Source organism: Mesoplodon bidens (genome assembly GCF_964165515.1).
Source record: "Mesoplodon bidens genome assembly, chromosome: 14".
NCBI lineage: Eukaryota > Metazoa > Chordata > Mammalia > Artiodactyla > Ziphiidae > Mesoplodon > Mesoplodon bidens.
In genome coordinates, this window is record NC_138170.1 from 8756789 (window position 1) to 9286821 (window position 530033).

General features: G+C 40.9%; 4 protein-coding genes and 1 pseudogene across 23 annotated transcripts; 3 read left to right on the plus strand and 2 right to left on the minus strand.

Annotated features, from left to right (window-relative positions):
- Positions 1-58060: 58060 nt before the first annotated feature.
- Positions 58061-91391, minus strand: SUCLG1 (succinate-CoA ligase GDP/ADP-forming subunit alpha). Its single transcript, XM_081254444.1, has 9 exons — positions 91247-91391; positions 81416-81519; positions 76322-76438; positions 74115-74327; positions 73920-73977; positions 67761-67844; positions 65575-65726; positions 59767-59955; positions 58061-58312 (listed from the first exon to the last, which is right to left on the minus strand). Exons 1-9 carry the CDS (start codon positions 91341-91343, stop codon positions 58286-58288), a joined length of 1041 nt encoding a protein of 346 aa, XP_081110570.1. The 5' UTR covers positions 91344-91391; the 3' UTR covers positions 58061-58285.
- Positions 91392-118562: 27171 nt separating this feature from the next.
- Positions 118563-392706, plus strand: DNAH6 (dynein axonemal heavy chain 6). The gene is made up of 77 exons (XM_081255033.1): positions 118563-118681; positions 119914-120146; positions 129527-129700; positions 133802-134064; positions 153183-153450; positions 159307-159441; positions 159535-159655; positions 160327-160444; positions 163971-164139; positions 166329-166445; positions 170278-170478; positions 178926-179046; positions 182564-182715; positions 184426-184578; positions 188312-188563; positions 195244-195372; positions 205662-205775; positions 209243-209386; positions 219275-219487; positions 220172-220264; positions 222014-222133; positions 224089-224269; positions 226756-226852; positions 229489-229708; positions 231599-231763; positions 231848-231961; positions 233326-233451; positions 233537-233692; positions 233979-234140; positions 241494-241631; positions 244450-244617; positions 246580-246728; positions 248096-248203; positions 256930-257485; positions 258283-258405; positions 263199-263381; positions 263912-264055; positions 266330-266551; positions 267353-267500; positions 269837-269994; positions 271459-271590; positions 276188-276359; positions 277121-277267; positions 277869-277942; positions 280856-281010; positions 287665-287896; positions 291793-291945; positions 293266-293406; positions 295471-295713; positions 297024-297191; positions 297641-297876; positions 300058-300319; positions 301448-301571; positions 302083-302279; positions 303861-304064; positions 305411-305536; positions 308061-308225; positions 310687-310754; positions 311357-311537; positions 314432-314611; positions 324505-324738; positions 328710-328845; positions 338011-338180; positions 349124-349314; positions 355918-356078; positions 359270-359358; positions 360128-360274; positions 363336-363474; positions 368523-368642; positions 369180-369301; positions 377087-377216; positions 379887-380014; positions 383145-383330; positions 383875-383947; positions 384766-384917; positions 388517-388739; positions 392432-392706. Exons 2-77 carry the CDS (start codon positions 119922-119924, stop codon positions 392533-392535), a joined length of 12465 nt encoding a protein of 4154 aa, XP_081111159.1. The 5' UTR covers positions 118563-118681; positions 119914-119921; the 3' UTR covers positions 392536-392706.
- Positions 392707-394504: 1798 nt separating this feature from the next.
- Positions 394505-451257, minus strand: TRABD2A (TraB domain containing 2A). 18 transcript variants are annotated; one of them, XM_081255041.1, is made up of 8 exons: positions 450910-451257; positions 450361-450491; positions 440764-441324; positions 409267-409413; positions 405290-405464; positions 396863-397250; positions 395547-395599; positions 394505-395090 (listed from the first exon to the last, which is right to left on the minus strand). In XM_081255041.1, exons 2-8 carry the CDS (start codon positions 450466-450468, stop codon positions 394936-394938), a joined length of 1587 nt encoding a protein of 528 aa, XP_081111167.1. In that variant the 5' UTR covers positions 450469-450491; positions 450910-451257; the 3' UTR covers positions 394505-394935. The 18 variants fall into 18 exon arrangements, 15 of the variants coding, with proteins under 15 accessions (XP_081111167.1, XP_081111160.1, XP_081111165.1 ...); XM_081255043.1 differs by lacking the exon at positions 450910-451257 and adding an exon at positions 395183-395256 and having other exon boundaries at positions 394982-395090; positions 450361-450747; XR_014017516.1 differs by lacking the exons at positions 405290-405464; positions 450910-451257 and adding exons at positions 395183-395256; positions 396488-396623 and having other exon boundaries at positions 395065-395090; positions 396999-397250; positions 450361-450747.
- LOC308627738 (small ribosomal subunit protein uS5-like) lies at positions 420768-421664 on the plus strand (annotated as a pseudogene). Its single transcript has one exon. The product of its transcript is annotated as a small ribosomal subunit protein uS5-like (transcript).
- Positions 451258-477138: 25881 nt separating the features above from the next.
- On the plus strand, positions 477139-478191 carry TMSB10 (thymosin beta 10). Of its 2 annotated transcripts, none has more exons than XM_081254397.1 (3): positions 477139-477270; positions 477517-477631; positions 477809-477944. In XM_081254397.1, the coding sequence occupies exons 2-3, from the start codon at positions 477532-477534 to the stop codon at positions 477841-477843; spliced, it is 135 nt and encodes a 44-aa protein (XP_081110523.1). In that variant the 5' UTR covers positions 477139-477270; positions 477517-477531; the 3' UTR covers positions 477844-477944. The 2 variants fall into 2 exon arrangements, with proteins under 2 accessions (XP_081110523.1, XP_081110524.1); XM_081254398.1 differs by having other exon boundaries at positions 477140-477270; positions 477908-478191.
- The last annotated feature ends 51842 nt before the right edge of the window (positions 478192-530033 follow it).

A 530033-nucleotide genomic window follows, 5' to 3' on the forward strand; every position in this document is an offset into this window, starting at 1 on the left:
AGCTATAAGTCAATTGAACAACTTCAAATTTTGAATGAATATCTGCATCCCAGAATTCTATATTCGGTCAAATTATCAATTAAGTGTGAAGAGAGAATAATACGTTTAATACTGTCAGGTTCTCAAAAAAATATTTCTCATGCATGCTCTTTTAAGAAGCTATTGAAGGATGTGCTCTCCTGAAATTAGGGTATATGCTAAGGATGAAAAAAAAGGTGAGATTTAGGAAATAAGAGGTACATTCTGGGAAAGAGCAAAGGGAAGGAGCAGGAGCACATCTGTACAGCACAGCAAGCCTAGAGCACAACCTGGCCAGACAGAGCAAGAAGACAGAGGACCCCAGAGTAACATCTCCAAGAACAAAGAAAAGCTGATGATTTGGGCTGGGCAGGAAATAATATCCATTGGTTTTAAGAGTGAAAACAATTAGTGATAGGACACTATTTGTCTATTAGTGATAGACAAATAAGCAAGTGGGGCAAAAATGAGGTAATGACTCCGGGAAGGAAAATATTTTGAACAAAAAAGGAAATGTAATCACAAAATACTAAATAAAAAATACTAAACAGAAAATTGGGCAAACATTTTACATTGTTTTATCTAAAAATTTTGATATACTTAGAAAACAGGGAGGAAGGCAAGGATGTTGGATTATATAGGATGTGAAATTCTCACCTAATAAGAAGTCGATAAAAAGTGAAAAATGGTAAAATTTAATAAATCAAGAACCAACATTCAACTCAAAAGGGATTAGGGAAGAGTAGAGCTGGGGACTTCTGGGTTTGTTTTGCTTTTTGTGTGTGTGTGTTTTTTTTTTCCTTAAAAGCCTTCTAATTCTGTTTGATGTTGGTAAAACTTTTAAGTGACTTTAAAAATTAAATCAGATTGTCATAAGTAACCTGACCCAAGAGAGTGGTTATGCTGGAAGTTTTCCCCTAAAGTGAGGAGCACGCTAAAATCAAGTTAGAATGAACATAGCATGAGGGCTAAGGAAAATTGACCAGACCAGCAAATCCAAGATGACCTGAGGCATCACCAAAGTCCAAGGGATCATGTCCAAAGGGGTGGAGCAAGAAGCACTGAAAATACTCTGGGGTCTGTGCTTGACATCAGGTAAACACCCACATTTTTAATTAAGATGCTTAAAAATATGAAGGTTGAAGGGCTCTGTCCTAGGAAAAATGACCATGAAGAATATGGGTTAGGCCTCCAGTTCTATTACATAATAATCAGCCCTGAACTTCAGTCTCTAATGGATAACTGAGCAGCATGTGCTCACGAAAAAGCTCAATAACGTCTGCTGTCTAGACATGTGACTGTGTCAGACTAGGCAGGGACAGTTCAGTTATCATGAAGATACTCGGGGGGTTAATTTTTTTTTTTTTAATTTGGCAGTGACTCGCTGCTTGTGGGATCTTAGTTCTCCAGCCAGGGATCAAACCCATGCCCCCTGCAGTGGAAGCACAAGTCCTAACCATTGGACTGCCAGGGAATTCCCGTTAGGGGCTTAAGTCCATCCATATTTCAATAAGAAACCGGAGCCCCAAACTCAGATTCCACTTTCCGCAGAGGTAGGAACAACCCATGCACACCCATCCCTGTGATTTCATTGTCCCCAAGCCTGGACAGGGTCAGTTCTGCAGATGGCAGACAACACTGGGGACAGAGAAAATGGGGCTGGCACAGGAAGTGACTGACAGAACAAAAATATCTAACACAAGCCAGAAAGATTCCCTTCAAAATGGTTAAGTTTTATGCTAAGCTTTATTGCTTAAATCTTCCATTACATGAAATATTCACTTATGTAAAAGAGCTCATTCCCCAGTAATATGAGATTAATGAGGCATCACTGTACATAAAAACTACTGAACTGGCTCAGATCAATAGTCGCTCCTGTCCAATACTCTGCCTTTTAGAGGACATAAAAGAATATGAAATTCAGAGACAGAAGCATCTGGATTTAGGGCCTGGAGTCACCACTTTGCATTGTGTGACTTTCAGCAAATTGTTTACCTGCTCCCAGCTTCAGTTTACTCATCTGTAAAATAGTTCTAATAATACCTTCTTGGTGGTGAGGTGAAAATTCAATGAGATGATATCCTGAAGAGTATCTTTCAGACTGTAACACAGTTTAAATATGCTCATTAATTTAGCTGAATCATATGTGAAACCTTAATAGCTGTGGTCTATCATGGGTTTATTTTCTGTCCTGAAGATTGTTAACTTCTTTTTAAAAACCTAATTACTGACTTTTCTATGAATATATTTTTAAAATTCCTAATCTGTTCAGAATTTTGGGTCTCTGATATTCTGATGTAATATTATCACATTCAACTTCAAAAAAGTGATTGGGAAGTTCACAGAATCTTTTTCTTATACCTAGGAAATCACATAACTTAATATTTTCCTACCTCTTCTCACCTGGTACCTGAATCCCTCCAGGCCCACCCCATGTTCAATTGTGCTCTTAGTGAAGATCTCCCAGACTAGGATGTTGTGGGTAAGTCTGAAGTTTAACGAGGGGCTGGAAGAAAGAATGGACTAAGCTAGGCTAGGCTCTAACAGACACTCAGTGAAACATTTTCCAGAAGGCTGCATGAAGCTCAGGTCTTCTCACGTACCCTCAGAAGGTGGGTCGCCCCAAATGAACTAAGCTAGTGGGTTTGACAGCTGGTTGAACAGGCTTTTCCAGTTGGGGCTCACCACGGGAAGGGGTGTCTGGATGTGTGACATAAACAAGGAGGGGAAAAGGTACAATTTTGGTTAAGAGTCCAATATAAGTTTTCACTTTTTTTATGCCTCTGTTAGGAAACCATGGTAGGAGGAGTGTTGGATAAAGAGCCAGTCTTAAATCTGGCTCTGCTCCCAGCCATGAGACTTTGGACAAGCTACTTTTCCTCCATGGGTTTCAGTTTGTACAAATAAGGGTTATGAAGTAGATCATGTATGCTTTCAAGTATGCTTTGTGGATTCTTTGTGTTCTCCAGTTACACATTGGGTCATATCTGGAGAGGCAGGAAGAATGTAAGGACATGGAGGCAAAGGTGTGTCTATGTCTCTCCTCCAGATCCCAAGTAACAAGGACTGCTTTCCCATCAGCCTTTATCCATCTTATGTTAAGAATTTTGAAGACAGTGCTCCCTGGCTAAGAAAACAATCCCTGGATTTTATGTCTTTAATGTCCCTTCCAATCCCTTAATTCCCTGATAAATGAACACCCCATGGCACTGGATACATGAAATTGATGAATTCTGGTCTCAGAGGTATAAATTTGCTAGATGTATCCAAATCAGCACACCCATGGTAGCAAAGCTGGCTGGAACCATCCCATATATCTTCAAGAAAATTAATGTGTACTCAATAAAACATTTATTATTACATAAACATCATGATGTGTTCATAAAAGTAGGAAAAGACACTCTGCCTTTGTAGGACTTAACACTATTGAGGAGGGAGACTGAAACACATAGGATAATGACAACTCAACCTGTTTCCCCCCAACCCCCCCCCAAAAAAGTGCATAGTTAAGTGAGACATTCTAAGGTACAAACTCTGAATGTGTCTGCATGTAGCAGTAGGGGAAAGCATAGGAGGAGATGGGTCCAAGAAGTGAGAAAACGCATCACGAAAGAGAAAACAGTTTTGAGTTAAGACTTCAAGACAACAACTAAAGTCCAAGGACTAAACACTAAAATACCTTTAAAGGTTTCAAACTGCATAAGCTTAAGTTTAGAAATACGATCAATGTTAACAAATCATGATGACCTGAAAAATACTTTCTTTTTTTATAGCAGAACAGTTTCCTTCCCCACCACCACCTCCTCCCACCCCTACCCCTGCTTAACTCCCTACTTCCTTTAAACTTTATTCCAAAAAGGTTTGAGAAGGGAGCTATGGTAAGGAGACATAAGTTTGTTAGCCCAATAATTCAATAATTCATGCAAGTTATGCTATAAAAGGTGTAAATATTAGCCAAGGGAAAAGTATATCTAACATATTTTCATACCACAGAATCTAAAAGACCTGATTTGGGGGGCAAGATGGTACTGTGATTTCATACAGAACCTTCCCCTATCCACCAAAGCAATATGCAAGTCTTAACCTCACTCACACAAAAAAAATATGAGTAGGGAACTATACTCAATATCTTATAATAACCTATAATGGAAAATAATCTGAAAAAGAATATATACATGTATATATATGTAAATTATTATAAATACATATATAATATATGACAGAATATATTATATATATTAAATATATTTATTAATATATTATATATTTATATATATATAACTTAATCACTTTGCTGTGCACCTGAAACTAACACAACATTGTAAATCAACTATACTTCAGTTTTAAAAAAATGAGTAGAATGAGGCTTATTCTACTGAGGAGGTGACATTGAAACACACAGAAAAAATAGAGCACAACACAAAAACAGCCAAAGAGCTGAAGCTCTAGATCTACTGGGCTTGGGCAAGGTAATGGTCCCCGAGGATGTTGGGAGATCAAAGCCAGGCCCCTGGAGTAAAAGCACTGGGATTGGCCTCTTCTTCTGTTACCTAGAAGGCAGGAAAGAGAAAGCAGAGGCAGCCACGTGTAGGCTCAGGAATCAGCTCTGCAATGTCACTGGAGAAGGATAGCTCTAAGCTATCAGTATAAATCTAGTTCTGACCTGTGGGCCCTTTGAGAAGAGTAGATGAAACTGCAAGGATAAGCACAATAAGAATAATGTCATGAACATAGGCACCTCCACTCTCAGCTTACAGTAAAATTCCAAAGTAGGCAAATAAAATTAATTTCAGAAGAGACAGACACGTCAAAAAGACAAGAGATACTAAGTGTTGGCAAGGATGTGGTAAAAACACTGTGCACTGTTGGTGGAAACATAAACTGGTGTAGCCACTATAGAAACCAATATGGAGACCCTCAAAATTTAAAAATAGAACCACCATATGATCCAGAAATCCCACCTCTGGATATATATTCACAGGAAATAAAAACAGGATCTCAAAGAGATATCTGTACCCCCATGTACACTGTAGCATTATTAACAATTGCCAAGATATGGAAACAACTTAAGTGTCCAATGATAGATGAATGGATAAAGAAGATGTGAGATTGATAGATATAGATATAGATATAGATATAGATAGATATAGATATATTTATACATATAAATATATATATATAAATACTGAAAATTAAACTGTAATCACAGAAGTAAAATAATCTCTGTAGGAAAGGCTAATCCGGTAAGTGAGAAGACGATGTTAACAAACTGATTTGGAACACATCAGTGTAGAAAATCGATTTTTAAAATAAGAATCAAGTTGATATACATGGGAGGATAGACTATGAATCACTCACATATGCCCAATAGGGGTTGCAAAAGAAGGTCATAGAAGGAATATGTGGAGAGGCAAGATTTAAAGGGTTAATGATGGCTTCTGCTTAAAGAAGCCACTCTTAAAACTCTACTAAAATGACCATGAATGGGTTTTTAAAGGCATAATCCACAAAATAATAATAGTTTCTGTTCCTGTTAACAGAAACTAAAATAAACTTCATTTGATTTTTTGAAAATTACACTGACTGTCCAGTTGAATTTTAAAGTTTAGTAGGTAAAAAAGAGGAGAGGGAAGATAAACATGATTGAAATAATTATGGATCGCAGACTGGTATTTTGCAGAGACACATTGTCATGTATTATATGCTTTAAATCAATTCATGTATTATATGCTTTAAATCAATATTATTTTCTACAAAAAGACTTTTTTTCACTGTTATATTAGTTTTTAAATACTTTCTTAAATTTAGACAGTTCGTTTTTAAAGCAATATTTCTTATATTTAAACATATGTAAATAACTGAAATTTTCTTAGTTTCTCCTGCTAATTTTTCACTTAAAGTAAAAATAAATGTAAAGCTTTGTGTTAAACATATTGTATAGATAAACATTTAATTTAAAAAGTTACTGCATAAGTAGGGCTTCCCTGGTGGTGCAGTGGTTGAGAGTCCGCCTGTCGATGCAGGGGACACGGGTTCATGCCCTGGTCTGGGAGGATCCCACATGCCGCGGAGCGTCTGGGCCCGTGAGCCACAACTACTGAGCCTGTGCGTCTGGAGCCTGTGCTCTGCAGCAGGAGGGGCCGCGACAGTGAGAGGCCCGCACACCGCAATGAAGAGTGGCCCCCACTCGCCACAACTGGAGAAAGCCCTAGCACAGCAACAAAGACCCAACACAGCCAAAAATAAATACATAAATAAATAAATTTTTTTAAAAAGTTACTGCATAAGTAATATTATATTTACTTTCTTATTCCTGAGGCAGGAGAATAAAGTTTTGTGTTGGGAGAAAAACATTTTTGGTGATAGGATAATACACCCATTTGTACACTTTACGTTTTCTATCACTTATATATATTAGTTTTTTTGTTGTTGTTCAATGTAAATATTTTTGAGGTATAGTTGATGTGCAATACTATAAGTTTGTACACCTTTATATAAGGTGTACAATAGAGTAATTCACAATTTTTTTTGTGTGTGTGTGGTACATGAACCTCTCACTGCTGTGGCCTCTCCCGTTGCGGAGCACAGGCTCCGGACACACAGGTCCAGCGGCCATGGCTCACGGACCTAGCCGCTCCGTGACATGTGGGATCTTCCCAGACCGGGGCACTAACCAGTGTCCCCTGCATCAGCAGGTGGACTCTCAACCACTGTGCCACCAGGGAAGCCCCTGATTCACAATTTTTAAAGGTTATACTCCATTTATAGTTATTATAAAATAGTGGCTATATTATCTGTGTTGTACAATATATCTTTGTAGCTTATTTTATACTTAATAATTTGTACCTCTTAATCCGCTACCACTGTGTTTCCCCTCCCCCCTTCCCTCTCCCCACTGGTAACCACTAGTTTGTTCTCTATATCTGTGAGTCTGCTTCTTTTTGGTTATATTCACTAGTTTGTTGTATTTTTTTTAGATTCCACATTAAGTGATATCACACAGTATTTCTCTTTCTCTGTCTGACTTATTTCACTTAGCATAACACCCTCCAAGTCCATCCATGTTGTTTCAAATGGAAACATTTCATTCTTTTTTATGACTGAGTAGTATTCCATTGTAAACACATACCAAATTTTCTTTATCCATTCATCTGTTGTTGGACTCTTAGGCTGCTTCCTTATCTTGGCAATTATAAATAATGCTGCTATAACATTGGGGTTCATGTATCTTTTCTAATTAGTGTTTTTGTTTTGTTCAGATATATACCCAGGGGTGGAATTGCTGTCATATGGTAGTTCTACTTTTAGTTTTTTTAGAAAGCGCCGTACTGTTTTCCACAGTGGCTACACCAACTTACATTCCCACCAGTAGTGTACGAGTGTTCCCTTTTCTTCACATCCTCACCAACACTTGTTATTTGTGCTCCCTTTGATGACAGTCATCAGATTTATACTCTTCATTGTATATTATTTTCTACAAAAAAATATATTTTAAAGCATAGGTCTATCAGCAAGAAAAATGTAAGTGAGCATAAAAAGTTATTTCCCAATACTTAAAACATGTATATTAAATAAATTATAAAAATTATGAGGTTCAAATCATAAACAGAGCTTTGCCTTATATCTTTATATTTGAGCTCAAAACAATCATGTAATCGCCACAGAAGACTTGACCTTGATGGTTCCCATAACCTGTATGTACTCAGCATTTAACCCAGAGTCTGATATATGGTAGATGATTAATAAATATTTGTTAACTTCATGGATTAATCATTTTTGAATAGTGAATTTATTTTTAAAGCCATAAGTTCTATTTTTTCAAGTTTTGAAAAGTAAAGACCCAAATAACTTTTATATGCATTCAAGAATTTAAGCTGAGGTAAAATGCAGTTAAAGACCAAAATTTGAACTAACTCACGATGTTACCTATCTGTTGCAGAGTGACATCCACACAGGTACTTGCTGTATTATCTGAAAGTTGAGGTTGTAGTATCTGTATATTCCAAAATTATCATCTAATACTTTTCATGACCTTTAAAGAATATATTTTTGAATTTGAATATTTTCCCAATAACTAATCTTTCTTATTGTCTTTTATCCACTACAAATTGTGTCCAGTCAGAAATAACTTTGCTTTGCTCCCAAAGGAAAAGAACAGCTTTACATAGTAAAACAAATTTAAAATGATACCATCAATATTGATCAGACCTTTGTATTATTTTATTAGAATCAATGATGAAAACATACTTCTATTAAATCTTTTATAGTAAATCATATTGATTTATTATTTTTCCACCCAAGGCAAGTGAAATTGTTAATGAAAAGTATTTTTTTAGTTTGGCAGGAAACATGAAATCATTTGCCATCTTTGACTAGGAAATCAGTACAGGAAAAATTCTATGCATGTGATGGATTTGGGAAGCCTGGCCAACCAACCTTTGCCACCATTCATTTCACCTGGTTTACAGAGCTTTTTATACATCAGAAAATTCACACCAAGAGAAAGTTATTAAATCTAGAGAATGTGAGAATGCTTCCAGCCAAAAAAAAAAAATAAGTAAATTCCTTCTACATCCCCTAGCCTATGCAAAAGACATTTCAAACACCACATCTAAAACCAAGTTTTGATTTACCCCCAAGTCTGCTCCTTTCTTCCTTCTGTTATTAAATGACGTCAACACTTGCCAAATTTGCTCAGGTCCCAAAACTGAAGGCAATCTTTGACTCCTCTCTTTCCCTTAACCACTACATTCAATCCAACCACAAATTTTATTTGCTCTACCTTCTAAATAGAACCAGAATCAGCCATTTCTTATCTCCTCCACAGCCGAAGTCTAATCCTCTCTCTCATTTTTCACCTGCCCTACTGCAGTAGCCTCTTGACTCCAATCTACATTGATATCTAAGATTCAATCTTTCATCAATTTAAAACTTTTTTCCCCACTGGCTTTGGTCTGACTCAGGCTCCATGAGAAAAGAACCTTCACTATTTGCTCCTTCACTCATTCCCACCTTTTTGTCTGTTTCTCCTCCCACACTCTCCATATTCTATTTGTCACCCCCGGAACTGCTAGTAGTGATAGTGTTACTGAGTCCAAGCTCGTAATGCTTACTGCACAACAGGCCCATAAATCATAAGATTAGTTGTTGGGGCAAGGAATAATGGCTTTATTTGGAAATCCCACAGACTGAGAGGATGGTGGACTAGTGTCCCAAAGGACCATCTTACCTGAATTAGAATTGAGACTTCCATGATACTAAAAGGGGAGGGGTTGTGGCTGGTTGTGGCAAACTTCTTGGTGCAGGAATCCTTTGTTCTTGCAGCTCTCCAGGTAAGTCTGGTCAAAATGTTCCTATAAACCTCCAACAATACAAATTTATTTTCTGTTCTACAACTTTTTATCTCTATATGAATGGAAAAGTGTTATACCTTTAAAGGTCAGAGCCTTGAGAATGGGTTATCATGTATATTTCAGGCTATAGGCAACATTCTTTAACAAAAGGTGCAGAGTCAGCATGACTAAGTACAAGCAACAGAGCTCAATGGTTAGAGCTAAAGGAATAGATCCAATATGGAGTCAGGTTTCTTCTTCTCTGTTACAATAAGGAAAACATGCAAAGAGGCCCTCATGTGACCCTTCAAAGACCAAAAAGATTTGATCCAAGTGCTATTCACTTTCAGGTAGAAACATAAAAGCAGTTGGATTCTCCTTCTAACCTCCCAGTGTGCCTCTTATAGAAATAATGCCTAAAGAGGTAGGAAAGCAGAAGAAGGAAAACAACTATGTCAGTAAGAAAAGAAAAATAAATATAAAATATGGTTTTGAGTAATGATCATTTCTCAAAATAAAACAGAATGAGATAAAGAGTTATTTGGGTTATTCAGGGAAAGAAGGTGATTGGATCAAACCACAAAGATACAAGGTAGAAAGAAGAGTCCAGGACTGTGTGATTTCAGTCAGGACAATGGGCACATCAAAAGTCTGATATAAGTGTATGAGGGTAACAGATGAAGATAAAATAAGTTGCGAATCTTGCAGAGAAGGAAATTTGGGGAGATTGCCAAGGAGATTTGCTTCCATACTGTGTTTGGATAGGAGAGATTAGAAGCTAGATTGCAGAAGTTAAAAAGAAGTGTTAACTGAGTCTAGTTACAGACTAGATGTATATAGGATCTCAGTATGATTTGATAGAAAAAGGAATGAGCACAAATAGGAGATACATAAAAGAAGCAGAATCAAGCAGCTTCCCTATTTTTAATGGACTCATAAGTTTCTGAATGGGTAAGAAACTAACCCTATAAATATGGGAACCTGAGGATAATACGGAGTGAGTGGGAATTCAGGAGGGTGAACAGAGTTTTAATGAGGTACAGAAGGAAGGGATTCAGAGCCTGGGTGAAAAGAAGACTGGAAATGAAGAAGAGAGAAATTCCTTTCAGTGATAACAGAGGTAAGTGGGAGAAAATAGATTTGGAGAGAGTGTTCTGTGGAGGAAGAAAATGACATCTGGCATGGGTCTTGTGCAGAGCAGGGAGATTTTTAAGATGATTAACCCCATCCCCCATGTGTCAATTTCTACCGCTCTGCAATGGATACTAAATGCAACCACCTCATAGGGTAGTTGTGATGATTAAATCAGCAATGTGTAAAGAGGCTAAGAACTGAGGGACCTTCCAGATGGCAGAGGAGTAAGATGCGGAGATCACCTTCCTCCCCACAAATACATCAAAAATACATCTACATGTGGAACAACTCCTGCAGAACACTTACTGAATGCTGGCAGAAGACCTCAGACTTCCCAAAGGCAAGAAACTCCCCACATACATGGGTAGGGCAAAAGAAAAAGAAAAAACAGAGACAAAAGAATAGGGATGGGACCTACATCTCTGGAAGGGAGCTGTGAAGGAGGAAAAGTTTCCACACACTAAGAAGCCCCTTCACTGGCAGAGAAAGGGGGTGGGTGGGGGAGAAGCTTCAGAACAATGGAAAAGAGCACAGTAACAGGGGTGCAGAGGGCAAAGCAGAGAGATTCCCACACAGAGGATCAGTGCCAACCAGCACTCACCAGTCTGAGAGGCTTGTCTGCTCACCTGCCAGGTCGGGTGGGGGCTGGGAGCTGAGGCTCCAGCTTTGGAGGTCAGATCCCAGGGAGAGGACTGAGGTTGGCTGTGTTCACACAGCCTGAAGGGGGCTAGTGCACCAAAGCTAGCTGGGAGGGAGTCCGGGAAAATGTCTGGACCTGCCTAAGAAGCAAGAGACCATTTTTTTGAGGTGCATGAGGAGAGGGGATTCCTTCCCTGTATGCCCGCAAAATGCAGAGCACCGCCTAAATGAGCTCCAGAGAAGGATGTGAGCAGCGGCTATCATCTCAGACTGTAGAGATGGGCATGAAACACTAGCGCTGCTGCTGCAACCACCAAGAATCCTGTGTGTAAGCAGAGGTCATATCCACACTTCTCCTCCTGGGAGGTTGTGCAGTCCGCCACTTCCAGGTTCCTGTGATCCAGGGACAAGATCCCAGGGAGAACACACGGTGCGCCTCAGGCTGTTTCAACGTCATACCGGCCTCTGCCGCTGCAGGCTCACCCCGCATTCCAATTACAACTACCGTACACCCTCCTTCCCCTCAGCCTGAATGAACAAGAGCCTAATCAGCTGTTGTTTTAACCCCATCCTGTCTGGGTGGGAACAGATACCTGAGGGCAACCTACACACAAAAGTGGGGCCAAAAACAAAGCTGAACCCCAGGAGCTGTGTGAGCAAAGAAGAGAAGGGAAATTTCTATGTGAAGCCTTGGGAGCAGTAGATTAAATCCCCACAATCAATTTTATATACCTTGCATCTGTGGAATACCTGAATAGACAACAAATCATCCCAAAATTGAGGCGGTGGACTTTGGGAGCAACTGTAGACTTGGGGTTTGCTGTCTGTGACTAATTTGCTTCTGATTTTTATGTTTATCTTAGTATGGCATTTAGCACTTGTTATCATTGGTGGATTTGTTTATTGGTATGATTGCTCTCTTCTTCCTTTTTTATTATTTTTTTATTTTAATAATATTTTTCTTTATTATTATTTTCTCCTTTTTTTCTACCATTCCTTCTGAGCCATGTGGCTGACAGGGTCTTGGTCCCTCAACCTGGTGTCAGGCCTGAGCTTCTGATGGGGGAGAGCTGAGTTCAGGACATTGGACCACCAGAGACCTCTTGGCCCCACAAAATATTAATTGGTGAGAGGTCTCCCAGAGATCTCTGTCTCAAAGCTAAGACCCAGCTCCACTCAACGGCCAGTAGGCTCCAGTGCTGGATGCCCCATGCCAAACAACTAGCAAGACAGGAACACAAAAGCACTCATTATCAGAGAGGCTGCCTAAAATCATAATAATTTCACAGACATGCCAAAAACACACCACCAGATGTGGCACTGCCCACCAGAAAGACAAGGTACAGCCCCCCCAACCAGGACACAGGCAACAGTCCTCTCCACCAGGAAGGCTACACAACCCATTGAGCCAACCTCACCCACTAGAGAAAGATACCAAAAACAATGGAAAATACGAACATGAAGCCTGCGAAATGGAGACCCCAAAAACAGTAAGTAAAACAAAAGGAGAAGACAGAGAAATATGCATCAGATGAAGGAGCAAGGTAAAAACCCACCAGACCAAACAAATGAAGAGGAAATAGGCAGCCTAACTGAAAAAGAATTCAGAGTAATGATAGTAAAGATGATCCAAACTCTTGGAAATAGAATGGAGAAAATACAAGAACTGTTTAACAAGGACCTAAAAGAACAAAAGAGCAAAAAAAAACAATGACGAACAATACAATAAATGAAATTAAAAATTCTCTAGAAGGAATCAATAGCAGAATAACTGAGGCAGAAGAATGGATAAATGACCAGGAAGATAAAATAGTGGAAATAATTACTGCAAAGCAGAATAAAGAAAATGAATGCAAAGAATTGAGGACAGTGTCAGAGACCTCTGGGACAACATTAAATGCATGAACATTTGAATTATCGGGTCCCAGAAGAAGAGAAAAAGAAAGGGACTGAGAAAATATTTGAAGAGATTATAGTTGAAAACTTCCCTAATATGGGAAAGAAAATAGTCAGTCAAGTCCAGGAAGCACAGAGAGTCCAATACAGGATAACTCCAAGGAGAAACATGCCAAGACACATATTAATCAAACTATCAAAAATTAAATACAAGAAAAAATATTAAAAGCAGCAAGGGAAAAGCAACAAATAACATAGAAGTGAATCCCCAAGAGGTTAACAGCAGATCTTTGAGCAGAAACTCTGCAAGCCAGAAGGGAGTGGCAGGACATATTTAAATTGATGAAAGGGAAGAAACTACAACCAAGATTACTCTACCCAGCAAGAATCCAATTCAGATTCAATGGAGAAATTAAAACCTTTACAGACAAGCAAAAGCTAAGAGAATTCAGCACCACCAAACGATCTTTACAACAAATCTTAAAGGAACTTCTCTAGGCAGGAAACTCAAGATAAGGAAAAGACTTACAATAACAAACCCAAAACAATTGAGAAAATGGTAATACATAGCATACCAATACATGTTGCTGATAGGTATCGGTAACATACATATTGATAACTACCTTAAATGTAAATGGTATAAATGCTCCAACCAAAAGACATAGACTGGCTGAATGGATACAAAAACAAGACCCGTATATATGCTGTCTACAGGAGACACTTCAGACCTAGGGACACATACAGACTGAAAGTGAGGGAATGGAAAAAGATATTCCATGCAAATGGAAATCAAAAAGAAGCTGGAGTAGCAATTCTCATATCAGACACAATAGACTTTAAAATAAAGACTATTACAAGAGACAAAGAAGGACACTACATAATGATAAAGGGATCAATCCAAGAAGATATAACAATGGTAAATATTTATGCAGCCAACATAGGAGCATCTCAATACATAAGGCAAATGCTAACAGCCATAAAAGGGGAAATCGACAAAAACACAATCCTAGTAGGGGACTTTAACGCCCACTTTCACCAATGAACAGATCATCCAAATTGAAAATAAATAAGGAAACACAAGATTTAAATGATACATTAAACAAGATGGACTTAATTGATATTTATAGGACATTCCATGCAAAACAACAGAATACACATTCTTCTCAAGTGCTCATGGAACATTCTCCAGGATAGAACATATCTTGGGTAACAATTCAAGCCTTGGTAAAATTAAGAAAATTGGAATTGTATCAGGTATCTTTTCCGACTACAACGCTAGCAGATTAGATATCAATTACAGGAAAAAAATCTGTAAAAACTACAAACACATGGAGGCTAAACAATACACTACTAATTAACCAAGAGATCAGTGAAGAAATCAGAGGAAATAAAAAAAAAAAAACTAGAAACTAATGACAGTGGAAACATGATGACCCAAATCCTATGGTTTGCAACAAAAGCAGTTCTAAGAAGGAAGTTTATAGCAATACAAGGCTACATTAAAAAAAAAGAAAGAAAAATCTCAAATAAACAACCTAACCTTACACCTAAAGCAATTACAGAAAGAAGAACCAAAAAAAAAAAAAAAAAAACCCTAAAGTTAGCAGAAGGAAAGAAATCATAAAGATCAGATCAGAAATAAATGAAAAAGAAATTAAGGAAATGATAGCTAAGATCAACAAAACTAAAAGCTAGTTCTTTGAGAAGATAAACAAAATTGATAAACCATTAACCAGACTCATCAAGAAAAAAAGGGAGAAGACTCAAATCACTTGAATTAGAAATGAAAAAGGAGAAGTAACAACTGACACTGCAGAAATACAAAGGATCATGAGAGATTACTACAAGCAACTATATGCCCGTAAAATGGACAACATGGAAGAAATTGATAAATTCATAGAAAAGCACAACTTTCCAAGACTGAACCAGGAAGAAATAGAAAATATGAACAGACCAATGAGAAACATTGAAATTGAAATGGTGATTTAAAATCTTCCAGAAAACAAAAGCTCAGTACTGGATGGCTTCACAGAAGAATTCTATCAAAATTTAGAGAAGAGAGGGGCCTTCCCTGGTGGTCCAGTGGATGGGAATCCGCCTTGCGGTGCGGGGGACGCGGGTTCGAGCCCTGGTCAGGGAACTTAGGATCCCACATGCCGCGGAGCAACTGAGCCTGCACGACACAACTAAGACCCGACGCAGCCAAATAAACAAATAAATTAAAAAAAAAAAAATTTAGAGAAGAGCTAACACCTATCCTTCTCAAACTCTTCCAAAATATAGCAAAGAGAGGAACAATCCCAAACTCATTCTGCAAGGCAACCATCACCCTGATACCAAAACCAGATGAAGATGTCACAAAAAAAAGAAAACTACATGCCAACATCACAGATGAACATAGATGCAAAAATCCTCAACAAAATACTAGCAAACAGAATCCAACAGCACATTAAAAGGATCATACATCATGATCCAGTGGGTTTTATCCCAGGAATGCACAGATTCTTCAATATATGCAAATCAATCAATGTAATACACCATATTAACAAATTGAAGGATAAAACCATATGATCACCTCAACAGATGCAGAAAAAGCTTTCAACAAAATTCATTTATGATAAAAACTCTCCAGTAAGTAAGCATAGAGCGAACCTCCCTCAACATAATAAAGGCCATATATGACAAACCCACAGCCAACATAGTTCTCAAAGATGAAAAAATGAAACCATTTGTTCTAAGATCAGGAACAAGACAAGGTTGCCCACTCTCTCCACTCTTATTCAACATAGTTTTGGAAGTCTTAGCCATAGCAATCAGAGAAGAAACAGATATAAAAAGAATCCATATCAGAAAAGAAGAAGTAAAACTGTCACTGTTTGCAGATGACGTGATACTATACATAGAGAATCCTAAAAATGCTACCAGAAAACTATTAGAGCTAATCAATGAATTGGTAAAGTACAGGATACAAAACTAATGCACAGAAATCTATTGCATTCCTATACACTAATGATGAAAAATCTGAAAGAGAAATTAAGGAAACACTCCCATTTACCATTGCAACAAAAAGAATAAAATACCTAGGAATAAACCTACCTAAGGAGACAAAAGACCTGTATGCAGAAAACTATACGACATTGATGAAAGGAATTAAAGATGATACAAACAGATGGAGAGATATACCATGTTTTTGGATTGGAAGAATCAATATTGTGAAATGATTATACTACCCAAAGCAATCTACAGATTCAATGCAATCCCTATCAAACATCAAACTACCAATGGTATTTTTCACAGAACTAGAGAGGTATCACCTCACACAAGTCAGAATGGCCATCATCAAAAAATCTACAAACATTAAATGCTGGAGAGGGTGTGGAGAAAAGGGAACCCTATTGCACTGTTGGTGGGAATGTAAATTGATACAGCCACTATGGTAAACAGTATGGAGGTTCCTTAAAAAAACTAAAAATAGAACCTTCATACTACCCAGCAATCCCACTATCGGTCATATTCCCTGAGAAAACCATAATTCAGAAAAGTCATGTACCACAAAGTTCATTGCAGCTCTATTTACAATAACCAGGACATGGAAGCAACCTAAGTGTCCATCGACAGATGAATGGATAAAGAGGATATGGCACATATATACAATGGAACATTAGTCAGCCAAAAAAGAAATCAAATTGAGTTATTTGTAGTGAGGTGGATGGACCTGGAGTCTGTCATACAGAGTGAAGTAAGTCAGAAAGAGAAAAGCAAATACTGTATGTTAACACATATATATGGAATCTAAAAAAATAAATTTTTCTGATGAACCTAGGGGCAGGACAGGAAAGATGCAGACGTAGAGAATGGACTTGAGGGCACTGGGAGGCAGAAGAGTAAGCTGAGACGACATGAGAGAGTAGCATTGACATATATACGTTACCAAATGTAAAATAGGTAACTAGTGGGAAGCAGCTGCATCACACAGCGAGATCAGTTCTGTGCTTTGTGACCACCTAGAGGGGTGGGATAGGGAGAGTGAGAGGGAGAGGCCAGAGGGAGGGGATATGGTGATATGTGTATACATATAGCTGATTCACTTTGTTATACAGCAGAAACTAACACAACATTGTAAAGCAATTATATTCCAATAAAGATGTTAAAAAAATAAAAGAATGAAAATTGAAAAAAAAAAAGAGGCTAGGAGCTGTAACTGATGCAAAGTAACCTCTCACTGCATGTTAGCTATTATCATTCAGTTCTGTCACTTTCCACAACTGCAAAATAATTTTTCTGCCATAACAGTCAGTGGGTAGATAGAGCCTTAACATACACAAATTATTTTAGTGAAAATTATCCTACTTGTTTTTCTGCACAATTCAATTTAGATGCCAACCAACATAATTTTCATATTGTACAGATGAGGAAACTAAGCCTTCAACAATGGCTTGTCTCATTTCACATGGCTGGTGTATAGCAGAGTCATGGTCCAAACACAAGTGTTTGGAACCCCAAGTTCTACTGTCTTGACGCTAAACTCCCTTTCTGAATAAAGGAGAACTTATGAACAGATTTTCACCCTCCCCCCAAAACTTTTGTCACTGGTTGAATTGAGATTTCCTTGCTTGCCCTTCTCGAGGGAAATAATTCATTCGAGATGCATAGAGCATTTTTAAGTAGCAAGAGGTTTATTAAGCAAAAGTGGAAGTACTCTCCCGAGAAGGGATGAGAACCAGCTGTCTGGAAACCAGAAGCAGCCCTGCAATGGGGTAGGGTTGGGTTTCTTATAGTGTTCCCTCCCTGTGTCCTGCATCATTTGACTGACAAGTTGATTGACTGCTTTTGGTTTTATAACTTTCCTCCTAGTGTTCAGGCACTTACCCATAAGCACCCAAGTGAAACCCACTGAGGGGAGGGGGTAAAAAATACAATGCTAATTTATTACAAATACAGCATAATGAACCCTAGATTGCTTGATCCTGATGTGGCTGGAAACCTAGCGGTTGTCCTTGACTACAGGAGGGAGGAACTCTGGATGTGTTCTGGTCATCAGTGTCCCAGTGGGGGAGGAAAAGATGAACTGTCCAGGATGGGGCAAGATCTGTTCATGTCTGAGTAGCTAACGAACATTTTGACTAATTGTGGTCATCACCAGACCAAAGACTTTAAAACAACTCAACTTCAACAAATTGGTCCTTCTGTCTCCTTTGCCCCTCACTGAAAGATGAATGTAAAAAGAGAACCCTTCATCTGATCACAGTGTGGTAGTTCAAACTCTAAATATTATACCCACATTCAAAGGAAGAACAAGGGGTGTAATGATAGAACCGCCATCTACTCTTTTTAACAATAAAACAAAAGTTTCCCCAAAGTTCCCACAGCATCTTCCTTTACATCAGAATGAGGCCACATGACCTAGTCTACACCTGAGGTCGGTAAGGAACATGGAACAATGGACTCATCTAGGGCTGGGCACATGGTCATCCCAAACAAAATCAGGTCATCCCACACTGGTGATAAGAAGGGGGAATGAATACTGGGCAAACAACTAACCGTGCCAGTCGCCAACACTGCATGATTCCCCAAGCTGGCAAGAGGAGAGCCAGGTTCAATAGAAGTAGCCTGTAAGAGAACAAAAAAATGAGAGCAATAATGCACTGAGAACCAGGTCTTATCAAGGAATGAGATTATTTTAAGACCTTAGAGATGTGGCAGGGTTGCCCCATTAATATTTAATTTCTTGCTAACACAGGCTCAAAACTATACTTACTTTTATTTGTGAAATAGAGTAACATGGGCTTTTTTCTTGCACTTCAAGTGTGGAACAATCTATCAGCTACATCTGTCTTCTGAGTTCTCTCCTGCTCTGCATCCTTTCAGAAACATTAACATTTTAAAGTAGGCTTCAGTAGAACCCAAAGCAATGATTCATGGAATTTTCAAACCTTTTTTTTTTTTTTTTTTTTAATTTTTTAATTAGTTTCTGCTTTATAACAAAGTGAATCAGTCATACATATACATCTGTTCCCACATCCCTTCCCTCATGCATCTCCCTCCCTCCCACCCTCCCCATCCCACCCCTCCAGGTGGTCACAAAGCACCGAGCTGATCTCCCTGTGCTCTGTGGCTGCTTCCCACTATCTATCTACCTTACGTTTGGTAGTGTATATATGTCCATGCCTCTCTTTCGCTTTGTCACAGCTTACCCTTCCCCCTCCCCATATCCTCAAGTCCATTCTCAAGTAGGTCTGTGTCTTTATTCCCGTTTTGCCCCTAGGTCCTTCATGACTTTTTTTTTTTTTTAATTCCGTATATATGTGTTAGCATACGGTATTTGTCTTTCTCTTTCTGACTAACTTCACTCTGTATGACAGACTCTAGGTCTATCCACCTCATTACAAATAGCTCAGTTTCGTTTCTTTTTGTGGCTGAGTAATATTCCATTGTATATATGTGCCACATCTTCTTTATCCATTCATCCGATGATGGACACTTAGGTTGTTTCCAGCTCCGGGCTATTGTGAATAGAGCTGCAATGAACATTTTGGTACATGTCTCTTTTGGAATTATGGTTTTCTCAGGGTATATGCCTAGTAGTGGGATTGCTGGGTCATATGGTAGTTCTATTTTTAGTTTTTTAAGGAACCTCCATACTGTTCTCCATAGTGGCTGTACCAATTCACATTCCCACCAGCAGTGCAAGAGTGTTCCCTTTTTTCCACACCCTCTCCAGCATTTATTGTTTCTAGATTTCTTGATGATGGCCATTCTGACTGGTGTGAGATGATATCTCATTGTAGTTTTGATTTGCATTTCTCTAATGATTAATGATGTTGAGCATTCTTTCATGTGTTTGTTGGCAGTCTGTATATCTTCTTTGGAGAAATGCCTATTTAAGTCTTCTGCCCATTTTTGGATGGGGTTGTTTGTCTTTTTGCTATTGAGCTGCATGAGCTGTTTATAAATTTTGGAGATTAATCCTTTGTCAGTTGCTTCATTTGCAAATATTTTCTCCCATTCTGAGGGTTGTCCTTTGGTCTTGTTTATGGTTTCCTTTGCTGTGCAAAAGCTTTGAAGTTTCATTAGGTCCCATTTCTTTATCTTTGTTTTTATTTCCATTTCTCTAGGAGGTGGGTCCAAAAGGATCTTGCTGTGATTTATGTCATAGAGTGTTCTACCTATGTTTTCCTCTAAGAGTTTGATAGTTTCTGGCCTTACATTTAAGTCTTTAATCCATTTTGAGCTTATTTTTGTGTATGGTGTTAGGGAATGATCTAATCTCAAACTTTTAAATGTCCCTGTCCAGTTTTCCCAGCACCACTTATTGAAGAGGCTGTCCTTTCTCCACTGTACATTCCTGCCTCCTTTATCAAAGATAAGTTGGCCATATGTGCGTGGGTTTATCTCTGGGCTTTCTATCCTGATCCACTGATCTATCTTTCTGTTTTTATGCCAGTACCACACTGTCTTGATTACTGTAGCTTTGTAGTATAGTCTGAAGTCAGGGAGCCTGATTCCCCCAGCTCCGTTTTTCGTTCTCAAGATTGCTTTGGCTATTCGGGGTCTTTTGTTTTTCAAAACAAATTTTGAAATTTTTTGTTCTAGTTCTGTGAAAAATGCCAGTGGTAGTTTGATAGGGATTGCATTGAATCTGTAGATTGCTTTGGGTAGTAGAGTCATTTTCACAATATTGATTCTTCCAATCCAGGAGCATGGTATATCTCTCCATCTATTTGTATCATCTTTAATTTCTTTCATAAGTGTCTTATAATTTTCTGCATACAGGTCTTTTGTCTCCTTAGGTAGGTTTATTCCTAGATATTTTATTCTTTTTGTTGCAATGGTAAATGGGAGTGTTTTCTTGATTTCATTTTCAGATTTTTCATCATTAGTGTACAGGAATGCCAGAGATTTCTGTACATTAATTTTGTATCCTGCTACTTTACCAAATTCATTGATTAGTTCTAGTAGTTTTTCGGTAGCATCTTTAGGATTCTCTATGTATAGTATCATGTCATCTGCAAACAGTGACAGCTTTACTTCTTCTTTTCCAATTTGGATTCCTTTTATTTCCTTTTCTTCTCTGATTGCTGTGGCTAAAACTTCCAAAACTATGTTGAATAAGAGTGGTGAGAGTGGGCAGCCTTGTCTTGTTCCTGATCTTAGTGGAAATGGTTTCAGTTTTTCACCATTGAGGACAATGTTGGCTGTGGGTTTGTCATATATGGCCTTTATGATGTTGAGGAAAGTTCCCTCTATGCCTACTTTCTGCAGGGTTTTTATCATAAATGGGTGTTGAATTTTGTCGAAAGCTTTCTCTGCATCTATTAAGATGATCATATGGTTTTTCTCCTTCAACTTGTTAATATGGTGTATCACGTTGATTGATTTGCGTATATTGAAGAATCCTTGCATTCCTGGAATAAACCCCACTTGATCATGGTGTATGACCCTTTTAATGTGCTGTTGGATTCTGTTTGCTAGTATTTTGTTGAGGATTTTTGCATCTATGTTCATCAGTGATATTGGCCTGTAGTTTTCTTTCTTTGTGACATCCTTGCCTGGTTTTGGTATCAAGGTGATGGTGGCCTCGTAGAATGAGTTTGGGAGTGTTCCTTCCTCTGATATTGTTTGGAAGAGTTTGAGAAGGATGGGTGTTAGCTCTTCTCTAAATGTTTGATAGAATTCGCCTGTGAAGCCATCTGGTCCTGGGCTTTTGTTTGATGGAAGATTTTTAATCACAGTTTCAATTTCAGTGCTTGTGATTGGTCTATTCATATTTTCTATTTCTTCCTGAGTCAGTCTTGGCAGGTTGTGCATTTCTAAGAATTTGTCCATCTCTTCCAGGTTGTCCATTTTATGGGCATAGAGTTGCTTATAGTAATCTCTCATGATCTTCTGTATTTCTGCAGTGTCAGTTGTTACTTCTCCTTTTTCATTTCTAATTCTATTGATTTGAGTCTTCTCCCTTCTTTTCTTGATGAGTCTGGCTAATGGTTTATCAATTTTGTTTATCTTCTCAAAGAACCAGCTTTTAGTTTTATTGATCTTTGCTATCGTTTCCTTCATTTCTTTTTCATTTATTTCTGATCTGATTTTTATGATTTCTTTCCTTCTGCTAACTTTGGGGTGTTTTTGTTCTTTCTCTAATTGCTTTAGGTGCAAGGCTAGGTTGTTTATTCGAGATGTTTCCTGTTTCTTAAGGTGGGATTGTATTGCTATAAACTTCCCTCTTAGAACTGCTTTTGCTGCATCCCATAGGTTTTGGGTCGTCGTGTCTCCATTGTCATTTGTTTCTAGGTATTTTTTAATTTCCTCTTTGATTTCTTCAGTGATCACTTCGTTATTAAGTAGTGTATTGTTTAGCCTCCATGTGTTTGTATTTTTTACAGCTCTTTTCCTGTAATTGATATCTAGTCTCATAGCATTGTGGTCAGAAAAGACACTTGATACAATTTCAATTTTCTTAAATTTACCAAGGCTTGATTTGTGACCCAAGATATGATCTATCCTGGAGAATGTTCCATGAGCACTTGAGAAAAATGTGTATTCTGTTGTTTTTGGATGGAATGTCCTATAAATATCAATTAAGTCCATCTTGTTTAATGTATCATTTAAAGCTTGTGTTTCCTTATTTATTTTCATTTTGGAAGATCTGTCCATTGGTGAAAGTGGGGTGTTAAAGTCCCCTACTATGATTGTGTTACTGTCGATTTCTCCTTTTATGGCTGTTAGTATTTGCCTTATGTATTGAGGTGCTCCTATGTTTGGTGCATAAATATTTACAATTGTTATATCTTCTTCTTGGATCGATCCATTGATCATTATGTAGTGTCCTTCTTTGTCTCTTCTAGTAGTCTTTATTTTAAAGTCTATTTTGTCTGATATGAGAATTGCTACTCCAGCTTTCTTTTGGTTTCCATTTGCATGGAATATCTTTTTCCATCCCCTTACTTTCAGTCTGTATGTGTCTCTAGGTCTGAAGTGGGTCTCTTGTAGACAGCATATATATGGGTCTTGTTTTTGTATCCATTCAGCCAATCTGTGTCTTTTGGTGGGAGCATTTAGTCCATTTACATTTAAGGTAATTATCGATATGTATGTTCCTATTCCCATTTTCTTAATTGTTTTGGGTTCGTTATTGTAGGTCTTTTCCTTCTGTTGTGTTTCTTGCCTAGAGAAGTTCCTTTAGCATTTGTTGTAAAGCTGGTTTGGTGGTGCTGAACTCTCTCAGCTTTTGCTTGTCTGTAAACGTTTTAATTTCTCCATCAAATCTGAATGAGATCCTTGCTGGGTAGAGTAACCTTGGTTGCAGGTTTTTCTCCTTCATCACTTTAATTATGTCCTGCCACTCCCTTCTGGCTTGTAGAGTTTCTGCTGAGAGATCAGCTGTTATCCTGATGGGGATTCCCTTATGTGTTATTTGTTGTTTTTGCCTTGCTGCTTTTAATATGATTTCTTTGTGTTTAATTTTTGACAGTTTGATTAATATGTGTCTTGGCGTATTTCTCCTTGGATTTATTCTGTATGGGACTCTCTGTGCTTCCTGGACTTGACTAACTATTTCCTTTCCCATATTAGGGAAGTTTTCAACTATAATCTCTTCAAATATTTTCTCAGTCCCTTTCTTTTTCTCTTCTTCTTCTGGAACCCCTATAATTCGAATGTTGGTGCGTTTAATGTTGTCCCAGAGGTCTCTGAGACTGTCCTCTGTTCTTTTCATTCTTTTTTCTTTATTTTGCTCTGCAGCAGTTATTTCCACTATTTTATCTTCCACCTCACTTATCCGTTCTTCTGCCTCAGTTATTCTGCTATTGATCCCATCTAGAGTATTTTTTATTTCATGTATTGTGTTTTTAATCGATGCTTGATTCATCTTTAGTTCTTCTAGGTCCTTGTTAACTGTTTCTTGCATTTTGTCTATTCTATTTCCAAGATTTTGGATCTGGGAAATAGAATCTTGGATCATCTTTACCATCATTATTCTGAATTCTTTTTCAGGTAGACTGCCTATTACGTCTTCATTTGTTAGGTCTGGTGGGTTTTTATCTTGTTCCTTCTCCTGCTGTGTGTTTTTCTGTCTTCTCATTTTGCTTATGTTACTGTGTTTGGGGTCTCCTTTTTGCAGGCTGCAGGTTTGTAGTTCCCGTTGTTTTTGGTGTCTGTCCCCAGTGGCTAAGGTTGGTTTAGTGGGTTGTGTAGGCTTCCTGGTGGAAGGTACTAGTGCCTGTGTTCTGGTGAATGAGGCTGGATCTTGTCTTTCTGGTGGGCAAGTCCACGTCTGGTGGTGTGTTTTGGGGTGTCTGCGGACTTTTTATGATTTTAGGCCACCTCTCTGCTAATGCGTGGCGTTGTGTTTCTGTCTTGCTAGTTGTTTGGCATAGGGTGTCCAGCACTGTAGCTTGCTGGTCGTTGAGTGAAGCTGGGTGCTGGTGTTGAGATGGAGATCTCTGGAAGATTTTCGCCGTTTGATATTATGTGGAGCTGGGAGGTCTCTTGTGGACCCGTGTCCTGAAGTTGGCTCTCCCACCTCAGAGGCACAGCACTGACTCCTGGCTCCTCAATTTGGGATGATTTGTTGTCTATTCATGTATTCCACAGATGCAGGGTACATCAAGTTGATTGTGGAGCTTTAATCCGCTGCTTCTGAGGCTGCTGGGAGAGGTTTCCCTTTCTCTTCTTTGTTCTCACAGCTCCTGGGTCTCAGCTTTGGATTTGGCCCCGCCTCTGCATGTAGGTCACCGGAGGGCGTCTGTTCTTCGCTCAGACAGGACAGGGTTAAAGGAGCAGCCTCTTCGGGGACTCTGGCTCACTCAGGCCGGGCGGGAGGGAGGGGCACGGAGTGCGGGGCGAGCCTGCAGCGGCAGAGGTCGGCGTGACGTTGCACCAGCCCGAGGCGCGCCGTGCGTTCTCCCAGGGAAGCCGCCCCTGGATCCCGCGACCCCGGCAGTGGCGGGCTGCACAGGCTCCCGGAAGGGCGGTGTGGACAGTGACCTGCGCTCGCACACAAGCTTCCCGGCGGCGGCAGCAGCAGCCCCAGCGTCCCACGCCCGTCACCGGGCTCCGCGCTTTCAGTCGCGACCCGCGCCCGTCTGTGGAGCCCCTTCAAGCAGCGCTCTCAATCCCCTCTCCTCGCGCACCAGGAAACCAAGAGGGAAGAAAAAGTCTCTTGCCTCTCCGGCAGCTCCAGAGTTTTCCCGGACTCCCTGCCGGCTAGCCGTGGCACATTAGCCCCCCTCAGGCTGAGTTCTCGCCGCCAGCCCCAGTCCTTTCCCTGCGCTCTGACCGAAGCCCGAGCCTCAGCTTCCAGCGCCGCCCGCCCTGGCGGGTGAGCAGACAAGCCTCTCGGGCGGGTGAGTGCCGCTCGGCACCGATCCTCTGTGCGGGAATCTCTCCGCTTTGCCCCACCCAGGTATGTGGGGAGTTTCTTGCCTTTTAGGAGGTCTGGGGTCTTCTGCCAGCATTCAGTAGGTGTTCTGTAGGAGTTGTTCCACGTGTAGCTGTATTTCTGGTGTATCCGTGGGGAGGAAGGTGATCTCCGTGTCTTACTCTTCCGCCATCTTACCCGGAAGTCCAAACCTTTTGACATTACCAGCAGAGGACAAAGCTTTGAGTACAGATGGTTGATGAGGACAAAGATAACTGAAAGAATTGAGCATCACCAAAGAACGTGACCCTTGGGCTGCATACTCTTTCTGTGGACGTCAGTGTGATCCTGAGGAAATCACCTCAAACACACATGGAGATGGGATCAAAAAGATGTCCCCTTTCATCTGGTCTGCTCTTTCCCTCCCAGACACTAGGATGAGATGTTATAAGAGGCCCCCTCATGCTGTTACTTAGTGTACCTGTCTGGGACTTGGCTGTTTCTATACATAAGTCTCCCCACCAAGTCCTCCCTTCATCCCCTTCCCCATTCACCACCACCTGTCCCCGAACTAGATTACAGATAGGTAAGTCAGTTGGGACAATCTTTTCTTAAAAGATTGCACAGTTCTTGTTATGTCATCAATGGAAGCATACCAATTATTCAAGATAGATAAATAGTTCCATATCTCCCAGAAAGCAGGTAATTAAAAATATACAAATGTGGGGCCTCCCTGGTGGCGCAGTGGTTGAGAGTCCGCCTGCCGATGCAGGGGATACGGGTTCGTGCCCCGGTCTGGGAGGATCCCATATGCCGCGGAGCGGCTGGGCCCGTGAGCCGTGGCCGCTGGGCCTGCGCGTCCGGAGCCTGTGCTCCGCAACGGGAGAGGCCACAACAGTGAGAGGCCCGCATACCACAAAAAGAAAAAAAAAAAAAAAATATATACAAATGTGAAGATATGTAAATTTTAGCTAAACCTTTAGATAAGATTTACTATTTATCAAGTAAAAAATAGACCATTATTTATCAAATAATTTGAGTCCACTCTGCTTGGACCAACTCTACAATCTCCAGGCCTGCCCCTCCCTCCTCCAGCACAGCCATCTCCTTCTTCAAGGCCCAGACCAGTACCCCCCTCCCTTGCCCACCATCTTCTTCACCTCCTGTCTCACTTTTATGCAAATATGGAACAAATGTCCTGTCATCGTTCTGAGACATTGGCTCTGTGACCAACAATTATAATTTTTCCAAGCACACACTATTTTAACTCTACTTTAAACTTTTCATCCAGCTTGTTACCATCACTGAGGAGAATTAAGGGGAGAGTGTGTGCTGACTTTTTGATAAAGCAGTTGAGACAAAGGAAACAACACTGGACAGGAGCTAGTCCAGAGGCCACAAGATGTGGTGGGCAGTGTGTGAGCAGGGTTTGTGGAGCAGAGAAGAGTGTGCAGAGCTGGACAGCTCCCCAAAACAGAAAGTCACCACCAGGATGTAAACACGCTCAGCCTTTCTTAGGGAATCTCCAAATCACCCAGAGGAGAAAATCTTGGAACAAGAATCTGAACTTCCTGTAGTTAAGAAAGGACGAGGGCATCTATCCATTGGATTTTGTTATGAAAAGTGAAAGTGGAAATCCCCAGTTACTAAATGGCAGAGTAAAGACATTTCTGCATTCTCAAAATGACTCTTAAACATCATGTAGAAAAGAGACAAAAAATAAAAGCTCTTTGATGATCTGGGTGATAACTCTAATCACAGACCATTATTTTTTGTTGTTGTTTTTATATTGGAGTATATTTGATTAACAATGTTGTGTTAGTTTCAGGTGTACAGCAAAGTGATTCAGTTATACATATACATGTATCTCTTCTTTTTCTAATTCTTTTCCCATTTAGATTATTACAGACTATTGAGCAGAGTTCCCTGTGCTATACAATAGGGTGGACCACTGTTTATGAAGACAGAGAGCAGACGGATGAATGTCAAATGACATGGCAGACCCAGAGAAGAAGTGTCAACTCTAAGTCCCTATGGAATGAAGGGGTGAGGAAACAAATGAGATACAGCCAATTTGACCCTGGTATGGAAAAGGGTTAGGAATTGAAGGAACCAATCCAAAGTAGAACGTGTGAGGAAGTCAGGAGCTAAAAGCAGATTGATTGAAAGTTTCTGTTAGGTTGAACCATATGCATTTGCCTATTGTTACAGGTTGAACTATGTCCCCTCAAAATTTATATGTGGAAGTCCTAACTCCTGGTGTGTCAAAATGTGACCTTATTTAGAAATAGGCTCATTGTAGATCTAATTAGTTAAGATGAGATCATTAGACTAGGCCCTAAGCCAGTATGACCGGTGTCCTTATAAAAAGAGGAAATTTGGACACAGAAACACACACGGGGAGCTCACCATGTAAAAATAAAGGCAGAGATTGTGGTGTTGCATTTAAAAGCGAAGGAATGCCAAAGATCGCCAGTGAACCCCCAGAGCTAAGGGAGAGGCCTGGAACAGATTCTCCCTCACAGCCCTCAGAAGGAACCAACCCTGCTGACACCCTGTTCTTGGGCTTCTCTCCTCCAGAACTATGAGACATTAAATTTCTGTTTTTTAAGCCAGCCAATCTGTGGCACTTTGATACAGCAGCCCCAAGAAACAAATCCACCTACATTTGACGTTTTTAGTCCAACAAAAAAGCAGTAATTTCACTTGATTCAACCTAAATCCAGAGATAGTTAGACTGTTGGATCCCCCCTCTCCCCAGCCCCAGCAGAGCCAAGTTTTAGTCTCTGGAGAAAGAGGGAGAGGTACTTCTAAACTTTTGTATGTCAAGCAGATTAAAGCTTAACAACTGTTATTTTAGCAGATGGAGATACATTTAATGACTAGGTAAATCTCAGAAATGGCTGTGTGGCAGGGAGAGGCTAGAGGAGGTGGAGGCTTCTGAGAGGAAGACCAATTTGAGGGCAGATTTACTAGCCCAGGACATTCAGTGAACATGATTGCAGGAGGAGGAGGGGGTGATGCCCTGAAGATGCTGCAGAGTCTCCAAGTTGTAATTCGGAACATCACTCCTCATGGTTTCACATGCCTGGACTGCACTGGGGGAGCTTAAATGGTAAACTTAAGAATCAGATTCTATGAAAAGACAAGCCACAGACTGTGAGAAAATATTTTCAAATCACATATAGAATAAAGGACTCGTATCCAAGAATATATAAAGAACTTTCAACATACTATAATAAGAAAACAAACAACTCAGTTTTTTAAAAGATTGGCAAAAGATTTGAGCAGGCATCTCTCCAAAGATATACGAATTGCAAATAAACAAATGAAAAGATGTTCTGCACCATTAGTCATTAGGGAAATGCAAACCAAAACCATAATGAGATATCACTTCATACCTAATATATATATATATATATATATATATATATATATATATATTCTTTTTCATATAATTTTCCATTATAGGCTATTGCAAGATATTGAGTATAGTTCCCTGTGTTATTCAGTAGAACCTTGTTGTTTATCTATTTTATATTTAGTAATATGTATATGTTAATCCCCATATCCTAATTTATCCCTCCTCCACCCCTTTCCCCTTTGGTAACCATAAGTTTGTTTTCTATGTTTGTGGGTCTATTTCTGTTTTGCAGATAAGTTATTTTGTATCATTTTTTTACATTCAACATGTAAGCAATATCATATGGTATTTGTCTTTCTCTGTCTGACTTACTTCACTTAGTATGATCATCTCTAGGTCCATCCATGTTGTTGCAAATGGCATTATTTCATTCTTTTTATGGCTGAGTAATATACCATTGTATATATGTACCACATCTTCTTTACCCATTCATCTGTCAATGGACATTTAGGTTGCTTCCTTGTCTTGGAAATGGTGTTTTGTAAATAGTGCTGCTATGAACATTGGGGTGCATGTATCTCTCCAGATATATGCCCAGGAGTGGGATGGCTAAAATTTAAAAGACTGCTCATACCAAGTGTTGAGTAAGACGTGAAGCAACTAGAACTCTCATACACTGCTGATAGGAATGTTAAAATGGTACAACCCCTTTGCAAAACATTTCAGCGGTTTCCTAAAAAGCTAAATATGCACTGCCCATACAATCCAGCCATTCCACTCCTAGAGATTACTCGAGATGAATGAAAGTATATGTCCACACAAAGACTTGTTCATGAATGCTCATTGCAGCTCTATTCATAATACCTAAAACCTGGAAGCAACCCAAATGCCCATCAACAGCTGAACAGATAAACAATTTGTTATATATCTAATCAATGGATACTAACAGCAATAAAAATAAACCATTAATACATGCAAAAAGATGGATGAATCTTATAATAATTATGCTGAGTGAAAGAAGTCCAACAAAAAAGTGAACACACTGTATTAATCAACTTGTATAAGACTCTAGAAAATACAAGCTCATCTATAATAACGGAAAGTAGATCAGTAGTTGCCTAGGGATGGGAAGGGACTGGTGAGGGGTAAGAGGAAGGGATTCCAAAAGGACACGAGGAGACTTTTGGGGGTAATGGATGTGTCCATTATCTAATTGTGGTGATGGTTTCATGGTTTCAGGGATATATATAATATTATGTCAAAACTTATCATATGTTACACTTTAAATATGTACAGCTTATTGTATATTATTCCACAATAAAGCTGTAAAAAAAATTAAAAAGATAAGAAAAAAAGAAATCTATTAAATTGAGATTTTTATGTTTTCCCTTTGGTTCTCTTAAAAAAATACTTTGGTGTGCTTTAAAACAAAAGACACCCATAGAAAAGTTGATTAAACCACAGCAAAGCCATAAAAGAAGGACTCACATTACTGGTAATGTTGTTAACACCAGAGGTTATTTTAATTGCAAATAAGCATTGTATTTGGTTTTGAGAATCTTGATGACTGGGGAGGAGAGAAGGGTAGGCAATGTAATAGGTTCTCATTATCTCATAAATGGAAGCACACCAATTATTCAAGAGAAATTCAGTCTTATATTCTGAAAGAAATTTATCCCATGGAGCTTTAGGATGGCCATTGAATGATTTAATGAACAATTCCTCTAACTAATATTCCACGGTAATGGCCAAAACCATCTTGTGTAGCTATTTCCTCAGTTCAGACAAAGGACATATCATTAAGTCTAAACCATTATGGAGTTAAACCAATATGGTCAGCAAGGTAGCATTCTGGTCTATCTATAACAGCGAAGTTATATCCTTGCATACTTAGTTATACAAGTAAACTATGCCCTGAGTCTCCAGGACTCACCTGCTGGTCGATACACACCTGGAGTCCAAGCAAATTTTAGCTTGTTACTTGCCAATGTACATGACCTCAGCACTCTGACAAATCTGCTGTCCTCTCAATATTTCTGTCAGATGTCGCCCCTGCTTCTACAGAATCTGCAGAGCAGACCTCTCCCAGAACAGGGCTGGGTGTTGCACAGGGCTCTACCAGCTGCTCCGAAGATCACGGTGGCTCACTGGGCCACTTACACCGCTGCCCTCCAGCCTACAAGAGGCCTGTTTCGTTACAGTGTGTGACAAAGTAAGGATCCCACCTCCCAATATGTCATTATGTAATGCTCTATTACCAGTTCTGCTGGAACCCAATACCTTACAGAGCTTTCACTGGAAAAACACTCCATTTCTGCTCACAGTCCTCTCACTCCCGAGGTCTGAGACTTGCAACCATGACACTAGGCAGAGGACAGAGTAAAGTGAGTACCTGGGTGTACCAGGCTCCTTCCTTTCTCAGGATGGGTTTTCTCCTAAGAGGGCACTAGCCCCACCTCCAAGTGGACCTTGGTTAGGTCATCTGACTCATTCTCCGTGAATGGTTGGCCATCTCCAAATCCATGTAGTTGACAGGATAAGCATAGTGGTTCTCAAACTTTCCCACATGTTAGAATCACCTGGGCATCTTTGAAAAACCCCAGTGTCCAGGACATATAACAGTCTCCAAGTGATTCCAGTGCACAGACAAGTTTTAAGACCTGTGGTCCTGACAGAAGCTAAAATCCAGGCTACAAATGCATCAGAAATTCTCTTTTGTCTCCCAAGACTAATGGAATTGAGAGTTAACTTACTTTGGATACTATCTCTTCATCCTCAGTCTTGTGCCTTTGCTATAATTTCACCACCTAGAAGTAAGGAAGCTGAGGAATATTTAATAGAAAGAGAAATGCAAATTTGAAGGTTAAAACCAGGGACTATGAAAAGTCTCAGTACAATCAGAAGAACAAATTTTATGCTCAAGTAAAACACATACCAGGAGTCACCCACTCCCTCCTTTGCTCTCTGCTGTTTGTTTGTTTTGTATGGAAATGATAAGTTGTATAAAGAAAGCATATTTCAGACTCAGCCTTCCCAGGCAGCCTTCTATATCTTCTCTTTAAGTGACAGCACTTAGGATGATGTATGAATTTCAAAGAGGCAATGTCCAAGCTCATCTCATGTTTACTTGGGCATTATTATTCATGAAGCCCCTTCTGAGCTCTATTCAAGGATATCTGTAAACTGTCTCCAAAGACCAGGGACCCCTACTGTAATAAGCAAGTCATTTATATGGAGGAAATGAAAAACCTGCCATGTCTGCCAAATGAAGGCAGACATGCCTAAGCAGAGAAGGATTGATGAAGCAAGATTAGAGAAAGCTGAAAGCTGGGTTAAAATACATCAAATTTGCTGAGTGATGGAGAACATACCAACAACCACCAGGAATAGATGTTGGTGCCTAGATCATGTTGAATTTATGTTTTTTAAGAAAGCAGTACATATGAAAGCTCTAAAACCTAAGATTTACACAAATTATGGCCCAGGGATCTCAAACACCTGCTACGTCCTGGTGAAGGATGATGGCATTTCTTTTGGCCTCCTTCTCCTGGAACAGCACAGGTGTCAATCCTGCTTAAATATACACAGATGTCCTATGCCCCGCAGTCATTGACAGCCCAATTCTCTCCTCAGCATCCAGGAGAACAGCCCTGTCCTGCTACACAGACAATGGCCACCAGCAGGCACCGGCAAAGGTCTCTCATCAAGGGCTGTGACAACCCAACTGTTCTGTGTCCCTTTCATGGGGCCTACCCCGGATCATGAAACCTTCATCTTCATGTTCATTTATTTTATTTAATAATCACTTACAAAGCACTCATCCCAGACACTATTCCAAGCCCCTTATCAATATGAACTCATTCAGTGCTTCCCTCAACCCACCCTGTAGGGCAGGTACTACCATGATCTTAATGCTACAGATGCCATGGAGAGGCTGAGTAATGTGTTCAAGGTCACACAGGAGAAAATGGTAGGGGCAGGGTGTGAATGCAAGCTGACTTCTGGTTTCAGACTCTTTTCCCAACAAGTGTTCTGTACTTCCTTTCTAACTACTCTGTGACCTGGTCATGTCTTGCTCTATCACTGTTGTATGACTGCTTACAAACAGGTCTGTGCTATTTAAAGTTCTTTAAAATAAACACGAGGGATATATGCGGGAGGGTCGTATTATTTCTTTTAGACCTTTAGGCCAAGGTTGAAAGGAGTGGTTCCCAAACGTTGGCATATGTCAGAACCCCTTGGAGAGCTGGTTAAGACACAGATCTCTGCACCCCTAGAGTTTTGGAGTCAGTAGGTCTGAGTGGGGCCCAAGAACATACATCTCTGATCAAGTTCTTGGGTGACATTGATGCTGATGCTCTGGGGACCACACTGGTCTAAAGCATTATTTTTAACCCTTGAGAAACATTAGGCTAGTAAAATTTTGGCTATTAAGAGTTCATCCTAAGTCATTTTTATATCATTGGGAAGAAACACAATCTCTCCTGAAGAGAAAAAGAAGAACCAAAGAATACTCTTGAGATTGTGTGAAGACTGAGAGTGAAGATATATTGTTTTCTTAGTTTTTCTGTTTCTGAGAAGAAAAAAAGAATAAAATTAGTGACTAAACCAGAATGAAGTTTCAGAACCCCTAAGATTGGTAAGACGGACCTCTCCAGGAGCCTGTGTTGCCGAAAAGGGTGAGAACTGAGAGCACCTGGTGGCCACATGGCATTGGCTCCACTGAAGGGAGAGTGAACACGTCCCTATGAATTTGAATCTGTTTACATATGTCCCCATATGTCACCTTGCTCAAGTAACTAGTACATTATTATGACTAGTTGTCATCCTTATTTTAATAAAAAGATATATTACGTAGGTCCAATATAAATGGTCAGAATGTATGCTACATTTAGTTTCTCATCAATCAAACAATATCTTCTGTGATTGTGCTATATGCTTAACACTGTGCTAAGGACCAAAGTGGCACCAACCAAGTATAAAACATGGCCTCTGCCCACATAAAACTCACAACGCAGCTGGGAAGTCAAGTAACTCTCACTGAAACAGAAAAAAGCAAACAAACTCAGAAGTGAAAATAATGTTATTTATGATTTATAAAACAATACTTTTTCTTTTTAGTAACATGTATTATTATTTTATCTATTCATTCAGCAAATATGAGTTGGGACAAGTACCATGTTGGACCATGGGAATAGAAACAAAGGCATGCTTCTTGCCATTAAGAAGTTCATAGTCTGTGGAAGAAAGACACTTAAACATGCATTTACCAAGCAAATGTGATCAGAGCCATAACTAGTAACAGAAACATGCACAGGTTGTTATTAAAACAGAAAGGAAGATGTGACTCATCTTCCTAGGCTCAGAGGGTCTTAAAAGTCTCATAGAGGGCTTCCCTGGTGGCGCAGTGGTTGAGAATCCGCCTGCCGATGCAGGAGACACGGGTTCGTGCCCCGGTCCGGGAAGATCCCACATGCCACGGAGCGGCTGGGCCCGTGAGCCATGGCCGCTGAGCCTGCGCGTCCGGAGCCTGCGCGTCCGGAGCCTGTGCTCCGCAACGGGAGAGGCCACAACAGTGAGAGGCCCGCGTACGGCAAAAAAAAAAAAAAAAAAAAAAAAACCAAAAGTCTCATAGAGAAGGTGATCCTGAGCTGAAGCATGAAAGGTGAGTGGGAAATTGTCAAGTATACAAGTTGTACACTAGAGAGGATTCTGCATCCCACAGACGCATGGAGGTCTCACAAGCAAGGCAGATTCCAAGACTTCCAGAGAGATCGTGTGGCCAGAGCAGGTGCCATACAAAGGAGTTGCAGGATAGGCAGTCACCTGTCAGCCTGATGGACTTTGAATGCTACAGAAAGGAGATTAGACTTTTACCCAAAACAAAATAGAAGCCATTGAACAGGTATAAGCAAATGTCATATTTTAGAGAGTACTCTCTGAGAGAATAGAGGGTGGAAATGAAGAGAGAGAGAATACTACAATAATTGATGCATAAAATGACGAGGGTCTGAATTCAGAGAGGAGGAGGGGGAAGGAGGCAAATTATAGAGCTAATTAAGAATATAGACTTGGCACTCGAGGCCTCTCTAAACATAACTCATGAAGGAGAGGGAGAAGTACAAAACAACAGCATTGAGTGAAAACCTTTGAAACAAGTAAAGGAAAAAATAATTGAATAAGGAAAAAACTTAATCCAAAAGAAAACAAAGAGAAGAAAAAGTGTGACAAATAAAAAGCAAAAGCTAAGATTAGCAAAATGAATCCAAATGTATTAATAATTATGATAAATATAACTGAACTAAATTCAGAAGTTGAAAGACAAATATTTTCACCTTGGATTTTAAAAATCCAACTAAATGTCATTCATAGAGAAATGCCTAAAAGCATTACTAGTCAGAAAATTTGAAAGTACAGAAATAGAAAAATTATAGTAAGGAAATCAAAACCAAAGAAGGTAAACATAGCAATATTAATATCAGACAAAACAAACACTAAGGCAACTAGCATTTGAGAGATATGAGAGATAAAAAAGGTCACTAAGGATTTAAATGACCAGAAAGATATAACAATTCTAAATTCATGTTTCTGATAACTGCCTCAAAATTTATAAAGCAATATTTAAAAACAAAGAAAATCTAACAAATCACTATTGAACTATGGAATCTTAACATACCTCTCTCAGTAACTAAAAAATAAAGCAAACAAAAAATCAGTGAGAACATAAAAAAATTTGAGGCACAAAATTAATAAATTAATGATATTAATAGAACACTGCATTTAACAGTTGTTGGAAAAGTCAATCCAACGTAAAAATGGGCAAGACATATGTATAGGGCATTTACAGAAAAAAAGAAAGCATAAATGACTAATAAACATAAGAAGAGATGTTCAACCTCATTAAAAATCAAGTGCAAATTAAAATCATAATGAGATACCATGTCAGCACTACTTTGACATTGGTGAGGATGTGACACCAGAAGAGGCCCAGTGGTGGGAAGTTAATTTGTTTCCACCATTCTGGAGGATGGTGTGGCATTATTGCTGAAATTGACCCTGCAAACATCCCTCCATCAGCAGCTTCACTCCTAAGGGAGTGTGTTAGTCTGCTCAGGATGCCATAATAAAACACAGACTGGGTGGCTTAAAGAAGAGAAATTTATATTCTCCCAGTTCTGGAAGCTGGAAGTCCAAGGTCAAGATCAAGGTGCCATAGGAAGTCCATGGTCAATGTTCCAAGACTTCTCCTCTTGGCTTCAGATAGTCATCCTCTTGTTACTTCTTCACATGGTTGTCCCTCAGGGCACACCTTGTGTCCCTCTGTGTGACCTAATCTCCTCTTCTTTAAGGAAACCAATCAGATTCAATTAGTTCCCACCCTAACAGCCTCACTTTTAACTTAATTACTTCTTTCAAGGCCCTGTCTCCAAAAATAGTCACATTCTGAAGCACTGGGGGTTAGGACTTCAATTTATGAACTTTGGACAGGAACAACTCAGTTCAAACAAAGAGCTTCCTTGGAGAAACTCTTTCTTGTGGCACAAAGAAACATGTGTAAGCAACCTTTACTGTACCTGCTATAATAACATGTAAAAAGACAAAAAAATTGGAAATATTGGAATATAAATGTTCATCATCAGGAGAGTGATAATAAATTGAGATATTTTGGAATAACATACTACTGTTAAAATGAAGTGTAGTTATATATGCTGACATGGGTAAAAATCATAAATATGTATTTTTGAGTGGAAAAAGCAAATTGCAAAAATCATGCAGAATGATACAATTTATATAAAATTGTAAAATATGCAGAACAGTAGATATTATTCAAGGCATTGTAAATATGTAAATTAAATCAAAAAAACATGCAGGGGAATAATAAACAACAAATTCAGGGTGATGCTTACGTGGGATGGGAGGATGGGAAATGCATTTGAGGAAGCATACACAAGGGCTTCAATAGTGTTGATTATGTTTTACTTTTTAAGGTGGGAATCAGGTATCCCAGTATTCACTATATTACTATGTATATCTTTTGAATATCTGAAATACTTATCATAAATTAAAGCTAAAATTAAAATATAAGAATTTTGGTTTTCCATGTTTTCATTTTCTTATGCAAAGCTATTGATGCTTTTTGAGGTTTCTTTTACTTAATGAAGAGTATAAATTTGGAAGACCTTTTTAAAGGGGGCTCAACTCAATATAAGAATTCTAAGAACCAAAAGAAGAAATAATAACATAACAATGCTGAAAAAATAATGAAATGCTACATTACCAAGACAGAGGATGATGAAGGAAGAGTAGAAAAATTGGAAATAAGAAGCGTAAAATGTTTTAAGATGAATAAAATTGTGGAATGCCAATAATCAATAAATATAAATCAACCTGAAGCACATAACTTAGAAATGTATTACCACAGTAAGCACTGCAATCAACTTGGATATTGTTCTCATCCTATTCATATCTCTAACTTCCTCATGAGAAAAAGCAAATGTGCCTTTTAGAGTCAAAAGAAAACAATTTTCTTTTCATTTAGCTTTTTCCATGACCATCAACAAGTCATTGGCACAGATTTTTGAAAGTCTAGTTATACTTTGCTAAAATTAAAATTAGATATAGACAGCTACTAACAGCTCTCTTAAGAGTTTGAATATTAGACTCATTAATTACATCAGAGAAGAGTGAGATTATGTACAATCAAATATGAATAAATAAAATACAATAGTAGTTTATTAATATGTTATTAAAGTTTTAGTAAAATGTTAATACTTTATTAATGACAATTAAGATCCACTAGAATGGTGTAGGTTATAGTGAGCACAGCTGATAAAAATATAATCCTTTTTCTCAACAGATTTCTTTGCTGGTGGTGAAAGCAGGGTTTCTTAGCACTGACTAATAATGTGCAAATGGTCCTTCAATTTTCTATGACGGAAATCTCAAGGTCCTGGTGCACTGCAAACATCCCCATCTACTTCAGAGAGGCCATTAAGGTGTCTCCCCTGATGTGATTAATACAGGCCCTTCTGATACCATGTGGTGTCATTTTTACCTCCTCTGCTCTCACTGTCAATCTGGTTCTTTAAGGTCTCAGGCAAAACAATGTGTCATGGTGCATCTTCATCTCCAGCTGACACCCCCCAATGCTGTGCCCAGTGGTACCCAAACCATGCCCTGTGTGAATGTTACACAAGAGGGAAAGACCAGTGACCTGTCTGTGCTACATCATAGCATCCCTGGAGGTGGTAGACTTGACCACATGCAGGTACCTGAGCCAAACACATTCAATCAGAGTTATTCTCCTGTATTTTCCAGACTAGAGTTGGAAGGACTGGAAACTGGGAACTTGTGTCTGTCATTGATTGAGACTTTGGTACATGGTACGTATTCTCACTGAATGAAGGAAGGAAGGAATGAACCAAGACACTGTTATTGGCACACCGTGTCAGCCTCAGTCCCTCTTCCCTCAGGATGAGGTTTCTCTACAGGAGCCTCATTTTCTCTTTCACAGGTGACACCCACCCTACTAACCATCCAGACTTTCTCACACATGGTCGAATTCAGGTAACCATGGTTAGCTTTAAATTGGGACCCCTTTACCTGATCAATTACACCGAAAATGCAACAAGATGCTATGTGAGGTAGTGAATTACTCAGTACTCAAAACATATAGGCAGAGAGTGGAAAACCATCTGTTAGAAGTAGGGGGACAGCTTTTCCTTCCATTGGGGGGAGGCTGGGTTACACGACACCTAAGGACATTTCCAACTCTAATGTTTTATTTTCCTAGTGACAGCAGAGTAGTCAGCATCATACTCCCAGGTCAGAAGACCCCAGTTTTGCTTCCTGTAGGTAATGCCAATTTCAGGTATGTCTGCTCTTGGGAAACCAACTATATTCATCAATCTTAAGACACATTTTTTTGCACATACTAATATCTCTGAAAGAGTTATGATTCTTTCAATCAGTGTCTCATCATTGTTTAATTGCCAGTGCTTTGCTTTTTCTTCCTTAGTGGCCCCTAAAATAATTGTGTGCCTTATGATTGATGACACCTTTGATTCAATTAAATATGTTAGGTCTTTTTCAGCCTCCTCTGATGTATCCATAGTCAATGTGTTCTTTTGTTTTTCTTGTGATTTCCAAATATATATAATCAACACTCTTAAATATATACCCACAGGCTTTGCAGGCAAGCCCCTCTCGCATTTGATAGGGCAAGGGCTAATGTTTTGATTACTCAACTACATGGAAGCAAAACAAGCAATGAAAATATATTTCATAGCATTTAGAGATGTCTTTTTGCAGGGCTGCATTAAGTAACTTGTCTGTCCAGTCCAGACGCATTGGTTACTAAATGAAGCCACTCAGAGGGAAAAGTTCAGTCCCACAACCATAATACACCTCCAATTAAATCACTGGTAGGCATTTGTACGTGCTGGGTACTCCAAATTCTCAGCTTGGAATTTTATCCATCTTGTTAACAAAGACACTTCTACTTCTTAAGTACTGTAGCCATAGACCCAGGTCCAATCTAAGTTTCTCTGTCTTGAAATTTCCTCTTCACCAGAGAGAAATTAAAATCCAGGGAAGAACTCGAAATAGTGTGAATTGTTAACCAAGCCAAAAATTCCAGACTCTGAAAGTTTCTAAAATGTATAAAACTGGGAGCCACCAAAGCTGAATCTGTGAGCTGCATGACATTCTGATTGTGAGATGGAGGGTGAATTTCACAAGAAGAAAATAATGTTTGAAAAACAAAAGCCAACTTTCTCTGTCCTTGACCGTTTCTGGGCTCCTGATTTCCTGTGATTGACATACCCTCAGGTGATCCCCAATGAGTCACATCCTTATATAATCCGCTCCCCTTGAGTGTGGGCAGAGCCTGTGACTTGCTTCTAACCAATAGAATATGACAGAGGTGATGTCATTCGCATGATGGTATTACATTATATAAGACCCTGTCTCAGCAGACTGGAAAGTGACGTTCTCTGCTGACCTTGAAGAAGCAAACAGCCATGTTCTAAATTGCCTATGGGAGAACCACGTTGCAGGGGACCACAGGGCAGCCTCTTAACCTGAGAGCAGCCTCCAGCCAATAACCTGTAAGACCCTGGGCTCCTCAGTTATACTGTAAGGAAATAAATTCTGCCAACAACCTGAGGCTCAAAAGTGGATATTTTCCCAGATGAGCCTCCAGATGAGAATGCAACCCAATTAACATCTTAACTGCAGTCTGGTGACACCCTAAGCAAAGGACCCAGTCATGCATTGCCCCCCAGATTCCTGACCCATGGACACTGTGAGATAATAAATGTGCATTGTTTTAAGTGGCTATATTTGTGAGAATTTGTTATGCAGTGATAGGAAGCTCACAGTCTCTCTCCTGCTCCTCCACCTCTCTCTTTTCTTTCTATCATTGTGTCTGCAAACATTCATTTATTCATTAAATTAATATATATATTTTTTGAGAATCTCCTCTGTTTAATGCTCTGGACCAGACTCCAAAGATACAGCCAGGATCAACCAGTCTTTGCTCTCCTGGAGTGTACATTCTGGTGAAGGAAGACAGACAATAAGCATAAAAACACCTATTTTTTGAAAAGTGGTTTGAGAAATAAAAATAACCAGGGGCATGTTATTTAATTCTCTCTAATTGTATATTTGTTTTTAATTTCTATTCCCCTTTCTTATTTCTTTTTCAATATGGGTAACTACCCTTTGGGTAAAATAATAAAATTCATTCTATCAAGTGGATGACCCAAGGATTACTAATTTATCAAAGGAAAGATGGACTAATAGATGAAAGATAAATTACTGCAAAAATAAAATATTCCAGTGAGGCTAACAAAATAAACATGAGCTGGCACCAGGACTCATTAAATAAGAAGTTTTTTAATCACATATACTTCATCCAACTCCCTTTTTGCCTTTCTTTTCCACATAAAGATTTATACCAGCACATTCTGCCACATTCAGATATTTCAACAGTCCCCTCCAAGACTAACTAACCTAACCTTCCTCCTCTCCTCTCCTCTCCTCTCTTCTCTCTCTCTTTCTCAACTAGTTGTAGACAGTGGTAAGGAATCTAGGAACCATGTTACAGAGGGAACATGTAGAGGAATTTGAGTTTCTAGCTTGGATAGGACTTTTCTTGTCCAAGTAACTAACAGGAAATCCAACCAACGTGCTAACAGGAAACTAGATCAATGAGCTCAGGTTACAAATAGATAGATTTCAGACAACTATAACAATTTTTTTTGATAACTGGAATTTGCTCAAAACATACCAATACGCCTAAGAAACTTGTCCCTGGAGGAATTCAAGCAGAGCCTACATACCTTCCTCTTACAGTTGTTATGGGCGATGAATGTATTATCCCTCTGTATCTAGGTTCAGTTGCAGAGGACAGAATTCACTCTGGCTACTTTAAGCAGAAAAGAATTTACTGTGTGTTGTTAGGTGGCTGGCAGAAATACCTGGAGGGCAGGTTCAAGGCTGAGATTTTAGGAGCAACTCGCAGAACAACAGAGCAGAACTCACCCTCTGAGGGAGCCTCTGCCAGAAAGAAAGCTGAGGAAACAGGAAGCTGCCATCACATCTCCTGGCTCCAGGACCACACTGCCTCTAGTCTGATACGCACGTCCAGAATGGGAGCATCTGCCCCTCTATGTCCACTCTGTCTTCCAAGTCTCATGAGGGTGTGTGTTGCTTGGTGGAAGACAGGACGTTTGCAGAGCCCAAGATAAAGGAAGGTTGGGAAATGTAGGCTCTGGGTGCAAGAGAAGCTCTGTAGTATTCGGAAGTTCTCTCTTGGTTCTCTGAATCATCAGAATCCCCCCAAATGTGGTCATTCCCAATTATAAGTTCTTACTTCTTCCCACAAATGCTCCACCTTTTGCATGTGATCTAGTGAGGCTATGAGTTCAACATGTGTTGTAAGCCCACGTCAGAATCTGGAGCTGACTTTGATTGTATAAACTCTTGGCAACAAGAGATAAGAGATTCTCTCAGGGCAGAAGAAACTCACTAGTTCTCGGACTGAGGCTTGAAATGAAATATTAGAAATTCAAGGTGTTGTTTTTGTTTGTTTTTAAATACTGTTGGAAGAAGAAAGCTCATCCCCATAGTCCTTATTGTTATCCCAGTAACCACGGTTCTAGTAGGCACTTTCTTCCCGATGAGCCTGGAAATTACGTAACTTAAGTAACTTTTGTCTCTCCCTGCCATTTTGGTTTCAGTGCCCATGTTTCCAAATTATACAACCTTTAAAATTACAAATCAAGAGAAGACTGCCTTTCTAACTTTTAATAACTTTCCATAATACTTAACTAAAGTTAAGGAGTTTCTGTTCCTTTCAACCACCGACCTCTGATTAGAAATCATAATATAGCAAATAGCCATTGAATATAAGAACGATAGCGGTTGAGTGAAGGGTAAAGTTAGAAAAGAGTGGTTTCATGGAATCAGGAAACATGAGTTCTAATCCTAGCTCTGACTCTATCTCCTTGTGTAATTAAACAACTCACTTTACCTCTTGGTGACTGCACTTTCTTATCTCTAGAATGAGAATAATATCATCTGTCCCACCTGATTTCCTAAAGAGTAATATGAGATATTGGATGGGAATCTACTGAAATAAAATTACAGGCCAAAGCACACATCAAGAGCCCTAGTTGGTCCTGTGCTTGAATTTAATAACCAGGGAAGGCTGGTCCAAGAAAGCAACTTTTGAGTTGGTAGATACAACTGGTGGAGAGGATAAAACAAAGCAGAGAGAGCAGGATTCATCCTGATCACCTGCCCTATCCTCTGAGAAATACATTCAAATGATGCTTCAGTTACCCTGAAATGATCAGTCATTGGGAAGCCAAAGACAGAATGATCCTAGGATAATAAGCCAGTGGTTTCCAGATGTGAATACCAGATCAGTGGCATCAACGTCATCTAGGAACTTGTTAAAAATGCGATTCTTGGGCTTCACTCTAGATCTACTATATTAGTTACCTATTGCTTTATACAAATTACCCCAAATTTTGGTGGCTTAAAACAGCAAACATCTATTATCTCACGGTTTCTATGGGTCAGGAATCTGGGCGTGGCTTAGCCAGCTGCCTCTGCCTCAGGGTCTCTCACAGGCAGTCAAAATGCTGACCAGGGCTGTAGTCATCCCACAGCTTGACATAGGGAGGATGTGTTTCCAGGTTCACTCACATGGCTGGTGGCTGGCCTCTTGTCTTCATTGGCTGTTAGAGATGTCAGTTTCTTGCCACCCGGGTCCTCTCTACTGGGCAGTTCACAGCAGGTAGAGCATCATGGAAACCACAGTCTCTTAATCACAGAAGTGATATTAAACCACTTTTGCTGTATTCTGTTCATTAGAAGTGAGTCCTAAGACCAGTCCACACTCAAGGGGAAGGGATTGCAGAAAGGCATGAACACCAGGAGGGGGAATCTTTAGGCAGGTATCTCAGAGACTACACACCAGACCCACTGAATCAGCAAGTCTGGGGTGGGGTCCAGACATCTGTTATAACAGCTCTGCTGGTGATTCAGACACACACTAAAGTTGAAGATCACTGGTCTAGGCTAGAAACAGGTCTCTGCTCAGTGGGATCTTCCTAAAGAGTCTTACTCCTCACTTCCTCCCCAGCCTCACCACAAGCAGAACTGAAACCCACTCCTTTCAGTTCCACACGCATGATTAAGACCCACAATCGGAGTTGGAGAGAGAAACACCAGCGAAATAATTCCTACTGTCAAGGACCCTAAGCCTGGCCACATAGAGTTCAGAGAGCTTGCATCTGCTTTTACTTTTACCAACAGGTACCATTTGCTGGGTATATTCCAGGCATCTGTTGCTATGCTAAGTATTTTACAAATAGTATCTGTTTAATCCTCACAAGAACCCAGTGAGATATGTATCATTATCCCCATTTAGTAAAGGAGGATTTTGAGGCTCAGGCCATTGAGTGACTTGCCCAGAATCACACACAGTAAGTAGCCAAGTTGAGAAGCAAACCGAGGCCTCCTGACTGTAAATTAAATGAGCACCTAAAATCCTAACATCTCTGTCTGTTTCTCCCAGTGACATGTCTCTCTTGAATATCCTGACACCCCAAATAATCAAGTCTCAAAGCACCATGGCTCTGCTGCCTACAGACCTCATAAATACTGCTTGTCCCACCAAGAGGAGGAGTTTAGGGAATCAAATGAGAAACTCCAGGTCCCAAAGCCCTATTTCTCTTCCGGAGCTTTCCAGGTCACAGGGGTACTTTAGGGTCATTCCTTCCATACTTGTGTGAAGAAAGAAATGGATCATAGCCTGGGAACAAAGCTTCTCTCCTTGTTTGTCACAGAAAACTTAAATTGGACATTGCTATAGTTGACTGTGTATATTTAAAATGTACAATGTGATGACTTGATACACATATACATTGTAAAATATCCACAATCAGGTCAATTCACACATCCATCACCTTGCATAATTTACCTTTTTATATGTGTGCGTATGTGTGTGTGTTGTGAGAACACTTAAGATCTACTTTTTGTACATTTCAAGTATACGATACAGTACATTAACTATAGTCACCATCTTGTACGTTAGATCCTCAGAAATTACTCATCTTCTAACTGGAAGTTTATACCCCTTGACCACCATCTCCCCTTCCTCACCCCTAGCCCCTGGCAACCACCATTCTGCTCACTGCTTCTGAGTTCAACTTTGTTTTTAGATTCCACGTGTTAGTGATATTGTGCAGTATTTGTCTTTCTCTCTCACCTGGGAGTTTTTGAAACATCTCAGTGGCGGGTCCCACCTCAGAGTTTCTGCTGTAATTGATCTGGTGTGAGATGCAAGCAGCAGTGCTATTTCAAAGCTTCCCCAGAAATCCTCCTGTGCCCAATTTGAGCATCGCTGCTCCAGTATTTCAGATGCTCTTTAGAGCTGCCAACAAAGGGAACAGGATTTCTTGCCTCCTACTTCTAAAGCCCCTCACCCATAAGGACAGGAGCAGAAAGCAGGAGAGCATGGGCTCCGAGTCTCTCCCCTGCTCACTGTTTCTTCTCCAACAGAAATCAAACCAAGCACACTGTGGAGGCTCCAGATAGCTCAGAGCAAACAGTCACTATATACAGACTGCGTGGCCTGCACTAGTTTTTAAAATTGTTATGTTTTTAAGCACTTATCTATGCACCTGATACAAATGATAAAAATACGTGGTCTCTGTTCTCTAAGAGCAGGAATGTGCAGTGAAATCATAATGTAACAAACAACATAAACAAATAAAAATTAAGCCAGACACATGAAAAGATGCTCAACATTGCTAAATTATTAGAGAAAAGCAAATCAAAACTACAATAAGGTATCACCTCACACTGGTCAGAATGGCCATCATTAAAAAATCTACAAATAACAAATGCTAGAGAGGGTGTGGGAATGTAAATAGGTGCAGCCACTATGGAAAACAGTATTAGAGGTTCCTCAAAAAACTAAAAATAGAGTTGCCATATGATCCAGCAATCCCACTCCTGGGCATATATCTGGACAAAACTATAATACCAAAAGATACATGCACCTCTATATTCACAGCAGCACTATTCACAATAGCTCAGACATGGAAACAACCTAAATGTCCATCAACAGAAGAATGGATAAAGGACATGTGGTATATATATACAATGGAATGCTACTCAGCCATAAAAAAGAAATAGTGCCATTTGCAGCAACATGGATGGACCTAGAGACTATCATACTAAGGGAAGTAAGCCAGAAGGAGAAAGACAAATACCACATGATATCACTTATATGTGGAATCTAAAATATGACACAAATGAACTTATCTTAGAAACAGAAACAGACTCACAGACATAGAGAACAGACTTGTGGTTGCCAAGGGGGAGGAGGTAGGGGAGGGGTGGATTGGGAGTTTGGGATTAGCAGATGCAAACTATTTTATATGGGATGGATAAACAACAAGGTCCTATTGTATAGCACAAAAAACTAGAATCAATATCCTGTGATAAATCATAATGGAAAAGAATGTATATATATGTGTAACTGAATCACTTTGCTGTACAGCAAAAATTAACACAACATTGTAAATCAACTATACCTCAATAAAATAATTTTTTTTAATTAAGCCATAACACAGTGTGATTTTTACTCACAGATGGGAGCGCCTTTTCATTTATTCATCAAATATTCAACGTGGGCACCTTGTGTGCCAGGCACCAAGTCTAAAATGGCAAATGTGGGTGAACAAACCAAGTTACCTCTACTTTCATTAACCTTGCCGTCTACAGGGAAGATGGACATTAACAGAGCAGCATGCAAATAACTCTAAGCCGAATGTGCGTGCTCATTTCAAGGGTGGAAACAAGCAGACATCTTCTCTGAAAGAATTAACAAGGGCAAGGAGGGGTTGAAACCTACCTTGAGAGATCCAAGAAGATAGACCTAAAGAATAGCTGGGAAGGACCACGTCAGTCTACGAATGTGCCTGTGGGCCAGAGGTGCAGAGAGAAAAAGATGGGGGTGTCCCAGAGCTGGGAAAGAGGTTAGCGTGTTACAAAACACAGAAGAAGGAGAGCATGGTGGCTGTGAGTTAGGTGGGTGGAGGTGGGAGAGGGGGTAGGTAGAGGAGTCCACGAAATGGTCACACATGTAGGGTCTTTTGAACTGAGGCTTGAAATACATATTGATCAAAACAGATGTGGTGGAAATCAAAGAGGGATGCTTATGAGAAGCTCCCCGGGCAGGACCAAGTTTGGTGGCACCTGAAGTTTATGAAAAGAATGCAGGATAGGGAACATAAACTTGCCATGAGCCCTGGAAGAGCCTTGGAAGGGCAGGGGCAAATAAGAGGCTTGAGGCTTAATCTTGGCTGGTTTTGCGGTAAATCTGTCCACAACCTTGCTCCAATTCTTCTTCGCCTTTTGCCTGAAGTCGGAAGGGGGTGGGGGGTGCAGCACCGTGCAGGGAGAGCCTGCCATGCAGCTCCCTAATTAAAACTTACACCCCTTTCTAACTATATGCATTCCTATTCAAGCCAGCATCCCAAAGAAAGCACTAATATCAGGATTCGTTTGCCCATTGAACAAATATGCATGTATTTGCTAGGTTAAGTCTAAAATGTATTATTCTTCATTGAAAATTATAGAGTACTTAGTAGGCTATGAGCATGACCCAAAGAGACATATGTATTACACTAGTGTGTACCAGGTACTATACTAGACTCCAGGGCTACAGCTGTGAATTAGATAGATACACTTGTTCGCCTCATGGATTGAGCATATTAAATTTGCCTTAGCAATTTTCAAGTACAAGAAGGTTTTATGTCTCCTTAGTAAGTCTAGGCCAGTGACCTGGTCACCACAATTAATGACATCCCAGAGAGGATGAAGTCCTATAAAAGTAGAACAACCTTGAAGACTGCTCAAGAATCCTATAAAAGCAGAACAGTCTCGAAGACTGTTCAGCAATATCATAGAAAGACTGCCTTGTGAGAGCAATGGTGTGATCTCCAGCATTCTGCTACTTGCTGCATCTTTGCAGATTATATATATATATATATATATATAGTTTATTATATATTATAGTTTATTATGTAGTATGTATTATGTATGTATGTGTGTGTATATATATATATATATATATATATATATATATATATATATGTTGCTCCTGTGTGTAAGACATTTTAGTACTTAGCAACTATTTAGATTTTGTAGGCAGATAAAGCCTGGTGAGAAAAGAGGGGCAGAATTTCTGCACGTGGGTTTCCAGGTGTGTAATGTTTGTCTTTTCCAGCAGAAGACTAAGAGCATGATTCGGCTGTGGCATTGAAGGCTGGATTCCCATGGGCTGATCCTGAGTAAGCCACTGCCCTGAAGTAACTCAGGCAATAATGACTTTGAGAGAAAAGGGAAAATATTGGGTCAGCACTCATTTTTTTAAAAAATGCTTTTAGAGAGAGACACATCCTCAACTAGTATTATTATCTACTGTGCAAAAATAGTGCGTAGGCTAATTCGAGTTCAAGTTGAAGTTTCAACAGATTGACTTTGGATGTCTCTGACGTGGATGTGGGGTGGAAAGGTTATAGGTTTAAATACCTTCGGCACAGAATTTAGAGCATCCAAAATCATCTGTTATTTTCTCTCTTTCCTTCATTTCCTTCCTTCCCAGAGTACAACAGTATTTCAAATAACATCTGTTCAATGACCTCCAAACAGTGCCTGGATCAGAATAACATACTGTAGTTTCACCCACAGTAGTCCTAATCACCATTTTCCCAGTTGGCTGAATTACATTCAACACACTCAAAATTCCTGTTGCTTCCTTCCGGTGTGAATTAATTTTATGGTGCATAATTGTCTAGTACAAGGTAAAAGCCTTTAATAAAATGTCTGGCATGGTCTGTTTTGGAGATCACTCAGACAGGTTTTGGTGTATGAGTCTAGGTGACCGGGGGCCTTGTACCCTTACATATCACCTCCTTTCTATTAGATACAAGAGAAATGTAAGGTAATTCAGAGTATATTAGGAGCATAAAGAATATAGAAAACCACACCTTAGAGACATCATCAAAATGAAGAATGCAGAAGGAAGCAGTTTTGCCTGGGTTTGGCTTTTTTTATTTCTGAACTTTGCACATAAAATAATCCCTTTGAGCCTTGCAAAATAGGGTCTTAGAAGTACATTTTTCTTCTTGAATATTTATTGAGCACCAAGTAAGTGTGGGGCATGACTGCAGGAGACACACAGAGACATAAAATGCAAGCTCTGCTCTTCAGAATAGACAGTCTGTTCAGGAGGAACAAGATAGAAAAGACTGGAAAAAAAAAAAAAAAAGAAGAAGAAGAAGAGGCCCAGCTGAACAGAAAGAGAAGCACAGACAATTTGGGCTACAGGAAGTCAAACGCCAGCATAGAGCCCATGAGATTTGGGGCAGATGGGGAATTGAGAATATTGATGAAAAGGAGGAGCAAGAATTTAGGTTAAAGTATAGGACAGATTTAACTTACAAGAAGATGGATCTTAGGCAGGCAGGGTGGTCAGAGTGAAACACATGTGGTTTGTCTCAGGGTTCAGACAATGATGGCTCAAGGGCTGCATCCAGCCTGCCATGTGTTTGTAAAGCCTGCAAGCTCAGAATGGTTTTTACATTTTTTCATGGTTGAAAACAATCAAAAAATATTTTGTGACACGTGAAAATCATAGGACGTTCAAATTTCTGAGCAGACCAAGTTTGACGGGAGCACAGCCATGCCTACTTGTTTAAAATTGTCCCTGGCAGCTTTCTCACTACAACAACAGAATTAAGTGGTCACCACGGAGAGTTACAACTGGCAAAGCCTAAAATATTTATTATCTGGTTCTTTACAGGAGAAAATCGCCACCCCTTGTTTCTCTAACGAGCAATCCCTTGAACAGACCAAAAGGCGGGGAAACTATCGGGGCCCAGATCCTGGTGAGTCTTAGTAGGCTTTGGAGTGTCAACTTCACTCTCTCTTTTTTTTTTTTAATAAATTTTATTTATTTTATTTTTGGCTGTGTTGGGTCTTCGTTGCTGCGCGCAGGCTTTTCTCTGGTTGTGGTGAGCAGGGGCTACTCTTCATTGCGGTGCACTGGCTTCTCATTGCTCTGGCTTCTCTTGTTGTGGAGCACAGGCTCTAGGTGCATGGGCTTCAGTAGTTGTGGCATGCAGGCTCAGTAGTTATGGCTCATGGGCTCTAGAGCGCAGGCTCAGTAGTTGTGGTGCACGGGCTTAGTTGCTCCGCAGCATGAGGGATCTTCTGGGACCAGGGCTCAAACCCATGTCCCCTGCACTGGCAGGCAGATTCTTAACCACTGAGCCACCAGGGAAGCCCTTCACTCTCTTAAAAGGGACTCATTGAAGGTTCGTGAGCAAGAACAGAGAATGGGGAGAGGTGTGAAATCAAGACAGAAGAGAGATTGGGTCAGGGAAACAATTGTGAGTACTTAGTGGATGTGTGGCCAATACAAACCTGACCTGGTTTCCTTCTCTGTTCTCCTAAGGACATTTTCACATTCTCCTGACCTGGTTTCCTTCTCTGTTCTCCTAAGGACATTTTCACATTCTCCTTCCTCTTAACCCTCCCCTACTTTCACTTTCAGCTGATGACCTTATCTACATTTCACTGAGAAATATTAAAAAGGAAGACGAAGCAAACAAACAACTCCCTCATCCTCCCACGTGGAGTCCATTGACCCAGAGTTTTGTCCCCCTCCTGCTACACTGAAAAGACACCTGACCTGCAGTGCCCCCCTGAGGCTTTCAGAATAAGGTGCAAACCCAGACCTTGTAAGCAAGCAGGAACCTATGGGGCTTTCCTGGGACAGACCCCCACATGTCCTCCATCTGCCTCTTATTTGTAGAAAAAATTTAGCCTCCTAGACCTTCCCCAATTTCCAAAGAATAAATCCGAGAAATTTAATCAGAGAAGTGAGAACATGCAGAAATAAAGGAGAACAGTCAAGCAAGAGAAAATAATAATAGTTTAGCCATTAAACAAAGCCAAGGACCTTTAGTTCCTCCTCAAGGACTATAGATAATATTCTGAGCCATGTTCTTTGAGCTGTTTTGCAGATACTGAAACCCCCACCAGGTGAAAGAAGTTAACTGTATGCTTCCCACAAGCATGTAGAACCCAGATGGAAGGAGCCAGAGGTTGATGATCTTGACTCCCAATTATGTCACCACCAATCAATCAGAAGAATATCCACGAGTTGGCCATGCACCCCACAACCTCCCTCCCTTACCCTATCCTTAAAAACCTTTCCCTGAAAGCCATAGGGGAGTTTGGGTCTTTTGAACACTAGCTACCTGGACTCCTTGCTTGGTGCCTGCAATAAAGGCTGCACTTTCCCCCACCACAACCCAGTGTCAGTAGATTGGCTTTACTGTATGCAGGCGAGGGGACCCAAGTTTGGTTCGGGAACAACATCAGGCCCTGCTCCTCTATCTATTCCCAAGTCCCATTGGATTGAATAAGCATGACTCCCAGGATGCACTCACAAGACGACTTTAGGAAGTGTCATGGACTGAATGGTACCCCCCCCAAAAAAAAAACAAAGAGCTCAGCAGCCTAGTTCCAGGAATATGTGAATGCTATTTAGAAAAAAGGGTCTTGCAGACGTAATTAAGACTCTTGAGATGAAGAGATCATCCTGGATTATCCGGGAGCCTAAGTCCAATGATAAGTATGTTTATAAGAGACCCAGGGGACATGAGACAGAAGAGGAGAAGATGTGAAGACAGAGGCAGAGATCAGAGTGATGCAGCTACAAGCCTAGGAACTCTAAGGAATTCCAACAGTGCCAGGAGCTGGCGATCTTCCCCCAGAGCCTCCGGAGGGAGAGCAGATATGCCTACCTCTTGATTTCAGACTCTGGCCTCCAGAAATGTCAAAGAATAAACTCCAGTTTGTGGCAGTTGGTTATGGCAGAAAACTAACAGGGGGTTATTTTTTTTTTATCCTGCCCCAATGACTTTTTTGTTCCCAATTAAAAGATTCAGAACCCTAATACTACTTTAAATCACGAAATTGCTTCAGAATTGAGTAATTCCAAGTAATAATCAATCATTTCCACTCAGAGGTAAGGCTGTTGACCACTCTGACCTTCACCATCCCCACCCCCTCCCCCACCAGGCCCAGGGCCTGCTCCAGGCAGGAAGTCAGCTGTCACAGAGGAGGCAGAGTTGGCTTCACCATCCCCATTTTCCTCACTTGCCAGCTGCTGTTTTAACCCTTCTGGGATTGGAACAGAAGAGCAGAAAATTTCTTACTTGACCAACAGCATCATACACTGCGCTGTCCAGTCTGGGATGATGTTCGAGGATGACTCTTGTTTCCCAGGGGACTTTTCTGGGCTCAGCATCTCCTCCTCTTCACCCCATCCCTGGAAACCTGTCACCTGCAGGTGCCTTGCTGAAGTGACACACTCTTCTCTGGATTACTGCTTATTCTTTCTCCAGCTGCTGGGACTCACCAAAGACCAACCAGATCACACAGCAGAGGCCTCCCTACCCACGCCGGTGTCACAATTAAAGTTCTCGCATAGTGAATCATCATTAACTCAGCAGCTGAGATGTTTTCCTTTCCAGATCAGAATCCTAATGAGTTTAAAAGTTATTCAAAGATAGAACGCATTTATTGGAGTCAAAGCCATGAGTGCTGACCTCCACACTGTTAGATCACATTTCTCTCGAATGACAGCATACCTAACCAGGCTTTTGATCTTGAGCAATTCCAGGTCTGATAGAGCTGATAACAGATGCCCAGCCTGATAGAGCTTTGATGGAATTCCTGATAAAGAACATGATAAGGAACCACAGTTCCTTTTCCAGTGGCCTTTCCTTAGGCTGCAGAGACCACCTTGAACCATCCATCTCAACTGTCTGTAGTCAGTGTATGAGTGAGAAGAGTCAAGCTCTGTGCCACAGAAGCCAAAAACAAGGTTCTAACTGGTGCCTGGCCCTCCAGCTTTCCTCTGTCTCATGGCCATAGATCTTACTCTGACCATGACCCCTGCCAGGGCAAACCTATCCCTCTTGTTTGTAAAATTCGGGGGGGGGGGGGGCAGTGGGTCACAGTGGTAATTGTTTGAATAACTGTTTTCTTCAATATCTCTGAAAAAGCTATCTATTCCAAGCACCTCCCATCACCTCTAAACTGCTTGGTGATGACGAGCTCCCCTGCCCTCCTTACAACCCTCAAGTGAAACACAGGTCTGGAGGCCAGCACAGGCGACCTGGGTTCAAATTTCAGTTTTGCCCCCAACTTGGTTGTGATTTCAGCCTTTACCTCCAAGAATCTTAGCTTTCCCACCTGAAAAATAAAGCTAGATCAATCTTTTTCAGATCTTCTTTGTCACAGCTTCTCTGTGTCATCCAGGAAACAAGGGACAGAGGTAACCTGTCTAGAAACCACACAAAGAGAATCGCTTCCTTGGCCAGCGCTACCAGCCTATCAGCCTCAGGTACGAGTCCCATCCTACCCACTGTGCCCTGGGCAAAATACTCCTGCTGGGTGACTTCCGGAGAACCACTTTGAAAAGTCTTCCAGAGAGCAGCCTGGGACCGAGGAACTCACAACTGCACAGTTGCCACCAAGATTCTGAAACTACAGCACGTGCGTCCTGGACTCTCTGAAGATACAGTGTCAGCCCAACCTCCTGAGCTCTCCCCTCCCAGGTCCCAGACCCTTCACCTCCTGAGCCCCAGGGTGCTCATCTATAGCTGCAACCCTCACCCCCTTAACATCCTCAAGCTGTCTTCACCATCCCACGAGACACTAATATGATGCTATACTCACCTAGAATGGCCCTTTTATCTGTCAACACCTCAGAGAACACAGCAACAATTAACAATTTCCTTCCTGGGGAATACCACTTGCTATAGGGTACAACACAAAATTCCACTAAGGATGTCCCTGGGGGCATCAGGTATTGCTCCAAATGTGCCCATGCTGACCTACCATGTACCTGACAGCTAGTTTCTCCCCACCTTCCCCCCAAAAGAGACCTGTGCTGTCTTGGCCAGATATTGCCCAAGTGTGAGAGTCGGGATGGATGGAATTTTGACTGTCCCTCCATGTGACCCTCTGGATCCCTTCTCCACCCTCCTCCACCCTGATCTGCCCTGATCTGCGCCCCCAGGAGGCTGTGCTCTGCACAGTATCATCTGAGCTCCCCACCCTCTGTCTTCCAGCTGGATTCAGGCAGTCCTCCGGCCGGCAGGAGGACAGAGAACAGGAGGGGTGGGAGGTCAGGGCGTTGATTCCCCTCACTCCCTCCATGTCAGGTTTTGACTTGGGCAGTGCTTGCGCTCCTCCACGCAGGACCACAGCCCTGAATTCCTCCCAGGGGGACAGTTGTCATTCTGGTTGTTTAGAACATTACTTAAAGACTGCTAATGTGAGTGACTGTGAAGACCAGGCCTTTCCTGAAGAGCTGGGATGTGCTGGGTCCGTGTAGATGAAATAGAGCAGTTTTCAGAGTTGGCAACAGCTGGACCTGGAGCAGTGGGGAGATGCAGAACTACGGCAGGGCGTGTCGAGTGGGCAGGGGGAAGCCGCGTCTCGGCCTGACATGGGGGAAGGGTTGGGGTGGGAACTGAGGGGAACGGTTTCCTGGTGAGGATTTATCTGAGGCTTCGGTAAGGTTCCGGAGAAGGAGTGACTGATTCTTACTCCTGAGCTCACAGTACCCTGCCCTTCCTCTCAGAAAGAGCCTAACCCTCACCACAGCCCCTGAAGGGGGTGTGAAGAGTTCAGGAAGAAACCTGTTAAGTCTAAGGAAGAAGCAAGAGCAACCTTACACCAACTCTTTCAGAAAATTTAGGAAAAAGGAAGACTTCCCAATTACTGGATAAAGCCGATATTATCCTAATACCAAACCTGGCAAAGACACTACAAGGAAATAAAGTTTTGACAAATATCCTTAACAAAATATCAGCAAAATATTCCAGCAACAGGTGGCAAGGGCAAGATCAGAACCAAGCGGCATGTGTCAACAGAAATACAAGTTAACGTTTAAAACTCAAACATGTAAATTGACCAAATAAAGGGGGGGACATCATATAGACATTTCAATAGATTCAGAAGAAGCAATGGACAAAATTCATCACCCATTCACAATTAAAAAACAAACAACAAAAACATTCGGCTAACTTAGAATAAAGGGAAGTTTTCCCCCATGCAATAAAGGAAGGATATCTACGACCATCCTCGAGCTAGCATCGTCTTTAATGGTAAAACACACAAAAAAAACTAGGCAAAGGTATCTGTTCTCACACCTATTCAACACTGTACCCGAGTAAGTACAATAGAGTAAGGAAAAGAGAAAAATGGCATGAAGACTGGAACAGAAGTAAAACTCAATTCATAGTTAACATAAATTTTAGATTAAAAAATAAGAAATCTATTTTTAAAAAATACTAGGTCTAACAAATTCCTTTGGCAGGGTCTTAGGGTAGAGGATCAAAGTACAAAACTCAATTTATGTTTATACATTTTTGCAAGAAAAAACTTAGAATATGAAAGACTCAATACTGTTAACCGGCAACCATTTTCAAAATACGCTATAAAACTTAATCTCAATCATCATTCTATAGAAATGAACAAGTTTATTCTAAAATTTATACGGTGTTACAAAAGGCCTAGTAGAAAGTCCACAAATAGACCTATACGTTTATGGCCAATTGATCTTCTACATAGGCACGAAAGTAAGTTAATAGGAAAAAAAGAAAAAAAGGATTATTCAACAATATTGATAGACCCACTTGAATATCCATAAGGAAAAAATTCAGTCTTGACTCTACCTCCCCCACACCATGAAGAAAAATTGATTCGAGGCTGATATATGAACTAAATGTATAACCTAATATAATAAAGCTTTTAGAGGAAAACAGAATATCATCATGAATTTGAGGTAGACAAACATGTCTTAGGATCAGAACGCACTAAACAGAATAGAAAAACAGGTATGTTGCTCATTATCAAAATTAAAAACTTTAGTTCATCAAGACACCAATAAGAAAATGAGTGATCAAGTCAGAGAGTGTGAGAAGATATTCATAAACTAGCTATCTGAGAAAGGTCTTGTATCTAGAATATATAAAGAATTGTCAGAACTCAGAAACAAAAAAATAGAAAATAGACAGAAGACTTGAAAAGACACTTCACAAGGGACGAAGTACCAAAAACATAAACACATTGAAAAATGTTCCACATCATTTTTCTCCAGGGAAATGTTAAGTAATACCCCTCACACCCCTTACTAGAATGGCTAAAATTTAAAAGATAAAAAACACCAAATGTTGATGAAGAGGCAGAACAGCAGACTCTCGTATTTTGCTGGGGAGAAATTTTCATCCAGCAATCCCACTCCTACTATCTAAGAAAAAACAGTTTATGTTCAAAAAGACTTGCACATAAAAGATCATAGCACCTTAATCTACCACAGCCAAAAGCTGGAAACAACTCAAAAGGGCCAACAACCAGAGAATCGGTAAACACATTGTGCTACGGCCATACAACGGAATAGAATTCAGCAATAAAAAGAAATGAACTACCGACGCAAGCACTGACTTGGATGAACATCACAGAAATCATGCTGAGTGGAAGAAGCCAAACATAAAAGACTACATACTGTCTCATTACCTTCACATAAATTTCTAAAACAGACAAAAACTAATCTAAGATGAATAAAAATACAGGTTACCTATTGGGGGGATAAGCTGGAGCTTCCTGGGATGAAGGAAATGTTCTATATCCTCAAGAGGGTGTGGTTACATACCTTCATCCATTTGTCAAACAGGCACAGTTAAGACATGAATTTCAGCATATGTACATTTTACCTCGACAAAATAACTATCACAACAAAAACACTGGGGGGAATGGATGGAGGTACAGATCATACCATGATAGCAAAATGTTGATAATTATCAAAGCTGGGGGATGGGTACATGGGAGTTTATTATATCATAACCATTTTGTAAATGTTTGAAAGCTTCCGTAATAAAAGCTTTTAAAATGCATTGGTGTCATGAGTTGAACTTTCACCTTTCATTTGCAAAAATGAAATCAGAAAAAACAGAACTGAATATCCTGCTCAGATATGTTTGAGCTGCTCAGAGCAGAGGCGGCACTGATTGCAGGAAGGGAGAGAAGTGAGATGAGAGAGTGGCTTTTCAAGACGCCGGGAGGGGTGGAGAGGGAAGGTGGGGGAGGGAAGATGAAAGATGGGAAAGGGAAGATGGCAAGTGGGAGAAAGAATCAAGAGGGCGCTGAGCTTCCTAGTTAGGACCTGAGGTGTGAGGAGGGAGGGGTTGTCTTGGGATGGGCGTTTAGGGGACACAACTAGGGACTGAGCCAGGCCTGGAGCAGCCTGGAATCAGGGGTGGACCCTCAAAAGGATGTTAGGGTCACCTGCCCCTCATCTGGATTGTGTCCCTGTCACAAAGCCTCAGTTAGACAAAAGAAGGATATGTTTGCCCTGGAGGAACCTTGGGTTGGAGGTGCCAACCAGAGAGACCGGAAGCGTCTTCCTCCTCGGCCATCATGTCACCTGGGTCGTCCGAGCACAAGCAGGAGGCAAGTTCAAGAGTTTATGGAGTGACACCAAGTCCTGGCCGAGTCCACTGTCACACACGCAGAATGTATATTCTACCCAGGTACCCTGTGGTATGGGGGTCATGATCCCCACTTTCAAGACAAGGAAACAGCTATGAGCAGGAACTAAACTCTACTTGACCCAAAGCCGATCATGACGTGGCCCTCGGCCCAGGCAGAATCCTTGGGCTGTGAATACATCTCCCGACACCTGCTCTTTCTGTCTCAGCAGCCTGCGCATGGTTATGGGAGCTCCCAAGACACCTGTTTCCCAGCCCCCCAAGACCTCCTCCAGCCCCTCCCAGGGTCACTGTCCCCAGGTACCTCCTCAAAATGAGCTCTTCCTCCTCAAAATCCTCAAAACGAGCTCTTCCTGGCTCCCTGCCTTTGCCTGGGTGTGAGTCCTCCTTTTTGCATGGCTGGTACCTCCCCAGCCCTCAGGTACCTACTCATCTCCCTTCCCCAGGAAGGGCTCCCCAAACAGCCCTCTTGAGGTGCTTCTCCTAATATTTTTTGAAGCTCTTGTTTCTTCCAGGGCAGTTACACAATGTGAGAATATTTTGTCCCTCCACTGGAATTGTTTCCTGTTAACAAGCTCCCTTTAAAACAAAAGGATGGAAAATAGTTCTCCTGCTTTCTTGCAGTGAATGTCTTAAACCTCAAACAAAGAAATGGAGGCTCTGGCTGGGAAAGGGGAGAGCCCCCTGCAGAACCACAGAAAAACAAAGCATCGCTGAAGACCTTCCATTTCCCAATTAGGCAAAAACTGAAACATGGATGAGCTCCTGCCTAAATCCTAGTGATGGTGATGATGATGATAATGGTGGCACTGACAACAATTAGTTTGCCTTATCACGTGCCAGGGACTTAATATATTTATCTCTAATCCTCAAAACTATCCTACAAGATGGGGACGATTCTATGAACACATGAGAAAAATGTAATTCAAAGAGATGTAAAATCACTCTATGATAAAAGCCAAACTGAAATGTTTACACCCATTCTCTCAAAAGTTTTAGTTAGTGTCCCCTACAGAGCCCGCTGAAACACACATATATGCACACGCATGTGCACACATACTCATGCACACACACTCGTGCACAAACACACACACACACACCTCCATTTCTCCCACTCCCCCCAGCCCCACGGTGGAACAATAAAAAGCCTCCAAAACCATTCTCAAATCAAGTGGTAGATTTATTGGCTGTCTCTTTATTCAGTGAGGTTATAACGTCTCAGTGTAGGGCACTCTAAACCTCGCTTTGGCTTCCCGTTGGGCTGCAAGACCAGCAACAGGTGCGCGGGTGGACAGTCAGTGGACGACAGAAACAAAAGGCCGCCGGCTCACATTGCTACCGTGATTCGTCCATAGGTTTAGGGAACATTTCGTTTGTTTTTCTTTCATAGCATCTTCCTCTTTTCAAACTCCTTCAGGAACAGAAGAGAGGGAGAAGAGAGAGGGGACAAAAAGATTAAAAATCCAAATTACATTCACGGTCAAAATGATTCTAAAACCTCTTACTTTTAGGATCCTTTGAGCAACCAAAAATTATAGAAGTAAAATGTACCAGGGTGAGGTGATTGAACACAAAATGACAGCTTTCAAATGAGCGCGTGTCAGCCTGAATTTCACTAAGCTAGATGCGGAGCTTCAACTTTGTCTTCTAAACGCAGGGGCTGAGAGGCTTTGAATTACGCGTGTTTTCTATGGCAGTGTTATCACTGGGAGCTGACAAACCTGACTGTGCTTATCCAAACCTTTAACGCTACACGTGACACACACCAGCCCTTGTAATAAGGCAATGGATTTGTTTAGTTTCTCAGAGAATAAAACTGAACACAGATTCAGTTCAGATTTAAACCAAACGTGAAGAACCTCAGAAGTATATGAAAAGGAAACAATACTGAACAGCACATTTCTCTAGATTGTAACAATTAGAATGCAGCAAAATGTGTAAGTGCCTGCTGCCACCTACTGGAGTAAAATGGTAGCACACGTCTCTGATGTGAATTCAAGCATTTATTTGCTTTTTCCCTTCCTTCCCCTCTTTTAAATAAAATTCTTCACACACTCCCTAACCACCCAGATTTCTTTTAAACACTATGGCACACTGTGTCACATTCCACAAGATACGATCGTGCAAGGAGTCAATAAAACAAGGAGTTCATTTTATTATCCCTAAGACAGTGCCAAAGAAGATTATGCCAAAACATTGTTCCCTCCTGGGAAGACAATCGGGGCCTGTTTTCAGCATGTGCAAAAAGTTTTGGTTTTTGTGGGGGTTTTTTGTAAAGTCTATAATCATCAAAAAAGTAAAGAGAGAGAGAGAGCCTTAAATGACCACTCAAAGAGGCCAAAAATCGTTACAGAGAGATTATGGAAGACACCAACTAAAAACTGAAAACCCCCAGCCTCTTTAGATCTCCCTCCATCCTGACTCCCAGTTTTCATTTCTTCTTAGTCGGTCTTCAACCTCTCTCCCTGGGAAAAAAACCTATGGAGTTAGCATAGCTATATCCCAAAGGCCCTCGATAGAAAAAAAACAAAACACAAGGCAATTCTCTGCACAACCCCCAAAATGGAATTCAGGACACTTATGGACTCTGAAACGTTTTTTTGCATATCATACCTTACTACTCACAAAAGAGCAAATCTAGATGTTTGAAGAATAAAGTTTTTGAATTAGAACATTATTCCTTGTCATGCCCGATTAGAACATTAGGACTAAAAGGTGGAGTTGCTAGAGACTGTTAAGCTGCACACCGGAAAGAAAGAAACAGGAGTGACCCAGAAGAAAACACCATGGTTTCCAGGCACCCTGTGTGGCCTCCTACTTTAAGGCCAGTAACTTCCGAGCACTCAGGCCACTGTTCCAGCTCACCTTGTAGATGGTGGTTCCCAGCTGTGCAGGGGACATGCTGACCACAACTCCCGCACTCTGCAGGGCTGCGATCTTCTCTTTAGCTCCACCTTTTCCTCCAGCAATAATTGCCCCTGCGTGACCCATTCTTCTGCCGGGAGGAGCAGTTAAACCAGCAATGAAGGACACCACAGGCTTGGCCTTGGGACCCTGGAAAATGGGATTTTAAACACTCTGATGAAGAAGTTGATCGAAACTGGACCTCCGACTCATGACTCTGCCAGAAAATGGCAAATGGCTGGGGCCCTTCACTCATCTTCAATAAGAAAACAACATGGGCTTCCCTGGTGGCGCAGTGGTTGAGAGGCCGCAACAGTGAGAGGCCTGCGTACAGCAAAAAAATAAATAAATAAAAGAAAATAAAAAAAGAAAACAACACAAATATTGAGCTATGACTGAAACCACTGCATTCTCCTTTGAGATGACTTGACTCTTCCTACAAACTCGAAAAAACAATCCTGAAGCAAAACTGTTACCTGTTAAGATATTAAACTTCAACTTCACCCCCACAAGCTGTTTTACAAATACATATGTGATGCTTTCGTTTGAAAAACAAAAAAGCACACTTGAAAATACATAAGTTATGTGATTTGTGATAACGAATTAAGACACAGATCAGGTTGTTTTAGTTCAACATAACTCTGTCTTAATGCTTTTGCATTAAATCTACTGCATATATGTTAGTTTGGCTGAAGCACAAGAGAAAATCTGGCCTCACACACATATGTACTTGGAAAAGGGAGAAGTATTTTAATATCTGTCAGATAACAGGATATTCTTTGGCACTACACGAACCTCTTCAAATGGTAACCAGAAACCATAGTCCTTTGTTACTTCAAAATCCATTCATCATTCTGGATCTTTTACCTACAACGATTTTGTAACATTCATTGGTCAGAAGGAAAATACAGATTCACTGAGTTATGTAGCTCTTCCAAGTGCTGATACATTTCCTCATTCAACATCATCAAATCACTCTTCAGTATCACCGCCAATCTCATTAGAAAAGTCTTTAGTAGGGTGAAGTTCATGGTGGCAGAAACAAGTTTTCCAAAAATATACATTTGCAAGTTCAAACTTTATTACTGTCAACGAATACCAGGAGTTGTTTTCCTTGATACAGCAGGATTGCTTTGTTCATTTTTGAGAAAAGATCCGCCAAATAAATACCCAGGTCTGAATAGCCAGTCTGCCTGCCAGACATTCTTTCAAATAAAACTGGTGTTGCATGAAAAAAGCAGCTAGTTCAGCTCACGACTCAACGTGGAAAGTGCTTTACTTCCCATTTCATCACAAAATACTGACTCCAGGGTCGAGACTTAATAAAATTAATAATTCTTACTGATTAAGGACATTCTTAAAGGAAACTGGCTTTTTTTAAAGTGCAAGTGCATGGCAGCGCACGGTCACTGGCACAGTTCGCCTGGGCTAAGCTGACTCACGTGAAGGCACCAGCACGCCAGGCTCCGCGTGTTTGACGCTCTTACTCTAGCCCTGCCCCCACCGTCCCTCCCTGCTCTTTACCTTCCAGGAACGCCACACGGCTCTGCTCTGGGCCCCGCTCTGCTGAGAAAGTTCTCCTTCCTCCTGGGATACCTGGCAAATTCTGACCTTTTTTTTTTTTTTTGCGGTACGCGGGCCTTTCACTGTTGTGGCCCCTCCCGTCGCGGAGCACAGGCTCTGGACGCGCAGGCTCAGCGGCCATGGCTCACGGGCCCAGCCGCTCCGCGGCATGTGGGATCTTCCCGGACCGGGGCACGAACCCGTGTCCCCTGCATCGGCAGGCGGACTCTCAACCACTGCGCCACCAGGGAAGCCCTGACTTAATTTTTAAGGCCTGGCTCAAGCCTCTTCTTCCGCCTCCAACTCCCCCTCCCGCTCTCTCCGTAAGTGCTGGTTAGCTGCTCATCTCCTGTTCAGAGACTCCGCTGTGCCTCTGACACATTTCTACCGTCACCCACAGCACACTGGCTGTAACTTATTCCCCACGTGCTCCCCTCCTAAATCATGAATCTCTGAACGCCGGGACTACGTTTTCACTTATTTCTGTAGGCCAAGCATCTACCATAGTAGAGAAATGAGACGAAAAGACTCTGTAAGTCATTTATTTATTCACTTGTAGGCTCTGCAAAGGATGTGAGCATCTGGTATTTGAGTGGCACCAGTTTCCACTAGATCCCTCCGTCCCTATACTCAAATGGTGGGAATATTACACTAGAAAGAAACAAGATTAGGATGAACCTAGAATGTCTAACAAATGTACACTCTGTCCTATTGACAAAGAAGAGTCACTTGAGATTTTTTAAGGAGCGAAAACTAGAATTGAAAAGACTATGAAAAAGTGTAGTCTGAGAACAGGATACAGAAATGAGAAGTGTGAAAGCCTAAAAACAGGAAGACAAGCTAGGATGGCATGACTAGAATCCGAGCAGATGCCCAGGACTGTGGACTCCTGTCCTTGAGGCCTGCGACCTGACTCCTGACCCCTCACAGTGTAATGCAGAAGTCAGGCAGACCTGGGTAGGAACCTCAGCCCTGGTTGGTTTGCTGTGTGCCTGCCATCGGCAAGCTGCCAGTTTCCTTATTCATAAAAGGACAAAAACATCTAATCCGAGGGTCAAGATTAAACAACACCACTCCTGCAAATAATTACTGTCATCATGATGATAATAATTAGTAGTTGTAGCAGGAGGCGATATTACTGAGTGTTCGCTGTGTCAGTTACTGTGCTAAGCGCTGAATATGTCACCTGATATGTTCAACCTAGAATCTCATACACAGTAGGCCCTCAATAAAACTTAGTTCCATGAGACCAATAGGAATAGGAATAGGAATAGGAATACATGTGCCAAATGAAACAAAATGTAAAGCTTAGTTTTTCCCACTAAATTCTAAGCTACTCAAGGTATTCATGTATTCTATATACGTTTTTAAATGACGGTGTACAGTTGGCCCTCCATATCCACAGGGTCTGCATCAGAGAATAGAAAATGTACATGGGAAAAAGTTTCCAGAAAGTTCCAAAAAGTAAAACTTAAACCTGCCACACTAGCAACGATTAGCAAAGCATTTACACTCTATTAGGTATTATAAGTAATCTAGAGATAAAGTATATGAGAGGATGTACGTAGGTTATATGCAAATACTATGCCATTTTATATAAGGCACTTGAGCATCCATGGATTTCTGCAGGGGTACTGGAACCAATCCCATGTGTATACCAAGGGATGACTATAATGTCATATAACCTAAATTTTTTTTATGTACAAAGTCAGTTTTTACTTAAATTTTAAACTTCACAACCTTTCTGAACTCAAGAGACTCTAATAACATTTTATTCCAATCTCCTAACAATTTACTTTATTCTTTCACTATTTGCCATTTACTGGTTCCTAACGTGCCAGAGGACTGCGCTGGGCACCAAGTATACCAGCTCCTTGCTCTCCGTAATACAGTCTAGAGTGACAGTCAGGCGTTAACTAAGCACTCCTTGCAGAAGGAACAAGCAAAGGCAAGTGAGGATGAAAACAACCGGCACATCAGATGGGACATGGATCTGAAAAGGAGGGTCAGGGTGGTGTGTGAGGGGCTGGAATACCATGCTAAGCTGCCCTTTGTCCTACATGGATGGCAATAAGCAGGCTGGCGGGGGGATGGGGGGGTGGGGAGGTGGAGGGAAACAGGAGCAGAGATAGCAGGAAAAAAATTACCGAAGTGGTCCAGGTGAGATAAGATGAGAGCCTGCACCAGAGCAGAGGGACTAATTACAGATGACGATGCTCTCAATCTCCACAAACTGCTAAGATCTCAGAGACAGATCTCGGTAACTGAGTGGAAGCAAGAGCTGAGAGAGAAATAAAAGATGGTTCTGGGGTTTCCCTGGTGGCGCAGTGGTTAAGAATCCGCCTGATAATGCAGGAGACACGGGTTCAAGCCCTGGTCCGGGAAGATCCCACATGCCACAGAGCAACTAAGCCCGTGTGCGACAACTACTGAGCCTGTGCTCTAGAGCCCGCAAGCCACAACTACTGAGCCTGTGTGCCGCAACTACTGAGCCTGCGCTCTAGAGCCCATGCTCCCAACAAGAGAGGCCACCGCAATGAGAAGCCTGCGCACCACGACAAAGAGTAGCCCCCGCTCGCTGCAACCAGAGAAAAATCCACGTGCAGCAACAAAGACCCAACGCAGCCAAAAATAAAATTAAATAAATAAATTTATTAAAAAAAAAAAAAAAAGATGGTTCTGAGGTTTCTGCCTTGGGAACTGCATGAAGTGGGATGCTGATTATACGCAACGACTATTCGCACTTAGGGAATAGGCACTATCTGGGGAAGGAGAAAGATGAGAAGAGCCAGGAGGATGAATGGAGGCCCTGGTGACCTGTGCGAGAGCAGCGCCGGGGTGGACAGCAGGTCCGACAGCGGCAGGAGCAGCAGCAAACAGCCGCTTACTCAGAGTGCTTACCACGCGCCCAGGGCCGCTCGCCTCTATGTTAGAGCCATCACACAGAGTCCGATAAGGATGCTGGGAGGGAGGCACTACTGCATCCCTAGTTTGCCAATGAGGAAACTGAGGCACAGTGAAGTTAAGGAACATGCCCAAGGTCACACAGTTTCTAAGTGGCAGACAGAAGCCAAACTGCTGAGGATCAGGGAGTGAATAAAAAGGAAAAAAAGAAAAAGAAAGAAAAAGGAAGAGATCCAGAGAGTAAGGGGAACTTTTAAAATTACCACAGAAGAAAATCAAGTAGACTCAAAATAGCCCTTGAAAATTCCTTCAATTACATATGCATCATTCTGTATATACTACCCTGCAGGTGATATTATCGGTTCCTTTAACTCTCCGTTACTCATTATTTTTCAGCGGCATTTAATTCTGATGCATTCACTCTCAATCTCTTTCACAAGCGTAGACACAAGTTATCTCCCGCCCTCCTGCGCGGCCTCCTGAAGATGCATCTTCACTCATTCGTCAGTGTCGGGGACATCCTGGAAACCATTCGAATGCTCTCCCCAGGTCTTTGCCGCAGTGGTCCAGAGCACACGTTCACTGACTGGGGGCTGGCAGGCACCAGGCTGCTTCCGTCGTTACTGTGCCCTCTCTCTCTCTCTCTTCCCACCACCCTCCTTCACCCCATGCACAGAGCTTAATTCCTTTAAGTTAAGTGAAATTATGATACAACGCCACACAATTCTTTTTAATTCAAAGGGAGAGGCAACAAGGAGAGCCTTCATAGGACATAGTTAATAAAGCTTTTCTACTTGACCTTTGAAGCGAAGTGCTCCTCTATAAGGAAGACTGAAGCTAGAGGGAGGCAAGCTCCTAGAAAAGGGTATAAGGGACAGGATCTTTAGGTCAGTCTTGACAGAGAAAGAACACACATCCCCTGAGATGAGGAGAAAGGACACCAATGACAGGTGAAAATGGAAATACGCAGGTCAAATGACAGCTTTCAGGCTGATGGCCTGGAAGTTCTCCCTTCAGCAGGAGGCCAACTGACCTACCACGAAGTGTGAGGAGATGCCTGGGGGGAGGATTCATTCGAGAAGCAGAGAACAGGCCCCAGGGGAAATGGGGAGGAGAGTCAACCCAGAAGGTGTCCCAAGTTCCCTGAGTGGCCAGTACTCCAGGTGCAGCTCAACAAGGTATAACTTTATCTTTCACGTTTGCTAAAAAAATTTATCTTTGAAAAAAAACAAAATAACTTCTAAACAAATGGGCGATATTATTCACGGGCAAAGATCTGTATTTTTCCAAACCCAAACTTACTGAATTATGCTGCCTCAAAAATTCCGCAGCATTTTCTTCTGCATTACCACCAATTTCGCCAATCAATATGATACCTTCTGTGGCTGGATCATTCAGAAAGATTTCAAGGCAGTCAGTAAAATCTGTTCCATTGAAAGGATCACCTCCGATGCCTGGAAAAGTCAAAGAATAGCACCAGCTGAAAACTGGATGAATCGTATGATTTAGGGCAGGAAACGCGGTTTTACCTGGTTTCTTACTTTGCCTTCCCCCCTCTTACCGATATTTTTAAAATGTGTCATCACTCTTTAACATTTAAAAATCACAAAATGCTGCATTGATTTCTGCTTATAATATCACATGAATGCTAAACGGTGGCGGGTTCCTGTTAGTCACAAAAACAGGCCTCTTTTTGTTTAACCCCTTAACAAGACTCCTCCCTCCCACAAAATTATTCCTAGATAGTTCTTTAAACATGAGCATACCATATACTTTCCCTACTTAGGAGAACTTTACTTCTGAAAACACATTAGCTTTTTCAGGGATACGAATTACTGTTTTCTATGTTATAACTTTTAACTTTGTTGACTTCTGGTGAGTAGTTCATTATCAGTACCTTGTATATAATAGACAGTAAATTCTGAAATTAAAAATAATCTGGATTAGCTAATCTGGGGTGTGTGTCTGTCTGTGTGTGTCTGCGTGTTAACATGACCTTCACTGTGGTAGCTTCTTGTGATTTGTTATTTTCACATGAACCGCAAACCTTATTACCATATTGGAGACTTAATACCACATTGGAAATAAATATTGGCCATTTGTATTTCTTCTACAGTAAAAAAAAAAAATGAACATTTTAAGAATATGTGTGTTGGTGAGAATATCTTCTCTGATTAAACATTTAACCCATTCCTTTGCACAAAGTATCTATTTCACGAGGGACATTGCAGAGGAACCACTTGCAAGTTAAGACACAAGTCCCAGTGAGGGGAGGCGGGGGTGTCTTGACCCCTCTTACCTCTGACCCAGAGTGGGAGATGACAGAGACCACACACAGGGGCTCCACTATAAGCACATGGTTTTTTAGCACAAGTACTTGGATGGGACTCAAGGCAATGTTCCCTACAGACTGGCTGACACTTTTAAATTTTTAAGTTATAAAAATGTATTTTATAATAGATAAATACGCAGGACTGGCTCCCTACTCTTCAACGCACCACTCAAGAATGAAACTGAGGAAGAGAAGCGGCATCCACTGAGTGCCAGCCACGTGTCACGTACTGTGCCTTAGCACACGTCGGGCCTGCCATTTCCCAATCCCTCCAAACTCTCTGTGACATGGCAATTATTACTCTTCTTTTACAAATTAAAAACAGAGGCTACAGAAGACAGAATTGCCAACTCTATTTCAAAATCTTTTCTCATTTTCCATCACGCTATCTTGTATCATAGATTGTGCTTCTGCACATAGAAAAGCTCAGTTAATGTTTCACAGTGATTTTACGAATTTGAGTCTTAATAAAAATACTACAGGGTTATATTTTATAATTTTTTATCATAAAATGCTGCCTTTGAAAAGCCTCTAGAAGATATTCTAGAAGTTTGAAGGAATATTTATAAAATGAGAAATTTGCCTGGCTTCTGGCAACAAATACCAAGATTATTTCAAAATGTAAAAGCTTTTTTATATTTGTAAGTGGGAGGCAGGATGATGTGGCAAAGAGAGAGGTTCCAGGGAGCTCAACCCCCCTCCACCAATAACGCTACCACGGGACTACAAGCCAGCTCAGCGGGGCCTCAGAGGGTTGCCTTAAGAGTGAGATAATGATTGGCAAAGAACTCAGTGACTGTGAAGCACTGAGTGACAGCCGGTAATGATAACAAAATGCTAATTACAGTAATGAAAGTCCTATTTTGAAGGACCACTTCTTCCCAGCAAGCTAAGTAACAGCTGTTTTCAAGGCCCAAGGCTCTCCAGGAGACACACGTCCCAGGATGTTTGTTCTGAAGCTTGGAAGTCAAATCCCAGACCACGAACCTTGAAAATGTAACAGTCAGCTTCACGTATAAGCAAATTAAATTCAAGATCACGACATCCTTTTAATAAAATGGCATCTCACAAATAATCAAATCAATAATTATCATTATACTTATTCAGTGAAGATACTGAACTCCAATAAAATGAGTTTAGCAAAAAAATCCCTCACCAATGCACAAAGACTGCCCCAATCCAACTTGTGTTGTTTGATGAACCGCTTCATAAGTCAGGGTGCCAGATCTGGACACGATACCTTAAAGAAAGAGAATTCAATAATATTAGGTTGTGTTCATATGACTATCATACAGTAAAATAAATTACAAACACAGGTATATATAAAACCCATTTCACAATTTGTCAACCAAATAAATGATAACGTCAGGTCATGAAATAAGAAGAAAAGGCCTAAATTATAGCAGGGAGGTTCTAAAAGTTATATAGAGAAGAAAGTGTGTTATTAGTTAGGGTTGTTTTATGACCATAAAAGCAGTTAAGAGAGACCTAAAGTCTTCCATGTAAAATGACTGCAGACATGCAGTAAAATGGAACAATAAATCTATAAAAAGGTCCATAAAGAAAAAAAAGAAGGCATAAGTTTCAAGCATTAATCTTTGGCTAATAACCCTGATTTAGGAAAATAAATTAATAGTTAGCCTTGCTGTCTCCTGACCACACAGGTTCCTCAAGACAGAGCCCTGTTCTCCTACGCCGGTTCGGTAAGAGACTGCCAATGCTATTGGAGATTCTGCAGTGACTGCCTTTCTTGCTGGACTGGAACCTCCAGGGGGTCAGTAAACAAGACTGTTTTCCCCACACCTGCGTTCCCAGTATCAAGCACAGTTCAGGCACAGAAGGAACTCAGCAAATATGTACCAACTGGGTCAATACTGAAAATCAATGGAGAACAACCACCCTCTCAAACAAAATCTAATTCCAAGAGTTTTGAGACCATTCACTAACTGGATCCTATTTCACGACAGATGACAACCGCTAACACCGACCCCCGTCTGTCTCATCCGTCAGTTTTTCCCTATTCTTAGAGCTTTCTTTCTATCTACATCTTCTCTCCTTAACACAGTCCCTCCTCTGTGGGACCTTTCATAACTGAGAAGGTTAGGTAGGTCAGGCCTATGTACATATGCATTTGATGCATTTAGCTTTTAAATAAAGTACAATCAGTAACTTAATTGTACATCTTTGTGTGAATTACCTAGTCTCCTTTCCACTCCTGATTCTTACGAATAGAATTATGATTGATTAATTGATTCTTACGATAGAATTATGTTCTTGTTCAGGCACCACCCTAGATTACTGGGCAGCGCAACTGTTTTATTTATTCTAGTCTTTTAATGGATCAGTATAATAGTGAATAGTAGCACTAGGATTTTGTCATTTTGTCATTCTTTTAAGGGGGTTTCATCTAATTATATAAATGATATATAATTTATATAAATGCAAACTGCATACATTTAAGGTAATGAAAGCAATGTTTTTAGGGTAAATTACTCCTGCCATCCTTAAAGTATATATAGTAAAAGAGACTATCACTTAAAAATATCTATCATAAGGATACTTCTGCTTCCAAAAAGCAGAGGTATTTTCCTGTATTCTTCCTGCTAAGTACAAGTAAAAACCCTGGATATCATATATAAAACAAATATAAGAAATCTCTGAGGGGCTTCCCTGGTGTCGCAGTGGTTGAGAGTCCGCCTGCCGATGCAGGGGATGTGGGTTCGTGCCCCGGTCCAGGAAGATCCCACATGCCGCGGAGCGGCTGGGCCCGTGAGCCATGGCCGCTGAGCCTGCGCGTCAGGAGCCTGTGCTCCGCAACGGGAGAGGCCACAACAGTGAGAGGCCCACGTACCGCAAAAAAAAAAAAAAAAAAGAAATCTCTGAAAGATGGAGAGAAGACACAGTCACTAGGGACCTCAAGACTCAAGCAGTGACACAATGGTGAACAAACCACAAAGAGGATAAATCCAAAGAAATTCCCACCAAAACTCCTAATAAATAAACTTCAGAAAACCAAAGACAAAAAAAAAAAAAAAAAAATCTTGAAAGCAGCAAGAAAAAAATAACACCTTACCTAAACTGGAAAAACAACTCAAATGACATCAGCTTTCTCATCAGAACCCACGGAAGGAAGAAGTGGAACATTTTTTAAGTGCTAAAAGAACTGTCAACCCTAAATCCTATACCCAGTGAAATTATCCTTTAGGGATGAAGGGGAAATAAAGACATTCTCAGATGAGGGAAAAGTAAATAATCTGTCACCAACAGTTCCATCATAAAAGAATGGCTAATGGAAGTTCTCTAAAAAGAAGGGAAATGATACCAAGAAGGAAGAACACAGCAATAAGCAAAACATGGATAGATAAAAAGACTTTCTCTTGAGTGACCTAAAAGGAAGAAATAAAACTGTCCCTATTTGTAGATAACATGATTGCCTACAAAGAAAATGCTAAGGAATCTACCAAGAAAACCCATTAGATTACAGCAGTGTTGCAAGATACAAGATAAACAAAAATCAATAGTATTTCTATACATTAGCCATGAGCAATGGACACCAAAATGAAAATACAATAAAATTTACAATTGCTTTCTTAAAAAAAAGAAATACTTAGGTGTAAATCTAACAAAACATATACAGGACTTATATGCTAAAAACTACAAAATGCTTGTGAAAGAAATCAAAGACAATCTAAATACATGAAAATATACTGCATTCATGGATTGGAATAGTCAACATGTCTATTCACCCCAGATTGACATAAAGATTTAACATAATTCCCATCAAAATCCCAGCAAGAGTTTCTTTAGATAGAGACAAGATCATCTTAAAAATTATATGAAGTAAAAGAACTAGAAGAACTAAAATAATTTAAAAAAAAATAAAGTGCAAGGAAGCGATCTACCTAAGATTTCAAGACTTATCACTTAGCTATAGTATCAAAATTGTGTGGTACTAGTGAAACCCAGAAATAAACCAACACAAATATGCCAACTGTTTTTCTGACAAAAATGCAAAAGCAACTCAATGGAAGAAAGATGATCTTTTCAATAAATGGTGCTGAAGCAAGTGAACACAAGTAGACGAAAAAGAACTTTGATCTACGTCTCACACCTAGAAAAATTAACTGAAATTGGATTGTGGGATTTAAATGTAAAACTACAAAACTTTCAGGAAAAAGAAAGGTATTTAAGGCTAGGCAAAGACTTACTAGACTTGAGGTCCAAAGCATACTTCACAGGAGAAAAAAATTAGTAAGCTAGACTTCATCAAAATGAAAAACTCTTGTTCTCTGAAAGATCCTGTTAAGAGCATGAAAACACAGCTACAGAGTGGGAGAAAATATTTGTAAGTCACATATCCAACAAAGTACCAGTATCTAGAATATATAAAGAACTCTCAAAACTCAACAGTAAAAAAGCAAACAACCCAATTAGACCATGGGCAAAAAAACATGAAGAAACACTTCACCGAAGAAGATATACAGATGACGGACAAGCACCTGAAAAGACGTTCAATATCATTAGCCATTAGGGGAATGTAAATTAAAACTATTACAATGAGATATCACTGTACACTTATCAGAATGGCTAACATAAAAAAATTGTGATACTACAAATGCTGGCAAGGATGCAGAAAAACTGGATCACACATACATTGGTGATGGAAATGTAAAATGGATAACAATTTGGCAATTTCTTAAAAAACATGCAACTATCATCCAACCTAGCAACTGCCCTCCTGGGCATTCATCCCAAAGAAATGAAGACTTGGGTTATATAAAAACGAGTACACAAATGTTTATAGCAGCGTTACTTGTAACAGCCCCAAACTGGAAACAATCCCAATATCTTCCAACAGATGAATCGTTAAACACACTATGGCACATTCGTACCCTGGAATACTACTCAGTAATAAAAAGGAATGAACTACTGACACAACAATCTGGTGAATTGCCAGAGAATTGTACCGAGTGTAAACAGCCAATCCCAAAAGGCTACATACTACACGTTATTATTTATACAGCATTCCTGAAATTTAAAAATTTTAGAAATGGAGAATTATTAGTTTCCAAGGATTAAGAAGGGAGTGGGAGTAGGAGGGAAGTGGGTGTATCTATAAAAGGGCAAGATGAGGGATCCCTGTAGTGATGGAAAAATTCTTTATGTCTATATCAATGTCAATATACTAGATGTGACATTGCATTATAGTTTTGCAAGATGTTACCATTGGGGGACACTGGATAAAGGGTACACAGAAATCTGTCTGTATTATTTCTTACAATTACATGTGAATTTACAATTATCTGAATATAAAAAGTTTAATTAAAATAAAATTTTTTAAAAGGATGTAGAAGTATGTCACATGTGGTTGAGGGTAAAAAAACGTCTAACATAAGTGAAAACTATTTGTATAGTTAAATATCAATTTGGAATCCAATCTCTCTTCAATAACATTCAATTAGTTGTTATACAGTTTCCTTAGCTATCATTAACACAAACTAGAAAGCCACTATACTATTGTACTGCTATCATATTACATTACATCCCATTCAGAAATACCCAAGGGACTGAAAAATCCTTCCTTTCCTTAAACTCTTAGCTAAAAGACTGGAAGTCAATGTGGCTTCTGAGAACATTAGTACTAGTATCAAAATAGGAAGAGTTAGTACAGAAAATCATCTTTTCTCCTTCACCTCCTTGAAAATCTTGTAGTGTCATATATTTTCTTTTAGGTGAATTTTTTTCTAAATCCTCTGAATTAAAGGCAGTCTCCCGGAGGACTTCCTCATCAATGTGCTATGGCCATCTGGAGAACCGACTTCCCTGAACTTTTCTTACTTGTTTTTGAGGCTCATGGGCACCTTAGAACGCAGGGTAGTGACCAGAAAGGCAACTCAGTATAGGGCACACCTTATTCCATGCTCACCTAAGTCTACAGTAGTACCCATTCCAAGCAGGCTGAAGAGTGTAAAGAGTATTCAAACACGTGCAAAAGCATCAGTGGCTATGTGGATCAGGCCCCGACTAGAAATCAGATGGCCTATGGAACTCCCTGCATCCTCCCTCGTAAGAGAACTTGGTAAGTTCTCTACTGGCAGCAGGGCTGACAGCTCTAAGAGCCATTAGTAATAAAGAAAAATCATGACCTTTAACCCAGTCCTGTAAACTACACAACTGACATTTAATGACTATGGTTAACTATTCTTACTTAGTATTTACAGTCACGGTTTATAGATAAAGTACTGTAAACTCTATTATGGTGGAGAAACAGTATAGCTTAGTGAGAGTTAGGTGTGAAGAGTCTAAAAACAGCCACAATGGGCTAACTCTGAAACGTTAATTTGGTTATTTCCTTGAGCAACTAGACAAGTAGCAGTACAATTTTCCCAAAACATTTTGAGAAAGCCTATAATATCCACTGAGGCAAAGTAATTCTGACAGGACACAGAAAGACTAACAATAAAAATATTCACAGCATGTATATCTGACAAAGAACTTAGAGCCAGAATATTTACAGAACCCCCTATAATCAACAATTACATAAAAATTATATAAAAAAGACTACCCAATAAAAAATAATGTGTAAAAAAGTTGAACAGATAATTCACAACAGAAGATTTGTAAATGGCCAATAAGGACATGATATCATTAGTCATGGGGGAAACTCAAAACCATAATGAGACATCATTTTACTCCCAGTAGAATGGCTAAAATTACAGACTAACAATACTAAATGTCTGTGAAGATGTGGAATGACTGGAACATTCATACATCAGGGGTGGGGGGAAAGAACGCACAGTCACTTTACAGAACTATGTGGCAACTTCTTAAAAAGTTGAACATACTTTGACTCTACGACTTAGCAATTCCATTCGTAGGCATTTAACCCAAGAGAAATACCCACAAAAAGACCTGAACACAAAAGTTCACCTTAACCTTATTCATAATGAATCAAACCTAAAAACAATAGAAACGTTTGTCAATGGGAGAATGGACAAATTGTGGTATTCAATAAAATATTACTTACTGATAAAATAAACTATTGATACACGCAAACACATGGAAGAATCCATAGTGTGCTGAGAAGGAAAACAATCTTTAAAAAAAACCCAAAAACATCTTCACTGATTCTAAAGAATTAGTGTTTCTCAAACATCAATTCAGGACATAGAATCAATTCACTATAAAACTTCCCTGGTAAATTCTCTTAAAGTTGAATTAAGATGAATTTGATTTGCAGAGTCAAGTTCTCTTTGTGAGTTTTGAGCTTAGGGCAAGGAATTTTGTTTTTAATCTATAAGAAATATATACTCACCAATTCTTCCTTTCTTGTGAATATGGCCAGGCATGATGCCAATTTTGCATTCTCCAGGCTGAAGGAAAGTAATTCACGGTTTCAGAAAAGTGAAAAAAAGAAACTGTAACTTCCTAGGTCATACACACAAATATACTTGGACTGATTCAAAGCTAGTTAGCCTTCAGAGGGCTTCTTTTTGTTTTGTACACTCACATTGATGACTCCAGGGCAGTTTGGCCCAATCAGCCTGGTCTTTTCCTGGCGCAGCAGTCTGTGCTTGACCCGCACCATGTCCTGCTGTGGGATACCTTCAGTGATGCACACGACCAAGGACACTTCCGCCTCGATAGCTTCATTAATGGCAGCAGCAGCAAAAGGAGGAGGGACATAAATGACAGACGCTGTTGCTCCGGTCTGTTCTTTGGCCTGAAACATGAACCACGAAGCACTTCATTATTGGTTAAGTCAGAAACACTGTAAAAGAAATTCAATACCATGATTTTAATGATGTCTTGGGGTCAGGAAAGGACATCACCAAGAGACATCGGATGTCTTCATTCTTCCCATTAACAAGTTCATTTTGCTGTCAGAAAACAGCAGAGTAAGCACGGCCTCCTTTCTGCCCCCTTGGGACACGCTTCTGAATCGAAAGTTTCTGTGACCTCCCATTCCCTCAGGTGACAGCATGTCAGTACACCTGCAAGCACTGCCTGATTTGCGTCTGTGTCCCCTCATTCCTGGGCCATGTTTATTTCTGTTGTTCTACAAGGCACTTACCACCTATTCAGTACCAAAGACCCTGCACCTCCCCAGGAGAAAAGGACTAGTGAGCCCCAAGCTCCAGAACCCAGCTCTCAACCATCTGTTTAAAAATACATCAAACTTAATAAATAATATCAAGAGGCAGCAAAATGAAGTGGTTTTTCCCCTAGCTGTCAGTTTTTACTCTAAATGCATGCTGATTAGAAATAAACTAAAATACACGCGCATAAATGGCCACGGAATAAGAATAGGTCAAATAAGGACCATCAGTTTGACCACGGTTCTCTCTCTGGTTTTTCATACTCTCTACATGTATCAATACACATGTAGCCTTCCACCCACCTCCACGTGTGGCCATGTCTCTTCTCCTGAAAGGAAGCTCCTTGAAGACAGAGACTGTCAGTGATCTCTGGCTCTCCAAGAGTGGTAGCATCTATTCCGTGAGAGGCCCTGAGAGAGACTCTATACAGGCCTCGGATAAGGCTTCACCACAACCCTGCATGCTTAGCCTCCCCAGCTACAAATCAAGATGCTGAGGCCAAGAAATATTACATAACTTGCACAAGGTCACACAGCTAGGAAGTGGTACAGGCAAGATTCAACAGTAAGTATATCTGATTCCAAAGCGTCAGTTCTTTTCAGCTACAGCAGGCTGCCTCCCTATATATGTTAAAATGTAACTTCAACGAGATGTAAATCAAAACTTTTTAGAAGGCTGTGCCATGGGATTCATAATGGATACAAAAACCAAGTTACGGAACATACAGGTACAACTAGGAGGCACAGAAGTAAAAGACAGTGTCTTTGAGAATCATCCCCAAACGATGCCCCACGTTCCCAGCAACGCAGGGGCTTTCTCTACAGCACCCCTAATAAACAGAGTGACACTTGACAGTGAAAGAAGAACAAGTCAAAGGATGTTGACTGGCCAGGGGTTAAAAATAATTCAAAACAGTGTCTTTAAAAACTATGTTCAAGATGATAACAGAGAAGTGGGGACCAAAGGAAAAAAGCTAGGCTGGAACCAAGTGTAGGTATTTTATGGAAAATATCAATAGATCCCATGGGTTCTTACCCCTTAAGGCTACAAATACTTTCAGCAGCTGGACTGTGACAACAGAGTCTGTGCTGGCAAATAATACTGCATGAAAGGTATCCATGCTACTCACTCAGAAAGCTCTTTGTAAGAGCATCCTTGTCTTTAAAATGGGGATGATAACAGCACCTACCTCGGGCTTGTGGTTCGGCCTGAAAGAGGCCATGAATACAAAGCACCTGGCACAGTGCCTGGCAAAGCACCCACTCGAAGTATTAGGGTAGGGGGTGGATGCTGACATGTGCACTTCTAACACCCCAGAAGAAGAAATGGTAAGGAAAGGAAAATAAGTCAAATAGAAGCCAAGCCACAGCACTTCTTCCCTAAAGAGCTGATGTACACCTACAGACAAAAATGACCCGGGCTGCGGAGAAAACATCCTGAGCCTACCTGACTACAGTGAACACACTGGTTTTTACCGCAACTCAAATTTCTCTAGGTTACTGGAATTTTAAAAAGCAACTGACTCTCCCAAAAGGGGCACAATTAAGATCTTGAGCCAACGTGTGCTAGCTCTCCCCCTGCTTTTCTTTACTCGCCAGACTCAGGTACCATTAGTTACCTCCTTCACAGTACTGAAGACCGGTAAGCCCAGATGCGTCTTGCCTCCTTTCCCTGGAGTGGTTCCTCCAACTAATTTGGTGCCATATTCCAATGCCTGCTGGCTATGAAAGGTGCCCTGAGGGGAAAAAGTGAAAGACTAATGAGAAAAGGCGGGCTGGGGAGCCTAAAGGCAATCTTCAGCAACTTGGAAAAGAAAAACAAATAGGTTAAGTATTTCCCAGCAAACAGCCGTAACACATATACAAGCATTCTCATCACCTTATTGAACACAGCATTCACCCTTGAAGCAAAGCGGGCCTCTGCGAGGCCAGAATAACTGTTTTTTTTAAGGGGGGGGGGGTCTCTTTTCACTCTGCTTTCAAATTGGGCTGATGTGTTTACCTGAAAAGAACACCTCTTTTTCACTGTTCCTCGACTCCTGATGTCCTCACATCCCTCTTCTACTCAGCTTAAAATCCGTGGCCAGTCACTATAGTCACACAACCACCTTGGCTCTCCCTCACTTCAACTTACACATCTGGCAAAATCACAATCTTGGTTAAATCCAATTCTCCACCTACTGTGAGACTGCACATGCACCACTGAACAGTAGCTGGAGGAAAAATAAAATAAAACCATGCTAACTGGTCTCACTTTAAATTAATGATCCCAAACCTTAAGTGAGCCTTTAACGCTGCCCAGCCAGCATCCTGGATGTCCCTGCCCATTTACTCTCCCACCTCCACCTCAGCACTACTGACATTCTGGACACACTGATTCCCTGTTATGAGAGGCTGTCCTGTGATTTGTACAATGTTGACCTCTACTCAGTAGATGCCAGTACAATGCCCTCCTCCCTACCGCAATCAGCTGTGATGATCAAAAACACCTCCAGGGATTGGAAGATTCTTTTTCACTAAGCTTCTGGGGCTCCGCCTCCCTGTTTTTCTCTTCTCTTTCTTTCTCTTCCTAGACTTCTCTTTTTCATTTAAGTGTGTGCCCTTGGTGAGTTCACCCCTTATTGTGGCAATAAATATCATCCATATGGTGACCTCTCCCAAACACACAGACACACACACCTCCCACATACCTAGCCGAGACCTTTGCCTTGAACTCCATGCTCACACTGCCAACTGCCTACCTGACATCTCCACCTGGAGAACAGCAGGCATCCCAAACTTAATGTGCCCAAAACCGAGTTCCTGATCAGTCCCCTCCATGGTTTACCCGATCTCAATTAATGAGAACTCCACTCCTAACAGATGTTCAGACCAAAACTACTGAAGTCATTCTTGATTTCTCTCTTTCTCTTATATCTCAAATCAGGATACATTAGTCAATCTTACTGCCCGGCCTTCAGAACGTACCTGACAACATCTCACCCCTTCTACGGCTACCGTCTTGGTCTAGGTCACCGTCAACTCTTGACAGAGTACTGCCCTTGCTCCCTTTCAACCCGTTCTCAACATGGCAGCCAGGCTGATCCTGTTACATGTCACTTCTCTGATCAAACTCTGCAATAGTTTTCCATCTCATTCCCAGCAAAAGCCAAAGCAAAAGCATCACACTGGCCACCAAGTCAGTATTCAAGCTGCCTCCTCACATCAGAACCCCTCAACTGCCCGACCTCGCTTCACCCACTGTTCTCCCATCACTCATTCTACTCCGGTCATGCCGGCCTTGGGGCTGCCACACACAGCAGGCACGTTCTCACCTCCTGGCCTCACTGTCCCCTCTGGCTGGAACACCCTTCCCCTAGACATCCACTTGACTCACCCCCAAAGCTCCTTTAGAACTTGACGCAGAGGCCAGGCTTCCCCTGAGCACCCACCACAACTGCCACCACAACCCCACATACATACAGACACCTCCTTTCTCTGGTTTAGTTTTTCCACAGCACTTATACTTTCTAACGTACCACAGAATTTACTCATTGATTTTGTTTCTCTCCCCCGCCACTCCATGAAGGCAATGATTTCTATCTACTTTGTTCACTGAGAGGTGGCACCTAAGGTAACACATTACATACAGTAGGCGCTCAACCAGTAGTTGTTGAAAACTCAGTGGATCTATGCGGTCATTCTACAGGGACCAGAAAATGATGACTCAACTACTCAAGTTCTATTTCAACGTTAATTCAACGTCTTCATTTTTCAAAACAGGAAACCTAGTCCCGAGCATGTAAACTGACTTATCTTAAGTCAGTGATGGAATTTTGGAAAGGACCTCAGACCATGCTCTCTCTTTAGAGAAGTGCCATTCAAAGTGTCACCTGTATATGCTAACGGTCTACAGTGAGATAAACACAAAATGAAAAAAGAATGACAAAAATAATAAAGAAAAATCTAATAAAGAAAACAAAAATAAGTGAGAATGTTTGCAGACTTTTATAGCAATATAATATTGCTATGACTTTTACAGTATTTTGTAAAAAGTATTCATCTGCATTAGATTGGTGATAAAACAAAGACACACCCAAACTGGTCTTTCATTCCAGACAGTTAGAGAAGCACTACCCTAGACCACCATACTGTTACATAAATTCCAATGGACAAATTTTTAGTCCTAATGTAGTGCTAAACAAGGATAACATTTCCCGTTAATAAGCTTCTTTCCCGTAATTTTCCCATTATCACCATCCAGTGCAGAGTTAAGAATAGTAATAGCTTTTAGCAGCTCATAACAGCCAGTTCAAGAAATAGCACCCACTAGAAATCTGCATTTTGGGGATTTGCTCTGAAATACAAATATTCCTCACTCATATGTGGAACAATGTGTATACTGAAAAAAAAGAACTAATGAGACAAAACGCAGATTCTCTACAGAGATAAACTCTAAATTTCAGACCTCATTGTTACCTCTATAAACAGAAACTTAAAACCAACAAATTTGAGACAATTAAGGCTCCCAATTACTCTAAAAAAAAAAAGTGAATGAGAAACAGTGTATTTGCCAGTAACGCAGAGACACTGAAACCAACCTTGGATTTCAATACTTAGGCAAATCATCATCTAATTTATGAATCAGAGACAGTTCCAAATAGTGCTTATAGCATGGACAATGGTTCTTAAAAAAAAGGTCAGAGGTTAAAATGTTGTAGGATTGTATAAAGCTTAGTAAACAGAAAAACAAAATCATACATAATAAACTTATGTGCAGAATTTGGGTTAATCAAACATTTGATTATATGCTAATAAAATTAACATCTATCCAAAAAGGGACTAAATATGATTTTAATTGGCAGAGGAACGATAAAATGTACTTCATATCTTAGATGAGCATTAACTTTCTTTAGAATGTATACATGTGGAAATGATATTCATAAAACATATGGCTATCAGAATAAGTAAACCAATTTTACCTATGAACAAAATTTCAAAGTTTGGGGTGTTTCTTTTTTCGTTGACAGTGGATTTTTTTTTTTTTAAGACAGTAGAAGAATGGGAGAAAAAGAAGAAGGGTCCACTGCAATTCACATTTTTGTGCCCAGTATTTCAAAAAAAAGTCAGAAAGCAAAAGGACATTTCACATGAATAAGCTTCTAATCAAATTCATTTTTAAAAAAAGAACTACAAAATTTTAAAGCAATTCCTAAGTACTTTAAAAACAAAAGTTATAGAATTCTGGATATTTAGGTATCATCCTCTATATCAGGGGTTAGTGAAGTATGGCCTGAAGGACTTGACTTGCCATTGGTTTCATGAATTAAGTTTTACTGGCATACCCATTCACTGACATATTACCTATGGCTGCTTTTGCTGTTCCAATACTACCAAGTAGCTGTAACAGAGACTGCATGGCCTATTAAGCCTAAAATGCTTACAATCTTGTCTTTACAGAATACGCTTGCCAACTCTTGCTCTAGACCACCAAAATACTGCAGAATGGACGTGATAATTCTTTTAATCATAGAAAAATCATTAACTTTTAAATTACACAAAAATCATTAATCACTTTTATTTTGCCATATCTCCTTTAATAATGAAGGAAGGGATACTTTGGGTTAAGGCTGATGGCTATCTTCTAATCGATTTGGTAGTATTCCCTCGTTTAAAAAAAAAAATCTGTGCATCTACTATGGTGAAACCATAAATGTGTACAAATGTTTTAAAGGGCAACTTAGCAATAGCTGTTAAAATTTGAAATACACAGAAACTTTGACACCCATTTTTACTTTTAGGAATCAATTTAACAGACATATATGTATGATATATATTATATACTGTATAATTTGTTTATATATATGTGTGTGTGTGTGTGTGTGTGTCTATATATATATATATATATATATATATATAGACACACACACACACATAGAGAAGGAGAGAGAGAGAGTGTTCTGTAGAACAAACTCTGTAGAATGCCCATTATATAAGTGTACATATGTTTGTATGAGCAAGAAAAATATCTGGAAGGATACACGTCAACTTGTTATCAGAAGGAATTCCAGAGCAGTAGAATGGTAGGAAGGAAGGAAAGGAGATTCTTATGTTGCATTCTTTTGTGGAATCACATCACAGTTATATTTAAACTTACATAAATTCTATGATGTAGGCAGAGGATAGGGAGAGAGAATGAACATAAATCAAATACTTCAGGCTATTTTGCCCGCTATTCCCCAGAAGACCATTTGCCCAGAGAGTACAAGATGGGAAAAATCAATGTACTACTTCCTCTGCCCATCACAGTTCCCATGAGCCTCTCTGGGTTTGAGCATTTCCCCACACTGATCTGTGCTTAGCTGCGATTTTTTTTTGTACAAGGCCTAAACACAAGCCATCTGCCTTACCTAGTGCTTAATTAAAGAAACACTGATCTGTTCCAATGTTGGAGAAAAACCACTTGTGTTATACTTGCTGAAAGCAAATATGTGGGTTTCCAACATAATACTGTACTCCTAGGTAGGGATTTTCAAGGTAACATTAAATACAATTTTCATCTTAGAGGCTGACTATAGCACCTAACCCCCTTCTGAGATACAACTCCACTGCTGTACTGTATACTCTTGTGCTACAAACTGTATTATAACTTTTGTGACTTTAAAACAATAGAAAATAATTCAATGTTTTTGTATCTCTAATATACATCTTTTAAAAAGTCTTGATACACATACCTGCTTACCAGTGAAACCCTGGCAAATAACCTTCGTATCTTTATCAACATAGAGATGCTTCCTGGAAGCTGTATAGGAGCAATGCCGAATTCCATTCTGTTGCACTGAAAAGTAAAGAAAATATGACACATTATTATTTTTCCAAACTTTTGGACTATGAATTTAAACTGGTGACAAAAAAAAAAAATCCTCTAATTCAGGAGCTATCTTGTGATAACGGCAACTTTAAATGTCACTTTTTAAATAAGATGTATTAAATACAAAAACTGATTAAAGAAACAAACAAAAAAAGACACTGTTCTATTCTCCAGAATCCCCTCTTTACTGAGAACCATAACTTTGTTGCTTTTTCTGAACTGAGAAAGAAGAGGTTAAGTTTATAATTTTTATTCCTCAGAAAGAAACCAGGGGCTCACATCAACAGCTCAAATTAAATCCAGGAACTAAAAACTAGGTATCACTCTTACTAATAATGTTTACTAAACAACCACATGCTTTCCCCATTTGACCCAACATTTTTAAGCCCAACATCAATAAGCAAAAGACGAGCTAAGAGGCAAACTTCGCCAGAATTACGAAGAACTACTTCACAACTCATTTCCCAGTAATAATATTAACATTAAATGTTAAGTCATAGAATAAAACTTATCTAAAATATAATCCAAAATTACTTAATTTGGTCTCTTCTGATGTAAGTCTCAAGACCTCACATAGAAAGGAAATAGGGAAAATAAATAGGAAAAGTAGATGAGGGAGAAACACGTAAAAAAAACATCTAAGTTACTGTCAGCTAACTACCTCAGTGAAAACTGAGAAATCTTAAGTAGCACCTAAAGCCAGCTCCCCATATTTCAAAAATCAGTAGAAAGTAGAGCACAGATGATTTTTGTGGGCTACCTTCTAAACCCCCATTAGAACCCCAACTGCTGTCTCTGTGGTCCATTCCTGGCCCTTTCAAAGTGCCAGCACCTACCACTAAGGTAGCCCATGAAAGCTAGACCCAGAAAAGAATACCTCGTCATAAATTTGTCCAGGGTCCACTCAATGCTTTTTGTCCTGAATCACTGCTCATACCCTCCTAAAAGATCTCAGATTCCGTAACTGATCTGCTTCTGGCCCTTTGAACACCCCTTGATTCATCTTCAACTCACATACTGACCTCAGCTTCCAACAACTTTGAATTTTGTAGTCCCCTGTACCTCTAAGGAAGAGACAGACCCGGAATCTGCCCTGACCAACCAGGAGAGAAGTATTCTGTGTGCACACAGATCAGCTGCATTCTTGGCCTAGGCTATGCTGAACAAGGGACCCTGAGGGAGCACTGAGGGTCAAGTCCTGGCCCAGTGAGCGCAGTTAAGCACCTTAACCTGGGCCAGTGAATACTACGACAGGAATTGTGGCCTGAGAGCCCACCCTAGCCAGTGCTTGCCCTTGGTTCCCAGTTCTCCCAGCTGGAGACACAGAACCACAATACCTATGGAAGAGCTTTATTCCCCTCTGCTATTCTTGGCAGGACTTGCCCAACAGTCCCTCCCACTCCTGGAATAGTCAATAAATAGTCCATCTATCAGGAGTTTCCAGACAGGAAAGGTACAAGATAAGATTACAAGAGCAAATAAGATCAGGATGTCTGGAGTCCATACTTGATAAAAGGAAATACTTGCTTTTTGAAGGTAAAGTTTAGTCCTCCACAAGTACTCTTACAGTCTACCTTAACAAAGGAGACATCAGACAGTTCAAGTCTCCTTCCATGGGGCAGAAGTGGCCCTGTCACCCTGAGAAAGCACAGGTCTGTCTACATTCATAAAGCATGGTCTCAATACCAGAACAACTCCTATCACTACCTTCTCCTATTCCTTCTCCTACTCCAGACCTCCTGGATCAACTCTATGGAGCTCAAGACTTCACAGCACCAGAACTCTGGTGCTCATAAAAACTACATCCATGGGGCTTCCCTGGTGGCATAGTGGTTAAGAGTCCGCCTGCCAATGCAGGGGACACAGGTTTGTGCCCCGGTCCAGGAAGATCCCACATGCCGCGGAGCGGCTGGGCCTGTGAGCCATGGCCGCTGAGCCTGCGCGTCCGGAGCCTGTGCTCCGCAACAGGAGAGGCCACAACAGTGAGAGGCCCGCGTACCGCAAAAAAAAAAAAAAAACCTACATCCGCCGAGTATGATGAAGAGCAGCTCACCTACCAGCCAGCCTTGTGGCCCTTTGTCAACTTGTGCAATGACCCTGCCGTTCTACAGCATCTAGTGAAATGGATCTTGGGAGATTTATCATGCATATGTGTGTGCATGTGCTCTTCCCATCTACTGTATGAGCCCATACCTAGGCTTCAGGTAAGCTAGAACTAATAGACTATCATCACCTTTGAGCCAACCCCAAAATACACGTTCAAAGATACGGAAATGAAATTCCTGACCACATTCTGTCCCAAGAAGAAACCTGCACAACGCCAGACAAGGTAACACTGGTCCTGAAATGAGAGGATGCTAGAATCAAGCACTTACGAAACCCAGAGAAACACCTGAGGCGCCCAGCAAGCCCTGGTGCTCCATAATCCCCATAAATGCCTTTTTAATTCCAGACACTGGAAGACGAATCTGCCCGGTCTCTGGCCCTTTGCACCATGCACACTCTCCCAGTTGCCATGGCGGTGAGGAGGACCCCAGACACCTGCCACTCCATGCCACCATGACACACAGGTAACAACGGGTGGCCCTATTTAAGGTAATACTGTTATCAAGTCAATGATAAGTCTTACCATTGGTGACATCAGAGAATCAAGGAAATTCCTTCTCTTTTGCCATTTGTTTCCATTCACACAGAAATAATGCAGAATATGGTTAGACTCCAAGTAAAACTCACCGAATTTTAAGTCACTTAGGTCATCTTCCTTATTCTTCCCCACCACAGATAATCCAAGCCGAGTCACAGGTTGGAGGCTCCCCAGCGAAAGCAGCCTCTCCTCATCCCCACCTCTGCACTGCTTCACCTTCCCTCCCACAATCCCACCACTCTCTAATCTAGCAAACTACCAGCTGCTATAAATATTAAATCTGTCAGACTGGTCATTTTCTTTCCCTGTTTGATTTCTTCTCCATCCAAATTATCAATCAAATGCCTTAATTTAAAAAAAAAAAAGCCTATTCTACCTCTGCTGAAGAATGTAAAGAGGTTTAAGTACAAATCTTCAATTGTCTGTCCACTGCTTCAAGAAGCCCTATCATATTTTGGTTTTAAACACAAACCAGATCTCTATGACAAAACCACCAAATAACTACAGTAAGCTATTTCCTAAAAAAAAACCTTGAACACAGGACATATGTTAGTGGCCAAACCATCTTATAAATATTTCTCACCTTTCAATCAGAGTCAATGTACTCAATCTCCTGAGAATTTCTCTTGCATTAATTCGTATAAGTTCATATTTAAATAAAACATTGTACAGTGAGGAATCTTTAAATCTTCACATCACATTCCTGACTTGTGAATATAACGGGGGGTTCGTAGGGGATCTGAGTTAAGAATGGAAACTATGAACACTGTCATGCGGTATCTAATCATAAGCACCACACCTGCACACTAAGAGTGCACACATTCTGTTACATTCTTTACTGCATTATTTCTAAGTAAAATTATTTCAGGCTAAGTTTTCTTTCAAGATTATTTTAAGTCTCATCTAAATACTTTCCGAACTTCTAACTATAAATTCCATGAGTGTAAGGACCATGTCTTGTACACCTTGGTGTCTCCCATGGCATATGGTACAGTGCCTTACGGAGTACGTGCACAGGAAATGTTTGATTGAATTTCAGGACAAAAGATAGGATCTAGGAGAAGAAACACATATAAATATCAGAAGTTCCATCTCTTTCTGTGTGAACTGGAAAAATGTCCATCTTGAACTCCCATTACCAGGAAAGAGGGGAACAAAACCTACGTCTGTTTTTGTACATGCAGAGATGATTGGTTTCCCAAAAATTCATAGAAAGAGTCCAGCCCTAAACGCTACTAGCAATCCTCAAAGCTGTATCAATGTAGTATAAATTCCATGCTAAGCTTTTCTTTTTTTTAACAAATGAAACCCAGGAAGCAGTAATGTAATACAAATGGACTATTTGTATTTGTACTACAGAAGAAAAGAACCTAAAGCAAAACACAGCATAGTCAGAGGTAAGGGCAGTGACAGACCAGGAGAGTGGTTTCCTAACACGTAACAGGCGAGGAGGACAACCTGAGCAACCTGAGCAGCGCCAGGGGCCACCAGGATGGAGGGGACCAAAGCCGAACAGAAAGATGGACAGAGGCCATAAACAAGAAACACAACTGGTGACGGATAAACGGTAAATCGACATAGGACGTGATATCTGACTTCACTAATATTAAGAAAATGAGTATTTTTAATTAAATATTAGGGCAGCAGAAAGGCCTGAAGTCGGCCACCAGGCAGAATTTCCCATTGGGGAAGGCCTTGGGTCATCTCCAGAGAATGTGGGTGGAGTCGCTTTCTCTGCAGGTCCTTAGAAATAAGCTAGCCTAACCTTGGGACTGCATCCCAAGCAGTTGAAAGCATAGCCCAGGAACCAGACAGGCCTGGGCTTGAGTTTACGGGGCAGGTCCTTTGATCTCCCTTGGCTTTAGTCTTCCCTTCTGTAAGTGGAGTAACAGCTGCTCACGAGGAGGCTGTGATGTTGCTATGAGATGACGCCAGTCAATTGGGTAACAAAGTGCCTGGTACACTCCCTAAACTGGGTTCACATCCTACCTAAGCACAAAAGTCAATCATTTCCTAAAAAGAGAGAAAATACAATTCGTATTTTAAAATCAAGTAAGTCCAATCAGAAGTGTTTTATGTCTCATGCATATCCTATACATGTTTATGTATAAATATACTAATCCATGTCTACATATAACATAGAGTAGGTACACATACATTAGTAAATTTTTATACCATCTAAAACATTTTTAAAGGTGCATCGTCACTGTAAAAATGGGGATAATAATATTATGTACCTCACAGGCAATATGAGAATTAGATGAGTTAATAATATATAGAGCATGCAGAATAATAATTAGCTATTTCACTATTAGCTATTTATTACCGACATAGAATGGAAAGACCAAACTGCTTTGAGATGTTCACTGGGCCAGGATGTCTGCCAGACACAAGGGGTCCAGGGGTAAACAAGATGGACTGAGGCCCACGTGAAGCTTCCTGCCCTGTAAGATGGCTAAACATTAAACGAAGAAACACAAAAGTGCCAACTGTAATAAAGGCTGTGAAGTAAAGGGTCTGAGTAATCTGAGAAAGAAATTTGTATCAGTCAGCCACATGCAGAGTCCTCTCCCCTGCAGAAAGCAACCACATCATTTACAAGATGGCTGCAGGGTGGACGCAAGCTGTGGCCAAAAAGCACCTGCCCAGATGGGACTCAAACCACAGATGGCACTGTGTGACCAGTACTGTGCTCCTAACCAGTAACCTGAGACTGCTCATGAAAATACTCCTCCAACTCCCCTCTCAAACTATGTCCTTGTTACTCATTTATTCCTGCATGTATTCCTGATTTTAACAAATGTATACTTATTAATCATATGTATTATGCATATATAATCTGCAGGCTATTGGGGTCCCTACCTACAGGACCTTAAAGTATAGCAGAGTAGCTCAGCAGCCACTTACTTCCAAACCCCAAACAATCCACCGTTCAGATGTGAAATTATATATTCATTCAGTATTTACTTACAAATGAAGTGTAATTGGCTCTAAGTATCATATTTCATCAAATCTAAAACACCACTGATTTTAAGAAGCACTATTAAGCACTAGGATGAAAAAAATGCTGCAATTTACTGTAAGATACCATCAATTATAAGATACATCCCAATTTTAGAAATGTTATAATGTACAAAAATGTGGGTCTATGGCAACAAAATGCCTGTCCTTTGGTGAAATGAGATTCTTCCCCTATACTTAGAGAAATTATTTTTAACATCCCCAATTAAGTTTTTATGGAAAAACAAGTTTGAGGTCAGAAAATCAAGTCACTTTCTCATGGCTACATTGATACATTTAGATCGAGGCCATTTTGTATTTCTAGAATAAAGATTTGGTTCTTGGATGCAATGACAAGAGACACTAGGTATCAGAAACATCACTATTGAGGGTCCCCTTTTCCAAGCTACACTTCTAAATGTCTTCCGGATTCCAAAGACAGTCCTATACAACTTGGCAAACACATGGAAAAGGTAGGTGACACCTTTGAGCGTAGTAGTAACCTTCTCAACAAACCAGTGAGGTTGCCAAAGAAAAAGAAAAATCAGAGCTTCAAAAAAAGAAGGCTCAGAGCATCACCCAGCATGTATTTAGTAGAAAGGACACTGCAGAGTCAGAAGACCCGAGCTCTAGTACCCATTCTGATATTGGCTAGGAAACTTTTGGGGCTTATTTTTGCCAAAAAAAGGTATGGGACCAATTGGCATGTAAGGTTCACTTTTTGGCATCAAAACACCGTAATTCTGAAGTTCAAAAATACTGGCTCTTGAATAGACATTTTTCCAAAGAATACACACATATGGCCAACAGGTACATGAAGAGGTGCTCAACATCACTAATCATCAGGGAAACACAAATCAAAACCACACTGAGATTTCACTTCACACCTGTTAGAATGGCTATTATCAAAAAGACACGAAATAATAAGTGTTGGTGAGGATATGGAGAAAGGAAACCCCTGTGCACCTTTAGTAGGAATGTTATTGGTGCAGTCACTATGGAAAACAGTACTGAGGTTCCTCAAAATACTAAAAATAGAACTGTCATATGATCCAGCAATTCCACTTCCAAGTATTTATCTGAAGGAAATGAAAACCCTAACTTGAAAAGAAGCCCCACGTTCACTGCAGCACTATTTACAATAGCCAGGATATGGAAACAACCTAAGTGTCCATCGATAGAAGAATAGATAAAGAACACGTGGTATATTTATTAATATGCACACACAGACACACAATATGGAATATTATTCGGCCATAAAAAGAGAAAATCTTGCCGTTTCTGACAACACACATGGACCTTGGGGGCATTACCCAAGTAAAATAAGTCAGGCAGAGAAAGACAAATACTGTATGATCTCACTTATATGTGGAATCTAAAAAAAAAAAAAAGAAAGAAAAACACAAAACCTGAGCTCACATGTAAAGAAAACAGATTGGTGGTGCCAGAGTTGAGGGGGAGGGGGCAAGTGGCTAAAGGGGGTCGAAAGGTACGAACTTCTACTTATAAAATAAGTCATAAGGATGTAATGTACAGCATGGTGACTATAGTTAATAATACTATATTGCACATCTGAAAGTAGGTAAAAGAGAGCAGATCTTAAAAGTTCTCATCACAAGAAATAAAAATGTGTAATTATGTATGGTGATAGATATCACAATAGACAGATAGATATTACAATATATACAAATATCAAAATATTAGGTTGCACACCTAAAACTAATATAATGTTTTATGTCAATTATACCTCAGTAAAAATAAAAAATACTAGCTCTTGCTCCCTATTTATTCTCAAAGATCCAACTTACAGGAACTACTGGCTTATGTTTAAAGCAACCTTGCACTACCTCATACTTCTTGAAAAGTTTCACTATTTCAGTTTCAAAGGTGCTTATAAAATCCTTAAGCTTTCTCATGGAAGAAATCTTTCTTATTTTTCATTTTATTTTCTCTCCCCACTTCAACTGGGTTCTTTCTCTTTTTCCCTAAGAACTGTTTTTTTTTTGGCTTAGTAATTTCTATTGATAAATATTCTAAGCTGCCCCCAGCAGGTCTCTGGAAGGCATCTACAAGTGTTTGGGGTTTTTTCCTAACTCAAATCAACACTGCAACACTTAAGACCTTCAGCACAAAATGTACCAACAATTAAAACTTAAGAGAACAAAGGGGACAAAACTCCCTAGCAACTCTAGTTCTATTACTAACCTCAGAGCCTAAATAATTTTGCGACTGCCTTTAAAAGAAGTTTGCAAGGTGATACTGTTGTGGCTGCGGTTTTTCTAGTGTGAGTGGAAATGGGCTTAGAAATGTGGCATGGGGAAAAGATTTGGGAGGTTTAGAGGTTTTTAAACATTAACCCTAGAGTTTGTAACCTCTCTAATATAAGAGATACCTTGGTTTAGATCTCAGACCTCTCAAACCATTAGTGACAGGGTAATCACGTGACTAGGATAATTCAAGGCCACTCTAGCAAGAGAAGCTAAACTAGATAACCTCTTACGGCCTCAGGATCCTGAGAGTCTAGGAATAAAAAGTTCCAGTTATGTGAGAACAGGATTGTTAAATATTGCTATGGGTGGATTCAAGATCCTGATCTTTTAGACACTCTTTCTTCTCTAGACTCTGATCCTAAGACAGCAAAGGATTTTTCAGAAATTCAGACAAGCAAGACCCCAGAAGAAAAAGACATGGGTGTAACTAATCCCTTTTCTCCTTCTGCCTACAACATACTAAATTATCCCTTAAATTATATAATAAAAATCTCCAGAAAACTTTCCCAAATAAACCCAACTTCTTCCTGCTTGCTAAGGTTTGTCCTCAAGTGATCTGGTAACTAAGTGTAGCTACAGAGTGTACAGTCATCATTGTACACTTTTAAAATGTAATCTTCTCAAGAAATGAACTAAGTCTCATCCAATATTCAGTAGCAGCAGTAGAATTAGAAGCAAAGCAGAAGAAAGGGAGAGAGAAGAAAACTAACTTCGGTTGAGTGTCTATTACATTCCAGGTGCTTTATATAAATTGTTTCGCTTATTCTGCATAGTGAACCCAGATCACCCTGTACTTCCTCATTTCTAGGATGCACGTTTGTTTCACTTTTTAAACATTTCTTAAATCTGGATGCAACTGATAACCAATGGTGTGTCACAATTTTAATTAGCAATCATTTCCCACTTTTAGTGGTAGACCAAACAGCAGTGCATCTTACAAGGGATGGTGTCTCAGATTCATTAAAATATGGTAATGTTTTCATGGTACGTGAAACAGAAATTGAGAAATAGATTTAGAAACACCCCCCAGAGTTATTACACAGACTGTACAGGACTAGCCAGACTTCAAACCCTGATGTGGCCGGTTCCAAAGTCTTTTCCTACACAACCTACCTAACAAACACAGAGACTTTGAACACAGCAAGAATTTTCAGCAGTCAGCGTTACTAGCAACCTTGGGTGTTAAGTTTTCAGGAACTGAAGAATTCACACCGCCTGATGGAGACATTACAAATAAGTTGGTTAAGGTCCCAGCCAACCCTAAGCTTCTAGGAGTTTTCTGGGCTGTGCACCCTTCTGGAGATTCACCCTACAGTCTACGGAAAGGACAATTAAAAGTGTACGACCCTCCTGTACAAGGCTCAGCCTCATCCTCCAATTTCCTACTGATATCCTCCCCCTACCTCTCAACTCACTCACCCTCCCAGCTTAGTTCATCCTGGACCACCTCACCTCTCACGCCCCAAAACAGCCTGTCTAGATGCCGCCCCCATCCCGCCGCCACTCATCACCGCGGGATCGAGGGTGTGCCCCCGGATCTGCAGGACTCCCAGACCCGAATCCTGGCTCAGCCACTCAAGGTCCCTGCCCGCCAGCTGCCTAAGCCAGGCCCCCGCCCCACATATCCAGCAAAGCTCCCTCCATCCCAGAGGGTCCCCGACTTGGGACCCCCGCCAAGGTCCGGCCCCGGAGGGCCCAGCCGCGTCCTAGACTAGGACGCCGGGCCCGCGGGGCCGGGAACTCGCGGAGGCTTGGAGGAGAGAGCCCTGGCCGGACTCACGGAGGAAAGCGCGGGACAGGAGGCGGGCGGCGGCGAGGCCGCTGCTGCCAGAAGTCATGGTCGCAGCAGCAGGGGCAGCGGCGAGGGCTGCGGTCATCCACCAATGACACTCCCAGGCCCCCGGGAAACCCGACCTGGGCCGAGGCACGAGGAGGAAGTGGGTAGCCAGAGCGTTCGCCGGAATGAATGTCCCTCCGCAGAGATGTCTTCACCCAACACTGGGTCTCGCAGGTGGAGGATAAAAAGGGCATCTTAATGAAGAAGTAGACAATAGCTCGTCTCTTCCACGGAAACGTGGGTTTGATTCAACATTAATAACAACGGCAGCTCAAGGGAAACCCCATTGAGGCCGGCCGGCGCGGGGTGTTGTGGGAAATGTAGTTCGATGGCCTCAACTTGTTAGTAGTTTAAACGGGGGCCTGCGGGAAGGGAATAGAAGGAGAAAAGGGAGAGTCAAACCCAGGGGATGCGGTGTCAAAAGGAGTGAGGAAACAGTGAGGCGACGTGCAGAGAGCAATGCAGAACTTTCCAACACCCTTCCAAAGCCAAGGTGCCGACCTTCCTTCATTTCCCCATCTACCATATGGAGAGGATCATACTCCTCACCCCCTACCCTTGCGAGGACCGGGAAGAATTACCAAAGGGAACAGTGACTCTGAACTCGCGCAGTGAAGATGAGGATGTGAAGAGAAAGACCAAAAGCTACTTTCCTGGCACCTAACTTCTTGGAATATGGATCTTTTGGTTAAACAAGCTATCATGCAGCCTTCGGCTAGCACTAAGTGAGTGAGTGCCTCTTCCCTGGAGATCCTGGAGGACTGAAGTTATAGGTCAAACGTGACCGCTCCTTGTTTGAACAAAGCATTCACTCCTCTCTAAGAGCTTTAGAAGGAACCTCCGAGAGTTCTAGAGTCAAAGGGTTAACAAGAGATAAAGTAATCCAACTGCCTGCCTCCAACCATGCTTCTGAGAGCCCTCATTATTATCATCAATGAAGTTATGATTCTAACTCACTTTAGTCATGATAATTTACACGGAGATACGTGGTGTAGGAGTGGGATAACCCAGGGAGATTGCCCAGTATTTCCTCTATGACCCAGATATTGCCATCCCTGCTTGGACTTGACTGCGCACAAAATCCCTCCCTCATCTAAGGGATCGTGTCCTTGCTATCATTTAAATGCTCTCAGTGGTTTCCAGATAGGTCCAGTATGAAGAATGATTTTAAATAGCAATGTTCTTCTGAGCTTTCACATGATAATAGTTATATTTTTTATTTCCTTTCATTGATTAAATGCATGATGACAAAAAATATATAATTTTGGCATGATTTTAATGAATTTTTACTTCCACAAGGACCAGGATTTTAGTTTGTTTTGTACACTGACGGTATCATCAGCACCTAGAACAATGCCTGGTACAAAGAGAGAACTCAGTATTTATTGAATTGAACTGAATTGACATATAAAAGAAATACCATATACATTACGTATAGAATCTACACACAATGTTTGATGGACCTAAGGATATTTCAATCCCTTGAAATAACTACACCTCCACCCCAATTCCATAGCTCATTGGTGGGAGGCTATTGCACTAGACACTAACTATATCATTTATCTTTATATGCAGATTGATTTTGGAGTCAGACAGGTCTGGATTCAAGTTCCAGCTCTGCCACTGGCTATGTGACCTCTGGGTCTCAGGTTTTCTCACTGAGATGGGGATGAAACTCTCTAACTCATGATAGGGTTATGACCAGTTAATGCATTAATATGTAAAGTTTTTAGTACCTTGTAAGCATTCAATAAATAGTAGCTATTAAAGATAAGAACTTTCTTCTTCACGTGACAGGATGATATTTTGAAGTTTTTACTGATGTCAGTAACCAGATGTAGAATAGTATATTTCCATTTGGCAACAAGCCATAATTACCTCCACATCCTATGGAAAGGAGCCTAGAAGCTACCTCTCTCCAGATTTCCTTAAGAGGTGCCCAGACTTCTCTTTGGATTCTCACTCTCACTCCCTGGCACCTCTAATGAGAAAAAGACAGGAATTCATTGAATAAGAGACTTCTTTTTTTTTCAACATCTTTATTGGAGTATAACGGCTTTACAATGGTGTCTTAGTTTCTGCTTTATAACAAAGTGAATCAGCTACGCATATACATATATCCCAATATCTCCTCCCTCTTGCATCTCCCTCCCTCCCACCCTCCCTAGCCCACCCCTCTAGGTCATCACACAGCACCAAGCTGATCTCCCTGTGCTATGCGGCTGCTTCCCACTAGCTATCTATTTTACATTTGGTAGTGTATATATGTCCATGCCACGCTCTCACTTTGTCCCAGCTTACACTTCCCCCACCCCATATCGTCAAGTCCATTCTCTAGTAGGTCTGCATCTTTATTCCCCTCTTGCCCCTAGGTTCTTCTGACATTTTTTTTTTCTTTTAGGTTCCATATATATGTGTTAGTATACGGTATTTGTTTTTCCCTTTCTGACTTACTTCACTCTCTATGACAATCTCTAGGTCCATCCACCTCACTACAAATAACTCAGTTTTGTTCCTTTTTATAGCTGAGTAATATTCCATTGTATATATGTGCCACATCTTCTTTATCCATTCATCCGTTGATGGGCAATTAGGTTGCTTCCATGTCCTGGCTATTGTAAATAAATCTGCAATGAACATTTTGGTAAATGACTCTTTTTGAATTATGGCTTTCTCAGGGTATATGCCCAGTAGTGGGATTGCTGGGTCGTATGGTAGTTCTATTTTTAGTTTTTTAAAGAACCTCCATACTGTTCTCCATAGTGGCTGTATCAATTTACATTCCCACCAACAGTGCAAGAGGGTTCCCTTTTCTCCACACCCTCTCCAGCATTTATTGTTTGTAGATTTTTTGATGATAGCCATTATAACCGGTGTGAGATGATATCTCATTGTAGATTTGATTTGCCTTTCTGTAATGATTAATGATGTTAAACATTATTTCATGTGTTTGTTGGCAATCTGTTTATCTTTTTTGGAGAAATGTCTGTTTAGGTCTTCTGCCCATTTTTGGATTGGGTTGTTTGTTTTTTTGATATTGAGCTGCATGAGTTGCTTGTATGTTTTAGAGCTTAATCCTTTGTCAGTTGCTTCATTTGCGAATATTTTCTCCCATTCTGAGGGTTGTCTTTTCATCTTGCTTATGGTTTCCTTTGCTGTGTAAAAGCTTTTAAGTTTCATTTGGTCCCATTTGTTTATTTTTGTTTTTATTTCCATTTCTCCAGGAGGTGGGTCAAAAAGGATCTTGCTGTGATTTATGTCATAGAGTGTTCTGCCTATGTTTTCCTCTAAGAGTTTGATGGTGTCTGACCTTACATTTAGGTCTTTAAACCATTTTGAGTTTATTTTTGTGTATGGTGTTAGGGAGTGTTCTAATTTCATTCTTTTACATGTAGCTGTCCAGTTTTCCCAGCAACACTTATTGAAGAGGCTATCTTTTCTCCACTGTATATTCTTGCTTCCTTTATCAAAGATAAGGTGACCATGTGTGTGTGGGTTTATCTCTGGGCTTTCTATCCTGTTCCATTGATCAATATTTCTGTTTTTGTGCCAGTACCATACTGTCTTGATTACTGTAGCTTTGTAGTATAGTCTGAAGTCTGGGAGGCTGCTTCCTCCAGCTCTGTTTTTCTTTCTCAAGATTGCTTTGGCTATTCAGGGTCTTTTGTGTTTCCATACAAACTGTGAACATTTTTGTTCTAGTTCTCTGAAAAATGCCAGTGGTAGTTTGATAGGCATTGCATTGAATCTGTAGATTGCTTTGGGTAGTAGAGTCATTTTCACAATGTTGATTCTTCCAATCCAAGAACATGGTAAATCTCTCCATCTGTTTGTATCATCTTTAATTTCTTTCATCAGTGTCTTATAATTTTCTGTATACAGGTCTTTTGTCTCCTTAGGTAGGTTTATTCCTAGGTATTTTATTCTTTTTGTTGCAGTGGTAAATAGGAGTGTTTTCTTAATTTCACTTTCAGATTTTTCATCATTAGTGTATAGGAATGCCACAGATTTCTGTGCATAAGTTTTGTATTCTGCTACTTTACCAAATTCATTGATTAGCTCTAGTAGTTTTCTGGTAGCATCTTTAGGATTCTCTATGTATAGTATCATGTCATCTGCAAACAGTGACAGCTTTACTTCTTTTTTTCCTATTGGATTCCTTTGATTTCTTTTTCTTCTCTGATGGCTGTGGCTAGGACTTCCAAAACTATGTTGAATAATAATGGCGACAGTGGACACCCCTGTCTTGTTCCTGATCTTAGAGGAAATGCTTTCAGTTTTTCACCATCGAGAATGAGGTTTGCTGTGGGTTTGTCATATATGGCCAAATGTTGTATATATTGAGGTGGTTCCCTCTATGCCCACTTTTGGAGAGTTTTTATCATAAATGGGTGTTAACTTTTGTCAAAAGCTTTTTCTGCATCTATTGAGATCATCATGTGCTTTTTATTATTCAGTCTGTTGATATGGTGTATCACATTGATTGATTTGTGTATATTGAAGAATCCTTGCATTACTGGGATAAACCCCACTTGATCATAGTTTATGATCCGTTTTAATGTGCTGTTGGATTCTTTTTGCTAGTGTTTTGTTGACGATTTTTGCATCTTTGTTCATCAGTGATATTGGCCTGTAGTTTTCTTTCTTTGTGACACCTTTGTCTGGTTTTGGTATCACAGTGATGGTGGCCCCATAGAATGAGTTTGGGAGTGTTCCTCCCTCTGCTATATTTTGGAAGAGTTTGAGAAGGATAGGTGTTAGCTCCTCTCTAAATGTTTGATAGAATTTGCCTGCGAAGCCATCTGGTCCTGGGCTTTTGTTTGTTGGAAGAGTTTTAATCACAGTTTCAATTTCAGTGTTTGTGATTGGTCTGTTCATATTTTCTACTTCTTCCTGGTTCAGTCTTGGAACATTGTGCATTTCTAAGAATTTGTCCATTCCTTCCAGGTTGTCCATTTTAGTGGCATGTAGTTGCTTGCAGTAATCTCTCATGATCCTTTCTATTTCTGCCATGTCCATTGATACTTCTCCTTTTTCATTTCTAATTCTATTGATTTGAGTCTTCTCCCTTTTTTTCTTGATGAGTCTGGCTAATGGTTTATCAATTTTGTTTATCTTCTCAAAGAACCAGCTTTTAGTTTTATTGATCTTTGCTATCGTTTCCTTCATTTCTTTTTCATTTATTTCTGATTTGATCTTTATGATTTCTTCTGCTAACTTTGGGGTTTTTTTTGTTCTTCTTTCTCTAATTGCTTTAGGTGTAAGGCTAGGTTGTTTATTTGAGATGTTTCTTCTTCTTTAAGGTAGGATTGTATTGCTATAAACGTCCCTCTTAGAACGGCTTTTGCTGCACCCCATACGTTTTGGGTCATTGTGTTTTCATTGTCATTTGTTTCTAGGTATTTTTTATTTCCTCTTTGAATTTTTCAGTGATCTCTTGGTTATTAAGTAGTATGTTGTTTAGCCTCCACGTGTTTTTATTTCTTACAGGTTTTTTCCTGTAATTGATATCTAGTCTCATAGTGTTATGGTTGGAAAAGATACTTCATATGATTTCAATTTTCTTAAGTTTACCAAGTCTTGATTTGTGACCCAAAATATGATCTATCCTGGAGAATGTTCCATGAGCACTTGAGAAGAATGTGTATTCTGTTGTTTTTGCAAGGAATGTCCTATAAATATCAATTAATTCCATCTTTTTTAATGTATCATTTAAAACTTGTGTTTCCTTCTTTATTTTCATTTTGAATGATCTGTCCATTGGTGAAAGTGGGATGTTAAAATCCCCTACTATGATTGTGTTACTGTCAATTTCCCCTTTTAGGGCTGTTAGTGTTTGTCTTATGTATTGAGGTGCTCCTATGTTGGGTGCATAAATATTTACAGTTGTTATGTATTCTTCTTGGATCGATCCCTTGATCATTATGTAGTGTCCTTCTCTGTCTCTTGTAGTAGTCTGTATTTTAAAGTCTATTTTGTCTCATATGAGAATTGCTACCCCAGCTTTCTTTTGATTTCCATTTGCATGGAATATCTTTTTCCATCCCCTCACTGTCAGTCTGTATGTGTCCCTAGGTCTGAAGTGGGTCTCTTGTAGACAGCATATATATGGTCTTGTTTTTGTATCCATTCAGCCAGTATATGTCTTTTGGTTGGAGCATTTAATCCATTTACATTTAAGGTAATTATCGAAAGGGAGTTCTTCTGAGTCATGAGTTGTCAGTTTAATATTCTTTTTTCCCACTTCCAGGCAATTTGGTGGGAAAGGACTCCTAACAACCACCACAACAACAAAAAAAAACAGACATTAAATCCCAGGCTAACTCCTTGAAGAAATTTATGAGCCCACCATTGTGCCCTAGAGTAGATCCGGTCAAAGAATGCTCAAAAAACTTGAGTTTGGATGGCCGACCTAACCCAGAGATTATTGTCTGCTTCCTGAGTGGAGAACTCTAGGCAGGAGGCTGGTGGAACAGCCTTTATTGACAGGCAGGGCAGTATTTGGTGTGGCAAGGTGTGTAATATTTCCGTGGCTGAAATGGATGCTAGGAAAGAAAGCTGAGCTTCCCCCTAAGAGGATCATCTGCTGGGACAAGGAACTCTAGAATAAAAGACCATAGAAGACCCTCACCACCTGGAGCAGTCAGGGACAGAGGGAATTACAGGAGGTCAGCCAAAGAGCACACAACTCACATCAGGACGCTATGCAGATCGAGTTCCCTAGTCAGGGAAGGAGGAGAGGAGCTTTTGAAAAATCCACAAAGAGCCAGAAACCCAGAGCATGTGAACCATCAGGATAGAACCACAAGTAGTGCCATCAGAGAGATTTTATCCAAACATCACCCCACCCCTGCAGGCCAAGAGCAGGGGAGTAAAGGGGAGGAGGAGTGAAAAGAGAAGAAAAGAGACCTTACTCCTTTTAGCTGCAGATTGGGGAGCCATAGGTCTTTCCAGACCTGTAAGAGGCAAAGGAGCTTTGAATTAGGTATACTGTTGAAGTTTAAAATTGGATTGAGTGGGACTGACCATTATTCATTTTTAAAATAGGTTATTTATCCCCATGGATCAAAATTCAAAAGGTACAAAAGTTTATATAGTGATAAATCTTCCTTCCACTTGTCTCCCCACCACCCAGTTCTTATAGCCTTACCTGGCAGTAAGAGGCTGAGAGAGCTCTCTGGAGTCCCCTCTATGAGGGCACTAATCCCATTCATGAGAGTATCATCCTTGTGACCTAATCACTTCCCAAAGGCCCCCACCTCCTAATACCATCACACTGGAGTTTAAGGTTTCAACGTATGAATTTTGGGGAGACACAAACATTCAAAACATTGCATCTAGTCCCAATTCTGCCAACTTCTTTCTGGAAAGGATACTACACTCTAAAGGGAAAAATAGCGCTTTATCTCTAGTGATAAATGTACACTTAGAACTGTATTGTAGCCAAGAGAAGCTAGTGCCTCTGGGGCTGATGAGCCAGCCTAAACCCTCAGGTTCCATTGTAAGTATCACTAATCCTTTCATAAAACAATGTTGAGAATAGGGAGCTTGTATCCCTGGCCTTGCTTATGGGAGACAGAAATCAGAAACCCTTAGCCTCAGAGAAAGCTTCAGCTTTTGGAAAATTGGGAGAAGGGCTGGGGATTATTTTTCTCTCAAGTACAGCTTCAAAAAGGGACATAATCACGCAGCACAATTTTAAGAAAGAACCAGCTAACATCACTGGCTTATGTGAGCAGAGGCAGGCTCTTTCCCCTCTCTCCTTGCAGGGACTGGTACAGCTAGCTCAGCTGCCTTTGCCTAAGAATGAGGACAAAGAACTTTCTGACATGAATTTACAGGACCCTCCTCAAAGCCTGTTACAGTTCTTTGAAGGGTTATAGCACCTCTGAAGGGGAGGTTTCATCTGCATTGTACACTTAAAGAAATGTCAAGAGCTTTGACCTCTTCTTTAGAAGAAATGGTTTCCAAATATAATTTATTTTCCCCATACTTGAGCCCTGTTGCAAATTTGGTCCCCTAAGAAGGAGACTCTGAATACCCTGTGCAAGAGTACCCTGGGGACCAGGTCTTATGGAAGGGAAGAGAAGAGAGTAAGACTGGGCAGAGAGAGAGAGGTCAAGCTGCAGTGCAGGCCCAATGCCAGTCTTGGCCAGTGCACTTCAGAACTGCCCATTAGAAATGAGCTCAGTCATGTTGGGTGGTTCTCTCTGTTTTTAATCCGCCCCCTCCACCCTGCCCCCCAAGTTGAGAATATACAATCACCTAGCATAACCATGAGAGGATGAGAAAGAAAACAAAGTTTTTAGGGTTTTTTTAAGAATGATAGATTTATAGGAAATGCAATGATCATTCAGGAGGTGGAGGATGCCTTGTTATATTGAATGATGGTGAAAGTTCTGCTTCCCATTTGGCCAACTCTGACACCACCCAGGAAGAAAGGAGGAAGGGTGCCTCATTACCTCTGGGTGGGGGTGGAAGTTCAGCATCCCACGTGGCCTCCACTCGTACCCTTGTGGGAGGGCTTTATTATTAGTGAGTAGGGATGGAAGTGCCAACTCCCCACAGGTCTCCGTTGAGGATAGGGGGCACCTTGAGCAAGGATGGAAGTTTAGGCTACCCACTTGACCTTTGTTGACTGGCGTGGGGCTGGGGTCATGTTTTTTCCATGGTGTTTGACTGGAGTAGAGAGGTGTCTTAGTCCATTCAGGCTGCTATAAATGAATACCATAGACAGCGTGGCTTATAAACAAGAGAAATTTACTTCTCACAGTTCTGGAGGCTGGGAAGTCCAAGATCAAGGCACTAGCAGATTCAGTGTTTGATGAGGGACCACTTCCTGGTTCACAGACTCATGTGTCTTCATGTTCAAAAATGTTCCATCACCATAGGATAAATACTTGTGAGATACTAAGTTTTAAAAGAGAGGTTAAAACTGTGACTTTATACAATGATATTAGCTTTGTGAGATAAGGTGGAGAACATTTTATTTTAATGGCTACTAATACTCATCTCTGAAGTCTTCTGTGATATTAGTTTATCCTACACACATCCTTACACTACTTCTTTCTCAAACATAGTTTAACATTTTCCAACATTTGGTACTCTGCTTTAATCATAACATATAAGGATCCCAATGCCTTGAGGGGCCACCAGTGGGGAATAAGGTTTAAATGGTGCCAAAGTAAATTCAAAGTTCCGGGAAAATATAAAAAGCCCATCCCCATCATCAACTCCTGAGTCTGTCTGCCCCTTTCCAGCTTCACTCACCCTTCAGCCCGCAGACTGCCTGCCAATCTGTGCCGTCCTCCATCCACCACAAGCTGCCTGCTGTTTATTCTGACCTGCTGCCACCTGGGTATAGCTGGGGGAGGAGTGGGAGAGCAAATGGACACTGTGATTGCCCAAGGTCCTAATCTGCTTTTCCACCTGGGGGTGGAAAAAGTCAGGAAACGGCCTCCAAAGGGAGGTGCCTAGAGCTTGATAAGGAGCTGAATTATCTTGTCTGCTGGTTAATAGCTAACTGGCCTGCCTCCTTTATTACCCGTACAGACTCAGCTATCTTCCAGGTTTGCATGACTGTTTGCCTTTCCCATGTCAAGAAAGGAGGAGCTTCCTTTCCCTGCAAAGGCAGTACAAGAACAAAACACTGAACAGACAGGAGACAAAGATACTGAAGGAAACCTGCTCTACAAAACTATCTGCAGTGCTCCCTGGGCCCAGTGGTTAAGAAGGAATTTAATGATTAGAACCAATGAATCACTTGTTCACTCAACAAATATTGATTCAGGATCGCCTGTGGGTCTGGACCAGCCCATGATGGTGAGCGAACGAGGCTTCCTGATACTGAGAGGCCTCCAGCTGGGGGCACCAGAGAAAAGCCAGGCCACAGGTCTGACGTTTAGCCTCACCCAGGTATTTACTTCTCTTTATTACTTGATCACCGTGGACAGAAGTGGTGGATATGGTCTGGAAGTCAGGAGACCCGGGATTTTGGTCCTGGTACTGATTAAGACTTTTAAAGGTACAACTACTTTATGTGTTAAATTTCCCCATCTCTCAAATGGCAACATGCATTTCTGCCCCTCCTGTTGTCCAGAGCTATTTTGAGGATCAAATGTGGACAATAATAGAAGGTGCTCTGTAAGTGTAGGTTATGATCATATTATCTGAATGCCTGAAATTCCAGCACCCAAATTATAAGTGGCAAGGGCTGGGCTGGAAAATGAATGAATGAAAACCCAGCTTATCCCTGACAGCTTGAGAAACCAGAGTGTTGTTCAGTCCCCCATAGCCACAGAGTGTCTGGCTCAGATTGTATCCCTGGATGACAAAAAGTAATTCCTGCAACACCAATGAGCCATCACCTCTGATCTTTAAATGAAGGAGGCAGAACCAAAGTTTATTTCCTGCATTACAGCCATAGACAACATAGGAAAGATTTGTTGCTAAATCCCAAGCTCTGGTCGACACTCAGCAAATGATGGTAATGATGCTGGGTATGGGTTAGAGGCCTTCAGGGTCTGCCCTTGATGAATTCCTGCTAGACTTTCACAAACGTGATTTGGGTCCCACTGAAAGAAGCAGCCAGAGGGCAAGGACTGGACCCCCTCTCCCAGGTCAGCAAGGAAACTAAGTCAGCACTGCCAGCCTGTTGCTGAGTTGCTGACAACACTCTTTGGACCTGGTACCAAGTCCCTGTCTATAAGGAAAGCTGTAAAGAGAGGAAAGTACATCTCTGGAGACAGACACCCTACTCTAGGACATCATGACCCCGTGGGATATTTCTATGGGTCAAAGCTGTCTTTTTAAAGGGTTCTGTCTCTTGTGTTCTATGTTAACTGACATACTCTAAAGACACAAGCCCGCTTTTATACTCAGATTCGGGAATATAAATTGAGTACTTCATTCTTAGACATGAAAAGAAAATCGTCCTAAGAAAATAATTCAGATGATTACAATTAGTTATTTAAATAGTTCTTAAAAGTTTAGTCTGCCTTCCCCAACTAGTCATAGTACAGGAGCTACTTTTCATATTTACATGGTTGACTCTACATGGTCAGAAGTCTAACAGCAAGGTGTTGGTACAGCTGCATCCCTACTAGAGGCTCTAGAAAAGAATCATTTTCTTTTCCAACTTCTAGAGGTCGCCCACATTCCTGGGTTCATGGACCCTTCCCTCATCTTCAAAGTGCATCACTCTAACCTCTGCTTCCTTCATCTCACTTCTTTTTCTTTAATTCTCCTGCCTCCCTCTTATAAGAATGCTTATGATTACATCGGGCCCATCTGGATAATCCAGGATAATCTCCCCCCATCTCAAGATCCTTAATCACATCTGTGAAATCCATTTAGACGTGTAAAAAACTGCCAAACTATTTTTCAAAGTGACTGTACCTTTTTGGAGTCCCGTCAGCAATGTGTGAGAGTTCCAGTTTCAGCTGTATTTTTAACATCGTAACCTGCTTACTTTGGTTCCTGTGCCGGGCATACTTTCCCACACAGCATCTTTTTGCCTATCCCTCTTGGTCAATAGAGCCTTAATTTGGGGGGTGGGGGTAGGCATATGTGTCTAGCCCTAGGTAATGGATCATGATGGTTCCTAGTCATTTATGACAATCCTGTTCCCTACCTTTTCAGCCTTCCTTTCAGCTAGATGTAACCTTTGGAGCCTATTCTGGCCAATGAGACATAAGGAGAAATCTAATCTGTTGTAGAGGCTTCTGGGAGAGCTTTTGCTTTTCTGCTACAAAGAGACAAATATATCCTTTGACCTTATTCCCTTATTTCTCACTTGAATGACATGATGGCTGGAACTGCAACAACACTATTGCCATCAAAATGAAAAGACCAAGAGAATCATAAAAACACCAACAACCCTGTTTAGTTAAGCCACTGTTAATTGGGTGTTCTGTTACTTGCTATTGAACACAATCCTAATGGATACAGCCTTTTTCTTCCCTACTGCATGGAAGGCTACTGCTGTTAGTTAATGCACAGGATTTTTCTTTCTTTTCTTCATCTTTGCTTTATGCCCAGATATTTGTATTTCAGACATATTCATCTAGATTTTATTTTGGGGAGGATGCCGTTGTGAGCGGTCAAGAAAAGTTAGTGTGTGTTGGGTCTGCTGAAAGCACCCAATGCTCATTGAAATCTCATGTATTTTTACCTTCATGAGTTGGGCAATCCCTATTTTAAACAGGGGGAAAAACTGACTTAAAAACTTTCTGGATATAGAGTATGGATTAAAAAGGCAGACATGTAGAAGAGGCAATGTCATTCATGAGGCATACCAGGACAAGTTGATTTCAAATGACAAAAATCTGTTCAAACTTATGTCTTTTTGAAAAAGTGTTGGCATTTATTGGCTCACACAACCAAACTTTGGAAAACACAAATAGCTTTAGAGGTAATGGATCTTGGCATGAAAAGCCATGGGGACTCTAGAATGAGTCCATTTCCCATTAATGCATCTCTATGTGGCCAACTGTGGTCTTCCCTTTACAGAAGAGAACAGGTCCTCCAGGAGCTCCAGACACATTCTAAAACCACCATGACTAGTGAGGAAGAGAGGATTCTCCCTCCCAGATCCACTTTTTGAAATCTAAGAGAAAAAAGTCTTTGATTTACCTCTCAAGTTGTTTATCCTGTTTGAATGTTTAGTATCCGTCTTTTGTGTGAGTCTTTCCTTGAGTTGCCTAGTAATTCTTAGTTGTCTGCTTATTTTTGAGAGAGAGGATCTAAAAACACTAGTGGAACCTCCACGCACCCAGATGGAGCTTCTTCAATGAGAATCTCTACAAGGTTAATCTGGCTGGACCACTTAGTTTTAGAACCTCTGCCATCCATACATTCAGATTGTTCCCCTTGGGCTGGTCAGATTCCCCAGAGAAGATTCTCCCAGTCTCCTGCACAGAAGGGTCTAACTGCCAATATTTTGAGACTAGGGCGACTAACTCATCCTCGTTTGATCAAGACTGTCCCAGTTTTAAAACTGCAAGTCTCTATCCTGGGAACACCTACAGTCCCAGGAAAATTGAGATGGTAGGACACCCTATGCTACTATTCTGGAAGCTAAGTAGGGAAAGATGGTTAGGTGATCTCATCATCTTTTATGCACACATTCAAGTCATCCCACTGTTTTCAGCATGGTGATCCACCCTCAAATGCGCTTAACATCCATCAGTCTAGAGACTGTTTTACTCACACCAGAGTATAAGTTTCCAGTCTTCTACTAGGATTGGGGAGGAAGGACCAGATGTGAAGACCTGACCACTTCTTGGACAGAGAGCGACCCCCCTTATTTAAGCCCCTGTTCAAGAGATGTCTGATACCACTGACACCAGGGTCTTTGGGGATTCTGTAGTGTATATCAGGTTGGATATTATCCTTCCCCACCATTGCTTAGACTCTTTTTTGTGTCTGTTTAATCACTTACCACTCATATTTCTGTCTTCCAGAATCCACATTTTTATAGCTATTGTCTCTTCTCCCATTCTCCTAATGTCTCTGAGTTTATAACTTTAAAAAATCCTTTCTGTAGGGTTTTAGGGAGGAATAAAAGTAGTTTGGCATATTAAAAATGCCACACTTGCCCAAGAGTCTATAAGAATAATCTTTCAAACACTTTTTATTCAAATACCTCAGTGCTTTGGACAACCCAAGTTTCAGAACTTCCTGCTGTTGTCCACTGTGTGGCACTATCTTCTTACCATTTGAAAACAATTTCTACATTCTGGTATTAGTTTATTGATTTCCAACATGTCTTAAGACAACAACAAATAATGACATAGACTATAAAATCTCGACAGAGGCAAAAATTGACAGCAGTGAGAAATTTCCTAGGAGACTTAATCTACTGAAGTTAGAATTTTAATTTATTTTGACTTGGTGACTACATTGTTTTTTTAAACATCTTTATTGGAGTATAATTCCTTTACAATGATGTGTAAGTTTCTGCTGTATAACAAAGTGAATCAGCTATACATATACATATATCCTCATATCCCCTCCCTCTTGAGTCTCCCTCCCACCCTCCCTATCCCACCCTTCCAGGTGGTCACTAAGCACTGAGCTGATTTCCCTGTGTGATGCAGCAGCTTCCCACTAGCTATCTATTTTATATTTGGTAATGTATATATGTCAATGCCACTCTCTCACTTTGTCCCAGCTTACCCTTCCCCTCCCCGTGTCCTCAAGTCCATTCTCTACGTCTGCGTCTTTATTCCTGTCCTGCCCCTAGGTTCTTCAAAACCATTTTTTTTTTCGTATTCCATATATATGTGTTAGCATACGGTGTTTCTTTTTCTCTTTCTGACATACTTTACTCTGTATGACAGACTCTAGGTCCATCCACCTCATTACAAATAACTCAATTTTCTTTCTTATATGGCTTAGTAATATTCCATTGTATATATGTGACACATCTTCTTTTTCCATTCATCTGCTCATGGACACTTAGGTTGCTTCCATGTCCTGGTTATTGTAAATAGAGCTGCAATGAACATTGTGGTACATAACTCTTTTTGAATTATGGTTTTCTCAGGGTCTATGGCCAGTAGTGGGATTGCTGGGTCGTATGGTAGCTCTATTTTTAGTTTTTGAGGAACCTCCATACTGTTCTCCATAGTGGCTGTATCAATTTATATACCCACCAACAGTGCAAGAGGGTTCCCTTTCTTCCACACCATCTCCAGCATTTACTGTTTGTAGATTTTTTGATGATGGCCATTCTGACTGGTGTGAGGTGATACTTCATTGTAGTTTTGATTTGCCTTTCTCTAATAATTAGTGATGTTGAGAATCCTTTCATGTGCTTGTTGGAAAACTGTATATCTTCTTTGGAGAAATGTCTATTTAGGTCTTCTGCCCATTTTTGGATTGGGTTGCTTGTTTTTTGTGATATTGAGCTGCATGAGCTGCTTGGAGATATTTTGGAGATTAATCCTTTGTCAGTTGCTTCATTTGCAAATATTTTCTCCCATTGAGGGTTGTCTTTTTGTCTTTATGGTTTCTTTTGCTGTGCAAAAGCTTTTAAGTTTCCTTAGGTCACATTTGTTTATTTTTGTTTTTATTTCCATTTCTCTAGGAGATGGGTCAAAAAGGATCTTACTGTGATGTATGTCATAGAGTGTTCTGCCTATGTTTTCCTCTAAGAGTTTTATAGTGTCTGGGCTTACATTTAGGTTTTAAATCCATTTTGAGTTTATTTTTTGTGCATGGTGTTAGTGAATTTCTAATTTCATCCTTTTACATGTAGCTGTCCAATTTTCCCAGCACCACTTATTGAAGAGGCTGTCTTTCTCTCCTCTTTATCAAAGATAAGGTGACCATATATGCATGGGTTTATCTCTGGGTTTTCTATCCTGTTCCATTGATCTATATTTCTCTTTTTGTGCCAGTACCATACTGTCTTGATTACTGTAGCTTTGTAGTATAGTCTGAAGTCAAGGAGCCTGATTCCTCCAGCTCCACTTTTCTTTCTCAAGATTGATTTGGCTATTCAGGGTCTTTTGTGTTTCCATACAAATTGTGAAATTTTTTGTTCTAGGTCTGTGAAAAAATCCGTTGGTAGTTTGAGAGGGATTGCATTGAATCTGTAGATTGCTTTGGGTAGTAGAGTCATTTTCACAATGTTGATTCTTCCAATCCAAGAACATGGTTTATCTCTCCAACTGTTTGTATCATCTTTAATTTCTTTCATCAGTTTCCTATGGTTTTCTGCATGCAGGTCTTTTGTCTCCTTCGGTAGGATTATACCTAGGTATTTTATTCTTGTTACAATGGTAAATGGGAGTGTTTCCTTAATTTCTCTTTCAGATTTTTCATCTTTAGTGTATAGGAATGCAAGGGATTTCAGTGAATTAATTTTGTATCCTGCTACTTTACCAAATTCATTGATTAGCTGTACTAGTTTTCTGGTAGCATGTTTAGGAGTCTCTATATCATCTGCAAACAGTGACAGTTTTACTTCTTTTCCATTTTGGATTCCTTTTTCTTTTTCTTCTCTGATTGCTGTGGCTAAAACCTCCCAAAATATGTTGAATAATAGTGGTGGAGTGGGCAACCTTTTATTGTTCCTGATCTTAGAGGAAATGGTTTCAGCTTTTCACTTCTGAGAATGATGTTGGCCGAGGGTTTGTCATATATGGTCTGTATTATGTTGAGGTAAATTCCCTCTATGCTTACGTTCTGGAGGATTTTTACCATAAATGGGTGTTGAATTTTCTCAAAAGGTTTATCTGAATATATTGAGATTATCATCGGTTTTTATCCTTCAGTTTGTTAATATGGTCTATCACATTGATTGTTTTGCATATAATGAAGCTTCCTGGCATTCCGGGGATAAACCCCACTGGATCATGGTGTATGATCCTTTTAATGTGCGGTTAGATTCTTTTTCCTAGTATTCTGTTGAGGATGTTTGCAACTATGTTCATCAGTGATATTGGCCTATAGTTTTCTTTCTTTGCGACATCTTTGTCTGGTTTTGGTATCAGGGTTATGGTGGACTCATAGAATGAGTTTGGCAGTGTTCCTCCCTCTGCTGTAATTTGGAAGAGTTTGAGAAAGATAGGAGTTACCTCTTCTCTAAATGTTTGATAGAATTTGGCTGTGAAGCCATCTGGTCCCGAGCTTTTGTTCATTGGAAGATTTTTAATCACAGTCTCAATTTCAGTGCTTGTGATTGGTCTGTTTATATTTTCTATTTCTTCCTGGTTCAGTCTTGGAAGGTTGAGCTTTTCTAAAAATTTGTCTATTTCTTCTAGGTTGTCCATTTTATTGGCATATAGTTGCCTGTAGTAATCTCTCATGAGCCTTCATTTTTCTGCAGTGTCAGTTGTTACTTCTCCTTTTTCATTTCTAATTCTATTGATTTGAGTCTTCTCCCTTTTTTGCTTGATGAGTCTGACTAATAGCTTATCAATTTTATCTTCTCAAAGAACCAGCATTTAGTTTTATTGATCTTTGCTATCGTTGCCTTCATTTATTTTTCATTTATTTCTGATCTGATCTTCATGGCTCCTTTGCTTCTACTAACTTTGGGGGCTTTTTGTTCTTCTTTCTCTAATTGCTTTAGGTTTAAGCTTAGGTTGTTTATTTTAGGTGTCTCTTGTTTCTTGAGGTAGGATTGTATTGCTATAAACTTCCCTCTTAGACTGCTTTTGCTGCATCCCATAGGTTTGGGGTCATCATGTTTTCATTGTCATTTGTTTCTGGTATTTTTTGATTTCCTCTTTGATTTCTCCAGTGATCTCTTGGGTATTTAGTAGTGTATTGTTTAGTCTCCATTTGTTTGTATTTTTTACAGATTTTTCTGGTAATTGATATCTGGTCTCATAGTGTTGTGTTCAGAAAAGATACTTGATATGATTTCAATTTTCTTAAATTTACCAAGGCTTGATTTGTGACCCAATATATGGTCTATCCTAGAGAATTTTCCATGAGCACTTGAGAAGAAAGTGTATTCTGTTGTTTTGGAATAGAATGTCCTATAAATATCAATTAAGTCCATCTTGTGTAATGTATCATTCAACCTTGTGTTTCCTTATTTATTTTCATTTTGGATGATCTGTCCATTGGTGAAAGTGGGGTGTTAAATTTCCCTACTATGATTGTGTTACTGTCGATTTCCCCTTTTATGGCTGTTACCGTTTGCCTTATGTATTGAGGTGCTCCTATGTTGGCTGCATAAATATTTACAGTTGTTATATCTTCTTCATGGACTGATCCCTTGATCATTATCTAGAGTTCTTTGACTCTTGTAATAGTCCTCATTTTAAAATCTATTTTGCCTGATATGAGAATTGCTACTCCAGCTTTCTTTCAATTTCCATTTCATGAAATATCTTTTTCCATCCCTCCCCTTTCAGTCCGTATGTGTCCCAAGGTCTGAAGTGGGTCTCTTGTAGACAACATATATACGGGTCTTGTTTTTGTATCCATTCAGCCAGTGTATGTCTTTGGGTTGGAGCATTTAATCCACTTAAATTTAAGGTATTTATCAAAATGTGTGTTCCTATTACCATTTTCTTAATTGTTTTGGGTTTGTTATTGTAGGTCTTTTCCTTCTCTTGTGTTTCCTGCCTAGAGAAGTTCCTTTAGCATTTGTTGTAAAGCTGGTTTGGCGGTGCTGAATTCTCTTAGCTTTTGCTTGTTTGTAAAGGTTTTAATTTCTCTGTCAAATCTGAATGAGCTCCTTGCTGTGTAGAGTAATCTTGGTTTTAGGTATTTCCCTTTCATCAGTTTAAATATGTCCTGCCACTCCCTTCTGGCTTGCATAGTTTCTGCTGAAAGATCAGCTGTTAACCTTATGGGGATTCCCTCGTATGTTATTTATTGTTTTTCCCTTGCTGCTTTTAATATTTTTTCTTTGTACTTAATTTTTGATAGTTTGATTAATATGTGTCTTGACGTGTTTCTCCTTGGATTTATCCTGTATGGGACTGTCTGTCCTTCCTGGACTTGATTGACTATTTTCTTTCACATATTAGGGAAGTTTTCAACTATAATCTCTTCAAATATTTTCTCAGTCCCTTTCTTTTTCTCTTCTTCTCCTGGGACCTCTATAATTTGAATGTTGATTCATTTAATGTTGTCCCAGAGGTCTCTGAGACTGTCCTCAATTCTTTCATTCATTTTTCTTTATTCTGTTCTGTGGTAATTATTTCCACTATTTTATCTTCCTGGTCACTTATCCATTCTTCTGCCTCAGTTATTCTCCTATTGATTCCTTCCAGAGAATTTTTGATTTCATTTATTGTGTTGTTCATCATTCTTTGTTTGCTCTTTAATTCTTCTAGGCCCTTGTTAAACGTTTCTTGTATTTTTTCCATTCTATTTCCAAGATTTTGGATCATCTTTACTATCATTGCTCTGAATTCTTTTCCTGGTAGTCTGCCTATTTCCTCTTCATTTGTTTGGTCTTTTGGGTTTTTACTTTGCTCCTTATTTGGCTGCGTATTGCTCTGTTTTCTCATTTTGCCTAACTTGCTGTGTTTGGGTTCTCCTTTTCACAGGCTGCAGGTTCGTAGTTCCCTTTGTTTTTGGTTTCTGCCCCCAGTGGGTAAGCTTGGTTCAGTGGGTTGTGTAGGCTTACTGGTGGAGAGTACTGGTGCCTGTGTGCTGGTGGATGAGGCTGTATCTTGTCTTTTTGGTGGGCAGGACCACATCTTGTAGTGTGTTTTGTGGTGTCTATGAACATAATGATTTTAAGCAGCCTCTGTGTTAATGGGTGGGGTTGTGTTCCTATCTTGCTTGTTGTCTGGCATGGGATGTCCAGCACTGGAGCTTGCTGGTCATTTATTGGTGCTGGGTCTTAGCACTGACATGGAGATCTCTGGGAGAGCTCTTGCTGCTTGATATTACATGGGTCCAGGAGGTCTCTGGTGGTCCAATGTCCTGAACTTGGCTCTCCCACCTCAGAGGCTCAGGCCTGACACCGAGCTGGAGCACAAAGACCCTGTCAACCACACTGTTCAGAAGAATAGGGAGAAAAGAAAGAAAATAGTAATAAAGTAAAATAAAGTTATTAAAATAAAAAATTTATTAAAATAATTAAAAAGTAATAAAAATTAAAGAAGAGAGCAACCAAACAAATCCACCAATTATAACAAGCACTAAAAAGTACTAAGATACACATAAGAATCAGAAAATATTCAGTCACATAGAGCAAACCCCAAGTCTACTGTTGCTCCCACCATCCACGGCCTCAATTTTGTGATTGTTGTCTATTCAGGTATTCCACAGATGCAGGGTACATCAAGTTGATTGTGGAGATGTAATCTGCTGCTCCTGAGGCTGCTGGGAGAGATTTCCCTTTCTCTTCTTTGTTCTCACAGCTCCTGGGGTTCAGCTTTGGATTTGGCCCCGCCTCTGCGTGTTGGTCGCCTGAGGGCATCTGTTCCTGCTCAGACAGGATGGGGTTAAAGTAGCAGCTGATTAGGGGGCTCTGGCTCACTCAGGCTGAGGGGAGGGTCGGGTACGGGATGCGGGGCGAGCCTGTGGTGGCAGAGGCTGGTGTGACATTGCAACAGTCTGATGTGCGCCATGTGTTGTCCCGGGGAAGTTGTCCCTGGATCATGGGACCCGAGCAGTGGCAGGCTGCACAGGCGGGTGGGGAGCTGTGGATAGTGACCTGTGCTTGTACACAGGCTTCTTGGTGGCTGCAGCAGCAGCCTTAGCGTCTCATGCCCGTCTCTGGGGTCTGCACTGATAGCCGCAGCTCGTGCCCGATTCTGGAGCTCATTTAGGTGGTGCTCTGGATCCCATCTCCTCGCGCACCCCCAAAACAATTGTCTCTTGCCTCTTAGGCAGTTCCAGACTTTTTCCCGTACCACCTCCCGGCTAGCTGTGGTGCACTAGACCCCTTTCAGGCTGTGTTCACACAGCCAACCCCAGTCCTCTCCCTGGGATCTGACATCCGAAGCTGAAACCTCAGCCCCCAGCCCCCACCTGACCCGAAGTTGAGTAGACAAGCCTCTCAGGCAGGTAGGTGTTGGTTGGCACCGATCCTCTGTGTGGGAATCTCTCCAATTTGCCCTCTGCACCCCTCTTGCCGTGCCCTCCTCCGTGGCTCCAAAGTTTTCACCCCAGCCCTCCCCCGTCTCCACCAGTGAAGGGTCTTCCTAGTGTGTGGAAACTTTTCCTCCTTCACAGCTCCCTCCCAGAGGTTCAGGTCCCTTCCCTATTTTTTGTCTCTGCTTTTTCCTTTTTCTTTTACCCTACCCAGTTACGTGGGAAGTTTCTTGCCTTTTGGGAGGTGAGGTCTTCTGCCAGCGTTCAGTAGGTGTTCTGTAGGAGCTGTTCCACGTGTAGATATATTTTTGATGTATTTGTGGGGAGCAAGGTGATCTCCACGTCTTACTTCTCGCCCATCTTGAGGGCCCTCTGTCGGTGACTACTTTTTATATTTACCACAGTATATATATTTACTATCACAGGAGTCAGTAAAGTTCTTCCTTAAAGACCAGATAGTAAATGTCCTGGGTTGAATAGTCTCTATCACAACTACACAACTCTATTTAGTGCAAAAACAGCTATAGAAAATATCTAAAGAAATGGTCATGGCTGTATCCCAATAAAGCTTTATTTACAAAAACAGGCAGCAGTCTGGACTTAACCCATAGGATAGTATTCACTAACTCCTACTCTATGCTATTAAGATTCTGATCCCAGTTCCAACCTGTGGCAGAGGGAGGGGTGGTTCTCACCCCAACACAAAATTCTCAGACACCAGCAACTCAATTCTGACAAGGAGTTACCTGGAGATTGTGTCAGATCCCACAGTTTAAGGGTTCAGTCCCACAAGACTGTCCCCTCTCCCCCACTTTAGACACTAGGCACAAACTCAATCAGCTATAGAATGGATGTTCCCATGGTCTCTCTGAGCTCAGGGGACCATCAGCGGTCACATGTGAATGACCTGAGGCTCTGAGACCATCAGTGTTGATTTGTTTACTGGATACAGGTTCTTTATAATGTAGCATTTGACAGAGATCCTGACTAATATTTTCAGGAAGAAAAGGGAGTCTTTAGTAGAATTTCTAAATAAAGGAAAGTCATTTTCCTACTATTCTCATTGCATCACACCACATCTAGAATCTCACCTTCAGTTCTGAGAGCCATTTTAGCGTAGAATTAGTAGGAGTTCTGCAAAAATATCATACATAGACTAAAGAAACTAGAGGGGAGGGAGGGAGGGATTCAAAGAAGGAAGATTAAGGGAAAGACATTTCTGCCTTCAAATATTTTAAGAGAGATCATGGGGGCAATTTGCAGAACTGGCAAGAAAGTAGATTTTGACATCTACCAAAAAAAGAACTTTCTGACAATTATGTCCAGCAGTGGCATAGAAGTCACACATTTCCTGTAACTGGCCGTGATCAAACATGAGACGCCTACGTTTTGAGCACCATTCCTGCGCTGTGTATCCAGCAGACCTACTGGACACCCATTCTGTTCTCTTTAATAGCACTTAAATTTAATATGCAATGAGCCACCTGAGAATTATTAAAATGCAGACTGATTCAGGAGGTCTGGGGCAGGATCTGATATTCTGCAGTCTAACAGGCTCCCAGGGAATGCCAAAGCTGCTGGCTCATGCAGCACACCTTGAATAGCAGGACCCTGTGGCTGAGGCCCTTGGACTTGGTTGGACATTCGAATCACCTGGGGAAGGGTACGCTAGAAAAAAACCCTGATGTCTGGGTCTCTCACTCTTAGTTTAATTAGCATGGTGTGTGGCCTGGGCGTCAGGGTTTTCAAAACTCTCTAAGTTACCCCTAACACAAAGCTAAGTTTAAGGAGCACTGCTCTATGGTCTTTCAAAACATTCAACACTGGGTCAGAGATCATTCTGCAAAGACCTTTAATTGGAATAAAATTATCTGGGCTTGGGCAGGTCATCTCATTCATGAATAATTAACATCGGTTCAACATTTTTGAGGAAAACTTTGTAATCATCTTAAATCTCATAATGTGTAGGACATTACACCATAGAATGTCCCAAGTTCCCTCCAAATAGCTAAGATGAGAAGCTATTGCCCTGATTCAAAATATGTGACTCAAAACCTCCTTTGGCTATACATTCATTTGACCACAAGGCGGTGATAGAGCAACAAAACATGATACCACAACCACCACCACCACCCTCACCCCAGAAAGTTGAGCTATGTGACCTATACTAAGGCCAGAACACTTGCAGAGCAGGTATAATTCCCAACTCTGAGGGGTGATTGGTCACAGGCTCCTTTGAGAATTTAACAGCTATAGACAAATGTACACTCACAAACATGAATACAATTTTAAGCAGTTCACAGACCCTGAAATTAAACTGTGGACAGTCAAGCCTAAAGATGAGTTACCCCCCCACACCGATATAAATTATATGGAGCCTGAGCACCCCCACCTCCATCCTTAAGAGCAGCTGACCTTACCTACTGCTTCACAGAGAAAAAGGAAGAAATCTGGCCCAAGACTACCCATTTACCTAATCCACTTCGACCTTCCTTCCCTCCGCACGGAACAGGGTGCCTCTTTTTACACTGAAGGCTAAACCCTCCACCAGTTTTCCTGATCCCTTCACCTGGCCTCCACCAAGTTCATGGTCTCTCTATTTTATGGTCTTATATATTTTCTTGTGCTAATTTAAAAATAACTCACTTTTCTCAATACAAAAGTGGTATATGGCTTTTATTTTTAAATATACAGAAAAGCAAAGGATGTAACATAAAATAGCCATGAATCTCATAAACGCTTATGTTTTTCTTTCATATGGTTTGCTGAGTTTACATACACTTGTGCTTGTAAAAATATAATCACATTATGCAAACTGATTTATGACCTACTTAATCTAATATAATCTAACATCTTTTAATCTTCATATATATTCACCTGCAGATGTGGTCCTTAACCAGAGATGTTCATTTGATTCATCTATAGAAATTTTTAAGCATATATTTGCCCAAATGCCAATTCCAAAGATTCTTATTTACCAGGTCTGGCATGAGCCTAGAAATCTGTATGTTTAGAAAAGCCTCACGTGATTTTGAAGTACAATTCTAGGAATACGATTGTTACTTTTTAAAAACATTTTGTGCATAAAGACAACTTTATTATTTCTTGGATAAACTTTACTAAGTATAACTTAAATACAATTAGCTACACCCATTTTATGTATACATCTTTTTTTAATTTATTGCAATAACATTAGTTTATGACATATAAATTTCATGTGTATAACATTATATTTCAACTTCTGGATACACTACAGCATGCTCACCACCAAAAGCTTAGTTTCCACCCATCACCATAGAGTTGACCCCCATTTCCTCCTCCCCACCATCTTCAGTCCCCTCTGACAATCACCTCTCTGTTCTCTGTATCTATCTTTTTGGTTTTGTTTGGTTAGGTTTGTTCATTTATTATTACTATTTTATATTCCACATATGAGTGAAATAATATGGTATTTGTCTTTTTCTGTCATTTCATTTAGCACAGTACCCTCAAGATCCATCCATGTTGTCTCAAATGACAAGATTTTATATTTTTTATGGTTGAGTAATATTCCATTGTGCATAAATACCACATCTTCTTTATCCATTCATCTATTGATGGGCACTTAGGTTGTTTCCATATTTGGGCTATTGTAAATAATGCTGTGATGAACATAAGGGTGCATATACTTTTTCTAATAAGTGTTTTTGTATTCTTTGGATAAATAACCAGAAGTGGAATAGCTGGATCATATGGTAGTTTTATTCTCAATTTTTTGAGGAATGTCTATACTATTTTTCATGGTGGCTGCACCAATTTACATTCCCATCAACAGTGCTATATTGTTATGATTCTCTTAATTCCTGTGAGTTCAGCAATGCAGTTAAAATAATGTGCCTTGGAGTTTATCCAAACATATAGGTGTTTTGCTTCAGGAATTTTTCAGAATATAGTCCACTGTACATCCACTAGCAGAATTCCATGATTAATAGTATGGAATTTTAACTATTAAAGTTGATGGATCTCAGGGCTTCCCTGGTGGCGCAGTGGCTAAGAATCTGCCTTCTAATGCAGGAGACACAGGTTCTAGCCCTGGTCCAGGAAGATCCCACATGCCACGGAGTAGCTAAGCCCATGTGCCACAACTACTGAGCCTCCGCACACCCTAGAGCCCATGCTCGGCAACTAGAGAAGCCACTACAATGAGAAGCCCGCTCACCGCAATGAAGAGTAGCCCGGACCTCTGCAACTAAAGAAAGCCCATGTGCAGCAACGCAGCCAAAAAAAAATTAATTAACTAATTAATTTAAAAAAATAAAGTGATGGATCTCAATTTGTATCTTAGCTCTGCCATTTGCCACTTCTGGACTGATCTTGGGTAAATTACATAACCTCTTTAAGCCTCAATTTCGTTAGTGGTGGAGTAGGTACAATAATACCTCTAAAATAATACGAAGCTGTTGCAATGAATAGTATAATGGTGAAAAAAACTTCACAAAGGATCCGGCATATAAATCTTAACTTCATGCTCACTAAATTTTAACCATTTTTACTTAGTATTACTGCTTTCTTAATCTAGTTCTGGTAAACCTTTCATAGCATAGTTCTTTAGCTATGAAATGGGAATTTTAGGTTTGTTGGAAGTATTTGAGATAATAAATGCAAAACATATAGCACAGTACCTGGCACATAAGGAGCACCCAATAAATAGTAACAATTATTGCTATTTACAAGAGCTCTGAAACAATCAATAGGCAATACACAAAGCTCTTGTTTGTGCTGATTTAGTAAGTATTCATTTGATAATGAATATGACATCTTGCCACATTAAAAACATAAGTTTGGAGAGATTTGGTGAGTAGTGTTCAGTATAGCGATACCTTCATAAAACTCTATGTGTCCATGTCTTCTATCCTGCACCCTTCTTGGCTCTTGGAATGAATGCTCTTAGCTGCAAAAGGTAACATTAGAATACAGTCACCTTCATCTACTAACAAAGAAATTCTTGAATTATGTCTCCACTACATAAACTTTGAGAGCAACAGATTTAAATATTCATTGCACATCCAAAATGAAGTCTATTTTGGGGTGTGTGTCTAACACTGCATATTATTATAATATGCTTTTATGTATACTGGGTTGGTTTTGAATTTTTTTCATTACTAGTTTATATTTTATTGGCTCTGATTGATTACCTGTGTGTACCTTGCATCTATGGGGAATTAGTATTTATTATGTCTACATTTGAAGTTTATCTGAATTGTTTCTAAACTGAAGTTACTCCATTGCTGTTTCCTGTTCCTGATTAAGGATTAGGAGATCTGTATTCCAGTTTTACCTCTGCCAGGACTAGGTGCCTGACCTGGAGTAAATTATTTGCTTTCTCTCTGGGTCTCAGTTCTCTTATTACCAAAATGAGGGTGACTTCCCTGGTGATCCAGTGGGTCAGACTCCACGCTCCCAACGCAGGGGGCCGGGATTAGATCCCTGGTCGAGGAACTAGATCCCGCATGCATGCCGCAACTAAGAAATCCGCATGCTGCAACTAAGGGTCCCGCATGCCACAACGAAGATCCCACATGCTGCAATTAAGACCCGGCACAGCCAAAATCAATCAATCAATCAGTCAATCAATCTTTTAAAAATAATGAAATGGGGGAGTAGTTGGATTGAGTGATCTGTTTTCTCCATTCCAGCTCTATTATTATATGAGTCTCTACTTTGTAGGTGGTGTCATGCCTAGCATGGAAAATACATACCTGAGTATCTTAAGACTGAGAAAATGCAGGTTGTGAGTATGATATGTAAAGCACCTCATACAGGACTTTGCTTTCAAGGCAAGAAACAAATATCAAGTTTTTTTTTTTTTCTAAAGGGGGGGGTACCAAAAAAGACAAAATATAATAATAAGTTTCAGCGGTGATTATGTCATTTTGGAGGGGCGGTTGAAAACCAAGCCTCTGCCATGTGGTGTAACATTTCCCCGAGGCAGGTAAAAGGCTGCTTCCCCTGATCACTAACCGGGGTAAGGTAACTTCAGTAAGCAACCTGCACGGGGCATCGGTGGGGTCGCTTCCATACAGCATTACCAGCAGTCGTTTGGAGACTTAATTCGGTGGGTCTAAATGCCAAACAAGATCCAGGGTCTGCTTTGGTGAATATAGTGCAGGGACCAATTAACATGGGCTCGTGCTATGCCTGACACTAAGTTACCTTCCAGGCGGAAAAGAACATCAGCAGAAAAGGACACGGTGAAGTTTGAGGGGAAGAAGAGCCCGCATTTCTGGCGCCTTAGGACACTCCCGGGAGGAGGTCGGTGGGTGGGGCAGAGACGCAGGACGGTCGCTCCCTCGGAGAGCGGGACGTGAACTGTCTACGCAGGCACTTGATTCTTCTAACCACAGAAAGTTAGATTAAAGCGAATGCCAAGGCAGCCTTAAGCCTCCCGAGGGGCAACAGAAAAGATTCCTGGAGGAGGAGGGAGGTGCAGTGGGCGTGGGCGGTTGATAAGCGAAGGAACAAACATAAGTAACCAACTCCTTTGGCTGCCTGGCCTTCCAGCCTAGCCCATGAACACTTCCCAGCACGGAGAAGCCGTCAGGTCTAGTGCGAGCTCTCCACCAATCAGTGACGTAAGGAAATTTCCAGAGACAGTCATTGGCTCGACTGCCCGGCACAGTCCTAGACCCAGAGCTGCAGTTGGCTGAGGGGTTGCCGTGGCGACAGGTCGCGCACAGGCGCAGTGAGCCTCAGTGGAGGCCTGGTGGCTGCTAGGCAACGGGAAATATTCTCGCCTTAGAGACAACTTTCTACTCCCAGACCTGCTTTTTCTCTATCTCAGGAGACCCTCTGAGGTGGTTGCTGGTCTAGCCTGACTTGGTGAGTCCTGAGGAATCGAGCTGTGCGGCTCAACTCCGAGGCGGGAGACTCATCATGCTTTTGGAGCACATAAGGAAAGGCTCAGAGGGGCAGAGGCGGCCAATGGAAAGGCATTTTAGTGATACCTACTACCTACCTAGCAACTTAGAGGGCTGGAAACTGAGGAACAGAGCTATCAAGAGACTTGTCCAAGATCACACACGGAGTGGTCAGGTCTGGACCTCTGCTAGTCGGTATGGTAACCACTAGCCACAGGGAGCTAGTCTGAATTGAGATGTGCCCTAAAGGTGAAATACTTTGAAGACGTAGTAACAAAAAATAAACTATCATATTAATAAGTTTTATATTGATTATGTGTTGAAATGATAATATTTTGTACATGTTAAATAAAGAACATTATTATATTAATTTCTTTTTTTGTTTTTGAATGCGGTTACTTGAAAATTTTAAATTGCATAGGAGATTTGCATTATATTTTAGCTGGCCAGTGCTGATCTAGACTAAAACCTGGGCCTGCTGACACCTGGTTCAAGACCTCGTGTGTTGTAATACTGTTTTTAAGGAAAGTATTTCCACCCATCTGGTGGGACCGGAGTGTGAGTGGCGGTGAGGGTACAAGACCGCTACAAAAGGCTCATAGTTCTAGTGTTCTGGGATCTTGTTTATGAATCAGAATCTGCCTTTTCACAAGCTCTTCAAGTGATTCTCATCCACATAAGATCTCCAGAAGCACTGTTTTATGATTTAGCCTTCAACTCTTTTTTCCCTTTATTTGGTTTCTCTGTGAGTACCTAGGCTATATATCTCAGATTACCTACATTAGAATTACCTGCATTTTGAACACTACCCCCACCCCCGGAAATATTTTGCATACTCAAGTGTGAGAAACAATCTCAGTATAATGGCATTTCTCTTCATCCTTCCAAATCTGGACCATTGTGGTCCCCAAATCAGAGGCAGCAACAGCATCACCCAGGAAGTTATTAGAAATGCAGATTCCTGGGTCCCACCCCAGCTATGGGGCTTCTAGAAGGCCAGGCATAGATCCTAATTTTCATTCCTCTGGTTTAGGTCCTCAGTTTGGGAAGAATGGGGTAACTTTGATAGGTTTTCTTTGGTGATAAGCAAATTCAGCTCTCCGTGGTTCTTAAAACCCCTCCGCTTAGCCCTACTTCCCCAATCCTTTTGCTCTACTTTTCATTTTTCTTTTCTTGACCCTAACCCCTCTCCAGGAGTGAAGATGGCTTTTAGTGCCTCAGACAATGAGTTGGACCTGGAAAGTACTGGAGAGCTGATGGAAAACCCTATGCTTACAAGACGGAATAGTATAAAAGCAAAGGGAAGACTGAGTTTTGTAACACCCACAGAAAATGAAGCTGATACACAATTCCTGACATTTAAGCACACTACAAAAGCTCAGGAGAGGACGAGAAAACGACAGCAGCCTATAAAACTAGAGCCTCTGGTAAGTTTGAAAACTAGCATTTTAGCCACTTTTGGCTACAGAGGATGTTGCAAAATTGCTTTGGGGGATGGAAGTAACTTCTAGACTCTTAATTAACAAAGAAGGAATGAAAACCTGAAAGCTAACGCTTGTTTATGAAATTGTAAACACACTTATTTATTCAAAATTATTGAGCTCTAAATACTGTTTGAGGCGATGGGATGCAGTGGTGAACAAAGTTTTCTAGCAGATAAGTTATCTCTAGCATTATGTACAATATGGATACTTAACTATGTAGACTGTAAGGCTCTTTTAGGTACTAGGGTACCATTTGATACTAGGAACTTCAGTAAGAGTAATATGTATAATTACATAATTTTATTATTTTCAAAGTAAATGCCTAGTGTCCTGAAAAATTTTGTACATGTCTGAAAATAGTTTTAAGAATCCATTTATGCCCTTGGATAATTATATATCCATTTAAAAGAGCAGTGAAAGTGCATAAAAAAGTAAAAAGTGAAAGTTCTCACTCGGACCTTCAGACGTTAACTCCTGTTGTTAGTGGTTGCCTTTCAGGCTGTTTTATATGTTTATTCAAATATATATGTGTGTATACATATATATATATATATATATATGTATGTATATGTATGTGTTTGTGTATAAACATATAGCTTTAAAGAAAGATGATACAGTACATACTGATCTTCAAAGTACTGATTTCACTAAAACATATGGAAGTCTTTCCAATTTGTGCATACAGAGGTATCTTTTCTAGCAGCTGCACTGTGTTCTGTTGCATGGATGTGCCATAGTAGAGTACCCATCAATTGTTCTCCTAAAGGGAGTTCTGGTTGTTTCCTTTTCTTTTTGTTGTTGCTATTATTTTGCTATTGCAGATAGTGCTGCATTGAATGACTGCCTTTGTACAGATAAAAATGGATTTTCAGAAGTGGCGTTTTGTCGGTCGTAGACTATGTACATTTTACTTTTGAAAACTATTGCCAACTGTGCTGAAAGGTCTACCTTTGCACCTAGATGTGTAAGAGGTCCTGCTTACCTACATCTTTGCCGAAACTGATGCTATCAGTCCTCTTATGTTTGCTAGACTGATGAGTTAAAACGGCATCACGTTGTTGTTGTGATTTGCATCTTGTTAATGACGTTAATTATATTTCCATTCATTCATTGGCACGTATGTAACGTATTTCGTGGATTCTGTTCATAATCACTGAATCACTGTGCTGTACACCTGATATTAACATGATATTTTAAATCAACTATATTTGAATTAAAAAGATAAATAAATAATAAAAACATATATATACATATATATTATGGACATTAACCCTTATTCCATTGCTTCTCAAATGTAGGTACTGATTCATGCTGGAGGAAAACATTCTTGAAGGTCCATAGTGCTGATTTGTTGTTTTTATTTTAATGTTACTTTATGTGAAACACGGTTAACCTAGGGATTAATTAATAATTTTAATAAACAATTTAACATCTTAAATGCAAAGAAAACTACACAGCCAATTTCAATTCAGATTAACAGAAAATGCAAAGTAACAGATGTTGTGGACACTGAACTTCCATTTACAAGGTGGGTGTGGCACTGCCTGCAGCTGCTCTCTTCTCCAGAGAGCAGGGTGCCTGCACAATGCATTGTGGGGAGTTTTGGGGCCTCTCTACTCTTTTTGTCCCATGGACTTAGTATTAAACCTTTTACACTTGTTTCTTTCTGACGGGTTTACCTTCATGTGGCAAAAGTGTATAATGAACCCTTGATGATTAAAGTAGTTCCATTTGACATCAGTGTGATAAATTTATGTATATTGAATTCAACGCCTACTACATGCCAGGCTCTGAGTCATGCTCTCTGGATACAACAGTGAACAAAGGAGAAAAGATTCCTGTTGACATTCTAGTAATCCTAAATAATTAGACTGAAAAACGTCATCTAATGATAGGTGCTGTTAAGAAAATAATATAGGGAATGTGGTCAAGACAAACGGCAGGCTACTTTAGATTGGGTGACTACAAAGGTCTCCCTGAGGAGGTGTCATCTGAATGAGTCCCAGACTATAGCCTTTATCACCTGCCACACTGTGAACAGACAAGCCTTCAGAGATTACAGTCCCCAGCCCTTGAGCTGCCTCAGCTGATGTCAAGTGCAGCAGAGGCAAGCTGTCCTCACTGAGCTCTGCCTACATGGTAGATTTTTAAGCAAAATAAATGTTGTTGTTGTGCTTTAAGTCACCAAGTTTGGAGCATTTTGTTATGTACTAGGTGATTGGAACAATATAACAAATACATGAATATAGTAGTTCTGCAATATTAAAAATACTAAGGAATAAAGTGAAAATGACATAAACTTCTACCACATGGAGAGAGTAGCTTAGTATTCAAGAGACTAATTTCATGTGTATAGGTACCTGTAGTTTGATTTGTTCTGAGAGTTAGTAATACTATGTATGTTCTTTTTATCATTGCCATCCTTCCCCTCTCCTCCCCTCCCCTTCTTTGTTCTTTTCTCCTCCTCCTATGCCCACCTCCCCACCTTCCTTCTCCTCTCTCTCTTCTTCTCTTCCCTCTTTCTTTCCCTCTCCTACTCTTCTTCTTTTACATTTTTCCTTACCTTCAATTCTCCAATCTCTGACCCCCATTTCTATAGTATCTATCATTAACAACAATCTGATGTACATCCTTTCTTGCTTTTCTCCATGCTCAATTTTATATAAATGGATAAATACACACACAAAAATACATATTTTTACATAATTTGTTATGAATACACAAGATAAAAAGATGTAAATTATAACATCAAAAACATAAAATGTGTAGGGGGGTATAAAATGGAGAGCTTTAGAATGCATTCAAGTTTAAGTTATTATCAACTTAAACCATTACAAATGTAAGTTTTTTTAAGTGAGTCTCATGGTAACTACAAAGCAAAAACCTATAGTAGATACACAGAAGATAATGAGAAAAGAATCTCAGCATGCTACTGAAGAATATTATCAAATCTAAAAGGAAGAGAGCAAGAGAAGAAAAAAGGAGCAAAAGAATCATAAAATAGCCAGAACATAATTCAGAAAATGGCAATAAGTACATACCTATCAATAATTACTTTAAATGTAAATAGACTAAATTCTCCAATCAAAAGACACAGACTAGCTGATTAGATTTTTAAAAATAGACCCATCTATTTTAAATCTCTTATAGACATCTACATGTTGCCTACAAGAGACTCACTAGAGATGTAAGGGTACACACAGATTGAAAGTGAAGGGATGAAAAATGTATTCCATGCAAATAAAACCAAACGAAAGTTGGGGTAGCTATACTTATATCAGACAAAATAGACTTTAAGACAAAGACTCTAATAAGAGACAAGATCATTATATAATGATATAGGGTCAATCCAACAAGAGGATATAATGTTTGTAAATATGAAGCCAATATACGGGCACCTAAATGTATAAAGCAAATACAGATCTAAAGGGACCAAGAGACAGCAATACAATATTAGTAGGGGACTTTAACACCCTTCTTTCATCAATGGAAAAATCATCCAAACTAAAAAATCAATAAGGAAATATTGCCCTTAAATGACAAGTTTGACCTAATGGACTTAAGGAACGTATATAGAAATTCCATGCAAAAGCAACAGAATACACTTTCTTCTCAAGTGCACATGGAACATTCTCCAGGATGGATTATATGTTAGGCAACAGCACAAGTCTTAATAAATTTAAGAAGACTGAAATCATATCAAGCATCTTTTCTGACCACAGTAGTATGAAACTAGAAATCAATTACAAGAAGAAAATTGGAAATTTCACAAATTTTGTCAAAGAAAATTGGGTCAAAGAAGAAACCAAAAGAGAAATTAAAAAATACTTTAAGACAAATGAAAATGGAAATACAACATATCAACACTTATGGGATGCAGCAAAAGTGGTTCTAAGAGGGAATTTCATAGGGATAAATGCCTACATCAAGAAACAAGAAATACCTCAAATAAACAACCTAACTTTACACCTCAAGGAGCTAGAAATGGAAGAACAATCAAAGCCAAAAATGAATAGAAAAAAAGGAAATAACAAAGATCAGAGTGGAAATAAAGGAGATAGACACTGAAAGAACAATAGAAAAGATCAATGAAATTCAATGAAACTAAGAGCTGGTTCTTTGAAAGATAAACAAAATAGACAAAGCTTTAGCTAGACTTACCAAGGGAAAAAAAAAAAGAAAGAGGACTCAAATAAAATCAGAAATGAAATTTTAGACGTTACAACTGATACCACAAAATACAAAGGATCATAAGAGACTGCTATGAACAAATATGTGCCAATAAATTGGACAACCTAAAAGAAATGGATACATTCCTAGCAACATACAACCAACCAAGATTGAATCATGAAGAAATAGAAAACTTGAACAAACTGATTACAGTAAGGAGATTGAATCAGTTATCAAAAACCTCCCAACCAACAAAAGTCCAGGACCAGATGGCTTCACTGGTGAATTTTACCAAACATTAAAGAATTAATACCAATCCTTCTCAAACTCTTCCAAAAAACAGAAGAGGAGGGAACTTCCAAATTCATTTAATAAGGCCAGCATTACCCTGAAGCCAAAACTAGACAAGGATACCACAAGAAAAGAAAATTGCAGGCCAATATCCCTGACAAACATAGATGCAGAAATCCTCAACAAAATATTAGCAAACAGAATTCAATAATAACTTAAAAGGAGCTTACACCATGATCAAGTGGGATTTGTTCCAGGGAAGCAAGGATGGTTCAATATCCACAAATCAATCAGCATGATACACTACATCGACAAAACAAAGGATAAAAATCATATGATCGTCTCGATAGATGCAGTAAAAGCTTTTGATAAAATTCAACATCCATTTATGATAAAAATTCTCAACAAAGTGGATTAAGAGGGTACATACAACAACAAAATAAAGGCCATATATGACAAATCCAAATATAACATAGTATTATGTTAGTATATCACTAACATAATACTCAGCAGTGAAAAGCTGAAAGCTTTTCCTCTAAGATCAGGAACAAGACAAGAATGCCCACTCTCACCACTTTCATTCAACATAGTATTAAAAAATCCTAGCCACAGCACTAGGATAAGACCAGAAAAAAGAGATAAAAGGCAAGAAAAAAGAGATAAAAGGCAAAAAAAGATGGGCTTCCCTGGTGGTGCAGTGGTTGAGAGTACGCCTGCCGATGCAGGGGACATGGGTTCGTGCCCCAGTCCGGGAAGATCCCACATGCCACAGAGTGGCTGGGCCCATGAGCCATGGCCATGGAGCCTGTGTGTGTGGAACCTGTGCTCCGCAATGGGAGAGGCCACAATAGTGAGAGGCCCGCCTACTGCAAAAAAAAAAAAAAAAAAAAAAAAAGGCAAGAAAAAGAGATAAAAGGCATCCAAATTGGAAAGGAAGAAGTAAAACTGTTGCTCTTTGTGAATGACATGGTATTACATATAGAGAACCCTAAAGAGATCACCAAAAAGCTGTTAGAACTCATAAATGAATTCAGTAAATGTGCAGAAAACAAAGTCAAAATACAGAAATCTGTTACATTTCTATACACTAATAATGAACTATCAGAAAGAGAAATTAAGAAAACAATCCCATTTACAATTGCATGAAAAAGCAGGAAATACCTAGGAATAAACATAACCAAGGAGGTGAAAATACCTGTACACTGAAAACTCTAAGATGTTGATAAAAGAAATCAAAGAAGACATAAACGGAAAGAAATCCTGTGCTCATGGATTGGAATAATTAATGTTGCTAAAATGCCGATACTACCCAAAACAATCTACAGATTCAGTGAAATCTCTGTAAGAATTCCAATGATATTTTTCACAGGAATGGAACAAACAATCCTAAAATTGTATGAAACCACAAAAGATCCCAAATAGCCAAAGCAATCTTGAGAAGGAACCATGAAAGATCTTGAATAGTCAAAGCAATTTTGAGAAAGAAGAACAAAGTGGGAGGTATCACGTGTCCTGATTTCAAACTATATTGCAAAGCTATAGTAATCAAAGCAGGATGGTGTTGGCATAAAACAGACACATAGATCAATGAAACAAAATAAAGATTCCCGAAATAAATGCATACATACATGGTCAATTAATTTATGACAAAGGAGCCAGGAATATACAATGGAGAAAGGACAGTCTTTTCAATAAATGGTATTGGGAAAACTGAACAGTCACATGGAAAAATAAAACTGGACCACTAACTTACACCATACACAAAAGCTAACTGAAAATGAATTAAACATTGGAACATAAGACCTGAAACTATAAAACTTCTAGAAGAAAACATAGGTTGTAAGCTTTTTGAGATCAGTCTTGGCAATGATTTTTTTGGATTTGACATCAAAAGCAAAGGTAACAAAAATTAATATACAGAAATCTGTTGCATTTATATATACCAACAATGAAAGACCAGAAAGAGAAATTAAGGAAACAATCCCATTTACCATCACATCAAAAATAATAAAATATCTAGGAATAAACCTACCTAAGGAAGCAAAAGACCAGTACTCTGAAAACTATAAGATGCTGATGAAAGAAATCAAAGATGACATAAACAGATGGAAAGATATACCGTGTTCTTGGGAAGAATCAATATTGTCAAAACGACTACACTACCCAAGGCAATCTACAGATTTAATGCAATCCCTATCCAATTACCAATGGCATTTTTCACAGAACTAAACCCATACACCTATGGTCAATTAACCTACAACAAAGAAGGCAAGACTATACAATAGAGGAAAAACAGTATCCTCAATAAATGGTGCTGGGAATGTAAATTGGTACAGCTCCTATGGAGAACAGTATGGAGGTTCCTTAAAAAACGAAAAATAAAGCTACCATATGATCCTGCAACCCCACTCCTGGGCATATATCTGGAGAAAACCATAATTTAAAAAAATACATGCATCCCAGTGTTCATTGCAGCACTATTTACAATAGCCAAGACATGGAAGCTACCTAAATGTCCATCAACAGATGAATGGATAAAGAAGATGTGGTACATATATACAATGGTATATTACTCAGCCATAAAAAAGAATGAAATAATACCATTTGCAGCAACATGGATGGACCTAGAGATTATCACACTAAGTGAAGTAAGCCAAAGACAAATATCATATAATATCCCTTATACGTGGACTCTCTCTCGCTCTCTCTCTCTCTCTCTCTCTCTCTCTCTCTCTATATATATATATATATATATATATATATATATATATATAGAGAGAGAGAGAGAGAGAGAGAGAGAGAGGGATTTATCTCAGGAATGTAGGGATTTAACCATTTAAAAAGCAATTACTGTAATTCACCATATTACCCCACTGAAAAATAAAAACCATATGATTATATCAATAGATATAGATAAATCCTTTGACACAGACACAACATGTGCCTGTTGCTCATCTGTATTCCTCTTTGAAAAAATGTCTATTCAGTTTTTCTGCCCATTTTTTAATCGAGTTGTTTGTTTTTCTGATGTTGAGTTGTATGAGCTGTTTATATATTACATTCGATATTAATCCCTTATTGGTCATATCATTTGCAAATATTTTCTACTATTCAGTAAGTTGTCTTTTCATTTTGTCTATGTTTTCCCTCACTGTGCAAAAGCTGTTAATTTTAATTAGGTCTCATTTGTTTATTTTTGCTTTTATTTCCTTTACTTTAGGAGACAGATCAAAAAAAAATATTGCTGTGATTTATGTCAGAGGGCTCTGCCTATGTTTTCCTCTAGGAGTTTTATAGTACCCGGTCTTACCTTTAGGTCGTTAATCCATTTTGAGTTTATTTTTGTATACGGTGTTAGAGAATGTCCTAATTTAATTCTTTTATATGTTTCTATCCAGTTTTTCCAGCACCGCTTATTGAAGAGAATGCCTTTTCTCTTTTTGACTATCTTTTTCCAATTTTCCCCCTCCACCCTCCACCCTCTGCCTCTGGTAACTACAAATCTGATCTCTGTTGCTATGATTTTGTTTGTTTTTGAAGTACAATTGACCTGTAAAACTACATTAGTTCCTATTATACAACATAGTGATTCAATATTTGTATACATTTCAAAATGATCACCATGATAAGTCTAGTTACTATCTGTCACCATGCAGAGATATTACATAATTATTGACTATATTCTCCACACTGTACATTTCATACCCATGACTCTTTTATTTTGCAACTGGAAGTTTGTACCTCTTCATCTTCCTCACTTACTTCTTTCCTCCACCCACCCCTCTTACCTCTGGCAACCATCTGTTTGTTCTCTGTATCTATAGCTCTGTTTCTGCCTTGTTGTTTGTTCATTTGTTTTGTTTTCTTTATATTCCACATATAAGTGTAGTCATCTAGTATTTGTCTTTCTCTGTCTGACTTATTTCAATTAGTATAATACCCTTAAGTCTATCCTTGTCACAAATGGAAAAAATTTCATTGTTTTGTATGACTGAGTAGTATTCCATTGTATGTAAATACCACATCTTTATCCATTCATCTATTGATGGGCTCATAGATTGCTTCCATATCTTGGCTGTTGTAAATAATGCTGCAGTGAACATAGAGTGCATATATCTTTTTGATTACTGTTTTCATTTTCTTCAGATAAATACCCTAGGGTGGAATTGCTGGGTTGGTTATATGGTAGTTCTTTTTTAAATTTTTTGAGGAATCGCCATTCTGTTTTCCATAGTGGCTGCACCATTTACATCCCCAATGTTTTCCCTTTTCTCCACATATTTGGCAAAACTTTTTATTTGTTATCTTTTTGATGATAGCCATTCTGACAGGTGTGAGGTGATATCTCATTGTGGTTTTGATTTGCACTTTCCTGATGATTAGAGATGCATTTCCTCTTTGGAAATATGCCTATTCAGATTCTCTGCCCATTTTAAAAGTCAGGTTGTTTGGTTTTGTGATGACCTTCAATTAGTTATGGCTATGGGAAGTGATTAGTGACCTTTGGGTGGAGTGGGAGTTCTGTATGATCCCACGGTAACTGTTGTAGTGAATGGTGGGGGTTTGTATTGGACAATTAGTGAGTATGTGATTTCATGCCTCTGTGTACTTTCTGTTATAATGTCACCCTTAGAAGTATTCATTGGTATTTAAAGGGCAGAATTAATGGAAACCAAGTAGAAAAGTCTTAGTCAAGCAATAGGCCATGGACAATGATGATAGCTGCTAATAATGATTGTGGCTTAACTAGGAAGTTAGTCCAGGAAGGTGATCAATTTCCAACAGAGATAGAGTCCAAAGGTAGTGAAGAACAAGTTCGCATTAATATTTAAAAGATTAACAAGTCTCTTTATTTCCCAAAGCCAGTGCTAAAAGCCTACCAAGATCATAAGAAGCCAGAATACATATATGAGCAGAACCGATACCGGTTAATCACTTCTGGAGTCCTAAAGCCTCCAGGAAGCACTGAAGAAAGAAGTTCTACCAAATCTCTTGTTCAGTTCAAGCATGAAGATTCTGTGAAAAAGAAAAAACAGGTAAGTATTAAAGTACTTAATTGATCTTTTTAATGTTAGTTTCATATAGCATTGCTAACATGCTTTTAACTCATAAAGATAGTGGTAAAATCTTTTTCTCTTAGGTTATGTAATGGATTGGGGGAATACAGTATTTCCCAGTTCTTCCCATTTAAGGAAAATTTGGACAGTGGAGTAAAATCATAAAGGAAAACTTTCAGCATTCATATAGTGTCTTCTGATCTTCTCTAGAAGACATGTTAAAAGAAGACATAATAGTATTTTGAATGTTATTATAACTTCTATGAAATTTTCATCATTATTCCCCCAAATCTTTGAAGACCTTGGTGAAGGGCAATGAAAAAGAAACTGAACCAACTAGAGAGACAACTTTTGTAATTGGTGAGAGTTGTAGAGTGGGGAAGTTGCCTTGCAATGAATAAGTGAATAATAGTTCTGGGGCAAAATCACTAGAGCCTGGCTTTATGTGAACACCTGTAGATAATTAAACAAAAGAACAGCAGTGGAAGAAAATGTGGAGGACACACCCACAATAAAAATACCAATAGAGCCAAGAATTCTCTGAGCTTTTTATTGAGAGGATCTTTCAGTGCTAGTTGTCTGTCTTTCAGGCTTTGGGCTGCAGTGCTAGAAACTGAGAGTTGAGGACAAGCTCTGTCCTCGAGGATTTCAGAATCTGGAGGTGGGAAATGAACAAGTAAACACTTAAGCGCAGTGAGGTGTGATAAGAGCTTTCACTGATCATTTAAAATACAAAATAATGGAGAACTGACCAGAAGGGATGCTTATACCTGGTGGCCAGGGAGACCATCATTGGAAGAACAGCTACCCTAGGGAACTGCGCTAAGCTCGGAGGAATGAGTGGAAAGTTAACAAGGCAGATAAGGTGGGAGAGCTATGGCCTTGGGAGCCATGGGTTTGGGTGAGATTATCCTGAAAGAATATCATATGATAAATTGTATGAAATTGTATAGCTTCAATTAATTTGGTTTCTGTGAAGTAGAAAGAGAGAATGAGATATTTTAAGTGGGGCCAAGAAAGATCTTGTTGTACATTAATTAGCTCATTTGGTATAAAGTGGGTTTCAAGAGCTTGAATTTTAAAAAGAGATTATGCAAACTATTATACATAGGAAGGATTAATAAAACAAGGTCCTACTGTATAGCACAGGCAACTATATTCAATATCCTGTGATAAACCATAATGGAAAAGGATATGAAAAAGAATATATATGTGTAAAACTGAATCACTTTGCTGTACAGCAGAAATTAACACATTATAAGTCAACTATACTTCAATAAAATTTTTAAAAAATAAAAGTGAGAGAGATTGTGTGCACATCTGGGATGAAGGAAGTAGCTGAAAAGTAACAAGTTATAGGTTATGTTTGGCTGTAACTGTAACTAAGTGAAGAATTCAGTAAAGAGTTAGAGGTTGAAGGGAAATGTGGAAGAAAGGGGATATTCTATTTAAAAGGAGAAGGGTATTTATTCTGAGAAGAGGTTCATATTTCTGGGTATTGATTTCTCAGAATGAGTTCAGAATGGAAATGTATCTATGAAGATTTACTGGGAGATGAAGGAAGGAAGGAAGGAAGGGAGGGAGGGAGGAAGGGATGGAGGAAGGAAAGAAGGAAGGAAAGTTGAAGGCTTTGCTTCCGGTAATTAAGAAAGATTGGCTTATCAATTGGACTGGGAATCCACCATAGAGGAATATTATAGATGTTCTACAATTTATGAATAAATGCCTCCTCTATTTCCCTCCCCCAACCACTGCAAAATTCAAACATATGTGACTGTTTAAATTGAATCATATCTTCCCACTGAGTTACATAATTAGAAATAAAATGAAAATGTGTAGGCCTATTGTTGAAGAAACCTTTCACTTAGAATGCAGTACAACTTTTTAAGAGATATAATAAATAAAATAAATGCATTTCCTGTTAAAATATTCATACTCTTGTCTCATAAAAGAGTTAACTACAGCTCTTGTTGAAACATTGGGACAAAGCAATATGTATTTTCTCTGGTTCTGGTATCTGGTTTGGCCTCTTCTTTTATATAAGAAAACAGTACCTTTGTTGCTATCCCTGACCAATAAATGAAAGGAGCATATTTTATCTTTGATGTTAAAGATGTATGTCCTTTAGCTCTGAAATTCCCAGGATTCTCTTCTGAAACTCCTATTCAATGAGGTATTTAATCAGAGATAGAGAATAATGATCCCTATGAATACAAATCTTATGGGGACGTTGTTCCACAGAGCTTATGGTAATAACTCTCTTATAGAAATGGCAACCTCTATTAACTCTGCTAATAGGCAATAAAGATATCATTTCTATATGTACCTCAATTATTCACCAAAGCAGGTCTTCAATGCAGATTCTTTTATCTTAAAGCCAGTCCTGTCAGAGAGACAAAGGGATGAATGCTGGAGTTGATGTCACATTTCCTCAAACACGGTTATCAACCTCCTCGGCAGGAGGAGAAGCCATGTTTGATGCTGTCCCAAGTTTGTTGGGGAGGAGCAAAGGAGTGTGAGTAGCACTGAGAGCAGACAGTGGGGCCCAGGGATTGGAGCAGAGCTCAAGTGTGTGAACATGGTGGGGGCTTAGCCTTGGGGCTCCACACGTGGTCCGGAGCCAGCAGCATCTGCATCTCCTGGGAGCAAGTGAGAAATGCAGAATCTCAGGCTCCACCTCGGATTGGCTGGGAGACTCTGCATTTCAACAGGTTACCCAAGTAATTCACATGCACACTGAAATGTGAGAGGCACTGTCTCCAGAACAAGCAATTAATTGTGAGTTAATAACATATATGCTTATGCTTAGGACCCACAGGGTGGGAAGCATAAGCATATATGTTACTAACTCACAATTGCCTGTTCTGGAGACAGTGCCTCTCACATTTCAGTGTGCATGTGAGGACACATGTACCCCAATGTTCATTGCAGCACTATTTACAATAGCCAGGACATGGAAACAACCTAAATGTCCAATGATAGATGAATGGATAAAGAAGGTGTGGTACATATGTACAATGGAATATTACTCAGCCACAAAAAGGAACGAAATTAGGTCATTTGTAGAGATGTGGATGGACCTAGAGTCTATCATATAGAGTGAAGTAAGCCAGAAAGAGAAAAACAAATATCGTATATTAATGCATATATATGGAATCTAGAAAAATGGTACAGATGAACCTATTTGTAGGGCAGGCATAGAGACGTAGATGTAGAGAACAGACATGTGGACACGGGGAGGAAGGGGAGGGTGGGATGAATTGGGAGATTAGATTTGACATAAATGCACTACCATGTGTAAAATAGATAGCTATTGGAACCTGCTGTATAGCACAAGGAGCTCAGCCCGGTGCTCCTTGATGGCCTAGATGGGCGGGATGGGGGGAGGTGGGATAGAGGTCCAAGAAGGAGGGGATATAGGTATACATATAGCTGATTCACTTCACTGTACAGCAGAAACTAACACAACATTGTAAAACAATTTTACTCCAATAAAAAAATAAAATAAGAGGAGGAAGTTCGAAAATAAAATAACATATATGCTTCTCCAAGGCTATTACATAATACTGATCCCCAATACTCAATGTAACAACCCGTTACATTCATTAAAAATAGTTTAATATGAGTTATGACGACAGCTGTCCAAGATGTCACTCACCGAAAAGCATCAAGATTGTCAGAACAAAGTGGGGCTGGTGGGGGGGTGGGGCCCTGAGGGAAAGGCCACAGTCAGGGGAGATACAGAGCAACTGAGCAAGGGGAGTGGTGGGCTCTCATAAACACCAGGGAGCTGGTAACATTTTGATGTAATAAACATTTAAGTGAAGGGAGAAGAGAAGGCAATGGGAAGTGTTGCTGGGGTGTTTGTGGGAAGGAGATGGACATCTGGGCAAGGAGTACTGAGAGGGAATCTATCACTGCCGATCAATAGTTTGAAAGTTTTCAGTTCAAAAATGCTTTCCTTTAAGCCCTAGACATCTTAGGCAGTGTGGTAATTAGTCCTGGAGGTTAATATTTTGTCACATATATAGTTTTTCCCCCCCCAAAAAACTAATTTTTTCAAAAACTGGCTTTGTTTAGATCCAATGGCCCTCTGCTGAGGCGTTCTCTCCCTCTCCTGCTAAACTGTCACGTATCAGCACTGGAAGAAGAGGCCTCTACAAGATTACTTCCTCAACTTACCCTAAGTACTATTTCCATGACCGGGAAGAAGTCATTAAAGCCAACATTCAAAATCCCTTGCAAATCATTAAAATAGTACGTGAAAATGAACACATTGGATTTCTTTATATGATCTCTGCAGTGCCAAGATCTTCCACTGAGTACGATAGATATAATCTGAAGTGAGTTCTCTTTTATGAAGCAATTTATTTAGCAGTAAAAATTACAAATAAGATTGCAAATGTTATCCATAATCAATTGCATGTTAATGATTGATCTGATAAAATATAAGTTGGGTTATCATCCAATGACAAATGAATCTTAATCACACTTTTATTTTTCCCATTTATCTTTATTTATAGACATTTTATAGATACTGCTGTGTTTCTATGTTTATATTATATTGATATAATTCCATTTATTTTTAATCGGTATTACAAACATATTTTTGATATTTTTTGATTACTGAGAAAAGAAGATAGCAATGTATAAAAAATAGATGATGCTTGATTTTTTTCACATGTCATTTCAGCTTTCCTTAATAGACTAGAAATAAGGGTCTTTTGTAAGTAAAATGAGCTTGATAATTTAGGGTATTTATCTAGATTAATAATACACACACACTCACATATACTCTCTATTATTGCTAAACACACATTTGTTGTTGAAATAATTTGAAGAGTCACCCAAATGTGTGAATTGCTTTAAAATTCAGCACAACAGGTAAAAGGACTTAAAGATGATGCTGACCTTCCTCTGTGGTTGTTTAGTTGGGTTGAATGTTACAGTTGTTGAGATGGTCTTTCCTTGAAGGTGGTTGTAGTTGAGCAATGCCACCAAATTCTTTGAGCTGCCTTCCCCAGTCTCTGCTGCATAGGAAGATAAAAGTTCTTCCTAGGAATTCTCTTCTCCCTTACTCAGCACTGTAGTTTTGATTGAGTCAGATAACACTGAAAACAACTCTCCTGCTGGGGAGGAGAAAAACATTTTAATCAAAATTTTAAATGATAGATTTATTGTAAACCTGAAAGAGCTTAACAGAAGTGAGAAACAATTTGTAGAAGGAAGAGAGATGCTTATGAGAATTATTCAGCAAAATGTATTGAGCACGCAATCTATAGCATGACCATTTCTAGGTGCTAGAGCTATATAGGTTAGTGAATCATCCAGATCAAAATTGCTGCCCTCATGGAGCTCACATTTTAGCAGAGGGAGACAATAATTAATATGATACAGGAGTAAATTATATAGAATGCTAGAATATGCTAAATGTTTTACAAAAAAACAGTGTAGAGTAAAGGGGATTGGAAGTTCTTGGAAAGAGGTTGTTAATATATTGGGGTGGTCAGGGTGGGCCTTATTGAGAAGCTGGCATTTGCACAAAGACTTGAAGGAGAATGAGTGAATTATGTGCTATGGGAAGAGGGGAGAAGAGCTTTCTAGACAGCAGTAAAGTGAATACAAATATCCTAAGGCAGGAGCACATCTGGCATGTTGAAGAACCGAACAGCAGGCTGGTGTGACTACAGTAGAATGAATGAGATGAGAGACCATTGATGGCCTTGCCAGCTATTGTAAAAGCATTAACTTTTACTCTGAGAAAAATGGAGAACCAAGGAAGAATTTCAAGTAGAGAAGTGCCGTGATCTGAATTACATTTTGAAAAGGACCTCTCTGGTTGCTGTGTAGAGAATGGACTTTTGAGGAGCAAGTATTGAAACAGGAAGACCAATTAGAATCCTGTAATTATTCACGTAAGAGATAGACCAGGTGGTAGTGGTGGAGGTGGGGAGAAGTGGGTCAAATTCTGGAAATAATTTGAAGGTTAAGCCAACAGGATTTTTTTTAAAAACTCAACTTTATTTAAATATAATTGACATAATACTATGACCCATTTTAAGTGTAGTTTGATAAGCTTTGCCAAATGTATACATTCATGTAACCACTACCTCAATCAAGAACATTTCTGTCACCTGAAAAATTTCTCATACATACCCTCCACCATGACCACCCCTCCCTGACACCTCAGGCAACCACTAATGTAATTTCTATCACAACATATTGAGTATGCTTTTTTAAAAAGAATTTCACACAGAGGGAATCACAGCTGGCTTTTTGTGTCCAATTTCTCTAGCATAATATTTTTGAGATCCATGTTGTTGCATGAATAACTTTCCTTTCCTTGCTGAGTAGTATTCTATTTTATGAATATACCATAATTTGTTTAGTCATTCAACTGTTGAGGGCTGGGGTTTTTTCTTTTTTGTTTTGTTTTGTTTTTATTGGAGTATAGTTGCTTTACAGTGTTGTGCCAGCTCCTGCTGCACAGTGAAGTGAACCAGCCATATGTATACACATACCCCTCACTTTGGGATTTCCCTCCCATCCAGGTCACCACAGAGCACTGAGTAGACTTCCCCGTGCTATACAGCAGTTCCTCACTAGTTATCTATTTCATACCCAGCGGCATATATATGTTAATCCCAATCTCCCAATTCATCCCACTCCCCCCATTCCCACCCCTGTTGTCCACACATTTGTTCTCTACATCTATGTCTCTATTTCTGCTTTGCAAATAGGTTCATCAGTACCAATTTCTAGATTCCACATATATGTGTTAATATATGATATTTGTTTTTCTCTTTCTGGCTTACTTCACTCTGTATGTCAGTCTCTAGGTCCATCCATTTCTCTACAAATGACACAATTTGTACAAATATACCGCATCTTCTTTATCCATTAATCTGTTGATGGACATTTAGCTTGCCTCCATGTCCTGGCTATTGTAAATAGTGCTGTAATGAACATTGGGGGCATGTGTCTTTTTGCATTATGGTTTCTCTGGGTATATTCCCAGTAGTGGGATTGCTGGGTTATATGGTAGTTCTATTTTTACTTTTTGAAGGAACCTCCATACTGTTCTCCATAGTGGCCGTATCAATTTACATTCCCACCAACAGTGCAAGAGGGTCCCTTTTCTTCACACCCTCTCCAGCATTTATTGTTTGTAGATTTTTTAATGATGGCCATTCTAACTGGTGTGAGGCAATAACTCATTGTAGCTTTAATCTGCATTTCTCTAATAATTAGTGATGTTGACATCTTTTCATGTGTCTCTTGGCCACCTCTATATCTTCTTTGGAGAAATGGTTATTTAGATTTTCTGGCCATTTTTTAATTGGGTTGTTTGTTTTTTTGATATTGAGCTGCAGGAGCTGTTTGTATATTTTCCAGATTAATCCCTTGTCAGTTGCTTCATTTGCAAATATTTTCTCCCATTCTAAGGGTTGTCTTTTCATCTTGTTTATGCTTTCCTTTGCTGTGCAAAACCTTTTGTTATTTGTCCCATTTGTTTATTTTTGTTTTTATTTCCATTTCTCTAGGAGGTGGGTCAAAAAGGATCTTTCTGTGATTTATGTCATATAGTGTTCTGCCTATGTTTTCCTCTAAGAGTTTGATGGTGTCTGGCCTTACATTTAGGTCCTTAATCCATTTTGAGTTTATTTTTGTGTATGGTGTTAGGGAGTGTTCTAACTTCATCCTTTTACATGTAGCTGTCCAATTTTCCGTGCACCACTTATTGAAGAGGCCGTCTTTTCTTCACTGTATATTATTGCCTCCTTTATCGAAGATAATGTGACCATATGTCCATGGGTTTATCTCTGGGCTTTCTATCCTGTTGCATTGATCTATATTTCTCTTTTTGTGCCATACCATACTGCCTTGATTACTGTAGCTTTGTAGTATACTCTGAAGTCAGGGAGCCTGATTTCGTCAGCTCCATTTTTCTATCTCAAGATTACTTTGGCTATTCGAGGTCTTTTGTGTTTCCATACAAATTGTGGAATTTCTTCTTCTAGTTCTGTGAAAAATGCCAGTGGTAGTTTGATAGGCATTGCATTGAATCTGTAGATTGCTTTGGGTAGTAGAGTCATTTTCACAATATTGATTCTTCCAATCCAAGAACATGGTATATCTCTCCATCTGTTTGTATCATCTTTAATTTCTTTCATCAATGTCTTATAATTTTCTGTATATAGGTCTTTTGTCTCCTTAGGTAAGTTTATTCCTAGATATTTTATTCTTTTTGTTGCAATGGTAAATGGGAGTGTTTTCTTCATTTCACTTCAGATTTTTCATCATTAGTTCATAGGAATGCAAGAGATTTCTTTGCTTTAATCTTGTATCCTGCAGCTTTATCAAATTCATTGATTAGCTCTAATAGTTTTCTGGTAACATCTTTAGGATTCTCTATGTATAGTATCATGTCATCTGCTATCAGTGACAGCTTTATTTCTTCTTTTCCAACTTGGGTCACTGTTATTTCTTTTTCTTCTCTGGCTGCTGTGGCTAAAACTTCCAAAACTATGTTGAATAATAGTGGTGAGAGTGGGCAACCTTGTCTTGTTCCTGATCTTAGAGGAAATGTTTTCAGTTTTTCACCATTTAGGACAATGTGGCTGTGGGTTTGTCACATATGGCCTTTATTATGTTGAGGAAAGTTCCCTCTATGCCTACTTTCTGCAGGGTTTTTATCATAAATGGGTGTTGAATTTTGTTGAAAGCTTTCTCTGAATCTATTGAGATGATCATGTGGTTTTTCTCTTTCAATTTGTTAATATGGTGTATCACGTTGATTGATGTGCATATATTGAAGAATTCTTGCATTCCTGGGATAAACCCCACTTGATCATAGTTTATGATCCTTTAAATGTGCTGTTGGATTCTGTTTGCTAGTATTTTGTTGAGGATTTTTGCATCTATGTTCATCAGTGATATTGGCCTGTAGTTTTCTTTCTTTGTGACATCTTTTTCTGTTTTTGGTATCAGAGTGATGGTGCCCTCGTTGAATGAGTTTGGGAGGGTTCTTCCCTCTGCTGTATTTTGGAAGAGTTTAAGAAGGATAGGTGTTAGCTCTTCTCTAAATGTTTGATAGAATTAGCCTGTGGAGCCATCTCGTCTTGGGCTTTTGTTTGTGGGATGATTTTTTTTTTCCTGTGGTACGCAGGCCTTTCACTGCTGTGGCCTCTCCCGTTGTGGAGCACAGGCTCCAGATGCACAGGCTCAGTGGCCACGGCTCATGGGCCCAGCCGCTCCATGGCATGTGGGATCTTCCCAGACCGGGGCACGAACTGGTGTCCCCTGCATCATCAGGCAGACTCCCAACCACTGCGCCGCCAGGGAAGCCCTGTTGGAAGATATTTAATCACAGTTTCAATTTCAGTGCTTGTGGTTGGTCTGTTCATTTATTTTATTTCTTCCTGGTTCAGTCTTGGAAGGTTGTGCATTTCTAACAATTTGTCCATTTCTTCCAGGTTGTCCATTTTATTGGCATAGAGTTGCTTGTAGTAATCGCTCATGATCCTTTGTATTTCTGCAGTGTCAGTTGTTACTTCCCCTTTTTCATTTCTAATTCTATTGATTTGAGTCTTCTCCCTTTTCTTCTTGATAAGTCTGGCTAATGGTTTATCAATTTTGTTTATCCTCTCAAAGAACCAACTTTTAGTTTTACTGATCTTTGCTATTGTTTCCTTCATTTGTTTTTCATTTCTTTCTGACCTGATCTTTATAATTTCTTTCCTTCTGCTAACTTCGGGGTCTTTTGTTCTTCTTTCTCTAAGTGCTTTAGGTGTAAATTTAGGTTGTTTCTTTTAGATGTTTCTTGTTCCTTAAGCTAGGATTGTATTGATATAAACTTCCCTCTTAGAACTGCTTTTGCTGCATCCCATAGGTTTGGGGTTGTTATGTTTTCATTGTCATTTGTTTCTAGGTATTTTTTGATTGCCTCTTTGATTTCTTCAGTGATCTCTTGGTTATTAAGTAGTGTGTTGTTTAGCCTCCATGTGTTTGTATTTCTTACAGATTTTTTCCTGTAATTGATATTTAGTTTCATAGCGTTGTAGTCGGAAAAGATACTTGATATGATTTCAATTTTCTGAAACTTACCGAGGCTTAATTTGTGACCCAAGATATGATCTATCCTGGAGAATGTTCCATGAGCAGTTGAGAAGAATGTGTATTCTGTTGTTTTTGGATGAAATGTCCTATAAATATCAATTAAGTCCATCTTTTTTAATGTATCATTTAAAGCTTGTGTTTCCTTCTTTATTTTCATTTTGGATGATCTGTCCATTGGTTAAAGTGGGGTGTTAAAGTCCCCTACTACGATTGTGTTACTGTCGATTTCCTCTTTTGTGGCTGTTAGTGTTTGTCTTAGGTGTTGAGGTGCTCCTATGTTGGGTGCATGAATATTTACAATTGTTATATTTTCTTCTTGGATTGATCCGTTGATTATTATGTAGTGTCCTTCTTTGTCTCTTGTAATAGTGTTTGTTTTAAAGTCTATTTTGTCTCATATGAGAATTGCTACTCCAGGTTTCTTTTGATTTTTATTTGCATGGAATATCTTTTTCCATCCCCTCACTTTCAGTCTGTACGTGTCCCTAGGTCTGAAGTGGGTCTCTTGTAGACACCATATGTATGGGCTTTTTCTGGTATCCATTCAACCAGTCTATGTCTTTTGGTTGGAGCATTTAATCCATTTACATTTAAGGCAATTATCGATATGTATGTGCTTATTACCATTTTCTTAATTTGGCGGGGTTTATTATTGTAGGACTTTTCGTTCTCTTGTGTTTCCTGCCTAGAGAAGTTCCTTTAGCATTTGTTGTAATGCTGGTTTGGTAGTGCAAAATTCTCTTAGCTTTTGCTTGTCTGTAAAGCTTTTAATTTCTACATCAAATGTGAATGAGATCTTTGCTGGGTAGAGTAATCTTTGTTGTAGTCTTTTCTCCTTCATCATTTTAAACATGTCCTGCCACTCTGGCTTGCAGAGTTTCTGCTGAAAGTTCAGCTGTTAACCTTATGGGGATTCCCTTATGTGTTATGTGTTGTTTTTCCCTTGCTGCTTTTAATATTTGTTGTTTGTATTTAATTTTTGATAGTTTCATTAATATGTATCTTGGTGTGTTTCTCCTTGGATTTATCCTGTATGGGACTGTCTGTCCTTCCTGGATTTTATTAACTATTTCCTTTCCCATATTAGGGACATTTTCAACTATAATCTCTTCAAATATATTCTCAGTCCCTTTCTTTTCTCTTCTTCTTCTGGGACTCCTATAATTCGATTGTTGATGCATTTAATGTTGTCCCAGAGGTCTCTGAGAGTGTCCTCAATTCTTTTCATTCTTTTTTTCTTTATTCTGCTCTGCAGTAGTTATTTCCACTATTTTATCTTCCAGGTCACTTATCCGTTTTTCTGCCTCAGTTATTCTGCCATTGATCCCTTCTAGAGAATTTTTAATTTCATTTATTGTGTTGTTCATCACTGTTTGTTTGCTGTTTAGTTCTTCTAGGTCTTTGTTAAATGTTTCTTGTATTTTCTCCATTCTATTTCCAAGATTTTGGATCATCTTTACTATCAATATTCTGAATTCTTTTTCAGGTAGACCACCTATTTCCTCTTCATTTGTTTGGTCTGGTGGGTTTTTGCCTTGCTCCTTTATCTGCTGTGTGTTTCTCTGTCTTCTCACTTTGCTTAACTTACTGTGTTTTGCGTCTCCTTTTTGCAGGCTGCAGGTTCGTAGTTTCCATTGTTTTTGGTGTCTGTCCCCAGTGGCTAATGTTGTTGCAGTGGGTTTTGTAGGCTTCCTGGTGGAGGGGACTAGTGCCTGCATTCTGGTGGATGAGGCTGGATCTTGCCTTTCTGCTGGGCAGGTCCACGTCTAGTGGTGTGTTTTGCAGTGTCTGTGGCCTTATTATGATTTTAGGAGCCTCTGTGCTAATTGATGGGGTTGTGTTCCTGTCTTGCTAGTTGTTTGGCATAGGGTGTCCTGCACTGTAGCTTGCTGGTCATTGAGTGGAGCTCGGTCTTGGCATTGAGATGGAGATCTCTGGGCAATTTTTGCCGTTTGATATTACGTGGAGTTGGGAGGTGTGTTGTGGACCAGTGTCTTGAACTTGGCTCTCCCACCTCAGTGGCCCAGCCCTGATGCCTGGCTGGAGCACCAAGAGCCTGTCCTCCACACGGCTCAGAATAAAAGGGAGAAAAAAAAAGAAAGAAAGAAAGAAAGAGATAAAATAAAATAATATAAAGTAAAGTAAAATAAAGTTATTAAAATAAAAATTAAAAAATAATTATTAAGAAAAAAATTTTTAAGTAATAATTAAAAAAGAAAAGACAGAACCCTAGGACAAATGGTAAAAACAAAGCTATACAGACAAAATCACACACAGAAGCATACACACACACACTCACAAAAAGAGAAAAAGGGAAAAATATATATATATCGTTGCTCCCAAAGTCCACCTCCTCAATTTGGGATGATTCGTTGTCTGTTCAGGCATTCCACAGATGCAGCGTACATCAAGTTGATTGTGGAGATTTAATCCGCTGCTCCTGAGGCTGCTAGGAGAAATTTCCCTTTCTCTTCTTTATTCGCACAGCTTCCGGGATTCAGCTTTGGATTTGGACCCGCCTCTGCCTGTAGGTCGCCTGAGGGCGTCTGCTCTTCACTCAGACAGGACGGGGTTAAAGGAGCAACTGATTTGGTTGCTCTGGTCCACTCGGGCTGGGAGGAGGGAGGGGTACGGATGCAGGGCAAGCCTGCGGCGGCAGACGCCAGCATAACGTTGCACCAGCCTGAGGTGTGCTGTGTGTTCTCCCGGGGAAGGTGTCCCTGGATCACGGGACCCTGGCAGTGGCGGGCTGCACAGCTTCCCGGGAGGGGAGGTGTGGATAATGACCTGTGCTTGCACACAGGCTTCTTGGTGGCGGCAGCAGCAGCCTTAGCGTCTCATGCCCATCTCTGGGGTCGGTGCTGATAGCCGTATCTCACGCCTGTCTCTGGAGCTCCTTTAAGCGGCACTCTTAATCCCCTCTCCTTGCGCCCCAGAAAACAAAGGGGCAAGAAAACGTCTCTTGTCTCTTCGGCAGCTCCAGACTTTTTCCTGGACTCCCTCCCGGCTAGCCATGGTGCACTAGCCCCCTTCAGGCTGTGTTCACGCAGCCAACCCCAGTCCTCTCCCTGGGATCCAACCGAAGCCCGAGCCTCAGCTCCCAGCCCCAACCCGTCCCGACGGGTGAGCAGACAAGCCTCTCGGGCTGGTGAGTGCCGGTTGGCACCGATCCTCTGTGCGGGAATCTCTCCTCTTTGCCCTCCGCACCCCTGTGGCTGCGCTCTCCTCCGCTACTCTGAAGCTTTCGCCCTCCGCCACCCGCAGTCTCCGCCCGCGAAGGGGCTTCCTAGTGTGTGGACACCTTTCCTCCTTCACGGCTCCCTCCCACTGGCGCAGGTCCCGTCCCTATTCTTTTGTCTCTGTTTTTTCTTTTTTTTTTTTTTGCCTTACCCACGTACGTGGGGGATTTCTTGCCTTTTGGGAGGTCTGGGGTCTTCTGCCAGCGTTCAGTAGGTGTTCTGTAGGAGTTGTTCCACATACAGATGTATTTCTGATGTATTTGTGGGCAGGAAGTTGATCTCTGCATCTTATTCTTCTGCCATCTTGAAGCTCCTCCCATACAAAGCCATGTGGCAGGCGAAGTAATGGTCCCCTAAAGACACGGACATCCAAATCCCTGCTACCACCTGGCTGCTGTGTGGCAATGGGGACTCGGAGCTGCCGGAGGGGCATGGCAGTGGCCTGAGGTGCACAAGGCGGCCTGGTGTCCTCAGGGTCAGAGCTGGGCCACCTGCACTGCCCGTGCCACCCAGTGCGCCAAGGACTCTGCCTGGGCTTGACAGGTGTCTACACTCCGGCTCCATGTCTGAGGCCCTGGCTTTACATCTTATCCTTTGTATTTCTGTGGTATCAGTTATAACTTCACCTTTTTCATTTCTAATTTTATTGATTTGAGCCCTCTCCCTTTTTTCTTGATGAGTCTGGCTAAAGATTTATCAATTTTGTTTATCTTCTCAAAAGAACCAGCTTTTAGTTTTATTAATCTTTGCTATTGTTTTCTTAGTTTCCATTTCATTGATTTCTGCTCTGACCTTCATTATTTCTTTCCTTCTGCTAACTTGGGGTTTTGTTTGTTCTTATTTCTCTAGTTGCTTTAGGTGTAAGGTTAGGTTGTTTATTTATGATTTTTCTTGTTTCTTGAGGTAGGATTGTATTGCTATAAACTTCCCTCTTAGAACTGCTTTTGCTGCATCTGATAGGGTTTTGGTTTGTCATGTTTTCATTGTCATTTGTCTCTAGTTTTTTTTGTATTTCTTCAGTGATCTCTTGGTTATTTAGCAGCATATTGTTTAGCCTCCATGTGTTTGTGTTTTTTACAGTTTTTTTCCTGTAGTTGATTTCTAATCTCATAGTGTTGTGGTCAGAAAAGATGCCTGATACAATTTCAGTTTTCTTCAATTTACCGAGGCTTGATTTGTGATGCAAAATGTGATCTATACTGGAGAATGTTCTGTGTGCACTTGAGAAGAAAGTGTATTCTGCTGTTTTCAGATGGAATGTCCTATAAATATCAACTAGGTCTATCTGGTCTAATGTGTCATTTAAGGCTTGTGTTTCCATATTAATTTTCTGTCTGGATGATCTGTCCATTGGTGTAAGTGGGGTGTTAAATTCCTCCACTATTATTGTGTTAGTGTCAATTTCCCCTTTTATGGCTGTTAGCATTTGCCTTATGTATTGAGTTGCTCCTATGTTGGGTGCATATATATTTATAGTTGTTATATCTTCTTGGATTGATCCGTTGATCATTATGTAGTGTCCTTCCTTGTCTCTTGAAACAGTCTTTATTTTAAAGTCTATTTTGTCTGATATGAGTATTGCTACACCAGCTTTCTTTTGATTTCCATTTGCATGGAATATCTTTTTCAATCCCCTCACTTTCAGTCTGTATATGTCCCTAGGTCTGAAGTGGGTCTCTTGTAGACAGCATATATACAGGTCTTATTGTTGTATCCATTCAGTGAGCCTGTGTCTTTTGGTTTTGAGCATTTAATCCATTTACATTTAAGGTGATTATTGATATGTATGTTACCAGTTTCTTAATTGTTTCTGGTTTGTTTTTGTAGTTCTTTATGTTCTCTTGTGTTTCCCTCCTAGAGAAGTTCCTTTAGCATTTGTTGAAAAGCTGGTCTGGTGGTGCTGAATTCTCTACTTCTTGAAAATATATTTTCCATGTAGAGTTTATTCTGATAATCCTGAGATTAAAATACATAATACAGTATTTTATTCACAAAAGAACTCCCACATGTAAATGTTTCTCTGCAGTTATGAATTCCAAATTAAATAATATTATCAAAATTGTAACTATAATAAAATCGAAGCCACCACCTGACCTTCTGTTTTTAAGCTTTCTACAAAGATATGTGAGCAGAACACCATTATTTGTTGTTTCAGACTTAAATGCCTAGGTGATCCAAAGGAAGAATTTTGTCAAGAATTGGATAGTATTTTGCAAATGATTCAACTTTGTAGATTTAGTGAAGGATAGTTTTGGGTTTTACAGCTGGGTTACTTAACTGACATTTGAGTACCTGAATGAACTTAATAAAAAAATATAAGAGCTGCCTGAAAATATATTAACACATACTGACAAAGATTAGGAATTCAAAGCAAAAATTCAACTTCAGAGCAGTGAAATTTAAAATGGCTCTCTCATGATTTTTTAGTCATTGTTAAGAATTTAAATTTAAGGAAAAATTACTAAGTCAAACAGCATAACATCTATGTTTGAGAGAAAGTGTCACCATTGTTTCTAAGGTACTTGATATGGAAATGTTTGGGTTTTAAATCAATTTGTATTATCATAAGAAATTTCAACACCACATTTATCAAAGCAAGAAAATGAAAAGCTGTTAGAATTAAAGAATGATGGTACCTCTGGAACATAATTTCAAAAGAACAAGTGATACAAATTCTAGTCAGTGGAAAAGGGAGTTTCCATTCATCAGAGACAGAGCAATAAATCATCATCTGCCATTTGCTGTCTCCCACGTCTATGAAGTGTATTCCTTAGCAGTGGTGACTTTAATAATTTGAACAGACCATTCATCATGTCTTGATTAGAAATGCAGTAGATACTTCAAAAATTTAGAGTCATAGCTGTGGTTGTTTAGGAGCTAGACTTTGTTTGGAAGTTTTATAAAATTCAGTATTGAATATTTCCCTGAATGTTTTATTTTTCTTATTATAATACAAAGAAATTATAATTAATGTCTTCACCAGTGTGCTTTATAAAATGTTATCACTGTACAAGTGTGTTAGAACATGCAAAGTTTGGGAGGCGTTGCTTCAGAGCAGGGATCCCCAACCCCCGGGCCGCGGACCAATACTGGACCAGTATTGGTCCATGGCCTGTTAGGAACCATGCCACACAGCAGGAGGTGCACGGCAGGCAAGCAAGTGAAGCTTCATCTGCCGCTCCCCAACGCTGACATTACCTCCTGAACCATCCCCCACACACTCACCGTCCGTGGTAAAATAGTCTTCCACGAAACCGGTCCCTGGTGCCAAAAAGGTTGGGGACGGCTGCTTTAGAGGATTGTAGAACAGTTTTCTCCGCATGAGAATCTGGCCTTTGGTTAACTCTGAAGCTCTGTTCCCCTGGTAACCTAGTACAAGTAGAATGTCAGTTGTTTCTAGGCAACATTGCTTATGATAAAAATGACCCCTGATTGGTAAAGTATATCTGCATTGAGAGGAACTATAAATGAATTATAAGTACCTGAAGGGGAGCCATAGCTTTGGACTTCCCATAGTTTCACAGTTCTTTTTCTGGGCATGTCTCTGCAGGAACCCTAAAATGTATGCTTATAGTTATTGCAAGAAATATTGGCTCCTCTTAAGCCAGGGTGATTTTCACACCCACCCAATATGGATCTCATGTCCTTGCATCTGAGTTGTCACCTGGGGAGAGGATAGCTCGGGGGTGGCTATTGAATTGTTGCTAGGGGTCCCATGGAAAAGCAAAGACTGATGCTGCCTGGAAGGCAAGAAGTAGTTCCTTTTCTAGCCTTCTAGGTAGAGGGCTGCCAGATATAGTCTATGAAAGTCTAATGAGCATGACCATTTAGTTGAATTGAAGGAGACCCTCTGGTAGGGCAATGTGTAAATATTTCTTTTTCATACTCCTGAAAAAGGAGCCACTGTGATGTCTGACCATTCCCTCCCTAGTACATGAGGGACTTTTTTCCCATATCTATGGAGCCTCTCATCTCACTATTGTTTTAATTGTGTATGTCAATATTTTGCTATTTCTTGGTTTGGTCACCGAAATATAAACTTGTTCATATTGGTAAGGAACCGTGGGTGCATCATAAGGCCATAGTGGGATACCAAGTCTTTACAAAGAAATGGATGAGTCCTGCAACTCAATATTAAAAACACCAACTCTTAGTTTGTGCCAAATATTGTTCCAAATTCTTTACATAATTAATCTTCATAGCAACTCTACAAGGTGGGTAGTATTGATATATCCGTTTTACAAATGAGGAAACTAAGGCAGAGTTGAGAAATTTGACAAAGTTCATATAGCTAGTGAATTGTGGGGCTGGAATTCAAACCCAAGTAGTTAAATTTCAGAACCCAGGCACTCATGCATTATGCCTAATGTACTCATCCTCAGAATAACAACTACTCCTGACATTTGTCACACACTCTGTGCTAGGCATTGTGCTGAGTGCTTTCTGTACATTAGTCTTATTTCATCCTGAAAAAAAGCCCCAGGAAAAAAACATCCTGTATAGTTGAAAGAAGAGGAAATTGAGGTACAGATATACTAAGGACTTTGCTATTTGATAGTGTTTTGCGATTTACAGACAGGAAATTCAGAATAATGTCTGATGCTCCATCTTTCAATTCTATGATTTAATCTTCTGTGCAATTTCAATTTTAAAGTCATTAGAAATCAATGTACAACAGAGTCCTCCTAAATCCTGAGCATCTTTAGGGTCCGAGAAAAGCCAAGAAAGAGGACACAATGTGTCCTCTACCTAAGTGTTTCCCAGTGTGTATTTCCTGGATCATAAGATCATAAGTGATATTAACAGGTGGATAGTAAAAGAACATGTTCTATGATCATGTAAATTTGAGAAACATCAAGTTAAATCACTGGTTCTCAATCTGGAAGATTTTTTCCCCCTGGGAGACATTTGGCAACATCCAGAGATATTTTTGATTGTTACAACTGGAAAGAGTGGCGCTGCTGGTATGGAGTGGGAAAAGGACAGGGATGCTGCTAAACAGCTGACAGTTCCCAGGATGGTCCCACACAGTGAAGAATTATCTGGCCCCAAATGTCAGTAGTGCTGAGATTGATAAACCTTGGGTTAAATATAATTATGCATTTCTGTCCTATATAACCAAAGAATCTTTTCTTGTGGGATATCTGTTGGGATTGGGATTCTATGAAATATAGTTAGGACCATAAAAATGTCCACACTGGGTTCAGGCCATATTACTTTCTAAGTGATCAAGTTGGTTCTCAAGTAGTTTCTGAGCCTGTTATGCTAAAATAATTTTTTAGGCAGCTTTTTAAATTTCAAACTAAAGCTGTTCTGTCCTTTCAGCTAGATCACGTATTTAGCAGCCTAGAACAGAAAACACAGGTAAATGCCAGCTTGAAACTTTCTCAAGTGAAAGCATTCTAGTTTCCATTTGAGGTCATAATTATAAAAAACACTATAATGAGGCATATATGTTATGTAATCAGGAACAGATCATTTTGAAGCCACATTATCAGAAACCTCCCCAGGTTGCTTAACACAATGACAGCTTTCTTGGGCTAGTCCATGAAGAAATTTCAATCAAGTCAAATGTCAGTCAGCAAGTGGAAACACTACAGGTCCTTAGTATTTTCACTTGGATCATCAAAACTCCTTAGTTTTGGATTGTCTCCCTACCCTTCCTTCAAACACACACACACACACACACACACACACACAGGCACCATTTTTGAGCTATGACAATTTAGTGGGTGATTACTTCATCTTATACAGAAATCTGAAGAACCTAGAGCAGTGGTTCTCAGCCTTGGCTGCTAGAGTCACCCAGACCCCACCCCCAGAGTTTTATTTAATTGGTTTGTGGTAGAGCCCAAGCAACATCATTTCTTTAAAACTCATCAAATGATCCCAATATTCAACCAGAGTTGTAGGCCATGGACCTAGAGCAATTGTTCTCCAGCAAGCCCTAAAGGACTTGCAAAAACATAGATTTTTAACCCCCAAGTTTCTGATTCGGTAGGTCTGGAGGGGGCCTCTGAATTTGCAATTCCCACATGAGGTTGATGCTGCCATTCCAAGGACCATATATTGAGAATCACTGACCCTAGAGCACTCTCTTATTGAAGAAACTTGGAAGTTTCCTCTTACTTACAATTTTGTTTAATTTTCTTGGTGAAAATGAGTTACTTATCAGATATTTTACCATTTCTGGTTAGTCAAACCAGAAGCAAACCAAGCCATTTCTCTTCTCCAGTTCAGGTTAGATCTAGATGCATACTGAATCATGATATTGACCATAATCAAACAGATTGAGGTTTACAAATGTAAAACTCAGGAAATAGCTAACTTCTTTCCAGGCACTTGCTTGTTTCCCTTTGTCCAATAAAAATGTTCACATCATAATGATTAAAACTGTGTAATAATGAAAATAATGAGACAACTTAAATTTGCATAGGGCCACGTGAGCTCATCTAATTCAACCCAGTACCTTATAGCAGGTAAGGAATCACTCTCTTGTTTGTAGAAATCAGGATGGGAGAAGGGAACAGGGTGGACAAAGATATGTATGCATTCTAGCACAGCCTAAGCTGGAAACCAGCCTGACAGTTGAAAAGGGTGGTGTGTGGACAGAGAAGGAACTAATATGAGACAGGAGGAGGGTGCCACAAACACCCAGCAGAATAATTTGGATTTAATGATATAAGCAATAGGCTGTTCAGAGTTCTTGAGCAGAAGGGTCTCAAGAGACAAACCATGCTTCTGCAGTTTTAGTCCAGTGGATCAGTTTAAAAATGAACAGATGCATTTTCCGTCACTGCAAGGTGTAACAACAGATAGAGATGCTGTTTGAAATAACAAATCACATTGAGATCTTATTGTTTTAGAAAAATCAAGAATTAAGTCCAACAGGAGAAATCATGTTTTTTAGGCCCCCAGTAGATTTCCTTTGAGTTTTATCTGAAATCAACAAGAACAGGACAATTGATGACCTATCACAGTCAGCCATGCAATTCTCTCCACGTGACACACCCTTTTAGACATTAATAGAAGCCTCGAGTCTAAGTTTCATTTCAGATGGACAGAGACAGTTTCTACCACAAAATAATTTGACAAGGGATTCCATGATTCTACACTGAGCAGCAAGAAAACACTACAGATTTTTTTCCAGTAAATCATAGTTAAGTTTAATTTTATTCAAGACATTCTTCTCAGTCTGATTAACTTTCCAAGGATCTCTGTTTAGTTAATTGGATCATAAAGTCATCTTCTTTATCAGCAAAGTAGGAATTTTAGAGCACAGTAATTGAGAAAGTTAAGTTCTCTTTTTAGGTCTTAAAGGAAGACTAATTTTTCTGATTATTTCCTCAAAGAAAGGCCTTATGGTACAAACATCCAAAGGAGACAGCTGAGGGAATTCCCTGGCGGTCCAGTGGTTAGGACTCCTTGCTTTCACTACCAAGGGCCCAGGTTCGATCCCGGGTTGGGGAAATATCCCTCAAGCTGCACGGTGCCAAAAAAAAGAAAAAAATAATAACAAAGGAGGCAGCTGAAATTTGAGGCTGAATTCTGAATGCCAAGAGGTGCTGAAAAGGCAGCCATCCCTTAGGAGTAGTGGATCAACTCCTGGAACAGCTGAGCACTGAGGTTTATAGTGTGAGGAATGAAGCACAGGAATCCAAGGAGTATATTTAGGTTTCAACCCCTTGGGGACAAACTGGAACATCTAAGGAAAATAGGATTCCAGAGAACTGGGCATAGGCCTTCTTAATTTTTGCAAAGATTTCCTTGACCCTACTGCCCCTTCTGCCTACCAACTGGATTGGGCTAGAAGGAAACCCCTGCTGATCTTCAAGAGAAGCATTTCATTAGAGTAGTGAGGAACAAGCCTAGTTTTCAGAAACTTTAAGGAGGAATAGATGGGGAGGATATGGCCATCATAAAGGAAGTTTAAGAGAAGGAAGAAGACAGGGGATTCTAAGTTAAATGGCAGCAGGGTTGAGAAAAAACTTTCTTTAAACTAAAGGGAAGCTTTCTACAAGTTAAAGAGAAGTTCTGCATATTTTTAGATGCAGAGGAAAAGTAGCCAAATGCCAGGAGAGGTAGAAAAAAGTGATATGAAACCTCTCCACCTCTGTTTGGGTGAAATCCTGAGAGATACACTCAAGGGGATAAAACGCAGTGAAGGTATGAGATTTTCAAGTTGAAGGTACAAGAGAGAACTCACCTTGTCACCACCATGTTTTTGTTGTTGTTTATTTGCTTTCAAATAAAGCTCAGTGGTTACAAACATCATTGTGTATCAGAATCATGCAGGGAACTTGTTAAGCTAGAATCTTTGGGTCCCATACATAGAGATTCTGATTCTGTGTTGGACCCAGAAATCTGGATTCTTAAGCATCCCAAGTGATTTTGATGCTGATGATCTAATCTTTCAAAAAGACTCTCATGTGTTTGTCTGTCCTGTGCAGAGTAGAGATGTGTAGTAGAGGAAAAGGCTTAGGTTTGAGAATGAAAATCTTGAATAGGTAGGAAAATGTAAATAAAAAGGATTTCTTAGTGGCACTGAGCACCAATAAGTTAAAATTCAGTATCATGGACCACATCTGCTACCTTCTAGAAGGGCCTTTAGTAGCAGATAGCTTTACACAGGGTGAGTTTTCTAGACACACACCAGGGCCACAGTGAGGTGTTTGTTCTTGCTTTTAGGTTGGTTTGATGATTGATGTTAATGAAATATCTGAAGTTAGTTACAGTTTCAAAGACAAGTTGAAGTCTCCCACTTTGTAGAGAATCACCTGAAGAATGTCCTAATTATATCTTAAGCTGTTGACAAAGAAAAAAGGAAAAACATTTTAAACAGTTTCCATACACCTCACCAGCAACAGGTAATACCTGGCATTTTCCCAGATGTTTCTGGCGTGAGTCAACCAGAACACAGACAAAGAGTCCAGCAGTGGCATCGGGTAGGAGCTAAGCAAGTTGAAGTTCTTCTGTTACGGCACTAAATTGGGAGAGTGGCCTTCAGACTCCCCACTCCACAGCACCATCGGCTCCCCCAGTTCCCTTGTGTGCTCACTTGAACAGCTCTTGCTTTGAGTTTGCTTTCATTCTGGTCCTGTACGCCCTAATTTTAAAAATATTTTTCTTACTCAGTGTTATTAAAACAAAAATAGAAGTTAAAACCTAAAAATGATTTTTGCCAATGGTTCATCATTTTTTGATTAACAGACCCAAAGCATATGAGATCTTATTCCAACCCCTTAAAAAATTTACCATGCATACGTATGTAAATTTGTTTACATACAACAATTTCAGGGATTTCACAGATGACCTGAAGGCTGTGCTCAAGGGCCATGAACTCCAGGTTCAGAATGCAGAGTTAAGGACTGTAAGAGAAAATAGACGTGGGAAATAGTTGATTTTCACTGGAGTGTTCCCGTCTAAGTTCTTATTTCAAGAAGTTTTAGAGAATCAGCCCTTTCTATTCTCATTCCTTTGTTTCCCACTCCTATTCTTGCTCCTGTTTTTATCCCATTCTTGCTTTTCTTCTTTACTTGATCAATTTCTTATTATGGATGAGGTTGAAGAATACCCTTGATGAAATAAACAATTTCTGGTTAACAATTATTTTGATATGTGATAAACTGGACATTTTTAAGCTTAATCTGGGTTTTGATTCTAATCTTATCTAATTCATATTTTCTTGTTTTGATCTTTCTCATAATTCTGCCAATATTGGGTAATGTAAAACTCTTTACACTATTATTATTGAATAGTTTCTAAAGAATCAAAGATAAATAAAAACTTATTTCCATGTAGCTTTCATAAAAATCCATAATTGATTTGTTTCTGTAAAAATCACATTACTGAAACTATCAAGCATATTACAACAGTTGTGAAATCCTTAAGAGCTATAATAAGTCCAACGGTTGTTAAAAAGCAGCTCCCTTTTCTTGAGTAATTTATTCAATCTAAAAGTAGTCTGTTAGAATTTTTTTTAATTTTTAAATAATACTTGTTTTCCAGAAATGTTATATCTTTTAAAAACAAAATAGTAATGCAATTGCTTAATTTTGTATTGAATACTGTATTCACTTGCCCCAATTTTTATTTGTTCAAAGGGTTGTGAATTATGAGAACATCAGTAAAAATGACTACTATACTATTAGCAAAAATGCAGTAACACATGTTTATAATGATGACATTGAATTTATCGAAATTGATCGATGGGAACAAGAATATCTATATCACAGAGAACTCACTAAGATTCCCGTATTTTCACTTTTCCGGAAATGGAAGGCTTTTAACCTGTGGAAGAAGAATGTCCGCTCTAAAAAAATCAGTGGATGTCGAAAATCTCTACAAAAAGATCTGTTCATTGTTAATCATGTACGTATTTATTAATCATGTTTTAAAAGAATTACTCACAGGAAAACAAAGTATTGGTATAGACTGTCCCTGAAATAGAAGATTTCATCTTTCAAGAGAATTGACAATTTTCATCCTGTTTGTCACTTAAAAGTCTGACAATCTAATGTATTTCTACATCTTTTTTTTACATCTTTATTGGAATATAATTGCTTTACAGTGTTGTCTTAGTTTCTGCTGTAGAACAAAGTGAATCAGCTATATGTATACATATATCCCCGTATCCCCTCCTTCTTGCATCTCCCTCCCATCCTCCCTATCCCACCCTTCTAGATTGTCACATAGCACAGAGCTGATCTCCCTGTGCTATGCAGCTGCTTCCCGCTAGCTATCTGTTTTACATTTGGTGGTGTATATATGTCCATGCCACTCTCTCACTTTGTCCCAGTTTACCGTTCACCCCCCCTCCACGAGTGTCCTCAAATCCATTCTCTATGTCTGCATCTTTATTCTTCTACATTTTAACTAGGGTTGCAAAACACTCAAGTATAACAAGAGAGTTGCACAGGTCCCCTTTATTTAGAAGCAGCTTCAGAGGTTTGGATTCATGACCCCCTTTCTTGTTGATCAGGAAAGTTGTATATCCTTTTGAATAGAGCAGGCCAGCAAGCCCTATTACTAATTCTAATTTTTGAGACACTCTGGACTTTATGGTCCAAAACAATTTGGGGGCTTCTTTTCATGGGCCAATAATTCCCAATGTCTCATACATTTTCTTCTATCATAGATTCAGACAGTAGGGAAATTTTTAATATTTACTTTGGAGGAGGGGATTATCATGCAAAAAGAACTATTAAAGCGTATGTGGCCACATTTAAATTCTCTACTCACTCCTTGAATTTTGACTTGCAGTAGAAGTTTTCTATTTGGCCCCTGGGAATGAGCTGTAATCACCATTACTCTCATGCTCAGTGTCCTCAGCTGTCTATTTTATGACACTGAGTCACCTCCCTCTCACATCAGAAGCTTCAAGTTTGCTTTTTACTGGTCATTTCGTTCACTTTGTATATGGTAATCTGAAAGATCATTATCAAGACATCAGTCACACAATAAAGGAACATTCAAGGAATACGGCTCACATAGGTGTTAGTGCAAAACAGATATATAAGATGTACCATCTCAGGTCCCCCATCCCATCAAGCGTTCTGGGTTTTGGAAAAGATTCTAATCCTTCTTGACATCGAACTCAACCCCTAGACCTCTAATTTCACTAAGGATCTATCAAGCATTTGAACCTATTTGACTACCTTTTTACCACCTTTCATCTTTTACCATGTCTTGGACACTATATATTTCATAAATTCATTCCTAGGTAAGTAAAATAGGTCCTCTTGCATTTAACCTGTTTCAATTCTTAAGGCTTTTTCTCTTTTTTTAATGTGCTGAGAATTGTCATTCTCTCTGCTCACTATTCATACCAATAGTGCTTTGGTCTTGACAATATTTTCTCTTTAATGTAGCCCAAGCAGACTAGAAAGTTCTCATCATTTTAATCTTAGGTTGATGTACCTAATCGAGCCATTGTGTTGGTTTAAATATCTGTTTGATGCTATCATTATCCACACACTTACCACTAGTCTTATATTTACAGTGAGTTAATTAAGCGGGCTGATTCTTTTAGACTATGTTGAAGGGATAAATGTGGAGCTGTCCTTGAAATTTTTCTTTTTATGATTATTTTTAGTAACCAGCCTTATTGGCATCTGTGCCCACATTTCCTTATAACAACTTTATTGAAGTATGATTCATACAATTCATTCTTTTAAAGTATACAATTGAATGCTTTTAATATATTCATGGAATTGATCAACCATCACCACAGTCTATTTTAGAACATTCCCACCATTCCAAAAAGAGTGATTAGCATCACTCTCCATTTCTCCCCAACTCCCCCAGACCAACCCCTGCCCCAGCTCTGGACAACTACTAGTCTATGTCTTTTCTCTCTTGATGTGCCTAATCTATACATTTCATATAAATAGAACCATACAATATGTGGTCCTTTGTGACTGGCTTTTTTACTTAGCATAATATTTTGAAGGTTTAAAATGTTTTTCCTTTTTTCTTTGTCAACAGCTTAAGATATAATTAGGACATTCTTCAGGTGATTCTCTACAAAGTGGGAGACTTCAACTTGTCTTTGAAACTGTAACTAACTTCAGATATTTCATTAACATCAATCATCAAACCAACCTAAAAGCAAGAACAAACACCTCACTGTGGCCCTGGTGTGTGTCTAGAAAACTCACCCTGTGTAAAGCTATCTGCTACTAAAGGCCCTTCTAGAAGGTAGCAGATGTGGTCCATGATACTGAATTTTAACTTATTGGTGCTCAGTGCCACTAAGAAATCCTTTTTATTTACATTTTCCTACCTATTCAAGATTTTCATTCTCAAACCTAAGCCTTTTCCTCTACTACACATCTCTACTCTGCACAGGACAGACAAACACATGAGAGTCTTTTTGAAAGATTAGATCATCAGCATCAAAATCACTTGGGATGCTTAAGAATCCAGATTTCTGGGTCCAACACAGAATCAGAATCTCTATGTATGGGACCCAAAGATTCTAGCTTAACAAGTTCCCTGCATGATTCTGATACACAATGATGTTTGTAACCACTGAGCTTTATTTGAAAGCAAATAAACAACAACAAAAACATGGTGGTGACAAGGTGAGTTCTCTCTTGTACCTTCAACTTGAAAATCTCATACCTTCACTGCGTTTTATCCCCTTGAGTGTATCTCTCAGGATTTCACCCAAACAGAGGTGGAGAGGTTTCATATCACTTTTTTCTACCTCTCCTGGCATTTGGCTACTTTTCCTCTGCATCTAAAAATATGCAGAACTTCTCTTTAACTTGTAGAAAGCTTCCCTTTACTTAGCATAATATTTGAAGGTGACTGACTTTTTTACTTAGCATAATATTTTGAATATGTTTTACTTAGCAAATGTTTTGAAGCATAAGATTTTACTTAGCATAATATTTTGAAGCATAATATTTTACTTAGCATAATATTTTGAATACAACATGCTATGTTGTAGCATGACATTTCTTTTTATTAGTAAATAATATTCACTTGTATACATATATGTTTTATTTATCCATCCACCTACTGATGGATATTTGGGTTATTCCACTTTTTGGCTATTATGAATAATGCTGCTATGAACATTTGTGTACAAGTTTTAGTCTAGACATATGTTTTTATTTCTTTGGGTATATACCTAGGAGTGGAATTGCTAGGTCATTAGTAACTCTGTGTTTAACATTTTGAGGAACTGCAAAACAGTTTTCCAAAGCCACTGCACAATTTTACATTACCACCAACAGCATATGAAGGCTTCAGTTTCTCCATATTCTCACTGTTGCATCTGCATTTTTCATTATAGCTTTTCTTACTGGTTGTGAAGTGGCATTTCATTGTGGTTTTGATTTATATTACCCTGATGACTAATGATGGTGAGCATCTTTTCATGTGCCTTTTGGCCATTTGTATATATTATCTGGAGAACTGTCTATTCAGATACTTTGCCCATTTTTAATTAAGTTACCTGTATTTTACTATTGAGTTGTAAGAATTCTTTATATATTCTGGATACAAATCCCTTATCAGATATATGATTGGCAAAACTTTTCTCCCATTTTATGGGTCTTTGCACTTTCATGATGGTATCCTTTGAAGCACAAAAGTTCTTAATTTTGATGAAGTCTGTTTTGTCCATTTTTTTTCTTTTGCTGCTTGTGTTTTTGGTATAAAAATCTACTGCTTCATCTCAGGTCACAAAAATTTACCCCTATATTTTCTTCTCATAGTTCTATAGTTTTAACTCTTATATTTAGGTCTTCAATCCATCTCAAGTTAATTTTTGCTGATGGCATCAAGTATGGGTTCACCTTCATCCTGTTGCATGTGGCTGTCCAGTTGTCCCAGCACCATTTGTTGCAAAGACTATTCTTTCTGCCTTGAATTGTCCTGGCACCCTTGTCAGCAATTGCCTGTAAATGTGAGGATTTCTGCACTCTCAATTTTTTTCTGTTGATCTATATCTATCCTTATGCCAGTACCACACTAACTTGAGTACTGTAGTTTAGTAGGAAATTTTGAAATTAGGAAGTGTGACTTCCCCGGGCCTCTTGAATTTCCACATGAATTTTAAGACCAGCTTGTCAATTTCTGCAAGGAAGCTAGTTAGGATTTTGATAGGGAATGCTTTAAATCTGTAGATCAATTTAGGAAATAATTGCCATTTTAACAGCATTAACTTTTCTAGTCTATGAACATATAATCCTTTTCCATTTATTTAGATGTTCTTCAATTTCTTTCAACAATGTTTTGTAGTTTTCAAAGTATATATTTTACATTTCTTTTGTTAAATTTACTCCACTGTTTTGGCCTCTCCCGTTGCGGAGCACAGGCTCCAGAAGCACAGGCTCAGCGGCCATGGCTCAGAGGCCTAGCTGCTCCACAGCATGTGGGATCTTCCCGGACTGGGGCATGAACCGGTGTCCCCTGCATCGGCAGGCAGACTCTCAACCACTGCGCCACCAGGGAAGCCCTACTCCCAAATATTTTATTATTTTTGATACTATTGTAATTGTTTTCTTAAATTTCACTTTGGATTTTTCATTTTATATATATAGAATATATATGTATTATAGAGTATATATATGTATTCTATACATATATGTGTATTCAATGCACATATATGTTCTACAATACATATAAGGAATATATCTAAATGATATATGTATAAATATATATAAATAGTGTGTATATATATATACACATATATATATACATATATATATACACACATATTCTATATAGCAATACAATTGACTTTTTTTAACATCTTTATTGGAGTATAATTGCTTTACAATGGTGTGTTAGTTTCTGCTTTATAACAAAGTAAATCAGTTATACATATACATGTTCCCATATCTCTTCCCTCTTTAAACTAATTATAACTTCCCTTTATTTGTACTTAGAAAAAATAATTAAAACACTATTTCATGTTGGTCTGAATGACTATTGGTTGTCGTGTTTTGGAAACTCCTAGAAAAGAGTCCAAGAGTGTACTATATATAACACTTAAACCAGTGTCACATGTAAATAAATTTAAGTTAACTTTTTAAAAATATAATGTTATTGCTCCTCCTTTGATTAAATTAGAAGTGAGGGTGAATGACCTAGAAATAATCTTGGAACATGTGCCTTCAAAGCCACCACCCTAAAACCCTGATTTATGATGATGGCATAGAGGAAGATTAAATTATATTATGTGACATTATTCCACAAATACTTCCACTCATTCTGCCAGCCAACAATGCAAGGTAGATTCTTAATAGACACTGTTACCCACTGAAATTTTAAAGTTAAAATTTGTCTTTGTTCTATATCATAACCTCTTAGATCAATAGATGGGCCCATCCATTATCATGGTGACTGGACATTGTAAAGTCCTAAGGTAACACTAAGAATCTTTTAATAGCTATTAGCCAAACCTAGTGAAATTTAAGATATTGCCCCATCCTCTGTTACTTGCCCTCAATTTCATGGTTAAAAGACATGTATTCAAAATGAAAAGAAAGGAATTCAGACAAATTAAATCTGATAATTCAAAGAATACTTTCAGAGCAAAATTTCAGAATTGTCCCTTTTCAATGTATGCACTTTGTAGCTGTAGCTGAAATTAACATATAGAGCTATTTATTTTCCTTAATTACCATTCTTGCTTCCCCAATATTTTTATACTTCTAAAAGGCAAGGGTTTTTTTTACTAAATAATGATAAACTTCTATTTTCATTTAGTATTTGCGACCAGCTCTCCTTAAAATAAATGAATTGTGTTATCAATTGAGTTTTATGGGACTTTGTTATATTGAGAAATATCACACCTACACTCTGCAAGAATTTAAAGTTACACAAGCCGTATGGCTAGAAGAGGTGAGGAACTTTGTCTATAAGTTTCAAGATTTTATTTTTCCCTATTAACTGATACTTTGGTACCACTAATGATGCATATTTATCAATGTCTAGGTGACAGAGCGCCTAGAAGAATTTCGAAACAAGGCCAAAGAAGTGGTCAGAAAGGCTTGTCGAGTTGCTTTGTGTGCTGCAGGATTTATGCCTGATGACTGTACATATGAACTTATTGAGGGTATGAAAGGGAAAGAACTTCAACAGATCAGAAGTGTTGGCTTTCCAAAATGTTAATTCGTTTTCATTCCACTTTTCTATTTTAAATAAGGACCCTATTTTTCAATTCTTCCAATCTTTGCTTGTTAGATTATAAATTCAATGTATATTGTAGAAGGGGATAAAACAGTAAGTACCACATCTTCCTTGCATTACCCCTGCTTGTGTATAGTATTTCTAAACTAGTTACAGAACCTTTATTTCACAAGCATTTTATAGTGGACTCGGGGCTTCTCTGCTTAAACGTACGTCCAACCTACTAGTACAGACAATAAGTTTGTTAAAATTAAGGGACTGGATGGATCTCAGAATTGGCCCCAGCTGGTAGGGACTCTAAAGGATACTTTTATGCAGGCAGAAAAGGAGGGTAAATGTGTTCCTGGAAAGAGGTGGCATGGGACAGAGATCAGATCCTGTTAAAGAAGATGTTAGTAAGCTGTCTAGTCTTTTGTTAAGTTGAAATCCTTTGATGTGGAATTTGTTTGGATAACTGGGCTGTTTTCTGAAGTCTGAAATAGCTCATGAACCAAAGCATTTTGTCATTTTTGAATTTTACTTGTCTCTTAATCCATATTGAAAGAAATGGAGTTTTTACACAAGAATTCTTGTCTTTGTGTCTTCTGTTGTTCTTAGGTCACTGTAAAATTCCAGAAAGTGGAAGTCTCATTGAGTTGGCTACTTCTGGAGACTCCAAGAAAATGACATACACAGAGCAGGCCAGCAAAAGGAATCACTGCATGAGGCTAACATGGTAAATTGTTATTATTTCTTTCACGAAAAACTAGAGCATTCATCCTTCTCAAGTTTCATTAAAGTTAAAGCCATCATCACAGGATTCACTAGGATAAGGGATTTGGAGGACACAGTAACCTGAATGCAGGCTCCAGAAGCCTGCCCTTCCAGCTGCCAACTAGCAAAGCAGCCAGAGAAGGTGGAGGGCATGTCCAAGGCCAAGATCTCCTCTTTGATCACTAAGGCTTTGTTTCCCTCTAGCCCAGTCAGGAGCACTAGGCAGGCTGTAGTAAGGAGAAGTCAGGCACACAGAGATTTGTGGGCCTCCTTGAGTGGATCTGGAGGGTCTTCTCCACCTGTCTGGTCCCTAAAGAGCTACAGGCAGCTGCGTGGCCACACAAAGTTCCACCCTCTTCCTAAGGCAGGTTGCCACGGGGAGACCAGGGAAGAAAGTCCACTTTCCGGGATCTCACCAGGACCTTCCACCTGCTTACCCAACTGGGTCTTGCCCTTGTCACAGAGTTTGGATTCCACGTCATTCTAAAACCTCATCACTGCAACTAACTCTTGCAAACAAAATCACCAAACATTATCGGAAGAGTTGTATGTGGCACTAGAAAACATTGATGACTGTTACTCCGTGCTCACTAACTTGGTCCACATTTTACAACCATTTAACAAATCTTAATTGTGCCCCAGTTTATATGTGAGATAATCTGGTAATAATGTCTGTATTGCAACAGAAGGCAGTGAAGCAGTCCTGAGGCCACTATCATAGGCTAGAGACCCCTCAGGCTCCACTTAAGCAGCATAAAAAGTTATTTCAAATACCTTGCTGACTCAGTTTACATTCTAAGCACTCAAGTAGGGAGACATTAAATTTTCATCTTTGGGTTAGCAATTGCTCTCAAACAATATTTATTCAATAGCAAAGATTTTATTACCATTAGAATGTAAGTCACAGATATATATTTACTGATTTCTTCTTTAAAGCATCTTTTAAAAAAATCTTATGGCCCCTAATGAGCTATGTGCTTTTTTTCATAACTATATTGCTCATTAAATATTCTACTGAATGGTTAGAATGCCTAGCTAAATTGATGCTATATGTTTGAGTATATTAGTGTTTTAAAGTGAAGAATGTCTAAGAACAACTGTTCTGGACAATTAATCTCTGATATTGTAATATAAATGGAAGGTCAAAGAGAAATTATGATATTTAAAATTTTAAATATTTTCATTAGAGTCACTTTCAAAAGTAGGTAGTAAGTATAGAAAACTGAAGCAGTATTGTTTTTCTTTTTTTATATTTCAATACTTTAATCTACAGTTACATTATTTCACTTTTGTCAACTGTTCCAATAATGTCCTTTAAGACATTTTTTTTTCTCTCCAAGAAATGCTACAGTGCAAGATCATGTAGTTGTCATGTCTCTAATCTCCTTAACCAACACTTTTTAGCTTTTCTTTGTCTTTCATGGTAGTGAGATTTTTGAAGAATACAGGCCAGTTGTTTTTTCAGATGCTCCTCAATTTGGATTTACCTACTAAAAACAGTTAGGATTTGTTTGCTGTTTTTACCCCTAGACTGAGAGCATATAGTGAAAGTATTTGGATTACTCTCTGCCCTGCCCAGTTTGGTTATGTTGGACATTTGAAATACAGTTAATTGGATTGATTTGGTTTGTTTGCATTTAGTTTAATGTTGTTTTCCCCCATCCTTGTTGGTTTACTTTTATGTTACTGAATATGTAGAATATCAGGATGACTTCAGAAGTCAAAACTATACCAAAAGGCATTACTCAGAGACGTGTTCAGTCCCCTGTCTTTATATCCAGCTCTAGGCAACCAAGATTTGATTTCTTTCCCTATAGTGTTTGCTTTTTCCAAAATGTCATATGAACAGATCTATATAATATATAGTCTCTTGTGTCTTTTACTTAGCATGCTTTTGAGATTCATCCACATTCCATATCAGGAGTTCATCCTTTTTTAGGTATTATTTTCTTTGTTTCTTGCCATAACTTGGTGGATGCTGTTGTCCTCATTTTACAGATGACAAAACGATGCACAGATTAGTTAAATAAGCCCAAGTTCATACAGGGAGAGTAGAGCCTGTATTTGAACTCTGGCAGTTTGATTTTTTTTTTAATTTTGAGATAATCATAGATTTGCAAGAAATTGCAAAGTGCAGAGAGGTCCTGTGTACTCTTCACTTAGTTTCCCTCAGTGGTTACATCTTACATAACTATAAATATAATATAAAAACCAGAAGATTGACATTGTATGGTGTACAGTGTATCATTTTATCACATGTGTAGATTTGTGTAACTACCACCACAATCAAGATACAAAACTATTCTATCACTGTAAATATTTCCCTCATGCTACCCCTTTATAGTCACACCCACTCCTTCCCCCACCACCATCCCTAATCTTTTTTTTTTTACATCTTTATTGGAGTATAATTTCTTTATAATTGTGTGTTAGTTTCTGCTGTATCACAAAGTGAATCAGCTATATGTATACATACATCCCCATATCCCCTCCCTCTTGCGTCTCCCTCCCATCCTCCCTATCCCACCCCTCTAGGTGGTCACAAAGCACTGAGCTGATCTTCCTGTGCTATGTGGCTGCTTCCCACTAGCTATCTATTTTACATTTAGTAGTGTATATATGTCCATGCCACTCTCTCACTTCGTCCCAGCTTACCCCTCCCCCTCCCCGTGGCCTCAAGTCCATTCTCTACGGCTGTGTCTTTATTCCTGTCCTGCCTCTAGGTTCTTCAGAACCTTTTCTTCATTTGTTTGTTAGATTCCATATATATGTATATGGTGTTTTTTTTTTCTCTTTCTGGTTTACTTCACTTTGTATGACAGACTCGAGGTCCATCCACCTCACGATAAATAACTCAATTTTGTTTCTTTTTATGGCTGAGTAATATTCCATTGTATATATATGCCACATCTTCTTTATCCATTTGTCTGTCAGTGGGCATTTAGGTTGCTTTCATGTCCTGGCTATTGTAAATAGTGCTGCAATGAACAATAGTGTACATGACTCTTTTTGAATTGTGGTTTTCTCCGGGTATATGCCCAGTAGTGGGATTGCTGGGTTGTATGGTAGCTCTATTTTTAGTTTTTTAAGGAACCTCCATACTGTTCTCCATAGTGGCTGTATCAATTTACATTCCCACCAACAGTGCAAGAGTATTCCCTTTTCTCCACACCCTCTCCAGCATTTATTGTTTGTAGACTTTTTGATGATGGCCATTCTGACTGATGTGAGGTGATACCTCATTGTAGTTTTGATTTGCATTTCTCTAGTGATTAGTGATGTTGAGCATCCTTTCATGTGTTTGTTGGCCATCTGTATGTCTTCTTTGGAGAAATGTCTATTTAGGTCTTCTGCCCATTTTTGGATTGGGTTGTTTGTTTGTTTTGATATTGATCTGCTTGTATATTTTGGAGATTGATCCTTTGTCAGTTGCTTCATTTGCAAATATTTTCTCCCATTCTGAGGGTAGTATTTTTTTTCTTTTCAAGCTTTATTCGTCTAAATGACTATCTAATTGAGAACACAATGCATGTCCTAACAGTAAATTCTGCTAGCTCCCTTTTGAATTATCTCACTGACAAGTTAAAACGGACACCTTCAGCAGATGTCATTCAGAAATGGATTACAGAAGAGAAGCCTGAAGTCGCTGATAAAAAGGTATATTCAGACACAATTAAGAAAATTCATTGGTCAACATTTATTGAGGAGTGCTTACTATGCACTGTGAATTATGCTATTTTCTGTGTACTGGAAAAATAGGAGAAATGCTTAGAGGATTTCACAGTATAATCAGAGTCTACCATACACACATGAAATGACAGAATGAAAATCAGCATATCAGCAAGTATCTAATAGCAGAGAAAGCATCCATTGTGCTGAATATTGCAGTCTCTCTCACAGGCACTTGCTAAAGGTTCCTCATGTGTTCACTCAATAAATATTCCTTAAGTATCTACTATGTACCAATCCCTATGCTTGGTATTAGGTACACAGTGATGAAAAGCATAGATAGAATACTTGCCCCCAAGAAGCTTACAGTCCAGGGGTCATCGTGAGCATGACCTGGCAGAGAGAAGCAGGGAAGGTGGTATAAATGAAAGAGATAAACAATGGTTTAGAGGCGAGAAGGAGCAAATCATGGGAACAAACCTTTGTGCTTTCAGTGAATAACCTCTTAGGAGGATGTTGATCTTAGAAACACAGAGTAATGTGAGATATTTGAGATTAAATAGTACAAATTTGTGCATTCTAACATAGCTTATCTGATAACCCAGTAAGCTTTTCCCCAGCTCCATCCATGACACATACCTAAAAACTTAGCAAAACATGCATATCTGGTTTCATCAAGCTTCCTACCTTCATATCTCTGCATCCCCCCAGGAGACCCAATATGCAGTTTCAAGGCCTGTCACTCTTTGCCATAGTTTTCCTTCTCTCCAAAAGTTTAATTTTAACTGCATACTCCTTTTCATTACTTTCTCTCCTTCCCTATTCTCAATTCCTTTTTTTCCTCAATACTACCACATTTTGAAAGTAACATTTATCTTTCTAATTATAAAAGTAATGTATGCTAAGTGCAGAAAATTTGAAAAACACAGAAGTATACAAAGGAAAGCATCCTCTGCTATACCAAGTTAACTATTTCCAAGGGGGAAAGAAAAGAATCATACTTTACTTTCTGCTTTATCACCTACTTTTTCCACTTAGCAATGTATTATGAAAAATCTCCCAAGTCAATATGTATTTTTTCCATATAACATTCTCACATAAAAATGTATTATACATCTTGTAAATAATTTTCTATTATTGATCACTTTCTCACTAGTCCAAATAATGCTGCAAAGAATATCTTTGCCTATACATTTTTCATACATCTCTGATTCTTCCCCATAGAAGAAATTCCTAGATGTGGAATTGTTGGATCAGAAATATGCTCACTTGTTAAGGCTTTTGAAACTGATGCATAACTTTCTAGAAAGTTTTGTGTCGTTTTACAATCTTCCTAGAAATGTTTGAGAAGGAGCCTTTGGCCATATGCACACTAGATATTATCATTTATTTCAATCTTTGTCCATCTGATGGATGTAAAGTAATATGTCACTACCTTTCAAAGTTATATTCCTTTAACTGTCACCACAGTACAGGGATAAGAGGATAGGTCTCATGATGAGAAAGACCTGGGTGTCAGTTCTGATCTGCCACTTACAAACCAGTGTGTCCTTGATGAAATGTCTTACCTTCTCCAGATCATAGTTTTCTCATGGGAATAAAAATGATACCTGCTACATATGATTGGTGTGGGATTTACATGAATAGTTAGCACTGCCTGGCACACAGTAAATACTCAATAAATGTTACTGAATAAACTATTAATATCTTGAGGAAGAGAAGGAGGAGGATGTTGATTGATATTTCCTTTAAAAAATGTCAGATTATGCCCTTTGCCCATTTTTCTATTTAAATATCTTTCTATTTAATATCAATTATGATGTTATTAGTATATATTTCTATTGACTATATCAAGTATATTTGTATTTAAATATAACCAACCTTCTATCTGCATTACTATATACATTACTGATATATTTTTCCAGTTTGTTGTTTGCCTTTCCACTTTGTTGATAGTGTTTTTACAAGGAGAGAAGTTTTACACTGTCATGTAGTCTTTCCATATTTGCCTTTATTTTTTAATTTCTATGGTAGTATTCTTTGAAAGACATGCCAACATTATAACATCAGCTAATTGTGTAAGCTTAAGTTTATGTGCCTTCTGTAATACAGCGTTTTTTTTTATTTTAGACCTTGGTACTTATATCTTTATAACACTGCAGAAGTGTTCATTTCAGGGGGCCCCCGTGTTTGAGAAGCAGGAAGAAGATGAATCTCTCATTCCCATGTTTGTCACAGAACTGATTTTGACAGTCCAGTCACTGCTCTTTGAGCCTCCTTTGGAAGATTTTCTGGTATGTGTTTCCTCATATAACATCCATGTATAAATACCTTTTTGGAAAATGAAGCAACTGTTCTACTGTCACATGATTGGCAGGGTTGCTATTGTCCCTTCTCCAAAATGATCGTAAGGAAAAGACAAAGCATTGTTCTGCACACAGCATGGCATCTGCATTAAAGTTTAGCATATTTTCTTTAACTTGAGACAGACTAGGGGCTTAGTAGGGTACACCACCAAGAAAACATATGCTATACAAAATGTAAAATTGACTAGAGGCATCCCTCCAAGAAATCACTGTGTTGTAAGTACCATTTTTGAAATCTTTTAAAGTATGTTGCATCTGAGTGTTGTTTTGGTATCTACTGCTGTGCAGCAAATTACCACCTATTTGGCAGCTTATAGCAACAGCCATTTATTACTTCAGTCTCGTGGGTCAGAGATCTGGGCACTGCTTAGCTTCTTCTCCGCTTCAGGGCCTCTCCATGCAGGCTGCCCTTCGGGTATTGTCTGGGCTGAGGTCTCCTTAGAGGCTTGAATGGAGAAGGATCCACTTCCAAGTTCCCTCAGGTTGTTGAAAAAATTCATCTCTAAGCAGCTATGGGATTGAAGTCCCTGGTTTCTTGAGGGAAGTCCAGTGGGCACAACCCTTAGATCCTAGGAACCACCTATGGTTCCTATAGTTCATGTGGCCAACTCTATAAGCAGTTTACAATATGGGTGTTTTATTCTTCAAGACCAGCTGGAGAATATCCTTTGAAAAGGGCCCAATCCCTCTTTTAAGGGCTTTCACTTGATTCAGACAGGTCTACCCTGGATAATCACCTTTTGGACTAACTCAAAGTCAACCTAATTATATCTGCAAAGTCCCTTCAGCTTTCCCTGTAATATAACATAATCATGGCTGTGGCATCCCATCACATTCGCAGATCCCCCCATACTCAAGAGGAGGGAATTATACAGGGCATGTAAATCAGGGAGAGGGGATCTTGGGAGCCATCTTAGAGTTCTGCCTTCCCCACTTGGGTACAGGCATAGATTAATAAACCAATCAGAGTCTATATTTTCTGCCCTTAGCTGTGTATTGTGGTACAGAAGTACTAGTAGTCAGGATCTCTAGATTCTAGTCTTGACTCAGAATCTCTAGAGTCTAGTCTTGACTTTACTCCTATGGGGAAACCACTTACCTCTCTGGGGTTCAGTTTATGCATCTGTGAGATGAGGTGGCAGATGAGTTTTAAGGTTGCTTCCTCTTCCAGCAGTCTATGACTCCATAATTTATCAGATCATCAGGCTATTTTAGGTTATTTACAAGGACAAGCAGACTGCTGAGTTCCCTGTGGTTGGACCTTCGTTCAGGAGCTCCCACTCAGAGAGGCACTGGGCTCTCATGTCCCTTCTGGGCCAGAAGGCTCTTGGCCTTCACGTGGAAGGCAGAGGTTTCTGTGCAGCAGATGATGCAAGAAAGCTCTCTCCAGCAAGAAGCTGGTTATTCTCCTTAAGCCCCAAGTGACAAGCCTTGAAAGCCTTAACATTCTCCGTATTTCCTGTTGTAGGGTCCAACTCCCCACAAGGGTGTTTTTAATTCCTACCCATGAAGTCATAGGCCAAGCATGTTCATGTGTTCACACCACACATAAAATTTTGCTTCATGTAATCCCAAATTAGCCAAGGGCAGTATAAACTGCCATGAGTGGATCACTCATGAATTTTCTATTTTTTCTCACTCTTATTTTGGTCATTAGTCTTAACATTTCAAGCACACATACACACATACAGCTTCGTCTAAAGGAAAATTATATACCTAAATCTTGACATCTGACATTGTTCTTTCTTGGGTTAACTATGGTTTCCTAATAATTGATCCAACATACATTTTCCAGTTCGTTTCTTTCCTATTGTGTTTGATAGACCTCCCGTGGCATATGACTCTATTTACTGCTCCCGCCTCTGGAAACAGACTCCCCCTTGGTTTAATTTCTCATGGTTTTACTCCTGTGCCAACATTTTTTCCTTTTCAGTACTCTATTTTGGAGTCACTTTTTTTGTCTGACCTTTGACTGTTGCGATCCTGAAAGGCTCCCTCCTCTTCACATTTTTTATGTTCCTCTGGGGGCTTGTGTCTGTGCCTGTTGTTCCAACTACCACTTCTAGAATGGTGACTTTAAATAAATATTTCCATCGTGTACTTTTATTCTAGACTTCAGACTTGGAGTCATCTGGAAATCTCCACAATTCACTCCAACTCACCAAAATAAATTGAACTTATCAACTTCTTCCAAAACTTGCTCCTCATTCCATATCTCCATTTCAATGAAAGGCAGTATCCACATGCCCAAACCAGCAATCCAGGAGTCAACCTAGATCCTCCCTTACCTCTTGGAGATCAAGGCAGCGAGTCCTGTGTGTTGACCTTAGTTACACCTCCCCTCAATGAGAACCTCATCACCTCTTACCTGGCCTGCTGTGATAGTCTCGTCTGACCTGCCTGCCCCTCTTCCTTCTAGTCCATTTTCTACATTGCTGACTGCAAGATTATTCCATATGAAAATCTGATCATGTCACTTAAAATTAAATTTCTTCACTGTCTATAGGATGCTCTGTGAGATGTTGATAGGCATTCTAGGAGAAAAGGGTTTGTGATATGCATCTGCATATTAAAAAATATGGAAAATCCTGTTTAACCTGAGATTTCTTCCCAAACTTATGTGACATTGGGGCCCTTTTAACTCAGGGTAGTCCATGATCACAATCTGGGGAATGCCAGACCACCGGCTAACACTGGAACCCAACATCACTCACAGGGCCTTTCAAGAAGGGGCCGACTGCATCATGACTGCATTTTTCCACACTGACACGTATGCTCCAGCACCCAGACCTGCCAGCCCCCCTTGGGCCTCTCACATATAATGACTTACAAGGACTGTACTCCCATCTTGTATACTTGACAAGCTCCTGCTCGTCTTTTAAGACTCTTCTCAAGAAGTACCTTTATATCATTTAGATATATATTATTATAAATTATAAATTAATTCGTGCTCATCAAACTTGAAAAACACAGAAAAAGATTATTAAAATCATCTGTAATACCATGTGTCAGAAATAGAAACAACCTTTTAACATTTTTATACTTTTTTTCCAATCTTGCTTTAGTACATACTGATATACCAGCACACCTAACTTACCATGAGAGTTTACACATACATTTTTAAAATGGGATGTTATACACCAGTTTCATCCTGCTCTTTTTTTAACTTAAGATTACATTATAAGCTTTTTCCCATGTCATTAATCAATCTTTGAAGAGATGCCTAATTTCCATTCATATAAATATACCATAACAACCATTCTTCTATTTTTGAACACTAAGGTATTTTTCTAATTAATTTTTATTATAATTAATGCTTCAGTGAGTGCCCTTCCACATGAATCATTGTTTACATATCTAATTTTTTCTCTTAGGATTGATATCTAGGATGGAAATTACTGCTCAAAGAATATTAACTTTTAACCCACCTTTTGAACTTTCCCTGATTCTCTTAGGCATACTTTGGCCTTCATTCCCTTATGACTTTTCTGTGTTTTGTTCATGTTTCAAATGAATGTAATATATTCATCTTAATGTGTTGCAACTTTTTGCTTATCTACCTCTCTTTCAATTAGAAAACATATTTCCTGAAGACAGGGGCTGTGTCTTCTAATTTGTCATATATTCAGAGTCAACGCAGTACCTGTCATTGTTGAATGAGTTATTCTTATTTATTTTAGCAGTTTAGAAAATTCAAAACTTTTTACAAATATAACCATGTGTGTGTTTACATTTATGTTTGTGCTTTTCTCTCCAACAGGATGGTATTTCAGGCGCAATTAATCATTTCCAAAACACTGTGTTATCAGTTCCTAATCTTGTGCCTGATTCATATTTTGATGCTTTTACCAGCCCTTACATTAACAACAAATTGGAAGAAAAAACTTGTGGATTTGGTCCAAGCTTATCAGCAGTATTCGATGATGATAAGAATTTTCACACAATTATCTTTCAAATTAAGGTATACTTTCTTTTACTAAAACTATTTTTATAATATTTTTGATTTTTAAGAAACTGGGTAACATATTTTCTTCCTGTCTTATCTTTAGATTAAATGCTACTTAATCTCTAAATGCTAAAGTGATTTTTTTTAAGTCCTGGTAGATTAGAGCACTGATTATAAGAAAGAGACTTAAACGTACAAGTTTTCAAAATGGTATCACTTTTTTTGGGGGGGGAATAAGGTTAAAAAGGAGGAAGAGACATTATCTGAACATTGGGTGGTACAGGGAAAATAGAGCAACTGGTGAAAATTTAAGGCCCTGCAAGACAAAAAGAACCAGAAAACCAGAATACAACCCACTCTTTCCCCACAACCAAAAACTAAAATAAAATCATCTGCACATTGCTCTACTGACAAAACAGAATGCCCTTGAATTATAAATTTTGTAAATCACTCAAATCCATGAGCTGAAGAAATTAAAATATATTAAATACCTGAGAAGGTACTATAAGGAGAAAATAGAAAGTGAAGATTAAAATATTCCTTCTCTTCTCTCCCAAAAAAACATGAAACAAAAGCTGCACTATAAACTAAAGTAAATAGCCTCAACATTAAATCAAAAAAATTCAAACTTTAAAATAAAAATGGAATTTTTTTAAAAAGACAAAATTATCTCAGAAATCAAGACTAAATTGCATCATGCTGGAGAGAATAACCTGAAATGAAAATGTAATAATGAGTGTAAAGGCAGGAAAACAATCAGGAGAATGAAAATAAGCTAGAGATAGAAGTAAAAATGGTCAGAGAGAAAATAATTGAAATAGAAGACAGGCAAAGAAGAAATAACATACGTATAATTGGAGTGTCTGAAGGAGAAAAACAAAACAAAGGGTAGAACAAACACATAACTGTAGTCCAAGAAAGAAAATGTGAATCTATATATTGAAAGGGCCCACAGAGTGCCTTGGAAAATTGACCTAGGACAATCAACTCTGAGATACATCCTTTTAAAACTATTAGCTTTTAAAGCTAAAGAAAAATTCCTCCAGGTCTCACAGCACAATGAAAATAACTTACAAAAGTAAGAGAATTAGACTAGCATCAGGCTTCTCAAAAACAACGTATAAAGAAAGGCAATGATGGAACGGATTTTTTAATGAAACTCAAGAGCAGACAACGCGAATCAATAATTTTTATCTAACCAAGTTAGTCCTTCAAATATCAAGGCTATAGAAAAATAGTTTTAAAGAGACAAGGGCCTAGGGTTTTTGGTGCTGATCAGGATTTTTTCGGAAATTGGGATGAGTTTCATCCAACCAAGTGATAACTTGGCAAAAGGACTGATCTTCCTATTTCTGGATCCACATGTAAGGAGCTTGGAAGTTGCCACTCTATTCTTACAAGTAAAACACTGAACACACTGACTGAACAGACTGCTATAGGATCTGTAATAGAGGGGAGGATACAGGGGAAACCACAGCCCTCAAGATTGGAGAGACAGAGAGATGAAAACAGGGAGTCATGGCTTCTGAGAGCAGAGACTATGAGCAGAAACCTCAGTGAGAACAAGTGCCAGACAGGAAAACCTGAACTGTAATTGATGAATTGCTGGAGGCTCAGTGTGAACAACTCTGAGAGTTAAAAACTCCAGGGGCCCAGTTATAGGGAACCCCTACACTATTATGAAATTTACCTGCAAGAACTCAACCAGATTCTCACAGTAAATATTAGAGAAAAATTCTCTCATGCTTCCAGCAGGGAAAGGGGAAAAGGAATAATTTGAAATATGTCGGAGCACCCTCTTCTCAACAAGGCCTACCCTCAGAGGAAACTAGTTAACCAGAGCCTAATTTGCTAGTGTATTATCTGATCCTAACTTACCTGGGGGAGGGGAAATACACAACTCCAGCCCACTCTAGCCATCTGTCCCACCTAAGGAGAGAGAAAAAAGAAAGTGAGAAATATCTATGAAGTTCGCAGTTCAGAGGCATTGGCTCACTAAAAAACTGAGACCTAATCAAAGGACTATAGAATATATCCCCTCCCCTGACACATACCATCCGCTTCCTAAGGACCTATTAACAGCAGTTCCTTTTACCAAATACATCATGTCCAATTATCAAAAAAAAAGTTACAAGGCACATTAATAAGGGGAAAAATTTAGAATACAGAGCAAGTATCAGACCCAGACATGGCAGGGATATTGGAAATATCAGACCCAGAGTTTAAAACAACTATGATTAATATGCTAAGGGCTCCAATGGATAAGATAAACAGCATGCAAGAACAGATGGACAATGTAAGCAGAGAGACGGAAATCCTAAAAAGAACCAAAAAGAAGTGCTAGAGGTAAAAAACAAAACAAAACATAACAGAAATGAATAATGCCTTTGATGAGCTTGTTAGTAGACTAGACACAGCTGAGGAAAGAATCTCTGAGCCACAGAATATATCAATAGAGTCCTAAAAACCAAAAAGCAAAGAGAACAAAGACTGAAAAAAAAACAGAACAGACTATCCAAGAACTGTAGGACAACTTCAAAAGGTGTAACATATGTGTAATGGGAATACTGTATGATTCCAGCTATATGACATTCTGAAAAAGGCAAAAACATGGAGGTTTTTGCTTCCTGGTCAGTGGTTACCAGGGGGTTGAGGGTGGGGGAGTGAAGAGGCAAAACACTGATTTTTAGGACAGTGAAAACACTCTGTATAATTCCATAATGATGGATAAATATCATTATATATTTGTCCAAACCCATAGAATGTTCCATACCAAGAGTGAACCATAATGTAAACGATGGATTTTGGGTGATTATGATGTGTCAATGTAGGCTCATCATTTGTAACAAATATACCACCCTGGTAGGGGACGTTTAGTCTTTCTTTAGAAAGACTGAAAATAAAGTGGTGCTCAGTGGTATAGAGACAAATGTAAACGATAAGAAAGCAAGATTTGTGATCCTATGAGTCAGAGCTATAAATGTCTATGCAACAAGTATATATACAGGAAACACTTGCAAAAGGCAAAGAGATGCAATGAGACACAAATGGAACATAAATAGAAACACTGTGAATAGAAGACTTTAACATGCAACTCTCATCATAAGGCAGGTCAAATAGGAAAAAAATAAATAAGGGTATAGAAGTCCTAACTAACATAATCGATGACAAATAACAAGGAAATAACCATTTAAACAGAAAAAAAAATGAGGGATTACCTTGCAGACATTTATCCAAATAAATTTGAAAACCTAGATTAAATAGATAGTATTCTTAGGGAAACATGGTAATCTAAATCAACATTAAAAATAGAAAGCTTACCAATCTCCACAGAAGAAATAGAGGAAGTTATCAAAGAAATACCTTGTAAAAAGCACCAGGCCCAGATGGTTTCACAGGGGAATTTTATCAACTCTCCAAAGACCAGATATTCACAATAGCACATAAATTGTTCTAGAATACTGAAAATGCTTGGTGGAAAAAACTTCATTGTAGTAACAACAAAGCAGGTAATGTATAATATTTAGGAATAAACCTAATAAGAAATGTTTAAAAAAAACCTATATAAGGATATCTTTTTAGGTTTTCTTAAAGGCTTCTGGAAGACACAAAAATAGACTTAAAGAAATATTCTTAGATGGAATGACTCAACATAATAGATATCTGTTCTCCCTAGGTTAATCTATAAATTTAACACAATGCCAATAAAAATACTAATAAGCTTTATCATAGAGCATAAGTTTATAGTAAAGCCTATATGTAATAATAGACATGCATAGAAGCTAGGAAAACCCTAAAAAAGAAAAACTATTTGGGGTATTATTCTTACCAAGTATTAAATATAAACTCTATAACTAAAAGATTGTGATATTGGCTATCAGACCAGTGGAACAGAATAGAAAATCCAGAAATACACCTAAGTACACATGAAAATTTATTAAATAAAAAACATGGTATTTCAAATCACTGAGATGTATTTGGACTTTTCATAAACAGTGTTGAGATAACTGATTAACCTTTGGGACAAAGTTAAAGTTAGATACATATCTCACATTGTATATAAAAATAACTGGATCAGAGATCTAAAAATTTATTTAAATCATACAAGTTCTAGAAGAAAACATGGGTGAATTCTTCTATAATCTTGTTCATAAAGAAAGGTTATCTAGCTATGACTCAAAATCCAGATGCAATAATGGCAAAAATTGATAAATTTGATGGCATAAAGTTTTTTAAAACTTTGCAAGGCAAAAAATATATAAGCAAAGTAAAAATACAATTACAAACTGGGAGAATCTATTTGCAGCATATAAATCACAGCTAAGGGCTAATATTTTTATACATGAAGAACTCTCGCCAATGGGGAGCAGGGAGGAGACCAAAACTAGGTAGGAAAATGGTCGAAACATATGATAGAAAACTCACCAAAAACAAGAACCTAGACACATGAAAACATATTCTACCTCACTTATAAGAGAAATGCAAATGGAAACAAAATTGAGGTAGCATGTCTCAACTATCAGATTAGCAAAATTCAAAAGTATGACAAAACATTCCATTGGCTAGCCTATGATAAACAAATTCTCTTCACACTTTGCATTTGAGAACGCAAATGATGGAGAATTTTACAATATATAACAAAACTACATGTTATGTATTTACCATTTGATCCAGCAATTCCACCTTTAAATATGTACCCAGAAGATGCATGCCCAACAATAGAAAAGTACATATGCACTAGATTTTGTTAACATTATTATTTTTATAAAATATCAGAAACTCCCAAAATACATAGGATGAACTATGGTACATTTTCACAGAGGAGGACTATGCAGCTGAACAAAATAATATGGAAAATATCTACCAACTAATATGGAGTGATTTCCAGGAATACGTTGTTAGGTGAAAAAAAGCAAAGTAGAAAAGAATATCTATAGTGTGGTACTTTTTATGTCAGAAAATAGGGAGGGAGAAGAGATAAACCAGAAACTAAGGAAATTTGTTACCTAGAGGAGACAGTGGGAATGGTGTAGACAGGATGGTGGGTATGGAGTAGAAAATAAGGGAAGAGTCACACTTAATTCTGAGTATACTTTTTAATATAGCACTTAAAAATCAATAAGAATGGGGAAACAAAACCCTAAAATAGAATACAATGAAAGCAAAAGAACTAGACTATATTTCAAATGAATAACATAACCACACTGCAAGGAAGGGAAAAAAAACTAAACCAAGTAACTTTTAAACACACTACTTTGCCCATATACCCTTAAGCTAAAGACCACTATAACTATAATAAATATTGAATTCCACTTAGTCTGTTTTTCATAGTGGTATTAGTGTGTTAGCAATTCTGAAATGACGTTCTGTGTATTCTGGAGTTGAGCAAATAGCTAAATATGTGTGGATAATGAAATGAGGTTACTCATCCTCATCCAAATATGGAAGAGGAAAAGCCAGAATGGTGTTATATTGGAACTGGAGTTATGAACTCATGATCTTTAATTGATCGACAGAAACAGCACTATGTATAGGGTTTTGTGTATATATGTATTTATGTGGGGTGTTTGTGTGTATCCTAGATCTGCTTGCTGAGATGGCCTAGAAGCAGTGGCATCCTAATAAGAATGAGCATATTTGGTGTCCCCACATTGTTTTCTATATATCATTCCAAATCAAAAGGAACCAAATCTCTTTGGAGAAATGGCTTATTCAAAACCTGGGGCAGGGAACGTACAAGAGCAGCCCAGAGCATACTGTTGAACCAAAAAATAAGAAGGTGCCTAAGGGGTAATGGCGACATGCAGAAAAAACTAAAAAGCCAACTTGAAGGGTCTCCCTGGGACAATTTGACCATTAAAATAAGTAATGATTATAACAGTCTTTGAATAAAATGAGAATGTGAGTCCATTTTGTGAATGAATGAATGGAGTGAGAATGGAAAGCTCTTCCTTACAGTAAAATGCCAATTAGTAAACGTAGAAGGAAAACATAAAGAAAAATCACCGCTATAGAAATAGGCAAGAATCTCTAATTCATACTAAAACGAGTATGCAAAGATACGATGAGGAAAAGGATATTGTCTCAAAGCATTTCTGCATACAATATTTATTGATTTAAAGAGAGAAAATAGTAAGTTTGCAGTAACGAAACCTCACAGACACCACCTTAACTAACATGTTAACATCACCAGTAATGGGACAAATCAAATCAACATTCTGTGCCTTTTGACACTATTCACAGAGAACATACATCACTTATGTAGCATTATTGCCAAAAACGTATAACTGAATGTAAGCATTAGGAAGTATAACATACACACACAGGAGATACTTTTCAAAAATGTTAAAGGTCACGAACGACAAAGATTGAGAAATTGTTCAGATTAAAGGACACTGCAGAGATGTGACAAGATACAATACAAGAAATACATGATACGATACAAGGTACAATACATGATCCTGGATAGGACAGTGGCCCAGGAAAAAAAGGTTTTTTATTTTGTTATGAAAGACATTATTGGGACAAATGGCCAAATTTGTATAAGATCTGTAATTGATAATAGTATTAATATCAATGCTAATTTCCTGATTTAGGTCATTATACTATGGTTCTATAAGAAAATATCCTTGTGTTTATTAAATAAACCCTGAAATATTTAGTGGTAAAAATGTCTGTGTCTGCAACTTTCTTCCAAATGGTTCAGGGTAAAATAATATATAGAGAGAAAGAGAATGATAAGACAAATGTGATATATTGTTAAAATTTAGGGAATTTCACTGGTGATATATGGAATTCTTTGTACTATTCCAGCAAATTTCCTGTGAGGTTTAAAATCATATTTTGAACATGTTGGTGGAGATTTCCATTTACAGGCCTCCTGCTGTGTTTCTAATACCTGCATGATCATGTATCAGAGACTATTAAATCTGCTCAAAGGAGATATACTTTTTTTTTTTTTGCTGTGGGGAAAAGGATGTTCTTTTTTATTATTAATTTTTATTGGAGTATAGTTGCTTTATAACGTTGTGTTAGTTTCTGCTATACAGCAAAGTGAATCAGTTATATGTATACATATATCCATGCTTTTGTAGATTTCCTTCCCATTTAGGTCACCCCAGAGCATTAAGTAGAGTTCCCTGTGCTATGCAGTAGGTTCACATTAGTTATCTATTTTATACATCGTACTGTACATATGTCAGTCCCAATCTTCCAATTCATTCCACTGCCCCTTCCCCCCTTGGTAACCATAAGTTTGTTCTCTACATCTGTGACTCTATTTCTGCTTTGCACATAAGTTCATCTCTACCATTTTTCTTGATTCCACATATAAGCAATATTATATGATATTTGTTTTTCTTTTTCTGATTTACTTCACTCTGTATGACAGTCTCTAGGTCCATCCATGTCTCTGCAAATGGCACTATTTCATTCCTTTTTATGGCTGAGTAATAGTCCATTGTATATATGTATCACATCTTCTCCAAGGAGACATACTTTGACATAGTTTCTTCCCCTCAATTTTTAATGTAAAGAAATAAACAGCAGAAACAGTCTGGAAGATTACATAAGAACCTATCGAAAGGAAATAAATGAACAAGTAACTAAGCCCTCCAGGGTGTGTGCTATTGTTTGTAATGAAACTTTCTACTGCTACCCACTATCCCTAAAGCAAGAGTCTGAATCCATAAAGCAATACCCTAGCACTGATGTGTTGGGAATGAGCAATTCCATTGATCATCTCTAGTTTTCCCTGGGACAAATTGCAGTCATTTGCAAGAAGTCTCGGTAGGAAATGTAAGGGAAGGCAATTGAGTGCAGCCAGGGAATAATGGACCAAGACCAACAACAAACTGATCCTAACTGCTGTTCATAGGCATTGAACTATGATAACATGTATTGACATGGGTATTGCAGGAAAAACTTTGTGGGGAAGTGGAGGTTGGAGCCAAGGTTAAGTGAGGGGAAGGAAAGGATTTTATTAGGGAAAATTATGAAGACATTTTGGAATAGGAGACTTGACAGCACAGAGAACTTAATGATGAGATTAGGCAAGTAATTTTGTAAATATGCTAAATGGTTTTGCCTTTGCTCAAAAACACTAACCAAGATAGAAAATTTGCAGTTTGGAAAATAAGTAGACATTGTCTCTTGCCATATATTTACTAGTGATGTATAAGTTCACCATGAAGCTAAAAAAATTACAGGTGTGCCTCCTTTCAATCATAAGGAACAAGTCTTTGAAAATCAGATTTGAAAGTGTTTTTTGTTTTTTTTTTAATTTCATAAGAGAATCCATTAATTGCTTCTTGTCATCCAGGATGGTATCTTTCCTCACTTACGTATCCTCAGGTCAAAGCATAGTGTTGGGCACAGAGAAGGCATCTGTGTTTGTTCAGTTTTATTGAATTGAATTCTGCTCAGGAAAAATATACTTTTGTCTGTTTTTTTATAACATTTAGGAAACCATACAGGCAGCATTTGAATCTGCTCAATTATATGCAGCTACATTTGAAAAGTTTCAGATATTCTTCAAGGAAAATGAAAGTCTTGATTTACAAGCTCTTAAACTTCAAGAACCAGGTAAGTTTTCTGTTTGTCCTTACTAATTATGTTTAACAGGTATATCAAGGTTTATCATTGTCTACGTTTCTGTTTGGTGGTGTGTGGTGACAGAAATGGTAGCCCCAAAGCGTTGGCCTGACAAAATGCAAGAATATATTCATTTCTAGATTATTTGCTGTAGAACCACTTTTTTTTCTTTAGGTTTACTGTTACTGTTTTATTTCAGAATATTATGGGAAGGAATTCCTCCCCAAAATCTTATCTTTTAGTATCAAGTTGTACCAGTGCTAAGGTTATATAGCCTTTACATGGGGAGGAGTCAAAAGGAATGTTTACCTCTCAGATTCCTTTAAAAAATGTTTACATAGTGTACCATGTGTCTCAGAAATTCAAGTTACTCTATTTCTGTGGCCATATTGTAACCTGGTGGGTATGAATCCACAACTCTTAGTCATGAAATCAGATTCAAAGGGAAATTATTTTATTAAACTTGTTATCTTCAACAAAAGGAAATAAAATACAATACCCAAGTGAAATTTCAGGCAAGAAAGTTCCCAGATGTTTACAAAAATTAAGTATATATTATTCATTATTACCATTTAAAAATGTGAAGCATATCATTCATATTCTTTTTTTATTTCATGAACTGGCTTTATTCCTTTATTTTCTTATGCACAAAAGTGATTACTCTGATACTTTGCCTCACAAAGCAACACTGATTTATTCTGTAAACTTTTATGCTTTTGTTTCAACCCATTCTTTTTATTATGCTGAAGTATTTTAAAGTAAATTAGACATGCCATCCCTAAATGAAATATTTCAATATTCATCTTTAAAAAACATGTTCCTACAGAACCAAATTAATATTATCACACCTAGTAAAAAAACCATCAATTCCTTAACATCAACATTTAGTCCCTATTCAGAATCCCCCAAATAAAGCAGTTTGCAGCTAGTTTGACCCAGCATCTAGTCCAAGAGCAGGCACTATATTCACTTGTTATGTCCCTTAAGTTTTTAAAATCTGAAACAGACCCTTTTTATCAAGACACTGACTTTCTCAAGAAACCAAAGTGGGGTCTTACTTTAGAAAACAAAATTAGACAAGTTCATTTCTACTGTTCTTCACCAACACCGTCACACTGAGACTTAGTGTGTGTTGAGCTGAAGGGAACTGACAGGGACACAGTGGAACCAGTGTGGCAGTAAGGCATGGAACCTGGCATTTCAGCACATGGAGTAGACCTAATCCAAATAACTCGTTCTAATCCCCTAGATCTTCTACTCATAACCTTGAGCCAAGGCCTCCTAGTATCCTGTTACCATGTTCCTCACATTGGATAACTTTACTTCATCACCAACCACCCATCTGGATGAGACCACCAAGCTCACAGGTTTCCCTTCTTCTAGTCCTGCCTTGGTTTGTCAATTCTATCCAATCCTGGAACCAGGGTCTCATAGGTATTAGCTGTTTGTTTTCTGGGACTCTGGAGTACATTGGTCTGGACTTCTAAACGTTGTGTTCCTCCTTTTTTAGGAACTTCCTGGTACTTCCTAAACCTCAAACACAACTGTTAGCCAGAGGTTAATAGAATGTAGCTTTGCCCCTTGGATACCATGCCTTGCCTGTTATCATATTCCCTCAAACTATTCTAACACTGCCTAGCACATATTATAGACACTTACACTTGACAAATGTCTGTTTAACCAAACTTTTAGCCACACTGACCTCTGTCTAGCCCCAGAAGATGATCAGGGGACAAACTCTGGCTTCCTGAACTAATCAACCATATCTCACCCCTGAATTTCTATAAATGTCAGTGTTTACTAATAATTTCTATACTTCCTGAGCACTTATGACAGATACTGTGCTAAGTGATTTTCAGGCGTCTCATCTAATCCTCATAATTCTGAGGCGAGTATTCTCATTTTACAAATAAGGAAATGAAAATATATAGAGATAAGGTAACTTCAAGTTTACACAGCTAGTTAGTGGTTTAGAAATCGTTTTCTCTGACTTGAAAGTTTGTGTGCTTAACTATTGTACAAACCACCTCTCCTCTAGCTCATAAAGAGAGAACTCTTCTATCAGCTTTACTCTTTTGTTTCCCTTTGAACACGGCTATATATGACCATGGCCAAGTCATTTAACCTCGAATGATCTAAATTTCTTCATGTATAAAATGAAAGTATTGGACCAAATTGGTGTATCCCAAGCTAGTTTTCCTTGAACCACTATTCTGAAGGATATTACATGATACCATGAAAAATGAAAAAGACTCTGTGTTCAAATAAGTTTGGAAAATACTTGACCAAACAACATTATACAGGTTTCCTTACCGGAAGTCTTCTCAGATCATTTGATATACTTATTTTGTCAGTTCTCAAATATACACACATCAAAAACCTTCTGAAATGAGTAGGACAGATAATTGTCATCCCTTTTTTGTATCATGAGGAAGCCAAAGCTCAGAAAGATCAACTAACTTACCCAAAGCCACAGATGGGTTAAAGACTTGAGCCTAGGTCTTCTAACACTTTGTCTGATTTGTTCTTTTTTAAAAAATATTTATTTTATTTTATTTATTTATTTGGTTGCACTGGGTCTTAGTTGTGGCTCATGGGCTCTTTAGCTGTGGCATGTGAACTCTTAGTTGTGGCATATATTTGGGATCTAGTTCCCTGACCAGGGATTGAACCCAGGCCCCCTGCATTGGGAGGGAGGAGTCTTAACCCCTGCGCCACCAGGGAAGTCCCTGATGTGTTCTTTATACTGTGTCAAACTCTCCCTCGTACCCAGGAGAGAAGATGATATGAATAAAGGCAAGAATCAACACCCTTTTCTCTTTGGGATGGTAGAGGGGAGGGTTAGAGAAGGAAAACAAGAAGCAGTAAGGAAATCAATCTGACTCAAGCAGAGAGAGTAATTGGAAATAAAGTTAACTAAATATTTAAAGACCGAGAGGTACAGGATTTTGAAAGATGAGTGAAGTAGTTTAGTATTATATGTGTATTAGTAAGAGCTGTTTTTGACCAAGAGTATGATACAAGTGTATTCAAGATAATCAGACTTCCACTGGTTCGGAAAAGGGAGAAAATGGTGATGGGAATATTATCAAAATTCAACTGCAATATGTAGTGGACACAAATTGACAAAGCCTTAGCCTCGATGAATGCTTACTTTGAGGTACCACGTGGGAGAACCCTTAGATTAAGCCAACTTCAAACCAACCTGACTCTAGAATCTAATCCATTCTAAACCAGATCCTCTAATACAATTACAAGTTATTTTCATGTGACATTCTTAACAGGAGCCAGAGAACATATTTATATTATTAAATATTAGTTTCAAGAATAAAATATAAAGCACTATGAATTAACATTTTAAAATATTACACAAGGTCCTCTACATATGGATAATACATTATAAATATGTATGTAAATTTATTAAGCAATGATCTTTAATATATCTTTATAATGATCCTTTAAAATCTAATACATGTGTTTTATGCTTTATGTGAATTACTTTACCTAGATGTTAAGTTCTTTAGTGAACAACTGGAAAAATATCACAGACAGCACAAGGACGCAGTAGCTCTAAGAAGCACCAGGAATGTAGGACTGCTGCTCATTGACACTAAGCAACTAAAAGAAAAACTAATTCCATCACCTTTGCGATGCTTGGAGGTAACTATGAACTAAGAAAATGTTAAATTATGGTCTCTAAAACTATTTTTTGATTTTTCTCTTGCAAATAACCTATCTTTATTTTCCAGTATTGCAAATATTTAAAATTAACGTTAGTCTATTGTGCATCCTTAATTTCTAGGAAAAGTCCCATATTCTTCTTTCTGTCCCAAGCACAGTCGGCTTTCAGGTGAGGAGGCAGCAGCCCTCAGACTAGCCTCTTAAACCCATATATTCCTTTTTCCTTTGTTGGAGCATTTCAAGACTTCCTACAGAAGAGACACCACTGTAACAGCTCAGGATCCTAGTGGGAAGGCTGCTTGATTCTAGGATACTCAGATCACGTTTAGGAGATCATTTCCTGATCTGAAACTGTCCCTAAAGATCTGATTATATTTTGGTGAGTTGTAGGGCTGAGGAAATTTGATTGCTTCTGCCATATCTTTCAGGTCTCCTTTAGAGTCATATATACTGTCAAATACCTCCAGAGAGACAACGGTGTAGAACAGAGATTGTCAAACTACAACCCACAGGACCAGTCCAGCCTGCCACCTGTTGTGTACATACGGTTTTACTAGAACACACCCATGACAGTTGGCTTATGTATTGCCTATGGTTGCTTTCTCACTACAAGGTCAGAGCTGAGTAGTTGTGACAGAGACCGTATGTCCTGAAAATCTAAAATATTTACTATGCGGCCCTTATAGAAAACTTCTGCTGACCCCTCATGCAGATGAAAGAAGACAGAGTCCTGTCTAAAAGGCTGCAGGTCTGAGTGCTAGTATCTATTCTGTCACTAATTCGTTGTATGGCATTGGGCTTTCTTCTAGAGCTTTGCTGCTTCATCTGTTGCAAAAGAAAAAAAATATAGAATTCAATTTCAGCAAACATTTCTAAGCACTATGAGCACTACTATATACCAAGCCAAAGAACACTCAACTCAAACTGGCTTCAGCAATCAGAAAATGTATGGGTTATGCATCTAAAAAGTCCAGAGGCTGCATGGGCATCAGGGAGGTGTAATCTAGTGACTCAGTAGTGTTACTGAGGACCTGACTCTTTTCATTCTCTATATCAAGCCTTCTGATGTGCCAGCTTCAACCTGAAGCTCACATGCCTCCACATTTCTCAAATGGCTGTCAAAAGCTCCATAGGCTAATTATTTCCTTGTTCATGTCCAGAGAGAGAGAACATGAGAGATCTCTCAGCCTTAAACAAAAGTCTTGTGTTTCTACTTAATTGGATCAGCTAAGGTCAGAGGTTTGCCCTAATCCGATCACATTAGCCAAAGGAAGCCATATTCATATTTGCCTTATGACCGATCAGACTCCGTCTTTGTTTCTAAAGTGGAGATCAGTTTCCTCCAAACCACATTACTACCACCCAAAAGGAAAGAAGTGAAGTTGATGCTGGGGAGGGCACCACAATATTCACTATACAGAGCAAAGTAGCAGAAAGGGCACTTACAAAAGATCAGAGCATTTAGGCAAACTTTTTAATAAGTTGTGCAATCCAGCTTGTTCTACAAATTATCTTCAAAATTAGCCCTTCCTATTGGTTCAGTGTGAAAAAAAACCCAGCCCCTTCACATATACTGCTGCTTCCAATACCTGCCGACTTAACAGCCATTCAACTAGAATTTATCTAAAATATATAATAAAATGGAAATACTCAAGTAGTTATGATTCACAGTCCCTTTTTCTTTCCTAGGTGCTAAATTATATGCTTCCTCGTCTAAGCAAGAAAAAAGTGGATGCCCTTGTCTCTGAGGCACAAGATGCAGAATATAAACTTGAATTTGTCCCAACTACCACCATAGAATATGTTAACAACTTAGTGTTTCTTGATGAAATTCAAGAAAGGGTGAGTTGATTCTTACATAACTCACTATTCCAGATCTTGTGGTGAGTAAGGAAGGCAAGTAAGAGAAATTGAGGGACTAAAGGTCAGGAAACAGCTGTCAGAATATCAAAAACACTTTCAGGCAATTGAAGTATATGCCTTACATCACAGTAGTAATGACAGCTAACATTGATCAAACCCGTACTACTAGCCGGGAATGCACTATGTTTTCTACATACATTACATTTTTGATCATTGCAAAAACTTAAGAAGTATAAAGAGTTTTTATTCTCATTCTACAGATGAGGAAACAGGGACCAAACTAGGTTATGCTGTCCAAGATCACAGAGCTTTTTGTACTGGAGCCGGAATTTACACTTGGGTCTCTGACCTCAAAGCCAATGCTCTCAACCCCAGTTTATTGCAATTCTTATTTGTGGTAGATGACAATAGAATTGTAAACTTGATATTAGTCATAATGGAAGCCTTGATCCTTCTTAACCTATATTTTCATAATAGTCAGGAACCTTCCAATTAGGAATAAAAGAAACCCAACTTTAGCTTAAACAGGGAGGCGGGACAGGAAGACAGCAAATACGGGGACTCAAGGAACACAAATGCTGGGGTCCGCTCTCTCCCTCCCTCCCTCTCTCTCTCTCTCTGTCTCTCATACACACACACACACACACACACACACACACACACACTCACTCCTTTGTCTCCCTTATTTCTCTCTCTCCGGAAACTTGGTTTCCTCCTCTCATCTTTCCCCTGTGGCATGCAATCTAGCATTTAGTTTCAATAGTCAGGTTTTTCAGTCACACCAGTTGGCATTTAAAATAGAGTTAAATCATTTTCTTAAATATCTGGAAATTGAAGATATGTTACAAATTTTAAAAATACAAACTGAAATGTGAAATAAGTCATTAACAACTGGATAATCTGTTGGATAATGTTATATATTGTTAACAGAATTAATAGTAAAGGCTATTTCATGTACCTATAAAAGTAAAAATTTTGTTTCTCATTTCAAGAAACAACATCTTCTCAAATGTGATGATCTCAAGATGATTGTGGTTTTCCCTCAAGTCTACTTATACATCATCCCAGGAGACTAAAGATGCCCAGCATTTATTATTATCTGCAGTCAGAAAGACTCTTTGTCAAATAACCAAAACCCAGTTGAGGTTTTGTCCTACCTTAGGACAAAACGTGGACCCTATTTAAGGAGGAAGGAATATTCCATGGAACACACCCCACCCACACCCACACCAAGAATGTGACTAGGCTTAGGAACTTACCAGAGCCAGGAATAAGAAGGCTGTGGGAAACCCAGGTGGTCTTCTCTCCACCTCTCCTCTCTGCATCTCTCTTAGGGTCTGCTTTGCTCCTTTACCTCTGCAAACACGTTGCTCCTGCTGTTTCAGCAGCAGCAACAAACGTGGCCACCAGCACCTCCCAGGTCACATGTTGCAAGTCTAGCCACCCACCAAGAGAGAGAATCTCTCTTCTGATATCAATTCTAAATGTTTAATGAATGGATTCAGCCCCCACCCCTACCCTGATCCTGTTGTATAAACTATGGAAGGAAGGATCATGTAGCAGGGGGTAGACTGCTCTCTCTCTGGTTCCAGAACAGGAGAGTCGATGTGCCATGCAGAAACACAGACTGTGTCCCATCTCCATAAGGTTGTCTGTGCATGGCTGGGTGGTGTGTTGAGGAAGCAGCCTCTCTTAGGAAAATGCTCTGCACACACAGACAGCTTTTCTTTGGAACCTAATCCATTAGTTCCAAAAAAGTTGTAAGCACTCACTTAGCAGGATGCAAGGATGACAACAATGAGTAAACCTGCTTTCAAGGACCTCAGAGTCTAGAATGACAGCAGATAACTCATACAATGGATATAGGTACAAGATACTGTTGTGCGCAGGGTGGTGGTGGAGCAGAGGGAGGGTGCAGTCATGCCTATGAGTTACAGAAGGCTTTGCGGAGGTTGGGACATTTAAGCTTTGTCCTAAAGTCCATCTATTCAGGTAGGCATTCCAGGAAGAGGGAAATTTGCATGCACAGACCTGAGGCAACGTGGCCAGAACAGGATATGGCGGTTGGTATGCTATGTAGAAGGGGTGTTTGGTGGAGAAAGCTGATGAACCATAGCTAAAGTAGTATTTCCAAGGATAGGAGAGAAGGAATGGATTCTAGCGATATTAAGTAAGTAGGATTGAAAGGACTTAGTGGGCAACTGAATGAGGGGACAGCGAAAGAAATTTGAGAGCACTCTTAGATACCCTTTTACAGTGACTGGGTAGACCACCAGCCAGCATAGGTAGGGCAGAGGCCACATAATCACTGTCTGACCAAACATTTTTGAGAGTGAAAGAGGCACCATTAATCATCATGCCAGGACAATACCTTGGTGTAAACCAAGACACTCCCAGAGAAAACAGGACATATGCTTAAACCACGTACCAGAAATCCAGGAAGGTGAGCAGATTTTGGTTGTCAGACTTAGTTCTATTTGTAACTTATTGAAGATGTTAGACACTTTTGGTTGAAAGTAACAAAAACTCACATAGTTAGCTTGGAAAAATGAGAAGATTTATTCTAAGTTTGCAGGGATATCTTTTGGAATCCAAAGGTATGGATAGAGCCTAGCCTTTAAAAAGGGCAGGAACTAGGGACTAGAGCAGCATAGGGAAACTTTCCATCTCGCATCTCTGCTCCTCTCTAGAACAGTGGTTCTCAAAGGGTGTTCCCGACACCAGCTGCATCAGTATCACTGGGGAACTTGCATATTCTCAGGCCCCACCTTGGACCTTCTGAATCAGAAACTCTCAGGAGGGGTTCAACAATCTGTGTTTTACCAAGCTTGCCAGGGCGATTGGGATGCAGCTAAAGGTTGAGAACCATCTCTAAAGCCTCTCTGCAGTTTTCATTTCCTGTTTAGGACCTGCTTTGTTACCCCATGGAAGCAAATAGCCTCTGCCAACAGCTGCAGTCTAACTCTTCCCAAGTTCAAGAAAGAGATCAGACTGAGCTGGTGTCACTAGGTCCCAATTTGACTCTCCCTGGTTCAGCTTGTGGCCAGGAGGTGGGTCAAGTTGTGGAACATGGATACTCCCTCTATAACCTTGTGGCAGACTGGCAGGGAGGAGGGTTCCCCCAAAACTGGGGAGTCCTTGCCAAAAATTTAGTAAAGGCACGGTCCACTGAAGGTAGGGCATCAAAGCAAAGATGTTTAGTAGTCAGTAATAAAGGTTTTAAAAGCCTTTATTAAAGGGTAGTGTGAGCCTCACCGTAGATCAGGGTTCTGAATCTATGGGTACATGGTCCACACACCTCAGGGGCTGCCCTGGGACAGTCACTGCTCAACACACAGGCCTGAAATCTCAGATGTTACAGATGGGCGTCCTCACAGCACCTGTTGTCTCTGAAAATTTTAAATATTGGCACTGTTTAATCTATTAGAGAACAAAACAGAGAGACAAAACTAAACACTTAAAACAGTAATACTAACTATGCTTAGCTCTGAAAAACTTACCTCCTGGGCCTTATTACCTGCATCATAGCAATGACTGCATTTGCCACCCAGCAGGCTCCAGCCAGTTTGATCTGCATTAAACGCACCCCTCTGTGTGCTGGCTCTTCACAGCATGATGTTTACCATGCACAGCAGCTGTCTCCTATCAGACAATCTTAACGGGTATAACAGGACTCTGATTTATGTAACCAGCAACGAATGTTTCTGTTTAGATTGAAAGCCTTGAAGATGAAGGGAATGTAGTGGTTCAGATGTACAAGCTGATTGAACAATATCAGGTTCCCACACCTCCCGAAGACTTTGCTGTTTTTGTAACTATGAAGCCGTCCATTGTTGCTGTTCAGAATGCCATTGATAAATCTGTGGGTGACAGAGAAACAAGCATTAAGAAATTCTGTCTGCATCTGGGCAGAGATCTTGAGGATCTAAGCAATGAAGTGAATGAAATAAAGCTGCTAGCACAGGTAAGCTGAAGCAGGATTTAAAAATCTGTGTAAAGGCTGACTATTACATTTTGATAAACCATTTAGAAAGCATATTTCATTTTAATCTGGTTTAACTTTTGTTTTTTTATGGCTTAATTCTCTGAGCTGCTATTGAAAATTGAAAGTGTTTCTGAACCTCTCTTAGGTACTGAATAAATTCTAGGCCAGTGCAACTAAAGTATGTATACAATAGTGAATTCTTTTTCTCCTGGCTTCTATTTATTATTATGAAATGAGTGTTTTTATAACCTGTTAGCATATTTTATAGTTATTGTGACAATTTTAGAGTTTGCTTAGCCACATATTAGAAAATTCCCCCTTAGAAAGAGGTAGAGTATAAATTGATAAATGATAAAGAAGATTGTTTGATTAACTTGTGCCAATTTTCCTATACAAAAGATGCAAGAGGAATTATTTTAAGAACTTAGACTAGATATCCAGATGACTCTTTTTTCTTTTTTTTAATTTTTAAATTTTATTTTATTTATTTTTTATACAGAAGGTTCTTATTAGTTATCTATTTTATACATATTAGTGTATACATGTCAATCCCAATCTCCCAATTAATGCCACCCCCCCACCACCAATTTCCCCCCTTGGTGTCCATACGTTTGTTCTCTACATCTGTGTCTATTTCTGCCTTGCAAACCGGTTCATCTGTACCATTTTTTCTAGATTCCACATAAATGCGTTAATATACGTTATTTGTTTTTCTCTTTCTGACTTACTTCACTCTGTATGACAATCTCTAGGTCCATCCACAACTCTACAAATGACCCAATTTTGTTCCTTTTTATGGCTGAGTAATATTCCATTGTATATATGTACCACATCTTCTTTATCCATTTGTCTGTCAATGGGCATTTAGGTTGCTTCCATGAGCTGGCTATTGTAAATAGTGCTGCAATGAATATTGCAGTGCATGTGTCTTTTGGAATTATGGTTTTCTCTGGGCATATGCCCACAGATTGCTGGGACATATGGTAATTCTATTTTTAATTTTTTAAGGAACCTCCATACTGTTCTCCATAATGGCTACATCAATTTACATTCCTACCAGGAGTGCAAGAGGGTTCCCTTTTCTCCATACCCTCTCCAGCATTTGTTGTTTGTAGATTTTCTGATGATTCCCATTCTAACTGGTGTGAGGTGATACCTCATTGTAGTTTTGATTTGCATTTCTCTAATAATTAGTGATGTTCAGCAGCTTTTCATGTGCCTCTTGGCAATCTGTATATCTTCTTTGGAGAGATATTTATTTAGGTTTTCTGCCCATTTTTTAATTGGGTTTTCTGTTTTTTTAACATTGAGCCACATGAGCTGTTTATATAATTTGGAGATTAATCCTTTGTTGCTTTGTTTGCAAATATTTTCTCCCATTCTGAGGGTTATCTTTTCATCTTGTTTATAGTTTCCTTTGCTGAGCAAAAGCTTTTAAGTTTAATTAGGTCCCATTTCTTTATTTTTGTTTTTATTTCCGTTAGTCTAAGAGGTGGGTCAAAAAAGATCTTGCTGTTATTTATGTCAAAGAGTGTTCTTCCTATGCTCTCTTCTAAGAGTTTTATAGTGTCCAGTCTCACACTTAGGTCTCTAATCAAATTTGAGTTTATTTTTGTGAATGGTGTTAGGGACTGTTCTAATTTCATTCTTTTACATATAGCTGTCCAGTTTTCCCAGCAACACTTATTGAAGAGATGGTCTTTTCTCCGTTGTATATCCTTGCCTCCTTTGTCATAGATTAGTTGACCATAGGTGCGTGGGTTTCTCTCTGGGCTTTCTATCCTGTTCCATTGATCTATATTTCTGTTTGTGTGCCAGTACCATATTGTCTTGATTACTGTAGCTTTGTAGTATAGTCTGAAGTCCCCCAGCTCCTTTTTTTTTTTTTTTTTTCTGCAGTACGCAGGCCTGTCACTGTTATGGCCTCTCCCATTGAGGAGCACAGGCTCCAGACTTGCAGGCTCAGCAGCCATGGCTCACAGGCCCAGCTGCTCCACGGCATGTGGGATCTTCCCAGACTGGGGCATGAACCCATGTCCCCTGCATCAGCAGGCTGACTCTCAACCACTGCACCAACTGGGAAGCCCCTCCAGCTCCTTTTTTTGTGCTGAAGATTGTTTTGGCTATTCAGGGTCTTTTGTGTCTCCATACAAATTTTAAGATTTTTTTGTTCTATTCTGTGAAAAATGCCATTAGTAGTTTGATAGGGATTACATTGAATCTGTAGATTGCTTTGAGTAGTATAGTCATTTTCATAATATTGATTCTTCCAATCCAAGAACATGGTATATCTCTCCATCTGTTTGTGTAATCTTTGATTTCTTTCATCAGTGTCATATAGTTTTCTGAGTACAGGTCTTGACCTCCTTAGGTAGGTTTATCCTTAGATATTTTATTCTTTTTGTTGCAATGGTGAATGGATTGTTTCCTTAATTTCTCTTTCTGATCTTTCATTGTTAGTGTATAGGAATGCAAGAGATTTCTGTGCATTAATTTTGTATCCTGCAACTTTACCAAATTCATTGATTAGCTCTAGTAGTTTTCTGGTGGCATCTTTAGGATTCTCTATGTATAGTATCATGTCATCTGCAAACAGTGATAGTTTTACCTTTTCTTTTCCAATTTGTATTCCTTTTATTTCTTTTTCTTCTCTGATTGCCATGGCTAGGAATTCCAAAACTATCTTGAATAATAATGGCAACAGTGGACACTCTTGTCTTGTTCCTGGTCTTAGAGGAAATGCTTTCAGTTTTTCACCATTGAGAATGATGTTTGCTGTGGGTTTGTCATATGTGGCCTTTATTACATTGAGGTAGTTTTCTTCTGTGCCCACTTTCTGGAGAGCTTTTATCATAAGTGGGTGTTGAATTTTGTCAAAAGCTTTTTCTACATCTATTGAGATGATCATATGGTTTTTATTCTTCAGTCTGTTAATATGGTGTATCACATCGATTGATTTGCATATATTGAATCCCACTTCATCATGGTGTATGATCCTTTTAATGTGTTGTTGGATTCTGTTTGCTTGTATTTTGTTGAGGATTTTCACATCTATATTCATCAGTGATATTGGTCTGTAATTTTTCTTTTTTTCTAGTATCTCTGTCTGGTTTTTGAATCAGGGTGATGGTGGCCTCGTAGAATGAGTTTGGGAGTTTTCCTTCCTCTGCAATATTTTGGAAGAGTTTGAGAAGGATGGGTGTTAGCTCTTCTCTAAATGTTTGATAGAATTCACCTGTGAAGCCATCTGGTTCTGGGCTTTTGTTTGTTGGAAGATTTTTAATCACAGTTTCAATTTCATTACTTGTGATTTGTCTGTTCATATTTTCTATTTCTTCCTGGTTCAGTCTTGGAAGGTTATACCTTTCTAAGAATTTGTCCATTTCTTCCAGGTTGTCCATTTTATTGGCATAGAGTTGCTTGCAGTAGTCTCTTAAGATGCTTTGTATTTCTGTGGTGTGTGTTGTAACTTCTCCTTTTTCATTTCTAATTTTGTTGATGTGAGTCTTCTCCCTCTTTTTCTTGATGAGTCTGGCTAATGGTTTATCAAGTTTGTTTATCTTCTCAAAGAAGCAGCTTTTAGTTTTATTGTTCTTTGCTATTCTTTTCTTTGTTTCTATTTCATTTATTTCTGCTCTGATTTTTATGATTTCTTTTTTTCTTCTAACTTTGGGTTTTGTTTGTTTTTCTTTCTCTAGCTCCTTTAGGTGTAAGGTTACACTGTTTATTTGAGATTTTTCTTGTTTCTTGAGGTAGGAATGTACTGCTACAAACTTCCCTCTTAGACCTGCTTTTGCTGCATCCCATAGGTTTTAGATTGTCACGTTTTCTTTGTCATTTGTCTCTAGGTATTTTTTGATTTCCTCTTTGATTTCTTCAGTGATCTCTTGGTTATTTAGTAGTGCATCATTTAGCCTCCATGTGTTTGTGTTTTTTACGTGTTTTTCCTGTAATTGATTTCTAATCTCATAGCATTGTGGTTGTAAAAGATGCTTGATATGTTTTCAGTTTTCTTAAATTTACCAAGGCTTGATTTGTGACCCAAGATGTGATCTATCCTGGAGAATGTTCCATGAGCATTTGAGAAAAAATTGTATTCTGTTGTTTTTGGATGGAATGTCCTATAAATATCAATTAAGTCCATCTTGTTTAATGTGTCCTTTAAAGCTTGTGTTTCCTTATTTATTTTCATTTTGGATGATCTGTCCATTGGTGAAAGTGGGGCGTTGAAGTTCCCTACTGTTATTGTGCTACTGTCAATTTCCCCTGTTATGGCTGTTAGCATTTGCCTTATGTATTGAGGTGCTCCTATGTTGGCTGCATAAATATTTACAATTGTTATGTCTTCTTCTTGGATTGATCCCTTGATCATTATGTAGTGTTCTTTCTTGTCTCTTATAATAGTCTTTATTTTAAAGTCTATTTTGTCTGATATGAGAATTGCTACCCCAGCTTTCTTTTGATTTCCATTTGCATGGAATATCTTTTTCCACCCCCTCACTTTCAGTTTGTAAGTGTCCCTAGGTCTGAAGTGGGTCTCTTGTAGACAGCATATATATGGGTCTTGTTTTTGTATCCATTCAGTGAGCCTCTGACTTTTGGTTGGAACATTTAATCCATTCACATTTAAGGTGATTATCAATATGTATGTTCCTATTACCATTTTTCTTAATAGAGAAGTTTCTTTACCATTTGTTGTAGAGCTGATTTGGTGATGCTGAATTCTCTTAGCATTTTTTTGTCTCTAAAGCTTTTGATTTCTCCATTGATGCTGAATGAGATCCTTGCCAGTTAGAGGAATCTTTGTTGGAGGTTCTTCCCTTTCACATCTTTAAATATATCATGCCTCGCCCTTCTGGCTTATAGAGATTCTGCGAGAAATCCACTGTTAACCTTATGAGAATTCCCTTGTATCTTGTCATTTTTCCCTTGTTTCTTTTAATAATTTTTCTCTGTCTTTAATTTTTGTCAATTTGATTTCTTTGTGTCTTGGCATGTTTCTCCTTGGGTTTATCCTGCCTGGGACTCTCTGAGCTTCCTGGGCTTGGGTGGTTATTTCCTTTCCCATGTTAGGGAAGTTTTCAACTATAATCTCCTCAAATATTTTCTTGGGTCCTTTCTCTCTCTCTTCTCCTTCTGGGACCCCTATACTGTGAATATTTGTGTTTTTAATGTTGTCCCAGAGGTCTCTTAGGCTGTCTTCATTTCTTTTCATTCTTTTTCTTTATTCTCTTCTGCAGCAGTGAATTCCACCATTCTGTCTTCCAGGTCACTTATCTGTTCTTCTGCCTCCGTTATTCTGCTATTGATTCCTTCTAGTGTATTTTTCATTTCAGTTATTGTATTGTTCATCTCTGCTTGTTTGTTCTTTAATTCTTCTAGGTCATTTTTCTTTAATTCTTCTAGGTCATTTTTCTTTAATTCTTCTAGGTCTTTGTTAAACATTTATTTCATCTCCTCTTTCCCTCCATTCTTTTTCTGAGGTCCTGGATCATTTTCACTGTCATTATTCTGAATTCTTTTTCTGGAAGGTTGCCTATCTCCACTTCATTTAGTTGTTTTTCTGGGGTTTTATCTTGTTCCTTCATCCTCTGCCTTTTCATTTTGTCTGTCTTTCTGTGAATGTAGTTTTCATTCCATAGGCTGCAGAATTGTAGTTCTTCTTGCTTTTGCTCTCTGCCCTCTGGTGGATGAGGTTATCTCTGTTTTTACTTTTGTATTGAAGTATTTTTGTATTTGTGCACAGAGAAACCTGTATATAAGTGTAATAAGTGTAAAACTCAGTGAGTTTTCAGAAAGTGAACACATCCATGTATCCACTGTTGAGGTCAAGAACTACTGCTATTGCTATCTTTAGTGTTTTCCCTAGTCACTAACCCTTCCTTCCTCTCCAAAGGCAGCCACTACCCTGAATTCTAAAGCCATAAATTGGTTTTGCCTGTTTATGAACTTCAATTAAATAGAATCATACCTTTATTGTAATCATTCCCTTTTTTTTTTTTTGGCTGCATTGTGTCTTCATTGCTGTGTGCAGGCTTTCTCTAGTTTCAGCGAGCATAGACTACTCTTCATTGTGGTGTGCAAGCTTCTCATTGTGGTGGCTTCTCTTGTTGAGGAGCATGGGCCTTAGGCACACAGGCTCAGTAGTTGTGGCCCATGGGCTTAGTTGCTCCATGGCATGCGGGATCTTCCTGGACCAGGGATCGAACCTGTGTACCCTGCATTGGCAGGCAGATTCTTAACCACTGAGCCACCAGGGAAGTCCCGTAAATTGTAATTATTCCTTTATTGTAAAATGATAATTTTCCTTATATCATATTTTCTTCTTTCTTTTCCATATTGTATTCACCTCTCCTTACTTGAAGTCACATTAGCTGAAACAAATGTAATAAATGAAAACACATGAGGAAAAATGTATTAGGTATTCTTTAAAAGCAATATTATCCCCAAGTTACTTCTTTATACATTTCTGTAATTTTTACAATGTATATGCATTGCTTTACATTAAAAAAAACAACCATTTTAATATATTTTCTAAAAATTAGAGTGAAAAGATTATTAGAAGAAATATGTTTTGAAAACATTTATTAATTCATTTAATTTGATGATATACATCAAAAAATAGGAATGAGTAATCAAAACCTATCTTAATTTTACAGGATCCACAGTTTTTGGATATTAATGCTGACCAAGACAAAGTAAACGTCATGTTGAATGATCTGCAGTCAGTTCTAGATGATCTTCAAAAACGTGCATTTCAATATAAATCCTATCAGAAGAATTTTAAGGTAATGACAGCTCTATACATCTGTTTCTAAAATATGTTCATAGAAATGGCATTGATTCATATGCATTTTCAATAGTGTGACTGTAAATATTCAATGTTTGGACACCTATGTGCTAGTCACTGTGCTGGAACAATCTGAAATACAAAATATGACGTGTTCTCTGACTTTGAAGTGTTTAAAGATTAGTACACATGTGAGACAAAATATCTTTCTCTTTAAAAAGTAATTGTGAATGATAGACAAACCCTCAGACCAGGGACTATAGCTTCTATGTTAAAATGTATGTGGATTTTTAAATGTGGTCAATTAAAACCCCTCTATTCTTTCTTAAATGATATTCAAGCTTCTTTTACATCCATGTGTGTACTATGATTCCATCAATATTGCCTAATTTGCCCTGGTTTGATGTGCCACTTTGATGAAAGAAGAGAATTTGGCTAAGCCAGGACAAAGATGGATCCAAAAAGGGTAGATTTAAAAAGCTAAAAGTTATGCCTCAAAAAAATGAAGAGAAATGAGTGAGAGATATAAGTGCTCTGAACAGCTATTAGAGAGACCAAAAAGAAAAGAAAATAGAAAAGATTCCTAGGATCAAAACCAGAGGGCCACCAGCAATGAGGGAGGGGTTAATCAGCTCCCCAAAAGCTTCAGAAGAGTGCATGGACCTCACATGGGGATGCACCTATCTATTCCATAGCCCCAAATGGATGGCCAGAAAGTGGTCTGAGCAGTCTTAGTGTCCACTCCAGATCCCAGGGCTTGGTGGAGCAACCTGCAAAATAATGACCTGGCACTAGACAATGCAACTGGTACAATACTTGAGGCAGGAGGTTTGTGCATGAGAGAATAAGGGTTCAAAGCTTTTCCCAGATTAGTTAACTGACCTGTAAGACAGGGAAGTATGCAGTAGGACGGGAGTTGTGGCGGAAATATTGCTTGATAGAAGGCTATAACTAACAGGTGGGCACTCTTGGGTCAGAAAGAATAGCATTGCTTGAGCCAGAGCCTGAAATAGAAGTGTGTCTCCCTCCTTCCACGTTCCATATCTATACTTTATGATCCTTTAGGATCACCTCATATCAACCTTCCTCTGCAGCTCTCAGTCATTAGGAGGATAAGAGTGAAGGCCTAACTGGCCTAGGAAATCATCTCTAATTCTTAATGAAGTCAAGGCTAGATCCCTAATGTCAGGATAATGCTAGCCTTGTAAAATGAGTTTGGTAGTGTTCCCATCTCTTCAAATTTTTGGAAAAGTTTGAGAAATATTGGCATTAATTCTTTTTTCTCCCCCCAAATGTTTGGTAAAATTTACCAGTGAAGTCATCTGGTCCTGGGCTTTTCTGTGTTGGGAGGTTTTTGATTACTCATTCAATCTCCTTACTACTTTTTGATCTGTTCAGATTTTCTATTTCTTCCTTATTCAGTCTTAGTGGGCAATATGTTTCTAGCAATTTATGCATTTCCTCAAAGGTATACAATTTATTGGCGTATACTTATTCAGAGGAGTATCTTATGGTCATATGTATTTCTGAGGTGTAAGTGTTTTTTTTAGCATCTTTATTGGAGTATAACTGCTTTACAGTGGTGTGTTAGTTTCTGCTGTATAACAAAGTGAATCAGCTATACATATACATATATCCCTATATCCCCTCCTTCTTGCGTCTCCCTCCTACGCTCCCTATCCCACCCCTGTAGGTAGACAAAAAGTACTGAGCTGATCTCCCTGTGCTATGTGGCTGCTTCCCACTAGCTATCTATTTTACATTTGTTAGTGTATATATGTCCATGCTACTCTCTTACTTCGTCCCAGCTTACTCTTCCCCCTCTCCATGTCCACAAGTCCATTCTCTATGTCTGTGTCTTTATTCCTGTCTGCTCCAAGGTTCTTCAGAACTTTTTTCTTTTTTTTAGTTCCCACATATATGTGTTAGCATACGGTATTTGTTTTTCTCTTTCTGACTTACTTCACTCTGTATGACAGACTCTAGGTCCATCCACCTCACTACAAATAACTCAATTTCATTTCTTTTTATGGCTGAGTAATATTCCATTGTATATATGTGTCACAACTTCTTTATCCATTCATCTGTCGAAGGACACTTAGGTTACTTCCATGTCCTGGCTATTGTACATAGTGCTGCAATGAACATTGTGGTACATGACTCCTTTTGAATTATGGTTTTCTCAGGGTATATGCCCAGTAGTGGCATTGCTGGGTCGTATAGGAGTTCTACTCTTAGATTTTAAGGAACCTCCATACTGTTCTCCATAGTGGCTTTATCAATGTACATTCCCACCAACAGTGCAAGAGGGTTCCCTTTTCTCCACACCCTCTCCAGCATTTATTTGTAGATTCTTGATGATGGCCATTCTGACCCGTGTGAGGTGATACCACACTGTAGTTTTGATTTGCATTTCTCTAATAATTACCGATGTTGAGCATCCTTTCATGTGTTTCTTGGCAATCTGTATATCTTCTTTGGAAAAATGTCTCTTTAGGTCTTCTGCCCATTTTTGGATTGGGTTGTTTGTTTTTTCATATTGAGCTACATGAGCTGCTTGTATATTTTGGAGATTAATCCTTTGTCAGTTGCTTCATTTGCAAATATTTTTGCCCATTCTGAGAGTTGTCTGTTGTCTTGTTTATGGTTTCCTTTGCTGTGCAAAAGATTTTAAGTTTCCTTAGGTCCCATTTCTTTATTTTTCTTTTTATTTCCATTTCTCTAGGAGATGGGTCAAAAAGGATCTTGCTGTGATTTATGACATAAAGTGTTCTGCCTATGTTTTCCTATAAGAGTTTTATAGTGTCTAGCCTTACATTTAAGTCTTTAATCTATTTTGAGTTTATTTTTGTGGATGGTGTTAGGGAGTGTTCACATTTCATTCTTTTACATGTAGCTGTCCAGTTTTCTCAGCAGCACTTATTGAAGAGGCTGTCTTTTCTCCATTGTATATCCTTGCCTCCTTTATCAAAGATAAGGTGACTATATGTGTGTTGGTTTATCTCTGGGTTTTCTATACTGTTCCATTGATCTATATTTCTGTTTTAGTGCCAGTACCATACGGTCTTGATTACTATAGCTTTGTAGTATAGTCTGAAGTCCGGGAGGCTGCTTCCTCCAGCTCCGTTTTTCTTTCTCAAGATTGGTTTTGCTATTCGGGATCTATTTTGTTTCCATACATATTGTGAAATTTTTGGTTCTAGTTCTGTGGAAAATGCCATTGGTAGTTTGATGGGGAATGCATTGAATCTGTTCATTGCTTTGGTTAGTACCGTCATTTTCACAATGTTGATTCTTCCAATCCAAGAACATGGTATATCTCTCCATCTGTTTGTATCATCTGGAATTTCTTTCATCAGTGTCTTATAGTTTTCTGCATACAGGTCTTTTGTCTCCTTAGGTAGGGTTATTCCTAGGTATTTTATTCTTTTTGTTGCAGTGGTAAATGGGAATGTTTCCTTCATTTCTCTTTCAGATTTTTCATCATTAGTGTATAGGAGTGAAAGAGATTTCAGTGCATTAGTTTTGTATCCTGCTACTTTACCAAAGTCATTGATTAGCTCTAGTAGTTTTCTGCTAGATTAGCTCTGGTAGTTTTCTGGTGGCATCTTTAGGATTCTCTATGTATAGTATCATGTCATCTGCAAACAGTGACAGCTTTACTTCTTCTTTTCCTATTTGGATTCTTTTTATTCTCTGTTTGCTGTGGCTAAAACATCCAAAACTATGTTGAATAATAGTGGTGAGAGTGGACAACCTTGTCTTTTTCCTGATCTTAGTGGAAGTGGTTGCAGTTTTTCACCATTGAGATCGATGTTGGCTGTAGGTTTGTCATATATGGCCTTTACTATGTTGAGGTAAGTTACCTATGCCCCCTTTCTGGAGGTATTTTTTTTATCATAAATGGGTGTTGAAATTTATTAAAAGCTTTTTCTGCATCTATTGAGATGATCATATGGTTTTTATTCTTCAATTTGTTAATATGGTTTATCTCATTTTTGATTTGCATATATTGAAGAATCCTTTCATTCCTGGGATAAACCCTACTTGATCATGATGTATGATCCTTTTAATGTGCTGTTGGATTCTGTTTGCTAGTATTTTGTTGAGGAATTTTGCATTTATATTCATCAGTGATATTGGCCTGTAGTTTTCTTTTTTTTGTGACATTTTGTCTGGTTTTTGTATCAGGGTGATGGTGGCCTCGTAGAATGAGTTTGGGAGTGTTCCTCCCTCTGCTATATTTTGGAAGGGTTTTAGAAGGATAGGTGTTAGCTCTTCTCTAAATGTTTGATAGAATTTGCCTGTGAAGCCGTCTGGTCCTGAACTTCGGTTTGTTGGAAGATTGTCAATCAGTTTCAATTTCAGTGCTTGTGAGTGGTCTCTTTATATTTTCTATTTCTTCCTGGTTCAGTCTCAGAAGGTTGTGCTTTTCTAAGAATTTGTCCATTTCTTCCAGGTTGTCCATTTTATTGGAGTATAGTTGCTTGTAGTAATCTCTCATGATCCTTTGTATTTCTGCAGTGCCAGTTGTTACTTCTCCTTTGTCATTTCTAATTCCATAGATTTGAGTCTTCTCCCTTTTTTTCTTGATGAGTCTGACTAACGGTTTATCAATTTTGTTTATCTTTTCAAAGAAACAGCTTTTAGATTTATTGATCTTTGCTATCATTTCATTCATTTCTTTTTCATTTATTTATGAACTGATCTTTATGATTTCTTTCCTTCTGCTAAATTTGGCTTTTGTTTGTTCTTCTTTCTCTAGTTCCTTTAGATGTAAGGTTAGGTTGTTTATTTGAGGTTGTTCTTGTTTCCTGAGGTAGGATTGTATTGCTATAAACTTCCCTCTTAGAACGGCTTTCGCTGCATACCACAGGTTTTGGATCATTTTGTTTTCATTGCCATTTGTTTCTAGGTATTTTTTGATTTCCTCTTTGGTGTCTTCAGTGATCTCTTGGGTATTTAGTAGTGTATTGTTTAGCCTCCAGGGTTTGTATTTTTTTACAGATTTTTTTCCTGTAATTGATATGTAGTCTCATAGTTTTGTGGTCAGAAAAGATACTTAATACAATTTCAATTTTCTTAAATTTTCCAGAGCTTGATTTGTGACCCAAGGTATGATCTATCCTGGAGAATGTTCCATGAGCACTTGAAAAGAAAGTGTATTGTTTTGTGTTTGGATGGAATGTCCTATAAATATCAGTTAAGTCCATCTTGTTTAATGTGTCCTTTAAAGTTTGTGTTTCCTTATTATTTTCATTTCGGATTACTTGTCCATTGGTGAAAGTAGGGAGTTAAAGTCTCCTACCATCATTGTGTTACTGTCAGTTTCCCCTTTTATGGCTGTTAGTATTTGCCTTGTGTATTGAGTTGCTCCTATGTTGGCTGCATAAATATTTACAATTGTTATATCTTCTTCTTGGATTGATCCCTTGATCATTATGTAGTTTCCTTCTTTGTCTCTTGTAATAGACTTTATTTTAAAGTCTATTTTCTCTGATATGAGAATTGCTACTCCAGCTTTCTTTTCATTTCCATTTGCATGGAATGTGTTTTTCCATCCCCTCATTTACAGTCTGTATGTGTCCCTAGGTCTGAAGTGGGTCTCTTGTAGACAGCATATATATGGGTCTTGTTTTTGTACCCATTCACCCAGTCTATGTCTTTTGGTTGGAACATTTAATCCATTTACATTTAAGGTATTTATCCATATGTATGTTCCTATTACCTTTTTCTTAATTGTTTGGGGTTTGTTATTGCAGGTCTTTTCCTTCTCTTGTGTTTCCTGCCTAGAGAAGTTCCTTTAGCATTTGTTGTAAAGCTGGTTTGGTGGTGCTGAATTCTCTTAGCTTTTGCTTGTCTTTAAAGTTCTTAATTTCTCCATTGAATCTGAATGAGATCCTTGATGGGTAGAGTAATCTTGGTAGTAGTTTTTTCCCTTTCATCACTTTGAGTATGACCTGCCACACCCTTCTGGCTTGCGGAGTTTCTCCTGAAAGTTCAGCGGTTAACCTTATGGGGATTCCCTTGTATGTTATTTGTTGCTTTTCCCTTGCTGCTTTTAATGTTTTTCTTTGTACTTAATTTTTGACAGTTTGATTCATATGTGTCTTGGCATGTTTCTCCTTGGATTTATGCTTTATGGGACTCTCTGCACTTCCTAGACTTGACTGACTATTTTCTTTCCCATATTAAGATAGTTTTCAACTGTAATCTCTTCCAATATTTTCTCAGTCCCTTTCTTTTTCTCTTCTTCTTCTGTGACCCTTATAATTCGAATGTTGATGCATTTAATATTGTCCCAGAGGTCTCTGAGACTGTTCTCAATTCTTTTCATTCTTTTTTCTTTATTCTGCTCTATGGTAGTTATTTCCACTATTTTATCTTCCAGGTCACTTATCCATTCTTCTGCCTCAGTTATTCTTCTATTGATTCCTTCTAAAGAATTTTTAATTTCATTTATTGTGTTGTTCATCATTCTTTGTTTGCTCTTTAGTTTTTCTTAGTCCTTGTTAAACCTTTACTCTATTTTCTCCATTCTATTTCCAAGAGTTTGGATCATCTTTACTATTTTTTTTTTTTTTTTTTTTTTGCGGTATGCGGGCCTCTCACTGCTGTGGCCTCTCCCATTGCGGAGCACGGGCTCCGAGGCCATGGCTCACGGGCCCAGCCACTCCGCGGCATGTGGGATCTTCCCAGACCAGGGCACGAACACATGTCCCCTGCATCGGCAGGCGGACTCTCAACAACTGCGCCACCAGGGAAGCCCCATCTTTACTATTTTTACTCTGAATTCTTTTTCAGGTAGACTGCCTATTTCCTCTTCATTTGTTTGGTCTGGTGGGGTTTTACCTTGCTCCTTCAACTGCTGTGTATTTCTCTCTCTTCTCATTTTGCTTAACTTGCTGCATTTGGGGTCTCTTCTTCACAGCCTGCTGGTTCCTAGTTCACATTGTTTTTGGTGTCTGCCCCCAGTGGGTAAAATTGGTTCAGTTGGTTGTGTAGGCTTCCTGGTGGAGGGGACTGGTGCCTATGTTCGGGTGGATGAGGCTGGATCTTGTCTTTCTGTTGGGCAGGACCACATCCTGTTGTGTGTTTCAGGGTGTCTGTGAACTTATTATGATTTTAGGCAACCTCTCTGCTAATGAGCATGGTTGTGTTCCTGTCTTGCTAGTTGTTTGGCATGGGGTGTCCAGCATGGGAGCTTGCTGGTCATTGAGTGGAGTTGGTTCTTAGCATTGAGATGGGATCTCTGGGAGAGCTCTCACTGATTGATATTACTGGGGCCAGGAGGTCTCTGGTGGTCCAGTGTCCTGACTCGGCTCTCCCACCTCAGAGCCTCAGGCCTGACCCAGCCAGAGCACCAAGACCCTGTCAGCCATGCGGATCAGAAGAAAATGGAGGAAAGAAAGAAAAATAAAATAAAATAAGGTTATTAAAATAAAAATTTTTTAATTATTAAAATTTAAAAAATTAAATAAAGAAAGAAGAGAGCAACCAAGCCAATAAACAAATCCACCTATGAAAAGGAGCACTAAAACCTATACTAAAGAAAGAAATAATCAAACAGACAGAACCCTAGGACAGATGTTAAAAGCAAACCTATACAGACAAAATATCCAAAGAAGCATACAGATACACACGTACAAAAAGAGAAAATGGAAAATATATATATATGGAAAACAAAGGAAGAGAGCAACCAAATCAATAAACAAATCTAATGATAGTAAGCTCTATATACTAAACTAAGATAAACATAAAACCAGAAATAAATTAGATGTAGAAAGCAAATCCCAAGTCTACATTTGCTCTCAAAGTCCATTCCCTCAATTATGGGATGATTTGTTGTCTATTCAGGTATTCCACAGATGCAGTGTACATCAAGTTGATTGTGGAGATTTAATCCATTGCTTCTGAGGCTGCACAGAGAAATTTCTCTTTCTCTTCTTTGTTCACACAGCTCCTGGGGTTCAGTTTTGGATTTGGCCCCACCTGTGCATGTAGGTTGCCCTCTGGCGTCTGTTCTTCGCCCAGACAGGAGGACGTTAAAGGAGCTGCTGATTAGGGGGCTCTGGCTCACTCAGGCCTGGGGTAGGGAGGGGTACAGAATGCAGGGCGAGCCTGTGGCGGCAGAGGCCAGCCTGACGTTGCACCAGCCTGAGGTGTGCCATGTGTTCTCCCGGGGAAGTTGTCCCTTGATCACGGGACCCTGGCAGTGGCGGGTTGCACAGGCTCCCAGGAGGGGAGGTGTGGATAGTGACCTGTTCTTGCACACAGGCTTCTTTGTGGCTGCAGCAGCAGCCTTAGTGTTTCATGCCCATCTCTGGTTTCTGCGCTGATAGCCACAGCTTTTGCCCGTCTCTGGAGCTCATTTAGGCAATGCTTTGAATCCCCTCTCCTCGCGCACCCCGAAACAATGGTCTCTTTTGTCTTAGGTAGTTCCAGACATTTTCCCAGACTCCCTCCTGGCTAGCTGTGGCACAGTTGCCCCCTTCAGGCTGTGTTCACACAGCCAACCCCAGTCCTCTCCCTGGGATCTGATCTTGAAAGCCTGAGCCTCAGCTCCCTGCCGCCACCCACCCCAGCGTATGAGCAGACAAACATCTCAGGCTGGTGAGTGCTGGTTAGCACTGATCCTCTGTGCAGAAATCTCTCCACTTTGGCCTCTGCACCCCTGTTGCCATGTTCTCCTCTGTGACTACGAAGCTTCCTCACATCCCATGCCCCATCTCCACCAGTGAAGGGGTTTCCTAGTGTGTGGAAACATTTCCTCCTTCACAGCTCCCTCCCCGAGGTGCAGGTCCTGTCCCTATTCTTTTGTCTCTGTTTTGTCTTTTTTCTTTTACCCTACCTGGGTACGTGAGGAGTTTCTTGCCTTTTGGGAAGTCTGATGTCTTCTGCCAGCATTCAGTAGGTGTTTTGTAGGAGTTGTTCTGCATGTAGATGTATTTTTGATGTACTTGTGGGAAGGAAGGTGATCTGCACGTCTTACTCCTATGCCATCTTGAAGGTCACCTGAGGTGTAAATTTTAATGTCTCCTCTTTCATTTCTGATTTTATTTCCTTGAATCATCTCTCTTTTTTTCTTAGTCTAGCTAAAGGTTTGTTTATCTTTTCAGAAAAACAGCTCTTAGTTTCATTGATCTTTTCTATTGTTTTTCTGTTCTCTATTTTTTTTTATTTCCACACTGATCCTTGTTATTTCCTTTCTTCTGCTAACTCTGGGCTTAGCTTGTTCTCCTTTTCTAGTTCTTTGTGTAACATCAAGTTGTTTATTTGAGATCTTTCTATTTTCTTAATATATCCATTTATTACTATAAACTTCCCTCTCAGAACTACTTTTGCAGCATCTCATAGGTTTTGATGTGCTGTGTTTCCATATTTATTTGTTTCAAGATATTTATTTTTATTTCCCTTTGATTTCCCCTATAACCCATTGGTTGTTCAGGAGTGTGGTGTTTAGTTTCCAAATATTTGTAAATTTTCCAGCTTTCCTCTTGTTGTTGATTTCTCTTTTCATACCATTGTGGCTGGAAAAGATAATATGATTTCAGACTTCGTAAACTTGTTAAGACTTGTTTTGTGGCCTATCATATTATCTATCCTGGGGAATGTTCTGCATGCACTTGAAGAGAACGTGTATTTTGCTGCTGTTGTATGGAATTTTTAAAGCCCCAGCTTATCGCAAAGCTCACAGTTTCTGTGCTACCACCCTCCTGGAGATTTTCCCACCTCCAAGGCATGAAAACAGCTTCTTCAGATTTTCTTGCAACCTTTCTCTGTCTAGGATTCATATACAGTCCACTCGGTTAGAAATAGGTGAGAAACTAGGCTGTTCACTCCATCTTTAATCTCCCCATTCCCTCCACCAACTACCACACAAACATCCTCTCCCTCTTTTTTCGTCTAAGATATAAGCCCTAAAGGATATCATTGCCTTTAAAGATTCATCTGTTTACCCAATAGACCAGACAGGTATATACATGTATGATCCAACTTGAGAAAGAATGTCCTTAGCACTCTTGTAATTTTTGTGTCTTTGGAAAATTTCTAAGTTCTAAGGAAATACAAAGAATTATATTTTGTCACTCAAATAGAAATCTGAATATACATGGGGTTTTGTGATTTGTTTTTTCATTGTTTCTGTCTCTCCTTTTCTTTCCCCATTTGGGTCCCACCCATATTCTGCTAAGGGGTCACTGTATCAAAAATTACTGATAGGAAGATAACATAAGATCTCTATATCAGAAAATTAAATAGTATATTTTGCTTATTATATTCTAAAAGGTAGAAGTGTCCAAGTTTGAAGCTTTGGAAGAAGTTAGTGCTGAATTGAAGCTCAAACAATTGCTCTGGGATTCTTTATCTGAATGGGATCAACTCCAACAAGAATGGTTAACGGTAAAAAGAAAAAAAAAACCCTCTCAATTCTTAAATCATTTTTGTATTATTTAACCTTAGAATCCTAATAGTATGAATTATAGTTTTTTTTAAATAAGCTGGTATATTCTTAATTTCAGTAAAACATGCAATGTTATTTTATGGGAATTATTATCAGCTTTCTGGTGAAATGCACAAAGGTCTTTCTGCCACATAAGTCTTTAAGTACCACAGAGAAGACCACATTATTGTAAGGCAGGTTTCTCAGGTCCTCCAAATAAGATAGCTAAATGAAGGAAGCATCAAAGGACCTCACTGCATGGCATTTAACTTCTTTGTGGTTTTTGAACACAATGTTGTCCCGACACACTACAGCCAAGTGTTATTAAGGATTGTAAGATTTTATTTGTGATCTACGCACATTAGATTTCTGTTAGCCTAGGTTCTGTTTTTATTGTCCTTTAAAAAAAGAAAGAAAGAAAGAAAGAAAGCCATTTTGTTCCCTGTGATAGAATAGAATCCCAGTAATGAGATCCAGGATCTTCCCTTGAGAGCTTAACAGTAAATTCTATTAATAGTAAATTAGGGGGTCAGGTATCACAGGGTTTGGTTTTTAGGGTCTACCCTTGTGTTCAAACCTTAACAAGTGTCAACCCTCTAGGAGGCAGAATAGATGACCATCTGTTCTTTCAAGTGTGACATGGGCATGTTAGAAATACCATCAACTTCACAAATATTGTTTTACACTTGCTTGTTCAGCTTCTCTATGCTGGTGCCTATAATTAGAATTCACATATCTGGGCACAGTGATGCAAGAATGTTTCCCAGCTAATGTTCTAGGTACAGTAGATACCAGTGGAGAATAAAAAGGACAAAGTCCAAAGCCTCACAGAATTTACCTTTTGGTGGAGAAAGTGGAAAACAAACAAACATATATATACTATTATATCAGAGAATTTTAAGTGCTTTTGTATGACTCATTTATCACTTATCTCAGAATTAGAAAATGCTCCTGAATAGTAAAGAAGAAGCTTAGAGAGTTTTCTGATTACCACCATAGATTAGAGCAGTAGCTTCTAAAGTGGGACAAATTTACCATAGGAAGTATACAAAAAGACCCATTAGGGAGCAAAAAGAAAAAGTTGAATCCAGAAAAAAAAATGAATGCTTATAAATTCTCTTTTTTTTTAATTGAGGCATATTTGACATGTTAGTTTCAGGTGTAAAATATAATGACCCAATATTTCTGTATATTGCACAATGATCACAACAATAAGTTTAGTTAACATTTGTCACCATACATAGTTACAAAATTATTTTTCTTATGAGAATATTCAAGATCTATTCTCTTAGCAGCTTTCAAATATGCAATACAGTGTTATTAACTATAGTCACCATGCTGTACATTACATTCCCATGATTTATTTATTTTATAACTGGAAGTTTGTACCTTTTGACCTCCTTCACTTATTTCACACACCCACCCCCCTCCTCTGGAAACTACCAATTTGTTCTGTTTTAGTTGTTTTGGGTTTTTTTGTTTTGTTTTACTTTAGGTCCTACATATGAGTTATTTTGTTGTTTTGTTTGCTTTTGGATTCCATATACAAGTGAGGTCATATGGTATTTGTCTTTCTTTGTCTGACTTATTTCACTTTACATAAAGCCCTCATGGTCCATCCGTGTTGTCAAAAATGACAAGGTTTCATTTTTTATGGCTGAATAATAGTCTATTGTATACATATACTACATTTTCTTCATCCATTCATCCACTGATGGACACTTAGGTCGTTTCCATTTCCTGACTATTGTAAATAATGCTGCTATGAACTTGGGTGTCTGTATATCTTTTTGAATCAGTGTTTTTGTTTTCTTAGGATAAATAATCAGAAGTGGAATTGCTGAATCATATGGTAGTTCTATTTTTAATTTTTTGAGGAATCTTCATACTGTTTTCCATATGGCTGTTGTGCCAATTTACATTTCTGCTAGCAATGCACAAGTGTTCCTTTTTCTCCACATCTTTGCCAACACCGGTTCTATTTTGTCTTTCTGATACTAAACACTAACAGGAGTGAGGTGGTATTTCATTGTGGTTTTGATTTTAATTTCCCAATGATTAATGATGTTGAGCATTTTTTCATATACCTGTTGGACATCTGTTACGTCTTCTTTGGAAAAAATGTCTATTCAGATCTTCTGCCCTCTTTTTAATCAGGTTATTTTCCTGCTACTGAGTTCTTTATATATTCTGGATATTAACCCCTTATCAGCTATATAATTTGCAAATATTTTCTCCCATTAAGTATAGGTTTCCTTTTCATTTTGTTCATGCTTTCCTTTGCTGTGCAGAAGCTTTTTAGTTAGATATAGTCGCTTATTTTACTTTTGTTGCCTTTGCTTTTGGTATCAAATCCAAAATATTGTTGCCAAGACCCATCTCAAGGAGCTTATTGCCTATATTTTTTTCTAGGAGTTTTTAGGTTTCAGGTCTTAGATTCAAATCTTTAATCCATTTTGAGTTATTTTTGTGTATGGTCGTTTCATTCCTTTGCCTCTAGCTGTTCAATTTTCCCAACACCATTTATTGAGAAGACTGTCCTTCCCCCATTGTATATTCTTGACTCCTTTCTTGTAAATTAATTGACCATACACGTGTGGGTTTATTTTGGGGCTTTCTATTCTGTTCCATTAATCTATGTGTCTGTTTTTGTGCCAGTACTATGCCGTTTTGATGACTATAACTTTGGATAGTTGGATAGTCTGAAATCAAGGAGTTGATACCTCCATCTTTTTTATCCTTTCTCAAGATTGCTTTGGCTATTCTGGGTCTTTTGTGGTTCCATACAAATTTTAGGATTGTTTGTTGTATTTCTGTGAAAAATACCACTGGAATTTTGATAGGGATTGTATTGAATCTGTAGATTTCTTTAGGTGGTCTAAACATCTTAACAATATTAATTCTTCCAATCCATGAGCATGGAATATCTTTTCATTTTTACAAATTTTCTATTACCATCAATCCATATGCCCATCTGACATAATATATGTGTACACTTACATGTTTATGTAACTGAGAAATATATTTATAAATACATGCATACATTGGAGTGTATGTTTAAATCAGTTATATTAAAGGGCTACATGATCAAATAATAGGAGACTACTTGGTGAGACATTTCTAGGTCACAAGAGTAAAAATTAGCTATCTGTAACTTTACAATGGTTGGCCCTCTGGAATAAATTACAGGGATTGCAATACTTCATTTGATGATATGGGAGAAAAGGACATGAGTGTAATAAACAAACAATGCCTGATATACTATTAGAAATCTTAATAAGTAGAGCCATTTCCAAAATATAGAATCAACTTGGTTTAACAACATAGCTATCAAAAAAATGTGAGTAGAGTAAAAAAATTTTACTATTTCAAGTTTGCCTTTTATCATATGTCTTAACTTCTTTGTTTTCCCCCCCAATTTTCCTAGTCCAAATTTGACTGCCTGGATCCAGAATTTCTAAACAGTCAAGTTTCCAAATATGCCAAATTTGTGACTCAATTGGAAAAAGGCTTGCCACCCAACAGTGTAGTGTCCCAGCTAAAAAGTAAGGTGGAAAAAATGAAAGAAAAGGTAAGTTTAGTAGAAATTATTTCCAAAACTCCAGGTCAATCAGTTACTACTTGATGCTAATGAGACCAAAGCCAGGAATTCTTCCCTGTTTAAATTAGTCAGCTTTGCAGAGAGAAGAAACAACAGACAAATTCAGCTACTGTATTGCAGAGGCACAGACTGCATCCCTCTCTTCAAGTGGCCAAATCATGCAATTGAATTGTATGAGAATTCTAGTTGTTTCTCATTCTCACCAGCACTTGTTATCAATAGGGAGTTTATTTATTTGGTTTGGTTTGGTTTTCATTTTAACCATTCTAATAAATGCGTAGTACTGTCTCATAATGGTGATGATTTACCTTTTTCTAATGATTAGTAAAGTTGAACATCTTTTCCCATGTCCATTTGCCATCCATCTACCTTCTTTGCTGAAATGTCTGTTTGAATATTAGCCCAATTTTTAATTGGGTTGTTTGTTTTGTTATTAGTGAGTTTTCAGAGTTCTCTTTTTTTGGAACTTTAAAATCTATATTTTATTTAATTCTTGACATATAGAGAACAGTATCCATTGGCAACAATGATCCTTGTTCATTCATTCTTCTATTGACTCTCAAATAGTAATTAAATAGTACTCACAAAGTAATGGTAAAAGAGACTACCAGCTTGCAAATTTGTAACACAAATGATATATATATATATATATATATTTTTTTTTTTTTTTTTTTTTTTTTTTTGTGGTACGTGGGCCTCTCACTGTTGTGGCCTCTCCCGTTGCGGAGCACAGGCTCCGGACGCGCAGGCTCAACGGCCATGGCTCACGGGCCCAGCCGCTCCGCGGCATGTGGGATCTTCCCGGACCGGGGCACGAACCCGTGTCCCCTGCATCGGCAGGCGGACTCTCAACCACTGCGCCACCAGGGAAGCCCCACAAATGATATTTGACACACCAAAAAGTTTTTATACATTTTACAGAGCAGAAGTTTTTAGAATTTACATTCTAAAGACATTAGGGTCTAACAATTCATAGAAGAACAGCAAAGATTTTTTTTAATTTTTATTTTATATTGGAGTATAGTTGATTAACAATGTTGTGTTATATAGTCATGTTTTAAGTCCTTTTTCAAATATGTAACTTGAAAATAGGTTTCCCAGTCAGTGGATTGTCTTTTTAGTCCCTGAACAGTGACTTTCACAGAACAAAAGGCTTAAATTTGAAAAAAGTCCAAGTAATATTTTTTTCTTTTACCGATTATCTTTTTAGTATAGAATCTAAAAACTTTTGCCAAACCTAAAGGTCACACAGAGTTTCTCCTGTATTTTCTTCTGGAAGTTTTTTAGTGTTGCTTTTTTTAAAAAATTAAAGTATATGATTTATTTTGATTTATTTACATTTTTACATATGGATATTCAGTTGATCCAGAGCCATTATTGGAAAAGAGTATTCTTTCTCCATTGTTTGCCTTTGCATCTTTGTCAAAAGTCAGCTGACTCTATTTTTTAGTCTGTTTCTGGACTCTCTATTCTGTTTGGTTGTTCTGTAAGTCTAATTCTTTCACCAATACCAGGCTCTCTTGATAACTATAGCTAGTAAGTCTTGAAATCAGGTAGTGTTAAGTTCTCCAACTTGTTCTTCTTTTTCACAATTTTGTCGATTCTAATTCCTTTACCTTTTCATGTAAATGTTAGAATTACCTTATCATTTGTATAAAAAATTGCTGGGATTTTGGGTGGACTGTGTCAAATCAATAGATCAATTTCCAGAGAATTGACATCTTAACAAGATTGAATTTTCTAATCTGTTACCTGCCTATCCCTTTATTTAGTTAGGTCTTCTTTTATTTCTTTTCATTAACACTTTGTAATTTTCAGTGTACAGATTATGCACATATTTAAAACTAAGTATTCTTTTATGTTATCTTAAATTATATTGTTTTTCATTTCCAATTCTAAGTGTTCATTGCTGGTATGAAGGAATACTATTGACCTTTGTAAATTGATCTTATATCCTGTGATCTTAATAAATTCACTTTTTAATTTTAGGAGATTTTTGTACATTATTCAGAATTTTCAACATAGAAAATGATTTCAACTGTGAATAAAAACAATTTTCTTTCTTCCATTACAATCTGTGTGCCTTTTATTTCTTTTTCTGGCCTGTTGCACTGGCCAGGATTTCCTGTACGATATTGAATAGGAGTGGTGAGAGAAAACATCCTTGTCCTTTTCCGTATCTTAGAGGGGAATTATTCAGTCTCTTTTTAAGTATGATGTTAGTCAAATTTTTTTATAGATGCCCTATATTAAGATAACAAAGTTTCATAGTTTCCTGAGAGGTCTCTTTTTTTTTATCATAGATGTGTGTTGATAATTATCAAATGATTTTTCTATGCCTATGATCATATGGTTTTTCTTCTTTAGTCTATTAACATGATGAATTATATCTATCAGTGATCAAATGTTGAAGCAGGCTTGAATTCCTGAACTGAACCTCACTTGGGTCGTGATGTACTATACTCTTTTATATTGCTGGATTCAAATTACTAATATTATTTGAAGATATTTTTGTGCCTATATTCATGAGGGACATTGATCTTTAGTTTTCTTTTCTTGTAACATCGTTGTATGGTTATGAGTTAATACTGCCTCATAAAATGACTTGGGGAGTGTTCCTTCCTCTTCTATTTTCTGCAGGAGATTATACAGAATTAGTATTATTTTTCACTTAGATGTTTGGTAGAATTCAAGAGTGAAACTATCTGAGCTTGAAGTTTTCTCTTTTGGAGGGATTTTAACAAAAAAATGAATTTCATTCATACAATTTGAATTATTCAGGTTATCTATTTCTTCTTGAGGGGACTTTATAGTGTATCTTCCAAGGAAATGGTCCATTTAATCCAAATTGTTGAATTTATTAGACATAAAGTTTATCATAATATTTCTTTATTATCCTTTTAAAGTATGTGGGATCCATAATGATGTCCCCTTTTTCATTGCTGATATTGGCAATTTGTATTTTCTCCCTTTCTTTCTTGGTTTGTCCTGCTAGTCATTTATCACTTTGACCTTTTCAAAGAGCCAGCTTTGGGGTTGATTGATATTCTTTATTGTTTTTATGTTTTCCATTTCACTGATTTCTCCTCTAATCTTTATTATGTCCTTTCTTCTTCTTGCTTTACATTTAATTTTTTATTTCTTCAAAATTTCTTATGGTGGAAGCTTAAGTTCCTGATTTGAAACTTTTCTTTTCTAATATAAGCATTTAATACTATAAATTTCTGTCTAGTCACTGCTTTAGCTGAATCTTGTGAATTTTGATATATTGGATTTTTATTTTAATTTAGTTCAAAATATATTTTAATACTGCTAAGACTTCTTTGACATATGGCCTACTTAGAAGAATGTTGTTTATTATTAAAATATTTGGGGATTTTCAAGATATCTGTTACTGATTTGAACTTTAATTCTATTATACTCCAAAAATGTACTTTTATGATTTCTGTCCTATTAATTTGTTAAGATTGGCTTTATGACCCAAAATATGGTCTATTTTGGTACATCTTCTATATACACTTGAGAAGAATGTATATTCTGCTATTGCTCAGTGATTTTTCTATAAATCTCAATTAAGTCAATTCAGCTGATGGTACTGTTCAGATCATCTGTATCCTTACTGATTTTCTTCCTACTTGTTCTGTTAGTTATTCAGAGAGGAATGTTGAAATGTCCAACTATAATTGTGCATTTGTCTAATTCCCCTTATGTTACATCAATTTTTGCCTCATTTATTTTTAACTAAACACTTTATTTTAGAATCATTTTAAACTTACAGAAAACTTACAACAGAAATATAGAGGTTTCCCATATGCCCTGAATCCAGTTTCCTCTACTGTTAACATATTACATTAGTATGATACATTTGCCACATCTAAAGAAACAATGTCACTATATTATTATTAAAGTCCATATTTTATCTGAATTATCTCATTTTTATCTAATGTCCTTTCTCTGTCTTAGGATCCTTTCCAGGATAAACATTACGTTTAGATGTCTTGTCTTCTTAGGCTCCTTTAGACTGTGAAGATTCTCAGACTTTTCTTGTTTATTATGATCTTGATAGTTCTGAGAAGTACTAGTCAGGTATTTTATAGAATGTCTGTCAATTTGGGGTTGTCTGGTGTTTTTCTTATGATTAACATGGGATTATAGATTCTTGCAAGGAAGACCACAGAGGTAAAGTATTATTATTATCACATCTTATTAAAGATACATGCTATCAACATGACTTTTCACTAATGATATTAAGCTTGATCACGTGACTGAGGTAGCATTTTTCCCCACTATAAACTTACTACCCAACTTTCCATACTGTATTCTTTGAAAGGAAGTCTCTATGCAAAGCCTACATTTAAGGGGTGAATTTATGTTCTACCGCCTTGCTTCCAGCAATATCCTTTGTCCAGATCTTGGTTTTTAATACCATTTTCCAATAAAATGAATCAGAGATCCTTATAGAAATGGCTGATTCTAGGGATGAGTCAGAGAATATACAAGATGAACCTGGAGCATCCTCTGGTGCCAGAAAGTAAGGAAGTGTTCAAAAAACAAAATGATGGACAAACCCACAGCCAATATCATCTTCAATGGTGAAAAACTGAAACCATTTGCACTAAGATCAGGAATAAGACAAGGTTGCCCAATTTTACCACTATTATTCAACATAGTTTTGGAAGTTTTGGCCACAGCAATCAGAGAAGAAAAAGAAATAAAAGGAATCCAAATTGGAAAAGAAGAAGTAAAGCTGTCACTGTTTGCAGATGACATGATACTATACATAGAGAATCCTAAAGATGCTACCAGAAAACTGCTAGAGCTAATCAATGAATTTGGTAAAGTAGTAGGATACAAAATTAATACACAGAAATCTGTGGCATTCCTATACACTAATGATGAAAAATCTGAAAGTGAAATTTAGAAAACACTCCCATTTACCATTGCAACAAAAAGAATAAAACATCTAGGAATAAACCTACCTAAGGAGACAAAAGACCTGTATGCAGAAAATTATAACACACTGATGAAAGAAATAAAGATGATACAAACAGATGGAGAGATATACCATGTTCTTGGATTGGAAGAATCAACATTGTGAAAATGACTCTACTACTCAAAGCAATCTACAGATTCAATGCAATCCCTATTAAACTACCACTGGCATTTTTCACAGAACTAGAACAAAAAATTTCACAATTTGTATGGAAGCACAAAAGACCCCAAATAGCCAAAGCAATCTTGAGAAAGAAAAATGGAGCTGGAGGAATCAGGCTCCTTGACTTCAGACTATACTACAAAGTTACAGTAATCAAGATAGTGTGGTACTGGCACTAAAACAGAAATATAGATCAATGGAACAGGATAGAAAGCCCAGAGATAAACCCACACACATATGGTCACCTTATCTTTGATAAAGGAGGCAAAAATATACAAAGGAGAAAAGACAGCCTCTTCAATAAGTGGTGCTGGGAAAACTGGATAGCTACATGTAAAAGAATGAAATTAGAACACTCCCTAACACCATACACAAAAATAAACTCAAAATGGATTAAAGACCTAAATGTAAGGCCAGACACCATCAAACTCTTAGAGGAAAACATAGGCAGAACACTCTATGACATAAATCACAGCAAGATCCTTTTTGACCCACCACCTAGAGAAATGGAAATAAAAACAAAAATAAACAAATGGGACCTAATGAAACTTAAAAGCTTTTGCACAGCAAAAGAAACCATAAACAAGACAAAACGACAACCCTCAGAATGGGCGAAAATATTTGCAAATGAAGCAATTGACAAAGGATTAATCTCCAAAACATACAAGCAACTCATGCAGCTCAATATCAAAAAAACAAACAACCCAATCCAAAAATGGGCAGAAGACCTAAATAGACATTTCTCCAAAAAGGATATACAGATTGCCAACAAGCACATGAAACAATGCTCAACATCATTAATCATTAAAGAAATGCAAATCAAAACTACAATGAGATATCATCTCACACTGGTCAGAATGGCCATCATCAAAATATCTACAAACAATAATTGCTGGAGAAAGTGTGGAGAAAAGGGAACCCTCTTGCACTGTTGGTGGGAATGTAAATTGATACAGCCACTATGGAGAACAGTATGGATGTTCTTTAAAGAACTAAAAATAGAACTACCATATGACCTAGCAATGCCACTACTGGGCATATACCCTGAGAAAACCATAATTCAAAAAGAGTCATGTGCCGCAATATTCATTGCAGCTCTATTTACAATAGCCAGGACATGGAAGCAACCTAAGTGTCCATCAACAGATGAATGTGTAAAGAAGATGTGGCACATATATACAATGGAATATTACTCAACATAAAAAGAAACGAAATTGAGTTATTTGTAGTGAGTTGGATGGACCTGGTGTCTGTCATACGGAGTGAAGTAAGTCAGAAAGAGAAAAACAAATACTGTATGCTAACACATATATATGGAATCTAAAAAAAAATGGTCATGAAGAACCTAGGGGCAAGATGGGAATAAAGATGCAGACCTACTAGAGAATGGACTTGAGGATATGGGGAGGGGGAAGGGTAAGCTGAGACAAAGTGAGAGAGTGACATGGACATGTATACATTACCAAATGTAAAATAATAGCTAGTGGGAAGCAGCCACATAGCACAGGGAGATCAGCTTGGTGCTTTGTGACCACCTAAAGGGGTGGGATAGGGAGGGTGGCAGGGAGGGAGATGCAAGAGGGAAGAGGTATGTGGATATATGTATATGTTTATGTATAACTGATTCACTTTGTTATAAAGCAGAAACTAACACACTATTGGAAAGCAATTATACTCCAATAAAGATGTTTTAAAAAACATGAAAAAAAACTTTAAAAAATAAAATAAAATAGATTCTCTATCATTTGGTGAAAAAAAGAAGAAAAAAATGACGGGTTATATCAAAGAGACACAGAAACCAAGTGAAAGAATTTTTATTGGCCCAAGTTGTAATGATTTGACCAAACAATAAATAATACAATATTGTGTTATAACCCAAATTATAAAATAAATATCCATGAATTCATATTGACATAAGTAAACAACTGAGTGGAAGAATAGATAGATAAATAGGTAGATAGATAGACAAAGGATAAAAGACAAATCTTCTATAAAGAAAAATTCCAAATAACTTATGAGGATACTGCATCTCAAGACAGTGGAGCTTTATTTATTTTGATGCTCCATTGTTAGATGTATTCACACTTAGTATTGCTATTTCTTCTTGGAGAATTGACCCTCTTATCATTTATATTTTTTCTCTTTATTTTTTATAAGATTTCTTCTTCTGATGTCTGCATTATCTGAAATTAATATAGTTAGTATAGATTTCTTTTAGAGTTTTCATGATAGTACTTTCTCAATTTTTCACTTTTAACTTTCCTATGTCTTTATATTTAAAATATTTCTTAGACAGCATATAATTGCTTCCTGCTTTTTTTCCAATCTGATTTTTAAAAAGTCTTTTAACTGACATGTTTAGAGCATTAATATTTAGAATAGTATTTGTATGGTTGGATTAAAATTGTCATTATGATGGTGTTTTATTTGTTGTTTCTTTTTTTCCTCTTTTTCTTTCCTCTCTTGATTTAATTGTATAGGTTTTATGATTCCATTTTGTCTTCTCTATGGAGTTACTATTCATACTTCATTAAAGCAATTTTTAGTGGTTATCCTAGATTTAAAATATAGATTTTCACTTAATCCAAATCAACCTTCAAATAATATTATACTGCTTCATGTATAGTGTAAAGAGTTTATAATACCATACTCCCAATCCTCCCTCTCATCCTTTGTATTAATGTTGTCATGTATTTTATTTTCATATGTAGTATAAACACTACATATTGCTACTAATGTTGTTTTTTATACTTACCTTTTAGGAGAATAAAAATAGGAAATGAAATTTATTTTACATCTATTCCATTTCCAATGTTCTTCATTTCTTTGTATGGATCAAAGTTTCTGACTCATAACATATTCATTTTGCCTGAGGAACTTCCTTTAATATTTCTTACTGAGTAGTTATGCTAGCAATGAACTCCCCAAATTTTTGTTTGGAGAAAGTCTTTATCATTTATTTTGAATGATGTTTTCACTGGTATATAATTCTGAGTGGGCAGATTTTGTTTTTTCTTTCAACAATGTAAAAGTATCCTTTTGTTATCTTTTTACTTGCATGATTTCTGACAAGAAGTCTGCTGTAGTTCTTATCCTTGTTCTTCTGTACAAAAACTGGCTGCCTTCAAATTTTTCTCTTTTTCTTGGTTTTTGACAGTATGAAATGTGATATGCCTAGATGTATGTTATTATTGTTGTTTACCATTTATATTTATCCTGCTTGATGTTCTCAGAGTTTCTTGGATCTCTGGTTTTGTGTCTGCCTTTAATTTTGAAAAAAAATTGAGCCATTATTTCTCTGATATCTCTTCTGTTGTGTTTTCTATCTCTCTTATCCTTCTGTGATTTCTATTACATGTATGTCAGACCATCTGATATTGTACCAAGCTCATGGATATTCTGTTCTAGGTTTGGATGGGGGCAGGGGAGCTTTTCACTGATTTTTCTCTTTGTGTATGAGTTTGGGTCATTCCTACTCACTTACCTTCAAATTCACGGATTCCTCGTCTGTGTTCATCTCATCAAAGACATTCTTTGTATCTCTTACTGTCTTCCTCATTTCTAACATTTCCATTTGATTTTTAATTATAGTTTCCATCATTTTATTGACATTTCCCATCTGATCTTGCATGTTGTCTACCTTTTCCATTAGATACATTAACATATTAATCACAATTAGTTTAAGTTCTATCTGTTAAATCCAACACGTGTGTCAGATTTGAGAGTGATTCTGATTAATTTTGTATCTTTTTGGATGTATGTTTGCCTTGCCCTTTCACATACTTCTTAAACTTTTGTTGAAATTCAGACATCTTACGCAGAACAGTAGATACTGAAGTAAATAATTTTTATGCCTGGAAATGATCATGCCTTTCTTTCTACTTGGCCTTCTGTGTGGCATGTTATATTAAATCTGGTTTGAAATTCGGCTAGATTTGAAGTTTGATGTTGCTGTGGTTGCCCTCAATATACCACAGTATTCAAATTGTTCTAGTGATACCTTGTGTTTAGTTTGGGCTGGTTTGCCAAAGGTCATTTTTTCAATTTCTGTTTTCCCTGACCTTGGGTCATTCTTTCGTTTTATGCCCAGAGAAAATCTGTATCTTGCAGCTTTCCACTCTCTATTCCACTGTTATTTTTACTCAGTGCTTGTTAGCCTGGTGGAAGAAGCGAAGAGGGATATTCCCTCGTGTTCTGATTAAGTTTCTATCCTTACAATGCCCTGTGTTCCTTGTTCACAAAATTCTGAGTTTCACAGTTGTTCCTGTCCCTCCTCCAGCTTTAGTAATATTTGTAATATTTAGTAATATTTGTAGCCCCCAGGGACTTCACACTCTCATGCTACCCTACATTCAGTCTTAGCAACTTATTTTTAAAATTCAGCTACATCTTCTAACTAGTTTAAACGGCAACCCAAGGCATCTCTCCTAGGTAAGCAAATTCTCAGGTCCTGTTTCTTGCTGTGGAGAAAATTGTGGGTACCAGTGTCTCTTCAAATTTTGACTTAGTTGGTTTCCCTGCAGCCTCACTTTTCTGATGGGTTCAATACAAGTCATTAACTTGTAGTTCGTGCAGATTTTTCTTTGTTGTAAGAGTGTCAGTGGTGTTCTTTCCAGCTCTTTATGTGCCCAAATTGAAACCAGAAGCCTTGGGTTGTTTTTAAGATAAAAAGGATGGTGTCTCTGAGAGTGTTTGTTTTCCAGCTTCCAGTTATCATTGACCTAAGGAACCCAACTCTGAAGCCTAGACATTGGACAGCTATTGAACAAGCAGTTGATGCCACCCTAGTAGACCTTGACATTCCATTAACCTTGGAGAAGCTCTCTGAGTTACATGTTTTTGACTTTGGCCGAGAAATCCAGGACATTTCTGGACAGGCTTCTGGAGAAGCTGCCTTAGAAACAGTTCTTAAAAAGGTAAACCTGAAAAATGTGTATTCTGGAGATCAGGGAATGTAAAGGTTTTCATATTCAGTGAGATCAACTTTTGTTTTATCTGAATGGGTTTTTCAACATTGCAGCTTTCACCCTCTCATTATCAGTTATCCTTGTGCTGTTTCCTTACATTTATATCATTATTATTGTTATCACCTCTATTAATATCTTCTTTCTGCTTAGCTTATAATCCAACAGGAATTTGATGGCAACAAATTAGCATGCTTTATATAAAGAACCACATACCAAGGAAGATTTCTTATGCCAAAATACATTACCTTTCAAACTTACATACTAGAGAAGACTAACTGTATGAAATGCTTCAAAAGCACATTGAGAAGATTTCTCTACTTAGGATATTTAACCTCCTTACTCCAAAAACACACATCTTCCAAGCATCTATGTAAAAAGAATTTTTTTCTTTTAATTAAAACATGAAGTGGGAGGGAATACACATGAAAGTATCACAAATTATTCATATGTTTTAATATTATTCAATAAAATTAAGCAAATCATTGTCATCTAACCTAGAAGATTTTAAGAATTTTAAAGGCAGGAGGAGATTAGGATAATTATGGAGTTTTCACTTATTTCATTCCACATGCATTTATCAAGTACCTACACACAAATGAATTGAGCTATCCTAAGACTTGAACTATTTCTAAGGTGGAGGATTCTTGGAAAACAACTGAATTTGTCGTCCTACCTCACCGTGACTCCAAAGATGTATTTATCCTGGGTGGCACAGATGACATACAGGTGGGTAACTGGGTTATTGAAACTCATGTTGAAGGTTCTTGTGAGACGTAGTCCTAAATATTCTATGGGAAGTTATGATGAAGGACTGAAATATGAGAGTTATTAAACAAGGAAAAATCTAATTGGGAAGGCAAGATATGAATATTAATAATTGACATGAATACTTGTATATGAAATATTTAGCAAAGCAATAGATATGTCATATATATATATTAAGAGTTATAATCTTGTAGTTGATAACTGTTGAGGAATTTAGAAAAGCAAAGAGATCAGTTGTGGCTGAAGTGATCAGAGAATCCTTCCTAGACCAGCGAAGACATGCTGGACCTTAAAAATCTGGAGGTCTGATAAGCATAGATGAGAATGGAAGGCATTTCAAACCATTTAAATGAGACAAAGAAGCGTGAATGAGCATTTCAGGTTTATATCACACTAAGAAGCTAAATTCACTTGAATTTTTTGAATTCTTAGTGACTTAAAATCCAAAGGGCACATTTGTTTAGTAAAAGAATCTGGGAATTATGACTCAATTTAAAAAGCAAAGTCCACACAGAGACCTATTTTCAATATCCTGTAATAAACCATAAAGGAAAAGAATATGAAAAAATGTACACATATGTATAACTGAATCACTTTGCTCTACAGCAGAAATTAACACAATATTATAAATCAACTATACTTCAGTAATTTTTTTTTTTTAGAAAAACAAAGCCCTGGCCTGTTAAGGTGTACCCAGGCCAGAATTAGAGATGAAATGGCTTTGCCAGGTGTAGTCTGGAAGAGCAAGACCAGACATCACTCTGTGCATTGGAGGGGAGAGTAGGCCCAAGTCAGTATAAGGTCAGGTGATGCCAGGTGATGGGGCTTCTGCTGTCAAGAAGTTTATAATTTAAATAGAGCAATTCAAATCCTTTAGATTAACGGACACATTTTTTTAAATGTACATGTTCTGCGAGGGGTGCTGTGGTGTAAGGGGAAGGAATAGAGGAGGGGGAAGGTAGAGGGAAAACTGTCTATAATCATCCAGAGCTTGACATGAATGAGTTCACTCTTCCTTTTCCTCAAGGTAATCGAGGGAAAGTGATGTTTCATTGGGTAGGGAAAGCACTTACTTTCTCAAGTTTTGAGCACTTTGAGAAATAAAGACCTGGATGACCAAATGATATAAAGAAGGTACCAGATACCTTGTAGGGGGGAGACTGGAAAAGAGTGCTGAGCTAAGCAGAAATGTGTGCCATTAATAATTACAGAAACAGCCAGGATTTGACAATCAGAAGTTCCTTGGTGACATTTAAGAGAACATCATAGTGCATTGTAAGCCCTAGTGAAGGAGAGAAAGAGGGGAAGTGGATGGGTGGGAAACAGTAAGTGAGATTAAGCTGTTTATTCAAAAAATTGGCTTTTGAATGGTTTGGGATTAACATATACACACTACTATATATAAAATAGATAATCAACAAGAACCTATTGTATATATAGTACAGGGAACTCTACTCAAAATTCTATAATAACCTATACAGGAAAAGAATCTGAAAAAGAATGGATACATGTATGTGTGTAACTGAATCACTTTGCTGTACACCTGAAACTAACACAACATTGTAAATCAACTATATTCCAATATAAAACTAAAAATTTTAAAGTAAAAATAAAAATAAATAAATGGGTTGTTGGAATTAAATATCTGTAATTATCTTTGAGAGCAAAAACACATGGTGTTGCATGTATTTTCTTTGCCTGTCCTTAAAGGTCCTTCTTGATGACAGCACCATCAACATTGCAACCATTGCCTCATCACGTTACGTTGGCCCACTGAAAACTCGAATGGATGACTGGCAGAAACAACTTGCTTTGTTTAATCAAACACTGGTGAGTCAGGATAATTTCAATTCATGGACTCAGAGAATTGGATTTAGAAATCATTTGTTCAGTCACTTAAATATTGTACAGTTTAGATATGATTTAATTATTGACATTTTATTATGCTCAAAATGTAAGAAAAATGCAAATATATCGAACTCTTCTTTGCAAGACTATACCATCACCCTTGTATTAGTTATTGTTGTGAAACAAAATACCACAAACTTAGTGGTATAAAACAATCTACATTTATAATCCCACAGTTTCTGTGGGTCAGGAGTTTATAACTTAACTGGGTCTTATACTCAGGGTCTCACGAGGGTTCAGTCAAGATGTGGGCAAGGACTGGGTTCTCATCAGAGGTTCAACTGGGGAAGGACGTTGGCAGAAATCATTTTCTTGCAATTCTGGGGCTGGGGGCTTCATTTTCTCACAGGCTGTCAACCAGAGGCCATCCTCAGCTCCTCCATGTTGCCCACAGTTTTTTGCATGTGGACTTCCTCAACAAGACCGCTTGCTCCATCAGTCGAGCAGGGAAGAGAAAGTCTCCTGGCAAGACAGAGGTTACAGCCTTGTGTACTGTACACATAACTGTGTACATCCTGTTACCTTTGCTATATTCTCCATAGCTAGAAGCAAGTCACAGTGGCACCCACACTCAAGGGGAGAGGATCACACAAGGACAGGAAGCCCAGGTCTTGGGGGCCACCTTAAGAGTCTAGCCACAGCAACCTCATATTTACTAAACAAATACTGCTGCTTGAAGTCTCCTTGGCACCCTTCCTGTCATACACACCTTCTCTTTATTTTATTCAACCTCAGATTATCCCATAATAAAGAACCGACTTACTCTGGTCTCACTTTGTTCCCATCCAATCTCTTTCTTAGACTTCATTTTTTTACCTTGATTTAATTATGTTGTGGTTTTTATATGTTCTAATAGGAAAAGTTATCTGTGAAATAATAAAGGTACTAAGTAGGAAAAGGCAATTTGTTCCATCCTCATTTCGTAGAGATCTCTATGGGGAATCAATATTCTTCAATGGACACTTTTTAACCTGACGCCTGTCCAGCCTTCTGTACTGATGGCTGAGCCCCATGAAGGGAGAGATTAAATTTAGATCAAAGTAAAGGGCATGTTTCCATAGAAGGTCCTTAAAAGAAGCAGCGCTGAATAGTAGGGATCCTCCAGAGAATTAAATGTATAGAAAGTGTGAGACTGAAATAAACCAAGGAGTGGTTGGGACATTAGGGCTTAAGCATAGCCCCCAAATCTAGAGTGAGACACGAGAAACCGTTTCACAGATCTCAGGCCCGCACATGCCATGGCAGGAAGTGCAGAGGAACGGTGAGGTCTATAGACTTTAGATCTGACCCTGCACTTCTGCTTTCTCTGATTAACAGCGATTGTCTCTAGGAGGAAAGTGATGTGTGATTTTCTTCTTCCTCCCAGTATTCTCTCTTTGCCACATGTTCTGTCACAAGCAGGTTTTACTTTTTTGATTGAAGAAAATGAATCATATTTCTTCTTAAAAAGAGGAAGAGGGAAGAATAATAGACATAACTGAGGCAAAAAAAAAAAAACCCTTGTTTGCTAACCATTTTTATATTTGGAAATAGTAAGTCACTAAACTTACCACTTCCCAACCCTTCAGATTCCTTTAAGTAAGCATCTTGCCTCCACCTAGAGTGTCTCCTCTGGGCATTTTAATCCTCTTTCTCTGGGTCCATTCTGGTTACCACATAGTAGTACACTCGTTATAACTCTACTCAATACAAAAAAAATGGGTTGAAATTAGGCTGAGGTGAGACTTGGACCTTTTAATGAGGTTTCATTTCAAAGGACCTGTGAGAAGCTGCCAAAAGGAAAAAGATACAGTGAATCGCCTTGTAATTATTTTTAATGTAACTGTATTTTTTCAATCTGAGGTTAAAAATCTGGTAATGTCCTATTTTTCTCCTAGGAAGAGTGGCTGAACTGCCAGAGAAACTGGCTCTACCTAGAGAGTATTTTTAATGCTCCAGATATTCAGAGGCAGTTACCTGCAGAGGCCAAGATGTTCCTTCAAGTGGATAAGTCATGGAAAGAAATCATGAGGAAGGTGAACAGGCTGCCTAATGCTCTCCGAGCAGCTACTCAGCCAGGTAAAAAAGAAACCACAAAGGACTTTACAGTTATCTAAAATGTCCATCACCTGTAAGATTCTAATAAAATGTGGTACATTCAACCCTTGATTCCAGTCAGCGTTGATGACCAGGAACATTTGTAGTACATTTGACACTTTGCTAAACAATTTGAATTTAACACTGTTGTTATTTTATTACAATTAGTATTGTTATTATCATCATCATCATCATCATCTTTCAGCTCAGTTCATAGTTTTGGCACACAAGAATCTACTTCTTTTGCTGTTTTTAGAATTGGGGGATCCTGCCACAGAGTATAAGTGATGCTTCCATCTCACAATTTAGGCTACAAAAAATACATTTATGTTCATTTACATTGACCTATTCTGTTAAAGTTCTCACAGACTTATAACCATAAAAATTTCCACACCATATTTTAAGTAATTCATTAAGCCCACTTACAAATATTGCCACTAATGGTAATTCTAATCTCAGGGTTGAAATGTGTTTTATTTATTTTTTAAATTAATTTTTATTGGAAAATAGTTGATTTGCAATGTTGTGTTAGTTTCTGCTGTACAGCAAAGTGAATCAGTTATACATATACATATATTCACTCTTTTTTAGATTCTTTTCCCATACAGGTCATTACAGAGTATTGAGTAGAGTTCCCTGTGCTATACAGTTGAAATGTGTTTTAGTAAGTTCTGTTTCTAGGGATGTGGAATCAAAGTCCTTCCAGGTGATTACACATACATGGTGATTGAACTTTATGGTTTGTATCACAGCCTCAGCAGGATTGATTGTTGTTCTGCAAATGGCAGCACACTGCCTATCCTGGTGATATGGACAGAGAGCTTCCTTGTCAAGCAGAGGCAGCCTGCTGGACTATACTCTTTGCCCAAAGACCCTTACATAAAACATAAGCAGGCAGGAAAAACTCTATGGGATGATAAAATCGAAAACCTTAAAACTTTGGGTCTTCAAGAGGCTGCCCACAATCCTTGGTTCCTGGTCCCCTTCCAGTCACAACTGCATCACCCCCAGCCTCTGCTTCTGCCATCACATCTCCTTTTCTGCCACTTATAAAGACCCCTGTGGGGAACTCCCTGGCAGTCCAGTATTAGGACTCCTCTCTTCCACTGCAGGGGGCACGAGTTCAATCCCTCGCTGGGGAACTAAGATCCCACAAGCTGCACAGCACAGCCAAAAAAAGGAAAAAAAAAAAGACCCCTTGGATTACACTGGGCCCACTTCATGATCCAAGATAATCTCCCCATCCTATGATCTGTAACTTAACCACATCTGCCAGGTGTCTTTTTCCATAAAAACTAACATATTCTCAGGTTCTCGGGATTAGGACATGGATATATCTGAGAGACCTTTATCTTGCCTAGCACATCCGCTTAATGTGCATATTCAAACATTTTGCTGCAAAAATATTAATGTGTTTTATTACAGAGTGCTGCCCCAGTGCCAACTGGACTATTGTTATATAATGTAACTTTTGAAATTTAAAAAAAAATCCAAAATACATTTGGTCCTAGGGATTTCAGATAAAGGAGTGTGGACCTGTATATATCATTTCAGGTGATGATAAAGCAGTGAAGAAAAATTAAGCAGGGTAAAGGCACTAGAGAGCAGTTGGGGGCTGCAGTGTGTGTGTGTGTGTGTGTGTGTGTGTGTGTGTGTGTGTGATGAAAGGATTTTTTTGATAAAGTGGCTTTTGAGTAGAGATCTGCAGGAATGAGGAAATGAAACATGTTCGTGGATCTAAGGGAGGATTGTTAAAGGCAGAGAGAAGAACAAAGACCCTGCGGTAAGAGCATGCTTAGCGTACATGACTGTCACCAAGGAAGCCAGAGTGGGGTGGAGTGCAGCGCACAGGAGAGGGCTTAGGAGTGAGGCCAGAGAGGTGAGTGTGCTTGGATGGCGGGTTGGGGATTGGATTAGGTCACTGGTCACGTAGAGACTCGGAGACCGTGGAAAAGACCGGATTTGATTCTCAGACAGTTGGAGAAGCCAGGCACTGTGATATGCACCAAAACATCAACATCAAATGAGACATGAATCTTGATCCTAAAGGTGCTAGAGTTTAGTGATAAAGACATAGAGTTATCTCCACAATTTTTTCCATCTAAATATGGCAGAAAAAACAGAAGACATGAGTAAGAAAGTGACAGAGAATATGTGGTGTTTAGAGAATGGCAACTGTTTGGCTTTGGTTTGTGCACCCCCGGCCCCCAAAACTGGGGGATGCCAGATAAAAAGGTTTCAAATTAATTACCTGTTCATCTGTGGCAAATATCAAAATTAATGTTATTATTAAAAGTTATAGTTAACATTCTTAGCCAACCCCCCTAATTTTAACTTATTAGACCATTCTTTCTTCAAATAAAACCAAAACTTTAAAAATGTTAATATCATATTTTACTTCCACTTAAAATTATATTCTATATTTATTTTAACACAACTTTACCAATACCTTTTTTTTCAATGAACAGGACTTCTGGAGACTTTTCAAAGTAATAATGCATTACTTGACCAAATTCAGAAGTGTCTAGAGGCATATTTAGAATCAAAAAGAGTTATCTTTCCAAGGTAAGTTTATAAAGCTACCAACAATATTTTTTAGTAGTTAAGAGTATCCATGGGCTTTCCTGGTGGCGCAGTGGTTGAGAGTCCGCCTGCCGATGTAGGGAACACGGGTTCGTGCCCCGGTCCGGGAAGATCCCACATGCCGCGGAGCGGCTGGGCCCTTGAGCCATGGCTGCTGAGCCTGCGTGTCCGGAGCCTGTGCTCTGCAACAGGAGAGGCCACAACAGTGAGAGGCCCACGTACCGCAAAAAAAAAAAAGAGTATCCATTAATTTGTTAGGGTATATTTAAAAACAAACTATAAAATCAAAACATGAAGGAACCAAAGAGGGAAACAAGAAAGATATTTCATAATAGCAATCCAGCTAATATCTTGATTGGGGCATGTAAGTGTCAAGGATAAATATACAATATTTGGTTTAAGTGGATAAGTAACCAAGATGCTGGAAGGATTCTTGATCACAGCATCGTTTCACTGCTGGGTGTGTACGTGTGTACCTGCATGTGTGTGTGTGTCCACAGATGGGTATGTAAAAAGTTAGAGACCTTTGTTGCCTGAGCTGGTTTCTTTAGGTTAATCGGTAGCCTAAGAGGGTTACTGTAGAAGTCATCTAAGAGGTCATTTCACAAATTCCAAATGAAATTTTTTACTCATCCATTCATTCTAGAAACATACCAAATGTTTTGCTCAGTGATAAAAATACAAAGAAAAGGCCAGATCCCCACTCTAATGGAGCTCGTGGTTAACAGGTGGACAGTCATGTAAATACACCATTTCAGTATAATTATATATGACTACACTATGACTACCTGATGGTAGCAAGTGCTCCAGACTTCAGTCATTGGGGTACATTGTACTGTAACATAGACAATATCAAAAAATGGCTCATCTTTCATGGATTTTTCCTGTTAGATGCAAAGAAAATGGCTGTTAAGGTCTCTCCTAGGACAAGCACTGAGTCAGCCAGGGTTAGGTGCTTATGTGCTTACTTGGGTAAGAGGGGTTGTTGCTGGGCACCAGGACAGGGTATGTGTGTGCACAAGATATCCAAGAGCTGGAAGATTTGATTGAGTTTAACAGATTCAGGCAACATGGGAAAAGACAGAAGAGTTTGAGGTTTGGAAAGTGCCTTTTATTTCACTCTTAAATCAGTGGTTCCTAACTTGAGTCTCCCAAGACCAGAGAAAATCTGTACACTGTTTCGATCTTTAAAGAAATCTGGACACAAATTTACCTGTGATAATATTGGACACCAAAAAGCATCAGCTTTTATTTTTCCTTTTGCTTAGAATTACATCAACTAGGTTTACAGTGTTTATTTTGTCAGGAGGCTCTGTACACCGCTGATTTCATGCTCCAAGCCTTAATGAAGGCTTACTATGAGCCATGGACCAAGTTAGGTTCTGGGGACACAAGGTGAATATAACACTGTTCCTTCTCCCACAGGGTTCATAGTCCAATCTTGACAGTTATCTGTTTCATTAGTTGAAAAGAGGCAGGGGTACAAATTATTACCATATGTGGTATTTTAAAGAAGCAAGACTAATAGGGTGTAACCCAAAACATCTCTGTTTCTAATAATAGTCTCTGTGTTCCCTACTAGGGGCTAGTTTCTTCCTGTCCCTGGCCAAAATCTTGAGCAGGCCTCATGAATTTTTCTGGTCATTCTCTGATAATAATACAAAAAGTTCTCATTACCTTAACCCATTAAATGATCTATAATAATCAAAACTCTGGACTTCTTTCAAAGTGAAAACATCCCCCTTCTCTGGCCTAAGCCTGTTGCAAGGCTGAAGGCTTTAGTGATGATGAGGATGTGTGGCATCAACCCTCCCCATTTCCTATTAGGTTCCTGAGGTCTCCAGTTTGGGGGCAGGAAAAGGAGGAGAGGCAAGATGGCAGGAGAAGCCTGACTTGGCTGGTACCCAACTGGGTCCCTCTCTCACGTGGGGCCTTCCACGTGTTAATGGGATCCCTCCAATCACAAGGGATCTCTCATAGGCAGCTTCCTCCACAGGAGTGAAGTGTCTTCTCCAGCCAGACCCTCATCCCTCTCTCTCATCCCTGGGCATCCAGGTGTGCCCCTTCTCCAGTTTTTTTTTCCCTAGGGTATCTTCATGTCTCCAAATGGCCCTGTTGGGCAGTATCTAAGAAAATCCCAGGCAGGATCACACCAGCATGGCCCACATGTGTGTAGTCACAGAACCAAATAAGGTTCCTGCAGCCACCCATTCATCTATTCAACAAATTATGTATTGAATACCAGGTATATGTGAGGTACAAGGCCAGATTCTAGGGAAAATAAGTAATATATCTTCACTCTAGGAGCTCAAAGCCAAGTAACAGACATACAACCAAATCAGTATCTTAGCAAGCACTAGCATCTTTACAATTTTTATGAAAAATATCTACGTTTTATGTACCAGGCACTAATTCCAGATGTTTGAGATGCATCCACACTAATCTTTATAAAAATCATATTTAGAGACACATGGCCTCCCAGACCCAGGACCTATGGGATAGAGGTCCAAGTGAATCAGTGGATGGGGAAGAGAAGTGACTGAGGGATTTATCTTTCATGTCCATATAAGACTTTGCTTCAGTTTCAAGTTACATTTTAAGTATATTCTTTAATCTAGATTTTACTTCTTGTCAAATGATGAGCTTCTGGAGATTTTGGCTCAGACACGAAATCCCCAAGCTGTGCAGCCACACCTAAGGAAATGCTTCGATTCCATTTCAAAACTCGAATTTGCACTCGTGCCTCCAACCGAGGGAAGAATTCCTGGCATGGAGGCAGAGCCAGAAAAGATTTACACTAATGATATTTTAGCGATGCTGTCACCAGAGGGAGAAAGGGTAAGGGCTTTTTGTTTATAATTCTTTATGTGTAAACGTTGTTACTCTTCTAGGGTGGAAGGTAGAGGTTTATTCATCATCATGCTAAGCATTCATCAAGTGCTACTGTGATCTGATCTTCTGCTGGCTCAGCAATTTCAAAGATAATCAAAGATAAAATTCTTGCCCTCGAAGAACTCAAAGTCTAGCAGAGACATAGTCAAACAATTGAAAAGCCCCACAGAAAATGCAGTAACAGAGGCTGTGCTCTGTTCTTGGGAACAGGGTAGAAAGTACTGGAGCCAGGTCTTAACTCTCCATAAGGGGAACAAGAGTACGGTGGTTAAGAGCTAGTTCTACTGCCCAGACACATGGATTCCACTCCCAATCTTTAACCTCATCTGTAAAACAAGAATTAGTAATACTGCCTGATTAATGAGTTGCTGGGGATTTTCAAGTGTGTATGTAAATTACTTAGAACAGTACTGAGCGGGTGCTATGAAGTATTAGTTGTCATTGTTCAGCAGCAGCCTCTCCGGGGCCTGGCACAGTGCCTGTAAACACCAAGCAAGTGAATGCATTAGCAGACTGTGGGGAATCAGGTGACCACACAGAGGAGAATCACACATACACACACACAGGCAGCCAAGGAAGGTGGAGAGGAGACATGGGAGGGACAGCATTCCAAACAGAGAAATTGTGCAGGGAAATACCAAGGATTTCAGTCCAGGTAGAGCACAGAAGTGTATCTATGGGATTGGAAGGAACCCATAGACATTTTACTTGTCCTACACATGCACCCAATGCTCATAGCAGCATTATTCACAATAGCCAAGACATGGGAGTAACCTAAGTGTCCACCAACAGATGGATGGATAAAGAAGACATGGTATATGTATACAATGGAATATTACTCTGCCATAAAAAAGAATAAAATTTTGCCATTTGCAACAACATAGGTGGACCTGGAGGGTTTTATGCTAAGTGAAATAAATCAGACAGAGAAAGACAAATACTGCATGTTTTCACTTATATATGGAATCTAAAAAGTAATACAAACTAGTGAATATAACAAACCAGAAACAGGTTCACAGATATAAAGAACAAACTAGTGGTTACCAGTGGGGAGAGGGGAGGGAGAGGGGCAAGATAGGGGTAGGGGATTAAGAGTTACAAACTACTATGTATAAAATAAATAAGCAGCAAGGATATATTGTACAGCACAGGGAAATACAGCCATTATTTGTAACAACTTTAAATGGAGTATAATCTATAAAAATATTGAATCATTATGTTGTACATGTGAAACTAATATAATATTATAAATCAACTATACCTCAATAAAGAAAAATTTTTTATTTGTCCTAAATTGATCCTCTTGCAAAAGAATTTGTTCATCACTAGTGCAAAAGAGAAAGGGGAAGACCTAGGCTAGGATCGAGGGAAAACATGACATTTAAAGGGAAGGTAGAAGAAGAACAGATGCAGGAGCCCAGACAACCAGGGCAGTCAGGTCATTGGTAGTCCAAGAAATAAATATGACAAGGGCTGTAAAGCGTCGATTGGACTGGATGATTGGGAGAGCACTGGTTACCTTAATGACCTGAACAGATTTAGAGGAGTGGTTGGGGCCAGAAATCAGATGACAGGAAGTAAGGAAAAAAAGTGGAAGAATTCATTTAGTGCACATAAACTCCTCTTTCCGGGAATTGGCTCCAAAGGGAAGCAGTGAAATAAAGCACCAAGTGGGGGGTGGGGGGAGAGGGGTGGTGTAAAGAGAGGTGTAGAGTGGGTATCAGTAGAAGTGTCAGTGTTCGTGTTCAGGCTTCCATGTTTACCTAGCTCAGGGTTCCGTTACAAAGTACACAGGATGTACAGTCTACATGTTATCACAGTCTGATTATCTTCCAGGTGAGCCTGGGGAAAGGCCTCAAGGCCCGAGGCAACGTGGAGGAGTGGCTGGGCAAAGTGGAAGAAGCCATGTTCATGTCTCTGCGTCGCCTGTGCAAAGCTGCCATCGCTGACTATCTGGGGAAACCAAGGACAGTATGGGTGATCGCCGGCCACCCTTCTCAAGTAACTTACACTCCTTAAATCTCCACCTCTGGATCCTGTTTGAGTGAGATGCATCACACACTGAAGAAACGTATTTCCATGCAGGTGATCCTGACCATTTCTCAAATCATGTGGTGCCGCGATTTGACGGAGTGTTTGGAAAGAGAAGACGGTAATCATTTAGAGGCCCTGGAAGCTTTTGAAAAAGTAAACTTTGAGGTGAGATTACATCAGGGTGACATCGAACATAGCGCTTTCCCCGATGGTCCCAGTGGCTTTTATTGACGTGGTTAATGTAAATTCACTACTTCAGAAATTGTAAGCCTCTGACGTGACATCCAAAGCTTTGGGCTTCTCACTAAAACTATTTCTGTTCAAGTTTTCTCAGCGACACTACCCTGATGTTTGTGTAGTATGTATATGAATATTAAAAATAGAAGGAAAGTGTAACTCAAGAGGAAAATGTCAGGATTATAATGGTTTGCCACCTTTAAGAAGAAATGTTATCCTGGGTCCTTATATCTCTCCTAGAAGTGGATTCAATCCCAGAAAACCACAGGATTTGTGCCATTTCTATTCTTAGGCCCAACATGTGCTTTTCTACTGTTTTATAGAAGCCTCAGGCAACTATCAATAAAGCAATAAATAACTGAATGAATTAAATACCATTCTACACAAATTTTTGAGCTATTGTTGGGAAATGCAACTTTACAGCCAGGTCACATCTTTAACTCCAAATTCAATTCTACTTCCAAGCAATGTTGCATTTTTAAAGACTCACCCTTAAAACAGAAAAAGGAGGAAACAACTTTCTTGAAATAGGAAAAAACTCTCTCATGAAGGTCCTCGATAGAATTTCAACTCAAAGAGCCCCAGAGAAAAGACTCGCTAAGGAAAGTCCCATTGACCTCTTTGTAGAGGTGGCCCCTGATCCGGGTCAGCCTGAGTGAAAAATCAGCACAACAGTTCAAGGCTTTCAGAGGCACCGCCCTTCTCTGGAAAAGATTTATCCATTTATGTGAAAATCAGGAACTCAGTCTATCAAAAAATGCTTTCGTTTAATCAATCATTGGCTTGGTTTAAATGCTTAGGATTTCTGACTATTTCCCCCTCCCTCACCAAAAGAAAAACCTATCCCTGAAAATGAAGAGTACTACCTAAATCACATTTGATTTTTAGGGAGAACCGTCTTCTCTAGAGACATCATCATATGGTGGTTAAGAGCAGGGGGCTTTCCTTGAGGCAAATGTCTACTCAAGTGTAATTTTTGCTACTTTATAACTATGTCAATTTCCTTACCCTCTGTGACCCTCAGTTTCCTTTAATGTGAAACTGGGGTAAAGATAGTATTGTACTTCACAGAAGCCTTATAGGAATTAAATAAGTTAAACTGTTGTCCTGGGTCACAGAATTACAGATTCTTACTAAATTTGGAATAGACATTTGTCAAAACTATCTAATTTTATAGTTATCTAGTTTTATAGATAGTTTCAAAAAATGCCTATTCCAAATTTAATAGTAAAAAGATATACATGTAAGCTGATTTTTGAAAATTATATATCACTTTTTTTTTTAATTTTTAGAGATTAAATGCCCTGGCTTCAATAGTCCGAGGCACTCTTCCTAAATTACACAGAAACATCATAACTGCCTTAATTACTATTGATGTACATGCAAGAGACATAGTCACCGAACTTGTTCAAGCCAAGGTAACTCTTTCACTTAAATAAAATCATATATTTCTTTCTGAAATTAATGCATCTAATATGTGTATCATTGTCATCACATATGTAGGTAGAGGGAGTTGAATCCTTTGACTGGCAGAGACAACTGCGCTATTATTGGGATATAGACCTGGACAATTGTGTGGCAAGGATGGCACTCTCTCAGTATACTTATGGCTATGAGTATTTGGGTGCATGCCCAAGATTAGTTATTACTCCTCTCACGGTAAGTTACTGATCATTTAGGTTCATCACTGCTTTTTCCCCACTAAAATAGTTCTGAAAAGTTTCCTTCTACCATTAACCCTTGAAAGGACTTGCCATGAATACATCTTTTTAAAGCAGAGATTTGCGCTTTTTGATCATGTGCCTGGATTTTTTAGTATACTTCAATTGCTATAGAACCTTTCATAAAAAAAATAATGATCCTCCTGCTATAGAAAGGAAAGGACTTAAGAATTTGTGGCCATAGTCAGTTCCCTTCAATAATGACAATTTATCAATTTCTTCAGGATCGCTGCTACCTTTGCCTCATGGGGGCTTTGCAGCTCGACCTGGGAGGCGCACCAGCTGGTCCTGCTGGCACGGGGAAAACTGAGACTACCAAAGACCTGGCTAAAGCTCTCGCCATCCAGTGTGTGGTCTTTAACTGCTCCGATGGTTTGGACTACAAGGTACGGTCCTGGCATCTGAACACTAACATTAAGTGTTTTATGTGGCTTTCTCTATTTGCAACATGACATAACAAAGAAGGAGAGAAAGGGATGATGGCAAGCTAGGGAAAACTAGTGGGGCAAGGAATGATTAAAGTGGAATAAATAGAGCAAGAGAGGAGAGTCAACACGAGGCGATCCAAGTGGGCCAGGTAGGAATCAAAGCCAGGGGAGAATTGGTCAAATGGTGGTAAGATTACAGACCTGTTCATGTCAGTAGGTAGAAAGAGGGGAGATGAGATACAAGACAGAATAGCAGGGAAATCTAGAAACAAGGAATGAGCTTACAGGAAGAGATGAGTTACGTATTGAAATGTGTGGTGTTACACATCCAGAGTTACGTATTGAAAATGAAACATGTAGGAGGTGAGAATTCACGGTAAGATTTTTCATTGAGTAGTTCTCAGAATTTTTCACTCTTAAAAATTATTGAGGGTTTCCCTGGTGGCGCAGTAGTTGAGAGTCCGTCTGCCGATGCAGGTGCCACGGGTTCGTGCCCCGGTCCGGGAAGATCCCACATGCCACGGAGTGGCTGGACCCGTGAGCCATGGCCGCTGAACCTGTGCGTCCGGAGCCTGTGCTCCGCAACGGGAGAGGCCACAACAGTGAGAGGCCCGTGTACCGCAAAAAAAAAAAAAAAAAAAAAAAATTATTGAGACCTGGGACTTCCCTGGCAATCCAGTGCTTAAGACTTCTCCTTCCAATGCAGCGGGTGTGGGTTTGATCCCGGGTCGGGGAGCTAAGATCCCGCATGCCTCATGGCCAAAAAAACAAAACATAAAACAGAAGCAATATTGTAACAAATTCAATAAAGACTTTAAAAAATGGCCCACATCAAAAAAAAATCTTAAAAAAAAATTATTGAGACTTCCAAAAAGTTTTTGTTTATATGTATGGATTACATCTATTGATATACACCATGTTAGAAATTAAAATTGCATTTAAAATATTTTGGGGGGAGACTTCCCTGGTGGCACAGTGGTTAAGAATCCGCCTGCCAGTGCAGGGGACACAGGTTCGAGCCCTGGTCTAGGAAGATCCCACATGCCGTGGAGCAACTAAGCCCGTGCGCCACAACTACTAAGCCTGTGCTCTAGAGCCCACAAGCCACTACTGCTGAGCCCGCACTCCACAACTGCTGAAGCCCTTGCATCCGGAGCCTGTGCTCCACCACAAGAGAAGCCACCGCAATGAGAAGCCCACGCGCTGCAACAAAGAGGAGCCCCTGCTTGCCACAACTAGAGAAACCCTGAGCACAGCAAAGAAGACCTAACGCAGTCAAAAATAAATAAATATTAAATAAATAGCCTTTTTTTAATAAAGTAAAATAAAATATTTATTTGTTTTATATTAACCATAATAAATTCATTACATGTTAGCATAAACACACTTTTTAAGAAAAATAACTATTTTCCCAAACAACTATAAATAGTATAATCTATAAAAATATTGAATCACTATGCTGTATACCTAAAAGTAATGTAATATTGTAAATCAACAGTACCTCAATAAAAAAAGTTGATGAGGATAATTCTTTATAGAAGAATCACAGCTAATACATGCAGAGGAATAACATTAGAAATTACTATTTTGCAAACTCTAAAAAATTAATAGATCTGGTAATGATCATCTTTGCTAAAACCACATTAAAAGATTAATTGGAAGGTTTGTAATGGATGGATCAGGCTAATTATCCATTGGTCAATTAAACCTCACTGAATTTGAGACAACCAGGAAACATGTATATTCTGCTTTGGTACACAATCTGAATTATTCCTGTTCAGAAATTTTTAAACCTCAAACTAATGAATTTAATTAAGTGTCTAGATTTAAATACAGTTTTCAAGAAGTATATAAGGTAGAGAAACATGTTAACACCACAAGAATTCAATCAGCCAAATATGGAATGCAAGAAATTCCAAAGGGAAAATAACCTATAGATCTTTAAAAAATAAATTGCATAAAAGGGGGAGGATGCAGAGAACTGTTATAAATTTAAAGAGATTAAAAGACACATTAACCATAAAATAGATAGCTAGTGGGAAGCAGCAGCATAGCACAGGGAGAACAGCTCGGTGCTTTGCGACCACCTAGAGGGGTGGGATAGGGAGGGTGTGAGGGAGACGTAAGAGGGAGGAGATATGTGGATATATGTATACGTATAGCTGATTCACTTTGTTATACAGCAGAAACTAACACAACATTGTAAAGCAATTATACTCCAATAAAGATGATTTTAAAAAGACACATTAACCAAATGCAGTGTTTGGACCTTGTTTGCATCCTTATCCAACTGTAAAAGGATCATTTTAGGACCATTGTGGAAAATTGAACATGAACTGGTATTAGATGACATCAAGGAATTACTTGGGTTTTGGTAAAACCGATTACTTGATTTTTGTTTGAATGTGTTAATGGTATTGGTTTGGTTTTTTTGTTTTGTTTTGTTTTTAGGTTCTTACACATTACAGGATCTGTGTTGAAATACTAATGATGTCTGGAGCTTGTTTTAAAATACTCCAACAACAGCATAAAGTGTTGGAAGTATTTTAAAAAGAGCAGAATGTTGATGATTGTTAAACTGAGCACCTTCTTTTACCTCTTGTGTATGTTTGAAATACTCTGATACAAAAAGTTCTTTTAAAGTATAAAGCATCAAAATTAAAATGGCAGAAATAACTCCAAAAATTCTTTTTTAATGGTCAAACAATTGCTACACAATTAGTGTCTTTCAAAAAGTGGGGGGGGGGGTGCAGAAGTTAGCCCCTGACCGCTATCAGCTGAGTGCTGGCCTGGTTCAAACAGACTCAGTGCTTCTCCAGTTGAACTCAAACAGCTTCATAGACCACCAACATCAGACTTGGTCACTTTGTGCCCATGATGCCGTGAAACAAAAACCACACCATAATCAAATCTGAGAACAGACACAAACAAGAACTCTGTCCAAACCACAAAAATGACCAAATATCCTCCTCTCTCCACTAACTGGAGTAACTGCTACATCTTTACTGACACCTTGAGCCATGCTGCCCTATAGACTCCTAGATAGATGTTATTATGATACCCATCAGAGAATCGCCTCAGCTTTCTGCCAACAAAAATTTAGAGTGACGTGGTGTCCTCTAAAAAGGCATGTTCAAGTCTTAATGACTGATAACCTGTAAATCTGACCTGATTTGGAAGTAGGGTCTCTGCAGATATAACCAAGCTAAACTGAGGTCTTACTGGACCTGGATGACCCCTAATCCAATAATTAGTGGATTTGTAAGAAGAGGAAAATTCGGTTATAGACACACAGAGAGGAGAAGGCCATGTGAATATACACAGGAGGTGAGCCAAGGAACACTAAGCATTGGCTGCAAACATGAAAAGCTATGAAGAGATGAGGAAGAATACTCCCCTAGGACTTTCAGAGTGAGTATGGCTTGGCCAGCACCTTGATTTTAGACTTATAGACTCCAGAACTATGCAAGAAAAAATATCTGTTGTTTTAAGCCACCCAGTTTACAGTCATTTGTTATAATCGCCCTTCAAAACTAATACATACAGCAATACCCTGCTTCGTTGAACCTTCCTCAAACTTTCCTATAAGAAGTCCTTTTAATGTTCTTTTTCTGAGACATCTCATGGTTTCCCATTGTCTGTGGTCTCCCTTATTGCAATAAGCAATAAACCCAATTTTTTTACCATGGATGAGTTCCAGTGATCTTTTTTTTTTTTAACATCTTTATTGGAGTATAATTGCTTTACAATGGTGTGTTAGTTTCTGCTTTATAAGAAAGTGAATCAGTTATACATATATATATGTTCCCATATCTCTTCCCTCTTGCATCTCCCTCCCTCCCGCCCTCCCTATCCCACCCCTCTATGTGGTCCCAAACCACCTAGCTCATCTCCCTGTGCTACACGGCTGCTTCCCACTAGCTATCTATTTTACGTTTGGTAGTGTATATATGTCTATGCCACTCTCTCACCTCGTCACAGCCTACCCCTCCCCCTCCCCATATCCTCAAGTCCATGCTCTAGTAGATCTGTGTCTTTATTCCCGTCTTACCCCTAGGTTCTTCATGACTTTTTTTTTCTTAGATTCCATATATATGTGTTAGCATACGGTATTTGTTTTTCTCTTTCTGACTTACTTCGCTCTGTATGACAGACTCTAGGTCCACCCACCTCACCACAAATAACTCAATTTTGTTTCTTTATATGGCTGAGTAATATTCCATTGTATATATGTGCCACATCTTCTTTATCCATTCATCTGTTGATGGACATTTAGGTTGATTCCATGTCCTGGCTATTGTAAATAGAGCTGCAGTGAACATTTTTGTACATGACTCTTTTTTTGAATTAAAGCTATGGGCATTGACTGCAGGCATGTTATAGGGAGATAAATTTTAGCAAAGAGCCCATATTGAAGATAAAGATCTGGAATTTTTTAAATTGCAATGTAATTGACATATTATATTAGTTTTATGTGTACAACATAATGATTTGTTATATATATATATTCCAAAATGATTACAGTAAGTTTAGTTAACATCCATCACCACCAATATGTTTTGTATATCTTTGGGTTCATGTTTTTTTTAGATTCCACATAGTAGTGATATCATACAGTATTTGTCTTTATTTGTCTGACTTATTTCACCTAGCATAATACCCTCGAGGTCCATCCATTACATATTGTCACAAATGTGATATATATATCACAGCACATTTTCTTTATCCATTCATCCATTGTTGGAAACTTAGGTTACTTCCATGTCTTGGTTATGGTAAATAATGCTTCAATGAACATGGGGGTGCAGATATATTTTTGAGTTAGTGATTTCCATTTTCTTTGGATAAATACCCAGAAGTAGAATTGCTGGATAATATGGCAGTTGTGTTTTTAATTTTCTGAAGAATCTTCATAATGTTTTCCATAGTGGCTGCACCAATTTACATTCCCACCAACAGTGCACAGGGGTTCCCTTTTCTTCACATCCTCACCACACTTGTCATTTCTTGTCTTTTTGATAATTGACATTCTAACAGGTCTAAGGTAATGTCTCATTGTGGTCTTGATTTGCATTTCTCCAATGATTAGTGACGTCGAGTATCTTTTGGGGTACCTGTTGACAATTTATTTATGTGTCTTCTTCAGAAAAGTGTCTTTGCCCATTTTGAAATTGGTTTGTTTGTTTGTTTTCCTATTGAGTTGTATGATGTCTTTATATATTTTAGATATTAACCCCTTATTAGATATATGATTTGCAAATATGTTCTTCTATTCCTTAGGTTGCTTTTTCACTTTGTTGATGGCTTCCTTTGATGTACAGAAGACTTTCAGTTTGATATAGTCCCATTTGACCTGGAATTTTCTTCTTTTAAAACTTCTGTCCTATTAATATCCCTTGAGAAGTCTTCCTGTACCCACCACCACCCGGGGAATGAAACCATTGCTCTACAATATGAAGGAGTTCCTCAGCTTTGTCATCCATAAGACCAGCTTCATCTTTAGTCTTATCCATTCTGTTGTTTAGTCCATCTATTTCATTTTTGTAATCTTGACTATAATATAATTAATTTCCAGGGATTATTTCTTATCTCTCACTAATTCTTTCTTAGAGCATCTTGTTTCATGATAGGAATGTAATTTCCTCTAAAATCTCTCTGAGGGTTCCATTTGAACTTTTAAATCTTTTCTTTTGTTCTCCAAATTACCTCCATTTTCTTCAGGGTTGCTCATTTAGTTTATTCTTCTTCTCTCTTCCTTGATGGTGATGTTTCTCAAATGTGTGTCGACTTTTACTACTTAGTTCTTAAGTGAGGACTGAGTTGATTCGTGAGAACAAATTGTTTCCTCAAAAGGCCCCTGCCTTAAATGAAAAAGTTCCCATGATCTCTGTGGGAGTGTAGGATATTTGCTTAGCAGTCTTCCCCATACAGTGTGTGGGCTTGGGCAGCCAGGAAGCCAGAAACATTTTATAAATGCCAAAATAATAAGGATTTTTCTTCTAGTAGTGAAGTTAAGTGGGTTTCACTCTTGGATGAAGCTGTCTATCCTTTTGACTCTCAGTTGAGTAAAGTGGAGGTCCGAAATCATCTATCTTTTTTTATCTCTGCTTTCCTTATCTCCCAAGCCTAATGTCTTCTTCCAATATCTCCTTATATCTCCCAAAGAAAGACCTCCCCCTTTCTCTACAAGGCAGTCCTTGGGTTTTAGGCTGGAGGGAGAGTGTCAGCACTGCCAGCCTTAAGAGCCCTGTTTACTCTACTTGGAATAAGGAGAGGGAAGGACAGAGAAGGGAAGGACCCACAAACCTGATCTTTCCAAGTACTCACCTTTGACTAATTCCCAAGGATCACCCTGCGACCTGTGTCTGCTTTTCTTGCATGTATTGCTGTTGGGTTTGGAGTTTCTTGGAGAACCCCCTGAATGGCAGTTCTTCCTTCCCTCTGTCTTGGGCCTGCATTTGCCCTTCTCAGCTGAGTAATCTGTATCTATGTACTTTCCATCTTCCAAGATTTTTTTTTCAAAACTTCCTTCCTGCTGCTGGTTTCCCTTCCCATTATACTTTTATCAAGCAGGTACAGGTATAAGTGTAGATACAGAAATAGAGAGAGTTCTACCTTTCTGTCATTCATGGGCATTTAGGAGGAAGGGATGGTAGCAGTATATGCTCAGTTGACCATCTTGAAACAAACAAACAAAAAAACATTAGCTCTATTTTTAAAGAGATGGTATAATGCAATATTTTTAAAAATGCTTCACCCAAAATTCAAGTCTCTAAAGGAACTTTCCTGTGTAGATAGCCACAAGTACATATTCATTCTCCTCCACCATTAAGATTCTGCTGTAGAAGAAATTAACAACCATTACATTACCCTGTGCAGCTGTGCTTCTGCTCAGTGGTTCCTGTTTTTTGTCTGCCATGTGTAGTACCTGGTAAAGATGATGAAAGGTTCTACCAGTAAAGTTTTTCAAGGTTTTCTTAAGTCATTAAGTGTGTCTAGTCTAGGTGTTAGTTTCTTTGGGAACCTGTGAAGTATTTACATAAGTGAACAGAGGTTATGAAAAAGTAGGAAAATTGGTCAGATTGCCATTTTATTTAAAAATAAAAATTAGCTTCCAATCATTTATAGAGAAGACAAAAAGATATTTCCTCTTAGAGAAAGGTGTTAACTTCTGACATAAGACCAGGATTCACATAAAACCATTGCTGATTTCCAGATACCACCTATTTTCCTTTTACTATTTCAGCTCAAAATTTAACTTTTGAAAAAGTTCAACTCTACAATATATAGTTGAATGTATTTTGATTTCAGATGATGGGGCGCTTTTTCAGTGGTCTGGCACAGTCAGGGGCCTGGTGCTGCTTTGATGAATTTAATCGAATTGACATAGAAGTTTTGTCAGTCATCGCACAGCAGCTCATTACCATCAGGAATGCCAAAGCTGCAAAGGTAAGGCGCTGGTCAGTTGTCTGTGGAGATCGCGTTTCTTAAGTTCATAATGAATTTACAGCATGTTGCATCTTAGGAAGGACAGTGCTAACTTTAGCCTATGTATTCCAAGTTTCCAGTGTCATTGGTGAGTATTACAGCAACAGGACTTAGTTGGATGAATTAATTGCTCATCCAGGCAACACAGAGAAACAACTGTATGGCAGACATTGTGCTGGGACCTGAGGATACAGGTGAGACTCAGTCCCTGCCCTCGTGGAACCTTGTTCTTCCCACCCTCAACACACATGCACATGCACGTGCACGCACACACACACACACACACTCTTGTACTCCCTGTCCCTTTCTCCTCCACCTCCTCTTTTCCTCCTCACCGTTCTTATTCTTGCCTTTGACATACACTTCTCTGCTAGGTTTCTCTAATGCTGCCTCATCTAGGCTCTACTGCCTTCCTCATGGCCCCTAGTCTCAGTCTATTGCTGGTAGAAAAATGAGAGAGGAGTCCTGAAAAACCCAGGGGGACCTTGACTCTCCAGAACTCACTAGACTGGAAAAGCCAAGGAGTGTAGGGCCAGATGACGATATTAAAATGGCCTCACTATTTAAAATCTGATTTAGCCCATATGAGCATGTTCCTGGAGAAGGGTTTTGTACTGGGAGGGTGATGGCAGTGAAGGATGGGACCAAGTCCCCTACCGCTCTGTGTTGACCTTGTGAGATTATGTCATGAAGTCACCAATGGACAGATTGATATTCAGCCAGTACAAACCAGAACAACCTTGCCAGTTGTTTAATATTTAAATAGTCACTGCCTCGAGCCCCTGGAAGGTCCCCACCATTACCTTGGTCCCTACCTGAAAAGTCTCAGACCTCCTCAGGATCCAGCCACAAGGGTTCATCCTGACTTAACCAAGGGGGCCTCTGGACCCAGCTCCAGCTCTAGGGACAAGAGCCATTCTCATCAGAAAGTGCCCTGCTAAAGAGCTGTTAAATATTTTATTGCCTCTGCAGAAAAGCATATTATAGAACAAGTAAAAAGGAAGCAGAAATTGGACTTTTACCAGCTACTAAATTGTACACGTCTTTGTACTTTACACTTATTTCATCTTCACACCAAACCAATGTGAAGTAGATGGCGTTTTCCCAAGCTACAGGTCAAAAAGATTCAGAGAAATTAAAACATTTCTGGGAACAACATAGAACCAAGACACACGTCTAAATCTGTGTGACCGTGAGGTCCACGTTCCTCCAACTACACACCCTCTGGGAGGCCCGCATTAAAATCAGGGACCACCAGATATAACATAATGTCAGTTGTTATCACCATCCTGAGAGCTGATCATGCTTAGCAAAGCCTCGGGAGCAAGGGAGAAGGAACCAGAGAGAACGCAGGCAGCCTTGAAGCATTGCCAACTGGAGGGCAACCATGTGAGGTGAAAGGAAGGTAGGAGGACATCTGAGACTAACCAAATCTCACCCTTGACTTTGCCAGTGGTCAGGTGAGATAGCTGGAGTAGAATATGCCCCCTAGAATACTAAAGCACAGCAATTTACAGGTTTGAATAACACAAAAGCCATTTAACAGCAGCAGGACTGGGGGCTCCAGTTGTGGGGTCCAGCACTTTCTCCTCCAGGCTATGACACATCACCCTATCTCCATCATGGTCTTCCCCTGTATTCTTTGTGACTGAATATAATGCCTTCATCCAGTCACCCACCTAGAATCCTGGAATTCATCTTGAATTTTTCCCATTGCCATCAACCCCAGAATCTAAGCCATCACCAAGTCCATTCAATAGTATCTCCTAGATCTCTCTCATCTCCAATAAGAACTCCCTAATTCTGGCTCTCCTCATCTCCCCAGTAACACTTCCAACTGGTCACCCTGTCTGTAGTTTGTCTAACCTGTCCAATGCCAACTTTGGTCCTATCACTCTGCTCAAAACTCTCTGTTTCCGCCCATCCATGGAACAAAACCTAAATTTTTTAGCCGAGCATGCAAGATTTATGATGCTCAGGCCCCAACCTACTTACGCTTTCCTCCTAGAACTTCTCCCTTTAGCAAAGTGAATAGCTGGCCAGTCCCTGAACATGCAATGCTGTTTCTTATTCTTGCTCACTTTGACTGGAATGGCTGCCCTGTTCATCTATGGGAAATGTCCTCTTCATTCTCCAGGTCTCACATGGGCTTCCCTGCTCCTCCTATGACCTTTGCTCCCTGCAGGCTCTGCACACACCTCCACTATAGCATCGATTACACTGCATGGTCATGGTCCTAGGTCTAACTCTACAGAACAAGCCCAGGAGTTTCTCAAGGGCTCTGTATGCCCATTCCTAACCCATTGCCTACCTGGCACAGATGCTCAATGTGTGTTTGCTGTTGAATGAAAGTGAAGGGGTAATTCCAATGACTCTAACAGTGGGGCCTCAAACACTCAAGGACTAAGATCAGATTCGAATTTCTTAAGGACTCCAGAAAGTAGTGGTGGAGAAGGTTTAGTGGCCATTAAATCTAAGTTGAATTGAGGAGTCTCAGCGAAAGATGTTGAGGCCTAGAAGATTACAGGTCTGGGCCAGGAAGGCAGAGTCACCTGGGTCAAGGCAGGGGCAGGAAGGCAGAGGGCAGGAAGCACGTAGCCCGGAAGAGATTGGGAGTGGGTAGGACAGAATCAGGAAGGAAACATTCCCAACAGCAGGATTCAGTAGTCTTTGCTTGAATGCATGTTACACAAGTTTTGTACTCGAGTAGTAATTATGGGAAAGAATTTACAAATGTCGGGGGACGTGTTAACTTATATTTTCTCTTTCCCTTCAACAGCTCTCTAGATTCATATTTGAGGGGCGAGAAATAAAGTTGGTTATGACTTGTGCAGCCTTCATCACAATGAATCCTGGATATGCAGGCAGAACCGAGTTGCCAGATAATTTGAAAGCCCTGTTTAGACCCTTTGCAATGATGGTTCCAAATTATGCATTGATTGCAGAGGTGAGCTTCACATTATAAAGCAGCAAAAACTTAAGCTTGTTTTTTTTATTTAGTATTTGATTATTGTGGTAGAAAATTTCCCTTATGAATGCAGTCTAGCCAAGATTATACAGTACTGTTTCCCCTTAAGTGTGTAGATATGATCGTTACCACATAGAATGTTTTGTTCTCTGTGTGCATGTGTATGTGTGCATGTGTGTTTGTGTGTATGTGTGTAACTGCTATATCCCTAAAGCCCAGGATGGTATCTGGAATATAGTAAGCCCCCAAAACTGGAATGAATAAGTATAATTAACCAGTTCATTGGGGTTCATCAGTTTGTCTCTAGGAATTAAAATGTCTAGATTATTCTAAAAAGACTGTATTATTCTCACTTCTCTTGCTGCATTATTTTTTTTTATTAGAGTCAAGGGATGTTAAGTAAAGGCAATACTAATCACTAATGATGGAGGGCAGGGATTTGTTTCTAGTCTGTATCAACTTAGTCAAAAAATAGCAATCATTAATAAGCTAATTATTTATGATTGTATTTGTTCCTTCTGTATCTATCTAGGAATCTATCTATTTAAACTTTTTTTTTGTTTCTTCATACTAGTTAACACCCAGTGTATTAAATTTTATATGTATTTTTCTTGGCACTTTTTACCGAGGTATAATTTATATATAGTAAAGGGCACATATCATAAGGGTACAACAGAGTGAATCCTTACACATGTATTCACCTGTGTGATCACCAAGACCAATATATAGGATGTTTACAGGACTCTGGAAGGCCCCTCATGCTCGGTGCTGTATTTCACAGCAAGGGGTGCTACCCCTTTTCGACCGGAGCTTCTCAGAAAGCACATATTACTCCTGTGGCTAATAAATTCCTGACAACAGCTAATTTAAAATATTCCTCTACATGAATTAAAAGTAATTGCCTAAGAGTAGAATAGAGCATGCCAAATCCTATCATTAGAAAAAGTACAAATTTTATTAGTATAATGCCTACAGCATCTCATGAGTCCCCCAGTGTACTCTGTGGATAAGGTGGGGTCGTGGGCAGTTAAAGTAGGTGGCATCTTCACTCCAGACCCTTCTCTGGACAGGACAGCAAATGACTTGCTCATTGTCCAAAGCTGGTAGGAAGAAAACCAGGTTTGGAACTCAGTCCAACATTGTGTTCACATCTCACGTTTTATCCTATTGTTATATTACTCAGTAATTAATTGGAGAAATTTAAAAATCCAGTCTTCTGAGTGCTATTCCTATTGTTGTTACAGATTAAATGCATCAGGGTCTGTCATCAGTAAGTATTCTTAATCACCTGCAGTGCACAGAGTACTATGCTAATAGGTAGTGATAGAGGAATGAAAAAAACAGACACCAGTACGAAATCTCTGCATTATCTCAAATCAAAATTCCAAGGCCAACTGCAGTGATTTGAGTAGATTATGGATGGAAGGAAGTGTCCACACCCACCTCCACTATCATCACTGGTTTATTTAACCAAGGGTGCAGAAACTTGTCAGAGGCAAGGTGGCCTCCTAGGGCAGGGGAGAGGCTGCAGATCTTTGGGTAGCTTCCCTTGACTCCCAGGGAGCCTAAAGGGAGTGCATCACTGACACTGTCAGATGAGGGAAGCTCAAGTCTTGCTTCTATACTCAGGCCTCACAGCATCATCCCGCCTCCACGATGCGAACATTTTCACAGTGGGCTCTGCTGTTCCTCGAACCAAGACCACATCTTCATCTGTCGAAAGAAAGCAGAAGCAGTGCTCAGACATCCCCATACAATATCCCACCTTCCACCTTGTGGCACAGAACTTTTTCCCTCCAATCTCTACGTTTGTTAAAGGGTATAACAACTTGGAGAGATACAATATAATACCTAAAGTAGATTTTGAATACATTGGTATTATGCTAATATGTTGTTATCAATATAACATAATAGACACTGCATTATATTTTTCCATTCTAGGTAATTCTATATTCTGAAGGATTTGAATCCAGTAAAATATTAGCAAGAAAAATGACTCAGATGTATAAGCTTTGCAGTGAACAGCTCTCTCAGCAGGATCACTATGACTTCGGCATGAGAGCCGTGAAGTCTGTACTGGTCATGGCTGGGTAAGAAGCCAAAGTGGGCAAGAGTCAAGTTTCCAACCATGTCATCACTTGCATTTCATGAGTAATTCACAGATGGGACTTAAAGCAACATAGCAAGTGATTAATAAATGTTAGCTGCTGCTGTTGTCATCATGCTTACCTTGACACACCCCTGCCACAGTGAAATGGGGCATCTCTCTTCATCCCAAGGTTCTTCACTGTGAGAACCAACATAGCTGCTCCCAGACCAAACCTGAGTCTCCACTAGGCTTTGGGTAACTTTTGTTTCCCCTGAACTCGTCACATACAATGGGTTTCAGTGTACAAAAGGCTTTACCACCATGAGCTAGGAGGACGAGACTTAAAAAACGTAGTTTGTTATGCAGATACACTAATTAAGTCATACACATCACCTGACAAAGCATACTTCAGTTTCATCATTCCATCCGCAGTCCAAGCTTTTGTCCTAGATGCCCCCTCTCTCTTTACAGTTTGGTCCAAGGCTGAGCTTCTTTCTAGTTCCTAGTAGAGCAAGAGTCTTTTCTCTTCTCAGGCCCCAGCTTCTCTCTTTATAACCTCTTGACATGCCCACCTGTGGCATCCCCAGCTTGTCCAGAGTCTCTGAGGGAATCTGTCTTCTGTCTAGTCCTTCCTCTCAGGCCGTGACTCGCTGGCTCAAGCTCCGCCCACACAGGACCCCTTCTGCCTGGCTCCTGTACCCCTGGCTTCTGCACAAATCTCCCTGCCTTTCTACCCTCTGTTCCTTCTTTCAACCTCCTAGATACAGTATTTCTCCTCTTTATAGGATTGCCATTAAAGGAAGAGGGATACTAAGGAGTTGAGACATGCTTGTATTCAGAGAACAGAACTACGGCCCATGGGCAAGACAAAGGAGCAGTCATCTAGAATATAATGTGTGAGGGCAACCATAGAACTGTGCCCTGGGTTCGTTGGCAGGGGATGGAGGGACTTTCTAGAGGAGGGAATGTCTGAGCTGGGTTTTGAAAGAAAAATAAGAGCCAGCAAAAGACCAAAGCAGAGCATTCTGGGATAAGAGAAAAGGGAGTCCCAGGGATATGAATCATCATGATGTATTCAGAGAACTGTAAATACAGGTTGGATAAAGTCTGGATTGATGGGGGGAACTTGAGAAAATGTCCTTGTCATTCTCCTCAAGGCTATGTAGCCTGTGCCTGACTTGTCCGTGTGCTTTCTTGGAGATGGACACTGGGCATGCAAGGGAAAATGGTACCCTCCTTCCAGCAGGAATCTGCAGTGGTGTGCCCTCCACAGCTTTCTGCAAGGAGAATCCTCAACCCACAGGTTTGGAAAATCATGTTCCATATTATGTTCTTGCAATGTCATCTGAATTACTCCTTTAAATTTAGGTCTTTAAAAAGAGAGAACCCAGACCTAAGTGAAGATGTGGTATTGATAAGAGCTTTACGGGACTCTAACTTACCAAAATTCCTAACAGATGATGCTGTTCTATTCAGGTAAGTTTCTAGGTGTGACAGATAAAGCATAGCTACTGTGTAGAGGTAAAACATAGTTTATCTTCAGATATGTCTGCCTCTAACAAGGTATCATCTTTTCTAGAGACACATTGCAATTTTTAAAATACTAGTTTAAATAAAGATACTAAAGTTTTGGCCTCAATCCAATCATTTATTTTTTCAAAATATTGATCACCAAGCTGCATGCTATGCAAATTAGCATTTGGTTACAAACTCCTGACCTAAGAGAAGTTCCTGACTCAAAAGAAGCAGATTTGGGCCCCCACATAAATGTGATTGCTTTTATCTATTTCTACTTTTATTATTTAGTTTTATGTTTATCCAAGTCATATAAGTATGTGGTTTTAAAACTAAAATGCTATTATAAGTTACTCTCATGAAAAACAACAGTTCCCTGCCCTCCACCAAGTCCCACTTCCCGAAGGCAATCATTTTTCAATTCATTCATTCGTTCTTTCCTATTTCCCTCCATATTTTTTTAACATCTTTATTGGAGTATAATTGCTTTACAATGGTGTGCTAGTTTCTGCTCTACAACGACCTCCATATTTTTTAGTACCACGTTTATGCCATCTCATGACTTTTCCATTTCAGATGTTATCTATTAACTTACTAACAGAGAGATGAGGGTATGCACACGCACCTCTCGCCCTCCACCCATCCTCTCTGTGTAGTCATGTTACAATATAACTGGAGCTAAATATTCAGGATTTCCATAATTTATTATAGAGGTATAAATGTTACCGAAAGCTGCATTATCTTTCCCTTGTTATTAAATTATCTAGCTTTTCATCTTCCCTTCATATATTATCTTAATTTCTGTTTTTTATTCCTTTTACCTACTTTTCTATAAATCTATCACTAATTCATTTCAAATTCTGCCAGAATATAAATTTCCTAAAAACAAAAACAGAAATGACCTTCAATCATACAAAATATTCTCTTCAATTTGGAGCGCTCCTTGGAGCCCTCATCCTCCTCCCTGATCTACACTGGTTGCCCATTACCCCTGGTGCATATCTGTCATCCTGGGATGTCCATTTATGACCTTTCTGGGGACTCTCTTTGCCTTTATCCACTATGAGATCCCCTGTTACCCAGAACATGTGTCTACTCACTTTTGGCAGAACATGATGAAAATTTCTCTACAGTTATGTTTGCACAATTATGATATTGCTCTGAGTGAGATTCTAGGAAGTACATTGCCTAGATCATGGGGTATGGACGTTACAAATTTAGATAGATCCTATCAATATGTCCTCCAAAGACATTTTACATTTATATAAACAGTTTTATGAAAATGCTCATATCCCTTTTTATGTTTTGGAGGGAGACATACCAAAATAGTAGCCTATTTTATGTACATTACTTTAATTATTAGTACCACTGAGCATCATTTCTTATGTTCATTACTCATTTATATTTATTATTCTTAGAGCATTATTCTATTGTGCTCTTTTACTTAGCAATTTGGGGGAAATCATAAACTTTATCTGGTATAAAAATTGGAAATATTCTCTAAGTATATCATTAACTCTTTATGTTTAAAGCCTTTTGCCTCACAGAAGTTTGATTTTTGCTTGTTTTTATTTTTTCACTTTATCAACATTTTTAAAAGTTATAGAATTTTTGTCTTTTTGAGGTAGACTTTCTTAACACAGTGTTGTAAAGTTCATCTCTTATATTTTCATCTAGTACCTTTTTTTCCTTGCTCTTTTTTTTTATCGATGTATAGTTGATTTACAATATTGTATTAGTTTCAGGTGTACAGCATAGTGATTCAATATTTTTATAGATTATACTCCATTTAAATTTATTATAAAATATTGTCTATATTCCTTGTGCTGAACAATATATCCTTGTAGCTTATTTGTTTTATACATAGTAGTTTGTACTTCTTCATCCCCTACCCCTATCTTGCCCCTCCCCCTTCCCTCTCACCACTGATAACCACTCGTTTGTTCTCTATATCTTTGAGTCTATTTCTTTTGTTATATTCACTAGTTTGTTTTATTTTTTAGATTCCATATATAAGTGATAACATAGGGTATTTATCTTTCTCTGTATGACTTATTTCACGAAGCATAATACCCTCCAGATCTATCCATGTTGTTGCAAATGGCAAAATTTTATTCTTTTTATGGTGAGTAATATTCCAACGTATATACATACCAAATCTTCTTTATCCATCCATCTGTTGGTGGACACTTATGTTGCTTCCATACCTTGGTTATTGTAAATAATACTTCTGTGAATATTGAGGTACAAGTAGCTTTTCAAATTAGTGTTTTCACTTTCTTTGGATTTATACCTAGGAGTGGAATTGCTGGATAATATGGTAGCTCTATTTTTAGTTTTTTAAGGACCCTCCATACTCTTTTCCATAGTTGGCTGCACCAGTTTCCCACCAAGAGCATAGAACTGTTCCCTTTTCTCCACATCCTCACTAACATTTGTTGTTTGTGGTCTTTTTGTTGGTTGCCATTCTGACAGGTGTGAAGTGATATCTCATTGTGGTTTAGATTGGCATTTCTCTGATGATTAGTGATATTGAGCATATTATCACGTGCCAGTTGGCCATCTGTATGTCTTCTTTGGAAAAATGTCTATTCAGGTATTCTGCCCATTTTTTAATTGGGTGGTTTGTTTGATATTGTGTTGTATGAGCTATTTATATATTTTGGATATTAACCCCTCATCATTTGCAAATATTCTCCCATTGTCTTTTCATTTTGTTGATGGTTTCCTTTGCTGTGCAAAAACTTTTAAATTTAAGTAGGTCCCATTTGTTTATTTTTGGTTTTGTTTCCTTTGCCTTAGAGACAAATCCAAAAAAATGTTGCTACAATTTATGTCAGAGTGTTCTGCCTATGTTTTCTTCTAGGATTTTAATGGTTTCCAGTCTTACATTTATGTCTTTAATCCATTTTGAGTTCATTTTTTATATGGTGTGAGAAAATGTTCTAATTTCATTGTTTTACATGTAGCTGTCCAGTTTTCCATGCACCACTTATTGAAGAGACTGTCTTTTGCCATTGTATATTCTTGCCTCCTTTGTCATAGATTAATTGACCATAAGTGTGTGGGTTAATTTCTGAGCTCTCTATTCTGTTTCATTGATCTCTGAGTTTGTTTTTGTGCCGGTACCATACTGTTTTGATTATTGTAGTTTTTTTAATATAATCTAAAGTCAGGGAGTGTGATACCTACAGGTCTTTTCTTCTTTCTCAAGATTATTTTGGCTATTTGGGATCTTTTGTGTTTCCATACAGATCATAAAACTATTTGTTCTATTACTGTGAAAAAACTTCATTGGTATCTTGAGAGAGATTGCATCAGATCTACAGATTGCCTTGAGGTAGTATGGTCATTTTAACAATGTTGATTCTCCTAATCCATGAGCACCATATATCTTTCCATCTGTTGTGTCTTCTTCAATTTCTTTCATCAGTTTCTTATAGTTTTCTGAGTACAGGTCTTTTACCTCCTTTGGTAGGTTTATTCCTAGATATTTTATTATTTTTCATGTGATTGTAAATGGGATTGTTTTCTTAATTTCTCTTTCCAATAGATTGTTGTTAGTGTATAGAAATGCAATGTGTTTCTGTATATTAATTTTGTATCCTGCACATTTACCAAATTCATTGATGAGCTCTAGTAGATTTTTGGTTATGTCTTTAGGATTTTCTATATATAATATGATGTCATCTGCAGAAGGTGACATTTTTACTTCCTTCTTTCTAATTTGGATTCCTTTTATTTCTATTTCTTACCTGACTGTTGTGACTAAGACTTTCAATACTATGTTGAATAAAAGTGGCAGGAGTGGGCATACTTATCTTGTTGTGATTTTAAAATAAAAGTTTTCAGCTTTTCACAATTGAGTATGATGTTAGCTGTGGGTTTGTCATAAATGGCTTTTAGTATATTGAAGTATGTTCCCTCTATATCCAGTTTCTTGAGAGTTTTTATTGTGATTGGATTTTGAATTTTGTCAAATGCTTTTTCTGTGACTATTGAGATGATCATGTGATTTTTATTCTTCCTCATTTTTGTTAATATGGTGTATCACGTTGATTGAATTGCAAATATCAAACCATTCTTGCCTTCCTGGAATAAATCCAACTTGATCATTGTTATAAAGCAGAAACTAACACACCATTGTAAGGCAATTATACTCCAATAAAGATGTTAAAAAAAACAACAAAACAAAAAACAACAACAAAAAATGATGTATCATTGTTGAGAATTTTTGCATGTATATTATCAGAAGTATTGGCTTGTAATTTTCTTTTTTTTTTAGTGTCTTTGTCTAGTTTTGGTATCATGTAATAGTAGCCTCATAGAATGAATTTGTGACTGTTCCCTCCTCTTCAACTTTTTTGAATAGTATGAGAAAGATAGCTATTAGCTCTTCTGTATGTTTGATAGAATTCCCCCATGAAGCCATCTGGTTCTGGACTTTTTTTGTAGCAAGATTTTTTTTTAATTACATATTCAATTTCACATCTAGTGATCAGTCTGTTTATGTTGTCTATTTCATCCTGATTCTGTCTTGGAAGATTATATGTTTCTAGAAATTTATCCATTTCTTCTACATTGTCCAGTTTATTGGAGTGTAATTGTTCATAGCATTCTCTTATGATTTTTTGTATCTCTGTGAGATCAGTTGTATATTCCTCTCTTTCATTTTTTATTATTTTATTTGGTTCCTCTTCTTCCTTAGCAAACCTGGCTAAAGATTTATCAATTTTGTTTATCTTTTGAAAGAAACAGCTCTTGGTTTCATTGATCTTTTCTATTGTTTGTTTGTTTTTTCAATTATATTTATTTCCTCTCTGATATTTATTACTTCCTTCCTTCTGCTGGCTTTGGGCTTCATTTCTTCTCCTTTTTCTGATTTATTTAGATGGTAGGTTAGGTTGTTTATTTGAGATTTTTCTTGCCAGTATCACTATAAACCTCCCCTTTAGAACTGCTTTTGTTGTATCCCATAGATTTTGGAAAGTTACTTTTTTAATTTTCATTTGCCTCAAGGTATTTTCTGATTTCCTTTTTGCTTTCTTCATTGACCCATTGCTTTCTTATTAGCATGTTGTTTAGTCTCCATGAGTTTGTGTTTTTCCCATTTTTCTTCCTGTAATTGATTTCTAGTTTTATACCATTGTGATCAGGAAAAAATGCCTTAAATTTGTTGAGACTTATTTTTGTGACCTAGCACATGATCAATCTTGGAGAATATTGCATGTGCACTTGAAAAGAATGTGTATTCTGCTGTTTTTGGATGAGTGACCTGTAGATATCTATAAGTCCAACTGGTCTAATGTGTCATTTAAGACAACTGTGTCCTTGTTGTTGGTTATTTTTTGGGGGGGTCTGGATGATCTGCCCATTGATATAAGTGAGGTATTAAAATCCCCTACTATTATTATATTATTGGCAATACCTCCCTTTATATCTGTTAACATTATCTTTGAATATTTAGGTGCTCCTGTATTGGGTGCATATATGTTAATGAGTGTAACATGCTCTTCTTTTATTGACCCTTTTATCATTAATAATGTCCTTCTATATTGCTTGTTATAGACTTTATTTTAAAGTCTATTTTACCTGAGTATTGCTACCCCAGCTTTCTTGTCATTTCCATTTACATGAAACATCTTTTTCCATCCCCTAACTTTCAGTCTGTGTGTGTCTTTAGCTCTGAAGTGAGTCTCTTGTAAGCAGCATATAGATGGGTCTTGTTTTTGTATCCAATCAGCCACCCTATACCTTTTTTATTGAAGCATTTATTCCATTGAAATTTAAAGTGATTATTAATTGTTATGTACTTATTGCCATTTTATTACTTGTTTTATGGTTGTTTTGTAGTTCTTCTCTGTTATTTTCTTCTTCTTTTTGTTTCTTCCCTTGTGCTTTGGTGATTTTCTTTAGTGGTATACTTGTTTTCCTTTCTTTCTTGTTTTTGTGTATCTATTGTAAGTTTTGATTTGTGGTTAACATGTTGTCTATATATGTTGACCTATAACTATATCTACCTGTTTTAAACTGATAGCCATTTAAATTCAAATGCCTTCTAAAAGATCTACATTTTTTATTCCCCTCCCCCACATTCTGTGGTTTTAATGTCATATTTTATATCTTCATGTTTATCCCTTCACATTTACAGTAATATAGTTGATTTTACAATTTGTCTTTTAAGCTTTGCACTAGCTTATTTAAGTGATTGATCCACAGCCTTAACTATATATTTGCCCTTAGTAGGATTTTTCCTTCCCTACAAATTTTTACTTCTTGTTGTAGCCTTTCCTTTTCCACTTAGAGAAGATCCTGTAACATTTCTTCTAAGGTAGGTTTGGTATTGATGAACTCTTTTTGTTTTTGCTTTTGTGAGAAGCTCTTTATCTCTCCTTCAATTCCAAATGATAATCTTGCTGGGTAGAGTATCTTAGGTTGTAGGATACTCTACTCAGCAAGTAGTTAAGCACTTTCAACATTTTAAATATAACATGCCACTCCTTTCTGCCTGCAAGTTTCTGCAGAAAAATCAGCTGATAGCCTTAGGGGAATTCTCTTGTATGTGATTATTTGTTTTCCTCTTGCTGCCTTTAGAATTCTCTCCTTATATGTAACTTTTGCCATTTAATCATGATATGTCTTGGTGTGGGTCTCTGGATTCATCTTGTTTGAGTCTCTCTGTGCTTCCTGTACCTGGATATCTGTTTCCTTATTTGGGTTTTCTAGTTCTTTATTATAATTCTCACTGTGTTCATCTATTCTTTTCCTTAGTTCAGTTAGCATTCCTATCACTAGTACTTTGAACTCTTTATCTGATAAACTATTTATCTCTGTTTCATTAGTAGTTATTTTAGATTTCTTTTCTTATTCTTTCATTTGAAACAAAGTCCTCAGACTTCTCCTTTAGCTTAACTTTCTCTGTCTATATGAAATTAGGTGAAAGAGTTACCTATACCAGTCTTTTAAGGGTGTCCTTTTGTAAGACCCCATATGCAGTCTGCACTGTGCCCAGTGGCTTTGGTGGGAGAGCTGGATCTGAAGTAAGCACAGGTCACATCTTCCCCCCAGGGTGTACTGGCAGCAATCCCTGGTGGGAAGTGGAGCTGGAAATGGAGGGGCTAGAGCCAGAGTCAGGTGTGAACCAGGGCTTGTCCTATACTCAGTGGTCAACATTTGCCCTATGAAGGGCAGAGGCAGGTCCCAAGGTGCTGAAGCAGATGCCCTGAGGTTGGGTCTGAGCTGGTTCTATTCCCTCTAAGTGTGTGATCTACCCCTCCCAGCATCAGCACCTTCACTCTAGAGGAGCAGTGCTGAGTGAGAAGGGCCGGACTGGATGCCAAGTGCAGGTTGGGGCAAGTACTAGGGTGATCCCAGCACATCAGAGTTCCAGGCCACTCACAATCCACTGCCTCCATAAGCTCCAGCAATAGCCTCCCTTGCCCTGTTCAGATGCAGTGCTGTGTCCAAACTGACTCCTTCCTCCTAACTGCACACTCTCCTTGGCAATGGCAGCCTTCACCCTAGTGGGGAGCTGCACTAGACCTAGCAGTGCTAGAGCAGGTGCTCAGCATGGGCCAGGGCACAAGGTGGGAGATGGGGGTTGTGGGAAACCAGCCAGAGCCCCAGGCAGTTTCATTCTGTTTCCACCCCCTTGTTCTTGGGAGTAAACAACCATGTGTACACCCCTCACAAGTGGAGTCTAGGTTTCTTACAGCTCTGCTGGTAGTCCCACTGGCTTTCAAACCAGCTAAGAGGACTTGTCTTCCCAGTGGCAGCCCCCAGGACTGCAGTGCCCAATGTGGATCAAACCCCTCACTCCCCAGGGAGGACCTCCAAGCCCATGTAATTCCCTGCCTCTTGTGTGTCCCCTCCAACAGGCACAGGTACCAACCTAATCGCTCTTTCTCTTCCCCTCCTACCTGACTCTGTGTGGATCTTTCTTTACAATTTTGGCTGTAGAAGAGTCTTCCTGCCAGTCCCCAGTTTGTTTTCAGTGAGAGTTGCTCCACATGTAGATGTATTTTTGATGTGCTCATAGAGGGAGATGAGCTCACATCCTCCTACTTCACCATCTTGATCTCCCTTATCTTGTACTTTCCTTGTCATTTTATATTAAGTTTTTTACTGCCTCTCAAATGTTTTTGTGTTATGTAGTGTAAGGTGGGAGTTTAGCTTCTTTTTTACCCATAGCACCATCCCATATTAACTGTTTCCTACAGAAACAGTCCATTTATCCTTTACTCCCTTTTTTATGTAGTACTAGTTTTCTATTTCCATCTTATTTTTCTGAATATTTATATACCATTATAAGTACACATAAGTGCTTTTGGGAAAAGTTGAGATATAAGTATAATTTTTTAAATAAACAAATTTGTCACCTATACGTTTGGTACTATGCCACATACTGTGTATAATACAAAAATGTAAGAAATATTTCCTACCTCAAAAAGCTCCCAATATACTTAAGAACATTGGTCTACTGTATAAGAAACAAACAAAATCATGCACAATATCAGAGAAATGATAGATTCTGGTATAACACACAGGATAATCTAGTACTGTGTGTTCAGAAGCAAAGATAATGAGAAAAATAGGACCCATAGTAATGTTTAATAAATTAATTGTAACAAACATGGGGAAATATCAGTGACCAGTGTTCCTAACTTAATTTATTTTATTTTTTGCAGTGGAATCATATCTGACCTTTTTCCTGGAGTCCAAATTCCAGAACATGATTATGGTATATTACAGTCAACAATTATAGATGTCATGAAGAGACAAAATCTTCAGCCTGAGACATGTATGGTTAAAAAAGTGATACAATTCTATGAAACCATGCTAGTAAGGCATGGTGTTATGTTAGTAGGGCCAACAGGAGGTGGCAAGACCACAGTTTACCAAATACTAGCAGAAACTTTAGGGAATTTGAGAAAACTTGGTGTAGACAATCCCTTTTACCAATCAGTTAAAACATATGTTCTTAATCCTAAATCAATTACAATGGGTGAATTATATGGTGAAGTTAATAACATAACCTTAGAGTGGAAAGATGGCTTGATGGCATTAAGTGTCCGAGCAGCTGTGAATGATACTTCAGAAGACCATAAATGGATCATCAGTGATGGGCCAGTAGATGCTCTTTGGATTGAAAATATGAATACAGTCCTGGATGATAACAAGATGCTTTGCCTGGCTAACAGTGAGAGGATTAAACTCACACCTCAAATCCACATGCTTTTTGAGGTAAATTGCATATTCCTTACTGTGGAGTGAAATCGTTCATTAGATTAGCATACCATCAGTAATTTTTTTCTCTTACTGATGTACCATTGACTATCTGTAAGGCCTACCATGGTGTTTTGTTTACATATTAAATATTTAACAAATTGTCCTTTTATAATAGATTGTCCATTCTGACAACCAAAGTCTCTCAAATGTTTCTGTCTCTCTATAAATAGGAAATACAATAAATTCTAGCTTCCCAAGCACTTGTTTCTTTTCCTTTGGAGGCAGTAATATATATATATATATATATATATATATATATATATATATATATATATATATTAAGATGAATAAATTTAAGTTTTAAGATGAATAAATCACCCCTCTGTGGTATGAATATTTGGTGATGGGATTGGAAAAGGAATGTGGGCCAAATACAGCTACAAAATATTATGGAAGATACCACCCCTGCTATATTCATTCATCAAACATTAATTGAATACCTACTATGTCCTGGGTATTACGTTAGGTATTGGATATAAGAATGAAAAAGATAAGAAAAACAAAAAGAGGGGAAAAGAAATACTTATACCTTCCAATAAGGATTTGACAGTATCCTTCTATATTTTTTTCTCCTTATGCCTCACTTAACTTTTCTTCTCCATTTTTAATCACTTATAGCTCCCCCATTCTCTTCCACACAAAGCCTTACAGTGTTAACTTAAACTTTAAATGTGTGATTCCTTAACATTGAATTTAGAGGAATAAGGAAGTATCATGTTAGCCATTTCCTGTTCAACATTTTTCAATTTTAGGTGCAAGATCTAAAGGTTGCCTCTCCTGCAACAGTCAGTAGATGTGGGATGGTGTTTGTAGATCCTGAAGAACTGAAGTGGATGCCTTATGTTAAAACCTGGATGAAGAGTGTTTCTAAAAAAGTAAGTGTAATCAGACACTCCCCACTGTCTCCATCTGTCAGGGCTCACCCTTCCCTCAAGTGCCCAGATAGCAATTGGTTAACGCCTCACTGTGCTTGATTGAGGGAATCCCAGCATTGTACATAGCTCTCTCCCCAGAATTCTTGGGATCTTCCAGGAAGGTTGTATACTTCCCAAAGCTGTCCTCACCTTTTGTTACCCTGCCTGGCTTCTCTCCAGACTGTTTTCTCTTAAATACAAACACTTCCTTGAGTTTCCCCAAACACAGGTAGAACAACCTGGGGCATTAAAAAAAAGACTTTGCAGGAGGCTTGAGATAATGAGAGGGAAGTACCTGGAAGGAAAAGAACAGTAAATCCAAACATTGTTACAGTTTTTAGATTTTAGGAACCCCTAACACCTCTGAGAGCCAAGAAGAAGAGAAAACCAGTTTACCTCCCACACAACCTTAGGTCAATTACCCAAGACACATTCTAACCTCAGAGGTACCATTCCACCCAAAGTGAAGGAAAGCTTTTACATTATTATTCAGAACAACTCAGTTCCATATTATCTTCTGTACCCTCTGCATTCTAAAATAGGGTTTCTCTTTACCTTAACAAACAATGTGTTTTTCTTTTTGAGATTTCTTTTTTTTTTTTTTTTTGTGGTACACGGGCCTCTCACTGTTGTGGCCTCTCCCGTTGCAGAGCACAGGCTCTGGACGCACAGACTCAGCGGCCATGGCTCACGAGCCTACCCGCTCCACGGCATGTGGGATCTTCCCAGGTCGGGGCACGAACCCGCGTCCCCTGCATCGGCAGGCAGACTCTCAACCACTGCGCCACCAGGGAAGCCCTGAGATTTCATTCTTTTTTATTGCTGAGTAATATTCCATTGTCTATATATATCACCTCTCTTTTATCCACTCATGTTGTTCGTTTTTTTTTTTTTTAATTGGAGTAGAGTTGCTTTACAATGTTGTGTTAGTTTCTTCTGTACACCAAAATGAATCAACTGTATGTATACATATATCCCCTCCCTCTTGGACCTCCCTCCCACTCACCCCATCCCACCCATCTAGGTCACCACAGAGCACCAAGCTGAGCTCCCTGTGCTATACAGCAGGTTCCCACTAGCTATCTATTTTACACATTGTAGTGTATATATGTCAATCCTAGTCTCCCAATTCATCCCATTTCCCCCTTCCTCACCATGTCCACATGTCCATTTACTACATCTGCGTGTCTATTCCTACCCTGAAAATTGGTTCATCTAATGGATAAAGAAGATGTGGTACATATGTACAATGGAATATTACTCAGCCATAAAAAGGAACAAAATTCGGTCATTTGTAGAGATGTGGATGGACCTAGAGTCTGTCATACAGCGTGAAGTAAGTCAGAAAGAGAAAAACAAATATCATATTTTAATGCATATATGTGGAACAAGCAATCTTTTTAAGTGTTTTGCTCCATCTCATCTCAAGAAAGCCACTTCAAGAAAGCCATCTTCTTTCTGCATCTCCCCCTTCAAAAATGAATCAGAAAACTATTGTTTTCCTTATTCTTAGGCAACAACATTTTAATAATATTGTGGTAAACTCTCTGAGTACCTTATTTTTTTAAATTTCTTATTGGAGTATAGTTGATTTACAATGTTGTGTTAGTTTCAGGTGTACAGTAAAGTGAACAGAGTACCTTATTAAAGACAGTAATTCTCAGAATTGAGATTTTATCATGGGCTGCCACAAGATGTTAAACATTTCTGAATTCATAGTCTGAATTAATAGACTTTATTATTTAGAGCAGCTTAAGGTTTATAGAAAAATTTTAACAGAAAGTATAGAGAGTTGTCATATAATTTCCCTCCTCCAAATAGTTTCCCCTGTTATTAACATTTTGCATTGGTGTGGTACATTTGTTAAAATTGATGAACCAGTATGGATGAACCATACAGTCTTATGAACTAAAGTCCATAGTTTACATTATGGTTCCCTTTTGTGTTGTACAATTCTATGAGTTTTGATAAATAAATAATATCATGTATAATATCATACAGAATAGTTTCACTGCCTTAAAAATCTGTGCTCTACCTATACACACATCCACACCCTCTTTCAACCCCTGGCACCACTGATTGTTTTTACTGTCTCCATAGTTTTACGTTTTCCAGAACATCATATAGCTGGAATTATACAATATGTAGCTTTTTCAGATTGACTTCTTTCACTTAATAATATGTATTTACGATTCCTCCATGTCTTTCTGTGGCTTGATAGCTCATTTTTTGGCACTGGATTAATACTCCATTGTATGGATTTAACAAGTTTATCCACTCACTTTCTGAAAGACATCTCAAAGTTTCCAAGTTTTAGCAATTATGAATAAAGCTCCTATAAACATTCACTTGCAGGTATTTGTGTAGAGATAAGATTTCAACTCATTTGGGTAAATACCCAAGACTGTGATTTCTGGATCATATGATAAAACTATGTTTACCTTTGTAAGAAACTGCTTGTCTGTCTTCAAACATGGCTGTACCATTTTGTATTCCCGCCAGCAATAAATGAGAGTTCTTGTTGCTCCACATCCTCACCAGAATGTGGTGGTGTGGTATTTTAGATTTTAGCCATTCTAATAGGTATGTAGCTGTATCTCATTGTGGTTTCACTGTGAAGTTTTCTAATATGTTGAGTGTCTCTTCATATGTTTATTTGCCATCCATATATCTTCTATGATGAGGTGTCCAAATCTTTTGCCCACTTTTTATTAGGTTGTATGATTTTTTTTCCACAGATGTCAATGACTACACATTGTGCTGTATTTTTATTTATTTATTTATTTATTTATTTTTTGCCTGCGTTGGGTCTTCGTTGTTGCACATGGGCTTTCTCTAGTTGCGGCGAGTAAGGACTACTATTTGTTGCAGTGCACAGGCTTCTCATTGCAGTGGCTTCTCTTGTTGCAGAGCACGGGCTGTATGTGCACGGGCTTCAGTACTTGTGGCACACAGGCTCAGTAGTTGTGGCTCACAGGCTCTAGAGCGCAGGCTAAGTAGTTCTGGCACATGGGCTTTGTTGCTCTGCAGCATGTGGGAACTTCCCAGACCAGGGATCGAGCCCGTGTCCCCTGCATTGGCAGGCAGTTCTTAACCACTGCACCACCAGGGAAGTCCAGGTTGTATGTTTTCTTATTATTGAGTTTTGGGAGTTCTTTATATATGTTAGATACAAGTTATTTATCAGATATGGGTTTGCAAGTATTTTCTCCAAGTCTGGCTTGTCTTTTCATTCTCTTAACAATATCTTTCACAACACACACGTTTTTAATTTTAATCATCCAACTTATCAATTTTTCTTTCATGGATTGTGCTTTTGGTGTTATATCTAAAAACTCACTTCCAAACCTAAGGTCACCTAAATATTTTCCTCTGTTTTCTTCTAAGAGTTTTATAGTTTTACATTTTACATTTAGGTTTATGATCCACTTTGAGTTAATTTTTGTGAAAGGCATAGTATCAATGTCTAGATTCTCTCTATCTCTGTTTTTTTATTTTTTTGCATGTGGATGTCCAATTCTAGCACCATTGTTGGAAACACTGTCCCTTCTCCATTGGATTGCCTTTGTTCCTTTGTCAAAGATCACTTGACTATATTTGTATGTCTATTTATGGGCTCTCTATCTTGTTCCATTAATCTATTTGTCTATTTTTTTTGCCAATATCACACTGTCTTGACTACTGTAGCTTTACAGTAAGTCTTGTCAGGTAGTGTCATTCCTTTGACTTTGTTCTCCAATATTGTGTTCACTATTCTGGGTCTTTTCCCTCGCCATATAAACTTAAGACTCAGTTTGTTGATATCCACAAAGTAACTTACTGGTATTTTGACTCAAATTGCATCAAATCTATAGATCACATTAGGAATAACTAACATCTTCACAATATTGGGTCTTTCTATGCATGCACATGAGCTGTCTCTTAATTTACTTAGATGTTCTTTACTTTCTTTCATCAGAATCTTGTCGTTTTCCTCATATAGATCTTGGAAATATTTTGTTAAAAATATACCTAAGTATTTTATTTTTTGGTGCTAATGTAAATGGTGTTGTACTTTCAATTTCAAATTCTAATTATTCATTGCTGGTATATAGGAAAGTAATTGACTTTTGTATATTTACATTGTATCCTACAGCTTTGCTATAACTACTTATTAGTTCCAGGAGTTTTTGGTCAATTCTTTGGGATTTTCTATGTAGATAATTGTTTCATCTGTAAACAAAGACAATTTTTTTTTCCTTCTTCCCAATCTGTATATATGTTTTCCCTTTTATTCTCCTATCGCAGTAGCTAAGACTTTCAGTACAATGTTAAAAAAAGTGGTGAGGGAGAAACATTTTTTTTTAAATCTTTGGGAATTAGCCCTTTACCTTACATAGATATTTTAAATGTTTCTCTTTATACTTCTTCTTTTTCATTGTTCTTAATTATGAGAGATATCATCAATAGAGATGACTACATGAAATATATGTTGACAGTTTAACAAATGATTATAAAATAAACACCTCTGTATCCATTACCAGATCAAGATGTAGGACATTATCAGTGACCCAGAATCTCCGCCATGTGTCCTTCCCAAGTCATAGAAGGGTTTTTTTAAATTTAACTTGTTTCATATCTTGTGATGCTTATACCCTTTAGTCTAAAATTCACAGGATATATTGCAACATACAAGTTTGAACCAACCCTTTTTAACTTAATTATATATTTTATCTGGTCTTGCTAAAATATTATTTGTTTGTTTGATTTTTCAGCTGAATGAAGAAACTCAAGAATATATATTGAATCTTTTCCAGCGTTATGTTGATGATGGTTTAAATTTTATCAATAAGAAATGCAACCAAGCAATCCCACAAGTGGACATCAGCAAAGTTACTACGCTCTGTTGCTTATTGGAGTCTTTGATACTTGGGAAAGATGGAGTTAATTTGACAATGGTAGGAAAGGTTTTCTTACTGCTATAAAACTAGAAAGATGTGATTATTGTATAGATGCTCTGCAAATAAACAACTCCAAACTTTCTATCATATGATTATTTGATTTTCAAGTTAATTTTCTAGGGGACTAATGACTGTGAATAGATTCATACAATCTCATATTTGGAAGGAATTTAACCTATAGTTTACTCTGCTACTCAATGTTTAAACTTCCTTACAGTATAACATAATCGCAGTGTGTGTTTACTTAAATACCTTGATGCAGGCATAAACATAGTTATAATAGTTGAAAGACAACCTTGAGCTTTTGTTCTACATGCTCCTTGCCATTCATTTTCTCATCAGAGTATTTAAATATATACTATTATAAAACATCACTCTGTGCACCATTGAATGAAATATAAGAAACATGCAATGTGCCCTTTTAAAAATGCATGATTCTAAACAAAACAGTGTTTAGACTTTGCAATTTAAGATTCTTTTTATGTTAGCATATAAAATATTAAAATTCTTCCCCTTTGTTCTTTCAGGAGCAAACAAAACTGAACACCGTACTGTGTCAGACTTTTGTGTTCTGTTACTTATGGTCTTTAGGTGGGAATCTAACTGAAAACTACTGGGATTCTTTTGATACATTTATTAGAACACAATTTGATGATAATCCTGATGCCATGGTAAGAGGCAAATAAAGTTAATTTTAACATAATAACTCTGAATCATTAAAATTAAATTTCAAGACTAAAACTTTAAAAGCCTTGGTCCTACTATAAATTCTTCATGTAAAAGCGTTTCTAAAATTATTCACTTTCTTAAACTATAGGTAACATTTATTGTATTAATAATTTTAGGAGTTTTCTCCCGGCCATATGAAGAAAGTAAGGTATAAAAATGTATAAAAACTCCCTACTATTAGCAAAAACATTGAATTTTAGTTAGTAAACTTATTTTTTCACAGTGTTATGGTTTAGCGATTCTGAAGCTACTTTCTGTATGTTCTAAAATTGAGCAAATGAATCAATATATTGAAGATAATGGCAACGAGGTTTCTCACTGTTAAGAGAAGAGACTTACAAATCTGGAAGAGAAAGATTAGAATGCACTTTGTGTTATTGGATTGGAATTATAGGTTTTGGTACTCATGGAATATATATATATGGGTCTATACATCCATCCATACATAGATTTCTTACTTCTGTCTGCTGAGAGGAACTAGAAGGAATGACACCTCAATAGCAATGAGCATACTTAGTTACTGATTTCTAAATACTATTTTCCATGAAAAAGAACCAAAGCACCTCAGTGAAACAGCTGATTCCAGTACTGAGGCAGGGAAGGTTCAAAATGAGCCCAGAATATCTTTTGTCAGATAGTGAAGAAGTGCTTGAAGAATGATGGCACATGTCAGAAGAGCACAGGAGAAGATTTTTCACTATGTCCTCAGTTTTTTAATAGTAATATCCTGTTATCTATTACTCTGTACAACTGCTGTTGGATTTTTGTTTCTTGCCTTAGTAAATGGCCAGACAGCCATGTAATAGTAGCCAGAACTCAATGAGTGTTATAGATTCTTCCTTCTTTACTCACCTGAGTAAACTGAGTGAATTTTTTCTTCTAATTAATTTTTTTCAAATATTTCCTCTTCTCTTCATCCTTGTTGCCTCTGAATAACTCAGGTTCTTTTCATTTCTTTTCTGGGTTGTGAAAATAGCCTATTTATTATTTCCTTGCTTTTGGTCCAGTCCTGTCTAATTCACCTATACACCATTGTTTTTTAGAATTACAGGTTACAATCTACTAATTGGTCATGAAATCAGTTGAAGGGCTAATAACCCAATTTTTAAAAATGAAATATCCACTATCACAACTTTTAGTCAACACTATATTGGTGATCCTAGCCAGTGCAATAAGGCAAGGAAAAACTAAATAAACTTTAGAAAGGAAATGAAACTGTCATTATTTGCAGAAAACATAACTGAATATGTAGAAAATCCTAAAGTTTTTTTAAAAATAGAATAAAATATAAAATAGAGTGATAGCTGGGGTGAATATTATACATATTTGAACACACACATATATATATGTATGTACCATGTCACCATGTCATATTGAGTCACTGTCAAGTGTGCTTGAAACACCACTGCTCTGTACAGCTGCCAGAATGAACTTTCTGAAATGTAATCTCATCATGTCACCCACCTTCTTAGAATTCTTCACTGAACTCTTGCTGTAAGCTCTTTACTAAATGACACTTTTATAATTTGACCCCATCTGTGTTTCCAGACTTATCTCTTATAGTCCCCAACATGCATGGCACTTTCCATGGCTTCCAGACCTGTTTTCTGAGCCTGAACCCTGACTCCGTCTTCCCCATCTCCATCTCATCCCTTTTTTGCCTTGCTTGAAGGGCAAAGACTGACTCCTGCTTGTCCTTCAAGTCTAAGTTGTAGCATCACCACCCCTTAGAAACCCTCCTAAATCTCTAGCCACCAGTACAACTCTCCTGCAAGTAGAAATGAGCCATCTCTCCTTTGTGAGTGTACTAAACTCCACTATAACCCTTATTTCTCCATGAGTATTAACTAATGTTCTTGTGTCCCCCAGGTAGATTACAAGGTCTTTGAAGGTAGAGGCTGGGTCTCATTCAGCATTTTCCCCTAACACCAAACACAGTATTTGGCATGGAGTAAGCCCCTGAATGTTGGATTGAACTGAAAATGATTTACAATTCTAATATGGGGTTTTGATATCATCAATATATCAGATTTTTACTGTACTGTATTGCATGATTAAGTTTAAAGAATTAGACTCTGATCTTAAACAACTACTTTTCCACAAAAGAACAAAAATCCAAATCCATCCATGTTCTATGACTGCCTTTGTTTCTGTGTAAATATTTCTGTTGCCATGTGTCAATCCTATTGAAAGTGGTGTTTAATTTTATACTCTAGCTTCCCAGTTCTGGTGATCTGTGGAGCATTCACATGGACTTTGACACCAAACGGCTGGATCCCTGGGAACGAATCATACCCACCTTCAAGTACAGCAGAGATATTCCGTTTTTTGAAATGCTTGTCCCTACAGCTGACACAGTGCGCTTTGGGTATCTAATGGAAAAACTACTGGCAGTCAGGCATTCAGTGTTGTTTACCGGAGTAACGGGAGTCGGCAAGGTAGGAAACCTACATCAAACAAGAAGTCCTGTCCAAAACAAGGGCATGATGAACTTAGAATTGTAAGCTCCGTAAATAATACCTTATTTCTCAGGGGAATTTCTTTTGAATTTTGATCATTTTTTCAGGGAGAATGTGACTGTGCTGAATCTATATCAACTCCACAGTTTGCCACTTTCTGAATAAATCCTGGGTGTCAATAATATATATAAACCAGAGAACCCTGTGGACCAATCTTCTGTGTTTGGGGGCTTTTATGTTGTGTCCTTTAGAATTTCTAGGGCTGCCACTGCACAGGTTAAGGTGGGAATTTGTCAAGGCAGTTTGTGTCCCCAATGGACTATTGATGAAGGTCAGTCTGTCCCCTCCTGCCCGTTTACTTCTACCCAACACAGCGATGGTGTTTAGAAAAAGTGGAGTATAGAGGAAAATGCTGATTGTTTGGTCTTCTTGGTTTGGGGGGAATCCATATAAACAGACACTCACTGTTTCCCCTCTAAATTATTTCTGAGTTTCTGAATCTTACTATCAAATTGACTTGATAGTAACCTAGATAGATTTTGGTATGATACTAAAATAAAAAGTTTTGCTGAGATAGAGCTGATTAGAATATTTCTTTGGCTCTGACAAATATCATTAAATGGAATCTCCAGGAAGAGAAAGTCAGATATTTCAATCTGGCTTTAACCTCTGTCATTTTCTGTCCTGTTTCTTACTCATTGTTCTGGAATATTACTGATATAGACAATTGAAAGATTTTATATTGAATGTGAAATCAATTAACATTTTTTTATTTTAAAGTCTGTTATTACAAAAGGACTGCTAAATAGAATTCAAGAATCAGCTGGTTATGTTCCTGTTTATCTAAATTTTTCTGCTCAAACTTCATCTGCAAGAACACAAGAGATCATTGAATCAAAACTGGAAAGGAAAAGAAAAAATATTCTAGGTAAGAATTATCCTTGTCATTTGTCTCACACAAATTAATTATTAAATGTTAAAAGTCACATAAACCGTGCATGTAATAAAATTACAATTGGATATTTTCTTTTCTTAATTTATTTGTAAAGGTAATTCTGTTAATGGTATTCTTTCCTGGGTATAGATCTAGATATCTTACTGTTAGCAAGCAGGTAGTTTATTTCTATCATCACCTTCAACTCAGAGCATCTTCAATCTCTGCCTCTCCAAGGCTCTCCCTCTCTCCATTCATGCCATGCTTTCAAACCTGCATTGATTTCCCTTTATTTAAAACAAACAAACAGGGGCTTCCCTGGTGGCACAGTGGTTAGGAGTCCACCTGCCAATGCAGGGGACACGGGTTTGAGAGACTGGGAGGATCCCACATGCCGTGGAGCAACTAGGTCCGTGCGCCATGACTGCTGAGCATGCACTCTGGAACCCGCGAACAACAACTACTGAGCCCGCGTGCCACAGCTACTGAAGCCTGTGCACCTGAAGCCCATGCTCTGCAGCAGGAGAGGCCACCACAATGAGAAGCCCACACACTGCAACGAAGAGTAGCCCCTGCTCGCAGCAACTAGCGAAAGCCCGCGTGCAGCATCAAAGACCCAATACAGCCAAAAATTTAAAAATAAATTTAAAAAAAAAACTCTTTATGTCTGGTGCACTGACTTATCTGAACTCAGTAGAGAATAAGCATGGAACTTTTTGGTGTTTCCTTCAGGCAGCACTTCCGCCAAGCTTTGTGGGATCTCTCTCACCCTGCCTTATTAACTGCTTAGATAAATACCATAACCTTCTGGTCACTTGCAATTTTGAGTCTGGTCCAATGTAAAGCTTCAATCCAAACCCAAAATTTTTTTGTGTCTTTTTTTTTGTTCTTGAAGTATAGTTGATTTACAAGGTTGTGTTAATTTCTGCTGTACTGCAAAGTGACTCCGTTATACACATATATACATTTCTTATATTCTTTTCCATCATGGTTTATCCCAGGAGATTTGATATAGTTCCCTGTGCTATACAGTACGACCTTGTTGTTAATCAGTCCAAACCCAGTTTAAAGCTCTTCCTCTCCTCTGCTGTAAGCCAGGTTTGTGGCTGGAGGTGCTGGAGGTGGAGAGGGACATGGGGGCTCTTTTACTCTTCCCACCCTCCCTCTAGGAGGCTCTAGTGTATCTGGATGGGAGGAGAAGGGAAGGACAAGTTTCTCCCTAACTGAAGTTTAGGTGGGCCTCTGTGGATTGCCCCTGCTTCTCCATTGGCCTGATGGTTGTCCACGCTCTCGGCATGGCAGGCTTCCAGGAGCAGGTTTTCTCAGGGCCTCCCAGAAGAATTGTGCACAGGACAAGCATTGACCTTCCCACTGGAAGGTTCCCTGATGGTGGGAATCACGGTCTCAGCCCCACTTTGTCCTACTCTCCACTGGCACATCCTGCAGCCTCCTGCTGCTGGGGACCACTTGCCCAGCCCACAGCCCTCCTGGGTGGTGCACTAGGCAGAGCTCAGGCCCAGCTGCCTTCCACATTGTCTATCATCTCACAGGACCTGTCATGCTAGCTGCTTTCCTAGCCCTTCTCTGTTACCATTTCCTGGTCAGGTAGGCGCAGGGCAAAGGATGCCAGTCTTTCTGGTGGGGGCCCCAAATTTTTATAAATGGTACTTGTAGCACCCCTCCCCACCCCTGACCTGCTATTTGGCTTCCAGAGGCCAGAAGATGAAGTGGGTTGCTGAGTTTGCCTCATTTTCTTTGGAATTGTCACATGCTGGATGCCAGCGTGGTGGAGTCACTTCCTCTTCTTAAGTTGTTCTCTTTTCTATGTTATCACTCTTTTTTTTCTTCTGAATGTATATATTGACGTTCTTTAAGTTAAATATGCCATTGTACAGCTCCACTGCACTGGCTTTCCCTTTGATGTAATAAGGATGCTTTTGAATATCCTGTCCTGTTTTCCCTGTAGGAGGTGGTGGGATGGCATTTATGTAAGGAAACCTTTGGAATTCTTCTGCTTCCTCCTGTGAAAAGGAAATGACTTTACTCGCCCCAGGCCCAGGCCACACAGTTGGTGAGGGCAGTGGGAGTGGCTGGGATTGAGGAAGGTCAGCTGAAGTGCTAAGATCCACAGCTTCATGTTGGAGCCTGGATGGGGCCAGAGGGAGATCTCTCATCCTCAAGATGAGACTCTGCTGGGACCCTTCTCACTCTGTAGAAAACTGAGTTCATTATGACCTGCACGGTGTTCACTGAGTCCAAAGCCTTACCTAAGTCTTGTCTTACATTTACCGAGGGCAAATAATAATTCTTAAATTCACGTTGTTTCCTAGGAGCACCAGGAAACAAGCGAATTGTGATTTTTGTTGATGATTTAAACATGCCCAGACTGGATCGCTATGGCTCTCAGCCTCCCATTGAATTACTTCGGCAATATCAAGATTTTGGTGGATTTTATGACAGAAACAAACTCTTTTGGAAAGACATACAGGTTACTCTAGGTTTTAAATTACTTTGCGTGTTTCCGTTTAAATGGCAGTTAAATATGGTGTGTTCATTTGCTAGGGTTGCCATAACAAAGTACCACAGACTGGGTGACTCAAACTATAGACATTTATTTTCTCACACTTCTAGAAGGTGAAAGTCCAAGATCAAGATGTCAGTAGGGTTGGTTTATTCTGAGGCCTCTCTCCTTGGCTTATAGATGGCCGTGTTCTCCCTATGTCTTCTTATGATTTTCTCCCTGTATACATGTCCAAACCGTCTCTTCTTGTAAGGACACAAGTCATATTGGATTAGGACCCACCATAGTGGCCTCATCTTAACTAAATTACCTCTTTAAATACCCTATCTCCAAATACAGTCACATTGTGGGTTACGGGAGGTTAGGGCTTCAACACATGATTGACCAAGAGGAGGCAGAGAAGGACACATAATTCAGCCCATGACATATGGCCTCTGCATTTCTTGTGTGTAACTCAGTTCATACAGTCTGTATTGGGTTCTCGCCATGCTGGATTCATGAGATTTATAGACAACTGAGACAGCCCTGGCCTCCTCGAGGGTTCAGCTTTGGAGGATGGATGAACATGTGTTTATAATGTAGGTTGATAGGTGGAGAGAGACTGGAGGGGAGCAGGGGTGGGCACTGGGTTGATGATGAGAGAATCCTTCCCAGAAGAGGTGATGTCAGAACAGGATTTTGCAGGCAGGGCAGGGCAAAGCAAGGAAAGGGAGTTATTTACATTTCAAAGCAAGTAATGTGAGACACCATGGGGGTGTGGAATGTGAGCACCAAACCAGCAGGACATGCAAAGGTCAGCCCAGGGGGCCATGGTGCCATGATGAGGAATGTGATGAGGAGCCTCTGAAGGAAACATTGTAGAAAGATCCCCTTGACTGCAGGGAAGGTATGGACTAGAGAGGAGGCAAGGCCAGAAGCACCTGCAATATCATGTATTGACCAGTTGAACATGTTATGACCAGAGGCTCAAAGGAACCTAGCCCTGTATTTCCCCTAAGAGCAATGGTTCAAGGTGCATTAATTCAGTGTTTCTGGCAATTTTATAGAACACAACTACCACAAAAAAACAAGAACTGACTATACTTAGTATTTATTAAATATATTTTAACCTAAGGTACAAATTCTTACAATTTTTTAAGATTAGATTTTTACATAGGAGTATGTATACAAGATAGATGAGCTAGCTAAGTAACCTTGAGTAACTTGTTTAATCATCCAGGGCCTTGATTTTTTTCATCTACAAAGTGGAGATAACAACAGTGATCTCCTGAGGTGGTTATGAGAATTAAGTCAGATAATGTGTTGGAAAATATAACACAATGCTGTCCTAGGGTAGGTCCTCCAAAACTGTTGGTTGAGTCCTACTGTTGGGATGGGCACATTGCATGTCCTTCTTTGCTGGGTGACCCGAGTGGATTTCTCTCCATACAGGACGTAACGATCGTATCAGCATGCGCACCTCCAGGTGGTGGCCGCAACCCCGTGACCGCCCGCTTCATCCGACACTTCAGCATGTTCTCTCTCCCGATGCCCTCGGAGCACAGTCTGAAACAGATTTTTCAGGTGAGGGTGGATTCCAACTTGGGCAAGAGGGGAAAAGAAAACTTATTTGTTCCAAGATTCACACAATCAGAACAGTCCGTTTCTAGGGAGCCCATCCATCGTTTCCTCAGCAGAAACCAGGTAAGCACAGGGGCATCTGGGCAGTAGCTGATAGGCATTTGCATCATGGCCTTCTACGTTTGTGGTCTCAGAGGTAGTTTTAGGAGTGCAGAAAGATGGTCAGAACACTGCCCCTACCTCTAAATAAGGCTATGTCCCAGGCCCTTGACTCTCAGCAGATCTCATCCCTACCCAGCCCCAGCCTCTGTGCTCGTCTCCTTGCTGGTCGCCATGTCTGTGTCCACTTGCCCAGCAGACACCACCCCTGATAACTCAGTGGGCTCAGGCTCAACACACCAACCCAGAATTCATCATCCCTGCTGCTACCACCCCCCTAGCAGAAACAACCACGCTTATTTATTCCATCTGCACAAACTTCCCCAGGGGACCACTTCCTCTCCTTTAACTTGGGGAAATAACTGTGTCTGCCCTGTAAGGGCTCAGCAGAAGTTTTCAGTAAGTGCAAGGCATTAACCTAAGTAGAATGATGAGAGACCATGAAGCAGCATGACAAGAGCGAGTATGTCATACCAACCAGCAAAGACGCTCAGAGGAGACAGCCAGTGAGCTGAGTCCTACAAGGTGGAATTGACAGGGATGGACAGAAACACACAGGTGAATGTGGTCACAGAGGCAGGAAGTGGTAATGTGTACATCCAGGTAGGATGAGACAGGTGACTGGTCTGAAGAAACTGGCTTTGGTTGCAATCACCCAGGAACCAAGGAGGCAGTGATACAGGCATAAAGTGAGCCTCTGCATTTACCTGCGTCAGCCTCTCCTTCCAATGGGGTCTTCTTAGAGGAGAGAAAAGACCAGAACCAGTACATATGCAACAGTCAGCTGGAAAGTGGTTTTCATATTGAAATTACATCCGTGGGAAATTATTTTTAATAAATTTGAAGTAGTTCCAATAAGTTGTTTAGGAGCTAATGCCAAAAGGATACATAAGAACTGCCACATTTTGGAAAACTTTTAGAGGGTACTTTAGAATAGGAAAGGATAGGAGCTTATCTACCATAATTAAGTAGCAACTAGAGAACATGACAGGAAGTGGATAACAGGACCAACACAGGTATTAGACTTTTTAAAATCCTACCTTTTGTTGAGAACCTTTATGTGTATATTCTAAAGTTTGAAATGAGTGATTCCCACCACGGTATCCTGACACATTTTGTGATGTGATCAGTGGTGAGGGGGTGTCCCAAGTAACTTATGCCTGATGATAAGGTACTAAATTCGTAAATTATTTTACATTTTAACAAATTCAAGCAAATTCAAAGTTATCCTAACAGCAACAACAAAATGGCATTCTTAATAATTCCAAAATATTTTCTTGGGTGGGAGGAAGAAGGGAGAGTCTGGGCTCCTGGAAATGAAACTGATCCCAACCTTCAGCCTCCTCCCTCTGCCTGTGGGAATGTCACATCCACGGAAATGCATCACTTACAGGAACATCAGCCAGCAAACACGTTACAGATGAAAACAGGCAGGAACTGCTTTTTCCCACTGTAACTTAGAAGCTATCGTTTAAAACTCACCCTAGCTGTGGGTGGTAATAGAAATGAAATGCAGCAAAACTGAGAGATTCTGGGTTGGACTGCATTCAGGTGGGAAGTATATTTTTCTCGTTAGCAGAACAGACTGGAAATTTTGTCTATAGAAAAAAAGGCCTTGGATCCCAAACTTTCTTTTTAATCACAGCCCATCTAAGCAGAGTTCACAGCCCACCTTTCCTGTCCTTTGTCATAGTGTGGAGGAGAAAGAACTTGGGGATTACCAAGAATCGAAAAAAGCAAAATCAATAAGTTAAAGTAAATTTGTTGTTTTGTATATATATGACAGTATCTATATATATGTAACTATACTATATATTAGATAGATATAGATTAGATATAAATTGTGTTAGTATTTGTGTGATGGAGAATAAACAGACTGGGATTTTTATTTTTGTCATATATAATGTATACAAAAATATATGGTAATTTTTTATTTTATATGTATTAGGATGGTCCTACTCAACATGAGGTCCAAAAAGGAGAATGTTAAATTCATGTTGGGGGCTCAGGGGGACAGTACCTCAAAAAGATAATCCTCACAAACTGCTTTTAAAAATAAGTTCAACAGAAGGCTCATTGAAAACAAATACTTTGATTTATTTCAAAATATGTCATATATGAGCCCCAAATCTAAAGTCACAAGGGCTGACTTGCAAGCATTTAATATGCATTCTGGTGGCTTCTCCCATAAGTAATTCCAAGGCTAATGGTGATGGGAATTTATCTATTTAAAAATCTAATTTGAGTTTCCCTAGCAACTGGGGCTAGAAGGCTAATAAATACATACTTTCAGCTTGTGGCAAGTAATATATGAGAAGATCAGAGAGCCATAAGGGAGACTGATGGGAGGACTTATCTTAGATTGGGTAGTCAGGGAACACCTCTCTGAAGGACATGTAATGTCCAACATGAAGGATGAGAAAGTCCCTGCGAAGCAGAGAGCCCTGTGAGAATGGGTCCTGGGGGAGGAGAAAGCATGGGTAGTGAGGCCAGGGAGGCTGACACAGCGTCTGGTGGGGAGAGAGGGTAAGGAGAAGAGGCTGGGCAGGGCAGAGCATGCACTGATGGGGGTGCAGGGCCTTATTTACCTGATTAAAGGTAACAGAAGGGAGATGAGTGGGAATGGAGAGGCCAATGAGTAAGGAGGGAGTGAGGAAGCCCAGATGAAAAGGAGTGAGGGCTGGAATGAGGTGACATCAAGGGGAACAGAAGGAAGCAGGCAGATTCAAGAAATGTATTCAAGAGCGACTGTGGGGGACAAAGAAGAGCAGGTGTCAAAAGAGACTTCTAGGACTCCCCTAGTGACACAGTGGTTAAGAATCCGCCTGCCAATGCAAGGGACACTGGTTCGAGCCCTGGTCCGGGAAGATTCCACATGCTGTGGAGCAACTAAGCCCGTGTGCCACAACTACTGAACCTGTGCTCTAGAGACTGCAAGCCACAACTACTGAAGCCCGCGTGCCACAACTACTGAAGCCCATGCACTTAGAGCCCGTGATCCACAACAAGAGAAGCCACCGCAATGAGAAGCTCGCGCACCGCAATGAAGAGTAGACCCCACTCGCCGCAACCAGAGAAAAGCCCGCGTGCAGCAACGGAGACCCAATGCAGCCAAAAATAAATAAATAAATTTTTAAAAAAGAAGAGAAAGGAGACTTCCAAGTTCCTGATCTGAGTGGAGGGTGGGGCCATACTCTGAGCTAGGGAAGCTGAAGGGTGGGAAGTTCACAGTTATCAGTAAGTCGAACTTTCAATATACATGAAGGTGAAAGTCTACAGATTTGTTGGTCATTCACCCATAAAAATCAGAGAGAGGACTTCAGCTCACTTCCAGATAAGTGTGAGCACTCCATGAAGACCCTCTGGACCCACAGCCAGCAGAGGTCTAATTACTTGAGAGTGTGTTCACGGTAAGTTCACTGGTCAGCTGTGAATGGTGCTCAGGCAGCACCAGACAATCACAGAAGACAGAAGTGAGTCCATTCTGGAGAACATATTTTGAAATGGAAAGAAGAGGGGTTTTTTTGTGTTTTTGTTTTTTGAGTTTTTTTAATTGATATGTAGTTGATTTACAATGTTGTGTTAGTTTCAGGTGTACAGAAAAGTGATTCAGTTATATGTATATATATAGTCTTTTTCATATTCTTTTCCATTATGGTTTATTACAGGATACTGAATATAGTTCCCTGTGCTAACCACTAGTACCTTGTTGTTTATTTGTTTTATATATAGTAGTTTGTATCTGCTAATCCCAAACACCTAATTTATCTCTCCCCCACAAGTTTTTTCTTTAATTAATTTTTATTGGAATATGGTTGCTTTACAATGTTGTGTTAGCCTCCACTGCACAACAAAGTGAATCAGCCATACACATACATACATCCCTCCCTTTTCGACTTCCCTCCCATTTAGGTTACCACAGTGCATTAGGTAGAGTTCCCTGTGCTATACAGTATGTTCCCATAAGTTGTCTATTTTATACATAGTATCAATAATGTATATGTGTCAATCCTGGTCTCCCAATTCCTCCCTCCCCCCACCCTTTCTCCCTTGGTATCCATACATTTGTTCTCTATGTCTATGTCTTTTTCTGCTTTGCAAATAAGATCATCTATACCATTTTTCTAGATTCCACACATATGCCTTATTATACGATAATTGCTTTTCTCTTTCTAACTTACCTCACTCTGTATGACACTCTCTAGGTCCATCCACATCTCTACAAATGACCCAATTTCTTTCCTTTTTATGGCTGAGTAATATTCCATTGTATATATGTGCCACATCTGGAAAAGAAGAGTTTTAACATCCACATGTCCTTGCACTGTAATTTGGTTTTCTACTTATTATTAGAAAAAGTATCATCAGATCTGGAGTATATGAAAGATAAATTCTGGTAAAAAAAAAATCTAACCCTCTCATATTACATTTCTGGTTCTAGGCCATCTTAAGTGGCTTCCTAAATGACTTCCCACCGGCTGTAAAGCAAACTGCATCCAACATTGTGGAAGCCTCAGTTGAGATCTATAACAGGATGAGTGTGGATCTTCTGCCTACACCAGCCAAGTCTCATTATGTCTTTAACTTGAGGGATTTATCCAAATGTGTGCAAGGTAGTGTATGGAAACTTCATTCTCTGTCCTGCACCCTTCTTCCATTTCCATTCACCCCCAGATCTCTCAGTAGAAGTGTGTGTACGTGGGTGTCTGAGACTTGCCTGGAAATCCCATTACAATGTCCCTGTTCAAGTCATCCTCCACCCCACCCCCCCGCCCAGACTGGCTGCTTCACAGCTTTCCTCAAACCACCCTCCCATTTCTCACTCCCAGCTGGTGGCCTGTCTTCTTTTTCACTGAAAAAAAATAGAAGCAATCAAACCAGGAGGGCCTCCTCTTCCAGATCTCTCAGACATCCTGCATCTGCCTTCCCTCCCACTTCAGTGGTTCAGCTGTCCCTGCCCCTAACATGTGCCAACAGTCCCCCACACCCCAGTACTGAATCGCATCCCCTCCTGCCGACTCAAGGATTTTGCTCTTATAACTCCCCCTTCTCTTCTGCATTGTCAATGCTTCCTCTTCTATCAAATCATTCCTAACAGCATAAGACCCTGCTATAATACCTCACAACTTAAAAAATAATGCTCTTTAGGCCCCATATCCCCCTTCTGCTACCCTCCCCATGTTCACTGCTAATGTGTCCCCAGTTTTGCTTTCAAAACATGAGATCACCATTATTATATGTGTATATCCACTGGGGAACCACCCATTTCTGGTAGTGTGGGGATAAAGTTGGACTTAAGGATTTCCTCATTAATTAAACTACTAGATATTCCACGATTGTACAATTATTCTTTTCTCCTTTTCTTAAAAAACAGGTATCCTTCAATGTGATCCAGGAACAATAAGAGAAGAAATACAGATATTTAGACTTTTTTGCCATGAATGTCAAAGAGTCTTCCATGACCGTTTGATTAATAATGAAGATAAGCACTATTTCCATGCTATTTTGACAGAAATGGCCAGTAAATATCAATCTTTATATCAATCTTTATTTAGCTAGTTTTTTTTTGTTTTTTAGTAGAAAAACAATTTGGTTTCTAATCCTAGCCATTAGACTACCAGGGAGACACAATTTGGTTTCTAAAATGAGCAAAATGAATTGTAATCATTCATGAGTAAAAGTTTTTTTCTTCATATATTTATATATGACCCAAATATATAACAATATATGAAATATTATGAAATTCATTTCATTGAAATTCAGGAAAGGTTAATATTCTTAATTCAGTATAGAATTTTAAGTAGAGGAGGGAAAGTAGGAAAAAAAATAGCATTTTGTTGGATAAGAAACCAGGATATTTCTAAAGTATTTCTTATTTATTAATATGTATTCAATATCTGTTATTTAATAAAATGTTTACTAATAGTAAATATTCTTAATCTTAAATCTGGGAGATTATCAACCAAAGTGGTATGGCATTAACATGGCTTTCCCTCAGTTTCATGTGTACCAATTAGGCTTCTAAATAAAGTAACAGGGGTTATTATTCTGTATATCTTATCATGAATATCCTGCATTCAAGCTTATTGTTATACTAAGAATTGATTTTATTTTTTGAATAGACAAACATTTTGGAATTGCAATAGGCCTGGAATATTTTTTGACTAAGCCCATCATATTTGGAGATTTCATTAAGGTAAGTATGTTGTATTGACGACTACGTTTGAAGGCTATAAAGCATTTACTATTTTCTACTTCAAGTTCATATTCTATAAGAGCTTCCCACATGTGAAGATTAGAAATCTAGACCAGGGGTCAGCAAGCTATGGTCCGTAGTCCAAATCCACCCAGCGCCCATTTTTGTAAATGAAGTTCTATAGGGACTCAGCCACGGCCCATTTGACTGTGTACTATTTATATGACTGCTTTCTAATGACTAGCAGAGTGGAGTAGTAGCAACACAAGCTATATGACCTGCAAAGCCTAAAATATTTACTATATGTCCCTTGAGAGAAAAAGATTGCTGACTTCTGATCTAGTTACATTCATTTTAATAATAGTTTGAATCAGAAACCCATCAGGTATTCGATTTGGAAGGAAGCAAAGAGATTTAGTCTCTTAACTCAGGACTCAAATTCCTTTCCTATAATCCTGTGTAGTTCTTCAGCCTCTGCTCAGAGGTTTCCAGTTATGGGAAGCTAATTAGTTAGCAGTTCTGCCTTCTTCATTTCAGGGTAGCTCTAATTAGTAGCCAAATTTTCCTTGTACTAAGTTCCTTAAGTCTGTCCCCCCAATAATATCTACACATAGACCCTAATTTTACCCTCTAGACCTACCTAGAATAGACTTATTCTAGATGAGTAACATTATTCTATGTTAGAAGGCTTCCGTCTAACCACCCTACCTATGTTGACAGATAGCCATCTTGTTTTACCAAGTTGACTCTTGTTTGGGTACAACATTCCTACTGTCCCTGAGAGGGCAAGGGCCATGTTTGTTTTGTTCACCCTAAATCCCTAGTTTCCTGCACAGAGCTAAGTATATAGCAGGCTCTCACTCAATGCTGTTTAAACAAATGAATGGACTCATCTTTATATCATACACATATGCAATACCTCACCACCCTGATAACCCCTGACAACTAAAAAAAATACTAAACAATTTATTTGTATGAAATATATCTATTTTTTAATTAATTTTTATTGGAGTATAGTTGATTTACAATGTTGTGTTAGTTTTTACTGTAAAGCAAAATGAATCAGCTGTACATATACATATTTTCCCTCTTTTTTGGATTTCCTTCCCATTTAGGTCACCACAGTGTATTAAGTAAAGTTCCCTGTGCTATACAGTATGTTCTCATTAGTTGTCTATTTTATACATAGTATCAATAGTGTATATGTGTCAATCCCAATCGCTCAATTCCTCCCACCTGCCCCCTTTTCCCCCTTGGTATCCATACATTTGTTCTCTGTGTCTGTGTCTCTATTTCTGCTTTGCAAATAAGATCTTCTATACCATTTTTCTAGATCTCACATATATGAATTAATATGTGATATTTGTTTTTCTTTCTGACTTACTTCACTCTGTATGACAGTCTCTAGGTCCATCCACATCTCTACAAATAACCCAATTTTGTTCCTTTTAATAGTTGAGTAATACTCCATTGCATATATGTACCACATCTTTTTTATCCATTCATCTGTAGATGGACACCTAGGTTGCTTTCAAGTCCTGGCTATTGTAAACAGTGCTGCAATGAAAATTGTGGTACATGACTCTTTTTGAATTATGGTTTTCTCAGGGTATATGCCCAGTAGTGGGGTTGCTGGGTCATATAGTAGTTCTATTTTTAGTTTTTTAAGGAACCTCCATACTGTTTTCCATAGTGGTTGTATCAATTTACATTCCCAGCAACAGTGCATGAGGGTTCCCTTTTCTCCACACCCTTTCTGGCATTTATTGTTTGTAGATTTTTTGATGATAGCCATTCTAACCTGTGTGAGGTGATACCTCACTGTAGTTTTGATTTGCATTTATCTAATAATTAGTGAGGTTGAGCAGCTTTTCATGTGTTTCTTGGCCATCTGTATGTCTTCTTTGAAGAAATGTCTATTTAGGTCTTCTGCCCATTTTTGGATTGGGTTGTTTATTTTTTTGATATTGAGCTGCATGAGCTGCTTCTATATTTGGGAGATTAATCCTTTGTCAGTTGCTTTGTTTGCAAAGATTTTCTCCCATTCTGAGGGTTGTTTTTTGGTCTTGTTTATGGTTTCCCTTGCTGTGCAAAAGCTTTTAAGTCTAATTAGGTCCCATTTGTTTATTTTTGTTTTTATTTCAATATTCTAGGAAGTGGGTCAAAAAAAGATCTTGCTGCGAAATATGTCTATTTAAATGTATTCTTAAAATCAAACTCCGAAGTTTATTTTCAGGTGGTGATTATATTTCCTGTGTGTTTCTAACAATATTATTATCAAGTGGGGAAATGAAGCAAAGCAAAAAGAGTAGTTGGACTCTTCTTCCATTGCCTATATGTATTTTATTCAATGGTTCCTAAAGAAAATGTCCCTAGACAGTTGCTACAGCAAAGACAAGAAATTATCAATAGGTTCAAACGGACACTCAGTTGCCTATGGTTTACACCAAATATCATGCTCAATGATTTATTTAATTAAATGACTTCTGTGTAAAAACTATGTATAGTTCTGGCATGACTTTTTATAACACAGTCTGCCATACATAATTTTCAACAATTTTGCTTTTCTGATGTCAACAGCTTAAGAGCAAAAGTATGAAACCAGAGTAAGTTAAAGTGAGAAAAAATTTCAAATTATTTCTGAGCTTCTGTGTGAGTTTTATTGGGAAGATCATTGAAATTCCAATGTACCACTTGAAGTGGTTGAATGAAATGGATTTTTCAGTTAGTCATGAACATCTGAGTTTCTTTAAACTGATTTCCTTGGTTTTAAAGTCCTACTAGCATATATAAGCAAATGATTAAATAAAAATATAGATAAAGTAATATTCCCTCCTAAAGTTATGTATGTTATATACATTTATATATCAGAATTGATCCAACTTGGTTCTTCTCCAATAAATCATCTTCTAGTTTGGAGCAGATAAGACTGACCGGATTTATGATGACATGCCTGATATGGAGAAAATCGCAAATGTTCTACAGGACTATCTTGATGATTATAACCTTATAAACCCCAAAGAAGTAAAGCTGGTGTTCTTCCAGGATGCTATAGAGCATGTTTCAAGGTATAGTGCCATAACGTGCCTAATAATGCATTGATCTAATTTCATTTATATTAAAAGGTAAGGATTAAGTTGTAAAACACTCTTTAAATAGATTGCTAGATGGACAACGGTCTATTAGAAAATCTTGCTGTAACTTAAGAGGTATTTTTTGATATATTTAAAATATATATGACATGAACATTTTATGGAATCTCAGAGGTCATTATCTTTGCTAAATATTAATAGATTATTTTGGTTTTTAAAAATGTCCTATCTCATTCCAAAAAGAAGATCTAAGGTTGTTTACAGATATGTACAGTATAACCAGGCTGATTAACATGCATGCCTAAAGAAATAGGGGATTTTGGTTTTTTTATAGCAAAACAAGTTGAATGCAAGGATCATAGATTCTATCTGCTTATGAGACTGACTCATGCCCACTGCAAGTGTTCTTTAAGGGTCATCCCCAACACCTAGGTATCCACCCTGAATATCTGTAGTCCTTGGGGCATACACAACTTTTTAAAGTGGCTCATGTCTTGTTGAACAATTCTTAAATTGTAAATGTGTGTTAAAAGTGTTGAAATGATAAGGTATTACTGTATAGCACAGGGGGCTATATTCAATATCCTGTGACAAACCATAATGGAAAAGAATATATATATATATATATATATATATATATATATATATATATATATATATATATATATACACATGTATGTATGTATGTATGTATAACTGAGTCACTTTACTGTACAGAAGAAATTAGCACAACATTGTAAATCAACTATACTTCAATAAAAAAAATGTTTAAATGTTGAAATGACCCTTCAGGAATAAGTCAAAATCTACTCCCTGTGACTTCTGATATTCATTCCATCCTTTGGAGTGGTAATAATAATATAATGGCACTGAGTGTGAATATAAACCATGATATGGAGTCTCTCATTTAACTCTGATAACACCTCTGTATGGCTCAATATCATGATCTTTCTAAATATAAGGCTCGGAGAATGTTCCAGTGGTCTGTTGCTACATAATAATCCACTGTAATACTTAGTACCTTTATTTTTTCATTATTTCTCATGGCTCCCAGCCATTCTCTCCTGGGGTCTCTCATGCAGTTGCAGTCAGACAGCACCTAGAACACCTGGCCCATCTCTGCCTCCCTGTGGACTCCACTGTCTCTCCAGCAAGGCAGCATCAGAGTGCAGGGGCTTCTTACACAGTGATTCAGAGCTCCAAAGGCTCGTGCCCCAAGAGAGAGCCAGGCAGAAGGCAAATGGTCTTTCACAACATAGCCTTGGAAGTCACTCAGCATCACTTCTACCATACTCTATCAGTAAAAGCATCATACAGGGCTACCCAGGTTCACAAGACAGGATCAGAGACTCTATCACTTCATAGGGTCAAAGAGCAAGTAGGGCCAGAAACATTATTGCAGGCGTTTTTGGACAATACCGTGTGCCACAGATAGATTAAGTGAATTGTCCGAAGCCCTCTAGCTGGTGAGTGGCAGGCTGGGGATCATATCCAGTGCTTTGATTCTAACTTCACTGTAGATGCCTCCACCCAAAACGGATCCACTCTTTTTCCTAACAGCCCTCCAAATATTTGAAAATCATGACCAAGTTCTTCTTAGCTTTACCTTCTCCAGGCATAATTATCCCAGATGTTTCGCCATTGCCTATTAGCAATTATTTCCAGTTTTCAACATGCTGAGCCCTTTATAACTTTTCGATGTTTCACTTAAAATGTGATACCCAGATTTGATATAGTATTCTGTGGAATAAGCAGTGCAAAATGTGTGTGAGGACAGGATTTCCCATGGTCTACTACCATGGCAAGATTTTAGTTGCTTTGTTTGTTTCTCTTCTCAACTATATTTTAGTGTTGGACCTTGTTAAGACTGACAGATCTCCAGGATTTTTTTTCCATAACCATAAGCAAACCAAGTTTTTTGCCCTTCCTATACTTCTGCTATTTAATTAACTCTAATTGAAGGATTTATGTTCATCACAGCTCAAGTGTTGTAACATAAAATAGTTTGTCATTGGGTTGTCAAGATACCACTTGCTTCCCATCTGTCCCCCTGCCAATATACCCACACACTAACTCCTAACAACTTTTATTCCCATAGCTCAAGCAAGCCCTAAGCCTGAAAGAAAAGAAAAGAATGGCAGAACTCTGGTCTGAGAAACTTCCTGAAGAATAGACCAGACGACAGGCAAAGTCAGCTTAATTATATTTATAATCTCTCTTACTTTTGTGAAAGGGAATCACCAGGCTACTCAAGGTTTGCTTAAAACATTACAGAAGGAAATTAAAAACCATTTGTAAAATGGGGGAGATTTAGTTTTCCTGCATAAAGGACTGCCATGAAAACAACTATGTAGACGTGTTCTATTTTTTTTCTAGAGAGGAATTTCTACTTGTCGTAAGTAAGAGCTCTCAAACACCTACTGCTGATAAGCAATTGGAAAGGACTTCCATTATGAACATGAGTTTGGGGAAAATCACTAAATATTCAGCAATATAGCAGATACTATATTTCCATTTGTTAACATTCTAGGTTCTTGTTTTGTTGCATAGTATAACTGAATAAAAGCCTTCCCAACTCAGAAAAAATTAAAATTTACTTCAGAGCCTGTGCTTTCGAAGAGCAGTTTGCACCAAGACATTTACCTATTACATGCCCCCAAAGTTGTCACCATACTGCAAGGATGGTCAAATGGATCTCTCTGTTAAAATAAAGTTTCTAATTAGGAGAGCCATCTCTTGCCTACTAGAGGAGAGAAAATGTAACTTTGGAGGATTCTTAATGGAGGGAGTTTTTTATCCATTGATATGTAAGTTGACAGAAAAAATAACACTGGGAAGCAGAAAGGACAAGTCATTTGTTTCAAATAATCTCAGATGGAAAAAACAAATTACCATAATGTAAATGAAACAAGGAAAGAATAACATATGAAGTGCAAAATATTTATGATATTCAATATTTTCATCCACTATAGAGCCCTTGTGCATTATGGGAAAAAATAACAAAACATTATTACATATCCATTCAGCCCTCAATTTTATACTCTCTGAGGTAGCTGAGGAGATATAAGCAAATGACCTGAAGTGTCGTCTGTTAGATGTGCATTGTGATAGAGATATACCATTGTAACATAAAAGCAGCCACTGCCACTCGTGAATAAATGAGCACAGCTGTGCTCAAATAAAACTTCATTTATGGACACTTATGTTAGAATGTCATGTGATAATGTCACATATCACAAAATATTACTCTTTTGATCTTTTTGTCAACCATTTAAAAATCTAAACACCACTCTTAGCTCATAGGCCATAAAATTTTTTTTTAATTTTTTTGAAAAACCAAGCTTTGGGTTAAGTTTTGGCCATCTTTTGCTCACTCCTATTCTAGACAAAGCAGTGTTATCAAGGCTTTCTGGGCAGTGAAACAGCACACTCACCGTAAGGGCAGGAGAGAGTGTGAAGCTGTAGAAGACCGATCTGTAAGTTTGATACTATTTCAGAAGATCCTGAATAATGACCTAGGAGTCTGTGCTTTATCCCAGAGGAGCATTTTCAAATCAATCCTTGTAGGGTCCCCGTTCTAAGCTCACGTTACGCAGCTCCTATGCCCTGCCACCAAAGCTGATGGCGCATAGGAAGTATTTAACCACTGTCGTCTAATTCACAGTTTTTTTTTTAAGGTCTTTAGAAGTTGATTACTTCAATATAGGTGATATGGTGATAGTGTACTGAATTTCAGAGGTAGTTAGAATGAGAAATCACATGTTTATTTCCTTTTTTCATAAATGTAATTTTACTTATAAAAATTCCTATTACCAAGATCTTTTTAATGATAGAACTACTGCATAAGGAAGACATCTTTATATTTCCTACAAGGAAGAAATAGATCTACTCTGTTTTCTTTAAAAAAAAATAGCGATTATTTTTCTGATTATATACTAAATACACTTATTGCGGAAAATTTACAAAAACATTGTTCATAATTCCACCTCCTCATCTAGAGACAGTCACTTAAAATTGTATGGTGCTTTCAAATATATTTATAAGTATATATAATTTTTTTACAAAATTCGATTATGGCACATAGAGTTAAACATTACGCCTTTAACACATTTCATTTGCCTCCACAAGCCTATATAATTAAATATTATTTTAAAGCATGGCTTTAACAACCACATTTATGCCATCCTAACTTATTTTCTAACTTATTTTAATGCAACCTCTTTTTTGTTTCATGGATTTTCTCTCTCTCTCTCATGATCTGAAAGGATTCTATTTACAGCTAGCATCAAGGTTTGTTTTTTAATATTGTCAATATGATAACAAAACCATGAAAAGAACTAAATATCCATCAGTAGGGAACCGATTAAATAAATTATGGTATATCAATTGCTGTATTCACTAGCATGAGAATGTCCATAAAGCATTAATTAGCAAAACAGTCACAAAACAAAATGTGGTGTAGAGATTAATTCCATTTTTGTAAACACACACATACAAGTCAACAGACATAAATTTACTTATGAAGCACCTACTATGTGCTACACACTGCTCCCATAGACAGCAGGACAGCATGCAGGCCCTCATGATGGAACTTACAAGTGGTAAAGTGTTAGCAATGGTTTTTTCCCATCAGTTACAATGATCATGTTTTTCTTTCTTAATTAAAAAAGTAATAAAGCCATTATCCTTTTCAAATATTTGAACTTTGTTTTTTCCAATTATCAGCATCATGAATTAAAAATAGAGTAGATGACAGATACCTTCCTATTTAAAAAAAAGAGAGAGATTGAGAGAGAGAAATTAAACCTGCTTTTACATTTCTCCCATGATTTCTTAGTTTCTGATGACCCAATCTGAGATTTTAGGTGATAATTTTTTTAAAAGATTCTTTTTACATTTGCATCTTCTTTTTAAGGTGAGTTTATTGACATTACCATTATCTTTTTTTATATACAAATTTATTTGGGGCTGCATTGGGTCTTCGTTGCTGCAGGTGGGCTTTCTCTAGTTGCGGTGGGTGGAGCCACTCTTTGTTGCAGTGCACAGGCTTCTCACTGCGGTGGCCTCTCCCGCTGCTGAGCACGGGCTCCAGGCACGCGGGCTTCAGCAGCTGTGGCACACGGGCTCAGTAGTTGTGGCTCGCGGGCTCTAGAGTGCAGGGTCAGTAACTGTGGCGCACAGGCTTCATTGCTCCGCAGCATGTGGGATCTTCCCAGACCAGGTCTCAAACCCATGTCCCCTGCATTGGCAGACAGATTCTTAACCACTGCGCCAGCAGGGAAGCCCTACCACTACCTTTTTATCTTAACAATAGTATATGAACTTGACTCTCAAAAACTGCTCACTTTTATACTGACATCCCTTCCTCCTTTTTCTTGAGTTTCTGAATTTTATTCAGACTTCTCTATATACCTTCAAGGACTCTTTTAGGAAGGATTTGCAGGTGGTTTACTCTCTGAGAAATAACATGATAGTTTTCCCTCTTAACCATTGTGGAATGTCATCTTGTAAAAGAGATGCCTGAGGCCAGCCTAAAATTATTTGTCCCTTTTGGGAGTAATCTATTATATCTATTTTTCAGATGCTCACAAATTTTCAATTATGTCTAAAATATAGATTTATCTTTCATACTTTGATTCATATATGCATGCATGCATACATTCACCTACACACACACACACATAGTTTATTTTATATTTATAGATCTCCTAGAAAATACTTAGTGTTTTGCTTGTCTTCTTTGACTTTCTTTCCTGACACTGAGTGACTTCCTCAGATCTAGGGGCTCAGCTCTGGGGGTTTCTTCTATTATTTCAGCTCTATCCCCTCATTTCTCCTACAATTCCTATTGTGTGGCCTCTGGGATTCAATTTGTTTCTCCTGTTTACCTTCCATTTTCTCTCTTGTCATTTTTAATATCATTATCTTTTTTTCTCTGAGGTCTGGCTAAATTCCTTGTGTTTGCCTTCTACTTCACCTATTCAATTTTCCCCAGTATCCTATTTTTGAGGCCCATCTTCCACTGAGGTTTTCAATTTGGTAGTCAGACTTTCCATCAATAATCAATTTTTCCTGCACTTGGATTTTTTTCCCCTTTCTGAGTGCTCACTCTAGTATCATGATTGCAGTTTTTAAAAAATTCTTATTGTTAACATAAATCAGAAATTTTCTAAAATTTTGTTGATATAGTAAATCCATTTCAGATTATTCCTGTTGATGTTTTCTGAGCTGCAGTCTCCTCTCCTACATTCAGTGATTTTTCTCTTGCTCATCCTTAGAAATAGAGACCTGCTTGCCCATATAATGGTTAATATAAGTAGTGGCCTAGAGCAGCCAGGATCCCTAACAAAATCCTTCACACTTTGAAGAAGGGAGAAGAGATTTTACCATACTTAATTTGCATGATGAAGGCCAACAGCCTATAGGAAATGGGGGAGAGATGGATATAAGGAAAGCAGTGGTGCTTTTCTCCCAACCATGAACCTCAGACATACCATGCTCTTCCCTGTGGCCTTTGGCTGGGGGATGACCCTCCAGAGGCCACCAGCCTTCCACACTGGGGCAGGCCCTCTGAGCAGAAGCCTTGTCTGTACACTTGAAATAAACCTTTGTCTGCTTTGTCTCCTGCAGGATCGCCCGCATGATTCGTCAGGAAAGAGGCAATGCCCTGCTGGTTGGAGTGGGAGGCACAGGAAAGCAGTGTCTTACAAGACTTGCAGCTCACATATGTGGTTACAAATGTTTGCAGATTGAATTGAGCCGGGGTTATAATTATGACTGTTTTCATGAAGACCTGAGGAAGCTGTACAAACTGGCTGGGGTAGAAGACAGGAATATGGTTTTCCTCTTCACGGACACCCAGGTACGTATCCAAATAACCAAAGAGCAAGAACAGGAAAAGGACAAGTGTTACAATCACGTGTGTGTGCTTCAAATAGTTTTTAGGATGTAGTTCAGGGAATCATTCCCTCTAATAACAGAGCTCTTGGGCCTTATGAAAGACTTTTATGATACATTTTTACTTCTTTTACCAACTATTGCTTCCCCCTTTAAATTCTAAGTAAGTAAATGTGATCAGAGGTTAAGAGGGCGAGAAAGGACTTAACTTTTCTTGGAGGGAAGGGGCATAGAAAAGAGAGGTAATAAACTATTCCTGTAGAAATAAATATAAGAAAGTAATCCCCTAAGTGAAATCAATTAGGGAAACATGCTTTACTCAAGGAAAGGAAAAATTAATGGATATGTTTTGGTTAAATTAAATTTAAAATAAGATTACATCAATGTCTACAACAAATTTAACTGATCCTGAATTTACTCCATAATAGAGGATTGTCTACAGTGATTACACTTTTAATGTTAGGGAAAATAAACGTTTATAGAAATCAGCCAAGGAATAAAAAAGTGATAAATCTGATGCATAAATACTTTAAACTTCATTTTAATTTTGAAAACACTATAAAATGACTAAGTACAAATAAAGTAGGAAAAATGTTTTTAACATCTGTGACAAGCAGTGACCTTATATCTGAGTATGTAAATATTTTTTACAAATGAGAAAAGACCCGCAGCTGAGTGTGTGGCCACTGTGGCCTGAGCCGAAGTCACATAACCTCCCCACACCTCATGCCCCCATATTCGGTGCCCTGCCCCACTAGAACTGACGTCTAGTGCCCCAGCATGCCCCCACCCACTGCTGAAAGTCTCCCTTACCGAAGTCAGCCCATAAAGTCTGGAAGAGGTGACTGCTTCTTCAAATGAGCAGACATCTACGTAAGTCTACAGGGATCGTGAAGAATCAGAGAAACGTGACTCCACAGTAAACCTCCAATAACCGGCCCCAAGAAATGGAGATCCACAAATTGCCCCACAAATAATTCAAAATAATTTTTCTAAAGATGCTCAGAGAGCTACAAGAGAACACATAAACAATTTCGTGACATCAGGAAAATAATGCAAGAACAAAGTGACAGCAAGTGACATCACCAAGATGGTGACATAAGTCAGTCCCAACATTGCTCCCCCTCACAGGAACACCTAACAATTATTCACGGACGAGACACAAAGAAAATCCTAGAACCTGGGGGGTGAGGCTGAAGCACACCCCTGCACCACAGAGACCAAGAAAGTCCACGTTAGAAGGGTAAGAGGAGCAATGACACACTGACCACGTTGCCCTCTTCCCAGGCCAGCACAACACCATATCAAGAGGTCTCCTCTGAGCCTGGGGTCTCTCCAGTGGGAAGAAAGAGCCCAGGGTGGACATCCAGCTCCCGCAGTGTTCTGGGTAGCATCTTGGGAGTTTCATTCCAGTCTTGCATCACAGGGATGGTGGAGAAATCTGCAGTGCTTGACCTATGGGAATCTGATTGTGACGGAGAAGGCGTGAGGATGCAACAACCAGCACTCAGATCATGACAAACCAAGTTCTCACCCACAGCGCCCAAGAGTGGTCCAAGCCAGCAGCTTTGCTCATCTGCAGAGCCAGTCTGACCAGGGAACTCAGCTGGGTGCAGGTCTGCCTGATTCGAGGTCCTCAAATTAAGAGGCTTGCCAGCCCTGGAGCCTGGTCCTGTCCCCCCACCCACCCAGTCATACCCTGCTCACTGCTGAGTGTAGCTCCTGGCCCCGCCCAGCCAGAAAGCCTGGCCAGAACACTTGGAAAGCAGTGTAGGCCAGCAACGCTCAAGAGGAGAGTATGACAGGCAGAGTAGATGGCCCACAGGGCAAAGCCAGTGGAGTGACACTGTCCAGCCATGGAACTTGGGGTGCAGATCAGCTTGAGTCCAGAACACAAACAAAGAGCCTTTCCAGCCTTGGAGCCAGTCTCCTCCTCCTCCCAGACAAGGCAGCTAATTCATAGTCCCATCCACTGCTTAGTTCCCAGCCCCTCCAAGCAGAAAGCTTGACCAGAAACACCTAGGAAGATGTTTGGAACCAGCTCTCCTTCTCCACCTCAGCAAGGGAGCTAATTCATAACAGTGCCCAAAGATGAGTGTACCTCCCTGCCACGCCCCACCCCACCAGACCACAAAAATCCTTTTTGGGCTTGGAGCCCATTCTTCCACTCTGTCAGGGCAGGGAAGCTAATTCATAACCCCACCTACAGCTAAGTATAGTACCCAGTCCCAACAGTCTAGGAAACCTGATAAGAGAACCAGGCAATCACAGAGCTCATCCTATAGCCTTGCTCATTTAAAACCAAGTCAGAAGTCCTGTCCAACTGTTCTCAGCCAGTTGCATCACCCATGACCTCAGAGCTCATGCATTATCCCTACCCTAAAATAGACATTGATAGCAAGTCCCACCTGCTCAAAGATATTACCAGTTGATATGTCCAGAAACCCAAACTGAGCTGACTGGTGAAGAACAATCTCTGCCAAAGTGAACCAGTAAAGTCTGGAAGAGAAGATCACTTACTCAAATGTGCAGATGACAATGTAAGGAATCAAGGATCATGAACAATCAGGTAAACATGATACCACCAAGGAAACTAATAAAGCCCCAATAACTGACCCTAAAGAAGGGAAGATCTGTGAATTGTCAAAGATTCAGAATAATCCTCTTAAAAAAGTTTAGTGATCTACAAAAACACACAGATGGACAACTAAATGAAATTAGGAAAACAATGCATAAACAAATGAGAAGTTAAACAGAGAAATAGAAACAATTTTTTAAAAAACCAAACAGAAATCTTAGAGCTGAAAAATACAGTGACTGAACTGAGGAATTCAATAGAGAGCTTCAAAAGGATTCAACCATGTGGAAGAAAGAATCAGTGACCTAGAAGACAGGACATTTAAAATTATCCAGTCAGAAGTATAAAAAGAAAGAAAAAGAGTGAAGAAAACCTATGGGACTGATGGGACACAATCAAAACAAACAATATCCACATTGTGGGAATTTCAGAAGAAGAGAAAGGAAATGGACAGAAAGTATATATTGTATATGGTATGAGAATGTAGTCCAATTCTTTATGGATGTAGCTGTCTAGTTTTCCCAGCATCATTTATTGAAGAGACTGTCTTTTCCCCATTGTATATTCTTACCTCCTTCATGTAGATTAATTGCCTATAGAAGTGTGTGTTTTATTTCTGGGCTCTCTATTCTGTTCCATTGATCTATGAGTCTGTTTTTGTTCCAATACCATACTGTTTGAATACTGTAGCTTTCTAGTATAGTTTGACCTCAGGAAGCATGATATCTCCAGCTTTGTTCCTCTTTCTCAAGATGAGTTTGTCTATTCAGGATCTTTTGTATTTTCATAGAAATTTTAAAAACAAGCTCTGTTTGGTTCTTCTTTATATCTTCTCTTTGTTAGACTTCTTACTGTGTTCATCCAGTCTTCTCTCTAGTTCATGAGGATCTTTATGGTCATTACCTTGAACTCTTTATCAGGTAGATTACTTATCTCCACTTTGCTTAGTTCTTCTTCTGAAGTTTTATCTTGTTCCTTCATTTGGAACATATTCCTCTGTTGCCTCATTTTGCCTAATTCTGTGTTTATATTTCTATGCATTAAGTAGGTCACTCTCATTGATAGTTGCTCTGTAAATAGTTGTAATTTTGGTGTGCTGTGGGAGGAGGTAAGCTTAGGGTCATCCTATTTTGACATCTTGGCCACTCCCCCAGGGTCATCTTCTCTTAAAGATAAAATTAACTCAATGTGAATTGTAGATCATATATTTGCTTTGTAATATACAGGCAGTAAATGTAAAATGGTTGAATAAGGTATAATGACCACTCTGCTTTCTTCTACAGATTGTAGTAGAAGAGTTTCTAGAAGATATAAATAACATCCTGAACTCAGGTGAAGTGCCTAATTTATTTGAAAAGGATGAACTGGAGCAGGTTTTAGCAGCCACCAGACCAAGAGTGAAAGAAGTAGGAATTTCTGAGGGGAATAGAGATGAGGTAGGACATGTCAGAATGGTAAGAAGGTTTTGGAAAACAAAAAGTTGTCTTAGCCTTTTTCCAGTGGTCCACAAATCCCCTTAAGCAGCCCATGGATAGAATTTTTTCAATATAATTTGTTTCCTTTGTAATCCTATGTATTTTATTTCCTACATTTAAAGCATTGGTTCATCAGACTTCCAGAAACTGTTATAGAAAGCAGAAAACAGAAACCCTACTACCCCATGGAGATCATAGATCTGTCCAAACTAGAAAGCTTCTCTTATCCTTCTTAAACACAAATTTATTTCACACACACCCTGTGCCCTGCCTAAGGAGTTCAGTACTTTTGACTGCCTTTCCTATCGGTAAGATTATGAAATGCATTCTCTCTCTCTCAACCTCTCTCTCTCTCTCTCTCTCTCTCTCTCTCTCACTCTCTCACTCACTCTCTCTCTAACACACACACACACACACACACACAACACAGCTGCTGTCCACATCCATTTCTCCAACACCGTGCTACACTCTGTAAGCTGCTATTTGTCTAGCCCAGGCCTTTCTCTTCTTTCTGCACCTTATCTAACTTTTTGGGCCAGTCTTTTTCATATCATCTCTTCTGTGTCCTTTCATGAGAATTCCCTCCACTGCTAAGTCAGGACTTATAGGTACAGACAACCAATGTAAGCAGAAATGGCTTTATTCGAGGGACACAACCATTGGGAAGGCTAAAGAAAGGGATTCCAGGCTGAATTCCTTGGAATGATTATGAAATGACACTGTAGAAGTCAACAGTCAAGGACACTGCTGCCTCTGCCACAACCATTCTGCTGATCCAGAAAGCCTCTAACCAATCAGTGTGCTACTGTTTCAGCTGCCAGCTCCAAAGCCATGTGTCCCCCACCATGTTGGGAGCAGCTGAAGTAAGGAGCCACATCCAGAGATAGTGACCCCAGGTCCATGCCATTTCTGCCAGGCTCTGCACCTGCAAAAATAGTTGCCCTGTACCCTGTCTCTTTCTCCCAATGGTCTCCTACCCCAAAGCAAAGCCTTGTGTGACTATCTCTCTCCACTTTATTGAAGGGGTCTCCTTAAATCCACTGATGAAGAGGACCTACATCACATCCCAAACCCAAGTTGCAACAGTCTGCAAAACGTCATTTAATCTTTCCAGTCTGCATGAGAAAAAGGGGTTGGAATGGGATGTTAAAACAATTCATACATCCACTATGCTAACATTTTTTAAATTTGATATTGGTAGAGCCAGATGCATTAGCCAACACTTATTTTCATGGTTGGTTCAGCCTTATTCTAAATTGAAAATGTCTTTCTTTTTCTCAGGTGTTTCAATACTTTATCAGCAGAGTCCGTCAGAAGCTGCACATTGTTCTCTGCATGAGCCCCGTTGGGGAGGCCTTTCGGTCCCGATGCCGGATGTTTCCATCCCTTGTGAACTGCTGCACCATTGATTGGTTTGTCCAGGTCGGTGACATCACAGGATATCTCTTTGAGAATTAGGACTCAGTTGATTTTATTTTTTAATGAAGTATAATTGATTTACAATGTTTCAGGTGTACAGCAAAGTGATTCAGTTACATATATATATTCAATTGTATATATATATATATGTGTGTGTATATATATGTTTCAGATTATTTTCCATTGTAGGTTATTAAAAGATATTGAATACAGTTCCCAGTGCTATACAGTAGGAACTTGTTACTTACCTATTTTATATATAGTAGTGTGTATCTGTTACTCCCAAATTTCCAATTTATCCCTCCCCCCACCTTTCCCCTTTGATAACCATAAGTTTGTTTTCTATGTCTGTGAGTCTATTTCTGTTTGTATATAAGTTCATTTGTATCATTTTTTAGACTCCACATATAAGTGATATCATGTGACATTTGTCTTTCTCTGTCTGACTTAACTTAGTATGATAATCTCTAGATCCATCCACATTGCTGCAAATGGCATTATTTCATTCTTTTTTATGGCTGAGTAATACTCCACTATATCTATCTATCTATATCTATCTATATCTATATCTGTATATAGATATAGATATAGATATACATTACATCTTCTTTATGCATTCATCTGTCGATGGACATTTAGGTCTCTCTTCCATGTCTTGACTATGGTAAATAGTGTTGCTATGAATATAGGGGTGCATGTGTCTTTTTGAATTAGAGTTTTTGTCTTTTCCGGGTATATGTCTGAACTTGCTTGATTTTAAAGTGGTAACACATTGTCCAATAACTCCTCAAGGGTACTTACATTAGCTTCAAAGCCCACTAGGAATTTACTCATGTGCAAGGGATGACAATGACAATCATTGAACAAAGGCAGAATAGAATTTATAAAGAAGAGAAGGCTATTAAATTTACCAGTGTAGAGTTACCAGTGATCTTGACAAGAGCTGTTCCCATGGAGTGATGGGGTAGAAGCTTCAAGAGAGAAGAAAGGAGGGGACTCAGAGGCAACTCTTTCAAGGAGTTTTGCCACAAAGGAACACTATGAGATGGGTAATAGCTAGAGGGGTATGTGAGGTCAAGAGAGAAGTATTTTTTTAAGTGGAGAACACAAACCACACATGTGTGTTGATGGAAAAGATTCAGAAAAGAGAATTATATTGATGGTGCAGCAGGGTTAAGCATTGTTGGACCAGTGTCACTGAATAGGCAAGAAGGGATGTGATGGCTTCACCAGTGAAGGGGCTGACATGGGCAGGGAGCACGCACAGCTCACCCCAGAGTGTAAGCTCACAGATGCAAGTAGAGGGGAAGACGTGGGGCTGAAAATTCATTGAAATTCTGTTTGCATTGCTTCTGTTTTTTTTTTTTTTTTTAGTGATGTGGGGAGCAAGGTAATGAGCTGAGAATGAAGAGGAAAGAGGAAGTGTTAGCAGTCTGAGGAAGTAACATAGGGTGCAAAATACTCATGAGGGTACAGGAGTGACGGATGAGACAATGTAGAAGCATTTCAGGGCTGAGCTAAGAACCCGCTTGAGCTAGTTGACATGAATTGACAGTGAGGTCAGTCAGCACAGCTGTGAGGGTTTTCTCCAGCCGTGCTACCTGCACAGTTGCAGGTGTGGGGTAACAGAGAGTTGCACTTGACTGAGCAAAGAGACAAGAGAGGAGCAAAGGAGTTGAGGTGAACAGGACAGTGATTATAACCATGAACCTGACACTCAAATTGTATAATAAACAGAGAGAGGACATGAGGTCCTCATAGTGGATGTGATTTTACTCATGCAATTATGCTAAAAATACCCACGTTTATTCAATCAATCAAATAGTTTTTGAAAAACTTCTGTGTACCAGACACTGTGCTGGGGTCAGCAAATGCAGACCCAGGACCTCCCTCAAATGAGCACAGCCATTCAATTCATGAAACATCATGGACATGAGTAGGAGTTAACAAGGTGAAAGGGGGGGACAAGGCAAAAAAGACTTTCAGATAAATGCATTTTTCTTCATAGTTACACTGTGTATTATGGAAATGAGCAACAGACTTTCCAAATCATATCTTTATTTACAGTGGCCCAGAGAAGCACTTCTTTCTGTATCAAAGACGTTTTTCTCAAATGTTGGTGCTGTAAATGAAGAACTGAAAGAAAAGCTCTCCCTCATGTGTGTGAATGTCCACTTGAGTGTCTCCAGTATGGCGGAACGCTATTACACAGAGCTCCGGAGACGGTACTACACAACGCCCACCTCCTACTTGGAACTCATCAATCTCTACTTGTCTATGCTGAGTGAAAAAAAGAAGCAGTTGGTTTCAGTAAGTTTAATATTATTAATTTAAAAAAAAACTTCTTTTTTTGCTTGGACTCAAAACTTTTGCCAGAATGAGTGGAAGATCTATGTTCCATCTTGCCTACTGGACCTCTCTCCATCCCATACATGACTTTGAAAACCTACAGTATGACCAAAAAGTGTCTCATGCTGTCAGTCAAAAGGCCTTCCCCTTCTTTGATATTTAGATTTTGTCTTCTATCATTTACATAAGGGTCCTTGACTCAGGAGCATGGTATGGACATTGCAACAGAATTAAAGTTAAGCAGAGAACTAGTCACCTCTGCAGTGTTTAATAAGAAGGAGACCTTTTTGTTAAATAATAGAGATGGGGTTTGGTGGTCTAACATGTCAGTGGTTCCCATTAAGAGCAAGAACTTCGGTGTCAGGCAGACCAGGTAGCACTTCTGCTCTACCTCTTTCTTCCTGTACAACCTTGAGCATGTTTTGTAACTGTTCCAATCTTAGTAGAAAATAAGGTTTTAAAAAAATATGTATCTACCCCTTGGATTGTTGTAGACTTTAAATAAGATACGATTTGTGAAGTGCTTGGAATATGACCTAAAACTTATGAGGTGCCCAGAAAATAGTGGCTACTATCATCATCATCATCAGGCTATTAACATGATCTAAAATCTTCAACATTTTAAGCAGTAAAAATGGAAGCATTTACCAATTAGATATTTTAAATGTTTTTCAGAGGATTTTTACCTGGTAAATGTATGCCTAGTAAAATAACGTGACACATATTTTTGAAACATGACAATTTGAACCACGTTTTCTGTCTCACCCTCAAAAAACAGTTATTCCGAGGTGCCTTCTTTACCAGATACCACTCCTTTGATCCTAGTCAAGAATTTCCTACCACCGGGGAGTAAGGTTCAGATCAGCAACTAGGGCTAAGTACCCAGGACACTATCTCCAGGGCATCTCAGCCCTGCTGATCCACCCTGAGGAAACAAGCTCCCAGAGCTGTGACCTCCAGGAGTTTCTATTTGAACTCGTCCCTCATTCATTCAACATGCTACCACGCTACCACAGGAAATAAGAGTAATACAGTGTGGGCCTTCAGTGACGTCCTACTCCTGTGGCCAGGGGGCATGGGTCCAAACCCACTGTGGTGAATATCAGGGCCATTTCCTACAGTTCTGTTACCTGAAGCTTTCTGTACATTCACAGTGTTAAGTATTACAAACTGATTCACCAATTCTGCAGATGTGAAATTCTAGTACATGAGTAAGAGATGCCAGTAAACTTATAATACTCATCATAATAGATATTTTCCTTGTCATCTAGGCACGTGAACGGGTAAAGAATGGTCTCAGCAAGCTGTTAGAAACAAATGTACTAGTCGAGAAAATGAAATTAGATCTTTCAGCTTTAGAACCTGTCCTTTTAACAAAATCACAAGATGTTGAAGCCCTGATGGACAAACTGGCAGTGGATCAAGAAAATGCTGATCAGGTATGCAGCATCACCCAAGAGTGGGTGAGAAGGCTTTGACCACCAACTGATCCCTTATATACAATGACAAATGATTGGATTTTTAAATATGCTATTAAAATAACTAAGTGATAGGTCAATTTAGCCATGCTTTTAAGCCTGGCTTTCTCCCTGAGAATGAGTGAACCCAATGAGTGGGACAGAGAGAGTTGTGAGAATAGTACCAGCTGCAAATATCAAGCAGCGAATCTTCTCCTAAGAAGGAACTGTTTGTTCTAATAACTTTGTCTCCATTATTATCAACATGGCATGAGACGGACAAAGGAGAGCATAAAATGCAGTAGAGCCAAACTTCTTTCATCATTGATCTAATCCAAAGGGGCAAATGTGACTCACTATGATTGGCTTTGCTTTAACACATTGAAATTCAAATACTGAGACCACTTAAGCAGTCGCGTTTCAATGGTTAGGTCCGAAGCGTTGTGCGAGAAGATGAAGCGATAGCAAAAGTGAAAGCCGAAGAAACCCAAGCCATAGCTGACGATGCTCAAAGAGATCTTGAAGAAGCTCTCCCTGCACTCGAAGCTGCTAACAAAGCACTGGATTCCTTAGATAAAGCGGATATATCTGAAATCAGAGTTTTCACAAAGCCCCCAGATATGGTCATGACTGTGATGGAAGCCATCTCTATTCTCTTGCATGCCAAGTGAGTACTTCACAAGCAACCATTACCAAAATACCTGGTGGAATTTCTTTACTATTTTCCTCCATTTTCATTTACATGTTTTAATTCTATTCTCCACCCTCTCATCAGTTCGGTCTGTCATTCAACAAATTGATTCCACAAGCATTTTCTTGAACATCTACTTTGCACTAGATGATGGAAAATATAAAGTTCTTCCGTACAAGGCACTTACAGTCTAGTAGGGAGAGAGGCATGAAAAATAATAATTTCAAGACATGTGAGAGTTGCATAGTATTAGGAGTGCCAAGAAAAGAGTGCCTAAATCCCCCTGCGGAGGTGTGAGCAGGTTTTCTGGGAGACGATGCTCAGATGGAGAGTGGACCATGGGGAGAGCTCAGGGATCTTTGATGCTCATGGGTTGGGTGGCACTGGGCAGGAGGGCAGTGATTGAATCATGAACGGTCTTGTATGCTGTGCTAAGTAGTTCAGGTTTCACCTAGGAGATATGCAGTTTTCAAACTTTCTTTAGTAATATAAACTTTTCTTCAATAAAAATTGTGTTATAAGAAGCCTTTCCAAGTAAAAGTGATCAAAGTGAAGGTAGAGGGCCCAGAGCATTCCCCCACCAGGCCTCCCTACTAACCCTCTGGCCAGCACCTCGGTGGGACCTGGGGGCTCTTCAGAGCACAGATAGAGAGCCCTGGCCACAGGGGACTGAGAACCATTGAACATTGTTGACATAATCAGATTTTCACGTGAGAAAGACCAACCTGGCCAAAGTTCACAAAGAGTGAGTCTGACTGAGAGACAAAACCAGTTCAAACGTGATTGTAGTGTCCTGGCAAGAGATTTTAGGATCTAAACCAAGCAAAGGAGATAAAAATGTGAGTGCCTGGGCCATGTTTTAAATAAAACTATGATTCCTATAATGCCTTACATTTCTATGACTCTATGATTTTATAATTGTTCCTCTACCAAAACTGTGTTGTATGGAACATTAGTCATCCAACTACTTGTCCCCCGTGAATGGCGGTGCACATAACTACCAATTACTGGGATTATAGTATTGAGATTAAAACTACCCACTTTTGGGGATAACATTTTTAATTAATTTATTTTTATAGAGATATAGTTGTCATACAATATTATGTTAGTTTTGGGTGTGCTACATAGCGATTTGACATTTGCACACATTGTTAAACAATCACCACGATAAGTCTAGAAGCCATCTGTGGGATAATATCTTTTTTTTTTAACTGGACCGGTACTTTAATACTATTTTTTAAAATTATTATAAGTAACACATAATTGGACAACATTAAAAACACATCTTTGTAACTTCTTTACATTAACTTCAATTTTCTGTCTTGCTTGGAACTAATAATAGTAACAGTAGCAGTAAAACAAACCTCATTTTGAGGGGGTAACTAATATAAATGTCATTCTACAAATTTTGAAAGTTAGTTAGATGCAAACAAAATAAATTTGTATAACTGTAGCTCAACCAGTAAATAAGAGCATTTGCAGAAACACCATTGTAAGTATTTTTTTAAAAAACAAACTATACACACTATGAAAGTAAAATTGCATAAATATATGCCTAGAAAACAAAAGTAGTAGCTCGTGGTGCTCTTAAAGCCTAGTAAAATGCTTTCAGTAAATTGTGTTATATTTGCTCTATAATAGGAAAACTCAGAGCAAGTTAAACGTTACATGACTAATAACATAAACAACTGACATAACTCTGTCTGAATTCCATCTAATCATGCCTAAGTGATATACTTTCTTTTTTTTTTTTTTTAATTTTTGGCCACGTTGGGTCTTCGTTGCTGCAAGCAGTCTTTTCTCTAGTTGCGGCGAGCCCCCACACGGGCTTCTCACTGTGGTGGCTTCTCTTGTTGCAGAACACTGGTTCTAGGCGCGCGGTCTTCAGTAGCTGTGGCACGGGCTCTAGAGCGCAGACTCAGCAGTTGTGGCACACGGGCTTAGTTGCTCTACAGCATGTGGGATCTTCCTGAACCAGGGCTCGAACCCGTGTCCCCTGCATTGGCAGGCGGATTCTTAACCAATGTGCCACCAGAGAAGTTCCTGATTTTTTTTTAATCTATGGGATAATATCTTAATGTCCTCAAAGGAATACATTTCTTTGGTTCTTACATTCCCTCATTACAATGCTATTAACTTATCATGTGTTATTTTCAGGCCTGATTGGCCAACGGCAAAGCAACTTCTTGGTGACTCTAACTTCCTGAGAAGGCTTTTAGAATATGATAAGGAAAACGTTAAGCCTCAAATCCTGGCAAAGCTTCAAAAGTATATTAATAATCCTGATTTCGTGCCTGAAAAAGTAGAGAAAGTATCCAAAGCATGTAAATCCATGTGCATGTGGGTCAGAGCGATGGATTTGTACTCTTGCGTAGTCAAAGAAGTCGAACCAAAGAGACAGAAACTCCGCACTGCACAGGTACATCGTCTGTGTTGTGATATTTTGTAGAATCAAAGACCATGATCATCAATCATTCAAGCTCCCTTTGTGGTGCCGCTGAGACCCTACACAATATAGATAGTAATCATGCTCTTGAAAATTAGTTTTTGTTTTAAAAAATAGCTAGCAAAGATTGTTTTTTTCAGAAATGACCTCTGAAATCAGCCCTTTTCCAGCATAAAAGGAAAATAAGTCCTTAGTATATTCATATCGTCAGGCCTATGGTAATTTTTTACTTTATTTTAGCTCTAGCATCTGATACTCTATGTTTCTATTCGCTAAATACTCCCACACTTGATGAGGTTCTAAAAACCAGCTTAACCCACAATTGGATGTGAGGCCCCAAGCAGAACAAAGAATGATCATTTAGTGGAACAGGTTACCAAAAGAACCACAGCTATAGAGCAGGGGTTGGCAAACTTTTTCTGTAAAAATCCACACAGTAAATATTTTCAGCTTTGCCGGCTATATGGTCTCTGTTGCGATTACCCAACTCTGCTGTTGCAGCACCAAAAGAGCCATCAACAATTCAGACACGAGTTAATTGTGGCTGTGTTCCAATATAACTTTATTTATGGTCATTGGAAGCCAAATTTCATGCAATTATCATGTGTTACAAAATATTATTCTTCTTTTGATTTTTTCCCCCAACCATTTAAAACTGTAAAACCATTCTCAGCTCACAAGCCACACAAAAACAGGCAGTGGGCTAGATTTGGCCTGCAGGTCATAGTTGCAGACCCGTGCTCTAGAGAACTAGTTAGGAAAGATAGTTTTCACTATTGCATGAGTATTTCATTTGTTTTATCACTTAAAGTTAATAGTCCATTTTAGTAACTAATTCATCCTCAAATGCTTGGTACATCTGTTTATCTAATTCTTCTATGATTTATTCTGTTGGGCTTTGGTTTTGTTTGTTTTGTTCTGGTTCTGCTTTTATATTTTATTCTCTCATATTTGTTTTAACTTTGTATATCATATCACAATCTTTTAGGACAAACTTTTAAGAGAAAGAAAACATAAATCCTATTTTTTTAAATAACCTATTATAAATGGGAAAATTTGACCTTCTTTGGGGGCCTGTTCTGATTTACTTGATTTTATTAGGCTGAACTTGATATTACAATGGCTACTCTGAGAGAAAAGCAAGCAATACTAAAAAAAGTGGAAGATCAAATACAGGCCTTACAACATGAATATGACAAAAGCGTGAATGAGAAAGAATGTCTGGGTAAGTAACTCATAAAATTTATGCTGGTCAGGAAATGCCTAATTTTCAAAAGGAAAAAGAGTTTTCTGGCAGTCAGGTCTCAGCCTCCATCCAGTATGTAGGGCATATTTGCATTAGATGGATGGCCTTAACCTTCTAGTATAACATTAGTATATTGTATATATTCAACTCCTACATCTGAATAAGGCTTTGGGGGGGGAATGTTACATTATAACACAGAGCAGCACATGAATTTGATCCAGAGAATAAATACCACAGGGGCAGGAAGAGAGCGCTATCTTCAGCCAGAGTAAAGGAGTATAAAAAAGGAACTCTCATCATGGAAGAGGCAAACTTGGACTTGGCTCTGAAATGGGTACTAGTGCTGAATTGGTGTCAGGTTTCCCAGAGATGTATTGACATCATTAGCTAAGTAATGCTCATTCCACTATAAGCAGAAGCAGGTGAATAAACTTCTTTTACTGTAGGCAAATATTGAACAACATAACCTGGTTTTCTTTAAATTTTCTAGCAAAGACAATGGCCCTGACCACAGCACGTCTGGTACGTGCTGGAAAGCTGACGGCTGCATTAGGAGACGAGCAAATCCGATGGGAAGAAAGTATCCAGAAATTCAACGAGGAGATATCGAATATCATTGGGAATGTGTTCATAGCAGCAGCTTGTGTGGCCTATTATGGGGCCTTCACAGCCCAGTACAGGCAATCGGTGGGTAAACGTGCTTTCTGTGAGGAGGGGTGAGAAGCAGCTGAAACAGGGAGGCAGGGTGTGTGTGTGTCATTTTTCCAAGTTTAGAGGGAGGTTCTCCATGAACCTTAGGTATTCATTCCACTGCCCCCAAGTCAGTGATGGTTACCCCTAGGCTTTCCTTAACACAGTCCCCCTTTTCCTCTCCCGCCTTAGAAAGTTACTCCTTGCTTGCTTACACAGGGACCTGGGGAAGAAAAAGAGACAAGGAGTCTTCCCGACTTAGGATCGAACCAGGATGAAGTGCTCTGAATTGGTGAGGGCCTGCTACAAAGGGCTCAACGATGGGAAAGAGAAGGAAACTGAATTATTTGGAGATATTTGCAAACCACTTTTATGAAATGCCCTCCTAAAAATGTTTTGCCCTGTCCTTGAGTTATAAAACCTGGTTGGTATAGGACTCGTATAGATTCTGTAGGAGCTCAGGGATCATCTGACACCAAGTGGGCAGTGGGGCCAGGGGTGCTCTTGGGGGACAGACAGGTCCCTAGTGTGCATGACTGTGCCACTCGTTGAAGGAGGTGACATGGTAACACCCCTCTGCCCCACCTACTAATTGCCAGTAACACCCAAGGTCATTGTGATAACTCCCAACTTCTCCATGTGCTCCCAGACTCTCCCACCTACACCCGTGGGTGTAGACTACTGTGACAACCCCTTTCATTTCTACACAAGAAAACTGAGGTCCAGACAGGGCGTGTGACATGCCCAAAGCCACAGCTGGTGAACAGTATAGTTCTAGCCCCCAGGTCTCTTATTAGTCCAATTCTTGTGTCCTGTGCTCTGATGCCAGGATGCCTGTGGAGTCTGGTAGTGATCTCAGGTGGCCTCGGCCTGCAGTGGCTTGAAGCAGGGTTTCCGTTCCTGGCCAGCAATTGAGGTTGGGTCACGGTGGGGAGAGCGCTAAGTCCTTGCCCTAGACCAGTGGCCAGTGACAAGGCCCTGGCCCTATGGCTTTGCAGAAAAAGAATTCCCACAAAAACAGAAAGTAGTGAAACAAGTAAAGTATTTATTATGAGGAAAAAAGAGTACAGTACATGTGGATAGACACACGGGCAGGCTCAGAGAGAGTCGCGCCCTCATGGCAGTTTGAATCACTTTTATGGGGCATTTTTTCCGGGTTTCCTTTGGCTAATCATTTTGATTTGCCTGGTTCAAAGTATGTATTTGGTATAGCTCAGGATTTCCCATGTGTGCGTCCACATCTCTTAGCCAAGATGAATTCTACCATAGAGGCCTATGGGTAAGTGAGCATTAGTTGACCTCACTCCCCCTTTGACCTCCAAGGAGCCTTTCTGTGCATGTGTAGTCGGGGAGGTCTCCTGACTTCAAGAATGAGGAATATGTATCTTCTATCTGGGCAGGGCCCAGCCTCCTCTCTCAATTGTCCTGTCATTCCCATCTGAGCGTATCGGTCCACAGGAACAAACTCAAACCGTTTGCCCCCGGTACCCATCTATCTCCTGCCTAAGTAGGACTTGTTGTGTGTATCTTCATTTACTGAGTATTCCTGACTCTATACCAACTTTTCTCCTTCTACAGCTTATAGAGTGTTGGATCCAGGACTGTCAGTCTCTAGAGATCCCAATCAATCCTGCCTTCAGTCTCATTAACACTCTTGGCGATCCCTACGAAATACAGCAGTGGAACACAGATGGGCTGCCCCGTGACCTGATATCAATGGAAAATGGCATTCTGGTCACTCAAGGGAGACGGTGGCCTTTGATGATTGATCCCCAAGATCAGGTGTGTAACCAGCACTGCAGATAAAGAGCAGCCTATTAACTCTGCTTAATATTGCACTATTACAAGTTCTAAAAGTGGACTTTAACATACTTGTAAGAATCTTGGAGATTTAGACCTAGAAGGGAGTTGAGATGTCTTCTAGTCCACGTCCCTCATTTTGTGGAGGCAGAAAGTAAAAAAGGAAGAGTCCAAGTGCTCTAAACACTTGATTTTTTTTAATTTTTTTTATTGAAGTGTAGTTGATTTACAATGTTGTGTTAATTTCTGCTGTACAGCAAAGTGATTCAGTTATCCATATATATGTGTGGGTGTATGTGTGTGTGTGTATCTATCTATATATCTATATCTATATCTATATATAGAGAGAGATATATACAATCTTTTTCATATTCTTTTCCATTATGGTTTATCACAGGATATTGAATATAGTTCCCTGTGCTATACAGTAGGACCTTGTTGTTTATCCATTCTATATATAATAGTTTGCATCTGCTAATCCCAAACTCCCAATCCCTCCTTCCCCCATCTCTTCTCCCCCTTGGCAACCACAAGTCTGTTTCTGTTTCATAGATAAGTTCATTTGTGTCATATTTTATATTCCACATATAAGTGATATCATATAGTATTTGTCTTTCTCTTTCTGACTTACTTCACTTAGTATGATCATCTCTATGTCCATACATGTTGCTTCAAATGGCATTATTTTGTTCTTTTTTGTGGCTGAGTAATATTCCATCATATACATGTACCACATCTTCTTTATCCATTCATCTGTCGATGGACATCTAGGTTGTTTCCATGCCTTGGCTATTGTGAGAAGTGCTGCCATGAACGCAGGGGTCTGCACACTTGATATTGATTGGGTTTGTTTAGGGGGTTGACTATTTGTTTTCTTTGGGAGCAGAAATTCATTCCTGTCCTTGTTCTTTGTCCCTAAGAGGTCTAAGGAATGAGAAAGAAGTCAGGGTGTGATGAATTTTAGGGCAAGCCTGCCTGGAATTTACAGAATCCCATTATCTGAACTTAAGTCCATGGATCAATTGTTCTAAATGGGGTTTAGAAAAAGGAATCCATTTGAAAACAAGGGAGACAAGCTTGAACACCTTAAGCATGAGCTTTTTTCCTAGATGGGTCTTTTCTTCATTTGCCCCAAATTTGAACAAAAGCAAGAATCCCAAACATTAGATTTAAAAAGTATTTTTATTTGCATTGGGAATGGTATATTTTTTATCTTTTTCTTATCTTTCAAACTTGTTTCTAGATTGAACAAAATTTCTAAACTTTAAAAACTTCCACCTTTTTACAGACTCAAAAGTAAATGTCCTGCTTTGTGTTTTCTCATACAGGCAAACCGTTGGATAAGAAACAAAGAAAGCAAAAATGGTTTAAAGGTCATTAAACTCACGGATAGTAATTTCTTACGCACACTTGAAAATTCAATCCGACTTGGTTTACCCATCTTACTGGAAGAGGTTTGCTTTTTACTTTTCTTTTCTTAGTTAGTTTCCAACCTTCAGATCACATCTGGAATCCTATACAGGCTGTGTCTGCCTCACACTAAAGACCCCCGTCAGCGCACTTTTCTAGCTGGTCAAACCAATTGCTTTTCTCCTTAAACAATACACTCTCAGGCTTCCCTCGTGGCGCAGTGGTTGAGAGTCCACCTGCCGATACAGGGGACATGGGTTCGTGCCCCGGTCCGGGAAGATCCCACATGCCATGGAGCGCCTGGGCCTGTGAGCCGTGGCCACTGAGCCTGCGCGTCCAGAGCCTGTGCTCCACAATGGGAGAGGCCACAACAGTGAGAGGCCCGCGTACTGCAAAAAAGAAAAAAAAAAAAAGAGTCATGTACCACAATGTTCATTGCAGCTCTATTTACAATAGCCAGGACAAGGAAGCAACCTAAGTGTCCATCAACAGATAAATTGATAAAGAAGGTGTGGCACATATATACAATGGAATATTACTCAGCCATAAAAAGAAATGAAATTGAGTTAGTTGTAGTGAGGTGGATGGACCTAGAGTCTGTCATATGGAGTGAAGGAAGTCAGAAAGAGAAAAACAAATACTGTATGCTAACACATATATATGGAATCTAAAAAAAAATGGTCATGAAGAACCTAGGGGCAAGATGGGAATAAAGATGCAGACCTACTAGAGAATGGACTTGATATGGGGAGGGGGAAGGGTAAGCTGGGACAAAGTGAGAGAGTGGCATGGACATATATACACTACCAAATGTAAAATAATATCTAGTGGGAAGCAGCCTCATAGCACAGAGAGATCAGCTCGGTGTTTTGTGACCACCTAGAGGGGTGGGATAGGCAGGGTAGGAGGGAGGGAGACACAAGAGGGAAGAGGTATGGGGATATATGTATATGTATAACTGATTCACTTTGTTATAAAGCAGAAACTAAGATACCATTGTAAAGCAATTATACTCCAATAAAGATGTTTAAAAAAAAAAAAGCACTACATTTCCACTCACAAAACTTGCTCTGAGTCACTTTTCAAATGGCTTTACAACATGACTAGGTAGCTTATAATTTTGCTACTCTAAACATTACTTTTCTTTGGAAAACAAGCCCTGTGGATAGTTACTCCCATCAAGTTGGTTCAGTTGAACATACTAAGTTCTAGAGGCGTGGCACATGCAGTCCATGACTACAGGGGATGGAAGGTTTAAAAAGTAGATCCCAGAAGATGAAAGCTGCTTTAACAAGTATTTTCCTTGTGAACATCAAGGTATATACTTCAAAACACTTCAGTGACAAAAGATTTGCTCTACTAAAGAATCTGCTTGATAGCTAAACACTTCAGACCACGAAGTTAACATAGGTTACATATACTTCACAACAAACGCCACTTTGGTCTGTTAAAATAAGCCAACATGAAACTAGAAAAGAAAAACTAGCTCTGTTTTAGTGCCTAAAGTATCACAGTATCTCACTTAGTAGAAAGAAATCTTATCTTCCCCTTAAGTAGCTGTCGTGCCATACAGATTTTTAAATGTTAACAAAAATAAAGAAATATTTGAAAACATATTATCAGAGGAAATGGAGACAGAGTGTTGAACACGTAGCCAAGTAATCCTCAGGTAGAGCTTAGTCTACTTCTTCCACATGGGATTTGTCATAGAATAGACTTTAAAAAGCACAAAATTGTATCATGGATAGTAAGGGAAACCTTATCTCATAGACTTTTGTTTTAAGAATTTGCATGCTTGGGTACCATATCACAATATGAAATAGATTTGTTAACTATTGATTACAACAAATTTTGACAGCTCCTGGGCCACGGGCCCCCCTCACATACATGCTGTACAAAGATGTTTGTCATGGGGTCTGTTGGCAATGTCTGCATGCCCAGGTTCTTACCAAAAATCAGATTTGCTTTGACGGAAAAAAAATTGCTGTCATGTAGAATAGAGATCCACAAACTTCTATAAAGAGCCAGATATTTTAGGATTTTCAGTCTCTGTACAAATATTCTCTGAACACATATTCTTCTTTGTTTTGTTTAGTTTGGGGGCTTTGTTTTTTTGTTTTACAACCCTTTAAAAAAGGTATAAAACATTCTTAGCTCAAGAGCTATACAAAAACAGGCCCCAGAGGACCAGATGGGCCTGCAAGCTGGAGACTGCAGCTCCTGACTTAGAAAAACCATGAAGGTGAACAGAGCTTCCTTTGTCTGGGGTCTGTTCAAGGATCACCCTGTGGGCTCTTCTTTCTTAGCTGCTTTCTCTTGGGGCCGAATCGTGTGTAAGTTTAGTCCAAATAAATATATGTCCTTCCGATGCTCTTATCTCTTTAGAGTATCTATGGAACAATCCCTGGAAAATGTACGCTGTTAGAGGTAGTGAGAGGAGTTTAAGACATCCATAAGATCACAGAAACATTGCCCGTTCAGAGTACAGTCTGAGGCCTAAGAAATTTGGAAAAGTTGCTGCCATCCATTTAATGACTTGTTTTTTATATTTTTGTATTAATGTTTAAGCTTAGAGAGATCCTGGATCCAGCTCTGGAACCCGTCCTTTTGAAACAGACTTTCATCAGTGGTGGACGATTGCTCATTCGCCTTGGAGACTCGGACATCGATTACGATAAAAACTTCAGGTTCTATATGACGACCAAATTGCCAAACCCTCACTACCTGCCTGAGGTACGAGCTGCTGGTCTGAGAGGATTTTAATGGTGTGATGGGTCTCCCACCTCTTCCCCTCTGCCACGCCCCTCCTCCCACCCTCCTCCACTCGCTTCTCTTCTGAGTCCCGACCCTGATTCCAGTCGCCGTTCTGCTCACCTTCTGGTTGGGACTCAAATCCCTCCCCGCTTGGCCCCCAGGCCCCGCCCTGTCTCACTCCCCTGTGCTCCTTTTCGGCTCCTGCCTTGTTCCTCCAGGTCGCCAGCCGCTCCTCGGGACACAAGACACCACTCCCTTCTAATCATTCTTCTCTCTCCTCAGAACAAGGCCATTTGTCCCCTCTTATTGTGGCTAAGAAATGAATCAGAGCCTAAGAGAGCCTCTGGGGGAGGGGGTACCTGTCAGTGTCTAAGTGTGCAGGTACCCAGCAGACAGCCTGCTTAAGAACTCTGGTGACCAGCAACATTGGAGAATCATGATTCTAACGTTCAGTGTCTGTACTTAGAGTTCTGGGGAAGAGGCATCTTCTCCCTTCCCCTTCCTCATGCTCTCAAACTATTTGAAGGGAGCTGTGTGAAGCCCACGTCCATACACAGGTCTCTGAACCATGGTAAGATCCAGAAGAAGTGCTACTCTTGTGCTGCAAAGCCCAAGGCAGTTGTCACAGAAATGAAGACAGCTGGGACCCCTTTCTCCCTTCCTGCAGGGGACGCAGAGAGGCAGCTCTACCTCAGCAAAGCCCACTGCAGACTCTGGTCCAGGCACAGCCACTCACTCTGCAGGGTCTTCCCTGCCCCGCGGGCCTCCCCTTCTCTAATGGGGCCCAAGCAGTGAGGGAAGGGACTTCACTCAGACCTTCAGTCCTCCATGCTCCACTAAAAATCATCTTAGGATACAGCATTCCAAAGAGTGTCCTTTCATTTTAGTTACTGAATTCCTCATAGTTGTCTGTCTTCCCTAGATGTGTTCTGGTTGAATAAAATTGACACATTTCTTGCATAAAATGAAGGAAATGCTACTGATATTAAAAGCCTAGGTCAGGGTTTTCCTTGTCAACCTCAAGCAGTTTAATTACACAGCTGCTGCCAGAGCTCATATCCCAAGTTCCCTTTTAGAGTTGAGAAAAGTGACCCATGTGCTGACTCACAGCCTTTGATTTCTCACTTTATTTAACTTTTGAGAGGGAACATCACACACCTCCCCAACCCCAGCTCTGTGACTGCAGGTAAATTATTCCATTTCTTGGATCTTCACGTCAATCAACTATAAAGTGGAGACAAAGGCCACGTCAAGGATTTGTTTATGAAGATTAAATAAGAATAATGTGTGTAGATAAACAGCACGGTCCTACTGTATAGCACAGGGAACTATATTCAATATCCTGTGATAAACCATAATGGAAAAGAATATTTTAAAAGTATGTATATGTATAACTGAATCACTTTGCTGTACAGCAGAAACTAACACAACGTTGTAAATCAAATATACCTCAATAAAATTAAAAAAATTTAAAGAATAATGTGTATAGGGACTTCCCTGGTGGTCCAGTGGTTAAGAATCTGCCTTCCAATGCAGGGGATGCAGGTTCGACCCCTGGTCGGGGAACTAAGATCCCACATGCCGTGGGGCAACTAAGCCTACACCGCAACTACTGAGCCTGCGCGCTCTGGAGCCCACGCGCCACAACAAAAGATTCTGCATGCTGCGACAAATATCCCACATGCCACAACTAAGACCCAACACAGCCAAATAAATAAATAAATAAATAAATAATTTAAGAAAAGAATAGTGTGTATAAAATATATGACATTCAAACACTTATTATATTTGTGATTTTTGCTGTTGACTTATTCAATAACATCAGAATATTATAGTAACAATTTTTCATAAAAATAGTATGATGAGACAAAATATGTAAAGCTCTATGTATTATTAATAAGATCATCTTTTTTTTACATCTTTATTGGAGTATAATTGCTTTACAATGGTGTTAGTTTCTGCTTTTTAAGATCATCTTTTTAACAAAGACAAAATAAGTGAAAGTTGCTATAACTAAGTGATTTTTATTAGTACATTTAGTCCTCACAAATACCCTATGCATTGTTCCTATTTTCCCAATTTTTAAGGATCAGGACCTGAAGCTCAGAATGGACTGGCTTGTCCCACATCCTACATACACTTACGGGTACAACTAGCACTTGATCCCTGCTTCTTTCTAACCCTTCACTGGCTCACCTTTCCTTAAAACATCATTCTCTAATGGTGGCATTTGAGAAACAAGATTATCACTCATGGCAGCAGGGAAAATCACATTATAATTTTGTAAGACTGGGATTTTATTCCTTGCCGTGTGTGTGGATAGTGAGTTCACCATTGGACCCAGGATACATCCAGCTGGGTAATAATGAGCCCTGTTCTAATAAAGAAAGCAGTTCCTACTTTATTCGTCTGAACTGATTACTCTATGCGTCTCTTCTAGGTGTGCATCAAAGTTACCATCATCAATTTCACTGTAACCAAATCAGGTCTGGAGGATCAGTTGTTAAGGTAAAAGAAAGGGTGTGGCGGGGGCAAAGGTTTCCTAATATTTTGTTTAGAAATTTTGACTAAGAAAAAGATTAGCTCGCAAATAGGGGATAGGAGCAAATGATGAAAGAACAAGTGAGGGGAGACGTAAGTTTGCATGTTTAAATGGGAGAGGCTAGAGGTAAAGCACCTTCTTTAGGTGTGACCAAAAATCACTTCATGGAGGTGATGGAATTTCAGAGTCTCCCATGTCGGGTTGGAAAGAATGTTCCAGGAACCATTTCAGCTTGGCACAAGCAACCGTTAGAAACAGAAGTTGAATGACTAGAGACATCAAGCACTGAGCAGGTTTTCCTAAGAGAAGATGAGAAGAAGCCATGGGAGCTGTGGTCAGGTGCAGGTCTCTGAAATACAAGATAAATAATCAGAACTTATACATAGTGCTTTGAATAGCCACTGGGATACCCAGCAAAAGAGGACCTTGTGCATTAGGATGTGCCTTGTAGCATTAGTATTCAGCTAAGTAGTATTCAGGATAAGACAATGAGAAATGGGAAAAGAAAAATAGAAGCAACTTCAGGGCCCTGACAAAGACCTAATTTATGGATTCACTTTGGCATCAGTGATGTTGTGCGGCTTGAGAAGCCTGAGTTGGAAGAACAAAGGATTCAGCTCATTGTGAGGATCAATGCTGACAAAAACCAGCTGAAAGCTATCGAAGAGAAAATCCTGAAAATGCTCTTCACATCTGAGGGAAATATTCTGGACAATGAAGAACTCATTGACACACTCCAGGACTCAAAGGCAAGTAAAATATTTTTATTATTTATAGAAAGTGTGTTAATTTGGGCTTCCCTGATGGCGCGGTGGTTAAGAATCTGCCTGCCAACGCAGGGGACACTGGTTCGAGCCCTGGTCCGGGAAGATCCCATGTGCCACAGAGCAGCTAAGCCCGTGCGCCACAACTACTGAGCCTGTGATCTAGACCCTGCGCTCTAGAGCCTGTGAGCCACAACTACTGAAGCTTACGTGCCTAGAGCCCATGCTCTGTAATGAGAAGCCAGCACAATGAGAAGCCTGTGCACCACAACAAAGAGTAGCCCCTGCTCACCGCAGCTAGAGTATAATTGCTTTACAATGTTGTGTTTGTTTCTGCTGTATAACAAAGTAAATCAGCTATATGTACACATATGTCCCAATATCCCCTCCCTCTTACATCTCTCTCCCACCTTCCCTATCCCATCCCTCTAGGTGGTCACAAAGCACGGAGGTGATCTCCCTGTGCTAACCTGCAGAGTCTTTTAAAGCAAGAACGGTAGCCACCCCTGAGCAGCCGGGGCAGACACAATAACGTGCCTGGCTAGCAGGCCCCTCACCAACCGAAGGGAAAGGTAGATAAAATGTAACAACTGCTCTTCTTGTCTGCATTTTTCAAACAAAGCATGTCACATAACGAACTGGGACAAGATATAAGTTGAAAGGAATGACACAATTACATACACATATTAATGTCACCCCACTCCAGGAAGCTTCCCTGGTCTTCCCAGCTGGAATGAATCGCTTCCTTCTTGGAACACCTGACACCTTATCTGCACCTCTAATACAGCACTTGTCACTGATTACCTTATGTCATAGCTATCCAATTACCTGTCTTTTCTCTTCTGTTAGGTTGTTAAGTTCCATGCAGCAAGAATCTATTTTACAAGTTGTGTGAGTTCTTGGCTTTCCCCTTTGCCAGCTCAGAAACCCATTTTCCTGGGTCTGCTAAGTTGTTACCACCCTTCTGTCTGCTATTTCCTCTTCTGTTCCTCCCATTTTTGTGGATTTGCAGTGTTTTTAAAAAATCCCTTCACTATCAATCTGTCATGGTTTCAGTAGGGAGTAAAGGAACATGTATTCTGACTGCCGTCTTTATCTGTCAACTAGTTTCTGTGTGCAAGGATTTACCTTGAAAACATCCTTTCTAGGAAGAGCAGAGACAGGACTGATTGCTCCTGGGCTGCATTTCCTGCCACTTCCTGCCTATAGTTCATACTCCCCCAAATTCCCAGAGCCCTCATTTAAAACTAGGTCTATCTTCCCTCACCACTGTGGAAGCCTCAAGTCTCTAGGACATAATGTCTATAAGTAGTTACTAAACTCAACTGAGGTGTATAGTCTTCTAATATTCTCTGGCCAATAGAAGAAAATGGTTCACTTTGCTTTCTCTTTAGCCCTGGGTTCTGCATTATCAGGGCCTGTGCTCACCAGGGAATAAAGCATTGTTTGTGGGTAGATCTCCATAATGCAACTGCTCCCATGTCAACATCCCTTTTTCTACTCAGATGTAAAGACTTTAGTTGAGTCCAGTATTGAGACTGGTGTTTCTCACTCAATTCTACCCTTTCTTGCCTCCTCAGGTTCCTAAGGGGTCAACATGGGGAGAATGTGAGCCTTTGATTCTGGGACACAGCTTCTGCACCAAGTCCCTCCCCACCCCCCTTAGTGGGCTGGGGAGGACGGTCTAGACTTAGCCACTAGCCACGTGTGGCTGTTGAGCCCTTGAAATGTGGTTAGTCTGAACTGAGATGTGTTGTTAGTGTAAAATATACACCAGATGTCCAAGACTTAATCACCCAAAATGTAAAAGTATCTCAATAAATTTTTATGTTGATTATATATTGATATTTATCAAGATAGATTGGATTATATTGGGTTAAATATATTGTAAAAATTCATTTTACTTGTGTCTTTTTACTTTAAGTTAGAAAAGTTAGAATTGTATTTGTGGCTCACATTATATTTCCAGTGGGCAGTGTGGCTCTAGACAGGAACCCAATGATCCCCTTCAATAGTGCAAATACTGACCAGTGAGCCCATAGTGATTGTTCACGGTCTGTGCCCTAGACCCTGTGACTTCCTTGAGACAGAGGATCTCCCAACCTAGGGATGTCCACACCTGAAGAAGATGAGGGGGAGGGGGAGAACAAGGACAGACAGGCAGCCATAGGGAAAGACAGAGAGACTGAGGAGACAGAGAAAGGTATCTTGGAAAGCCCACTGGCCAGAAGGCTCCCCAGAACCACAAACCCAAAAGACAGAAAACCAAAAGAAGAGCAAAACACTGTGTAAACGTCTCCAACTTACTTACAGTTTACAACCCTTCACAAATGACAGCTTCTACCCCTGAGTTTCCCTGTCTACACCTGGGATGCCAGGAAAAGAGAGACAACGTTAGACTTGCTTGTTACTCCAGAGTGGGATGTGGTACCACTTCCTTCCAGCCTCTCTCCACCTGCCTCTTGTGGGCAGTTTCATGGGTGTCCCTTCTCCCTTCATACCTCCTTTTATTACGGGAGCCCAGAATCATTTGAAGACTGCTCACAAGGAAAGTGGGGAGCAACTGGGTGTTAGAGTTTCCATGTCAGAAGTTACCCAGGTTCCAGGCTCAGAGAAGTTCTGCTCCACTTCTTCCTGGGCTCCTTGTGTTGCTTATTCCCATTTGCCCATCCCTCCCTCTGCCTGGAAAGGAGGTCAGCTCGGCCAGAAGAAGGTCATTGAGTCCTGAGACTCAGTCACCTGTCTGGGGGTCCCCTTATTATAATCACAAATTCATCATCTCCTTCTTTCCTTCCTAGACCTAACTGGATATGTTCCAAAAATCCCACCATTTTTTTGGAAACAGATCCTTAAGAACTTGTTTTCTTGTGTTTATTCAGATCACTTCCGGTGCCATTAAAATCAGGCTGAAGGAAGCAGAGTCCACTGAACAGATGATAAACTTTGCTCGTGAGAAGTATCGTCCAGTGGCCACTCAAGGCTCTGCTATGTACTTTGTTATTGCGAGCCTCTCGGAAATAGATCCTATGTATCAGTACTCACTAAAATATTTTAAACAGGTAAGTGTGTTGTTGCTGTTGTTAGTGAAATTTATCTCTGGCTTCTCTTTAAACCCTGTTGAGTTACTTCCTGCCTCAGGCAAATCATGAGTTTAGTTATTGGATAAAATCTTCCAAGAGTTTGAGTTCAGACTATGGTTTAAGCACAACCCTTAAAGACTCAGGTGCCTGGTATGCACAGAATAATCCACATAGGATGAAAAGAAAGTTCCTTTGCAAGTTTCATTTTTTCTCTTGGCTTCTCAACTAACAGCTTGCTTGTTTTCCTTCTTACCTGCTTTTCTTTTCTTTAAAGAGTCCCAACTCCATTCTATTTCTCTATACTTTCTCTTCTTTGGAGAAATGTCTATTTAGGTCTTCTGCCCATTTTTGGATTGGGTTGTTTGGTTTAATCATATTGAGCTGCATGCACTGCTTATAAATTTTGGAGATTAATCCTTTGTCAGTTGTTTCGTTTGCAAATATTTTCTCCCATTCTGAGGGTTGTCTTTTCATCTTGTTTATGGTTTCCTTTCCTGTGCAAAAGCTTTTAAGTTTCATTAGGTCCCATGTGTTTATTTTTGTTTTTATTTCCATTTCTCTAGGAGGTGGGTCAAAAAGGATCTTCCTGTGGTTTATGTCATAGAGTGTTCTGCCTATGTTTTCCTCTAAGATTTTAATAGTGTCTGACTTTACATTTAGGTCCTTAATCCATTTTGAGTTTATTTTTGTGCATGGTGTTAGGAAGTGTTCTAATTTCATTCTTTTACATGTAGCTACCCAGTTTTCCCAGCACCACTTACTGAAGAAACTGTCTTTTCTCCATTGTATATTCTTGCCTCCTTTATCAAAAATAAGGTGACCATATGTGTGTGGGTTTATCTCTGGGCTTTCTATCCTTTTCCATTGATCTATATTTCTGTTTTTATGCCAGTACCATACTGTCTTGATTACTGTAACTTTGTAGTATAGTCTGAAGTCCAGGAGCCTGATTCCTCCAGCTCCATTTTTCTTTCTCAAGATTGCTTTGGCTATTTGGGGTCTTTTGTGTTTCCATACAAACTGTGAAATTTTTTGTTCTAGTTCTGTGAAAAATGCCAGTGGTAGTTTGATGGAGATTGCATTGAATCTGTAGGTTGCTTTTGGTAGTATAGTCATTTTCACAATGTTGATTCTTCCAATCCAAGAACATGGTATATCTCTCCATCTGTTTGTATCATCTTTATTTCTTTCATCAGTGTGTTATAATTTTCTGCATACAGGTCTTTTGTCTCCTTAGGTAGGTTTATTCCTAGATATTTTATTCTTTTTGTTGCAATGGTAAATGGGAGTATTTCCTTAATTTCTCTTTCAGATTTTTCATCATTAGTGTATAGGAATGCAAGGGATTTCTGTGCATTAATTTGGTATGCTGCTACTTTTCCAAATGCATTGATTAGCTCTAGTAGTTTTCTGGTGGCATCTTTAGGATTCTCTATGTATAGTATCATGTCAGCTGCAAACAGTGACAACTTTACTTCTTCTTTTCCAGTTTGGTTCCTTTTATTTCTTTTTCTTCTCTGATTTCCATGGCTAAAATTTCCAAAACTGTGTTGAATAATAGTGGTGAGAGTGTACAACCTTGTCTTGTTCCTGATCTTAGAAGAAATCATTTCAGTTCTTCACATTGAGAATGATGTTGGCTGTGGGTTTGTCACATATGGCCTTTATTATGTTGATTTAAGTTCCTTCTATGCCTACTTTCTGGAGGGTTTTTATCATAAATTGGTGCCGAATTTTGTCAAAAGCTTCTTCTGCATCTATTGAGATGATCATATGGTTTTTCTCCTTCAATTTGTTAATATGGTGTATCACACTGATTGATTTGTGTATATTGAAAAATCCTTGCACTCCTGGGATAAACCCCACTTGATCAAGGTTTATGATCCTTTTAATGTGCTGTTGGATTCTGTTTGCTAGTATTTTGTTGAGGATTTTTGCATCTATGTTCATCAGTGATATTGGCCTGTAGTTTTCTTTCTTTGTGACATCTTTGTCTGGGTTTAGTATCAGGGTGATGGTGGCCTTGTAGAATGAGTTTGGGAGTGTTCCTTCCTCTGCTATATTTTGAAAGGGTTTGAGAAGGATAGGTGTTACCTTTTCTCTAAATGTTTGATATAATTCGCCTGTGAAGCCATCTGGTCCTGGGCTTTAGCTTGTTGGAAGATTTTTAATCACAATGTCAATTTCAGTGCTTGTGATTGGTTTGTTTATATTTTCCATTTCTTCCTGGTTCAGTCTCGGAAGGTTGTGTTTTTCTAAGAATTTGTCCATTTCTTCCAGGTTGTCCATTTTATGGCATATAGTTGCTTGTAGTAATCTCTCATGATCCTTTGTATTTGTGCAGTGTCAGTTGTTACTTCTCCTTTTTCATTTCTAATTCTGTTGCTTTGAGTCTTCTCCCTTTTTTTCTTGATGAGTCTGGTTAATGGTTTATCAAGTTTGTTTATCTTCTCAAAGAACCAGCTTTTAATTTTATTGATCTTTGCTATTGTTTCCCTCATTTCTTTTTCATTTATTTCTGATCTGATCTTTATGGTTTCTTTCCTTCTGCTAACTTTGGGGGGTTTTTTGTTCCTCTTTCTCTAATTGCTTTAGGTGTAAGGTTAGGTTGTTTATTTGAGATGTTTCTTTTTTCTTGAGCTAGGCTTGTATTGCTATAAACTTCCCTCTTAAAACTGCTTTTGCTGCATCCCATAGGTTTTGGGTCATCGTGTTTTCATTGTCATTTGTTTTTAGGTATTTTTTATTTCCTCTTTGATTTCTTCAGTGATCTCTTGGTTATTAAGTAGTGTATTTTTTCGCTTCCATGTGTTGTATTCTTTACAGATTTTTTCCTGTAATTGATATCTAGTCTCATAGCATTGTTGTCAAACAAGGTACTTGATACTATTTCAATTTTGTTAAATTTACTAAGGCTTGATTTGTGACCCAAGGTATGATCTATCCTGGAGAATGTTCCATGAGCACTTGAGAAGAAAGTGTATTCTGTTGTTTTTGGATGGAATGTCCTATAAATATCAATTAAGTCCATCTTGTTCAATGTATCATTTAAAGCTTGTGTTTCCTTCTTTATTCTCATTTTGGATGATTTGTCCATTGGTGAAAGTGGGGTGTTAAAGTCCCCTACTATGATTGTGTTACTGTCGATTTCCCCTTTTATGGCTGTTAACATTTGCCTTATGTATTGAGGTGCTCCTATGTTGGGTGCATAAATATTTACAATTGTTATGTATTCTTCTTGGATCGATCCCTTGATCATTATGTAGTGTCCTTCTCTGTCTCTTTTAATAGTCTGTATTTTAAAGTCTATTTTGCCTGATATGAGAATTGCTACTCCAGCTTTCTTTTTAGTTCCCTTTGCATGGAATATCTTTTTCCATCCCCTCACTTTCAGTCTGTATGTGTCCCTGGGTCTGAAGTGGGCCTCTTGTAGACAGCATATATACAGGTCTTGTTTTTGTATCCATTTAGCCAGTCTATGTCTTTTGGTTGGAGCATTTAATCCATTTACATTTAAGGTAATTATCGATATGTATGTTCCTGTTACCATTTTATAATTGTTCTGGGTTTGTTATTGTAGGTCTTTTCCTTCTCTTGTGTTTCCTGCCTAGAGAATTTCCTTTAGCATTTGTTGTAAAGCTGGTTTGGTGGTGCTGAATTGTCTTACCTTTTGCTTGTCTATAAAGGTTTTAATTTCTCCATCGAATCTGAATGAGATCCTTGCTGGGTAGAGTAATCTTTGTTGTAGGTTTTTCCCTTTCATCATTTTAAATATGTCCTGCCACTCCCTTCTGACTTGCAGACTTTCTGCTGAAAGATCAGCTGTTAATAACCTTGTATGCTATTTGTTGTTTTTCCCTTGCTGCTTTTAATATTTTTTCTTCATATTTAATTTTTGATAGTTTGATTAATATGTGTCTTGGCATGTTTCTCCTTGGATTTATCCTGTATGGAACTCTCTGCGCTTTGTGGACTTGGTTGACTATTTCCTTTCCCATATTAGGGAAGTTTTCAACTATAGTCTCTTCAGATATTTTCTCAGTCCCTTTTTCTCTTCTTCTTCTGAGAACCCTATAATTCCAATGTTTCTGTGTCTAATGTTGTCCCAAAGGTCTCAAAGACTGTCCTCAATTCTTTTCATTCTTTTTTCTTTATTCTGCTCTGTGGTAGTTATTTCCACTATTTTATCTTCCAGGTCATTTATCCGTTCTTCTGCCTTAGTTATTCTGCTATTGATTCCTTCTAGAGAATTTTTAATTTCATTTTTTGTGTGGTTCATCATTCTTTGCTTACTCTTTAGTTCTTCTAGGTCCTTGTTAAATGTTTCTTGTATTTTCTCCATTCTATTTCCAAGATTTTGGATCATCTTTACTATCATTACTCTGAATTCTTTTTCAGGTAGACTGCCTCTTTCCTCTTCATTTGTTTGGTCTGGTGGGTTTTTACCTTGCTCCTTCATCTGCTGTGTGTTTCTCTAAATTCCGATTTTACTTAACTTATTGTGTTTGGGGGGTCTCCTTTTCGCAGACTGCATGTTCATAGTTCCTGTTGTTTATGGTGTCTGCCCCCAGTGGCTAATGTTGGTTCAGTGGGTTGTGTAGGCTTCCTGGTGGAGGGTATTGGTGCCTGTGTTCTGGTGGATGAGGCTTAATCTTGTCTTTGTGGTGGGCAGAACCACATGTGGTTGTGTGTTTTAGGGTATCTGTGACCTTATTATGATTTTAGGCAGCCTCTCTGCTAATGGGTGGGGTCTTGTTCCTGTCTTGCTAGTTGTTTGGCATAGGGTTTCCTGCACTGTACCTTGCTGGTCGTTGAGTGGAGCTGGGTCTTAGCCTTGAGATGGTGATCTCTGGGAGGACTATTTTGTGGAACTATTTTGAGATATTATGTGGAACTGAGAGGTCTCTTGAGCACCAAGACCCTGTCAGCCACACGGCTCAGAAGAAATGGGAGACAAAAAGAAAGAAAGAAAAAATAAAATAAAATAAAGTTATTAAGATAAAAAATAAAAATTTAAAAAGTTATTAAAAATAAAAAAATTTTTAAAGTAATAAAAAAAGAAAAAGAACAAAAGAAGACAGCAACCAAACCAAAAAAACGAATCCACCAATGATAACAAGTGTTAAAAACTATACTAAAAAACAAAATGCACAGACAGAACCCTAGGACAAATGGTAAAAGCAAAGCTAAACAGACAAAATCACACAAAGAAGCATACACATACACACTCACAAAAAGAGAAAAAGGAAAAAATATATATATATTTATATTTAAAAAAGGAAGAGAGCAACCAAATCAGTAAACAAACCTACCAATGATAATAAACTCTAAATACTAAACTAAAATAAGCATAAAACCAGAAAGAAATTAGATGCAGAAAGAAAACCCCAAGTCTACAGTTGCTCCCCAATTCCACCACCTCAATTTGGGATGATTCATTGTCTATTCAGGTGTTCTACAGATGCAGGGTACATCAAGTTGATTGTGGAGATTTAATCCGTGGCTCCTGAGGCTGCTAGGAGAGATTTCCCTTTCTCTTCTTTGTTTTCACAGCTCCTGGGGTTCAGCTTTGGATTTGGCCCTGCCTCTGCTTGTAGGTCGCCTGAGGGCGTCTGTTCCCTGCCCAGACAGGATGGGGTTAAAGAAGCAGCTGATTAGGGGGCTCTGGCTCACTCAGGCTTGGGGGAGGGAGGGATATGGGATGCGGGGCGAGCCTGTGGTGGCAGCAGCCGGCATGACATTACAACAGCCTGAGGCACGCCATGTGTTCGCCTGGGGGATTTGTCCCTGCATCACGGGACCCTGGCAGTGGCGGACTGCACAGGCTCCCAGAAGGGTAGGTGTGGATAGTGACCTGTGCTTGCACACAGGCTTCTTGGTTGCTGCAGCAGCAGCCTTAGTGTTTCATGCCTGTCTCTAGAGTCCGCGCTGATAGCCGCAGCTTGCGCCCGTCTCTGGAGCTCATTTAGGCAGTGCTCCGAATCCCCTCTCTTTGCACACCCATAAACAATGGTCTTTTGCCTCTTAGGTAGGTCCAGACTTTTTCCCGGACTCCCCCCTGGCTAGCTGTGGTGCACTAGCTCCCTTCAGGCTGTGTTCACGCAGCCAACCCCAGTCCTCTCCCTGGGATCTGAATTTCGAAGCCGGAGCCTCAGCTCCCAGCCCCCACCCATCCCAGTGGGTGAGCAGACAAGCCTCTCAGGCTGGTGAGTGCTGGTTGGCACTGATCCTCTGTGCAGGAATATTCTCCGCTTTGCCCTCGGCACCACTGTTGCCATGCTCTCCTCCGTGGCTCCGAATCTTCACCCCTGCACGCTCCCCGTCTCCGCCAGTGAAGGGTCTTCCTAGTGTGTGGAAACCTTTCCTCCTTCATGGCTCCCTCCCCGAGGTGCAGGTCCTGTCCCTATTCTTTTGTCTCTGTTTTTTCTTTTTTCTTTTGTCCTACCCAGGTACGTGGTGAGTTTCTCACCTTTTGGGAAGTCTGAGGTCTTCTGCCAGCGTTCAGTAGGTGATCTGTAGGAGACGTTCCACACGTAGATGTATTTCTGATGTATTTGTGGGGAGGAAGGTGATCGCCACGTCTTACTCCTGCACCATCTTGAAGTTCTCCCCACTCTCACCCTCTTTTAGGCAGCATTCTAGTATCTCCCAAAAGCAAATTCAATGTCACAAAACTTTGGCAAGCAATGTCTGTTTACCCGAAGATTTCCAGGGGAGACAGAGAGTTTGCATCACTCATCACACAGCAAAATGTATCAAGCATCCACAGGGGTCCCCTCTGTTCACCTCTGGAGTTTCTCTCAGCCCATCCCCCACACGGCCTCTCTAGCTGTTTTCCATCTACCAGCTCCCATTCCCCTCTTGTCTGTATTGTTCCCTTTTCTGTGCAGAGCAGTTTAGCTCACTCTGGCTTCTTTAATCATTATGTGCTCACACCCATAATACAACTCAAAGGCCTCTCCATACACACCACTCACAGTAGAAAACAGTAATAATTGTAAATAGATCCTCTTTCCCTGCCACACATCTTTACTTCCTGCTACATGCCCTTATAACTGTAGTCAGTGCTGGCTCTCACTCCGGAGGCCAGGCCAGCCCATGCCTCATGTTTTTAAAACACTGTTCTGTACTCTGGGGATCCAAAATAGATTTTCACAGACATTGCCCATCAACATAGTTCAGGTTCCAAAGCCACATCCAACCTGTCCCTGTTTTGTCTCTAGAGCCACATTTCCCACTAGTCCTCTGCCAGCAGCCAAATGGATCCTTTCACATTCCCTGGACTCCCCAGATGCTTCTGTGTTTATGACCCTCTCTGTTTAGAATGCCCTCCCTCCCAGATTAAGTGCCACCTTCTCATTAAGTGAAGCCTGTGGATGAGTCTGCAGTCTTCTGGGGCTGGATGTCCAAAATGGTCACTTACGTGGCTGGGATGTCAACTCCTACAGTCACCTCTCCACGTGGCTTGGGTGCTCACAACAGGGCTGCCCCAAGAGGGCAGCTCCCAAAAGCAAATGTTCTAAGAAGCCAAGGTGGAAGCTACAAGGCCTCTTCTGACCTAGCTTTGGATGTCACACAGCATCACTTGTGCTCTAGTCTCTTGGTCAATGGAGTCACTAGAGCTAGCCCAGATTCGAGAGGAGGGGATTTAGACTCCACTTCTCCATGGAAGGAGTAGCAAACAATTTGCAGCAGTCTTTCTCCAACACATGTGAATGCCTCATGTGGAACTTCCACCACTCCGCCTGGGGCGGTGGGCTCTTCTCTCCTGCTGAAGTCTGACCTCCCAGAATGCAGGAAGGAACCCTCACCCAACCCTGCTTCCCCTCGTGGCGCTTAGCACCATATGACACATCATGAGTGTCTCATGAGTGAAGAGGCTGTTTGCATCCCTCCATTAAAAAAGGCTGTTGAAATATTCAAACAATTTTTATATACTAGACCAAGCTTGGTTTTTCATCTAGATGTCTTGTTTGGTGGCCTCAGTATGGTCAGGGGGCCGGCAGAAATAGGAGCTGCAGGAGAGAATGGAAATGAAGAATTGAGAGAAATGAGAGGCATGTTGTGTAGACACACCTGGTCTCTCTTCCAATAAGAAGTGCATCTGCTGTGGCAGTCTTTAGAAGCCATTTCTACTCAGGTCACAGCTCAGGTCCTAAAGGCAGGGGTTGCCGTTCTCACGCCTCTTCCTTTAGTTGGTGGGTATTAAAACAAGCAAGGTAAAGAGTAGTAAATCCTTTAATTCTATCTAAATGACTTTGGTAACACTTTTCTCATCCTGGGTGTTTTGGAATTCATGTTTTTCAAGGTTTTAAAATCTCCTTGAAGAATTAAAAATGAAGATGCCCTGAAAATATCTTGAGCCAACAGAAAAAGGGTTATAGGATGAATCATCAAAACACTGGAGTTTTGCTATTTGGAAGGGAAACTAGAGACCCAAAACACAATTGTAGGTGACAGCCCTGGCCAGGACATCCTCTACCAAACCCATACATAATTCCATTTCACACTAAAGTTATTTAGAGCGTGTCAAGATTCACCATATTTTATTTTGGCACTGAACTTACCAGGTCTTCACTGGACTTTAAACTCTCTGCCTCTTGTCAGGTTCTTAAAGAAAACTCTTTGCTTCTAAGTGTATTAAAGTAACAACTCCATTACTCTTTGTTGACCAAACTTTCCAGAGAATTAACAAGGCTTTCCCAGTTCTCTAGAATAAGTGAATGCTTCCTCCAAGCCCTTTTAATTTTAAGGAATGGAGGCCTATCTTTTGGTGGGGAGACAGTCAGATCTTTTCCCCTTGTGCTCCATCCTGTTAGCAGAATGAGTTGGGGGTGGTACAAGGAGGCCTGCACAAGGACAGTGTAGCATTGTTAGGGGCTTGTGAAGCACACTTCTTGACCTTGACCTGCCTTGGCCCTCAGTTGGTCTCCAGCGTCCAATCTGCTTCAATCTGTCTGATCTCCCCATGAGCAATGCATCTCAATCCCTCTCAAGGTGACCAAGGAACTGGGCAGCCCTGCCTCACCTGGCACCTTTGCCCCTTGTGCTGTGGATCCTCAAGGCCGAAGCCATAGGGATGGTCCTCTCATCCCTCATGAGACCCCAGTCTCTGCTGCAAGATCCCCTTGGCCATGACTTGCAGGCAAACCCCTGAGTTCAGGCTCTGCTCAGGTTTGTCACACAGCTCAAGACCTTTGGGAATTTCTGGATCTCCCCTCCCCCTGCCCTTGTGCTACTTGGAAGTGGTGGGAAATGGGTGGGGCTGCCTCCGTCCCTCACACCTGAGCCTTCCATGCCACCATCTCTGCTGCCTTCCTGATATCCTTGTAATGTGAGGCACCTTTTGGGAAGGAGGCCTGTTCCCAAAATTTCCAGGTGGGAAGCAGGGTGGAAGTCTTCTTTAAAACTGGTTCCTCTTAAATTTCAAAGAGAATTCTCACACGTTCTTCCCACAGCCTAAGAATTATCTTAGGAAAATGCCAAGAAGAGGGCATGACCTTACCTAGCCCTTACACCTCTCATCCAAAGTGATTATCAAATGTGAGTTGAGAATATGAGAAACCCGTTTTGCCAGCTCACCTTTATTTTCCATTTTCTGTCCAAAGTCAATATTATGCCTTTTCAATAGTCGAGAATTTGGCACTGCTCCTTTCTGGAAAACGGGGAGAGAAAGAGGAGTGCACAGAATAAATATTACATATAAATGTGTCAATATGGGATGAATTCTGGACACTTTCATGGTACAGTATTCATCACCTGTGCTGCTATTTACTCACTGAATTTGGGGGAGTCAGGGTGAGGAGCAGGGATATTTTTTCCTCCATGAAATTGAATTAAGTCAGAGACACTGATAGAGTTCTCTTTCACAGTTGTTCAATGCAACAATTGAAACCTCTGTGAGGACAGATGATCTACAGCAGCGCATGGAAATTCTACTAGAACAGACTCTCCTAACGGCTTATATCAATGTCTCGAGAGGACTTTTTGAAAAACATAAACTCATCTACAGCTTTATGCTCTGTGTTGAGATCATGCGTCAGCAAGGAAGCATAACCGATGCTGAATGGAATTTCTTTCTCCGAGGTTCTGCAGGATTGGAAAAGGTATCTGTACCAAGATTAGACAGTGAATGTTATTAGATAGAGCGCACAAGCACCTACCAATGCTCCATGGTGACTCTGGTGGCTGAAGGTTGTACATCCAGCTGTGTGGCCCACTAGGGGTCAGGGACCCAGACTATAACTTAGTTCTGTCTTTAGTCACTATATAATGTTGGTAACATTTGACCTCTTTGTGCAGCAATGTCCTCACCTGTAGAAAAGAGATGTTGGGAGTAACCAGTGAACTAGTAGATGGGAACATGTTTTGAAAAGTTGACCATCTTACAAATGGTAAGAGTTAAAATCCAATAAAAGTTGTAATTCACAGATCTGGCCACACTGTTTGTGATACAATGACACTCTCTTGCCTGGACCCATCTTTCTTTATAAAACATGGGAAGGGCTAGAACTTGATTGTTGCGTTCCGTCATACCATAATATTTGTCTAACTTGCCCCAGCCCCTCAAACTGGCCTAATTCACCCATGTACCACAGACCTGGTGGCCCACAGAACTGAGGTACAGTCCCCCAACTCTTGCCTGCAAGTCCGTCCAGTCCAACTCTAAACTCTTGGCTCTGTCTTCAATCTCGAGCCCTACCCTTGGCCCCTACAGACCTGACACCTGCATCTGTTTGCCAGTATTTGAGCCTCAGAGTATCACTGGGACATTGGACTTTGTGCTTTCATTTGACTATCAGCACCCTGCACTCCCAGGACAAGCCCAAGGAAGACCTCTACACTAGATGGTCCTTCCTCCCTGACCCCCACCCACCCCACATACATACATAGTCTGTTAATCCTTGCTTAACACTGTCTTAACTTCATAATCACAGTTAATACTTATAGAGGGTTTGCTATGTGTTTTAAGTATTTCTACTCATTTATTTATTTCAGTATTCCTGTTGGGTGAGTTCCTAATTTTATCTCTAGTCTGAAGATAAGTTAATTAGGCACAAAGAGATGAAGTAACTCATCATGATCACACACTTATTAGGGTTTGGAACAAGGATTCAAACCCTTGCAGTCAAGTCTGTAGAGCTTTGCCCTCTTACCCACCTCACTCTGTTACTGACTATTAGTCAGTCACTCAGCTAAGCCCTTCCCAGCATTGTCACCCTTCTTCCTTCACAGTATTCTTGTTAACAGCTGTGTTTACAGTTTTTTCAAGCAGAGGCTCAGAGAGGTTAAAGACCTTTCCAGAATCACATAACTAATAATCATAAAAACACTCAACAAATGAAATAAAAGAGAACTTCTTCAACCAGATAAAGAGCATATACAAAAACCCACAGCTAACATCATACTTAATAGTGAAAGCCTGGATGCATTCCACCAAGGATCAGAAACAAGAAGGATGTTTGCTCTCACCACTTCTTTTCAACATTGTACTGGAAATTCTTGCCAGGACAGATACACAAGAAAATGAAATGAAAGGCATCCAGATTGGAAAGGAAGAAGTAAAACTATCTCTATTTGCAGATGACATGATTTTGTACATAGAAAACACTAAGGAATTTGCTTTAAAAAAAAACTATTAGAATTAATAAACAAGTTCAGCAAGGTTGCAGAATACAGGATCAACGTACAAAATTAATTTGGATTTCTTTACATTTGCAATGAACAATATAAAGTGAAACTAACAATTCCATTTACAATGGCATCAATAATAATAAAATACTTAGAAATAAATTTAACAAAAGAAGTTCAAACTTATACTCTGAAAACTACAAAACAGGCTGGAAGAAATCAGAGGACCTAAATCAATAGGAAAACATCCCATGTTCATGGATTGGAGACTTAATATTGTTAGGATGGCAATACTCCACACACTGATCTACAGATTCAGTGGTATCCCTATCAAAATTCTAACTGGTTTCTTTTCAGCAATTGCCAAACTGATCCTAAAATTCATACAGAATTACAAGAGATCTAAATCCCAAAGCTTACTACAAAGCAGCAGTAATCAAGACAGCAAGATATTAGCATAAGGATAGACATATGGGTAAATGGAATCAAATGTGAAAGTCCAGAAATAAAGCCATGTGTCTATGGTCAACTGATTTTGACAAGGATGTACTGATACATACTACAACATGAATAAACCTCGAAAACATTAAGATGATACAGGATTTGTATTTAGAATAGATAAAGAATTCTTATGAATCCATAATAAAGACAACCCAGCTTAGAAATAGCCAAAGGACCTGAATAGATATTTCTCCAAATATATACATAAGCACATGAAAAGTTGTCTGACCTCATTATTTATCAGGGAAATGCAAATCAAAATGATAAGGACATGCCACTCACACCCACTAGAATGGTTAGAATCAAAAGACAGATAATACCAAGTGTTGGTGAACATGTGGACAAATCAGAACCCTCATAAACTGCTAACAAACATGAAAAATGGTGCCGCTGCTTTGGAAAACAGTCTGGCAGCTCCTCAAGCAATTAAATGCAGAATTACCACATGATCCATCAATTCCACTCCTAGGTATATATCAAAGAGAAATGAAAACATAGGTTCATACAAAAACTTAGACATGAATATTCATAGCAGCACTATTTGTAATAGCCAAAATGGTTAAAGCAATCCAGTCCATCAACTGATGAGCACGTCAACAAAATGTGGTATATCCATAACAACAGAATATCATTCAATCATAAAGAGGAATGAAGTACTGATACATACCACAACATGAGTAAACCTTGAAAACATTAAGCTAAGTGAAAGAAATCAGTCACAAAAGACCACATATTATAAAATTTGATTTATATGAAGTATCCAGAAGAGGCAAGTGGATAGAGACAGAAAGCAGTACCAAACTTTCAAAGTTTAGTTTCAAAGTATTAAATTTTCAAAGAACTAGTTTCAGTTTCTTAGGGCTAAAAGGCATGGGCAGATGGGAGGGGAACTGCTAAAGGATACATGGGGTTTTTTGAGGAGATGAAATGTTCTAAAATTGACTGTGGTCATGGTTACACATAACCGTGAATTTACTAAAATACATTGGATTGTATGCTTTAAATGGGTGAATTGCATGGTATATGAATTGTATCTCAATAAAGCCATTTAAAAATGTGGTATAAAACCTCAGGGAAATATTCATGAAATTTTCAAAGAACTAGTTTCAGTCCACAATCACAGCTGTTTTTCTGTCTCTTTTTAAACTGTTTACCCACATTCAAGGGCTTCATGGAATATTGCCAGATGGCACAATACTTTTCCCAGAAATTTCTGGGAATATATGAAATGATTAGACATATATACACTCAGCCCAGCTGGAATGAGATTTTCATTTGTCTTGCTACTGATTTTGCTATACTACTCAGATTTTCCTATCTCCTAGAGGTGAGAACATCTGGGAACTGGATTTAAGAACTAGTTCTCTGGGAACAAATCATTAATATAGAATATTTGAGGAGTGGGGAGAGACAGGTGTGGCATGTTGGAGGACAGGCTAGAAGTAGACTTTACAGATTTTATTTTAACCCTTCACCAGATCAACTGCTTTCTGCATATGTCAACATGAAAAGTTTCATCAGCTGTACTTCTTTTTTCTTTTTTTCTTTTTTTTGCGGTACATGGGCCTCTCACTGTTGTGGCCTCTCCCGTTGTGGAGCACAGGCTCTGGACACGCAGGCTCAGCGGCCATGGCTCACAGGCCCAGCCGCTCCGCGGCATGTGGGATCCTCCCGGACCGGGGCAACGAACCCGTGTCCCCTGCATCAGCAGGCGGACTCTCAACCACTGCGCCACCAGGGAAGCCCCATCAGCTGTACTTCTGTTCAAAGGCCAACAAATAGAATTGATTCAACATCATTTCTATCTCACTATATCTTATACTTGTCCTGGGTAAATGGTTATTTTTAACATTCTATTAGAGCTTGATTTTTCACTTAGACAAGGTGAAAGCATATTCTGTGGTTGTCTTTGTGACAACTTTCTGTTCTCTCTGTCTTCTAATAGGAACGTCCACCTAAGCCTGAATTTCCCTGGCTGCTTCCTGCCATGTGGTTCGCATGCTGTGACTTAGAAGAATTATTTCCAGTTTTTAAAGAACTTACACAATACATAGTGTTACATCCTATTTCCATACGCATAGGTAATATGTCAAAAAGACTCTGCTATATGGGGTTGTAAACAAGCTTGTGAATCCTAACTTTAAGGTCTCCTTTAACCTCTTCTGCAATATCAATATTTTTCACTAGGAAATCTCTTCATTATTAAGAAATTTTGAATTAGTTGTTTTCCCAGTTTCTTGAGTTGAATGCTTGGTCCATGAATTTTCAATATTTCATGTTTACTATTATACCCATTTTAAGAAGATGCATTTACCTCTAGGTATTGCTTTAGCTGCATCCCATACTTTTTTTTTAACTTTTTATTGATGGATAACATACATATGGAAAAGTACACAAATCAGAATCAACAATTTGATTATCAAAAACCGACTGTACTTCTGAGCCACCACCCAAGTCAAGAAATAGTCCAGTACCAACATCACAGAATCCCCTTATACTCCTTCATAGGACCCTTTTCCTCTTCCCCAGAGGTTATGCCTGCTCTAATTATAATATTTTATGTTACTTTTTCCCCAAAAGTTTTACTCTGTAGCCCTTTTGATTCTAAAAGTATACTTGTTAATTCAAACGCATTTATGATTTGGGGGTGCTATCTTTTATTGTTTATAATTTATTTACATTCTAGAAATTATACTCATGGTTTGCATGAAATTGCTTCTTTGTAATTTATTTAGACATCAGTTTATGTAAAATGTTCCATGTGTGTCTTTTCTTGGATGCAAAAGATATGTAATCTTTTGAACTAAAGATATGTAATCTTTAGTTCAAACCTATTAATTGTGTTGTTTATTTTACTGTCTTTTATACTAAATCTGTAAGGTTCACCACTATGATTGACAATTTCTCTTTGTAATTCTGGAATTTCTCCCATTATATCTTATGGAACTGATGCTGTTAATTATAAATGCATTTAGGATTATTATCTTTCTAGCAAATTTTTCCTTTTTTATTAAATAATATTCCTCTTTACCCTGAATAGTGCTTTTTGCCTTAAAATATATTTTCTAAAGTTAATATTATTACAGCAGGATTATCTTCATTAGTATTCCCCTTTTATATATTTCTCCACTCTTCCTTTTCAAGTCTTTTGTGTCATCGTCATGTTTTCAGTGTATCTTTAGTTGGATTTTGCTGTTTTGAGCAATGTGAGAGTCTCTCTTTTTAAAATTCATTTTATTTATTTATTTTTGGCTGCATTAGGTCTTCATTGCTGCTCACAGGCTTTCTCCAGTTGCAGCAAGTGGGGGCTACTCTTTCTTGCAGTGCGAGGGCTTCTCATATCAGTGGCTTCTCTTGTTGAGGAGCACGGACTCTAGGCATGCGGGCTCAGTAGTTGTGGTACACGGACTTAGTTGCTCATGTCATGTGGGATCTTCCCGGACCAGGGCTTGAACCTGTGTCCGCTGCATTGGCAGATGGATTCTTAACCACTGCGCCACCATGGAAGCCCCATGAGAGTCTCTATTTTTAAACAGGCAAGTTTTAATCCAATTATTGTAAGGATGGTTACTGATCTATTTCACTGGCTCTCAACTGTGGAAGATTTTGTTCCCCAGGGGACATTCAGCAACATCTGAAGACATTATTTGTTGCCATGACTGGGGTGGTGCTGCAGGTATCTAGTAGGTAGAAACCAGAGATATGACTAAACATGCTACAATGCTCAGAACAACCCTCCACAACAAATGACCACTTGGCCCCAAATGATAGTAGCGGCAGGGCTGAAAAATCCTGATCTATTTGGATTTAGATCTATCATCTTATTGTGTAGGGACTTTTTCCTTGGCAGGCATTTTCTTTGCTTCATTTTAATTTCTTCTTTCTTGCCTTCAAGTGAATTGTCCACATTCTTTATTTTTCCCCCCTTTACTGATTTGAAGTTCTGTGTTCTATTGCTATTTTTATTTTTTTTTATTATTTTTTTTTTGTGGTACATGGGCCTCTCACCGCCATGGAGCACAGGCCCCGGATACGCAGGCCCAGTGGCCACGGCCTACGGGCCCAGCCGCTGCACAGCATGCGGAACCCTCCTGGACCGGGGCATGAACCCCCATCCCCTGCATCGCAGGTGGACTCCCAACCACTGAGCCACCAGGGAAGCCCTATTGCTATTTTTAGTAATTATTCTTCTACTTCTCATATGAATGTTTATTTACCTGAATATACCCAGTAAATGTGGTGGTTTAGAAGCTACATGGACCAGAATTTCTGGGATCCTAATATGTTCATTTGATTTCTAAATAAAGACTAGAAAAAATAAAATACTCTTCAATAAATAAATCAAATAAAAATTATGTTTCTATATTGTGGACCAGTTAAACAAGGTAGCCAAAAATAGAACACAAAAGAAAAATACTTATAGGAGAAGCCTAGTGATGGACAGTTAGGGACAGATCTGAAGCAAAAAGGGCTAGATGGATCCTCATAAACACAGAAGCAAAGAAAGTGGAAAGAGGCAGAGGCTGAAAAGTTAAGTAATTCTGGGAACAACTCGTTGTGTTTGGACAAAAGGTACCATGTTATTCCTGTCAACTGGGACTAAAATTTTAGTAATGTAAAACAACCGTCCTGCTTTCATTTGTTAAATTTCAGGTTGATTCTGGAAATCCTGCAGAATCGTGAAGGTTTGTATATGTGATAGGATGGCTTGTGTTCTAAAACTGAGATTTGGATCTTTGCAGGTTAAGTTTAATAATTAATTTCAATGCCACTCTTACCTTCAAAGGCTTCCTAATTGCCTTAATCTTGTGTCTTTGATGGTTTCTAAGTGCTTCATGTCCTATTAGTTGAGAGTTATAATTTTAAATTATCATGTCTTATTAGTCAAAGCCCTGGTGATTATACAGTAATGAGAACCTGAAGAGAAAAGAAGTCCTTTTGGAATAAGTGGTTCTACTACCTGGTCCTCAGAATAATGCATCCACTTTCAACTAGAAATCACTGTGGTATGCTGTGCCCTGTGGTCTCATACCATGTAATTGTGTATATTTCATATAGAAATTAGAAGTCTTGCAGAGGTACATACTCCATGGCTCCAGGGCCATGGTCTTAAGTGTCACTACATTTCAAACTGTCACCAGCTCTGTGGTTGCTATTGTTAGGCCCTCAGAGGAGAGTCCCAGTAGATCAGCTGGAGAAAGTGGTTTTCTAGCCCACCATGGAAGCCAACTATTTTGCCTAATGTTCGACCGCAGCAGCCTGTTTCATCACTAGATGGTTGTGCTGATTTGCTGAGGGGCTTACACTGTAAGGAATTTCTTTTTTTTTTCTCCCACTCAGTAGGTTGCCTTTCTTTTTTTTCTTTTTTTTAAAACATTTCTTTATTTTTTTTCCCATGTTCAGTATTAGTTATCTATTTTATACATATTAGTGTATATATGTCAGTCCCAACCTCCCAATTCATCCCACCACCACAACTACCACCCCGCTTTCCCTGCTTGGTGTCGATACATTTGTTCTCTACATTGCTTGGTGTCGATACATTTGTTCTCTACATCTGTGTCTCTTTCTTCCTTGAAAACTGGTTCATCTGTACCATTTTTCTAGATTCCACATATATGCATTAATTTACGATATTTGTTTTTCTCTTTCTGACTTACTTCACTCTGTATGACAGTCTCTAGGTCCATCCACGTCTCTACAAATGACCCAATTTTGTTCCTTTTTATGGCTGAGTAATATTCCATTGTGTATATGTACCACATCTTCTTTATCCATTCATCTGTCAATGGGTATTTAGCTTGCTTCCATGACCTGGCTATTGTAAATAGTGCTACAATGAACATTAGGGTGCATGTGTCTTTTAGAATTATGATTTTCTCTGGGTGTATGCGTAGGGTGGGATTGCTGGGTCACATGGTAATTCTTAGTTTTTTAAAGAACCTCCATACTGTTCTCCATAGTAGCTGTATCAATTTACATTCCCACCAGCAGTGCAAGAGGCTTTTCTCCACACCCTCTCCAGCATTTCTTATTTGTAGATTTTCTGATGATGGCCATTCTAACCAGTGTGAGGTGATACCTCATTGTAGTTTTAATTTGCATTTCTCTAATAATTAGTGACATTGAGCAGCTTTTCATGTGCCTCTTGGCCATCTGTATGTCTTCTTTGGAGAGATATCTATTTAGGTCTTCTGCCCATTTTTAGATTGGGTTGTTTGTTGTTTTAATATTGAGCTACATGAGCTGTTTATATATTTTGGAGATTAATCATTTGTCTGTTGATTCCTTTGCAAATAATTTCTCCCATTCTGTTGGTTGTCTTTTCATTTTGTTTATAGTTTCCTTTGCTGTGCAAAAGCTTCTAAGTTTCATTAGGTACCCATTTGTTTATTTTTTGTTTTATTTCCATTACTCTAGGAGGTGGGTGAAAAAAGATCTTGCTGTGATTTATGTCAAAGGGTGTTCTTCCTATGTTTTCCTCTAAGAGTTTTATAGTTTCTGGGCTTACATTTCGGTCTTTAATCCATTTTGAGTTTATTTTTGTGTATGGTGTTAGGGAGTATTTTAATTTCATTCTTTTACATGTAACTGTCCTGTTTTCCCAGCACCAGTTACTGAAGAGGCTGTCTTTTCTCCATTGTATATCCTTGCCTCCTTTGTCATAGATTAGTTGACAATAGGTGCATGGGTTTATCTCTGAGCTTTCTATCCTGTTCCATTGATCTATATTTCTGTTTTTGTGCCAGTACCATATTGTCTTGATTACTGTAGCTTTGTCGTATAGGCTAAAGTCAGGGAGTCTGATTCCTCCAGCTCCATTTTTTTCCCTCAAGATACCTTTGGCTATTCAGGGTCTTTTGTGTCACCATACAAATTTTAAGATTTTTTGTTCTAGTTCTGTAAAAAATGCCATTGGTAATTTGATAAGGACTGCATTGAATCTGTAGATTGCTTTGGGTAATATAGTCATTTTCACAATATTGATTCTTCCAATCCAAGAATATGGTATATCTCTCCATCTGTTTGTGTCATCTTTGATTTCTTTCAACAGTGTCTTATTGTTTTCTGAGTGCAGATCTTTTACCTCCTTAGGTAGGTTTATACCTAGGTATTTTATTCTTTTTCTTGCAATGGTGAATGGGATTGTTTGCTTAATTTCTCTTTCTGATCTTTCATTGTTAGTGTATAGCAGTGCAAGAGATTTCTGTGCATTAATTTTGTATCCTGCAACTCTACCAAATTCATTGATTAGCTCTAGTAGTTTTCTGGTGACATCTTCAGGATTCTCTCTGTATAGTATCATGTTATCTTCAAACAGTGACAATTTTACTTCTTCTTCTCCAATTTGTATTCCTTTTATTTCTTTTTCTTCTCTGATTGCCATGGCTAAAACTTCCAAAATTATGTTGAATAATAGTGGTGAGAGTGGACATCCTTGTCTTGTTTGTGATCTTAGTTGAAATGCTTTCAGTTTTTCACCATTGAGAATGATGTTTGCTGTGGGTTTGTCATATATGACCTTTATTATGTTGAGGTAGGTTCCCTTTATGCCCACTTTCTGGAGAGTTTTTATCATAAATCGGTGTTGAATTTTGTCAAAAGCTTTTTCTGCATCTATTGAGATGATCATATGGTTTTTATTCCTTAATTTGTTCGTGTGGTGTATCACACTGATTGATTTGCATATATTGAAGAATCCTTGCATCCCTGTGATAAATCCCACTTGAACATGGTGTATGATCCTTTTAATGTGTTGTTGGATTCTGTTTGCTAGTATTTTGTTGAGGATTTTTGCATCTAAATTCATCAGTGATATTGGTCTGTAGTTTTCTTTTTTTGTAGTATCTTTGTCTGGTTTTGTTATCAGGGTGGTGGTGGCCTCATAGAATGAGTTCGGGAGTGTTCCTTCCTCTGAAATTTTTTGGAAGAGTTTGAGAAGGATGGGTGTTAGCTCTTCTCTAAATGTTTGATAGAATTCACCTGTGAAGCCATCTGGTCCAGAACTTTTGTTTGCTGGAAAATTTTCAATCATAGTTTCAATTTCATTACTTGTGATTGGTCTGTTCATATTTTCTATTTCTACCTGGTTCAGTCTTAGAAGCTTATACGTTTCTAAGAATTTTTCCATTTCTTTCAGGTTGTCCATTTTATTGGCATAGAGTTGCTTGTAGCAGTCTCTTATGATGCTTCATATTTCTGCAGTGTCCATTGTAATTTCTCCTTTTCATTTCTAATTGTATTGATTTGAGCCCTCTGCCTTTTTATCTTCATGAGTCTGGCTAAAGGTTTATCAATTTTGTTTATCTTCTCAAAGAAGCAGCTTTTAGTTTTATTGATCTTTGCTACTGTTTTCTTCATTTCTATTTCATTTATTTCTGCTCTGATCTTTATGATTTCTTTCCATCTACTAACTTTGGGTATTGTTAATTCATCTTTCTCTAATTCCTTTAGGTGTAAGGTTAGATTGTTTATTTGAGATTTTTCTTGTTTCTTGAGGTAGGATTGTATTGCTATAAACTTCCCTCTTAGAACTGCTTTTGCTACATCCTATAGGTTTTGGATTGTTGTGTTTTCTTTGTCATTTGTCTCTAGGTTTTTTTTTATTTCCTCTCTGATTTCTTCAGTGGTTTCTTGGTTTTTAGTAACATATTGTCTAACCTCCATGTGTTTGTGTTTTTAATGTTTTTTCCCTGTAATTGATTTCTAATCTCACAGTGTTGTGATCAGAAAAGTTGCTTGATATGATTTCAATTTCTTAAATTTACTGAGGCTTGATTTATGACCCAAGATGTGATCTATCCTGGAAAATGTTCTGTGTGCATTTGAGAAGAAAGTGTAATCTGCTGTTTTCAGAAGGAAAGTCCTAGAAATATCAATTAAATCTGTCTGGTCTAATGTGTCATTGAAGGCTTGTGTTTCCTTGTTAATTTTCTATCTGGATGATCTATCCATTGGTGTAAATGAGGTGTTAAAGTCCTCCACTATTATTGTGTTACTGTCAATTTCCTCTTTTATAGCTGTTAGCATTTGCCTTCTGTATTGAGGTGTTCCTATGTTGGATGCATATATATTTATAATTGTTATATCTTCTTCTCAGATTGATCCCTTTATCATTATGTAGTGTCCTTCCTTGTCTCTTGTAACATTATTTATTTTAAAGTCTATTTCACCTGATATGAGAATTGCTACTCCAGCTTTCTTTTGATTTCCCTTTGCATGGAATATCTTTTTCCACTACCTCGCTTTCAGTCTATATGTGTCCCTAGGTTTGAAGTAGGTCTCTTGTAGACAGCATATATATGGGTCTCATTGTTGTATCCATTCAGTGAGCCTGTGACTTTTGGTTGGAGCATTTAATCCATTCACATTTAAGGTAATTATCAATAGGTATGTTCCTATTACCATTTTCTTAATTGTTTTAGGTTTGTTTTTGTAGGTCTTTTTCTTCTCTTGTGTTTCCCACTTAAAGAAGTTCCTTTGGCATTTGTTGTAGAGCTGGTTTGTGGTGCTGAATTCTCTTAACTCCTGCTTGTCTGTAAAGCGTTTGATTTCTCCGGTGAATGTGAATGAGATCCTTACTGGGTAGAGTAATCTTGGTTGTAGGTTCTTCCCTTTCATCACTTTAAATATATCATGCCACTCCCTTCTGGCTTGTAGAGTTTCTGCTGAGAAATCAGCTGATAACCTTGTGGGAGTTCCCTTGTATGTTATTTGTCATTTTTTCCTTGTGGCTTTCAATAACTTTTCTTTGTCTTTAATGTTTATTAGTTTGATTACTATGTGTCTCAGCATGTTTCTCCTTGGGTTTATCCTGCCTGGGGCTCTCTGCACTTTCTGGACTTTGATGGCTATTTCCTTTCCCATGTTAGGAAAGTTTTTGACTATAATCTCTTCAAATACTTTCTTGGGTCCTTTTTCTCTCTCTTCTCCTTCTGGGATCCCTATCATGCAAATGTTCATATGTTTAATATTATCCCATTGGTCTCTTAGGCTCTCTTCATTTCTTTTCATTCTTTTTTCTTTATTCAGTTCCACAGCAGTCAATTCCACCTTTCTGTCTTCTAGGTCACTTATCTGTTCTTCTGCCTCAGTTATTCTGCTATTGATTCCTTCTAGTGTATTTTTCATTTCAGTTATTGTATTATTCATCTCTGTTTGTTTGTTCTTCAATTCTTCTAGGTGTTTGTTCTTTAATTCTTCAAGGTCTTTGTTAAACATTTCTTGCATCTTCTCAATCTTTGCCTCCATTCTTTTTCTGAGGTCCTGGATCATCTTCACTATCATTATTCTGAATTCTTTTTCTGGAAGGTTGCCTATCTCCACTTCATTTAGTTGTTTTTCTGAGGTTAATCTTGTTCCTTCAGCTGGTACACAGTCCTCTGCCTTTTCATTTTGTCTGTCTTTCTGTGAATGTGGTTTTTGTTCCACAGGCTGCAGAACTGTAGTTCTTCTTGCTTCTCCTGTCTGCCCTCTCTATCTGCAGGAATTTCAATGCTAATTCTTACTACATGTTATAACCAGAGTAAGGGCTAACTAGAATCCTAAGCCTCATGTGAGATGCAAACCCATTTCTTATAAATATTCCAGGGGGGTTGAGGGCAATGTGTTCTGTTTATTAGAGCATAAAGTTGTAGTGATGTCAGTTTATTCATATATTATTTATATGGTAAAATTATTTATACTAGAATTTTTAATTTGCTTTATCTGTCACAGACTGACAGTTGTGTTATTTCCTATCATTAATATGTTTTTCTGCTTTTTCTTCTGCCTTCAGCAGTGATGGTTTGATGTATTTTTATGCTATTGTCTGACACATATAGGTTTATTTTATTGTGTTTTTATTATTGGGTTTGTATTTTGATTAATATAACTTGAACTATTTCATCCCATTTAATTATATTTGCCTTGAATTCTAATATATCCAGTGTTACTCTTATCATGTCAGGTGTTTGTTTTTGCTCACATTTGATTGATATATCTCTATGCATCCTTTTATTTTTAACTTCTCTGTCATTTGTTTTAGCTTTGCCTTTTGTTAAGTGGTTTGAATTCGTTTTCTGATCCAATTTTAAATTCACTATTTTTTAATTAGGTTGGGTAGGGGGAGATTAAATATATTTACTTTTGTGGTAATGTAAAAAGCTAATGGTAAATGTAGAGATTTTTTAATTACCAAATATATTTATCTAATAGCAAAGTCAAAACAACTTTAATTAAAGCATATTTTTAAATTGTGTTTCCAGGATCTTTTGAGACTTACCTTAACCCACCTGAACAGGAAGCCTATTCTAAAATAAAGGAGGATGATCAACTCATGACAACAGAAAGGGTGCCCACAAGCCATAATTTTTGGCATCCAGAATTAAGTTCTTTCCATAAGCTAATTCTTATTAAATGCTGTAAAGAAGAAAAGGTAGGAGATTTTTTCATTAAATATCTGTGTTATAATTACTTCTACTAAAGCTCACCAGCCAGTTATGATTCATGGACTGAATTAGATTTGTTTAGAGAGTAGCACTGGCCAAGTTTGGGAGGTGGTTTGTGATTCTGTGTTATTAATAAGAAATAGAGACTTTGTGTTATTAACAGAACACAATGTTTTATACAGAAAATGATGAAAGAAAAGGTTGGAGAGCCAGCCAGGAACCTGGTGGTCCTTCCCTGGTGTGTGCCATGGGGAACTTGTGCTCTCTGCTAGGGAGGGCAGGGATCTGCTGGACAGCATTAGCAGGGGATTGATGGGCCTTTCAGATCTTGGCAGCAATGGGAAGAAGGCATTTGAAGAGAAAAACACCATAGTTACCAAGACCAGTTTGAAGATGGTTAATGTAGTTTATATAAGAAATTACAGCAGTCTGCATAAAAAAAGAACAAAATAATGCCATTTGCAGCAAGATGGATAGACCTAGAGATTATCATACTCAGTGAGGTCAGACAAAAACAAATATCATATGATATTGCTTATATGTGGAATCTAATTTAAAAAATGATACAAATGAACTTATTTACAAAACAGAAAAACTCACAGATCTTGAAATCAAACTTATGGTTACCAAAAAGGAAACGTGGGGGTAAGTGATAAATTAGGAGTTTGGGATTAATATATACACACTACTATATATAAAATATATAACTAGCAAGGACCTGCTGTATAGCACAGGAAACTCTACTCAATATTCTGTAATAACCTATATGAGAAAAGAATCTGAAAAAGAATGGATATATATAGAGAGAGATAGGTATATACATATATATATATATATATATATATATATATACATATATATATATATACATATATCACTTTGCTGTACACCTGAAACTAACATGACATTTTAAATCAACTGTGCTCCAATAAAAATTTTTTAAAAGTTATGGCAGACTGAATTAGGATAGAGGTAGTAGATTAAAGAGATGGAAGGGAATGTGGAGATGGGGCAACTGTGTTGCTCCTAGTTTCTGCATGGGTGCAAAAGGGGATAGTTGTATCAACAACTAAGCAAATGTGAAGGGAAAAACATGTCAGAGAAAGATGTCACTGAGTCTGCAGTGTCCACCAGTATCAGAGTGTATAGTAGTCTGGAGACCAATTAATATCTGGTTATAAAAATCTAGAGAGAGGATTTCCCTGGTGGCACAGTGGTTGAGAGTCTACCTGCCGATGCAGTGGATGGGGGTTCATGCCCCGGTCCAGGAAGATCCCACATGCCATGGAGTGGCTGGGTCTGTGAGCCATGGCCACTAAGCCTGCATGTCCGGAGGCTGTGCTCCGCCTTGGGAGAGGCCACAACAGTGAGGGGCCTGCATACTGCAAAAAAAAAAAAAAAGACTCTAGAGAGAAATATGGCTTACAAATAGAGATTGGGGAATCATCAGCATTGAGTTGGAAAGTAAAACCACAGGAGTTGTTAAAATGGTAGAGGAATAATAGAATAAGAGGACAAGTGGGCAAAGGATGAAACCCTGAGAAGCACCAACTTTGAAAGAGCAGAGAGAAAGGATGAAGAACCCATGAGAAGGAAGAGGCAGAGGGCAAGAAGAACACCAGGAGAAAGAAGTGACGTGGAAACCAAAGAGGTATAGAATTTCAGTACAACAAGTTATCAACAGAATGAATGAGTGGAGGATGTTCCTATGAGAAATGAGAGAAAGAAAACTCACTGGAGAAAGCCAAAGCATAGTTGGGAAATATTGAGGCTATGCTGTAGGATTTTCTGCCATCTCTGTAGGAATACTGAACAGCTATGGGGTCGACCTGGGCTACCAATAATTACAATAGATGAATAGATAAAATAGATAATAGATAAAAAGCCATTGAGACTGTTGGTAAAAGTAGTTCTATAAATGGGGTGAGATCTAAGAAAGAGCTTATAGACTGGGAGAAGAGGAAAAACCTTGAAAGTTTCTTTGGAAGCAAATGTATTTGGACTAGACGAGTAGCACAGCTAGAAGGATGGGAGAGGTTGTGATCAAAGTTGAACTTAAAATTTCTGATGAGCAGTTCTAAGTGATGACAATGTCCTGAGGGTGGCCATGGGTGTGGGTGACTGAGGAAGTGATGAGATGATGTGCATTAGAGTTAGAGGTCAAGGAACTGTGATGTTAGGATGTGGGATGGCCTTATGGACCCTGAACCTGGGTTGTGTCACCCCAGATGGTGAGATACAGTTGATAAATCATTGGAACAGACATGAATGGAGAGGAAAGCTATGATCAGATGGAAAGTCTTCAGTGAATATGGGACAGTGGCTACCAGATTGGATGCTGACAAGAATGAAGGATGACTAAGTGACAGGTGCCCCAAAGAAGAAGGAGTTTTAAAGATTAAGACATGTGCTAGAAAATTCTAGACTATAGGAAATTGTTGTTGTTTCAGGTTCTGTGTCTCTATGTACGAGCTAAGGTTCTTTAGGTTACAACCATAGAGAGTAAACTTAATAAGTTTAAGAAAAAACGGATTTATTAAAATTAAAAGATACTGGGGGGTAGCTCATTAAATTCAAGGAAAAGCCAATTAAGCACGCTTCAGGAAGAGTGAAAACCTGGGCGGTTCAATGAACATAGCTCTGTAGTATTGCAATTGTCAGCACTCAGCTCTCAACTATAAACTGTTCCCCTAGTTTCAAATTCTTAAGATAGAGATTCTGATTGGTCCAGCTTGACTTAAGTTTTACCCCTGGTCCAGTCAACTATGGATAGGGAAATTGCATCATACAGTAGAAATAGGACTACTGGAAGATTTCCTAGAGAAGAGATGCTGGTCAGCTATGTCCATGCAAGATCCCACCTGCTCTGAGGCCTTGTCTCCCAGCCAGCATTCCCATTTCTCTGGTCCAGAGAAGACCAGACTCGGGAAAGACCTGAGAGTCACCTTCCAATATTTGAAGACTGGTAACTTTCCCTTGGCTTCTGTTCATAGAACATTTAACAAATACTTTGGTGAGTAATTATTGTATTCTAGGCACTGAGGCTACAATTGTGAAAAAGAAAAAATTCAAAGTCCATACTCCCATGGGCTTACATTCTAGTGGGAAAGAGGGGAAAAAAAAAGAATAAAATATTTTCCATTTGCAAAAAGTCCTTAGAAGGACATGAATGGGAAGTTTCAGTAAAAGTAATAGAGTGAAAGCTAGTTTAAGGTGGGAACCAAGGAGGACCTCTTTGCAGAGGTGATATTCTCAACTTCTCATATAAATCATTTCCTGTGTCATACCAACATCCAATTTGGTGAGGAGGTAAGGGGTGAGCAGAAGCTAGACGTGGAGTAGTATCCTGGTTGAGGAAGCCTAGCAGGGACTGGAGGGAGGGCCTACTGGGAGAAGAGGGTCCCAGAGGAGAAGGGCCCAGAAGAGCTCAGAGACAGGCCTTCAGGCTGTGGTCAGAGCTGCTGCTCATGGGAGCAAATATGAAATAAATAGAATGGGAAATGGAATCAAGCCCTGAACCGGAAGTGGGCGGAGTCACTCCCCTTGGGCACCACCTAGGCTTTGATAGAAGCAAAGGGGCTTCACAAGGGATACATGCCCACCCTTCCCAGTCACAGGCTGCAGGTCAGCCTGAGGGCAGGGATTCTTTTTTGTCACTTGGACCCTTTGAAGAATATGATGAAAGTTGCAGGTCTTCTTAGAAAATGCATGAATGCTCTCCCACATATGATTTTGTAATTCTAGGTTAAGAATTCCGATCTTAGGAAATGTTCATTCTCTCTCTTTCTCTCTCTCTCTCTCTCACACACACACACACACACACTTTTTTTTTTAACCTTTTCATCCTCTGCACCCATTTTCCCCTCTCTGGCAACCACCAATCTGTTCTCTGTATCTAGGAGTTTGTTGTTGTTGTTGCAGTTCTTAAGACTACACATATAAGAGAGGTAATATATTTATTTTTCTCTGTCTGACTTATTTCACTTAGTATAATGCCCTCAAGGGCCATTCATGTTGCTGCAAATGACAAGATTTCATTCTTTTTCATTCCTGAATAATATTCTATTGTGTGTGTACATATATATACCGCATTTTCTTTATTCATTTATCCATTGATGGACACAGGTTGTTTCCATGACCTAGCTATTGTAAATAGTGCTGTAGTTAACATGGGGTGCATATATCTTTTCAAGTTAGTGTTTCCATTTTCTTAGGATAAAGACCCAGAATTGTGAGTGCTGGATCATACAGTAGTGCTATTTTTAATTTTTTGCAGACATTGACACTGTTTTCCATAGTGGCTGCACCAATTTACATTCCCACCAACAGTGCCCAAGGGTTCCCTTTTCTCAACATCCTCACCAACACTTATTTCTTGTCTTTTTGATAATAGTCATTTTAGCAGGTATGAAATGATATCTCATTGTGGTTTTGATTTGCATTTCCCTGATGATTAATGATGCTGATCACCTTTTTCATGTACCTGTTGGCCATCTGTATGTCTTTTTTGGAAAAATGCCTATTCAAATCTTCTGCCTATTTTTTTAATTGGATTGTTTGGGGGATTTTTCTATTGAGGTGCATGAGTTATTTGTATATTTTGTATATTAGCCCCTTATCTAAGATTTGCAAATATTTTCTACTATTCAATAGGTTGCCTTTTCATTTTGTCGATAGTTTCTTTTGCAGTGCATAAGCTTTTTAGTATGATGTAGCCCCACTTATTTATTTTGACTTTTGTTGTTTTTGTTTTTGGTGTCAGATTCAAAAAATCATTACCAAGACCTGTGTCAAGGAGCTTACTGCGCATGTTTTCTTCTAGGACTTTTATGGCTTCAAGTCTTATGTTTGAGTCTTTAATCCATTTTGAGTAAATATTTGTGTATAGTGTAACATAGTGGCTGAGTTTCATTCTTCTGCATGGGACTGTCTAGTTTTCCCAACACCATTAATTGAAGAAACCGTCCTTTCCCCATTTTATATTCTTGACCCCTTTGATGTAATTTAACTGACCATATATACCTGGGTTTATTTCTGGGCTCTTTGTTCTATTCCACTGATCTGTGTGTCTGTTTTTATGCCAATATCATACTGCTTTAATTACTAGAGCTTTGTAACATAGTTTGAAATCAGGGAGTGTGATGCCTCCAGCTCTGTTCTTCTTTCTCAAGATTGCTTTGGCTATTAGAGGTTTTTTTGCAGTTCTGTACAAACTTTAGGATTATTTATTCTAGTTCTGTGAAAAACGCCATTGGAATTTTGATAGAGATTGCACTGAATCTGCAAATTGCCTTGGGTATTGTGGACATTTTAACAATATTGATTCTCCCAACCATGAACACCAAATATCTTTCCACTTATTTGTGTCTTCTTCAATTTTTGTCATTAATGTCTTGTAGTTTTCAATATACAGGTATTTCATCTCTTGTTTAAATGTATTCCTAGGTATTTTATTTTTTTTGATGTAATTGTAAATGGGATTGCTTTCTTTTTTTCTCTTTCATATAGTTTGTTATTAGTATGTAAAAACACAACAGATTTTTGTGTCGATTTTGTATCCTGCAATATTACTGAATTCATTTATTAGTTGTAACAGTTTCTTGATAGAGTCTTTAGTGTTTTCCATATATGACAGTATGTCATCTGAAGACAGTGACAGATTTATTTCTTCCTTTCCAGTGTGGATGTCTTTTTTTTTTCTTACTTAATTGCTCTGGCCAGGAATTCCAATACTATGTTGAATAAAAGTAGTAAGAGTGGGAATCATTGCCTTTTTCCTGTTCTTAAAAGAAAGTATTTTACCTTTTCACTGTTGAGTATGATGTTAGCTATGAGCTTGTTATATATGGCCTTTATTATGTTAAGGTATGTTCCCACTTGGTTGGAAGTTTTTATCATAAATGTGTGTTGAATTTTGTCAAATGCTTTTTCTGCATCGATTTTTAATTATTTATTTATTTATGGCTGCTTCAGGTCTTAGCTGCAGCACACAGGATTTTTTGTCACAGTGCATGGACTCTTCATTGTGGCACACGGGCTTCTCTCTAGTTGTGGTGCATGGGTTCCAGAGCACGTGGGCTCTGTAATTGCAGCACATGGGCTCTCTATATGTGGCTTGCAGGATCAGTAGTTGTAGTGTGTGGACTCAGTATTTGCAGCGCATGGACTTAGTTGCTCCAAAGCATGTGGGATCTTAGTTCCCTGACCAGGGATAGAACTCGCATCCCCTGCATTGGAAGGCGGACTCTCAACCACCAGACCACCAGGGAAGTGCCTTTTTCTGCATCTATTGAGTTGCCTATATGTTTTTTATCCTTCATTTTGTTAATGTGGTGTATCACAGTGACTGATTTGCGAATGTTGAACCATCCTTGCATCCCTGGAATAAGTCCCACTTGATTATGTGTATGATCCTTTTAATGTGTTTTTGAACTTGGTTCGCTAATATTTTGTTGAGGATTTGGCATCTTTGTTCATCAAGGATATTGGTCTGTAATTTTCTTTAGGTGTCCTTGTGTCTAATGACAGTGAGCATAGTTTCTTGTGTTTATAGGCTATTTGTAGAACTGTCTATTCGGATCCTTTGCCATTTTTTAAAACTATTTGTCTTTTTCTTATGGAGTTGAAATAGTTCTTTATATATTCTAAATAAAATTTCCTTAACAGATACATTATTTGAAAGAAAAAAGGTCTCACACTCTGTGGTTGTCTTTTCACTTTCTTTATGGTGTCCTTTGAAACACAAAATTTTTTTAATTTTTATTTTAATGATTCCCAATTTGTTTTTCTTTTGTCACTCGTGCTTTTGATGCCACATCTAAAAAGCCATTGCCTAATTCAATGTCATGAAGATTTACTCCTATGTTTTCTTTTAAGAGTTATAAAACTTTATCTCTTACATCAAGATCTTTGATCCATTTTGATTTAATTTTTATATAGTGTTAGGTAAGGAACCAACTTGATTCTTTTGCATGTGAATATCCAATTGTCCCAGTATCATTTGTTAAAAGACTCTTCTTTCTCCATTGAGTGATCTTGACACCCTTGCCAAAAATCAATTGGCCATAATTGTGAGAGTTTATTTCTAGTATATCAGTTCTAGTCCATTGATCTATATGTCTACCCTTATGGCACTACTGCACTGTTTTGATTATTGTAGCTCTGTGGCAAGTTTTAAAATTGGGAAGTGTGAGTCTTCCAACTTTGCTCTTCTTTTTCAAGATTATTTTGACTATTCTGGGTCCCTTGAGTTTCCATATGAATTTAGGATCAGCTTGGAAATTTCTGAAAAGAAACCAGCCAGAATTTTGATTGGACTCTGTAGATCAATTTAGGGAGTATTGGCATCTTAACAACATTAAGTCTTCCAATCCATGTACATGGGGTGTTTTTCCATTTATTTGGATCTTCTTTAATTTATTCCAACAATGTTTTGTAGTTCTCAGAGACTAAGTTTTGCATTTCTCTTGTTAAATTTACTTCTAAGTATTTTGTTCTTTCTGTTGCTATTGTAAGTGGAATTGCACTCTTAATTTCATTGTTGGTTTTCTCACTGCTACTGTAGAGAAATACAGTTGATTGCTGTATATTTTTGTATACTGCAAACCTGCTGAACTTGTTTATTCTAACAGACTTTTACTGTGTTTCATAGCATTTTCTATATGCAAGATCTTGTCATCTGCAAATAGAGATGGTTTTACTTCTTCCTTCCCAATCTAGATATCTTTTATTTTATTTTCTTAACTAATTGCCCTAGTTAGAACATCCAGGACAATGTTGAAGAAAAGTAATGGCAGTGGATGTACTTGCCTTGTACCTATCTTAGGAGGAAAAGCATTCAGTTTTCACCATTAAGTATGATGTTAACTGTGGGGTTTTCATTGATACCTCTTAACAGGTTGAGGAATTTCCCCTCTATTCCTGTTATGTTGAGTGTCTCTCAAGAGTGTTACATTATTTTATTAAATTTATTTTTGGAGGGGGGAAATGTTACTTTATAATTCTCCTTTTATAAAAATATATTAGAATGATACAATTGTTACCTAAAGAGACATGTTTTTTAATTTACATTGCCTGAGGTATATTATTTTTTTCCAGATTTACTGAGATATATCTAACAAGTAACATTGTTTAAGAGGTGTACAACATGATGATTTGATACATACATATATTGCAAAATGATTACCACAATATGGTTAATTAACACATCCATCACCTCACATAATTACCGTGTGTGTGTGTGTGTGTGCATGTGTGTGGGGGGGTGTGAGAACATTTCAGATCTAATCTCTTAACTTTTAAATATATAATATTGTTAACCGAGTCACCATGCTATACATTCGAACCCTACTACTTATTCATCTTATAACTGGAAGTTTGTACCCTTTGAAACATCTCCCCATTTCTTCCCCCTCCCAATACCCTGGCAACCAGCATTCTACTCTCTGTTTCTATTAGTTCAGCTCTGTTAGATTCCACATGTAAGTGATACCATACAGTGCTTATCTTTCTCTAATTTATTTCACTTAACATAATGTCCTCGAGGTCCATCTATGCTATCACAAACGGCAAGATATTCCATTGTATATATTTACCAAATGTCTTTACCCATTAATCTGTGGATGCATATTTAGATTGTTTTCATGTCTTGGCTATTGTGAATAAGGCTGCAATGAATACGGGGGTTCAGATATCTCTTCAAGGTAGTGACTTCATTTCATTCAAATAAATACCCAGAAGTGGGATTACTGGATCATCTGGTAGCTATATTTTTAATTTGTTAAGGAACGTCCATTCTGTTTTCCATAGTGGCTACACCAATTTACATTCCTGCCAACAATGCAAGAGTTCCCTTTTTTCCACCAACACTACTTATCTCTTGTCTTTTTGTTAATAGCAATTCTAACAGGTGTGAGGTGATATCTCATTGTGGTTTTGATTTGCATTTCCCTGATAATTAGTGATGTTGAGCACCTTTTTATGTACCTGTTGGCCATTTGTATATCTCCTTTGGAAAAATGCCTATTAAATCCTTTGCCCATTTTTTAACCAGATTGTTTGTTTTTGCTATTGAGTTGCATGAGTTTCTTACATATTTGGTATTTTAACACCTTATCAGATGTATGGTTTTAAGTTATCTTCTCCCATTCCATAGGTTGCCTTCTTATTTTGTTGGTTACTTCTTTTGCTGTGCAAGAGCTTTTTAGTTTTGTATAGTCCCTTGTTTATTTTTGTTTTCATTGCTTGTGCTTTTGGTGTCATATCCAAAAACTCGTTGTTAAAACTATGTCAAGGAAATATTCCCCTCTGTTTTCTTCTAGAAGTTTTATGGATTTGGGTCTTATATTTAAATATTTAATTCATTTTGAGTTGATTTTTATGAGTGGTGTAAGATAGCGGTCCAATTTCATTCTTCGCCATGTGAATGTCCAGTTTGTCCAACACCATTTATTGAAGAGACTGTTCTTTCCCCATTGATTATTCTTGGCTTCCTTTTCAAATATTAGTAGTAGCCCATATATGTGTGGGTTTATTTCTCGGTTCTCAGTTGTGTTCCATTCATCTATGTGTCTGTTTTCTTGTCGGTACCATACTGTTTTTATTACTACACCTTTGGAATATAATTTGAATTCAGGAAATGTCCTGCCTCCAGCTTTGATCTTCTTTCTCAGGATTGCTTTGGCAATTTCAGGTCATTTGTGGTTCAATATAAATTTAGGAATTTTTTTCTATTTCTGTGAAAACTGCCAATGGAATTTTGATAGGGATTGCATTGAATCTATAGATGACTTTAGGTAGTATGGACATTTTAACAATATTAATTCTTACAATCCACAAACACAGGATATCTTTCCATTTGTTTATGTCTTCTTCAATTTCTTTTATCAATGTCTTGTCAGTGTACAAATCTTTCACTTCCTTGGTTAAATTTATTCCTAAGTATTTTATTGTTTTTGATGCTATTGGAAGTGGATAGTTTTCTTTTTTTATTTTATTTTTTATAATTAATTTTTATTGGAGTATAGTTGCTTTACAATGTTGTGTTAGTTTCTACTGTACAGCAAAGTGAATCAGTTATACATATACATATATCCCCTCTTTTTTGGATTTCCTTCCCATTTAGGTCACCACAGAGCAGTGAATAGAGTTTCCTGAGCTATAGAGTAGGTTCTCATTAGTTATATATTTTATATATAGTATCAATAGTGTATATATGTCAATCCCAATCTCCCAATTCATCCCACCTACTCCCTTTCCCCCCTTGGTGTCCATACGTTTGTTCTCTACATCTGTGTCTCTATTTCTGTTTTGCAAATAAGATCACCTATACCATTTTTCTAGATTCCACATATATGCATTAATATACAGTATTTGTTTTTTCTTTCTGACTTAACATAGTTTTCTTTATTTCTCTTTCAGATATTTCACTGTAGTGTGTATAAACACAACTGATTTTATATGTTGATTTTGTATCCTGCAACTTTACTTAATTCATTTATTAGGTCTAACAGTTTTTTGGTGAAGTCTTCAGGATTTTCTATACACAGATGACCCTTGAACGATGCAGATGTTAGGGGCACTGGCCCTCTGTACAATAGAAAATCTACATATAACTTTACAGTCAGCCCTCTGTATCTTTGGTTGCTCATCTGAGGATTCAACCAACAATGGATTGTGTAGTACTATAGTACATTTTTATTGGAAAAAATCCACCGTATAAGTGAACCTGTGCAGTTCAAACTCATGTTGTTCAAAGGTCAACTGTATAAGATTTTATCATCTGCAAATAGTGACATTTTTACTTCTTCCTTTCTGATTTGGATGCCTTATTTCTTTATCCAGCCTAATGGCTCTGGCTAGAACTTCTGATACATTGTTGAATTGGAACCTTATCCAGTATTTTTGTAATCTTTTTCCTTTCAATTTTCAGGTGGTTTTTGCTCTTACAGACTTTGTAATAGAAAATCTGGGGAAATCCTTTGTAGAGACACCACCCGTGGACCTGCCCTCTCTGTATCAAGACATGTCATACAAAACTCCCCTGGTATTTATCTTAAGCACAGGCTCAGATCCCATGGGTGCATTTCAGAGGTTTGCCCGGGTCAGCGGGTATTCAGAACGGTAAGATCGTATTGTGCAGTTTTAATAATTCATATGAACATCTCCTTGTTAAAATTTGCCTTTTTTCTTCCCTTTGTGGAGTGTGAATAACTAATTCAGGTATTCCTTACTCAATAAATTAAGACACTTTAATATTTAGCTATGCATGTTGTTAAATGGTGTTAAATATCATAAGAGCAGATGTAAACTCCATTTGAGCAAAGGGGAGATTGTTTAAAATGTTGAAGTATAATAATCTAATGCAATAGTGATTAAAACATTTGTTATTTAAGACATAATTTTAATGTAACTGTAAAAGGATTGTAGTTTATTCCTTGTGCTCAAATGTGCAACAATTTCCATAGCTCTTTATGTTGTATCATTAATATCATCTTTCTCCTGAGCTTCTACTCTGCTGGTTAAGAGAGGGAGGGGAAAGTTTAAACTTGTGAATTTACAATATTATATTTTCTTCTGGTTTAAATGTCTCCAGGGTAAGCTGATTTGTCTTCTTTCTCATGAAAGCTCAGTCTTCCTGACTCCTTCTTCCCCCACTCCTCCCCAAGATGGTATCCTGGTGGGTAGGAAAGTGCACAAGACCACAGAGTGTCAGAGGAGATTAGGGGTCTCATATCTAGGAAGTAATCTCCAGCTCTGACAGGCCCTTGCATGGAGTGGCTGGTCTGGCCTTGTCCCTGGACTGGCAATTACAAGATGATGGATCCCATCTGTTCTTTGAAGTTCATAATCTGTATTAGTCAGGCTTCTCCAGAGAAACAGAACCAATGGGATATATAAAAATATAATACGTATATAATACTCTATCTATATTTTATCCTATATATGTGTATATATATTATGTATGTAAAAGAAGAAACTGATTTACATGATTATGGAGATTGATAAGGTCCAAAATCTGCAGTCAGAAAGATAGAAACCCAGGAGAGATGATGTGTAGTTCTAGTCCAAGTCCAAAGGCTTGAAAGCCAGGAGTAATAATGGTACAAGTCCCAGTCTGAAAGCTAGTAAGCTCAAGACCCAAGAAAAGCCAGTGTTTTTATCTGAATCCAAAGGCCAGAAAAAAAGCAATGACCCAGCTCAAACAGTCAGGCAAGAGGATTTCCCTCTTACTCAGCCTTTTTGTTCTATTCAGGTCTTCAATTGATTGGATGGGGCCCATCCACATTAGGGAGGGCAATCTTCTTTACTCAGTTTACTGATTCAAATATTAATCTCACCCATAAGCACCCGCCCCCAGACTCATTCAGAATAATGTTTAACCTAATATCTGGGCACCATGTGACCCAGTTAAGTTGACACATAAAATTGACCATCAAATGGTCCTACACATTTGCCTTCGCTTCTGAAGTCCTACCAAAGAATTAGTATACAGAACTTTTAAGAGCTGCTGTTAATTAATAAGAAAAAGAAAACAGTTTGATAGGAATAAAGACAAAACACGTGAAAGGGAAATTCTCAGAAAGGAAATCTAAATCCTGATAAGCATATGAAAAGATGTCCAACCTTACTAGTAATTAGGAAACAACAAATTCAAACCATTAGAAGATGTCATTTCATACTCATCAAATTAGCAAAATGTTGGCAAAGATAGGGAGCTGTAGAAACATTCATATTGCAAGAGGGAGTAAAAAATTGGTTAAAATTACTTTGAAGAATTATTAGCAGTATATTAAAGTTGAAGATAGCATTCCCCATTTCCCAACAATTCACTACTGAATTTGCATGTTCCAACAAAATCAGTCACATGCCTACAAGAAGTCATGTTCAAGAACATTTGGAGAAACGTTTATAATACCAAAAAAAAAAAAAAAAAGCACTGGAAGCAACCAAATTGTCCACCTAGAAAAAAGATTATATAAATTGTGGTTTATCCATAAAATTAAATACAATACACTATAGCCATGAAAATGAATAAACTCTGACTATGTATATCAATATGGATGGGTCACACAAACTAATACTGAGCAAAAAATTTAAGTTGCAATACAGAATATTGGAGAAGTTTGATATAATGTATAAATTTTTTAAACATATATATTATACATTGTTTAGGAAGTCATATTTTTTCAATAACAGTATAAAGAAAAATAGGGAAGTTATACTAAAACCAGGATAGCAGTGACGTTGGGAGGTGAAGTTTGGGTAATGAAAGAAGTGAACAGGGAGGGGCACGCTGCAGATTCAGATCATGTAGATAATGTTTTACTTCTTAAGCTGGGTTGCGGGTACGTGGATACTTATTGTAAATATTAACCTTATAACTTTTGTATGTCTTAAATATTTCATAGGAATTAATAAAGGTAAAACAATTCAAGACAGCAATCAGAGAATGGAGAGGGGTGTTAATAGTAGTTAATGTGTGCTAAGTTCCTGATGTATTCAGGAGGAAAAAAGAAGTACAGAATAGCTCTATATGGCTATAGGAAAATTTGTAGTTGAATGAATATGTTGAAATTTTAAGGGAAAATACTGAAATAATATATAATGTACAGCTTCCAAGCCAGCAGAGGGACAAAAGAATATACAATGCAAATTTTAATCCAACATTAGATAGGAGAGAAGAAGAACAAAATTCAAAGATAAAACATAGTAAACCAAAAAGTCAAACCAAAGAGTAGAAATTAATCCAAATATTCAGTTGGCCAAAAAGTTCGTTCTGATTTTCATACCATGGGAAACCCGAAAGAACTTTTTGGCCAATCCATACGTAAATAAAAGTAAATATCTCACCTGTGAAAAGATAAAGAAAATCAAACTGGATTTTCAAAACAACATTCAATTCTATACTACTTAGAAAATGTAAATGCAACACAAAAACAGCACAGGAAGATAGAAAATAAAGAGATGCAAAAGATATACTATGCAAATACTAACCAAAAGAAAGCTGTTAACAGTTCCAATGCATATCACGAAATAGAGTTTGAGGAAAGATATATACATATTAGAGATAAAGAGGGGAACTATATGATATATAAGAAAAAAACACAAAGAAAAACACCAATTTTACACAACTAACAAAGTTTGAAATATATAAAACAACAGCTGGAGAAATTGATACAAGGAGAACATTAATGTGGAAATTTTTAACACATCTATAATAATAACTACTGTGAAGCACATAAAATTTGCAAAATTGGTAAGGATATAAAATATTTCAACAATGAAATTAACAACCTTGCTCTTTACACTCAACAAACAGAGCAAAAGCAAGATCTTAAGTACATAAGGAACATTTATAAGAATTAACCATGTTCTAAAAAAGACACGTATTTCAAAAAGATGACAAACATTCTTTGCCCACAGTAAATCTTAGAAATCAATCTTAATTTTTTTAATATTTGGAAAACAAAATAATGTCCTTCTGAACAATCTGTTCAAGGGAAATCATAATGGCAATTGTCCAATAAGTGGAAGTAAATGACAAAAACAGTGTAACATATCAAAAACCATTAAGGTTTAGAAATAAGGCACCTAGCAGTAAATTTATGCATGTTTAATAACTTCTGTTTCAGAAATGTCAGGCTAAAATTCCCACTAAGAATAATTAGGCAATCTAAAACTTAATTATTAAACTCTAACAGAAGGAAAAAATAATAAGCTTAGAGCAGAAATTAGTGACATAGAAAATATACATTCAATGGACAAGATCTAAAAGAACAGAAGTTTTTTTTTGAAAAGTTTAATAAAATATAAATCTCTGCTGAAACTACTGAGAGAGACAGACAGAGAGAGAGAGAGAAAGAGATCCAAAAAAATTGTATCATGAATGAATAAGAGAATATCACTACAGACCAGTAGACATTAAAATGGTCATAAGAGCATGTTATTTTTTTAAATTTTTCCAATGAATTTGAAAATTTTAATGAAATGGAAAAATTCTTCCAAAAACACAACTTTAAAAGAAACTGAGAATAATTAGAATATCTAAATAGTCCAATAATAGTTAATTGAATTCATTACAAAAAACCTTCCCACAATGCTGGGTTTATTTCAGTAATGTAAGGATGGTTAAAATACTGAAAACTAATTTAATTCATCACATTAAAAGAATAAAGGAGAAAAGTCCTTTAAAAAAAGAAGAAAACTATTATTTAAATAGACATAGAAAGAGCATTTGTTAAAATTCAACATGCATTCATGGGAGGGGGAAGTCCCAGTAAACTAAGAATCTGGAAATCATTTCTTAAAAAGAGAAAAACAGAAATAAGACATTCTTCTACTCTAATAAATGGTATCTTAAAATTATTTAATGGATTTAGCAAGGTTACTGGACATGAAATAAGTTGTATTAATGCATACTAGCAACAGGAACTCCCATTCATTACTGGTAAGAATTCAAGGTTGTACAGCCACTTTGGAAGACAGTTTGGTGTTTTCTTACAAAACTAAACATACTCTTATCATATGATCCAGCAATCTGGTACTTACCCAAAAGAGTTGAAAACTTATGTTCACACAAGAACCTACATTACACATGGATGTTTATAGCAGCTTTATTCATAATTGCCAAAACTGGGAGGCAACATAGATGTCCTTTAGTACATGAATGGATAAATAAACTGTGATATATCTATACAATGGAATACTATTCAGTACTCAAAAGAAATAAACTATCAAGCCATGAAAAGACACGGCTGAATGTTAAATGCACATTACTAAGTGAAAGAAGCCAATCTGAAAAGGCTATATACTGTATGATTCCAAGTATATGACATTCTGGAAAAGGCAAAACTATGGAGACAGTAAAAATAAATAAATAAATAATAATAAAGTGTTTATATCCAATGTAAAGGACTCTCAGAAATCAATAAGAAAAATACAAGTGAACCAGTAGAAAAAAAAGAGGGGAGGGATATAAGAGGGAATAGCCAAATGGCGAATAAATAAACCTATGAAAAGGGGAAACAATTTAAAACCTCAGTGAGTTACAATTATATATCCACCAGGTGTCAGCAAGGATGTGGAAAAAGCAAGTACTCATCTATTGCTGGTAGGTGTGTGGAATGGTGGCATCACTTTGAAAAACAGTTTGATATTATAAAAAAGTTAAACATACACATACTCTGTCAAACAGCAGTTCCATTCCTAGGAATATACACAACGAAATGGAGTACACATGTATGGACTTCCCTGGTGGCGCAGTGGTTAAGAATCCACCTGCTAATGCAGGGGACACAGGATTGATCCCTGGTCCAGGAAGATCCCACATGCCACGGAGCAACTAAGCCCATGTGCCACGACTTCTGAGCCTGCGCTCTAGAATCTGCAAGGCACAACTACTGGGCCCATGCACCACAGCTACTGAAGCCCATGCACCTAGAGCCCGTGCTCTGCAACAAAAGAAGCCACCGCAATGAGAAGCCCGCACACCGCAACAAAGAGTAACCCCCACTTGATGCAACTAGGGAAAGCCACGCACAGCAACTTAGACCCAACACAGCTAAAAATAAATTAATTAAAATAATTTTTTATAAAGAAACAGAGTATGGGCTTCCCTGGTGGCGCAGTGGTTGAGAGTCCGCCTACCAATGCAGGGGATGCGGGTTCGTGCCCTGGTCAGGGAAGATCCCACATGTCGCGGAGCGGCTAGGCCCGTGAGCCATGGCCGCTGAGCCTGTGCATCCGGAGCCTGTGCTCCACAACGGGAGAGGCCACAACAGTGACAGGCCTGCGTACTGCAAAAAATAAAAAAATAAAATAAAAAATAAATAAATAAATAAATAAAATTAAAAAACAGAGTACATGTATATCAAGAGACATCTATGGAATGTTTATGGCAGCATGGTTTGCAACAGCCAAGAACCAGAAATAACCCAACTGTCCATCAAGAGCAGAATGGATGAATGAATTGGGATATAAGCACACAGAGGAATATTATTCAGCAAAGAAAATGAACTACAATGACACACAATAATATGAATTAATCTAAAGAAATATTGTTGATCGTAATAGACCAAATATAAATATATATGTTATTTGATTCCATTTATATAAATTCAGAAACAAGCAAAACTAATCTATGGTGTTAGAATTCAAAATAGTTGTTGCCTTTGAGAATAAGGAAGGATACTGATTGGGAGGGTGCTAGTAATGTTGGTTTTTTTTTTGGGGGGGTTGCCCTATATGGTGCTACATGCGTACATTCCCTTTGGGAGAACTCATTAAGCCGTACGCTAATGATTTGTGTACTTTTGTAAATATGTTAGACTTCAATTTTTCAAAAGGTTTTTAAAAACTGACCTATAGCGTTGGAAGTCAGGACCATGGATACCTTTAGGATGGAGGAAGGGAAAATGATTGGAGTAGAAAGGGGCATAGGAGAGATGTCCCTGGAGTGTTGGCAAAGTTCTCTTTTCAACCACAGATGTTTATTTGAGATAATTCAAAGAACCATAAATTTGTTTTTTGCACTTCTGTGTGTTATAGTAAAAAATATTTTTAAAAACAAGAAAATAAGAAAAAAGATTTGCACATCTATCAGAATGAGGATTTGAAATGCGTGCATATGCTAGGCAAGAGCCTACCATATTTACATTTCTTAATACTTGCATTGCTTAAAAATAATATAAAACAGCATTTCATTGTTGTTGTTGTTCAATTCAGGGTGCAGTCCATTTCACTGGGGCAAGGACAAGGACCGATTGCTGAAAGAATGATCAAAGATGCAATGAAATCAGGAAACTGGGTATTTTTGCAAAACTGCCATCTTGCTGCTTCTTGGATGTTGGCAATGGAGGAACTAATTAAAACCTTCACAGATTCAAGTATGTGGAGCACATAGCATTTGTATAATACCTTTTTCACGTGGCCTTTCTTGTTGAATCCAGTCCTTATAATAATTATTTATTGTTGGCATTGTTTTACCCATATTAAAAAGGAGAAATTTGAGATCTAGAGGGGTGTAGTTAAGTTACACAACCCAGATTCAAATAAAGATGTTCAGACTCCAAGCTGAAGGTATGATCCCCTGGATCATTTCTGTTTCATGTTGCCTTCTATGGGAGGCCATTTGAATTCAAAATAAATTATATCTAGGCATGATGAAAAGAAATAGAAACTGGACTTAGGACAAAAAAAGGAAATTAAATCTTTCACTACAGAATGAGAGAAGTTCCGGAACAAAGTTCAAATTAGAACCAATTCTCAGAGTAGTGTTTTACCACTTTTTATCCTCTGTAACCCACATGACAATCAACCTTCACATGTGTCTCATAGTCACCCCCACACACACACACACACACACTCATGGGGGTGCCCAGCATGAGTCATGGTTGCCACCACTAACTATAATATCACCACCTTCTTTCCCACTGAAGAAAATATAATGGACTGCAAAGAAAGAAGAAGTGGACTTAGAATCTACTCATTTTTATATAGTAGTGTAAAAACACTACTAGTGTAGTGTTAGTAGTGTTGAAACCTTAAGAACTGTATTATTGGTAATAAGCTGTGTGCACCCCACTTTACCCCTCTCCCTGGAAGCCATGAAGGAGAATACACAGCCTGAGATATCCAGGGCCCTTTCTCTGGGGCCCTCCTTTTTGCCCTGACCACAGAGAGCTTTCTAGGAAGGTGAGAGATATTCACATGATCTTGCATGTGACTTTCCTCATTGCTACCTACTAAGGTGAAGAGATGCTCCTTTACGGTGAGGCCAGCCTGCCCTGGTTACCAAGCCACAACCAGGGCTTAGCAGCCTTCCCCTAGACGGCCCCTCATTCCCTAGGTACCCCCTACCCTGCCTTCTGCAGGCTGCTTCCTTCAAGGATAGACAGTCATTAGCATCTGCCATCCAGAATCTCCACTCCTCCACTCTTTGCAATGCAAATAAGAGATGGCTTGCTTCCTGCTGGGCCTGTGGCTTATTTCTATTTAAATAATTAAAGAAAAATGACAAGAAGGTCTTTACCACTGTTACTAATCCTGATTAGGATTATGATTAGGAAAAAAAATTCTGGGAAGGCATCTAGAAAGCAGTTTGCTGCAGTGGTACTATGTGAGCCTTCCAAGTATGGACCTGTAGTTCAGCTTCACAATGACCTGGACAAGAGTGCCAGACCTCCAAGGAGGTTGGATGGGCTATGGAAGCCAGCAAAGGTGTTGATGGATTTTAAGTGTTTAAGTGGATAGAAAACTCCTCTCCTGGCCCTCGTTACAATTGTTTATTTACTTAACCATTTGAGTTATAATGTTTAACTTGAACCAGAAAAAAAAAAATACATTCAGGTAATAAACTGAAAAGAGAAAGTGAATGAAAGAAAAAAGAGAGAGAGGAAGAGAAAAAAACTCTGGGCTTGAAATTCTAAGACCTGATTAGAGTTTCACCCCCACCACTTCCTGACTGTACATATCACTCCTCTTCTCTGGACCTCAGTTTCCCCCGCAATAAAATGACTGCATAGCGTCATTGCTAGAGGTCCCACAACTAAGATGATTTCTAATTCCATTCCAGCCCTAAACTTCTATGATGTCTATGAAAGTTAAGATTCTTGATGCTTTTGCAATTATAAGAGAAAAGGTACTTTAAAAAAAATGCTTCTCTAAACCTGGCCTTTTTCACTCTTTGGTTCTTTTGGTTAATGAAATCATTAGCCCTAAGACTTTGATGATGTTTGACTTATGCCTAATAGTTTTTACCATACAAGCAACTTTAGTGCTGTTCTAGAATTGTACTAGAATTAACTTTTAATTTTAGCTATTTAATATAGCTCATGAATTTACATTACCAAACCAAGAAGCATAAATTCAGCTTTAATCTGCAGTCATTCATTTAATAAATATTCGAGCACCTACCGCATACCATGCATTGTTCTAGATGCTTAGGGTATGTTGGTGAACAAAATAACCATAGTCATCTGCCCTCATTGAGCTTACATGCTAGTGAGGGGAGAGAGACAATAAACAAACTACATAAAAATTAAGTAATTTATAAGCTATGATAGAATGTGGTCTGTGCTTTGGAAAAAATTAAAAGGAAAGTAAGGAGAAACAGAAAGGTTGGGATGGAATGGGGGTGAAGAGGAAGGGTGGATAGCAGTTTTAAATGGCGTGATCTAGATAGACCTCTTTGAGAAGGTGGCATTTTACCAACACTTGAAGAAAGTAAGAGAGTCTAAAGGAAGAGTATTCAGGTAGAAGGAACAGCTAGTGCCCCCGGGTCCTCCCTCGGAGGGAGCAAGCCGAGTGTGTCGGAGAAACACCGTCACTTGTACTTAGAGACCAATGCCAAGAAAGGCCTCCTTTGATGATGCCTGTGTCTTCCGGTGATGCGATCAATGATTTTCCCAGATCTGCTTTGGCCTTTTGAACCTGGAATGGAGCTTGTTCTTTCTTAGGTTCTCTGTCCACAGCTCAGAAGGGAAGCATATATTGACTTAACTTCTTGATGCTGTATGTGAGGTCTCTCCGTTTCCCTGCTCCCTGAGCTCCCTTTGCAACATCTCTGCAGAAGGAACAAATTTCTTTTTTCTCCAGAGGGCTTTCTGGCCATGTTCGTGCAATTTTCCTTAAATTGAATGGCTAAAAAAATAAAAAATAAATAAAAACAAACAAAAACTAAAACCTCTTCCTGAACGTAAATGTAGTAACTGTCCTCTCTTTCAATTGAAAATTTTCCCAATTTCAGAGTAAAGGCCCTTAGCATCTCTATCACGTATTGAAAATTAATGTGAAATTAAACTGAATAATTGAGAAAATAATTGAGTAATTTCTTTACTCATATGTGCCAGCATCTAGACTGCCAAACTGATTTGTGTGAAGAGCTTCGGTAAAGAGTCCCCTCACCTCCATTTTAGAAGATTTTACAACATAAAATACTTAAAATAGAAAACCTAGTCTTTAAACAGAACTTACAGTATATTTTTTTTGCTATGCTATAATAATTATTTCTTACAGAAAAGTGTTACTAAGAGGTATGCATTTTCCTTTTTTGTCATTTTGTCTTTGTTTTAAACAGATATTGTTATCAAGGACACATTTCGACTTTTTTTAAGTTCAATGCCTAGTAAGACATTTCCTGTTACAGTTCTTCAAAATTCTGTCAAGGTAACGTATGGTTGGCCCGTAACATGATTAGCCTCAGGGTGTTCACCAAGAGGGTCCAGGAAGCCCAGGCTTGTGCCAGGTTGTGTCAGAGTTCCGGTGGCCCAGGTGGGGAAGTGGGAGTCGGTGTCCCTTCACCGGAGAGTGAGCAGGGAAAGAATTTCCCAGGCCATTGCCCATCCTTATGTGCCCTAGTGCGGCTGGTCTTTCAACACCTCCACTCTTCCCCTCTATAAGAAAACGTCAAGGATGCAGATGAATGAGTACAGAACCCCTCCCAGAGTTAAGAGAATGTGTCAGCATTTGGGAAACAGGAAGGCCCACAGGGAGTATGGTTGCTGGATTGCAAGGCTCGAAGTTTCCAATATATGGGAAGCCTCTGCATATGAATGATCACCCAGGAACCAGGGATGCCTCTTCCCTGTCTGCCCTGTGCCATCAAGGCAAAGTGTGGGGTGATGCCATATGTTGAGATGACCAGAAAATCCAGTGCAGAAAGTCTGAGCACCCTTTCTGGTCCATAGTTAGAGAAATGGACACCAAATGGAAGTGTCTGAGGTTCTTGTTGAGGTGGTTCACACACTATAGGTCTGAGGACCCCCTATTCTCCAGAGACTGAGGCCGAGCAAGATACAGAGCAGGCGCAAACAGGGCAGGAATGCCTCCCAGGCATTGGTTATTTACATCCCCTCACTGGCTTCAGCCTATTTGTGTTATTCGGAAATAATGCGTATCTGTACAACCACCCTCTCTGCCGCGGATGTCTCTACAGGTAACCAGTGAGCCTCCAAAAGGTATACGGGCAAATGTCAGACGAGCATTTACCGAAATGACACCTTCATTTTTTGAAGAAAATATACTTGGAAGAAAATGGAGACAAATAATATTCGGCGTTTGTTTCTTCCATGCAATTATTCAGGTACACTCAAGTTGTATTTTAATACAGACAAGAAGTGTATTAGGTTAAAAATAAATCAATAAAAAGAATGAAATAAAAGCTTACAAATGGCATTGTGAAATGCTGAAGGCCTGTTCTGTCTGAATCCAAGCTGTTTTAACTCAGTCCCTGATCTCTGTACACCCCTTGCCTCAGTATCTCACAGCTTTGCCTCCCAGCTCTGCTCTGACCTAAGGAGCGCCATCTCCTGGATGAATGCAGGAGGTCAAATTCAAGAACACGAAATTGATCTCCACAGCTGTGCTTCACTCGCAAAATCTGCTTCCCTTCCAGACTTTACTCCTGAAATCGGTGGTCCCATTCTCTCAATCACCTACACTCAGAGTTTCAGGATTATTTTTGTTCTTCCTCCTTTACACATATATATCATGTCAGTCGGCAAGTCTTCATTTTTCTTACAATAATTTCACTCTCACCTGCTCCTATTGGAGTGGGCGTAGACCCTTAACAGCTTCCTCCCTGTGATTAGAACTCCAAGTCCCCTAAAAAGTGGCCTTCAACTGGGCACTCCTTTCCCCCCTCTGTTCAGACCTCACTCTCCTGATCTGGTGTCCATCCTGTGGCCTCGTACTGGGCACTCCTTTCACCCCTCTGTTCAGATCTCACTGCCCTGATCTGGTACCCATCCTGTGGCCCTTGTACTGGAATTCTGACTCTAGCTCCATATCTCTGTATGGGGTCTTGATTAGACAGGCTGTCTGGTTTTCAAATGTGTGTGGTCTGCAGATGAAGAATCGGTATAGAGGAAACAAAGATTAAAGATGCAAAATATGGGATAAATAAGTAAACAAGGTCCTAGAGGAGATCAGAGAGGCTGGGATTGGGGCTCCCAGTGGGAGGCCTTTGTTCTACTAACAAAAGCAGCTGAGATGAGGGATGGTTTAAGATTTAGGGAAATTTTGAGATAGAGAGGAGGAAACATGGTACAGTTGCCAAGATATAGACCAACCTAAGTGTCCCTCAACAGATGAATGGATAAAAAAATGTGGTATATATATATACAATGGAATACTAATAAGCCATAAAAAAGAATAAAATTTTGCCATTTGCAGCAACATGGATGGACTTGGAGGGTATTACGCTAAGTGAAATAAGTCAGGCAGAGAAAGGAAAGACAAACACTATACGATATCACTTTATATGTGGAATCTAAAAAATACAACAGGGACTTCCCTGGTGGTCCAGTGGTAAAGAATCTGCCTTGCAATGCAGGGGACGCCAGTTCGATCCCTGGTCGGGGAGCTAAGATCCCACATGCCACGGGGGCAACTAAGCCTGCATGCCACAACTACTGAGCTCACACACCTCAACTAGAGAGCTTGCGTGCCACAAACTACACAGCCCACGCACTCTGGACCCGGCTCACCACAACTACAGAGCCCACGGGCCCTGGAGCCTGAGTGCCACAACTAGAGAGAGAAAACCCGCACGCCACAACTATAGAGAAGCCCGCGTGCTGCAACTAAGGCCCAACGCAGCCAAAAATAAATAAATAAATAATAAATCTTTTTTAAAAAGTTATTTTAAAAAAATACAACAGAGAGTTCCCTGGTGGCTCAGTGGTTAAGGCTCCATGCTCCCAATGCAGGGGGCTGGGGTTCAACCCCTGGTCAGGGAACTAGATCCCACATGCATGCCGCAAGTAAGAGTTCACATGCCACAACTAAGGAACCCACATGCCGCAACTAAGGAGCCTGCCTGCTGCAACTAAGACCCAGTGCAACCAAATAAATAAATAAATAAATATTTAATTCAAAAAATAAATAAAAATTAAAAATACAACAAAATAGTGAATATAACAAAAAGAAGCAGATTCACAGATACAGAGAACAAAGTAGTGGTTACAGGGTGGGGAGGCTATCTGGGGTGGCGGAGGGGGAGGTACAAATTATTGGGTGTAAGACAGGCTCAAGGATGTATTGTACAACACAGGGAATATAGCCAATATTTTGTAACAACTGTAAATGGGGTGTAACCTTTAAAAATTGTATAAAAATTTTAAAATAAATTTAAAGGGACTTCCTTGGTGGCACAGTGATTAAGAATCCGCCTGCCAATGCAGGGGACACGGTTTCGAGCCCTGGTCCAGGAAGATCCCACATGCTGCGGAGTAACTAAGCCTGTGCGCCACAACTACTGAGCCTGCGCTCTAGAGCGCATGAGCCACAACTACTGAGCCCACGTGCCACAACTACTGAAGCCTGCGCACCTAGAGCCCGTGCTCCACAACAAGAGAAGCCACCAAAATGAGAAGCCCACGCAATGCAAAGAAGAGTAGCCAGGACTCACGGCAACTAGAGAAAGCCCACACACAACAACGAAGACCCAATGCAGCCAAAAATAAATAATTAAATTTTTAAAATAATAAAAATTTTTAATAAAAAATAAATTTAAGAAAAGAGGAGGGAACATGGGACCAATCCTCTGATACAATTAGTAGTTTAGAATTAAGAAATTAGGTGAGATAGGGAGATAACAAAGAAAGGGAAAGATTTCACTATGGGGAGTTATGAAACAAGAATTGAGATTCTGGGTATCAGTTTAAAAAAAAAAGGCCAATATAGAGAAGTCAGCTTGTAAGCAGCACATCACACATGACTGAAAAGCCTGGATGATAGACTTCTTAGAAGAGTTGGGGCAGCTCTCTCCACCAGATGGGTGATTAGTGTCAATATTTTTATGCCAAAAGACTCTAGGTGGGTTAGTTTTCCCTATTTTGATGGAGAAATATTTTATTTTACCATGAAGAACAAATGTTCATTTGACAAGTCTATCACATTTTCACATTTCTCATAATATAAAATTTTCTTTTGGAAAATTGACAAAAGGCCACTGTTGGAGGAAGAGGTGCCTGCCCTGTTTGGTGACAGCCAAACTGAAAGCCTGGCTCAAATTGAATGTCATGATTTTAACCGATTTTACACAATGAGGATGCTCAACTTCAACAGAAACCTTTTAGTTTTCAGTATTTTACACAATTAATTTTATCAAACTTTAAGACCATTTTCATTTTCTATTCTAGGAGAGAAAAAAGTTCGGCCCTCTTGGTTGGAATATCTGCTATGAATTTAACGACAGTGACAGGGAATGTGCTTTACTGAACCTCAACCTTTACTGTCAAGAAGGAAAGATTCCCTGGGATGCATTGATTTACATCACTGGTCAGTATGCCCACATGGTCTGATGTCCAGCTGTGCACCACACAGTTGTTGGTTTATGCCCACCTGGCTTATACCAAAACGATGTCCTCCCAAGCCTTTGGTGACGGTGGTGATGACTTCTGATACTGCCTTTGAGAAGATAAGACCATGATAAGAATATCATAAGAATATTTACACATAGGAAATGGGATGAATGTTTTCCCAAATAATAATAGCAAAAACTTAGATAGCTCTTGCTACATGCTAAGCATGTTTTAAGCATGTCCCATGAATTAGCAGATTTAATCCTCACAACAACCCTATAAGTTGAAAACTATTATATCCCTATTTTACACACGAGGAACCTGAAGAACAAGGGTGAAGCCAAGATTTAAAGGCAGGCAGTCCAGCCTCCAGAGTCTGTGCTCTTAAATTCAAAAAATCTAAACATGATTGACTAGTCGAGACCTGTTGCGTTAGGGGTACTTACGAAAAAGGAAAAACTATTTCAGGAATTACAATTTTTAACAAATATGAACTGTGGCCAAATGAGATCTTACTGCCAAAATCAGATACAATTTAGACCATGTAGACCCAAATAATGAAGAACAGATTCCCACTGGGAGGTGAGGGAGGGAGAGAGCAGAATGGGAATGGATGGTTTTCATTGGTGAACAAGGGAAATGGGGAACAGCAGAGAGGTATCAGCTGACCTAGAGCCTCGAACAGCACGTGACACCTTGGAACATGTTTGAGTGAAGGACAGCAAAACAGTATGGAAATGGATGAGGACCCATCCCCAAGGTGGACCAAGAGAAGTGGGCATGGAACCTGGGAAGCTACTTTGTACTCCTGCTCTCAGCCACTCCTGTGTGGCCAACATTGCTTAACGTAACAGTGAGTTAGGCAGAATCCTTCTCTGGCACCCTCTATGTATCCTGAATTTTCTGCTTCCTAGCTTTTCTCTCCCTTCCTTCTCTCCTAGAACACTTGACCTTTCTGGTTACCTCAATTTCTACTGCTGTGGAAGTAACCGTGTTTTGAAAAGGATAGAAAGGAATGAGACAAAGATGTATCTGCTCTCATCACTACTATTCAGTGTTGTGCTGAAGGTTCCAGGACAATTCAATGGGGGAAGGAGAGTCTTTTCAATAAATGATGCTGGGACAATTGGATATCCATCTGCGAAAGAATGAACTTGGATTCTTATCTCACACCATACAAAAACTTAATTCAAAATGAGTGATATATCTAAATATAAGAGCTAAAACTATAAAACTCTTAGGAGAAAGCATATAAGTAAACCTTCATGACTTTGGGTTAATAATGGCTTCTTAGATATGACATAAAAAGCACTAGCAATAAAAGAAAAATAATAAATTCAACTTCTTCAACATGTAAAACTTTTACACTTCAGCAAACACCATCAAGAAAGTGAAAAAGGAAGCCACAGACTGAGAGAGAATATTTGCAATCATATATCTGATAAGGCACCTATATACGAAGTATATAAAGAACTCCAACAACAGTAAGAAGAAAAATAATCCAATTTTTAAATGGGCAAAAGATTTGAACGTACATTTTGCAAAAAAAGACATACAAATGCCTAATAAGCTCACTTAGTCATTAGGAAAATGAAAATTAAAGCCATAATGAGATACCACTTTACACCCATTAGGATGACTATAATAAAAAAAAAGACAGTAACAAGTGTTAGCAAGGATGTGGAGAAAATGGAACCCTCATACATAGCTGGTGACAATGTAATATGTTGCTGCTGCTTTGGAAAATGTTTTAATAGGTTTACCATATGACCCAGAAATTCCATTCCACGCCTAGTTATATACCAGGGAAAATAAAAACTCATGTCCACACCAAAACTTGTACAGAAATGTTCATAACAGCATTATTCATAATCCCCAGAAGTGGAAGCAACATGAATGTCTATCAACTGATGAATGGATAAAGTGAGGTATATCCATACAATATTACAAATGTAATATTACTCCACCATAAAAAAGTAATAAGGTACTGATACATGCTCCAACTTGGATAAACCTCAAAAACTTTATGCTAAGTAAAAGAAGCCAGACACAAAATATCGCATGTTGTATATTCCATTTATGTGAAATTTCCAGAAAAAGCAAATATACAGACAGAAAGTAAGATAGTGATTGCATGGGGCCAGGGATAAGAAATGGACAGTGACTGCAAATGGGCACAAGATTTATTTGGGGGGATGATAGAAATGTTCTAAAATTAGATCATGGTGATGGTTACACAACTTTGTAAATTTACTAAAAACCATTTAATTATACATGTAAATCTTAAGTGACATAATTTTCAAGGTGTAGCTCATCAAAAATGTTTAAAAAAAAACAATAGGAGAAAAAAAGGCAACGCTTTATCCAGGCAATGATATTTGCTTGTGGTGGGATTTTAGGCAGTCATTTATGGATTAATCCAGAAAATCCAGGTTAGTACCACTATGTTAAATGCTGGAAATACAAAGATGATGTAGTCCCTGCCTACCAAAAACTCGTGGAGTGGAGATAATAAATAAATGATAATATGGTATGACAATTACGAAAATAGAAGTGTATGGAAAATGCTGTGGGAATTCAGAAGGAGCAAATAACGCTACCTGGAGGAATCTGGGAAAGCTCCACCAAGGAGGCAATGGTTGAGTGGGGCACTGAATGGTAGGTTGGGCTCAGCAGGAGAGAAGAGGCAGGAGAGCACACTGGCAGAGAGAACAGTGATGGTAAAGCTCAGCAGCGTCGGGATGTGGCATGCCTGTAGACACTGTGAGTAGTTCATGAGTGCTAGAGCAGAGTATAAAGAAGAGATGTATATGGAGGAAAGCTTTATCTTCAACAAAACTAAAAAAAAAGGTGATCTGTGGGCACATCTTGAAGGCCTGTGTGTGTTGTTAATAAATTTGGGCTCTACCTTATAAGCAACGGTTGGCAATTATAGTCTTTTAGGCTGGGAACAGGTGCAACCGCTTATAAAGCTATAACAAAAGCAAGGTGAAGAATTGAACAAGGGGATACAGCAACACCAAGGGGGAGACGAGACAGGAGAGAATAAACAGAGAAAGATTAAGGAGGCTTTAAATATAGGAAGGTATTTGGGGTTGGGTGGGGGGGGTCGGTCCTTAAAATTTTATAGAGTAAGCTACAGTGATGCCTAAGTCCAAGAGACAGCTCTGAGCTCAAAGTGGGCAAAGACAGTGCCAAACCTAAGGCCTATCCAGTTTGTGTCGGGCCATCTCTGAGCCAGCCCACAGGGATAAGAATGGAAGAGAAGGGGAAGACACCACATCAGGATTTGCAACAAGACCCTCAGGAACTGTGATGCCTGGGCCAGGACAGGTGGTTGACGTGAATGGTAGACGCCCCCTCCCAACATCTGTCTTCTAAACCCAGAAGACTCCTTCCTAAAAGTAAGCCTAAAATTGAGTCGTCTACCCTGAATCAAATTATTCGAGTCTCTGGTTTACTCACTTTGATCCAAGAAAAACATAACACTAAATCTGGATGCAGAATCACAAAGTCTGATGATTTTTAAAGCAAATATTTCCGTGCTTCTTCTCAAAACATAAATATTTTTGTTTAAAAAAATTTTTTTTGGTCCTGCCGCACGGCATGTGGGATCTTAGTTTCCCAACCAGGGATAAAACCCAGGGCCCCTACAGTAGAAGCATGAAGTCTTAACCACTGGACCACCAAGGAAGTCCCCGAAATTTTTTTAGAATAATGCACTTCAGGGCAACTCTTTCCTCTCACCAGTGACTAATTATTGGAGTCTGCATTTTCCCGGCTACCCTCCTTTCCCAGACACCATGATGCAATTGAAGAAACTTGACCTTTATATTCCCATCTAGCCCTCAGGATCCAAGTTAGTCTGAAGCTAGATGGACCCACCACAAAGATTTAACCCCACTTTGTGTTGCAAGATTTCCCAGAGAGTGACTGAAGAGTATTCTCAGGAAAGTACAGCAGCATCTCTTTCTTCCCTCTTAGAATTGCTAATACAGGGAGTCAGTTACTTGATCATCAGCTCTGGCACTTACTCCCCAACATCCTCACTCTAAGTGGCTGAGCCAGTAAGACTGACCAGAAGTGCCTCAACAGGAGAGGCAAGATAGGTGCAAGCCAGGACGCTACTATCCTGGAAGAAATAAATTACTGAGATTCCAAACACAAATAACTTACTGTCAACCAACCATCTCAGCTTGAAAAAGAATTTTTTAAAAAAAATCTTCTTGACATAATGAAAGAGATGGAGATGAGAATGGATGAACATTTAAAGGATTCAGAAGTTGGCAATATCAGTATCATAAGTAAAATCCTTTTCAGAACACTACAGAGGTGAATAATGAATTGTAGCAATGGGTCTGGAATTTTTCCAAGGAATTATATCATCCAGCAGTACAATCATTCCAATGCAGAATAGATATCTTTCCTACTTGTAACTTGGGGATGACTATGGAGCATAATTTCTCTGTGGAAAGAGATGGGATACCAATAAATTGTAATTCCCCATAACATAATTTCTGTGAGGCAAATTGTCTCCCTCATATGGATCTATCTTTCTTCCTTGGCTTAATATCAATGATTTATAAGGTATGTATAGAGTTTGAATAGCTTGTTGTAAATGTTTTGGTTTCATTTAGCTCATTGGCCCCCAAAAGAAGCAGTGGTTCATGGAAAGTATGTCTGTTTTAGAATACTACAGTCAATGATGGGATAAGGCACAAAATCAATATTTTTGAAGAAAAAAAACAGGAAGAAGAAAGAAATATGTAAACAGATCTCACTGGCTTTAGTTTCAGTTATTTGGGAAAAGCAAAATAATTAGGGGAGAGAACATATACTAGATTTTTTTCTGCTTTTTAAAAGTTGACTTTTATTATCTTTGGGGGTGGAGTAATAGAAGAAACTCAATGTGCTATTTCCACTTTCAGTACCAAATAAATGTGTGAATAAATAAACCTATTAGAATGCGGGTATGCATATCAATTAAAAGCAAACAATGTTTTTAAATGCAAAATTCTTTTTCAGGTGAAATTACATATGGTGGTAGAGTTACAGATACCTGGGATCAAAGATGCCTTCGTACTGTTTTGAAAAGATTTTTTTCTCCTGAAACATTACAAGAGGATTATAAATATTCTGAATCAGGTGAGTGACTTTTCAATATCATGGAAAACAACTTTTTCCAAGAAGTCGTTGACAGCATCTCTCAGTTTTCCATCCAGGAGCTGTCTGTGTCCAGTCCTCACAACCCAGACCCCACACCCTCCCATCCTCATGCTTGACCACCTTCAAAATGGCTTTGGTTGTAAGAGTACAAAGATACCTATTGTACAATAATCATTTTGAATTATTTCTGCTCTAAAATGGGTGGTATTCTAAGTGTGTTTTCAAAGTTCCGTAAATTCGGAACACACCTCTCAGTAGCATATCCCTGGGTTCTCAGAACCTTGAAATGTTCTGCAGGTTAACACTCTGAAAGTTTAGGACACTGATTAGATGTAAAGGCCTCAAGAAAAGGTAAAGAAACTAGACACAGAGATGAAGGCGAGGTAAAACCATCCCTGTTTCTCTGTGAGGCAGCTGATTATAGCCACGATCTGAACAGACAGAGAAGCACCAAACCTGGCAGTACTCAAAGCTCATCTATTTGAGACATATCGCCTTCTGTGTTTTCAATAACAGGTATCTATTTTGCACCCTTGGCTGACAGCCTACAAGAGTTTAAAGACTACATTGAAAACCTGCCTTTGATAGATGACCCAGAAATATTTGGAATGCATGAAAATGCCAACCTAGTTTTCCAGGTATGTGGCCTTTGAACTTAAAAGACACATTCATATTGTGTATATAAACCTGAAACATCAGTAGTCACCTCACTGGCTCTGTAAATTATAATCTTCTTAAATAAATAAATGAAATAAATGTTTCACCTCGACTTCAACATCTGGTTCCAATTTAGCCTGTTCCCCCTGGATCCTTCACAGAATCCTAAAATCGTCATTCATCTTCTTGTCACCAGCCACCCCCTCACCTTCCAGCCTCTGCTTAGTCCATAATCTACCTGCTAGTCTCCTGAAACATGGGGATTTGGATGATAATCCAGACCATCCTTTTTCTTTTGCACTTCTCCCTCCATGCTGGGCATATTTGTAACATATTTCACAAAGAGTTATGGACCTCCCCCAGATGAGTAGGTTATGAAAATACAATAGCAAATATCCAAGGCAGAGAAATTAAAACACTGTTCTTATGTAATATTGTACATGTACTTATGTGATATTGTACATCAACTATATCTCAATTTTTAAAAATAATTTAAAAATTAAATTAAAAAATAAAAGTACAGTTCATCAAGGTGACAGTACCAGACCACAGCAGTAGGTCCAAAGAGCAAACTGGACAATTTTACTCCCCCAAGACCCTCTGATGCCACACCATTACCTAAGGGTAGTCCGAGCTCCTCAGTATGGCAATCAAGGATCCCCCATGACCGGGCCATTACATACCCTTCCAGTTTTATTATCTGTCATAGTCTGGCATCTTTAGGTGAACCAAAGACACGAAAAGAGGTATGTCCCTGGAGCCCTGGAATACTCTAAAGGTTGGAGACTAGGTTGGCCTCACGAAGCTGAAGGGAATCACCTTTCTTTTCAACTTAAATTTGGCCCTTGCAAGTTAGAGACAAATTAGAGGGTAAGGTCTGCCTAGATATCAAAGAATCCATGCAAAACAACAGTGGAAATTCTCAATGATCATGTTCTCAGAGAACACGACATGACCTATGTCATGTTCTCTGCCCTAAAAATTGCTTTGCTATTCAGTGAAGAGTTGGAATATCTTATTTTTCCTGATTCTACGTTCAGGAGGAAAAAGAGGTGGCCAAACCTAGTGTTAATATTCAATTATCTGACTGTTTGTTCTGGAGTGGGTGGGTGTGGAGGTGAGAGAAGGGAGAGAGGAATGTGGAAATGGTAGGCTCACTGTATCCCGTGAGAAGCACAGGACTTTCGGGTGGAGTAACACTCTTGGCAGTATATACCTGGGAATGTAGTTTTTTATGTTTTCATTGGTTCAGGATGACTGAGAATGAGACAGTAGGCATGTAGTGAGCCCCAAGTTATGTTTTTCTTCCCAGCCTCCCTTCCTCCATTTTTCTGGTACAGTACATCCCCTACTCCCACCTCTTTCCTTTGGGAAAATTTCCCCTTCCTCATTCCATTAGATTCTGGTAAAACTTCCAACCACTCTCTACCTTCACAGAGGTAGGCATGTAACTCAGGCCTGGCCAAAGGCAGCACAACTTCACCCAGCCCCTGGAATTGGTCCAAGGAGCAGGGACATGGCCCACACTAGGTGCAAGAGATTCCTTTATAGGATATATAGACCCTAGGATGGAGGAGGGAGGAAAATTTCTTTCCTCTGTAATCACTGGCTACGATGCTGCATATCTGCAGCATTCTGTGCCCTCATCCCTGACCCACCTACCTCTTCTTCCTACCAAATGGAAGAAGGTCATCTGCCATAGGAAAGAATGAGAGAAACAACCAAATATGCACAAAAGAGAGAGTGCTAGATCCATCCATGCCTGAAACCCACATAACTTGTGTCCTCTTCTTCCCAGCTATATGTGCCAACAGACCCCTTCTCTTTGCTTTAGCTGGTTTAAGTTAGACAATTCTGCCTCTTGCCATCAACAGAGATTTAATGCAAAAGATACAAATGATTCCTTCCTCAGACCAGCAAACTATACTTACATAGATGCGTACTAGAGACTAGTAAAGAAAATTGAGCCTGGCTGCACTAAATGTTTCAAGACTTTTGTCTAACCAAGAAGTCAAGAACTAAAATGGAAAAGTCATAATATTAAACAACTGGCACTGAGCAGGGAAACCAAACTATTTAACTATAACATTAAGCAAATAATGTCACATATGTGTTTAGGACCTAATGAATATGTCAAAAGTAATGTTTGAAAGAAGATCTATTATGTAAAATATAATTTTTACAATCAAGATCTGTAATCCCAGGTTCTGAACTCTTTTCTCAGGTAAGTGGATAACGAGCATTGTGACTGGTATAAAGAAAACCTCTAAGAGGTTCCAACAAATATACATAAGAAGATACCATGTTTCTGAATTAAAAAAAAAACTAGAACAACTGAGAATATTTAATTGACCTTGGAAAAGGAATTTCTAAGCATAAAAGGCAATTGAAAAATAAATCACATTAGAAAGAGCCAGAACATTTGAGTATATCCAAAGGTCATAAGAAAACTAAAAGACAAATGACAAAGCAAAACATCTTTGAAACAGACAAACAACAACAACAAAAACAGAAAAGGTTAACTGTCCACACATGGGGCACTTTCCAGAATAGACCATATGTTAGACCACAAATTAAGTATCAATAGTTTTAAAAAGATAAGTATCATACAAATTATCTTCTCCAACTACAATGGGATAAAATTTGAAATCAATAAAACTAATGTAATCAAAACACTTGTACTGAATAAAGACAGACATATAGACTGATGAAGTAGAATAGAAAGCCCAGAAATAAACCCTCACATATATGGTCAAATGATTTTTGGCAAGGGTGTCAAGACCATTCAACGGGGAAAGGACAGTCTTTTCCACAAACAGTACTTGGAAAACTGGACATCCACATGCAAAAGAATGAAGTTGGACCCTTACGTAACACCATATACAAAAATTAACTCAAAATGGATCAAAGACTTTATGTAAGAACTAAAACACCATACACAAAAATAAACTCAAAATGGCTGAAAGACCTAAAGCCAAACACTATAAAACTCTTAGAGGAAAACAGGCAGAACACTCTATGACATAAATCACAGCAAGATCCTTTTTGACCCACCTCCTAGAGTAATGGAAATAAAAACAAAAATAAACAAATGGGACCTAATGAGACTTCAAAGCTTTTTCAGAGCAAAGGAAACCATAAACAAGATGAAAAGACAACCCTCAGAATGGGAGAAAATATTTTCAAATGAAGCAACTGACAAAGGATTAATCTCCAAAATATACAAGCAGCTCATGCAGCTCAATATCAAAAAAACAAACAACCCAATCCAAAAATGGGGAGAAGACCTAAATAGACATTTCTCCAAAGAAGATATACAGATTGCCAACAAACACATGAAAGAATGTTCAACATCATTAATCATTAGAGAAATGCAAATCAAAACTACAGTGAGGCTTCCCTGGTGGCGCAGTGGTTGGGAGTCTGCCTGCCGATGCAGGGGACATGGGTTCGTGCCCCAGTCTGGGAGGATCCCACGTGCTGCGGAGCGGCTGGGCCCGTGAGCCATGGCCGCTGAGCCTGCGCGTCCGGAGCCTGTGCTCCGCAACGGGAGAGGCCACAACATTGAGAGGCCCGCGTACCGCAAAATAAATAAATAAATAAATAAATGAATAATAAAATAAAATCAGTTTATCTAAAAAAAAAAAACTACAGTGAGGTATCACCTCACACAAGTCAGAATGGCCATCATCAAAATATCTACAAACAGGGCTTCCTTGGTGGCACGGTGGTTGAGACTCCACCTGCCGATGCAGGGGACACGGGTTTGTGCCCTGGTCTGGGAAGATCCCACATGCTGTGGAGCAGCGGGGCCCATGAGCTATGGCCTCTGAGCCTGCGCGTCCGGAGCCTGTGCTCTGCAACGGGAGAGGCCACAACAGTGAGAGGCCCGCCTACCACAAAAAAACAAACAAAAAAAATCTACAAACAATAAATGCTGGAGAGGGTGTGGAGAATAGGGAACCCTCTTGCACTGCTGGTGGGAATGTAAATTGATACAGCCACTATGGTGAACAGTATGGAGGTTCCTTAAAAAGCCAAAAATAGAACTACCATACCACCCAGCAATCCCACTACTGGGCATATACCCGGAGAAAACCATAATTCAGAAAGAGTCATGTACCCCAATGTACATTGCAGCTCTATTTACAACAGCCAGGACATGGAAGCAACCTAAGTGTCCATCGACAGATGAATGGATAAAGAAGATGTGGCACATATATACAATGGAATATTACTCAGCCATAAAAAGAAATGAAATTGAGTTATCTGTAGTGAAGTGGATGGACCTAGAGACTGTCATACAGAGTAAAGTAAGTCAGAAAGAGAAAAACAAATACCATATGTTAACACATATATATGGAATCTAAAAAAAAAAAGAAAAAGGTTCTGATGAACCTAAGGGCAGGACAGGAGTAAAGATGCAGATGTAGAGAATGGACTTGAGGACACGGGGAGGGGGAAGGGTAAGCTGGGACAAAGTGAGAGAGTGGCATGGACATATATACACTACCAAATGTAAAATAGATAGCTAGTGGGAAGCAGCCACATAGTACAGGGAGATCAGCTTGGTGTTCATGTCCACCTAGAGGGGTGAGATAGGGAGAATGGGAGAGAGATGCAAGAGGGAGGAGATATGGGGATATATGTATATGTATAGCTGATTCACTTTGTTATACAGCGGAAACTAACACACCATTGTAAAGCAATTATACTCCAATAAAGACGTTTTTTAAAAAAAGAACTAAAAATATAAAACTCTTAGAAGAAAACAGGACAAAAAGCTTCATGACATTGGATTTAGCAATGATTTCTTGGATATGACACCAAAGGCAGAAATAACAAAAGAAAACAACAGACAAATTGGACTTCATGAAAGTTTATTTTATTTTAATTTTTTCATTTTAATTCAACAGAGAGAAAGGCAACCCACAGAATGGGAGAAAATAGTCATAAATTATATACCTGATAAGGGATTAATATCCAGAGTATACAGAGAACTCCTAAAACCCAACAACAAAAAAACAAACAACCCAATTCAAAAATGGGCAAAGGACTTGAATAGACATTCCTCCAAAGAGAAATGTAAAATGGCACAGCCTCTGTGGAAAACAGTGTCGCAGTTCCTTAAAAAAAAAAAATTAGATTTACCATATAATCCAGCAATTCCACTTCTGGGTATATACACAAAAGAATTGAAATCAGGGACAAAAACAGATATTTGTGCACCCATGTTCATAGCAGCATTATTCACAATAACTAAAACATGGAAGCAACCCAAGTGTCCATCAGTGGATGAATGGATAGGAAAAAATGGTGTATACATACAATGGAATATTATTAGCCTTCAAAAGGAATGAAATTCTGCACAACATGGATGAACCTTAAGGACATGACACTGAGTGAAATAAGCCAGTCAAATAAAGAAAAATACTGCATAATTACATTTATATGAGGTATTTAGAGTAGACAAAATTTTGGAGACAGAAAGTAGGATGGTGGTTGCTAGAGGCTGGTGAGAAAAGGAAATGAGGAGTTATTGTTTAATGGGTACAGAGTTTCAGTTTTCCAAGATGAAAAGAGTTATGGAGATGAATGGTGGTAACAACATTATTAGTGTATTTAATATCACTGAACTGTACACTTAAAAATAGTGCAGATAGCAAATTTTATATTATGTGTATTTTACAACAAGAAAAAAATAGAAAATAGTTAGTTATCTTTATTATAGAATTATCTCCTATAAATCAATAGTAATAAACACTAAAAATCAAAAATGTACAAAATATATAAATAATTTATAAAGACAATACAGATAGCCAATGAACTTATTTTTTAGATGTTTAACTCTACTAATCCTCAAAGAAGTGCAAACCAGTGAAAAACTATTTTGTCCATCAAATTGGAAAGGATTTTTTAAGCAATGATAGCAATTCTTACAAAGACAGAAAGACAGGTCCTCTGATACACTATTGTTGGGAGTGTAAGTTGATACAGTGTTGTTAGAAATCAATGTAATAATACACAGTTTAAAAATATGCCTTTGGTAATATATCATTTAAAGAATGTAAATGATAGTGGATGAAATTCATATATAGATATTCTATTCACAGAGTTCTAAAAAAAATTTGAAAAATAGAAATATCCAAAAAGTAAATAAACAACTATATTAATTATAGTGCATTCAAACCACCGAGGATCAGTCACTTAAAACAAGCCTCATGAAGATTTTTCAGCGGTATGAGAAAATGTTTATGAAATTGAAAAAGAATAAATACTACATAAATTGTATGGGCTCAATATTTAAAACTATATGCACACATATACAGAAAATGTCCAGTGGGTGGGGGAGGTAAACTAAAGTTATAAATATCTCTGAAAAGCAAGATCATGAATAATTTTTCTTTATACTTTTCTGTGTTTCTAAATTTTCAATAATAAGCTATAATACTTTTCTAAATTCTACCACTCTATTTTTTTTTTGGCTGCACCCCATGGCATGTGGGATCTTAGTTCCCCAACCAGGGATTGAACCCATGCCCTCGGCAGTGAAAGCATGGAGTCCTAACCACTGGACCGCCAGGGAATTCCCCATAATACTTTTCTAATTGAGAAAATGTTGGGTTTTTTTATTGAAGTATAGCTAACCTACAATGTTGTGCCCATCTCTGCTGTACAGCAAAGTGACTCAGTTATACACATAGAGACGTTCTGTTTTTTATATTCTTTTCCATTATGGTTTATCACAGGATATTGAATCTAGTTCCCTGAACTATACAGTAGGACCTTGTTTATCCATCCATTGTTTATCCAATGTTTATCCATCCTATATATAGTAGTTTACATCTGCTAATCCCAAACTCCCAGTCCTTCTCTCCCCCACCCCCCACCCCCCTGCTCTCTATGTCTGTGAGTCTCTTTGTTTTGTAGATAGTTTCATTTGTGCCACATTTTAGATTCCACATATAAGTGGTATCATATGGTATTTGTCTTTCTCTTTCTGACTTACTTCACTTAGTATGATAATCTCTAGTTGCATCCATGTTGCCGCAAATGGCATTATTTCATTCTTTTTTATGGCTAAGTAGTATTCCATTGTATATATGTACTACATCTTCTTTATCCATTCATTTGTCAATGGACATTTAGGTTGTTTTCATGTCTTGGCTCTTGTGAATAATGCTGCTATGAACATAGGGGTGCATGTATCTTTTTGAATTATAGTTCTGTCTGGATATATGCCCAGGAGTGGGTTTGCTGGTTCATATGGTAATTCTCTTTTTAGTTTTCTCAGGAACCTCCACACTGTTTTCCATAGTGGCTGCACCAACTTATACTCCCACCAACAGTGTAAGGGGGTTCCCTTGAGAAAATGTTATTTAAATAAAAGTATGTTCTAAAACTGAATTCTCATTATTTCTTCCTCACTTTCATAACTGCCTTTTAAATTATTAGCCAAAAACTGTTTAACCATCTTTTACTGTGGTAAAACACGTGTAACATGAAATTTATCATTTTAACCATTTTAAGTATACAGTTCAATGACATTCAGTAAATTCACATTGTTGTTCAACCAAAAATGTTTAACTATAACACTGAGAACTAAACACTATCATTTCCAATGAGCACATTTTACCAACTATATCTTCAATATAAAATTCCCTTGGTTTTGGCCACTGCCATTATTTCTCTAATAAACTACGTGTGCAAAATTATTTTTTTGAGAATTTGGTTCTTCACTGTTCTGTCTCTTCTCACCATTACAGTACAAAGAGACCAACACTTTAATCAACACCATACTTGAGGTTCAGCCAAGGTCATCTTCTGGTGGAGAGGGAAAGAGCAATGATGAGATTGTCCAAGAACTCGTTGCTTCTGTCCGGACCAGAGTTCCAGGTAGTAAGTAATTCCTAGCACATATGTACAACGGGACTTTTAGGAATAAACTCAGAAAGCTGAGTGATAGGCAGGTGTCCAAATCTGCTTATTATGCAGATTTTTTCTTTACAGAGAGAGCTCTTCTGATGTAGAGCTCTCCATTTATAGATGAGAAGCCTATAGCACCTTGACATCTTAACTGCCAGAAGCATGAGGAACAAGTTGGTTTCTAGCTCGATGTAACTTTAACCAGACTTTTTCCTGAGTTTTCTAGTATCTCTAGACTTGTACTGTCCGAGACAGTAGCCGTTAGCCACATGTGGTTATTTAAACTTTAAATTAAATTTAAAATTCATTTCCTCAGTTGCACTAGCCACATTTTAAGTGCTGCCATACTGAACAATGCCAATGGAGAACATTTCCATCATCATAAAATATTCTATTGGACAGCCCTGCTCTGGAATCCATTTCTTTTTTTTTTTTCTCCAAAAAGAGAGGTGGCTAGATTATTTCACTTTGTTTTCTAGTGAGTTAGGGAATCTTCCTGAATAATCACAGAGATCCACTTTCACACTTTTCTTAGAGTGACTGTAGATTTAGATGTCTTAATATATTGTTCATGGTTGGAAATGTCATTATAGGGGAAAAAAAGATGAGGCATAAAAAAAAAAAACTAGTGACTGTAAAAGTAAACTGTGTTCCTGTCTCTATTCACAATACTCTGGCATCAAGTGTATGGTTTTCCCCCTACATTAGGCAGTTACTCTCTGGACACCAGCTGGGTGTCCTACAGTTCAGTTATGACTTTATCCAGAGTGGGCACAGACCCCACAGTTTAAGGGCTCAGTCCCACAAGACTGTCCCCACTTCAGATGCCAACAAGTCCCCAGGTTGTGACTGTACTTCTGACCAACCAGCCATAAATCGAGGATTCCCACAACCCCCTTCTGGGGTTCAGTAATTTTCTAGAACCACTCACAGAACTCAGGGAAATGGTTATTTACATTTACCAGATTACTTTATATGATATAATAAAGGATAAAGATAAACAGCGAGATAAAGTACATAAGGCAAGGTCCAGAAGAGTCCCAAGGGCAGGAGCTTTTGTCCCTCCTGGCACATGATGCATTCACCAACCCAGAAGCTCTCCAAACCCCTTCAGTTAGGTCTTTATGGAAGTTTCATTATGTAGGCATGATTTATTAAATCACTGGCTTTAGTGATTAACTTAACCTCCAGCCCCTTCCCTCTCCCAGGAGGTCAGAGTAGAGCTAGAAGTTCCAACTCTCTAATCACATGGTTATTTCCCCTGACAACCAGCCCCTCATCTTTAGGGGTGGTCCAAGAGTCATCTCATTAACATACACTCAGGTGTGGTTAAAAGGGGCTTGTTATCAATAACAAAAGTTGTTCCTTTCACCTTCATCACTCAGGAGCTATTTCAGGAGTTGGGGTCAAAAACCAACAATTATAGAAATGATGCTCCTATCACTCTTATCAATGAGGAAATTATAAGAGTTTTAGGGGCTCTGGCCAGAAGCTGGGGACAAAGACCAAAATACATATTTCTTATTACATCAAAGGAACACAGAGTAAGTCTTGCCAATACTACGAAGGCCCCCAGAAAAGAAAGGATCTGTGTGACCTCAGAAGTCAGTTATGTTCCTCCTAAAGCAGCCCCGCAAAAGACTCTCTTCTTGAGTGGAGAGTTATGTTGATATTGAAGCAACTGAGTTATTTTAGGAAGCATTTTTAATAAACATAAGATGGAGGACTGGGTGGAAAAAGGGATGAAGGTGGATGGATGGATGGATGGATGGATGGAAGATGGATGGAAAGTTAGTATACTTGTTTCACAGAGTTCCACTGACACCTAGGAGGTTTTTCTCTCCACACTTCATAAAGTTTGTACTTTTACTGTGAAATGATAAGCCATGCCATCTGCTGAGACTGAGGGGCAGGGGTGCAATTGGCTCAACAAAAGAACTGAGGTTCCAAATAGCCCGAGGGGACTGACAAAAGGAGAAGAGTGTAGGCATGTAACCGCAGCCCTGTGGACCCAAGAGCTTGCACTTACCCACACTGCTGTGTGATTTTTCTACAGCAGCCAAAATGTGAGTGGTTAAGAGGAAATTGATGTACATATCTCAGAGCCACTTGTTTTCTCACACTTTACTCATCTATGTAAGGAAAATGCAGTGCCTTCATTTTTTAGAGCTTATATGAACCTCTACTGGATGGATTGTAGGGAAAAAGAAGAGCACAATTTTCGATCCAGCTTGAAACATGGACCCATTTCACAATCCAGTCAGTCCCTTTGAACAATACTCAGTAACCTGGGATAAATGCTGTCTCTCTCCTCTCTTGGGGGGTGTCCTGCCCCCAACCCCTCCTCTCTTAGATGCAACACGGGTGTGTAGGGAAGAGCAAGGCTTGCATACGCCGCATACACACAAGGCAGAGGAGACGACTCAGGACCCCTGGTACCTCTGATCTCAGGGATGTCCCTTGTCTACCAGGTAGCACTTGCCACTGAAGTCCAAGGGGCCTGACTCCCACTCAGCCTAGGCCCCAGGGACAAGAGAAGTTGGCTTTAAGAAAGGTTAAGATAAGTGCATTCCAATAGCAATGTGATAAGGAGAGAAATCAACAATAATTGATCTGATGAATCAGCCGTCTGTGTTTCAGAAACTCTGGAGATGGAGAACGCTTCTGAGAGCCTTTATGTCAAGGATTCTCACGGACGCCTTAACTCCTTGACCACTGTTCTTGGACAAGAAGTGGACCGGTTTAACCATCTGCTGAGGCTAATACATGTATGCACGCTCACTGCTATCCTTGCTATTGGGTATCAAAGCTTTGTGCAGAGTGTATAACAATGTGAAGTTTCCATTCCCATCACTTCAACATTTCCATCTGGATATGCTAACAACCCTTCAAGCCCATCTTGTCTAAATCTGAATTCACCCTCCTCTAGTCTGTGTTCCCTTTCTCTAATAATGGCCTAGTGACTATGTGGCATTACAAACCCTTCATTATCCTAACCTGCACCCTTAGAATTACCGTTGATTCATTAGGAATTTGACCAGGGACCTAAGCACTCAGTTAAGAGAGATTCAGTGCTTGTTCCTGATGGCTAGTTTGCTTTTAATATCATAGTCTTTATGAAGACTATGACAACCAGAGTTTCTTAAATTGGAGGCCACAAAACACCTAAATTAGGATCCACTGTACTGCAGGTTCAAATGTAGATTCCCTGATTCCAATTCAGACCTATGGAGTTAGGATTCCTTGAGGAATTCCTGGGGATATGAATTTTAAATAAACTCCCCCAGATGATGTCAGTGCAACTAAAATTTAAGAACAACTATTTAGACCTTTGCCTTATGCTCAGGAATACTTTCTGAATGGCGTTGACTTTGTAATGCTGGCTACAGGACTTCCTGTTGTCTCTGTGCATAACTTTAGTAAGGGAAACTATTAGAAACCAAATATTGAGCAGTAACAGGAAAAGTTCTACTGCCAAGCAGGGAACCAAATATCTAGCACAGAATCAAGGCTCAGTGATAAGATTGGGAAGTGTTGCTAGGGTAGATCTTTTAAAGATCGTCTCTTCCCTATTAGGAAAGCAAAGTCTCCAAATGTTTCTGGTCGTCTGGCAATACCCAGGCTTGTGGGTTAGGGGGCCACTGGGTCAGCTGAATATGTGACATCATCACCTTGGGTCTATGGCATCTGGTTAGGTAAACCAGTGTCAGCAGGCCAGGTAGTCAGGTCAGAGCTTATTACCTTCTACATTGAATAAATCAGGGTACAGAGGAAGCTGCTGTGATAAAGATCCCCAAATACAGTGGCCAACACAGGATAGAAATTCACCGCTCTTTCAGTTAAGAGCCCAGACAAAGCTCTGTCTAGGACAGGTAATTAATCTTGCTTTATGAGCTCATCCAAGAATCTCAGCTGGAGGGCTGGCTCTTCCAGTCTCAACAGGTAGCTTCCATCTCTGGGACTAAGGTGGCTGTTCCAACTGTCCCCTTTTGCCAGCCACTGGGACAGGGGAAAGAGAGCTGAGGGAGAGCAGCTTCCTCGTAAAAATGTAACCTAGAAGTTGCATACATCATTTTTTCTTATATCCCTTTAGCCAAAGCTTGGTCACATGGCAACACCCCCAGCTGCAAGGGTGGCTGGGAAATGTAGTCCCAATATCTGTATTGGATTGCTCTGTGCCCAGATAAAACTAAGAGGATACTGTTGTTCAGAGGAGGAAGAGGAGATGGATGCTGCTCATCTCTGGCCTCTTCCACATCATGTATGGCCTTTCACCCACTTAAAGATGGACAAGTCCAAATGTCACTTCCTCACAAAGTCTTCCTGGAACACCAGCCCTTCCCTCCCCCACCAGATGACAGGGACCCCTCCTCAGGGCTCCATCACTTGAGGTGTCTGTGTCCATCACTGTATTTGTGTACAATGTACCACCTTGTTTTGTAATTACTCCTCCATGAGTATGGCTCCCCCAGTAGACAATGAACTTGAAGAGAAGGAGACTAGTGTATAAGTCATCTCTTTTTCCCCAGTGCCTGACACGTCCTAAATCCTCCATGAATCTTTGAACATGCAAGTGAACGAATGTGGCTCACAGGAACAAAGTGGTCACTTCTTCTGGTCAAACAATAGTGTCCACCACTAATGGAAGAATTCACCTAAAAAAAAGTAGAAGAGAGAGGAGCCCTGGGAGAAGCAGCCTGCAAGGCAATCAGGAGTCATAGCCAAGCACTCCCATTGCAGGGAGGGGTGGTGCCCACCACTGTATGCTGGGCCTGCACCAGAGATCTCCCTCATCCTGACCCCTGCCCTGTCCTGCCTTGCCCTGGCTCTGTCCCAGCCTCACTTTCACCTCACCCAGCAAACAGCAAGACCTCACTGTGGTAGTGATAAGGCCAAGGGAGGGCGGGAGCATCCGGGGCCTCGGGCTGCCATCTTGGTGAGCTCACTCTCCTCCAGACGGTTACAGAACTGTGAGACGGGGCAAGTCCTGGGAGACACGAGGCCGCTAGCCATAAGGGAGAACATTCTGATGTGCGCCTTTCCCACTGAATAGGACTACATGTTAGCTGCCTCCTCTGAGAGAACTGGCTGCAGTGTGACCTCTGTCTACGCTGATTTGGAAGGCACTAGCAGCCTGGCGCCTCCAGCTCTCTGACTTAAGTGTTCTCCATGAATCTTAGATAACTCTTCTGCTACCTTTTTCCATTTTGGGTGTCTAAGATGGAGTGTTGTTTTGGCTCTGGCTGAGGGCCTTTTTCCTGAGCTCTGCTGTAAATGGTTCCTCAGATCCTAAGGGCATAGCTACTTAAAACTCCTCTCTTCTATCACTGCCTCTTGTGAAAAGAGGTGGGAGGAGGGGAATAACTCCACGAAGGAATGGAAGGATGACTCGACCTTTTTGTCACATGTCGCCCATCTCTAGAACTATCTGCATGTGGTCCTAGGACTTAGTTTTTTAATCAACATGAACTTGGTCTCTAACATCTTCCTGTAATATTTTCCTTATGTATGGCGGTAGTTGTCACAAAACTGGAACCCATGAGAGCCATACAAATCTATATGGCCTGCCTTTACCTTTAGCCAAGTGGCAGATATTACCCTGTACTTCCCATGGCTTCTGTGGGTCCAGCATCTCCCAGGACTACTGCCGGCCTCTGTCTTTTGTTGAGATGAGGGGAGGATAAGGGACATACCTTTAAAAAGTGTTTCCAGTATAAGGAGGCTCTCTGGAATCAGCTGAAAGATTGGTCTCATCTAAGAATCTCCCCTTTCTGCTATAACTCCTGGGGCCAGCAAGCAGGCCCTTAAGCATAAGGCAACACCTGCTACCATGAACAAGTTTCATTCCACCTGATAATTACATCTGTAAAGAGCACCAACCCCTTTTTATTCTTTCAGACCTCTCTAGATACGCTCAACAAAGCCATTGCTGGATTGGTGGTGATGTCTGAAGAAATGGAAAAAGTGTATAACAGTTTCCTCAACAACCAGGTTCCCTCTCTGTGGTCCAACACAGCCTACCCATCCCTAAAGCCACTAGGATCGTGGGTCAAAGACCTTATTCTGAGGACTGCATTTGTGGACGTAAGAAAATTCACTTCTTTGGGGTCTGATGAATTTGATGACACGGTTGGCCCTAAAGTTCTTAGGAAGCCCTCGCTAACTGAAATATTGACAACCATCGAGGGATCATCTGAACCCAAAGAAACAGAAACTTCCAGAATAGCATCAGTTTGAAAGTCTTATGCTGATTATAGTATAGTTTGCCATAGACCCTTATTCCCACAGTCTATTTTAATTCCCGGCCATCCTTGGAGTTTCAGATCTAGCTCATGAGACCTCACCATGAGGCACTGAACCAATCTAACATGGGTCCAAAGGGTCAGGTGTGACCATGCTGTCCTCTCCCCCTTCTAGAACTTCTGTAATAACCAGGTTCTGGGTTTATGGTCAGCCTGGTGGGTGAGGAAGGGGGTCAGGGCAGGCAGTAAGAATGGGGCTGGTGATAACTCAGGACTGGTTTAGATTCTGCCTCCTGGACACCCTCCAAAATATGACTTTGATTTAAAAGACAAATTCTGTCTCAGAAAAAAAAAAAGTGCATTATGGTGTAATGTTTCTCCTTCAGCTGTGGCTCAAAAGAGGCCAGCCTAAGTCCTTCTGGATCTCCGGGTTCTTCTTTCCTCAAGGATTTCTAACAGGTACCAGTGCTTTCCCTAGAAAAATCCCGTAAGAAAGATCATTATGTGTGATGAGTTGTGCCGGGTTTCTAGGAACTTTGAAAATGGTATGGCTGCTGATGGCCTAACCAAGGGGTTGTTGATTATAAGGCAGCCGAACAAGGCCCTGCTCTTCCTCGCTTGCTGGGGTGGGGAAAGGATGGCAGAAATAGCAGACGTTCCCCCAGCAACCTAATGCCCACTCTTCTCAGGTTACCAGTGCAAGTGCTGCTGCCCTGTGAATGCACACAGCTACCCCAAGTCCCCACATAACCCATGCTCAAGGGCACTACCTGCTCTCCACCTTCTCCGGTCCCACCTCTGAGCAGCGTCCTTCCCTCTAAAAAATACTCTTGCTGTCCCTCCAGTGACCCTCAGGGATTCTGCCCAGGACCCCAGAGGGGACCAAGGTCTCTGGGCTCCTAGATGCTAATGAGCCCAGCCCTTCATCTGTCTCATCCTGAGTCCCTTCTAAACAGCCTATAGAAAGCCCATACAAGACAAGCTAAGCAAGATGCTAAAGTTGGGGAGATTGGGCTCTGAAACTCCCTCACGGGCTTGTCTCTCTCATTGGCAGAGTGGTGCACTTTAGACTTGGCCTCCCCTCTCTTCCCAACCAGGACCAAAATTCGCACATGCTTTGGCTCCACCCCTCCCAACTAATTCAGAGTAAGGTGTTAATGGTTGGGTCCTCTGGATGGAGAGGAAGCTCTCTAATGCATCTAGAGCATCCCGGTTGAGGCGCGTGGGGGCCGTGTTTGAGTAATAGTAACCCAGGTTTCTGGCTTTCATATCTACAGGAACTCTTCAAAATCATGCTCGGAAATATAATTTGCCTATAGATGAGCTGAGTTTCAAGTACAACATGATTCCTATCTATCGGGATCAAGCCACAGTTATAGACGCTGCCAAGACAGTGCAGTTTGGACAAGAACTGCCCATGGACATGGAGGTATTGTCCCCCCGACAGTTGTTACAGCACAGCAGCTTCTGTCCCACTGTCATCCAGTATCTCAGGCAATCTCCCCTGCCCCACCCCAACCCCGCTTTCCATTTGCAGGAGTGGGAGAGGGCAGGGTGGGACTCACAACCCCAAGACAAGCTCCCCAATTAGCAGTGACCGGATGGGAACTGCCTAAATTAGTCTGACCTGTAAAAATATATTTTACAGCAATACTGTAGGTACCTACGGTAACTTTCTCATTTGTGCGGAGGAAGTATGGCAAGAGGTTAAAAACCAGAGTTTCAGCACTGGGAAGGCCTGAGGAAATTCTGACTTTCTCCCTCCCCAGTTGTGTCTGCAAGAGCAATTACTAACATGTCTGCACCACAGTGTTCACATCTGCAAAATGGGGCTCATGCCACCAACCTCAGAGCTGTAAGGCAGTGTAACTGAAACTTCAGGTGTCATGTGACCAGCACATAGTGAGCCCACAATAAATAACTGTTATCATAAGCTAAACATACCTGCCTCATTCACTCAGCTGCCTCCTAGCAGAATTGATATGCTAACTTCATATGTCATATAACTATAACTACATCACATAACCAATAGGAATGTACCAATACTAAGGAAGCAGTTCAGACTCTTTGCTTACATAGTTTACTCCCTCTAGAGCAGAGGTTCTCAAAATGTGGTCCGCAGACCAGCAGCATCAGCATCACCTGGGCACTTATTAAAAATGAACTTGTTTACAAAACAGAAATAGACCCACAGATGTAGAAAGCAAACTTATGGTTACCAAAGGGGAAGGGGGGTAGGGATAAATTAGGAGGTTGGGATTAACATATACACACGACTATATATAAAATAGATAACCAACAAGGGCCTACTGTATAGCACAGGGAACTATATTCAATATTTTGTAATAACCTATAAGGGAAAAGAATCTGAAAAAGTATATATCTATCTATCTATCTATCTATCTATATATATATATATATATAGAGAGAGAGAGAGAGAGAGACATAGACATATATATGTTAACTGAATCACTGCTGTATACCTGAAACTAACACAACTTTGTAAATCAACTATACTTCAATTTAAAAAAAGAAAAAGAAATGTAAATTCCAAGGACCCATTCCAGATTGAATCAGATACTGGGCTGGGACCCAGAAATCTATATTTTAACAAGTCCTCCAGGAGGTTCTTAGCCCATTTGAGTTTCAGAACCCCTGCTCTAGAATATCTCAACCTCAACTGCAGGTTAGAATCACCTATGGGGTTTTAAAAACATCCTGATGCTCAGTCCACACCCAATTACATCAAAATCACCCCAATTATATCAGTCATCATTATATTTTAAAGCTCCCCTGTCAATTCCAGTATATAGGTGGGGCGAGAGCCACCACTGCCAATCTGAGCTGCCCACTTTCAACGTGCTGAGATATTGATGGGGCGGGGAAACCTCTGCTTCAAAGCACCTGTCCACCCCAGAGGGCCTTATTAATGTAATTTTCTATGTGTGCTGTGAAATCAAAGATCTGCTCCAGATTGCTTTTGCCAAGAATGTGTTCACTAGCCGGTCAGTGTAGATGGGGTAAGTGGCTTTTACTAAACCTTCCTTAAAGTATCATGGTATTCGTAGGAATTGTTCCCGGGTAACTTAATCAGTATCCACCCACTCAGATCTGCTTGATCTAGTCTTTGCTCTGATTAGCAAAAACACACAAAGATGAGATTGATCCCATATTCATGGATTACTCTATGAAATACTGTAATACCCCATGCCTCTTAATTGCCTGTATCTTAAAATGACAACGCAAGAGCTTACGTCTTTAAGGGAATTCGTTTTAGCATCAAAATTTTTTTGATGCTAAAGTATTTGCATGCAAAAGTAGGGGGAAATCAATTGAAAGATGCACTCCTTCTTATTTTGAGACCCTTCTTAGCCAGGAGAGCATCGCAGGCCCAGGTCAGGACTAATCGAGGCTGCAGGAGGGCAGGACAACACCCACATAAAAGCCCTCATCCAGTCCGTCCTGGATGCCAGCCCTGCTCTGTGCCCGGCACACTCCATCTGCCACATAGACTGACTCTGACGGACAGATGTTTACAGTGACCACCTCTGTCCCTCCAGCCTGCCCCAGTCTACACACATCTCCACGTGGGTCATGTGCAGTGAACCACAACGATGCCTGGGAATGCCTGCCTTCTGTGGAGACTGCAAACTGTATAGTCAGCCCATCTCCTGGTCCTCCTAGCAAACATCTGCAAGACACAGCAGGAGGAGACTGTTGGATGACTTGAGTTCTGTTACAAACAGCAGGGCCACTGTCAGCCCATTGCCACCTTTGTGCCATTTAGGAAAAGGCACTAGCTCTGTGTGTGGGCAGATGGCTCCTACACACAGCTTGGCAAGTGGGTGGCAGGAGGGTTTCAGCCTCTACTCAGGCAAACCTGAACAAGCATATAGAGCAGCCCCCAAAACAGGAAGGCCTTTCTCTACCTCGCTGCACGCGAGGGACAAACTACAGGACACTAGGTAGTAAAGTCCAACCAAAAAGCGCTTACCATCCTTTTATTCACTATAAAACACATCACTTATGACCACACAGCTTGGTCCTCTGCCTGCAGGTGTGAAGCTCCAGTTATCCAAAGGTCTAGGGCCCCAGAACTGGCCAAATTCACTCAATGTTTGAGGAAGGACACACAGAAGCCCACAACTGGAAGAAATTGTATACCAGTGGTGACATCTAATCACAGGACATTGAGGGACAGGGTCTCTGTCTCTGTCTCTCTTTCTCCTGCAAAATTTCTTTTTTTTTTTAATTTATTTATTTTTGGCTGCATTGGGTCTAAGTTGTTGCGTGCGGGCTTTCTCTAGTTGTGGCGAGCAGGGGCTACTCTTCATTGCAGTGTGTGTGCTTCTCACTGTGGTGGCTTCTCTTGTTGCGGAGCATGGGTTCTAGGCACGCGGGCTTCAGTACTTGTGGCACACGGGCTCAGTAGTTGTGGCACATGGGCTCAGTAGTTGTGGCACGCGGGCTTAGTTGCTCCGAGGCATGTGGGATCTTCCTGGACCAGGGATCAAGCCCATGTCCCCTGCATTGGCAGGCAGATTCTTAACCACTGCCCCACAGGAAAGTCCCGCTTCCTGCAAAATTTCCCTTAAAAATCTTTCCATAGGCACTCTGTAAATATTATTGCCAATATATAACCTATCTTCTGGAATGGCACCCAGATCTTTGAAAGGCCTTGCTAAAAATAACAGATGATAATCACAGCCCTCTTGTCCATCTACTTCCCATGAGAAGGGGAAAATCCTAACATCATGATATCAGAGACTGAAGCCCATCAGTGGGTTTCCCAGGGGTACCCCCTACCGGACAGCCTGTGGGAGTGTGAAAAGTATGAGATTCGGCGACAAACTGAAAAGCAAATTATTTCACCTTTTGGAGCCTTGGCACTGTCCTCTCCAAAATGTGAGTGATAAGAGAATCTCTGGATTGGGTCTTAGAATTGAGTGAGGATGTAGGACTAGGAAGTGGCCCACAAAACTGACCCCTCCTCCTCTTCTCACCTATGAACTTGTGTGTGTCTTTCAGTTGCCCTCTCCTGAGGATGGTGTTCTTGTCCATGGGATATTCATGGATGCTTCTCGATGGGACAATAAGGAGATGGTGATAGAAGACGCACTGCCCGGACAGATGAATCCAATGCTGCCTGTGGTGCATTTTGAACCTCAACAAAATTATGAGCCAAACCCAACACTCTACCACTCCCCACTTTATAAGACAGGGGCCCGGGTAGGAACACTCTCAACCACAGGTGAGGATGTTCTAAGATCAGTATAATGACCGAATGCAAACTACAATCAAAGTCCAAATGCTAAACTGTAATGTACAAAGGGTGATCTTGGGCCAATTAGCCAGGCTTAAAATAAGACCACTTATAACACACAAATTTATAAATGCTGTAAATTCTATTTGTTTTAATGCTGAGTGTAGATTAATATTATAAAGCCAATGCTTGCTTCTATTAGTCTAATGAGTAGAAAATAGTTTATTTTGTGTGTGTCTTTCAATTTATTTATTTATTTTATTTATTTTGGTTGTGCCGGGTCTTAGTTGTGGCCAGCGGGCTCCTATATGCGGCATGCACGTGGGATCTAGTTCCCCGACCAGGGATCGAAACCGCATCCCCTTCATTGGAAGGTGAATCCTAAACCACTGCGCCACCAGGGAAGTCCCAGAAAGTAGTTTATTGAGCAGTGCCTTCTAACTGAAAAATGATGGACTGAGTAGACACATCTATCTCTGACCAAATCCATTGAGACTCAGCGTAGAAAAGAGATTTTAAAATAAATAAGTGGAATGCCATGCTACAAAAAGAGAAATCTTAGTAGACCTGAAACTGAGATACAGCCCTGTAAAAAAGGAACCAGATAAAAAGAAAGCCATATCAACAGATAAGCTGAAGAAGTGAATGCAGACAGCTAGAGAGTGAGCCAAGATAATGCGCTGAGGAAACCCCTCAAAAGACAGCACAATGCAATTTTTTTAAGTGGCACTGTGGAAGAAGTCAAAATCACCAACATTTATCTAGTAGGCAATCTGGAAGGAGAAAGGAGAAAAAATGGAAGAGCAATAATATTTGAAAAACTGGCTGAGAATTTCCCAGAGCTGAAGAAACAGTTGAGCCCTCAGATTGAGAGATCTCACAAAGTGGTAGGGGTAATTTTTTAAAATATACAACGAACAAATAAAAAAATTTTAAAAGAAACCTAGATATGTCACAGTGATACCTAAGATCATCAGAAATAAAGAAAATTCTCAAAGAGATAAAATGCATTAATATACTGGAACTAAAATTCCAGAAAATGAGAATCAGATTGACTTCAGACATGTCTCATTATCCGCAGTGCATATAAAAATAGAGAAACTTCTTCAAAGGGCTGAGGAAAAACAACTTTGAACCAGAATTGCAAGTGCAACCAAATTATCATCTGAACAAAAAGTTGTAATAAAGACCGTCTTGGACATACAAAGGCTCTAAATTAATCACCACTGATCCTCTATTTAAAACACACACACACACACACGGTTAAATCTTTAATAGTTTGACCGTAAAAATGAATTTATAATAACTTGGAACTAAATTTCCAGATGACAGAAATATGGGAGGGGAGCCAGGAAGAAAGAACTAAAAAATCTTTCTCATTTGAATGGAGAATATAGATACTGATGATATTTATTTTTCTAATAAAATATTCAGTTAAAGGGTGTTCTCTAAGGGTAACGTACAGAATAGAACTAAAATAGACATTCGTGTCACATGACCTCCCACTCCTATGACAAATTTAAAAAAGTGTTCAAAGGTATTTTTTAAATTAATAATGGTAGTTACAAGTTTTTGTAGGGACATGTACTTTTATTTGTCTTGGATAAGTATCTAGGAACGGAATGACTGAATCATGCAGTAGGTATGTTTAACTTCTTAAGAAACTGCCAAAATGTTTTCCAAAGTGGCCGTAGCACTTAACATCCCCACCAGCAGCGTATGAGGGTTCCAGATCCTCCACAGCCTCAGCACCGCTTAGTACAATCAGTCCTTTTAATTTTAGATGATACATGATGGATAGATAGGTAGATGATGATGATAGATAGATAGATATAGATAGATGATAGATAGATAGATAATAGAATATAGTGGCATCTCTTTGTGGGTTTAATTTGCATTTCCCTAATGACTAATGACAGTAACCATCTTTTCTGGTGCTTATTTATATCTTCTCAGATGAAGTGTCTGTTCCAATCTTTTGCCCTTTTTTTTTTTTTTTTTTTTTTGCGGTACACGGGCCTCTCACTGTTGTGGCCTCTCCCGTTGCGGAGCACAGGCTCTGGACGCACAAGCTCAGCAGCCATGGCTCACGTGCCCAGCCGCTCCGCGGCACGTGGGATCCTCCCGGACCGGGGCACGAACCCGTGTCCCCTGCATCGGCAGGCGGACTCTCAACCACTGCGCCAGCAGGGAAGCCCTTACCCATTTTTTAACAGAGCCATTTGTCTTCTTATTATTGGCTAAAATTCCAACAGGAACTCTGTGGTTTTCAGGAAAAGGAACAAAGAAAAGGTAGTAATTCAAAGACGTTGCACTGGCACAAGATTCTATAAACAGATCCAATGTACTGGAGAGAGAGCCCAGAAACGCACTATGCATATGTGGGAACAGCATCATTTAAAATTGATCAGGAAGATGGAAATTATTCCACAAATGATTCTGGGACAATTGGTTATACCAAACTTAGATCCTTATCTCCTACCACATACAAAAATTAAATCACAGATGGACTCTATAGAGTTAATCATCAGTAAAATTTTAAAGTATTAACCTTAATGAAATAATGGCTCTAAGTAATAATTATCAGCTGCTGCTGACATTCCAACAAAGAAAGACAACCAGACACAAGGCGTTCCCTGATGGAAGTGCACACCACCTAGGAAGTATTCTTGCCAAAAAAACTCAACCCTGAATGTGATCACACCTCTAGATCTAACCACCCTTGCAGGAATAGAGGAACACGTGTAAAGTCACCACAGGGATGCTGTCAACAAGAGCCAGACTCTGGGAAACCTCACAGGAGACATAGCCTGGTTGTTTCAACAAATATATTACAAGGGGGTGGCAAAAGGAACCGAGGGGAACCTACCAATTGAAAGAGATTTAAACAACACATCACTGTTGCAAGATATGGACCTTTGAATTTCAATTCAAACTAATGGTTACTATACATATACATTCTGCACATGTACTAAAAAATGTCATTCGAGCACCTGCCAAGGCACCATGTAGGAAACGGCGTACAAAGATAAGGAAAGGGGAGATGTAGTCATTCTCTGCTAGGGACACCATCACCTTCCCCAACTTCCACACAGATGGGGTTTGCTGTGAAGGCCAGAAACCGCAACTCCCATCCTGAGGGCAGGGTCCTCTTCTTCTCAACCTGGTCCTGGCCCCCCTCACCCAGGCACACAGTGAAGAAACGGTAAAAGTGCCCTCTTACTTCAGATGTCCCAGAGCTGAGGGACATACCTGTGACTCCAGTTGGTCATCTCAGGACCCCAGTGCCTACCTACTGGGTGGAACAGAGGATGGACGGATGGACAAGCAGACGGACAAACGGATGGATGCCCAACCTACCAACTGTATCCCCTGCATCCCATTAAAACTCAGGCCTCAATTCTAGTCCAATGCTCCCTGAAACAAACTGCAGAGAACTTGAAACATAGTTTATAAGGTTATACAAGGTCTAAGCTGGACAGGTCCTAAAGGATCATTTGTTCTAACATCTTCATTTTATAAAGCATAAAACTGAAATCTGTAGAGGACTATTTGCACTTCTTCTTTAGAGGCAAAGTCAGGTCTGGAGCCCAGGTGTCTAAAGTCCCAGTACAGTGATTTTTGTATTAAGGGGTTATTCTTTAAAGTAACAACCCTTTTTTCCCTGTATTCTTAACTAGGTCATTCAACCAACTTTGTGGTGACCATCTTCTTACCCTCCAAGCGGTCCAAAGATTACTGGATTGCCAAGGGATCGGCTTTGCTCTGCCAACTAAATGAGTGAAAAGGTGCCACCTCTGTGCTTAAAAAGAACCAGGCCAGAGATCTTTCCTGATGGGGGAGAAAAGTCTGCGTAATTTATGCGAGCAAAACAGGTTTACTTCTGATCTGGCTTAAAGGTAGCAAGTGTGGCTTTGCTTTCTTTCATAACCTAAAATAAAGTGTTTTGAGTCTCTCTTTCTGGTGGTAATTCAAGCTCTGATGTGAACGCAGTGGGTTCAGCGCTCACCTCTTCAGCCTGCTCCCCCACCCCCATGCGAGAGGCAGCTTCCCATCAGTAAGGGGCGGGGGCGCTGGGACGGGGTGGCAGGGGGGCCCGAGTCAGACCTCAGCACTTCCTCATCCACATGGGCTTCCTTCCTCTTCGGGCTAATGTGAAAGGCCCACTGTACACGCCAGTCTCGTGGCCCTAGGTTCTTCCATGTCTAGACCAGATTAAGGCTCAGGGCCCAACACATGAGATCTGGGCCCACGGTGCCATTCCCCCATGCTGTGGGGCTGAATTACAATCCTTAGAAGAGCCTGCGGTCTTTCACGATAGTGCAGGTCACTCCCGCTCAAGTGCAGAGGAATTTTCCGCTTTGGGGTAAAACTGTATAAAAACTGGCCAAGTCGCCCTCCAGGTGCATTGGCGCCCCTGCCACCTCAAAAGCAGTGCTGAGATGGAGCAGCCACTGTGGTTTGCAAACCACTTTGTATCAGCCGGGCCAACCGGGTCTGTTGCTTCCTTGGCCTGGATATGAGCCAAGAAATTGGGTACCACCCAGCTAGGATGTGGGCCTCTGGAGAAAGCCATGCCCCCTGCTTACAGCAAGAACAGGGTCAGCCCCAGCAATCCTCCCCTCCCATTTTACCTTCCGGCCCCCCACCTTCATCCCCACACCTACCAAAGCTAAGAATAAACTCAACTCCCTGAGAAGCAGGGAGCACCGCTTCTATTAGGAATCAGAGGGAAGAGGTGCCTCCTAAGTCATGGGAGTGGCTACAGCTGCAGAAGTCAGAGGGTTGACATTAGGCACCGCAGCAGCTGTAATCCAAGGTCAGAAAGCTGCAGGAAACTGTGCCAGGCTCATGCAGAGCGTGGCCACTGCACAAACTTGTGTCTGCTGGAGCCTGCACATAACTGCCTCTACTACCAAAGAAGAAGGCCTTCAGCCCCTCTCACCTTCCAAATCTCACTAAGTGTATCTCACTAGAAGACTCTCGGTCATAGCAGCAAGGGAATCTCGGAAAGGTTAGCCCTCCTGCCCCTGCAATACAGGGGGCACAGGATGGAGCGAAGGTGGTGGACATGGATCCTGAGGGCCGTCACATCACTCAGTGGGGCTCAAAGATCCTCTTGGCCCCAGAAATGACCCAGAATGAACCCACAAGAAAGTCTCTGGAAAAAGGGAGGGAAGGCCACAGAGCTGTAAGCCCAGGCAGTCAAGGTACCTGAAACCGGATACTTCTTATTGGCCCCATCCAAGTCCTGGGCAGACCCTCTGGGTTTTTGTGAGCTGCTCAGAGGCCCAGGAGAACCAAAAGGAAACTCTGCCACAGGCCGGAGACCCTGGGCTGTAACCATGGTGGGCGCAGGGGGAGGGGGAGGGGGGCGGGTATCAGCTGGGCAGGGCTGAAAGCTCCCATTTCCGACTCAACTAGGGAAATTCTATTTTGAATCATTTTATATACAGATTCTTCATAAGACTTTATTTGGAAAACACAAAGACATATAAATAATAAGTAACACACAGGACAGGGACGGGGGGAGAGGTTGAAAACCATTTTCTTGCACAACACCCCTGACAAAGCCTACCTATCCACCAGTCTTCAGCCTGTGGATGAGACACCCTCACACACTGTACGTAATGAAAGCACTTGTCAGAGTGCAGGACCCACACTAGTCACCAGACCTTAAACAGAGAGGAGCAGAACGGAAGTTCCACAGCCTATTGACTCTGTTGCATCCAGCACCAGGAGAGGATGGGGAGAAGTGCAGCAGGAAGGAGGAAAGGGCAGGGTCCACGGTTGCAGGCAGGCCCAGGAGCGGGGCCAGAAGTGCAGCAGGCAGAGTATTCAGAGCGTGTGAGCAAAAAGAGTTGTTTGCTTGGTATACACACTGTGGCCAAAAATCTACACAAAAAAAGTATTTAATAATTTGCTTACAATTAATTATTTTCATACAGCTCATCACGTTACAAAACTATACACCTCCCCCAAGCATTGCTGGATAACCCGAAGTCATTCCTTGGAAAAAGAAGAATCAACGCTGGCTTTTAATTTGGAGTCTCTTCTCCTGGGTTGGGCCTATCAGGGCCAGAGCAGAGTGTGGAGTACAAAATGGCTGTCCTTCAAGTCCGAGGCGTCAGGTCTTGGCTTGGCTTCTCTGATCATTACAGGAGGGTTGTCTCTGTTTGGAAAGTCAGCACCAGCACCCATAACATAGGTGTCCAGACAGACAGGCAGGCACTGCTGACCACCATCTGGCTGTGGGGAGACTGCCCAGGGCGAGGGAGCCGCAGCTCGGCAGAAATGCACCTGTCCAGAACGGGGACCTGGAGCTGTGGGATCCCAGCACTTGGAGGCAAAGAGAAAGACACAGTCTCAGGGCACAGCAAGAGCCACTGGATACTCCGAGGCCCCCAAAGGCCTGCACAGCTTCTTCTCACCTCTCTCCTCCAAAGACAGGAATGTATCTTAGTATGTTAATAGATTTCCTACGTCTTGGCCCTCGTGACTACTGCTACAACAAAAACAAATGATACAGGCACTAAGACTAGCACGCTGAACAACTCTCCCCCAGATGTTTGCTTCTTGGTTCAAGGATTATTAAAGTTAGTTTGCTCAGACTTGCTAATTATCAGCCTCTGGGCAATGTCAAGCAGGGACCCTCCTCCCTGACCACACAGAGAGGCACCGCCAAGCCAGGAGGATTCCTCTCCGGGTCTCTGGCTCTCTCCCCTACCCCAGCTTGGGTCTCATGTAAACACCATGCAGCCTTCCCAGGTCAAGACAGAACAAGCTCAGGCTCACCTGGCCCTTTCAGCTCAGCTCTGGTGTAAAGTGCCCAATCCCTGCATGGCCACCTTGAAAGGAAATGGCCCAGACTGAGAAGGTACTAAACAGGTCAGTGTATTCCTCCATCAGTGAAGGATGGTTGAGGAGCCTCCCCGTGTCAGGCACCATGGGGCACATGGACACCAACAGGATCTGGCCCTGCTCTCCAGGTCACCATCTGGCTGCCAGCTTCTGTCCATTTAAAAATGCAAACCCCACAGCACACGGGATGCCTGCCTCAAACCTTTCAGTGGCACCCTACTTCTCTCAGGCATGAGATTCTCACAGTCATTCCATCCAATTTACCTTCTAGACCTACCTCACCCCTCTTCCCACTGACCTCCCAGGCTCCAGCCAGAATTACTTCATCTTGGTTCCTTTAACATCACTCTCTCCACATCAGGCTTTTGCACTGCTCCCCTTGCTGGGAACTCCCTCCCCTCCCTGTTCAGTTGTTTACACATTCATTCAACATTTATTATTAAGCATCTATGCAGGTATCAGATGCCTGCATCTCCTGATCCAGACTCAGAAGCTCTGTTCATTGGGTTCCACTTTGTCAGGCTTCTACTCAGCAGCAACCAAAAGGTCGCTTCCTCCAGGAGGCCCTTCCTGACACCCACCACCCTAAGTTAGGTAGTAATGTCCAACATACAAACACACACACGCACATCCCCGCAGCCCCCTACACTCCCCTTGTGAATAACCAGCTCAAAGTCCAGCTTCCTCCCCAGACTGTGAGCTCCATGAAGGCAGGGCCAATGTCGGTCTGGTTCACCCCCAAAGCCACAGCACCAACACAACAGCGGGCACAAAGCTTGGTATAAATTGAACTGTAGCCTGGATCCCAGGCCTCTCTGGTGTAGTTCTTCCAGCAGAAACCAGGCTGGGTCCCCATCTTTGGCTCCTCTACCCACCTCTGATCCACCCACTGGGCATCTCTGCGAATGCACATTCTGTGGTCACCATGCTCCCTGCAAAACGTAGGGGCTGAACAAGCCCATTCCTACAGAGGTGCTTCCAGCTCCGGAAAGCTATGAGCTTCTCCCTGATCTGCGGTGGAGAAAGGGCTGCGAAATCAAGTTCGTCTCAACCTTTATTCCAGCCTCATGCTACTTTTAACAGACCCACCCATGCCCCCCGCCCCAAAGATAAATATGGGGTCCTGGCCCCGGCCTTGGCTTGAAGCAGTTACTTTTAATCTGGATTCACCTCCACCAGAGTGGACAGAAGACCGCTGTCCAGGCCATGAGGAACGGGAAAGGCTGCACCGTGGTGGTGGGGACACTCACCCCCTACCACAGCCTTGAACTTCCGCCCCTGAAGCAGTGTGACCGCATTCCTGGGGGGCTGCCCACAGCACTTCCGGGGTGAGGACGGACCGGGCGATGGGCTCGCGGCTGGCCCAGCCCGGTCCAGCCACCTCACCTCTCCTCCAGTCGGACCCACAGGTCGCTGAACTGCCGTAGCCGCTGCCTCCGCTGCGGCCGCCTCTGCTTCTTGCGGAACTTTCGTCGTGCCTCGCCCGGCAGGTAGGAACTTTTGGGCAGAGACACATGGAGCGGCAACAGTGGGGGCCCGGCAGACCCAGCTTCCGGTACCTGAGCTTCCGGGGCGGGCGCTTCCGGAGCCAAGCCGGCAGAGGAGATGGGCTGTGACAAAGGGTTTCTGGTCCTTTCTCTGTGAACAGGGGAGGAAGGGAGAGGGGTTGAAGGAAGGTCCCCCAGCATGATGCCCTCCCCCGCCTTTAAGGCTCGGGACCTCACAAAAGGCAGATAATGTGAAAGTTCAAGCCGGCTGGGGAGGCAGGGGTCTCAAAGCCACCTCGCAAAGTGATCACTTTGATGCCTTTGTTTCTCCCTCACATACCCTCATTGTACTCTCCCCGAATCCCCTAGCTCTGGGGAAGAAATAAAAGATTCTTTCTTAACCGCTTATAATTACCGCACTTGCCTAACAACGGGTCACCACTGGCTAGAAAGTCACTGAAGATGACGGCGTTTTCAGAGGAGTGAAAAGTGTTTAAATGCTCTTTACTTAGAACCATTGAAGTGGCCCTTAGCCCTGTTCCTCCCTCCTGTATCCCTGTAAGGGCTCTGCTCAGAAAGAGGCTCTTCAACAGCCCCAGCAGCCTACCCAGATCCCTCAAGGATTATCACGTGGCTGCCGAGAAGGGGAACAAGGAAGGAGGTGTCTCCACAGCCAGTGCCCTCGTTATGTCCTCCCCCACCCCTTGCCTACGGGCATCTCCCTGGCTCTGGGCCCAGAGTCCCTTGCCCCTTCTTCTCCCTGAACAGGAGCTCCTGTAGGGACCTCATGCTGTCTCATGACCTCACCCAGGAGCACCGCCACTGAAAACTCTCAGACGCTACCCTCACAGGACACAGTCAGGACAGCTGCTGCGCCGTCCACATCAAACTCCCCAGGATCGTGGGAGAGGGTGAACCCAGGCCTTTGCACTGGATCTCACGGACTCTGATAGAATTAAGGGTAGGGGCACTGAATAGATCCCTGGCAGAGGAAACTACATGAACAAACAGGAAGGGGCTGGAAAGCTAAAACTGGGAGAAGAAAGGGCAGAAAGAAAAGGGCTGTGCAGGCGGGGAGTCCGAACTGTATCCTGACTCTGATGAGTTGTGTCCCCTTCAGCTTCTTCATCAGTAAAGGAGAAGAAACCCCCACCCCACAGGCTGGTGTTGAGGGTTAACTGAGAGTCGGTGTGAACCCAGTTACCACCTGACAATTGATCAATAAACGTTCCTGCCTCCCCAGGGAAGTGTGAGCAGCCCAGTAAATGACAGGACTGGTTCTCAGCCTTCACTGTGTGTCAGAATCTCATGGAGAGATGTTTAAAATATTGACTCCTGACCTCTCTTCCCCCAGGGGCAGGTGTCAGGGTTAGAGGCAGATTTAAGGAGTCTGAGAACAACCAGCAACACACACACACACACCCATACACACTCCCAAGCAGGGCCCCTCTCTGGCAACCCCAAAGATAGTGTGATAAACCCCAGCCGTGCCAGTCAGCCTGGGGCCAGGGGCTGAGAAGTGATCAGAGGGCCCAGCCCACCCTGCTTTCCAAGAGCACACAGTCCAGTGGGTGAGGAAAGATCCACAGACCCTCTCCCGCAAACAAGCAGAGAATCCCTAAGGGCTGGGCTCTCCCCCCAGAGCTGAAGGATAACAGGAGGGAGAGATGGATGGAGATCTGCAGACAGTGGAAAGGAAGAGCATGAGCAAAGGTGGAGAGGCGGCGGTGAGGACAATAGGTTTTCTGATATCAGAGGCAGATCCGTGCCGGGAAAAGGTGGGGTCTGGGTGCCGGCGCATCAGCATGAAGAAACTGGACTTTGGAGAAGGACAACAAGAAACCCTGAAGGTTTCTGAGTCAGGGACACTTGCAAGATGAGTCCCACAGAAAGGTGGAGAAGGGACCAGAGGGTCATGACTTTAGGAACAGAGGGGGCAAATCTGAGAGAGATTTTAATGGAAGAAGCCAGAGGCCTGGTGAAGGTGGAAAATGAGAAGAAGTCTTAGGTGAGGGCTTTTGTAAACTAGAAGGTACTGTGTGAAGAACTGCTGTTACTGACAAACGGAGTGCAAGATATGGAGAGAGGCGGGGGATGAGATAAGCCCAGGATGTAGTCAAGTTTTCCAGAGAATCATGGCTCATTGGGATGGAAAGCGGGCTTCCAAGGAAAAACCTCTGGAGTGACGGGATAGAGGAGGACCTGGCCTGAGACAACATGAGGTGAAGGTGGGTCTTTCGAGGAGAAAGAGGGCACCTGGAGCAGGGAGCCATCGGGCAGGCACCACAGCTGGACCCCCTCTCCGTCCCCTCAACAGAGGGCAGGCATTTTCCTCCTGGAGTCCTCGCACCACAGCTGAGGGCTCTGCCAGGAGGGGGCGCTGGTGACCACGATCTGGAGGGAGTGGGAGAGAAATGGAAGGTGTGCTAAACTGTGTTCCCTCAAAATTCACATGCTGGAGCTCTAACCCCCAGTACCTCAGAATGTGGCTGTATTTGGAGACAAGACTTTTAAAGAGGGGATTAAGTTAAAATGAGGCCTTTAGGTTGGGCCCTAATCCAGTCTGATTGGTGTCCTTAGAAGAGGAAGTGTGGACACACAGAGACACCAGAGTTGTGCGCACACCAAGGAGAGGCCACGTGGGAACAGTGAAAAGGTGGCCACCTGCAAGCCCAAGAGAGAGGCCTCAGGAGAAACCAAACCTGCCGACACCTTGATCTTGGCGTCTAGCCTCCAGAACCATGAGAAAATAAATTTCTATTGTCAAGGCCACCCAGTCTGTGGTATTTTGTCAGGGCAGCCCAAGCAGACTGGTACAGAGTGGGTAGGAAGGGCCACCTCGTGCCCACTAGGACTGGACACGGGGCAGAGACTAGCAGGGAGGCCAGCGTCGGGCAGCAGCACTGCTGAGGGGGGGAGATCCTGGCCTCCTGAATTCTTTACAGAAGGGGCCACAGGGCAGGAGGGTGACTCTGCGTAAAAATGAGACGTAAACAGACCTGGGGGTAGGAAACAGCTCAGAGAAAGAGAAGGGGCTTTGCTTCTGCTCCCACGTGGGCCTGACAGGCACTCCCAGCATCTCCAGCCCCCCTGACCTTACATTATGACTGATTCCACCACCTGCCTCCCTAAAACTTCCCAAGGGCCCAGGTCAAAGGCACTGAGCGTTAAGCCAAGTCACCCCTCCTGGGCCCCAGGACCAAAGAGCATCCTCCCCTTACCTTCCTTTCTGCCCCAAGCACTGGTGAGGAAAGGCCAGTGTGGTCTCTACTACCCAAAGTGCCCGGCCAGTCAACCCAGGTCTGACACAGTCCCAGCCACGAGGGGACGCCAGCTGAGCTGGGGACCGAGTGGCCGCTTGGTGTCCGTGCTGGGGCCCTTGGAGCCGCTCAGGACACAGCCCACCCTGGCGCCCAAGCAGCTCTGTGCGGCTCTCAGCTCCCCTAACTGCTCCCTGACCGGGATAGAAGCACAGGAAGGTTACTTGTTGATGGACCGTCCAGCGGGGGCGTGTTCTACCTCATAGCCTTCGCCCCACAGAACATCAAGCACCGTGTTGTTGCCCATGAAATGCCCTGCAGTAAGAAAAATGATCAGAAATGTGGCAGCTCTCGTGACCCCCAGACACACACCCCGGAACCAAGAAATAACCCTGCCAACCCCCTCCCTTCTGACCAGCTCAGTACAGTTCAGAAAGCTTCTGCAAGGGGGCCTCTCAACAGCTCTGCCAGGCAGGCAGGGCAGGATAAGCAGAGTTTCAGAGATAAAGACTCAGGATCAGAACCATGCGGTGAGCTGCCCAGAGTCACACAGCTAAGAGGACACCAAGTCCCAACCTTCCACCTCTGGATCCAGGGCTGATGGTCCTGACCATTCTCGTTTACGTAAACCAAGCACCTCTGAGACCCCAGGCCCCTTCTGTCCTATGTCTACTTAAAAATGCACAATAAAACCCTCCTTTTAGCAGAAGCCACCATAGCTGGAAACCTCAACCTGAATTTTATTTCACTTTTTTCTTTTTCAATAAAAAGCAGCAAAGATCAACCAGATAAGCTTACAGTGGCATCGTAAACTAAGTATTTTAAAAGGGTAGATCCTGGGATTCATCTTCTTTCATTTCAGGTTTTGATTCTCAGAATTGACTTGATCCTCTGGGGTCACAATGCCCCTTTCTGTGACAGTTGGCACGTTAATGTCCTAAATGGCTAATTAAATTGCAGCGCTCCATCCTCTGATCCAGCAGAACCTTAGATGTATCGTTATTATCTCCACTTGAAAATGGAAAACAGGTAAAGTAGGCTCAGGACTTCACACACAAAAGCAGCAGCAGAGCAGAATCTAAACCCAGGCAGCTTGGCCCCAGGGTCTGTGCAATGTTGACAACCGAATACTCAAGAGGCAGAGACCAGGAAAGCAAATTAAGGTCCATCCAAACTCTCCCTTGTCCTGACTCCACAGCACTAAGAAGCAGAAGGAACCTAGAGCAGCCTCTGGGAGCCTGGGGAGCCCGAGGGTGGTGTTCGGGGCAGAAGGTACTGGGCTCTACTGCATTCTTGGGTCCATCCATAGGGTTTAGGACCCCAAGACTGATGCAGGGCAACTGACTCAGATGAAAGGGACGTTGGCAAGGCCCAGATTAGCCCCGGTGCAGAAGCACAGCAAACTCACCTATAGAGTATGCCTGGACTCGGGGCGAGGGGGAGGAGACTGAGCTTGCAGAGTGCTGCTGCGAGGCTTCCACTCTCCCAGCCGTTACCAAGCCCATGTGACAGGGAGGAATCACAATAATAAAGATAGTTAACATTTCCTGAGCATTTGAGGTGCAGGGCACTGTTCTCAGTGCTTTACACATCGTTCAGCCTCCCCCCAACAACAGCCCTATAAGGTAGGTGTATTATTACCCCCATTTTACAGATGAGGAAGAGGCACAGGTGGTGCCCAGGTGGTCCCCAGGTGGTCTGGCTCCAGCGTCTGTGCTTTCAACCAATTAGGAATGAAAACATGATTTGTCGAGCGAATGAACAGCGCCTATTAGCAATCTTTATCATTAAGGACCAAGCTATTCTGTGTGACTTCAATTTCCTTCTACTCCAAAGGTGAGCTCCATTTCTCATCTTTAAATTTCATCTGCAGATCCCCATGACAGACGTCACTGTTGCAGTTTAAACCTCTGGAGCTTTCAGTTTGGGGTAATCCTCACTTTACAATCAAAAGCATTTTAAATTTCTCACTGCCAAGGCTAAGAGTTTGGGAGCAATTTCTGAATTTCTGTGGCTCCCTCTGGTCAAGTGAGCCTTCAGAAGGCACCAGAAGAAATAGACTCATGAGGTGGAGAAAGCAGCCCCACGAAGATAACTGCACCCTGGTGGCTATCCAGGACACTCCTGATACCCAGAGTGCCCAGGGGCTGTGAGGTCTCTATCCAGAGCTGCAGCCGTATGAAGAGCCATGACTGAGAATCAGGCAAGCCCAGGTGTCCCAGTGTCACCTGTGCCATCTGTCCAGCACAGTCCCCATCTGGAGGGCTGGCCCTCCAAACTGCCCAGGTGCAACCCACCTGGCAGGCCGACATCCTCTCAAAGCCTCTCCTTGCCCCTCTGGGGCCTGACCCCTGTCGGGGTGCCTGCAGGGTGAGGGCTGACAGCTGAAAGCCATTCACTGACACAGGCCGGACATGGGCACAGCGCCACACAGCACAGTCCACAATCCAACTACAGAACACAGGACTCACGGAGGAGGAAACCACTCCCAGACCCACCCAGGGCTACCAAGGCCGACACTGCAAATTTGTTTCATGATAGAATTTTTCAACAAACAAGATACAGGAACCTGACTCCTTATTTTTTTTTCTACAACAGCTTTATTGGAATATCATTCACATAACATAACATTCATTCTTTTCAAGTGTACGATTCAGTGATTTTGGGAACATTCACAGAGTGGTGCAACCCTCACCACTAATTTTAAAACATTTTCGGGAGCTGAGATTTTGATAGGGCTTGCACTGATGTGTAGCTCAATTTGGGGAATACTGTCATCTTAACACCATTTATTATGTCTTCCAATCCACAAACATGAAATGTCTTTCTATTTACTTAGGTCTTCTTTAATTCCTTTCCATGATGTTTTTAGCTTTTATTTTGCATCTTGCTCGTCACTAAATTGAGTCCTTAGTGTTTTTTATGCTGCTGTAAATGGAACTGGTTTCTTTTGTTTTAACTTTTTTTTTTTTTGAAGTATAGTTGATTCACAATGTTGTATTAGTTTCAGGTGTACAGCAAAGCGATTCAGTTTTATATATGTATATATAAGTGTGTATGTATGTGTAAATATATGTACGTATAATTCTTTTCTGATTCTTTTCCATTATAGGTTATTACAAGATATTGAATATAGTGGAACTGGTTTCTTAGCTGCATTTCCACATTATTCATTGCTGGGGTATAGAAATACAACTGGTTTTTGTATATTGACCTTGTATCCTGAACTCGGTTATTAGTTCTAATAGGTGTTTCTTGTGGATTACTTAGGATTTTCTATCCACAAGATGATGAAAAAAGAGATAGTTTACTTCCTCCTTTCCAATGTGAATGCCTTTTATTTCTTTTCCTTGTCTAATTACCCTGGCTAGAACCTTCAGCACAATGTCGAAGAGAAGTGGTGAGAGCAGACATCCGGGTCTTGTTCTTCATCTTAGGGGGAAGCATTCAGTCTTTCCTCATTAAATATGATGTCAACTATGGGTTTTTCATAGCAAATTTTTTTTTTTTTTTTTTTTTTTTTTTTTGCTATACGCAGGCCTCTCACTCTTGTGGCCTCTCCCGTTGTGGAGCACAGGCTCCGGACGCACAGGCTCAGCGGCCACGGCCCACGGGCCCAGCCGCTCCGCGGCATGTGGGATCTTCCCGGACCGGGCACGAACCCGTGTCCCCTGTATCGGCAGGCGGACTCTCAATCACTGCGCCACCAGGGAAGTCCCCATAGCAACTTTTTTAAGAGGTTGTTAAAGTCCCCTTCCATTCCTAGTCTGATGAGTGTTTTTATCATGAAAGAGTTCCATTTTGTCAAATGCTTTTCTGCATCCATTGAGATGATCGTGTGATTCTTGTCTTTTATTCCATTAATATGGGATATTACATTAATTGAGTTTCAGATGTTGTGGTAAACTAAATAACGGTTCCCCAAAATACATCCAGATCCCAATCCTTAGAACCTGTGAATGTTATCGTACATGGCAAAAAAGGCGGGGTAGGTGTTTTGCAGATGTAAGTAAGCTAAGGATCGTGAGATCAGGAGATTACACTGGACCACTCATTCTGCTATTCCGGAAGTGCTTCTCTCCAATCCCCGCATTTTACTGGTAAGAAAAGAAAAACTAAGCGGGGTGTCTTGTTCAAGTTTATGAAGCTAGTGGAAGAATTGTAAAGAAACCTAGACCAGCAAATACACACTTCTGCACACTACCCAGCCTCCAGCATTTCTGTCCTTAATTCTGGAGGCTGCAAAGGTATGTTAAAATCACTCAAGAAGATAAGAGAATTTATTTCAAAAATCCCACAAAAGGAAATCATTTTCCCAGTGTATTTCCATGTATACTACTCATGGTTAATGATAGCTGATGTATCAGCCCCCAGCCTTAGACTTAGGACGCTCACAGTCAGGGAGGAGAGAGAAAACAGACAAATTTTAAGGGAAGTTAAAAAACAGAAAGGTGCCAGTAAGAAGCTGGGATTGGGCTTCCCTGGTGGCACAGTGGTTGAGAGTCCGCCTGCCAATGCAGGGGACGCGGGTTCGTGGCCCGGTCCGGGAAGAGCCCACATGCCGCGGAGCGGCTGGGCCCGTGAGCCATGGCCGCTGAGCCTGCACGTCCGGAGCCTGTGCTCCGCAACGGGAGAGGCCACAACAGTGAGATGCCCGCGTACTGCAAAAAAAAAAAGAAGTTGGGATTAAGTGCTGAGTTCAGAAGAGGGAGAAATGCCTTCCTGACTGCGGAGTGTATCAGGAGCCGCACGTGGAGGGAGAGCTAGTGTCACAGGCACCAAAGTTTCAACCACGACGGATACTCTGACATCATCAAAAAGTCAAAGAAGGTGTCCCTCCTCTCACCGCGTAGCAGGGACCACATCAACACCCCCTCCTCGGGAGAAGCAGCAGAGCCCTGGGTCTAATCAGAGGTAGCCTGCAACTCACCGGCTCCAAAGGCAAAGAAAAAGCCTCTGTCAGGGAACTCCTCCAAAAGGGCCTTCACCCTCTTCCCCGTTCTCTCGTTCTGCTTGTAGATAAGCTCCCGGCGGAAGTAGCTGTCGATCTCCTGAGCAGTGATGCGCTCCTCAGGTGGTAGTGTGGCATTAATAAAATTGGGAACCTCCGCCAAAATAAAGAGAAAAAAATTAAGGGCAACAGAGTTATGAACAAAGCTGCTTAATTTGAGCATCAAATCACCCAGCCCAGAGAGTCAAGATGCTGTCGAGAAAAAGGTAAAAAGTGACACACCATTCTGGGAGCCTCCTGCCGGCTATTCTTCCAGACAGTAATATCATTCTCTGTAACCCCAAGTGAAAATATATTAAATGAAGTGCCCTGAAAGAACTCTTAGGCTATGTCAAACAGTATTTCTGTTCCATTTAAATGATTCTGTTTGGGGAATTCCCTGGCTGTCCAGTGGTTAGGACTCCTGACTTCCACTGCAGGGGGCACAGGTTCGATCCCTGATTGGGGAACTAAGATCCCGAAAGCCACATGGGCAGCCAAAAAAAAAAAAAAAGATTCTGTTTGATGCCACGTGTTTCTATAAGGAAACCATTTCTGTGCATAGCACATCACAGTTGTGTGTTTTTTTTTAATTGAAGTATAGTTGATTTACAACATTGTGCTAGTTTCAGGTGTACAGCAAAGTGAGTCAGTTATACATATAGTTTTTTCCAATATAGGTTATTACAAGATCTTGAATACAGTTCCTTGTGCTATACAGTAAATCATTGTTGTTTGTCTGTATTATGTTTAGTAGTTTGTATCTGTTAATCCCAAACTCCTAATTGATCCCTCCCTTCCCTCTTTTCCCTTTGGTAAGCATAAGTTTGTTCTCTATGTCTCTGAGTCTGTTTCTGCTTTGTAAATAAGTTCATTGGTATTATTTTTTTAGATTTCACATATAAATGACATCATATATTCATCCTTCTCTGTCTGGATTACTTCACTTAGTATGATAATCTCTAGGTCCAGCCATGTTGCTGGAAATGGCATTATTTCATTCTTTTTTATGGTCAAGTAATATTCCATTGTATATATATATATATATATATATATATATATATATATATATATATATATATATATATACACCACATCTTCTTTATCCATTCATCTGTCCGTGAACACTTGGGATGCTTCCACAGCACACCCATAGTTTTAACTTGTTTGATTCACACATGATTTTTTCATAAAAATAATTTTACACAATTACATACTTTAGAATCAACCATTATGATTCAATTACCAAATATATCGAACTTCTATAGACATTCAACTGTTTCATAAATTCCTTATCTTTACATTTTCATTATTTCTCCAATTCCCATTTCTCCCTCTTGCTCTCTCCACTGTTCTTTGCCCTACTGGTGAATATTTCACCTGATTCCAGCGCACATCTTAGCCAGTTTCAGTGTTTTCGCTAACAACAGGGTGCTAATACACCAAAACTGTGGCAATCAGGGGTGGTTTTTGCAACACGGTAGCTGTAGGCGAGGCTGACGCATTGCATTGGTTCTCTCCCCAGCTCCAAACCTCGGCCTCGCCCCACCGCCCCCTCTCCTGCTCCCTGGAATTTAACAAGGTTAAAAATTACCCTAGTTAGGGCTTCCCTGGTGGCGCAGTGGTTGAGAGTCCGCCTGCCGATGCAGGGGACACGGGTTCGTGCCCCGGTCCGGGAAGATCCTACATGCCACAGAGCGGCTGGGCCCGTGAGCCATGGCCGCTGAGCCTGTGCGTCCGGAGCCTGTGCTCTGCAATGGGAGAAGCCACAACAGTGAGAGGCCCACGTACCGCAAAAAAAAGGAAAAAAAAAATTACCCTAGTCAAATACAGAGTAGGCTATGTACCCCACTCCTTCTCCTACTTCCAGTACCCTCCAAAAGACCTTTTGAAAATCCTCACACACTGTTTCACATGCTGTAATGTAGACATCAATTTCCATTTTCTGGATAACAGCTCTCCTTCTGTTATTTCCTTGAAATGATATTCTTTCATTTTCAAGTCAAGAGCCTTCATCTTCTCCTTTGTCATCTTTTTTTTTAATCATGTCATTTATGTAAGATCCTTCCCTCCGTTTCCCAAAATCTCTTCTGCACAGCAGTGCCTTTCCACCAGCAGCCTCTCCACGCAGGCAGCCCCAGATGTGCAAGGTGACCTCCCCCTGCCATCCTGCTCCACCTTCTAAATGCCAGACATGCCCTACGACCTGCACCACTCGGCCACGCGCCTGGCCCTCATTCCACAACGGCAGGCATGTTCCCCATACCCCACAGCACCCGCAGGGGCCCTGTGAACAGGACAGGCATGGAGGAGCCACAGGAGAGGAATGCATAAGACAGCTGTCCCCAAACAGCTCTGTCAGCCGTGCCATCTTCCCGTATAACCAACTCCCAAGCACCCCCCAACCCAAAGTTAAAAGATTCTTTTATCTGCCGCGTCCAATTTTAATTTCCCAACTGATCTTGACCCCTCTCCCCACTTCCCCCACCCAGGGTGTACGCAAGAATGATCACCACCATAAACTCTGCTATGCCTTTTTTAGTGTATTTCTTCTTTTCCGCTTCCTCTTGCTTGCTCTGCCTTGGTTTTACTTCCTCCCTCTCTAGATTTTCTGGAAAGTTCCTTTTATCTTTTGATATTTGCAGGGTGAGTCCCTCTCCCTGGGACATTCCTTTTTCACCTCTTATACTCCCTCCCACTTCCTATGACAGGGTCCCCGGATCGAACAGACCTGGACAGCATCACTCACACCCACCAGCTCCCTCCTGCCTCTTTTCCAGTGTCCTGAAGGTGGGCAAGACAACACACTCCCCCATGTCAGAAGCTCAGCTGGACTCGCCACTTCCACGCAATCTTAGTGGGGAAGGGAAGGAAGCCAGGGTTTGTCCCACGGGAAGCTTGTTGATCGAAGCATAACAAATATCCATCCTACCTCCCTCCTGTAGGGAGGCTGCCATCCTCTGAGCCCTGGCCGGCCACTTTCTTCCCCTAGGTGGCCCCCAGGTAAGGCCTGTCCTGTGTCTACACTGACTGCACCAGTTCGGCCACACCCACTGCAGTACTGCAGGATGGAATCCATGTCCGGAAATGCTGGCAGCCTCCCCAGCTTTTTATGTGCCCCCCCGTAAGAATACCAGGAACACTTCCCATTGCATCGTGCTCACATGTTTCTGGAAGTCACCAGAAGCTGCAGCCAAAGCTTTGCTCCATCATTTCTCAAAAGTTACCTAAGCCAGCAAGGAGGCTTTCAGACTCAGACCGCTTCTCCCCTCTGAAGGCTGGTTCATGCTGCCTGCTGCCTAAGCCATGGGGCCTGCCGCCAAGTCCCTTGAAGCTTCATCCTTTGACTCCATCTGGGGATTAACTCTCATCAATGCCCCTCTCAGTTCTTTTTTTGTTTCTTCTAATAAATTTATTTATTTATTTTTTTATGGCTGCATTGGGTCTTCGTTGCTGCACGCGGGCTTTCTCTAGTTGCGGCGAGCAGGGGCTACTCTTCGTTGCGGTGTGCGGGTTTCTCATTGCGGTGGCTTCTCTTGTTGTGGAACACGGGCTCTAGGCACGAGGGCTTCAGTAGTGTGGCATGTGGGCTCAGTAGTTGTGGCGCACAGGCTTAGTTGCTCCGCAGCATGTGGGATCTTCCCGGACCAGGGCTCAAACCTGTGTGCCCTCCATTGGCAGGAGGATTCTTAACCACTGAGCCACCAAGGAAGTCCCCCTCTCAGTTCTTAAGTTTCCTAAAGAATGCCTTTGTTAGCTGCAGCATCCCACTCAACACCTACATCTGCCCAATTGTATTTTTAGAGCCCTTCATGACCTCGATCCTTTGTACACAGGATGTCCCAGTGTCAGCAGGTAATGTCCTTATTCTTGCACTTAAATGCACCCTGAGCTGAGCAGGGGATACGGGCTCTCACCTGGGAGCTGTCATGGCTGAAGATGATGGAACTGAGGTCCCCGCAGTTATAGTGTTTGATGAGGTCCTCTGTTGTGTAGGGGATCTGAAGGCTGCCCGCTCGCAGGCTCTCCTGCTGCAGGAGGGTCTGGTTTAAAGCAAAGATGACCTGAGGGGAGAAAATATAGGTCTCTTTTAAGTCCACTCACACAGCAGTCATTAGCTGCTGTCTTATTTCTTTTGTCCATGGTTGGCAATAGCCTCACCTGTCTTCGTTATATAAGGACATGGACCCTGACGCTAAAAAAGGGAATGTAAGTCCCTGGACCGTGTCCAAAGAAAAGGAGGACAGTCCTGCTCAAGTCAGCCCCCATCAGAGGACACCTGGGGAAGTGCCTTAAGAGGGACACTGACAACCTGGAACCTCCCATGAGAGTGATCAAGAGGTGAGGGTCCCAAAGAGCTGGCTTGGAGGACCTGGGGAGGTGGGGCAGGGAGGGACACACAGACAGACACACGAACCAACAGGTTTCAATTACATCAAGGACTGGACAGGACTGTACACAGTACACACAGGTCTTTTCCAACCATCAGGGTGGCATTTGCCAGCTAATGGATTCATTAGGTCCATGGGATGTTAATGGAAGTTATTGTGGGAGAAAGAGGGGACATGAAGGCTGCACAAAATCAAACAGATTTTTATCTTTATGAAACTTTGCCAAGTCCTGACACACTAAAGTGCTCTCTGCTTCTCCCCGAGGAGGGGAGAACGTGCTGGGCTTCCCAAGCTGATTTCAGGCACACATCGCGAGAGAAGGGTTAACTGGAACATCTTTGGGGACAATCCAGACTCAAGGAATTTTACAAAGAAGTGAATTCCCCTTGGCACTGGAGAGCTAGGTCAGAGGGGGAAAGGCGGGGATTCTGGCACCAGGTGGGAATGGGGACCAGGACCCTCTACAAGGCCCCTGACAGCACTGTGGCATTTTCCCTCTCATTCGCCCAAGTATGGACACAGACGTATCACCGTTGACAGCTGCCCCAGTAATCAGTGTATAGGGTACTGCCTTTGCTGGAATGTTCCCCCTCTCCCTCTGGCTGAAATGCAGACAGGTGGGACCTGTCTGATCATGAGGTCTTCAGCAGGAAATTTTCAATTCTCTGGAGATAACACATTGCAGGTCTCAAGTCATCCAATGACACTATGCAGCCCCAATCCCCTTGTTTCTCCTCCTCATTCTGAGTGGCAGAGAGCACGGGAGTCTTGTCACCTTGCTTCCCACAGGCCACCGCGCGTGAGCCTGCCTGTCACACACCCTCCTTCCACAGCCCTTCCTCCCTGGGTTACTCTGTGCCTGTCAAGGCACCTTAGCCAAGTGGGGAGGGGGGCAGCTCCCTCTTTGTAAAGCCCCCTCCTCTCCTCTCTTCTCTCCACATCCCACCCCCATCACCTCCTCCAGCCTCTCCTGGAGGTCAGTTCCCCAAGGATCTGTAGACCAGCCTCTTCTATCTTGGGACAGGACCCTCTGGGCCATGCTGTGCTCCCACCCTCCCCACACCGCTGCTGGTGATGTGTGTTGACAGAAGCAGACATATCCATGGGCATGTCCGCAAATTTCAGTCTAAGTGAGGAAACTCAAGATGAGCCCCTGGGTTCTAAAGCCATACATTGAGGACCTATCCACACCACTGGCTGCTGCTAAATGGCTTTCAATCAGCTGGAGGAAGGAACCTTTGGAGGGGAGGGGAGGGGGCGTTATGGAAACACCTCTCAGGTTTGCCATGCCCCAGGCTAAGGCTTCACACGTTCTGTCTCAGTATAACTCATCCAAACTAAGACCCCAGGGTCTGGTCGGCTCACAAACACCTGCTGATGGCTTTTAGCGCTCTAATGGCATTCAGGATGAGCCCAGGTTACCTGTTGCTAAGAGACCTTCCTCTAAGAGTTTCCCTTGATTCTGGAATGTTTTTATTAAAGTGTTCTTGGTATTTAGAGAAGATTGAGCCACTCATTCTAATAGACTCAGCAGTCCGCAAACTGGGGAACACTGTATGGGCCACATTATATGTTAAATAAGAACTCTGTTTATTCAGTCCCCTCTCAACATATTCAAGGGTCACCTGTTGACAAGAAGCTTACAAAGACTTGCTAGGATGTTTGTCTTTGCTTTGGATGATTAAGCTTTAAATAAGTTTGCATACCAAAACTAAGCCAGTAACGTTATTTTCTGAGTGCTGACTCTGTACCCTGCTAAAGAGCTCGCTTCTGTTCTCACTTAATCCTCTCAACATCCTAAAGTAGTAACTATTGTTAAATCTATTTTAAAGAACAAGAAAATGAGGGGGAAAGAAGTTAAATAATTTGCTTATGGTCACCTAGCTTAGTAAACCAAAGTGTCCCCACAAAGTGTGTGAACCCAAACAGTTCAATACCAGAGCCCGAGATCTTCACCATCATGCTGTACACGAGGTACGCTGCTACCAAGTAGCGTAACTGACTTTTGTCATATGGTCTAATTTAAATTATTAGGCTTATGCTAAAGACCTAGGAGTCTGAAATTGGGGAGAAGGGAGGGAGGGTTAGAGGAGGGAGGAGAGAGGGAAATGGGAAAGCAGGAAAGGAATCAGAAAGAAAGGCGCACTAAAGCTTTTTTTCACCCAGATAAGAGTGGCACTCACACTATATCTAGAAAACAGAAAATTTTATACAAAAGAAGTTTTAAATTGCCCATAATTTCAACACTCGAGTTATAACGGCTTTTAACAACATGTGGGTATATATTGAGTATATTTTCTTTCAGTTTATTCTATACCTTTTATACAATTGATTGTATTATACATAATATTTAGTATCCTTAACTGTGTCACCTTGCTGTACAGCAGTAATTAACACAACATTCTAAATCAACTATACTTCAATTTTAAAAAATTAGTATCCTGCACTTTTTGTGTGACAGTGTCAGCATCTCCTCACATGACAGACTTCTTAGCCTCACATTGCATGTGATAGGCCATCACTTAGCTAAACTTTCTATTGTCAAATAGTTAGGTCTTCATTTTTAAAACACTATCATGAATCACACCGTCAAGAGCATCTGGGAGCAGAAAGTTTTTTCTCTTTTCAAATTATTTCCTTGGCATTGATTCCTAACCAGTCAAAAGACCTTTACGTTTCTTTTTTCTAAAAAGCTTTTTACTTTTGCATTTTCTTTTTTTAGTAAAACTTGAACTCTCCGTTAAAACACACATTCAATAAGCATTAAGTGGTAACGCAGACAATCTCCCAAAGCCAATTTTATACAGAAGCCCTGCCTCCGGTACAATCTGTCCCTCCATGCCGATGCAGCCCCAGCAGCGTGCCAGGGAAACTGCACTGCTGCAATTGCACACGCCCACTCTTCCCTCTGCCTGGAAGGCTTCTCCTACCCTCATCCCTATGGCAGACACACATGTGTCTTTTGAAATAGCAACAGGAGAATCTCCTCCTCGTGAAGCCTCTGTCATTAACTCCCAGGCACGGTGAGACCATCTCCTCTTTGCCCAGAGCCTCCTGTGACTATTCTATTACACTGCTAATGGCATCACCCTGTGTAGCCACCCCAAGAGTAGCGATCGTGTCCTCCTCACCTCTGCATCCTTCCCATCTGGCACACAGGACATGACCTACTGTAAACATTCAATCAATTTTGACTGAACGAATAAGGTTTAGAAATGACTCTGCCAAAAACTGAAGTCTGAGGCAGGATGGACACTTATAAAGGAAGCCCAGCAAAACTTCACCAGCCAAGCCAAATAGGGAGCATCTCCGGAAAGCCAGACTCACCAAACTTCTCAGAAAAGTAAATGGGGGGGTGGAGGTAGGAGAGGAGTATTAGGCCTAATGTGGGGGCGTAAATCTTACCCCCAGAGACTCGCGTTTTCTTTGAGCTTATCCCTCAGCCAGCTTTGGGAGGTCTGCATTTGGACTTATTCCTCAAATGCTTGTCCCTACCAAGCCTCCATTCTCTTAAACTCCCATATTCTCCTGGTATAAATCAGGATAGGCTAAGCTCTGCCACAATAACAAATTAAACCTGACATTGCAATGGCTTAGCAAATGTCTGTAGCTTGCTCACACAGAGTCTGAGTGAGCTAGTGGTTCTCTCATCCGTCTAGTCCCTTGGGAATCCAGTTTGGTTTATCTTGTGACACTATTCTCCCATCGGTTTCCATGGGAGGCAATGGAGTGAACATGGCAGGCGACCTACAGTTCTTACATGCCTCAGCCTGGAATTCCCACAATTCATTGGCTAAAAGTAGTCACATGGCCTTGCCTAATCCTCAAAGGGGCTGGGAAATGTAGTCTTCCCATTTGCCTAGGAAGAAGTAATGTCCTTGAGACATTAAAATGGTTGACGGGGAGTTTAGTGCATTAAGTTATTCAAGATATCAGACACGTCCCTATTCAGAATTACACACAGTCCCTGGTGGAAGAAGAACATCAGGACAGTAACCTGGCTAATGGTGCTCATCCTGAAGGTTCCCTGGCAGCCTGTGGTCCTCAAGCAACAGAAGGTCTGGGGACAGCAGAGGCTGGGGATGCGGGTGCGGGGAAGCAGAATAGGGAGCAAAAAGCCAGTCGTAATCCTGGGTTAGCCTAGAATTCTGGAAATTGAGTGGTTGGCCAACCAAGTATCATCAAGAATGAGAGGGTGTAATGGATCTGAAAGGTATCATGAAAGGTCATTCTTGTGTCAACTAATAAAGAACAGAGGGCTTCCCTGGTGGCGCTGTGGTTGGGAGTCCGCCTGCCGATGCAGGGGACACGGGTTCGTGCCCCGGTCCGGGAAGATCCCACATGCCGTGGAGAGGCTGGGCCCGTGAGCCATGGCCGCTGGGCCTGCGGGTCCGGAGCCTGTGCTCCGCAACGGGAGAGGCCACAACAATGAGAGGCCTGCGTACCGCAAAAAAAAAATAAAATAAAGTAAAGAAAGAAAGAAAGAACAGAATCACAGCAAGTACAGTGCTAAATGTTCCTGAAGTTCATTCATTCTTCTTCCATTCATTAATTCAGCCAATAAATTGTTATTGGTGCCTACTGATCCAAGCACTGAAGATACAGTAATGAACAAGAAAGACAAGATCCTTGCCATCCTAGGGTTTTCATTTTACCTGGAAGTGCGGGAGGTGATGTCAAGAAGAAGAGGGGGGGCACTTCCCTGGTGGTGCAGTGGTTGAGGGTCCACCTGCCGATGCAGGGGACACGGGTTCGTGCCCCGGTCTGGGAAGATCCCACATGCCACAGAGCAGCTGGGCCCGTGAGCCATGGCCACTGAGCCTACGCGTCTGGAGCCTGTGCTCCACAACAGGAGAGGCCACAGCAGTGAGAGGCCCGTGTAACGCAAAAAAAAAAAAGAAGAAGAGGGGAGTTGTAGGGGGCTGGTGTATCACAGAAAGACGTCACCCTCCCAGAGGCAGTGGCCCAAAGTTAAACTTTCACTCTATGATTTCAGGCTTGCTAGGACAGCCCATCCACAAGCAAATCAAAACCCTTCCCAGATTAGCCCTTTGCTGCTTTGCCTTGGCAGGAAGGAAGTCCTTCCTTGTGGCACCCAGCAACTCTGAGGCGGCCATACTACAAATACATGTCTCTTAAGGAAGTGTGAACAGTGAACTGTGCATGTGTCTGAGTTGGTGCTAAGTCTTTCTTTTTTTCCTAAAAAACCACAGAAACGCCCTTTTTAAATCTCTAACACAACTTCCTACACTCACCGAGTCTTTTCTTCTAGAGCTGCTACAACTTTCTAACTATTAACCTTGGAGGCTTTAATCCTGTGCTTATTTATAGCTTAACTACTTCTGAGAGGCCTTAAGCATCTTGCAGATGAAAAGCCAGCACCGGATAAGCCATTGACCACTCCGCCTCAAGTGCCCACCTAAGAGATTTGGCGGAAGGGGCTGGGTTTTCTTGGCTGGAAAGAGCAAGGATCCCAGCCCACGATGCTCCCCGGAAGATCCTGAGCACCAAACACAGGGCTCATTATCTGTCCCATGAAACTCATTCAATGAAGGCCAAAGGAAGGCTCAGAGAACCACCTAAAGGGACAGTTTGGCCCAGGTACTCCTAGAAGTCAGCCACCCCAACTCCTCCCTCGGTGGCTGAGCAGGGACCTGGGCAAGCCTCTGGTGCAGTTTATGTTTAACGGAGAAAAGCTCTTACTGACACAAACTAGACTCCTGGGAGAAAGACCAAACATGGTTTCCTGAGGAAGAAGTCTCTGAGTGAGGCCCTGCCAGAGTTTCCTTGGAGCCTAACACACCCAGTGACTCTGAACACTTGTTAGCTACCATCTTCACCACCACACAGCCAAGGAGGTGAGTCTCTGCCTCCTCCAAACAGCAGCCCTTTATCACCTCTGCTGCCCAGACCTCAGCTCAATGTCCACTCCTGGGGCCACCAGAGCTCTGTCCAACCAAGGGCAGGGCCCTGGAGGCACTGCTGGAGGTGCCTTCCTTGCCACAAACCTCTGGTGCAAAGCAAGGGTGGCCACTTGTGTCTGCCCCTGAGTAGAGGAGGTCACCACCCCCAGGTCCCTGCAGAAAGTCTCCACGTCTTGAGGCAGAGGACAGGGAGCATATGAGGGGTCCACAAAAACAATACACAGCCCCAAACTCACCCCAGCTAAAGCCACTAAGGGCCAGACCCAGCTTCCTCAGAAACCTACAGGGGCCTCTCCAAAGGATTATCCACAGTCAATTGTCCTTATGTAGTTTACTCTCCTTGCTGTGCTTGGCAAAGTCTGGGCCAGTCTAACAAATGTGGGGTTGCAGGATGTGACTCACAGAGAAGTAATTCCTAAGAAACAACTCTGTTTGGCTAAGTTGACCCCAGAGGCATCCTGTATCCAGTCAATTCCTTTCTTTGGAGTTTCTGCTAACATTTCCTCACATGTTGCACTGGTTAGCTAGGACTATCTGAACAAACTGTGTAATTTAAACAACAGAAACATACTGTCTCACAGTTCTGGAAGCTGGAAGTCCAGAATCAAGGTGTTAGTGGTGTCAGGCTCCCTCTGAAAGTGTAAGAGGAGGATCTGTTCTAGGCCTCTCTCCTAGCTTCTGGTGTTTTCTTGGCTTGTGACAGCATGACTCCAATATTTACATGGCGTTTTCCCTTGTGTGTCTCTCTGTGTCTTAAGTTCCTCTTTTTATAAGGACACAGTCATACTGGATTAGTGCCCACCCCAATGATCTCAACTTGATCATCTGCAAAGACCCCATTTCCAGATAAGTTCTCGGTCACAGGTCCTGGAGATTAGTATTTCAGTGTAAGAATTTAAGGACACACACACACACAAAGAATTTGAGGACAAAGTCTACTCATAAAGCATATCAATCTCAGCTCCACTCTCTTTTGAAGAGTTAACATGGGGCTCCCCTGGTGGCGCAGTGGTTAAGAATCCGCTTGCCAATGCAGGGGACATGGGTTCGAGCCCTGGTCCGGAGAGATCCCACATGCCGCGGAGCAACTAAGCCCGTGCGCCACAACTACTGAGCCTGCGCTCTAGAGCCCACGAGCCACACAACTACTGAAGCCCACATGCCTAGAGCCTGTGCTCTGTAACAAGAGAAGCCACCGCAATGAGAAGCCCGCGCATCTCAACGAAGAGTAGACCCCACTCGCCACAACTAGAGAAAGGCCATGCGAAGCAACAAAGAACCAATGCAGCCAAAACATAACTAAGTTAAGTAAATAACTTTTTAAAAAGAGAGTTAATATGCATATGGTAAAAATTTCTAACAGTACAAAGGAATGAATCTCCCTCCCATTCCTGTTCCCCAATCACCCTCTCTAAAAGTAATCACTGCGGGCCAGTGTCCTGAATCTCTTTCCAAGGATAGTCTCTGCATGTAAAAACAGACAGATAGATACACAGACAGACAGATAATAGATAAGTAGGTAGATAGATAGATAGATAGAAAGGAGCAGAGATATCGTCTCCACTTTTTTTGGTTTTGTTTTTGTTTTGCTCCTTTGGCCTTTAAGCAGTCAAATAAAAACCTTTCCATAAATAAATACCGAAGCTAGACATTACAATGTAATGTAAAACAATCAAGGAATAAAAAGCCAAGTCTTGGCAAACAGAGATAACTTCCATTGTTTTTGAAGTAAATGCAGGCTGAGACTTTCTATCCACAAGGTTAAATCAATGACTAAGGCAAATCATAGAAAACGAAAAGGGAAATTTCTGACAGCAAGAAGGGACAAAATGAAGGTTTCCTAGGACTTTCCAGTGAGAAAGCAGGTTGGATACAGAAGCCCCTTGGAGGCATCCCAGAGGTGACCCCACTGCCCCTAATCCAAAGATGTCCTGGGACCTCTGCTCTGGGCTCAGCCTGACTTGGGCAGATCCCAAGGAGAAATCCAGGCAGAAGTCTACAGTTGAAGATTTCATACAATCCTACAAAGATTCAGGTTCATTTCTCCAAGATCTCAGATAAGCCTCCCCTTCCAAACACCCAGATGGTTTGGTTTTCCCAGAAACCTCCTAAGCCAATTTTTTTTCCAAAACACAGATTATAACTCATTATGCTTCACATCATCATGGACATAAATCTTAGCAGGCCTCATGCACCGCTCTGCAGCTTGTTCATCTCCATTGCTCCAGGCATCAGTCCACACGGTGCATCCAGGGCTTCTCCATGCTTCCTAACAGCTGCACATAAACCAGGACAAGCACGTGCACTAGCCCCCTTGGAGGGGCCGCTTCTGTAATGACAGCTCTGCTAGTGTCAAGCACCGCCTACATCCCCCCCAGGTGACTCCGACATGCAGGTGGGGCTGGGAGCCATTGACTGAACTCAGTCAGGGTCAGAGCTCTAAGAACCTCAAGAGATGAATACTGACCACATTCAACTCTTTCAAATATGAAATGTCTTCCGAGAGCTGCAGAGAGTTACTGGCTGAGTCCTCCGACCCTGACTGACAATTCTCCGCACCACAGTTTTCAGCATCTGACTCATATCCTCCCAAGGAAGGATGTGGGCTATCAGGGTGTTGGCGGATGGGGCCAGCATGCTCCTGAAACAGTACCATTCTACGGTTTTTCCACACAAACATAAGCCGTTCTGAGGACTCAACTAACTAGAAACCTCCATTTAAAACATTATTTCAAAAGAAATCCACATTCTGCCTTCTCCAGTCCAGCTTTGGGAATGCACCAGGAAGCTCCAAGAATCCCTCTCTAGGGCTTCCCTGGTGGCGCAGTGGTTGAGAGTCCGCCTGCCGATGCAGGGGACACGGGTTCGTGCCCCGGTCCGGGAAGATCCCACATGCCGTGGAGCGGCTGGGCCCGTGAGCCATGGCCGCTGAGCCTGCGCGTCCGGAGCCTGTGCTCCGCAAAGGGAACAGTGAGAGGCCCGCGTACTGCAAAAAATAAATAAATAAATAAAAACAAAAAAATTAATTCCTCTCTAATGCCTCCTACATGGTTTCCATCCTGCCAAGCTACTGTGCTGACGTAGCAACAACCAATTCTCTTAAAGGAAAACTGCTGGGTAACAGACACCTTCACACAGGTCCTTGTCACTCACTGTCAATCTGTTAACAGCACCTGAGGGCAAAGCAAGATGCATTAGAGCAGAGAGGATGAGAGGTGGAGGTGGCGGAATATTAGAACTCTGAGCGCCTGGAGGGGACAACAAAGGGATCAACAGGATGTATTTACAATAATAGTAATTGCAATAATGATAATAATAGCAGCAGCAATCCCTCCCCCACCCTGCAGTCAGCCGTCCTCCTCCAGGAGGTGGAACTGCATTTGGGGAGGAAGATGGGGCCCCTGCCCTGAGGCATAGCTGTTGGCAGGGGGACAGGACAAAAGGGCCTATTATGGCAACAGGTCACAGAGGGCAGTAAAGGATAACCACGAACACTCAGTGGGAGCTCAGGCCCAGGTGAAGACCCCAGAGAGAAACCATCACAGTCACTTCCTCACCCCAGAACTATAGTTTGGTCCTCCACATTAAAAAAAAAAAAAAAAAAAAGGTGACGCCAAGAGCCTCCAAGACCTTAGAGCAAACCAGGCTACTTCCCTTGAAACCTGTAAAGATTTCTGTCCTCAACCATGCAAGACAGCAGCTTTGCCTAAAGCTTTGCCGCCAGCCATTCTTGCTATCTTCAGGGTGTCCCCCTTGGGCTCATAGGAAGACTTCTGACCTGTTGGAAAAAACTCATTTATCTCTTGAGGGCACCAGGGGAATCCAGGGCATCCCAGCTGGGGATACAGTAGATAGGCCTGTGTCCACAGCAGAGGACAAGCAGAGCCCAGTGGAAGCCTCTGCAAGGAGATGGGCTCAGCATGCTTCTGAATGGGTCCTGCAAAACCTCTGTTGTTCTCCAAGCCTCACCTAGAAAATGCATTGTATTTAGAAGGACTCACAGAAGCCACCAGTAGGGGACTTGCCTCCTTGGAGAGGTTCCCAGTGGTCTCCAGAGTGTGCCAAGCTCTACTTTTTGAACACCTGTTACCCCAAGTCAGGGGCTCTGCTGTTGTGAGACATTTTTAACTATTAGAAAGTCCTTCCTTCTTTTTGAGCTCCCTGTCTCGCCATGATTGCCATGTACTCATTTTTGTATGTATCAATACAGTGTGTGTTTCCACACATGCATAATTTGTTAGCAGCCATGAAAAGAGAAAACGTACGTGTCCCACTTCTAGGAATCACTCCTATAGAAATACAAGCACAAGTGTGTAATAAATAGGCTAGTGTTGCCAACGAATTTAAGGTTCTTTCTTCATCGTAAAAGAATTTGAAGACGAAGTGAGAGGTAAGAATCAGACTTATGTAGAGAGAAATACACTCCACAGACAGAGTGTGCACTATCTCAGAAGGCGAGAGGCCTTGGAAGAAACACACTCCAAAGACAGAGTGTGGGTCATAGAAAGGCAAGAAGCAAGAGGCCTCGAAATATGGGGTGGTTAGTTTTTATGGGCTGGGTAATTTTAGGCTAATGAGTGGGAGGATTATTCCAACTATTTGGGGGAACGGGTGGGGATTTCCAGGAATTGGGCCACGGCCCACTTTTTAGCCTTTTATGCTGGGCCTCAAAACTGTCATGGCTCCTGTGGGTGTGTCATTTAGCATATGCTAATGTATTACAATGAGCATATAATGAGACTCAAGGTCCACTGGAAGTCGAATCTTCCGCCATCTTGGACCCAGTTGGTTCTCACTAGTTTTCATCATGTCCTATGGCTATGTCACTCTTTTAAAGGTTGTGCCCTGCCCCTCTCCCTCTTGTTTCATTAGTGCACAAGGATGTTCCCTGGGGAACTGTAACAGAGCTCTCCCTGACACTGGGACTGTTCAATCAAAATTGGAATGACCCAAGAGGGAGAAGATATGGAGATATATGTATATGTATATCTGATTCACTTTGTTATAAAGCAGAAACTAACATCCCACTGTAAAGCAATTATACTCCAATAGAGATGTTTTTAAAAAAATTGGAATAACCCTTCTTCTTCGTAAAAACACCAAATGGCGTATGACGCCAGTGCTGCGGGAGGGCCCAGAGGCCCCTGGGGTCCCTGGAATGGGAGGCCCCGGTGACTTCCGCGGAAGCTTTGGCAGCAGTGTCCGGGGTCAGGGTCACAGCCAGGGTCGGGGCCGCAGAGCACATGGAGGCAAGGCTGAGGACTAGGAGTGGCTCCCCATCACCAAACTGGGCCACCTGGTTAAGGACCTGAAGATCAAGTCCCTGGAGGAGAGCTATCTCTTCCCTCTGCCCATCAAGGAATCTGAGATCACTGACTTTTTCCTAGGAACATCCCTCAAGCAGGAGGTTTTCAAGATTATGCCTGTGCAAAAGCAGACGTGTGCTGGACAGCAGACCAGGTTCAAGGCATTTGTCACCATTGGGGATTACAACGGACGTGTCGGTTTGGGTGTCAAGAGCTCTAAGCAGATAGCCGCTGCCATCCATGGGGCCATGATTCTGGCCAAGCTCTCCATCATGGCCGTGTGGCGAGGCTACTGGGGGAACAAGATCAGCAAGCCCCATACTGTAACTTGCAAGGTGACTGGCCACTGTGGCTGTGTGCTGGTGCACCTCATCCCTGCCCCCAGGGTCAGTGGCATCGTCTCAGCCCCTGTGCCCAAGATGCTACTGATGATGGCTGGAATTGACGACTGCTACACCTCTGCCAGGGGCTGCACTGCCACCCTGGGCAACTTTGCCAAGGCCACTTTTGGTGCCATTTCCAAGAGCTACAGTTATCTCACTCCTGATCTCTGGAAAGAGACAGTGCTCACCAACTCTCCGTATCAGGAATTCACTGACCATCTTGTAAAGACCCACACCAGAGTTTCCGTGCAGAGGGCTCAGGCTCCAGCTGTAGCCACCACATAGTTTTATATGAGAAAAATAAAATGAATGAAGCCGTAAAAAAAAAATTGGAATGACCACATAGAGAGGATTCTTGCCCCCCACAGGGCGGGAGATTGGATGTGATGACCTCAGACGGTCATCTACTTATGAGTCCTTGTGTTGCTCCATCCCAGCAAGCGAGGGAAGCAGACGCCCTGGTCTCACTTTCTGTCCTCTCGGCCTCCCTTGTTTCTCCCCCCTCAGCACAGGCCATGAGGCTCCATGGAGCCTTCCCTGTCTGTTAATTAATGGCCCTCACCCAGATCACTGTGTCAGGTCCATTTCCACCACTGGGGGAAAAGCTCCACAAAACCATCCTCTTATTTCAGACTCTTTTCTCCTGCTAGGTGTTCCAGAAGTGACAAATCACTGTGCTCCCTCCTCCCCCAACCCTCTACCCAAACCACAGCCCCTGAAGACACAGCCCTACATAGGATGTGATTCTGCCTGTCCCCTCCCTCCCCAGGCCATGCCAGTTACACCTGGGTGGACATCTGACTCAGTGGTATAGCACTGGGTGAACCACGAGATTTACACCCAAAGAGTACGTCTACCCCACAGAATAGACTCAAAAAATCATCCACGGGGCTTCCCTGGTGGTGCAGTGGTTGGGAGTCCGCCTGCCGATGCAGGGGACACGGGTTCGTGCCCCGGTCCAGGAGGATCCCACATGCCTCGGAGCGGCTGGGCCCGTGAGCCATGGCCGCTGAGCCTGCGCGTCCGGAGCCTGTGCTCCACAACGGGAGAGGCCGCAACAGTGAGAGGCCTGCGTACCGCAAAAAAAAAAAAAAAAAAATCATCCACAAGCAGAAAATACTCATCTCCAGGCCAAAAAGCAATTGTTTTGTTTCAAGTCTCTGCATCTGCATTGGTTGAGATTGTATGAGGGGTAAGAGACAGCAAGAAAGGAAGAACTAGTGGAAATTATTGCAATTATGATAAAACTCCAATTAGCATGAAGTTTCTAACAGTGCAAAGCCTTAAAGGGACTTACTTTTCCCCTTCGAAAACACAGCTCGATAGACAGATCTCTGCTTCCACTTTAGTGTTTGTCTTTTATTATACTGTCTTTTAGAAAAAAAAATGATCGGTCCACCCAAAACCATGTCCTGTCAGCTGAATACTCTTCCGCTTCCGTCCAATGGCACGTACTCACCCCATCCGCACTGTCTTCTGAGAAGCTGTGCTCACTGGAAGAAGTAACAAGCTTATGACCTGACAGTTAAGTCCGTGTTCAAATGCCACCCTTCCTCCCCGCTCTCCCCGCCATGTCTCCCTTTCCACTCTCCCCTTGCCTCCCCACGTCCCCTCTTCTCTCTCCCTTTCTTTCTGGGCTTGTAGAAGGAATCCATTAAGCTCCCTGTCCAACACGTGCAGCAGACTTCTTTCTCCTTCCCGAGACTTCTTCAGCTGTGGGGGGACCCAGGTCCCAGATGGGGCATTGTTGCGGGAGCCCCCAGGCTGAAGGGGCGGGCGAGGGGGCTGGGGTCCGGCAGATGCCTTTTTCGTCGAAGATAAAGGCCCCCCCCCCACCCCCATCGAGCCTCTCCACTTTCCAGCACTTTCATCGCCCTCCGATCAAAGGGCTGCTCTGAATATGAAAGGCACCGCCCATTATGCGGCTCCCGTCAGCCCCACCTCACCCCGCCCCCAGCCGCCCAGCTCTCAAACAAAGCCCCTGGCATCTGTTCCGGCGCAGCCCTCACCTTCTGGGGCGTTGGGGTGTTGCGTCTTCTTTCTTTCTTAGTCCACTTTTGAGAGCCATTCGGCCCCTGGAAGTATAGTTGGGGAGCAAAGGGGAAGATCTCTCTCATCCTCAGAACATTCCGCCCGCATAATTTTTCAAGACACCTTGAGGATTTCTGGTCCTTGCCTCTCCCACCTCACCTGGGTATCCAGGCAGTCAGGACGCCCCCCTCAAGCTCATTTATTTCCCCCTTTCCCAGCCACTCTTAAAAATCGCTTCTCGGGCTTTCCTGGTGGCGCAGTGGTTGAGAGTCCGCCTGCCGATGCAGGGGACACGGGTTCGTGCCCCTGTCCAGGAAGATCCCACATGCCGCGGAGCGGCTGGGCCCGTGAGCCATGGCCGCTGAGCCTGCGCGTCCGGAGCCTGTGCTCCGCAGCGGAAGAGGTCACAACAGTGAGAGACCCGCGTACCAAAAAAAAAAAAAAAAAAAAAATCGCTTCTACTTCTTTACCTAAAAGGGGACTATGCCCTTGGAAGAGTCTACACCGACCCCTCATGGCAAGCTCCTTTTGTGTCATGTTAGTAGATGGTGCCAGGCTTGGGAGCTAAAGCTTCCACACACATCTCTGAACATGAGGTCTGCTTTTCAGGGGGAGAAAGGTGCTTCTCAAAACTTGGACCTGAGTTCTTCTCAGACAAAGGATTCAAGCATAAGGACCAGAGAAACTGATTTTCAGGGATGTTCCGACCTGAAGAAGTGTCATTTTGTAAATGACGACAATTCCTGAATACCAGGAGAGGACAGGGAGGGAACCTGGAAGAACGCACCAGGCAGACTGGGCCTCTTCTTCCGCAATCCCTGCCACCGCCTTCCTGCACACCCTCCCAGCCCTCTCCTCCTTTGGTCAGGTTCCCCGACCACCCTCCCCTTCCACCCAGCCCACATCCTGCCCTGACTTCATGGCTGACTGAGCACATCCGTCTCCTGTTATGGATGTGGACTGAACTGTGCCCCCCCAACCCCAATTCACAGGCTGAAGCTCTAACCCTCACTATGACTGTATTTGGAGATGGTAATTAAGGTTAAATGAGGTTGGGCTTCCCTGGTGGCACAGTGGATAAGAATCTGCCTGCCAGTGCAGGGGACACAGGTTCGATCCCTGGTCCGGGAAGATCCCACATGCCGCGGAGCAGCTAAGCTTGTGAGCCACAACTACTGAGCCTGCGCTCTAGAGCCCGCGAGCCACAACTACTGAGCCCACGTGCCACAACTACTGAAGCCCGCGTACCTAGAGCCCGTGCTCCACAACAAGAGAAGCCACTGCAATAAGAAGCCCATGCACCGCAACAAAGAGTAGCCCCCGCTCGCCGCAACTAGAGAAAGCCCGCGCGCATCAACGAAGACCCAACACAGCCAAAACTAACTAAATAAATAAATAAAAATTTTAAATGTATATATATGTGGTCTTTAAAAAAAAAAAAAGGTTAAATGAGGTCATTTGGGTGGGGCCCTGATCCAATGGGACTGGTGAGCTCCCTCTCTCTGTGCAGAGAAAAGGCCATGTGAGGACACAGCAAGAAGGGAGCCATCTGCAAACTGAGGAGAGAGGCTTCATCAGAAACCAACCCAGCCAGCACTTTGATTTTGTATTGTGAGCCTCCAGAACTGTGAGGAAATCAATTTCTGTTGTTTAAACCACACAGTCTGTAGTAGCCTGTGATGGCAGCCCAAGCAGACTAGCACACCTCCTTCCCCCAAATCCCACACCATGCTGGGGTAATGATAAGAATTAACACCAATCTCTCCATCTCCAAGGCCCAGTGAAAGTTACGACCTCTGCTAAGCGCTTCAGGACTGTCTCAGTCCCTTCCTAGAAATTTCCATTCTTTTCATTTCTACTGCCCTGAAGGTAATTTTCCTTTAAATTGTTTAAAGGAAAACAAGATAGACAAGACCAACAAGACAGACAAGCCCCAGGAGGAATAAACTATGAAGAATGATATGAAGAATGAAATGAAAAGCACAATAAAGCTAACTTCACACACTTAACCACATCTGGACTGGTTACTGGGCCTAAATAGGCATAAGTGGTAAGCAGCTCACAAAATGGCTACACACTGTATTTGCTTCTGCCATAAAGAATGTCGCTCGCCATCTGGCTCTACAAGGATTGAGTCACTTGCCACTGCAGTCACTGACCTTCAACACACCCTGAAAGGAGTTCCAGGTGGAGATCAGAAATGAGGTACCCTGTGCTCTGGGAAAACTGGCAGAACAGGCCTTCAGACAGATATTTTTAGGAGAAATGTTTTATGAACCTGGATTCTAGCATCTTCCCATACTTAGAAAAGCGCTAAAATCATTAACAGAGACATCTGTTCCTTGTGACTAGCATCAACCTTCTTACCAAGATGTGTGCCTGGTTGCACATACCCCCTTCGTCTAATCACATATAGACTGACTGCCCCACTTACCTCTTGGAAGCAGTTCCTCAGAGTTATCTGAGAGGCTGCCTCCTGGGCTATAGTCCTCAGTAACTCCCCAAATAAAAGTGAAACACATCTCTCACAAGTGTTTTTATTTCAGTCAACAGATTTAACCACCACAAAGGGACCCAGAGCAGACTTCTCTCCTTCACCTGAACTCTATAAGGATCCAGAGCCTTGGTACCAGCAGGGTCCCTTGTGCCCATCCACCTCCTCAGCAGGTCCAAACGAATTTAAGTAAGCCTCTCCTGGTTCTTGGATCTCCTGATAATTGGTTGATGATCCTGAGCTCTATTTGGTGATATATAACAGGTACCTAGCCCACCAGTTGAAAGACACTGGGAAAAAAGGTGGCCTCCCCCCAGCTGAAAGATACTGGGGGAGCCCAGTTGAAAGACACTGGGATTTGCTCAGTTGAAAGACACTGGGCAGTCTGGACTGGGTGACTAGGTGGGCAGGCCTAAAGTCATTCCTAAACAAGGGGCATCAGAAATCAGCCTCCAGCTAACACTCCAGCCAGGTGTATGTACTTAGCAAAACTTATACTTACAAGTTAGTTATTTAATTGGGTATTAAAGGAAATATCACAATGAAAATGGCCCAAATGGGGCTCTTTTCTTGCATACGCAGTTAACTTAGAGAAAGCTAGCTTGACAAAACATCTGTTCAGAATTCTGACCCTAAGGGAACAAGTCCTTCTAGGAAAAAAACTGTATTTCTTTCCCTGTGCACAGGAATTCTTATCTTATCAGACCATCTCCAATTCCTGAGACTGAGAAAAGGAAAAAACGCTGTATGTCACAGCAGTAGCCAAGTTTCCTTGCCAACTGCATTATAATCAGGTGTTTAAACTATGCCTTTCAAAGAATTTTCTCATTTATAGACAGTTATTGTTTTACTTTGGTGCTTTTGCAAAAAAATCCTTCATCTTCAAGAAGATTCATAGAAAGAACTTTTTGACAAGAACAGATTTCTGATAAATTTTGGATCATACCACTGAACTGGGTAAGAAATTAAAGAATCCTAATGGAAAGCCTGACAGCTTCATAAAACTGTTAGCAAAAAAGATTAGTTACATAGGAATGAGTGAACTCGTGAATATCGTCATAATTTTTAGTTTTTGTCTGAAATATTACTGACTTTTTTTTTTTTTTTTTTTTTTTTGCAGTACGCGGGCCTCTCACTGTTGTGGCCTCTCCCGTTGCAGAGCACAGGCTCCGGACGCGCAAGCTCAGCGGCCATGGCTCACGGGCCCAGCCGCTCCGCGGCACGTGGGATCTTCCCGGAGCGGGGCACGAACCCGTGTCCCCTGCATCGGCAGGCTGACTCTCAACCACTGTGCCACCAGGGAAGCCCTATTACTTACTTTTAATCTGTGTTTTCCAGATATAAGGAAACCTTTCCCCTCAAGCTAATTATGACTTACAGCCACATGGTAAATTATACCTTTGTAAGCAGAATTGAAACACTTATCTTTTCTCTCTACCTGATCCCTCCAGAAATTGGGAAACTTATGTTCCCAGCAGCCTTATCAGATGAATAAGAAAGGTCACCTCCTGATAGGTGCAGGAATCTCAAGATATTCTGGGGACCTCAGGAACACAGGAATTCACCCAAATCTATAGATATCACAGGCAGAATCTGTGGCAAGACCTTGGTGTGGCTTTCCTGGCCTTGGGAGGCCTTTTAAAAACTCAGTCTGAGGTTCCTTATGAAAAGCTCCAGCCCAGCCAATTTAAGAGAGCCTATGTGACCCATTAACCAGACTTATTTTGCAAACAAATTAGTCTTAATTTGGCTGTATGTGGTAGAAATTAGGGTAATTTTAGAGAGAAAAAGATGTTTCAGTGAATGTTAAATGCTAGTTTTGTTCACTGAGGTCTGTATTTACTGCCTATACTCACTTCCCAGAGAGTTCCTTGTGGTTATATTACATTACTGTTACGTTTAAATGAATTATTAAAAGGACATTCCAAGTTTGTTTCTGAAGCTTATCTCAGTATTCTATCGTTGGATGAAGACCAGCTGCTCCATGAGCTGCAACCAGGAGATGATGCATACAGGAAAAGGCATCATTTAAAGAACTATCTCCAACCTAGATGGAAGGACCCTTATCGGGTACTCTTAACTAGCTCATGCGAAGTGAAACTGAAGGGAATTGACTTTTGGATTCATATTTCCCACTTAGGAAGGGCCCCTGTACTGGACTGGTCTATTGAGAGGAGTGCTGACCTCAAAATCACCTTAAAACAATGTTCAAACAGAGGAGAAAACTATACGCACAGCAGGACAAGAAGACAACATCGGAAGTAGACAGCTATCTCGAGATGCCAGACGTGACCCACATGATTATTTACAGTGTTTTCTTAATTTCTTGGACTTTTGCATAAATCAGTGTTTTTCTATCATGGTCACAAATCCCAGGCAGATTTTTAAAATTAATACAAGTGTTGGGTTTATGGTCAAGTACCTACATCTGGTACTTCTGGGTTACCTTGATGTATTTTTCTTCTCCAAGGCTCTAACTGGATGGCCCTTAGGAAATTTATTCTAGAAGAAAGAGAGGCTGTAGGTCCATTCGGGCCATTATTGACTTCACTCGATGGGAATCAAACTTGTTCTGACCGTGACCATAAATATGAATTTTCTTTAAAAGTTACTCAATCTCAATCAGAGCAACGAGCTAAATTTCAGTCAAAGAATATAACCTCCTGGGGCTTCCCTGGTGGCGCAGTGGTTGAGGGTCCGCCTGCCGATGCAGGAGACGCGGGTTCGTGCCCCGGTCCGGGAAGATCCCACATGCCGCGGAGTGTCTGGGCCCGTGAGCCATGGCCGCTGAGCCTGCACGTCCAGAGCCTGTGCTCTGCAACGGGAGAGGCCACAACAGTGAGAGGCCCGCGTACCGCAAAAAAAAAAAAAAAAAAAAAAAAAGAGCCACTACAAGGCAGCAAAAGAACAACTGCCCAGTGGGGATACGGCAACAGACGCTCTTAATTGAGGAGAAAAAGGAGTCTTTGGCAACCTGAGGTAACTCCCAGAGGCAGTACAAGGACAGGGACCAGAATGGTGACCAAGAATAGAGACCAATGGTTCTCAAGCTTGAGCGTGCATCGAATCACCTGGAAGGACTGGTTAGACCAAACATCGCCAAGTCCCAGCCCACAGTTTCTAGTTCAGGAAGTCTGGAGTGTGGCCCAAAATTGTGCATTCCTAACAATTCCAAGGTGATGCTGATGCTGCCGGTCCAGCACACACTTTGAGAACATTCTGCATCAGAAGTAGGAAATGGGTGCCCTAATGACCAATCCAGCTCACAGCTAAATCTTATTAGTACTACACAATGGGTTCGCTTTTTTTTAGGTACTTACCAACATTTAAAAACCAGGGCATTTCCCAGAAAACCCCAGACTTCTGACTTCTCTTTATTTTTATTTTTATTTTTATTTTTTTTTTTTTTTTTTCTTTTTGCGGTATGCGGGCCTCTCACTGCCGTGGCCTCTCCCGTTGCGGAGCACAGGCTCCGGACGCGCAGGCCCAGCGGCCATGGCTCAAGGGCCCAGCCGCTCCGCGGCATATGGGATCCTCCCAGACCGGGGCACGAACCCGTATCCCCTGCATCGGCAGGCGGACTCTCAACCACTGCGCCACCAGGGAGGCCCCTGACTTCTCTTTAAAAAAAAAATAGAAAAGTCTGAAAATTGGATGAATTTCTTTGTCCTTTTTTTTTTGTTATCTATAGGAGATGATGGATATTAACTAAACTTATCGTGGTCATCATTTCACAATCTATCATTATACTGTACCTTAAATTTATATGGTGATGTATATCAATTACATCTCATTAAAATGGGAAAAAAGAATAAATTATATAATATACTTCCAAATTATGAATTTAAAAAATGGGAAGGTCTGGTCACACTGGGTGCACATTTCTACATGGCCAGCAATCGACTAGGACCAAGCAGCCACTGTCCTCTTCACTTGGCATATTCACCCCACAAATGCCACAATTCATGTCACTCCCCACTCCCAACACAGGCCAGTTTCATGCATGCCTGTTGCCTACCCAGCCCCTGCGATCCATGATCTACATAAGCACCTTTAATAACCATATGGGATTCAACAACCTGGAGAGACCATAATTTAACCAGTTCCCAGTGGCTGGGCCCATAGTTTGCATCAATCACACTGCAATTAATAACAACCAGCATACATCTGTGTCATTTGCTCAATCATTTCATGGGATAAATTCATAGAAGTTGGATTGCTGGGTCAATTTGATACACAGTACCCCCGCAAAAAGGTTAAATATACCATTTAAAATCAATTATAACACAAAATGAGAAAAATCAGCTAGCTAGATGACACTCTTTTTTTCTCCACCCCCCCTTACCCCACACCATGCAGCATGTGGGATCTTAGTTCCCCTACCAGGGATCGAACCCACACCTCCTGCATTGGAAGCCCAGAGTCTTAACCACTGGACCGCCAGGGAAGTTCTTAGATGACACTCTTTTCTAGTTGGTCATTTTAAATTAACCAGTGGCAGTTCTTACATCTTCCATTTTGGCTCCACCCTAAGCCCTCTAATACCATAAATATTAACATCCAGTTAAACTTGCCATTTTATTCCATAACTTCTGCCACCTAAAGTTCTGTGACAACATCCTTTAGTGACAGCCTCAAAAACCACTTTGCTACAAGAGAATCAGCCACACTGCAAGTGCCTACAGTGTACTCGGCGCTGCTGGAACCCCCCTCGCCTCTCCCCATGGAACACACAGGTTTTCACCATGAGGTGGATACCTACAATGAGACACCTTTGAAATGATGCCAAAATCTGCCCCCCACCGCCCAAACTCTGCAACTTTACCCTGGGTCCTTATTATGGGCTGAATCGTGTCCCTCCAAAATTCATGCTGAAGCCCTAACCCCCAGTACATCAGAATGTGAGTGTATTTGGAGAAGGGTTTTTAAAGAGGTAAGTTAAAATGAGGTCACTAGAGTGGGCTGTAATTCAATATGACTGGTGTCCTTATAAGAACAAGAAATTAGATGCACCCCAATGTTCATTGCAGCACTGTTTACAATAGTCAAGACATGGAAGCAACCTAAATGGCCATCGACAGATGAATGGATAAAGAAGATGTGGTACATATATACAATGGAATATTACTCAGCCATTAAAAAGAATGAAATAATGCCATTTGCAGCAACATGGGTGGACCTACAGAGTATCATACTAAGTGAAGGAAGTCAAACAGAGAAAGACAAATATCACATAATATTGCTTATATGTGGAATCTAAAGAAAATGATACAAATGAACTTATTTACAAAACAGGAACAGACTCACAGACTTAGTGAACAAACTTATGGTTACCAGGGGGGAAGGGTGGTGTGGGAGGGATAGATTGGGAGTTTGGGATTGACATGTACACACTGCTATACTTAAAATAGGTAAGCAACAAGGATCTACTGTATAGCACAGGGAAAGCTGCTCAACCTTCTGTAATAACCTAAATGGGAAAAGAATTTGAAAAAGAATAGATACATGTATATGTGTAACTGAATCACTTTGCTGTTCACCTGAAACTAACACAACATTGTTAATCAACTACGCTCCAATATAAAATAAAAATTTTAAAGAACAAACAAGAAATTAGGACACAGACACACACAGAGGGAAGCCTATGTGAAGACACAAGGAGAAGACGTCCTTCTACAAGCCAAGGAGAGAGGCCCTCAGAAGAAACCAACCCTGCTGACGCCTTGATCCCAGACTTTCAGCAGTCTCTAGAATTGTGAGAAAATTAATTTCCGTTGCTTAAGTCACCCAGTCTGTGGCACGTTGTAATGCCAGCCCCAGCAAACGAATACAGCCCCTTATGTCCACTCAAGGTGTTTAACAGCGATTCTCACTTCATGTCCTAGGGAAGAGACCAGAAAAGCAAGATGAAAACTCCAGCCTTGCGCTACCACACAAGACGGACCCTTTACTGCTCCTCCCCTCTTCTGCATATTCCTTCTCTCTCTCACTGTTTGTCTTTTCTCTCTTCCAGGCACTGGCACCTAGATTCTGAATTGTCACACCCCAGAGCACAGCAGGGGGAGGGGGAGGGGGAGGGCTGGTGAGGTAGAGAAGGTGTGAAGTGGGAAGAGGAGGGCCAGAATCGGAGCCCGAAAGGAGGGGCTGACAAGGGGCAGTGGGGGCAGAGAGGCACAGCCAAGTATCAGGACCCTGAGCTTGGGTTCAGTCACTAATTGTCTCAGATGTCTACAAACGCTTTCTCTCTGCCCAGCGCTAGGTTTGCGGCGCCATCCAGAAGGGGTTTTTCACCCTACAGCATCTCAACATCACTTCTGGACCTGAGGGGAGGTCAAAGATATCAGCAGTCCTGTTGGACAGCAGCCAGTCTATGACCATAACGAATGCGGACAAGGCTGCCTAGTCACAGACAGCACAGGGCATCCCCAGAGCTGGACTCTCCCTGAGAAGTCAGTCAGCAGTGCCCTCACTGCTGATATTTTCTGCACACTGATAAGCAACCTCACCTACCCAGACTCCCCTGGAGAGCAGAGGCTGGTAGGAGCCCGGTTCTCACGTAGGGGGTGTCAGGGAAGGCAGGAATGGGGTAACTCCACATTTTGTGATTCCAGGCCCCTGCTGAAGCTGACGCCGGAGCCCTGCTCGCTACCCTTTAAGCTCTGAGTGGCTGTGAATAAAAAGGGAAGGGCGGGCTTCCCTGGTGGCGCAGTGGTTGAGAGTCCGCCTGCCGATGCGGGGGACACGGGTTCGTGTCCCAGTCCGGGAGGATCCCACATGCCGCGGAGCGGCTGGGCCCGTGAGCCATGGCCGCTGAGCCTGCGGGTCGGGAGCCTGTGCTCCGCAACGGGAGAGGCCACAACAGTGAGAGGCCCGCATACTGCAAAAAAAAAAAAAGAAAAAGAAAAAGGGAGGGCCTCAAGGAAGAGTGTGGGGAGGGAGGATGTCACAGAAGCATCAGGAGGGAGAGAGGAAAACAGAGATGCCATAATGCCCATGATGTGACATGATACAACATCCACCTCCAGGGTCCGGGACAGCCCCCTGCTCCATCCCTAGGCCACAGAGCACCTCCACCTGCAGAGTCCTCACCTGACTCCTTGCAGTGTCCCAGGTAACAGCTGTCCCAGTCGCACCCGCACCCGGATACTTCCTCTTCCCCTTCCCCCTTTCCACCAAGCCAGGCAGACTGTGCCTCAACTAATCCTGCTGGGCAGGTGGATTCTTTGGAGGAGAGACAGACAGCTCTCCTCCCCCTCCTAAAGAGACACGCTGGGTGTTATTCCTAAAGTCTAGCGCGTCCGTGGAGCTGATCCACCAAGAGCTGGCTGCCGGGTTTTCAAAGGAGCTCGCAGGGACATGGGGCCAAAATGCGGCTGCAGCATCCCTTGAAGTGCTTCTCTTATGACCCCAAAGGCAGCCAAGCAGGGTCAGATCCAGCTGAGGTCAGAACCCCAGCAGCACATGTGGGATCCATGCATGTGTACAAAAAGACCTATCTTTTTTAAGTTTGCTTTAGACTTTAGAGGGGCCGCCCAGAGCCAGGGGAAGGCAGGATCAACAACTGCTTTGTCTTTGAATCCCCAAAATGAGAAACAGCACGCCCAGCCCATGCTGAGTGCTTAAGAAATGTGTCCAAATAAAGACTAGCAGTAAAAGGAAAGATGACTCCCGAGCCGGCCTGTGCCCAGGTGGAAACACAGAGCTGAGTCTGCGGCGTCTGAACATCACAGCCAGCCATAGGGACACAGTTCATTCAATTTTCCATTTCTGGTCAAAAAATAAGAAATTAAGGGGATGGCCAAGGTGAAGACATGCTGTGGAAGACCCCGCTGGGGGAGCTAGTGGCCCAGCCCAGGCCTTCAACTTCTGAAGACTGTGCCCACCTACAGTGCCTGGGTTGATGCTCTAGGTGAAAGCAGGGACAGGTTAATTCAAGGATGAGATGTCACAGCTCCTGGGGCATTTACAGTAACTGCAGCACTTTGCCCTGCTCTGTATAAGAACACAAAAATATTATATGGCAATGTTGGGAAAGACTGTTAAAAAGCAAAAGAATGCAGTACAAGCAAAAAGACTGGATTTAATGTCAATTTTAAGATGTCGGTCTATAGCTACACAGCGGTCAGAAACGCTGTAATCCACTTTTGTAAGTAATCGGCACACACTCATGTTGTATCCCGGTTTAGCCAAGGTATCCACAAGTTCACTGGTTTCCCATTGCTCTTTCCAAGCTCTGCCCACTGAAATCAGACTTTCACACGTCCTACCTGGCTGACACATTAGCCAACAACCACTAGTGAGCACCTCCCACGTGCCAGACACCAGGTTAGGAGCTGGGGTACAAGGACCAAGAGACCATAGCCCAGCTTTGAAGGAGCCTGCACCTTTGGGAGAGGCACTCTTCAGGTCTCCTGCAGAGGCTGCCACGGGGACACTGAGAGGACAGCAGAGGGTCATCTCTGGACTTAGGAGGCCTTCACAAAGGACATAAGCCGAATCAGCCATCGGCCAGAGGGACAGCATGGGGTGGGTTCCCAGCAGAGGGGACAGTGGGTGCCTACACTGAGCTCACATGCCTCCTTCACTAGGCTAGGAAGGATGTTCTTTTTTCTTTTTCTTTTTTTTTTTTTTTTTTTTGGCTTCCCCAACCAGGGACTGAACCCAGGCCCTCGGCAGAGAAAGCGCAGAGTCCTAACCACTGGAACATCAGAGAATTCTCGGGACGATGTTCTTGTTCACAAGCAAATCTGCCCATATTTTAGGAAGCAGTTCCCTTTCAGAGATTTCACGTATTTTTTTCCAGGTCTTTATTTTAAACCAAACCTATCAAGGAAAGGTAAAATGTCAAGATCTCTATCTTTTTTAATTAAAGTATAATTGATTTACAATGTTGTGTTAGTTTTAGGCATACAGCGAAGTGATTTAGTTACACATACATATCTATATATTCTTCTTTAGATTCTTTTCCATTATAGATTATTACAAGATATTGAATATAGTTCCCTGTGCTATACAGTAGGTCCTTGCTGTTTATTTTATATACAGTAATGTATATCTGCTTATCCCAAGACCCCAGTTTATCCCCTCCCTCCTTCCCCCTTTGGGAACTGTAAATTTGTTTTCTATGTCTGTGAGTCTGTTTCTGTTTTGTAAATAATTTCATTTGTATCAAGATCTCCATCTTCAAGCACATTCCATCTCAGTTATGGAAAATGTGGTCAATCTCAAAGATATGATCGCTTGCTTTTATTGGAATTTATGACTAAGGAGCAGCAGGAACTCCCTCAGCAAATCTGACTGTAAATCTGGGCAGGTGGCAGCACTCAGAGGCAGAACTAGATTAGAAAACGGGAGACCAGGGGGCCAGGCCAGCCCTTCACAGTCTCACTGAGACCCCAGGCCATCCACCAGGGTCATTCCAGCAGGAAACTGTTCCCCGCGGCTTCTGCTTGCTGACCCGCCCTCACTTTTGCCGTGGCCTCTGGGAACAGAGACTTGCCAGCCTCACAGTTGTTCTTAAAATCCAACACACTGATGGGAGAAGATGCAGAGAGCCCTGAAAAGTACAAAACAAGGCACCGTGCGGTATTCCTGCAGTCAGCCTCCCCTGGGCCTGGCAGGCCCACCTCCTTCTCAAAGGATCTGACCCTCCTTCCTCAGGAAGTTTTCTTAGTATGGCCAGCACCTCCCAACCTCCCACTCCTCCAACCTTTACCAACAATATCCAAGGACTGAGAGATGGGGTATCCTTCTAGGAATTCACACTGCCTCGCCAGCCAGACCACAATCTCCTGGGGGCAGGGGCTGCCTCCCCGAATCCACCCTGCCCTGGACCTTTCCAGTGCTCCACCCTAGGACCAGTTGTTTCTTCTATTAAGTGACTGACCCACCTAAAGAGAACTTGCTCCAAAGAAGAAAGATCCCCGTCTTCCCCAACACCCCAAAACTGTGACTCAGGAAAAGGACTTTTTCATAAGACCTGCAAGTATGTCCCCTGGACGAAACCACTGTTTAAGGCTTCACTTTGTGGGGAAAAAAAGGGGGTTGCTTTTCAGCCAAAAGAGTGAGTTATTAGGGTCCTGGGGTAAAGAGGGCAGGAGCCGGTAGCGACACCTACTGCTGGACCGTACAGTAGAAGAGTGACAGCTGACAGGGCAAATATGAAATATGTTAGTGCCATCTATTGACAAAAGTAAACAATAACAAAGGAATGATTCTTTGCTGACAGCAAGAGCACTGTTGTGTTTGCACAGGACTTATACATCCAACTAACTGCCTCTTAGGAGACTGGAAGTCCGGAGATGAGTCCTTACACGTGGAAAGCAGAGGGCAACCCCAGACCTGTTGGCTGCATTCATATTAGCTCTCAGATCCCAAGACTCAGACCGCAAACCCAAGTATGACAGGGTCCCAAGGACAGACCCCAATGCCAAGGGGACTGGGGCTGTCTCAAATTCCCACCCCACCCCACCCTGACATCCAGTCCCTCGCTGGAGAAGCAAGCAGGTGAATCCTGTGGTCGGACAGTCATTCCAGTCAGCTCCTCAGAGGAAGCCAGACAGTGCACCATGTCTGGATGCCTGGTGGTGCATGACCGTGGAAATGGGATTTAGAAAGATCACTTCTCTAAGGAACCCGAAATCTTTAATGGGAACCCACCTATGCAGAAGGGGAGGGAAGTGAGGTGAGACCCATGGCTGAGCTCATGTGCTTTCTTCACATAGGGAATGGCAATGCTGCCAGAAGTATCAAGCAGGCATGAACTTTGGATGAAAAAAATCAGGAGTCATAACTTGACTCCATCCTGTAGGCTAAGGGTGGTGTCTGCCCTGAGATGGCAAGATGAAATCCATGGACAGGAAGTAGGCATTCTTTCCCTGATGCCAAATCAAAATAACCACGGGGAACAATTAGTTCTCAGATAGTAGAGAAGAGGCGAAGGGGAAGAGAGAAGGGAGAAAAATAATGGAATCATGAGGGATCTAGAACAGAGAGAGATTTTCTGTTCCCTTTCCAGGCAGAGTTACAGACTCCTTCAATCCCTTACCCCCATAAAAGCTTACTGAGCATCTACTATGTGCCGACACTGCACTAAGTCCTAGGAAAACAGTGATGAGTCCTGTCCTTGAGAAGCTAGTTAGCTGTATTATAAAGACTTCAGGTTCAGGAGTTCCCTGGCAGTCCAGTGGTTAAGACTCCACGCTTCCACTTCAGGGTGTACGGGTTCGATCCCCAGTGAGTGAACTAAGATCCCACATGTGGCATGGCGCAGCCAAAAAAAAAAAAAAAGTCTTCAGGTTCTAGGGAGCAACAACCAGATTACACCTTATCTTTTTATGTAGCACCAAACTCAATAGGAATTCAATGGGTGTGTTGACTAAATGAATATAGGAATGGGTGGCTAGGAGGGTAACGCTTGATGAGCTTACACCCTGGTCCTCGAAGTTTAGGACCAGCTGGGCAGGGATGGTTTAATACTGAGAAATCTACAGATAGAGGTCAAACAAAGAAAGTCATAAGATTAAGACATCACTGAAAGTTGCTAAGAGAGTAAATCTTAAAAGTTCCCATCACAAGAAAAAAAAATTAGTAACTATGGATGGTCATGGATGTTAACTAGACTTATTGTGATGGTCATTTCTCAATACATGCAAATATCAAATCATTATGTTGTACATCTGAAACTAGTATGATATTATATGTCAATTATATCTCAATTTTTTAATAAAACATCACGACAGATCACAACAGAAGCAAGAAAAAAGATCTTGATGAAACTCAACAACTGTTTCTGATAAAAGTCCCAGCAAAACAGAAATTCAAGTATGTTTCATTCACATCATAAATACTAATCAACTAGCAGCACCATGTTTAATGGTGAACTATCAAAGTCTTTCTCATTCAAGTTAGGGAAAGGAAGGATGCCTGATCTTCCCACTACTATTTAATGCTGTTTTAGGCATCCTAGCCAACACATTAGGGCAAGAAAAAGAAATGAGACAAACTGTGAAAAGATGGACACAAAATAGTTATTTATCAATGACATGTCTGAACACTAAGAAGACAAGAGAATCAACTAGCATTGTTAGCATACAAGGTTTCAATTAAGTGGTTAAATTAATATATAAAAATTAGTAACCAGCTGGAAAATATGAGAAAAGAGTCTTTACACCAACAAAGTTTATATTAAAAACAATGAATAAACTTATGAATTGAGCAAAATCTAGATCAAGAACACTACAAACTAAAAAAGAGGACTAAACTGAATGAAAAGGATAACATGCTCCTGGATTACAGAACTTAATGTGAGGAAAAGTCTAGTTCTTCCCAAATTGATCTAGAAATTAACAAAATCTCAATCAAAATGGTTTTAAGAATCATAAAGGAAAGCAACATCATTATCCATTTTTTAATATAGCATAAAGTGAATGAATGTCATATTGACACAGAAATAGGCAAACAGAAAAATGAAACAAGATGGAAAGTCCAGAAACAGAGAGAGAGAGAGAGAGAGAGAGAGAGAGAGAGTGTGTGTGTGTGTGTGTGTGTGTGTAATGGTGATATGCTAAAAACAAAGACCATCTAAATCAATGGAGAGAAGCTGACCCAGTCCAATTCCACCAGAAGGGGCAGCCATAACCATTTGGAGTCCCCAGAGACGGGCCCTGACTTGGCATGTGGACAGAAAAAAAAAAAAAAAAAAGGAAGAAGAACTACAGAAAGGATTGCTACAGAACAAGGAGGAAGGAACCAACCACCCCTCAAATGAGCAGAAGACAGGGGCCCTAGGGAATTAGTTAGGTTTCGTCTTTTATCAAAATGAGTACAAATGATCTTGCTTACCGAGAAGGGAGACTCCATCAACCACCACCCCAAAACTTGGATGGAATACTACAATTCTACACAGCAATGAGAATGGTCCATGGACAACTATACACAGCAACATGAGTGAATCACAAAGGTAATGCTGAGCAAAAGAAGCCAAGCACCAAAGAAGCATCTGGATGACTGCATTTATGTGACGTTCTAGAAATGTCAAACTAAGTTATGCTCAAAGATTTTCAGGACAGTGCCGATCCTCGGGGTGGGGATGGGGGTAGGACTGAAGGGCTTCTGGGGAGCTGGAGCTGTTGTGTTTCCTGCCCTGGGTATGGGGCACATGGCCTGTGTTTGTGAAAATCCATCAGGTGCAATTTTCTATAGAGTTATGCTGCGATGAAAACTTTACACTAACTTTCTGGGGTGATGGAAATGTTCAACGTCTTGATCTGGTAGTGGGTATATGCATATGCTAAAATGCACTGAGCTGACACTTAGGTTGTGAGGTGAGTAGGGGAGGGATGGACTGGGAGTTTGGGGTTAGTAGATGCAAACAATTACATACAGAATGGACGGACAACAAGGTCCTACTGTATAGCACAGGGAACTATTTTCAATGTCCTGGGATAAACCATAATGGAAAAGAATAAAAAACAATGTGTATATGTATACCTGAGTCACTTTGCTGTACAGCAGAAATTAACACATTGTAAATCAACTATACTTCAATTAAAAAAAGGTTTTATAAGAAATTTAGTTTGTAAATATTAAATACCTATATGATCCTTAAGAATGTCATGAAATCAACATGACACCCTAGTGTATAACTATACTATAACTACAGTGCTTAAAACATTTCGTAAATGTATCACCTTAAGAGATGATACACACATGCATGCAAAGATATCTTGCTCAAGCTAATATTTTACTTCCAAGGCTTTGTCTCCCAGCAACTGGAAGTATGAAAGAAGGCTTTGGCTCAGTTAAAAATGCTCACAAATTTCAAACCTGTAAGGTCAAAATCAATGAGCCTTTAAATCAAAGTACCTTTCTTTTTCAAAACATTTGTATTAAATGCAGACATTGAAAAAGTTAGAATACTGGCTTTGCAGGTTTCCGAAACAATGCAAGAAAAACTCCCCTAGGAGACCAACAAAATTAGCAGTCCCCTATTTTATCTATAAATCTCAACATGCCAAACAAATACTATATTTTAGCATCTGAGTATTTATTAATATTATAGAATTTTAGCAAGGTAAATTCCCTAAAAATTTCATTATCAATTCAGGAATGGCATTTTTATGCTGTTGAATGTTCTTAAACCTTTAAATAACAATCCAATTTCAGTATTTCAAGATCCTCTAAGGCCTGGATGACTGGATTTTATTCTGCGCACCAACAACCCAAGCCAATCACTGAGACTATCTGCAAAACAAGAATACTTATTTCATATTGCAAAATTCCCACTGGCCCCTAGAGGTATCTAAGGCACTTTAAAACATCAACAGCAACAAGAAACTTCACCGAAATAATGACACTTTAATAAAGTATTTCTTGTCTTATGAGAAGTGAAGAACTTCTTGAAAATCAACCTAAATTCTAATGCCCTGGGGTAGGATCTCTAAACGATGGGTACAAGACCATAACTCTGCCTTAGAAAGAAATGTCCTGGGGTGAGTATCCTGAAGAGAGACAGCAATGATCTCAAAGGGACTGATGTTACCTGAAACAGCCACGGCCGGTATCATTTGTGACCCAGGCCACTCCCCGGGACAGCCAGTCTGGCCTTCACTTTCCTAAACAACGACCTGAATTAAAATGAGTATCAAAAGCATGCAATACTTGCTGGGATAACAAGAAAAAACAAGTTTTCTTTCTTGATAATACACAGATAAGTGACAAAAGTGACTGACAGGCTTATTTTTTCATCCGTAGAATAAATTTCTTGGGCAAAGACAATTATTAGGTCAACTGTGCTTCTGGTCTATTTCCTGTAGTCTTGTAATTCAATAGGTTCAGCCACACAATCAACTGCCACCAAGTCCTACACACAAAGAGGGTCTTACTTGTGAGAAGTTCAGCCCACTCAACGGATGGCATTGCTCTTCCACCTTCTCCACTGCCCCCGTCTGTTTCCTCAGCCACTCGGCCTCCTGGGCAAGGTACAGGTCTAAGACAGGCACCCCACAGGACTTGATGTCCACTTCGGTCAGGGAGTTGACCATGAGCATCACCCAGACGGGCCTCTTCCGCTCCCAGTTGCCCACGATGGCATTGAACAGGCAGTCTGCATAGAGACCCTTACCATGCTGGTCAGGTGTCATCCATGAGGGCATCATGAGCTTGACGTACTCAAGGTGGAGCTTAAGGCGGCAGTAAATGTCCCTGGGGAGCCCGTCCTGGAGGTTCTCACCTCGTGGCAGCATCTGACAGCTGGTGAGGGCTGAGATAGTGTAAGGGTCTGTGAGGTCCAGCTCAAAGTACACGATGCTGCTCTGCTGAAAAGCCTCCTTGGAGTTGTCCGGGATGAAGTCCCAAACCGAGGCGTACGGGACATGGATCGTGCCAAAGAAGTAAGACGGAGGGTCTCGCTTTATGGTCCACAAGAAGGAATTCAACTCATTTTGCTAAAAGGAAAAGAGACAACATCAAGGCATGATATGGAGGGACAGGAACCTGAGAGGTAAACTAGAGAGACAAGTCACCCTGCAGGAGAAAAATGATCAAAATAGAGCTAAGACTTTTTTTTTTTTGCGGTACGTGGGTCTCTCACTGTGGTGGCCTCTCCCATTGCGGAGCACAGGCTCCGGACGCGCAGGCTCAGCAGCCATGGTTCACGGGCCTAGCTGCTCCGTGGCATGTGGGATCTTCCCGGACCGGGGCACGAACCCGTGTTCCCTGAATCAGCAGGCGGACTCTCAACCACTGCGCCACCAGGGAAGCCCGAGCTAAGACTTTTGAGTCCAGGCAGATTCACCTACCAGGGGCAGGAGTCCTCAAAGCAGACTGGATTTCAGCATCCCTTCCCTTTTCTCATCGAAATGTTGATTAAAGATGAGAAAGCAATACAATCACCAGTTCTGAGTTTGCCCCATGCCTGCTCTAGCAACTGGACAGGAGTTAAAGAGGGGGTTCTCAAGGGACTACAAGGATGCACCTGGTACAGGTAAGGGACACCTGAGGAGCCCACTGTTCCCTCCCAGGCACACCTGGTGGTTTCTACTTCTTCAGATCTCAAATTCAACAACCCCAAAGGCAGAGTCTCTCAACTCTGGCTGCACATTTGGAATCACCTACAAGGCTTCTAGAAGTCCAATATCTGGGTCTCGTCCCAGATCAATCACAATGGGATCTCTGGAGGTGAGATAAGAGGTGATATTTTTAAAGCTTCCCTGGTGACTCCAATGTGCAGCCAAGGTTGACTCCACAGTCCTAAGAAGCCCCTGATTGCACAGTTTGCCCCTGTCCCTTTAGGACATGCATTGTCCTGCATTTCTCTCTTACAAAAGCCTTCTGGTTCAGCAGCAGAGAACTGGATGGTTCCACGATCTCACCCAACAGTTTTATAGGCTGAGCACTGGTTACATCCTGAGGCCAAGCCACTTTGCCCTTTGGCCCTGAGTGTCTCTCAGTCTCAACAGCAGGCATTTATGAAACATCTGTTTATTAAGAGCTACTGTACAAAGAAGTGCACAGGGCAGCCCTCAAGGAGTTCAAGTGTAAAGGTCAGATATACGCATGGGGCGAGCCCCACATCAAGCAACCCAGAAATGTGAAAATCCATGTTTTATAGGAAAGAATATTTGGAATTCATTCTCTTTACAAAGGCTTCATTTCAGCAGCCTTTTAAGTAGCATGTTTTCCTGGATTGTGAGGTTTCCATTTACCGTCAGCTCTCATTATGTATCATAGTTATGTTCTATAAAGTCACTGTGAACACTGAATTACCAGATACTGAACCACTGCTCCTAGGGGAAACACAGGGTTAGGTTCCTACGAGCCTCTGGTCACGACGTTTTAGTCAACAGAGCAATACATAACCTTGTTTTATGTTTTATGTGTGCTTCTGTTGAAAAGCACCTTCTTTAGTATATTTTGTTGACTCGTGAACATTGAACTCATAGCCAACAACACCATAACTCATGCCTGCATGAAGCTCATCTAACTCATGTATTTTCTCCCTAAGGCACATCACTGCCCTCCTGTGCTCAGGAACACTAGACAGCACTTCATTCATTTTAAACAGTAAAATCACCTCCAAGAAGCACAAAAATGCAAAAAAAAAAACAAAAAACGTGGCACTAAGTAAACTACAAAAAGTACACTTGTTTACTTGTTTCTAGTTCGAGGGGTGAAAAGACAAACCAGAGCACTGACTTATTCAGCCTCCGCTGGGTGCCTGTGCATCCGGCCTCTCAACTTTTTCGCAGTTCTGGGCACATCCGCACGTGAAAGTGAAAGCACCACAAGCTTGGGGTTAACAATTTTAGCAAGTTGGCAAATTCACAAACATGAAATCTACAAATAATGAGGGTCAACTATATTTTCACTTCTGTGTCATTGCTTCAGCAGCAGCAACCTGGTCTCAAATGAAATATTACACAGAATCTCAAAATATAAGACCCATGAGGGTGGAGGTGGCTAAAGCAGGGGCCCTACTCTCTTCAGCCTGCTCTTCACCACCTGTCCCCCTGTCACCTTCACAAAAATACCATGGGACCACTCAGAGGAGAGCAGAGGCAGGGAAACACGTGGGCTGGGGTGACATAACAGCAGGGGGAGGTCAGGGGCCAACAAGCCCACAACTCTCCACAAAGGACATTCGCTAAGCAGCCTCATTAGTGCTGGCCACAGGGGAACAGGCCTGGTGCCCCAGAAGGGACTTTTCCAAAGAAATTAGAAATCCTGATATTAAATAAAGTCTTCCAATTGGGAAATGAGACCTCAATTTTCTCAAAACACCATGCACACCAGACGGAGCTTATCTCATTAGCCTCCAGCCTGTGACCTTGTTTTTTAAAGTATTCAAATTATAGTTCTGCTCACACACCCAGCTTTTCAAGAATGCACTAATTATGCTCAATTCTGCTTCTGTCTCGGCCACCCCACTGAGATTTATTTTTATTTATTTATTTATTTATTTTTGCCGTGCTACATGGCTTGGGGGATCTTAGTTCCCCAACCAGGGATGGAACTCAGGTGGTGAAAGTCAGATAATAACCCCTATCATAAGTAATGGTAATAAACAAGTTAGACAAGTAAAAGTTAAACGACTGAACAAATGAGAGAAAGAATACATTTTTTAAATAATTTTTAAAACCTGTTAACGATTGAATTAGCATTAAGAGACGAATGGTGTACAGGGTCTCCAGCCAGTCCTCAGGCATCCTCTTAGGGAGTAATGAGAGTCCCCAGGGTTATTTAAATACTACTTCAAAAAGCACATGGAAACTGTGGTCTACCAAAAAATGGTTGCCAAAGTCTAATTAAGCAATCAAATGTCTCAGTGTTGGTTAAAATGAGATCAAGCTGGTAGAAAAACACTGGTTAGACAGTAATCAAAAGCTGAGGTTGACAGTTATGGCTTTGGTTAATTTTAAATGGGTAACAGAATAATTACCTTTAAATGCAACTGGTTTGCTAGAGGTGGGCTTCCAAGCATAGGTTTAGTTTGTTTTATTTGTTCATTGTAGTGGGAAGAGTTGGTGATCAAAGGGGTCCTGGATGATGATATGATTGGAGACCACTGACCTATACATCTGGTTACACAAGCTCCACACAATCTACCAAAGGATTTCTACACAGTTTCCAACTGGAGACATGGCAAATGGTTGAAATATTATTATTAAACACATGGGCACCTGATTCATTGTCATCTATCAGGAGACCATGATAGTAAACAAATATATTCCAAGAAAAACCAAACCCATACTGCAGGAATCATAGCGTGGGGTTGGTGGGGAGTGGTGAGGGGGTGCTTCATTTTGGTTTGGCTTTGCTTTGTTTTCACCCAACACACTTAATGTCCCTAATGTCCCATCCTACCTCAAAATGCCTACACTTCTCTTCAGGAACAAAGTCTGTTCAATTACATGTATCCATTCTCAGTTTCTTATTTATTTTATTGTTGTCTTTTCAACCAGTATGACTCTAGAAATAGGGTTATTGTGTGATCTTTTCACTGAAAACTGCTCAGGTTTTTTTTATATATAATATTTTTCTAAGAACATTTCTTGGTTGATGATTTTTTTAAATACTTATTTATTTGGCTGCACCAGGTCTTAGTTGCAGGTCGCAGGCTCCTTAGTTTCGGCTCAATGGCTCCTTAGTTGTGGCATGAGAACTCTTAGTTGTGGCACACATGTGGGATCTAGTTCCCTGACGAGGGAGTGAACCCGGGCCCCCTGCATTGAGAGCATGGAGTCTTAACCACTGTGCCACCAGGGAAGTGTCTGCTCAGGTTTTTTAAAAAACAGTACTCATGTTCTGGCATCTAGCCATGCACTGACAGTAATGATGCTGAAAGCAGCTGGCTGATATTGACTGTTCGCTGTGTGCCAGGCACCATCCAAGCGTTGCACATGGATGGTTCCGCTGCATTTTTTCAACACTCATTTCTTTCCCACCTATCAATGCTATGCCCACCAAGCACCAGGCACGACTCCAGGCATGAGGCACTAGGAATACAGCAGTGAATGAAGTATGGTCTCTGCCTCCGGTATGTTAATGGTAACTGCTGAGGAGAACACAGAAGCAGAAGGGGAACAGGAAGTACTGGTGGAGGAGGGATGTTGTCTTAAATAGGGTGACCAGGGAAGTCCCTGAATGTCCAGTAGGTCATTTAAGCCTTGCCATGAAGGAGGTAAGAGGTCAAAGTACAGGACTATCTGGGAGAAGAGCAATCCCTCCAAGAGGAGGTAACAGCAAGTGCAAAGACCCTGGAGCAGAAAGGCTCTCAATGTGTTGGAGGAGCAGGAAAGAGGCCAGCATGACTGCAGCTGGACAGCTCAAGAGGCAGGCAGGAGGCAAAGGTCAGAGAGGTCAACAAAGCCTGGCCGCACAGGGCCCCCGAGCTCCTGGAAGGGTGGAGGATTTTATGCTGAGTAGGATGGAAGCTTGTGCAGGTTTTTAATGAGAAGTGAAACGAGCTGAGTTAATGTGTTGACAGGATCACTCTGGCAGCTGTGATGAACAGACTACTGAGAGATGAGGGCAGATGAAAGAAGGTCAGTTAGGAAGTTACTGAAATGACCCAAGTGAGAGAACAGAGCAGTAGTGACAGACTTGATGAGAAGTGATCAGAGATGAGATTCTGCCTGTATTCTGGAAGCAAGAGCCAACAGGATTTGCTGACGAATCGGTTAATTAAAAGGATGAAGTTACCATCAACCCAGATGGAGAAGATGGGGTGGAACAGGATTCGAGGGAAGGTCAGAAGTTTGGTGCTGGTCCCGCTGAGCTGAAATGTCAAGCAGACATCCAAGTGGGGAGGTCGAGTGGATCAGCGGATGCATGAGTTTGGAGTCTGGGAGAGATCTGGGCCCCAGATGAAAAAGAGGGTGTTGTCATCATTTCGATGTTATTTAAAGCCATAGGACTAGATGAGATCTCCAAGGGACTAAGTACAAACAGGAGAGAATGGGTCTAGAAATGGTCCAACCTTGTGAAGTCCAGGGAAAGAAGAGAAGCTAGAAAAAGAGAAGTGGCCAGCAAGGTAGCAGGGAAAATCAGAAGAGCAGGAAGCCCACTGAAGGAAGAGCTTCGGGGAGGAGACGGTAAGCCAGTGGGTTGGGTGTGGTTGATAGACTAAATAAGTCGAGGATCTGGACAACTGACCTCTGGATAGAGCGACACGGAGGTCGCTGGTGACCCAGACAAGAACGGTTTTCGCGGCATGGTGGGGGTGAACGCCTGCCCGGTGCCCACATAGGAGAGATGGGGAAGAGAGGAAGAGGAAGGATACACACCTAAGTAAGACACTGGCTGTTTCCAGACGGAGACATGGAGGCCTTGAGAGGTTTATTATGCTACAGAAGGTCTCATAGCTGCTAAGTAGTGGATCCAGGACTTGAAGCCAGGCAGGCTGGCTCCTGAGCCCCAGGTTTTAAACACCGTCTCAGGCGGCCTTAGCATGCAACAGACATCCCTCGCGATTCAGACTTACATCTTTTTCAGTTCATACTCTGCTAGGTGCACCATCGCCCGGGAGGACCACCTGACTCCACATCTAGAGAGGCTCTGTCCAGCTCCCCGTCTTGGGCCTCAGTGACCTACCCAGATGAACCCACACTGACATCTTTAACTCCTCAGGGGGCCATCCTTTCCCGTTCTCTCTTTTTGGGATAACACAGCTTGGGGGGTGGGGGGCTTTTCCACTTTTTTTTTTTTTAAAGCCAGGGGTTTTAAAGTGGTTTTAAAGAAATAATCCTTGAGCTTCCCTCGTGGCGCAGTGGTTGAGAGTCCGCCTGCCGATGCCGGGGACACAGGTTCATGCCCCGGTCCGGGAAGATCCCACATGCCGCGGAGCGGCTGGGCCTGTGAGCCATGGCCGCTGAGCTTGCGCATCTGGAGCCTGTGCTCCGCAACGGGAGAGGCCACAACAGTGAGAGGCCCGCATACTGCAAAAAAAAAAAAAAAGAAAGAAAGAAACGATCCTTATCTTGTGAAGCTTCTTCAAGACATGGAGTTCTGTTCTGACCCAGGAGGGCACCCTGTCTCCCACTCTGGCTACTGACACCTCTCTACCAGGCCCTTCTGAAAGGCGAGTCTTCAGGGCTTCTGATCAGGGAGCTCTTACCTTGCCTTTGCCCACAGGTGAGCGCCTAGGCTGCTGCACTGATCTTAGGGGTGCAGCTGCCCTTGCCTCACACCGACACCCTCAGGAGAAGGGCTATTTGTCTCCATAAAAGAAAAACAAAATGGCTCTACCACCCCCCTTTCACTGTAATTGTGGCCCCTACATGCTACTAGAAGGAGCCATGTATCTTAACATTCTGATAATTTCAAAGGAAAAAAAAAAACTTAACACCGTAACAGGTTTCTTTTAAAAGAAGAAGGCATGTCCATGGATGACAGAGACACACCAAGTTCTGCGGACTGAATCACCTCACCGGAGATTTTAACACACATGTGTAATCCATACAATGAAACAAAGTAGCACAATGACAGCTTGTATAATGTGGGCTAAATCCCTAAGCCACGGGCCCCCTCAGCTCTTCCCATCCAGCTCCTGGACCTGAGATAACTGCTCTTTTCCAAGAGGACCCTTCAGCAGACCAGCTGGAATGATATTAAAGTAAGTTGGCTTTAGTTTGCCCTTTTCATTCGACAAATATCTATTTAGCATCTACTATGGCCCGGCACTCTTGTATGCACTGGGGATGCAGCAGCAAACAAAAATTCCTACGCTTATGAAGATTGGGGGGGGGGGGGCAATGAACAAACATTTTTATCAGATGGTGGTTAAGTGCTACACAGGAAAATAAAGTCGGAAAAGCAGATAGGACGGCAGGGTGGCCGGGGAATAGGGGGGTGACATAATCTTTAATAGGTAATCGGGAAGGGTCTCACTGGGAGAATCTGAGCAAAGCCCAGATGGAAGTATGGGAGCAAGCATGTGGATATCTGGGTGAAGAAACAGCAAATGTGAAACAACGCTAGCAGGAATGGTAAGAACTCTCCAGAGTTGTGTTTGAGTGTTGATAAGGAACAGACTCAACCTGTGTGTTGCTCCGGGTAAAGCCTGCCTTGTCTGTGGCGGACTTTGGCTCAGAAGACCTCTCTAATGATTGACGAAAGTTGAAAACCAAGCCAGCTATCAAGCCACAGTCCTTCCAGAAAGCTACAGGAAGCTGCCACACCGGATGGGAGGCTGGATTCCACAGCCTCCCTCTACAATCTCAACACCCCAACCCCCTAGGGGACCCACCCACAGTGCCCTCTACAGCCTGCAGATCAAGCAGACAGCCCTGCCACTGACTGACCTTCTGACCTCCACACAGGACAAGGCAGTTTGCTCACAGAATAGAACATTGATTCTCAAAGTGTGGTCCAGGGACTTGTGAATGTCCCCAAGTCCCTTTCAAGCAGTCTGTAAGATCAGAGCTATTTTCATAATAATACAAAGATATTTTCCTCTTTCATTCTCTCACAAGTGTACAAACAGAATTTTCTAGAGGCTACAAGTCTCTAGATAACATCACCCTCCGACAGTCAATGGCATGTGTGCTTGTGTATTCTTGCGTTTTATTAATATTTCCGTTAACCCACACAAGTGTTTTACTATGAGACCAAAAAGTATGAGAACCGACAGATTAAAAGACCCACGAAGACAGATTCAACAGAAGGGAGAAACAGAGACCTTATCAAGACCCACTCAATAATATTATTACGAGTTGGTAATAGATTCGCAAAAGTGCAAGGCACTCTGCTTTCATATTAAAGGACGGACTTCTGCCTTGTATAACAAGCCCGCAGCTGCCACACCGCAGCAGAGTTTGGAACGATCCCTGGTGAGGATTTCCCTCTTCGACCTCCGCGCGTCCGCAGCCCAGGGCGCCCTAGGAACACAGTGCAGCTTCCCGGGCAGCCCTGTGCGCCAGGAACGGCTCAATGAGGTCACCTTCTCCCTTGCTGTGGTTAAGACGATGAATAAAATCACGGAGGGAAGTGGACGCGGCCCCGGATGCTGCGCAGGTGTCACCGAAAGTGGGCAGACCCTGAACTCCGGCACCCGGCGTCCGAGGGCGCTCAGTCTACGATCACCTTCCCCAGCGCCAGGGATCCACAGAGATGTAAACTCGCAAAAGTCAACTTCCACGGAGCTCAGAAGAGAGGGGCTTCAGACCTGCAGAAAATTCCGAGCGTAGGAAAATTGATAAGGAAATGGAAACGCTCTTCTCGAAAGAGGTTCAGCCCCGGGGACGCCAGACCTGCCGGGTTTCCGTTCGGCTTCTGCTCCTATAGGGCGGGGTGGACACGGGCAGGTCACTGGGGCTCTCTCACCTCGGCTCCCCTCACCCCAAAACGCTGATGCGAAGATCTAAGGAGGCGCCGGGCGTGTGAACGCTAGGCTGTCAGACCTGGTCTCTCCACCAACGCGCTCTGTAACCTGGAGCACAAAAGTCCCTCTCTGAGCCTCAGTTTCCCATATCAGTAAAACAAGGGGGATGGCTTCAGCTTCCCCCACATTCCTCCTAACTCAGGCACTGAATAGACGAAGGTTAAATCAAGCAGCTGCTGGGGGCTATTACCATTTCGAAACGAGAAGAAATGAAACGCTAGGGACGAGCAGGCAGAACAAACTTCAAAGTAAATGTGCCCAAGTCCCGGGCCCACTGGGTCTTCGCGGATTCATCCCTCAAACGCCAGCGAAGCAGGCTGGCGAGACCCGGGAGACCCGGCCCGGGACTCCCTTCGGCTGACGAATGGCGAGGGCCGGGGGACAGGGTCTCGTGTGGCCGGAGTTCTGCGCCCCCGCCGGAAAGGGGAACCCGGGGGCTGGGCGGGAAGCGCGAGCTAGGAGGCGCCGCCGTGCAAGGTGGGAGCCCCGCCCGCTGAGTCGGCTCGGGGTCCGAGAGCACGGGGCTCAGTGCGGTTGGGAAGGTAACCACCCCCAGGAGGTGCCGGGAGGCCGCCGCGCCCGCGCCCGCTGCGCGCCTTACTTGGGCCTTGAGCTTGCAGTTGGAGGAGGCGGGCGCGCCGCGCGGAGGGGCTGCGATCGCGGGCAGCAGGCAGAGGGTCGGCAGCAGGAACCAGCTCCAGGGACTCATCCTCCTCTCGGTGGCTCCGAGGCCTGGGGCGCAGAGGGAAGGAGGGACCCAACAGTGGCCTCCCGGCTCGGCTAGCCGGCGGCCGCGGGGCTCCGTACTCGCCCGGCGCCCGCCATGGCGCGCCGGGCTCCAGGGGCCGAGGGCGCTCGCCCACTTCCCCGCGCCTCTCGCCCGCTCCCTCCGCGGTTAGCTCGACCGCCTCCGGGCGGGGCTCACCCCCAAGCCCCGAGGCGGCGGCCAAGTGAGGCAGAACCCCGACCCCGCCCAACCCCTCCGCCGCCCATCTGCCCCGCGCGGAGGCAGCCGCGGGATCCGCGGCCCCGGTTCTCCCGCCCAAACCCTGCCCAGGCCGCCGGCCACCCCGTGAGCCAGAAGGGAAAAGTGAGGCTCCAGGACTGTCTTCTAAATTCAGCCGAAAATCATACTAGCTCCTGCCCTTACGTCTGCGTTCACGCTGCCAATTCTGAGGGTGGCTCTTGATGGAAAGAAATAGACCAAAGAAATAAATGAAAGGCTATTTTTAAAGGCAAGTTCATGTAAACAAAGGCAATCGCAGGGAAGTTTTGTCTGTAAAAGAGGGGACTAGTCAGTGTGTGCATTCAGTTAAAACCCGGAACCACGAAAGCCGGCAGTCCACTAAGTGCCCTCTTAAGGGATTTGGGAGAGTAATAGGAAGGATTAACAGTGAACTTGAAGGATTACTGCAAAGATTAAATGACGACGTTTAGGACGCACATACTAGGTCTGCAAAGAGTGGTCGCTCTCTTTCCGCTCTAAACTCCCCAAGAGGTTTTTACAGCAATGACCCTTCAGGAAGAAAAAGTTATAAAAGCAACTGGGTGTGCTCGGCCTCTCCCACCTCCCACCCAAGGCCTGGGTGCACTCCACCACCTCCCTGTACAGCCCAGACTCCTGCCCGATTAACTTCTGAGTGGTGTTTAACGGAACATTTCATAGGCAGGGTATCTTAATTGTTTTTAAATCCCCGTCCATTTGGGGAATCTGATGTAAACTTTGGAGAATCTCGGTGGTGGGTGGGTGGGCGGCTATTTGCTCACAGTGGGAGGAGTTTTCTGAGCCTCTGGTGCCCATCAGCAGTACTTCCAGTTCAGAACCCCAGGTTTTTAAAAGGCAAGTTTTTCCAGCTTTCATTCAGGTTTTCCAGATGTGTGTGTGTGTGTGTGTGTGTGTGTGTGTGTGAGAGAGAGAGAGAGAGAGAGAAGGAGGGAGGGGGGGATTGAGAGAGAGATCTCAAACTTTTCCCTGTTCTAAATTCGAGTGAGGATTTGCTTTCTGGAGTTGACTCTCCCTCCTGTCTTGAAATGACTCCTTCCTTTCAGCCCGGCGGCAATCATTGGTCCCCAGCCGACCCAGAAGGCAGCCTGTCCGGGTTTTCAAGGTGCCAGCGCTGCCACCTACTGGCAAAACAGGTTCTCTCTGGTTGTGAGATACAAGCATCAAGAACTCAAAAGGAAGTAATGAACTATTATTTCATACTCTTTCCCCCACTCCAAATGAATTCTCATCCAGTCAGCTGTGGCTAGAGGGAAGAGGGGGAGGAATAATGTGTCAGAAAACATGGCTGAACTTGTCAGTCTTCTTACTGTCTCTTTTCTGTTCCTTTGATTTCTACTCTCACCTTTATTATTTCCTTCCTTCTACTTACTTTGGATTTACTCTGCTCTTCTTTTTCTAGCTTCTTAAGGTGGAACCTTAGATCACTGACTTTTAAACTTTCTTCTTTTCTAATATAAATATTTACAACTATAAATTTCCCTCAAAGCACTGCTTTAGCTGCATCACACAGATTTTGAAAAGATTTATTTTCATTAGTATTCTGTTGGGAGTACTTGCTAATTTCCCTGCTGATTTTTTTTTCTTTGAACGTGGATAACTTAGCAGTATGTTACTTGACTTCCAAGTTATAGATTTTTCCTAGATATTTTGTTGTTACTGATTTCTAATCTAGCTCCATTATAATTATACTCTGTATAATTTCAAATATTTTAAATTTGCTGGGATTTATTTCAAGGCCCAGAATATAGTCAGACACTGAGTTTGAAATGCCTAGTATATGGATAACTTTGTTTGGTTCTCACATTTTTTAGGTGGAGCTTCCTGCCTTAGTCAGACCCATCATTAAGGAAGATGTATTCTATAAGACATTCAGTGTCCAAACATTCAGTAGAATCACATCTACCCTACATACATTGTCCCCTATCACTCCAGGGTGCTTCCCCAGACCTGGTGGCAGGCAGGTGGCAATGGCCTGGTCCTCACTTGCCTTCTAAAGACATCTAAGCTGAACGTCTTCCTTGCTTCCCTTTCATGGTCAGAAAGGAGATGCTAAAGGTCCCTGTAGCCTCCTCTCTGCCTATCCACAGAGTTTCTGTATCAGGTTCACCTCCCCCACTTGAGTATTGTTCTTGGTCCATACCTCTCACATCCCACTGCCAAAGACCTGGATGTTTCTAATCCTTTCCCTCCTCCTTCTGTTTCTCCTTCATGTACAGTTGATACCCCAGAAATGCTCCTTCTGTCCACCTACTCTTAATTTCTTCCTTTGTGCTCCTACCAAAGGCTTCCTGAATTTACACCAACCTGTGAGTTTTGGTCCCTTCATAGCAGTCACCTGAGGAAATTATGCCCTTGATATCTTTTTGCTCTTTCCCCAAAATCAGATCTTTCCTCAAAAGCAAAGCTTTCAGGATACACAGAGGATTTGCTGTGGCTTCTGCTGCACCTCTGTGCCTTTGCCCTGCCTGTCTTGGCCAGCCTGCAGCCATCCAAGTCCTGAGTCACTTACCACACCACAGGTTTCCCAAAATGGTCAAAACAGCTGCCTCCTGGTATTCATACTTTGGTTTAACCCCCTGTCCTTGAGTGTGGGAGGGACCTGGGACTTGCTTCTAACCAATGGAATGTGGCAAGAGGGCTGGAATGTCCATGGAGTGCCAAGCTTGCTAGAGTCTCTCTCCATTGCTGTCTTTGAAAAAGAAGTTGCCATGAGTCCTACAGCCATGAAGAAATGAATTCTGCCAACAACCTGCAAGAGCTCAAAAACAGATCCTTCCCCAGTGGAGCCTCTGCTGAGAACCCAGTCCTGGGAAACACCTTGATTGCAGCCTTTTGTTACCCTAAGCAGAGGATCTGGTTAAGCTATGCCTGAACTCCTGACCCAGAGAAACTGCAAGATAATAAATGTGTGCTGTGTTAAGCCACTGAGTTAGAGGTGATTTGTTACACAACAACCGAAAACAAATACACCGGGTGAAGCAGGGTGCCAAGGAATTCCCAGGAATTCCAGCATGGTGCTCCAACCATCAGGGTGTGTTTTCAAAGTGGGCGGCTGAAGACGGATTTCCTACACTTCTAGGTCTTCAGACTCCATGCATTCCTGGAAGGGGGCTAGAGTTTTGCCACACTCCCTTGGTCACCCAAGGTTGGCACCAGAATTTCTAAGTGAGAAAGGGTGGCAATCATCCCAAAGCTGCATTGGCTTAGTCAGTACACAGATCTTGAGAAGGAAGAGACATCCCCTGACAGCCAGAAACTGACCTGGCTCTATCCGTGAGGACTTGGTTGGCAATATCCACAGCCAGGTTGTGGTGTTCTCCTGCTGAACATAAATAATTCACAGAATATCAACATCTGCCAAGGCCACTCTGTGACTATGATGGATAAAGACAAAAACAAGACCACTCCGTGATCATGTCACAACACAGACTAAACATGAACATTATCCAAACCACAGAAAGGACTAAACATCCCCTATCTTGACTAATGAGTGACTGCTGTTTCTTTACCAATCCCAGCTCTAGCCTCCACCATTCCCCCCACCTTATAGACAAGATGTATTAAGATGCTGTTATAGGCTGAACTGTCCCCACAAAATTCATATGTTGAAGCCCATACCCCTGTATCTCAGGAGGTGACTATATTTGAAGATAGGGTCGTTAAGAAATGATTATGTTAAATGAGGCTGTTATGGTGGGTCCTAATCTAATCTGACTGCTGTCCTTATAAGAAAAGGAAAATTGGACACACAATAGATTTGAACACACAGGGGCCCTCGGATTTGGAGGGAAGACCATGTTAGGACACAGCAAGAAGGTGCCAATCTGCGAGCCAAGGAAAGAGGGCTCAGGTGAAACTAAATCTGCCAACACCTTGACTTTGGACTTCTGGCCTCCAGAACTTGAGAAAATTAACTTCTGTTGTATAAGCCACCCAGTCTGTGGTATTTTTGTCATGACAACTGCAGCCAACTCACATAGATGCTCAATCAGAATTACAACCACTTCCTGAAAACATTTAATCTAGAGCAAAGCCCTGCTTCCTTGAACTTCCCCCCAGATCACCTGACAACACAAGCCAAATCCTATAACAAGCCCTCCCAACATCCTCTTACTGAGATGCCCCCCAGTTCCCCAAGGTATGTGTTCTTCCTGGTTGCAAAGAGCAGTAAATCCAACTAATTCAACTTCAGGTGTGTCTCTGGTGGTCTTTGCCTGAAGGGTGTTGATAACTGCAGTTCTGCTTGGGGCCACTTCAACACCTCCCCTAACCATCCCTTGTGCTTCTACTGGTCTTACATCAGACCTGGCGTAGGGAGAAGGTTTCCCATTGTTGGCACATTTCCATTCTCCACCCGTCCTCCCCCCTCCCCTCCCCACATCCGCGTGGGTGACACGGTGCTGAGGTGAATGGTACCTTGCTCCTAGAAACCTGGGACAACTTTGGTGCCAGGTATGAACTGGTTTTGACAGAAGGGGCTTAATGGTAAATCGGGATGAACTGAGGCCTCCTGATAAAGCACTGGAGACACTGGGAATGGTCACTGCTCAGCTAGCTTCTGGCTCTGGCTTACTCTGTGGACTATGCAAGCAGAGGCAAAGAGCTGAATTGCCAGACATCGGAGAGAATTTTTTTTTTCCAGAGAGGGGAGGAAAGACAAAGAGACTAGAGACAAAGGAAACTGGAGAAGGCTATTGGGGGGATAAAGAAAGCGTAGATGTTGGCCATTGAGGTTTTTAGGATGTTTTATTCTCCATAACTAATGAAAATTTCAGGAAAATTTAGTAAATTTCAAGAAAATTTTAAAATTTAGTAAAATTTCAGCAAAATTTAAATTACACACCAATCCTAGGGAGGTGGGTTTTGGGGTCTCTGATAGTACAGCATTTAGCTTCAAGGGGCCCTGGGGAGGAGAGGCTTCCAAAGGGGAACCAGTCACACACAAGTGGCAACAGTCTAAGTGTGTCCGTTTCACTAAACAAAACTACAAAGTTTTTTTAAAGTGACCTGAATGATTGGTGCATTTTTACATGACAGGTGACTGATTGTTCTTTAGAACCTTTCAAAAGCTCTAACTTGCTACCCAATGTATGTTTGGTGTGCATTATATTGATATTTTTGTCCCTGGTGGTTCCTGCATCCCTTCTAGAAACATTCATTTCTTCAACACACTTACTAAATACATGAGCATTTCAATGCCAAGTGAGGGGTTTAGAATGATGATTCTAACAGACAGGACCCCGGGCCCCATGGAGTGCTGCTCTCATCCCAGGATGCTCATCAGACTCAACCTGGGAGACTTCCAAATCTACTAAGGCCCAGGCCCACCACTGGATAGTTAACTGGCAACCTTCTGGGGGACTGTGGCCCCAGCATCAGTTTTTTTTTGGTGGGGGGAGCCATGCCGCGCAGCTTGCGGGATCTTAGTTCCCTGACCAGGGATTGAACCTGCACCCTCAGCAGTGAAAATGTGGAGTCCTAACCACTGGATTGCCAGGGAATTCCCCCAGCATCAGTATTTTAAAAGCCACCCTGGTGACGCTATGTGCAGCCAAGATCAAGAGACAGACCGACAAAAAGAAAATTACAGTATAGTGGAATGTGTGCAACAAAGGTCCATGGCCACCCATAACCAAGCCCTCCTTCCAGGGAGAGCCTCCCAGTGGAATGTTATCTCAGCAGAGACCTACAATTTGAGTAGCAGTTAGCAGAGGAACAGCATTCCAGGGAGAGGGAATGGTGCAGGCAAAGGCCTGAGGTGTGAGTGAGAGTTAGCTAGTTCATGGAATTCAGCCTGGTGGACCCATCAGTGGAAGCAGGTGCTAGGGAGACAGGGAGATAAGAAGCACTAGCCCGTGAAGGACCTGCACTCTGGGCAGAGTTGGCCCCCATCCACAAGGCACTGTTGAGCACCCAAGAGTCCCAAGCAGAGGAGTTGCACAATCAAATGTGCACTTTAGAAGGATCCCTTGGGCTACAGCGGGGAGGGGAGATTGGAGGTCGCAAGAGTGGAAGTGGAAAGACCAGTTAGGAGAGACGATGGGGACCCAGACCAGGCTATGGCAGGGGACGAAGAAGAGTGAAGTGACATCAAGGAAGTGAAACCCACCACACTGGGGGGTGGCTTGGATGTGGGGGAGAGAAGAAACTTCCCAGAATTAGCGCCCAGAAAAGGCCTCCAGACCACACCCTCTGGCCTCTACTCAGCAGCCACAAGAACCCCAATTCAAAAGTGCTTAGAAGGTCCTTCATGCAGCAGCAGCGGTGGGGAAGGGGGGAGCCTGTCTCTCGTTTTCTCCATGCTTAGGAACACCAACTTCTTCTAGATCCCCCCAAACTCCTTGACCCCAACCTCCCCCTGAAGTCTCTTGAGCACCCCCCGGCCTTTCCAGACCCCCTGCTAATCTTGCCTACCCTTAGCAGAGTCTTATTGCCTCAGACAGTTTCCCTTTAGTCCAAAACTGTGAAAAAGCCCAACCGACCTGGAGTCCCACCTCATCTCTGCCACTTATTACCTGTGTGACCTTTGGCAAATCAAGTAACCTCATGGAACCTCAGTAAACTTTAGCTTCTTCATCTGCAAAATGGGACTAATAAGACTTGTCTTGCAAAGATGTGAAGATCAGAACTAATATAATGTAGGAGAAGCCAAGCAAAGTATATAAAACTCAAAAGAGATGATACCCATAATATAGAAAAGCACATCATTTTTAAAAAGGCAAGAAAGAAAAAAGGACATAAGTCTGATTCGAAAATCTGCAAAGAGCATAAAGAGGCTGAAGAAAGAAAGAGAAGGAGGGAGGGAGAAGTGGAGGGAGGAGGAAAGAGAGAGAAAGAAAAATACAAAACTCAATAGATAGATGAGAAGCACCTCATTAACTTATTAAATAAAAGCAAATTACTTCTGGTGAAGGATGGTGGTCACGGTTGCACAGCAATAAGAATGTACGTAATTTCACAGAACTGTACACTCAAAAACGATTAAAATGGTAAATGTTGTTATGTATATTTTACTATGAGTTAAAAGATAAAGTAAAATATTCCTTTAACAAAGCAAAATAAAACAACGAAGTACATTTTTCACCTCTTAAACTGGCAAAAGTAAAAGCATGCAACATCCAGTAGGAATGTAAAGGCTTTGTGCAAGGCCATTCAGCACCATTTAAAATATGCATGCCCTTTGACCCAGTTCTACCCTTTGGAATCTACCCTTTGGAATCTTCCACTGTAGGAATCTGTCCAAAGGAAATATTGACACATATGTGCAAATACACACACACACACACACACCACAGTTGGGGAATCACCAAGCTGGACTCACTGAAGCATTAGAACGATAAAAAAATCTCAAACAATCCTTATAATGAAAAGTTATTTGGCCGTTTGAGCAAATGAACGAATGAGGAAGATCTTTATGTTCTGGAAGTTCTTTCTGTTCACACCAAACTGGTGACTTCTGGGGAGCGACATCCATTTTTACTCTCTATGTTTCCGTCCTGCTGATTTTTTTAATACCAAGCACAACTTCTATAATTCATTTAATTTTAATGATTTTTGTCGACTGAATGCTTCTTGAGCACTCACTCCGTGGCTTGACCGGTTGGGAGCACGCCTCCACTTCAAAACCTAACGACCTCCTCATTCCTCCCGGCGGCTACAGAACTCTCCAGAACCGGACCCGCCTGCTATTTTTCATGATCATAAATAATTCTGCAGGGAATAGTGCAGGGGAGAAAATCAGGGCTGAGGAAACCGTGGGGATTATCATCATGCCTATGACTCGGACTTGTCTGTTAGAAGCAGTGGTCCCGAGTGGCTGGTCCCTTCCAAGAGGTGTAATGTGCTACCAGCATCCCCAGCCACTGTCTCTCTGCTGTCCTCTGCTGTGACCCCCATTTGGCCCCTGAGACCTCATCAGCCTTTGAACACCGCCCTGGCATCTGGCAACTGATACTTTCACGATGGAGGGGGGAGGCTTCTCATCCTTGCTTCTTCATTCCTTGCCACAGGTCTGTTGTTTCCCAGAATTGCGGGTTCTTTTTGCCACATGAATGGCGATCAATATGCGGCCCGGCCTCACAGACCAATGTTAGTAGCCTTGGTGAGTGAGAATCTCTGCCCGAATCCCCTCTAACTTGCAGGCCATAAGCCATCCTCTCCAGAGGCTCAGAGTTCTGCTTTCCTTCTTCCTAAGAACCCTGTGGAACTTCCTTGTAGCCCAGAATTCCAGCCCAAGGGTGAGCTTCTTTCCAAGTCTGTATGGACACGCTTAGTCCAAGGACAGAGGTACGTCTACAGAGAAAAATATATTTTACAGTCTCCCAGAAATGAGGCATCAATAAAATTATTTTCTCCAGTTGGTCCTCGTATACACACATATACAACTTTTTAAAAATACCTTCTGGGCTTCATACTTGATATTTTTCCATAAAATAACTGCACGGACATGGACAGTGTCCCCATCTGTCAAGAACCACCCACCCTTGTTCAGGGAAGCAGAGTACAGCCTAGAGAGGTTAAGTCACTTGCCCAAGTCACTGCATCTAGTAGGTGTTAGATTCAAAGTCACATACTCTAACTTCGGAATCCAAACTTTCACCTGCTTCACTATACCTCCTCTCATTACCAACTCACATTTTCTTTAAGAAGGAGATATATTTGTTTATATTATTATTATTATGAAGATTTTTTTAAAACATACACAAAAGAAGGGGGAAGAGTATGAACCCATGTGTACATGTCACCCAGGTTTTGAAGGTCATACTAACATCTCTGGAACCAGTGTTCCACAGAAGAGTTTGGGAATCCCAGACCTAAGCCAATGTGAGTAGCTCCTTCAGAACTTGGTCAGAAGAAAAAGGTGAGGGTGATCCAGGTGGTACCCAGGAGAGAGCAGACCAGACCCACAGGGGAAGCCGAGGGGTCATGAAAGCTGAAGGGGCTTGGGGGGTGGAACTCGGAGTTCCTGGGGGGCTGCTGGCAGCCGTCAAGTTCCAACCCTAAGACATTCTTACCCTAAGTCCCCTGGGATGGACACTGTGAGGCACAGCCCAGATGCCCCTTCAAGGGAGGGCTTGCTGCCCTAGCTGGCTGAGAGCACTGTCGGCAGACAGAGGTCAGGTCCTTCCGTATTGTCTGAGCACCTCCAATGGCCGTCTCAGCCCATCTCGGGACACCTCTAGCTCCAGAGGCCACCTGGGGTGTCAAGAGGACTGAGACTGTCACCGCTTGACTTCTCCCTCCGCCCAATCTCACTTCTTTCCTCCCCTTTGACAGGAGGTCATCCTAGGGCACTGCTTAAGAAACATCCTGCACATTAAACCATCTCAGAGTCTGCTTCCCTGCTTCCCTGGAAACCCAACATGCAACACTACCTTCCTCTAAAAATCATTATTAATGCAGTCACCCAGAAAGTCATCATATTGGGGCTGTGATAACTACTACACCCCATCCATAGAAAACATACAGACATCAGGACAGGAGAAAGACAAAGCATATGGGAGAGACTTTTACATCATATGTGTCTGGGCAATATGCGACCCATATTTGGGGGGTGGGGGGGACGCAGCTTGCTTTGGTTCTCTGGGAGTGCTTGGGAGCCCACTCTGGCATACGGCGAGTGGGTGAGACAGTTAAATGTAATTCAGCCTCTTCCTGCTCAAAGCAGAGTCTCCTAGGGCTTCATTCAACTCTCCCCCACCACCCCGGGGAGAAATGCTCAGTCTGGGATGGTTCCTTCTCTTGTCCTTTTCCCCGAGGAGGTCCAAGGCCCCGAAGTTCATCTGTCACTGAAGCATCTGACGCTGGTGTAACTCAGAGCCTGTTTTCCTGGCTGACCTCCTGATTTTGGAGGTTACCTGACATCTGACCGCCACTTTTCTTTTTTTTTTTTTTAATTTTATTTATTTATTTATTTATTTATGACTGTGTTGGCTCTTCGTTTCTGTGAGAGTGCTTTCTCCAGTTGCTGCAAGGGGGGGCCACTCATAGCGGTGCGCGGGCCTCTCACTATCTCGGCCTCTCTCGTTGCGGAGCACAGGCTCCAGACGCGCAAGCTCAGTAATTGTGGCTCACGGGGCTAGTTGCTCCACGGCATGTGGGATCCTCCCAGACCAGGGCTCGAACCTGTGTCCGCTGCATTTGACTGCCACTTTTCTTAAATCTCTGGCTTGGGCAGCCTTCCCTGGGGCCTTCTTCACAGGGCGATTTCACCCCTGCCATGGTGACACCCTCACCTCTTCAAACTTATCAGCCAGTCCCTCAGGGAACTTCCATATTTCTCGCGGAGGCGCTGGGGCATTCTTGGACCTCTTACACTAGGTCACAGGGAACTAGATGTTCTCTAAGGCCAGGCTGCCTGACTTCTGTGATGGTTTTTTTGATGTGTCAACTTGACTAGGTTATAGTCCTGGCTATTTATTGAATATATATATATATATATATATTCAACATATATATACATAAGTCAGGTGGTACGGTAAATGTTATGAAAAAATAATCAAGCTGGGTGAGGCTCTGGATACACAGGGAGGGACCTTTAGCACAGAGCCTAGCACATAGTTTTAGTTATTTCTATGAATGTCACTACATCACCAAACCAGCTGGAGACCTCTCTCTGTCACCCACTACATCACATCCACTACTGCTTATTTTCTGCAGTGATTAACTCTCAAATTCTCCAGTTTTTTATCCCCACCTCCACTCTGTGAGTCTGACCCTCATGATGTCTTACCTGGACAGCCTCCTCCATCCCTCTTTGCATCTTTCCTTGCTCCTCCCTGCCTCAATTCTGTTGAGATTTAAACCAACATAGCTTCAAATCACTGCTCTTCCACTCAGGACCATGAGACCCTGGGCAAGTTCCTTCGGTTCTATCTTAGTCAGCTTGGGCTGCCATAACAAAACACTATAGACTGGGTGGCTTAAACAAAAGATCCTTATCTCCCACTGTTCTGGAAGCTGAGAAATTCAGAATCAAGGTGTCAGCAGTTTCAGCTCTTGGTGAGGGCCCTCTTCCTGGCTTGCAGACAGCCACCTTCTCACTGGTGCACACATGGCCTTTCCTCCGTGCACATGCGGGGGGAGAGAGAGAGAGAGAGAGCTCTCATGTCTCGTCTCCTTCTTAGGTTAGGGCACTAATCCCATCACGAGAGCTCCACCCTCATGGCCTCATCTAAACCTAATTACCTCCCAAAGGCCCCACTTCCTAATACCAATGTACTGGGTATTAAGGATTCAACATATGTATTTTGCAGGGGACACAAACATTCCATCCATAACAAGCTCCCTAGGTCTTTGTTTCCTCATTAGTAAAATGAGGGTAATAATACTCCCTCCCGAGGATGTCATAAGGGCTCAACAACCCAGTAGTAGGTTGAGATCATTATTATTGAGGTAACACAATTAAAACATATAGCACCAAGCTAGCCACATAGAAAAGATTTCATAAATATCAGCTACTATTATTAGTGGCATTACACATTCCTTAAGACTCAGCTCAAGTGTCCACAGCCATGTGGACCAGCCCACGTCATCACTGAATCTGGTGTAGATTTGTCCTGTTATATCCATCACACATCATCATATCTATTTATTTACGAGTCTGTTTCCCATTACAGACCATGAACATCTCCAGGTTAGAGGTCAAGATGCCTTGGAAAATCCTGCACCTGTTCTGCTGCCCAGCCCCTGCCCAGCGCCAGGAAATGCTTATTGAATAAATACAGGAGCAAATGAAAGAATGAGCCATGGCAAGTGAAACTCAGATTCCCAGGTAAAGGTTCCCTGGTTTACTCAACCAGTTACAACATGTATTGGCCCGTGCTTTGGGAACAAAAATTCCTATGTTTGCATCCGTTCACAAGAGAGCTAGGAGTCAGAGTTCCTGTCCTGGACCAAACTTGGCACCTGTACTGACATGTGATTTAAATGTTGGTGGGTGTTATCGGCTGAATGTGTCTCCTCCCCAAGTTCATATGTTGAAGTCCTAATCCCCAGTACCTCAGAATATAACTGTATTTGGATATAAGGCTTTAAAAGAGATGATTAAATTAAAATGAGGTCGGGCTTCCCTGGTGACGCAGTGGTTGAGAGTCCGCCTGCCGATGCAGGGTACGCGGGTTCGTGCCCCGGTCCGGGAAGATCCCACGTGCCGCAGAGCGGCTGGGCCCGTGAGTCATGGCCACTGAGCCTGCGCGTCTGGAGCCTGTGCTCCGCAACGGGAGAGGCCACAGAAGTGAGAGGCCCGTGTAACGCAAAAAAAAAAAAAAAAAAAAAAATTAAAATGAGGTTATTAAGGCGGGGCTCAAATTCAGTCTGACTGGTGTCCTTATAAGAAGAAGGAATATGGACACACAGAGGGACATCGGGGATGTGCATGCACAGAGGATGACCACTTGAGGACACGGTGAGAAGGCAGCCATCTACAAGCCAAAGAGAGAGGCCTCAGAGGAAGCCAAACCTACCCACACCTTGGTTTTGGACTTCTAGTGTACACAACTGTGTTTAAGCCACAGTCTGTGGTATTTTGTTATGTCAATACAAATGGTAATAAAGTAGGTGAGTCCTAGTCCCTGCCTCCCCTCCCACTTCTGTATCTGGAAACCTCCCCTAACTTCCTGGCAAACATTTTCCAATCAATCCCAGATATCATCTGATTTTAATTGCAGGATTCTGACAGTTTTTTCTACCAATCACCACTATTCCCCAAATGACCCTGTCCCTTTAACGTGTCCAGAAACCTCTTTTGAAGAATTCATATTCAGCTTAGGAGCATTTATTGGGCAACAGTGGAATGACAAAAATAGAACAATACTGAAACTAGCTCAGAAAATACTCCAGAGAAGTAATTAGCATAGTGCAGGAGAATTATAAAAATGAACCAAAGCAGTTGAACCACGCCCCTTCATATAATACTTCTCACCTACAAAATTCTTTCAGGTCGTTGATCGTGAGAGCTCAATTACTATCTTCATTTTTTTAGATGAGGAAATTGAAGCTCAGAGAATGAAGTGACCATCCAAGGGCCCAGGGCTAGGATGTAATGGTAGCAGCACTTGGACCCAGGTCCCCTGAGTCCTGAGGTGCTGTCTGAGGTGCTTCATAAATATATCTACACCTTTATCAGAAAAGAGGGGTTTGCCTGACAGCACACATTTACCACATTCCTTTCTGGAGGTACAGAAAAACCTTTTTTCTACTTGCCTGTTATAAATTATTACTCCTTTCCCAGTAAAGCTTGTAATTGGCTTTTCAGAAGGCTTCATTGGGAGGAAGCTTAGAAATTTGGCTCCAAGCCAGAGAGTAACACATTGCATAAAAGAGACATAAAAAGAATATGAATTTTCAAATGAGCAAATTAACTAAAAAGAAAATAGAAATTTCACATATTCTTTAAGGAGGAGGATAAAAAAATACAGTATGCAGAAGGGGGTATTTTTCTAGAAATTATGCAAATTAAAAAGAAGTTAGAAATGAATGAAAATTGGTGACTACTACAAAAATGATGCAAAAAGCAGAGAGAATTTATCCTACACAGACGCTTGCCCAGGTTTTGTTTGCTTTAATTCATTTGCATCACTGTTTGTGGTGGCCCCTTGCAGCAGACCCAGGCAAGGGGAGCTGGCACTTGAAAGGACTCTGCTCCACACACAAACACCATGCAAACTTTGAGCACAGGCTTCCTCTGCTCTGTGTCCCGGAAGCAAAGGGTGACCGCACCTCAGTGTCAGGGAGCTTTGTGGGCTGTGCTGCTGACAGCACCAAAAATGATGTGCTTCTGTGTTTGGGGATGACTGGAGTGACAGAGACACTTACTCAAGCTCTTCTGTCGCTCAAACTTTTTCTCTCATAGATTCTTGCTTAATGATGATTCCCAGGAGTACCAAGTGCCCATTTTCGTGCTTCTTTTCCTGTTCCAGTCTGTGCCTCCAAAAATTAGCACAGGAATTCCTGCAGCTGCAGGAATTGCTCACAGATTAACACAGTATTCCCAACAGTTGCATATGCAGCTAAGGAATATTTTGCAATAGTAAACAGCTCATATTATTCTTTAATTTGTGTACGTGTAGGTCTGGACATAACACTTATGAAGCAAAATACAGGTTCTTTCCATTGGCCACGAGATGGATGCTGAATGCCAGAACTACAAATAGTTTAGTTTTTATAAAATTATTCATTGAATTCAATTACACGTACTAAAAAAAAGAGAAAAAAAGAAAAATAAATAAATAAATAAATAATAAATAAATAAAAATCAATTACACCTACAAAAATTTTAATTAACTTTTTTAAAATGTTGATTTATAATTTTGAAATTTATTAAAAATTATTTGTATTTTGCCTTAGAATACTAGATAATGTTACTATTTTAGAAGAAAATATCTTTGTTAAAACATATATGAGGGGCTTCCCTGGTGGCGCAGTGGTTGGGAGTCCGCCTGCTGATGCAAGGGACATGGGTTCGTGCCCCGGTCCGGGAAGATCCCATATGCCGCGGAGCGGCTGGGCCCGTGAGCCACGGCCACTGAGCCTGCGCGTCCGGAGCCTGTGATCCACAGCGGGAGAGGCCACAACAGTGAGAGGCCCACGTACTGCAAAAACAAAAAAGAGAAAAAAAAATATATATATATATATATGAAATTTAATTTTTCTGTTTTTTACCTAATTGCATTCACATTTTTTATGAAAATAAAATGGATCCTCGTTATTCATGGATACCATAGTTGAGAATTACCTACTTGCTAAAATTTATTTTTAACCCCCAAATCAAGCTCACAGCAATTTTGTAGTCATATGAAGACATGCACAGAGTGCTGGAGTATTTGAGCCCCCGACACACACCTTCCCAGCGGAAGCCAAACAAGGCAACACTCTGCTTTCTTATTTCCGCTCTTATACTATAAATGTGTCCTTTTTCCAGTCTATTTAGTACCTTGTTTTTCTCATTTTTGTTGGTGATTTCACTGTTTAAAATGGCTGGACCAGAGTGTTGAAGTGCAGTACACAATGAGTGTAAGAAAGCTGTGATGTTCCTTACAGAGAAAAATGCACTTTTACATAAGTTTTGTCCAGGCATTTTATGCTGTTGGTTGTGTGCATTCAATGTGAATGAATCAACAATATATACTAAATAAGGTGTCTTTCAACAGAAACACACACGAGAAAAGCTTATGTGTTGATCAACTGATGAAAATGTTCTGACCATAGGCTTACAGGAACTAACTCTATTTCTTGGAGCAAGGGTTTGATATTCACTAATTCAGCATTGGTGGAAACTTTATAGTACAAAACTACCCTGAATAATGGAAATCGCCTGTATGTTTAAATTCTGTACACTTTGAATACAATTACATTTTAATTTTTGTTTAGGTCATTACCGCCTATAGAACACAAGTTATGTAAAAACCTTGTTAACCACAGTCACTAATTATGCTTAAGTGAGAGCAGGAAAAAATTTGTGGAATAAATTTCTAATAATTTATTAGAAATGTTTTTATTAGTATGTCTTAATTGTATTCTTCTTTTAAACATTCCCAGACCATCAACAGAACACCCAGACCTGCATAAGACTTATCAATTTCAATTATCTGTGATATTTTGCCCACTTTCACTCATACAAAAACCATCACTTGTCACATTTTTTAAATTACATGATGAAATTGAATCTGTTATGCAGGAGGGTAAAATATATTTTATTTAACAGTATGTTAGTTTGCTTTATAACTTAAATATTTAGACACTTGGTATGTGAGTCTCCATTTATACTCTTGCCCTGGGATCTGTAAACGTTAGGGATAGTAGTTTGCAGTAGCAAACCGCTGAAACAATATAAATGTAAATCAATGTGTATTAATTACTGTATGCTTCATCCATAAAATAGAATCTTATACAGCCTTTAATAAGAAAAATTAAAAATAGTGGACTTGGAAGCAAATGGCTAGGATTCAGATCCTGGCTCTAGCACTTACTAGATGTGTGACCTTGGTTTATTTAACTTCCCTGTGCCTCAGTTTCTTCATCTGTAAATGGGGAATTACTAGTACTTTGCTCCTAGGACTCACTCAGAGTCAATATGTCTAAAGTGCTTAGAACATTGATAAACACATAGAAGTTGTATGTAAATTTCACTCTCAGGACTAAATGGTCAGTATTTGCACTGGTATGATACAATCTCTAAGATAGAGTAAGGGAAAAAAGTAAAGTGCAGAGAGTGTAGTAATATACTATCATTTGTGAAAATAAATAAAAGAATATGTATGTGTACATATATGCTTTTATCTCCACAAGAAACTGACAATAGTAATGGCTTCCAGGGAGGGAAATGGGAGATCTGGGGCTTGGAGGTGGGAGAGAGATTTTTCACTGTATGTCCCAGTTACTCCATAACAAATCCAACCCAAAAGCTTAGTGGCTTAAAACAGCAGGCATGTATTTTTCATGGGTTCTAGGAAATCTGACAGAGCCCATCAGAGAGGCTCATCCCTGTTCCATGATGTCTGTGGTCTTTCCTCTCCCGTTGCCCTTATTTCATTTAGCCGATATTTTAGATTGGTTTTTCAGGTCTGTGTCCTCCACTGGACTCTATGACCCCCAAGGACAAGAACCACACCTTATTCATCTCTGTGTCACTCACAGGACATAGCATAGGTACTCAGAAAAATCTTGGTGGAGTAAATGAAGAAGTAAGAATTCATGTCCCAATTAACACAACACTGTAAATCAACTATACATCGATTTAAAAAAAAAAAAAAGAATCTATGTCCTCATTTTTTCTATAGTCCTTTTATTCTTCATTTCCTAATCCCAGGTACGCCCCCTGCCTCTTCACTGGCTAATACCACGCCACCGAGGTTGAAATTTCACAACCTTAGGAACAACCTCATTTGTTTTTAGGTGGATGCATCTTGTATTGGAATGACTTTTCAAAGAATTTTATCAACTAAGAGCACTGGTGCTATAGACTGAATGTTTGTGTCCCTCCAAAACTCATATGCTGAAATCCTAACCCCCAAGGCGATGCTGTTAGGAGGTGAGGACTTCGGGAGGTGATTAGGTCATGAGAGTAGAGTCCTCATGAATGGAATTAGTGCCCTTATAAAAGAGACCCTGCAGAGCCGCCTTGCCCCTTCTGCTATGTGAGGACAGTGAGAAGACGGCTGTTGATGAAACAGGATGCACGTCCTGACCAGACATCGAACCTGCCAGCACCTTGACCTTGGACTTCCCAGCCTCCAGAACAGTGAGAGATAAATTTATGCTGTCTATAAGCCACTCAGTCTATAATATTCTGTTACAGCAGCCCCAACAGACTGAGTCAACTGGAGTAGAAAATAAAGGACTGGGGCTTCCCGGGTGGCGCAGTGGTTGAGAGTCCGCCTGCCGATGCAGCGGACACGGGTTCGTGTCCTGGTCCGGGAGGATCCCACATGCCGCAGAGCGGCTGAGCCCGTGAGCCATGGCCGCTGAGCCTGCGTGTCCGGAGCCTGTGCTCCGCAGCGGGAGAGGCCACAACAGTGAGAGGCCCGCGTACCGCAAAAAAAAGAAAAAAAAAAGAAAAAGAAAAATGAAAATAAAGGACTGAAGCACATTGGCAAGTATTGGTGCAGGGAGCAGATCTGTATGATCACATACAGATCAGGGGCAGGCAAAATCCAGGACCTCGGGGCCTTCCATTGAGATACATACAAGCAGGGACGGGGGATGATATTCATTCGGGAAAAAAAAATAATTCTTTAACATTTCAATGAAAGGAAAACACAGAAAACAGGCTATGCTGTCAAAAGACACATGTAGTATTATCTTAACAGCTAACACTAAAAGTCCACTGAGGAAGGGAGCCAGCTTCAGAGGAATATCTCCATCAGTTGCTTGGGGTACAGAGAAAGGCCCAGAAATCTCCTTTCAACAAAAACCAAGGTAGCAGAGAACAAGTACGCTGTTCTGCTGGAGAGAAAGAGGAAGCTGGTATTTCTCAAAGGGAAGAATGGAGAGAAAAAGGAGGGAATCAGAAAACGGAAAAGAGGAAATAGTGAGAAAGTGGGAATTTGGGGCTACCTAGGAAAAGCGCAGAGTGGGGGATCTCCCAGGGGACCCAGGGGGCTTTTAGGATCAAGGATGTGTCATAAAAAACATAGATTTTCCCCCTCCCCTTAACCCACAAAACTTTGATAAAAGGAATGCTGCACACACCAGCCTTATAGTCATAGTTGCTTCGAAGAAGGAAATCAAAGCCAAGGGCTGTCCCCATTTGGATATGCATCAGTGTGGACCAAAACTTCAGAGAGACCAGAAGTAACCATAAGAGCAGAATATTCCTGAAAATTCAGAGAAACCATGGGAAAGCACCAAATAGGATGTCTTCATGAGACCCCAGAGGATATCCGGATTACACATAAAATTGCAGAAACATGTGTCGTGGAAGTGAAAGGAGAATTTAGAAGTTAAAGGGATGATTTCTGAATAATAGATGCTAAGCCACTGTCTGAATAATCCCACTTCAGCAGCGTTTGAACTGCTGGCCATGACGAATTAGTGGGTGATAAAAGCAAATTGGCAGGTCACAACTAGTAATTTTAATGAAATCATAAAATGGAAAGGGATAGTTCAACCCCACTAGCCAGGAGGGAAATGCAAATTAAAACCCTGATGAGATATAACTCCATGCCTATTAGAACAGCTAAAATTAAAAATAGTGACAATACCAAATACTGGTGAGGATGCTGAGAACCTGGATCTCTTATATATTGGTAGTGGGACTGTAAAATGGTACATCCACTATGAAAAGTTGTTTGGAAGTCTCCTATAAAACTAAGCATATACTTACCACATGACCTAGCAATCACTCTCCGGGACATTTATCCCAGAGAAATGAAAATTTATATCCACACATACCAAAAAATGTACACAAGTGTTCATAGCAGCGTTATTTTTAATAGCTAGAAACAGGAAACAGTCAAAATGACCTTCAATAGGTGGTACATTCATACCAGGGAATACCACTCAAGACATAAAAATGAACGAACCACTGGTACACTCAACAGCTTGCATGGATCTCAGGGTCATCACGATGAGTAGAAAAAACCAACCCCAAAAGACAAAATTCTGCAGATGGAGAACAGATCAGTGGTTGCCAGGGGTTATAGGTAGGGGTGGTGTGCTGGTAGATGAGATTATAAGAGTAAGTAGCACCAGAGATTCCTTTTACAGTGTTAGCATAGGTCTGTATCTGGACTGTGGTGGTTGTACAAATCTATACACGTGATAAAATTGCACAGAACTACACACACCCACACACATACACACAGTGCATATAATTGGTGAAATCTGGAAAAGGTCTATAAATTGCACCAATGTCAGTTTGCTGGGTTTGATACAGGATTACAGTTGTGTAAGATGTTGCCATCAAGTACACAGAGGACTTCAAGTGTACTGTCTTTGCAACTTTCTGTGAGTCTATAATTATTTCAAAATAAAAAGATTTTTTCAACGAAAAGGAATAGAACAGAGAAAGAGGGCATCACTCACAGTAAGAGTATCAGTTCTGGTGAAACATTTGTTTCATCTGTGTGTGCTCATGTGAGTCCTGGGTCACCGTGTGAAATGTACTTCTTGGGAAATGGGAGGGCAGTCATCAAGGTCAAAACCAGTTTGAAAACCACTGCTTTATAGCAAGCTTGGAAGACTCAGAGACCTAGGAGGGGCCAGGCGGATGGTATGAAGACGCGAGACGGGCCTGGGTCACTCAGATTGTCATCACCTCTCTTTTTCCCGTCTATCAGTCATAGTTCTTACAGTGGCAGGTCTCATAACAATATAAATATGCTTTACTTCCACAGACACATATGCCCTTTCTTAATGTTTTTTAACTACATGGCACTTTTGATCTACATGTTCTCCCACTTTTGATAGTGAATTAGTTTTTCTATTGCCAAGAAACAAATTACTCCAAATCTTAGCAACATAAAACAGCGTTTATCATATCACAGTTTCCGGGAATGGCTGAGCTGGATGGTTCTAGCTCAGGGCCTCCCAGGAGGTTGCAGAAGAATCGTCCGTCAAGCTGCAGCCTTCTGAAGACTCAAATGCGGCCAGAGGATCGACTGCCAAGCTCACTAGCTGACAATCCTCAGCTCCTCACTGACTGCTGACCAGGAACTCACCATGCAGGCATCTCCTTAGGACTCTTCCCAACATGGCAGCTAGCTTCCCCTAGCAGGAGAGATACAAGAGAAAGAGAGAGAGAGTCAGGCACCAAATAGAAATTCATCTTTTATAACTTAATCTCAGAAATGGCATACTATCTCCTCTACCATATGCCATTGGTCACACAGACAAACCCTTGTACAATAGAGGAGGGTTGGGGGCTTCCTTGTTGGCGCAGTGGTTAAGAATCTGCCTGCCAATGCAGGGGACGCAGGTTCGTGCCCCGGTCCAGGAAGATTCCACATGCCGCGGAGCGGCTGGGCCCTTGAGCCATGGCCGCTGAGCCTGCGCGTCCGGAGCCTGTGCTCCGCAACAGGAGAGGCCACAGCAGTGAGAGGCCCGCGTACCACAAAAAAAAAAAAAAAAAGAGGAGGGCTGGACACAAGAGTGAGAACAAGAGGCAGGACCGTTAGGGGCCATCTTGAAGGCGGATGTCTACAGATAGAGACCTGGGAACAATATTTACCTATTATAAGTAAAACACCCATACATGTATAATACATGGCAATTGACACTGGTCTCCATGCTGCAAAGACATTAGGGAGTGTTGGAGAATCCAGTAAAGTGAAGTTGACATACCCCATTTCAAGGGGGCAGCTGCTAATCATGGCGCTGCCATGAGAAAATATAGACCCAGGGTTGCTAGATCTTCAACTTGGAAATCTTCCGATGTTTGAGTATTGCCTGAAGTTTTCTGTTCAGTTTAATGTGGCCAAACAAAATAAATAAACCATCTGGATCCAAGTTGCAGGTTACAAACCCTGCTGCAAGGTCCAGGTGAGGGTGGTGCCATGGTTGAGAGCTCAGGATTTGGAATCAGACGTGGATTCAAGTTCCAGCCATGCCACTTTACCTGCTGTGTGACCTTGACGACGCCTCAGAGCCTACCCTGTAAAGCAGAGTTGATCAAAATAGTGCCAGTTCACAGTGTTTCGGTGAAGTTTAAGTGAGATAATACATAAAGTTCTTCTCTCAGGGCCTGGAACACAACAACTGCACAAAAATATTAGTTGCCCTCATTACTGTTACTCTAACACCAGAGGTGAAAACTGAAACAATAATATCCTCACGCAGACTGTACTGTGACTGTTAGCCACTTGGGCAGCCTCAGCAACTGCCAAGCTTGATTTAGGGATTCATCCACACATCTCCAGAGCAGAACAGTCATTACTGAGGCTGAACCTCAAAGGCCCACTTTACTTTCTTCACCATTTTATCTTGGGGAGTCCTTAAACTCCATGACCTACAAAGAGAAACGGTGTTTGAATGGTATGGAAAACAGAGACGTCACATCTTGATTTCTTTCCTTCCCATACCTCCTTGGTGTGAGAGTCACACAGCTATTTTCAGGCTGGCAAAGCTGACAACCAAAAGGAGGCTGTTTCACAACTGGAATAACAGCACCAGAAGGACCCGGGAGGTCATCTACGGAGAAGCAGTTTTGCTCACTTGTGAACCTACTGAAGCCCAAGGTCTGAATCATCTCTATCACAGTCCACATACCTGGCTATCCACTCCTCATTGAATGCCTCCAGTGACAGGGAACTCATCGCCTCCCCCAGAGTAGCTTATTCCATTTTGGTTAAGAATTCTATGCATTTGTTCAAAGAATATTGATTGAGCACTTATTATATATCAGGCATTGCATTTGGCGTTGGTGATGCAGTGGTAAATGAGACAAATAAGGTCTCCCATTTCCTAGTGTGGGAGATAGACAATAAACAAAGAAATGAATTTATAACATGTTTGGTAGAGATAGATTTGTTGATGAAATAATCAATAAACAATCTATAATAGGAATAGAAAAGAGTTTTATCTGAGTCAAACTGAGGACTATAGCCCAGAAGACAGCCTCTCAGTTAACTCTGAGGAACTACTCCAGAGAAGCATAGTTTTCAGCACAGTTTTATATCTTCTCAGAGCAAAGAACATTAAGCAAGTCAGGGATACATTCCTTCAAGATTTCAAAAAAAAAAAAATAGATCAGAACATACCCAGTGAGTCAGTATGGCCTTGGCACCTGGGAAGGGAGTCATTTCATTGAAGACGTACTAGCATTGGCGTCCCAGGAGGGGAAGCATTTAATCTTTATTTTTAACATGGGCATTCTTTACTTCTGGTCAATGCGCCCTGTTCTTCAATAATTAAAACAGATGTACAATGTACGTTTGATAGGCCACAAATAGGCTGTTCTAATTGGCATAAAATTCAAGTTAACGCATGTGTAAACCAGAATGACTTCCCCGCACCTCAATACGTACAAATTTCTTTCATCAGATTCTAAAAAGAAAAACGAAACAGGGTAAAACTTTAGAGAATGTTAGGGGTGGTCAAGGAGGGTTCTCTGAGGAGAGGATGCTCAAGCAGCTTTCTTAATGAAATGAGAAGGTACACAATGTGATATCTAGACTAAGAAGAACATCTCACATGAGCATTTCATCAAGGAGTAAACAAAGCAGAAGTAAATGTCTTCCTAACATTCCAAGGAAATCTGGACTGAACTCTTTCTGCTTATTCATACAGCCAGAAACCTCACTGCCACTTGAGAGTTAATCCTGTGACGTCTCCCTGTACTTGCAGGGTTAACGGTCAGCAGAGAAGGCTCTGTATCTGTCCCTATCAGGTTCATTTCATCATATTTTGTCCATTTCTCCACTGGATCCACTTTGCTTTGGCATTTACAGTGTTGCATCCTTCCTAATGTAGTCAACATTCTATCTACATCCCCATTCAAGTCCCTAAAAAAAGTCATCAAATTGGCCAGGTCTGAGGGCTGGAGTCCCATGGCAAATCTCCAAAGGCTCCCCACCGCCCACCAGATTGACAGTCATCAAGACTCCCTTTGGTCCCTCTTATTAGGTCTTCGATTTCCCGTGCATCCTTCTCAATGAAGATGGGAATGTAATTGGAGTTGAGTGGTTCTCCTTTCTCTACGCCATCCGTGAACAGTACACAATCCGTTCCGAGCAGCAGGCTGATATGCTGTCAGACAAATGACGCCCCAAGACATAAGGAAACACAGGGCACAAGCATGAGCTTGTTGACTGACTCAGAGCCATTCAGTTACTACACTGGACTTGTCACTAAGAGTCTCATCATCTTTCTATCTTCCACATCCAGAATACTGCCAGATGCCCCGTGGGCATTTGATACACCTCTGTTGAAAAGTATGTGTGTGAGTATTATAGAAGATATTTAGGGAAAAATCCCCAAATGAGACCTAAGACCCTGGCACCCCTAAGTTATGATTTTTCTATCTCATGGGAAAATGAGTTGCGTTGCTATGTAACAAAAATTCCCAAGACTTAGTGACTTACAAAAACTGCAACATTTATTTTGCTCATGAATCTGGAATTTGGCCCAGGATAGCCTGTGTCTGCTCTACTCAGCATTACCTCATGTGCTTGCTTGCTTAGTGGTTGATGTTGGCTCAGACCTCAGCTGAGGCTTGTGGTTGGAATGCCTGTAAGTGGCCTTCCCTTAGAGGTGCTTGGTTTCCTCAGCGTGGAGGCACCCAGAGAGAGAGTCAGGCAGAGCTGCGTGGCTCATAAATCGAAAAGCATAATTTCTGCCACATTTTATTCACTAGAAGAAAGTCACGAAGGCCAGTCTATACTCAGGAATTAGTGGGACAAGTGTCAAAGAATGTGCTGACTTTTAAAACCACCACCCGTAGGATTGAATGAGACTAATAGATTTGAGCGTTGTTCTTAAGCAACAAATGCCTGAGAGGATCCCTGCTTCCTTAGAGATGGGCCACAGAAGTGCACTGAGTGAGAATAAAGAATGTCTGCAAGTCTACTTAGCGCTCCTTAGTTTGGAAATCAGGCAGGCTTGATATATTTGAAACATGTGTCTCTACAACTGTATCGAGAAGACATAGATTCCCTTGTTTCCCAAATAAAAGGAAGTTGGAATTGGACTTCACCAAGGGTCCAAATTAAGACAACTTCACAGGCCATAGGTGGGACCCAGGAAGGTAATACCTAAATAACACTTGGCATTGCATCTGTAGAGGAATCCAGTGCCATTGAGACACTCCAAAGAGTCGACGTCTCTGAATGTCTGGATATTTTCATGCTCAAGTTTGGCAGATCCTTCAATCATGTATGGCAGAGACAGCTCCAAGACCCTCCACCCCTGCTCTTACTCCTGGGCACACAGCTTGACTACATTTCCCAGCCTCCCTTGCAGTTAGGTGAGATCATGTGACTGAGCCAGGCCAAAGAGATGAGGGCAGAACTCGGAGACTACTTCCAACCTCGTCCATAAAAACTCTAGTGCAGTCCTCTGTCTTCTCTTTTCCCATCCACTGGCTAGATGGAGTATAAATCCAGGACCTACAGGAGGGCAGAGTGATGAGAGAGAAGGGGTCTGGGTGCATGAGTCACTACATGGAGGAAAGCTGCCTGAACAGAAACAGCATAAAATCTTGCTGCGTGAATGGAGAATAAACCTCCTTTGGAGGTTGTTTGTTATGGTTGTTTGCCTGACTGTGAAGTTGGATTTTTATTTAAGAAACGTTCATTCACCTCCCTCTCCCACCATGGGTGGAATATAATACTTCTCCATCCCATTGATGGTGGGTTTGGCCTATGGGATGTTAACAGACAAGAGGTGACATGACATGCTTTTACACACAATTCAACACTTCTGCACTCTCTTATGCCACAGCCGTCTTGCTGTTTTCCTATCACCTTGAGAAGAACAAGCTCCAGCTAGATCCTGGTCCAGAGCATGAGACAGCTGTGGAGCAGACCTAGATCCAGTGAGACTGGCTAGCTCAACCCAGCAGCTCCTGCCTGCAGACGAGGGAGTGAGAATAAGTGATTACTGCTTTAAGCTACTGAGTTTTGTGATAGTTTGTTACACAGCATACTGTGGCAATAGTTGGCTGATACACTAATGAAGTGTGTGTGACATTCTCATGGGGCTGCCATGTTAAGCTTCTACTTGATGCCTGTTCTTTATCTCATTTAAGTTTTATGCCAAAACTCTTTTACATATGAAGAGGTACAAAAAAAGACTTGCCCAAGGTCACACAGGAGTTTGGTATATCAAATTCATAAGCCCAAATTTATTTCCTTCTGTTCCAAACGCACTGAGGGAATGTGAAAGAAAGCGGTTAAAATCAGGAAGGGATGGAACAGAACTTAGGATGTTTCCATCAAATGCCACTTCAAAAGTGCTTGGTAATACTCCTTGACATTTGGAAACTTCAGGACAAATAAAACAATGACCAGCTTCACCTCCTGGGTTGTTCATTTGTGGAACTAAAGATGTTCCACAGGGTGAAGATACAACTTTTCTAAGAAAGATTTGAATAGTTGCAGTATACCACTCCCATAATGGGTTAAAAAGGGAAACAAGAACCTTTGTAGGGACATCTTCAAGGTTAACTCAAGGAGGAAAATGGAACCTGAGGACACAGCATCCCCAGGAGCCCTGTGAGAGAAAGAACACCGCAAGGCCCTGGGGACTGCCTGCTCTCACCACCGCCTTTCAGACCATGCTTGATTCAAGCATCTAACGGAGCACCAGCCACGGGTCCTGCAGCAGCTGCCCAGCTCAGGGAAGGGAGACAACCGGCCCCCAACCTGAGCAAGGAGCAGTGGAAACCTATCTGCAACCCTCACACCCACCCCGTCTTTTCATCTCTAGGACCCTTGGCTCGGATGCTTTTAGTGTGAGACCCCGCAGGGGTTCACCTCCCCGAGGAGAGGAAAAGGGAGTGGGGGCGGTTTCTGGTGTGCTAAAGGCCAAAGACGTGGGGACTGCCCAGGGGTGGGGTGTCTCCTGAGAGCGGGGACGGCTGCAAAGCGCGCGAGCACGCCAGAACACCCATACTCACAACGACAAGCTACACACCCACACCCACACCCACACCCAACCATACACCCCTCCCCCGCTGGCCCCCCACGCCCCTCCTGCGGGTGAGGAGCAGGCTCCCGGAGAGGGGAGTGCAGCACCCTAGAAGACTGAGGGCCTGGCGCCCACCCTGGCCGCGCCTGCACCCTCCACGCTGGGGACTCGGAGAGCTGTGGGCACTGGGCGCAGGGGCCCCGCGCGCGGGAAGTGCCGCGCCCAGCCCGGCGGGCAGCCAGCCGGAGGGCACGGCGGGAAAGCTAGTCGCCCGCCCTGGCCCCGCCCCCCCCAGCCGCCGGTGCCGCCCCCGCTGCGGCGGGCGAGGGGCGGGGCGGGGCGCGGCATATATAAGGCGAGGGGCGGGCGCCGCTCTTTTGTCTCTTGCTGCAGCGACAGGAGTCAGAGCACCGGAACCGCGGGCTTGGGGCGGAACTTTCGGTGAGCGGCGCGCTGGGGCGGAGGCCCCATCCGGGTGGGGTCGGAGCGGCCCTTCCCCGACGGGACGCCCGGGCCGGCCGGCCACGCCCTGGGGCTGTGGAAGGGGTGCGGGACGCGCCCAGATCCTTGGCCTCTGGGCTGCCGGGAACGCCCCGGCCGGAGTGCCACGTCGAGGGGCGGCGGCGGGGAGCGCGGAGGGGGCCGCTGGCCCCGGCTCCGGGCCAACTGCCTTGGTTTGCCCGCTAGGTTTGTTTTAAGAAAATGGCAGACAAGCCGGACATGGGGGAAATCGCCAGCTTCGATAAGGCCAAGCTGAAGAAGACGGAGACGCAGGAGAAGAACACCCTGCCGACCAAAGAGAGTGAGTCCGCCCCCGCCTCCGGGTCCTCGAGCTCCCAGCCCAGTCCCCACCCCGCCCTTCCCCTAAACCGAGCCCCGCACCCCATCCGGCCGATGCCTCCCGTCTGGCAGCCCCAGCCCCCCTTTCTGTTGCACAAGGCGCCTGTCCCCAACCCCAAGCCTCTTTCTTAATCCCCAGACCTCGTGGGTGCCTCGCCCAGCCCAGGTTTTTAAGCGCCTCGGTTGGCGGGTTGCAAGAGGTTCCCATCCCCCAGTGCCCGCTTCCTGCCCTCCACAGCCATTGAGCAGGAGAAGCAAGCGAAGTGAAATTTCCTAAGAACCTGGAGTATTCTCCACCCCCATCATCTTGGAGACCCTAGTCGTGATGTGGAGGAAGAGCCACCTGCAAGATGGACACGCGCGACAAGCTGCACTGTGAACCCGGGCACTCCGTGCCGATGCCACCGGCCTGTGGGTCTCTGAAGGGACTCTCCAATCGGACTGCCAAATTCTCCGGTTTGCCCTGGGATATTATAGAAAATTATTTGTATGATTAATGAAAATAAAACACATCTCGTGGCACGGCTGGCGTGGTCTGAGTCTGTTAGTTGAGTATGCGTGGGTAGTGCCACTGCAGCAGAGCTCCAGCCACCGGAGTCGGAGTTCCTGCCGCAGAGCGGGGGAGGGGGTCGCAGGAGGGGCTGGCTTGCAGGGACCATCTCTTAGTTTTGAGTTTCCCTGCTTCTGTGTAAGATTTTACGGGTTATTAGCCGCCTACTCTTGCAATCCATGCAAAATTTAACCCCGCTTTTCATTCCTGGAATCTGTTTTGGAAAATGCTTTTTTAAAAGAGCAGAATTTGTTTTTGATAAGCTTTTACAGCCTCACCGTTTTCTCTGGTCTCATAGTTGTGATGAACACCAGGAGAGAACAGTGATTTAAAGTCTGAGAAGAAAGGGGGAAATGACTGAATCTGGAATGTTGGAAATTGGGCGAGGTCACAAAGTCCCCGAGAGGCTTTCTCTTGGAGCTTGAAAAAGGAGGCATTGGAACAAAAACAAAGGCGGGATCCAAGGAAAGAACAGCGAGAACATCAGAACTAGAGAAGCTGTGGGGCACAGCCTAGCTTTTTGTCTTTTAACCCGGGCTCAGAACCTTCCACAAAAGCGTTAGCCATTAGAGGGAGTGCTGGGCTGAGCAGCCTCCGGTGCTGTGATCAGCAAGGGAGAGTGGGAATGTGGAAGGAGGGCTGGCGCCATCAGCGGCAGCAGCAGAGCCCTGCTGGGTCACACCCGCTGGACCCACAGGGAAGGGGCGGGTCCGCCCAGAGGCCCTAGCGGAGGAGGAGGAGAACCTGGGGCTGCGGGGCATTCTAAAGCACCAGAAACAGGGTGTGATTTCAGGGGTGGAGTTTCCTTTTAAGGAGGGAGGAGATGACACATCGTGTAGCGATTTGTCCCATATCTGCCTGACCGTCAGGGGCCAGACACTGGGTGAGGGTGGGTAATTTGAATGAGGTGTGATCCCAGTCCACAGGGGCCTTAAAATCCAGTGGGTGAGATCTCCGCCACACTAGACCACAGTCAGGGATACCTAGGCCAAGGGAGTCACTGCCCATGTGACATGGAGTGGCTTGACAGTGAAACCTGTGCTGTGGAGGGTAAGTGGGCCTGGGGAGGAGAAGTAAGGAAGGGACACATTAAGAGACCAACCGGGGCAAGGGACACTAACCTTTACTGAGGTAAGGTTAAGATTTCTGAAGCGATAACTCACAGCCCGCTTGCCTATCTGCATCTCCTTTCCCCACCTTGGTGAGGCCCCAGTTAGCTCATGGTCTGAGTGTAAAACAAAAGTGCCCTTAAGTCTCCTGGATTTTTGTCTTCTTAAATTCTTAGGAGGAGCAAGGCTCTCATGGGCACCCCACCACCTCAGAATAGAAAGGATTTTTAGAAATCTTAAAATTTCTTCAGAAATTTTAAATCAGAAATCTTAAATCAGCTGTGGTCCAGGCACTGTGCTTGGAGCTTTAATTCTCAGAAACTCTTATTAAGGCAGTATGATTATCGTCCCATTTTATAGACGGGGAAACTAGGGTTCAGGGGGACTAGGAATTTGCTGAAGACACACAGCCAGTGAGTAGTGGAGCCAGAATCTGGGGCCAAGGGTGTGCTTTGGGGGATCTTATAACCCCAGTGTTCAGGACATCCACTGCATCCAACGTTTTCATGAGCATCCACTACCTGAAGCATATTTATAATTGCCCCTGTTGGGGTCCATTGTTGGGAGGTTGAGGAAAAGGAAACAAATCACTACTACCTTCAAACAGTAACACGGTGGTGAGAGGGCTTTGGAGAAAAATAAAACTGGGTAGGGGATCAGAGTGCTGGGGTGAGAGAGATTGGGAGCAACTCTCCGTTTTCCTTGGAATGGTCAAGGAGGGCCTCTCGGAGAAGGAGGCCTTGGAGCAAAGACCTAAGGGATGTGAGGAGGAGAAAAGTGGACACCTGGAGGGATAAGGTGAGCGTGTTTCTGGGGAGGGACAGCAAATGCACCCTCGCCCAGGGGCCTCTGGGGAAGAACAAAAAGCTGGGCTGGAGTGAGCATGGCCTAGGGAACTGAGATGTGAGAGGCCAGGAGACGGAGGAGGCAGATGACGTCCTTGGGCTGTTGCAAGGATGGCTGCTGAGGGGTTCCCTTCCCCCACCCCAAGGTGCCCTGTAGGCACCCCTCCTGGGGATGAAGCATCCTGTCTTGGCACACCACACCCAAGGCCTCTTCTGGACCAACCTGCTCTTGAGGGCTCCATCTGCAATGCAGATCCCAGGCACTCTTCCCCCAGATCCTACAGACTCCTCGTCCCCCAGTGGGCTCACCCAGGAGAACAGTGTCCCATTCCCAGGACCCTCTTACTCTCAGAAGATTCCCATGACTTTCTCACCCGCCCTGCAGGAAATCCTTTCTGTTCTGAGGTGGTGGGGTGCCCATGAGAGCCTTGCTCTTCCTAAGAATTTAAGAAGACAAAACTCCAGGAGACTTGGGCTTCCCTGGTGGCGCAGTGGTTGAGAGTCTGCCTGCCGATGCAGGGGACACGGGTTCATGCCCCAGTCCGGGAAGATCCCACATGCTGCAGAGCGGCTGGGCCCGTGAGCCATGGCCTCTGAGCCTGCTCATCCAGAGCCTGTGCTCCGCAGCGGGAGAGGCCACAACAGTGAGAGGCCTGCGTACGGCAAAAAAAAAAAAAATCCAGGAGACTTACGGGCACTTTTGTTTTCCACTCTGAGACAATGAGCTAATTGGGGCCTCACCAAGGTGGGGAAAGGAGATGCGGATAGGCAAGCAGGCTGTGAGTTATCGCTTCAGAAATCGTATCACACCACATTGGTTTACAAGGTAAGGCTGGCCTTCCTCAACCCATCCCAGCTCCTGAGCTGCTTCAGTGTGTGCACATCTACACATCTCTTGGTCTGAATGGTAGAACCCCCGGAAGACAGACCCAGAAGGCCAAGCACTGGCCAAGAAGGCTGCCTTCCTAGGCCCCGCCTCTCTCCCTATGATGGATTGCAGGGAATCCCATGGGCATCACAGTGGAGTCAGCACCAGAACCTGGAGCTGGAGTGTCAGAGAACATTGAAGCACCTCAGGCCCACCCTTACCTTCCTTCCTCCCTCCCTTATCCCACCATTTCTATTCCTTGCCACCTGGGAATACTGACACCCTTGGGAGAATTATACTGAATTACCGGTTTCTGCCCTTTTCCTCCTATCTAAGCATTCAGGAACCAATTATTAGTCCAATCACAAAACGAGGCTTGCTCTGAAACTAAAATACAATTGTAACTTTTCTTTTTAAACCTGAATTTCTGGCTTCATTTTCTTATGTCATCCCTAAGACAAGCGTTAATAATTCAGCCTCCATGTTATGAATGGGGCTCAGGGCTTGGGACTCTCCACTGTCTTTGTTAGGGTTCACCAGAGGACTCAGGACGACAGAAGGTCCCCTTACACACACTCCACCTCCTATTCAATAAGCATGTGCTGAGTGCCTGGTATGTACCCCAGGCTGCTCAAGGTGCTGGGAAAACAGATGGAGGCTGCCTCAGGGGGCACCTAGGCTAGAATAGAAGGAAGACCCAGCCTGTCTTCCCAACATTTCCCAATCCCCCAGATCGCTCTCTCATCCTCAGGCAAGCACTTCCTCTTCTCAGGCAATATTAGGTGCCTTAAAATAATAGAGTCTCTCTAGATCCCTCACTCAGCATCCCCTAACGTTAGCATCTTACTTCATTATAGTCCAATTATCAGAATCAAGAAATTAACATTACACTACTATTAATCCCACTCCTGGGCATGTACCCAGACAAAACTATAATTCGAAAAGATACATGCGCCCCTGCATTCATAGCAGCACTATTTACAATAGAGAAGACACGGAAATAACCTAAATGCCCATTGACAGATGAATGGATAAAGGCATGGTACATATATACAATGGAATATTACTCAGCCATAAAAAAGAATGAAATAATGCCATTTGCAGCAACATGGGTGGACCCTGAGATTATCATACTAAGTGAAGTAAGTCAGAAAAAGAAAGACAAATACCATATGATATCACTTATACGTGGAATCTAATATATGACACAAATGAACATTCTATGAAACAAAACACTCACAGACATAGAGAACAGACTGGTGGTTGCCAAGTGGGAGGAGGCTGAGGGAGGGAAGGATTGGGAGTTTAGGATCAGCAGATGCAAACTACTCTATGTAGCATGGATGAACAACAAGATCCTACTGTATAGCACAGGGAACTACATTCAATATCCTGTGATGAAACATAATGGAGAAGAATATGAAAAAGACATATAACTGAATCACTTTGCTGTACAGCAGAAACTAACACAACAGTGTAAATCAACTATGCTTCAATAATTTTTTTTTTTTTTTTTTTGCGGTACGTGGGCCTCTCACTGCTGTGGCCTCTCCCATTGTGGAGCACAGGCTCCAGACGCGCAGGCTCAGCAGTCATGGCTCACAGGCCCAGCCGCTCCGCGGCATGTGGGATCTTCCCAAACCGGGGCATGAACCCGTGTCCCCTGCATCGGCAGGCGGACTCTCAACCACTATGCCACCAGTGAAGCCCAATAAATTTTTTTTAAATTATACTACTATTAACTAAACCAAATATCTTATTCAAATTTCACCAGTTTTTCCACTAATGTCCTTTTTCTGTTCCAAGATCCTATCCAGGACCCCACATAACATTCTTTTATTTCTCTTTAGTCTCCTGCAATCTGTCATAGTTCCTCAGTCTCTCCTTGTTTTTTATGACCTTGACACTTATAAACAGTATGGCCAAGTATCTGCTGAATATATCTCAATGCGGGTTTGTCTTATGTTTTCTCATGATTGGACTGATGTTCTAGATGTATTTTTTGGTAAGCTGCACCACGTTCTTTTTGGAGTGGAAAGAAAAGATCAAGTGCCTTAGTTCCCAAGCTTTTTGCCACCTTCTGTCATTTCCCTCGCATGGGAAAAACACTCCTGTGTTTATCCTCTCTACTCTTCCTGCACTACTCAGCCATACACGCAGGAAAAACTCTTCTGTTTCTCCTTTACTCCAGCATTCTACTCACAGAATACCCTACCTCAGGTCACCAAATGGGTGGATTTTCCACACCAAGCAATTCTCAGATTCTCCAGACACCAGCTGGGTATCCCACAATTCAATTCAGTTCTGACACCATCTACCTGGAGTTAGCATCAGAGTCCACAGGTTAAGGGCTCAGTACCACAAAACTGCCCCCTCCTCCCACTTCAGACACCAATTGCAAGTCCAGCTTGACAGTATGCACCTAATAGACTGAGACTGAGCAGAGGCGCCCTATGACACAGTGACCCCAGGCCTAGTGATACATTCCAGAGGGACGAGTGCATGTGTCCACCAAAGGACCTGTCCAAGAATGTTCCATTCATATTGGTCAAAGAGCAAAAACAACCCAAATGTCCATCAACAGAATGAATAGACAAATCTGTTGTATTCACACAGTTAATCACTGAGTTACTCAACAATATAAAGGAACCAAGTGCTGATATCTAATATTGTATGATTAAATCTAAACGACATTCTAGAAAAGGCAAAAATAATTTTTGACAATAAAAGTCAACAAAACCTTCTGGGGTGATGGAAATGTTATATATCTTGATCAGAGTGGTAACTGTGAGTGTGTAAAAAATTATCAAGATGGACACTTAAGAGTAACACTCATATGCACTTCACTATGTGTATGTTTTACCTCAATAAAAAGATTTTTTTAATCCTATGAAGAACTAAGGATTCCCAGCTTTTAAGACCACATACGACTAGCTCAGAGGGAAGATCACAAGATTGTATAAACAGAGCCTGTATCTGGTTCCAAGGGACAACAGGAAACCATGTTTCTCTGGCCCTTTCCTTCCTTCTTCCCTGCCTTTGAGTATCTCCCCCCATTTGAATGACCCTCCATTCCTTTTCTAATTGGTCAAATATTAGCCATCCTACAAGGCCTTACCAATCACCACCTTCTCCAATTAGCCCACCTGATTTCCCAACCAATGCCATTCTCTCTGTCCTGTCAGCTCCTATCTGCCCCTCTCTACTGGTACTTGGACATGTCACCTTCTCAGTTAGACTGAATGGAGAAAGATTTGTGTTCATTGACACTGGTGGCACCCACAGTAGCCAGTACATAATAGACACTCAATAAATAATTATTGAATTGTCATTGAAATACCCCCACTGGCCTCACCTGCTGTGTCTTGGCCATACTACAGCCAGGCTGCTATCAGGCCCCCTACTGTCTTACTGTGGGTTCTCTTGTGCATTGAAAGGGCCTAAGCATAATCGGTATGTGGGAGTGACCATGGTTCAGGGAAGCCAAATAGCTTCATTTCCGTCCCAGAACCAGAACAGGATGCAATCCTATGACAATGAAGGGAAGTACAGTGAATTCACAATTGAGGCTATTGATGGAAAGCTATTTATTAATTACCCAGATGGCAACTGTGCGTCTCAACCAGTTAAAAGAGTTTAGATATTGGGTTGCTGATTTCTGTGAAATACAGAGGCTGTGCTCTTGTTCAGTTTAATTCAGCAGGCATTTTTTGAGTGCTAGTGAATTCCTATCACTGTACTAAGGCTGTGGAAGCTGTAAAAGACCCGCGCCAACTAACTACACAAAAGGTGGGATGAAGTAAATGGTAAAGAGGGAGATCAGCAAAGCACCATGGGAAGGTATATGAAAGAATTGTTAACTCTGGACAGGTGGTTGCTTCATTGGGAAGAAGCTTTTTTTTTTTTGTGTGTGTGTGTGTGTGGTACACGGGCCTCTCACTGTTGTGGCCTCTCCCGTTGTGGAGCACAGGCTCCGGACGCGCAGGCTCAGTGGCCATGGCTCACGGGCCCAGCCGCTCCACGGCATGTGGGATCTTCCCGGACCGGGACACGAACCCGCGTCCCCTGCATCGGCAGGCAGACTCTCAACCACTGCGCCACCAGGGAAGCCAGGGAAGAAGCATTTGAATGAAGACCCAGAGGAGTGAGAATGGGAGCAGGGCTTTCTTAACAGAAGGAGGAGCAGTGCATTGTAATACCATAGCATGTTCCGTGGCAGGAAAGGGCAATAGTTCAGTGAAAACGGAGGACGCCTCAAAATTAGCCTAGAAAGGTAAGTTGAGTTCTTTATCCTATAGACAGTTGAGAGCCACTGCAGATTTGAGGTTGGGGCAAAGTGATCTGGAATGTATTTGATAGCATGAGAAGGATGTTGTGGCAGACACAGAGGGTTATCTACCCGACCACTATCACCATCACCACCACTTTTACCATCGCCACCGTCACCACCACTACGACCACACACTTCTCATCCTCTCCTACCCTGTCTTCATCATGGCCAAGGGAAGCCCAGTTGTATTTAGATATAAAGCAGTTGATGAACTTAAAGGGGCACAGCCCCAGGAGCGATGCTTGATTATATAAACCTAAAGCACCCAGGGGTTCAGCATTATAGAAATTTGTGAGGTTGTTTTGTTTCAGTTTGATTGTCATAAAGATTAAGGGACACTGTTGACAGTTCATGGACAAGGATCAGGAATGTCTGACATCCTACAATGCACAGGGCAATTCCATATATCAAAGATTTGTCCCATGCCCTGCATGACTTTCTAAAAGACTCTTGGGCTTCCCTGGTGGCGCAGTGGTTAAGAATCTGCCTGCCAATGCAGGGGACACAGGTTTGAGCCCTGGTCTGGGAGAATCCCACATGCCGCGGAGCAACTAAGCCCATGCACCACAACTACTGAGCCTGCGCATCTGGAGCCTGTGCTCCGCAACGGGAGAGGCCGTGACAGTGAGAGCCCCGCGCACCGCGATGAAGAGTGGCCCCCGCTCGCCGCAACTGGAGAAAGCCCTTGCACAGAAACAAAGACCCAACACAGCCAAAAATAAATATAAATAAATTAGTTATTTTTAAAAGAAATGGTCCACATCAAAAAAATCTTTAAAAATTTTTTTTAAAAAGACTCTTTATTGTGGTATAATTACGTATAGAAAAGTGTACAGATCATATAAGTATACAGCTCGATGAATCTTCACAAACTGAACACAGCCTAGTGTCTCCTTCCAGTCATACACTTATTCTAACTGCGAACAGCATGTACACAGTATGCCCATTTTTGAACTTTATATAAATGGACCCATGACTTGTGAATAAACCACTAGACATTCATGTAGATGAAATATCTCTTTATAATCACGTGACTCCAGCAACAACCAATTTTTCACAATTTTATTCTACATTCCATTTTCCGGGAATGCAACTGCCATGTTAATGTAAATTGAAGGATGCGTTTTTTTTTGTTTTTTTTTTTGGCCAGCCCTCGTGGGATCTTAGTTCCCTGATTAGGGATTGAACCCAGGCCCTCGGCAGTGAAAGCACAGAGTCTTAACCACTGGACCGCCAGGGAATTCCCCCAGGGATGCTTTTTTTTTCAAACTCAGAGCTTTACAAAGGGTTGATTGCCATTGCAGAAAATCGTGGCATGGAGAGCAGTATCTCTTTTAGGTTTTGAACTGTTGTTACAACACAATTGTATCCGTGTTCGTCTGAAGCTGTGGACTGCTTCTTTCTGTGCAGAATATTGTTGTGCCATATTATATTAGTCAGCTTTTGATAGGTTGTGAGGCGGTAACAAACAACTCCAAAAATCCCAAAGGCTTACAACAACAACAATGTATTTGTTGTTGTTGTTGTTCATATATACTTCAGTTGAAGCCCTGCTCCTGTTCCACGTGTCTTTTTCATTTTGAGAGCCAGGATAAAGGAGCAGCCCTATCTGAGACATCCTGCTATCTATCATAGCAGAGGAAAAAGGTATGGCAGAACCACGCAACGGCGTTTCAAGCTCTTCTCAGACGTGACACTTCCATTCACAGTACACTGACCAAAGCAAATCATACAGCAAGCCTGACATCAATTGGGTGAGGCAGTGCAAGCCCCATGCCCTCAGGCTGGGATATCTAATTCTGGTAGAGGGAAGGCAGGAAATAATTTGGAGTCATAATATAATTTACCATATATATTGAAATGCATATGCATATAATTTTTGCCAAGTATCTCTCTTTATTTCACCTTTATATTCCAATGAGAGCTTGTATTGATTTGTCTTTCAAGTACATGTGTGGATAGATTCTATTATCTTTGATTTTCATTTCAGGAAAGAGGAGTGCTATAAAATATTTACATAAAAGGAGATGTTGGTTCTAAGAGGTTGAGAACCAGCAGTCTGAACCAATCATGGTCATTCCATTACCCTGCAGTGATTGACTGAAGAATAGGTATGGGTTGCAATTCTGGCCAAGGAGACCCAAGAGGAAGCCTGCAGGGGGACTTCAGGGAAGATGGTATTTTTGCTTTGAGGACATAAGGAAAAGTTGCATGGGTCACTGTGTGAGGATGTGAATCTCAAACCACAGCAGTCATCTCAAAGCCACGAGTGACCACGCCCGGAGGCTGAGAGTGGAAAAGTGAAAAGAATCTGGGTACTTGAGGAGTTCTTGAGCTGCTGAGTTTTCCTGAAAATGCCTCATCTTTGAACTTTCTGTTATATGAAATAATACATTTTTCTTACATTTAAGAAATCTATAATTGGCTTTTCTGTTCCTGGTAGTCAGAAGTATTCTACAATGATCGCCTGGAATGGGAAGACTGTGTGGGTAGAGATTTTGGTTTGTAGGATACCGTTACAGTCCAGGCAAGAGGTAATGTGGACTTGAATGAGGGAAATACCTGCACATAGTGGTGTGCTCGTATGTGTTTCACAACCAGCTCTCAGTTCAGGATGGAGGTGGAAAGGAGCTGAATTTGTAGCGTCTGCCAATGTCTATGGTGTAAGTATTGCCAGTTTCAAGCTGCCAACAGTTTAACCACCAACTTCCCTGCTTTCTGAAAATTTAACAAATGGATCTTTGCAAGCTAGCACCAATTGGCTTCAGCACACCACTGGCTGGGGGGAGTAGGAAATCAGGACAGATACAAAAGATTTTGCAGAGGGAGAATTAGTAAGACTTCAGATTGTGTGGGCAATTATAGAAGTTGTCATCTTGACAAACAGGAAAACAGAAACAAACCTTTGCTTGTCCATGTGACTTCATTTCTGTGCTTCAAAAGTGGAAGATCAAAGCAGCCAATAACCAGGGCATTTCCCGGAAAGTACATTGGGAGACACAGTATCACTTTGGAGGCAATTTTACAGTCCCCAAATAAGTATCATAAATTAATTTTATGGCCAACACATTGTACAGAGATACAATAAAGCGAGGCCATGATAAAGTGGGTGTGTCTGGCGCTGAGCCCTGGGAAGGGCAGGGTGAACTTGTAGGACCTCACAGCGTCCTGGAACCTGCATCAGGCAAAATATCAGTGGGAGTCTGCGTGGAATCACCCGGTGGGAGGAAAGCAGGCCAGACTGGCCAGAATCAGCAAGCTATTAGGGCCAGCCGGAGTGGAGATGCTATAGTTCATTAAGCGATCGATCCATTGTTTTCTCCATTTATTCACCACGATTTATTAAGCACCTGTTAAGTACTGGGTCCTAGGCTATATGCATGCTCAGGATAAACAAAACGGATTTCCTGGACCTCATTCTCTTACAGGTGAGATAAACAGGTAACCTAGATTACTGACAAAATACGGGAATTCTGTATTCTGATTTAAAACTAAAAGGGCACCAGTATTATTTTTTACCTCCCCAGTGAAATTCAGAAGACTGAACCCTTAACACTGGGAGCTGACCCTGTTGGCTCAGCCCTGGCATTTTTCAGCATTTATTCTGAATTTCTGTAGCATTCATTTCTATCTCTGTATTGTTAAATTGATGTGTTTCATAGAAATCAACAAGATAGGAAGGACTTTGTTATTGGTAAGAAGATAAAAACCACTGGCCCCATGAATGCTATTTAAGATTATCAAGGGACTTCCCTGGTGGCACAGTGGTTAAGAATCCACCTGCCAATGCAGGGGACACGGGTTCGAGCCCTGGTCCGGGAAGATCCTACATGCCGCGGAGCAACTAAGCCCGTGCGCCACAACTACTGATCCTGTGCTCTAGAGCCTGCGAGCCACAACTACTGAAGCCCATGCACCACAACTATTGAAGCCCGCGCTCCTAGAGCCCGTGCTCTGCAACAAGAGAAGCCACCACAGTGAGAAGCCCGCGCACCACAACAAAGACTAGCCCCCGCTCACTGCTACTAGAGAAAAGCCCGTGCGCAGCAACGAGGACCCAACGCAGCCAAAAATTAATTAATTAATTAAAAAAAAAATTGAGCACCCAAACCACAGCTAAGAATATTTTCTACATTATGGAGGAATCCTATTCTTTAGGAAACAGAAAAATTCTCACTTTTGTACCAGTGCAGCCCCAAGACCTTCATCTGAGGCATCTGTGACTAAAAAGAACCAATTCTTTGAGTTATTTTTTTGTCCAAGCATTATCTCCTGCCAAGCTGTCCCTTACTTTGTTTCCTGCTACTTAGATGCCAGGTTATTTGATATGGCTTGTTCTTAGAAAAAAACTCAGTGGAGTGCATGATCTTATCCTGAGGATTCTTTGGTTTTTTATTTTTAAAAATCCTATCCAACCTGGCTTAAGCAAAAAGGATTTATTTACTCATGTCAATGAGAAACCCAGGGAGTAGGTTCTGCTTCAGGTGTGCTGATGTGAAGATAGTCAAATGACGTCACAGGGACCTGGTTTCTCTCTCTCCATCTCTCACTTCAAACTTTTTCTTTTCAGGCTAACCCTCCCACTCATGGTGACAATACAGCTGCTAGTGCCCAGAGACTGCATTCTTCCCAGGGGTAAGAACAGTTGAAGAGAAGAGAGAACTTCTCTACAACCACTTCAAACATAAACCCTGGACCTACCTTTCAATGGCCTGAATTAGGTCAAGTGTCCATCCCTGACACAATCGCACTGGCCGAGATAAGGGAAGACAGAGCTTAGTTTAAAACTAGGCCCCATAATGACCTATATGGGAAAAGAATCTAAAAAAGAGTTGATATATGTATATGTATAACTGAGTCACTTTGCTGTATTAGCAGAAACTAACACAACACTGTAAATCAACTATACTCCAATAAAAATTAATTTTAAAAAAAATAAAATAAGGGGACTTCCCTGGCTGTCCAGGGGTTAAGACTTTGCCTTCCAATGCAGAGGGTGTGGGTTCGATCCCTGGTCGGAGAGCTAAGATCCCACATGCCTCACGGCCAAAAAAACAAAACATAAAACAGGAGCAGTATTGTAACAAATTCAGTAAAGACTTTAAAGAAAAAAAGAAAAAGAAAATCAGGGACTATTATTAAGAACAGGGTAGGGCTTCCCTGGTGGCGCAGTGGTTGAGAGTCCGCCTGCCGATGCAGGGGACACGGGTTCGTGCCGCAGACTGGGAAGATCCCACATGCCGCGGAGCGGCTGGGCGCGTGAGCCATGGCCGCTGAGCCTGCGCGTCTGGAGCCTGTGCTCTGCAACGGGAGAGACCACAACAGTGAGAGGCCCGTGTACCGCAAAAAAAAAAAAAAAAAAAAAAAAAAAAAGAACAGGGTAAATGGATATTAAGCACCAAAACTCCTCCATATCCACCACAGTCATGTGCTAAACTGGAGTCTAAAGGTCCCATTTTAACCTCTTAACCCCTGGGGACTGCAGGGGCTACTGTGAGTCTGATCCTGGGGGTAGGCAGATGTGAACTGGTGGAGAAAACCTAACTTCTCTGTTATCACAGCCCTATTCCCAATGTCCCTGCCAAAAACCAGGGCCGGGGCAAAGGTTCTGAGATTAAAGACACACACACACACACACACACACACACACACACACACACACATCACCTGTGTACATACATACATATATGTATACATGTATAGATGTGTGCATGTGCGTGCGCATATATAAAGAGATTTTTAAGGAACTGGCTCACAGGATTATGGGGGCTACTGAACCCAAACTCCATACAGCAGGTCAGCAGTCTAGAAACCTGAGCAGTTCTTCCATGCTACAATCTTAAAGCAGAATTTCTTCTTCTCTAGGAAACCTCCATTCTTGCTCTTCAAGCCTTCAACTGATTGAACGAGGCCCACCCTTATTATGGCAGGTAATCTCCTTCACTCCCGGTTAACTGATTGTAAATGTTAATCACATCTACAAAATACCTCCACAGCAACATCTAGACTGTGTTTAACCAAATAACTGGGCATCACAGTCGAGTCAAGTGGACATGAGAAATTAACCATCATCACAGTGACTGAGGTTGATTGTCCACTTCATCCTCACAAGCACCCAGATTCCAGCAGCCATTGTCTCCTGGGATCTGGGCACCGGACCATGCCATGCCAAGCTTGGCTGGCAGCAAGGAACGCCCAGTGCAGAAGTCTGGCTCCCACTCCCACCCTGGGCCAGGAAATGAACTATATGTTGGATGATGGAGCAGAAACCTGGGAGGAGCCTCAGTTCTGAGCCTGGGATCTCCATGCCACTATGCCAGACTTGGGTTGCCTACTTACAGACTTCTTTTGAGGGAGAGGAAAAAGCTTCTATGATGTTTAAGTCATTGGGTTTGGGGGGCTTCTCTGTTATACGCAGGTGTTACATGAGCCCAATTCTATGTAATACAAAAACCAAAGAAAACGAAACTCACTTAAGAAAAGATGATAAACAAAGGACTAAACAAGGAAGCATTTTTTTTAATAAAGCATAATTCAAGATGACGGAAATAAGACTACAGAGATTTTTTTTTTACCATAAATATAAATTAGCTTTTAAACTCCTTCTAAAAGACTCTCAGACTGGGTCAAAACCATTTCAATCATATTTTTTCAGGGAAGGTACATCAGCAACAATTTTCAGAAAGGTTAGGGTGTTAATAACAAACAAAGTAAAATTCAAGCCAGAAAACAGTCAACAATTAAAATGTTGTTTAATATTGCCACTATCTTAAAAACATTCACAGACTTTTATGCACTGAATAACATACACACACACACACACACACATGCACACACACAGGCACACACATGCCCATTGTTACCACTTAGAAGAGTGCCAGGCCCAGATGGTTTCACAGATGATTTCTTTCAAAGCTGCAAGAAAGCAGTAACTTGAATACCTCAAAATTTGTTTCAGTAGCTAGAAAAGGACATATGCTACCAAAACATTTTACACAGCCAAACTGATCCTGAAAACAAAATCTACTACGAATATTGTTGCAAAACTAAATAAAATACTAGCAAAATTAATCAGGAAATAAATTTAAATAATACTACAACAATGCTGCTAATTAAAGTTTACTACAAGAATGCAAGGATTCGGACTTCCCTGATGATGTAGTGGTTAAGAGTCTGCCTGCTGATGCAGGGGATACAGGTTCGAGCCCTGGTGCAGGAAGATCCCACGTGCCACGGAGCAGCTAAGCCCGTGCACCACAGATACTGAGCCTGCGCTCTAGAGCCGGTGCTCCACAGCAAGAGAAGCCACTGCAATGAGAGGCCTGCACACCGCAAAAAAGAGCAACCCCCACTCTGGCAACTAGAGAAAGCCCGCGTGCAGCAACGAAGACCCACCGCAGCCAAAAATAAATAAATAAATTTATTTTTTAAAAAAAGAATGCAAGGATATTTCAATATCAGGAAATCTACTGGTCATAATTCAGCACATTCATTGGGAAAAGGAAAATATATATATATATATGTTTATCTTGATATGAGCCGCAAAGTTTTTTTTTTTTTATTTCAACAGCTATATCTGATTTTTTAAAGTTCTTGGTAAATTAATCATAGATGAGTTCTTTCTTAACAGGACTAAAACTATCTGGTTCATACTAATTAGCCAACATTATTTAATGGTGAAACATTAGAGTAATTTCCTTTAAAATCAGGAAGGATATCAGGTTGTGAATTAGCCCCACTGTGTTTTAACATCATTCTGGAAGTCTTAACCATCACCATAAGAAATAAGAGGCATTATTATGGAAAGGAAAAGAGAAAAATGTCATTATTACAAATAATTATCCAAAATAAGATTCAGCAAATAAATGTTAGAATTATTCAGAGAGTTTGGTTAGATTATTTAAATCACAAAATAACCATAAATCAACTGCAGCTATAATCAGTTAGAATAAATAAAGAAAAAATGCCATTCATAAAGCTAAACAAAAGACCTAGCAGATTATATTTCCAATAAACTCTGGCAGACTGTATTTTTTAAATTCTCAGCAACAGTAAATCCCATCCCACATGCTCTTCTTCAGTGTGTCCTGGCCACTCCCCTATAAGAGCCAGAGTCCAGGTCCCTGGCCCTTGAATCCAGGCTGGCCTTGTGACTTGCTTGGAACCAAGAGACTTCAGCTGACTTCTGAGGCTAGGACAGAAAAGGTCAGGCCTGGTTCCCCCTGGATGCCTGCCCCCATCCATATGCCAGGTAAGAAGTCCTATCCTCTGAGGCCACCAGATTGGAGGGGCCACTCTTAGCACTCCAGCCCACAGGCTCCCACAGTCCCAGCTGAGCCCAGCCTTCCAGTGTCCCCATCAAGGGGCCGGATGTGTGATGACTCCACCTTGGAACTTCTAGACTACCCCATTTGCTAGCTGAGTACCATGAAGTGACCTCAACTGATGCCACAAGGAGCAGAATTGCCCAGTTGAACCTGCTCAGACTCCTGACCCACAGAATGCAAAAGGGTGCAGCCACCGTGGAAAACAGTTTGGGGATTTCTCCAAAAGTTAAACATAGAACTATCATAAGACCCGGCAATTCCACTCCTAGGTACATATCCAAAAGAACTGAAAGCGGAACTTGAACAGATGTTTGCACACTCAAGATCATAGCAGCATTATTCACAACAGCCAAAAGGTGGAAACAACGCTAGGTTTGTTCATCAACAGATGAACGCTAGGGTCCATCAACAGATGAACAGATAAATAAAATACGGTATATATGAACATTGGAATATTATTCAGCCATAAAAAGGAATGAAATTTTGATACATGTTTCAACATGGATGGACCTTGAAAACATTATCCTTAGTGAAATAAACCAGACACAGAAGGACAAGTATTGTATGATTCCACTTATATGAAGGACCTAGAATAGGCAAATTCATAGAAACAGAAAGTAGAATAGAACTTACCAGGGGCTGGGGGAAGGGAGGAGTGGGGAGTTATTGTTGATGGGTACAGAGATGTTGTTGGAGATGATGAAAACGTTTTAGGTATAGATAGTGGTGATGGTTACAAAATACTTTGAACGTATTTAATGCCACTCAGTTGTACACTTTAAAATGGTTAAAATAGGAAATTCTATGTTGGGTATACTTTATCACACACACACAAAAAATTTCCCTGATCCACAGAATACATGAGATACAGCAAAATAGTTGTTTTAAGCCACTAATTTTGGAGTCATTTGTTAAGCGGAAGGAAACCAGAACACAACACATTTAGGAATAAATTTAGCAAGAGATGTACCAAACACTACCAAAAGTCTACTGGTGGAAACCGAGCAAGATTTGAATAAGATGGGAGATAAATTAGTCAGAGTTCTCTAGCCAGGGTTTCTAGAGAAACAGAAGGTCCTGCCACTTCCTCCCTAGTCTCTTCCTTTGGGGTCAATCCACATCATCCATCTCTCCCTCACTGGGGCAGCCTAAAGTATGTTAAATCCAACAGAGTTTGCTTCCCACCAGCACTGCTCACCAATGTACCTGTCACCCAGGACATGATTTGTAACAAGAGACGTTTGCCCCACTATAATCTTTATCAAACTCGTAAATAAAATAAACACTTATAATAATACCCTCATGTAAATGTAATAAAGGCATCTCTAGACAATGTTGCTCTTTTTATTAAGCTGCAAAAGGGTGTCCTTACAAAGCAAGTCTGTAGGGGCTTCCCTGGTGGCGCAGTGATTGAAAGTCCGCCTGCCGATGCAGGGGACACGGGTTCGTGCCCCGGTCCGGGAAGATCCCATATGCCGCGGAGCAGCTGGGCCCGTGAGCCATGGCCGCTGAGCCTGCGCGTCCAGAGCCTGTGCTCCACAACAAGAGAGGCCACAGCAGTGAGAGGCCCACGTGCCGCAAAAAAAAAAAAAAAAAAAAGGCAAGTGTGTAGGTACCTCCCTCATTCCCACGCCACAGATCACCCTCTTCCAAACACATTGCTGTCTGGCCCCTTCTTTTCAGACATTCTAGCGGCCTTACACACTACTGACACAAGGCAGATGAATGGCCCTTTAGCCAAGGCTGTGCCATAGCTTCTGCCCAGCTTACCTGGAGGTACCGGCTGTTGGAGGCCCTCACACGGCTGTGTCCCCCTCTTCTGCCCACGGGCTCAGGGTGCTGAGGGAGTCTTTCCAGAAACTCTCGGTCACACTCGGGGCGGGGCGGGGGGCGCAGGGCGTGTCTGCCTGGCCCACCCAGATGCCAGGCTTAGTCCTCGGCCTCCTCAAGCCTGGATGCCACGGGCAGATTCAGGGCAGGTCTAGGCAGGTGGGATGCGCAGGGCTGTTATTTTCAACTCAAGCGTCATGAGAGAGTCTGATGACTCGGGCAGCAATTTCTTGAGTCAACACCGTCCATCATGTGGGAAGGAATTGAGCCTGAGGGTGTTCAGAATCAGCCATGGGGCAGGGTGGAGTGGAAGGCACCCCCCCAAGGCCGGCCCCTACTGGGCTCACGGGTCCGTGGCCACGTAGAGCAAAAAGCGGCTTGAGATCCAAAAGCGCCAAACAAACGCGTGCGTAAACCTGCACCCTCCCCCACCCCACCCCATCCCACCCCATCCCGACCCCCGGTCCTCGTCCGCAGGTGAACGCGGAGCCCCCGCTGGGCGGACGAGCGCCATCTGGCGGCCCGCCGTAGAGGCTTCCACAGAGAGAGTGACCCCAGTCACTTATGTCACACTGAGTACCTGCCCCGTGCCCGGCAGCGGCGTTGCACAACTTATGGGATACCCGGGGGCGCCATTCTCACAGAATCCAAAGTAAAGTTGCCCCTTGGAATGAAGCGATGCTGCGGTCCTGTCTCAGCCTGTGAGGGACCCGCAAGCCAGTGGAGGAGAGAGCACGCTTGAGCTGGACCGCGAATGAGGTGAGGAAAGGGAGAAAGGGCCTTCTGGACAAAAGGCGTGTGCCCAGCGCAAAGGCTGTGAAGGGTCTCGGCATGCTGGGTCTGGCTAGAGCCTAAGTGCATGGAATTGGGATGAAAAAAGAGGTTAGGAATAGCTGTGAAGTTTCCCCAGGGCCATTCTGGGGAGTTAAGGTTTTATCCTGGGCCACACTTTTTTTAAAAAAATAAATTTATTTATTTAATTAATTTATTTTTGGCTGCGTTGGATCTTCATTGCTGCGCACGGGCTTTTTCTAGATGCGGCGAGCGGGGGCTACTCTTCGTTGCGGTGCGCAGGCTTCTCATTGCGGTGGCTTCTCTTGTTGCGGAGCACGGGCTCTAGGCGCGCGGGCTTCAGTAGTTGTGGCACGCGGGCTCTAGAGCGCAGGCTCAGTAGTTGTGGCGCCCCGGCTTACTTGCTCCACGGCATGTGAGATCTTCCCGGACCAGGGCTCGAGCCCATGTCCCCTGCATTGGCAGGCAGATTCTCAACCACTGCACCACCAGGGAAGCCCATCACCCGGACATTTTAAATGTAAGAAGCTTGCAGATATGCATTGCTAGGCCAGCACAGTGTTTTAAGAAATTTTGAGTTGGCATGGCTTCAAGAGGAGTTCGTGCTCTCAACCAGACCCCACCAAACCCTGTAGTCTGCAAACATGCCCAGCCTCACCCCTATGCATCATTTCCCCAGCCCTGAAGCACCTGAGTTTATGACCCTGCAAGGTCATGGGGTGTTGGCTCTGGACAGCACACCTAGGAACTGGCCGAGGGAAGAGGGAGTGCCATCAGACTCCATTCCCTCTCACTGGATGGTTGGGGGTGAAGTGCCCCCCCAGTCATCATCACGATAAGAGGTGCCCAGGCTTCCAAGGAAAGGCTGTGCCCTGGTCCCTACCGGGCCCTGGACACAGAGTACTTACTTCAGGGTCAGCCTTCCTGTCCTTGTTTAGATCAACACTGTCTGGGCTGCCCCTATTTCGAGGATTGCACCTTCCTCCCTGGCCCAGGACTCCCCGTTCTCTGTGACTCTGTCTTCTCTCAGGGAAGCACTGGGTGTGTTAGAGGGAGAGCAGACTTCTCTCAGCCAGGGTTGGAGGGACACGAAGGAACTCAAACCGCCAGCCTGCAGGCAGCCACAAGCAGGTTCCAGGTACACCAGGGCACAGGTGGTGGCTACTGAGCCAAAGACCTTAGAAGGGAGAACGAGCGCCATCTGGTGGCCATTTCTGGAGTGGCAGCAGAGAACTGGGACACGTTTCTATATTTTGTTCCAATTCTGTTCCAGGTCTCGAGCAAAGCAGAAAAAATACACAGGGTAGTGTAGTATCTAAAGCCCACAGCAGACCAGAAACAACAAATGTAAAACATTCCTTCTTCTCTGACCACAGCTGACCTCCTCCATGTTCCTCAAACAGTTCACACTGGGAGGGCTGAGGATGGAGGATCCTTTATGAGTTTTTGACCTCAGAAAGCTTCCTCCTGCTTTGATCCAACTTCGGAGTTAAGTCTGGGCTCTCAGGAGGTCCCCTATTTTCTTGGGGGCTTCCCTACAGATCCCTGCACTCTACCAACTCTTGTTCAGCACTCTATAGCTTGTTTACCTTTAAGCTTGAGAAGCATTTAAGAGAAGTAAAAGGAGATGCAACTTTCCTAGAGGAGGCCTTCAGAGGACCCTTAAAAGAGGGCGTTAGTGCAGCCACCAGGGCCTCAGCCAGCTCTCCTGTGGTTTGTTTGGTTTTTTTAAAAATAAATTTATTTATTTATTTATTTATTTAAGTTTTAAGTTTTGGCTGCGTTGGGTCTTGGTTTCTGTGCGAGGGCTTTCTCTCGTTGCGGCGAGCGGGGGCCACTCTTCATCGCGGTGCTCGGGCCTCTCACTATCGCGGCCTCTCCCGTTGCAGAGCACAGGCTCCAGACTCGCAGGCTCAGTAGCTGTGGCTTACGGGCTTAGTTGCTCTGCAGCATGTGGGATCTTCCCAGACCAGGGCTCAAACCCGTGTCCCGTGCATTAGCAGGCAGATTCTCAACCACTGCGCCACCAGGGAAGCCCTATTCCTCCTTTCCAAAGCTGCTTTTCCACCCACACTCACACACTTGTGCTGGGCACCTCCCAACACAAGCCCGATCTGAGTGAGTAGAGTGCCGAACGCAGACACATGGGTCCTTATTCTCACCTTTACTGCGGACCACCACTAGGAGACACACAGGAGAGCAGGTCTGAAGGCATTTTGAAGAAGGGGGACCAATGACCCCTCCCCAAACTGTTTGTAAGAGGAGAAGATGCCCCAGAGCTTAGGTATTTTCTTAATTAAGGATTATAAGTTTGCATGGACTATTTCTGTTTGGTGATCCTTGCAATTCTCTCCCTGACCAATGTTTTTTTCTTCTCCTTCTTTTTTTATTTTGTTGCACTGTTAAGTTTTTTTGTGTGTTTTTTTTTTTTGCAGTGCGTGGGCCTCTCACTGTTGTGGCCTCTCCCATTGCGGAGCACAGGCTCCAGAAGCGCAGGCTCAGTGGCCATGGCTCACGGGCCCAGCCGCTCCACAGCATGTGGGATCCTCCCAGACCGGGGCACGAACCCGTGTCCCCTGCATCGGCAGGCGGACTCTCAACCACTGCACCACCAGGGAAGCCCTGCACTGTTAATATTTTTAAGGTCACCTTAAATCTATTCTGGCATAAGGGAGGTGGTATACATATATAGGTATGTGTACTCAGAGGCTGGCAAATAAGAGGTCTTTTGAATTCTTGAGTGAGTGATTGATGAGGCAATGAAATACCCAGGTTGGAACAGGAGGGGGCGTAGGTGAGCACGAGAGTTGTGTTCAGGTCACAGAAGGGGACAAACAGAAGCAGGAGACAGTCAGAAAATGAAGCAGGTGTTGGTGTCCAAAGGCTGCTTCAGCCAGCAGCTAATGGCAAAATGGACCAGCATCACTAACGCACCACTGGAAGCAGGGAACTGAGTCAGTCAAGAATACAGATTTCCCCCCGCCCACCCCAAGGTGGCACAAATGCTATAAAAAATAAAAACATGCTAGACTGGTCCAAAGTCCAAGGGCAAGCAAATCTTCAACTCACACATATTTTTTATAAAACCCTAAATTCACAAGCAATTGCCAAGTACAATAATAGTGATTTCTGAGTAAACATTTTCAGAAATATTTTTTGTATAGAAAAAATGTCTTTAATTAAATTAATTTATTTAATTTTTTAAAGAAAATGCTTCAGCCATCAAATTTGTCAGCAAAATGAAACAAGAAAACTACATACTGGAATGCCAAAGTTACATGAGCAAAACCAACCAACAACAAGCCAATCAAAAACTGATTTTTTTTTTTTTAGGGCTGCATTCTGATGTATGTAGGGATGGACTGATGTCCGGGATTTGCTTTAAACTTCTTCAATAGAGACTAAAAGGAGAGGACAGGTAGACAAAACAAATGTGGGGAAATGTTCATATGTGTTGAATCTGAGTAATGGGTACATGAGGATTCTTTTTCTGTTCTCTGTACTTTTGAATATGTTTGAATGTTTTCATGAAAAAATATGAAGACTTCCAGTTTCAGCTAGAACATGTAAACAGCTTGGAAATTGTCATCCCCTTCCTCACAACAAGAAGAAAGTGGAAACTAACAACTTTTCTTAGATCCGTCAAAAAACTGAAAAGGTAGAGCAAATCTCCATGATGAAAAATGGAGAGAAAGTGGGGTAGAGATCCTCAAAGCCAAGCAGACACTGCTGGAGCCAGAAACGGGTAGGGAACTTAACAGCTATTTTGACGAATGCCTGGAGGCTAAGTGTGGACTAGATTGAGAGTGAGAAACCCCTGGGGGTCCAGTCTTAGGGGTTCCACATTTTCATGAGTTGTTGACACCAGGAACCCCATCTGGTTCTCACTGTAAAGATCCAAGAAAAATCTCCTGATGCTTCAGGTAGGGAGAGGGGAAATGTAACCATTGTGAAATATACCCAAGTCATTCTCCATTACAAATGTCTGCCCACTAAGGGCAACTACTCTACCAGAGCTTTATCCGACTTGGGGGTGGGGATGGGGGGAGCATTAGGCAACTCCAGCCCCCTCTAACCTTCCTGTCTCAAGTCAGGTGAAGGAAAAAAAGTTAAGGAAGTGCTTCTGAAAGTCACAGCCCAGGGACTCAGGTCCTCCCCTCCCCCACCCCCCAAAAGAACCGAGATGTAATCAAAAGATTATAGAATCCAATACGTTATTACCACTTCAGCAGGACTCCTGTATAATAACAGTGGATTACAACTGAGATAGTTGCAATATACAGACTGTATTTAAGAAGGTGTTCTTGGAGATGGAAGCAACTTAAGTGTCCATCAACAGATGAATGAATAAAGAAAATGACGTATATACGTACGATGGAATATACCTATCCATTCTTTATGAAGAAGGAATTCCCGTCATATGCTTGACGATATCATGCTAAGTGAAATAAGCCCATCACAGAAAGACAAATAGTGCCTGATTCAACTTATACGAGATATCTAAAGCAGTCAGGCTTACAAACACAGAAAGAAAATGGTGGTTGCCAGGGGCTAAGGGGAGTGAGAGGCAGGGAGTAGGTGTTCAGTGGATGTTGGATTTCATTCCGGATGGGGAGGTGCTGGGGATCAGCTGCATGGCAATCTGCATGGGTGTGATGGTATTGTACCATATACTTGGACATTGTTGAGAGGGTGAATTTTATGTTATGTGGTTTTTTGCCACAATTTTTTAAAAGGAGTTCTCAGAAAACTAAAGACAACAATGAAGGGAAAAAAAATAAGGTAACTACAGGAAACTGAAGCCTCTGGCACCTACAGCTATAGTATACACTAAACACAGCCCAGCTATGTCTAGCCAGATTAACATAAACTTTTCACATGAAAGCTTAATTATCTCAGTTTCTATCACCGATACATCATGTCTAGTTTTCAACAAAAACTATAAGGCATGCTAAAAGATTCTTTTTAATACAGTTGAAGAAACAAAGAAAACATCAGATTCAGATATGACACAGATTTTGAAATTATCAGATAGGGAATTTAAAATAACTATGAGTAATATGGTAAGGGTTCTAATGGAAAAAGTAGAACAGATGGTTAATGAAGCAGAGAGGTGAGAACTCTAGAAAGAATCAAAAGGAAAAGCTAGAAATAGGGCTTCCCTGGTGGCGCAGTGGTTGAGAGTCCACCTGCCGATGCAGGGAACGTGGGTTAGTGCCCCGGTCCGGGAGGATCCCACATGCCACGGAGCGGCTGGGCCCGTGAGCCATGGCCGCTGGGCCTGCGTGTCCGGAACATGTGCTCCGCAGTAGGAGAGGCCACAGCAGTGAGAGGCCCATGTACAGAAAAAAATAAAAAACAGAGACTGTCAGAGTAGATTTTAAAAGAGACCCAATTATATGCTGTATAGAAGAAATCCACTTTAAATATGAAGACACAGAGTAAAAGGATGGGGAAAAACATACATACAAAACCCAATCAAAAGAAAGCTAGAATAAGTTATATTAATTTGACCAAGCAGACTTCAGAACAAGGAAAATATCAGAAATAAAGAGGGCATTATGTAATGATAAATAGGTCAATTCTCCAAGAGGATGTAACAATCCTTGATCTGTATGCACTTAACAGCAGAGTGTTAGAATACATGAGACAAAAACTGATGGAACTGCAATGAGAAATAGACAAATTCACTCTTTTTTTTTTTTTTTTTTTTTTTTTTTTGCAGTATGCGGGCCTCTCACTGTTGTGGCCTCTCCCGTTGCGGAGCACAGGCTCCGGACGCGCAGGCTCAGCGGCCATGGCTCACGGGGCCAGCCGCTCCGCGGCATGTGGGATCTTCCCAGACCGGAGCACGAACCCGTGTCCCCTGCATCGGCAGGCGGACTCTCAACCACTGCGCCACCAGGGAAGCCCCAAATTCACTCTTTTAGTTAGAGACTTCAGCTTCTGTCAGTAGTTGACAGAACCGTCTGGCAGAAAATCATAAGGATACGGGACTTCCCTGATGGTCCAGTGGTAAAGAATCTGCCTTACTATGCAGGGGACATGGGTTCAATCCCTGGTCAGGGAACTAAGATCCCACATGCTGAGGGGCAGGGGGCAACTAAGCCGGCATGCCACAACTACTGACCTCGTGCACCTCAACTAGAGAGAAAACCTGCACGCCACAACTAGAGAGAAGCCCGCGCACCACAATGAAGAACCCATGTGGCAATGAAAGATCCTGCATGCCACAACTAAGACCCTGAAGCAGCCAAAACGAAATTAAATAAATAAATAATTAATAAATCTTTTAAAAAAAGAAAATCATAAGGACATATTTGACCTGAACAGCACCATCAATCAACTGGATCTAATTGACATTTATAGAATAGTTCATCCAACAATAGAACACACATTCTTTTCAGACTCACATGTAACATTCACCAAGTTAGACCATATCTGGGCCATAAGACACTCCTCAATGGATTTAAAAGAATTTAAATTATACAAAGTATGCTTTCAAACCATGGTGGAATCAAACTAGAAATCAGTAACAGAAAAATTGCTGGAAAATCCCCAAATATTTGGAGATTAAACAGCACATTTATAAATAACACAAGTCAAAGAAGAAGTCACAAGGGAAATTTTTAAATATTTTGAACTAAATGAAAATGAAAATACAACTTATCAAAATTTGTGGGATGCAATGAAAGCAGTGCTTAAAGGGAAATTTATAGCATTGAATGCATATACTAGAAAAGAAGAAAGATCTAAGAATAAACAATCTAAGCTTCATATTATGAATCTAGAGAAAGAAGAGCAATATAAGCCTAAAGCAAAGAGAAGAAAAGAAATAATAAAAATTAGAGTAGAAATCAATGAAACTGAAAACAGGAAATCAATAAAGAAAAATCAATGAGCCAAAAGCTGTTTCTTTGCCAACACCAATAAATGGATAAACCTCTAGCCAGGCTAAGCAATAAAAAAAAAGAGAAAAGACACAGATCACTAATAATAGAAATAAAAGAGGGGGCTTCCCTGGTGGTGCAGTGATTGACAGTCCGCCTGCCAATGCAGGGGACATGGGTTCGTGCCCCGGTCCGAGAGAATCCAACATGCCGCGGAGCGGCTGGGCCCATGAGCCATGGCCACTGAGCCTGCGTGTCCGGAGCCTGTGCTCTGCAACGGGAGAGGCCACAACAGTGAGAGACCCACATACCACAAAAAAAAAGAAAATAAATAAATAAATAAATAAAAGAGGGCTCATCACTACTGATCCCAAAGACACTGTAAGGATAATAAAGGAATATAATGAACAACTCTATACCCACAAATTTGATAACCCAGATGAAAATGGACCAGTTCCTTGAAAGACACAAACTACCAAAATCCACACAAGGAGAAATAGATAATCCAGATAGCTTTACACCTATTAAAGAAACTGAATCAATAACTAATAATGTCCCCAAAAAGAAAGTACCAAACTGAGATAGTTTCATTGGTGAAGACTTCCAAACATTTTCTGAAATAATATCAATTCTCTACAGTCTCTTCCAGAAAACAGAAGCAGAGAGGACACTTCTGATCTATGTTTTCTTAGACTTGGTATTTATCTATTTGTCATCCATTAGTCATAGGCAAAGTTATTTACATCTCCCCCTCAATCCAGAGCCCTTACCCTTTATCCAACTCTCACAAATCAAGACAATATTTCTCCTGCCCTAAATCAATCCAGGGTCAAGTAGCAGACAACTAGGAACAGCCCTGATGTCCCAGAGCCCACCAGAAGTATTCAACCTAGACAGTCCTAAGCTGTTACCCTTACCTGCCTTGCCTTTTCCATGGAAAACATAATAAAGGCTCTGCCCCAGACTTTCTTGCTCCCTCTGCCTCCTGACCAACCTTGGTGCTTCCTCACATGCCCCTGCCTGTAGTGGCATGCCCTCCTTCTCTTAGGAAATGTAAGTAATAAATTATGCTTTCAAAAGTGGTTGTCTTTGTGTCTGTCACCTTATCATACCTGATTTTTAAAAATCCTGAGAACACATTTTAGAACAACTTCCTAACTCATTGAATGAGTCCAGGCTTACCCTATCACCAAAATCAGATAAAGATATTATAGGAAAGGACAACTACAGGTCAATATCTCTCATGGACATAGATGCAATAATCCTCATCAAAACATTAGCAAATCCAATCAAACAATGCTTAAAAAGAATTATACGCTGCGACTAAATGGGATTTATTCCAGGTATGCAAGGGTGATTCAACATTCAAAATCAATTAATGTAATCTAACGTATCAACAAGATGAAGAAGAAAAATCTTATGATCATATTGATGGATGCAGAAAGTGCATTTGACAAAATCCAACAACGATTCATAATAAATGAACACCCAATCAGCAAACTAGGATTAGAAGGGAACTTCCTCAAGTTGATAAAGAATATCTGCAAAAAACTTACAGCTAACATCATACATAATGGTGAAAAACTAGATGCTTTCCCCCTAAAATCAAAAACAAGGAAAAGATATCTGCTCTCATCAATCTTATTGAACATAATACTGGAGGTCCTAGCTTGTGCAATAAAATAAGAAAAAGAGGGGGAAGCGTATATGAATTGGGAAAGAAAAGATAAAACTATCTTTGCTTACAAATGATGTGAATGTTTAGGTGCCCAAAGAATCAATACCAACAAAAAATTCCTGGAACTAATAAGCGTTATAGTAAGGTTTCAGGATAAAAGGTAAATATACAAAAGTCTATTACTTTCCTACATACCACCACGAACCATTGGAATTTGAAATTAAAAACATAATACTATTTACCTTAGCACCCCCAAAAGATAAATATTAATACTTAGGTATATGTCTAACAAAATATGCACAGGATCCATTTGAGGAAAACTATAAAACTCTAATTAAAGGAATCAAAGAAAATCTGAATAAATGGAGAGAGGCGTTCATGGATAACATTTAGTATTGTTAAAGTGTCAATTCTTCCCAAATTGATCTATAGATTCGAGGCAATCCTAATCCAAATCCTAGCAAGTTGTTTTGTGGATATCTACACACTGATTCAGAAGTTTATATGGAAAGGCAAAAGACTCAGCATAGTCAACACAATACTAAGGAGGAAGAAGAAAGTCAGAGGACTGACACTATCTGACTTCGAGACCTACTGTAAAGCTTCAATTATCAAGGCAGTGTGTGGTATTGACAAAAGAACAGGTAAATAGATCAATGGAACAGAACTGAGAACCCAGAAATAGACCCTAACAAATATAGTCATCTGACAAAAGAGCAAAGCAGTTCAGTGGCGAAAAGACAGTCTTTTCAACAAATGGTACTAGAATTAATAGACATGCATATATAAAAATAATAATAATCTAGACACAGACCTTACACCTTTCACAACAATTAACTCAAAATGTATAATAGATCTAAAGGTAAAATGTAAAACTATAAAACTTCTAGAAAATAACGTAGGAGAAAACCTAGATGATCTTGGAAACAGTGATGACTTTCTAGATACAACACCAAAAGCACAACACATGAAAGGAATAAAATGATAAGTTGGACTTCATTAATGTTAAAATATTCTGCTCTGTGAAAGGCACTGTCAAGAGAATGAAAGGTAAGCCACAGACTAGATGAATATATTTGTAAAACACATATCTAATAAAGGACTTGTACACAAATATGCCAAAAATCTTTGAAAATCAACAGTAAGAAAACAAACAACCCATTAGAAATTGGGCAAAAGATCTAAACATACAACATCAAAGAAGGTATACAGATGACAAATAAATATATGAAAAGATGTTGAACATCATATGTCATTAGAGAACTTCAAATTTCAACAACACTGAGAGAGCACCACACATGTATGAGAATGGCTAAAAAAAATTTTTAAGAAGAAATAAACCTGACAATATCAAATGCTGGTGAGGATATGGAGCAACAGGAACTCTCACTGATTGCTGGTAAGAATGCAACATGGTACAGCCACATTGGAAAACAGTTTGGCAGTTTCTTATAAAACTAAACATAGTCTTACCAGGGAATTCAGCAATCACAGTCCTAGGTATTCACTCACTTGAGTTGAAAACTTCTCTGTATGCAAAAAGCTGCACATAAGTGTTTATGGCAGTTTTATTTATAATTGCCAGAAACTTGGAAGCAATCGATGGAATACTATTAAGTGATAAAAAGAAATGAGCTATCAAGTCATGGAGGAATCTGAAATGCATAATACTAAGTGAAATAAGCCAATCTGAAAAGGCTATATGATGCCAACTATGTGACATTCTGGAGAAGGCAAAACTATTAGAGGTGGTAAAAAGATCAGTGGTTGGGGGCTGGGAGGTAGGGGATGAAAAGGTTAAGCACAGGAGTTTTTAGGGTGGTGAAACTATTCTATATGATACTTTAAGGGTAGATACAAAACATTATATATTTATCAAAACCCATAGAACATGTATAGACACAAAGAGTAAACCTTAACGTAAACTAGAGACTTTAGCTAATGATAATGTATCAAAAATATTGGCTCTTTAATTGAAGCAAATGCATCACACTAATGCAAGATGTTAGTAATAGGAGAAACTGTGTAGGAAGTTGGTCTTGTGGGAACTCTCTTTACGATCTGCTCACTTTTTTCTGTAAATATAAAACTGTTCCAAAAATGATCTATTAATTTTATTTTTTTTTAATATTCATTTATGTATTTGGCTGCGCCGGGTCTTAGTTGCGGCACACAAGATCGTTGCCGCTGTTGCGGCGTGAGGGATCTTTAGTTGCGGCATGTGGGCTCTTAGTTGTGGCATGCAGGATCTAGTTCCCTGACCAGGAATCAAACCTGGGCCCCCTGCATTGGGAGTGTGGAGTCTTAACCGTTGGACCACCAGGGAAGACCCTACTTTAAAAAAATAAATGAAGCTTTAATTGATAGATAGCATTGCAGTGTAAGTGAGCACAAATGTTTTTGCCTGTGATTCCCTGCTACCCCATGATCCTCCCTATCTGGGCAGCTAGAACAAGAGTCTCCCCCTTCCACTGGTTAATGGCAGGGCTATTATAGACGAATGAAGAAGAAAAGAGTCTGAGTCTTGGCTTTAAGGTTTCAAAACTCCGAAGATGATTTAGAAGACTATTCTATCCATTAGGTAAGGTTTTCCCATGAAGGAGGAGGGAAAAAATGTGCTGGCATGAAAGAGAAGAGCTGAAGGGCAAGCAGGAGGGTGAAAAAGACCTGAGAAGCTCCGCATCTCCATCCAGATAGCTTTAACAAAGCATCATAGACTGAGTGGCTTAAACAATAAACACTATTTCTCATGCTTCTAGAAGCTGGGAAGTCCAAAATCAAGGTGCTGGCAGATTCCATGTCTGATGAGGGCCCTCTTCCTGGATTGCAGATGGTAGTCTTCTCCTTATGTCCTCACATGGCCTTCTCTTGGTGTGTGCACAAGGAGAGGGAAAGATCTCATGTTTCCTTCTCTTTTATAAGGACACTAATCCCATCATGAGGGCCCCACCCTCATGACCTCATCAAACTCTAATTACCTCCCAACGACCCACCTCCAAATACCATCACATGGGAGTTAGGGATTCAACATATGAATTTGAGGGGTACATAAGCATTCAGTCTATAGTACTCCCCCAAGCTACAGGAGAGACCAAGAAGAAGGAATAGTGAGAGAAACCCAGAAAGGCATGGGTGATGGTCCAGGGGCAAAGAGGCCTACCCTTCCCTTCCTGGGTAGGGAGGGCCTCTGGGGCTCCCTCATGCCCACAATGACAGGAATACGGAGGGGCAAGGGGCCCAAGACAGCCTCGGGACCCTGACTTCCCAGGCTGGAGCCTGAGGAAGCATGGCCAAATTTCTCCCTCGCAGGAGTTGTGAAAGAACCAGAACTGTGGAGACCCTCAGTCAGGAGAAGCAATGACACAGCAGTGACCTTGATGGACCAGAAGGACAGCATCCACCACAGTGGGCACCAGCCTGACAGACAACAGCAAGGATGGACTCCCTGCTCATCCCAAATCCCCACCTGATGCCGTGATCCCCTCTACGTTCCTCAAAAAATCAGACTAACAATTAATTGAGGAAACTCTGACTGAAAAATAGAAGTTAGGTTGAGTTTTTTAAGTACAGAAAATTACATGTCTTATGCACCTGAGTTTGTGGGTTAGGATTCACTCACACAAAGACTAGATAAACCTTCCTTGCTCCAGCCTCCAGGGTAAAGACGCTCTCTCTCATTTACTGATCTTTTAGCACTCTTTTCTCATCAAAGGCATCCATCATAACTTTCAAAAAATGCCTTAAAGAAGAAAAAAAAATTTTTTTCAAACACAGCATGCTTTCTCCCTTAAAACATGGTATGTAGCAGCACATTCAGAGGTGCATGTTAAACCAGCATCTGAAATACTTTCCTGGATAACACAATCTACCCAGGAGCAGCAGTTCTTCCAAAAGACATTTCTGATATGCAAATAGAGTGGAGAAGAAAAATTAGTTAAATATCTTTGCTGCCTTTGGTAACAAGGATAATCTGAACAGATTGCTACCATACACAGAAGCTTCTCGGTGTGGACAGCTCTACCTACCCTCCATCCCACCTGATCCCATGCCCATTCCAAACCTCCCTTTCACACCTGGTACTTGAAATGTGACTTTAGTATCTTTTCTTACCCTGTATACAGCTCTGATTGGATGATTATATAATAATTGTATATACTTATGTATCATTATATGTATAGATAATGATTATATATTATCTATATATGTGTGTAATAATTATATTTACTCTCTTTTTAGAGGATGGAAAGACAGAGAAACGTGAGATACAGGGCTAAACCCTTTAATGTAAGGGAGAATGGTTAACTTTTATTGGGTGATTACTACGTACTAGGTTTTCCATTTATTAACCCTTTTAGTCCTCACAATCCTATGAGAGAAGTGCCATTATCATCCCAATTTTTTAAGTTAAGGACCATGAGGCACAGAGAGGTTAAGCCATGTGTTAAGCAAGGCCACACACCCAGGAATCCACCACCAGAGGCCATGCAGGTAAGGACTGTGGTTTACTGCCTCCCATCAAGTGGGTCTCATTTAATGACATTTACACACATTATTCGCTCTTACTATAGTACTACGAGGTAGACGTCATCCCCAATTTTCTAATGAGAAAACTGTGACCCAGAAAGGTTAAGCGATTTTCCCCACAAGACACCCAAATATTAAGTGGTAGAGGTGGAATTCCATTCTCAGAGAATTTTCCATCACACCAGTAGAATGCAAGGTCAGTGAGGGCAGAGATTTTTCACTTTTGCTCATTGCTGTTTCCCCAGCACTGAGAACACTGACTAGCACATAGCACGTACTCAATATATATGTGTTAAATAAATGAAGGCGTCCACTGCTATAAATGCCGAGATAAGCAACAATTATTGTCAGGAGGTTTAGAATCACGTATCCATGCAGACAGCCTTGGTTTCATTGTGCAAGATTCGGGGATCTCCCAGCTGTTTGCAATTCAGACTCTTCAATTTACGTATGAGGGGAAAGTTATATGATATACATCTACTCATCTAACCTTCATCTTTTTCCAGAAAGGGTTTAAGGCAGTTTACAGGCTTATAACCAAAGAGAGATGAAAACTGAGGCAAAAATATGATGGAGACAAAGTAAAGCCAAGAATGGGGCTCAATAATTTGGAGCTTAAGGAACTCAGTGCTAGGTGGGCCTTATATTATGCTCCAGGCTTTCTAGCAGCCTGTGCGAAAGGAGTATCTGATTAGTTACACAATCCACAATGTCTGTGAGATGAAGGCAAATTCCTGGATCCGAAGAAGTATAACTGTTCTTAGTTCTAAAATCAGAAAAACCTCTATATTGGAATTTCTCATGAAGGTGACTTGTGTGCGTTTTATTAGAAACTCAAAAAGTGAAACCAAAGGAGGAAAGTCCCAGGGTAAGAATTTAACTGAGACTTTACATAGTGTAACAGAGCTCATAGCTCAGTGCACTGGATTACATGCTAAGAAACAAGTCCCTACGCATTGTCAGAGTGATATTCCACTGTGTGATAGACCTTACAGTTTTCTAGTTTACTTAGCTGGGACACACCAGTAAGCCTGCATAGAAGGGAAGTTCCTAGTAGAACTCCACTGGCCCCTCTCAGATCCATGGGGATGCACTGGTGACTATTCCCTTAGCTGCACTAAGCCATGACCAACATTAATTCTCTTCAGTTGTTTAGTTACTCCAATCCTTCAGTTAAGTCTCTTCTAGACATATGGAATTACAAAGTGATCATGGTGATGGTGGTCGTGGTGATGGTGGTGATGGTAGGGTTGGTGTTGGTGTTGGTAGTGATATTGGTAATAGTAATGGTGCTGGTGGGGGTAGTGCTGGTGATAGTGATGGTGGTGATGCAGGTGATGGCAGGGGTGGTGGTGATGCTAGGGGTGATGGTGGGGATTATGGCGATGGTGATGGTGGTTTGGAGAATACAGGGAATGGGCAGTAAAGCTAAAGCAAATATAGCCTGCTGCCACATTTCTACAAAGTTGGAAGAAAACACACACCACAAAGGAGACTAATCCTAGGATTTCCGGGCACTGGCCAGCAGCCACAAGAGAAGCACAAAGGTGACCTACCTCTTTTGCAAGGCAGTACCTTCTGGAAGGGCCAGGATTCTCCTTAGAAAATAGTTTTACATTCCTGTAAGTGCACAGGCAAAAGAGATCTCAAAGTTCTACTCTAAATGACCTGGGCAGGAACTTCCCTGGTGGTCCAGTGGTTAAGACTTTGCCTTCCAATGCAGGGGGTGCAGGTTCGATCCCTCATCAAGGAGCTAAGATCCCATATGCCTCCCAGACAAAAAACCAAAACATGAAACAGAAGCAGTATGGTAACAAATTCAATAAAGACTTTAAAAATGAAAAAAATTAAATAAATGATAAATAAATGACCTGGCCAAAATGGTTTTCTTCAAAAACGTATAAAGGAAGCTGAAATCTGACACCTGGCTTGGCCAAAATAAACACCCATTCAGTCACGAAGAGAACCATTGCCCAGCTTTGAGCAATGTTACCTCCTAGTGCCCCTCTCCACCCATGAGGTGTTTGCAAAACTGCAAGATGGCATGGAAGGGTGACTTGATTGTTTAGGTCAGGGGTAGGCAACATTTTCCCATCAAGGGACAGACAGCAGATAGGCTCTGCAGGCCATATGATCTCTGTCGCAACTACTCACCTCTACTGCTATAGGGCAAAAGCAGCCACAGACAATACGTAAAGAAACAAGTGTGGCTATGTTCCCATAAAACGGTATTTACGAACGCTGATATTTAAATTACGTATAATTTTTGCAAGTCCTGCCATATTACTCTTCCTTTGATGTCTTTCAACCATTTAAAAATGTAAAAACCATTCTAGCCTTGCAGGTCCTATAAAAACAGGCGACAGACTGGATTTGGCCAGCGAGCCATTGTGTGCCAACTCCTGGCTTAGAATGCCAGTTTTTAAACCAGTCAAGAGCTGGGGAACTGCTACCAGAAATCACAGATTGAGTTTTAGATTCATTGAACTGTGGGGCCTTCTTTCTGATGACAGTTCTGCCAGCTGGGACCCCTTCTATCTATTTCAGTGTGACAGAGCCATCTCTTCATACTGTGACAGAAAGCTGGTCGTTCTGTCCTCTGCAGCAGAGGCTGAGCTTCCATTCCAAAACTGGCCCAGATCATTAGGAAGAATGTTATAAAGAAGGGAAAAGAGGGAGGGTAGAAAGCAGTTCCCAGGCCACCCCACCCCACGGAGGCTCTAACTGCTTTGCTTCTATTGCTGTTGGCTGTCCTGGTGGTGCTCCTTTTTTTTTTTTTTTTTTTTTGGCTGTGTTGGGTCTTCGTTTCTGTGCGAGGGCTTTCTCTAGTTGGGGCAAGCGGGGGCCACTCTTCATCGCGGTGCGCGGGCCTCTCACTATCGCGGCCTCTCTTGTTGCGGAGCACAAGCTCCAGATGCGCAGACTCAGTAGTTGTGGTTCACAGGCTTAGTTGCTCTGCAGCCTGTGGGATCTTCCCGGACCGGGGCACGAACCCGTGTCCCCTGCATTGGCAGGCGGACTCTCAACCACTGCGCCGCCAGGGAAGCCCCTGGTGGTGCTACTTTGTGGGCAGAGGAAGGAACCAAGTTCTAACTTCGGGGGGCAGACCTGGGGAAGGCACTGGTCTACAGGATAGGAGTGGAAGCCACAAAAATGCCAGCCCCTAGCCTCGATGTTTCACTCTTTCTCTAATGCCTGTCGTCATATTCTCAACAACTGTCATGTCAACGTATAACATTAAAGGGACTTCCCTGGTGGTCCAGTGGCTAAGACTCTGCACTCCCAATGCAGGGGACATGGGTTCAACCCCTGGTCAGGGAGCTAGATCCCATATGCCGCAATGAAGAATCTGCATGCCACAGCTAAAAATCCCACGTGCCACCACTAAGACCTGGAGCAGCCAGATAAGTAAATAAATAAATAAATATTAAAAAAAAAAAACATATAACATTAAAAATATAACAAAAAGCCACCACTATTGGTGGGGAGCACCCTAGCTAGAGCCTTAGTTTTGCTTCTGTAGTGCCTGCCGCAGAGTCAAAGGCAGTAGCAATATCAATAAAAGCTTTAATTTGGGTGGTGGTTCCAAGTTCAAGGTATAGAGTCAGATAGGCCTTCTAGTTACTAGCTCTGAGATCTCAGTCAACTTACTTGAAACTGCAGTCTATACTCCACTGCCATGGCTATGGAGAATAGTCCCTACTTGTCCACCATCTTTGGGTCAGTCCTTCCAGATTTTTCTACCTGGGGGAAGCTCTGGATTGGCTGAGCCTGTCACATGGCAGCACCCCAGTTGCCGGGGGCAAAGCATCTGGCCACCTTTCAGCTTCTACCTTGCTTCCTATCAAAGTATGTACATGGGGAGATGCTCCCCAAATAGGAAGGAATACAAGTAAAAAAATGACACTTCACTGAATTAATTACATTGTAGAATTATTGTAGAATAATACTTAAGGACATAGAAAAAATGCCATTTATTGGTAGGTCAAATTTTAAAAGATTACAAAGTGAATGTATACAGTATGATTTTATATATATGTATATATATGTTAAGGGAAAAATTAAGACCAAAAAGTTAAAAGTGGGTACCTCCAGTAGGATGATAGGATTATGGGTGACTTTTATTTTCTCATTTGTGGTTTTCTATTTATCCCAAATGCTTACAAAAGTAAATAGAATACCCACTAAGCTGGCTAAAATCAAAAAACAGCTAATAACAAGTGTTGACAAGGGCGTGCAATGGTGCAGTCACTTTAGAAAATAGTCTAGCAGTTGCTCAAAAGGTTAAATATAGAGTGACTATAATACCCAGCAACCCCACCCCCAGGTATATTCCCTAGAGAAAAAGAAATATATGTCCACATATAAACTCGTACACAATGAATGGATAAACAAATTGTGGCCTACCCATACAACGGAATATTATTCAGCCTTAAAAAGGAACGAAGTTCTGATACATGCTACAACATGAACGAAGCTTGAAGACATCCTGCTAAATAAAATGTCAGTCACCAAAGAATAAATATTGTATGATTCTACTTATATGAGGTACTAAGAATAGGCAAATTCAGAGAGACAGAAAGCAGAATGATGGTTGCCAAGGGCTGGGGGGAGGGGAGAATGGGGAGTTATTGGTTAATGGGTAGAGTTTCAATTGGGGAAGATAAAAAAGTTCTGGACGTAGGTAGTGATAGTGGTTGTACAAGAGTGTGAAAGTAGTTCATGCTCCCGAACTGTACACTTAGAAATTACTAAAATGGCAAATTTTATGTTTATGTCTATTTTACCATAATTTTTAAAATAATTACCAGAAGTTTTCAAAAGAAGTGGAAATGAAACAAATATAGTTCTATAAATGTAAGCAAATTATTGTATACACTTAATAAAGTATTCTACAATAATTTTATAATGGTTAATATGGTAACATTTTTTTTTTTTTGGCTGGGCGGCTTATGGGATCTTAGTTCCCTGACCAGGGATTGAGCCCGGGCCTTCAGCAGTGAAAGCATGGAGTCCTAACCACTGGACCACCAGGGAATTCCCTGGTAAATTTTATATTATTCATATTTTACCACAATTAAAAAATGTGTACATGAATATTCACAGCAGTACTATTCACAGTAGTCAAAAGTAGAAACAGGGACTTCCCTGGTGGTGCAGTAGTTAAGAATCTGCCTGCTAATGCAGGGGACATGGGTTCAATCCCTGGTCTGGGAAGATCCCACATGCCGCGGAGCAACTAAGCCCTTGTGCCACAACTACTGAAGCCTGCGCACTCTAGGGCCCACGTGCCACAACTACTGAGCCCACATGCTGCAACTACTGAAGCCCACACGCCTAGAGCCTGCGCTCTGCAACAAGAGAAGCCACCACAATGAGAAGCCTGCGCACCACAACAAAAAGTAGCCCCTGCTTGCCGCAACTAGAGAAAGCCCGTGCGCAGAAACGAAGACCCCACTGCAGCCAAAAATAAATAAAATTATTTTTAAAAAAGTAGAAACAAACCAAATGTCCATCAACCAATGAATAGATAAAATGTAATATATCTGTACAATGAACTGTTATTTAGCAATAAAAAGGAACAGATACATGCTAAAACACTGGTGAACCTGGAAGACATTATGCTAAGTGAAAGGACGGACACAAAGGCTATATATGGCATAATTCCATTTATATGAAATGATAGAATACACAAGTCCATAGAAAATGAAAGCGGTGCCTCGGGTTGGGGAACATTTCTCCTGGGGAGTAAATGTGTAGTTGCTGCTGGCTGGGTTTCTTTTGGGGATGGTGAAAATGTTCTCATTGTAGTGGTGGTTGCACAACTCTGTGAATGTATTAAAAGCCACGAGTTGTACAATCTAAACGGGTGAATTGGAGCATATGTGAAGTCTGTCTCAACACAACTGTTACCAAAAGCAGTTAATGGGGGGGAAAGCAATCTATAAAGGCATAAGCAATTTTAAATTTTAAATGCTAGATGGTAGAGACACAGATTAAATAGTAAAAACAACCAAAACAAATGTTAAAACTATTCAAATCCAGGGCTGACCTCTCCTTGAGACGCCATATTCCTCAAACAGTCTTTGGTTCCACAGGGCCTGGGGGTCTTGTCTGGTACAAGGTTGCTGTGGTCTGAATGTTTGTGTCCCACCAAAATTCATATGTTGAAATCCTAACCCCCAAGGTGATGGTATTAGCAGGTGGGGGAGTTAGGGAGATCATCGGGTTATGAGGGTGGCGCCTTCATGAATGGGATTAGTGCCTTATAAAAGAAACCCCACAGAGCGCCCTAGCCCCTTCCTTCACGTCAGGACACTGAGAGAAGACAGCCGTCTATGAAGCAGGAAGCAGGCCCTCAATAGACACTGAATCTGCTCGCTCCGGGAACTTGTACTTCGCAGCCTCCAGAATGGCGAGAGATAAGTTTCCGTGGTTTATAAGCTACCCAGTCTGTGGTAGTTTGTTCTAGCAGCCTGTAAGGACCAATCCAAAGATGAAATATCATGCAACCATCCTAAGGCAGTCCCAGACTGAAGGCTTCCTGCTGAGGGATGACTGAGAAAGCCGGCAGAAATATAGCTGCTTTCCTAGGGCAGAGCGTGTGCTCAGGAGGCCTACGCTGGATTGGGACACTCGTAATGTTTCAAAGACGCATGAAATTTCATATCAAAGTCTCATGTGCCTCCACCCCTCAAAAAAAAAAAAAAAAATCCCATGTACCTATATGGGTTGGACCAGGGTAGCAACTGCCTCCTGTATAAGGCACGGATCTCACGGCTTCTACAGCACCCCACTCCGACCTGACTCCCGGTAGGTACTCACACTTGCTTTACCTGCCTGGTCCCTAAGGTACACCCCACCCCCCTGCTTAAGGTTTCTAAGGGCAATGAGGGAGTCAGCTCATCAACTCACCTCTTTGGTTTGAGGGCGTAGGGGGATCACCCTGTGGCTGTATTTTGCCTTTAAAAAATGTTCTGCAATTCTTGGCTAAATTTAAAATGTGAATCAGAAAAGAAAAGGCTTGGTGACGAGAGAGGCAAGGGACAAAATCCCTCCCTGGGGGGAAAACAAGTCTAGATTTAGAAATTACCAGGAGCCGGGCTCCTTGAACCACCTTGGCCTTGAACGTCCTACAAAAGGAGGACATCAGTGAGGATTTAAGAGGTGCTTGGGACCCCGCCCTTGTGGTGGCCTTTATACTTTGGTTTCAGTTTTCAGCACGTGGCTTTAAAGGGGACTTTCCCCATCAGAGCAGGAAGCGTTGACAACGGGAACAGCCCCAGAGCAAGAAGCAAACTGAGCTGAATTCAAACAGCTACAACGGGTGAGCAATAAGCTTGAGATGCTGGATTGTCACACAGCTGCCAGCAGCTGGAACCAGCCAGGGACCCGTCAGATCGGAGACTTGGGACCTGACACAGACCAAACCCTGAGGCTTGTGAAAGCACAGAGCCTTTCTTAGGAGGTGGAAAAGGAAATGAAAGCTAACATTAGGTTGAGCAGCTACTGGCAACACTGAAAGTTCAGGCCAAGTCCACGTGAAGAAAGATGCCCCAGGTGGCCTTTCTGCTGCAGGATAAAGGGATCATCTCGATGAACCTCAGCCAGGGACACCCTCCCAGAGACACAAATTGCCATTCCCCTCCCTGTCCTCAGGTAAGGAGAGTAAGGAGAGGGGTGCCTTTAAAAAAAAAAATAGACAATACATTAAAATTGGAAATGGTGATCTTATTTGCAAAGCAGAAATGGAGACGTGGAGAACAGATGAGGAGAACAAACTAAGGATACCAAGGGGGAAGGGGGGGGGGATGAATTGGGAGATTGGAATTGACATATATACAATCCTGATACTATGTATAAAATAGATAATTAATGAGAACCTATTGTATAGCACAGGGAACTCTACTCAATGCTCTGTGGTGACCTAAATGGGAAGGAAATCCAAAAAAGAGGGGATATATGTATACATATAGCTGATTCATTTTGCTGTAGAGTAGAAACTAAAACAACACTGTAAAGCAACTATACTCCAATAAAAATTAATTTAAAAAAATTTAATGGTGAGAAGTACACACTGAAGTTTCCCTCTCATCGTCTCTTGGACACCCAGTTCCTCTCTCCAGAAGAACTGTAAGTTTCTTTTGTTTCCTTACAGAGCTAGTTTATACATATACGATATATATATATATATATATATATACACACACATATATGTATAATTTTATATATATATATAATTTTTTCTAAAAACGGCAGCATATTATAACACAGTTCAGACACTTGCTTTTCCACTTCTCAGTATATCATGAAGAATGTTCCAGATCAGCACATACAGAGCTTCCTCTTCGGTTTTACAGTTGCATAGGATTCCTTTGTGTGGTTGCACCATCTTTTTTATTAATGTTGAACATTAAGGTTATTTCCAGCCTTTGCTATTACCAACAGCGCTACAGTGAAAAACCTCGTACATATGTAATTTCTTGCATATACAAGGAAAGGTACATTCCTGAAAGAGAAAATGCTGGAAAATTTTTGCTCGTTATTGCCAAATTTTCCTACATAAAATCCATGCCAATTTACCACCCCCCCCATTTGCAATTCAGGGCATGTGCTCCAGGTAGGAATTGAGATGATTCAGCCCCAGGGGGAAAGGGCTGCTCCTTCCTTCCAGAGCTCTTCCTTTCTACCTGTATTATTCGTAGTCATCAAATTCAGACTGGTCATTTGGTCAGTCTCCCCAGCTCTGGCCTGTGAACCCCACAAGAGCTAAAAATTGGGCCTTATCCACCTTTGTACCTCCAGTGTCTGGTCCAGAACAAGTGATCCATAAATGTTTATTAGATGAGTGAACAAATCAATAAATGGGGCTCCTAGCTTCCATCTAGGAAAAAGAATTGGAAACTGTAGAATAAGGACTAAGGCTGTAATAACCGTAAGAGATTTCTTAACTCTCTGCAACTTTCCTGTGTTTGGGGGTTTGGTCTTCTCATCTGTTATTTCCCTAGAGAGATTAACAGTTAAATATCAAAACCCTTCTATTTGGCTGTTGCTGAGTCATATCCTTTATAAGAAACTGGTGAATACAAGTAAAGTGTTTCTCTGAGTTCTATGAGCCATTCTAACAAGTTACTGAACCCGAAGAGGAGGTTGTAGAAACCCCCGATGTACAGCTGGTTGGTCAGGAGTACAGGTGCGAACCTGGGCCTTGCTACTGGCATCTGAAGTAGAGGCATGCTGGTGGGGCTGAGCCCTTAACCTGTGGGATCTGACACTGACTCCAGGTAGGTCGTGTCAGAACTGAATTGAATTTTGGACACCCAGATGGTGTCTGGAGAGTTGGAGAACTGGTTGTTGTGAGGAAAACACCCACACGTTTGATGTCAGAGTATCGTAAGTCAAAACAGTTCAGGCCTCCCCAGCTCCCAAACCAGAAAACCGGGCATCATCTTAGATGCCACCCTCCCACTGCCCACCCTTAACACTAGCCCTGCCCAATACCTTGACAACTGATCCTGATCCATCCTCTCAAATATCTCTCATCTCCCCTCTTCACCTTTTATTCATCGGTTTATTCATTCAGTCCGATATTTACTAATTACCTTTTCTGTGCCAAGTTTTATGCCAGGCATTGGAAACCAATGAGACCTGGTCCCTGCCTTAGGACAATCACACTCTAATCATGACTTAGAAAGAAAAATACAATCATAAAGCGATGGAATTCACGCAGAGACAGAGAAATGCCCATAACCTCACGGAGCCCAGAGCAGGGGTCCCTAGCCCAGCTGGGAGAGGTGGGGGATGGGATGGAGATGTCAGTAAATTTTTCTTGGTGGGGTGATGCCTGCGTTTTAAAAGTTTAAAGACTGAAGGGGAACTGGCCATGCCAAGAGGAGGGAAGAGGACACAGTAAGCGGAGTAGGCAGCCTTGAGAATGGCCCAGAGGTAAGGGCAGCACGGACACGAGATCGTTAACGGCTCTCCCCTCCCATTCTCCTCCACCAGAAAATCTCTCCAAAGCTCAAATTTGACTTCCTGTCTCCCCTGCTTGCCGCCCTCTGCTAGTTCCCCATCCTGATCTGTGGCTTCTCAGCCTCCCCTCTGTTCGTAAACGTCTTAGGGTGCCCTGGACAGTATTTCCTGTCTCTGCACCGTCATCTCTGCTCTTCTCTCTGCCTGGAATTTCCTGCCCTGCCTTGGTGGATTTGGCGAACTCCTATTCACACCTCAGGATGACTCAGCTGTGACTCAGATGTGACTCTTGCCCAAAGGTCCCCTCCCACTCGCACTCACCTCTGTGGTGCACGTATTCCAGGGCCTTGAACTTCACCTATTTACAAGTCTCCCTCCTGCTCCGGCTGTGCGAGTACAGACCTCCTCCACCCACTGGCACCAGGACTAGCCTGCAGCGGATCTTCGGCAAATGAGAAAATGAGGGCTACTGACCAGGTGAAAATGCAGCTGATGACTCGGAAAGCAGGAGCTGCTGGAACATTCCTGAGACCCTTTAGAGCTAGAAGGGGCTTGACGTTGGGGGTTGGGGGATGCTGACTAGAGAAGGCCTGAGCTGAGGCTTGACGCCTCTGTCTTCAGCTCGGCCTCAGACCCTGGCTCCAGACACAGACAGCCTCAAGCCTCCCAACCAAGGCTCTGACCTGGCTTCTCAACCAACCTGCCTCCGCTTGTCCATGGATCCGTGTAGACTCCCATGTATAACCATGAGATGCCATGGCTTAGAGGCACTGTGTAATGGTGATTGTGTGGTTATTATGATCACGAAGTTGTTCTCTTTTAGGTAGCATATAATTTTATGTATATCATGACTAAGACTAGTAAAATTCCTTGAATTAAAAAAATCCCAGTTGAATTTTATTTAATTACTAAAGCAAAGCTCTCTCATTTTGAATGTGCACAGCATTCAGTAGAGTCAGGAAAAGAGCCCATCTGTCCCAACCTCCCACTTCCCCAATCCTAATCACTAGGTGTGATTCCTGTTAACAGTTGTGTGTGTGTCCTTGAAGGTGTATGCAATTTTGCTCCCTCCCCCCCAAAACAATATACATGTATATATTTAAATGACTTGATGGACATCTTTGTCAAAACACCTAATTCTATTTGATTCTCTTTAACAGCCACATAGTAACAATCCGTCGTATCAGAGGTGAGCAAACCATGGCCTCCACACCAAAGATGGCCCAGCACCTAAATAAAGCTTTACGGGCACACAGCCAAGCCCATTCATTTACATATTGTCTGTAGCTGGGTTTGCACTACAGTCACCGAGATGAACAGTTGCATCAGAGACTCTATGGCCCACAAAGCCTAAAATGTTACTATCTGGTCCTTTACAGAAGAAGTGTGCCAGGAAATTCCCTGGCAGTCCAGTGGTTAGGGCTCCGTGCTTCCACCGCAGGGGGCACAGGTTTGATCCCTGGTCGGGGAACTAAGATCCCACAAGCCGCGAGGCTCGGCCAAAAAAAAAAAGTGTGCCAACCCCTGAAATATATGGCTGTCCCATGCTTTATTTAATCTGTCCCCTATTAATCACATTTACATTGTTTTCATTTGCTCACCATTACGAACAATTCCACCATGGGGATCAGTGAGCAAGAACATGACAGAATGTGAAATCAATGTGTTCACACAGAAAGACTTCCTTTAGGGACTTCCCTGGCGGTCCAGTGGTTAGGACTCCACGCTTCCACTGCAGGGGGCACAGGGTCGATCCCTGGTCAGGGAACTAAGATCATGCAAGCCATGAGACGCCCCCCCCACCCCGCCGCCAATAAAAATAGATTTCCTTTAAAGGGGGTCTTCAAGTTAATAGACCAAGTGGCTCATGAGGGGTTTCTGGGATTCTGAGCAATTGTTAAAGTAATTGAGATCTTGTTTTCATGAAAAAGAACCAGGACACCCACCAAAAAGCATCAAAGCACCCTCCAGGATCCAGGATTAGATGAAAATTCAGGGATGTAAGACAATGAAACATAGATTCTAGCAACCAATGGCCTACTCTCTATGATGACGGGACATAAAGGAGCCAAAAAAAGAAGGAAAGAAAAGGAAAGGAAGAGTTACCAACTGTATGCCAGGCATGCGTGCCGGATACTCTGTATACAGGCATGGCGTTCCAAATGTTAAATAACCGTTATGGAATGGGCATCAACCAGTCAGAACAGACGCAGACCTTAAACAATTGGTATCGCTGAACCACTGTGAGCCACTGAATATCATACTGTCCATATTAACCCTCAATTGAATCCCCACAGTATTATGCCACCTGACAGCCAAGAAAAGTAACTTTGAGGAAAAACGTCAACCTGCACAAAATGTCTCTTCCTGCAAGGAAGCCTCAGGGATGATCCCCTCTGCTCTGACCACCAATGATAACTGAAGAAGCAATTATCAGAACTTGTGCACAGTCTCAGACTGTACTGGGGAATATGGGTATGTATGTGTACAGTTAAAGTTATACATAGGTATTTACCCAAAGAAGATATACTAATGGCCAATAAATGTTTGAAAAGATGCTCAGGATCATTAGTAGTTAGAGAAGTACAAATCAAAGCCACAGTGAGGTACAGCTTCACACCCACTAGGATAGCTCTAGTAAAAAGATGTACAATGACAAGTGTTGACAAGAACGTGTGGACACTGGAACCCTAGTACATTGACGGTAGGAATATTAAATGGTACAGACACTGTGGAAAACAGTTTGGTAGTTCCCCAAAAAGATAAACATGGCATTACCTACCATAAATGACCTATAAACGCTACTCCTAGGTAGATACTCAAGAGAAATAAAAATGTGTTCACACAAAAACTTGTACACAAATGTTCATAGCAGCAGCATTGTTCAAATAGCCAAAAGGTGGAAATAACACAAATATCTATCAACTGATGAATGGGTAAACAAAATGTGGTATGACCACATAATCAAATATTATTCAGCCACAAAAAGAAACGAAGTCCTGATAAATGCTACAACATGGGTAAGCCTTGAAAACACTGTGTTAAGTGAAAGAACAGAAACAAAAGGCCACCTACATGTTGTATGATTCCATTTCTATGAAATGTCCAGAATGGGCAAATCCAGGGACTGGAAGTAAATTACTTGTAGCCAGGGGCTGGGGGGAGGGGGATTGGGGAGTAACCACTAATAGACTCAGGGTGATGAAATATTCTAGAATTAGATAGTGGAGATGGTTGCACAACTCTGTGACTATACTAAAAACTGCTAGGTTCACGCTTTAAAAGGGTGAATTTCATGATATGTGAATAGAATTCTTTTAACAGTTACACATTGTTGTATCAATGAACTTCATTGCTGATTAACCTTAATGGTTCGTGCCACAGATCTCCCTGTACAAGAGAGAACATTTACTTCATTTGCATAATTTTGGCACATCCCACCTGAGCCCTCATTCCAGCTAATCCTGCTGGTTCCTTTTTGAAACCAAGCTCTGTGCTCAGCTTTGCTACTGAAGGGGTTTGATTCAGACTGTGCTTCTCCCCTAGGCCCTGTGGGCCCCATGCTACACTTCAGACACAGCCTGCTGGCTTTCTTCCTGCATACCGTGCCCTGCTCGGCCAGACTGCCACCCTGGTGGGGACAAAAGTTAGAGCCACTCCAGGATGGGAAATAGCCTCATTAAAGAAAGAGACAGAGAGAGAGATTGAGGGGGAAAGGGGAAGAGGGAGGGATGGAGGAAGGCGGGGAAGGAAGGTCCCAGGTCACTGGAAGCCAAATCTTGCTCTTGACTCATTTATTTATTTGATTTGCTGGATATTTTCTTTTTTATTTTCTTTCTCTTTCCTTCCCCTCTTGAACCCATTTATTCATCCTTTCTATTGGGTTGGCCAAAAAGTTCGTTCAGGTTTTTCCATAACATCTTACTTTGTTCTTTTTTTTTTTTTTTTTTTTTACGGTGCCAATTTTAAATACAGTTTTATTTAAGACATTGCATTTTCCACTTACAATACAGTGCTTGTAAAGTGCAATGTCTTACTTTGTTCTTACAGACCAGGCACAGGATCAGGTCCTGAGGAAGGTGCGTGTCTTCTCCTTCAGTTTTGTTCTTCCCTTTGGTGAAGCATCTCCTCCTTCTGGATTACTCCCAGCTGACATGCTGGCTGACTTTTGCCAGCGGCCACGTGGCCTTGATGGTGGATGTCCTCGGTTCTGGGAGTCTGTCAGCAACGCCCCAGCAGCTTCTGACAACTTGAAGTGCATTCCTTGTATCTTCCTATTTCAAGGCCCATGTTCCCTGGAGTCCAGTTTCCTGCCCAAGAGACACCCCTCTTGCCCACAGTCTATTTACAAGAAGCCAGGGGGTGCTAGACACTCTCCAAGTCACCAGCTCCTTACACTTCTCTAGGTCTTGAGGGGAAGGGCAATTAACAACCCTCAGTCTTCGTTCGGGTGGAGGGTCACTTGTAGCGAGGAATAGGAGAGATAGGACTTGTAGGAGGACAGGACTGGGTGAAAGGATCGTTGGTCACAAGTTGAGAGCAAAGCCAAAGGAAGAGACGAAGAGGGAGTCCTTGTTCATGAAAGGTCAAGGTGAGTCCTACAAGCCAGATACACAGAGCACGGTTTGAGGCAACATGGCAGAGTTGAGGGGGTGTCCAACTACCTTTACAACAGGCTTTTTTTTTTTTAGCCGCGCCACGCAGCTGGCAGGATCTTAGTTCTCCCACCAGGGATTGAACCTGAGCCCTGGCAGTGAAAGCGCTGAGTCCTAACCACTGGACCTCCAGGGAACTCCCACAATAGACTTATTATTATTATTATTATTTATTTTTTTATTTTTTTTTGCGGTACGTGGGCCTCTCACTGTTGTGGCCTCTCCCACTGCGGAGCACAGGCTCCGGATGTGCAGGCTCAGCGGTCATGGCTCACGGGCCTAGCCACTCCGCAGCATGTGGGATCTTCCCAGACCACGGCACGAACCCGTGTCCCCTGCATCGGCAGGCGGACTCTCAACCACTGCGCCACCAGGGAAGCCCTAGGCTTATTATTTTTAACTGCTATATATGTCTTCCTCTTTGAGGGCCAAGCCTTGCCTAGTTTAATTACACGGTAATAACAACAACAACAGCAGTAAGTAACACTTATATAGGCTCACTCTGGGCCAGACACTACGCTTGGTGCTTTACATGAGTGAATAAACCTTAGTGGGTGGGAGGAGCCACTGTTTGTGCTTCTAGACCAGGGGTCCCTGAGCTCTCCCCACGAGAGTGCTGAAGAATTGGCCTCAGTCGGAGGGTGGGCAGCCGTGGCACAGAGAGAGCACAGGGCACCGGGTTCAAAAAAATCAAATGAAAACTCAGAACCCTAGTAGAGGAGCACCCGGGACAGTATCAGGAGCCAGGCTGCAGACCAGGATTAGAAAAGAAATCAGAGCGGGAGGTGGGTTCCCAAAAGGGGACGATGTTCAAGCACCCCATGGAGCGGCTTGTTCTACAACACCTAATCCCAATAAAGCATGATAAACTTAATCCAGGTCTACGTCAAGAGTTCTTAGGGGGCTTCCCTGGTGGTTTACTGGTTAAGATTCCGTGCTTCCGGGCTTCCCTGGTGGCGCAGTGGTTGAGAGTCCGCCTGCCGATGAGGGGGACACGGGTTCATGCCCTGGTCCGAGAAGATCCCACATGCCGCGGAGCGACTGGGCCCGTGAGCCATGGCCGCTGAGCCTGCGCCTCCGGAGCCTATCCCGCGCTTCCACTGCAGGGGGCTTGTGTTCAATCCCTGGTCAGGGAAGTTCTGCATGCCAAGAGGTGTGGCCAAAAAAGAGTTCTTCGGGCTGCACATGGAGTAAGATTGGGGGCTAGAGGTATGGGGGTGAGGCCCAGACCTGGACGTGGATCAGGGAAGAGGCCAGTATGGATTTCCAAACCTGGTTTTCCCATGAGTTCTGGTAGGACACTGTCTGGGAGAAAAGGGCAGGAGCCAATGCTCTGGGTGGTGCTCAGAGTCAAAGGTCCAGTCCACAGGGAGGACACGGAAGAGATCAAGACAGAACAATAGGACCCAAGAAAAGGCCAAACCCAGGGATGGGGATCATGGGCAGGGCAAGAAGTGATTTCAGAAACAGGTAGGTTGATTGGGCGTCCCTGAGCCAGAGACTCCTGGGGCCATATTATAAAGAAAAGGCATGGGAAACAGCAACACAGGAGCTCAGGAACAGCCCAGGGCTAACAGAGCTGAGTCTCTTTGCAATGTGCTCCCTGGAATGAAGGTGGGCCCATGGGCGGCATAACAGGATGCTGAGAAAGACGGTCCAAAGTGTCAGTCTGAGGGGCTGGGCAGAAAATACCAAATATCAGGAGGCAAGACAAGGTCCTTCCGAATGGAGAGAGGAGACAGTCCTGGAGAAACTCCCCCTTTTTGCCCCTTGGAGCAGGTCAAATGTGGGTTTATGCCCCCGGGAAGAGGGTACTGATGACAGCTCACCACATGCTGGTTCAGACAGAGACTGGGTCCTCACTCCTTTCTTGCTCAACCCCACCACACAGCCTTGGGAAGGACCGGCTCAAGAACTGGATTAGAGAAAGCAGCCGTGGGCTAGCCGTGAGGCAGCGTTTATTGAGTTCTTACTGTGGCCAAAAGCAGTGCTAAGCGTGACGCTTTAGTTACAGTTCATCTACCCAGACTTTCCGTTCTTTCTTCCTTCACTGAAGGTCTCCTTTTGATTATTTATCAACCACAACCTCTACAAGAGCCTTTGTTTTAGGCAAAATGACAGGTATCTAGGAGTGGGGCCCTTGTAAACACGTTATTCTTTGTTTAATTTTTTTTGTAGTTTTCAGTCACTGAGATTTGGGAGTTGTTTGTCACTGCAGCGTAATTTACCTTGTCCTGATTGATCTAAGTGCATAGAGGAAGGAAATCAGGACAGGCTTCACAGAGAAGCTTGGGAAGATGAGGCCAATTGGAGCAGCAGAGAGCAGAGAAAGAGACACTCTAGAGGGTGATTGGGGTGTGGAATCACAGAGCTGCACAAGCCACTGACAGGCTCTGAGGTCTGATGTGGCTGTCATGCAGGACACAGAGAGGAAAGGAAGTGGGGTGAGATGAGGCTGTGGGGAAACATTGGGGCCAGATCGTGACAAATCTTAAAAATATACTAAGGAGTTACAGAAAATGAGGAACCAACAAAGGTTTTATTGAGTTAAACCCTAGTGGGATATATATTTCAGGAAAACGACTAGCTGCAGAGTAGAGAGAAAACAGAGTAGGAGGAGGACCAGAGGCTAGAAGACCAGTTAGGAGGCAACTACAAGTTGAGAGTAAAGTGACGAAGGCCTAAATCAGAGATTGACAAAGTTTTCCTGTAAAAGGCTAGACTGGAAATATTTTAAGCTTTGACTACCAGGCAGTCTCTATGACCACTACTCAACTCCTCCATGATAGCACAAAAGCAAACAGAGATAATATGTAACAAATACCCATGGCCATGTTCCAATGAAACTTTATTTACAAAAGAAGAAAGTAAGGGCCAGATTTGACCCATGGGCTGCTGTTTGCCTAGCCTCGACCTAAAGTAATAATAGGACAGCTACCATTTTTTGAGACCTACCATGTACCAGGCGCTTTTCAGACATTGTTACTGATTCTCTCAAACTTGCAGGGAGGGATTATTGGCTCCATTTTACAGAGGAGGAAACTGAGGCTGAGAGCTGTTGGGTACCTTGCCCAGGGTCATACGGTTGGTGTATGGCACAGTCAGTATTCAAAGTCAGGTCTGACTCTAGAGCCCAGGCTCTTAGCCCATGACACCCAGAGGCAACCAAGAAGGAAGGGACGGGGGATATACAGAGTGTCAGTTCTCAGCGCCTGAGGGAATTCATTTGCTCACACATTCATTCATTCATTCATGCATGCATCCATTCTCCCTCCAACAGATATTTTGCTTTATGCTGTTTGCAAAGTATTAGGGATTTGAAGATAAATGACATGTGATTCCTGTCCTTGAGAAGCTCAGAGTCTAGCATTTAAACCTGTAACTGGATGTGGGGATGAAGAAAGGGAAGTGTGATTTATGAATAAGATCAAGGAAGTAAAACAGTGAAATCGCTTTCACGCCCACCTCCTTCTTTTTTTTTGCGGTACGCAGGCCTCTCACTGTTGTGGCCTCTCCCGTCGCGGAGCACAGGCTCCGGATGCGCAGGCTCAGCGGCCGTGGCTCACGGGCCCAGCCACTCCGCGGCACGTGGGATCCTCCCGGACCGGGACACGAACCTGCGTCCCCTGCATCGGCAGGCGGACTCTCAACCACTGCGCCACCAGGGAAGCCCCCCACCTCCTTCTTTCCTCTAAGCATCCAGAGAGCCCTCCAGTCCTTTGGGATCAGAGACACCCAATATTTTTACCTTCTAGCAGGAACACGTAGGTAATTTACCATGAAACTATTGAAGTTTAAGCTTCAGGGTCCCTTGCTTCCTAAAACAGGCCATTCTAAGGCCCTGTGTCTAGTTTTGTATTTCTTTCTTAGGAATCACCCCTCAGAAATGTGTAGGCCTCAGGTTCCCAAATCTGGATCTGCCCTTGAGTGAATGTTTCACAGAGCCAGGTCTGTGAAACACTGTTTTTAGGAATTACCAGGGGTCAAGGATCCTGGTTTGGGTTCTCGGGGTTTCTCTTAGGGAAACTAAGAACCTGGGCTTGCCCTCAAAGTCACAGGTGTGGCCAAATCAAAGTCGTTCCCCTATGTCCACTCTCCACTTAGCATCAGCTGGTCCTGCTCCCTTTTCCTTTAAAATCAACCCTGGGCCCAGTGGTTTCTGCTGACTCAACTCCTTGGAATTTAAGATACCCAGGAATTCAAAAATCTTCCCATCAACCTCTCAACAACCTCTCAGTGGGCCACTGGGGCAGCAAAGGACACAGGGAATCCCAATGGTGCTGGGGGTGGGCCTGAGGCTGGGCAGGAACTGAGAGCCACTGAACGTAGGCTGCCGGCCATCACAGGGCTTCCCAGGCCGAGGATGTCTCTCCAGCTCATCCATAGGCCCAGAGGAAATCAAACTCTGCAGAGCTGGCTGTTTTACACTCATCCAAGTGACACATGACTCAAAACTAGAATGTTGTTTGTGTGAAAACAGGAGGCCTAACTGGCAAAATAATTGGCTCTGGCCATTGCTCAGAGCCCTGTGCCTTGCCAGGCAAATCCACAAGGCATCCCAAATTACAGGCTGGGAATTGGGTGGGTGAGTGAGCACGACGCTGAGACTCCTTAAGGGCAGGTAGTATGCCTGTGCTGCCCACTGTCATATCTCCAGCAGCTGGTACAGCCCCTGACCCATGGGAGGTGCTCAATAAAGACTTGGACTAAAGAAAGTGGATTAGCTGTTCTTGGGAGATAGATCTGTCTCTCCTAAGATGAATTAGCCATCCTTTGGACAGTTCCCTCTAAATGAACAGCACTGACCAATGGTTTCAGAGCATCTTTGTCCTTGGACAGTGTGAGAGACACACTATAGTTTCTAACCTTGTGGCCTCCCCTTTTTTGGATTCTGTGCAAGCCACATGCAAGCCTTTTGTTATGACTCGTTACCTGTTACATTCCAGGGCTCTTTTCCAAAGCTTGTTTTAACTCCTTGGTGGGTGTTGGGGAGACAGGTGACATACTGAGAATCCCCACCGGCTGCAGGGACTGGCTCGTCCATTTGGTGTGGATTCCACTCACTTCACTTTCAAAGGGCCTCGTGTTCTGACTTTCCTTACAGCCACCGATCCTCCTTAAGTCCATTCTTCCCAGGATCTTCCTATGTGGGTTTGTAAGGGTTTTAGTTAGCATATGATTTTTTGGCATAGTTGAAGCAGGAAATGCTGTCATGAAGAATTCAGCGGCTTGTGGAGATAAACCATGATGTCAGAGGGACATCAGGACGCCTGGACTCATTTTGGACACACCATTCGTTTCACAAATTAGCACCCGAAGCCCCCTGTGGTAGTCAAGTGCAGGGCTGTAAGCAAAGTTTGTAAATGAAGAGACACTCCCTCCCAAGGGCAGCAAGCTGGTAAAAGGGAATAGTTGAATTGCAATCATGGAGAATTGTAAAATGAACTGGGAGCATTTATGGGGTGATCCTCCAACTTTGCATGAGCAGGATCCCCGCGGATGTTCTTTCAAATGCAGATCCTTGGGCTCCACCCCTCAGAAACTCTGACCCAGTAAGTCCGAGGGGGCTGGGAACGTTTTAACAAACAAGAGCTCCCCCCTCAACCCCCCAAGAAGGTGATGCTACTGGAAGTGGCCCCAGCACACTTGAAGGGGTCAGGAAATTGTTCACAAGGGCAGGGGTCTACTGCTGACTTTTTTTTTTTTTTTTTTTTTTTTTTTTTGTGCCGCAGCGCGCAGTTTGCAGGATCTCCGTTCCCCGAGCAGGAATTGAACCCGGGCGATGGCAGTGAAAGCAGTGAAAGCGGCAAATCCAAACCACTAGACCACCAGGGAACTCCCTCTACTGCTGATTTTTAAAGGAAGAAGAAGTAGAAACTTACCAGGCACAGAGGCACAAAATGGCCTTACCTTCGACTTTGAGAAAATGAAGACCAAGAGACACAGCTCCGCCTAAACCAACTTTATTTCTTCTGATGACTGTCAGCAGAGAAT

Bases quoted from the DNA above. Each gene is read 5' to 3' on its own strand.
- SUCLG1 (XM_081254444.1), bottom strand. From the start codon at position 91,343: ATGACCGCAGCCCTCGCCGCTGCCCCTGCTGCTGCGACCATGACTTCT. The intron at 81,520-91,246 runs GTGAGTCCGGCC...TTTACTTTTCAG, and splicing joins CCTGTCCCGCGCTTTCCTCC to TGCAACAGAATGGAATTCGG. The intron at 59,956-65,574 runs GTAAGTTTGGGT...CCCATTTTCCAG, and splicing joins TTTTGAGGCAGCATAATTCA to GGTCCCAAGGCCAAGCCTGT.
- DNAH6 (XM_081255033.1), top strand. From the start codon at position 119,922: ATGGCTTTTAGTGCCTCAGACAATGAGTTGGACCTGGAAAGTACTGGA. The intron at 229,709-231,598 runs GTAAGGGCTTTT...ATTATCTTCCAG, and splicing joins TGTCACCAGAGGGAGAAAGG to GTGAGCCTGGGGAAAGGCCT. The intron at 297,192-297,640 runs GTATGCAGCATC...TTCAATGGTTAG, and splicing joins ATCAAGAAAATGCTGATCAG to GTCCGAAGCGTTGTGCGAGA.
- TMSB10 (XM_081254397.1), top strand. From the start codon at position 477,532: ATGGCAGACAAGCCGGACATGGGGGAAATCGCCAGCTTCGATAAGGCC. The intron at 477,632-477,808 runs GTGAGTCCGCCC...CTTAATCCCCAG, and splicing joins CACCCTGCCGACCAAAGAGA to ACCTCGTGGGTGCCTCGCCC.
- TRABD2A (XM_081255041.1), bottom strand. From the start codon at position 450,468: ATGAGTCCCTGGAGCTGGTTCCTGCTGCCGACCCTCTGCCTGCTGCCC. The intron at 409,414-440,763 runs GTAAGACCCTCT...TTCTCCCCTCAG, and splicing joins GTGGGCTGAACTTCTCACAA to GTCATCTTTGCTTTAAACCA. The intron at 397,251-405,289 runs GTGAGTTGCAGG...CCCTGTTCACAG, and splicing joins TTTCTTTGCCTTTGGAGCCG to AGAAAGGACCAGAAACCCTT.